The sequence below is a fragment of the Triplophysa rosa genome, linkage group LG19, assembly GCF_024868665.1.
Source record: "Triplophysa rosa linkage group LG19, Trosa_1v2, whole genome shotgun sequence".
In the NCBI taxonomy this organism is placed as follows: domain Eukaryota; kingdom Metazoa; phylum Chordata; class Actinopteri; order Cypriniformes; family Nemacheilidae; genus Triplophysa; species Triplophysa rosa.
In genome coordinates, this window is record NC_079908.1 from 11,947,395 (window position 1) to 12,392,995 (window position 445,601).

Genomic DNA, 445,601 nt, shown 5'->3' on the forward strand with positions numbered 1-445,601 from the left:
TAATGTGGAGAAATTGAAGATGTCATTTTGAATTAATTATGTGTATCAAACAGAAACAGAATGGCCTCTTTTGTATTTGTGTGCTTATTTACAGTGGTGTACTTTTATTTCTGATTCATTCGGTGAGCAGCTAATAACACTAGAAATGAGCTGCCATGCGTGTTTATTGCTAGCACAGAGCTCTGAACTACAGACAAAGAAGGCGACGTTGACTATCATGATGTCCCTAAGGGTGCACGTTGCTCCTGAATTCATAATTAAAAGTTCGGATTTGCATTTTGCTAGTAATAAAATGTTTAAAACAGGATTCAGTTAATAGTTCGGTTAATTTCCGTCACAAGCGGTGCCCTTCAAATCAATTCTGTCTGTCCTGTGCTACGCTACCGAGACCGAGCAGCGCTGCTACAGTAATAATGGATTCAATTCACGTTAAGGAACAAATTGTAAGGAAACAACAGCATATACACATCTTTTACAAAATGGAAGCGTTGTATCAAATTAGTACACATTTCTTTGTTATGAAAGAACAAATGATGACAGAATTTTTATTTATGGGTGAACTATCACTTTAAATGCAATCTAAATACAATGCTGCTTATTAAAACACCTGTTGCTGTCCTGTCAGTTGTATTCATTTGAGAAGATTATGATGGTGATTGTGTTATCATTGTATGTAAATAACTCTTTTATAAAAAAGCTCTTTGCTGCCTGCTTCATCACAGATGACAGGCCCAAAGCAAACAGCTGAGGTTGTCCATCAGTTCCACATAGATGGAACAATTCCTCATTCCTATACCACGTCACATAATGTGGAGAAATTGAAGATGTCATTTTGAATTAATTATGTGTATCAAACAGAAACAGAATGGCCTCTTTTGTATTTGTGTGCTTATTTACAGTGGTGTACTTTTATTTCTGATTCATTCGGTGAGCAGCTAATAACACTAGAAATGAGCTGCCATGCGTGTTTATTGCTAGCACAGAGCTCTGAACTACAGACAAAGAAGGCGACGTTGACTATCATGATGTCCCTAAGGGTGCACGTTGCTCCTGAATTCATAATTAAAAGTTCGGATTTGCATTTTGCTAGTAATAAAATGTTTAAAACAGGATTCAGTTAATAGTTCGGTTAATTTCCGTCACAAGCGGTGCCCTTCAAATCAATTCTGTCTGTCCTGTGCTACGCTACCGAGACCGAGCAGCGCTGCTACAGTAATAATGGATTCAATTCACGTTAAGGAACAAATTGTAAGGAAACAACAGCATATACACATCTTTTACAAAATGGAAGCGTTGTATCAAATTAGTACACATTTCTTTGTTATGAAAGAATAAATAAACAAACTGCATCTTTAATTACACAGACCAGGAAAATGTGTTTTGTCCGTTGCAATGAACATTTGCAGCAAACCATCAAGATCAAAAGTAATCAGGCATGTTTAGTTAATAAAATAAATAAATAAACTAAAAACAAAATGCTGTTTTTCTTTCTCTACTTAAGACCCACTGAATCTGCAGCTGATGTAATTTCCTCTGAAACAGGAAATTATTGATTATTGATTGGCTCCTGCCCTTTAAAATAGCCAATAGAGAAGACGGACACTATAATTGTAAAAAAAGAGCTTTTGATTGGTCCAAAAATGTCAAGGAGCTGAAGTGCAGAATGATGTCAGAAAATAACGTGATTTTATAGATATGGATAGTTCACCCATAAATGAAAATGTTCTCATCATTTACTCACCCTCTTGTCATTTCAACCAAACAACAGCGGTACCCATTGACTTCTACTGTATGGACACGAAACCAAATCAAGACATTTGTTTTATTTGTGTTGAAATAAGAGTGATCGTCTGACTTTACTTGTGGTAGTTAGTCTTAACCGATAATGATTAATACTTTCTGTTTCTTTAATACATTCTACTCTCAGACCGAGCATCTTCTCATCACAGCGTTTCAAATGAGCTCATGATAAATGTGAAATTAATGTACAGGTGTGATCGATCACCTGTCTGAGAATTCTGGGTAGGCCTATTTCCTCCCAGTCAACACTAAAACATATGAGGCCCACGTCATTGTATAATATCCACTCTAAAAGGGATCTATCCATACTGTCAGTTGTGCACTTGCTCACAGCAGGAGTAGCAGACTCAAATCTGAGGGAATTCGGCTGCGGGCGAGATAACCTTGTTAATGAATAAGCGAAGCCTTTATGGAAGACATTAAGAAGCGACAGAACAGGATTCGGAGATGCTTTCAAGTATGAATGCGGTTTGCATATTGTTTGTAAATGCTAAGTGGATAAAAGCTGTGCTGTTTGCTGATCAAGGAAACCGAGTTAGGAGTAAAGCTTCACATTCAAGGCAATGCATGTTGAACGATTCGTCCGTAATTGAAGGGAGCGCTACGCTGAGCTTGTGAATACTGGATACAGTGTAAACACAGTTAAAACAGTTACACGCTGAGCATGATGGCTCGACTGATACGGTCGCTTATTGGAGGTCCTCTTTTAAGGCAAGGCCATCTTGTAAAATGTCATGGTATTTATCAGTGTAACTAAATATCATCTAGAGCTCCTTTGACTGACTCCGTGACCTATGCATGCTGGTGATTTTCCGATAATTGTTGTTTTTTATAGGGCTGAAGGACGTCCCTTATGGATCCAACACTAAATATGTTCATGAACCAAATGCCACGTTTTGTACATTCTCATTCACCTGACAAAATGTACGCGAATACGTCTCGAAAAAAACATTTACTGTAATTGCAGTAAAATGGACAGGATGTGTCCTCGCTTTCAAACGGTTACCCAGAATTGCACCATGTCTGTTCTCTAGTTTTGTCTGCTGCCTCACATTTACTATGATGGACACAATGAAATGTGGTGATGAGAATAATGATCACGTCTGTTTCAAACCCTCCTCTCACTCCAGCACAAGATAGAATCTGCTTCAGAATACAAAGGATTTGTTTTGTATCTTTATAGAAGCCTGGGGTTAGTGACATATATACAATAGGAGTGACACCGTAAAGCTCAATTGTGCAATCTTACACATTCAATGTGGAAATTACTGTCAGACAGTCCAGAAAGATGCCAGGATTGCGCCGCATGATGCAAAATGAGAAAGAACGGTGCAAGGAATGGAACGGCTTCCAATGATCAGCCATGATAAACAACACCTGCTAAAGTTATTGTTGTGTTATACGCTTCTTTAGGATTATGATAGAAATATATGTTAATGCTGAGTACGTTATTTAAAAATGTATTAGATTAGATTAACTTTATTGTCCATTCTTTTTGTCACAGAGTGTAAAATTGTCTTTGACACTGGTGGCATGGTTCAATACATTTACATAAACATTACACATATCAACTCCCCAATTCCGCAAACACAATCAATAAAATCACAAAAAATAGATAAATAAAAAGGAAAAAAAAATCTTAAAAAGTCATTCGATTTAAAAAGATTACTTTCATTGGGACAAATTATTTTTTGTATACATTTCTTCTGGCCAAAGGGACTTTAAGTCTGCGCCCAGAAGGAAGCATTTCGAAGTTAGAATGAAGTGGATGAGTATGATCTTTAAAAATTGCAATTGAAGTTTTTTCCATAAAACAGTAAAATAGACACTGAATTGACTGTTGCTTATGTCCCGTTATCTTATTTGCTTGGTTTATAATTCGTGATACTTTGTTTTTCTGTTTGACTGTTAGATTACCATACCATGAGACAATATTATATGTAAGGATACTTTCAATCAAGGATCTGTATACCATAGTCAGGGTGCGTGTACTGATTTTAAAACTCCTCAGTTTGCTAAGAACACCAAGGCGTTGTCTTGCCTTCTTATGAATGGACTCTACGTTTGCTTCAAAGTTAAGCTTGTCATCAATAATTGTGCCTAAGTATTTATAATTGGACACCCGTTCTACAATTTTTCCTTTTATGTCAACTGGTTCGAATACAGGTCCTGTACACAATGTTCTTGTTTGGCTGCTTAAGCATAGTTCTTTTGTCTTTCCTATATTAAGATGTAAAAAACTGCTATCAAACCAACGTATAATACCATCGATGTAGTTAAAATATGAAGAACAATTCCTTTCTTCCTGATAGGAGACCATTGCCATATCATCAGCATACTTTATGAGAGAGAGGTTGTTATCACCTTGCAATTCATTAATATACACAGAGAACAGCATTGGAGACAGTACGCACCCCTGCGGTACTCCAGAGTTTAAGATCGAACAATTTGACCTCACACTATCAATGTGGACATGCTGAGGTCGATCTTTTAAAAATTCTTTGATCCATAAAATCAACCAATCACTAACTTCCAAATCATGTAAGCGGAGTCAAAGAAGATTGTGTTGAACCGTATTAAAGGCAGATGAGAAATCCATGAATAATATTCTGGCATATGTATTTGGTTTATCCAGATGACGTTGGACCTTATTCAAGAGGGTAAGTGAGGCATCCACGGTGCTCCGATAGGGCCGATAGGCAAACTGCAGGGGGTCGATTGAATTCTCAACTTGTGAGGACAGTTCCTTGCATAATATTCTTTCCATACATTTGCTAAGAACTGATGTGAGCGCAATTGGGCGAAAGTCATTTAACGATATATTTAACGGTATAAAACATTCTGAAAATTTGCATGCATGCACCCCTCCAAAAAATAGTATTTTACGTTGACAGAGTTAGCATGACATGTTTTTTGATAATTAGCAAAATTATCATTTTTTGATAATTTTGCTACATTAAAGTAGCAGTTCACCCAAAAATGAAAAATCTGTCTTCATTTAGTCACCCTCAAGTTGTTGAACACAGAGATATTTGGAAGAGTGCTTGTAACCAAACAGTTCTTGGACTCCATTGACTACCATAGTAGGAAAAATTGCTTTATACATTTATTTGTTCTATTGAACTCAAAAGTAGATATTTTAAGGAATGGAGGAATGCCAACAGTTCTAGGGTACTATTGACTTGTCAGTTTTCCTATATGGTGGTCAACGGTGGCCAGGAACTGTTTGGTTACAAGCATTCTTCTAAATATCTTCCTCTGTGTTCATCAGAACAAATACAAATTTGGAACAGCTTGAGGGTGAGTAAATGATGACAGAATATTTATTTTTGGGTGAACTGTTCCTTTAAGTCTCTATTCTGCCTGAAAGCATCAGTATAACTATAATCAAGCCCTTTCTCAACCAGCATCCCTCCACCAGTCATTTTTTCTTAAACGAGCCTTCACAGGCTTTTCAGAGACTGACAGATTTCCAAATGAGGGTTTGGTTTGGAAGCTGAATAAACGAACAGATGAGAAGGTTGACTTTGACTTGGCAAACCATCCGTCGCTCGGGGGGCAGAAATCAGAGATTGTTGGACTTGTTTCTTCAGATGTCTCATTGCATCCCTCACTGTCTGGCTTCTTCAGCAGTCACGCTTGTTGCTGTTATTTGCTCTTTTATACCCACTACATCTTTCTTACTCCATGTTGTTTGTACACACATTACACCAACATGTAGTTCTTCCGGCCATGAGTGTTAACACTTCGCAGAGGTTTCAGAAACAGCATTTCAACACTGTATGTGCGTCCAGAAACTTTTGTTAAAGACCATTTAATCAGCGATTACATTTATAGCAGTCTGAAGAAGGTAACCTGGAGGAAATAGCATAGAAAAAATGTGACGGAAAGACATATTCCTATTCATATTTATCTCCTCATTTATGTTGCTCCCATTTGCTGGCGCTAAAGTGGGGAATTTGTGTCTCTATTGAGTCATCAGCGTGTCTTGAGATCTGGCATGTAAATGGAGTTTTGTCAGCCAAGAACAGAAGGTGGTCAATCACTGCCTACTTTAACCCCAGACACTTAAATAGCGGCCCTATCATACGCTTCCTCAATCCATATTTAATGTAAGTGAGGACATGAAGAATTCCAATTTCCTGCTCTCTTTAGGAAGTCATCTCCCTCCAATGAATAAATATCTGAAATTACAGACATTTCTGCGTCTCTCTGCGCTATAATGTTCTGTGAAATGATGGCTTTCGGTATTCAATCTGTCACTTGATTGCTGTCCTTTTTGTTACTGTGGATGGGCTTATAATCACCGCGTACACATATTACAGTGAATGACATATTTTTCGCCACTGTTTTAAGTAGAAACGTTCACTGGCACGTGAAGTGCTTTTCACAGATTTACGTATTCACGTATCGCTTGTTTGTCAAATCTTGTTTGTCAACGTCGGCTTGACAGCCGAGAAATAGGAGAAGCATGAAGAAATGCCTGCGCACATTGTATCGCATACAGAGCTACAAGAAAAGGGGAAAGAAAGGAAAAAATGAGAAGGCAGCGAGACATAAAGTCTGGCAGATCTCATGCCACCAAGTGACTGGATAGAAATGGGGCTTTGTTATTACAAGTACACACTTCAGTAAAACTGGGAGCTTGTCAGAGCAATGCACTGCTGAGGAGAGAGAGTCAAGCAAGGCCCTGTGTTTTTCTGAATTTCTTGCTGAGACACTGTTCACTTCTCATTAAAATGCACCTTCTCTTTCGTTCTGTGTGTGTGTCCTGTCCATGGTGTATCAAACGGATTCTTTAGTGTTTCGGTGCCACTGTTACAAAATCAGAAAAGAGTGACGTAGAAGTCCTACCATGACTGCAAGCTCAAGGCTGAATAAAGGACATGCAATAATCAGGGCGACCAGAGTCCCTCGTTCAAGCAATGAGAAAGTCAGACATGTCTTGCAACCTAATCCATACAAATACAGTGGGGTTCAGATTGAAATCCACATTAAATGTCCGGGAGATCTCATTTGAATCTAAATCTAGTTTAATCAGAAATCTGTCAATCAAAAGGTTTTTAAACATTTTTTGTACAAAAGGTTTCTGCAGTTTGGTTGCTAGAATCAACAAATGCAAATTTGTGACTTTCTTTCAGGTTTCCTTGCTTCCAATAAGTCACACAAAATGCTCTTTGGAACATTCACAGATCACGCAGTAGATATTTTCATTGAAAATGATATGCAAATAGGACAATTTGTAATGAAAATATAAAAAATAGATCCATTTTGACTAGTGATCTCTGATTTTCTTCCCATGTACAGTACAGTAGAGTACAGCAGAGCAAGTCTTAGACATAGTAGTATTTTCACCCCCCAAAAACGTTTTAAGCCATGCAGTTTAAAGGTCCAGTGTGTACTTTTTTGGAGGATACTGACAGAAATACAGTATAATACAGAATAAATAACTGTGTGTTCAGAGGTGTATAAAGACCTTACATAATAAACTGTTATGTTTTTATTATGTTTTTATTTATTATCAGAATGAGCTATTTCTATCTACATGCACCGCGGGTCCCCTTACATGGAATTCGCCATGTTGTTTCTACAGTAGCACTAAACGGACAAACTGCTCTACAGAAAGAGTTCCGTAAATACGTTATCTCCTTTGGCAAAGAAGCGAAAACGTAACGACATCTTAGTCCTGTGACAGCCACCATAGTGCTACAAAAGGGAGGGGGGAGCCGTTGGTTGCAATTCGCAACCTCACCGCTAGATGCGGCTAAAAATGATTAAAAAAAATTATATCTTGAAATAATGTCATGAATCTTATCTTATTCAAAATCTTAAAATTGTATGTCAACTATACATTACCTAAATCAAATCAATATGTGTGTCCATGTTTTGCTTTTAAGACTTGCACATAATTTGTCAGGTAGCTTTGCAGGTAAGTGTATCCAGTCATCTTGGAGACATTGCCACAGTTCTTCTGGATTTAGTTTGACTCCGTTTTATCTTTTTCTTTATGTAATAGATGGACCCAAAGATGGTGAGACCAGATCTCCGCATTGAGACTTCCTGTGCTTTCGAAAATCTCACTGGATTCTTACAATTAATGGCAAAAGAAATTTTTGGAAATGTAAACTGATATTACTAGTATTATTTTCCAACGTACCACAGACTAGAGCAAACAATATAAATACCTGGTTTAAAAACATTTTTTGGGATGAAATTACTAATATGCCTAATACTTTTGCACAGTAGGCCTACTGTATGTAACCTTTCCTCAGGTGTGGCTCATTAGCATGGCCCTGCTGGTTGATACCACAACTACACCATCTTGACTCCAAAAACATCTTTCTCCATTGATGTCTGTAGTAGAGCTGAAGATCTTGCCCGGTCGGGTTCGGGCTTAATTTCTATCATTTTACACGGGCTCGGGCCGGGCTTGCGTGGTAAATGAGCGGTCATGTGATGCGTTCCGATTAGCATGAGAAAGATGCGAAAATGGATGCTGAGGAGGTGAAACGGAGGCTTGCCTCTGGCGATTACGTTTTGGTTGCACCAGCAACTAAAGCAAAATCTGAGGTGAGGAAAAGTTTTGACCATGTGCATAATGAGAATAATGAGCCAGTGGGATATGTGAGATGTTACGATGTTACAGAGGACTTATTTTATTTCTTTGTTCCAACTTCCAAGTGGCTTATAGCCTACGTTAGTCATTAATAAATTATGTTAAAACATGTATAAATGACTCATTCTTGACAAAAGCTGTGTGCGTGCGCACATTTGAATAGCCTAATGTCGGGCTGTAAACGGGTTCGGGCTTTTAAAAAGCTGTCAATCAAAATGTACTTTTCGGGCTCGGGCCGAATTCTGTCGGGCTCGGGCACTGTCGGGCCTAACTTTTAAGGCCCGATTACAGCTCTAGTCTGTAGTGTATTGTTATGCACAGTTATAACATGCATTATGGTAGCTTGTAAAATCCCCATATGTGACGCACTGAGCATGTGTGGAAGAGATGTTCTCAAACAGTAAGCTTCAGTAAATAGACTCCACAGAAACTGTTGTCCGTGTCGTTTCTTCGCATCCAAAACATAACAGTTGCGACGAGGTGGTTTTTGAATCCCCAGCACACTAGACCAGCAATAGAAAACTTGATGAAATCGGCGGCATTCAGAAAAGAGAACTGTTTGCGAGTCCAACAGCAGTGCAGACGGTCAGATGCTTAACTCAAGGGAGCACAGGGACATCTAGTGGACGGACTGGAAATTACTGGAAAAAGGTAACAGTCTATGTACACTCACTGCAGAAAGGGAAATATCGAAAAATAAAGAAGGACGACAAAACGGACTGTAAAATAATGGAAACGAAAGAAAACGAATAGGGAAATAGGAAGAGAAAATGGCTACAATTGGACGGGTGCCAGAGTTTGACAACACTAAAGAGGATTTTGACACATATATGGAAAGATTTGAGCGATGGGTTGCTGCGAATGAAATTGATAGTGGGAAAAAAGCTGATGTGTTCCTGAGTGTTTTGGGACCAACAGAATATGGCCTCTTGAAAAGTCTTGTTCAGCCAGCGAAAGTGATTGATGTAACATACTCACAAATTACTCAGACCCTTTCTGATCATTTCAAGCCCAAGCCCATTCTGATAGCAGAGCGTTTCAGATTCTATCAACGCAACCAAAGTCATGATGAAACGATATCTGATTATATCTTGGCACTGAAACGTCTAGCAAGTTCATGTGAGTTTGGGACATTTCTCGATGATGCTCTCCGGGACAAATTAGTTTGTGGTCTTACAGGAGAAGTTTACCACAGGAGGTTACTGTCAGAAAAGTACCTCACCTTCAAAAAGGCCTGTGATATTATCGCCCTTGCATTAGAACTAGCACAGAAGGATACCAAGCAGCTGAGCGCTCAAGCAGCCATAAAAGACTCTAATGTGCATAAGGTGCAACATACTGGAGGGCGCAGAGACAAATACAGAGGATCGGGCAGCTCTCACCACAGTGCTAAAAAAGGTGTTCAGCGACAGCCATTTTCCAAGCATAAAAGCGACTGCTACCGTTGTGGGGGAGCAAATCATCATCCCTCAGAATGTCGATACCGTAATGAGAAATGCCACAACTGCGGAAAAATTGGACACCTGCAGATAGCGTGTAAAAGCCACAAAGCCCAGCGTTCTGAAAAAGCGCAATACGTGTCAGCGGACGTTTCAGAGCCTCTGTGTTCAGAAGTTAACAAACTTTTTGACTTATTTACGGTCTACACAGCACAAGATGGAGTAGATGGCATTTATATTGATCTTCAACTAAATGGCCAAACGGTTAATATGCAACTTGACACAGGAGCCTCACTGTCTGTAATTTCAGAGCACATCTACAGAGATGAATTGTATTATTCTGTGTTGCGCCCAACGTCTATTCATATGACCTCTTACACAGGGCACAACATCCCGGTGTTGGGTGAGATCCAAGTTGCAGTGACATACGAAGATCAACAGTGTTCACTTCCTTTGGTCGTGGTTAAAGGAAACAAACCACCACTAATGGGTCGTAACTTGCTCCAGGAAATATCCTTCAATTGGAAAGAGATCTTCAGATTGAGCCATGCAGTGGCTATTAATGCCTCTACCATCTCTGATGTACTGAAAAAGCATATACAACTTTTTGGAGAGGGGTACGGCAGAATCACAAACTTCACGGCAAAAGTGAGAGTGCAAGAAGGATCGAAACCCATCTTTCACAAACCAAGACCCGTTCTGTATGCTCTTAAAGAAGCAGTAGAGGAAGAATTGGCTCGCTTGGAGAGGAATGGAATTATCTCGCAAGTTGGAAGGAGCGACTGGGCAGCACCCATTATGGTTGGGTAACAGTGCGCCTATGTGGCGATTATAAGGTCACTGTAAACAAATGCATTCTTCCAGAAGAATACCCATTACCAAATGTGGAGGATCTTTTTGCCAAATTGGCAGGAGGGAAAGTCTTCAGCAAAATTGACCTGTCCTTCGCATATCAACAGTTGGAGTTGGACGAGACATTCCAGCAGTACCTTACCATAAACACACACAAGGGCCTTTTTAAATATCATCGTCTGGCTTCTGGAATTTCTACAGCACCTGCGAACAGTGGACGATCACTTGATGGTACTGGACAAAGTGCTGTCACGACTTCAACAGTATGGAGTAAGAGTGAAGAAAGCAAAATGTGAATTTCTCTGTAGCTCAGTGGAATACTTGGGATTCAAAATTGACGAAAAAGGGGTTCATCCAATGGAAAGTAAAGTTGATGCAATTGTAAAAGCCCCTGCACCAGAAAATGTCACAGAGCTACGCTCTTTTCTGGGACTTTTGAACTACTATGGAAAGTGCATACCACATCTTTCAACGCTGTTACACCCTCTTCACAGATTATTGCAAGCAAATGAAAAATTACAGTGGTCAGCTCATTGTGACCAAGCCTTCAATGCCTGTAAGCAGCGTCTAATGCAAAGTAAGTGGTTAGCGCACTACGATCCCAAAAAGCCACTAAGACTTGCCTGTGACGCTTCACCCTATGGCATTGGCGCAGTTATCTCGCATGTGTTACCCTCAGGAGAGGAATACCCCATTGCATTTGCGTCGAGAACGTTGTCTGCGAGTGAGAAAAACTATGCGCAGATTGAGAAAGATGCCCTGAGCATAGTCTTCGGAGTGATAAAGTTTCACAAGTATTTGTATGGCCGGAAGTTCCATCTGCTGACTGATCACAAGTCCCTTTTAGCTATCCTTGGTCCAAAATCTGCCATTCCTACACTGGCCGCTCTTCGTATGCAACGGTGGGCTTTAACCTTATTAGCCTATGACTATGACATTGAGTACAGAAGATCTCCTGATCATGCCAATGAATGAAATGCTGGCCAGAGGATATCTATGGTGGCCAGGTCTCGAAAAAGACATCCAGGACTTTGTGTGTAAATGTGTTTTATGTGAAGTAAAGCGAAAACAACCACCCTGTGCGCCTCTTCACCCATGGTCGTGGACCACCACACCTTGGGAACGTATTCACATTGATTACGCCGAAATTGATAAGCAACATTTCTTAGTGATTGTTGATGTGCATTTGAAATGGGTCGAAATCTTCCCCACTCAACTGACCAATGCTGAAAAGACAATAAACATCCTACGTCATCTCTGGGCTGCCTATGGACTTCCGAAAGAGCTGGTATCGGATAACGGTCCACCATTTACCTCCAGGGAGTTTGAGGATTTCCTGAGAAATAATGGGGTACGCCACATTCTGTCACCTCCATATCACCCTGCTACAAACGGACAAGCCGAGCGGGTGGTTCAAACATTCAAGAAAACATGGGCTGCGTGGGCAGGCAGTATCACCCCAATTACGCCTGGCCCGTTTCCTGCTAACTTATCGAAACACCCCTCACACAGTAACAGAACGAATGCCTGCTGAACTGTTCCTGAAAAGACAGCCTCTTACCCGTCTCTCACTACTAAAGCCTGATACCTCTGCTGTTGTTCTCAAACATCAAGTGCAACAAAAGAAGGCTCATGACACACCATTCAGGAAACTCAGATCTTTCGAAATTGGACAGAAGGTCCTGGTGCGCAGCAAAAGGCATCCACATCGTGTTTGGTTCCTAGGTGTAATTCTGTTCAAGCACGGACCTCTCACATACCAAGTGGAAGTCGGAGATCAAAGTGTGAAAGTGCATGTGGATCATCTGCCGTCATCTAATGCACAGGATGAAACAGATTTCATGGGCAGTACAAAGGTCGACGATTTCGTTCCTGATGGTGGTAATGAGGCTCATGTAAATACTCCTCAACCACACAGCCCAATAGAAACAAGGACAGTTCCTGGTCCTGAAAGAAGGTATCCACTGCGGTTGAGAAAATAACCTAACAGATTAGATCTCTAATTGTGGACTGATTAAGGTTACTTAATACAAATGTTATAATCTTAGATCTTCAAAAGTTTGTTATGTGAAAATTGTTATGAGTCAAAAATCTACGGGGGAGATAATGTAGTGTACTGGTCATGCACAGCTATAACATGCATTATGGTAGCTTGTAAAATCACCGTATGTGACTCACTGAGCATGTGCGGAAGCGATGTTCTCAAACAGTAAGCTTCAGTAAATAAACTCCACAGAAACGGTTATCCGTGTCCGTGTCGCCCTGTAATTCTGACTAAACAATTTAACTAAAACAATCTGATTAGCCTTGTCATGACATCACATGTGATTATTATATGGTGATTGTTTTAAACCAAACGGAAACACTTTGAATATACGTGTATGTAATCCACCATCTCCTGAACCGAGGCCTTCCCAGACCATAAAAAAAACTCTTTTGAACAGGCAAACACAAACCAGACCTGACAAGGTAAAGGAGGTGATTCTTATTAGACCCTGCACATCTGAAAGCTCACATGCCTGCATGAAGAACCATTCAGTTTCCCTGTGGATTCAAATCTTGCTTTAGGACATACACTTGCCTTGAATTCTATGCCAGTGCCAAGACTTTTATTTCACGAAATACAAAGGATGAAGAGCGCAGCACAGAGAAGATGCAGCACAACTAATAATTTCAGAAGTTTGAGTGCATTGGTGCTTTTATTTTGGTTCTCAGTCAAAAAACAACTCAACAAAACATTGCTACTTCTCATGAACTTTCTTAAAAGGTTGAGCGTGCCAGAATGGCTTTATGTGGGAGTGATATTTCATTCTGACAGGGAACAAGTCAAATCTGAAGTGACTCAAATATCCTCCCATCGAAGTTTGAAGGGAATGAAGTGCCCTACCAATTGAGGATTGTTAATACCATGAAACTCATTGACGTAGACATCTCTAATCAAAGCATGACAAAGGCCATAAACCTTTACAGAAATTTAATTCCTGTAATTTTCATCTTTCGGTTCAGAAGCATGTTATGGAATGAGATCTTACATTTAATGTGTATTTTATCTATTCGTCACTTGAAAAACACTCAGTGGCACCAATCACAGATAAAAGTCTTTCAAATGGAAATTTTCGAGATATTTTTGGAGTGACGCAACGGAGGAGAAATACATACCCTGTTATTATTTTTATGACTTCACATGGTACCATTCATGATGAGATTAAGCGCAACAAAAAGTAGAAAGCAAGCATGTTCATTAACCAAAAATAGTCAAGTTTCTGTCATATCATATATCCCAGATTCCTCTTTTATAGACGGATGAACACATACTGTCCTCTGTAAATCATTAGTAGTCGGAGTGTTGCACTGAATAAGCTTTGCCAGTGCAGACAGTCAGAGAAGCGCGAGAAGCTCTGAATGCATGCTGGAGCTGAGCTAAGCTCAAGAGCTGTCATTCATATATCTCAAGGATTGCATCCTGGCCACTCTACAGATTACTAAACATGAAATATCTGCTTTTGGGGGTCATCAGATTAGACTGGCATGCACACTGGAGATTATGGAGGGTGGCAAGGAAATGGTTTCTTTCACACTGACAATTAAATTAAGTGATATGTTTGGGTTTCTCTTTAACAGCTGCAGGTGCTGAAGTTTGATAATATTTCTCAATGGACTACATTTTGGTTATCGAAACTGATTTTTGGTGATTTGAAATGCTGGCAGTGAAAATACAATACCTAAATGGACATGCTGAGTAGACCTACAAATTCTCAAAATACCTTCAATTTTATGGAATGTGTGAAGAGTAAAATCATACTAACTGGTAGGTCATATACTATACATCCAGGTATAAGCAAGTGTATAAATTTAATCTAAAAGCAGTTTAAAATAGGTTATAAACAATGTAGCTATGTTTTTATTGCTTAAATCAAGACACGTTTACTTGAGAAACAATGACATGAAGTCTTAGTTTTAGTCTTGTTTTCGGAGAAATCAAACTAAATTGAGGTTAATGCTTTAATGCTTACAAAGGACAAAATTGTTGCCAATGTAATTTTTATGTATTTTTCCTGATTAAAGGATAAATATCACAAACTTATATTTTGAGTACCCTAAGACAGAAACAAAATCCTTTCCTGTCCTTGCATTTCAACATCCTGTGGGTGTGATTGACTCAATTCAATTTCCAGCTCATGACATGAGAGGGAGACAACTTGATTTGGAACTTTGCTGAATCCTGGTATGTTATACAGTTTACTCTTTAATAGTTTTTTTTTTGTGTAACCTCTGTCAAAGTTCATGTGGAAGAGTTGAGATAGAATCTATTGACAGAAAATTCAGGTTTTGTGACATGAATGTTTGAAATAACTGAGAAGTGCAGCCTGTATTATCAGGGAACCATATTTTGTCTTCTGCTTTGTCCTTTTAAGAAAATCCTTATAACTTGCAACTGACTTATGGGAAATATAGCATTTAGCATGAAGCTCCTGGTTGTGTAAGTTTATGAAAGTGAAGGATACAACTGAAGAGATAAAAATACCTCTAGAAACAAACACTAATGAAGATAATAAGATGCAAACATACCAGCTGCCTTTCAAATAATTTAGGGTTTTTCTCTCACTAGTCGTGTCTCTCGCTAGCTTACATAAAAAACAACAGCAGACTACTTTGTCTTGCTAGGGCCTAATTCTATAGCTAGCACTTTATCCTAAATACACACAATTATATATTCACACTTTTTTTATATAATTTGACAAGACTAATTGGATAAGACGCAAATATTTAGTGTGTGGGTTTTATTTTATATTCTCTTTGTTTTCTTCACACATTACACATTTGATTGTGATGGAAATTATGCCTTTTTCACAAGTCTTAATTTGAGCAAGCATTTTTAAAATATTTTTTATTTGAACAATTTAATTACCAGTGATTGGTATGATTGTTTCATGCTTAATTTATATTATACCATAGTGTATTTGAATGATCGATTCTGATTGGCTGGATGGTGTGCATTAAAACCGTTTAGGTCCACAGGTAGGTCCAGTCGGTATGATCAACGTTTGAAATTAACTGACGAAAATAACTGTCATATTCACCTGTCCGATCAAAAATTACACTGTAAGGGGCCATTCACATTTCATGTCTTTTGCGTGCGCATATTTGTTATTTTAAATGTAGACGTGTGACAAGCACGCTCTAATAGGGAGCGACGCGGCAGCGATGCGCATGCGGTGCGACTCTCCCGTTTTTCTAGGCGCGTCGGCGCCGCATCGACATGAAAATATTTCAACTTTTCAGAATGCCGCACACACATCGCAGGTCATATGACAAGAACCAACCAACCAATATAGACAGGCTACGTGAAGATGGAGACACAGATAATCCATATTTACTTTGTCTCAACGGCTAGCGTGGCCCATGGTTGCTTAGCAACGACAGATGCCAGGAGAGCTCAAACTCCTCGGCACTTTGGAAAAAAGGAGAATGTTTTCCGTGCGGTTTTAGTCGCGAAATGTGAATCGCCCCTAAACATCAATAACAGTTTTAACTTGGCAAATGACCATGGTGTAAACAGGATAATCCACGGTTAGCCTTGCATTAAAGGATTTTAATGCACTTTGCGTCGGGTGGTTCTTGGCCTCCACATCAAGGATTTTAATGCATGGCGAGCCGTAAAAGTTCAAATATGTTTCTTTTAATAAAAACTCCTAGAACATGAAAGCGGCCGTAGTTTGCGTAGTGTGTGGAAAGTCCAGACTCCCATCACTTTCTCTCACCTCAGTCTGCTGACAGACTGCAAACACCAGATATATCCTGGTGATATCCAAGCACCTGCTGTCATTATTTGAAATCAAGCATGACCAGATGCAGTAATGACAGAATTCAATCATCCATACGTCTGCCTCTCCTTCAGCTGACATTAAACCAGCGGTCTCTCTCTCTCTTTCTTCTGCCTCGGTGTTAACTCACATCTTTATTGCGCTTTCTTTTCACACGTCGTTATGCGCAATCACAGAGAGCAAGCGCGTCGCCGTTTATTTTCTCGTGAAAACGTGCCTGTCACACACAGCACAAAAGCCTGTTTTGATATTTGTTCGTCTTGTCAAGTGGATCAGATCAGTTTCTCAAACAGCTGTGACAAAACACCCTCTTGTCTGAGATGTTTAGTCAGGCAAGTACTGTAATTCTCACTAAACTGATAGAAAATGGGAGCCATAAATGCGCAATTGTTTTTTGAACCTTGCCAAAACAAGGAAATACACCTTGATCTTCTTCAAAGTTGTCAGTTTGGAATTACTTTGTTCCCAAAATCCCTATATTTCCCCAATTACATTGTCATTCCGACTGCCTGTCTGCACAGGAGCAACAAGCTGTGCTGAATATTAATATAGTGAAAATAACAGGTAGACTCCTGCTTTATGTCAGAACGGCATACTCCTGCAGTTTGGTGAAGACGGAGCGCGTGTTCGCGCATTCATTTAACAACCAAACAAGCCATTAGGGTTAAATTTGGCCAGCGCTAACCGCCTCAAACCGAAATCTAAAGGTAGTGGGGTAAGATGAACCATTTTTTGCTTACGTGGTCCTCAAGATGAAAGAAAATGAGGCATAAGTGCAATTAATCTAATTTCAGGATGTTTCATATCAATCTAAATTATAAGAGCACATCTATGACATATGTTTGCCCCAAGATAGGGGTAAGTTGATCCGAGTCAGGGGGTAAGTTGAACCATATGGATATACACTGAGCATGCAACTGAATTTGAATAAAGACAATGTTTTTAAAGATTTACCGTCTAAAAAAGTAATTCAATCATTATTTTCCCTTACAAATACTAATAGTTATTTGTTTTAAGCTAACTTAAACAAAAAATAACTAAATAAACTTTAAACTAATATCTTTCGGTTTGCATTTCTGAAATAGCTTGTCTTGTGAAACATCAAAGTTGTAACTCACTATGTCTGTTTTTGTAGATTCTTAGCATTATACATTAGTGACTTAAAGGGGTCATATGGAACGAATACGTGTTTTTCTGACCGCCCAAATGAATACGCAAGTAAGTTGGGTGTACCTGTAAGTACAATTGCGTTGGAACCTGATGTTCCAAATATGGTAAGAAGCGGTACATTTCAGTCACACGCTTGCCGTATTAGACCAATCACTACGCACTGGTTAACTGGCCAATCATAGCACACCTCGCTTTTCAGAGCGATGAGCTTTGTAAAAAATCTGCGCGTCTCAGAGAGGCGGGGCACAGAGGAGATACAAACATGCACGGTATGTGGAAAATACAGCGCTTTTGAACCTTAAATGGTGTATACACATTGCATTACATCTAGAACAAACAATAATATTCGTTTTAGCCGTGTCATATGACCCCTTTTAAGTTTTATTGAAATTATGCAGGTTTAAAAATGAGCAATTGAAGTTAACTTAAGTTAACTCGACACTGGCTCATTTTAACCCACAGCATTTGGCTCACTTTGCCCCATAGCTGCCACTTTGGAAAAAACTAGTTAGATTACAAATTCAGGCTACTATTTAGCCAAATTATTTGCATGGTTTTATATGTTGGTAAATCACCAACATGCATCATAAATATTTTTAGACCTGGAAACATTTGCTTTGATGTACCAGCCATTACAGTTGATATGCAAAAAATTTACTTTGACAAGCCAAAAACAGCTTTTAAAGTCAATGCACATTCTGGCAGAAATAACAGGTGATTCCAAAATGTGTGGTCAAATGACAACAAAAGTGCTCAGTCGCTGAGATACAGTGGGTGGCTCAACTTTTACCCACTGGCTCATCTTACCCCACTCTCCCCTATGGAGTCTTTCGTCGACTAAAAGTGTGGGCACTTTAAAAGCAAATCTTTGTATTTTGTTCACGTTTCCCGTGGAGCTTTTATACGAATGATTAAATGCAAACAAATAAACACAAACTGGACTGTTCGCTTCAGCGTTTCATGCCAGAGGGATACGGGTTTGTGAGGGGACTTGGCGTTCTGTTGTGATCCGATCTCTTCTCTTTCCCGAGCCAGCCCGGTTGTATACTATCAGGGCTAGCCACAGAAATATTACACACAATAGGGGCTCTACTGAATCCTGCACTAACTGAGTTTCCAGATTTGTTAGCTCAACAAATATGGGCAATGAAGCTTTCTCGAGGCACACGACTCTTCAGCTCCTGCCAACGGCCAGATAATAAGACGGGCATACTTTTCCAGCAGACACTTATGTCAATATTTCTCTTTGCACAGAGCAGACAGCTGGTTGCTATTAGAGATATGCTGGTGGGTGAGTGTGTTTGGCTCCAGCGGTGACACATGACCGGTCAGTCATGACACACTGGCAGGTGGAGGGACTCCACTTCATCAATCCATTTTCAACAGAGAAATGGATTAAAAAGACCATCCTTAGGGCCAAGCGCTGCCTTTATGAGTGATCTTTAATGTAATCTGTGTTGAAATGGGACATTCTTTTATATTTTGAGAGCTATAGACAGTCATTTTAGAGTTACCTGTACTCTTATATTTCATGAATTGGAAAATTAAATTTAAATGGATTGTTGACCCAAAATACAAAATTCTGTCATCATTTATTCACCCCAATTTCATTCAAAACCTGTATATGACTTTCTTCATTCTCCAGTCTCTATTTGAAGAGTTTATTTGCAAAACAGATAACTCTTTTTTTTTTTTAATTCTCAATAACCATAATAATGATAAGTAATATCAATCAAGCTTCAGTTTGACACAATAAAAACAAAAATGATTTTTAGAGTGATCTGCTTTTGCAAATGAACTCTCTGTGGTTTTGTTCATACAATGGCAATCAATATGGCCCAGTGTTGTTTGGTTATCAACATTCTCCAAAATATCTTCTCTTTTTCTGCAGTCATACAGGTTCAAGTTAGGTTATGCAGAAAGTCGCTGTTTGTGTTTGCCTGAAAGAAAATCATAGTAGTTTGGAAAAACATGAGGTTGTGTAAATGATGAGCACACTGTTCCTTTAACTGGACTGCAGCGATTGCATTTGTGAAGTAATAAGAGGGTGATAAATGGGAATGTGGTAGATGAGAGGGAAGGTGTTAAGGGAAGTGGGAAAACATTTACTCTAGTGACAATGCTAAAATTACATAAATTACAGTTTCTTAAACAGAAACTGTCGGGTAACAAATCCCTTCTTAATAAAAGAGATGGTTTTATAACTAATTCTTCAATGACGAGGATTAAGGGTTTATGTAGTGAAATAATACAAAAGTCAAGGTTCCTTTTGCTTCTTATTTCTTATTTGGTAATGCCTTTCAGAGACCCAATTTTCACTTGGTATTAACATCCGTTTCAGGCAATCACAAGTGGGCAGTACTAAATATAGATGTTAATAGGCTCCAAAATGTTTAGTGATCGGATCATTCAATCCACATTTGGACACAGTCAAATATATAAGTGTTGTATGAAATATTTTGTTCTGGTGACAACACCTACTCACCTGTCAATCATCCACTGCGGTAACAAAGCAAAAATTTGCTGCACTTTTAAAGAAAAAGCGGATAAATAGAAGATACTGATACACACATTTTTGTACACACGCACGCACGCACGCACACACACACACGCACGCACACACACGCACGCACGCACGCACGCACGCACACACGCACGCACGCACGCACACACGCACACACACACACACGCACACACACGCACACACGCACACACACACACACACGCACACTTTTCAACCACCCATACAGTACAGGTAATATGGTATATATGGTAAATTCCTTCATATTAATATTAGTAAAATAATATGCCCTATTTTTTAGAGTCAGAAAATCATGATTTTGAGAGACATATGTATATACAGGCACAATATTTTTTGTCTGATGTGTCACATGTGAAGCATATACTGTATAACAATTCGAAATAACTATGAATTTTGCCTAAATAAATGTTGTTTGTGTTTGGATGTAAACTGAGCTGAAATCATTTTATGCTTTTTTGACTTTTAGCTAAATGCAATAATAAATTATTGTACTGAGTAACACAGGAAAGAAATCAGAGGCTCTTCCCCCCAAATCCCATCACAAGCAGTCTGAGGAAAAGTATCTAAATGGCATGTTACTAGGCATTTGCGATGTGATCACGGACAAGAGAGTGCCGGACAGTTTCAAAGCATATAGGCCTAATTTTCTTCCCAGTCTATTTGACATGTTTCCTTGACAACAGAATACACTGAGATCGCACGCCGTTCAACTTCTGCAGTTATTACACACCATTGCTTTCATCTGATGGATTCCTAATGTTTTAATTTATGTCTATTTAATTAATCATGTCACTTTTAATAACCAGCTCTATTAATTTAACAAGGGAGAATGCTGCATGTTTATTGCCAGTGAAGGTGGTAGAACGCCTCTATGGCAACCACATGGTTCCACAAACACTCATTTGACTGGAGCTCTATTAATGCACAGCTTATTAAATGAATGTGGATGTTTGCTATCACGTCTGCTCACTAAGGCAAACAGAATTGAAAAATGCTGCCAATCCATACAGAGGCCCTAGAAACACTTTTTTGGACACTTGAGTCACACTGCATAATGTAATATTTTCATAGAAAAAATGTATTACTTTTATTATAAATATGCATTTTGAGCTAAGCATCCAAATCATTGCCAAATGCTGTCATGTTTTTACATAAGGAAAAACCGTACTCATTTAAGTGTCCAAATACACTGTATGTATGCTGTATTTGGTTTGCAGGTCTAACCTAAAAGATATTTTTGATTCAGTAGGATATGAATGTGAGAGGCAAACTCGACAAATCAGAAAACAAATAACAGCCCTGTTGATAATGGCAATGCCAGTGAAGGATTTGTGCGCCGTCCACTCTGAAGGGCCCGTTTCATATGCATGCTCGCCAACAAGACTTCAGCACCTAGACTACAATATCTACATTTTCAGCAGAGACTTCAAACCTCTCGCTTTGAATTACCTAGTAACAGGAGGGAGTTTAAGGATCCTTAAAGTAATGATCCCGGCATCTTGGGGAGTTCAAAGTAAATTGGCAAGGGTTATAAAGCACACCGTCTCTTGATTCGCACTGATCAAAATAGAGAAATCAGCCAACTATGTTAAATAGAATTTTCATCACTGCTCAACCAGTGCCACAAATAGGTTATCTTGGATAATTACTGTGAGGCTTCATTACCTTCTTATCAAATTAGATTTCTTTTTCTCTTCAAGCTAGATTTGAGGCTGATTACGAATTTCACCATAAGCCCCTAAAAAAATCACTAAAATGGAAAGCGGTTTTGTGGCGGAGTGGATATTACCTTCATTTCTTCCCGCTATTTGGCTTCAACTTTGCATGAGGCTCGGGCCTACTCAAGATGAAGAACACAAAGCCGAAACAATCCTCAGCTTACAGTGAGGCGGCCTTGTTTCCCCCCAATTTCACAAAATTTCCATAACCACATAAGGCTGTTTTTCCTTGCTCCGCGAAGCGAAGTGCATCCAATATTGTTGAATTTTAACACGCCGTGGCTTGATTCAAAATGCATCAGTGTTTTTCATTGGTTCCCCACCGTGCGTTCATGCAATCATGTTTCGAAGATGCCAATTTTCACTGTTCTGTACACCTCAACTGTGATAGAGTTTGCTGTTCCATATCATATTTAGTTGAGATAACTTTTTTATGTGGTTGTCTTGGTGACAGCACGTTACGGCTTTAAATTATCAGTAGCTGGCCCTGGTTGGCTGGTGACTCGCATTGATTCAAGGTTGGACTGACAGGCATGTCACACATGAAGCCACTAAGGGCTTCTCAGGTCCAGTGCAGCAGGGCTGGATGATGAAACAAGAGGTAAGACGCTCGGAGACGGAAATGGCCTGAACCCGCACTGCATCATGTCATCTCCTCTGTGAGATAGTCACAATTTAGTAACCCCGGAACATGGAAAGCGTTATTCCAATTATACCGTGCGGGTCGGAGAGACACACGCTTCTTATTTAATTAAATCCAAGGAGTGATAAACACTTCACTGGCAGCCACTTGCTTAAGCTTCGGCTGCTAATACTCACTGTGGCATAGTGAGTTTAATCTCTACATACCCTAGATGCTCAGTCAATGAAGATTTACTACTACAACAGAAAAGACCTTTGCTGTTAGATTCTTATCTCCAACTTTTTGTTATGCCTGAGCTAATTGTCTTTTATCATATCGCCCTGGTGTGTACAATTTGTGGCGCTTATGATTTTAGATTTTCCTGCAGTGTGACAGGCATAAAGTTGCAATGACTCACAGAGTCTCAACTAGTTTCTATGAATACATTGGTATTCAAGCCTTTAATTTTATTAGTCAAATTATATCTTACATGATCTGGTTTGAGTCCACACTTATATACACAAACTCACATTTTAGCTTACAAATATACTTTTAAACAACGGGTCATGCTAATGTTCGGGTCATTTTCGGTGTGTTGAATTCAAGGTATTAATACAAGCTTAGAAAGTGCTGAAAACAGACACTTACTGTGTAAAATGTTTCACTCACTATTCTTGTAAGAGTAACACCGTGGTGTCACGGTGTGGGGAAAAAACCAGGTAGGAAGAGCAGATCCAATTCCAGTCAAAAATTAAATTAATTATTTAATTTTAAAAATTAAACAAAGTACCAAAACAACATAAGAACAGGGTAACAAGAAACCAGCACCACTGAAACCATGAAACACCAACATAAAAGGTACAACAACAGACAAAGGACAACTGAAACACTGGGGTTTAAATATACAATACAGAACTAATGAGGGATCTAATAAGACACATCTGGGAAACCAATCTAGGGGATCCAGTAAACAAAAGAACTACAAAGGACTACAATATGGGACAGGAAATAACAAAAGTTCCCAAACCACAGAGAAACACATTCCCTGCATTCCAATCAGCATACTATCCGTCCTTATTGTATTAGAAAGTAGAATGAGTGTGTCCCAAATTGTAGTATGTTGAAAATAGTATTCCAAAGATTCTAGGTCTAATACTTCTGGTTGAAATTCGAAGTGCAGAATGAAGCACACTCTTAATGGCTGATATAACCCACAACTCACCGCGAGTAGGCGGAGTTTAGTGATGCTTCACTGCATTCATAAATGATATAACTGACGCATCACTAAATTAACAAATGTAAGTATACAGTAAACATAACATACAAAATAATGAATGAATAAATACCTTAATGGAAACAAGAGCTGTATTTTGATGTGAGTGACTGGAGGGACGCTGCGTCCGAAAACGCATACTCTGACAGTACGTACTGAATTTGAATAAGTACCTAACTTACCTATCGGCCGTTAAAACAGGACGTTATATAGTATGAGTGGGAGTAGTGTGACTACATTTCGCGTCCGCCATGTTTTATGGTCATGTGACCCATATGCTCTTTGACCTATGATGTATTAACAACAACCTATACGTGAGCGTTGATAAAAACATAATTTAGGCACGAGAAATTAATTTGTTTGCACTTACATTAAAAACGGACGTCCGCCTTAAAGTTTTCCACTATATTTATTTGTTTTACTTTTGAAATTTGACCGTTGCTCAGCTCCCGTGGCATCATGGGATCGAGAAGTGTCCATCCGATTCACACTCACGAATCTCGGCGCAAGTAATAATAGTCCATATTTCTCGCCTACTGTTCTTTTTTTGCATTCTAAGGTTTCGGACATACTATTTTTGACGCATACTCATTTTCGCCTACTATATAGTATGGAAGTAGGCGATTTCGGACGCAGCGACAGACGGGGATCATGACACATTTCTATAAGTTATGCGACTGAAATCCAATTTTTGCTTCTCACGATAAGTCATCCATAGAACCATGACCTGTAATGATATAAGGTGGATATAAGGATACAGCAGTTTAAGATACAGCAACACAGGGTAAGTAAGAGATTTTAAAATACATTTTGTTAAAAATACAAGTAACTGTCTGTTTAATATTCGCTCAGTTTAAGGTTAGACTTTATTATACTTTATATAACCACATACTGTAAGTGTTGGGGAACATATTTTATTTATTTAGATTTATTTATTTATTTTTGATTAACCCTGAGGCTTACACATAAAACAATTCATATAATTCATAATAATAACAAATAATTATTGTTTTATTAATGCTAGATATTCTTAAAGTTTTAGTTCAAGTCGAATCATCATTTACTCACACTCATGTCATTTCAAACCTGTATGACTTTCTTTCTGTCACAGAACACAAAAGATATTTTGAAGAATGTTGTACACTGGCACCCATTCACTTGTCCATATAGAAGTGTATGGGTTCTGGCGCTGTTCGGTTACCAACTTTCTTCAAAATATCTTCTTTTGTGTTCTGCAGAAGAAAGAAAGTCATGCAGCTTTGAAATGACAAGAGGGTGAGTAAATGATGACAGAATGTTAATTTTTGGGTGAACTAAATGTAGTAATGTTGTACCTATACGGACCCTCTGATGTAATATAGACCCTTTCATTAAATGTATTTTTTTCACATTGCCTCAGAAATCTCAGCAGCTGCAGGCACACAACCTGCAACACAATATGCATGCAGCAAGTGTTTTGATAATTAGCCGCTAAGCTAAATAGTACATGCAGGAATATTAAACATAATTGGACCACAGTCAGCGCGATCACTGCCAATTAAAATTAATACAGCCTGTTTAAAGTGTTTTGTTTAACTTTGCAAATATAAAATGTCATATTTGTCTCACTTAATGTCAGTTCCAACTTTTAGCAAGCGATCGCCCGCAAAGAAGCACACTGTTTCTTCACCATATAAAAAAGAACCAACTTAATTGGCTTTAAAAACTCCCACTGCTTTTGATGGAGGAGTTTGTGAACTGAAATCTTCAGGGATTTGCTGCTGTGTCACATCTGAGCACAAATGCACACATCACAATGTCATGATGCTGGGCAGCGGCTCGTGGGCCAAGGTGGCTGGAAATGTGGATACAGACCTTCCTTCTGCTCTTTAAAGCGCCCTCGGATAGACAGATATCAATGGACAACACAGCTGTGGCGTAACAGTTGTTGAGTGCGATTTTTTCTAGCTTTACTGGCACATACAGTCTACACTTCCATGGTGAACAGCCCATCAAACAAAAAGCTTTGACCCAAAAATGAGAAGCCCAAAGCATCCTGACCTTGTGTCGAACTGCCCCATCAGAGGGAAAGCCCTCTGTTCACCCGCCTCATCATCGCCATACTGTCAGCCTTATTTGCAGGGGAAACTAAACAATCAGCGCTTTTATAATGTCTCAATCTAGGGATTAAACTTTGGCCTATAGAGGAGATGCACTCTATTTGTGTACCTCTGTCAAAGAGGCTGTATGATGCTGTGTCCATTTGGCTGAGAAACTGGGAGATTGAAGTCATTGTGTGGGCTAAATACTGGCCCCATGTAGACACAGCGCAATTACTCCCCACTCCACTCACTGTTCTATCTGTTCCCTCATACATCAAAGCAATAACTTCTTCAAAAGGCTAGCCTAGGCAAAGCTCTCTGCAGGACTGCATTATGGATTAGCTTTGGGAGGGTCTGTCAAGACGTATTATGAAGGAGAATTAATAAGGAAGAAATACTTTGCCTAGCACAAGCAACCCTTGCACTGTTCTGCCCTTAAATAAACATCACCTCTCTCTCCATTGAAAACATTTCAGGGCTCTGATTTTACATTGAGTCACAAGAGAAACCAGCATTCCATGTCCTGACTGCTAAATGTTATCATGGCCCACATCTCCCTTTTGTATCTCTATTAGATGTTTTATGGATTTATATACAAGAGAATATGGATAGTTGCCAGGTATTTTTCTCAGGGAAAGTTTATTTTTCACAATTCTGCACAGGTCACATACCTTAAGGAACCCTACATACCTTACAAAAATAAGTATACAAGTATACTTCAAGTTTTATTAAGTATACTTATCAGGTATATTTTTAAGTGTTCTTTATGTAGGGAGTATACAAAAATCAATGTACTAGCAGCATATATGTAACTGTACTATTTCAATCCTAGTTAGGCCTAAATTTGCCCAGTTTTTTAATATAAGCATACTTTTAAGTATACTTTAAGTGTAAGAGCAGTAAACTTTAAATACACAACTAGTTTACAACTACGTTTTTCATTGATACTGCAAGTATACTACAAGTAAACTATACTGAGAGTTTACTAGTTCAATACATGAACAATACATTTTTAGCTTATACAAGTACACTTTAAAGTATGCTCTCAGTAAATTCATAGTTAAAGTGCTGAAAAAATTATTTAATACACTACTCAATCAAAAGAGCACAATCCAAGTATACTTAGAAAACGTAGTACATGTTTTTATTTTTGGTTTAAAAGAAGTATACTAATAGCAAACTTGAATAAACTTCTTTTATGTAAGGGAAGCTATTTAACATATTTAACACGTATCAAAGTACTAGCAGTATACTTCGTTAATACTGTTTCAATACTCCTTAGGTTAAATTTGCCCATTTTTTATTTTAGATTAGCATACTTTTTTCATTTGTACTGCAAGTATACTACAAGTTAACTTATACTGTATATACACTTATAGTTTACTATACTTGCTGCACATTGTAATATGCTACTCAATCAAGAGTATACACAATCCAAGTATACTTAGAAGGGAAGCTATTTAACATATTCACTGTTATTTGTAAAAAAAGAAAAGGTTAATTTAGTTCTTTAAACAGATTATTACATGGCTTTAGTTAAATTTGAACATAAAACAATTCTGAAGCACAAAACTATTAATTAAAAAGACTTAAGATAATGTAACACAAACAACTACCCTCATACACAGTCCATATCCTGGATATCTTGTTTTCCTATAGCTTCTACAAAATTATGATATTGGAATTGCAGTTTAATTTCCCCAAAGATCGTAATTGAAGAGGGTTTGAACTCAGTATTTAAAGTCAGCATACAATTATTTACTGTATGTGATTGAACTTTTGACTCAACGCCTTACAGTTACTGAGATTTAGCCTGTGTGACAACTAGCCCCGGTCTTCACTATACAGCTTGATATGTGTATCATGAGTGTATCCTATTTAAAGAATCACAATGAATCACACCTTCGAAAGATTTTTCTTTAATGTTTGCATTTGAATGTTCTCATATCACAAAATGAACTGGACTAACATTAATTCATATCAAGGACATATATTGGATCATAAAATTGGAATTGGAGACTAAAAGGCTCTTCACACAGAGAGAGAGAGAGAGAGAGAGAGAGAGCTAGTATTCTCAGAGGAAGATTACAAATTACCACGGCCGCCTTCCTGTCCTTTTCCCAGCTGAGGTCCAGTGACTGTCTGGCTGACCCGCACGTCTGGAGGACCTTGCTGTTTGTGGTGATTGGTGACGCGGTACTGACAGCTCCCCATTTTGTCAAAGTGCTCCTGTCACAGCCTCTGTTAATGCCTGGTAAAAATAATTCCCCTTGTGCCACTTCTGAAGGTTTCCAATAAATACAGGTTTTTTGCTGCATGCAATTGCTCTCCGCTCCCTGGCCATTCGAAGGGGAAAGGGGTTTGTTGGGAAGCAATGACACATAAATAGTAGTTTGTGAATGCTGGCATTTAAAGTGGAAAATGGAGCACAGATAGTGACAAAGCTTATCTGTGGGTGGTAGAGGCAGGGCCATTAAATACTTAGATAAAGTAACCTTGTGAAAAGAGTGAGTCACCACATTGACCGATACTTAATCTAAAAAATGCACGTTTTTCTGCATGCATGCATGTTATATAGAAAATCCTCCACCAACCCCATAGAATTATGAAGACACCCCACGTACACACAATTGATGTTGTCCCTCATATGGCATATGATACCCAGGTTACTTAAACAGGTGGAATTGGGGTAATTCTTTACTATTATTGATTTTTTACTGTCGCACAAGCTTGACTAATGAAGGCAATTAAGAAACCTATTTTCTTGATGATACAGACATTAAGGGTACCAGTGGGAAGTGGTTTCAACAACAGATGCTTTTAAAGCATCTCTCTCTCTCTCTCTCTCTCTCTCTCTCTCTATCTCTCTCTCAGTATCTACCTCCCTGGCTAGCAGGCCTGTGGCTCTATCACTTGTCATGGCTTTAATCTGACAAGGTCTTGGACCAAACCTTTGAGAAGCTTCAATTGAAGAAAACACAACAATAAGCTTCCCGCCTCCTGCAAAAAGTTAATTTTTGGATTCTTTCCCAGAAAACTGTCATCTCTCACTAGACGGTTTTACAAAATGGGTCTTCTAATTAGCCTAACTATTTCAAGAGTGAATCTCTCTTGTAGTTTATTAAAACATCCCCTGCTTGGTCATTTCAAAGCATTAAATACACTGGAAAGCAAGTAAATGTTATTACCCACGCTTTCAAAGCCTGGGGATCCCAGGAGCTCTGTTTAATTATCAATACTCACATCTTTTGACCACACTGGAGAAAAACTACTTCAAATTACACTTGCATTATTTTCAGCTTTTACATTTTATTTTTTATATTCAGAAATCGTTGTTCTTGTTATAATAATGAATGTTAGGTGTATTGTGTTTGCAGCGCAGAAGACACTCTATTGAATAATTGAAACACTGGAGGTTCACATGCCATTTTCTGACCCACTTTGAAGTTTATTACTTTACATGATAAGTAAGTTTGTTATTTTATATCCATACTTGTTCAAGATTCCACCTATTGTCTGGATGATTGTAATGGTATCTACAGTATGAAATCAAAGGTTTTAGTTACATAAGTGATTGCAAAATAACAATGCAACCTTTAGCTGCATAAATACAAGCAATTCTGAAAACATAACCAGAGACAACGCTACACTGTCTATTCAACACTGTAACACAAAAACATTCTATGTCCCCGACCAATGTGAATAACTGATCTGGGACACTTTTGAACAAATTAAATGAGTTGGACAACTAAAGGCACATCTTGCCTTTACTAAATGTTTATAAATAGACTAAAGCAGTATAGATTGCTCATTTAAGTGCCCGGACCATCAGAAAGCTCTGCATCAGGTCTACACCACTTGTGAATGCCAATGTCAATACTTAGTTTAAAGAGTTGAATGGTAAAACCTTAAAGCATTGCCATGATGAAACAGCATACAGTGTATCTGTGATGGCACATTCCCATCCTACAGGTGGACATGAAGGGCAAGTGGATCATAAAGTTTGGAGTTAAGTGGGTCAATTCGATATAAGCAGTGGAAGTTATTGTCAAAACAAAGGAGTGCACAAATAACCCATGCAAGTCATTTGAAATGCAAAAGATGCAGAGAATTTGAGAGAAGTCGGAACCTGGATGGGATTCAACACTTCCGCTTTTTCATCCTGGTGCCAGCCACTTAACCAGATGTCCTACAACATGCCGCCTTTTGCCTGATGCCTTTGTGAAGCTTGCCAACGGCTGCTGGAATAATTGAAAAATAGCTCATCTCGCTTAGTGGGGACGGTCTGGTCCCCTGTGACCATGAAAACAGTACCAAAGCCAGAGGAACCAGGGTGATGGATGAGGTGATGAGGTCATACGGAGAACCCACAACTCTCTCAGGAGACCAAAAAATAGCGCTTGGAGCCTCTTTTACCTTTGAACCCTGTACCTTTCCGGTTTCCAGACTAGATCAGTGAAAGGTCAAAAACAGGCTTGTAAATCCCATCATCCTCTTGTGCTTCATGAGAAGGGATGGACAGGGACATAAGCATCATACTCAATAAAGTAATCACAAATACCAGATGTTAATTGCACCACTGTCTGTTTGTAGGTTTTAACGGCTTTAAAGAGAGCGAGCTAAATTGGGATGGATGGATCATGCCCTTCTTTATCTCTAGCACTATTTTTCTTAGTCCAGTGTTGTTGTGCTGGGGATTTCGCTCGACATTAATCAAAGCACAAAAAGAACGTCAGCAGCCTCATGTGGGCAGAAAGCAAAACAGAGAGGCCAGTCAACTCAGATTAATTTAATTCCCAAGCACATGGTTAATTGTAAGAGCTATTCATTTATGTTGGTCTAGTCTATATCGGGCCGACTGTCAATAGATCTTTAGACTGTAGACGGTTTCAAAGCAACAACATAAACAAACGTTACTGCGCATACGCGTGTTTGTAGACTGCCCTTAACTTCCGGTAAACATTCTACAAATAATAGAGTGCCAGTAGACTACAGTATTTCTGATAACAAGCAAAAGAAACCTAGAAGAACCGTTACTTGTTACCGTTACTATTTTGAATATTTGGCGCTTTTCCACTGTATAGTACTGCACGGTACGGCGTGGTACAGATCACTTTTGGGGGGTTTTCCACTGGGTACAGTACCTAGTACCTGATACTTTTTTTCATACCACCTCGATTGACGTTCCAAGCGTACTGTACCGATATCAAAATGTGACGTGTTTACACACAGATCACTGATTGGGCAGAGAGAATCATTACCAGCGTCATTTGATTTGCAACACATGAATACGCATTTTAATATGTAATATTGACATTTCGTTATATGCTTCGTGACAGTGATTTAGAGATTGAGACTCTTAACGCAATGCTAAATGCTACATTAGCCTACCATTGTGCGCCGTCGAGCAAACCAAAGGATCGTTGTCTGCTCTTTGCTCTAAGATTTCCTAAACTATTTATATTTTATATATACTGGTATTTTAGCAGTATTTTGTTTTGCTGCCATCCGCCATCGATATGGTTAGAGAGTCGGACTCGTGACCAGAAGGTTGCCGGTTCGGTACCCAGGGCCGGCGGGTAACGACTGAGGTGCTTGAGCAAGGCACCTTACCCCTACTTGCTCCCCGGGAGCTGCAGTGATAGCTGCCCACTGCTGCGGGTGTACGTGTGTTCACCACTTGCTGTGCGTGTGCTCACTACTTTCTGGATGGGTTAAATGCAGAGGTCACATTTCGGGTATGGGTCACCATATCTGACTAATAGGTCACTTTCACCTTTCACAATGATGCTACGGCAGTAGAGGCGGTGCAACTAGGACGATAAGTTTATAATCCACACCCACTTTGAAGTGGTACTAAACTGCTGTGGAAAAGCAAACTGAGTCGAAGTGAAGTGAGCAGTACCGAGAATTGTGCACGTGGAGTAATAACTAGAGATGGCCCTATATATCGGCCGTCCATAATCAGTATCGGTTGATAAAACCAGTTTTTCACAATATCGTCCGAAAGTTTAAAAACAGCCGATGATCTGGGCCGATATATCCTGTCAATCAAAAGAGGATGGGAAAATGCAATGAATTTGTGCTCTGTAGAAAATGTTAAGAAACATCACCAGTTAGATGTTCAATATTAATAGTAGTTATATGAATTATTCAGAAAGTTAAGAAATATTAATTTAATCTTCAGAATCGGTCTCCGTTGTAGCAGAAATCACTCCGAATAATCAGCTATTGTATCTGTGGAGAAATTCAGCATTGTTGCATCTCTAGAAATAACTGCATATTTGTGGTAATTGAACCATCATACATCAGAAAACTAATGAGCCAAACTTTGCCTTGCTTGAATTATGGTGTAAATAAACAAATATTAACCTAACCATAGGCTATAGTTCCACATCTAATCAAGTTACAGTAATGCGTAAAGCAATTCTGTACTTTAAAAAACAAAAATGCAACATCATGCAATGCCATGTCTGGTCCACTTTTCACTAAAATGAATGCTCTTTCATCTTGGGATCAAAGCCAGGTGTTGTGTCTTTTGAAGTTTGAAGAGAGAGACAGAAAGAGAGGGAGAGAGACAGAAAAAAGATGCTTAAAGAAATGAACTTTTCATAATTTACTTATCTCTGCAACCTCCCCCAACACTAAATAGCCTTTCGTACACAAAACCTATTCCACACTTTGAAAACTCATGCTTTGAATGTTGACGAGACATTTTCTGTACTTCGGTTTGTTCAAAGATGGTGTAGATATTAAGGCGTGTGTAATTCAACTACTGCAGACATGTTGGCAGATACTGTGTTGAAAATGTGTTTGTATTCAAGGCATCCACTAGGAGCTGCTCCAACGCTTGTGTGAATTCAGTTTCTGTAATGCACGACCCACATAAGAGAGAAGAGGAAGATGCGCTGAATGACAAGCAAGCCCTGAAATACATCTACTGTTAGTAAATGATTGAGTCAGTCCTGGAGTGATTAGAAAACAGCGGAACTGTAACTGGTTTTACATACTGTTCCTTGTACAGATCTCCTCACGGTAGATTGTTTCATTGCTTTTTATGCTTTGCCACACAATGATGACAATAAAGGTGATATTAGAGCTATACAAATGTAAATGCCATCTATTTAATCAAAACATTACCAGGACATGAATGTACATGAATGTTTACATTATCAAGCTGTTCATAGTGTTGTGAAGGTCACTGTAATATATCTTATAACGGGTAAATTCTTTATTATGTAATATATGATAACTCCAAAATCATGGTTTTTATTATGTTATTATGCAAATTAACACTTCATATATTTTGTCATTATGGTTTTATTCTTAAAGGTGCCGTAAACACATACACACACACACATTTAAAAATTTTGTCTGAATAAGTGGAGCATGTGCAGTCTAAATGGACACAATGTTTCCATTTCAGTGCAGCAAGTGCAGCATCACCCACTACCTTCCACAATGAGCCCATCTCTCATAGCAGCATACTGCATCTGCATAAGGTCAGGCTGTGCTCAGCATTCTCCTGATACTTCATAGACGTCTGCTGTTAGACCACGGGGTGTGCGGCAAGATACTCTGCTTTGTGAGGCACACAGATAAGTTTCAGCCGGTGGCACGCGTGCATTTCCCCCCGCCTCCTCATTCCTGCATTATAGCTCATTACCTTTATCAGGCCTCTGAGTGCTCAGAAAAATACTTCTCTCAGCTCCTGTGGGTAAGCAGCAGAGGATTCAGGGCTGTATTAACGGCCTGGGTAGCTAATTCCTCTGACGTTCCTCTAGGTCTGCGCCGGGAAGATTGAGAGATGTCGATTTGCCAGCCTGATTAGATAAGAAGAGCAGGTGGGTGACGGCGGGATGATTCAGCAGGGTTGACCTTTGATGCGCTTTGACTTCAGAGGTAACGGAGGCCATTGTTGGGGTTTAAAAGTAGTAACAATATCTAATTGACAATATTTTCAATATATTTCAAAAGATTTAAACAACCTCATTGTAGTTCGCCGAGCTACAAATAGGTGGTCCATGAATTTAGGATAATGTGGTTTACACTGTCATTCATGTGGTTTATGGAGTTTATGGAAAAATTTCAACCAAAGGCATCAAAATGCTGCAATTTTTGTAATTATGTTTTAGAAAAGGACATAATGTCTTGCTGTGGGGAAAAGAGTGTATCTTGGACACAATGAAATGGTAACATGGGGCATTTGAAATGGAGTTTGTAATATCTAAAACAGACCATTCCCGAAGGGAATAAAGGGAAGTTCTAAATAATTAAAACAAACCATTTTAAACAGGTGAAACGAAAATACCAATAATTCAATAAAAAGATAAGTTAGAATATTGCTTTGTTTTTTCTTCACCACAAAGCATTGCAAATGGTAAAACGGGGATTAGTAAATTCAATTTAAAATGAACTAACTCAGTAACTTGGAAAATATGCCAAATATTTGAAGCCTGTCTATTGTAAGTTTGTTTTGAAGTGTATTTTCCATTAATATGCCCATATCATATACCAAAACAGTAAACGAATATGCAAATAAACTAAAAAACATTCATGTTTCACTCTATTAAGCAGAAAATGGTTTTAACCGAAAAGGGGACTGATATATTGCTCATAACGGAAGAATGAACATAAGCACATAAAAACACAAGATAGTATTTAACATGCGTGCATTGTACTTTTTATTTGAATTTAGACACATTTTTGACATTGTGGTAAGATGCTTGTGTTGGAAAATGTGAAGTGAAATATAGTGAAACACATGGAGTCAATAACTGCTCACAGGCACAAACTCTTCACTCTAGAATAATTGGGAAAGTTGTGTCTCCATGGAGAACAAATCAAATGGGTTTTCAAATTAAAACTATTCCTGAAATACATTCAGTGACTAAAGATCACTCTAGAGATAACGACGTGAAAAAAGGAAGCATAATTTGATGCTGAAAATACGATTCCTGGTGTTATTTGTCATAACATGACTTGACCACGGCGAGTTGTAACTGCTGTGAAGAAAAGCAATTAAAGATGTGAACGTGTGCGTGCGCATTTTAAACCCAGGTGGATTTTCTTCCAAACCTTAAGTCACTTAAATTAAAGTAGATTTTCTGACAAAACATAATGGGAAAAATGCAACGGAGCCTCGGAGATAGAACACTAACAGTATCGCGACAGAGAGCAGGAGTCAATTTGCATTCAAACTCAGTTAAACCGGAGAGATTAATGCTCCACCACCAGGTGAACAGATTAATTGATTCCCTACCACTTCCATTCCCACAAACCTTTTCACTGGGTGACATTTATACAAACAACAAAATACAAAAATGTTGTTGCAAGAACATGAGTGCAATCTGACCTTATAAAACCCTGTGAGAAAAAGAAGGAAAAAACCCAGCGGTTGCTCTGAAAGTGATGTGTGCTCAGGGTTGACAGAGGGGCATCTGCTATTACACGCTATAATTACAAAGATCTCAATGCTCCAATGAGGAGCTCTGCAAATGGACTGTGTGTGTGTATTTGTGTGTGTTTATGGGAGAAGAAACACCCCTGAGACTGCAAATGCTCCATTGCCGACACTCTGCCAATTATGAGCTCTCAAGGCTAAGGTCTGCTCTCAATGGCTAGTCATATGCAGTTATTTCTGCCAGTTACCGGCGTGAAAAGAATCAACAGCATCATCACACTGTGTAATACTAACAAATAAAAAGACAACGGTATTTACTCATACCGCGTCACTTAATAAAAAGCTGTATAACAAGGCAAGGGCATATTTTTTGAGAACACCTCGACAAGTAATCAATTTTGCGCGAGTCAACTCATTTCGGTCCAGCTCAATTTGAGTACTTATAAAAGATCCAGCCGATAGCGTCCGTCCGTCCCCTCGGTATTGAACGCCGATTTCAATCACTACTGAGGTGCTGTAGTAAAATCTCCCAATAATACTGCTCTATTGAAACTGGCAGGGTAAACAAACATTCAGCGCATGCTGTATTATTTGCAAGCTTATCAGTGACTAAAAGCTATATTTCTCCAAAATGTGGAGGTGGATGAACATAAATCCTTGTTAGGTGGCTGCATCAGAGGTACATTTCTCAAATTTTCACACTTTCACACACTGAACCAGTGGCATTTTGAATATTAATATGACATTTTCTCCCGGTAGACGGTTTCATCTTAACAACATAAACAAACGTTACTACGAATGCACACTTTTGTGACCCCACCTTAACTTCCGGTACACATTCATAAACAATAGAGTGCCTGTAGATTATTTCTGATAACAATCAAAAGAAACCGAGAAGAACCGTTACGTGGCTAAACTTGTCTGTCTCCAATATTTTGAATGTACACTCCGATACCAAGCTCAACCGCTAGATGTCAATCTACCATACGGTTTGTTTAAATGCGACCAAATTACAGGACCCATTCAACAAATTGTTTATTTAAAATGACCATACAACAAAATTCAACAAATCATTTATTTAATAAAATTATTATACAGTAAAATAATAATACAAATTAATATGAGCATAAATTACTCTACACAGTTTCTGCCAATCTTATATTGGCGGGTTCGCTCGTCGGTTGGCGCGTGCGCGGGCTCTTTCTTTCGTCTTGCCGTGCTTTTCCGGGAGAATTGCCCAATAAAAGGAATAGACTTTTAAAAAAAACTTTCCGAAAAAAGTTGGAGTGCTGGGCGAGTGTATCAAGCACAGAAATACTACGTTATACGTCCAACTCGTTTTTTAACAAGTTGACTATGTTAAGGATGAGAAGTCAGCACGTTCAACAGTGTAAAGAAGTCAGAATGCATGACATAGCATGTTACCTCCACTTTAAAAATTGAGGTGATCCCGCCTTTGCCACTATTTGCCCCGAAACTCTGGAATAGCCTCCCATTGCATGTTAAAACTGCACCATCTATCTCCATTTTTAAAACCAGACTCAAAACACACTTATTTTCTCATGCTTTTAATGTTCCTTAATGGATTATTCTTATCTTATTTTTGTTGATGTTGCTGAATATACTGGTATAATCTTGCTTTAGTCATTTTATATGCTTGGCACTTTGGTCCGCCTCGGTGGTTTTTAAACATGCTATATAAATAAACATTGATTGATTGATTAAATTAAATATAAATAGTTATAGTATATTACACTAACCAAACACAGGAAGTTAACTGGGGGTCAGGTGCGCGCGCGTCCGATGAAACGGTCTATAGGTTAAAATGCAACCTCTTTGAGAACATTCTACCTTGGTTTCTGCTATTGCAAAGTCTGTAATGATCGTCTTTTGCTGGGTTAATGAAAAAATGAATATTCAGTATCATAACAACTGTCTTCAGGGAATGCAAGTAATGCCAAAGTTATTAGAAAGTTCTTGAATCTGGATTGCCTGTGTCAAGTGCGAGAGATTGATGGAGGACACCTACCTGCACTTGAAAAAATGACACAGCAAATGCAAACATGGCACTTGATCATATTTCATCTCGGTTTGAAGAGCAGTGAATGGTAAATACACTTGCTGCTCTATTGCTTTAGGTGCGCTATAGGTGTGTATTATATAACAAACAACGTTTCCTTCATTAAAGTCTCATTACCACCCCCTCTCGCGTAGGCTTTAAGAAAATAGTTTGGAAAAACTGCGATTTACAACCGGCAGTTAGAGCACAACACACAACTTCTAACAAGAATATGAGGTTTGTTTCGCAGATCCGACATCATTAATTGCGTCGCCTGGATCTGTTATGAAGCCATAGAAAATAACTCTCCAGACCCCCCCGAGAGGCTGTCGCCATGGCAGAACTCTCTGCATCCCAGTAACAAGAGATGAGAAGCAAGCCAGCCAAAGAGACTTCAAAGACATAAAGAAGGTTCACAGTGACTTACATGCTGTTAGCAGCCCTTATTACTCATTGTGACACAGAACTAGGGAGATGTTTCAGGTGCCACCAGCTGGGATTTGTTTGTCTTTTATTTAAAATAAATAATGGATCCTGTAAACCTTAATAGTTCACACAACTCTGGGTTGTGCTTTGATAACAGTGTGCAGTTTCTTGATTTTATCAGCGATTCAATAAAAATACAATTTAATAATCAAACGGAGGAACAAACTAAATATGCAACATTTAAAGGGGTCATATGTCACGAATACGTCTTTTTCTATGTCTTTGGTGTGTTATAAGTTGCCCATGCATGTATTAGACACGTAAAATTGCACAAATTAAAGTGTCGGAACTGCCTGAAACGCCTCGTGTAACCACACCCCCACAAATCTACGTCAGTTCGTGGTATGATTTGACTAAGACCGCCCAAATGTATACGCAAGTAAGTTGGTGTACCTGTCAGTACAATTGCTTTGGAACCTGGGCCCAGTTGCATAAACTTAGCCGCTGCGTCTTAACTACTAGTCTCACTGACTAGCAATTTGTTAGGGCTAATCATTCTTTTCATATTTCAATTAGCCCAATCTACCTTTTTATATAACTGATTTAAAGAAGTTATGACCAGTCTTGAAGAAAAAAATAGGTGACTAACTTCTAAGACTAGCCTAAGCAGTTTATGCAACCGTATAATGTTGTTGTATGTTTAGTAGCTTTATTTGTTTATATAATTGTTTTAGTGCCTCAACATAAATTATTTTATTGCTGAGGCAACAATTTTAATTTACGTTTAGTTATTTCATATTTAGGACGATATTTGATTTCAATGAACAGAAACATTTTAAGTTTTAGTTTTGTTGTAAACTATAATAACATTTGTTAGTATGGCCCAAAAACATTAGTTGACACCTCAGTCACACTTGGAAATCTGACACTGCATTAGATAAAAAATATGGAAAAATAACACTAGATTTTCTGAGCCATTTATCAAATGACTTTGTCTCAAGGTGACAGACAAAAAATGTTACTATTGGTATTACTGTTGAACAATACATCTATTACAATACAATTTGAAGAATTGTAATGAAATGTACACATGTTTTTTATATATTCACACAATAGTTAGATATGTAGAAACACAATTACAGTTGGATTGTGTGGGAGATTTAAAAACACTGTGATTAATCTCTGATTATCTGATATCCAGATGATGTCAGAATACAAAGACATAATTCTGTCCAACCTAGTCTCATCTGTACAGAGATGAAAGCCAATATTGGCTTTTCAATAGATTATTCCTCAATCTCTTTCCTTGTAAATCTCCGGCAATTTCAGGAATCAGTTGTCGTCTCACCTGTCGACCCAGACTGCAATGCTATTAAGACACGCTATTGTTGCTGTGAATGATTTTCTCTTTTCAAACTACCCTCAATGGATCCATTTGGAGTCTGTAAAGGTTAGCTCTCCCTCCTTGTGAAATTACAACAGAACTCATGTGTTCTGTAGTTACATATTTGATTTGAAAGCTACAGCAGAGGGCAAGACTTTATAATGGATAACTACTAATGTTTTGGTCTGTTCAATACATAAAGCTAAAAGATAGCGTGCAGTCATATGCATTCAATGTGGCGAGGTCATGTAAGTGAAAGTGAACTATTAGCAGTGTTGGGTGTAACTAATTAGTTACTGTAATTTAATTACTTTTCCCTTGAAAAGGTAAAGTAAGGGATTACTCTCATTTTTTCTGTAATTTAATTACAGTTACTTTTGATGTAATTAAACTAAATACTTTGTGTAATATATGTGTGTGTAATAGTGTAATTGACATCAAAATTCAGAGTCTAACTTTAAAATGAATGCTTTAATGTATAATTCTCACATTTGTAATACTTTGGTCAGTTAATAATACTACTTTATGTAGTTTAATATTATTTATTTGAATGAATTAAAAGAGCCGTTTCATGTCTATCCTTGAATCACTTAACTAATCAAGGTTGATATAGGATATAGAAAGTAATTAGTAATAAGTAACTAAATACTTTTTGGAGAGAGTAATTTGTACAGTAATCTAATTACACTATTGAATATGTAATTAGTAACTAGTAACTCGTTACTTTTTCAGAGTAACTTACCCAACACTGCCTATTAGTCAGATATGGTGACCCATACCCGAAATGTGACCTCTGCATTTAACCCATCCAGAGAGAGTAGTGAGCACACGCACAGCAAGTGGTGAACACACGTACACCCGGAGCAGTGGGCAGCTATCACTGCAGCTCCCAAGGTCACCTCAGTCGTTACCCGCCGGCCCTGAGAATCGAACCGGCAACCTTCTGGTCACGAGTCCGACTCTCTAACTATTAGGCCACGAAAAATTTCTGTCATCATTTACTCACCGTCGAGTTGTTCCAAATCTGTATAAATGTATTTGTTCTGATGAACACAGAGAAAGATATTTGGAAGAATGCTTGTAACCAATCAGTTCTTGGCCACCATTGACTACCATAGTATGAAAAATGACAATGGTAGTCAAAAGTGCCCCAGAACTGTTTGCTTTCCTACATTCTTCAAAATACCTTCTTTTGTGTTCATCAGAACAAAGAAATGTATACAGATTTGGAAGAACTCTAGGGAGAGTAAATGAAGACAGAATGTTCATTTTTGGGTGAACTGTCCTTTAAAGTACATTTTTTGAGTGAATTATTCTTTACAACTGCTCATAACTCGTATCGGTTCAAGAAAACAAAGTATTCAAATGTGACTTTTATTCCAGATAGTAATACTTTACATGCTCTGGTATAATCTAGAAGCACCACAGGACATGATGTTATCCTGTCACAGCCTTGAGCTGAGAAACAGTCTTTTTTCCTACATCTCTTTGTCTCTCTGGAATGGAGATGATTCCATGTGACATCTGTGGCTGTACCTTGAGATCCATCCTATCTGAGCAGAGGGTGACTTTGAGGTTTGGCTGTGTGACAACACTGGTGCTGAGCTCCTGCTCGGGCCATCAAAACCAGGCATCATATAGAGGGAGGAGGAAAAAAGCAACAACTCAAGGTCAGCATCTGTAGCGTCTGATATTGCAACTGGCCGGCAAGGTCAGGTACAGGCTTGAGGAAGAAGTGTGCTATACCTTTGAGAGATGTTCTTTCTGTAGGTTGCCTCGGTCAAAGTTCAGCAGAATAAAAGCACTGTGTAGAAGTGTGACAGTGCTGCAGAATGTCCAGGATAATGAGGACAGGGCACACGTGAGCCTTGAATGGATTTTCTGAATAAAATTAAACTTGAAATCTTATGGAAATTGAGTGACTGTGATGAAGATGATCCTTTCTGGGGTGTCTTAATTATTACTGAGGAAGAAGGGGTCTGAATTCAAGACACTTTGTTGAACACATGTGGAAATGTCAAAAGAAATGCATGTGATTGTGGGATAATATGAAAGTCTTTTGTGCATTTATTATGAATGGGGCAATATTTTCATGGGCCTATAGAACATCCAAGGACATTGAAATCAGCTATATTTGTTAAAGAAAGGGAACATGTACAAGATAAAAGGATATGTGATGTAATACTGTCTTGGAAGGTTTGTGAAAAATCTATATAGAAGTTGATGAAGCTCAAATATTAATGACATTGTCTTCTTGTAAGATAAATGCACCTCATTTTCTTGATGAGATTCAGTCAGTTTGAATATAGATTCAGCTTCATGTGTGGTGTGGATCACTGATGATCTTTTCAGTCATGCATCTAGGAGTTCGGATTTAATTTGTTAAAGGGGTAATTCACCCAAAAATGGTTATTTACACAGGATCTTGTCATTTCAAACCTGTGTAACTTTCTTTCTTCAACAAAACGCAAGTGAAGATATTTTGAAGAATGCTGGTAACAGAAAAGCGTTTGGTCCCCATTGACTTGCATTGGCTTTTTGTCCATACAATAGAAGTCAATGGGGACCAACGGTTTTTGGTTGCCGACGTTCATCAAAATATCTTCTTTTGCGTTCTGCAGAAGAAAGGAAGTCACACAGGTTTAAAATGACAGTAAATGACGATTTTATTTTTTGGTCACATTTACAGGAAATAAAACCACCAAAACCAACAATTACTTTGAACATTAATATCTTTTCTTTTTTATTAAGACAAGAACTCTCCATTTTTTGTAAAAATGTCTAATATGAACAAATACAAAATGTGTATGGGAATGTGGATATCATTTTTTCTTCATTAATACACAGTAACATTGCCCAAGTACAGCAGAAAGACAAAAAAATACTCAACCTAAAAACATTGATGATAAAACGTCCCAAACTTTCAAGAATCCAAACTTATCCAGACCGAGAAACATGTCGACTTGATAACTGTGTATACCTCTTTGTGTTCTCTCCATGTGAAGGTCTATAAAGGTAATACTCATAGTGTGTACACGGCGTACATGTTGTACAGTGCATCAAATAAACAAAACGTACATAAAACGCACTTCAAATGCAAAATTCAGTGTTTTAAGATTCAATTTGATTTGTTTTTTCACATGCTTAAATGGGGGCCGTTACTTCGCATTCTACCTGAGATACAAGAATGCCAATATATGAACCTGAGACAGGGCTTAACCCAAACTGTCCAGTTCAAATGTAAGACATGAAATTAAATTACATTACTAACACTGTTGCATCAAACAAGGGGCAATAAAACAAGCAAACAAACAAAAACAACAGAATGAAAAAATGACACAACTTAAATTGAACCCAATTCACAATTCATCAAAAACAAGCAGTTATATTTAGGATACTTTCAATTCAGCCTTTTATCACCTTTCTGTACAAGAGACAGACAACGAAATAGATGCTTTAAAATCACTAGCATGTGTTCCCATCAATTTTCTTCAACGTCATCCTCAAAAGGCTATCCGAGTGGTTACGGTTCAAAACCACAATCACATTTAGAAACAGGTCTAACATAACAAGTTTAACAAAATGTACATCGGCCCAGTCTAAATACCACAAATTAGTATACTGATGTCATGTCTCTCACATACGCAAAAGAGAAGAAGGGAAATCTGAAATCCTGTTCAGAAGCTGCCAGACCAAAGCTAAATGATGCTCACTAGTTAAGCACAAGCCACACGACTGTATATCTCAACAGCAACGGTAACCATCAAGCCGCAAGACGTTCCCTTTGATTTGTATTCTACGGAGTAAAAGAAACGCGTTTCCTATGGTTAATGCAGGTACTCTAAACGTCTCGGTAGATGTTCTTCTTTTAAATAAAAAAGCAAACAAGAGTGTGTTTTCCCCCTTCAACCTCGTACTGTAGCTCTATTTACACTGAGTTTGATTTCAGCAGGGTCTAAACTATGGCATCTAAATTCACTTACACCACAGAGAGAGTCATGAGCAAATGAACCGAAATACTGTTTAGACATCTTAGCCACCTTATGTAATGGATGCAGTTCCTGGTCTACGTTTGTCGCTAGTTTTTACTGAAATGTCTAATGTGTTCACGAGAGTGAAGGAAGCATGAGTGTTGGAGGACGTGTCAGATTTTTTGGTTAGCATCATGTGTAAATGACTAAATGTAGGGGAAATCCACATATGCAGCTAAGTACATTGTAGACAAATTTCCTAAAATATTTGGAATGTTATTAAAAGCTTTTTCTATTTATTGGTAATAGAAGAGTGTACAGCGACACCCTGTTCACTAAACTCGTTTCGACCCCTCAAAACCGTAACAAGCAGGAATCCGGTGGAGAAACGGCAATTACAAACAATAAAACACACATTGTTTACACATCATGTTGAAATGATTTCGGCGTGGCGGTGTGGTTGTATTTCGCACCGTAGGGTCTGAGACATCTGGGCAGTTTCTAGTCAAATATCACTAGGATAAGCTAGCTGCAATGGCCACCATTTCCTCAGAAATATGGGCGATCGTATACCATTACACACTTGTTAGCCTGCTCAACATCAATGTCACATCCCCACTGACTTGCCTGCAATGAACATACACGTGTGTTGATGTTTTTTGGCTGTTAAAATGCATTTTAAGGTAGTAAAGTTTTTATAATCAAATCGCTCCCAAACTATCTCTCGGATAATCTACAAACATGATGGTGGTGGTTCTCTCTCCCGCTCTTGACATTGAAAACAGCTCACTATATTAGGTAGTCGTATAGATGTGTGCTAAAGGGTCACCTTCACCAGCCCGGCATAAAATAAAACAAACGCACAAAGCTAAGCTAACAAACGTAAGCGAGAGCGTTTAGACCTTTTCTCGGCGACTCTTTTGTCATTTGCGAAAACATTTCTGGATGAAAATGCCAAGGAAACCTAAGACATCATTATATGGAAACAATAAATATCTGCGAGAGCTGTATCTATCTGAGCGGAACGGGACGATAAACCTCCATATGCGCAGCATGGCATGTCGACAGAATCATTTGTCTGCACCTATGCTCATTCTGAACGCCGGCGATGCTTCAAATGTACTGGCACATATTATTTCAAAAGAAAAACAAATCAAGTAAACGGTAATGCAGCAATGCAGACTCTACATTTCAGAATGAAAACAGGCGCAGTGATGAATTCTTCACTGGTCTCATCAAAAGTTGCCGAACGGGAAGGAAACTTATGTTTTGAACTTGAGTGCTTATGGTGCTAAAGGCATCAGATGATGTGTGTTCTGGACCTGGTTTAAGAAAATCAAAACACTGATGTGAATATAGTGCAGAGGATAGATGATATGACATTCTGAGTGAGAGAGAAGAGTCCACAGTGCATGGGGGAATGTATCGAGGTGATGCGTGCGTGTGTGTGTGTGTGTGTGTGTGTGCAACCCTCATGTACCTTCAGCACGTTGATAATAGAAATGATGGTACGTGTGTGTTTGGGAAGGAGGGACTTGGGAGTGCAACATGATAAATGGCATTTAAAGCATGACTCAGAAAAGAAATTCAGAACAAGGCACAGAAGTTTTCTGCAAAATGGTCGAAAAATGAACAAAAGTACCAGCAGTTGGGGAGGTGCTGTGTGGTGATGCTTTCTACACTCTTTATCTGGCAACGTCTGGTAACCCCAACCCACCCGCGACCCAGACCGCCCTTGACCTCTGTTACACAAATACCTACATCTTCTCAGCTGCCCGGGTAGCATTCTCCATCATTCAATCCCCAGGAAAAGATCAAAACCAAGAAATAAAAACACTTCTTCATTGCGATCCCTCATGCCCCGCCCTCCCTCCCGCCCACCAAACAAAGAAAAATTTCATAACGACGGAGGCCTCTGGATTCAGATGTAGTACTCTTTTTTCTCGTCCGAGTTGTTGTGACCCCCTTCGGCGTTGATGATGGCCGTGTCGGCATCCGCCGCGTCGTCCGCCCCCTTGGCTTCGTGCGTAAAGTAGGTGCCTGTGTGGGTTTCAGAGAGAAGCTTATTGATAAAAGCAATATCTCCATCACCTCAGGGTGTCTGATTGATGCAATTGCTGGGTTTAAAAAGAGATTAAATATCATTGAGCGATTTCTTTCATTTAGAATGAGGGTCGATTTTAGGGACTCTAAAGCGAAATGGCCGTGAGTAAAGTTTTCGCTATACTGTCTTTTTATGAGTAAACACAACATGTTATATGCCCCACAAAAACACTGCACGATGGAACACGAGCACAAATAAAGCCTGGCTATTCGTTAAAACAAACAAGAATGAGCATGACATTCTCAAAAGTTTAAACCTGTTATTTATTCTCTATTAATTCAGACCATTTCCATAAAATCCTCTCCAGATTTGAGGAGGCTTCGGATTGGGTTTCACTTTGCGCTTCAGAATTAACCTTGGAAAGTGTTACAAGGTGGTGGGAATAAGCGATCCACTTCAAACTTCATTTCCGAGCGGGATTATTCCCATCCTCTCAGTCTGCGGCGTGATAATGAAGGCAGTAGCCCTGATGAAAAGCAGAGATGCTGCGCCCACTTTATATTACAGAACACAACAGTGCGCTGCACTCAGAGGGATAGCCGTCTTAATGTGGTCATAGCCACGGGCCAATTCAAAACACCCACTGAGCTTCAACGCTAGACCACTGCTCTCCAATGACTTCTGCGCCTATCTACAATCTTAGCCAAAATAATTAGAAAGTCTATTGACCTTGGGATGTGCCAAACCTGAATGAAGAAAATAAGTCGGGACTGAATTACTACCTTTGTGTCTTGCGAAATATCGGCCCAAAACGATGAGGAGACACAACATGGCGAAGACCACGACGGCCACCACCCCTCCGATAACCGCGTGGTCCACGGATCTCTGTGCTTCTGCTCCTGCTCGCGAGTCTGAAAGAGAAAGCCCAAACATGTGTTACTTTCAACAGATCCAGCAAAGTGAAATACAAAGACAAATACTTTCTGAATTTACTATGTGTTTAGTTAAAACGATCGTTTTTGTTTCATTCTGTGAACTACTAACAATATTTCTCAGAAATTCCAAATAAAAGTATTGTTTCTATTTGCATTGATTTGCAGAAAATGAACACTGGAGAAACAGGTCAAAATAACAGAAAAGATGCTCTATATTTTTCAGACCTCAAATACTGCAAAGAAAACAAGTTCACATCCACTTTTAAGCAATGTAACTGTACATGTTTTTAGGAAAAGTTCAAAAATATTTCTTATACGATAACCTTGATTTTTAATCAGTTTTCATGTTTTGTCATGCTGTCAGTCTTTCACATTGCTGTTGGATGACTTTATGTCACTCCTGAGGTTTGATTTTGTTGAAAGTCAACAGACACTGGACTGGAATGACCACAACACACATAGAAATGCTGATTAAATAAAAATGTGGAATGGTCTCTTATATATCCACATATATCTATATATATACTGTATATCCACATAGAAATCTTTTTTTTTTTTTTACTAAAAAAGTATAATTAGAATACTTAATAATGTGCAATATAACAAGAAATTTGCCGCTGGTCATATTTTAAAATGCATTTTACTTTTTAAACATATAATCAGGTGTGCGGAAATTTATGAATAGCAATTATAAATAAGACTTCTAGAAAATCCCATCAAAATACATACGTAATACATGAGGACATTACTTGGTTAACAATATTTTGATTAGTTATGATAAATAAATACTAGAAATATTAATACAAGGACTTGAAACAACAAAAACAAATGTGGTGTAATTCATGTCAGGAGAAAGAACAGATCAGTTCTGCAAAGTGACAACATTGTGTAAATTTGCTCTTGAAGGTAAAACGACAAATAAAACATAAATAGTACATTGTGCATTCAAATAATGTTTCAATGGCTTGTATGTAGTTTGTACTATAAATGTTTTTGTAATGTGTGTGCAACAGGAGAAGAATCATTGAAATGCAGCTCTCCTGAATAAGACTCCAAACCACAGACATGCAACAACTGCTGCAAACAGAAAACCCCACAAACACTGAAAATGGTTAAACATTTACGAGTGTGACAGCGGCATTCTGGAGAGATGCCGTTTGTTGTGTAGATTCTTCTGTCAGCTGCCATCTTGACTGTAACTCAGCAGATCTGGCAGAAACCGTGAGCTGTCTACAGCGCTGAAGAAATACACTTTACCCTCAAGACTAAAAGTGTGAATCACAAGCAATTTTTAACAAAGATTTATTCCATTTCAGCCGGAGAACAAGGCAGACCTCCGAGGCTGCCCGGCGTAATGATATGTGAAGTTTATTGATCAAGTGTAGGGATCCATGTCAACCCAAAGTTAATGCTGGTTTGTGGACTCGATTGGTTCTTCACAGCGCAGAGGAGGAGCAGAATCTTTCGTCGATATCTCCCACTTGGCTCGGAAATGAAAGAGTTTGAGGAGAAAATAGATGGGAGACATCGCTCTCCCATAAAGATCTTTATTTCACAGAGGCTGATAATTTTACAACCCACAATTTTCTGTGCCTATAAAAAGCTGGAGACCAATCTGAACCCTCTGCCACGTCTCAGAGTCTGTGTACCGTTCTATCAGCCCGTGGGCTCATCCCCACTCCAAACATCTCACTTGATAAAAAGGGCAATGAGAAAGAAGAGCCGCCGACAGGAAGGATGTCTCGACTAAGCAATCCGACGCTTGGTAATCCAGTCACGAGGAGTTGATCAGCCTTCCCTGTTTACCCACGGCAATCTCCTGCTCTCATCTGTGGCCTGAGCCCGGGAGCCGAGGGGATTTCCTGGGGGAGTTCAAAAAACAAAACCGGCAGGCCACAACTTATTAGAGGATAACGAAAAGCGAGAAAGCACAGAGCGGTGTGCTTGTACAACATCCCACCCAATCTCACCTCATAAACAAGTCCTGTGTGAGATGGGCCGAGGGTGGGATGTAGGAATGACGCGGCGACTGCCGAACCCGACAAAACATGGCTTGATAAACCTAAAGGCTATTCTGACTCCAGATTTTCCTTTTTTTCAGAGGGGAGGCAGATTCAATTAAAGTCAGAGGGAATCTGCTTGACACCTAATTCACGCTTGTCAAATAGAAGCGAGGGAGGTGAGGACGTGGTTTAACACACATTCCTATTAAGATGTTAATGTGCGCCCGCCGTCCAACGGGGATAAACCGACTGCAGGAATGCCAAAGACCTCATCGCCTTTTAAACCTCTTTCTCGATTCGCTTTATTCCCAGATACTGTCCGCTGGCTGAGCTGAAATGGGCTTGTTGTCTTGCTCGGGTCGTTCTCTCCCTCAATGGATTTTATAGGAATTAACATAACTTAACAAATGGAGTGAAGACAGGTATGGGACTGCCTGTTCCCATCCAGCTTAAAGTGACTTTAATGTCCTCTCCCTCTCCATTCCACCCTCCGCCGAGTTTTTCCTCACAGTCTGAAGATAAATGAAGGGCTGCGAGGAGCTCAAGCACACCGATGAGAAAGAAGATTGCCATCTCGTCGTTTCTGGAGACGTGCCGGCGCGCGGTGCCACTCTTAACACTATGACTGAACCATAATTCAATAAACGTCCACTGTGAACCAACAGTTTGGGTAATGTGTAATTTGAGGAGCAGATGGTTTAGAAATGAGTAATTCTCAAGCAAGCACCTCTAATCTCACCAGTCATTTTGCCTCTGGAATATTTAGTCATTCCAAGAAATTGCCATCTTAATGAAACCTCCCAAATTCGCTCTCATCTCAATTTGACTCGAGTTATATAATTACAAGTACTTCCTGGTGCTTATGGAAGAATCATTACCATAAACAGTATTCCTGTTTAACGTTCATGACTGCAAAATAAGGGACTGGAATACCCAATTACCCAGTTGGATAAGTGAGCGTGAGCGAGCGAGATGGGGAATGCTGATGAACTTGACGAACGGGAAACTAGACGGAGAGAGTATACGAGCGAGGGCCGAGCGCCATCGGGCACTGATAAAAGCCGCCTTTGATCTGATCCAAATGAACCGAGGCTGAGCTGAGGTCAGTTTTCGCCATCGTCTTTCCGCATGGGTACTTGTGGGAAGCTGATCCAAGGTCAACGTAAAGGATTACTTCAATCTGGAGCGTGCCATTGCAACACATTGCACCTCCAGCTACTACAATGAATCTCTGGTGCGATCTGACACTCATCCAGTTTCTGAAATATCTCTCCTGTGGTGAAGAAGGATTGCTGTGAGCTCTCAGGGTTCACACCTCAGGCTGCTGGGGCTGGTGTTGAGTAATATGAGACGAGAGAGGAAGAGAGAAGAAAGGTTCTTCAGTCTCTAGACGATGCACTAAACATAGGTTTTGCCCAAAATGGGGCATGTGGATGAAGTGGACACTTTCAAGTACAGTAAGAAGACACGATGAAAGGTCTTATCAGCTTTAGTGTTCCACTGAATAGCTCCTCCAGCATATAGAAACCTGAATATTCGCCCACTTTGTAACACACAGACCATTACATAACTATATTAGAGTGCTCTATATATATCTTATCTATCACCTCAACCTCTTTGGTTCCAAGATCACGGTTCAATCTACAATACTGCAATTTTATTGTAGAATTGCTTCAGCTGTGCAAGGCATTGGGTGGGAAACAAATAAAAAGCATACTGATGTAACAGACCGACTAACATGCTTCACTCACTGCTCAACTTCATTTCGCACAACCCCAAAGCAAAGCCCAAACCCAAAGCTGACATTTAATTCTGCTGTTCAAAGTCTAAATGAAGACAAAATGTGGAGGAAAGAGAAAGAGAGCAAACAGAGCTCTGCATGATGCCAGGACCTTGAGTTATGAGCGAAATACCACAGCAAAAGCAATCTGGTGTGCAGGAGGAGAGGACACGTCTCAGAGGGGTTCAGGTGAGGACTCCACGGGCCAAACTGGCGCAACACATCACATCCTGGAGAAATCATGCTTACTGGTTTGAAGAAAACTCTCAAGGAGGGACATTCTCAAATTCTCAGTTAAAACAATGGCGACAAGTCTGTGACCACAAGGACACAAGACACACAGTCTCTGTAGGCACAGATACTGTACGGGCGGTTATTGATTTCACTCTTTTTGTCTCTATCAGTGTTGACATTTCAGAGAGCGGATGACGTTTTAAAGAATGACCTCAAATGAGCTCGCTTTGTGTCTTCGTGCTATCGTTCTAGTATCTCTTTCTCTTCAAAGCGGTACAGGAGCATCTTTTGAGAACAGATGGGAACAACAGCGGTCATTGACAAGAATAGATAGCCGAGCAGGGGTTCGATATTGTTGACCGTGACAAAGCGTTAGAAGCCTACAGCTAATATTCAGAATGTTCAAAGGAAGTCAACAAACATGGCATTCGTGTTCATTCAGAGGCGTTTTGTTGAGGTGGGAACACTGGTGGCCTTGGTTCACATAGCGCCATTGGCAAGATAAAAAGTACATTTAAAAAAGTATATATGAAATATACACCATTTGTTTTGTAGTTATACAAATTTTCAAGGGACATGAGACTGAGGAGGATTTTTTTTGTTTAAAAATGATCTGCAAAATGAATGCCATCGGACTGACCAAATGGAGACATCAAGAGTGCCTGAGTACTTCCAAAACCATTAACTATCGAATATTATATATATACATGTATATTTGAAAATGTCTATAACGTAAGGGGCTCTGGTGTGAGTGTTGTAGGTTTACACCTCGCTGTTCTAAGCCCAGGTGTGAGAAAGAGATATGATGGTGTTTTCTTCGTGAGTTGAGCCGGTGGCTACACTTGATCTTGCACTTATAGTCAATTACCTCACTTCCTCAGGAAAAAGCCTCTGTTGTTTTATCGCCCTAGACTCAGGCGGTCATTGCCTGCTTCTAATAACTTTCTTAAAAGAAGCCCGAGCAGCAACAGATACTGTGCTCCAGCAGTGATTTAAAACCAACTTTACTTTGTCGTTGTTCATATCATTATTTTCATTAATTAATGAAATCTGTTAATAATGTATTTAAAAATAATCTATTTAATAATCAAGTAGACTATTCATATCCGTTGACAGCAAGGTACGGACAAAAAAATGAATCCAAGTTTGTTTTATAATGAAGAATTGTTAGAAAGACCTGTGATTTTCATAGTTAATATCACATGATTAGGCTGTAATTATACAGCTCCACACGGAGCCATTTCACAGATGCAGTTACAGGTATAAGGCGCGCTTTCATTCTCTCTCTACAGCTATCATACTGAATTATCCAACACAGAACCCAGCAAATGAATCACCAGTGATATTCAAATAACAAGTTTCATAACCAAACCTTTGGAACAAGAGACATGCAACTTATTTATGACAGGCTGATTTACGGTGTATGCCAAAAATGGCATAAATAGGCATTTTTTCATTATATTTTCTGCACAGTGTCATTTTTTGTTTGGAATATAGTTTGATTAAAGTTTGGAGGATGTATTGACAGAAATGCAATATAATATACATAACTGTCTTCAGAGGTGTATAAAGACCTTATATAATGAAGCGTTATGTTTTTATTACCTTTGAATGAGCTGTTTCTGTCTACATACACCGTGGGTCCCATTACCCGGAATTCCCCATGTTGTTTCTACAGTAGCCCTAAACGGACAAACAGCTCTACAGAGAGCGTTTTGTAAATACGTTATCTTTTTCGGCAAAGAACTGAAAACGCAATGACATTGGTCCTGTGTCAGCCACTGTAGTGCTTCGAAAGAGAGGGGTGGAGTGAGCCGTTGGTTGCAGTTCAAAACCTCACCACTAGATGCCGCTAAAGTTCATAAACAGGACCTTTAAATAACACATGCAACACAGCTTCAATTACGTAAAATACAGTACATATGTATATTTTATTTAATATACATTATTAATATTTTCACTGAGAAAACTTTGAAAACTTTATCAAAGAATTTGATATTTTATGAAAAATTATTTTTGCTGTTTGGTGCATCACTAGCAGCTGGTACAGTATACCACATGACCTGTGTCCATAAAAAAGGCTAATTGTTTCTCTGTATGTCGTCCTTCATGTTTTAATAAAGCTTAATAAAGCCCTCAAATTGTGAAATCTCATTAAATTCACACAGCGCTTACTCGCTCACCAAACTTCCACATCAAATGTCTCCTTTGGGGAAAACATGAGAACCGAGGCAGCGTTCAATAAGCTTCCAATCAGCTATGATGTACTGACAGACAAAAACTACACACCCCAAATCTCACCTCAAATCAGACTCGTCAAGTTTTATAAAACGCTTTCTCTGAATCATGCTTATCTGTTTCGACTTTAAAAAGGAAGTCTGTGGCAATTTTCTTAATTCTCTTCCCTCCCGATGCCATTTTCATGATGGATGGAAATGCTCCCTCTGAGACAATGCTGCACTTCACGGGATTTTACCTTTACTTTCAAATATTGCTATTAGGATAAGTGATAGGGAAAGTAAAAGGCGTGCTGTACAGAATGGCGGGTTTCAAAGCAGGTTGTTGACGGACTTCTTAAGACCGCTTGCGTTAATGTGTTTTCTCTCTGTCATGACAATGAGATCTTTGAAAAAACGGCAGGGTCACCGTGTCCGCGGGCAAACAGAAACCATCGCGCCGACTCGAGCTCAATCGATTTGACAAGGAGGAAAAGTCGACCCTCTGGGCTACCGAAGTGTCTCATTTCAAAGGATGTGTTGATTTCAAAGACAGCAGATCTTCTAATTAGATCCTCTAATCTTGTAATTAAGCAAAAGTGATTGCCATGGTGGAAGTGTGAAGCAGGAATGAAATGACTGCTATTGGGTCTATGGTCGGATAGATCACAGATGTGTTATTATAAACCTCGCCTACATTTACCTGTTCCCGCTGCAGTCTATGCTGTCGTTGAAATGTAATTAAAAATCTCATTGACCCCCCGGTGTAGCCGTCACCTCTATTTGAGGCTGTATAATGTAGGCTATAATGTTCAATTTTGCTATAGCCACTTAGAGATGATACGTATGCAGTGGTTCTGCTCTGCAAAATTGGATTTGAATGCATTTTACCTAGAGTCAATATTTCAGAAAATAGGGAGCTATTGTGTACTTTAGGGCCACCGGTATATATAAGAGGAGGCTTTTTATTAAATATCTATTTGCCGAGCGTAAATGTCCACGGAGGGCAAAGTCCATTGGACCCATGGCAGCTGTATTTGAATAAAAAATACTTCCCGTGAGAGCCCAAGCGATATGGAATTGTCGTAAACAAAATGAAGCCGAAGTCAGGAACAGAAAGATTTAATCTCTCTATGGTAACCTTTTTGTTTCCTGCTGCATCGCCTGTGTGGTGCAGTTTGAGATAAAGGGTGTCTCGGGTTCCCTCAGACAAATCATTATGATTAGCGATTACACTCATGCGTGGCCTATTGAAGACGCCAAACACCGGTTATATTCAATTCAATTTCCACTCAATTTCCTCTGCTAAAATCTCCAGGGCCGTTCTGAAAGGTTTCCACTTAAACATATTAACAAATCTAATTATTCCAAAACGAAGTTTATGATGACAACGGAGGATTGACAAGTGAGACAAAAGCGCTTGGTAAAGCGTGCCGCTTGCAAGGTCACGGGTTCAATGTGCTGTTAGTCACTTCTACGAAATGCATACTCTATATCCCATAATTCAACTTTAGTCCTGCTCACAGAGGAGAAACTTGGCAAGCATTAACGTCCAGGCTGAACTTTCTTATTTCTGCTATCTGTTTATCGTTGCTTTTACTGCGGCCACTGTCTTCTGTCAGTACCGGCCTCCAGCTCCGTCACTGCTGACACACGTGGCAGCCTCCACAGATTTATAGGTAGTGGTACAGTACACAGGGGCGGACAGAACTGGGCCGGGGGGAGTGTTTGGAGGCAGGACAGAAAATAAGGGCAACCTTTACAAGCTGCTTAGATTCCATGGATTTTTAGCTTGACAGGTGCGCCCGAGGCTTGGACCATGTAGAAACCGAAGCGGCCATTGAGATATGCTTGTTAATTTGCGAGCGTTGATGCTTTTGAGTACACACAATCAGGCCATGGTTGTGGCTTCGCTTCTCCTCGTCCGCCCTTCAAACATCAATAAATCCTCGGGCTGCTTTTGTGGACTAAACGCGCATTCACAACAATCCAGCATTATGCAAATCTGGAAACAACACATTGGACGCGGGGGACTCGCGTCGTTCCATTCTGTGAGTAGCAGGGGAAGTGAAGTTTGTCAGAGCTAATCCAGGATAAGATGTCCCTTCCAGGGAACCGTACAAAGCCAGGGGTGAGATGGGTGTATTCCTCGGATGCAGCTTTCCTCATTTCCCTCGAGTTTAGGGATCAGTGTTAATTCTTCCCCTCGGTCGCCAGGAAATCAACGGAGCTAGACAACATCCGATCACTTTGGGTGCTGCCACAAATTTTGCTCAACACGCCGAGGTCATCCATAGAGCAGAGATCTGCCTTCCGTTTTCTCAGAGCCACCGAGTAAATAGCTTTGAATTCTACAATGATCCTTGTGACAGGAGGTGGAAGGAGATTAATAAAATGTCATAAGATATCTCGTAAGGGGACATATCTAGCAGAGCTTCAGATGATTTTCTGTTGCTTTGAGGACTAACAGAATGATGCTGTATCTCCGACGCAGCAGGTAAGCTACTTCCTGGTAGTGTAAATGAAAACCTTTGCCTGGCTGACTGGAGGAACCCTGCACAGGTCTCCATCTAATACAGTTCTCACATGAAAAGGAAGTCTACTCTTAGCTTCAGTGCACGGGCTGGAGAGAGAAAAGTTTTCTTGCTCTCAGCGTGAGCTTTCTGGCCAGCTATAGTTAGAGAGACAGCAGGGAGGAGATTATAGATGTTCAAACATTTATTTTTTCTTCAGCCAGCTGGTCTATGAACACTAATGTTTCATGTGAGACTTAATTGATGCTCAAGGACACTTAATTTCTGGATCAAAGAGGCAGGATGGGCCACAGAGTTTCACTTAACAACAGTGCAAAAGCACCTTTTAGGCAAACCCGGTATAAAGTAAACTCTTGGAAGGGAATATGGAAGATATAGACATGTGAAAATGAGCAAAGCTGATAGAGCTGTGGTTGAGCGGTTGTAAGATGCCACTTTTGCTGGTGATGCAAAGCTTCTTCCTGCTGTAAACAAAAACACCTTAAACTAGGCTAAGCTGTTGTTTTGCTGGTCTCTCAGATTGACCAAATTGTCTTTGAAGGCTCTGGGTTCACAACATTCAAAAACATTTTTACGGAATTATACAGTAAATGATGAAAAAAAAACGATTTTAATTCCTCCAACTTTTAAAAAAGTATGTAAAAGTACTTTTTTAAAAGTTTTATTTATTTTCTTTGTTTATAATATTTATTTAATTTCACTGTATTTACATTTTTTTAGTAAGAAAGTTAAGACAAGCCTCACTTTTGAGTCCCTAATGGCCACACAACATTTCATGTCAATAAAGTTACACATCCCAAACTCTTTACATTAAAAAAAGATTGTAATGCTTGATATACTCAAAAAATGCTGGGTAATTTGGGTCAAAAAGGGACAAACCCATCTGAAAATACGCCGCTTTTTATTTATTTATTAAGTATTACACTTGTTATTAGAAAAGGCAACCTCATGAGTAGAATGCAATCAAGAAAATGTCAAAGCATGACATTTTATATTAAACATATAAACGTTATTTTATATCAAAAAGATCATCTTAAAGTATTTAAATAATTTTTATTTTTCAAAAATTATATAGATGGTTTCATCGGTCGCACGCCCTTGGCCTGAAGTAAACTTATGGTCTGTGTTGGTTCTAATTTATTTTATATTTAATTTATATTCATATTAATTTATATTCACATTCTATTGTATATTAATTGTATTTCATTTCAAAAAGATAATCAGAAAAGTATTTGAAAACAAAATAATTTTTCACAAATTATATACAGTAGATGTTTCATTGGACACATGAGCTGGCCCGAAGTTAACATATGATCTGTGTTTGGCTATAATATAACAATTTATTTTATATTTAATTAATATTCACATATATTCATATTTTATTGTATATTTATTGTATTAAATGAAACGAAATACTATACTCAACAGTTATTGATTCTTTGTGGAGGTCTATCGGAAGTTAAGTTTGGGCCACATAACATTTTGTTGTTGCCACTGAAATCGTCCATGAGCGTTTTTTCACCATTGGTCCGAATCATTCTCGTTGCTTAATCGTTCCACTCCATGCCGATCCATGCCAGCCGGTACGTAAATGGTGTCATTTTCCACCGCAGGGCTGATAATGGAAATCTTTAGAATGTAAACACAAACGCGTCACGTGATGCCTGGGTAACGCAAGACTGAGCTATAACGTCTCTGCACGCATTCTATTAGCACGATTCAGTTAGACAATCGTGCCGAAAATTCAGAGCCGAGAACAGTTTGTAATCGTGCCATGTCAAACCAGGCTCACGTGGAAACTTAACTGTAACCGTTTCAGACTGTGCTTGGAACCGTTCGGCACGATTGTGGAAAAGCACTCTATATTATTCTATTTAAAGAGTTTCATGAATCCAGCATCAGTTAAACAATCTTCCCCAAGTTGGGAGACCAGTTAAACCAGCCAGCACCTACATACATAAAACTGGTCTAAATGTGATTTTTCAGCAACGCTCCCTATCATTTCATTTCTCTCTCTCTGTCGCCATCAATAAAGTGTTTAAAAAGGCCAAAAACATAAAGCTGATTCAAAATAAGAAGTGTTTGTTTTTTCAGAAGAAATGTGCTTTACAATCTGACTGAAGCATTGAAACCATCTACTTGGGACTCGAGCTGATTCAGACCCTTCGTCACGTACCGCCCGGCCCCTGCGAGCTGTCCCTCTACATCCTCTACATCCAATGACTTACCAGTCATTGGAGGATAATTCTGAGCGGAGAAAGGTGTGCGCTTGTCATCGCAACGCTCCGCTACTGTTAATGCTGCATTACTCTCAGACTAATTACTGCAGCATATGCGCGTTACCTGCGAGGCCCCCGCAGGCAGTCCTGAAGGCACCTCCTAGCCCTTCCTCAGCCATTCACATGCCAGCACCGCTCCAAACCCGCTCATCAGAAACACTACACACCACAGCAAAGCGACAGCATAGATCACTCGCTCAAACCCAGGAACCATGGCTGTGAGAGGAAAGATATGAGAGAAAAGAGAGTAAAGGCAGACTTGGAGACCCTTGAAGCAGCAGAAGAACTTGTTCCCGTTGATTGATGAAAGCCTTGGCCGTGGTGGCATCCAAATGTGACAATTCGGGGACATTAAAGGCGCCAAGTCTTCTGCTTCACCTGCCGCAGACCAGCTGGGAACAAAGTGGTCATTATCCCACTGTATTCTGCGATGGCGCTCCCTGTGGTTCAGAATCTGCTCAATTATCTTTTCCTCCCGGGCTAAGGCTGACAGGCGTGTTGGCAGGTGTGTCCTTTCCATCCTGTTCACCTCTTCTATTGGAGGATTAGCAAGCGAGGGGGGCCTCGACTGATGCTGCGCCTCCAGAGCTGTTCCGGACATACCCTTTCTCGCCCGCTGGACAGGAGAGGGAGACCGAGCAAGAAGACCCTTCCTCAGGTGACCACAACATATAACAAGTAACCATCGGTCAGCTAAAAAAAAGTGTTACCAACGAGTATAATCTATCACTCTGAATGGCTCAGACTGAAACATTTTGTTGTCTCAAACAATTAAATAAAATAAAACTTACACAGACATGGGATATCGTCGACATTGAAAGGAATATCACAAACAAGTGTACCATAGCTTTAAAAGGATAGATAACCATAAGACAAAAAACAACCTCTTGTTATTTCAAGCCTGTATGACTTACTTTCTTCTGCAGAACACAAAATAATTTATTTTGAACAATGTTGGTAACCGGACAACAGTTGGAACCCATTGATTTTGGGTTCATACACTGCAAGTCAATAGGTACAATACAAGTCAACTGAAGTTGTTCAGTTACCAACAGTTTTCAAAATATCTTCTTTTTCTTTGTGCATAAGAAAGTCATACAAGTTTAAAACGACAATAGGATGAGCAAATGTTTTTATAAATATTTATATAAATAAATAAACATTTTTATTTTTAGGTGAACTGTCCCTTTAAATATCATCACATCTGCAATGCTTTGGATGTAGATGAAGACAAATTTGTGACCCTGCCCCAAATCTAATGATGATTTCAGGAGCATCAAAATAGTGTGTTTATCGCTGTTAATGAGGGACTATATGATGGATTGCGAGATTTATAAAACTAAAATACATTTTAAATACTAAAATTATTGATTTTACAAAAGCTTTATTAAAATGTTTCTAAACATTGATTTCAGTCTTTGACATTGTCTTACTCAGTCACTATTTAAGATACCAAGGTTATATTTTCACTAAGAGAAGAAAAGAGTAAATGATCAAATAAAAAATGACTTCAGCTGTGTTTTTGCAGGGTCACATTTACTCACAGCTGTGCGATTGCGAGTGTGATATTTTTATACAACATTAATATTGCGCCAGTTACATCTTAAACGCAATACATCCAGTTTTCTTTGCTCTGCCAAACAAATAAAGGAAGCTAATGAAGAAACAAGTGACACCGGAATGCTGTGCAGTATGATACTAACAGTAAAACCTTTCAGCGCTCCTGGAACGCCGCTTGTCCAATCAAATTACAGAACCACAATTGTTGCACCAAGACAGGAGAAATACTTGCCAAGACAAATCAGTAGATCCATGAGGACACACTCTCATTAAACATGTACATCCTCTCAGATTCAGCCCGCTTCCTTTCTTATGCATGAAGGGAATTTAGATCAGAGTTTGAAAACAAGACGTTAAGTAACACAGGCTTTATCATGCCACAACGGGCGAGAGAATCGTCATGGCGACTGCTTTGAGAGGATGAGGGAGAGGCAGTTAACATGGGCTCTTTCAGCATATAAAACAGCCTCACATCAGAGGTGGCTAAGTTCATGTCAAACAGGGGCTTAGATTTACCGGTGAGGGAGCGGGCGGGAGATATGCTTAAATAAGCCCTTGCTTAATTTTGGCACCGTGTGTGACACACGCAGATTTTGATTCATTCTTCTCTAAAGCCTGCTATTTATTTTAGCGGCTTTGTTTCACAAAAGACACTCTCTTTAGCATTCATAGGACAAAAATGTCGATTGAATTCATCTGTTGCTATTATGAAAATTGTGACGGGGTGTGGCCAATACATCGGAAAAATGAAAGCCATTATTACATCCCTTACGCAAGGACTCGCCGCTGTATGAAAAAAGAGCACTAAGTCACAAGTTCTGAAAAGTTTCACTTTTATAATTGCAGCAAACGGTCTTCCAAACCGGTCGGCCAAAGTGGAGTGATTTCCTATTTGTCGCAATCCGCTGCAGACAAAGGAGTTATTTTACACCTGGTTTCTTACGGCTGTTTGCTGCATTGTTACTTAAAACGCATCATCAAAAGACGGCACCATCATGTTTACCGAGCCCAGCCTTAAACATGTTGAGCGGCGCGACGCTGAACAAAGGATGATGAAATGACAAAAAGAAGTGGAGTGTGCTCAATCATCCTCTTTGGAAATGAACAGGAATAAAGAGTACGCCTGGATGAAGCGATACGAAGAGGCTGCTGAATGGCTTCTCGCCGTCGGAATCCGCTACAGATCGCAGAGGGAAGAAAAACAAGATCTCCATATAATGCTAGGAAAACAGTGACATGACAACAATAAATCAGCTGGAGAAAAGGCAGGCAGTACGGTTCATATGGGTCAGGTGAAGAAAGATGTGATTAATACGGGAGGGGGCGCGGGTGTGTGATGATACAGTAAGAGTTTGACAGGGTTGCTGAAATACTGATAAGGATTTGATCTATCTGACCCGGTGAAGCATGTTTCTTCTAGTCTGCAGTGTAATTCATATTCAGCCACAGCTCACGGCATGTCTTGTTCAGGACAACATGAAATGGAGTTGGGATTGCATTTCATGTTTATAATGCGACATATTTTAGAGTGAAATAGAGTATTTACATAGGAAATAATGTAGGACTTTTTGTTTTGAACGGATGGTGAAAAAGTATGGAAAAATACCAAATGTTCTGATTGCAGGAATCCAATAAATTTCAAATCTCTTATTATATGAAAACAAATATGAACATGTTTTAACAGTGATCAATTTTGGGATATTAACTAGTGAAGGGCTTGGGACTGTGTGGGTGTCGTCATCAGCCAAACGCCATGCACTCCTATATGGCTCTAGGGTGACCAGTCATGTGAAACAAAAAAAAACTCCTGATCGGAGTGTCCCTGAAAAAAGATGTCTGGCATGCCCGACTAGCTAGTCAGCAAAGTAACAGCCATTTAATAAAAAATCATATTAATTAAATAAAAACGGAAACCAAAAGTGCTTCTGGACCAGTGTTCTATAGATGCCTTTACTGTTAGTAAACATTGTGACACGTTTTTGTGGGCGGAGCTTAGCTGGAGGCAGAAAGATCCCCCTGACCGCATTGCTAATGCTAGGTAGCACATTTTGTTTGCTTGCTTTTTGACAATGACTAGAAAAACTCTGATTAAGTTTTAACATGTAAGATCACTCACTGTCTATGACCGCGATTGTTTTTGAAAAAGTTAACTTTAACGCCATGAACCTGTGAAAATAATGAAACAATGAAATAACATTGTTCCCCAGTTTCTGATTTGGTCACACGTAAGATATTTTTGGACACATACCCAAATCATAATCCACACCAACAAAAGAAGACAGTATCTTTTTAATCTTAAATGTTATGAAGTGAAACGCGAGCTTTTTTGATGATCGTTTCTGTTCAGTCCGCTCATTTTATTGTGTTTAACTACAGCTGTCGTCCGTGTTTTTGTTTGGCAGTGGCAGCAGGTATGTGTTCAAATATCAAATTGGAGACTGTATTCTGTCGATTGTGGCACTAAACAACACAACAAGATACATTGCCCTTCCAAAAAAAGTCACACAATAATATTTTAGCTTTGATTACGGCAAGCAATTGCTGTGGCATCGTTTCGATAAGCTTCTGCATGTCCAGAATGTCCATTTTTTCCTGTCCAGAGTTGCATTAATTTTTTCGCCAAGATCTTGTACTGATGATGGGAGAGTCGGACCGCTGCGCAAAGTCTTCTCCAGCACATCCCAAAGATTCTCAATGGGGTTAAGGTGTGGACTCTGTGGTGGCCAATCCATGTGTGAAAACGATGTCTCATGCTCCCTGAACCACTCTTTCACAATTTGAGCCCGATGAATCCTGGCATTGTCATCTTGGAATATGCCCGCGCCATCAGGGAAGAAAAAACTCATTAATGGAATAACTTGGTCATTCAGTATATTCAGGTAGTCAGCTGACCTCATTCTTTGGGCACATAACGTTGCTAAACCTAGACCTCCAATCCAATGGGAGGCTCTTACCTGTTTGCTTGGTTAAATCCAGGCGGTGACTATTTTTGGACGGGCAGTGGATTTTAAACTCCTTATGTAGCCGAATCTGTGCTGGTTTGTATTGTCCGCCTGCAGTTTTTTTGCCTCCAGATAATGCCGTGATGTAAGCGTGACGTCGGCCGTAAAAGGGTCTATAGACAGTTTCATCGGATGGTTGTGCCTTGCCCGAAGTTAACTTCCGGTCTGTGTTTGTTGATCAGTCCGGCGAGTGGCTAGTAATATAACTATTTATATTTACTTTTAATTTTAATTTATATTAATGTATACTTTTATTTTACTGTCTAATAATTTTATTAAATACACGATTTGTTGAATTTTATTGTATACTAATTTTATTAAATATTTGTTAAATGGGACGGGTAAGTTTGTCGCATTTAAGTTTAGCCAAGTAACGGTTCTTCTACTGGTGACCCAAAATAATACTTATACAAATACAATTAATAATACTTTTAACTTGCTAGCTAATGTAATTTACTTCTTATTGTTTTGCTTGTTATCCAAAATAATCTACAGTGACTATTTTTTGTGGATGTGTACCGGAAGTTAAGTGTGGGCCACAATAGCGCACGTTCACAGTAACGGTTGTTTATGTTGTTGCTTTGAAATTGTCTATAACTATAGTAATAGCTTTGGCCATATCAAAAGAAAAGAAAATTTGTTTAATGCATGGCAAAAAATATCTTGAACATGATTTTTTGCTTTAGAATAATGTGCACTGATAAAGTGAGCTCAATAAGACCAGATATATATACTGTATATATTTACAACAGTATGTACTGTATTTACAAAGCAGACAGTCAAATCAACCACCACCAACCTTTTAAAACAAAAGTACTGTTATTCAAAGAGACAAAAAAAGCAAACATCAAGAGAGGGAAAGGAACGTATCAACAATACACAAATGAGGCAAATGTTTTGTGTGGTGATGTTCTCGCTTTCTGTTCTAGAGAAATATCTTGCACACTACGTGAGCCTCCTACCTCAACCTCTGCTGAAAAACCCCACTTATTGCTTGAACAGCTTGTTGCTAGGATACACCAGAGAGGGTAAAAAACTGTTATCAGAGAGCAGAGAAATCTTCTGAACAGTGAGAGCAGCACACCCAAGAAAATAAGATGGTAAACAGATGTGCATTAGCTACAAAAGTGAGCCGCATAAAACACACAAGCTGTGTGATGCAAACAGGTGATTCTTGTGAGGAGTAACACATGCTTTTCACCAGACCGTGAACTCCTTTATGAACCAGACAACTTCATTTTCAATGCAGCGTTGCTTAATTCCCTTTTTTGGAGACACTGAATGTTTTATGGCGTGTTGGATATCTACATCAGTGCTCTTTTGAGCACAAATAAGCGTCTTAACATTTCTACAAACACGTGTCTGCAACAGGTCAGGACATCAATTCCACAGTCGGATTAAAGAATAAAGCAGAATGCTTGACATTTTACAAACAAAGAATTTTCTATGGAGCGATTTTAGTCTCATTAATTATTCACACATAAAACACAATGTAAACTTGCGTTGCCAGTTTCACATGCATAAAACCTAATTCACGTGCACAAATTATATATATACACATTCACAAAAAACAATTCACGTGCGTAAAATAAAATTATATTCTCATAAAATATGTTTCACAAACGCTTAATACAATTCACAGATGTGAATCTAACTATATTGGCAACACAAGTCAAACTGTGCAAAAGGTGCGCAGAGCCGTTTTCCTTGAGTCCTGTACTCTCCGCGTTTATGATTGGTTGAAGGTTGTAAGGTTGAATCTGATTGGCTAAAGAGTACGACAACCCACGTGGGAGGGGTTGCGCTGCCAGGAGAGTCTCAAAAAACACACACACACATCCAAGGCGATTCACACGTGAGTGACGATTTGCACATTCACATAACACGATAAACGTGTACATTTTAAACTTTCGAAATATTTGCGCACAGTCGTATGTTTGCGAAACGTACTTTATGAGAAAATAGTTTTGTTTTACGCACGTGAATTGCTTTTTGTAAATGTATATTTATACTTTGTGCACGTAAATTAGGTTTTATTCATGTGAAACTGTTTACGCATGTGTGTATCTTGTTTTACGCGTGAATAATTAATGAGACTAAAATCGCTCCATAATTTTCTGACCATTTTGATAATGAGCACGGGCAGCATTGCGATGAATACCCCGTTTCATCTTATTGAAAAAAATGCACTGAGCATGCAAAAAAGCTCAATGTCATCCCCAGACAACATAAAGGCAGCACTACCTTTAAAACCTATTTGTTCCCAAGATAACAAACCCTGGCCTCACCTTGTGTTCTTTTAGCATGACCAAAACCTTTTGTAGGACCTGAAATATCCTCGGCTTACACTGATTCTCTGTTATACATCATTGCCAAGCTGATAGAACTGTACAAGGTTAACACTGGCCGCGTGACATGGTATTTAGAAATGCAGTGAACTGTACAAAAGCTCAATTATAGCTCGACTACACAGTCAAGCCTGACCACGTTCTATAGTCAAAGAAATTATGCACATGGAGACGACATCTTTCTAACCTTTCGATGTTCTACAACTTGCTTTAACCTTTCTAATGTGTAAAGTTGGGGATATGAGTAAACAAATGGCCAAGCGTAAGCTCAACAGAGGCAATGACAAAAAGTGTCTATTTTGCAATATACCACTGCAAATTAAAACATTAGAAAATAGGCAAAGGATCTGCCACTGCCGAGTGAAAGCGGAGATAAAAGGCCTAATGAAATGTAAAAGCGTTTTTGTAGCAGTATATTATAAAACACAATAAAGCCTGTGAGCTATGCAAATGGTCACCGTCCTGTGTTTGTGCGCAGCGCTGCCATGCCGTGGTGGGGTACAATGCCATCTGTGTCATGCAGAGAACGAGGTCTCCATTCATTTCTCAGAAATCAAAAACAGCCATTTGGACGTCATTTAAATTCATGAAAAATGATTGCCGGGAGGATTACCAGAGTCTGTCGGGACCTATGTGAGGGCTGAAGGGGTCACAAATGCCAACAAGGACCTGAAAAGGGTTCATGCGGGATGGACGAATGGATATGTGGCATGGCCTGGAATTATGGGATGGACGCTCTGATTAAAACTCCCAAAGGAGCGTTCTGGCAAACACGTTGGGTGACTGATGCCGGATAAAGGGTATGTGACATACGGACGGATGAACAGCATAGACAGAAAATCCGCGCTAGGTTCATTCTCCAGTCCCGTGCATGTCTGCGGCATTACGTGCTGTACTGTATTCAGCTGGCATGCAAAGAATGCCATGCTGTGCTGGCAGAAGAAGGAGGGAGAGGTACCAACCGTGAGCTGCTGCTTCGGTGCTGGGCGCAGCGTCTGACACACGAGGAGAGGAGGTGCGGTGGAGGAGGGAGGAGGAAGGGAACAGGAGGAACAGCATGCATAAAGAAGAGAAATGGGGGAAAAAACAAATGGAACTGATAAGCAAGCATTTACAGACAATTGCAACAAATATGAGCAACACTTTGAAACAAGCTCACAGAACGACAGCGGCACATAAGTGGACAGAACCAAATGCACTGCACATTACAACAAACAACTTCGCCAAGTACAGCTAAGACACAGTGACATTGTTTACTTTCGAAATGGAGTATTCATATACTGTAGTTCCACTCGAAGGTGCGCTTGGATCTTCCTTATCTTGCTGGTTTTGGACTTTATACTGACACTTATCAGCATGGATGCATTAAAGTTTAACAGCTGCCGATTCACATTGTTACCGTTTGCTTAGCTTTCATTTTGGGTTCATTTTCTTCAGTCCCTGTTTGTTTTTCCATCTCGTACACATACATATATAGAAGTAATCTATATGACTTGAGCCATGTATTCCAACTCTATTGAAGCAATATGATCACTTTGTATAATAAACAATTGTACATTTAAAGGGACAGTTCGCCCCAAAACATTTTATCATCATTTATTTACCCTCATCTTGTTTAAAACCTGTATGACTGACTAACAAAAGAAGATATTTGGAGAAATGTCTATGTGGTTTTGTGTCTATACAACGAAAGTCAACGAGGCCAATATTATTTGGTTAATGAAAATGCCTTCTTTTGTGTTCCACAGAAGAAAGTCATACAAGTTTGTTTGGAACTTTGGAATGACATGAGGGGGAGTAAATGATGACAGGATTTTCATTTTTGGGTGAACTATCACTCCACAAGTCTCACACTATCCCATTATTAACTCACAACAATAACACCAAACCTCATTGGTTCTTGCATGTCTCATGAACGAACATCATGGACAACATCATTTGATAGTTTTGAGACTAATGACTAGAATACACTACAAGACTTTCAAAATCTGAAGAGATTTTTAAAAACTAGGTATCATACACTTGCCGACTTTGGAAACGGTTAAGGCTAAAATACACTACACAACTGGTATCATACACTAGCAGAGTTTCCGAACACAACAAACACGCGCCTCGTTGAAAGGAGACGCATGATCAACGAAACAAACATGGATGTGCAGAAGATAGGTGCAGTAGTTATTGTAGCCTCGTAATTTACATTTACGTTACAAGGTTTTTGTTTTCCGTTGCTTTTTTGGTCAAATCTGACAACACGCGCAAGTAACCACTCGCAAGTAACCGCTCGCATCCTGTGATTCCTCACACCGCACATACAGAGTGACGTCTCTGATGCCTGTTTAAAACACGCCGTATATGTGTTGTAAAATTGGCCCAAAACATCAAACATGTTTTGATATCCTCCGACTGGAGTCTGCAGATAAAAAAAATCGACAACTACACGACTTTCTGAGAAAAAAGTCTGCACCGACTGACGACTAACCCAGACTGGAAATCTGGGCAAAAATCTGCATAAAAGTCGGGTGATTTGATTTCACAATGCATAATACAAAGTGATTTTTAACAGCATAGAAACATACCACTCATGTCATATGGACAGCTTACGCTACCATTAGGAAGCAAAATGTTCACGTTTTGGGTGAACTATTCAGGTAAACCAAATGTATGTGATGTGTGCCGCTCTGAAAACTGAGATCATTTTCGAAAGGTGCAAACAATAACTGCTGTACCCCAAATCAATATAGCCGAACCACAGGACTCTCACTAAATAATAACAGCATAAAATAACCTTTTCAAAAGCTCGCTTTTCTCACAAAACCCAATGCACAGTTAAAATTCAAATCATAGAGACTGACTTATGCTCTATTTAGCATTATATATGACATATAAATATGACACATGAATAGCAATTTAACGGCTTTGCAGCTATCACACGTAATTCATCATTAAATTGTACCGGAAGGCCACAGACTTTTTGCAATGTTGATAGCTCAGCGTAAAGCTGCATTACCGCTGGAGGTAATTCCTCTGATATGACAGAGGAGTCGAGTCTGTCTTCCGGCTTTGAGATGATGAAATACCGCCTGAAATATGGAAGCAAATGCATAACATAAGGATTGTGTGCCCTTATCCCGGTGCATTACCTTAGGGCAGAGAGCACTTCAAACACACGGGAGAACCCGTGACGCTGAGGTGCTCGTTACGGAGAGAAACATTAGAGATGTCAATCACAGGAAGGGCAACACAAACTCTGCTTGGTGTTTTTGGGCTCGATTAGATAGGATCTAGTCCTAATCCACTCGTTGGCTTTGATGATTCAGGCTCACCTAAGTATTCCTCGATATTTATCAGAGATTGATGAAAGAAGCGCTGCAGATGGCGCTGAGAATACCAAGCGCAAGCAAAGGTAGATGAGGAAGAAGTGATGGTTAGATTCGAAGATGGAGATGCAAAGCAAAAAGTGGTGTTTCACAGACAGATGCATTAAAGCAGCGTGTCACTAAACTGAGAAACTAAGAAAATAATTATGTCATGTAAATTTGTCCAAATTATTTGTAGTTTTGTTACAAATTCTATGTGTGATGGGCTCTTAGTCATTCTATTCTTAAAGGGATAGTTCACCCAAAAATTAAAATTCTGTCATCATTTACTCACCCTCTTGTCATTTCAAACCTGTATGACGTTCTTTCTTCAGCCGAACACAAAAGAAGATATTTTAAAGAATGTTGGTAACCGAACAATGGTGCTACCCATACCTTCTATTGTACGGACACAAAACCAATGCAAGTCAATGTCGTTGTTTGGCTACCAAAATTCGTTAAAATATCTTCTTTTGTGTTCTGCAGAAGAAAGAAAGTCATACAGGTTTAAAATGCCAAAACACAAAATTAATTTTCATCTTTGGTTGAACTATCCCATTAAGGGAAAGAACGCAGTGTCCCTGTTATCAGGCCTTTACGTAAGCAACCTTCAGCTGGTCAGAAAAGCAGCATCAACATAATTCTATGTGTTAGATCATTCTTTAAGTCTTAAAATAAAAAGCACCCCTTCATTAAAGCTGTCCATCGTGCACAAAAGCGCAGCAAGTCCTTTAACAAAATAACTGAAGAAACCTCTCAGCATACCGCTGACGTTAGCTCCTAAAACAGAAAACATTACACAGCACTTACTGTTGCACAGCAAGCCATTGCATAAGTCTCGAACTGCTGTGCCGATGGGTGGAGAAGCTAGAAAGCGAACCATTATCAAACATGAACTGTCAAGCCCCTCTGAATGTGGGCACGGAATACTCGAGGCGAGCACTTCGAGGACCGAGTCCCGAGATGATGCATGTGCCGCCGAATAAAATACAATCAAAATGAGCAATAATATCTGCAGGTTATTATCTGACATTACGAGGGAAGTGGAGGGTTTCCATCACTTTCAGCATGCTGCGTATCCCATCAGGCAGATGGTTTTGAGCATGCTCTCGCAGAGACGCAAGGAGAAAACGTCTTGGTTATTTACTGCCATACAAGGACGGGGAAAAAATGGCAGATCTGTTCCAAAATGGGCTTTACAATCTTCAACCTGTCCTCTAACTCTCAATCATCGGAGGGGCCTGCTAAGCCCATTACTGGTTCAGACAGATGCCCGTCAATAAGTCTGCTGATGAGCAATAGCCTTTTCCCCGCGTGCACGGCCTTTTGTCTCATCGTGGGTCACCTGAGGCTCTGTCCTTGCTTACATCAGCAGCTGATATCAGCAGAGATGACAATGGGCACACAGCTTCGTGGCTAATTGCGACAGCTTTGTGTGGCACAGGAGATGACAGTGGAACACGCGCGTGCCCAGGGGAAGGGCACGACTGCTGAATCTCTCTTCATTGAAAATGTGGGGAAAAATATACTGTGATACATTTATTGGCTGAAAGCATAATTAAAGTTGTTTATGTATGCTCCAATGTGGCATATCAGGGCGGAGCGAAGTCTTGAAGCATTTTTCTGAAAGTATTAAAGTGATAGTTCACCCCAAAATGAAAATTCTGTAATCATTAACTCACCCTCATGTCATTTCACACCTGTATGGTTTTTGTTCTTCTGCAGAACACAAAGAAGATATTTTGAAGAATGTTAGTAACAGAAAACCGTTGGTCCCCATTGACTTGCATTGGTTTTGTGTCCATTAGGGATGTAACGGTTCACATTACTCACGGTTCGGTCTGTGTCACGGTTTTAGGGTCACGGTTTCGGTTCGGTTCGATTTGTGCTATGTTCAGGGAAAAGGGACTACTGACAAATAAACATAAGAACAAATAATCAAGCTACAAGTAACAGCACCAATAAAACAACAGAGCAAAGCAGAAAATGAAATAAGATACTGTATACTACCTTAAGGTAGACATGGATTAAAGTAATCAAATAAAACATAACATTGCATATGTACAAATTAAATAAAGATGAATCATAATTGAAGTTACAGAAGCTATTTAGTCACAAGCAGTGAGTGATTTCCTTGACTTTTAACAGACAGCAGGAATATGCTGCTGTCGCTTTAAGAGGAATGAAACCGATCCAGTACACTGATACTGTACACATGCGTTGTTTTTCATCCGTTCACTTAAGACATAATCTATTATGTTTGTTAAGATACTTGACAAGAGGGGCATGTTGACCTACTTCGTGTGTGAATTTGTCCGTTTAAGCGCTTCAAAGACAACTCAATATTTGCGCCATGTCTGAGATTTTCCTTATGCGCGCTTCGGATCTTCTCACAGCGCGCAAGCGAGTTTTCTTGTGTATCGTCTTGCACTTAAATGTTTAAATTGACAAGGCTTGAATGAGTGTAGTTTAAATAGCAACATGTGCTGTTCAGGTCTCGGGTGATGACAGCATAAATGACTGATCATATTACAGCATACGTCAATCCTATTGAAATTTGTCTACGTTATTTGATTTGTTGTAGGTATTAAATGTGTATCCATCGACAAACATACATTAGCTGAACTTTGTCAGTCTGTTTTATGCATTATAATTTCTAACGAACCATATTATAAATGCGTCGTCAGATTTAAGATGAGCCGCGGTCATCTTAAAAAGCGCGTTGGACCGTGTGCCGAACCGTTGGTGGAGAACCGTGCGGTTCAATTATTTACCGAGAACCGTTACACTCCTAGTGTCCATACAATAGAAGTGAACATTCCAACATTCCAGCTTACCAACATTCTTTAAAATGTCTTCTTTTTAGTTTTGCTGAAGAAAGTAAATCATACAGGTTTAAAATGACAAGAGGGTGAATAAATGATGACATCATTTTCATTTCGGGGTGAACTATCCCTTTAAACTAATACAGCCAACGTACTGTGGCTTTGCCAAGTACATAATGCATTTCAGTAACAAATCTATTCTATAATAAACAACGACAGCACTCAATGGCCTAATGCACTTCTTGGTCTTGGTAATCTGGTTACGTCCTAAGTGAATGTACAAATGTGGGACAAAAATCAGATTTGTTTAAAATATAGGATTGTACGCATTAAGCCTTGTACTGTAAATGAAGCCTAATGCAGCCATCTCTTAATTTATTTCTTAATTGACTTTCTTTAACAGTTAGTAGGCTCCCATAAACTAAATCCCACATATTCGTATTCAAATATATTTCATTGGCAATTGCCATCCAGTGACTCCTTTCCTGCTTTGTCAGCGCAATGAATGGCGTATGAGGCTTACGTTATATCCCATTAAGCAGAATGGAAAATAACTTCACAGTGTTCTGCTGATAATCTTCAGCTAACTATATTCCACGTCTGTTTAAATATGATTGACCGCCACTTGTCTGAGACAATAATGAGCTGATGCATAAAGTTTATGTTTTTAATAAGTGTGTATTTATGTATATATTTGTCTGTATAGCTCAGGCTTGGCTTTGCCTTTCCATCTCCAGTTCGCCATCATGGAATGTAATCATGGCTCCCATAACAATATACCTCCACATAAAAAAGACTTATTGGGAGCATTTCAGTGTTTGCATGATGCTAAGTGCAATAAATTCTAGGAGATGGTCTCCCTGGGTTGTGTATCAAAGCACTGCAGTCGTTGTTTTCCCTGTGGTAATGCAATTGACCTTTAGTGAATTAGCCTTTTCTCTGCCAGCGAGCCATCTCTCTTTGTCTGCGTTGTATTCTGCGGCGGGAATCAGACAGGAGAGAAATGGACTTCTATCTTACGCTCAAGTGCTTTTGCTGGGCAATTCATTTGTTCAATTCTAAAATCAGTTTACCAGATGGTGTTTATGCAATTTAAGCCCTGACAAAAGCACTTTTCCCGCTATGTTTTTTTTTGTTACTTGCTAAAATGAATTGGATGCCGACTTCATTTATGGTCTTTCATCAATTACAAAAAGTGGCAGAGAAAATCTTGTTCACCGGCGCTATATTAGCAAAGCCAAGCATGTCATTATGAAATATTTGCTCTGTGTGAGGTAAACATTGTAGTGTCCAGTTATCTACAATAATGCATTTACTTCTTAGTTGTATATGCAAGAAGACACAGTCACTTTATAATAAAGTGGTCAAATTACGAATGCTATTCTGTCGCTGTTTAAATGTCGGGCTCCGTCTTCTTCTGCAAGAATAGCATTTCATGATTATCCTTAAAAAATATTTGGATAAATATTTGTTTCATAGAGAGAAATTGGTGTGACAGTCAAAGGTAAAGCAAGTTACCAAATAACATTTTCACATTTATATGAAACTTTTGTCACTGGTTCGTTTTTCTGCTCTACCTCAAACAGAAATGGAGGAACAGAGAGCTGTGAATGGGAAACTCTGCATCCGTTTATCCATTCATACGGAGCTCTCCACCACACTCCTGAATTACACATTTTGGGCAGTAATAATAATAAACAATAAATATGGGGCAGACCACAAAGCAAACACAATGGCTTGGGGAAAATGGGGACGTCTGATGACTAAACAACCCTAAGTCACTCTTTCTTTTAGTTGTAGACATTTATACATACAGTGGACAGAGAATGAAAGAGAGATTGAGCAAATGTTTGAAAGGAAACATGAGAAAGGGAAAACAAGACAGAGAGAGATTGAGGACAGCCTGTGTTGCCTGAGAGAGAGAGAGAGAGAGAGGAAGGAAGAAACGGCTCATCTTTGATCAAATTTGCAAAAGCTCAGTGGGTAAAAAAGCTCTCAGAAATATCGATAAACATCCATTTCTGAGCTGTGTTTAGTGGAGAAAAAAGGTAATACAAATAGATATTAATGACATCTGTCCCCATTGCGTACGGTGGCAAGCAAGGCCCTCCATTTAGCCATTTATTTTTCAGTGTAAATGGCAATTTAGTCATCTCTAAATGTCACCTCCTGAAGCTGTGGAGCACTTTAGCCTTGCGTTAGGGCTTTAATAGATTTTTTAAAAGTGCAGTATAGCCCATTCCATTTCTCTTATAGCCAGTTTATCAAAAATGTATTAAATTTCTAAGTGGCCTCCACCTCTGTGGACTGATAAATTCATGTGGTGTTCCTGAACCATACACATCCACCCAAAGGATAAATGAAATCAACAGGAGGAGGGGGCTGCTCAGGAGCCATTTTTTCTATTGAAGTACATGGCAATAATAGGAAGCGCTTCAAGGGAAAAGTAACAAAAGTGCGCACGGCTATTGGTTTATTTGGCCTGGGACAGCAAAAAAAAACAAGGCTTTGCGAGGGCAATGGGTAACAGCACAATATGACAGTAATTAAATAATATTTTCCTATCATGGCCATTTATCCACAGCAATGCCTGTGAGTTGGACCTCTGGAGGATTTTAATGTGTGCAGCAGGCAGCTATGTTAACCGGATTCATTCACCTCGCTAATGAAGAAAGAGGGTGTGTCTCATTAGTATGCGTCATCAGTTCTTTCATTAAACTCAATCATGCCGCCTAATCACGGTCGATTCATTTTTCAGCCCTTTCTCAAATCATCTGCGCCAGTCAGTCCAAGATTGTGATTGCCCGTGCAACGGCGAGCCCGCTTCGTGAGTACACAACAAAACGCAGGGCGGCATCTCCACCAATCTGAGCTGTTCTCACTGTAATATAAAGTATTGCCTTGAGGAAGGAGAAAAACAGAGAGAAAACGATCCAAATCGGTTGCTTCAATATCACAATCATTACAGGCAGCAAATTACATCAGGGTCTCTTTTAGAGATTGAAACCAGCAGCAACATTGATTTAGCTTTCCATCATCTGGGGCCGTATTAGCTTTTGTGTGTTTTTTAGGGTGAATGGAGTGGATTAGAGTAGCTAATGAGCTTGCTGTGGTCAGTATCGCAGGGGCATTCGTATCGTTCGGCAACAGAGCTCACCATGCCATGAGAATTTACTCAATTATAAAATAAGCAGGGGCTCAAATTACCCCGGCACATGAATAAAATAATGCTAAAGTTAAATTGCAACAACTGCAATGTGACAATATGCCAACCTTTTTAACCTTGCTTTATGTTACATCCCAAAATACATGACTATTTAAGAAGGATGTGCTTATTTAAAGAGAAACTAAATTTAATACTTATTAAGACCTTTTTTAAGACTCTTTTCATTTAAGACCTCATCGCCACTTATTGGCGACACTTTAACTTACATTTACTATAGTGATTGTAAGACAGCACAACAGTCTTAGTTTGTGATAACTCCTTATTAATGCTACATAATTCAGAAGGGTGGGAATGAAGTGACTAACCCAATGATTAAGTGACTAACCCAATGCAAGGTTTATTAGAAAGAGAAACTAGCTTTGTGGCTAGCACTTAGCATGTGGGACCGGACAGTGTTGATCCCCATAGAGGCTACGCTAATCGTCTTCCGATACACAGAACAGTAGGTCTCACGGTTATTCCCAGAGATGGCCTTCAGCCATGGTTCCAACTCCTTATCCTCCAACCATTTGCACGAAAACTTGCATTTCCCCATTAGTCAACGTTGTTGTTTAACAACCGGGTGTAAATGGACCTCCCATTATTCGCCTATGCAATGATTAAATACAGGCAAACTTTAGCATATCTCTTTGGACAAATATGAAAAGATGATACACAATACCTTGGAAAATGGCATTTAAGACTTTTTGACACTTTTTAAGAGCCTTAATTTTCTCTAAATTGGTTTATCAACTTTTAATACTATTTAAGACCCCGCGGACACTCTGAAGTACATATTGGCTTTACAAGTCAATTTGAACTTATATTTTATGTTATATAAACTCAATTTCATATTAATACAAGTAAGTTGAAAAGCTTGTAAGTGTAAAAAAGCTGAAATTACTTGTAAAACCAAGTTGATTATACTTAAAAATTGAAGGCAGCAAAGATTATTTTACAGTAACACAACAGTTCTTGTCCTCTATTTGGATTGGACAATCAACATTCTCAACAGTGTGTTCTTTGGCAACGTGCAAAACTGTATTGTATTATGTATATACAAACAGGCAACTTATTACAAAAAAGTTATTTGATATTAAAGGCGGGGTTGGTATTTTTTCAAAAACGCTTTAGAAAACTGAGTCGGGCCGAGTACCAAAACAAACTTGTAGCCATTAAGCAGTAAGGGGTGTGCTCATGTTGACGGAGGGAAGAGAACAATTGGGCATTAGAAAGACTGTAGAAAGAGCGATGTCTTATTTATTACATTACAGTCAGGCAGGCGCTAGGACCCACATTACTATTATAAAAGACTTTCCAGCGGAGACGCGTTAGGACCTGCGGTATGGAGACGTTTTGTAGTCGATTTCAAATAACAACAACACTTTTCAGAAATCGATTACCCTGCCTTTAACTTCTTAACAAAAACTAATATCAGTTGTTGAGCAATTATGTAAACAAATCATGCTGCATCCTAATTCGCATACTATCCATCCTAAATGGGATTCGAAATATAATCAGTACGTCCCAAATCATAGTATGCTGAGATGAGTACCCGGATGGTCTACTGTTACTGATGAAAATTCGAAATCCAGATTCGTGGTCACTCAAACGGCTGATATTGCCCAAAACTCAACGCGAGTAGGCAGAGTTTAGTAAAGTAACATGTCATTGTATGTTTAAAACAAAGATGGTGATACGGAGACAAGAGTTATGAATTGTACCGTATAACAGCATATCACACTCCCAACTGTGCTGTTGTACTGAATATACAGTAAGCACAACTGTGATCCGGTTGTAGCATAGAATCAGTGCTACAAGAGCTCTCATGATGTTGCTTAATTGGATCGAGATTAAATTACAGCATCTAAATAACATTGACAAATGAAGGGCACGGGCAGCTTTGTTGAGATAATTGATATAATGATACAAACAAACACATTTTTGCATTATACCTGTGTAGTCGCATGTTTTCGGCTCTGTCGCAAATGACAAACAAACGCGAGCGAGCTTGATCTCAGTTCCACTTGGCTACAAAGACTCGGTCGTCATTGTCAACCCACAGGAAACATAAAGGGGGCTCTGTAATCCCTGCACCAGACAGGCTTGGATACAGCTCCAGATCCTGATAAGATTACACCACTAAAGGAGAGAACAACCGCGGTAAAATTTGAGAGAATTGTGAAGGGAGCCAGTTCTGACATGTGGCACTGTGAGCCCAGGCCTGGCCCGCTCTCACATGGGACACGGTCCTCTCATAATCAGTGAGAGAATCTTATCAGGCTTGGCTGGCTGCTGGCGGCCTCTATCCGTCTCTCACACACACACACGCGCGCACACACACGCACGCACACGCATACACACACACGCACACACACACACGTGGGCTGGGCAGGTGGATGGAGGTCATACCATACCTTGTATGATGTCTGGAGGGGAGGTTGTGGCAGAGATGGTGGTGGTGGTGGTGGTGGTTGTGGGTTTAAGGGTTGTGGTAAGGGCATCTAGATGAAAAAACACAACACAAAAAAACATGACATACGGGAAAATCAGGAGAAAACGAAACCAAACGTGATCAAATCAACAATAATGAGCGACAGATTCGCGTGTGCAGTGTGTGTGTGTGTGTGTGTGCCTTTATTCCACAGATGGTAAACTAGTCCCTTAACAGTAGGTAAATTATCAAGCAAATACTATTAAATGAAATATGGCTCTCTCGTGAGGTCATAACACAAGTTAATTGTGGGTGTAGTACTGTCATAACATATTCCTCCGTGTGCCAAGTGTAAACATTTACCGCTAATTTTGTGTATCTGTGTTTGGAAAATAGAATAAAATATCATTTAACAACAATAAAAAGGAACAGAACGTAAAAATGAGATCAGGACATGAGGGAATGGTTAGAAATGGTAATACACAAAATGAAGATGAAAAATGAATGGATCGTAACAAGGAAGATTCCAGGGTTAGTTGTTACATGGGGAACAGGATGATATCTCCAGTTATACATGATTGTTTTATCTAGTGGTTTTGTACATGCAAACACCAAAACAGCCTTAAATTTGTGACACCATGCCCCAAGATGGGGGTGTTTCGAAGTTGTATTAAAGTGATGAAAATTGTGTCATCATTTACTCACCCTCTTGTACTGTAATTTCAAACTTGTATGAGTTTCTTTCCTCTGCAGAAAACAAAAAAAGAAGATATTTTGAAGAACCGAACAACGGCGTTACCCATTCGCTTCTATTGTATGGACACAAAACCAATGCAAGTCAATGGGTGTCGCTGTTGTTTGGTTATCAACATTCTTCAAAATATCTTCTTTTGTGTTGTGGAGAAGCAAGAAAGTCATACAGGTTGGAAATGACAAGAGGTTTGGTAAATGACACGATTTAAACTTTTGAGTGAACTATCCCTTTAAAAATATACACTGAAACAAAAAGTGTGAAAACTAGCCCCAGTCTCTTTTCCTTTATATCCATGCCAACAAATGACCATACCAATCACACACTTTCATTCTCCAATTTTCTGTTTTTTTCTTGCATTGTCACACCTCATTAGCTACGTTCTCTCCATACTATCTACTAACATTGTTTCTGATTTTGCAGTGTGGAATATTAGACACACTGTTAACAGCCAGCAGATACAGAGCTAGCGGTGACAGGCTTAGCGTGTTTGATGTTGGCGAGTTAACCCAGCGTGAGCGTTAGCCAGTCCGGCGCTCGGGGTGATCAGGATTTTGCACAGAAAGACAAACAAGCAAACATTAATGAAATGAGTAGAATGGAGAGGGAGGGTGCACGGGGGACAGCGATGTTTCTCGCTGAGATAACAGGCGTGAAAAGTGACGTGGCCCGCGCCACTGTTTGCCCGGCGCGTCCAGACAGATACCACTGTGTTAACATCTGTGGTGGGGGAAATTGGCCGGCTTTCTCTCGTTCTCGCTTTGTTGTCTGCGCTCCATCAAAAGAGCTCGGTGGGAGCCCAAAAACACTTCCACTCTCTAATGATAAACATCCAGCGGAATAAAGCACAGAGAGAAAGAACTGCCTCCATCTCCTCTGCTGATTCACTGGGATCACTCAGAAAATGGCAGCTTTGTATTGCATGTCACACCACACACTGACACTATAACACACTATGACACTTTCCTGTTGAACTACGTACCTGATCACTCGCTGCTGTGAAATAGTGACTACAGAACAAACAACGTATGATGATCTTATGTGCAGATGTATTCCTCCCACAAAAGGTCAATTTGGGCAACTGTTACACACTGAATTTCTATCGCCTTAGAAATTATGTTGTGATTGCATCACTGAAGCAGAAATGAGAAGTCAACAAAAAATGATTTTATTATATTTTGAAAATTATATTTTGAAAGTGAAGTATTTTTCTTCTATTGTCCAAGGTTTTAATATCTTTGAACTTTAATATTTTATCCCTTGGTTATTGATAAATATTGAACATAAATGTTAATGGTTACATTGCCGCTGTTTTTCTCACAGATGTGAAGTTGAAAACAATTCTAACATTAATTATGAAAAACATTTACTGAAGTGAATAGTGTCATATGATCACATTGAACAATAAAAAACATGACCTATTCTGAATTAATGAATTTCTTCCAAATCAATCAAATGAACAAATTTCTTTGCGCGAATCTTTTGAACTAGAAACGACAGATCCTACATACTGTACATACTTAGGACATTTATTTTTATTAGGACTGTCAAGCGATTAGTCGACATTAAAATCCAGAATAAAAGTTTGTGTTTACATATACTGTATGTCTGTGTTTATATTTTTGTATTTATAAACGCATACGCATGCATATATTTAAGAAAAATATAAAATATAAAAATGAATAAACATTTATATATAATTTCAATTGTTGGTAAATATAAATAAATAGATCTAAATATTTCCTAAATATCTATACATTTATGTGTATGTTTTTGTGGTTATAAAGACAAAATTAATATGCTCAGTGCACAGACATATATTATGTAAATACAAACTTTTATCCTGGATGCGATTAATCGCTTGACAGCCCTAACCTTTATTTACACTATAGTATAGAGTACAATACAATAAAAAACAATATCACACTTTATTATAGCTGTATATGAGCATCCAGTAATTACCTGCCTCATACTTTATATTTGCATAATGAACTCGTACTTTTGTAATATTGCTTTAGTCAAAACCTGTTTATTCATTTCAAATATTTATAACACAGGTCCCACTTAAACACTTAAGCAGCTAAAAATTTGTACCATATGAAAATGAAAAAAATCATAATTTGCTTGTAATGATTGTAACATTTAATAAATTATATAAAAGATCTACAGCAGTTTTCTCATATTATGATACATAACTGCATATATTTATAATACCAACATTTAATATTTTAAAGGAGTAGTTCACTCCAAAATGCGGCCCCATTCACTTTCCATAGTAACTTTAATTCCTACTATGGAAAGTCAATGGGGGGACATTTTGAAGTAAACTTCTCCTTTAAAATATTAAATGTTGTTTCTACCTTTACAGGATGTACGTTTACAAGATGTAAGATGTGAGTGCATCTTACATCTGTAAGTCGCTTTGGATAAAAGCGTCTGCCAAGTGAATAAATGTAAGTATACAATAATATAACCACAAACACCACTAAATAAACTTTTGATCCTGTTTTAAAACGAATGAAACCGCACTACACATTTTTAAACTTCAAAACCCCTTAAATTCTCTCATAAGAAATAATGAAATATATTACTACTTTCACACAAGCCATGTTTAAGCGACAGGAGAAGATATGTGACTGCTTTACTGCGTTTTCTGACGGAAAAGGTACTTCCAGAGATTTGTATGTTTGGCATGTCAATAAAATACCTCAATGGATCACAAGATGTCAGAGGTAAGTTGTTACCTGTCTAAAACTACAGTGATTCACGAGGCAATCGGCTAGGTAAAAATCCCTCGTCATCTTCCAAAAGTGCACAGCCATGTTGATTTCTCTTGCCAGAGATCAAGTGTCTGTATTCTCATCCCACAGAATGAACCTGCTGGCTTGTGAGGATTATAAAAGCGGCATTTAAGCACAATCATGTGTGAGATACTTACAGTATCCGCCTGAATGTAACCAAGTTAAAATGTCAGAATATCATGATACGCCTGGCCTCCTTAATATCTCACGGCCTAAGCGCCTTTTTCCGCAGAAAAGGAAACAGCTGACCACGAAACTCCGCGAGCAGTCAAGCATAGCAAATACAGGGAGCTATAGAGCTCGCTTTACAAGCAGCAGCGGTGCATTTGATCAATATCCACTATAGACTACATTTGCATTAAATAATGTGTGCTGAACCCTTAGAGCTCAATGCCGTATGAAGCGGCAGATACATTAATGTTTTAATAAAGTAAGGTAAGAGAAAACGATCACCATTTAACATGCGTTGGGTTCCGCTCCGTTGCGGTGCATCTAAGCAGAGGGCCACCTTTATTGGCTCCGCTCTGTTATGATCTGTGAATGCACAGCAGATGTTCGAGATCACCAGTGTCAATAGCTCATTAAGAACTTGGCAGGCTGAACTCATCTATAGCTCGCCGCCGTTTTCCAAACAGGCTGTTTTTAGTTCGCATTTCGGGGGATTTTGCATTGGGGCGTAAAGCGGTTGTTCGGTGCATCGGAGCTTATAGACTTTCGCAGCGCGTACCTGCCATGTCATCTCAGCGTGTGTTTATCAAAGCACATTATGAATCATGGCAACGAGCTGGGGCGTGTATGTGTGCACCAGCCTCATTAAACCCCGGCCACCGCAAAACACTGCCGCTTACGCCAATTCCCAAGACACACAATGACTGTTTTACCATCTCCCTGTCTCTCTCTCACCGAGTCACTTGTTAAATGGTGCATCTCCCATATGAATTCAGACCTACACCTGAGTGTATCCAAAGACTTGAGGATTTATGGAAGGAGAGCGAGGTACATAAATGGAGGCACGGAGGGGCATTAGAAGAGCGAGGTACATGTGAGGAGCCGAGCAGATGAGTACTTTAATTGCTACGGTTTTTCCTGGCATGTGCTGGGATTCATAACAGATACCAGTAATTCAGGAACACTGAGTGAAAAAACACACATGAGAGAAAGTGTGTTTAGCAATAGAGGCTCAGGGCTGTTGATTCACCCATCAGCAACCTTCTGTTCTCATCCAGCTTTGCATGTTTGTTCAAGTAGATGTTTGCTTGCAGTAGCAAAACTAGAAAGAGCAGAGGGAGCTTAACCCAATTATAGCTAAGGGTGCGTACGCTACTGCGGACCTTTAAGACACTGCGAAACCCTCTTTGGCCCAAGGTACATTAGTATAAACACACATCCCGAGAACTAACCTGGGAAAATAACCTGTTGGGATCAGTGTGCTTTCCAAAGCAGAAAAACATGTGCATATGCACATTGACTTTGTGTGTTTTAAAGGTCCAATGTGTATTTTTTTGGAGGATCTATTGACAGAAATGCAATATAATATACATGTGTTCAGAGGTGTATAAAGACCTTACACAATGAAGCGTTGTGTTTTTATTACCTTAGAATGAGCTATTTCTATCTACATACACCGCGGGTCCCCTTGCATGGAATTCGTCATGTTGTTTCTACAGTAGCCCTAAACGGACAAACTGTTCTACAGAGCTCGTTTCGTACATACGTTATCTCCTTCGGCAAAGAAGCAAAAACAAGACGACATCTTAGTTCTGTGAAAGTCACCGTAGTGCTTCGAAAGGTAAGGGGGAGTGAGCCGTTAGTTGCAATTCGCAACCTCACCACTAGATGCCACTAAATCTCATACACTGGACCCTTTAAGAAGTGAAAGAGCACTTTTGCTTTGCTTTAATGTTTATTGAATCAGCATGCATCTCTAGATTCCTCCTTTATTTAGAATCAATGGGTGAGAGGAGTGAGGGGAATCGAGTAAAATAACAAGTACACACAAATCTAACATTGGCAGCAGGGTCACAATGATGGACTCCAGTAAAGGGCTAATAAAATGAGTTCGTTTGGCCCTTGTTAGTGATTCTGGCAGTCGGGATGAAAGGGGTGTGGATGTAAGAGACTTCTCTGCCTTTGAGACATGGAAAGCACGTAAAGAGCATCCATCTAACCTGCTAGCTAAACCATGTTACAAAAGACGACTAAACATAACGATTATTCTAGGACAATTGAGGGTATAATAATGCCTTTCATCTACTGGGTGAATTGTAGTCATATAACCACATTTGGGTAGTTGACAAATCAATTATAAATGTGTCCTATGGTGTGACAGCAAAAATGTAATTTGTAAACAAACTGTTAATAGCATATTACTTTATATTATTAGTATTTATATTTATAATATAAACAGCATAAGACAGCTTCATCTTCATTGTTTTTTCTACATTTTTGTCACACCATAGGACACATGTACGGTTCAATGATAAATTCAACTTGCTATTATACTAAACCTGACAGAAAGTGAATCAACTGAATCTGGCTTTTTTAGTTCCTACAGATGAATTTTGCATTGTCATGAAAAATCATTACTTACAACCACAACAAACTCTTGTAAAATGTAGTAGGCTATAATAAATGCGAAATGGCTTAAATAAAGCCTGCACATGATTTGCAACGCATTCTTTTGTCTTCAGACATCCACTGGGAAGGTTTTACACTGCCTCTCTTCACTCTAATATGGCACATTTGCATGTCTGAATTTACAACTGAATGAATTCCTGAACGGCAGGTTTGAACGGCCGCGTCTGACAGCAGCCAAATTTATCAGAGAAATTTGACTTTTAAATGTTTGTGTCACCGACCCGAAGAGTGGCAAAGGAAACATTGATGGTGCAAATTGAAAGAAAGTGAGCAAGGTGTTTAGAATACAGGGAGACTGTGGTGAGAGAGGTGATTTACTGCTCCATTATTACAACACAGAGACAGAAATGGAGGCGCCGTTGCAACGCTGCACATCTTGTTTTTTCTTTCTCTCTACATATGTTGAGATCGCTGGACTGAGGCTGGATCTTCCCGAGTTACATGCACTGCTAGAATGACTGCTGTTCTTCCAGCTGTTCCTCCTCACCACACCTCTTCTGTTACACATGTTGTTGGATATAAGGGACAATTAGTCGACTCAGACACTCTGAGGCTTGTCAGAAAATAAGGCTGTTTATCAGTCACTCTGCAATTTGCGGTCTGCAAGCTGGGTTGAAACTACAACGGTTGGGAATTCAGGTTTAGACGAAAATAAATAACTGTTCATGCTTGTCACACACAGGGGATTTCCTCAGAGACTTCGAAGCCCTAAGTTCTACTATAAACTGAAGTCAACTCTCTACATGTGTACTTTCACTACAAGTGAACAAGTTTTTCAGGGTTTTTACAGTTTTTAGCCAATAAATTGTCTTGACCTTTCCCTGATCCATCCAGACATGCCATTACAAGATAAGGTTGTTTCAATTAATTCTTCAAATTCAGACAGATTGCTTAAAAATCAGACCAACCTTCTCACAAATCTTCTATCCTATCCCGATAAATCCTTACATTTAACAAAAGAAACATTTCCAGCCAACATATCTGCCACTTATTAAAGGTCTAGTGTATAAAAATGAAGCAGCATCTAGTGGTGAGGTTGCGAATTGCAACCAACGGCTCACTCCACGCCCACCTTTTGAAGCACTATGGGGGCTCTCACAGGGATAAGATGCCATCACGTTTTCACTTCTTTGCCGAAGAAGATAACTTATTTACGCGCTCTGTAGAGAAGTTTGTCTTTTTAGGGTTACTGTAGAAACAACATGTAGTAAAAGTAAATGCCCACTGCTATGATTGGATAGCAGTTTGTGTAGTAAACTTAGTTGGAGCCTTCTGTGAATTTGGTTAGACACGTAACGTTAGGTTACACATTATCAGGACATATCAAGCGATCTCTAACAAAGCAATAGTGATGCATAGTACAAATATGTTTTACTCACATAAGATTGCTGCGCCATTCCTGTCGGATCCAATATTGACTGCACAGCACTGCTTTTTAATTTTAGTCTTTCCACAAATCCAGCGCCTTGTTCACAAAGGAATCCATGGTGAAATGACGCGAACAAATGCTCAATGTTTCACCCACCTGAGCAGGAACGTACTTAAAAATAAACTTCAACCACGCATAGCTAATATCAGAATCCGAAGGAAGTGACTGTGTTCTTCCACAACCAGGCGCTGCACAATGTTGCATGTTTGTTGCTTGGTCGCTCTGAATAAAAATAACAGTGAAAGAAGTCCTCACTTTTGCACATATGACACGGGGCTAGCCGCCCTGGAGAGCCCTTTGCTAAAGTGACAGGGTTGCCAGATCTTCACAGAAAAAAGAGGCATTTAAATACAAGACAAAAACAAACCTTAAAATGCAAATTGTTTATATATTTTGTAAGACCAAAAATTCTTAAAATCTGCAACAGACCATTTATTAAGACCTAATTGCCGAGGCTTTTTGATCTAAGACCAAACGACAAGCATAAAAGTGCTTATTAATAACAAACATGGCAACACAGCAAAAGAGCGCTGTGTGATGGAGCCTTCCGAACATAAACACAACACAGCGCATATCAGCAGTTTAGTTTAAACTGACGGACAAAACGAATCTTTGGCCGAAAAATATGTCGCTATGGTTACCAGTTTGTCGATCATCACAAATGCGGGAGTGTGTACTATGTGTGGCTAAAGTCATTCGCGAACCAGTGGGCGGGGCTAGAGAAGTAGTCGTTGATATTTTTCTGTGGAGGCGGTGTTCAACCTATAGATGGGTGCATTCCAGGACCTGCCGTTAGCTGAGCCTCAATAACAGTTGTTATTTCAGTAACAAGGGCGTTTTCAGTTCTGACACTTCGCTTGAATACGATTCCCTCTTAAACAACAAAATCTTGGGTTAAAATTGTGGTTTTAATTCATGGCTCCTTTAAAAAATACATGCCTTGAACAATTTTATTAACACCCATGACATTTCCAAGCCCGGAAAACACAACCGTATAATTCCCTTAAGTTTCCATGACCGTGGGATCTGTGATATTTGCTCCACCAAGTGAACAAAATCATGAGATGTTTGTTTTGGGTTCAGTATGGTGCACAAAGCACAGTTAAAGGAAGTGTATTGCCGTGATCGATTTCTGCAGAGCGGCCGTGAGATACCAGAGGAAAGCCCTCTAAACATGGAGGAATTGTTACGGAGAGGAAACGAGAGCGAGGTTGACAGGCAGAGGAGGAGCGCGCAATATTAAAGGCCAGGGCTGTGAAGGCAAAGGTAGTCTTTATTAGGTTAGAGGCGCTCTGTAAACTTGTTACCGGCCGGTGTGTTAGATCTCATTCCCCCGCAGGGGCATGCTGGGATGGGGCCCTGGAAAAGTGTCTCAGGGAATGTATTTTTTCCCCATAACCAGTTTAGTGCCAGCCTCCCTCCAAGTGTTCTCCATCACTTAGCTTCACAACAGTTGGGGAACAAACGCATTAGAGAAAAATTGCCTCTGCAGTACATCTGTTCTGGCTGTCTGTCGAGAGGCCACGAAGCTCTCCTACCAAAAATCAAGGATTTCAAAATGTGGTTCCCCATTCATAAGCGCTCTTCTTACATTTTAAATGCAACTACCTGAAAAGAAAACAACCTGTAGCTTTGAAATGAAGAGACTAAAGCGTTTATCTAATGCGCTGTGGCAGAAACTGCACAGTTAAGTCAGGTCACATCTCGCACACATCATTTGCTCTGAACTGAAAACGACCCATACTCACGCTCCACACTTTTTATTTCCGTGAAACAAACTGTCAAAGATATGCAACAATAATGCACTGTCATGTCCAGACAGTAAATATATACGGCACCTTTCAGTGTAAATAAAACCTGTTCCACTATGCCGTCTTACACTTCAAAGGTGCCCTGCTATTGCACTGTGCATTGACATTAGAACGGTTGGAAAGCTGTTGATGTGTGTCGGCAAGATGCCACATTCCCTTCTGGAGGAATCGCATCTACATCGGAGAAAATATTTTTATATAGGAGCACTCAAAAGTGTTTACTATCTCAACAACCCTTACAGTAGCTGCGTTTACATGGACACATCGGATTGAATTTAATCAGATTGTGCAATCTGAATGTAGTGTTTACATGAACGGTAAATTAAGTGATCTGATTGATGTGCGTGTTTACATGACAAGCTTCAAATCCGATATAATCTGCTGACATGCGCACACTGCACAAGTGTTCACCTAAACACCCACTAAAACAGTGTATTAAAGCACACGTTGTGTATATTTTATTTTACAAACGGCACAAAAAAAATGTACAGTTTATAAAGGCAGAGTAATATCTCGTGCCAATGAAGAATGAGCACATCCGATGCGGTTTTACCATGGTAAAACCATGACAAAACTACCAAGACCCACCAGAGCGTCTGCAGGCAAACAATAATTAAATAAATGTTTAGCAACAGCTAATACCCAACTTTAGAAGTGATAATATGCGGACTCATATATCAGCATTAACGGTAAACAGAGACAGGCGCGGTGGATGCGGGTATCATTATAATATTCACAAAACGGCTACTCGAACAATGTTGTAAGCACAGATGTGTTTATTTCATGTCACAGACACCAGCATAATATTGTACAATTCAGAAAGGCAAAATAATGTCTACATATCAATGAAGCAATGTCGTTACAGCGACTTAACATGGTAAAAACAGTTAATCCTTCCAATGTAAGTAAACGATAAATAAAATCAATGTTCGGTACTGATGACATTTTATAATTAGATATTTTAGCCTACAGTATGTTTGTACATCTGCAAATGTATCGTGTTTTAAAAAGGAACAGAGAAATTGTGGTTAAAAACTCACTCCAGGGAAACAGTAAGACATTTTAAATGCATAGAAACATTAATATGTTCATTTAGAGATGACAAGCATATGGATATTTGTACCGCTTTGTCAGATTTATGGTTTTTGGTTTCTTTAGCAACAGCTGCTCCGTTCCGTGCATCATGCCTTTACGTCTGTACGAGCCAGCGTCGTCTTTGCACATGTGCACAACTTCCTACTTCGGTTTTTAATCTGATCAAGTGTTTACATGTCCTATCAAGCGGATTACAAACGGCATAAACCACCCCTTACAATCCGACTGAAATTTCAATCGGTTTGGGCATTTTTAATCTGATTGACGTGTTTATATGGAGCGTTTTCATTCGGATTGGACTTTTAATCGGATTACATTGGTCCATGTAAACGCAGCTAGTGTTTGCATAAGGCCATGCATGAATGGCTTCACAATTACCCTTCCAATATGCCATGTATTACAGTACACATGAAAACGTGTCCTTACAACAACAGCTTGCTAAACAGTCATTTTGCAGTTGCTTTAACATCTCTTTAAAGCACGTGTATTTAATTGAACAGTGGCTCGACGGAATGTCTAATACATGGAGTATCTGAGGATTGCTGGCACGCTGACACTACGGGTCCCGGCGAATGTGTCAAGGCCGCCGTGTTTGTAATACACAGATGTCGTCTCATTAATTTGGGGGAGAATAATTATAAGACTATAGAGCACCCAGATGTCACTGGTGCTTGTTTTTCTGGGCGTGTGCACGCACGTGTTGAATACATCTTAGCGTTAAGATAACACATCAATGTGTATATAAGTGTCTGCAGTCGGTGATGCGACGGCCCGCAGTCGCATCTCTGCATTAGCAATTCTAATGTCACACAAGATATGTGGCTGAACTACTGTAGATATTAAAAGCAGCATCAAACATGAAAACCATCAAACATGCTGATAGAGTCTGTTATATTCAGCGCTGTTTTTAATAGGGGAGGGATTTGGGCTCTCAGAGCGCCATACGTGGCTGTGTCACTCTCTCTTCTATTCTGTTGGTTCAACTGTCATGAAATTCTCGTGGAATGACTGCCAAGCCGCTCATGGGAGAAACGTGTGAAAAGCCTGTCGCAATTACTGGCGCATTTGCACTTCGTGCTGGGGCAAGTTTTTGGAACACACACCGTAGGGGCGAAGCCAAGTTTCTGTGGCGACCCACCGGCAACACGCAATGTTAAAGAGATCTGGGCGATGGGATCCCACACGCACGAACAAAAAGTTTGGCTTCCTCGAAGCGAATTTGCTGTGACAATTCGATCGAATGTACTCAGGGTGAATCTGAATTAGAAAAGTAAACAATACGACGCTGGCGGTCTCTTGTAAGTTCGCCTTCCTTGCAAACCGCTCTATCTGTTCGCTTCTAGATCCTCATTACGGCACAAATCTTTTTTTAAATAGCCCTGGGCCCATCGTTACGCTGTGAAAATGGAGGACAGCAATTTCACCACAGGCTTAGCGCAGCAAACGATATCAGAAGTGAATTCCAGGAGGAAAATGGTCAGATTAGAACGTGTCCTGAAGGAAAGGAAATGCCATTGAGATCAATGTTATTGACCCGTGACTCAGATGGAGCGGTGGAGTGGGTGAAAGAGGAAAAGAGCGAAACGAAGCACGTCGAACTTACCATACACATAAAGGATGTAGTCATCATACGATTCGCCCACCGAGTTGGAGGCCACACATCGGTAAGTGCCGTTGTACGACTTGTTCAAGTTCTCGATGAAGAGATCTGGGCCCGTGATAACGGCATGAGAGGGCACGTCGTCATCCACCTTCACCCAATTCACCTGTTGAGGCCTAAATTGAGAGAAAGAATAGATAGAGCTGTAGTGTTGTGTAGACTGTTTATTGCTCATTGCAACAACCTGGAAACTTGTAAACATGACTTAAAGGGACAATTCATCTAAAAATGAATGTTGTCATCATTTATTGATCGTCATGTCAACATAAAAAGATATTTTGCATACAATGGAAGTCAATGGGGTCCAATGTTGTTTGGTTATCAACTATCAAAAACTATCAACTTTTGTGTTCTGCAGAAGAAAAAAGTCATACAGGTTTGGAATTACATGACTTTTCATTTTTGGGCAAACTAACCCTTTAAAAAGCCAAATAGCTCTGATTACCAGAAAAGGCCGGCCAATCATTTTGTGTGTAATATGTCATCACGTTCAATATGTGCTATCCGAAACTAATAATAGTTTTGGCTCTACACTCTGAAATAAATATTGGTGATGGTCAGCAACGCTGATCATAAGATGTGACCAAGCCTGTGACAACGGCAATCCACATAAATTTTGGCAAAACAAAGAAAGGCTGTGATTTCCTCTTGTCTGCCTCAATTAACTGCCACAGCAAGCTATCTCCTTTTGTCCTCTAAACACCTGAGCCAGACACACAACAGCCAATTCTACTCTCACAGTGATGAGCGGAATGAGCTAAACCCACTGTGGAAAAATAAAAGCGGCCCTAAACTCTCACAAGTTTCAATGGCACTGCTGCAGTGTTGTTATTTCCCATGAGCTTCTCGGAAGGTTTTCCCTTGTTGTTGTTGTTTTTTTTGTGTCGGTGTTTAAACGCATTACCAACCATTGAAGAGGAAAGAGAGAGGAAAAAATACAAAAAACAAAACCCTCACACTTTTAAAACAAAGGATCGGTTTGAGCTCAATTGCAGTTGATCCTCGGCATCTGAGGGCGGCAAAACAACATTTGATGGAGAGCGGCGTGTGAATTGCATATAAAGGGAAATCTGAAACAGTCTGAAACTGAGGTTAAATATACACGCAATGCATAAAGATTGATAAAGAAAAGGCGAGATGACCTAGAAAAGGGGAAAACACACAGTGGAGGGGCTGCAGAGAACCTGGGGTGAGATAAAGAATACAAATGGGATGGCGAGCCAAGCCCTGTACCGCCTGACAGTAATGACTGCAGCCCCTCTCCAAGCTCTAATGAAAATGACTTCCAATTTTCTGCTCACTGTATTGATTGTATTTTCATCTTTATTAAATGAATTCGGGCGGCGCCTCGGCTCCCTGCAGCATTTTAGTCAGAGGATGTTACGAGGGTTGTTGAATGTAAAAAAAACATCCGAACGGCTTTTATTGCGTTTGCACATATTGGCCTAAAGCTGATAACTCACCTTATGTTCATGTGAAGCGGCCCCTAAAGTATTTGGACATTTCAGTCACACTTAAAAATGTATGAATTTCAGTGCATCAACAAAAAGAAAGCATGTGGCATCTGCAAATAGAGGATGCTAGACCCCTTCACTCAGAACTAACTTCTGAGCCAATTTGCAATTACTTTTTAACCAACTGTTGATTGTTGAAGTCACTTCCCCTCAAGTTCAGACAGGTGTTCAAGCAGATGGAGTTCAGCACATTAATTATGGAAATGTTCTCACAACCACAGTCTAAATACTTTTTGTCTAAACTTAGACGCTGTATAACTTTGTTTTTAGTCTGACTTGATTTTGGCATGCATACATCTCTTCAGTATGCATGCACATGCACTGCTTGTCTTTGAGTGAAAGCTCCTGAAGGCCTTATTGCAGCATACTTACTGCAATAAGTGTGTTTTTTACTACACTCCATGATGAAAAATAACAGGTGCAACCTGCTTCGGGTCTTATGATCCAAATACATTTTTGAAGAGTTTGGTTCCAAAATGAGATAACTCAGTTTTTAATTTTTTTCAAAAAACATGTTTTTATTATGTTATCATGTTTCTATTGTGTTTTATTGTGTAGTTAGTTATTTTTTGAGTTATTATGGCTTACATCAAAACAAACCAACTGCAGTTTGATTTAATTGGAATGTACAATAAAAGAATGTGATTTTTGAAAAAAATTAAAAACTGACTCATCTCATTTTGGAACCAAACTCTTTCATTTATAGTGCTGGAAAATAAAGCCATCACACAAATAAACCATTTCTTGAGAAAAGGGAGAAAGAACAAAATTTGATTGTTGATTCTGGTATGTTTTACACTCTTTTTATGCATTTTAATCTTCATCTTAAGAAGCGATGTGTTTGTTTTCGGTGTCACAACCATGTCAGCTCATGAATTATATACGTATAAAAGGTTTGAGATTTTTAGTTAAAACGTGTCAAAACAGTTTACATTTCGTTTAATACATGTATTACAATAATACAGTATACAAAACTTATTAAATGCAAATATGGTATTTGAAAAAAACATATACAAATAAAAAACAAAATATTACAAAGAAATAAGTAAATGCATGTATGCAAATATTTTCTCCAATGTTTTGAGACTTGGAATAAGTATATAGGAGTAAACATAAATACAATAAATGTAATAAAAAATAAATAAGTTGTTTTACAGCCTGTTGTCCCAGTATTCAAGAATAATCAAGAATTAGATTTTTTTATGGTCATCATTGTGTTTTGAGTACCTGACCCAAACACATCTGGATCTAAACCAACCCCTGAAACATCACCAAAACATGAGCAGAGATGGAAAATCTTACTCTGGTTTGCCTTTAATCTGACACGTGAGTTCCAGGTTCTCGCCCTCCCTGGTGAGACCCACCGGAAACTCCACCACAATCTTCACCTCGGGTTTATCTGTGGAGGAGAAAGGAAAAAACATGAGTGCCTCGTGCCTCCGGGCGGCATGAAACTTTAAACAGCCTTGGCTTTGTTCAACGCTTATTGGATTGTTCTCAGATGTTTGATTCTTCTCTTCGGTATTACAATTGTTTGACACCGAATGTGTGCATGCATTTTGTATTAACCTTTGGAGTCATTTAAACATAATCAATACACACTGACGTTTGCCATGTATACAGTCAGAAGAGTCACAATAATAGTCGCCATCAAAAATGTCCATATTCTTGAGCTCTCGGCGTTGACCTTTCTGCTCCGTAAGTACTGCCCTTTGCCATATCTATTAAAGCGACCGGCCGCTCAATGGCTCTATTCTCCCGTGACCGGCGGCAGGTAGCCTGCTGGCTTTTTGCACCTTGCGTCAGCCTTGCCTCTCAGCCCTAGCTGCTACATTCAGCACGAAATGTGCACTTCTCCTTGGCAAGGCTCAGTTCTTTTCCAATTCAGCTGGGATTAGACTTCCTGCTGTGTCTGTACAGTGCGGCAGGAGGGGTGACATTCAAACTGACGTTGGGACACATAACTAATGCTCCCTCACACATAAAATAGCCAGGGCTGTGTCTTGACAACACTGGCGTCACGGGTAGGATCTGATATAGACGTGTGTGCAAGGTGGTCACTCGCTCTCCATTTCCGTAAACTTCTTATATAACGGTATTACTCGGGACTAATAGGATTTTTCAGTCTGCCTGCTGGTCTAATGACATGATGAAACCTAATGGCAAACAGCTTATGTAAGAAAATCATAGAGACATTTACGGCTCTTGGCATTTAATAGACTAGACAAGGCTGCCGTGTTGTTTCTTTGTTGTGTCTAATATTAGGCAAATACTAATTAGCTTCCTGTTTGCCAGGTATTGGGTCTAGATATGAGGGGACATGGCATGCAAGAACAGGAAACGGCAATCTCAGTGTAATACTAAGTGCTAATGAAAGCTGAGAGAGAGAGAGCATCAAAAAAACTGAATGCATTACTAGCCTTTCATTAGGCATAAAAGGATCCGAGGAACAACAGCGAGGTGTGCCGGAGAAATAAATAAATAAAACAGATAAACAACCGACACCTACCACCTTTTTCTTTAAAGGTGAAGCGTGTAATTTCAGTGCCACAGGAGCAGAAACAGAACTGCAAACATCGGCTCAATCAATGGCTATCCAATAGAAGATGATTGGGAAGCCTATTCAATTCCATTTAGTGATGGTAGCGGAGCAGAAATTATACGACTTTAACATTTCCCAATTTTATACCAGGCCAAGATGTGCTGGCCAACTCCACCACGGTTATGTAAGTGAGCTCCACACGATATGCTTGTTCTAAGGTTCCTGCTGTTTCCTTGGAGGTATTCATCCTCTGAAACTGACAGGTTGTAATGGCTGAGCCATGCCTTCCCAAATCCATGCTCTGTTCCAGCCCTGGCTGGCATCCAGCCCTCCAGCTTCTCAAAGGAACCCAAATCTAATATTCTCCCAGTAATAGAGTATGAGATGGCGTTCCACAGATGCCTTTGAAAAAGGGCCATGTATGCTTTCCATGGAGAAAAGAGTCGCTCCCTACTGAAACTTTAATGACATAAATGTAATATTTTGGCATGAGGTGTGGGTTTAATATGCAGATTTATAAAAGTGGGTTTGTAAGGTAAACAGTCATTAGTATGCGTTGTAAGTGAGGGTAAGAAGTAGACCTTGTGTTGTAGCGAGGTCACGCATAAGGGCCAAGGAATTACAGCAAATCCACCCGGAGAGATGTCGAGCGCTCCGACGGACTCAGAGGTCGAAAGATTACTCTGCCGAAACCACGTCAAAGTCGCCCACAATAACCCCCAGATTCCACTCTTTCAATTATATCGGCTCTTACCGCACTTTGAATAAACTGGATGGAGAGTACACGGTGACTTGACTTTGACCCACAGATTTCACACTTTCCTAAAGTGCAAGAGGAGAAACGCTTCAATGTCCTGACAGGATTTATCACATTATTTCAGGGCTGACGTTTCAACCGGGTTCTTAGCAATCGCTAAATTTGTTGAGTGCTTCGCCAACTTGACGCTTTCCCGGTTGACCTCTTCTATCAACAAAAAGTGATCTGCCGGCCTTCCATCTATCCAAATTACACCCTGTCAGGGTTAACATTTCTCTGCTTGTGATGGACAGCCCAGACTGAAGTGAAAGAGCGGCCCGCTCAGAAGTTCTGTAAGAAGAATATCCACCTGTTTGTCTCAGCTCTATGGAGACTCCTTCCATTTCTCCCCTTGTCATCTTCAAACTCTCGGCATGAAAGGCTCTGACTGAAAGTTTCTTGCTTTGAAGCTTCCCCCGCATTAGTTCCTTTCCAAAGCTTTCTCTCCTGGGCTCACACACACTAAATCTACGGGAAGCAGAGCCACTAGCCTTTGCTTTCTATCTTGCTGGAGTTTCGCTGTGCCAGGCAGAAAGGTCACTCTAATTCTAATAACACAATTATTGACATGAGATTCTGTCGTCATCGGCTACAAGTGGCCTCACCAAATGTTTAATTTCCCTGAGCTGATGAACTGCACATCAGGGGGTGGGGGCTGCCAGGCAGCAAAGTGAAACTGTTTGCATGCCACAGTCATCAATATTTCTGGCTTATTTAATATCCACACCAATGTTTTTCTATTTTCTATTGTGAAAATGAACTCCATTAAAGCCGCCTTCGCTCAATGATTTTTGCCATTGATTGTTTTGCTAGTTTCAGCAGAACAATTTGAAAGAAGAGTGAGCCAGACAATGACTCGTGTACCAGCTCTCCCCAGAGCATGACAAAGGCCACACGTGAGCATGAAAGCCAGTTAAATAGCATAGACGAAACGGTGTCGTGTTTTTCTGTGGTAGGTCAAGCAACAGAGACCAAAATATAAAGCAATTTTATAGATGCGTTGTCTTTGGCGGAAAGTGTTATTGTCATTAATGAAATCCAAAAATAAAAATAAATGATAAAACGTTTATTAATGAAAATAAATCAAATTAACACAAATATTTATTAAAAAAATAATTAACACCTATGCAACCGCCAACATTAATCTTGAAAATGCTAAATAAATAAAAAGCGAATAAAACTTTTTGAAATACAAGAGACATTTTTATGATATTGGCTAATGCACTGACCTTGGCATTCATAAATTATACAACTAAGTTACAACTAAACACTAAAAAAATAAATCAACTAATGCCATTAAGTAAAAATAAAACTAAAGGAAAAAACAAGAAATAACAATACAACCAGCCTGATCTCATGTGAATTTTTTAAATATTTTACGAGGTGACTAATTCATATCAATTCATATGATGCGAATCGTACAAAAACGTACGATTATTCGAAAAGTGCCATACCATCTCATGGCACCCAACGTCACTGGCGCAAAAGCAAATCAAACTAAAACAGTTGAATGAGATCGTATGAATTGATATGAATTAGCCACCCCGTCAAGTAGTTACGAATTCCCGCGACATTGTGTAGGTACAACCTATACTGTAATGCTCTTGATGGACAATGGTAGATTATCTCTTTCTTGGAATTATCTGAAAGATCTGTAATAAATACACCCCAAAAAAGAAACTAACCCTAGACCCTTTTGAAAATCAAATCTATATCTGTATCTGAAGACGACACTGCCCAAGGCTGTGCTCCAATCAGAGCCACAATCACTGGGCAGCGTGTCATGGCTGAATTACCGAAGCGCAAAAACATGCTTAATCTTTCATCACAGACCAAGTGACACAGCTGAGAGAATGTCTGCTCTCACAGGCGAAGGAAAAGCCTGACTGATTCCTAACACAAAGACAAAAGATAAAACCTTAATTCTATCAAAGCTATCCCTGACCTCCAACTTTTGGGGCAGAGATGGAATCCAGCAGAACGTGTCTACAATATTACCTCAGTTAAACTCATTTGAATTTTTCACTCTTTGAAACACTGCCCACCTTTTCTCTTCACACAAGATCTCAGATTACTCACATAGTACTTCCAAGTACTTCTGTGCCTGGAAGTCCTTGACCGCTGGATGGTCCACAATGCAAACCACAGGAACTCCATCATCTTCTCTTGCGACAGTTAACTTTAGCCAGCTAGTCACAGTGTACATCCGGTCATACGTGACCTCCACTTTAGACCTCCCTGTGAAAGAAAAAAATAAAACATGGAATTCAAATTCAATGGCTTTCATTTTCACGGGCATGTCCTTGGCCATTTAAAAAAAATTGCAAGATGGAGGCCACAGCATACTTTACATCCTTTCAGTTGTACAAAAAAATACATCCCCTTTCACATATGCGGTTCAGTAGCTGACTGTTACTTAACAATGACAAGCGTACAATAAACGGCCTCCCGCAGAAGCACCTGATATGTACAGTAACCACACAGAAGGAGCCATGCGGCTGAAACAGCCCCGTCCTGTCAGGGCTTGTTATGCAGCTGTCACTCACAGGCAACTGTGTGGGCTGTGATGCCGTGTTTGTGCTTTATGAAGTGAGATATAATAGCTGTAGTGGACGCTTCTGACCCACAGCCCTCCTTCAACAGCATCAAGTGGGCATGAAGAACACAAAAGACTCAGAGTCATTGTGTGGCTCCAGACAATAGCCTCGCAGCACCGCACAGACCTCCATCACTCAATTACTGCTCTGGCCTTGCAGAGAGACACAGGAGTGGGTGGAAAGAGAAAGGGATGAGGAAAGAAGGGGGCCACAATGTCGTGTTTGTGTTTTCCTAAAGAAGAAAAAATCCACTTCACCATAAAAAATAAATGACTGAAAAAGTTTGAGAGACAAAAAAAAAGAATGTGACTTTGATGGAGGGTACAAAACGTACAGTCTACAGTGCGGTTGTGTCATGTGACATAGGACATTTGAAATGTCCGATTTTTTGTTCCACTGAAGCACAAAATATGCTTTTAGGAACATTTTAAAGTTAAAAGTAAGGTGGGGTTAAAATATGCTAAAATTAAATAATAATAAATAACAATATTTTATTGTTCAGTATTATTATTGTTATTAACAGAAAAGGACAAATAAAAGCTTTTTTATCTTATCAATGATCCAAAATGCTAATTTCCCAGCAAATGACAAAAAGGTCCAGAGACATATCTGGACTACTCTATTATTTCCCAAACTCCATATTTCTGACAATTCCTCATCTTGTGCATTCAGACTTCCAGCATTCCACATTATCAGAAAAGAATGGATATTCAGACAATCATATCTTGAAAAAGAAGACGCAGAGCTCATTGAGAGCCCAGAACCACCTCTATATTCTGTGACAATGCCACAGTCACTGCTGATAAAGAGATAATCACAGGTCAATCACTGTCATTCAGACATTTCTTCATTTCAATAACATCTCTCTTTTTGAAATGCAAAGAAGCTCTGATTAGTCCCGATCTGCGGCGATACAGCGGCTGAATATCAAAAGAGACCCCGTCCCGATTGAAATCACAGTTTCTTCACTTTTTTGCTCCTGCTCCCTTCTCTTTGCACAATTTAATACCTTCCGAAGGAAAGTCCGTTTTTTCAAAGAGGGCATCCTGGAGATCGGGGGTCAATTAGTATTTAGCAAACTTGCCTAAAGCCATTAAAAATTCAGAATCAAACTATTGTATTTTTGCCGGTCTAATTGAAAAGAGCTTATATTTTTAATGAGCAGGCCGGTTTCGTTTGACAGGAGGAAATTAACCACTCATTGTTTTTGATGTTTAATCAACTGGTCTTACGAGACAGGTGTGCGTCATCAATGAAGCAGGATATAAAACAGAAGTACTACAGTACGGAGATAAGAGCCAGACGATTGCATGTGTGTGCGTGTGTGTGAGGCAAAATGAGGCACTACATGGTGGGGGCGGTTGAGTTTACATTCCAGGGCTGTATGGGTGTAACCTTTAAATGATATTTAAAAAAGCCTGATTATCCTAGAGGTAATTAGGCTGAATGATGAGGACATTTAATTAAAAATAAATCCGAAAAGGCGCAAGGGCCAAAAGCAATTTCCAGCCAGTGAGTGCCAGCGCTACAGCGCTCGTGTCAGGAGAGGGGCCCTCTTTTCAGCTCCTCACTTTTTTCAACCCTTCGACCGTTCCGCTATAGCAGAATATTCATGTCCTTCTGTCTGTCTCACTGAGGCGAACTCGTTCATCTTTAACATCGCATTTGTCTAACTGTCCAATAATATATTGATGTTACATAAAACAAAACACCCACAGACAAATGAACTGCTGTTGTTTAATGGCTGCCGAACATACGCAATGGGGTGAAAAACTCACCGCTGACTGATCTGACCACTAATTACCAAATGAAAATGTCAGTTCCATTTAACTGTCTGATTGTGGGTAGATGTTATTAGGGCAGCTTATCCTGTAATTTGCACATAATACAGAAATTGCTTGTGTCTAGACAGCTGTAGCTTTGAATACGACCTTCAGAAAATATAGTATCAGAAGTAAAATCATACACAGACAATAACAGTCAACAGACTGGACATACTTGACTGAATTTATGTTTCTTATGTCTTAAAAAATGCAGAGCTGTAATTAAGGCAAAAGGTAAACGTGTGATAGATTTTTTTGTTCTGTAGTTTCTTGACTTGTTTGTTCTTTCGGCACCTACATAATTAAGAGTTTGTGCAAATTCATCTTTGATGACCTTTTAATGACTTATCGCTATTATTATTAATAATAACAATAATAACATTGATAACAATAATAATAATAATAATGGTAACATTATTGTTAAATAATATATTTTGTATTTTTATAAAATGTCAAGAATGAGAAAATGTGTCCAAACATTGACTGTTACTGTTATAATGTTAATAATAAAAAATAATATAAACAATAATAATAAATAATTAAAAAAACACAAATATACAGTATATAATTAAATTAATTTAAAAAAATATTTCCTAATATTTGAAAGTATAAATAATCGGATTAATGCAATAATGTGTTGCTGCCATCAAAAGTCTTAAGAAAGTTTTACCAATAAAAACATCCAGGGAATAAACATCAAGAAAACAAACCAAACAAACAAGGGGTTTTTGTATGTACGCAATGTTTGTGGCTTGACCCACCCGGCAGCTCTTTGTCTCCCTTCATCCATCTGATGGTGGCGGCGGGTTTGCTGCCTATGGAGGTGCAGGTGATCTCTGTCTCGTTTCCTTCACTGACGATGTCCTCGCGGGACTCTATGATTGGGTTTCCTGGTGGGACTGAGAGAGAACAGACAGATTTTACAGGGCGGTCTGTAAATCAAGCACCACTAAAGCTTGATGGTGGAGTCACATTCAGCCGTACCACACTGACAACAAATAGACGGTAACACAACATCAATATAGCTGGCATAGTGGCGGTACTCGGTCAGGTTCAGTTGCAAAAAGCCACAGCGAAAGGTCTGGCTATGCAAGACTATACACTGTAATTATACTCTGATTAGAGAAGCATGAGTACAATAACACCACTTTTAAGTGGAAAACTACACATTGTGACACAGAAGGATAAATGCATACTATAATATTATCGTGCCTCCATAACAATTAGCGAGTCCTTCAATGTCACTAGCATCACCACACAGAAATGTCAAAAGAGATGTAACCTGTCTACCATTGTTTGGACAATCAGACAGTCCTGTCCCCAACTTACAGTACATGATTCAGGACTGTACGTTCACTTTTTATTGCACATAGCACTGGTGCTACAGAGGTTTAAAATTTTGTAGCACAGGCCAAACAGTTGTAGCACAAGTATAAAACGTCTGATATCATCTTTGAAAAAAAGGGGCAGTTTATCACACAAATAGGCAGATAACTGACAAATGACATTAATGTTACATACAGATGGATAAATTGGGCCATGTAATTTTTAGCTTACATAAATTAGTTTTCATTTCAGTTGTACAGCTGTACTGTACAAAACTAATATATTTGTCCACATAAAAATGCTGTAGTATACAATACTATAGTATTTATTATAGTAAACTGCAGTTTAAGTCCTAGATACTATAGTATTTTTGAATCTTATTATAGTATACTACAGTTTTACAACAGTTTATCAATTTACTACAATTATCTAGCAAATATAGTATACTACAGATTTTTTTCATCTGAGTGTTCAGGTTAACGGGACTTTTATTTTGACGGGTCGTCGCGAGGACGTTTGTGGTTTCAGTGTGGTTGACTGTAGCTTTACTCAAACTGTGAAATGCTTGTGAAATAAACTCTTAGAGAAACTCTGGAGATGAAGTTCATGTGTTCATTTCCTTATACAGTGAGACACTCATTCACACACGAAGAACAGCAGATGACACATGTAAACAGCAGGATTCCCCGCATCTACAGTATAGTTTTACAGATTTAATGCAGCCAGAAAACAAGTTTCACTCGCAAAATAGAAAACATATACGTCGCACTGTACAGCCCTGTGATTGGATAAGCCAATATTGTCATGTTGAGGTGGTCAGGGTTGATGTTTTGAGCGCCACAGAGTGGAATACTGGAGAAAGCATTAAAACAGAATGGGTATCATTGTGAACGCTGACTGCACTGTGCGGTTTGTGTACCCTTTTGTATACTTTTGATGAAGAATAACTATAAAGCTAGCCAAAAAATACTGCTCATTTAACCGGTTTATGAGGTAACAGGCTGGCGTGACAAAATTTCCCATCATTCTCTGTGGCAGAATGAGCATGATAAAATACATTAAGCATTAATTACACAGCTAATGCATCGTTGGCTCCTCATTGTATTGTACTAGCTCTTAAAAAAGCTTCCTGTTTGTGTGGGGTAGTAAAAACAGAAATATGAAATGGGCTGACATGGTCCATTTCATTTATATAAAATGTCCATTTTAAACTCATCGGTATTTTTTTACGTGCAAGTGGAAACGTCCCACGAGGATCAAAAGAAACACAAGTGAGAGAATCATCGGTTCACAATAAAGCCAACACCACATGAATCTTCACAGACTTTTTTTAGGAATCAAAAAATAAACACAGAATATATCTTCCTTCGAACGCTACAACACTTCAAAATGGCACTCAACGTTGTACCAATGCAAGCATGATTCTTACTACACTATCCCATCTACTGTCCAGGAGGCTTGCGACATCGAAAGCATTTACCTGAATAGGTCGCAAACCTCTAGGAATCTGGCAGATATGTCATGCGGTTTTTGGACAATGTAATACAACAGTAAAGGTAAAAGACAAATTTCTTGTTCTCCCCGAGCAGCAGGGTTCTATTCAAGCATTCTGCTTTAGCTCGGGCGTCTGAAGCTGTGGAGCTGACGCCCAGCCACTCAAAGGCATTCAGCAAACTCTCCATCAACCAGCTCCCTCCCGCATGAAACTCTGCTCTCAAAACCGAATAATCACTTTTAAGTGCTGGTGATTTCGGTGTTATGTGAAGACGCGGAACACGGAAAAACATGTATACACACTCGCACACGCACAAACAATAATTCAGCTGAATGGCTCCGCCATGCTACGCAGAAGTCCTCACAGAAAGTAGCAGGTGAAGTGTTTGTTGAGTTTTTAGAGGGCTTTCAGCAGCCCCTACAAACATCAGTGTGTGCGCACCTTATGGGACACACACACGCTCCATTCTGAAATATGAATGACTCCACGCTCAAAATCTGGCTTGGCTATGTCTCAAACCTTCTGTTAGGTGAAGATGAATGGCTACATCTTGATTCAACACTGCTGTAGAATCTCATAAAAGCTGCTCCACTCAGGTGATTGATCATAAAGGGATTTCTCAAGAAACAAAGAAGCCCTGTGTGTGTGCGTGTGTTTGCTTGTGCACCTTATGGGACATTTGTCGGTCAAAGAAAGAGGTCTGGGTTTGTGTAATCTCCTGCAGCTCACGGGTGTCTACCACGTGTGGTTTGTACATGTGTGTGTTTGTGTGTGGTTGTTTCTTACTTAGCACAGTGATGTCGGCGTAGGCCTCCTGTGGGGGGTCCGTATACAGCTGGCACACGTATCTTCCCTCATCTGACAGGGACACGTTGGACAGCGCCACACGCAGCTCGTTCTCTGAAAAGTTGACCAGTTGGAATCGAGCATCCTTCAGAGCTGCAAAGTGAACAGAGAGAAAGAGCAGACGATACATATTGCGAAGCTGTGGTTTATTACAAACAGCATTAGAAACATGCAAGAGAGAATTAGCTGGATTTATTTCCATCTGAAGGGTGGATTGTGTTTGCACTGAGGCAAGTAAAGGAGCCATATGCTGCTTTGAAGAAACTGCTTATAAGCGGCACCAGGGGAGCGTAGGAAACGTTTAGACTGTATTTTCAGATAAGTTGAAAGGTGCTCCTTGAGAATAATTGAATTGATTTAGATTGCTGCGCACTTTGAAACGCGGACGACTATTTCTGGCATCGTCTGACCCGAGCGTGGTATCACTGGGGTTTGAAACAGGGATACTAGTCTTGGGACCTGGTGCGTTAAACCTGAGTGATACCTAAAGCGCTATCTTTTCATCTTAATAACTACGAGCGTGTATGAGGGGTTTGCTTTTTAGTTTTTAGCCCTGAAAGCAAACTTCCTCAAAACACACTTCTAATAAGTTTAATTTATGCATTTTGATGCTTTATTGTAAGAATCACTAGTGAACCATGACCATCATGTCCACCATTGATTTGGTTTGATAAAAACAGTAGAAATAAATGAAATAAAATGACCGATTTCATCACCAAGGCTAATTCCATACATAGCATTTTACGTATCCTATTTCATGCATGTACACAGACAATTTAACATGTTTATACTATGGCAAACGTTTACAAAAATACTGCTTAGCTGGAAATCACCCACATTTCAGTTTTCATTTCAAGCATGACACTTTGTTTTACGCTACAAAAAACCTGTATTGATGTCAAAACTGAAGCTGAAAGACAGTCGATATTAGTATTACAATATCAAAAAGTTAGTTATGTGGAGAAAAATATTATTATAAATACAATTTAATGAATACAATAACGTAAATAATTTCTTTAATTGAATTCGTTTTTCTGATAGATTGTCAATTTAAAAGGACAAATCGGGGGTCTGAAGTCAATGAATAAAATAGACAAGACATCTGCAGAGTAACGAGAACTAATCTGAATTTCTTATTGAACTACTGTAAATTTGCAGTCTATTAGTTCTGTTAGAAAGCAATCCCTGTGACATTCAAGAAACAGCCATGTGTGCTTGAATCAAATCTTTCTCAAAATGAAAGACAGATCTGAAAGTCTTGCTCCAGCGCAACAGCGAGAACCACATGCCGATCCTAAATTCTGTCTGGAGACAGGTTCTCTCTCCTAATTACGTGGAGGAATGGAATCCTTCGGCCTAGAATAATGAGAGAAGTCCATTACGGCTTGCTCAGTCGGTGTGGGAAGCTGAGAGAGGAAAGGGAATGGTGCCGAGGGAGAGAGATGGCGAAATAGAGATGAAAGGCTACCGGCACCCCGCCACTCCCATCCGCCCTCCACTCCCGGATAAATTCCAGCCCGATCGACAGAGCATTTATGACACAGAGAGCACTCGCACACGTGTTTGTTCTCGCCCGCCACGGCCGAGTTCAAAGGAGCGCCGAAAAAAAGTGAATAAATAAAGAAATAAATAAAAGGGAAAATAAATAAAGAAATAATCGTGCATCATTAGAGATTTTTGAGCCGATGGGATCATGAAAGCGGCCTCTGAAGGCGCGGGTTGTTGATTGTTCTTGGTTCCAGCTGGTTAGCCATGCTCTTTAGCTTTTATTCAAAAAGAGAAAGATAAAGAAGGGCTGGGTGAGGAGGGGGCGGCATGGTGGAGAAAAAAGGGTGAAAAATATTGGTCTACGAGATCTGCGGTTTTTCTCGGCGCATTGCAAACGGAAAAAGATCTTCACCGTTCTTTATCGCTAACAGTCTTCTTAAGCAACCATTTCACCCTCGCGAGCTTCACGCCCATACGTGCCATCCGCAGCACGGGAGACGTGAAGATCCCTCCTTCTGTACACGTCTCAGTCCATTTCTCACACACGTCGCCGAGACGGCGCAGGAAGACCCTGCTGCCAAGGCAACGCATTTCTCACCCTTGATCATGATGTCAAGGTGCCGTACGCAGAGAACGAAAATACAAATAAATAAAATATCACGCACATGTTGCCTTCACATCTATATTCGGCGTGCGTGCGTGAGAGTTTATTCAGGTAATGTCAGAGCTTGTGTGTAATAAAGCCACAAGCTACTGAAGGAACATTGAAGTAAAGAAAGACTTTGCTTTTTTTGCCCTCCCTCCCGAATCCGTTGTGGTGGTCTTTGTTTTGAAACGCCAAGCCGTGCGTCTTTCATGTAGCCGGTGCGTAATGTGCGACTAATTAGAGCGGCCAGCTTGAAAGTCTGGATGTCAGGAGGAGGGCAGGCAGAAGCTAATGATTTAATTCAATTTATTGATTGGGGAAATGTGAGGATTAAAATAAAGTGATAAGGAGCAGGGAGCCAAGCGGGTTTATAATCTATTGTGACTGTGCGTCAGGTGGAGAGACAGCAATAATTATAGCATTATGAAAACATGAATAAGTGTTGTGTCAGCTCTAATGGGGAAAAGAGAGGGCAGGAAACTCGCGAGGCCAGCGCGGGAGATAAGAACGGCTTTGGTGCTAAAGAATATAGGAGTGTGCAAAAATGATGCATTTTAAAACTGACTAGTCAACTCAATGGTCTTCTTTAAGTTCTGTTTAATTAGGCTGGACCTGGGTTCACCATTTATTTATTTATTTTTGCTGGCTGTACATGTTTATACAGATGGTTAAGCAGCGTTGAAATATAAGAGGTCCTGGCAATTATGGTATTAAAGATACACTCATCTTATGATTTAATACAATATATAGAGTCCGTTAATTAAAAAGATGATTGTAGATTTTTTTATGTTATCATGTTTTTATTGTGTTAGTTAGCTGTATTTTTTGAGTTATTATGGCTTAAATCAACACAAACCAACTGCAGCTTGATTGATATTAATTGGAATGCACAATAAAAAAAAACATGATTTTTGAAAAAGAGTTTTGGAACCAAACTCTTTGATACACTCAGCTTTCAATTCAATAAAATACACAACACTGGGTTTTACGATATTCTGAACAAAATAAAAAAATGAAATGGAAGTTCAAATATCCACTGTCAGCAAAAATGATCAAAAAATGTACTCGGGCTGTCACTGGGGTAGTACCCTTTTAAAAAAGTACATCTTTGCAGGTGTGTACTCAAATGTACATTATTTGTATTTTAAAGGGTGCCACCATTTTTGACCATTTTCTGATAGTGTATTTCTTTACAAAACATTGAGAATTTTCAAAAACTTTTTTGTTGTACACATACTTGTTATAAAATCAACAACATTCAAGGTTTAATTAAACCTTTATGTATGTCAAGTAATAAAAACTGAAGCAGTCTGTCACAAAAAAAAACTGAATTTTAATGAAAAATTAAGAAAGGCACCAAGAAAACTAAACCTAAAGCAATAAAGCACAAAAACAAAACATTAAAACATGCATTTCGACACAGGTCACAGGTTTGCAGCTCAATCAATAGGTTTCGACATCATAAGACACAAATAAAATAAATAAGAGATGCGGCGATATATTGGCCAATAATAGGTATTGAGCGATAACGGCAATTTTTCACACTATCGGCAATCGACAGATAGTTTACAAACAGCCGATGATCAGGGCCGAAAGTTCCTGTCAATCAAAAGAGGACAGGAAAATGCAATGAATTTGTGCTCTGTATATAGAAAACGAAGCATCACTGATTTAATGTTTAATATTAATAGTCATTATGTGAATGAATAACATTCAGAAATGTTAATTTAATCCTCAGAATCTGTATCAGGCAGATATCACTCTGAATAATCGGCTATCGGTGAAGAAATTTAGTATTGGTGCATCTTTAAAATAAATGAGCATAGCTCTGCAATACATTTAGTGGTTTTTAGTATCACAATATGTATGAAAAGCCGGTTGTGAATAACCTGCACTTTTAATTCGTCCACAACCAGAAATGTGTACTAACAAAGTAAATAGGGTCAATTTCGATTCCCCATAAACTTTAAATGAGAAAAGTGTGAAATTGCATAAACAGACAGTTGCCCTCAGGACATCTAGTTATGCTTTACATAATTTACTTGTACTTTTTTCCCTCTTTTTTCTGAAACACAGATCAACAAAATCATGCCATCCTGATGAAGAACAAAAAGAAGCACTTTGTGACAACACTCAAACAGCACGTCTGACTGTGTACGTGCCCTTTGTTGCAGCCGTGGTATTTTCGGACACAGTGCCGGACACGGTGACAGCAAGAGTCTGCGGTGCCGCGGGAGGTTGTCCCACCCCCGTGAGGGGGACTGTTTCTGTCGGCCAGCTACATCCAGCGCGCTGTGGGTGTAGTGGAGAAAGAAGCTCAGCGTGATTTCTGGTGCCTTCAGAGGGCACGCTGCCCAGTAAATCAGCCTCCCTGCCTGACAAAACCTTTTAAAGCTTATCGCCCTAAAAAAGCATGCACAAATGCTTTAGCACCATGTTTTTTTTCTTTCATTTACTGGGGATTTTACAAGGCTTTAACCTGTATTATGTTCTCACAGTCCATTCGGGGAAAGGACGACTGGGATGTGTAAAGAACAGAACAGGTGTATATGCAATGGACCACATAGTGTATACTTTAAAAGAATCTGAAAGACTCAATAAGTAGGGAAGGAAAATATTAGATGAAGCAAGGACATATTGAGTACCAGAGAGAGGACAAGGTTTGTGTCCTGTAACTTGCATCCAGCAAATACGTTTTCCAGTGTTTAACACATCCTAATTTCCTGCTGCCTAACTAGTACAATCGCTCTTCTGTGACACTACTGCGACATTTTCATGTAGAGGTCATAGGTCAAAGAGACACATAACGTTTAAGGTGAGCAGTGCTGTGAAGATCTAATATGACTCATGCACTAGCTTTGCTACTACATGAATTAAATAAATAAATACATAAATAAATGTTGCTTTCTCCTCACACTAGGTGGGGGGTATATGAGGTGTGTAAAGAGGAGGAGGTGCTTTAGAAACTCCACAGCGGTTAGTGTCTCCTGCTGTACTAGCGCTGAAGACTGCCAAAGATTCTCACAGTTTGCTTTTCCCCCACATATTTCCTTCACCTTCTGAGAAGCCAAGAGTTTAGAAGAGCTTTTACCTCCCGACTTCACTGCCAGCTTAATTCTAAATTCTAAAGTGTCAAGTCCTTTTTTGAGGCATGTGGTTATAAAAAACAGCGTAGAACGCACAGGGTGCCTTAAAATGGCAATGTCACTGAATGAGAAAGAAATACAGGAATTATTTGGAGGGCCCGACATTACTACAGATTGTCTGACACGAGAGAATTGAGTAATGTTATCACTTGTTTAAATTTATAAAACGGTCAGTTCTGGTCCTTGAGTCACGTTCTAAGCCGTTAAAAAATACCCGATTTGTAACTGCTGACCGCATTACATAGCCTAAGAATCACCGCTGTTGTTGCGTCTGTGTTACTTGGCCTTGCTACGCATATGGAGTAACCGTCTTATAAAAGCAACAAGCTGCTTCGAGTCATGCCTAATAACGCCCTTAAATGCGCTGTAGCCCACTGCTTCTTGGGGCTTATTGCTTTATTATGGGTAGAATGAAATGCCCAGTCTCTCGCAGTGTAACGTGTTATATCTAAATACATTCTAAACTGATTTAATAATATGTTTTTACATTAAAAAAATACTTGTAAAATTCTCATTTACATCTAAAAATCTAATCATTAATTTATGAACATATAAAACAACATGAAATAAAAACGACCAACCCTTTAACAGCATCTGCACTTGATTAATGTTCATTTTAACATAATAATAAATTGTTATTTTATTGTTATATTAATATTATGTTCAGATGTATAAATAGTTATTATTAATGAACACTTATGAAAAATAAATAATATTATTTTATTTATAAATAAAACCTTAACCCAGATCAATACACTGTTAAAATGTTCATTATTAGTTCATGAGTCACTGAATAGACCAAACATGTCATTCCAAAACATGGCTTTAGAAATCAATATATTTTTGTTTTATGTCATTGAACAAGCCTATCACTGAATTATCACAGCAATCCACAGAAAGTCTGTTTTTAGGCTGAACACAAACTTTCTGCGTGACCGGCCCTTTAATGCGATTTTTTTTGCCTCAACAGATATTAAATTGACAACCCTAGAAAAAGAAACCCAGTACATTCCTTTATAATCCATGCTGCTCAGGGATCCTTCAAAACCAAAAACAAATGACACCACAAACAAGACAGCAAAAATTTAGAGAGACGAAAGCTCCCAGAAAAGTCCCTTTGTGTATGAATGGCTGATAGCCACCTTGATTATCCGTGCTCGCTTCTCCTCTTTTCTCTCGCTCCTGCTCGTACTTTCTCATTTCCTTTCCCTTGCTCTTGTGTTCCTCTTCCGAATCTCATTTGAATTGTTTTCCCAGGTTTAATCCAAGAGGCTCCGGGACACATGCTGCCACTTCTAAATGGCAGCAATCAATTTTGATTACCGGCCACGGTTACTTTGAGAAGAGCCCATCAAAGTTTTATTAAGAAGACGGGCGATAATTACGGCCTTGCATGGCCCGAAAAACCTGGAGTCTGGGCCTTGCTAATGATTGGAAGCAGAGAGATAAAATGACGGTTCAGAAGACCTTAATCCAACCTCTGAGAGTGCCAGGCACACAATCACTTTAACCATCACTTGATGAGGAAAGTCCCTCAGGCGACTGATGGCTCTCCTGCTCTCTCTCCTTGACTGCAACAGTCTTTAACCAGAGTGCAGTTTATAGGGAAGGAGATGAAAATGACTTGGTCTGGCACCTCGCTGAGGCTTATCATTATTTCAGAGAAAAGTGTTGAAATAAAAAGGACAGACCTTTCCGGGGACCGTTCGCAGAGAGCGCCTCAACATCCGCTCAACATCCGCCATGTGACGGATTGAATTCGGAATGACCTCGAGCGCACTTCGAGGAACTATTTAAAAATGCTTCCTTTAAAAAAGAAAACACCATCATCAAAGAGTGTTTTTTTTTTTTTTTTAATACGACATGGGACCGAGGCCACAATATTTCAGATGAAACCCTCTGCTATAATTACACAGTGCAGCTGTGGAAATATCAGAGCGTTCTTGGGAACGACGGATCACACGAGAGCGAGGCAAATCGCTGAAAAAAGCATGGCCTCAATAGTCAGCTGGGTCTCTCTATCTGTTGCCCTCAAAAGCGCAATGGATTACTCTGCTGCATTAACACTTCCTATCTTCCATGGAAGCTATCTGGGGACAGACGTGATGTTACGTGTGTGTACAGTGTATGTGTGGGTGGGTGTGTGAACTCACGTCTGACGTCCTTGAAGTAGATGGTCTGTCTGTTGGGGTTGAGGAGCTGGATGACGGAGTCGTCGTTGTTTTTGACTCGACAGCTGATGATGGCTGTCTCTCCCTCCACCACCGACACGTTGTCCGCTACGAGGTTCTGGCTTTGTACTGTGGACAAAGAAAGAGAGAAAAAGAGAGAGAGGACAGTGGTGAGGCAAAAGTGTCTAGTGATAGGAAGATACTTGACGTTTTGACACAACCTCATGGAATTCAGGTCTGTCTGTCTGTCTGTTTCTTTCTTTCTTTTCTTGTTTTCTGTCTGTCTGTCTTTCTTTCCATTCCTCTTTCTTTCTTTCTTTCTTTCTTTCTTTCTTTCTTTCTTTCTTTCTTTCTTTCTTTCTTTCTTTCTTTCTTTCTTTCTTTCCATTCTTCTTTCTCTCTTTCCAGTCTTCTTTCCTTCCTTTCCTTCCATTCTTTTTTCTCTCTTTCCAGTCTTCTTTCTTTCCTTCCATTCTTCTTTCTTTCTTTTTTCCTTCCATTCTTCTTTCTCTGTTTCCATTCTTCTTTCTTTCTTTCTTTCTTTCTTCCAGTCTTCTTTCTTTCTTTTATCCTTCCTTCCTTCCGTCCGCCTGCCCGCCCTTCCATCCTGTCTTTCTTTCTTTTTTTCCTTCCATTCTTCTTTTTGTCTTTCCAGTCTTCTTTCCTTCCATTCTTCTTTCTTTTTCTCTTTCTTTTTTCTTTCCAGTCTTCTTTCTTTCTTTCCGTCCATCCGTCCGCCCTTCCTTCCTTCCTACCTTTCTTTCTTTCGCTTCCTTCCTTTCTTTCCATTCTTCTTTCTTTCTTTCTTTCTTTCTTTCTTTCTTTCTTTCTTTCTTTCTTTCTTTCTTTTTTCCTTCCATTCTTCTTTCTTTCAATTCCTCTTTCTTTCTCACTTTCCAGTCTTCTTTCTTTCTTTCTTTCCATTCTTTTTTTTTCTTTCTTTCTCTCTTTATTTCTTTCCAGTCTTCTTTCTTTCTTTCCATTCTTTTTTTTTCTTTCTTTCTCTCTTTATTTCTTTCCAGTCTTCTTTCTTTCCGTCCATTCTTCTTTCTTTCTTTTCATACTTCTTTCATTCTTTTTTCTTTCTTTCTTTCTATTCTTCTTTCTTTCCATTATTATTTTTTCTTTCTTTCAGTCCATCCATCCATCTCTCAATCAATCGATCTATAGTGTATTTCTAACCATTAGATCATTTTGCAAAAGCTAAACATTGGTCCAGAAGAACACTTTTTTTAACTTCACACATATAATTGATCCTTTAGACATAGATCGATATATGATATGATAGATCTTTCTGTCAGCATCGGTAATTGAAAACCCCATATTGTTGGTCAAATAGTACTGGTTACAATAACCAAAATGACAAAGTCAGACTGGAAGAAATGGTACCACTGTCCATTTCCGTAATGCCGAGATGTTCCCTGCATCGGCTAAACCCACAATCTCACACTTACATGAGTGCACAATGAAGAGCAGGTGGCAAAACACAGCTAGAGTGGGTGTGAATATCCAGCAGTGTGTGAAAGTGTTTTTTCCCTCTCTTTCCTGCATAGTGTGTGCTTGAGATTGCCTGTTTTCATGTTACACATGCTCGGTCCAAATCCCCTCTCTGAATCATATCACCATGTGATAAAAGCCGCCATAGCCTGGGAAATGGAAGCTGCAGACCTTGACTGCTTGACCTGAAGCGAAAATGTCTTCTGCAAAATTTGTGTTTTTGTGCGAGCCACAGGCCCGCTACACTATAAATGAAAACAGACCATTAAGAACCAGCTAATTCAGTTTTTCCACCAGGATAAAAATGAAAATAAAGCGCCCACGGCCGCTAGGAAAGCATGAATGGGCCATGTCTGTAGGTAAATAAATATATAAATGCGAAATGTGACGTGACTTTAATGCGCTTCCGAAAGCTTATTTGCATGCCTCAGTTGTCAGGCACCTCTTAACAGCCCTGTCACTTAAAGCAAAAGGGAAGAAAGAAATCAGATTGCGCGATGGCGACAGATAAGGGGAGACAGTTTAACAAAACTGAATTCAATCAGCCTGCCAGTAGCACAAAGTCAAAAAACAGCGAAACAAATGAACCTTGTGAGAGTGTGACTTTCTTAAGACTCGTCACATGGGATGAGGTGTGGATTGAGAGGACTGGATTGGAAATGCAAATAGAAAGCCTGTTTATCTAGGAGATGGGGTTATGGATGAAGGTTAAGCGTGTGGCGTGCGACAGTGGTTGTCACGGAGACCGTGTTAAATGCTGGCCACACTGTGATGGTTGAGCTGGTGGGTGGTAATCATGCTAAGTGACATCAGAAGATGCATCGAAGTGTAAACACACACATACACAGCAGCCATGTTTGGCAAGCTAATGCGCAAATGCATGACACCTACTGCATGTCAAATCTAAGAAACGTGACTAATGACTGAGGAAAGGAAAACCATATCGCAACAGTATGTGTTTGAGTCACGCTTGTTTTTATCAACTTGATAACCCCAGATTCATCAAAACAACAAGTGCAACGTAAACCGTCACTGCGTTTTTTAACAAGCCATCACTCACCCTCATTTTAAAAACCCCACAACTCTAGTCCTGGCTGAGCACTAACATATTTTTAAACCAAATGTTTTTCAAACGGTCATTAAAATGAAGACACATGATAGCAAAACGTACATGTAATTAGGCAGTTGTGTTTGTTTTTAACAGCTTTGGGGTGATGAGCCGGGCGCAGTTGTGTCATGTGGGAGGCAAGGGCTAATTCTAATCACCAGAAGACCTCTCGAGAAATTGCTCATATCTTTATTACTTCCAGAAAGTTCTGTGAAATCTTTGGCAACAAATCACGCTGAGATATTATTTAACTATTTGTGCTCTAAATTCTGAAGAACAGATGTTTACACACATCAGCATCAGGTAAACACGGGTCATAAAAAATACTGAAGGAACAAACATGAACCACCAGGGTACGCCAGTGAGTCAAACTCAATAAGGAAACTAAGTAAACGTGTTAATAACATTCTGGCATGCTCTCTGGTTCTCTCACGTGTTTGTGTGTGTAACAGTGCACACAATACCTTTGCAGACTAAACTTCAGTAGCTGATGCCAAAACATGCAACATTTAATGATTTGCTATACCAATTTTGATACAACAGCTTGATATTGATGCTTAACAAAATAGATTAAACTGTATTTGAGAATTAAGTCAACAAAGCTTCAGTTTCGTTAAGTAATTTTTCAGAAAAAATATAGAATTTGCATGTTTTGACAAACTTATGAATTGTTTACATTGACTTGAGACAGATCATGGGGTAGTTGACAAATAAACCCGTATGTGTCCAATGGTGTTACAGCAAACATGTACAAAAAAACTAACAATGAAGATAAATATATTTTATGCTATTTTATATGATACATATAAATAATATATTATAAACAGTTTGTTTTCAACATTTGTCACACCATAGTAAACATGTCAACTACCCACATACTGTTAGAGACCCAATTATGTCGGCAGCACTAAAGTTATATATAAACTATATTTTTATTTTATTTGCAGTAATTTTGATATTCTCTATACACGGGAGTTTGGAAAACCTCGGCAAACAGAAAATGACATCATACGTTCTTGATCTCGGGTAACTGGTATGAAAAATTGCCCCAGACATATTAAACGTTAAGCAAACATTGTGCACGGATCATATCGTATTAATAGAGGGATTTAACTTGTTTAGACTCTAAATTATTATTGATTATTGGAGCAGCCTGGTTTAATTAAGATAATTGTTTGTGTCACCGGAGGTGGAACAACTAAACTGATGATGAATTTCTATTTAAATGAAGCTTTCATTACCTCTAATGCTCAGGATACAGACAGTCAGAATAGGCCCCCTGCAAAAATTAGCTTTCCGTGCATGCATCGACAACAAACAAGGCATTGCAGAAATGGCAAAGAAATTTGTGTGCTGTGCATTTGCATAACTTGTTCAAACAGATCTGTGACATTATCTCTGTATTTAATTACAGACATTCAAAATAAGTAGCACAGAACATTGATCATTTTGGTCTAGATTAAAGCTGTCAGAGGACGATACTCTGCTCTCAGTGAGGCAGACAAGCCATTTATATTACTACAGCCCCAGCACCATCCCAGTGGCCCTCATACATCAAATGAGAGGAACACCCAGTGAGCATGTGTGTGTGAGAGAGACACACACAGAACGGGCTAATGCAGGAGTACACTGCCGTGCTGTAAAGGTCAAAGCACTCCACTGTCCGCCTCAATAGCTCATCCTGCCTGCCGCACGTTTTAAAGCAGCATGTGCGAGAAGCACGGCTTTGAATTAGATCTGAATGCAGGTGATGGTAAAAGAGTGAGATCTGGTCTACCTGTGAGCTGAAATCAGTGAGCGGGATACGATACGCATCACTATTCCAAACTGTAAAGGTCACAGCTTCTGCTCGAATATTACAGCGTAATGGCGGAGATCTCTGCGGCTATTGTACCCGGTTGTTCGGGGGGGTGTTGAACTTTCCGAGCAGGTTTTTCCTTTTTGGGAACTTCCTTTTGAATGATCACCGAAAGGAAGAAAAATCCCGAAGGATGTCTCTTTAATATCTTTAATAGTTCTTTCTCATAGACAGCAACGAGTCTGGATGGAGATAAAATGGAGAAGTGTGTCGTTTCCTTTGTTACCATTGTCATCGTTTAATTTTATCATTTGGACATTATATATCATTACTGTTCATTATATAATATAATATACATATTGTTATATGGAATGGCTTAAATATTGTAAACAAAAAAAATCACCATTTGTGCTCCACAGAACAAAGTCATGTGGTTTTGGAACGGCACTGTGGTTAGTAAATGATTTTTGGATGAACTATTCCTGTATGCACGCTGGTGTTTTAATGACTTATGGTGAGCTCAGAACTTGCATAAATGTCATTGTGTCCTTCCATCTGCTCCTAACACATGCCAACGTGACTTCTCCAACCAAGTCACCCTTGTAAAAAGAGCCGATTTTTGCATTGCTGGTTAGCAGTACGTTGTTTTGGATGGTTGTCCCCATCAAGAGATCCATTATCAACAAGACTACATTGGACAACCATAGGAACCATGTTTGTCAGCAATATCAGCTCAATTTAGCGGAAGAACATCGTCTACGCTACACTGTCTTTTTAGCAGAGACTCTACAATAAAATGGACATTCCTACACAAAACATTTGAATATTCCCATAATACATAATATAATATAAAAATATTGAACTTATATAAGTTTAGATTTTTAATGCAATAAGTGCACAATTAAAAAAAATTATTAATATGGTCTGATCAACCCTGCATTATGTACACAGGAAAAGTTATTATGAAATAGTCCACATGTTTCTTAATTTATTTCTGTAATTAAAATAAACATTTTTAAGAGAGCACTATTTTAATTGGTAATTATTTTATAGCCCCTTAATGAAGTCATCCTTCAGATCCTTCAGAAAGTGACACGTTGACAGTGATGCTCTGTCATGATGATTGATTTGTTAAAAAGATGGTTAAAGAAAACTTTTCGGATGACACCAACATGTTAACTGTCAGTCTCCACTAAGCAAATGTTAACTTTAGTTCCTTATTTAAATGTTTTTAAGTTTCAGCCTGTTAGACATCTTGTTTAAACAATTTCAAGAAACGTCTGAAGTAATAAACAGTTTGATTTAATTATTTAATCCAGAATACTTTACTTATAGGATAATTGTGTTTAACCAAATTTAAAAATATAAAGTTAAAAAGCTGCACAACAGCAATGACCCACATGCAGAGTTCAATTCAATGTCAAGCCAAATGAAACATGGATGAATTTACCAAATCTTCTTAAGAGAACACATCAAGCTGAACTGGAATGAACTAAGCTTTTAAGAGTCTGCTTTTTGTGCTGAATTCGTTCACTTGGCTTACTTTTACATTTATGCACGTTTCACACAAAACAACTTCAAAGTATACAGTTCATAAGTATCTGTGCTTCCTGGGAATCAAACCCATGACCTTGGCACTGCTAACGCCAAGCAACTGAGCTACAGAAGCAATTTAATTATGGAACTTTAATACGATATCCGAAACAACATTATGAATAATTTATATTTATTAAATTCATATTCCCAGGGTACTTGCAAACTAGCTAAAGACTGTTAAAAGTGCCTTCACGGATATTAATAATGATTATTACATTGAAAAACAAGCATCTATTTTTAAAGCAATGTAGTGGTGATACTAACAGGCTAAAGAGCAGGAAGAATGCATTTAATGCAAATATTATAATGTAAGCTTTCAATGCTGGACCCCTGAGGGTCTGCCAGCTTTTGTTGTGCTTAATTAATAACAATAGTGGCTTGTTTTACATGCAGGCTATGAAACAGCATCCAAACTGGAGCGAGTATCCTTAAAGGCCAAAGACCCCTCAGACACAAAGACCCTCTCTGCCCACCCTCCACAGACTTATAAAGGAGTTGCATACTTCGTTACGCAAATGCGTGGTTAAGTAAATTGTGGTGATACTAGCGCTAATGAAGGGTAAAATGCTGGTTGGATGCAAGCAGCAGTGGAATGTGGCGTGTGGGAAGGGATGGATGGCAGCCTGGTGATTAATGCGTCAGAGAACCGACGGGGGCCGGGCGCAGCACCAGAGGCCTTGCCACCTTTGCTCGCTCATTTGGAAATCTCTCTCAGCAGAGGAAGAGAGGAAAAGGACTTCTGCCTCTGTGACCGAGTCTCTACTGCAATGGATAAACAAAGGGAACCAGACAAACAAAAGGCCAGAGACAAAGAAAGAGAGAAGATGAAAAGAGAAATGAATATGGAAGAAAAGCAGGTGGCACTTTCAATGATACAAGGTTAGAAAACAGGGCCTGGAAATGTGATTATTTTTCAGTTTTTAAAAAACAGACCTCAGGAGGTCTAACTAAATATTATATTACTTGTTTTATGTTCTATTATTTAACCCTTGTATCGTGTTCATGTTTTTGTTACTCAGCCAGTGTTCGTACGTCTAGTGGACTCATTGTTCAGTTTTTAAATGAACATGGCCATAAAATCAATTAAAAAACACTTTACAGATGTTTACTTGAACCCTATAAGGAAATGTACATCCATTAAATCAAATGTGCTACTAGTTTGGGGTAAAAAAATAAACATGTTTATTTTAATTAAACAGAAATGTCTAAAGTTGAAAAAAATCTATATAAATAAATAATCAATAAACAATTAATAGCTGCTTTTTTGTGTAAACTGATAATGCAATGTGAACATTGCAGTAAACATTGAAAATACATCCCACAGACATAGAGTTATTATATTACATTATATTATTATTAATTAACAAATAATTATATATTATTCATGTATCAACATACAATTCTTTTTTTATGAATATATTATATATTACTATATTATATATTTCAGTAACCCTATCAAATTGTGTGTCTTAATGTATAAATACAAATTAAACTTTTATTTTAACGGTAACACTTCAGTATAGGGGGCAATTCTCACTATTAACTAGTCAACACTATTAGCATGCCTGTTATTGGCATATTGGCTGTTTATTAGTACTCATAAAGCACATATTCTGCACGACCATACTCTACATCCTTAATCCTACCCAATACCTTAACCTAACAACTACCTTACTAACTATTAATAACCAACAAATTAAGAGTTTATTGGGGAAAAGTCTTAGTTAATGGTTTGTTAATAGCGGGAATTGCCCCCTATTCTGAAGTGTGACCTTTTAAATTTTTGAAAATTGAATGAAATTATATATATATATATGACAATATGAAATGTATGATTTTTATTAGATTTGATTTGTATCATTTTAATTGTTGGATATAAACAACAAGGTCTAAGTGAATATGCGACAGGTAAAAATGTCTATTTTTAGAAGATTTTTAGGAGATTTAGAAATTTTATGTGGTTAAAATTAGCTACTTCCCATGCAAAGTTAAGTTTATGTTAAATAATAATACTAATATTATTAATAACCACATGAATTGTCATGTCTAATGCTTTAGAGCCATAGGACCCTTATTAAAATCCAATCTGGGGAAAGTGCCAGGTTAGAGAAATGCTAGAGAGAAAAGTAGAGAGAGACCTGCTCTGCCCTCTCTTTCTCCACCCCTCTCCTCTTCCTTTCCAGCATTCCTCTTCACAGCATGACGGTGCACTGTGAGGACCTCCAGCACCTGTCCCTCACACTGGAATCAGTGAGCTGTGCAGGAGTCACACAGCCTCCATCTAAACACCAGATCCTCGAGCTGAGACCGCGCGGGTAGTCCAGTGTGTATTTTGCATTGTCTCCAAGCTCGCGTCCTGATCTCGGAAACGTCTGTGCACACAAGGATAAGAATCCCCATGCAGGCGGCTGGAGATTAACTACCCTCAGCCTCTCACATCTTCCTCTATCGATCGGCACAGATTAAAAAGCAAAAAAAACCTCACACGCGTTGACTAAGATGACATCAGACGCAAAGAGGCAGAACACAGAGTCCTTGTGGCAGAGGCATGTCCTTGAGGTCAGGGGGAGCAGAACAGAGGCGGTACAGAGACAGCCTCTCACAGAAAGACACAAAACTGAGACAGGGAGAGAGATGAAGGGGGTTGAAAGGGATAGTTTAACCAAAAATGAAAATGTTGTCATTACTGACTCCTCAATGATATTATTATCCCTACCCTCCTTCAAAACATGTACAAGTTCCATCTATGAAACAAAAGTTTGCATTTTTGAAAGAATATCTCTATGTCACCGTTTATTCACCGTCATGTCATTCAAAACCTGTATATGACTCTTTCTTCTGCAAAACAGAAGAGAGAATATTTAGAGAAATGTCTCAGTGGTTTTGTGTCCATACAGCGGACGTCGATTGGGGCCAATGTTGTTTGTTCACCAACGTTCTCAAAATAGCTTCTTTTGTGTTCTGCAGAAGAAAGGAAGTCATACACGTTTGGAATGACATGACTGAGCACATGATGAAAGAATTTTCCTTTTTGGGTGAACTATCCCTTTAAATACTCAAATATAGTGCCAGTGATCATTTTATTGACTGTTCCACAGAATAACAAACATCATCATGTTTTACCAGTGTGATACGAGGGTGGGAAAATAATGACAGAATTTTCACTTTTGAGTTATGTATCCCTCTAAGAGGTGTGCTATCCTTCATCAGCAAACATTAAATAAATGTGTCTTTGCACATGTATCAGCTACTTTCTAACTCCCAGATCTATCAAAGCCAAAACACTGTTTGTCACAGTGGGGAGGAGAGGAGAAGGCAGAGAAATCCTGGATGCATTGTGGGCATGTTCTTTCACTGTTGCCCTGCGCTAATGTGTTTAGCTAGCACAGTTCTTCTGGATCATATTACTGTAATTTCACAGGAGCCAACTAACACAATAATAGCATCGCCATCAGCACGCTCCTCTATTCAGCATTAATGGTGAGTGTATGTCTTTGGCAAGAGAGTGTTCTGTTTACAAGCAGAGTTGGAGGAGAAAGAGGGCGAGTGAGAGAGAGCGAGAGAGAAAAATGCGGCATAAACCAAGCAGAAGGCCATGAAGGACTAGGGTCCTTAACAAGGACTGGGATTCATCCAGTACCCCTTGGGAGCGTCTTCTTTATAGCTCACTTCTAATTTATACCCTTACAAATAACTTGGCTGCGATTAATAACTGAGTCGCAAGGCAAAAAAATGCACAGCCTCTGCCAAGCTCGGAGCATTTGCGTGCGTGAGAATTTCTCTTGCGCCTCAGCATGTTTGGGCTGATAGACTGTGAAGAGAAAAGCATTCATCGTCGAGGGCTGCTGGAGTGCGGGTTAAAGTCGCTGGCCGCAATGCAGTCTGTCTGAATCATCGCCCCCTTCAGGTGCAGCCCAGGGCGGGTGTCTAGTTTTCTGTTCTAATGTGGGCTGACACTCAAAAAGAAGCATTCCTTCCCTTTTTGCTGATGAGGAAACATTAGAAAGTGGTTGATTTGGTAGGCAATTATATAGGCTTATGCGTCTGAATCTTTTGTTTTTTTGGCATTAGATTAGGAAAGCACTTATACAGAAAGTTTTGCTGATGTAATAATTGGTTGTTATGGTCGATATAAACAATATAGTCAGGTCAAGTTTATTTATATAGTGCCTTTTACAATGTTGCATTTGCATATTGAATAAAAGCATCTTTACATGAATAAGAAAATGAGTGTAAAGAGTACTGACAGAGAGGACCATCCTAATAAATGCAATGTTAATGGAATTTGCAGAAGTTAATCTACTATTAAATATCAGAAGTCTCCCAGTGAGCAAGCCAACACGACAATGGTGGCATGGAACCAAAACTCCAACGATGAATAAATGGAGAAAAAAACTCGGGAGAACCAAGTCTCAGGCAGTTCTCCTCTGACACATTACAGCTGCAGGCAGTGACTTTTGTGTAATAGTTACTAAGTAAATGTTTATGATTAACATGGAGTAAATAAGTAGATTTTTATGATTAACAGGGAGAGCTTATTAGTAGTGATTTATTGAATCTACAATTGTTTAAAACTGTTTATGTATGATTTTGTTGAGCCTCATTTTGTGACTGATATCAGACAACACAGGAATGTTTAGACAATATACCTATAACGTCACTATAAAATTACACGGAAGCATGAAATCGGGCATAATGGGTCACACTTCATAGGGGGTGATTCTCGCTATTAACAAACCATTAACTATGACTTTTTCCTCAAATTCTTACTTTGTTGCTTATTAATAGTTAGTAAGGTAGTTGTTAGGTTAAGGTATTGGGTAGGATTAAGGATGTAGAGTATGGTCATGCAGAATATGTGGTTTATGAGTACTAATAAACAGCCAATATGCCAATAATATGCATGCTAATAACAACTAGTAAATAGTGAGAATTACCCCCTATACTGATGCGTTACAGCATAATGTATAGCTGTAAAGATTACGATTTATACTGAAACGGAGCATAAAAATGCTATTTGAATCTAAAAAACTGAAAATTGCTATAAGCATCATTCAGTCTATGATACCATTACTAATAAAAAGTAAAACTATTGGCTGATGGTGTTAATACTGATATATCACGAATACCTACTCCAGAGACAACTAAACTAACTGCTTGTGAACATGAGCAGAAAGCACAGCAAGAACTCATCACTTGAACAACACTTGAATAAATTCAGATCCCTTACATCAGGCATCATATCAATTTCATACCTCCTTCAATATAGAAAATGCAAATCTGCCAAGTCATCAAAAATATATATTTCAGCCAGGCTTCAATGCATGGAATAGGCTTCACAACCATGATACCTCTGTATCACTTAGCACAAATAGCGCTTTTATTCGGCTACCTCTCTGATCTGAACACACCACAAGCAATATCATTTCTTGAGGACAAAAAATAAATAAAAAAGCATTCTGTTATCTCAAACCCACGCTCGTCTTTGATGAGCCCTGCCAACGAAATGGCGAAAAAAGAAAATGAGGAAGACCACACGGGCGCTGATAAGACATTGATAGAATGGCAAGTTTGACTGCGGTTTACCAAATGACTTATTTTACCGCCCTCCTTCCAAATACATTCCCCACATTTGAAAGAGGAAATGATTGCCTATCAGGAGTAAATGTTCTCGGTGTAAAATGGAGAAATTCGACTGGATGACACATCAGACAGAATGAGGCAGAATTTCTGTCTTGAAAGTGGAGAAACGGACGATGTTAGGAGAGAGAGGAAAGATGGAGTGCCAGAGAGCACCTGTACCGGTAGAGGTTAAAAAAGAAGAAAAGAGAAAAAGCTAGATTTTTGGTTATGACCAACATTTCCAGCTGTAAAGGATGAGGGTTTTTTTGTGGGGATGGGGAACCCACACACACAAAACAAAAAGGTAACATTACCTGCAAACTGAGCAGCTCCTGTGAGAAAGAGGGAAAGAAAGAGAGAACAATTAGGAAAAAGCCATTCACAAGCAGAACATCCCCACAGCGACATGCAGCCGGAGGAGAGTCGAGAGACACTTTAAAACTCATCAATAATCAACAAAAGGTCATTTTCAACCTATAAAAATGACCATTTAAACCCTGATAATGATATTTTCACAACAAAAATCACAACATTTTTAGTTTAACATTTTGGGGAAAACAATGAAATAGTCAACATTTCTGAGCAAGACTGTGAGAAGATAAAACATACTATGGCATAGTGCCCCCTTTTACTTTCATTTCTCAAAATTTCTTTGTGGTGCAACAGGTTTTGAACAACATGAGGGTGAAAAAAAAACAATGAGAGATTTTTTTATTTTGGGGTGAACTAACCCTTAACGTAACAATGTAAATGAAACAAACAATTTTTCTTTTTTAAACGCTTTTGGTTGCACACTGATAGCAGAATCTGACGGAATAATCATTTCACACTGTATCTTCAGCAACCATTAAAACAGCGAGTACCTCATGAATATAACAATAACAAACAATAGAGAGAGAGAGAACTCACGTCAGCCTTATGTCAGGTCCCCAGCGAAACATTATCTTAACTCATTCAGTGCTTTCTCTAACTGTGGCACACTGTGAAACTACATTAATTACAGCATGTCAATAGCATCTGGTTTTAAGCTCATCTACAGTATCTGTGGCTTAGACCTCAAATCAGAGGTTTAGCTAATGCACTCTGTCTCTGGTACACGCAGAACAGTTTGAAAAAGCACTTAGAGACGACGTGACTACGAAAGTGCGCAATGACTCAGAGTCTGATTAGTAAAACAATTTTCTTATTAGCATTTTCACAGAATTTTCATCTTAGCTAATGTGCTAATTAGCATTCCTCTTCTGGGACTCCACGCGAAGGCATTGAAAACAGATATTTGTGCTCTGCCTTGGGCATTCGTTTGTCAATTGAATTTAAACAGTATTAGAAAAGGGACGAAGACGTTCTCTTAAACGCATGGATTCGCTTCAGAAGACCTTCGTTAAGACCACAGAGCCGTGTCGAGGAGTTGTTTGCTTGATGGATGCACTTTTTGGAGCTTCAAAAAGTCGTCGCCCATTCACTCCCATTCTACCGCTTGGAAGTAAAATGATACGTGGTATTATAACTTCGACTTTAATCGACATAATTATTCTTCAAGAAGAAAGTCATATTCAGTCAGGATGCCTTGTGGGTGAGTAAAACATGGGGACATTTTTTTTCTTGCCCAATTCACAGGAATGGTTTTTAATAGTTTTAGTAAACTATAATAATCTTGTCCCAACCAAAAAATATGGCTACCAAATGCAATTGCAGGACAAATAAATATTACGGACTAGAATTATTAACTAGAATTAACATAAAAACTAAAAATATAAAAAGATTCCAATTAAGTATTAATAAAACTACAACAAAAACAAAACTATGATGTTTTGAATAGCAATCGTTTTATTATAGTTTTAAATAATAACCTTGTCCTCAACCAGAAAAATAGCTTCAGAAAGCATGGCTACCAGAATCAAAGCAGCACAAATAAGCAAAAACTAGTCTGGTCTAAGCCGCAGGTGTTTTCGGCGGGGTAGATCTGTAATACACGGGTTGGTGGATACTGTGTGCCGTGAGAGGCTGCAGAGCCTGCTTTTGGATTCATGGCATGCAGTTTGGGTGCAGTCAGTAACTGGTTGATAGCCACAGGGGATCAGGGGCCACCCCTGAACTCAGACCCCTGGAACACAGGGTGCACAGATAGGACTATCCATGTTAAGTAAATGTCAGCCTTCAGAGTATCTCCGCGCTGGCTCTAAGCTTCGCTAGGCCCCTGACCAGAGAGCTAAGGGACCGCCCAGTTCGTGTCACACTCTACCTCCCTCTCCTCAGGTGAGGTTAAAATCCCTGACCAGCGGAATGCATTAAACATGAGTTATCCCACTTGAGAGACGCTACCTACTCCAAAATGATAGGGACATTAACTTGGGGTCAGTATGCATGAGCTGCATTAATGAACCCTTGTGTCTCTATACATGCACACCAACCTGAGAGCACTTCATAGAGTCAAAAGCCTTAAAGTGAGGCACGCTACAAAAACACCAGAATTGATGGCAGGGCATTTACAGGTTGCGAGAGAGAGATTAATACAGACATCTCTTGACCACACAGGATAATAAGATGCGTCATGCCTATTCAAACGTGTTTTTCCAAACTTGAGAATGCTAGAATGCTAAATGAAAACTGAACCACTAGACAAACACATTCAACTCAAATGAAGAACTACTGTTACTTACTTAATCCTTTTTCCATTTTGCTCATGCGTCGGTGCGATACATCACACAAATCCTAATTACAATTCAAGGCCAGTCGGTGAATATGAAACCTTACATAAACGTACCCTGCAGCCCACTTCTTCCAGCCACAAGAGACTCGCTTAGTACGAGCTGTGAGGATTTTTGGACATGATTACCAGAACGTATCTGCGATCTTCCACTGAGATCAGGGCCAAAGAGTAGCCTCAGTCCACTTCACACCAAACAGACGGCCTTCACATGTCTCCCACGCAAAGGAAGCTCCAGAGATGCAATCCTCTCCCACACCTTTCGCACAGGTTTCTCACAGCGTGATTGGTCTCATCAAAGACTAACTTCACACAGACAGACTTTTGACCTGCGGCATACATTCTAGTCCTCATTGCAGCTAATTCTGGTCAAACGCTGAACACTTAGACAGGAAAAGCAACCAATCAAAATTTGTATTTTTTATTCATTACATTTATGCATTTGGCAGATTCTTTAAAGTAATTCACAGTGACACATTGTATCAATATGTGTGTGAATTGAAGCCATGACATACCAACTGAGCAACAGGAACCAAATATTATGTTTACATAAAATAACGTGCTAAAGAGTTTTAAAGGTGCTGTGTGTAATTTTTTGGAGGATCTATTGACAGAAATGCGATATTATATACATAACTATGTGTTCAGAGGTGTACAAAAACCTTACATAATGAAGCGTTATGTTTTTATTACCCTAGAAAGAGCTATTTCTATCTACATACACCGCGGGTCCCCTTGAATGGAATTCACCATGTTGTTTCCACAGTAGCTCTAAATGGAAAAACTGCTCTACAAGGGCGTGTTTTGTAAATAAATTATCAATTTCTGCAAACAAGCGAAAACATGACAACATCTTTGTCCTGTGTCAGCCACCGTAGTGCTTCGAAAGAAGGGGTGGAGTGAGCCATTGGTTGGAATTCAAAACCTCACCGCTAGATGCCGCTAAATATCATCCACTGGACCTTTATTGCAGTGCTACTAAAGAAAACTATGTGCCCTTACTTATTGCAGTTGGGTATTGATGACTGGTGATTTCAAACAGGGTTTGGCATTTTCCTTCATATTACGAAGTAACTGTGTCATTCTCGTCAGAGACTCATCAAAACCTAAAAATCCGCTCCCTATGTGGTATTAAATGAAACACAAGCAAAATGACCAGTAATCTTTAAATATGAAAATAAGAGTGAGTTCTCCCATCTAAAAATGACACCGGATAAAAAGCTGTAGGGCTCACGTGGCTTCAAAGTCAGTGACAAAGTGGCAGTGTGTTTCTGAGGATCAAGTCTTTGTCCTATCAGGCTTTGATAGGCTGCTTTAGTCAGAGAGGATTGAAGCGTGTGTGTACCTGAGCCATAATAGGGAGGGATTTATTGTCTGTCTGCCGGGCTGTGATTAGACACCACTGCTGCCACTCCGATAAGCCTGCTGATGGGAATAGACACTCCAGTGTCCTAAAACCACCTTGGTGGAGCCAGAGAGGGAGGTCACATCTGGCGCTTTACACCACCCGCCTCTGACTTTGAAGTGACTTTTGAGGCTTTCTTAAACTTGGGAGACGCATCTTATTCAGTGAGCGTGTCTCATTAAGCAAAAGGAAGTAAAGCAGAGGTATTTTAGGATTCAAGATATAGCACGGTTTCTTTTTCAGTTTGGGGAATCTAGCATTGCCGTGTAACATTCCGTAGAAGATTTATGAGAAGATTCAATGCGAGGCAGCCGGCGATGTGTGCCAGCTAACCTGTCATGAAATATTTGGCATTTTCAGAAATTTTGTAAAGACTACCCAGCTGGAATAAAACTGCATGCAAATGAATTTGAATTCTCGTCTGGGTTGTCCTATACTGGTTTGGTGCTAATGGTTTTAAAATCCAGCTTAAATTTATATGCATAAATGAGCGTATCTGATTTCTAGGCATTGAGGACATTGAAGATAGACATACTGCAGTACTGCAGCTGTTGAGCGTGACCTGCTGAGCCTTCGCGTAATTAAAAGGTTAGAAGAGCACGGTCGTATTTTCATCTCAAAGGGGATTTGATGGAAAGGGCAGGGTTGTGTGGCCTAGCACGGCCCAGACAACACACAGATTGACCTTCACATCCATGGCTTTCTGAACCGCATGCCAAAGAGTTTTGTCGAACATCTCTGTGTCACACACCACGATTGTGATCCTATCATTCTACGACAGAAAAAAATCCTCTCCACAATCTAAATCTGATTAGAAATTCTTGAAAAGAGATGACATTTACATTCGTCACACTTTTGCCAAAGCCTGCACTGAAGGAAATCCAAAAGAATAGGACTGAACAGAAGGACAATGATAAGACCCGAATACCAAAACCGTTAGATGTTCAAAGAGAATCTGATTGTTACAGTCGGTCGGTGAAAATAGCTCCAGACGAAACCCATCAGGTGTTCGGGTACACGAGAGAGCGATAGAGGGAACTGATACTGCGAAGGGACAGTGGAGGTGGTCACAGATGAGACCTGGAGAACAGGAGAGGAATTCTGCCATTAATTTTGAATGAGACACACAGATCTGGAGTAATTGCTGTCTGATACCTCACCCAGTAGGTCTTCAGTCTCAGGGCACATCTCTGTGGGATCACCTGAGGTAAAGTGACCCCTCATAACTTCGAAGTCACTCCACTAGAAAAGATGATTTTACACATGATTGCCTATAATGCTGTGCTACGCTCCTAATTACCGTGTTTACATTGTACAACGGTCACAATCTCATTATCCGTATACTGTTGTGACACATTTGAAAGAAAACATGCAGGGAAATATTGTATCGACAGTACTGTTTACAAGTGTGGGTTCACTTCAGTGTAGGGTTGCACAGTGTACCGGTGCTACCACAATGCTAAAGCATCAAAATACTGCAGAAACCGATAATGATAATGATTCAGTGAGTCATTCATCAAGACACTTGCTTCGTTCTTGAATAAATCAGCCATTTTGAATGAAACAGTCAAATGATTCACTGACTCAGTAAAAAGATTTAGTTAAAGTAGGCCTAACATTTCCCCCTTATAAACATTACACATGGAATTTGACGCGCATTTGATTTAATTCCCACGTGAAAAATGTTCTTGTGTACTTTAGTATTTACTACAGTAAACTTAACTAAAATACCTAGAGACTAGTGTTTTTGAGTCTTACCATAGTAAATATTAAAGTATACTACAGTATTTGGTACAATTACTATATTTACCACAATTATTTCATATACACTACATTCAGATGTGTTTCAAAAGCATTTGAGGGTAAGACCTCAAGAAGCTGGTTGATAAAATGCCAAGAGTACATTTTTATTCTAAGCAAATGGTGGCTACACTGAAGATAATAAAATATGGCGTTTTTATTTTAAAGGTCCAGTGTATGAAATTTAGCAGCATCTAGCGGTGAGGATGTGAATTGCAACCAACGGCTCACTCCACTCCTCCCTTTCGAAGCACTACGGTGGCTCTCACAGCACTAAGATGTCGTCACGTTTTCGCTTCTTTGCCAAAGGAGATAAAGTATTTAATGTGCTCTGTAGAGCAGTTTGTCCGTTTAGGGCTACTGTAGAAACAACATGGGGAATTCCATGTAAGGGGACCCGTGGTGTATGTAGATAGAAGTAGCTCATCCTAAGGTAATACAAACATAACACTTCATTATGTAAGGTCTTCATACACCTCTGAACACATAGTTATGAATCTTATATTGCGTTTCTGTCAATAGATCCTCCCAAAAATTACACACAGCACCTTTTTCAAATTCTTTCCAGTCACAACATCATTCCTATAGTTACATTGGTGTTACTGTATAGTTTTGATGAGTTTACTATTATTCTAAAACATGGAAAATGAGTAAGTGTAAGTGTCCCAAAACCTTTCAGTACATACATTGAATAGACTCTTCCATAAGCAATTAGGTAATAAAAACGGATCAAAAGCAGTGTGCACCGTTTTTGCAAGCTGAATGATAAAGCACTTATTTTACATCTGTGTCCTTCAGCCAAAACAAAAGCTAAGAAATATACTACTGTATAAAGTACCATTCAATCCAAAGTCAGTTTTGCAGTCTGAAGATCCAGCAGAGGTTATAGAAAGCCCACATTCATCTAAATTTACTGTAACTAAAATATCTTTGGCTATTAGTAGTGAAAGGAAAGGTCAGCATTCAGAAAAGAGGAAGTTACAATCACAACAAATACTAAACGAATAGCAAGCATTTTAACATTTTGCATCACAAAAACAGACAAGGTTCGAGGTCCTTAGGTCTCTGTAGCTAGAATTTTATGCTGGAAATAAACATTTATCCAGCTGTGGAAAAAATTAAGAGACAATTTCCAAATCAGTTTTTCTGATTTCAAAATGTAATATTTATAGGTTTGTGTTTACGTAAAATTATAATTTTTGTTTCATTCTGTGAACTACTAACAATATTTCTCCCACATTTTTAATAAAAAAAACTATTCTACAGCATTTATTTGCAGAAAATTAAAACTGGAGAAACTGGAGAAAAGATGCTCTGTATTTTTTTCAGACCTCAAATACTGCCGAGAAAACAAGTTCATATTCCCTTTTAAGCAATACAACAGTAATATTTGTACATGTTTTTAGAAAAAGTACAAAAAAATGTGATAACCTTGCTTTTTATCACGGTTTGATTTTGTTGAAATGCAACAAACACTGGAATGGCCACAATACATCTAGAAATGTTGAATAAATAAAAATTAGGAATGGTCTCTTCATTTTCTCTGCATGTATAAAAAATGCTGACCTTCGGATCCACAAGAAAATGAAGTACAGATAGGAAAAAAAACTACACAATCATATAGCCAAGCAAAACAAATCTGACATATGTTTAATTGACAACTCTTCATATTTTTTGGGGTCACAATCATCACCAAAAAAAATCACTGACCCGGGTACAAGACTACTATGGGTCCCTCTCCACACCGAGGGCTAATGAGTCATCACAAGCAACCCAAACAACATTCCTGGCGGCCCAAAATGACGCTGAAAAACTAGAAAGCAAGCGACCAACAAAATGTCCTGTCATGGCTAGACAGCATATGTGGTGTGTTACCATTCGTAGATCAACAGATTAGCTATGTTTGTAAAAGTGAGCAGGAATGGCCGGTTTAGAGATTAACTTGGTTAAAAATTCTCACGGTACTCCAAGGATGAAATGACTACGCATGGTGGCCGAGAGACTACATGCCCAATTCAGCCTTGTCTTTTCGTCTCCATCACTCCGTGTTTGCCTTTGTTGGGTTCCCTCTATCTCAGGTCAAGCTTTTTACTTAATTAAATCACCCTAGCCCTCATATCAGATATTCTTTAACAGAATACTAAAACATATCCGTTCCCTAATGCCATTACAGAGAGCGAAGGGCAGGCAGATGCTTTAATCCCCTGGATCAGCCTACACAAACGCGAGATAGGCTGCCAGTCTGCCATTAGGCACATATTTGCTCCTGGACTGGGAACACCAACCTGCAGCTTGAATTCTGCACCGCTAACAGATGTGACAAGCCCTCCCTGGGACGTTCAACAGACGAAAAACTGTTTTTTTCTGTAGTTGCAGAGGAATGACTGATGTTTTGACACGGCACAGTGGTGCCTCATTTACTGGGAACATTTGTACTGTACTTCCTAGTTCCTAAATGACTGCAGCCGAAATGAAGACGTCAGTGTAAACGATGATACGCATTAAAAAGGGTCTTCATGTGCCGAAACTTTCACAAAAATATCAATTTTATTTAACGTGGAGAAAAGTGAAAAAGGGAAAAGGTTCTGAAAAGCGGCTACAAATAGACCACACGTTTGAACAAAATATAACCAACAGAACATGTATAACAGAATTAAAATGTTAAACAAATATCTTTAAGATTTAATTACATAAAGTCACGGAAAAAATAAGAGACCGTTTCAAAATCAGTTTTACTAATCACTATTTATAGGTATGTGTGTAGGTAAAATGACAATTTTTGTTTCATTCTGTGAACTACTAACAATATTTCTTCCAAAATTTAAATAAATATTTTGTTTCTATTTGCATTTATTTGCAAAAAATGAAAACAGGTCAAAATAACAGAAAAGATGCTCTGTATTTTTTCAGACCTCAAATACCGCAAAGAAATCAAGTTTATTAATATTCACTTTTAAGCAATACAACAGTAATATTTGCACATGTATTTAGGAAATGTTCACAAATTAGTTTTTATGTGATAACCTCAATTTTTATCACAGTTTTCATGTGTCTTGTCATGCTGTCAGACTTTCACGTTGCTGTTGGACGACTTTGTCACCAGTGAGGTTTGATTTTGTTGAAATTCAACAGAAACTGGACTGGAATGGCCACAATACATCGAAATGCTGATTAAATGAAAATTTGGACTGGTCTCTAAATTTTCTCTGCGGCTGTATGTAAGATGAAAAAAAATTATACAACTGAAACCAGACATGCTTAAGGACCAGTGTTTACATCTTGCGAAGTGGTTGAGTGTGGTTTTGTTGTTTCATAGAAAACAATGCAGTTTACACAATCCAGCAGAAACCGCCTACATTAAAGAAATAGTTTCCCCAAAAGAGTGTTGGAACAATGAGCGCATATGTACAGTAAGCACTGACTTTTGTGTGAACTATTCCTTTAAGCAGCATACAGTTTCTGCATTGTCTTTATGAATTGAAGATCAAATACGCTCCTCTAAGCCACGCCGCACATTGATGTCTTACTCTTCTTTGGCATTTTCTGTATGTGATGCAACAATGACGGAACACACTGACAAAATACCTTTAACCAGGTGTGGTAGGGAAGATAAAAGCATGAGTAGGTGCTCTGGGTTTGACAGCACTAGGTGGATGCCACTCCCAGGGTCTATTTGTGCGGTCAGGTGCTTGACTACACAGAGAACCCTACCGAGCCCCGGGCCCATTATTTTGCTCCCGACAACCCTGACATAATCCCCTCATTTGCGAGGTCATCGAGAATCATTATACAGTAGGGTTCCGTTCATCTGACATAAATACATGACCCCAGGGAACCGCCCGACTTCACTCTCTGCCCTTTATTCTCTGTGTCTCTCGTCCACACTCACTGCCTCTCTCACCCTCTTACTTTCCCAGTTTTTACATGAGTCCAGGAAAGCGTGTAATTAAATCTGTAGAGAATGCATGGGCGAGAACAAGTGATGCAGTCAGGCAGAATATGTGCATTCCTGTATAGTGGGATAAACAGAGGCATGATAAAAGACCAAAAGTAAGTTTGCACAGTATCTGACAGCAAAAGAGACATGCTCGCAGCTCCGGAGCGGTTTTCCCACCGTGCCCGTCAAAGGCCAGGTAACCACATTTTCCGCTGCGAAGGGTGTTTTTACACATTCTCTTATCGCAAACCCTCTCATAATCCTGCAATTATTATATAGAAAATCATAGCATCGCAAAAGTAAAACCATACAATACAATACAGTTTTAACTTATTTTTTAGACAATATGCGCTAGGGAGAAGAAATAAGCCCTATGAACACAGGAGACGAAGTGACTTGCTTCGCTGGTTTGTAAACAATGCAAGTATATTTTCACTGGTTTAATTGAAAGACAAAAGTGGCTCAGTAGAGAGAGTTGCGATCCGTTTTATCCCTGGAGTGGATGCTGCAGATGGGACATCAGTCTGCTATGCCACAACAATCGCCTGAGGTTCCCGCTGCTGCCGTATCACTTATATAAATACAGTACAACAGTGCCGAGCTCTGCAGGGTGCACGCATGGACTACCAGAGAACAGAGCTGCACCAGAGGCTGTAACTGCATTGTTATGGAGTCCCATAAATACTTAATAACAATGCAAGCTATTTCCATAAAAGTGGAAAATGCTTTGAAGAGAGATGTGCTCCACCCTCAGGCGCTACCCTGCATCAATGATGATTCATCTGTGTAAAGCTGTAAAGTTCAAGGAAACGTTGTTATGATATCACAGTACCTAAAGAAAATGCTTCTAAGGGAAAGTTATATTGCTCTTTTATAGCTTAAGAGACTTAAAGGTCCAGTGTATGAAATTTAGCGGCATCTAGCAGGTTGCGAATTGCAACCAACAACTCACTCCACCCTTCCCTTTGGAAGCAATATGGTGGCTGACACAGAACTAAGATGTCGTCACGTTTTTGTGGAGTTTTTACAAAACAACATGCCGAATTCCATGTAAGGGGACCCGCGGTGTATGTAGATAGAAATAGCTCAAGCTAAAAGTTTGCAATTAAAGCTTGGGACACAGTTGCGATGTCTTGAGACACAAGCAAGATTTCTAGGGTATATACTTCGGCAAAAGTCTCCATTAGCTCTCTGTTTAAGCTCATTGCTATCTTGTGTTCAATAGATCTAATTTGTGATTTCCTTTCCTGTGGTTTCCCTCCACGTTGATATCTGTGGCAAACTGACAAAGCTGTCGTGTCTTCTGAACACACTCCAGAAGCTTTTCTCATGCATCAGTTACATTTCTATTCCCAAAATCGACTGAGGGTATGATACGAAATTCTCTCCAAGGCTTTGAGCTGTTTTTGTGTTGTTTTTCCAGAGGTTCGGGCAGAAGGGAGCGAAAGAGAGAGTGAGCATGTTGGCTGGAAACGGGGCAGCTGCTCCTACAGGAGTCGTCATTCATCATCCCCCTCAAATGATCTTCATCTCCTTCTGGTGCTCTCAACCCTAAAACACATTTACCTAGAAGGATTTCTGCAAGCTCATTCCCTGCGCGTGCGCCCGTGTGCATGTCGCAGGTGTGGAAAACCAACACGTGTGCAGTTGCGTGGCCCCAGCTTTCTGCACCACACAGCGAACACTGATATGGTATCCCTGTCCAGTGCATTTAAAGCGAACGTCCGAGACGAGGGAAAATTAATTGTCAGCTGTTGTTTTAAACCGCCCCAAGTTTTCAATTAATCTACTGACATTTAGCTACAAAAGAACTGATTAAGGAGAAAAGGTTACATTCGAACGGGAGCTTTCCGATGGAATCAAGCGCCCGCCACGTGATGCCCGGCAAGCTCCATTATTTAGATGGAAATGTGTCTTTGAATAAAGAACAAATGCATCGCTCTTGAGACTCAACCAGTCATGTGAACAAATAGTCCCTCTGCCGTGCATCGCATCATTCTAAGCAGAGGGCTGATTGTGCATGCTCGCCGTTCCATCTGAAGTGCTGCTTCATTGCCATTATACAGATAGGATTTTTCAAGAATATTTACTCCCAGCCTCACGGTAGCTTCTGAATTTTGAACTCTTCAGAACGCCTGCTTCAATGCCAAGGCAACAAGCTTAAAGAGCGTGTTGGATGTAAGGAAGACATAAATCTTGCAGAAAAAGGATTGCATTCGTTTATCCGTGGATGCACTTCTAATTATAGATGTATTTGTACCGTGTTTTTCCAGTCTTGTGTGTATGGGTAGAACAAATTTGTTTTGTTTTGCATGACTGGCATTATTGCTGGTGCAATGGCACAACAAAACCTCCCTATTTAGCTTATGTTAAATAGTAAACAGCAAATTGCTGGCAGACATGAGTGTTGATGGGTTGCATTGCCATTTAAAGCATTGTTAAGAGCTGACGATTTGCACACATGCCTCAGCAGACCAATATTGCACATCTATGTTGTCAAAGGCAATAACGTAGGCAGTGGTCTGTTACCTATTTTGGGTGACATAAGGTTTATATTTACAAAAAATGTCACAGACCAGTGCAACTCCATTCAGGCGTCGTCCAAGAGACAAAACCGGCATACACAGCTGTCACTAATCAATGGTGTCCGTACAGACATGACTGTGTGCACCTGCCATATTGGCACATTATGCTACCCCATAATTCAATTTGCCGCTCTATCCCATTTCCATGGGCTGTCATATTTACATCGGGAAAATGGTTCCATTGTAAAAATACACACTAGGCCTGAGTGGAGAAATGCCACTTCAAATAATGCTGGGTTATTTTCAACCCAGCGTTGGGTCAAAAAGGGATGGACCCAGCTGTTGAGCCTAATTAACCCAGAAAATGTTTATATATTTCACCCAACAATGGGTTAAAACAACCCAGCATAGGTTAAATTACAGCCCAACGGATTGGGTTCGTCCAAAGACTTTGAGCTACAGTATTCTGAATTTTACAATTTAGCTCTCTACTCCGTCAACAGTTTGTATCAATTTTTATTTCTCCTAGGGAATTTATGAAAAACATCCAAGACAAACTTGAGACAAATTGAAACACGGGGCATGTTGTGAGGAATTGAACAATGCTTGGAGAAATAAGAAAGGGAATAACATGCTCAGAGATATCTCAATCAGAAAGAGACCCGGTATCATTTGGAATTGGCTTATGGGGAAAGTCGATAGCAAACAAACAGCTTTTGCAGTTAAAGCGTAACTTACAAAAGGCATTAAGATTAGAGTGGGTGATAAAAACGGAGAGATTCAGACTTCCTTTTGTCTTGGGATTGTTACTAAAGAGAGTGCCAACACAGTTAAAGGCAGGATTTTCAAACACTGTGCCGCAAGCCGTATGGATTTTTTCCCAGCGTTCCCAGAGCCTGCGTGGAGTTTGGGGCGGGCTTGGCAGGTTGGAAGCGTAAACGCTAAGTGACTGATAAGGTGTCAGCGTTTGACAATGCTGTAGGTTGCTTACATATCCCACGTCTGAAGTGTCATTCGACTTTATTTCCACTCTCGCACTCCATCTCTCCGCTTCCCGTCTCAATGCAGAATGAGAGGGTGAAAAACGGCTTCATCTGCCTCTTCCCACAAATAAGTGTGGTGACCTGAGATCATCTTTTCTAATGTAATCTCCTTTCATCTGGAGCTGACACACACACGGCATACTGCGGGCCATTTGTCCTAAAAGGTCACGGTAGTGTGAATAACATTGATTTCTTTAAAAGTCCCACTTATAGAATACGCAAGAACCTGCAAATGGAGCAACATGGCTGCAACGGAGCATAAAGAAGTTTTGGTAATAAACATTCTAAGAGATTTCTTTCTTTCTGTCTCCTTCCTTCTCTTTTGGTCTCCATCCACTTCCTCTCACCTGCATCCACCCCCCTCCACTGCACCTGGGCTCCTCGGAAACACAGTCCAGGGATTGCATCCCAGGGTGGTAACATCCATCAACCCTGACACCAATCATCGGAAACCCCCACAAAATGCTTCCTCCAATTTGTTTGCCATTTCAATGTGTTTCAGCGAAGCTTCCATCACAGCTGTCACAACCACCTGCTACCTATTCCACAGAGCATGGCAGAAAAACGGGAGGGAGAGTTTAAATTCAGACCAGAATTTCTAATCGCCAACTATTATTTTTACCCACTGAAAGGCGTTCTGTACGAACACTCCTTCTTGGATGTCTCAGCTGTCGACGGCGGCTGCGGGCGAAATCAGACAGTCCAGTTAATGTTTAAATAAACCTTATGGGGTGGTTTCTCGGACAGGGATTCGATTAAGCCAGGACTAGGTCTTAGTTCATTTAGGACAAGAAGTTTTCCAAACTTGCCTTACAAAAAAACCATTGCTTATGTGCATTAGTGTTGTCAAAGTATCGATACTGAAAAATCTGAAACGGTTCCAATACGCATGTCCCAAGTATCGATACCAGCTGCGCGTTCCCGCTCACTCTCTTTTTTCAGACAGTGAGTTGACACACACTGCACGTGAACGCTGTGTCAACAGAGCTCCGCCTCCTCTCACAGACTTGACTCGTTTGAGGCAGTTAAAAAGTGTTAATGTTAGAAAAGACGGCCAGTGCAGAGTCTCAGTAACACATCTGGCGCTTGGTGAACGCTCGTTTACGCTTCCCATGTTTACCATCGCGCTCTATTTATGTGCGCTCATCAATAAATTCATCCACTCGTTTCATTCGCCCTGGTTATATGTTGTTTATATTTTTACAGAGTCTCCGCAACAGTTCTCATGTTTAATGCACGCGTTTCTGTCTTTATGTGCGCTCATCAATGATTTCATCCACTCGTCTCGTTCGCTCTGGTTAAGTTGATGTTTGAAATGATGCTGGTGCGGGTAAAGTCTCCGCAACAGTTCTCGCGTGTGATACACGTTTGCACTTCCGTGTTTACCATAGCGCTCTATGTGTGTGCGCTGTTCAATGATTTCATCCACTCGTCTCATTTGCTCTGTTTAAACGTTGTTAATGTTAGAAAGATGTTCAGTGCGGAGTCTCTGCAACAGTTCATGCGTTTAAAGTTTGCGTTTCTGTCTATATGTGCGCTGATCAATGATTAAATGTGAATAAAAGCCAAATTAAAAAATTTTAATCATATAAATGTAGGCTATTAACTAACATTAACGAACAAAGAATGAGCAATACATTTGTTCAAGTTTTTTTTAATCTCTTTTAAATGTTAGTTAAAAAATTCAACTATTTATGTAAGCTCTGGTCCATTAATACTGACAAATACAACTTTGATTTTAAATAATAAATGTATTAGTAAAATGAACATCAGATTAACAATTAATAAATAATGTAAAAATATACCTCATTGTCTAATCTTGTTCAATTTAACTTTAAATAAAATGTAAAAAAATTAGGGCCTTATTGTTATGGAAGTTTTTTCCCCGTGGTATCGAAAATGGTATCGAATATTGATATTTATTTAGGTATTGTATCGAAGTTAGAAATTCCAGTATCGTGACAACACTAATATGCATTTTACCATTTGACATTTTAAGTCAAAACAATGGTACGGATGTGTTTTAGGACAGTCCGTGAATGCTGTTTTCAGTTTAGACAGCTTTAATATTTATTTTAGTCCAGGACTAGTCATAAGCCCTGTACAGGTAACCACACCTATGGGTTGTAATTATGTTGAGTTTAACATTGTCTTGTTTTATAAGTATCTTATATGGATATTGGCGTATGAAATTACTCCTTGTAGAATTGTTTGCTAATTTATTTGATTCTCAAGTTTAAAAAGAATATACAAATTGACTGCAAATACCATAACCAAGGCAACATCTTACTTAAGATTACCAGTGACGCTCATTAGAGAACTTACATATCAGTCACAGAAAGCTTAAAGGATGAGGATCTGTACTGGTTTTGGCCAGTCATAATGAAAAAAAAGTGTACGCATAGGAATATATTCATTCACTTGGAAGATGAATTTATTCTCTATGTTCCGAGTCCAAAAAACAGCCCCAGTTGTATTTTAAGGAATGCATCAGTCCTCCACAATCAACTTCGAACCTGCGTTCAGGTCTGTCTTCAATCTAGTATGAACCATCCACACGACACAATCAATTCCTGATGGATTAAAATCAAGTCCCTTCCAATCAAGTCCAAATATTCTAAGCAATTGGACTTATGATTTTCACCTGGCAGATGATAAAAAGGTTAAAAATCCCACAGAATTGCATTAAAGGAGTCACCGGCCATACCTAGAAACTACAGTAGAAAATCACACCGACTTAAAAGTGGGCTCTTTTGAACTGCCATCATGGTGGGAAGTTTTGCATGGGTCTATAAGTGCTAGTTTCACTCAGAAATACGTTATATTTACAGAAGTGAAATGGGTTGCGAATGTTTTTCACATTGACTTATAACATGTACATCCTCCCTAACTATAAAAATGTATTCACATCTATTGGAAATTACATTTCTGCTGTTAGCTCCGTATAAAAGGTTCAAATACGTATACTGATTTGTCATCACGGCATAAAGATGATCAAAGCTAGGCTGCTTTAAAACGAATCTGTTCTTTGGAGAAACTCAATGTACTGTCATCAATAACAAGCAGAGGACTGGACAATTTAGAAGGAAATGCACGAATCACTATTCTTAGCAAGCAAAGCACTGATTTCCAAAGAAACCACACAGTTTCACATTAGCAGTGCTGTACCCCCCAGTGTCCATATTCATCAGAAATGATTGCTTGTGTAAGGTTTAGCCGGCCTCACACACACACACACACACACACACACACTACATACACACACACACACACACACACACACAACACACACACACACACACACACCCACACCGCACACGCACCGCACCACACGCACACAACCCAACACACACACACACACACACGTATTCTGAGCTCAGAGCACCAGAGATGGGGCAGGTTGATGCAATCTACCCCATTCTCCTCTTATTCGAAGGATCTTTGCTCTGCGAGTGTGTGTATTCCAGCAAAGCAGTGGGAATCTGACAGTGGTCTGACATTGCAGTGGTCTTCTGCTAGCAACAGCCCCACCCCTCCCACCCCCGCCTCCCTCAACCTCCATCGCATGCCTGTCCTTGAGACCCAAACAAAACATGCAGTGCTGAATTTGAGTCAATCACACGTCAATACGTGCTCGGCCCTTGACAAGACATGACACCACATGCTAATGGCTTCCAACCTGAGACTCTGACAGTGGCTCTCGCTCCCGCAGGCCCGCGGAACCTCATTTCAATGACAAGCATCCAGCAAACAGTAAGCCAAACACAGACATCAGACATCCAACCTCGTGGCTTTGGAGAAAGATCGATCAGGCTCTACCTGGCGAGTCCCTGAACTTTAACTTTTGACTTTCCACCCCATTATCCTGCAGAACTCCGTTCAGGGTAACAGTAAAGAAACGGTCCATTCAGCAAGAGTCTGATGGCTTCGCATTAGACATCATCAATACGACACGAATGGATAAGTCTCAAGGTTGATAATTGCAAACTGAGAGCGCTTGTAATTAATATCCCCTTACGTTTAGTGTACTTAGATGAGGAATCTTTGATTGATAAGAGAGTGAAATGTACTGTGAAAACAATGTAAGTTTCACAACCAAACGTCTATTGAAAGAGTGAAAAATGACAAATTCTTAACCTTCTGATACAGAATATAAATCAATGTTATACATGTTTACACATTATTACTAACTTGCACTGGATGAGGTAATAAGGAGAAAGCTGGAGAGATACTGTTATACACTGGAAAATCTACCAACAAAATGTGAAAAAATCTGACAAACGTTGCACTATTCCCGACTGTGTGGGATGGCAGCTGCTTTGCGTATCTTTCCAAAGCATCCCAGCGTTACGAAAGAGTGGCTGAATTTTATTTTTAACAAGGTCCCGATTACGTCATTATGACTTGGCATGGATTGTTACTTCACCTGTCACAATGTAAAGCAGCCTTTGGAGAGAGGCATAAAGTAATGGATTTTTTTGAAAGATGGGGCAGTGAAAAACTATAACAATATTTCTCCCAAATTTTAAATAAAGTATTTTTGCCCGGTTTCACAGACACGGCTTAGTTTACACAACCTTAGTTGAATTAAGATATTTATATCACTTTAAAAAATACATAAATACAAAAAAATAAAGAATACATTACTGGTGTGCATCTTGAGACAAAAAAAAGATGTCTTTCACTGATAAATTAAGTTATATTCTGTTAAGACAGGTCAAACATTCATTTTAGTCTGGGACTAGCTTTAAGCTTTGTCTGTGAAACCGGGCCATTGTGTATATTTGCATGTATTTGCAAAAATGAAAAATGTCAGTCTTTCACATTGCTGTTGAATGACTTTATGTCACTCCTGCGGTTTGATTTTGTTAAAATTCAACAGACACTGGGCTGGAATGGCCACAATACATCTAGAAATACTGCTTAAATGAAAATTTGGAATGGTCTTTACATTTTTTCCAAGGCTGTATACACATATACACATATACACACACACACACACACACAAAATCTAGTATATAATTTGAGATCTTTAAAAATGAGTTCAAATCAATTAACAGGATTTAAATAATTTGAACTTTTGTCAAGACAAAGCCCACATGCATTTAAGCAGCCTAAAAAAAATCCCTGCAAACTTTGTTGACAGCGTAAAACTGCAAACATTTATCGGGTTCAAGTCCAAATCCTGCGTGTACGCTGGTGCGGAGCCCCTTAACGCATGACACAGTTAGTAAATAGACTTACAGTGTTCCTTTCGACATTAAAATAAAAGAGCATGCTTGTGGGAAGAAAAAGACATGCTTGTTCTACAAAGCAAAGCCACGGTGGGTTTATGTAATTGGGTTATTAGTGTTTAAATGGCTACTGAGGGCCTACAGCCCCAATCAAACAGGTCCCCTGGTGGAAAAAAAGGAAGATTTTGCACCCCAATGGTGGGTTCCTCACAAAAAATGTATTAATCAGAGTTTAAACCCAGCGAACGGCCTGCCAGAGTCGGATTTGCAGCTGTATGGGCATGAGAAAGCAGAATTAGAGCACTTCAAAATATGACGGGGATGTCTGTGTGTCTGCCATAGCTAGATCCAGTTCCAGCCTGGCTAATCCTTAATTTACTTAGCATGGCAAACCGGCATCTTTGTGCTTGCCAAATTTTTTTAGGCAGGGAAGAAATTATGCAAAATTCAAATTACATTGGCTGATTGGATGCAACATTACTGTGATTCGCCTGTTACCAGAAGACAACAGGTCTGGTTCATCTCTGTGAAAAACAACTAATCGATCTTCTAAATTGCGTATTATGAAAAACCAAACAAAAGAGCAAATGAATGAAAAACATCCAGCGAGTCTCTTGCATGTTCAGACAGAAAGATCAATTGTCTGCGAGTTATGCAAGAGAGGATGCGGTTATACAGCATCGCTGTTATCCATCAGAAAGATGGTATTGTCACAGTATTTAGAGAGAGAGCAAAAGAGAGAGAAACTTCTACATGGGTGACATGATAATGATTTGACAGCCTGGTCTGGATGAAATCTGCATTTGTGCTGTCAAATTCATCCAGCACCCTTCCCCCAATCCCCCATCCCCCCCCATTGTCGTCGTTTTTCTCATCTGCAGTGGAGCACAGATCACAGACGGGTCTCTCTTCTTCCTGATCTGAGCCCAGTGCTGGATTATTAGATTTTACATTATTGTACAAGACACACTGTGCAAAGGAAAGGAAAATAATGAAACTTCATTTATAAGGCCCCCTCTTTTCTGTTCAGCCTTGTATTCATAAGGGAAGCAAGACTGCCCCTCTCATCTTTAAAAGTTTCGGTCGCATGCTACTTTGAAGACAAACGCAAAGGATGCTGAAATATCATCAAACCGAGGGGAAATGAAACTCTCTGCGGTACTGATAATAAACAGTATTATGGATGCAGGAGCTTGGCTTTACAAGTTGGTTAGATAATATGAAGGGTCTCTGTATCTGGGACTGGAACCTGCAGTTCAAACGGTGGAGCATAGTGCAAGAAACACCATTGTTAAGATTTTTAAAGAATTGACATGTGATCAACTGTGCACTTTGAATGCATTTTAAAGGGACAGTTCACCCAAAAATCTTTATTTACTCACCCTCAAGTAGTTTAAAATCTGTATAAATGTCTTCGTTCTGATGAACACAGAGAAAGATATTTGGAGGAATGCCTGTATCCAAACAGTTCTTTGACTACTATAGTAGGGAAAATTACTTTATACATTTCTGCTCTGTTGAACACAAATGAAGATATTTTGAAGAATGTAGGAAAGCTAAAATTTCTGGTCATTTTTTCTACTATGGTGGTCAATGGTGGCCAAGAACTGTTTGGTTACAAGCATTCTTCCAAATATCTTTCTCTATCTTTCTCAACTTGAGGGTGAGTAAATGATGACAGAATTTAAATTTTTGGGTGAACTGCCCCTTTAAGTTGTATTAGATAAAACTGCTTGCCAAATGCATATATGTAACAATAAATGTTACAGCACAATAACAATAGTTATTTCTTTTTTATTCCAACTGCCCTCTTTGACCGGCCACAATATACACATTACTGCATGATCACGTAATTCCTGATCAATACAAACATTGATTTGTCAGAGCTTTGGCGTGTCAAAAAAAAAAAAAACCAGCGAAAGGGAAAAATGCTGACGAATAAAAGGTCATGTGCAGAAATGGGGTATGACTGAAAATCAATGACCAATACCGATGCGGGAATTGTGTGTCGATCAACCATGCAAACAAACAATAGAGAATGTCTTGCAGGCATTATAAAATGATCGAATGTGAAACTTCATAGACAAAAACTCTGAACGTTATCACGAAAATTGCAAATACAACCACAAAAACTATACAACCACTGAAATCTTTAAAACACAGCTGGAATAGTGCTGATATCAGAGATACCCAACATCTTAACTAAGCAAACTCTGAAAGAAAGACTAATTAGAGATGGATTAGTCAGATCTAGCATACAGACTAAAAGCTCTATTGAATATTTCCCTCCAGCGACTTGCGGAAGGGATCGGGTGGGGGAGTGTAAAGCCAGACAGAATAGCCCACATGGTACACGGCTGTCTCCCACGCTGCTGATCGCACTACACATGTTACAAGCCATCGCAGACATCCATCAGCCATTGATTTTGCTTTTTTCTTGTCAAAGCTAATCTTTCCACCGCTGTTCAGGCTCAATTAGATTAAAAACAGCAACGGGTCTCATCAAAACATGCATCCCGCTAGTTATGCCGCTTGCTCGGGTAAATAAATGCAATTGATGAGAGCGAGTTATATGAAATGGAGCAGGAAGCGCAAGGTCATATCCAAGGAGAGGTCTATAAATATACAGCAGCCGTCCCTTCAATGTATCTAAGAGCTAATATCAATCAAAGATGCTTGCTTAGAATTCATTACCACAGCTGACTGTCACGCTTATTATTTGTCATCGTACAGGTATATAAATGAGATTAATTAGATTATTATATGGGACATAATTAAGAAACAGATCTTAAGAAACAAGCTTTGAAACTGCAACACATACATTTTTTTGGTTAAAAATGAACAATAATAAAGTAAGATAGTACAAAAAATAGCATGGAAGCCCGATCACAACAGTAAGTTCATAATAATGATTTGTCAGTTGAGCATCATTTGACATCACCCACATAAAGAAGAGTGTGTAAAGTAACCTGCAATTAAGGTTATTATAGTTTACTAAAACTAAAAATACTATACCATATTTGTTAATTGAAATCAAATAAAATATCAGCCTATAAATGTTTTTTGAAAAACTATGAATGTATGAAAAACGTACTTAAAATGTATAAAAAAGGTATTAAAAACTAGCAATTTTTTTTACAAAAAACTAACGAAAAACTAAAATTAGAAATGTTGCCTCAAGAATGAACTGAAAGAAGTTTAAGTTGATGCACTAAAATTAACTGAAAATAAATAAATACTATTTAACTTATAAACAACATAAAAAACAAACAATTAAATAATAAAATGACAAAAGCACAAAATAAAATGCCAGAAATTAAACTAAAATTAACAGTATTTTAAATATTAAAATAAAAGCTAATACAATATTAATCAAACTAAAAACTCATTTGGGGAAAAGTTAGCTTTTGCTTCTAAATAAACGACCACCTCATTCTGATAAGCCAAACCGTGCCACTGCTTAGCTTTAAGCATCCATTTTGCACGCCACAGTCAAGTTAAACATCACTGTTACATTCTCTGTTCACTGTTAAGTGCTTTAGCTATTGTAAACCAAATGAAATTCATGCTTGGGTTTCAGATAGAAGGGCTTTTAAATGAAAGCTTGCGACAGAGGCGACAGCCAGTTGAGTTTTCACAGTAATCTACATCTTTCCCTGAGGACAGGTGGAATTAACGCCGGCCAGATGGCAGTTCCTGTAAGGTCACAGCGTTTGCTAGGAAATTCATATTTCTCGTTGTGTCATTAGGCAGCTACTTGGTACCGTGTTGCATAATAGGCAACACATGTAGGAGCCGACTAAGCACAACCAACCGAACCCAAAAAATCACGCAGATGGAGTATATATCAATGAGTCGGCGGCAAACTGGAAGAGCGCTGCACTTCAAGATCACCGGCAGCTTACGAGGGATCAGAAGCTTAACATACTAACTTCACCAGTGGGTTGAAGGAAACAGGAGTGCTAAGTTGGCTCGGGGCGATGCGAGCGCGTGTGAGGTTGCATATATGGGTGAAGTGCTTCCTGATGGTCGAGCTCCAAGTATATCTGCAGCCTCAGCCAAAGCATGAGCCTACAGATGCCTCTCTCTCCATGGGACATGCAAGGCAGCTGTCCTGGAGCCCTAAAGCGCCCTCGGCTTCTGTCGCGAAAGTGCGGCCGAGCCCGCGTTGGCGTCTGTCCTTCTGCATTTATAAGTGCATTTGCTTCACGACGACACGCTCGGCCATCAATCCGCCGGCTCATGAAGAATGACGTTCCCCACTCTGCAGAGTTGCCTCCTAAGGACAACAATCCCATCATAAATCAGCTAAAGTGGTATGTATTTCAGAGTGCAGGCACTGGCGCTATAATAGACCTGACTGCTAAATAGAGCTCCAATTTGATTAAGGTTTAGAGGAGGGGCCCGAATCAATACTCTTGTGTTATGCACCCAGAGACTCTGCTTTCGTGCACTGCATTAGGGGCCTATACCTCCTGCCTCTTTCTCTCCGAGCCGTTAAATCTCGCCAGAGACAATTAATACACGAGCAGTGAGCAAGGCATCCATTATTTGTGCAGCGCGCTACACACAAACCGAGCAGGGAAGAAGACAGAGACTGCATTACCAAACAAATGTGAGGCGGTAACTCCTGAGAAAAATGTAAACAGAATGTCAGTGGTGGATTCGCTTCTCTTTAGCTCTAGCGGATCGATGCGCAGGCTCCGCATCGAAAAGCAGAAGTGGTGATGCTAAAATGCTTCTCCGCTGAAGTCAATCGGCTCGATGAGTCAATAGAGGCCGGCGCAACCTGCCCTGCCCTCGTAAGTGTCATCCGGGCATGACACTACCTTAAACGGCACGTATTATGTTTGGATTCAATGCCTCCCTCTTGACATAGATGAAACGAGAAAGCCAAAGTGGGAGAGAGCTTATCGGCGTTTATGTATTCGCATTAGACGGAGGTAAAGATCTATTAACAGGCTATATTCACTGATGGCTGTATTTACAGCACCTCTGCAAACAAAACAATGCACTCGTGAATTCATTTATTCGGGGCAGCCGATTCATTTCTTTTTAAAGTTGCGCGTGCACACATACAGTACCCCTTGGTGTAAAGCAGAGTATATTTCTAACAGAAAGCAAAATGAATATTTGATTTTGGCACGGCACCATTTCAGTTTCAGGGCTAATTAATTATTTGTGTATGCTTTGCAGAGACAGGCATAGCTGTGCTTTGATAGTGTTGATAAATTGCAGAAAAGTGTGTTTTTAAAGGGGCAAAAGACATTTTGATCAATCATCTAGGGCTTTAATGCAAGAGACTGGTTCCCAGCTTTTATTTGGCAGCCTCGGCTCGCAGATTTACAGAGGAGAAGAGCAGCCAAAGCAAACGACAGAGCAGCTGTGTTCATGTGACCAGGGACATTTTGGCTGTGTCTGCTTGACTACAAAGGTTGGTTCGGCTTTCTAATGTCCAGGAAAAAAGATAACACGGTGTGGTCCGCTTAATGGATTTGTTTGCTAGTCCAAATCGGCACATTCAAGTTTGCCTGTTCTGTGGTGTGTCTACCGTTCAAGACACCACTGAAATGATGACTACTGAATGTTTCTCATGTGTCCATTATGAAAAGTAATTTAAACAAATGAAAAAGCATGAGAAGCAACTGGAAACAACATCACAAATGAGTTAAAGGGATAGTTCATCCAAAAACGAAAACTCTGTCATCATCATTTACACATTCTCTTGTCATTTAAAACCTGTATGACTTTCTTTCTTTTGCAGAACGCAAGAATGAAGAATGTTGGTAACCGAACAGTGGTACCCATTCACTTCTATTGTATGGACACAAAACCATTGCAAGGCAATGTGTACCACCGTTGTTCAGTTACCAACATTCTTCAAAATATCTTGTTTTGTGTTCTCCAGAAGAAAGAAAGCCATACAGGTTTGAAATGACCAGAGGGCGATCTTTTTTTTTTTTTCATTTTTGGGTGAACTATCCCTTTAAATCACAAAGATGCAAATGTAATGACTAGGTGGTGATCAATCTGTGTATCACACACACACACACACACACACAAACACACACACACACAGCGACATACCAAGTGTTTAGCACTGTAATATACAACAACCAATAAATTTGACCTTAACATCCATAATGAACAACGAGTGCTAACAAATCACACACCACATTTTCAGCATTACAAGAGCTAGTCCAAGACACACAGTCCAGCTCTTTTGCTTCCAGCCTGCCTATGGTATTTAAATACAATTCTTATCACACAAAACCAAGCCTCCGGCCCATTCAGAGGATATGTGGAGCAAGGTGAGCGCTGTGCACGGACCGCTGTAATGAATAGCTGTTGCTCGAGCCGTTATAATAGATGACAGTCAGCAGGGGTTGGTCTGAATGGCTTGTGCTACTGTAAATGTTGTCACGGCCAGAAGGAAGAGTCCACCCATGATAATGACACTGCTGTGGTGCTGCTTTCAGACTGATGCTTCCCCTCAGAGTGCATCGGGGTGTCAACGCATCGCCGCATAAAGAACGGTCAAATCACTTCTATCAGCTCAGGCGATCTGCCCTGAGCCCTGGTCAGTGTCTCAAACTGGAGGTCACATACTACTAGGGAGCCATTAGTGAGGAGGGTAATTTGATTCCGAGGACTGATACCATATTAAATACTTTGGAAATACTGCTTAGGTTGAAGAAAATCCTGCTTACATGGACAACAAATAGGTACTTGTTGTAATGAATGCCTGAGCATGGGACTTTCCGCTTGATGACAGAAGTAAATTACACTCACATACTACAGGAGCTGAGATAGCTGGTCTGACATCTAGGACCCAGGGGAAAACTGATGGCGAGGCTTGGTAATTATACTTATTTGATGCCACATCATAGCGTATACAGTATATTCAATAGCCACCTTATGTGCTGGATGCTGTAATGTATATCACATTAACTGTGCATCTCGGTCAACTTTCTTTTGTTTTAAGTGATTATTCGCCCCCCAAAAAATGAAATTTCTGTAATTATTTACTCACTGCAGAACACAAAAGAAGATATTTTGAAGAATGCTGGTAACCAAAAACCGCTGGTACCCATTGACTTCCATTGTATGGACACAAAACTAATGGCAAGTTAATGGGTAGCGCTATGGTTCGGTTTTCAACATTCTTCAAAATATCTTCTTTTGTGTTTTGTAGAAGAAAGAATAAATAAATAATAAACTATATTCATTTAAACAGAACTGAATTGAATTTGAACATTTACCTGTCTAGGTGGATGCACCTTCCCACAGTGAATTCTGGCTTTCAATTTGACATTTATGCATTTGGCAGACACTTTTATCCAAAGCGACTTACATTGCATTATACTATACATTTGTTTCTACGTATGTGCAATCCCCTGGGACCGAACCCATGACCTTGGTGTTGCTAGCGCCATGCTCTTACCACTGAGCTACAGGAAAGCTTTCAATGCTGTTTTAAAAACAATATATTTATTTAGCTATACATTATAAAATTGCTTGATTTGACTTGAGGCCCCTTCTATAGACCCCTAACTATATTACATTTCAATCAACTGTAAAGTTCCGTCACCGTATCGGAAGGCCCGCCTCTCCACTCATTCGATTGGACAATGGAAAAAAGTACACATGACGTCAAGCGCTTTTCTGCTCAGAGTTGAGTTTTTTTCAACTTCGGGGGCTCAAAACGCTCCGCCTAAAACGCGATGCGCTGCAGGCGGCAGAAACGCCCGGCGCGCATAAGCAGCGCGCAAAACGCTCCCTGCCAACTGAAAACAATTCAAAAGAGGTGCGTCTCACCGCAAAAGACGCGTTCTGTCTTATCAGACCCTAAGCGCACATACTGAAAATGACATTGCATTCAATCAAATGTTTGTCTGCTTCATTAAAAGAATCAGCTAAGTTGTTTTTGCATCAGAAATTCACATAATATAATACTGCTTTTCTCTATAGGCTCAGGTATGGTACATCCAAACTCTGGCTTACATCTTTACATATTCAAGAATCCCCGCAGCTAAGCACTACGTTACGGCTCTGACGAACCTATGCATTTTGATTAGCATCATCTGTCTATAAATTAAGCATAGTAGGCTAATCGTCTCTCAATACGCTCTTTTCCATTGTTGATTTATGATGACCCATACACCAATACAGTGAGAATGACTAATGATGTTCTGTGGAGGCATCTTTTGTTTCTTCAACCTCATTTTTCTTCTCGTTACATCACTGAACCTCTCTCTCCGTACGCCAAAAAGGTTTCTCATACGGCCGCTCTCTCCCGCACATTATCTTCTGAGGCTCGTTCTCATCGTCCCTTATGTAAAGAGCGCTGGCTCTAAGCCTGCGGATAGTCTCCACCAGACACTAAATTTGGTAGATTCACTGCTCTTTTAAGTAAATGCCACTGAAATCTGCCACGGCGTATCGTCCACTCTGCAGATATGACAACACCTTTTATACTGAGCACACACTAGCCCATTTCACCTATTCAATGCGTTCAACTCCCAAAGTGCTTACTTAACATTTGTGTCAGTGGGTTCTATGGTAATGGGCGCGCACCCATTGATTATCTGCCATTTTCTCAGTGTGGCGAGCTGGGCCTGTGGCTTGGTGTGCTATATGCAGCGGGACTGCCCACTGACATGCCACCGCACATATAATTAAGCATCTCTGGGGCTTTTTATTATACAATTTGATTTATTTACTCGTTTTTGATCTTTGAGAGTCTGCAAAAATACAATAGGTGGTTTTCTTAGTGAATATGTGAGGTATGTAACTTGAAGGGCAACCATTCTGACAAACGGCATAATGTCAGCATATAGCAATGGCAAACATGCACGAAGCTTGTTAGACATCACATTGCTTATATCTTACAAACCACTATCTTATACATTAGATACTTTCATATCGTTCGTCCTCTTCGGTTACAAAAAAAGAAGACCTCCATGTCTTGTATTCGCTTAAAGGGATAGTTCACCCCATAATGAAAATCTTTCATCATTTATTCATCCTCATGTCATTCCAAACCTGTATTACTTTCTTCTGAGTAGGGATGTAACGATTCACCGTGAGCCGGTTGAAAATCGATTCGTGGATATGCTGATATTTCTTTAAAAAGTAAAAGTTAGGAAAAGCACAGATAAAGTCTTAGTTTGTTTATATTAAAGAGACTTTTGTATTATTCATTTTTTATTTGGTTTTGATGTTGTTTTATAACCGTAATTTAGTTTTGTTGTTTGACATAAAATATATATTTATTTTACAAAGAACTGTGCAGCATTAGAGAAATAATAAAAGGGAAGTTGTTCATATGAAATTGTGAAAACTCATTCTGTAAAAAAAATTGTGATTAAATCGCATCGTGAGATCAAAATCGTGAATCGCATCGCACCGTGAGCTGAGGGAATCATTACATCCCTACTTCTGAGTAATACAAAAGACGATCATCTGAAGAACAACTAAAAACACTGGCTCCCGCATTGACTTCCATTGTATAGGCACAAAACCACTACGGACATTTCTAAAAAATATCTTACGTTGTGTTCCGCAGAAAAAAAGAGTCATATACAAAATTTGAACAAGATGAAGTTGAATAAATGAGAACAAAATGTGTATTTTTGGATGAACTATCCCTTTAACTGCGTTAACTACTAAAACCAGAACGATTTCCTAGGTCAAGCACCATATGCTAAGATGGTCTGTGAAATTAGTTGGTTTTGTTGTTTGGTATTTGGCAATATGTGTGTGTACATATAATGCATATTTATTTCTAAATACATTTATATTTCGTCGCTGTCCTTCTAAACCTCATGTCGAATTTCACAGTTTTTCAGGATATTGAAAAAACACTTTACTTTTTAAATGATTAAACCCCATCAACACGAAACAATCTAAAGAAGTAAATTCCTTCTGGTTTAAGTGTTTTTTTCATAAGAGCTTATGATATGTTCTTGCGTTAGGCAGCAACGTCTTGAAGGTCTCCATGCCTAATTGGGCGATGTCTGCAGAGGAGCTGCCCTCATTCCACAACCTCCTAAACGCCCTCCAACCTCGTTCTGACAAGCCTTCACAAATAAAGGGAGTGCACACATGAAGGCCAGAGAAACACAGGCAGACAAGAACAGCAGCTTAACCCCTGAACCAACAACATCCATCAGCTGGAGAAATCACCAGTGCTTCTGCGCTCTCATCTCAAACAAAAGGTAAGATCCCACACTCAGACAGGTGTGACTGAGAAGATGGCTTCCTGGAGGATCGGCGTCAGCCGACAACCTTTAAATGTCATTCCAGATGGAGATTCTGATACGTAGCGTGAGGACGGAGAGATGTTTTTCAGAGTGTTTTGAGGTGGACTGTATTATGCATTGACATTGATCCATTCTGCAACAACAACAAGCAACTCAAACATGTTGACATTCATCCGACGTTAGAAAAATAACAAACTAGAGAGAGCAAAAACATCTTGCGCAATTCACCTCGTGGTGTTGCGCGAATTTAATTAGAGTCCATATTTTCTGTGAAAAAGAAATGCGTTCGAGAATTATTTATCTTGTGTGCGTTCGAGCTGGAGAACTATAAATAAGACACAACTCGAGATAAGTGGTTCCACGCCACGTAACGCTCGACACAAATTCCTTGAAAAATCCACCGCTACCTTTACTCGATCCTACCACGTATTTCATTCTGTCATCAACAATTGTGAAATTAATATGACGAGCAAACACGGGAGCTGCATGCAGAGGCTTTTGGTTTCCAGAGCTGAGTGCGGCTGTCAAGGGCAATCTAACAGAAAATACGGTTGTGTGCTAGAGAGAATAGTTCTCACTTCAGAAGAGTTACATATACACATTTACAACTTGTGGAACAGAAAAAAAATGTATTTTATTTTTCTTCAGCATCTCCTCTTCCTAACCTCTGACCATCTCTCATTTTCTACCCATCTCATGCGCTCTAAATAATAAAAGACCAAACTCCCAATCTTTATCCATATTAATAAACCGTAGACTTATATTTGGGGTACGTCTGAATGCAAATTTTGCCTTAAAGGAATTCCCAGCAGCCGAGAGATTTCGTCCACGGACGTTATTAAGAACAAACGTTGTTCTGGACAAACCCCGCAGCACTCGAAAGTGAGCTAATCTTTCCATTGCTTCTAATTTCTCTGAGATAGTCAGATAGCAAAGCAAACAGCAGAGATGTGCAGATCATGAATATTTCATTGTGCGCCACAGCTACGTTTTTAGACACTTTTCAGAAACCAGAACAACAAACAGAAGCAGCTTTGGAGTGTACTGTCAGGAATGTCTTGATAGACACTTTCTTTGCCTGATATTAACATGACTGTTGGCATACTTGCGCAAGTACTTTTTGTTAGAAGACGAAATATAAATTCCTGCCTAGATGCAGTTGTAACATCTAAATAGAGATCATACAGAAGTGAGGCTGTTTCCCATGTTGTTGCATTCTTTATTAGCTCAAATTTACAAAGCTGTGAAGGTGGCAAGTTTTAAAGAACAAGCCCTTAAATTGAACTTCAAGTCTTTTACTGCTGCCGGCTCTACACTGGGACTTCAACAAGGTGAAAAAATTTCACATTAGGGCTGTTTGATATACAAAATTGTGTTATGTCAGGAACACCTTCTAGCATGAGGTTTCTTCAACTAAAGACTAGTATTGAAAAGTCCAACAAAAGATCTCCTCACTCTGTATGTGCCAACCCCAGAGGCCAGATTTTCACAAGACGTCTCATGCATTTCAAATGTGACATACTACTCAAAAATAATTATCATGTGATGGCAGGGATCATGCAGTTATAGCTCTCTGGCGCATGTTAGTATGACAATCTTTTTCCCTAATGCATTGCAAATCCACAGCTGAATTAGACATGCCTGCATAAGCTATACACCAAGCAGGCCTTCATAAAGACAAAATCACATTGATTCTAGCATTCAAGGTTGGGAAATAACAAAGGGCTGATGTCATTTGCAATGCCTGACCGTGCCCGTGCGAGCATGTTTAAATCAAGCCTTGTGGGTTTCGCCGCGTTACCCATACAGCATTAGCAAATGCGGCGCATACATCTCTCCTCCAGTCCGCAATGCCGCAGAGATCCCCGCTGACCTGAACTCTGCTCTCCCAGAAATATTTGATTAAGTCAGAAATTTATAGCACGCTGTCCTACGCCAGTTAAATGCATCCCCAGAGTTGCTTTTTTCATTTTCAAGAACCATGCCCTCATATTAGCCCACTTCGTTAATACAAAGGAGGAGAGCGTAGCGCTAGCCAGTTCATCTCCGCTGCCAGCGCGGCTAAATGGCTTTCATCCCAGCTATAGATCACACCCGCACACGTTTAGCCAGAGGAGAGGGGTTGTCAAGCGTGACGGTTTATTTTATAAAGCCCTATGGATCACGCTACGCAACATGTGTGGGTGTGTGTGACCAAACTTCTACAAAGAAGCTCATGGGAGGGATCAGGGTGCTGGGTGGCCTCCAACGTATCAAAGGCCTGGCAAGTCTCTGGCGCTCCAGCTTTCGTCCAGCAAGATAAGAGGACCACTTCATAATTCAAACGTGCAGATGGTGGGCTTGCAACATCTCTGCTTGATCGATGTGTCTCTGTGTCGTGATGGTCCGGATGGTGGGGTTGGCCAGAGCCAGAGGATGGGTTAAGGGGTGGGAAGAGATGGAAACCTGGCCAGGCTCTGATTCCACAATGGGCAGAGCACACAAAGCGAGGAAGGAATAACTCATTATGGTGAGCATGTCGATCCAGCGGGCTTCTCTTTATCAGAGACTGGTAGCGGTTGTGTTGATGTTGATGAGCGTGCGTGTGGGTTTGAATGAAGAACAAAAACCTTCTCATTAACGTGAGGCCGACGGAAAACTACAGGGAGTGTGGCTGCCGCACATACGGGTGATCAGACAGGTTTGAAATTGGGGCTGTGCAGACGATGGCCTGCTTCTGATCTCGGCCCACACTATCAGCCAATTAAAAAAGGAGGTGACAGGTAGACAGAGGCGCATCTTGGGCGGGTAGGACACCAAACACAAGAAGCCGCTGGGCTTTGATCAAGCTCTTCTGTGGCCGTCTTTGGCTCTCCAGGGACCCGGCCATTACCTCCACTTATGGGTGCAACTCTTGACAGGTAGGAGAGCGGAGCTTCAGTTTTTCTCTCTGCTCCACACATGATCTGAACCCAATTATCAAAGAAAGAGATGAAGTCACCATGAACAGTTTTAACCAAACAAGGCTAGCTAGATAAAACATCGTACAAGAGGCTGTTTGGAGCAAGGTGTCTCTATGAGTTCATTTCCAAGACTGAATGACAAATCTCATATATAACAGTAACCTTTACAATAAGGTTCCATTTTATAACTACATTGGTTAACAATGTAGTTAAACAAACTTTAACAAACATACTGTTACAGCATTTAATCTTACATTAGTAAAACCAAAAGTTGTTTCTGTTAACACTATATAATGCACAAATTAATTGCCATCAACTAACACTGTGTTTACATTAAAGGGATGTTTCACCCGAAAAACAAAATATTCTGTCATGATTTATTCACCCTCATGCCATTTAAATCATCATATCAGTCTTTCTTAAGTGGAACACAAAAGAAGATCTTTCGAGGAAAATCTTTGTGGGTTTGTGTCTATACAATGGAATTCAATGGGATCCCATGTTTGGATACCAACATTCTTCAAAATATCTTCTTCTCTGCAGAAGAAAGTAATACAGGTTTGGAATCACACAAGCATAAATGATTAAAGAATTTAAATTTTGGGGTAAACCATCCCTTAAACAAAGATTACTAAATGCTCTAAAAATATTGAACTATATTAGCTCATATCAAAGATTACTAAATGCATTAACCAACATTAAAAAGGAGACCTTAACGTAAAGTGCTACCGAAATGATAACAATAGGAATTCCAGTATATGCCTGCACACTGTATATTTTTAACTGCTTTAAAGAACAATGCTAGTAGAAAAGCAAACGGAAATGTGCCTGCGTAAAAGCAATTAAAACCAAACATTCTCTCCTCGAGTCTCGTGGTGTTAAATAAGGACTCTACACTGTCTGTTCCAGCCTGAAAAAATGCCTGGTAAAATAACACATATTTGTCATCTCTTAAGAGCTGGCTATTGTTGGGTAATTGGCTAAGCTAGCATTACCCATCCTCATGCTGTAATTAGTAACGGGCTGATGCACAACCAAGATATTCCTCCTCATAAAATGTCTTCGATTTTCTCCATGTCCCTTTCACTGGGCAGCCAGAGTCAACGGCAAGTATGCCATACTGATATTTTCACCTGAAAAGAATAAGAAAAAATCCAGACTTCTCTCAGCATGGCAAGTCCTGATTGACAAACCAACACCTTTGTTTGTGCAGAAGGGCATAGGGGGAATATGACCTCCCCTGCGTGGGCTGTTACAATGACCGCTTCAGTCAGCCAACAGTAACCGTGATTAGCTTGAGAGTGGGCACGCCAATCAAATGGGAGGAGGGCTGATCTCAATCAAAAATGACGCAGGGGCCACTTAAATGTGTACCTGCCCACCTCAAAACATTTGCTCTCCATCTGCACTGCGCAGTCATGCCCACTTACGTTCCAAAACCATTAGTGTGCTTCCTTGATTACGCCTGATTATTTTATACACATAATTGAGCCCTTCGCAGACTTACAGGAAAAAGACAGGGTTGAGATTCTGAAAATAACGTTAGCGTGTGAAAGAATACGGATGGATGTGGCAGGCGAGATCAAATTAAAATCATACACTTGCTATTGCTATCATTTATTAAAAAATAGACCCCCTCCTTCCTCCCCCCGCATGGCTGTCCCTCTGCAGTGGGAATGAGGTTGAAAGCAGTAATCAGATGAGAGGCAGAGGACTCATTTGCCAGCCTGAAGCGGTGGACTGCTAATGACAGTGCTAGCCAACAGGGGTAAGCTGGATAGAGCAGGCTATCACTTAAAAAAAAAAATCCCATCTGCATGCACGCAGCAATTACCAGCCCTGTGGGGTGCGATCCAAAAAAATAGGCAATGGTCTGGGTGGCGGTGCCCGTTCTGCTTCCTGGAGTGAAAGAGGGCCTCATCTGTATTGCTGTCTGGTCCGAGACGTGGATCTGGGAATTGAACAATACCCTTTAGGTAAATTGGAGCTTTCGGTCCAGTTCGCAACCCAAACCTTTGTCCAAGCCAACCAGGTGAAGCACATGGCCGGGATGTTGATTAACTATCTAGCTTTGGTGAGTTGAGGCTCACAGGGGACTTTAACATCCAACTGAAAAGATGTCAACATTAAAGAAGCTAAATGGCTATCTTGGACACACCAACCTAGAACAGGCTGCTGTCACCTGCTGGAAGGTCTTTAATATTCCTCAGAGTCAGTGGGGATGAGGGTGGTCATGGCTGCCTGGGCAGGGGTGGCAGACGGCGGCCGGAGCTGAAGGCAGGTCCCCCTAGGCTCACCTCACACAGCTGAATCACCGGTTAGACAGAGCGTGTAGCCGGCAGAGCCCAGGGGAGAACGAGGAGAAGGACATCAAGTGCGAGTCAGAGAAAAGAAGAGTGGGCATTACCTGTTGAATATGCAAGAAACAGCGGGCCCCCGTAGTCTCTCTTCTCCAGGGGCCAGCGAGCCGATGTGGGTCACATCAAGTAGGTGCCATTGAGTGTACTGAAGCGTGCGTGCATGCGTGTCTACGGACGTGTGTGAAGGAGCTTGGACAGTCCTTCCCTCCTGCTTCCTGGGGTTTGGTGGGCAAGAACTTACTTCTGAAGATGTCATGTTAGCCACAGCCCACCAGGCAAGGCTGTTAGGAAGTCGGTGTGTGCATCCCACGATGACCTACAGAACCTCGGATGTGTTTGGCTAACGACGGACCTCGCGAGACAGCTAAAACGACAAACAGATTTCTCATCTAGACCAAAGCGAGACAAACTGAGGTAGAGTCCAGGATGTACATACGATCAATACCGCGTGATCCGATGCAATGAGGTTGACAGTGTTTTTGTCCTGATTAAACGCCACAGCGTACATTTAATCTCTTCTGAAATGGTCTCTCATCTTTCATTTCTGCTAGCGCGGCAGGGGTGTGTGCACGTGTGTCAAGGATATTTAGTGCGAGCCTGTGTGTGTGCGCATTTATATGTATGTTTATAGAGGCGTAAAGCGAGTGGGTCCCTTTCCGTTTTCCCCGATGCTAAATTAAGTATGACAGATACAAAAGACTAATCACCTCCACAGCTTTAGCCCTGGTCTCATCTCCCTACTGGCTTATGACCCAAGGAGTTGCTATGGCAACAAACAAAGTCTCATTTATCTAGTCACATTTGCATTATTTTTCATGGTGAAGAAAATACCCGGAGCTTTCTCTGCTGCAAGTTTTGTCCGGGAAGCGTGCAACGTGCTTAGTTGTGGCGTGTAAATAGATGCTTGTGTTACGTTTTAGTAGTGAAAGCGAAGTGCAGGATATCCTGCAACCTCTGCAAGAATTATTAATGGCAGAATGCTATACGTGGCAAAACCGAGTAGTCAACAGATGCAATGAAATCTGTTCTTGTGTATACAATACTGCAGTTATTATTATATTTGTAAAACCTAATGCTAGCTTAAATCAGACCGAGCGACACATGAAGCTGGTGGGATTGCTGTAAACATGCTCGGTTCAGGCGTGCTATGCGAATGGCCCTTGCAGGGAACACGCTGATGGATCAGTGTGTGGGTGCCTCATGTACACCTCCAAAACGCTGCCATAAATCACAGCCCCACAGCCCGCAACGCACCCTGGCCCTGACAGCGGAGGATGGATGAAATCAAACAGCCACCGTGTATTAATACCCCTCCGTGTCCTGTGCACGCGACAGGTAATTGCGGCGCAATGAATGCAAATACAAACGACATAATGACTCCCGCCCAGCCAAGCAGCACTTATGAGAAGCACCGCACAGACATATTATCAATATTCATTTGTGAAAATAATCTGGGGAAGACAGCCCGCCTCGCTGAAAAATACCGATGCACGGTGCACCCTGCTTACTACAGGCCTGTGGCAGAATCTTAATATCAAAATGTTTCCTCTCTCCCATTCGATCCGCTCGCTGGGGGTTGGATTGTTTAAAAAGTACAATGCAAGCTCCTTTTGTACCACGAGCGAACCGCCGGCAATCATTTTTAAAACAACAGAAAGAAACAGAAAGACTCCCTAGCATCAGAGGAGCTGGTGACGGGGATCAATGTGCCATTATCTCAGGCTGTCAATATTCCAACAGGGGACATTCAAATTCCTTTCCTTTGGCTTTCTAAGACACATGGTATGCATTTTCGCTCAGGCAGCTGCTGACAGGCCTCAGTTAATCCATTTCACTTCCCTGCCCTCAGTTTTTCCCTGACTCAAAGGCCAATCATAACTCTTCCCTGTTCGATACAAATGTGCGGCATTAAATGCTCTGCTTTGTCAAGATGATTCCTGGCTTGAGAAAAGATTAAAGCTGTAAATATCAAAATTCTACTTTTTCTGCTATATTGGTGTGATCCGTGTGTCTAAAATATCGATTTTGTATAGAAGTACTCTGGAAATGGTTAATGCACGCCGCTCGGGAAGAGTAAAATTACAACGGACATCCACACAAACAGTTTAGCCCGCTGGCTATAAATTTAGTGGATGCGGTGTGGCTGAATAGAAAAACAATAAAATGATATGAAAACAAAAATAATCATCAAACTTATGCACACAAAATTAAATGGTAGGTTAAAGAGTGAAAAAAGTGAAAGTCCTAGGGCGATATTCTACTGCGCTAAACTAAGTTCAGCTGTAGCGATTATGGGTTTATTCAATTAAAATGAAAACTAAATCAAAAACATATCTGTTTGAAATGCACCTTCAGATAATAGGGTATAAAGCTAATGGACATAGACTTAGTTTACCCAAAAATGAAAATTCTGTCATCATTTTCTCACCCTCTTGTCATTTCAAACCTGTATGACTTTATTTCTTCTGTAGAACACAAAAAAAATGTTGTTAACCGAACAACGGTGGTACCGTGATTTGGTTACCATCACTGTTCAAAATATCTTCTTTTGTGTTCTGCGGAAGAAAGTCATGCAGGTTTGAAATGACAAGAGGGTGAGTAAATGGTGACAGGATTTTCATTTTTGACTAAACTATCACTTTAAGGTCACTACAAAACTTTAATGTCACGAGGGTCTGATTGGAAGACTTTTCAGCCCTAAATCACCAATAGAGGGTATGCATTGACACAGAGCCGATTCTTCCTATACAGGCAAACTACGCAAGTTGCGTAGGGCCCCTGCACCACCAGGGGGCCTCCTTGAGTACCGAATCTAAAACACTATAATGTAAACAAGATGCAGATTCAACTTTCTGCCTTCGGAGTGTTCCGTTACAAACTTTACAGGAATCATTTGGAAATTTCCTTTTTAATACTTAATTTATTTAATTACTGTGACATAGGCTACTCGGACATCATGCTGTGCGCGCAGGTGATGACATGCACATAATGTGACAATGTGTCATATGGCTTCAAAACGAAGCTATCCGTATGTAGCTGAAAAAACGGCAACAACGTGAAGCAAAAGAACAAGAACGATAAGGCATGTGTTTTTGTACTATTTTAAGTCTTATTTAGTTTTGTCAACATATGCAAGTACATATTTACAAAACAGTTGGTTTGACTGTGGACGTTCGATAGTCGTGAATTTAGGGACCGTCTCCAAAGTTACATACACATTAATATTCTAACTTCAATAGCATTACAGGTAATAACAAAACCAGCTGTACAATGTTCATGTGAGTCTCAGCTATAATGCACACCACTGTATTTCGTTTGCCCATGATAATATGTAATTTTTGTGTCATCACATTTAGAGAATAATTGATATGTTTTGTTTTCGAATGCTTAGCTTTCTTGAGTAAACTATATTTAACATGTTTTATTTTTGTTAATCACTCATTTGATTAGTAAAAAGCTAGATGGTTCCAGAGCCATGTGTTACTTTAGGTAAAGGATTATTTACATGTGAATCAAAATGTGATTTTAATTTATACTTAATTGTTCTTAATGTCATTTTAAGGTTGTTTGTTTTTCAGTTTTAAGTTTTCAGTTTGTTTTTTGTTTAAGTGTGTTTATTGATTTATCATTTTATATCATATAGTTTACAGTTATGCTCATCTAATTTGAACTATTACGACAAGCGCCCCTCACAAAGGTTTGCATAGGGCCCCCAGACGTCTAGGATCGACACTGCATTGACATCACTTTCCCATGTGAACACGCCGGGACACGTTTCCTTGAGTGGTAAAATACGCAGCAAAATGGCTGCTTTCAATCAGAGAAACAAAGAAACGGGACTAAAACACACAATTATTTGCTGAAATAAAAGCAGTTGGACTCGACGGTGATCCTTACGACTTACAAAGGAACCAGGTGTCCTTGGACACTGATATGTTGCACGGAATTGCGTTTCCTGATATTGTAAGCAGCCATTTTGCTGAGTGTTTTGCCACTCAAGCGAGCGTGTTTTGGCGTGTTCAAGTGGGAAAGTGATGTCACGTGCATACCCTCTATACGATCACTGCACACACTTTAACCCAGTAAAGCACAGCTGTTGACTTCAAGACTGTTCTTTTATCGGTTTCGTTTTCTGTCAATTGGCGCCGGATAATTGTAGCTACTTAGCACCTTTCAGTTGTGCATCTGAGTATTCTGTCAGTAAACACAGTTCCATGTTGAATTCCTAATGCTCCTCACAAAGGGCCTGCGCTGATAGTGAGAGGCACCTGCGAGAAAGAAAAGGAGCGAAACGAGCGAGAAATCTCGTTTTGTAATCCATCAGCGAGCTGCAAGAAAAAACAGTTCACGCTATGCCTCTGAGGACGAAACACGAGACAAAGAATTCTCTCGAGGAATCTGGCGGGTTCAAAACCACACTGCCATTGAAAATATTGACTTGACGAGCTTTGATGGATTTCAAATTCTAATTTGCGGGTGAAAGGGTTTTTACACTTGATTGGCTGAACAATTTTTCCTAAAGCTCTGAACGCTTTGTTAAGAGTCGAAGGCTGAATGCACCGGAACCACCAGGATCTACATACATAAAACACAGCAAACTAACTACATTTCCATATTAACAGTGACTGTTGGCTAATGACCTTGATCGTGTTGAAAGTCTATGTGGATAACTAATCTGTATTAAAGAAATGAATCACGTTTAGTTTCTCCTGTTCATGTCCAACTACAGCAGCCCTCAGGATTACTGTGATATGCTTCACATGTGGTGACACTTGTGATATGTGCTGACAAAAAAGCAATACATTATTCAGAACTATTGGGTCATTTCAGCCCGCACGTCCTGAATCCCAATCAAATCCAATTATAATCGCAAATTCAAACTCTGTAGCCATAATAAGATATGAGGCGAGATGCCTATATGGGTTAATGCTGTGTGCTGTGTGACTTTAGGGTCAAAGTAATATAATAACCAGTTTCCTCTCATTAATTAGCAAAGTGCAGCGATGTTAAGCCCAATGGGGTGTACTGCTCACCCAAAACCAGGGGAAATATTACACAGGCATCATGTCCTTTGGCATTTAAAAGCATATTCAGCAGTTTTTTATGTGAAACTCTAAACTAAAAACGATAGAAAAATGATGCAGTGTTTAAAGGTTGGAGTCGCTCTTGCGAGCATGAAATTATACCCTCCTGATGCAGGTTTATTCATGACCCTTTCTAAAACTACCTTTACATCCCAATGACTACTGGAGAGATAGTACTGTTGTTTTCCCTACACATGAGCTACATTGTTGTGATATTAGCATTTCAATACAGAGAAGAATAAAAATGTAAATGAGTGTGTGTAATGCCAACAAAAATTCCAAGAAATGCCAGGTTCGAGTCCCAGGGAACGCTATTTAATGAGCTCAAAGACTGCTGAGATAACAGCGTCTGCAACGTGAATAAAGGTAAACTAGTATAATATACCTTAGAGATGCACCGATACTAAATTTCTCCACCGATACCGATATTGATTGACAGGAAATATCGGCCCTCACTTCAGATCGCCAGTGACTGTGTCACTGTGTGTCGTTAGAAGGCGTTCCTAGCTTTGGTTGCTCTAGTAACATTTATAAACAAACCCTGCAGTAACTCAACCTTGTCGCATCGCTAGACAGGCCCACTTTCTGTCGCCAATGGTCACTGTCGCTCGTGCCGCCGGAAGCCACCAGCTCTTCATTGAAATGAATGGAATCATGTCGCTTTGTCGCTGGTGGTCTGAATGGGGCGTAAGGGTACAAATTCTGATATTGTTTGTTTTCAAACTGGCTTTACTTTTCAGCATTTCAACATTTTAAGCTTTGACCAGTGGTGAGTTGCTGTAAAAACATTATAATTTGAACTCATCAAAAATTAACTTAAATAACTTATAAGTCATGTAAAAACAAAACTGAGTTAAAATAACTTGTTAGGCCAATTGGAGTGCATACGTAAGGTATATTCCAAGGCTAGCCGTGCATTAAAATCCTTTGTGGAGGCCAAGAACCACCTGACCCGAAGTGCATTATCCCGCTTATACCATGGTCATTTGCTGCTATTGATGTTTACAGTGTAATTTTTGATCAGACAGGTGAAAATGAAAGTTATTTTCGTCAGTTAATTTCAAACATTGATCAAACTGACTGGAACTACCTGTGCATTAAACGTTTTTAATGCACACCTTCCAGCAAATCAGAATCAAGTATTCAAACAGACCATGGTATAAAAAAAACTAAGGCAGCAAAAAAAAACTACAGTGCATGGTACAGTATATAAACTACAAAACGTAACAAATGTCTATTCCCTGACTATTAATTTTGTCTAGTCCCGCATCCCACCCAGTTTTGTAACCTATTCATGGAAAATGGCCAAATAGAGAACAGTGTAGCATAGAGGTTAAAGACCTGGGTTAGTGACTAAAAGGTTCATTATAGTGCTCATGAGCACTTAACCTCAGGTTACTCCAGAGGGATTTATCCAGTAATATGTCGCATTGAAAAAAGCATTTTCTAAATGTCTACTTTTGCTTCTTATGTATGGCGCTGTGACCCAGCCACACATTTTTCAGTAATTCTACAGGGCTATAGGAAAAAAGCCAAGTTTAGATCTACAGCACAGGCTGAAGGCTAAAGAAGTGCTTCCACACCCACTCAGAGACTCCAGCTTTCCAGGCCCCATTGGTGAAGAACAATTAATACATAGCAATATCTGTCGTGACACATCCTGTCTGTGTATGGGAAAAACAATGACAAAACGCATGACCTTTGGATTAAAACTTAAATCTGAAGTGCCCGTATGACTCAGGATGAGTGCGGACCGGAGTACGTCTGAATTCATCACTGTCGGCATCGGGAGGCTGGCAGCCAACTGCACCTCTGAGTTAAAAACAATCCAGTGAAGCCAGTGAGGTCAGGGGCGATCCATAAATTATCCCCGAGACAAAGACTCTGCCACTGTGCATTATTTAAAGAAAAGATCAATACACTTTTACGAGTCAAACTCCACAGCCTATTCTTCTTGCTTATCAGCAAACTTCTAAACAGGCACTTTTACATGGTTCAATTATTCAAATCGGCCTTGAAATTGCTGGCTTCGTAAACATACAGGGGTCTTCAGATTTATTCTGCTACATCAACCCCCAAAGAGGCAATTTTTTTTCCTAAATGGCTATTAAAATTTCATGTTAAAGGTCATTAGTGTTTAAAATTTACTTAGTCATAGTAATTGATCATTCATCAAGATCAATTGAATTAAACTTTAATTCTTTAATTATCAAATGGTGTCCTGGCAGAGGACAGTCAGATACAAGAATATACGGGATCTAATCTGATCAAATTAAGTCATCTTTGACCGCTCTGGTCACACTTAACAAACAAGGGCCAGCTTTACGTGATAAACATCAGTGCATGGAAAGGCAGACCTTATTGATTTTTACAGAATAGTTTACTCAAAAATGAAGATTCTGTCAATATTCACTCATGCTCTTCTAAATCTGAATACTTTTCCCATTTTTCCTATGGAGCACAAAGCATTTAACATTCTATAATGAACGCAGCTGATCCCATTTTGTGCTGTACTCTAAGTCAAATAAAAAATGACACCTGTCACGCAAGGTGGATGTCAGTAGCTTCATCACTGGAGTTGCATCTTTTTACCTTAGAACAGAGTTCCTATAGTTTTGTTCTGATATGTTTTGTTTTCATGTAAATTTTGTTTTTTGCTTTTGTTACTTTTTCAAACTTTTTTATGTAGGTTTAATTCATTTTTTTAGTTTAAGTGCCTTAAAGGGATAGTTCACCCAAAACCGAAAATTCTGTCATCGTTCACCATTGACTACCATATCAGAAAAAAATGCTTTATACATTTCTTTGTTCAGTTGAACACAAAAAAAGTGTCAATAGTGCCCCAGAAACGTTTGGTTACAAACATTTTTCCAAATATCTTTCTTTGTGTTTAGCAGAACTAAAAAAAAAATGCACAGATCTGGAACAACTTGAGGGTAAGTGAATGATGACAGAATTTTCATTGGTGGGTGAACGGTCCCTTTAAGTGCCTTCAAATGTTGCCCCAGCAATAAACTAAAATAAGTTTAAGTTTTGAATAATGTTAAGGCATATAATTTATTTGATTACAATTAAAATACTTTAATAGCTTTAGTTTTAGTAAACTATAATAACCTTGCTTAAGAAAATAAAAACAATTTTGAGTAAGATGTGGTCTATGTCATTGTATAAAAAGAATCGTATGTTCAACATTGAACTTTTCCTTTATCCACAAGAAATTCCCTGACAATCATTTAAAAAAACCCAAATCACTTTTAAGCAAAGAAGTGTCACACCCCAATTCAACTTCGCAAAGGTGCCCAGAAGAAAAGCACTGATCCTTCGGCTCCGCTTTAAATGTTGATCAAAACCGATCCGAATCTAGTAAGGCTTAAGAGTTAAGCCGCGAGCATGAAGAAGACTTCAATCTACGGCTCTCTGCGGGGAGTGACACATGCAGACCTCTCTGATACCCTTCCTTGCCAAACAGCGATGGCTGCGAGGAATTCCACTATTGCTCGGGGAGAATTAATCAGGCATCATTTTCATTCACCACAGGGCCCTCAATGATCTCCGACTGCAGATGACAGCACGTCTGCCTCATAATCAACTCCTTAATCCACTGAGAACTTCAGTTCCCACAAGTCCTCGCGAGAGATCCCGAAATCTTTGCGCCGAGACGAGAACAGAGACGCCGCGTCCTGACGCCATTTAAAAAGATAAAAGAACTTTTTACCTGGCCTTTTATCTGTGCTATCTGACCTTTAGCTAGTGAGAGGGATGGCTGCCATTATAAGCTCTTTTTTCCCTAAATGATCTTTGCTGTAGGCCACGCAGACCTTTAGCAACCTTCAGTGTTCAAAGGACAGAATCCCCATTAGCTGCCTAGTATCTCACTCTGTAGCAGACAAATCCTGAGAGGAAGCTGACAAACAGCAAAACGATGAGATCAAAGCATGGGACGGGTCTACTAAACACCCAAATATCCCTAATGAAGCCAGTCAATCCTTTCACTTTTCATCTTCTTCATTTTTAAGTTGTTCTTCTTCTCTGACATGTGAGGTACCACTCATTCAGTCAATATCCTATCTGACAAGATCCTCAACCAGGACTACCACCCGCTTATGTTTCCCTCACAGAACTAAACAAAATTACACATTTTAGGCCTGCCAACAAGTTCAGCAGTCCCAACACACTATTCATTTAAAAAGCTTTTTCTAAATGACTAAATGTCATTTAATTTTGGACACATTTTTATGTATAAGAAAAAATATGTATAGCGGTCATGAAAAACAAATATTTAAAAAATATACAAAAAGAGAGTGAGAGCAGCAGCTGCAAAAAATGAAATAATAATAATAATAAGCAATTAAGCAAAACACTTAATATAAGATATTGTTAAGTCTTGCTTTCAGGAAATAGAAACATTAAAATAAAGTTTGTTTAAGTGCAAAACAAGAAAATGTCTGCAAGTGGGGTATGAAAAATAAATGTGAATGAAGTTGACTAAATTCAGAATAAAAGTTTGTGTTTACATAATATATGTATGTGTACTGTGCATACTAATTTTGTATTTATAAAAACATACACAGATGCATATATTTAAGAAAAATATAAAATATCAAAATGAATACACAATTATATATCATTTTAAATGATTGGTAAATAAACAAATCCATGTAAATATGACCTAAATATGTACGTGTATAAAGACAAAATTAATATGCACAGTACACAGACATATATTATGTTAACACAAACTTTTATTCTGGATGTGATTAATCATGATTGATCGTTTGACAGCCCAAGTGTTAAGCCATTTATTTTTTATTTTTCACAAAACAAAATTAAAAATATTTTTTTGCAGTGCACTTTTAAGCTGCGTTCTGTTTGAAACCAAAGATTACTTTACAGACTAATATCTTGGGTTGAAGTCCATTGACGTCAAAATGATGCAAAATCATACTCAAAAGCATAAATAATAAATCATTATCATAATCTTTCCATTAGGAATTGGGTTAAGGTAATGAAACTTTTAAAATTTTACAGTGCTCTAAAAGGCTTAAGATGTCTGTCTAAAGATGATTAAAGCCAAACGTACAGAAAGAAAAATCAAGGTAATCTAGTCAGCCTCACAACAAACCAGCCTGTTGTTGGGCTACGAGCTGATGATCGTGACCCATCCCCACATTACACCCATATTTCACACGCACACACTCTCTGCCCGCTTCACACACGCTGAACCTTACGGCCGGGCACTGAAGCAGAGCATGGACAGAGCACTAGAAGTAATTAGTGATCTTGATAATGGGCTGAGGCCAAGAAAGGTTGCGGCTGATCTGGCCTAATTGCTCAGATCCATGCCAGCCGTGGGTAGGACACAGTGCCGGATAATAGCCCTGGCATGACGAGCCTCTCTTAGCACAAAGCCTTTCGTTTCACAGAATAACCGTTTTCATCTGTGCCTCTGGGGAAGAATGGAATACAAAACAAGTAAGCAAAAAAAAGTCCATAGGAGCCCTGCAACTCAAATGTGATGAGAATCATTAGGTATTCAGCATCTAGGCGTGAGGGACAAAATCTGCCTGACATTTCATAAGGCACCTTTGCTGAAACACACCCAAACGCAATAAAACAGAGAAGTGTCTAAATTTGGTTTAAGCCAACAGAGCTTTTGATCTTGAAAAGAATGATATAGGTGAAGACGTGGAATTACTTGTGAAAAGGTCACTGATTTACTGACAGAAAGCTCGGTGTGACTCGAAATTTAAGATTTGTTTCATTCGAAACTAAAAGTGCTTGTTGAGCCTCGGAGTGTGTGTCACAGAGCGACACCTCCCCTGTTCCTTTAGTCGGCTCCCTGTAGCCAATGAACATGGAGCTATGGAAGCCCTCACGGGTCCAGAAGGGGAAAGGGGAGGGAATCGTGAACCGCCTGACCCATGCATCAAATCTGAAAGCATGTGTCGCAGCTAACAGGCTAGGACGGCAAACTGCCATGCCCTGCCATTCCAGAGGGACACCATGCGGCTAACAAAGATGCAGGCCTTCCACACCCCGGACCAGGATGTGCCAACCCTTCATCCACCTAATTCGGCACTCCAATGACCTTCACCATACCCAGTAACCTTTTTTTATTTTTCACACCACATTCCTATGATAATAATAATAATTAGACCATTTTGGAAGACACAAACAACATAGGTCCAGAAGCACTTCCTGTTTAGTTTTTTTTAACATTACACAAACGTAAGAAGAATATACAACCAACAGAACATTTGGAACTGCTTCTAAATGTTAAACAAACATCTTTAAAACTTACATTTAAACATTTAGCAGATGCTTTTATCCAAAGCGACTTACATTGCATTATACTATACATTTGTTTCGGAGTATGTGCAATCCCTGGGATCCAACCCATGAACTTGGCATTGCTAACGCCGTACTCTAACCACTGAGCCACAGGAAAGCTAATTATATATTTGATATGAAATAATTACAATAAAGTGAAACAGGAAGTGCTTTTATACCAGTGTTGCATACATCTTGCAAACCAGCCTATACATATTTTTCCTTTTATTGTCTGCATACTGTTCAAAGTGCAAAGAATGTTGACACCACAATTAACCCTCCAAAATTCACCCTTTGCCATCAATTCATCTACTCTGGTTTGCATCACACCTGACTTTAGAGTCCAAAACAGACATGGCATCTCATGATCGGGATGGCCAGCGCTGATCCCAGGGCAGGAAGTACAACATCCAAAATGTCAAGGAGAGACTTACCTAGAGGCAAAGAAAGAAAAAAGCAATTAATGCACAAATCCACAACATTTCAACCACATTTTGTGCAGGAAACGAGCATGAGAAAACGTGAGACTAATATGTCCTCTTTTCTGACCTCGACACTCAGTCATTTCTCCCAATGTCCCCAAACTCAGATTAACCCCGCGCACCGCTAACAATCTGACTGCGAGGCACAATTAACGGAGAACTTCTGAACCGCGTGCAAATATTGCAACGAGACGCCGAACGCTTTATTTCCCGCATAACATTAAGGCCCTGACTGATTAATAATTTATCGTAAAAATGCATCTTGAAATTAAAGCCCTTTTTCCGAGCGGCGGCAGGCAGAGAGGTTGTTTTGAAGGATGGAGAAGCTGTGTTGGTACTTAATAACCCTGACACATAGGGATTGCAATTAAGGGTTCACATTATAATCTGCAATCTTGTTTTATTAGGTGGATGTGATGGTAATAACTAGCGTTTCGCATAGATAAATCCAGCAGCGGTTAACCCCATGACTGTCCACCAGGATGCACGCTGCTGATAAGAAGCTGAAGACGTGCGAAAGAAGAAACTCCTTTTATATCAAGGTAGCAATCATGGCTGTTCATCAAAAACATAAAAAAGCATGCAGCACCTTACATCAATGTCAGCGCGCGAGTTTTCATAAGGGCTTCATGCATAATGCCTCACATGAAAACTGCACTTGCCGACACGGATGAGACCTCAAAGAGCAGAGAAAAGTAAAACGGGAAAAAGAGTGGGAACTTTGCAAAAGTCTGCAGGGGAAAAGCCATTTAAGGCACCGCAGCAGGATGCGTTGGCTGATGAGCCCACAGACTCGACTGAAGCCGCTCGCTCTTTCTGTCTCACAAACACACAGAGACAAAAAACACAGAAGTGTTGTGTGATTTCTGCTTCTTGTTTTTATGAAGTGCTCTTTGAGTGACACTGCTGCCTTTTTTTTTAAGTCGCGCACAATAATTCTGACATCTAGGTTTCAGACGGAGAGAACGTTCGAGCCCAAGACGTGTAACATGTCTGAAATAGCAAGCGGGAGGCGCTCGGTGAGTGACAGCTAAATGTTTTGAAGGGAGAAGCTAACAATGATATGTGATGTTTCATGTAATGAAGACGTTGATTCACTTTGGCATAGAGCAATTACAGGAATCGTAGCATTCCGTACACCGGAAAACACAGTGGATGGGGAATACATATTACAAATTCAATCCGTATGAATGAATGTGCTTCAAGGCCTCAAATTTGGACTTTGTACAGTGAATCGGACACTTCACATCTGTGCTTATTTACGTATACTGTATGCATGAGCATTTATTTAAAGTGAATTCAAGCTATTTTTGTAATCGGTTTCCTAGGACTTGAACCCTTGACCTCTGCGCCTAGCATCATGTTCTGCCAGTTGAGCTACCTGTTGCCCACAGCTCAGTTATGGTGTGACAGAAAAGCATTTTTTGGAACTTTTCCTCAATACAAGTTCAAATATTACTGTTGTATTGCTTAAAAGTGAATATGAACTTCACTTTTAAGCAATGAGGTCTAAAAAAATACATTTACATTTACGCATTTTGCAGACGCTTTTACCCAAAGCGACTTACATAGCATTGTACTATACATTTGTTTCTGACTATGTGCAATCCCTGGGATCGAACCCATGACCTTGGCCAGCTGACCCACAGGAAAATACACAATATACACAGAGCATCTTTTCTGTTATTTTGACCTGTTTTCATATTCTGCAAATAAATGCAAATAGAAACAACATTTTTATTTAAATCTAAACACATCGCTATAAATAGTAAAATTCAGAAAAACTGAAATCTTTTGAAATGGTCTCTTATTTTTTTCTGCAGCTGTATATATTGTGTGTGTGTTTCACAGAGGAAAAATAAAGAAATATGCAGGTTATAAAGAACATGAGAGTGAATAAAAGATAACAAAATCCCACAATCTTACACAAGACGTATGTTAACTGTTGAAAAAAGTAGTGCAATGCTTTTTAAACAAATACATTATTCAAAAACCTACTGCAGTTAAGTACCTAAATATTTGCATGATTATGTCTCATGGTTATCTCTTGAATTTGTTCTAGATCCTTAGATAAGATATGACATGTCAGTGCCTCAGAAGTCTGTCTGAAAGCCATTTCCTCACATGGAACCTTCACATGCAAAATGCTACCTCTTATGTCACTGGCTAGCTGACTGACCGGCAAGACTGTTGCCTTAGGATTCAGACACGAGCCTTTATGGGTAAAACTTTTTTAATGAGGAAAACATTACAGAGAGCACCTTAAAGTCAGCCTGAGTTCGTTTCGCTATGACTGCAATCGAACAGACCGAAAAATACAGTGAGAGAGGAAGAGAAGAAAGAAAGACAGAGATTGGGAAAGGTTTGGAAGCACAGACAGCCCGTGACAGAAAAAAACACTCTGGTGAACAACACCTACTGCTGACAGCTTATTTGTGACTTGATGTGTTCACTGGCTGAAAACTCTTCTGTTGAGTCGATAGAGCTGGGAATTACTCTCTTTTGGCAAACAACACCTTACACTATGGAAGACGGCCGTGAGAGCGGCACACTACCTGAACGCTCAGACTGCGTATCAGTCAAGGGAACAAAGATGGTGTAAACATGCAGTACATAGCAGAAAGTATGCTTTCAAATCAATGGGACCTTAATATCACAGATACCAAATCTTAAAGAGATAGTTCACCTAAAAATCATTTACTCACCCTCTTGTCATTTCAAACCTGTAGGATTTTCATTCTTCCGCAGAACACAAAAGATTATATTTTCAAGAATTTTGGTAACCAAAAGGCGGTGGTACCCTTTCACTTCTATTGTTTAGACACAAAACCAATGCAAGTCAATGGGTACCACCGTTTTTGGTTATAGACATTCTTCAAAATATCTTCTTTTGTGTTCTGCAGAAGAAAGAAATTGTTTCATTTACATGAAAGTCCTAGAGTTAGTATACATAGTTAGTCATTTAAACTCTTAAACATTAAGTTCATACTTTTAAAAGGGAATAGTAGTCTCCCCTGGAAAGCGCACTTAGCATGCAGTGTGCAAACTGAACCAGCCGTCTCCTATCAAATAGAGCCAATAATTAGCACGCAATCATTAGTGGACGTGGAATCGTCTCTAACTAATACTCATCAACCTCCGAGCTCCGCTCCGTGAATTCATATCCCTTTAAAAGTTACAAATTGAACGTGTAATAGATTCCCACTGATATGGGCATATTGGAATGGTGCATATTAATGATAACATTAACCAGCCACCATCACACTACATTAAAATATTAATGAGCTGTCCCAATGAGAAAATTAAAATATTTAATGTGTTGGTTGGATATTCTTCCACAGAGCTCTTGTTTTCCGTTATGGTCCCAAAAGGGAAAGAAGGGATATTTTTACTCAGGAGTTTATGTAGATCTCTCTGCATTCTGTGTGAGAAATTCTGATGTCTTTTTCTGTGTTAGTTCAGTTAAACTTGCATTCCTGCACGCACGCACACATATTCTTTCACCATTCGGGCTGGAGCAAGCATTCATGGCAGGAGAACAGCTCAGGCAAATGAGTCTTTTGAGGGCCGAATCAAAGCGGAGTGACATCTGGAGTGGCCTACATTTCAGTGCGGCTAATAGTAAGAAGAGTCACTTGACTTTGCATATTATCAATTATAAAATGCCTCTTAAAGTAACAAAGAGCAGGTTGTTACAGAATTCAAATGATAATTTTCAGATGAAGAATTTTGGGTCATTTTCTAATTTTAGTTAATCTCGGTTAACTATTTGCAACCAAAGATGATTTCTACCAACGTCAAAAAAACGTATACAGTTATTCAGTCATTTATTTCTTGCTCGCCGGTGACTGGGTTGTACACCCTTACAGCATCCTGCACAATGAGCCAAGCATAGAGGAAGAAGTCAACAAGAACAGCAAGTTAAAATAATCACCTGCTTAGTATTCAGCATCTCTAACCTTCATACTAAACCGCACACTTCACAGCCAAGGCGAATTCAAACCCAGTACGATCGGCCTATGTGAACCACAGTGATGCACTACAATATAAGTAGATCTAAATTTTGGATGGCATTCCAAGGTCCCCTCAGGCAGGATCCCTTCATGCTGTAATGTTTGGCTTTGTTGGTATTAACTCATTAGCATCAAAGACTTGGGGCCGAATACACTGGCTGGTACCACATGAGTTCGGGAGTCTCTTGGCATCTGTAGTCAAGGTTTCAGCAAGGCCAAGCAACAGCGGTGGCAAAAGCCCTGATATGATAGGACAAGGCCAAAAACATCAGTCGTCCTGCTCTTTCCAGCTTCCATGTTATAGACGGTTTCAAAGGAACAACATAAACAAACGTTACTGCGCATGCAGGCTTTTGTGGCCCACACTTAACTTCCGGTACACATCCGCAAAGATTAGAGTCCCTTTAGATTATTTCTAATAACAAGCAAAAGACATGACAAGTAAATTACATTAGCTAGCAAGTTAAAAGTATGTCTAGCCAGTATTATTTTGGATTACCAGTAGAAGAAATGCTACTTAAACGCAAAAGTTACACAACCGGTTCAAACTGAGTAAATGAATAAAGAGCAAACTGAATAAAAAGCAAAGATGTCAACTTTCCAAAGCTGGACATCACCTTTGGCCACTACTTTACTGTATATGACTGTCTTCAATGAACATCTCAGATGCAATTAAAGGGGTCATATGGCGTGAACACGTGTTTTTATGTGTCTTTGGTGTGTTATAAGTTGCCCATGCATGTATTAGACACGTAAAATTGCAAAAATTAAATTGTGGGAACAAAAGATGCATTCTATCTGAAAGCGAATGCTCACTCAGACCTGCCTGAAACACCTCGTGTAACCACACCCCCACAAATCTACGTCAGTTCGTGGTATGAGTTGACTAAGACTGCCCAAATGTATACGCAAGTAAGGTGGTGTACCTGTCAGTACAATTGCTTTGGAACCTGATGTTCTAAATATGGTAAGAGGCGTTACATTTACGTCACACGCTTGCTGTATTCGACCAATCACTACGCACTGGCCAATCATAGCACGCCTCACTTTTCAGAGTGATGAGCTTTGTTAAAAATCTGCACTTTTCAGACAGGCGGGGCAAAGAGGCGATACAAACATGCGGGGTATGTGGGAAATACAGCGTTTTTAACCTTAAATAGTATACAGTATACACATTGCATTACATCTAAAACAAACAATAATATTCGTTTTAGCCGTGTCATATCAACCCTTTAAAAACATCACAAGTAAAATGACAAAATGCATAACAAACTTAATTTAAAAAACCTCTAAATTGTCATTTACAACATTCACCCTCTTGCCGGCAGAAAGGCAGGCTGCATGGTGCTGATTAGCGGTGATGCAGGTCCTGCGCTCTCCAAGTTCACACAGCCCTTTCTAGTCTTCTTTCAGCCTTAAAATCCCTCCATCTCCCGTGTCAGATCCCCAACCTCCTGACCTCTCCCACATCTGCAAGGTCCCGTCCAAATTCACCCGTCACTCACATCTCCTCTCTGACATCTCCCGGCCAATGGCAGCTCGGCTAAGATTGACGGAGACAGCCACAACTCACCGGGCTGGAGACTTATCACCAGCATGCAGCTTGTAGAGACTGGGAGAGCCGGCGCTGCCAGTTTCACATCACAGCCAGCATGCTTGCCCATTTTTCCACTGCTTTCAACAACTACAACATTTGTCAGTAACCGCTGAAAGAGGCAGTTAACCGGCTAGGTATTTCTCAGGAGAGCTTCTCGCCGAGTATTTACACATACCGGCAGATGATCTTTTATCCCTGCTCAATGCTTTCAATCACGGTATGAAATTGAATTACACATTCAATGGAATACGTCGTGGTTGCATAACAATTTCGCTGAACTTTTTAAGTGTTGGAGAGACGGCGTGTGAAGGCGGAACTTTCATAAGACGCGGCAAATCACAGGGCAGGATGCCGAGCCGAGCTTGTTCTGACAGTCAATTAACTTCAACGGAGACAAGAGATAAAGCAAAGGGTGCGAAAAACCTGACAAATTTCTTGTTTTATAATGCTGCTGTCTTGAAAGTGACTGGTCGTGATATTCAGAACCTCGTGGCGGGTGGTTAATCCTCAGGGTGAATGCGATCGGGCTGTAATTGCAAACCCCTGACTGGTGTGCCAATTCTGTGCCTTTCAACCCTGATGACAAACTCACCCTTTCACTGCATTAACAACACCATTTTGCTTAACGACACATGCGCCGTCCTGAAGCGTGGTGAGATCCTGGCCTATCTGCTCATCATTTTAAAGCCAGCAGAGACAAAAGAACACAGGTGTGTGTAAACACAGTTAAAATAAGGCCGCAGCAGTGTTGACAAACATCTGTAGACCGGGATGCACGAAGCAGGAAATGTCCCTCTGCAGAATTTACGATCGATCCTGCTTGATTTCCCTGCGAGTCAAACAACACCAGTCAATTGCCCTGCCAGTGGACTTCACGTGATTCTGCAATTGCCAGGGGTCCGGTGAAACAATATTAGGGATGCACCGATATGTAAATTTTGGCTAATATTTTTAAAATATTTACTGAAAATATAGTGTACACAACAACAAAAATAAAGTATAATAATAATAAATATACTCATAATATATATATATAAATAATAACTCTTGTTGTTATTGTTATTAATAGCAATTATGGTGTTCATAATAGTTAAAATAATTATTAATAATAGTGAATAATAATAATAATAATACAAATGTTTTATTATTATATTGTTATTATTATTTATTAATTATTATTATTATTATAACTATTATAGACACCATTGTTGCTGTTAATAACAATAACAACATCTTGTTGTGTTTGTTGTATTAATAAAAATAAAGGTGTATGTACATAAACTGAAAGAGGAACAGTGGCGCTCCCTCAAATTTACTATAAAGCTTAAGAAACTAGACATTCAAAATAACACGGCAACAATAATCATTAAATCTTCACAATACTAATACATATAAGCACATGTAAGATTAATAACCTAACCACTAGCATGGGCAGTAGCTACAGTGATGCTCCCCTTATCAAGCACCACTAATAATTTAAACATCAATACTTCAGGCCTCAGTGTATTCATTCAATATGGTAACACTGGAGTATAGCAACACCACTGTTTCGATTTCTTCCATCCACCTGCATTTCCCAATGCCAACATAGCCTCAGGATTTACATACCCACATCCACCTGTTCCACAGATATTGATCAGCTCTTCCGAATGTTCTGTTAAAGCTAACAACCTCCAGAAGGATGATGTACTGTATGTTGACGCCTGCTTCTCCATTCACACATTGGAGCAGTGTTGGGTAAGTTACTCTGAAAGAGTAATTCATTTCTAGTTACTAATTACATATTCAATAGTGTAATTAGATTACTGTACAAATGACTCTCTCCACAAAGAATTTAATTACTTATTACTAAGTACTTTCTACATCTTATACCAACCTTGATTAGTTAAGTGATTCAAGGATAGACAAGAAACGGCTTTTAATTTATTCAAATAAATAATATAAAACTACATAAAGTACTCTTATTATCTGACTTAAGTATTACAAATGTGAGAAAGATACATTAATGCATGCATTTTAAAGTTAGACTTTGAATTTTTATGTCAATTCCACTATTTATATACACTTCAATTAAATCTGAAGTAACTAATTAAATTACAGAAAAAATAAGAGTAATCCCTTACTTTACTTTTTTTAAGGGAAAAGTAATTAAATTACAGTAACTAATTACTTAGTAACTAGTTACACCCAACACTGCATTTAAGTACAGCTTCTCTCTCTGAAATAAAACAGCTAAATGCGTAAGGCCTTCTTCAGCCTGCTACAAAACAGAAAAAACATCATTTACCAATTCATTCCTATCCTCCTCTTTATATTACCGTATACAGAGCTTAAAAAAAGCAACAGATTCAACGGCTTACCACCATAATGAAAAGCACTTCTGTAGAGATGTGCGAAAGCGTAAAGCCTACAGTACAGTTTTATGACTGCGCCATTATGTATTATCTCACTTAAACCCAAATACAGATCTATATCTGCTTAATTACCTCACGAGTGAATTGAAGCAAAGCCAGAAATGATTTTTCGCCCCTCCCTCCAAAAGCCGAATGAGATTGAAGCGCTTCTGAAAGCAACAGTCTATTTTAAAACACGTCAGGATAAGAAATTTAAGGACCATTTTACTGACAGTATCTCCACTGCTGGAGGCGCTTCCTTGTCACAGATGGCAGACAAAGGTGAAGTGTTTAAAGTGGGATTAGACTGCTCCTTTACATGTATTGTGTTGTTTGAAGCCCGTGTGAGTGGACTGCTGTTCTGGAAAACCACTAGGACTTTTGTTTTCGGCCCTTTTGAGAACCCTGCAGAGCCGGATGTAGGAGCAGTCAGACGTTTTGACTTAAAAAAGAAAAAAGCAAGCAAAGCCCAAAAACTCTAGAAACAGGAAACATTTTCATGTTACTTGACCATATAAAATAAATGACTTCCACCCGTCATCAAAGCTGAGGGTAGAATTTAAAAGTTCTGTAAGAAAATGAAAGTGTGTTTTTCTTATACTTTCTTTTTTTTCTAATTCAAAATTACCTATTTCCCATTTTAAACCGTTTTAACCACTTCTTGATGTCTGTGATCTGTCAGATCACATGACAGAACCTTGTGACACATACAGCACTAACCTCCCTTGATACAACTCTACTAAAAGGGAAAAATAGCTTTCATCTCAAAATTCACAGAAGCCCGTGGACTACATGCTGCAGAACATTAAGGAGATATCACATCTTAAAAATAAGAGATGAATGGTGTTTGCCAGAAGGTAGTACTGCAAGCTTTAATAATGTTCGGGTCTTTCATTGTGTTTTGATCCTATACATACACAGAAAAACAGAACAGAAAAAAACTGAAACAGAAAAAAACTTCCCGGACATCCATTGTTAGACATACAGATGATCCCTCCCAGAATTCAGGCCATGGGATGAGCCATTGTTAAAGGAACAGTTTACTTTGTTCTTTGTTCTAATTACTTTGTTCTAATGAATAAAGAGAAAGATATTTGAACGAATCAGGGCTCGACATAAAGGACTGCCTGATGGCCCGGGGCCAGCATGGGAGATCCTGTCACTTGCCCGATCGGGCCAGTGCTAAATCGTCATGGAAATTTATCATTTGTACGTTTTTAAGACTTGCCTATTTAAATATTCCCAAGAAGATGCAAAAGAGGACTGGATTCGCGCAGCCGGAATGCCGCATCAGACAACGCGCAAAATACTGAATTGAGTTCTCTTTCACGTCTTCTTACTCTTAATCAGACATATCGACACAAAATTATGCCAAAATGCCAATATTACCAAGTATACTTGTAAAAAGTAATCAATTATGTCTAACGGGAACAAAACGCATGTGGAAACAAAACACGTGTGTACATTATATTAGATCCGTGCTTCTCTTAAAGGGGCAGCAGCATAATAAACATCTCAGTTTTGTTCATCAAACAACAAAGAACAAATACAAAAAACACTCACTGCTCTTCACTGATTAAATTATAACTTTAGTAAGGTTAAATCAATATTATATTTAATACAGTGAAGACTATAAAGTATTTACATTATTTAATTTCTGTACCTGATAAATACTATTACTAGACAGTGCTCTAGACTAACACTTGAGAGAGGTGGCACTGGTGCTACCAAGTTATTCAGTTGGTGGCACCAGCCCTTAATTTGATAGCACCGTGTCATGGGGGTGAGATAAGGGGGAAAAAAATCACTAAAACTTCATTAAAATGTATTTAATACATTAATAAATCAATTAGAAATTAATACAAATCATTGTTTATGATTGTAATATTTTTATTGTATATGTAAACTCTCTTTCAATCCTTTACCATATTTAAAGCACATCTTTCTTAAAGCTACTTTCTTCCTTTATTTGTTGTGACCAACTCTTATAAGAGAACACAATTCCTTTAATGTCAGTGAGTGTTTTTGGGCCCGTCAGTTGTTGTTTGATGAACATTATAAACAGAGATCTTTATTATGCTGCTGCCCCTTTAAGAGCTCGCGCAATATACTGGAACACACATGTTTTGTTTCCCAACTGTTTGGTCACGAAACTGAATACCTTTACAGGGTTTCTTGTAATATGGGAATTTTGACGTTATTTTGTGTTTATACGTGTATGTCCGTTTCAGAGTAAGAAGGCGTGAAAGAGAACTCCGTTAAGTACTTTGTGCTCTGACTCTCTGGGCGCGCGCATATCTCAAACAACCCGCGAGACCTGAAGGCTTTTAGTGATTATTCTTCATGACAGCTGCATTGATACACGTTTGGCTTCTATCAATAGCGACTTACAAATAAATAGTATTTAGCGTGATGTATAACGTTTTGTATGCTTTGCAGTATTTATAGAGAGCTTTATACAATAGTTTAGTGCATAAATTTTAAACAGATGTTTCCTGCATTAGCTTCACATGCATACAACACACCGCAACACATTTCGTTATCTTTGCTGTTTTGTACCTTAGCTGGGGAAATTCTTGTATTCTGCATATTTATTTCAGTTGCAAGATTAAGCGCTTCACTCGTCTGCTCTTTCGGTCCTTCGCCTCTTACCTGTGAATTACGTAGTGATGTTACGTTCGTGAACGAATCGTTCTTTTTGAACGAATCTTTCAAGTGAACGAATCGTTCTCGTTCACGAAATGCAATGACTCATATTTCTCGTTCACTGAAATCTCTCCCTCGAGCATAGAGCGTCTTGGCTTAAAAGAGTGTCTAAAGCACGAGCCAATGGCGTTCGAGTGTGAGCTTTGACAGATCATGGTGGCAAAGAACTGTTTGGTTACAAGGAGGACTCGATCTACGAATGGATTACAGAACTTTTTTTGGCATGTTAAGCAAGGGCAATATTTTAACATGAAAAAATATTTTTTTTCCCAGTCCCAGTGAAATTAAAATTAACAATACCTATTTTTTCATGAAATATTGCAGTGTAAATAGTTTATCAATGTGGGTCATTCTCTTTTTAAAATGTGTGTGCCCTCATAATCTTCAGTTAAAATCTGAAAATGCACTTCCGTCCTGTAGTGACTATCCATCTTAAAGTCCCCGTGAACAAGAAGTTGCGATCGTTGTTACTTCCATATTTTGACGCGTTTCCGAGTGAAATGGAATTTTGAATGAGAAAAATAGTGGCTGTGGATTTTGTCTTTCTCTCCGATTTGATTGGATGTATAAAAACAGCCGTTGCATTTTGAAATGGAACTGGGAGCAGACTGACAGTTGAAGGGGAGGAGTTAACGGATGCTCCGCCCGAGCCATCTAACACACGTCATTTAAGATGGATATTCATTATAGGAAGGAAGTGCATTTTCAGATTTTAACTGAAGATTATGAGGGCACATGAATTTAAAAAAGAGAATGACTCACATTGATAAACTATTCACAATAAACGCTGCAATATGTCATGAAAAAATAGCCATTGTAATTTTTTATTTCACTGGGACTTTAAATGACTGATGTTAGATGGCTTGGGCGGAGCATCCGTTAACTCCTGCCAGTTCCATTTCAAAATGCAACGGCTGTTTTTATACATCCAATCAAATTGCAGAGAAAGACGAAACTGTTTTTCTCATTTCACTCAAAGTAAAAACGATCGCAACTTCCGGTTCACAGGGACAAATCTTTTTCTTTTATGGCGTTTACTTTTTAAATAATTGTAGAAAAAGAGAAACGCAGTAAAACAAACATGATACATATACTGTATATATATAAATAATACTAGCCAGATGCAAACCTGCCTTTCCTGCGTGAGCACCAAGGTTTACTGTGTTGAGAACATACTGTGTAAGCTAACCACTAGGTCACGGCTCCAACAGGTTCTTAAGATATAATTTGTTCTTATTGTTCCTTTTTTCTTATGATGTGGTAAAATGATGTGGTGCAGGTGTAGAAGATATTCTAACCCAAAATGACTTTTAAATCACCTTTTACACAGGAGACAGATACAGAGCGCCTGAAAACAGCGGCATTGACCACCATTAGAGGCAGAAACATCAAACGAGATGTCACGCACAAAGAAAGCGACTTCATGAAATCACAATAAAGAATTGTTTCTGCTCTTCAAGACTCGACTGCGAGCGTTTGCATTTATTGTGTATTGGCTAAACAAAACAACAGTGCCCATATTTGTGAAGCGATTAGCATTGACAAGGTCTCAGCTCCAGATTTAAAATCTGACAACAAAATGGGAAATAAATAAAAGTCGCTGCTGTTTGTTTTCCGAATATCCCACAGTAGTACACATGGGTGAATAATAAAGCAAACACACAGCGCTACTACCGCCATCTATTTTAGCGTCACTTAGAGGCTGATTTCGCCACAGTTTTATTATGTGCCGTGTTCACAACACCAGAGTAGAGCAAAACAAACATTCATTTTCCTTAAAACATGCAGAAGAGATGAAAAATCTGTGTACTTATATTAAATGGAATTACATTACTCGGCGTATGTACACAAGAAAGTTTTCCTTCAAACATTTGCTTGATACACCTCCATTTGAGGACAGAAAATCCTTTACCGCAAATTCATTTACCTCAAAACACAAGCTACTTGTCTAATGAAATCTAGAGGGATTAGAAGACTGCCAACGCAGCCCACATCCTTCACCTATTTCAGGAATATCTTCAGGGCGTGAACCTTTCATTCTCATATCTCCCCTGCACTTGACCTTACGGGGATTAGACGGCAAGTGTGCGCGCAACACGTACGTAAACAAACAAACCCACCTCCATCTTCACCAGAATATATTTAATGACATCAAAAGCCTTGTTAATTATCACCACTGACAAGTTTCTAATAGCTTTCCATCAGAAATTGATTTGATGAATGAAAACACCATATTGCACATGTATACCTTGATATAAAAAGTTATATGAGTGTCCTAATAGTGTATTCTTCCTTAAGCGTCATTCGCATTTATATAAGACTGACTCCTGGGAGCAATTACATTTGGTAAGTAACACGTGGGCGTAAAGACTACAGTTGAAACCGAGCTGTTCTCGGTTTGACCAATGCATTTAGCTCTTTCAGGGGTTGTTACATCGCTTGCTTTGTGCCTGTGATAATAGGCGAGGATTCATTTTTCATGCCGTGGTACACAGAGCTTTTGTACAGCAAGCCATTATTAAACAACCCGAGGACAAGCCAACTCTCCAGAATGCTGTCAATAGATCTAATTTTGGATCACTAACTCAGGCAAACGAGAAAAAATGGAAGCTTCAATGTGCTCGTTTCAACAAGAACTTGTAAGAGCCTTTGGACATCTAGAGAAACGAACATATGGTCGCCTGTTCCCTGTTCCCAGCTTGACTAAGAAATTCTCGGTATTCTTAGAAACTGGGATATGGCACGTTTTGTCATTTATGCTCGATAATGCTTTCCGCTGATTTGCCTGAGATAATTAACAATCCTAAACGCACCTTTAGGCAGGAAAAGATCAGAAAGTGAGTAAAAGTGTGACGGGGTTGAGGAAATAAAATGCATGGGTAGGAAAGTGAAGATGAAGTAAAGGGAGGCAGCTTTGAAACGGCATGCATCACAAGCTGCTATTCTCAGACTGCGCCAAACACAACAATATGCAGCGTGTCAGGGCAGCGCAACACAGAGGACTACTACAGCTGCCTGTGCTGCAGTGTACTATACAAGGTGCTTTATCTTTGTACCATGAGAAAAAAAGAACAGTCACAAAACTAAAAAAAACTTTTCTATTTCACAGAAGGGGCTGCCAGAAAACCAGAACAGCAGCAGCTGTTTCCCCGCATGCTGCTGCGGATGAAGCCCAGTGGGATTTATCTCAGATAAGACACAGTATTGTGGGGGGATTTTGTATTTATTGTCTATTGTTCTGACCGGTCCTTCTTTCCCTACACACTCTAAAAACCGCAGTGGCAGCGCTGCTTGGACACCATTTTGCGGGCAAAAGTATACGGCTAGTCAACGAAGACTCAAGCTTTAGCGTTTTGCCATTCTAAACTAAAACAAGATCATTTTGACCGTTGCAGTGATACTTTTAAACCATGTCCCTGATGCAGATTCAATGAGAAAGGTCATATTGGCATTGTGGTACATTCTGAGAGACATCCAGATGTGAGCTGATAAGGAGCCGGAGACGGGTGGATACGCCGTGCCCGTCGGATTCTGGATTCTTGTCTACAGCGGGGAAGCCGTGTGGGACAGGATGTCTTGGACAGGTATGGAGTGGAAGTGCAGCGTGAGCAGCGGGGATTTGGGAGAGGCAGGGCCAGAGCCGCAGCCTGTCAGAGGCTTTAATGCACTTGACTACACTTAACAGAGGCAGCCAGCCGTGGAGAGATGCACATGGGGAAAATGGATGACTGGATGGGCTCTGAGCACACGGGCAGCCCTCGCGTTGAGTGTACACACACAAACACAACGCCACAAACTGAACAAAAGAAACAATGGGTCTCATTGACACGATAATTATGTACAAGTGGTGTTACTTAGTGCTTAGAAATGGTTCTCATGCAAATTTTCAATTGGATTCACAATAGGTGTGTTTACACATAACTCTGCTCTTACCTGCATTATATTGTTGATTAAGGTGGATTATTATAAACAACACTACTTTTTCATTTAACTGCTATATTGGAATAACTAAGCAAACTATTTTTTAGTAAACTAAAAGCAGTGTAAACCTTAAAAAACAACAACAAAAGGCCAGGTGTTTTGAAGTGTTTATGAAGTTTATAAATACTACACTCTTTTACCATGTACTCAAGTGTATCTAATAAAGCAAGTATGCTACAAAAAAGTACAAAAACAGTTCAGACTGGGGTGTCACAATATATCAGTATTGACAATAACCATGATATTAAAAACCATGGTTATTGTGATATTGTGTTAATATTACACATATGATAATATTGTAAATAGGGGTGTAACAATACATTGATATGGATCGATTCAATTTCTAACGATACGATGCATCAATGCCACATGTAAAATATCGATATGAGGTACCTTTATTTTGACATTCTCCACGTCCTCATTCCTCTCATAACGTCCATCTAAGTGTATTGTTTAGTTAGTTTGTTGTTGTAAATGTCCCATATGGGACAGAGAGTGTGCCATTTTCAGAGTTTAAATAAACATTCATTTTGTATATTTTGGTTGCATTTGTGAGTTATTAAAAATGTATCCGCTTGTGTAAACTAGGCAAGTAATATCAAAATGGCGATAAATTAATCAAATTGTATCTCAGAAATTTCCGAGGCATCGGCAAATATCGTATTACTGGCAGAGAAAATGTGTATTATATCGTGATGAACTGTCCGATTTGCACCCCTAATTGTAAACACTGTAATTCCGCACCAAAAAACACACTCTGTCTCCCTCAACTCATATTCTGAGTGTGATTAATTGGAAAAAAAGACAAAAGAAACTAAATTAAAGTTGAATTTGACTGAAAAATTCCATAAACAGCGATGTAATATCGTTACCACGATTGGGGGGGGCACAACAACCAAGTAGTTAAAAATCAATATTGTGACAGCCCTATTCCAGATCTTGGCTAAAATAATCTATAAAACAAAATTTGATTACATTATGTTTAATTTTAGGGCTGAACTAATAAAATAATTAAAATACTTGTGTTAAGATAAATTAATTGCTGCCTTAAAAGTACGTGAACAACCCAGAAACTCAACTGAATAGATGATAGTGTGACGTTGTGTATTTCACTCGGGCAAAGCTGCAGTCAACCCTTCCTGTCTCGGCTCTGACAGTGAGCTGCGAGAAACGTTCAAAAGTGAATTAATAGCACAAACTGATGCCATAAATCCTGCCATTGCCTCACAAAAAATTCATTCGAATTTCGTGAAGATAGCAGCAAACCCCCACACATCAAACTCCACCATATAATCCCCAGACACAGGGGAAAAGGGTGCTGAAAGGATATATGATTACTGTAATTTATAACTTGGGGCTTTTCAGGAAGATGTCTGATAATTAATGTCTTGGTTGTGTTATCTCTCATTTGTTTTAAATAGGTAAAGGTGACTCTTTCGGACTAGAGGAGGGGACAATCCCTATTTGTGAGGGGACATATAGAGGGTGAGGGGGCCAGCTCCAGATCTAACATCATTCATCACCTTACACGCACACACACACACACGCACACACACATTTGTTTTATTTAATCCAGGCCATGGTGGACCTCAAAGGGGGCAGGAAGCAGCCCGGCAGGCATTGGTGTGCTTATTCCCTCTTTTGTAACAATATATGACCTCTATCGTACGTAGGAGCCTTCTAAATCCATAAATCTCTCCATATTCAGACTGCCTGACATGGAACAAGAAGCAATTAACAAACGCATTCACTTCTGAACGCTGTTATTAACATTTTCAACTGGAGGCCCAGCACCAGGGAAAGAAAACTCATTAGGGTTATCGAACAAGCACGCAGGTAAGCTGTAAATGAGCCTTCAATTACAAATGGTGCCTTTAATTAACATCGCTTTGTACATTTTTCCTTTTATTATTATGATAAAAATACAACATTCAAAATAATAAAAAAACACACATTCATTAAAAACAACAGCAGAATATGATTAAGCAATAATAATAATAATAACTTATTAATATTATTACAATATTTGTTGTATTACAAAATAACAACAAATACATTAAACAACAACAAAATATGGCGATTCATATTAGCATGATTCATATTAGGCTTAGAATTACTTTCTGGAGCTCATCAAACTGATGGCATTTGAATAAAAAAAGCAAAGTCTCAATTTCAATAAAAAATAGCAATACCAAATAACAGAATATTCAATAACAAAATAGTCTTGACAGCATCGCACATACCACCGTATTGAACTATTAAATATTTATAAATACTGTATAAGAATCCACAACAGGGTGTCAACCTTCGCATCGACTTTGGATTCAAGAACAGCATCTTGTACACAGATAGAGACATAATACTTTGTATTATCCAGCGGTGTCTGGAGTATCTTTACAAGCTTGAGTGACGTGCAAAACATTGCCCGTCAGTATCACAACAGTGTCCAAAGAGAAGGAATCATTCCAACCCCTTGAGCTACCGGTCTTGTTTTGATAGCTGGAAGTAAAATGTCAGGCACAACATGAGTTTAGTTTTGTGTTCTTTCAGTGGCAAAAATCAATCCATATGCTGCTAAGGTACAAAAACACAAAATGCCCTATGAAGAGACCCTGCAGTTCACCCACGGGCCCATGTACCACCCAAGTGTCTTGGTGCCACTCCAGCCGGGCAGAGAAGAATCCACAACATAAATGGGTGCTGGGAAATGATACTTGGCATCTGGGGATGCTTTACAATGTTATGTAGGTGTGTTACGGTTTTAAATAATTGTCAATGATTGGCCTTCTAGCATTGATTGTCACCATTGACAACTTGAGCACAAAGAGACACCATGTAGCTTCCATTGAATGCCTGTTTCTTTGAAACATTTCTAGAGGCAAAATCGTCAGACATTTCTGGACAAAGACTAAAACATTAAATCTTTGCAACTGGGTTTCAAACCGGCCATAATCAACAAACTCCCTAAAGTAAAGCTTTGTATTTTTTCCAGACCTCAAATACCCCAAAGAAAACAAGTTCACATTCACTTTCTTTCACATTGCTTTTGAATGACTTCACTCGTGAGGTTTGATTTTGTTGAAATTCAACAGACACTGGTCTGGAAATGGCCACAATACATCTAGAAATAACGATTTGAAATGAAAAGTCGGAGGGTCTCTCAGTTTTTTCCGTGGCTGTAAATAGATTTAGAACAATACTGTTTTTCTATTCATGGAGTTTGTTTATATACCTTTATATACCTTTAATATAACTATAACTTATGAAAGCTCAAATATTATTATTCATATAAATAAGGTTTATCCCAAGAGTATATTGTTTGTATTCCTTTAAACACAATATACAGTATACATATTGTCGCTGTCCTTCCTAAAACCTCGGATATTCAAATTCAATGTTTTTCAGAAATCACTGTTTTTTTATAATTAAATACTGTTAACTAAGTTGACAATCACTTTTTGACATGTTTTATTGGTTAGATGTTTGCATAACCCAGTGACAAACATAAATGATGACTAATAATAATGATTTATGGCAAAAAATAAAAATCATGAAATATAGAGTTATGAGGTTTCAGAAGGACAGCAGCAATATACGATATACATTATATATACGAAAAGTTCAGATGCAAAAGCCTCTAAGAGCCAGCGATTTCACTTTAATGCCAATGAATACGTCTTATTTGCCATTAAAGCGATATAACTTTTAATATAAACATCAAAGCCTGATAAAAATTATAATTTTAAAGGGGTCATATGACACGGCTAAAACGAATATTATTGTTTGTTTTAGATGTAATGCAATGTGTATATACCATTTAAGGTTCAAAAACGCTGTATTTTCCACATACCGTGCATGTTTGTATCTCCTTTGTGCCCTGCCTCTCATCGCTCTGAAAAGCTAGGTGTAGGGCTGAAACGATTCCTCGAGTTACTAGAGTTATTCGAATACAAAAAATCATCGAGGCAATTTTTGTTGCCTCGAAGCTTTGTTTAATCTATTTAACTACAGTACACACAGACCACTGCGTTTCCCCATGGACCGTTATTACTGACTCACAGCCCTCTAAACTCTGTTCATGTTACAGGGCTCTCAAGTCTCACGCATTCACCGTGAGACACATGCACTTTAGTCTGTTCACACGCTCACACGTATTTCTCATGCTAATAAATAAGTGATAGCTTATTGAAATGGTGAACTGCAATTTTACTGTTTTCCGGCTGCATTGAGTCCATAAAACTAGATGCGGACTAGTGGATGCCAAATCATGTTATTTACACGTCATCTGTCTGTTCTGCGTGTCTGAGTGAATGAACTGCACAGTTTAACATGCTACACGTTTGTCTACGTCTGCGCATTATGAGGACATGAACTTCATCTCCAGAGTTACTCTGAGAGTTTATTTCACTAACATTTTATTGTTTGAGTGAAGAAACAGACACACTAAAAAATAAGCGTCTTCTGACAACCTGTCAAAATAAACGTACAGTTAACTCAGTATTTTATGTGGACAAATATATTACTATTTAGTAAAAAAAAGAAACTAAAACTAATTTAGATAAACTAAATGCATCATGCATAAGCTGAAGTTAGTTGTTTACCTTTGAAATTATTCTTTCAATTTTTATTAATGTTTCTTATTTATACATTTGTATTATATTGCATTTTGAATGTCATATGGCAATGTAATGTATTAAATGGGTTAACTTTTCACAGATATAAATGTATGCAATTTCAGCAGTAAAAAAAATATTTTTTCTAGAAAGGAAACAAATTAGTTGTTCATTTTAAGAGACCTGTCTTATTTTCTCTTGTATATTTAGTATTGCTCTTTAATAAAGAAAAAGTATTTATTATCCGAATACCCGATTAATCGATGGAAAATCAGTAGAATACTCGATTACTAAAATAATCAATAGCTGCAGCCCTAGCGAGGTGTGCTATGATTGGCCAGTTAACCAGTGCGTAGTGATTGGTCGAATACTGCAAGTGTGTGACGGAAATGTAACGCCTCTTACCATATTTAGAACATCAGGTTCCTATGCAATTGTACTGACAGGTACTCCCATCTTACTTGTGTATACATTTGGGCGGTTTTAGTCAACTCATACCACGAACTGATGTAGATTTGTGGGGGTGTGGTTACACGAGGCGTTTAAGGCAGGTCTGGGTGAGCATTTGCTTTTAGAAATAATGCATCTTTTGTTCCAATACTTTAATTTTTGTAATTTTACATGTCTAATACATGCATGGGCAACTTATAACACACCAAAGACACATAAAAACACGTTTTCTCGCCATATGACCCCTTTAAAAGTAAAACGTCATGGCGATTCTACTACAATGGCCAATTTTAGCAATTCGAATTAAACTTGAGATCCCATTTGATGCTAGAAGTTCTTGAACCACCTCCAAAAAGTAGTAATCCACAATTGTAACTCCTCACTTAAGGTTAAAAAATGCATATTTGAAGAGTTTGGTTCCAAAATGAGAAAATTTAGTTTAAAAATAATATCTAAAATCAAGTTTTTTTTATTGTCCATTCTAATTAATATCAATCAAACGGCAGTTGGTTTGTTTTGATTTAAGCCATAATAACTCTCATAATAACAGCTAACTAACACAATAAAAACATGATAACATAATAAAAAACATTATTTTTGAAAACTTTTATTTACTTTTATAAACTCTTCATTTATTTACGATACTTGAAGAAGGTCAAATTAAAATATTGTGAAATAATATTATACTAAAATGACAGGGAGGGATTACATTTCTCCGGGGACCCCTTATGTAGCCGAAAAACAGCCAGTAATTTGCACAGTAATTCTAGTTGTACGAGAACAACGTAGACGTGTTCGATCCTAACCCGATTAAACTCACAAATTATGTCTGTGAAACGCGAATTTACCTGGCCTCCTCGGGGGAAAACCAGTCCCATCCGAACGAGGCTAATGTGCAGAATGACTTCAGAGAGAACAAAAACAAAGCCAGCTCTATCTCGAGCGATCCAAACATCTGCTGAGAGCAGAGCAACAAGAAATTTGCTTTCTTTCTAGTACCAGCACTGGGTGTACTACTCAGAGGGGAACGAGCTGGCGCGCCGCATTGAGATCTTCATCTGCTCGGAGATCTTTGATGTTGGCCTTCCTCTGCTCCCGTTCCCTCCCCCTATCATTCTCTTCTGTTTATTTAACCTTTACGGAGTCCTCATTAGCCGGCTCACCCGCGAGACTGCGCTGGATTGTCAGTAGAAGGCTAAATTAACAGTTGGAGCATTGATGTGACTAATGCCTTGAGCCTGTATCATGTTGGTCAGTATGCTCTGTGTAATTACTTCATCACCATGAAGCAGTTTTCCTAAGTGATTAATCGCATATAGTTTTTTGCCCCTTTCCCCCCTTGCCCCAGTGTCGAAGTGTGTCGAAGTATGTCGAAAGTTTGTTATCTGGCTGTTAAGCAGCATCCACCGGGGCGGCCTGAGACAGGGTTGCTCACTTTCCGAGCTCGAAGCCACTGACATGTGTCGCATTAATGGATTCCGAGTCCTCAAGGCGTCTCGCTCGGCGTAGTGGAGCAGAAAAGAAAACGAAAAATATCAGAGTCACCAACGCTCTAATAGCGCTGTGGACATGGTTAGAAAACGCATGTGTGTAATTTGCCAAGTAATTAATTAGGCATGACAAAACATAGACAAGCCGCCGCATCCGTAATCGGCAAGCACCTCCGCCGGTGGGCAGAGTCCGGCGCTTTAGAGAACAAAAAGATTTTTTCTTCTTTCCAGAAACATAATTATCGGCAGGCAAGGTGGCACATGGAGGAGCGGTCCAGGGCCTTGTAGAGTAAACAGAGCCGGAGAGAGAGGAGCAAATAAGGCAGAAAGCCAGTCAAAAGAGCAAGAGAGGGTGGACCCCGCAGAGGTCTCTTGCCCCAGGCTGCTGGTCGCACACACTACGGAGACAGACAGAAGCACACGCTGACATCACTGTAGCATGCAGATAACATAAAGTGAACGACAGAGAGAGATGGAGAAGAAACCGGGGGTGAGAGAGAGAGATGGAAGCAAAGAGAGGCCTACAGGTACTGTGCTTGTGATCTTTCAGCTTTGGCTGTGCTGAAACCTCATTATCAGACATACAGACACGAGGGTCGGGGTAATGAATCCCAGCGCTTTGTGTGTGTGTCTGTGGCGGTACGCGGGAAGGCTCTGTGTTTGGAGTGAGCCCAGCAAGAGAGAGCTGCATGCTGGGCTGAGCGGACTCCTGAAGATAATTGACAGTTTGCTTCAACAGGTTGCAGCTTTTCTCTAATGCGCTCTCCTGCAGCATTTGATAATTGGGTGGCAGTGGTGGGTGAGTCGTCCCCTGACCGAGGGCCTTCTCCACCGCTGGCCCCTCGCTCGGACCTGTTTGACAGCTGCCGCTGAGATACGGGGCACCGGCTGTCCCTGTGGGACACAGTCATCAGTCAACAATGCTAAAAATAACCTGTGGAGACTACGGCATCACATGGTCGACCATTTTTTTGGTACAATGAAATGGTGGGGGAATCATTTTGTGGGCAAGATGGTAAATTGCTAGAATACACAAATAATGAACGCTAATTAGAGGCTTTTTGTGAACGTGTCAGAAGCATTTCGAGGTCTAAATGGAGTCTGCATACGTGCACAGATGAGCTGTTACATGTATACTAGGGCTGCACGATTAATCGTGATTAACACTAAATATAGCGTAAATCGAGCTGTCCAGAGTGATTATGATGCAAAGTCTGCAATTATGTTTCAAGCAAAGTTTGTCCAAAAGCATGGCTCGGTGATTGGTAGGAAATGCTGCTTGATATGCAGGGTTTTTCCTGGCTCAAAATGAGGCGGAGGTGGTGCCACACACACACACGTAGGCCTATCATACCTTTAAGTGGCTTAACCAAAGTGACTTTGACATATTAAAAGTTCTAATAAAATGAGATGAAAATGACAATTATTAAGTTATATAAAACATTACTTTTATTCAACCAAACAGAAATGTTTTATTTAATCAAATAAAGCTTTTTATCATTTTCAACTAACTTTTCAGCCCACTATAGCCAACTGAATTCTTCTAAGTCTTACTAAATGACTAAAATGAGCAAAGCTCATTCACATCTTGCATTCTCTGTGGTTCACTTTAAATGATTCAATGATCTCTTATATTCGCTAGTGATTGAAAAGTTCAATAGTTTAAATGAATCGGTTCAAATGAGTCATTCGTGTGCGAGTCGTTCTGAACGCAATGTGTGTTCATACTGGCGAACTCGCTGTGTACAGTATACGCTGATTCAACGATCCATCTGCACAGCTAAAGACATTACAGTGATGTACGTCATGTTAATTTAAGAAATGTCAAGAGATTAAAGGTTCTTGTTCTGCAACTCTTTTTAGCACCTCAGTGTGCTGATAACGAAACAGCGCCTCTATTGTGGCGTAATGCTGCAACTGCAGTTACAAATGACAGTTTGTTAAATGCACGCAGCATTTCTTCTGAAGACACCCGACATAGTTTTGGCATTTGACGGACATTTGATGGAGGCGGCTGCCTCCAATTTCTCTATGCAGGAAAAACCCCGATATGATAGCATTGCAAGTTTGAGTCACTTATAACGTGCTTTTGAGAAAGCAACACCCGTCAAACATCATCATTATAAATATAGTTTATTGTCATGAAAACACCTGAGGCTTGTATAACAGCTTTTTCTCCAGTGTATATTTGGAATTTCAGCTTTCAGATGAAGCAGCATTTAACCGTACTTCACTGACAAAAGCAAAAAACGAATCGCAGGCAACCGCCAAATTCTGTGCGGTTTATTTTTGATTTATCATGCCCTAGTGCTGACCAACTTTATGGAGATGCAGATTTCATTTTCCAACAGGACTTGGCACCTGCACACAGTGCCAAAGCTACCAGTACCTGGTTTAAGGACCATGGTATCCCTGTTCTTAATTGGCCAGCAAACTCGCCTGACCTTAACCCCATAGAAAATCTATGGGGTATTGTGAAGAGGAAGATGCGATATGCCAGACCCAACAATGCAGAAGAGCTGAAGGCCACTATCAGAGCAACCTGGCCTCTCATAACACCTGAGCAGTGCCACAGACTGATCGACTCCATGCCACGCCGCATTGCTGCAGTAATTCAGGCAAAAGGAGCCCCAACTAAGTATTGAGTGCTGTACATGCTCATACTTTTCATGTTCATACTTTTCAGTTGGCCAAGATTTCTAAAAATCCTTTCTTTGTATTGGTCTTAAGTAATATTCTAATTTTCTGAGATACTGAATTTGGGATTTTCATTAGTTGTCAGTTATAATCATCAAATTAAAAGAAATAAACATTTGAAATATATCAGTCTGTGTGTAATGAATGAATATAATATACAAGTTTCACTTTTTGAATGGAATTAGTGAAATAAATCAACTTTTTGATGATATTCTAATTATATGACCAGCACCTGTACTATACACATGAAACGTGCAAGAAATAAGAGTCATAAATATTACAGTGATACAACAAAGGTCCCACAAACGAAACCTACACAACTGGCCTACCCATAAAAAATCATTTCAAAGAGTAAAGCTAGAAACAAAGTGAGCAAAACTCAAGAGATAAAAATCTGACAGCAGGCTGAAAAACCCGGTCTAATCTGCAAACTGTCACAAACAAAGCTGTTTTTGTACCGCTGCCAGATTTATCTTTTCAATCTCTTCAATTATTATGAATAATTCCATCTTTAAGTTTGCTTTATCAAGTTCCAAACAAAAAAAGTATTAATCAAAAGTAATGAAGCATCTTTCATTTCTTTTCATTGCACTACAACACCAAATCATATGCATAACCGCATCATTAAATAAACAAAACACTTTCGGCTTGAATTTCCAGAAAAAATAACTTTATTTATACGGGTACCATAATAAAAGATTCGCTCATACCGCCCACCCTAGGCGACACATGTGGAATATTGTGGCTGCTGTGAATTTCGCTCTAAATGCGGTCTAAATCAGGAGGGAGAGCTGTAATATTTCCCCCACTAATTTTCAAGTGTCCTCCCACACTCTAAACTAACACGCTCTTTACTCAGAACAGACAGCGGCATAAACAGCCTCCCAGTACACATTAGCCAAGCAGCTAAACCCCCCTGAGTGATTCTGCATTTCGCTAGCCCTTCGTAATAACCCTCTGCTTATTCCAGCTCAGGCCTGGAGCTAATGGATTCAGGAGTTTTTCCTCCCTCTTTTTTTTTTATTCGATGGCTGTCAGCCAATTGGCAGTAAGACACTCTGCTTAGGGTTTAGCTTTCTAACTTCTAAAGTCTCTCCCTCGTTTAATGTGTGTGGAGAAAACAATTTCCTGATTGTCCTCTACATCCGTAATGAAACATTCAAGCCCTCCGCTGAGGCACGATTATGAGAAGCCAAGAGGCCGGCAGTAGTGTGTCCGCACACTTATACTGATGATAAATATCACTACAGCTGGCCTCCCTGCTACACATTAGCAAAACTAGCGGTTTACACACCGCTGGTAGAGCTGCGCAGTGGAGTGTCATCGTCGGAATGTCAACGACATGAACAGGATGCGGGTACAGAACTCGCGGGGAAAATTCGAGCTACTCAACAACCTGTACCTGTAACCACTTTTCCAAATGCATTTCACGACAATTCTAATACTTTCAAAAAATGCACTTTTTATACACAGAATTACGAAATATTGAAAAGGTGCATATCAGCATATTTTACGTTATGCTTAAGTTTGATGTCACGCACCCCTGCTTCCAGGTCCGAACGCTCTGTCAGATGCCAAAGTCAAACAATAAACAATGCTAATTTACACTCACGGCGTGCTGTGAAACTACCGAAAAAGCACGCTCCTAACCTGCATCTCCATAACAAAATCCCAGATGGCCAGACTCGGTTCATTTTTTATGAATTATTAAAATATTACTGTCAGAGATTCTGCACACCTGAAGACTGAAGTGTACATACTGTATAAAAGTTTAGCTTAAACGAGTGACAGAAAGAAGTAATGCTCATTAACGACTGGATTTTCCTTAGGTCACAATTTAACAAACACATGAATAATTTAATCGGTAAACAAGTATAGTCAAAGTTTTGGTTGGTGCAAACAGCAGAGACTGGAGAGTGTGAAAGATAGTGTCTTTGTAGGCATAAGTGCACATTATTACTATTAAATAAACATACATTGTTATTATTAAATATATTTTACATTGATTTACATCATATTCTGTAATTTAATATTGCATAATGAATTATTTAGCAAGTTACCACTTATCTTATAACAAGTTAAATATCTGCATTCTCTGTATTCATGATGTAATACGCTGTACTACCCTGGTGACCTAGTGCATATACTAGAATTCTAAAATGCGCTACCAGTGGACACTTTGCTTTCTTATAAGGCCTCGAGAAGCCACCATATTGAAAAAAATAAACACTGAAAAAAATAAAAAAATAAAATTGTTCCCTGTAGTTAAAATTTACTTGCTTAACGCCAAATAATTTTCTTCTGTTGTTAGTATGTCACAAGTATTCAAATGTAAAAGGAAAACACCAACATACTGTGGCAAATGCAGCGTGACCTATTCATACTACACATCAGCATACATACCACACCAACATCCTAGAAATAAGCTATTGATTGAATTCCTCATATACTCTAAAAGTACGCATTTGGAAGATGCCTGATGCACGTGCTCTGATGCGATTATTAAGACCGAGCGCGCATCAGCTGCTGTTTTCTCACATGATGAGTACATTTCCATCCAATAACTTATTCAAATGATTCATGAAGACACCATGTCTCTAAAATGAACCACTTTGGGGGGTGAAATGAAGCGGCTCTGCATCTTTTAAATGAACCGCCTTGGGGATGATTTTACCTTTCTGTATCTCAGCACATCCGACGCAGGAAACTTCGACATTTAACAAGAAACAAATCCACTGCGGCATGTTGGTGCGCTGGGTGCCCGTCTGTGAAGGGCAAGTAAAAAATGGACGTCACCATTCATCACAGTCTGCTGAATGTACTAAATCTTTTTATCCTTGGACGTTCAATCAATGTTTCCGTGGGTTACTCCGATGGAAAGATAGGCCGACACATCTTACAGAATTGCTCCTTTTCACACCCCTCAGTGTCTGCTCCAATGAAGCCAGATTAATCTATTTGCATGCACTGATATGAAATCTGTTCCTGAGATTCCATTGAGTAGCAATGAAGGGAGAAATAGACGGATCTTTTTAAGATCTTTTTGCCTTCATATTAATCATTCCGAGCGGGCTTCTTTGCCCATTATAAGTGCTCCCTTCAAATAATTAAGCAGGGGCATAATTTCCTTTTTTAAGCTCTTACTGAACACTGATTGTTTTTGTCTATGCATAAATTGGAAAACAGCTCTGCGAGGATTGGATTTTATATTCCACATTTATATAATAATCATCTTTTAAAAGGGCAAAACAACAGGGCACTAGAGAATTTGCGTTCATACACAACATTCCGTTGCCAACATTTACAAATGCAGAAATAATACTGAAATTTATGATCCAAAACTCAAATGATCATTAGCTTAACTACCACAACAGTGAATTATATCTCACAGAGAAGTTCCACATGATCTGCAAAATATCGCTGGATATAAAGAGTTTGCAAGTACACTGTCAGTAAAAATGGTCAAATAATGTACTCAAGCTTACACTGGGATGGTACCCGTTTAAAATCCTACCATCTAGGTACAGATATGTATACATTTGGTACAAATATGTACCTCTAAAGGTACCAATATGCACACTTTATGTACAAAGTAGAGCTGTCAAACGATTAATCGCGATTAATCGCATCCAGAACAAAAGTTTGTGTTTACATAATATTTATCTATGTACTGTGCATAATAATTTTGTATTTATAAATACAAACACATACACATGAATACATATTTAGGAAATATTTAAATATATTTATTTATATTTACCAATAATTTAAATTATAAATAAATGTTTCTACATTTTTTTATTTTTCTTAAATATATGCATGCATGTGTATGCTTTAATAAACACAAAATTATTATGCACAGTACACAGATATATATTATGTAAACACAAACTTTTATTCTGGATGCGATTAATTGCGATTAATCGTTTGACAGCCCTAGTACAAAGATGTACTTTTTGAAAGGGTACCTCCTGAGCTTGGTTACATTTTTTGACCATTTTGTCTGACAATGTAAAAGCGCTGGCTTAGTGCAACCAGTGTGGTGTTTAAGATTACATCATAAAGTTATAATCTTTATTTGATCCCTCCATTTAGAACTTTGAATTACAGCCAAACACTGTAATGACTTAAATACTTGCCATAATCGGTGGGGTTATAAATCGCAGCTGGTTTCATCAAAATACTGTATAGTGAAGCCATGAGAAAAAGAACCAGAACCGATATGTGTGATGGTAAAATTCCTTCCTATTCCTATGCTGATGTTATTTGAAATTTGGTCAAGAAAGTTGACACAAAATAATCCAGCGATAACAGTCAGAAAAGAATGGGTCATATTTTGTGCAGAGGTTTGTTCTTCAAGAATAAAAGCTGTCAAGGCAGATGTCCTTTTGCTGTATCTAATCCCCTGATTTGATTAGACTTAAAATGTGGTTTTAAAACCCACTCCATCTGCAATACAATTAGGTTTGTAATGGTGAATTGGTGGAGCACTACATGCGCTGATCTCCATAGGCTTATCTTCTTCTGTGTTGCTTTTTAATGGTAAAATGTTACTGCAATTATACGGTAAATTGAAACTATAATTGGAAACGAGCGCTTCATTGGAGGGATCTAAATCAATCTCGGCTGTGCCATGAACTCCTAAAAAAGGTGAAGTTATCCACTGTAGAACAAGTGACAGCACATGGGACAGGATCAGATAGCTGATAACTGAACACATGCATGAAACAAAACAGGATGCATATAAACCAATGCCCAGAGCTGTATGTTAACTTTTTTTGCACATAGCACCGGTGCTTCAGAGTTTGAAAGTTTTGTAGTGCAGGCCAAACAGTTGAAGCACAAGTATACGTCTGTTATCATCTTTAAAAAAACACCATAAATGAAGTGCAGGCCATCACATAAATAGACAGGTAACTGAAAAAGGACATTAACGTTATACAAATGGATTAATTACGGCCATTTAATTTTTAGTTTTTACCAAATTCATTTTTTACTTTTTTATTTCTATAAGTTTCGTTTTTTTAATGCTTTAGTATACAGTAGTAAAAAACATTTGTCCATAAAAATACTGTATACTATAGTATTTACTGCAGTAAAATTCTGTTCTATATTATATTTTAACCTTACTATAGTAAATATTAATTAAAGTATACTTTAGTGTTTACTACAGTTTATAAATTCACTTCAAGTTAATTATTTTATCATCTGGCTCAAATTAACCGGACCTTTATTTTGGTGGGTCGTCGCGAAGATGCTTGAGCTTCAGTGTGTTTGACAGTAGCTTCACTCAAACAGTAAAATGCATGTAAAATATGCCGCAGAACAAGCAGAGGACATATTTAAATAGTAGAATTCCGCTTTCGTGATTCCTTCCATGTTTTCCCACATCGCGCAGATCATAGGGCTCTAGATCAATGAACTCTATGCAGCCGGAAAACAAGTTTTAATTGCAAAAACGAAATACTAAAAACTACAATAAATAGTGGTGCGCCATTAGTTAACCTCACACGCGAACAAGCACAATGACAAACGCACTACACTCAAACAAGCGGCTCAGTCTAATGCACCTGCCAAACTGTATAGCACGCGTGCTTCACTATTAAATTTATTCGTAGCACAGACCGATTTGTACCTGTTGTACCTGTAACATGTTGTACCTCATGACAATCTGTCACCAACATCCAAAAGTTTGATATAGGTAAAAAGGGTGTTTGCAGTAAGGAGTTACTGTAGATGTTTCACTAGTAGCATTTGGTTCGGCCCCAGGTAGCATTACCAATGCATTCTGACAAAACATATTTATAGCAGGCTATAGATTTTTCAGGCCTAAATTTGAGTAAATCACAGCTCAGCATAGTCAACAGCCAGTCAGCATTGTCATCACATCATTTTTCTACATTTCCAACTTCCCTGACTGCCAATAATCTGTTCTTGTTAATTACAATCAAAGCCTATAACAGTCATCTTAAAGGCATAGTTCACCCAAAAAATGAACATTTTTGCATTATGCTCATATCATTACAAACCTGCATTACTTTCTTCTGCAGAACACAAAAGAAGATCTTTTCTAAGAATGTTGGTAATCAAACATCATTGGCCCCTTTGACATATACTGTATGGACACAAAACCAGAGACATTTCTCAAAATATCTTCTTTTGTGTTCCACATGAGAAAGTCATACAGGATATGATTGACACGATGAGGGTGAACAAAAAATGATAGACTATTTATTTTTCATGAACTATTTCTTTAAGTAATTTAAGCATTACATTTTTGGAACCATGTACTGAGGCCAAAGCAACTGACAATGTTAAAAATAGGAATGCAAACAGATAGATAACACCTCCATTGTGTCTACATATGTACATGGAAATGTCTGTCTTTCTTTCCCGAGAAGAGAAGGTGTACATATTCTCTTATATCAATACAACAGCAAAGTATACAAAAAGGGCAGAAAGATGAAACACTGGCTTAGATAAAAATAAAATAATCACAGGTACTGACACTCTGAATAACTAGAAAACTAAAAACGAAGAAATATTCACAACTCTCTCAAAATACCAACAGAGAACATTAACTTCAATTCAACACAAGCCCTGTGACACTCCACATCTCAAGATAGTATAAAGGCAGACAGACTTTGTGTGATTGAAACAATATGCAGTGAAACAGGTCCCTGCAATGCAGAACAACTCCAGCTATTTATTTCTCTTCCATTCCCCTGCGTCAACACAGGTGGACAATATTTGTCCTAAAACCGCATGCTTACCGAAACCATGCGAACACAGGCAGTTTTTCAGCACTGTTTACTAAGAGGGCCTGTTTCTTCTCATTTTCATACAAACCCTTCCTGGTAGAAGCTCTTTTGTTTAATTTCCAAACAAAGCCTAGCTAGAAGACTTTTTTTCCTTTTCATTTCTTTTACAAAGCCCTGTTCCCCGCTCACACAAGGCTATACCGTTTTATACATGCACGCTGGATCGACCGTTTACATTAGGGCTTTGAACGAATACAAATCAGCGTTGTGTGATTCGCACTTTCCACCTAACAAAGAAGGTAATTGTTATGAATAAAAGACGAGGTCTGTGATTTCTGCGAGAGCTCGCAATCTATATATAGAGAGACAAGTGAATTAAATTAAACTGCTGTTCCTTAACAATGTTATTTAAATTACATTAGGCTTTACAAAATCTAATCAATAGTTTTTAGCTCATTTAACCAATTCTCCATGACAAATAGTTGGCCCTCCGTTGCAAAACAAGCACAAAATGTCACATCAAAGGGGCAGTGTCCTCACACGGTATGGGGGAAAGCAGCACTTATAAATATTTGTGTCCACAGCACTCAGTAGTTAAACACGTCAAATTGCGTCCAAAAAAACAACGAGCCCATACACGCACAAAGCGGAAAAATCTACTTTAGTCAAATCGGGAGCTGGATATATTTCAGCAATTTGCATTAAACCAATGGCATTGCACCATGATAATTGAATTACAATCTAGATATGACCAAAACCCAGAGAGGCTTGAATCAGCATTTTCAGATGTGCTGTAGATTTCGGTATCATCATTCCATTAAAGAAACAGTTCACCTAAAAATAAAAATCATTTACTCACCGTTGAGTGGTTCCAAATATGTATAAATCTGTTCTGATGAACACAGAGAAAGATATTTAGAAGAATGCTTGTAACCAAACAGTTATTGGCCACCATTGACTATCATAGTGGGAAAAATGGCTTTATAAATGTTCTGTTAAACACAAAAGAAGATATTTTGAAAAATGTGGGAACGCAAACAGTTCTGGGGCACTTTTGACTACCATTGTCATTTTTACTACTATGGGAGTCAATGGTGGCCAAGAACAGTTTGGTTGCAAGCATTCTTCCAAGTATCTTTCTGTGTTCATCAAAACAAAGAAATTTATACAGATTTATAGACAACTCAAGGGTGAGTAAATGATGACAATTTAAATTTTTAGTGAACCTCTTAAAAGCTCAGAGATGAACTAAGATACTGCACAACTAGAGTGATGCAAATGCAGTTGTGTGGCTGCAGTACCAGAGTAATCGAAATAATCAAATGAATAATGACTATAAAATAAACATATACTATTAATAGACCAACTATTCCACAAGACAAATCAATTCTCCCCACATTTTCAGGCCGGTGTGGCTGTGGCATAGTACCCAAAGCTCATGACGGGCAACCAGAAAGCTGCTGGTTCAAGTCACTGCACCTCTAAAGGCTCATTTCCCTCACACCTGTCATTGGTCAGCACACAGATAAACCCGCCCCCAAATTCAGGGTATTGGTTAAGTCAATCTCGCTTTGTTGCCATCACAATGCTTGTTGTGCTTGTGACACAGAGCCAATATTGACACTTTTGGGGGGGGAATCAACCCACAACTTACTTATAGTTGTCTCTGCGCATTAATCTGGGAAAAGAAAAAGTTAAAATAACACACTTTCACAATGAGAAAGGGTTTCATTTCCAAGGAATTTGTCTCGTTGACAGAAGCTTCCAGTAAAAATAATAAACACATTAGGGTTGCTTCAGGGGGACTTTCCCTCTGATGAGTACACTTTAAACGACTTTGGATAAAACTGTCGACTAAATGAATGCTTAAACAAATATTATTGTAACCATGTAACAAGCATTGTGTGCCTAAACCACAACTTCATTCAAAGAACTTCATTGTATCTCTTCATAGCATCACCTCTGGGTTCAAAGCTAGGAACTGCAATCTTCAGAGCATGTCTTAATCTCAGCTTTCTGTACTGTTAGCTCTTGCTCCACGGATCGCCGACCTCTTGTTTGCATAGCGTGCACGTGAAGGGATTGCTGAGGCAAGTGAGAACTGGCCATTAGTGTGTCGTTGAGTGATTTGTTTGCGTCGACTTGAATGTTATTGTCCGGCGCAAGTCGTTCATTAAATCCCGTGGCAGTTAAGACCACCTTAATCCGGCCCCAGCTCTCGGGAATTCAAATGACTCGGTTACACAAAAGCGTACGTCTGGCTCCATCGCAGCTGCCCACAAATGCGGTCTTTACACAGGAGAGCGCTGCACCAGGCAGGCAGGACAGAGGTGAGGGCATCTTTAATGAGTGGAGGAGACACTACAAACAAAATCCTTACATTTTAGGTCAGCATCACTTCTGGCTTTTTTATTCAAGCGACGAGCTCAAGTGAAGTCTGAGAGGAAAAAATGAGCTGCTCATTCGGACACGGCTGTAAATGCTAAATGCGTATTCAATGTATCTTTGTGAAACAAGACCCAGTCATACTGAGTTTGCAATCGTATTCTTTTCGCACTGGAATTTAAACTTGTGGGGCTAATCGCCACCTTTTAGAGCAGCATAAAATCTGGTTGCTATGATCAAAAAGACTTGTGAATGTGTATAAAACATTTTAAAATGAAAAAAAAAGCTGAAGATGTAATGATCTTTTGTTTACATGTGGGTAATACAAATTATACTATATATGATAATGGTAACCATTTACAATAAGGTTGTATTTGTTATTTAATTTTGACATTTTATTTTTTAATTTAATTTGAATTTATTTTCTTTCTGTTTAGACATTCTTTTTGAAACAGCCTAACTGTTCTGTTTAGTGTCCAGTGTGCATTTGTCTGCAAGAGAGCCTTTGATCTCAAGGGTCGACTTGTCCGGTAGAAATGAGTCTAACTGTCACCCGGAGAGTCCAGCGCAGGGCTGTGCTCCCCTTCGGCTACAGCAGGACAGCCCATCACAGACAGGCGAAATGTCAAGGTCTGTCACGCGAGGATAAAATGTCAAAGGGCCACCAAGCAATTCATTCATCAAAAGTAGATGAACTACCTCTCTGTACTCGTGGACAGCTATTGATGATGTGTGTTGGGAGAAACCAGTCTCTGTGCACAGAACATCCATTTACCCTCATATGTAATTAAAAATAAATATCCTGGTCAATAAATTTGGCGGAAACCTTCTGTGTTTGTTGTAGTTTACTCACGAGTGGGTTTTATAGAGTCGGATAATGGGCTCCTCTTGTAATCAAGTTTCAGAGGCTTGTTGGGAGTTTGAACGTCAGATCTTTCGTTCTTTGTGTGGTAATGAGCTTCTGAGCTGGTACAGTCCCGTTTGCACTCGACTTGGTGGAGGTGTGGATTTAGTTCGACAGGAGGATCCACTGGAGGTTTTTCTGTACGAAGCGAGCCTGATAGATTGGCCGAAAGCTAGTTGAATAAAGGTCTCATAGGCGTGCAGTGCCAATGTTCACCACATCAGAAAAACATAGACTTTAGCAGGAGGAAAAGGAGCTGTGTATAATACATGGCAAACTACATCTTTTCATGTCTAGCATTTCAAATCATAATGCTGCAAATTCACATTTTTAATCGTCGGTCTATGTACACTGGAAATGTAATGCCTGATATGCCGTCGCAACTGATGACAAATTTAAAAATGAAAAGTTTTTTTAAGTTGAAAAAGTTATCACACCAATGATCATGTTTTTAGGACTGCCGAGTACACGAGTAGCCCATAAATACAGAAGATGTACGAATTGTGCAATCATATGAAAGAACCACGTTGCCACATGCTATCTGATGTAATCTGCCTGTCATTTTAATTGGATCTCGGGGCAACACCTGATAGTGTCAAACTGATATCACGAGAACCATAGTCAAAGGATTTCAGCAAGAGAAAACATGTTGAAGGTGAAATTTCTTCACACATCAAAGAAAGTTGTGAAGTCAAGAGGTTTGGAACAGCCTAATCTCATAGGAAATTGTAACTATTTTACGAGGTGGTTAATTCGTCTCAATTCGTCCGATGTGAATCATACAAAAACGTATGATTATTAGAAAAGAGGCATACTGAAGCCCCTCCCATAACCCTAACTTACATCACTGACGCAAAAGTAAATCGTACTAAAATGAACTAATGAGATCATACAAATTTATAAGATTAGACGCCTTTTAAAATAGTTACGAACTGCTGTGACATTGTGTTGGTTTGGAACGTAAGAACACATTTTGCCCACACACTGCCCACTCCTACCTGCCAACATCTATTCTTCACAATCATTTATATTAAATCAAAAAATGAGCACAGAAAACACACAAAAAGCAGCAGCCATCATCCTTTATCTCTTTCATTTCCTGTGTCTCTCATGCCACGCTTCCTTTTGTTCTTTGACCCGGCGGCCATGATAAGTGGCATGTGTGTCCGTTTCGCTTCCTCCCACATGCCAATGGGCATCCATTAGCATAGATCTGCCTCGCTCCCTGACCTAACCTCTGGACATCCTCCTTCTGACGCCGCCAAACCTTACTCGCTACAAAGGCTCCATGGCAACACCACTTCAAAAAGCTCCAACGTGGCTGGGCAGATGCTACAGAAACAGATAAGCATGCGCCAGGATAATAACGTGTGTGTGTGTGTGTCTGCTCACCTCTAACGGAGGAACATATCTCAGGCAAAATGGATATTGGCTTGCTAAATAATAATTTGACTTATGAGATAGAGGAAATTACAAAACATAATCCAATGCCTCTGTTCCAAATCCAAGTACGCAGCCTACGGAGGCATACAGTATTAGGAGCGCTCTCGACACGAAAGGATGCTCCACAAGCTAGGCACCTTAATCATTTAGCTAAAAACTAAGATCCCAGAATCCTTAGCGAAAAAATTAGGTGAAAAAATGAATCCAAGATGGTACATGCGAGTTGAAATTATTAAACATTTCATTCAATACTAAAAAGTTCCTATGAAAATAATGAAATAAACAAGTCAATAGTCATCCTTGCAGAATCTCTGCCTATTAAATTGTTTCAAATTGGTCACTTATGAGGTTTCACTGGCGGTTAAGATGCCACATTAAGCTATATTATTTGTAAAGAACTGATGTGTCTCAGGACAGTAATAAAATAGCAAACAGTAGCGAACAGGAAGTGTAAACAGCCATTTTAGATAGTGGATCTGGGTGCAATTAGTTGCTATACTTCAGGCATGGCACCCATGCCTCTGTTAACCTTTTGCATTTATAAATAATGTACGATAGCAGAGAGTACAATCCATCACCTGAACAGCACGCACCATAAGCTTAGTACAAACAAACACAAGTACTCAAAGAGACTCTTTTAAGCTCTGAAGAATGTAAGACTTGCTGCAGTCCACTCATAATACAACTGACATCTTAATTCTTTCATCTAGATTCAGCCATTGTGGACTAAAACATGTCATGACAACGTGATTTATCTGATAACCACCCTCTAATAATTCATGTCTATGTTTTAAAAATGTTACTTTAACTAAGCACAGAATGCTGCTTGATAAATGTAACATTTTCGCACACCGGCAAACCTTAAATTGACTTTTGTCTTAATTTCACCAAAACATACTGTAAGCAACATTCGCACTCTTATATTTATATTTCTTCTATATACTTGCTTTAGCGCTGTTCTCTGACACCTTTTTCCATGTTTCACTATTAAAACAAATATCCCATCTTTGAAAGCATATGACTGCATTTGACTGTGCACACCAATCACAGTCGAGTCTGTTGTTACGAGCTGTGTGGGTGTATGTTGGTGCAAATATGCGAAGCAGGTCAAGGCAGCAAGACGTGTCCTATGCCTGAACTAAACTCGCTCGTAAGTTGATTGTTAAATGTAGTTTGGAGGCAATTGTGTAACATTAATAATACCACCCACCCACCTACAGCCATGACGTATCACAATCCATTCTTGGCAGGCACGCATTTTTAGATCCATATTATCAAACAGCATACAAAGCAACAATATCAGCACAATAAGCCCATTTAGACAGTTGTCTAATTTTAGAATTAGTGATAATAACAAATGCTAAAAATTATGAAGTGTTTAATCTGTAGGCATTCAAGAAAAACTTTGTCAAAAAATTTTGTCAAATCATGTTCACCTTTCCACCCATTCCTGTCAAGAATTCATTACGATTATAGTTAAGAGGCAGATGGCATTTCCCATTAAAAATACCCCAACTGAATTGACTGAATTTAAGTAGCTCAATGTTTTTCAAAACCTACAGCCTTTAAGGTTTCAAGTAGGTCCTCCTGTTTTCCATGTTTTCCCCCAGTGCTCAGCCATTTATAGAATGTGTCGAGTCCCAGGGAGGTTAATTATGTAGGGCGTGATCTGTTTACTTATTTAAACCGCCTGCGAGAAGCCTCAGCATGGCTAGCTGGAGAGATGGTTGGAATCGAAGATACACGTTTACAAGTTTAATTTTTTTCACCCCTTGAAACTGTATTGCTTTTCCGACCTACCTAAACATTCACAACATTGGAATAATATTTTTTTGTGAATCTGTTAAGACAGTGGTTCTCAAACTGGGGGCCGTGGCCCCTTGCGGGGCCCCAAGATGGATCCAGGGGGGCCACAGATTTTGTGGCATTTTATGAAATATAGAAATTTATCATAGATTTTATGCAATCAAACATCAGAAACATGACACCACCAACCAAACGAATTGAGGTTCCAGCATTGTATAACTGAATGTTTTTGGTTTAATTAAAATTCTAAGTTTAAGATTATACGTCTTTGTATGGGGGGCCACAAAGCGATGCACTTAACACAAAGGGGGCCTCACAACGAAAAAGTTTGAGAACCACTGTGTTAACAGCATGAAAGAATCTCTGGGATGTCAGAGATGTAAACTAATAAGTTAACGTGCGATCACGATGAGCTGTGGCGCTCATGTGGGAAGTGTGAGTTTGAATCTGTCTTCATCAATTGTTGATCCCATTCTTCTACAATATAATGCACTAGAACTTTTAGCATCTCCAAATAATATGGGCTCCTCGCTTCAATATTACACTCAGCCCCCTGACTCAGATGTGTGTTAAGTTTATGCTCCCAGCATCAGAAGGAAAACAGGACATTCCTGTAACATTGTGAGTTGGCATCTAGGCCAGAAGACCCACCCCGTCTCGCACTCTCAGAAGTGGTGGGACTGACTATCTGAGGTGTGCGGAGGGTGTGCGGGGGGGTCATTCATTACCCAGTGTATCCCCCAGCAGTGAGTACGGTTGTAAAGAGCCGATCCAACCCCCGTGCCATCCATTCCCATAAACCCCCTGACCTCCCGCACACTTGGATCAGTCGCTCGTTGGAAAGTGCTTTCAACCGACCCGGCTAATGTATTATAAATCAATTATCTTCTACTATGGGTTGAGCTCTCTAATCTTTTTCTGACATCCAATTAAACAATATTAGAGCAATACAGATGGGAGCCCACCCAGCCTATTCACTGGGATGCTAACATGTTTCAGAAACTATTTAAAGAAGATCTATGCATACAGTGATTGATTTTCATTCATTAAATCATCTTAAGTCACGCTGTAGGCCTCTGGAGCGGCTTATGGTGCAAATCTTGGTGGGCTGTTGCCACCTGAGGTCTAAGGTCCAAAATTATGGTCTGAATGGAAAATCTTAAGTAAAAATGGGTGAAGTTTTAGGATTTTGAAAAAAAAACATAAGAAAGTAAAATGATGAATATGTTTTATCAATATTATACTGTATATATATATCTGCGGCTGTATATGTACTGATAAACACAAAATAAAACATTTCAAGTTAAAACTCTCTTTTTGGCTATTTATCACTTATTTATAGGCTAAAATTATATAAAAATGATGATAAAAAGAAGAAACAAGCCAGATCCAAACTTCCATTACCACACTAACCAACTGGCCATGGCTCAGACCAAATACGGTTACTTTCGTGTCAAATATACATGCCATAAAATCTCTTCACACAACAAAGCACGACAGAACCTGTGAAGAACCGAGTGCACATAAAGGGAAACATATTCCTTTTAGACCGCAACTCGCTAACTGTTCTGGGTTTTGTTCTTAACACAATAATTTACGCCAGGAGCCACTAGAGATCTGTTAATGATGCTTCAGGTTTGACTTTTCTTCGCAACAGACCTTGCGCGGGGTTCTGTGGGACAGAAGCGGAGCCCCTGAGCACTTCTCCATTTATCTCTCAATTGCTCTCATGACGATACCTTTCTCCTTCACAGGCACATACGGAAACTATATCACACATGCCCCCTCTCTTTCTGAGGCTTTTTATTAACAAGACAAACGTGCTTCTCTAAATTTTATTTGAAATCTTTCACATGTGCTTTGAAACAGGTCACATTCACCTGAAGTCAAGAAAAACAACAACTGGTGCTCGCTTGACATCTTGATTTCTTGAGTATGCCAGGCCGACAATGACAATGAATAAATTCCTGAACAAACTGACGGTTCTTTCAATGAATCAACCGAATCGGTTACTGAATTTAATTCACTTTATTAATTATATCGGTTCTGTTAAAATCTGAGATGATCTGAACAAACTGTATTTCTAATGTTTCTCAAAACAACCAAATGAATCATAAATAGAATTGCTAAGGAATCAAAATGCCTTACCAAACGCTTACGTACATCTTTTTTTCAATTTGTGCGTAGAATTCCTGATTTCTATTACAGAACAAGAAAGCCAGAAGCATCATTTTTGAATCTGAGCTGCGTAGGCAAGCGGGCGATGTAGTCAAACAACAAACAGTGCTAGACCAAGAAGAGGTCGGTCAGACGGTGATGGGGGTCTGCGATTGAAACGGGTGATGGTGGCCGAGAGCTCGGCGCCGGTTGCGCTGAAGAGGCGAAGCCGGCGGCTGAGCTTTTTTAATGCGGTATTGATGAGTGAGGTCGCTGGCAATGATTAAACTGGCAGTCGATCATCAGCGTGTAGCAGGAGCTCTGCGTACTGTTTGCACGGTGATGAGATGAAAAAACTGGGTGGTGGAATAGAGTGCTGCGCCACACCTTAAGCCTTGATTTAGTGACTTCACGGGGATTGATTGAAAAGAGCAGTGCGTCTCTGCTAATCTGCGGGACGGAGGGACTCTGGAGACCCCGGTCGCCGCCGCACATACAGACGAGGGCTGGAACCAACCAGTCAGTGAGCCGGAGCGTATGTTATTAACGGAGGCTACGATCAGATCGATTGAGATGTGCATGCTTACACCTTAAAGCGTGCATTCACTAACAAACATGCGGACACTTCACGCAACAGCACAGAGCGCAAACATACCAACTCAATGACGCACAACTCATATCAGTTGTCATATGCATAAAACTTTCAAATTTGCTTTTGGAGTTAAACACACATACAGTTGCAATGAAAAGTATGTGAACATTTGGAATGACCATGGGTAGGAACACAAACACTGTTTTCTTTTCCTTTGTTCCTTTCCTTTAGTGAACACGCATTGAATACGCAATGTAAACATCCACAGTCAGGTTGTGTGTAAAAATACGCAAACATCCACCGAGAGTTTACATTAATTTTGGATCAAATAAAATATAAATGCATAAAATCACAGCTCCACGCTGCCTAAAAATATCCATGTTGCCCACACGCAGGTGTCCAACGCACCACATCGACAAGCAAAGATTTCCACAACATAATTTGCAGTGCAAACAAAGGCTCCCTCCAGAAAAATAATAGCGAGCATCCTGCAGCGACCCTGTGTGTGTCAAGTACTGAGGAAAGGCCCGAGGCTGTCGGATTGGATTGGAATGAAGATGCTAATTGTCTAAATGAGGAGAGGTCCTGTGTCATCGCCATCAACTCTCTCTCACTTCCTACTCAAAAAGTGCCGATTGTTTTAACTCTCTAATTAGCTTGGAGGCAACACCCTCAATGACTTCCAGATTAAAGCCAAAGTGACACTTCGCTTCTATGGCAACTTGTATTACCCTGTCAATCATGGCTTAACCGAAGCATATAATTTGCTAGGAGAAAGCGTTAAAGAAACAAGCCATAAATATGCGTGGATAACTCGATTTTGACAGGAGTGTAAAAATCTGTGACGAGGTTTACTGCTTACTTTTCTCAAACATCTGAAAAATAAGACCACCAAGCAAAATAATTGATGTTCCAGCATGGTATAACTGAATATAGTTTTGGTTTAATTAAAATGTTAAGTTTATGATTATAAGTCTTTTTTTGGGGGGGGGGCAAAGCAATGCACTCTACACAAAGGGGGACTTACAACGAAAATGTTTGAGAACCACTGATCTAAGGGATAGATTTTTGGGGAAATAGAAGTCAATGGAGGCCAGTCTTTGGTTACCAAGGTGAACTATCCCTTAAGGCCTCCCATTTCTCAGACTTTGGATAAACAGACTACACAATTACCTCACGTCGTCTCGCCTCAAACATTTCTCATAAAGTACTTCAAATAGCATATCTTTCAAAGGGGTATTTCACCGAAAAATAATTTACTCAACCTCGTCATTTGAAACCTGTACGACTTTCTTCTGCAGAAAACAAAAGAAGATATTTTGAAGAATATTGGTAAGTGTCCAAACAATAGAAGTGAAAGGGTACCGCCGTTGTTCGGTTACCAACATTCTTCAAAATAACTTCTATTGTATCAGGATTCAAAAACAAAAAGGGTGAGTAAATGAACTAACATTTTTGGGTGAACTATCCCTTTAAGCTATGGTGTCCACGTTTTCCATTTTTTCCACTTCCACGTTGTTCCATTTTATCACCCACAAGAAATATTTAAGACAAAGTTGTTTCTCAAAAGATACACAACCAATCACTCTCCTCCAAACATTTGTGTAGAGTTCCTTGACAAAATATCTGTGGTCCGCATGCATTTTTCTAATCCCAAATATGCTGATGGGCTCTTTTTGCACCTCAAACACGTATCTGGCAAAGAGCTCTGCATATGGTTTGTACATAACTGGCTGAGTAAACAAAGAATATTATGGCATTTATCTGATATTTTGCAAAGAAACTGGAGAAAACTGTAATAACAGATGGAAAATTACAGAGTAGACAACAACTCCCGTCCAGACACTATCCAAACAGCACTATCCTCTCAGGTTAATAAGCAGTGCCGCTTCAAACACGGTCCATGCTAAACAGCTCCAAACCTATTAATTCCCCTCACAATCATCTCTGCAAATCTTTATACCAACCAAAGACACACAATTCACTCAAAAAGAGCCATTTCAAAGCCAGACACACTTTTGTGTGTGTCTGTGTGTGTCTTGTGTCAACATTCATTTTTAGCTGTGCTTCTTCACTTTAAACCAATAAATTCAAACAAACCTTAGAGGGAGAAGGTCACATTTTTTCATTCTCCGGCCTCCCAGCAGGCAACAGAAAAATAATCCCTCATAGCCCTTTAGCCCAGAACTACAGCTACAACACAGGAGGAACCGGTGAAGCCCCAGGCAGGGATAGATCAGGGACCACTGTGGCTCTGAGCCATACCAAACCATGTACTGACAAACTGAATTAGGGGATAAGTAGACAGCTCAGGCTAGGCTCTGCTTTTGGATTCCTCTTCCTTCAAGAAGATGAAAGAGAAGCCACCTCGAGCAAGCGACCGCATGTGGACTGAACCTGCATCTTACCTCTGGACTGTAAAAGGTTGACTGTTTGACGGCTTGTAGTGTATTTCGAGCACGAGCCTTATTGATTGGAAGACTGGGGCTGGGTAGCGGCGTTGATTTTCGATTCTGATTCACTCTTTCTTTGTATATTTTTGTAGAGTTAGTTTCTGTAGTGCGCTGGTTTAGCAGAAACTCGGAACAACTTTTCAGGGCACGAACTCTACAAAGATATCTATAAACTTTCAATAAAAATACGGATTCGTTTCAACTCATGATTTGGTAAAAAAAAATGGACAATCCTAACTGCTGGGTTTACTTTAAAAGGGGCTGGGTTGTTCCATTTCAAAATGGAACTCATGGTAAAATAAAATATGGACATTTTCTAGGTATTAAAACCTATTAAAGCTGGGGTTGTCCATATTTTTATCCAACCATGGGTTGAAACAACCCAACATTTTCTCTTTTAAAAAATACAAGAGAATAAGTAAATAACAAAATGTTCATTTTGGGGTGAACTATTTTTGTAAAAAAAAGACAAGTAAATAAATAAATGCATCATATAATAATAACAACAACAACAAAAATAATAAGGGGAAATTGTTAATAATAATAAAAATAAACAACAATGATCAATTAAAATAATAATATTATTATTAGCCCAATGATAAATTAAAATAATATTATTGTCAATATTATTATTATTAATAATAGGCTTAAATGAGAATAAGATGACTTAATTTGACATCTTTGTCACATTAAACTCTTCCTGAAACCAGACACATTTACTAAATCAAATCTATACACATCACGTTTCATCAAAACCGTAAAGCGTAACTATGACCTACATCCTGAGAGCTGGTGATTGCTTTGAGACGTCACCGTATTGAGTTAATGGAGTTCGGTTTGGCTGAACTGCTCTCTCTGCCAAAATCCTTCCATTAAAGCACAGGAAGTGGGCAGAGATGGGCTCATTTAAATGATGGTAGAAGCAATCACTCGCCTCCCGCATCCACAATTAGCACCATCTGGTTCAGGGGCCTCCAACTCTTTAATGAGCTTCCATTTATCAATTTGGGAGTGGTGGACCCAGACTTTTCCTGGTTCAGGTAGCAAAATGTCAATTACGACGGGATAGTATGGGAATGAAGCATGTCCGTGTGAAAGGTTTTGCCTGGGTGTGGTGAGTATGTGGAGTGGTGCAACAGCTACTTTTCTATAACCACCTTGCCCCAACTTCCACCCATTTTGAAGAATAATTTTGTATTTTTGATAATCATACATAGATTATACAGTACAGTATAGGCTAATAGTATACTTTATGTAGCTCAACTGATAGAACATAGCACTAGCAACACAAAAGTTGGGGGTTCAAACTCACAGAGAACACACATACAGATGTGATTCACGTGACTGAAAAACGCATGGCTTGAATGCACTTTACGTTAAGTCTCTTCTCATAAGAGCAACTGCCAAATGCATAAAAGTAAATGCATCAACAATGTGTTAAACGTGTGGTCAATTCTTGTTGACATGCAAAAGCATTATGGGTCAAAATGTGAATCAGAGATTTTTGAATGTGGAAAAAAACGTAAGCAAAATCACACAAGCATCGCCCGCTTCAATCCACACCATTCACACACTTTTCAAATGAGAGATAATGTTCTATATGCAAGTATAGGAGATCGTTTCTCTTTTGTCTTAGTCAAACTCCCGTATTCGGTACGAAAACTCACTGTATATGTGAAAGCATTAAATGTGTGTGGCGTGACTCTGTGTGTGTGTCTGCACATAAAGGCCTCTCTCTGTAGCCCATGGCAAGGCATAGCCTCTTCTAATGGCCATTGAACAGTGGATATCTAGCTAGGGGATATAATAAGAGTGTGCCGAGACCGCACGTACTGTATCGCTCGCTTTGGGTGTCTAAGAAGCAAAGTATTGGTCTTTCTGGGCTGTCAGTTTGGGTGATGTGTATCAGGACACATATTGCAGAGTCAGCAGGGCTCGGGGGTTCTGGCTCCTCTCTGCAATGCATTAAATGCTCAGTGGTGTGTTACATCACCTTCATCGGTCTCCCACACTTCATATAGAAAACAGTGGCGACAAGAGGCGCCCCTTATTCAACCGCCAACACAGCGCAGGGGAGCAAAGTGCTTACCTATGGGGAAAAAGAAAAGATTTAAGCGCCAGCTGCATTGTGGTACTGTCAGCAGTACATTTTACAGTACACCATTCATTAGCCTGAATACCAAGATAATCTTATCACTGCATTAATGGAAAAACACATGTGATGGTGTTTTATATGCGTGTATGAATATTAGAGATACAGAAAAAGCAATAGAAAACGGGAGTTTCGTCCTATTTTTGTATGTTCTTTATCACTTTGTTATTGTATAGCACAAATGGGCTTTAAAGTCAGTTTGAGATTTAAAGATCATTATGAGTATTCTGTGTTCTGCACATCATCATAAATACTATGCGTCAGGGAAGCAACATCTGTTTGGAAAACAATTGGGAAACAATTTGTCAATATACAACAGATGCATCATTGTAAATGCAGTTTTAACCCTTTCATGCATGGATTTGTGACAACCTGAATCAGGATTGCGTTTTTATTGCTCTTAGGAAATGTAATTCAAGTTTTTAACTATTTTACACAATTTCAAAAGGAATTTTCAAATGTCCACTTGAGTGGACACAGTATGGGTTTTGTTTTTGTTTTAAGAGCTATCATAGCTGTCCAATTTCTGTCATACCAAATGACAATATTTGTAATAGACAATATCTGCCATATTGTGTTTTTTAAATATTACTCAACAGTCTGAAAGTTGTTGGCTATAGCCTGGTATTGTAGAAATCTCAAATGAAATTTGTTTTTGACTTTTCAAATATTGGCTAATTTAAATAAACAGTTTTCAGTTTCAAAGAATTTTAAGCTCTTGACTAAAGAAAGACTAAATAAAAAATATTAAAGAGAGAACAATGTAGACGAGAGAGCGCGAGAGCGAGAGAGAGAGAGAGAGAGAGAGAGAGAGAGAGAGAGAGAGCGCGAGAGAGCGAGAGCGAGAGAGAGAGAGAGAGAGAGAGAGAATCCAATGAGCAGCAGCGTTGATAAATAAACTCGAAACTGCCAGTGGCCTTTCAACCCATCCGCTGGTGCCCGTACGACGCCTCCAGGCAAACATTTGAACCAACTCGTCTGATTTCTGGCCTCAGCACAATCAGTGCACGAGAAAACGTCCACCATCAAACAAGCACACAGTGTCATCACACCAAACCACCGGATCTACACAATCAACGTCTACATCAGATATCTGCATCTAAACTGACTAGATTCCAACAAGCCCTACAGGTTAAGCTTTCACCGGTCAAAGCTTTTATGTGGGAAAATTAAAAAGGAAATGAGCAGCAATTCCAAAATAATGCAACGATCTTAAATCGCAAAAACATCGTCCGCAGGCCATGGCAGAAATTCACGCAATGAAGCGATATAAATATGTGAGGTTTCCATCAGCTGCCGCAATCAAGGCAGACATCTGAAATTGGCTGTGAGGAGCAGGTACTAATGTTCAAACCGGGGGGAGGAAGTGCACAACAGGAGCTGGAGGGATTGAATTATCAGGGTTCATTTATTCCTCTGACTCCAGCCAGTGCCGGAATCAAGACTGATCGAGCTTTCATTTATCCCACACCCAAAGAGCAGTGCAGCTCGGGAACTATTTCTCAACGAATAAGAAAAATCCCACTGGCTGAGTAAAAAGAGCAGCGGTAGCAATCTCTTGCTATGACCTCGTTTGTCAAGAAATAAAAGCCGCTCTCTTGTAGTACACAATCCCTCTCTCGGTCCGAGGAACAATCGGGAGATATGTATTGTATCCGAAAGCTCTTAATGTTAAGACGTGTCGGTCAGAGTGCTTGCCCCCGTGAAGCGTGTCTGGCAAATATGAGATGCGTTCCTAGCTGTGCGGATGAAAGAGCGCTCCAGCTTTAGAAAACAGTGCAACGAAAACATCATTTGACAAAACATCATCTGTTATGAGAAGACAACATCTGGCACACTTCATCTTATATCATGGAATAGTTAAAGGAATAGTTCACCCAAAAATGAAGCTTCTGTCATTATTTGCTTACCCTTAAGGGTGTTCCACGATGCCATCTTCCCGTGAAAAAAAGTAGATATTTTTGACAAATCTTCGCAAAGCACCTTACCATGACTGTTTTTATGTATTTTGATTTAAATCAGGTCTGAAACTTAAAAAATTGCATTGTTCTACGGAAAAAAAATATACTGTATATATAGAGCGACAAATAAAATATTTTGAAGAATGTTCATTCTTCAAAATATCTCCTTTTGTGTTCTGTGGAAGAAAGAAAGTCACACAGGTTTGAAATGACAAGAGGGTGAATAAAAGATGACAGAATTGACATTTTTGGGTGAACTATCCCTTTAAACTTCTTGAGACCCAATCCCAGCAGGCCGTACTGTCCCCTTAGTGAACTCATGGTAGAAAACAAAGTGCATGATGCCGTTGCACAGGTCAGCTTTATGTTTCAGCATTGTTATTGGCTAATCCGTAAAGAGCCTTGAATGCAGTCAATCAGACAACAGCTGGCCTCAGGGGATCTCGGCCAATCAATGGCCACGATGCAACCGACTCGCTTGCCCTCTTTACCACCCAGATCGAGCAGACTAATAAATGAGATCTCATGCACTCAATGATAAAACAATTCCTTACAAAGGACTCTAAAGGGTTTTCTAAATGTTCACAAAACAGAGCAGAAATCCCTGACGAAAGCAGACAGTACTCCAAATGCTAATTTGCAGAGAACAGGTTGGAGATGATGCAGAACAAGCCTTTCACCTACTCCTGCCATAAATTATTCATACTATTGACTCGTGAAGCAATGCCACTTTCATGCACCGGGCAAGCACGGGGTGCCACTTTGACACGCGGGGACGATCCTCTGAATCCTGACCAACCGTGTAGCTCCGCCAGGCTAACGGCACACACAATGAAGCACTAAAAAAACACAAACCCATTAAAGCAGAAGGCTTTAATACAACTTTGTAATTTTTTATTATATACATGTATATTATGCAGAAAGCACACAAACTGTATGTACATCGGAGGCAGGGTACAATGCAGCCATTGTGTACACAGTCAAGAATTATTAATGGATCATCGCACCGCTCCCAACGGCTACATGAAAAATAAATTAATGTGTGCTACTTCATGTGACCCACTTTGGAATATCCCTCCACAGATAACAAAGAGCGATTCTTCCTTTGGTATTTGATGAACAGAGTAAGATAAAAGAGCATTTCAAAGCCATTTATTTCTGATGTAAGAATGAAGGTACAGGCTTGAGGAAATGATTCGTATGTGGGCTGTGCATATGGCAAAGTAAAGGCATGTTCACACTCAGCTGACAAATTTTAAAAAAGCTCTTTCGGACTCAGATCTACTGCACAGATGGTACCCGACACTGGACCAACTCAGCTAAATCTGATAGTTGGAGACTATTCCGAGCGCATATGCAACAGAACACCACAGCGGAAAAGACGAAGTCTCGCCTACCAATTCTTTCCAGTGAGTTTTTTTTCCATTATCGTGAGAGCTGAGCTGTTCAATAAAAATTAGGAATCATCACTTTACGCTGTAGTTCTTTCGAAATGTGCTAAAACTTTAAAAGCACTGAAACCCACCAGCGCTTTGTTAACTGGATATCTGGAGTGGCTGATTAGCACTGGCCTGGAATGCTCACACGCTAATGGCACAAAGAATGCAAGTTGCTCAAAGTAAAATCCTTTGTCTTTATTGAAGTCATCCGAGGCACATACAGGTTGTTAGTTTGATAAATCGCCCAATTAATAAAGTGTCTTCTAAAAGGACCCCTGCAAGCACTGGAGGACCCAGCGCAACACCACCAGTTGCTATGCTAATTAAAATCATCCTTGTTTTTTGTGATACTTCAAAGTGCCGTTCACCTAAAAATGAAAACAGTGTCATATCACTCATATGACTGACACTATTCTCTAAATGACAACAGGACATGCTAGGAAAAAAGTTCAGTCTCATTCACGAAACAAAACCAAAGTCAATTGGTACCGCAGTTGTTCGGTTACCAACATTCTTAAAAATATATTTTTCCGCTGGAAAGTGCCGTTATTAATTGATGGGTACAGAACATGAGAATGGTTTTAAAAACAGATGGTGCTGTGTCATAAAGGAGTCTGAGAGGGCTCTACAAACATCTCTGTAATGATGGAGATGCTAATCAAGGAGTGAAAACATCTCTTCCTCAATCATGGGGGTCTAAGGACAATGGAATATCATTGACTTGGGTTTGCACGCTCTTTTCGCAGCATCTGGAGAAGGTGCTGACTAGATGGTACTGCTGCCGGGTGTCCCCGCTGGGTGCCGGGAAGGTCGGGATTTTGTTCAATTTGCATGTGGCAGCTGCATACTTCCGTCCTGCTCTTACTCACTGCACCCTAAAATGTGAGATACTCTAATGCATGCCGAAAACAATCAAGACATTGAGGAGGAGGGGAAATCTCAGTCTTGCAAAGGGAACAACAAATTCCTTAAAATATCATCCGACTCATCATAACGCTAACTTCCTCTCTTCTACGAAAACAAACTGTTCTTTTGTGTTCTGCAGAAGAAAGTTAGTTAATACCAGTATATTGTGACACAGCTACTTCCAATGTATGGAGAAAAAACATGCAGTCAAAGTAAATGGTGACCGAAGATTTCATTCCACCTAAAATCTACATTCGTGCCCTACAGAAGACAACCAAACAGCTTTAGCTTAACATAAGAGTGATTTTAGGGTGAACCGCTCCTTTAAGACGCAACAGTAATGGCTACGATCCCAAACCGTCCTATCAATTTGACTTAAGCTGTAAACAAACAGACAAGACGACAGCACGCAATTACAAACACACAAAGACACCCCTGCAAGCCATGACACATGCCAATAACAGGAGGGGAGCTTTTGTCTACAATCGTTGTGATTACTTCATCAAACGTGGGTTTTTACAAGCTGAACGAGTCAGACATTCATATGTGAGCTTTGATGAAAATGACTGGCATCTCTCAAGAGCTCGCGCGTGGAGCTGCGCTACAGCATGAGGTCTTTGAATAAACATCTGCAGGAAAATGTCTCTGTCAAAACAAGCCCTTGTAAAGAGGTGCTTTGTACGACTTCTATTTCGCACTGAATGCTGTAATTGATAGACCGGTAATGGCATTTCATTGGCTGGATCTGCATAGCACTTAAAAAGGTCACCGCTCCTCTTATCTTTGTGACGTGCATTAAGAATGACAATGGCCTATCATAGTCAATTTCAAGAGATAATCCCAGTTTTTGATACAGCGCCTTTCCAGGTGCCACCGCATTTACACGCAGTCATTTCGTATTATCGTCTCCCTTTGATTTGTGGCTTTAAAGTCTTACGTCAAAGGGGGTGAATGATTTATGGTATGTTTTTACGTATGGAAGAACAGGGGTGTTGCCAGCATTCTGTCATTGGATGAACGTGGGGACGAGTTTTTCTAGATTTCTTTTGGATGTCTATCCCCCAAAGAGGGAGATTTGCACATCACTAGTCAACCTGACTTTTGTTAGGTGACCGTTAGTCTCAGCCTCAGATGTCATGCCCACGATCCGTTGGCTGAACGTCTGATACATTTGGCACACTTTTTTGGAAACACTTCAACGAGTTCGAAGTCGTTGTCTGATTGGTTAAATTCCACAGGATTTCCAGGAGACGTGTGTGTCGCGTTCTTTAACGGTCCGCCGGGAAACAAAACAAAGCGGTCCGATCGAATTAGAAAGCTTCCGTGTTACATCAGTGACAATGAGCGTTCATCAAGACCGACTAAACGCTGCTTTTTTAAAAGTATGCAAGGTTCATAGTATAGATTCTTTAAAAGACGACCAAGAGTATTGTTTGAGGTACTTAGTGGAGTCTAAAAGAGATGTTTTAACGTGTTTGCCGACTGGATATGGCAAAAGTCTTATCTTTCAAGCCTGGCCGACCGTCTCCCAGAATTTGGAGAGGTACCATAGAGATACAGTTTTGCTTGTTGTTTGCCCTCTCACATCTCTTATGGAAGATCAAGTAAAATACCTCACAACGAGAAGGGGATATCCGCCGCATATGCGGGCCAAGATGAAAGAACAGACGCTGACATAGCAGTTGGACGGTTTAGTCTTGTGTTTGGTTCTGTTGGAGTTAAAAAGTGGAGAGATATGCTCCAAACTAATGTTTACCGGGAACGTCTTATTGGCATGGCTGTCGACAAAGTGCACACCGTTGTACAATGGTAAGTAATGCTATTGTTCTCTGCCAAGTAGGTTTCGTGTATTTTCTGTTTTAATGCATAAAACTTACTAAACAGCTGTTTTATGCTTACATTAGTTTGCTTTAGTTACGTGTATTTACATGTGTGTTTAAGCCGGTGCTCTAGGAGACTGAAGCGCCATTGTAAAAGTAAATTTGGAGACGATCGTGAATGAATGATTTACTAGTTGCACATTGGTCTGTAATTGTGGGGACATTTCCACGCCACTAAACATGACGCAGCACAAAACTATACTGGATTGGTAGCTTCACCTGTCAATCATATTGTCTTTTGGGCGGCCTTGACCAATAAAAGCGGCCAAAGTTACCAGACCTTCAGCATGAAGGTCTGGCTATGCGAGACTAGGTGACCGTAGTGATCCATCTCTAGTGGGGATGAGATTAATCAAAATTTCAACACCTTGTTTGCAATGTCGCTTATGCGAACAATGATGAAGCCCATCGTGGAAAGAGCATAACCAGAAGCTAATGCCATAAACCTTCCTCTCAAGGGACGGCATGGTAATTAAACTGATCATTAAAGCAAAAACTCCTTCAATTATTAATTGGCAATGTCAGAGTTGTCCTTTACAAGTCAAATTTAATTTCCTCTCGGAACAGCCATGGCATTTTAAGATTGGCCTTATCAGTCAAACGATTTCACCTCAGGTGAAGCGAAAGATCACGTGTTCCTGATACGGCCACGGCCGGCTGTTCCGCACCTTCATCTTCCAGCGCATGCGACAGACCTACAGAAATAAGGCTTGACATCGGGGCGTCGAGGTCGGGGCAAGCTGTGACATATCAAGCAATTTGCTTCAAAACAAATTCACATCGACTGTATATAAAAAGAGAGACCGAGTCCCAGAAGATAAATAATCCACCCAATAAATAAAGTTTTCATTTAGCTCTGGTGTAGCGTTTTTCAAATGTGATTTACAACCTCTGTTTATAAAAATTAATCTGCGCTTTGACTCAGGAGAGGGAATGAATAATTACGCATGCATTATTTAATTTTGTTATTCAAATTTCGACTTATCAACCTTGTGTCAAAAATGAATAATTCCGCCCCGACAGTATCCATTTTAGACGATCGTAAACAGACCGCTGGAAAGTGCCGTTATTAATTGATGGGTACAGAACATGAGAATGGTTTTAAAAACAGATGGTGCTGTGTCATAAAGGAGTCTGAGAGGGCTCTACAAACATCTCTGTAATGATGGAGATGCTAATCAAGGAGTGAAAACATCTCTTCCTCAATCATGGGGGTCTAAGGACAATGGAATATCATTGACTTGGGTTTGCACGCTCTTTTCGCAGCATCTGGAGAAGGTGCTGACTAGATGGTACTGCTGCCGGGTGTCCCCGCTGGGTGCCGGGAAGGTCGGGATTTTGTTCAATTTGCATGTGGCAGCTGCATACTTCCGTCCTGCTCTTACTCACTGCACCCTAAAATGTGAGATACTCTAATGCATGCCGAAAACAATCAAGACATTGAGGAGGAGGGGAAATCTCAGTCTTGCAAAGGGAACAACAAATTCCTTAAAATATCATCTGACTCATCATAACCCTAACTTCCTCTCTTCTACGAAAACAAATCATGAAAACTGTGTGATGCTTCTGCTGACAATATAAACATAAGGCAACACTGATGGTTTGAAATGGCATTGGCTATTCTAAATCATAAAGTATATGTGTCATTAGATTTGTTTTTAAATTACATTCCTTCTTTATTTTGTAACTCTTATGATTCATTTCTGGGAATCGCTTAAAGGAACAGTTCAGCCAAAACTAGAAATTCTGCCATCATTTACTCACTCTCGAGTCTGTATCAATTTCTTTGTTCTGATGAACGCAGAGAAAGATATTTGGAAGAATGCTTGTTTCCAAACAGTTCTTGGACCCCATTGACTACCATAGTAGGAGAAATTCCAATGGTAGTCAAAAGTGCTACATCCTTCAAAATATCTTCTTTTGTGTTCAACAGGACAAAGAAATTTAAAAAGCAAATGTTCCTACTATGGTGGTCAATGGTGGCCAAGAACTGTTTGGTTACAAGCATTCTTCCAAATATCTTTCGCGCTCTCAATTAAAGTAAAAGTCTAATGGAAAGTGAAGAGAGACAGTCTCTCTGATAACCACCATCAGTCAGTCAGTTAGTAAAGACATGAACATTCATTTAGTCAAAAATGTGAAAAAAGATTTGCTCTATTGAACGTCCTGCATTAAACATTTAGAATCTATATCTATGGTTTCTCTGATTGAAAAACAAAAATCCCTTTTAAGTCATTTCAGAGCAAACACAGAAATATTGAGATGTTCTTCTAAAGTGTGCACTGGTTCATCTGAGGCAGGGTGAGATGGTCATAAAGAGAATTCTCAAATGCGTTTGGCTCTTGCGCCTCAGATGCAACGTCCCTTGGGAAGGATAAAAAAGACTCTTTTTGAACTTTTATTTGGGTATTATAATATACCCTTTCAGTCATTTTCTGAATGCAGCCGCACATAAACAAGGAGGCGGCATGCCCTTCAGACTTTATCATTTGAGTGCAATTTCTGCACCGAACAATGACATTAGGAAGAACCCTGATGGTTGGAAAGTCGCCCAAGGGAGGCCAACTCCATGGGTGAAATTCATCTGTAAATACTTGAGCATTCATACGCTGTCGGACATCAGAGGCTGGCTGGCATCCATTTGACTGACATTTACATTAGAATTAGCTTCATGGTGCCAGGGAGAATATCAACGACAAAAAACCCTTGCGTTTCACCTCTTTGAATCAATCCCAGCGTGCATAGCTGTGTCAGTCATCCTCGCGCCAGGATCCGAGACAGTTACTGGACAGCGTTTCTTTACATACTGCATCATTTCAATAGTGCTTGTGGCATTTGCACTTTGCATAGCAGACAATGCAAACATGGCCAGAGCTTCAATGTTACTCATAATGTCTTAAAGCGCTGTATCCGCTATATCCGAGTTTGCTCAATGTTGTTATATCAGGGCGCTCAAACAAACATGTTGGTAGTGCCGCAGTGTTAACACTCTTACACCAAAACCAAACACACACAGCAGCTGTTATTGCATGAATTTGTGTGACACGGGCACTGAAAAACAAGACATATCCCATCAGCTTTATCAAGATCTCTCTTCATCCCCCCTCCTTGTTGTCATTATTATCTGCCCCCTAAAAGCTTTGAAAGCGACGAGCCGGAAGCGTCCCCAAGCACAACATGTTTGTTGGCCCCCAGACGCTCTACCCTGCCATCTTCCAGGAAGCGCTAAATTCGGTGAGCCGGGTGAGAATTGCCCTAAGAGCTCTTCAGTCCAGCAGGAGCAGGCTGACTGCAGGAGGTCATCACGGGAGAGGAAGCGTGTGTGGGACGGGAGGGGGGCTCGAGGACCGTAATCTCTCCCTCCTCAGTGATGGGGGCACATTAGTTCATTTCTGCACAGGCTTGACGAGGGAGGGAAAAAAAGCAGAGAAAGGACAAAAAAAATTCAGGCACTGACAGGCGCTGAAACATTTTCTCTGGTGACGTGCTCACGGCGGCGGTGAAGGGAGGCCTGATAACGTCGGCTAATCCACATGACAGATTCCTGCTGAGGTGAATATGCATTTTTTCACTTAAACGGGAGTCTAAATTGGTTGTTTCGACGCCGGAACGATCCTCAAAGGCTGGCGCGGAAAATTGCGGAGGAAGGTCAAGGAGAGGCAAGGGCTCTGGGCCCTAATCTACATTTAACGTGGATTTGGGTGTGTCGTAGACCCTTCATTTACATTTCTTATTGCACGACAGATCTGCTACATTTATTTAAAATCATCCAGGCTGTGACATCCTGACCAGCTGTAGTAAAGACTTGCTCTGGGCTGTGTAAAAGCGGTCAGACGATCTCAGCTGGACGATCTGACCTGAAAATTAATAAGCGCCTGGCGGAATCTATACTCTCTTTCATGTCAGTATTAAGGCTGCGCTTGACATTAGCGTGCGATTTTATCTCCAAGTCACTTTAGTCTGTTTTTCTAGTCAATTTCTGAAATGAAAGACACTCTACGTCTAATAAGCGTAATGTTAAAGGAGGTACATAGAATGTTTTGGGACAATGAAACTACACTAAAAGGTTTTCAAAGGCATTTGATGTTACAAGGCTCATTAAAGAGCAGTTGCGTTAAGTGAATGCATAATCTTTATTTTTATATAAACCTCATTAATTGTGAACATCATTTCTTATCCCTATTTCTGAAAAAAAAAATGGAATGAAGCAGAAATACAAACAACTAAGGCTAACAAAAACATCTATCTCACATTACAACCCATATTGTAATTTTAGAACTATTAAAGCTGCCATAACACACGCAGTTTCTTCCAATCTCATATTAATCTTGAGTACCTAAGTAGTAGTATTGCATACTTCGTATCTTTGAAGAGTATTTAGTTTCATCAAATAGTTTTTTTTTTGGCATTGTGACATTGTTTTTGTCAGAATTAATTATCCCAAATTATCATCATCCAGATGTTTTACTTTCAAGTTGTGTTGTAATTTTAATTTTTCTCAGTAGTGAATCTCATTTAATCTCATAACTACTTCTGTAGTACGGTAAAAAATGAATTAAATAATGTAATACATGAACTACAAAGATTTATTTATACATACACACTTTTTTCACATTATGGTATGTGGGGTTGCAGTCTGAACATCACAATACATAAAATCCTAACTGTCCAATCTGATCTCACAGGATTTCGTAAATATTTTACGAAGTGGCTAATTTGTATGAATTTGTACATTGTGAAACGCACAAAAAAATATGATTATTAGAAAAAAGCACTGGTTAGCACTGCTGCCTCACAGCAAGAAGGTCCCCCGGCTGGGGTGGGATTACTCCGGGTACTCCGTTTTCCTCCCACAGCTCAAAAACATGCAGGGTAGCTTGATTGAGGATTCCAAATTGTCCCTTCCTCAACTTGTGTATGGATCGACTTGTGTATAGATCGCACAAATTCATTTGTATTAACCACCTCATAGGAATTCCCATGAGATTGTGTTGAATTTCCTTCTTGAAGGTAAATATAGTTATATATTTTGGGGTAAAATATAACAATTTTGAAAGGTTTTTATGAGATTCACCTAATCAATACAAAAAATAGATATATTACCACAGTAAAAAAAACCTAGCTCACTCCAAAATAATATTCTGGGAACTTTCTCTGCTCTCTGAATCATTCCTGTTTCAGAAATGATCACCATCTAGCTTCCAGGGCCTCTCCTAATAAAGCCGAACAATAAAAGCCCTTCATTACAATCAAACTTAATCAAACTGCTCTTAAACACTCCATACCTCCATAGGCATGCAGGCATGTGAAATCAAAACAGAAAAACGCTTTAATCAAGACTTATTCTAGGCAGGAAATTAAATAAGCAGACAAAGAAACTGCGACCCCTTCCACCCTAGAATATTGAAAGACTGCGCACTTGGCCACAGCTTCTCATCTATTTATCATTGACATAAAGGTAATAGAGCTTCACAGTGCCGCTAACTATCAACGACAGCCTCCCTCCAAAATAGATGAAAGCTTGCGAGCAACGAGAGGGGCTTATAAAACGAAAGACATTGCTGCTAATGAGTAATTAGGCCGTTGTGTAAGGGGTGCGGGCCTGGGGCTTAAAGGCCACCAGTAATTTGAGGAACTCGACACGGAGATGACACTAATTGTGTCCGTCAGAATGGCATTGATTCTCATTTGAAATAAAACTGGCCCGAGTGCCTTTTTGATGTGCTTTGCTGACAGCTACTGTCTGCCACTGAGCTGGCTACCCACAAGCGCCGGTTTCCAAATTGGCTCGGCTCTCGTGACAGGAGCTGGGGTTTTTACTGGACCAGGGGATGTTAGTCCAACGCGTGAACTTTCTCATTTGGCCTATACCATAAAATCGGTCCTCGGCTCTTAATGGACTCAGGGATTCATTGAGAGAAGCATTAAACGAGATTCTTTAATGCACTTAAACACAGAAGGTTTAACCAATAAGCTATTTTTCATTAACTGTCGTGAAAAGGTCCATACGAACAGAATGCAAAGATCATCAATGGAGATGTAAGCAAGACTAAGATTTTATTACGCCAAATTGGAATAGAAGAACTGCAAAAACTTTGCATATTTAATGGGAGTAATAATTAAATAATAATTAAAGGGCAAAGGTCAAGAATTACGGTCACTATGGTAACCCCACTGGCCAAAAGCACCGAAAACTGTCAGGGAGATGGAGATGAAAGCTTAGTGACAAATAGGAGCCAAATAGGAATGCCATTTGAAAGGTTAAGAAAGTTTTTTACATTTCGAAGAAACATCATACACGGACAATGATTTTTCTTGCACCACTGAAATACATGCACTGAGAAAGCAAACAATTTGGCTTTTCTCTTGACTCTCAAGGAAAGAAATTCACAGCATCCATAGATAAAAATGACCACTCGCTTGAAGAACTCCAAACAGACATACTTAAACAGAGGCTCTCGCTTTATTCTGCAATTCAGCGTAACCACAGCTGCAAAGTAGTTTCAAACACAGCATGCTTGACGCAAACACTCAACCAGTCCCAGCATGCCGCGGTGCAAAAATAAGTTTTGCTGGAGAAACGAATTGCCAGCAAACATAATGACAACAAGCATTCCATCTAAGGTCAACCTCTCCAAGTCAAATACAGCAGCTTTGTTTTCTTTCCCTTTTTTCCCATGCCGAGCAAACAGCTACGCATGAGAACAGGCAATACCGCAAACTGTCTTTCAGTGGTCTGGGAGGGAGGAGGGAAGCATAACCCATACTAGAAAACTCCAAATAAGATCAAACCACAATTCCCAAATCTGTTTGCTCAAACATTGCAGCTTTGATAGTGAATTTTCATTTAAACATCCTTGAACTGAATAGTCATCCATCTAGCTCTTATCAACATGACGCTGTTTGAGAAACGTTAAAAAAAGTGTCTTATGAGAGTTCTCCGACCAGCCGAATAACAAATAAACGTTTTTGAAGCACTGAAGCGTGACACCTCAGAGATCTTGTACTCTTAAGTGCGTCACATCTATGCGCTAGAATACGTAGGCTAATTCTTGAGGCTCCTGAGGTTTCACGTGTGAATCGCTGCCCGATGGAAGTCATTCTGGTGCCGCGGCTTCTTTGTGGCCCAGTGAATTAAAAGCAGATGAAAAGAGTGAAAGCTTTCATTACTCCCTGATGAAAGCATCAACACCAGTGAAAAGCAGCACCTTTTACAGGCACACTCAGCAATGCATCTGCTCACCGAGATCTTCACATCAACATGTGACTTCTCTTGCTTTTCTTTTAAAAACATGAACAAGTTCTTTGCCTGCCCTCAGAATGTTTTGGGGTCAGTAAAGGAGATTCCCACTGAAACACAAAAAAGTATGTTTCTTCATTTCTAAGAGATCAGGGATGTGTGCAGTTTACAAGTGAATCAGGAATGCCTGTTGAATTTCAATGCATGATTCTAGAAATTAAACTGAGGTAGCAAATAGGACGCAGAATTGTAAATTAAATTTGAGATTAGAAGAGTGCAATTAAGATTTCATTTCTGAAAGTTTATCAAATGACTCAAATGTTATTATACACATGTTGGATACGTCCAGATACATTAAGAATGTAATAAAACATATTTAGTATAATACACTGTATATTAAATATAATAAATATAAAATTAAAAAATATAATATATAATAAATATCAATTAATAAATATTTAAAAAGACATGCAGAAACCTAATTGGTATTAACAATATAATATATTTAATTGCATACAGTATATACAGCCACAGAAAAAATTAAAAGACCCTTTAAAATACCTTTTTTTCTTAATTTACTATTTATAGGTTTGTGTTTTGGTAAAATGATTATTTTCGTTTTATTTGGTGAACTACTAACAACATTTCTCACAAATAAAAATTAAAATATGGTTTCTATTTGCCTTTATTTGCAGAAAATGAAAACTGGAGAAACGGGTCAAAATAATAATTTCATTGCTCTGTATTTTTCAGACCTCAAATACGGCAAAGAAAACAAGTTCATATCACTTTTAAGCAATGCGACAGTAATATTTGTACATGTATTTAGGAAAAGTTTGAAAATTATTTTATTGTGATAACCTTGTTTTCATGTATCTTGTCATGCTGTCGTTCTTTTTCACATTGCTGTTGGATGACTTCTACAGAGGATGTGGATGTGCACCTTCTACAGAGGCACCATCAAGAGCCTTCTGACTGGCTGCATCACTGTGTGGTATGGCGCCTGCAACGCGACCTGCCGCAAGAGTAGCTGAGATGATCATTGGTGTCTCTCTCCCCCTCCAGGACATTTATGGAACCCGTCTCACCCGCAAAGCCCTCTGCATTGCAGGTGATCCCACCCACCCGACACACAGCTTCTTCAGGCTGCTGCCATCAGGGAGGAGACTACGGAGTCTCCAGGCCAGGACCAGCACACTAAAGGAGAGCTTCATCCACCAGGCAGTCAGGAAGCTAAACTCCCTCCTGACCCTGCCCCCCCTCCCCCCTCTCTTGCCCCATGCACCACTGAACTCTGACCTCACCCGAAGGTCCTTCCACTCCACACCCCCCCAACATACACTGACCCGCACTAGTCACTATATGGCGCAGCATTGGACTGCTCACTACCTCATTCACCATCGGTCTGCCCCTCTTCAACTACCTCTTATGACAGGTTAAACAAAGCTTGCTCACTTTAAAGGGACTAATAAGCTCATTGCACTACCTTACATCTGCACTGTTGCATATTTCACTGGTTTGCACTCTATCTGCCATTACCTATCTTCTTTTTCTTTTTATTTAAATATCCCTGCTTGTAATAGTTTTTAACATATATATAACAATCTGTATTCATCTGTATTTTTAATACGTATATTTTTATTCTGTGTAGTGTTATTTGTATGCACCATGGGTCTGAGAGTAATGCAATTTCAATCCTCTATATGTATGTACTGTTGTACATTGTACAGAATTGACAATAAAGCAGACTTTGACTCCTGAGGTTTGATTTTGTTGAAATTCAACAGACACTGGACTGGAATGAACACAATACATCTAGAAATGTGGAAAAAAAATTTTTTTTGAAATGGTCTCTCAATTTTTTCCGCGGCTGTAAGTATATATTGAAGGTGGTACTTGTGTTTCTGTGTGGGGGTCAGAAAACTCTTGGATTTTATCAAAAATATGTGTTCTGAAGATTAATGAAGGTCTCTACTGTGAACTATCCCTTCAACTTACATTTTCCCAGAAAACATTTATTTTACTCCAAACCCTTCAGAATTAGGCCAAATAACACGAAACAACTTTACAAAATCCAAAAAGCCTCAGACAGAAGTTCTGCTTATGTCTGTAGAGTATGTGTCTAAGGCGGAAGTGTTAACTTCTAGGTCTCGGCTCTCAAACGCTTTACGTTAAAAAAGTACAACAAAGACAATTCTCCAAACCTATTTGAATCTCTAAAATGTAAATCTGCAACCTCTGCCTTAAACTTTCTTACAGTCAGCAGTCTCTCACACTTCCTCTTGGAAAAAGAATGAAATAATGCAGCACTGGCATTGTTTTACATTATGCATGCTTCAGACGCCTCCATCAGATCCACCAAGATCAGTTTCATAGATTTAAACACTGATCCCACCACACCAAACACACACACACATACACACACATACAGGAGCTGAGAGGTTAGGGCAGGATAACATTTGCAATCCGTAATAATAACATAGGGAAGCTGCCACTTTAATCACCCTTGAACTCAGCTTAGCCCGGCCTTATTGCAGTTATTACAGAGGTAATTCCAGCCACCGCTGAGAATCCTTAGATTTCATTTAAGACTTTTGGGATGATGCTGAGCGGTGACAATGGCTATCCATCTTTCTAAACACTTCTAATCTTAACGGAGGATCCCAGGCTCCGATTGTGCTGTTGATGGATAGCTCTCTCTTTTTCCACCTCTCTTTCCATCCGCTCTGAGGAGCTTCTGCTATCGCAGCGAGCGAGCCGTGCAGCCAAACCCAGTTAAGACCCGAGTAACTTTGGGTTTTAGTGGGTGGATCTGTAATGTCTTATAGAAGCTTATTTCTAATTTTTAATGGAGTAGCAGTCATTTCCAACTTTTGGAAAATGTCTCGTTTTTTGGGGGGGGAAATCATTAGTCCTACTTAGAGAGTAATGCCTTAAAGGGACAGTTCACCTAAAAATTAAAATTTTGTCATCTTCTCTACGTCATGTCATTCCAACCCAGTTGAATACTTTCTTCCATGGAAAACAAAGAAATAAATTGGGGAGAATGTTGAGAATGTTTTTTTTTTCCTGTAAAACCAAAAAGTAAATGCTGCCAATCACTGATATTTTGCCTAACATCATAATTTGTGTTTCACAAAAGAAAGTCTTAATTTGGGGTATTAATGTAGCAAACACGTTGGCATCAATATTTTGGTTTACATTCCTGAGACACCAAATGGTTGCTACGGCAATCAATACTCAATCAACCAATGGGACAGTAACAGAAGTGACTTCTTTATACACCCACAAAACAAAACACTACCATCCACCCACTTCAAATTATTTCCACACCACAGTTCTGATCTTTTCAGAAAGCGTCAGTTTCCGACTTATTTTTGCACAAGGCTACAAATTTTCCCTGCCTGTAAATTTAGCAATTTGTCAAAATACAGCACAGTCTGTGATTTCCCTCTGGAAAAAAATTCCCTCTGGAAAAAACCTCACTGTAACTACATCTGAAACACCAGTAATAAAGAATTTTAAAACGTCAAATAACGGCTTTTTTCCCTTCATCTTTCTTTCTTCAGTCCAATGCGGGAGGCTTTTAGTCACGCCCCACAGAACAGATTTGATTGGAGAAGTTTGCTGTCCTCAGTTATTCGCTGGCTTCCTCAAGGGTCTTATGTGGATTTTAGAGGTAACACGGTCATGAATAGCAGTCACAAGATCTACGGTTTAGTCACGCAGACGGTGAAACACGACTCGCTTATCCCAAGGGTCCACCATAAGGCTGCCTTTGAAAGAGAGATGCTGAGCTCTGTTCTACGCTGCTTGAGAAATATAAGAAAAGCCATCATTACCCCAATGGAGACATGATATATGTAAAAAAAAACACGCAATTCACACTATTGTATGTTCTTTTGTGCAGAGAAACAACAGACAAACTACCCTTTTGAGAGTTTAAAGAGTCTAAAGAAGAGATGGTAAGAATATTCCTGCCCCACAGAGTGTTGTGAGCCCGTCATCTAACCTAAACCCTCAGTCAGATTAGAAGCGAACTCTCCCCACCCTTCTAGGCAGGACCTTATTCACACAGGAAGACCAAAACAAACAAGAGTAAACAAGCTTAACCGCTCAGGATTCAAGGTAAACCCACATCCCCACAGGATTTAAGGTAAAGCCGACAGTTTTTGTTTCGATGTGTCCTTGCAAACGGTGCGAGATCAACAAATGTAGCTGGTTAATGAAGGGACGCTCTATTCACTCCTCCTAGTGTGGGATTTTTAGCGTTGAGCGGATGTGACAGTGATCAAAGGGTTTGGCTGGGTTCCGATATGAGAATCATGACTTTGAACTCGAGTTATTAAGATGCTGTCTGCAGGTCAAATACTACACCTGACAAGCTTGAGATAAGTAACTTGCATACATCCAAGAAGGATGTAGAACGCACATTTAGAACGCAGAGCCGTCTTGATCATGTTCTTTTATTAGTTACATGTGAATTATTAATGGGTTACTTAAGCTGACCCTTTTGTTAAGAGTGACTTACACTGCACTTATAGTGCATTTATTTAAAAAAATACGATGCCATGTTTGGCTTAATGGATCTATAAAGAACCTTTAACATCTGAAGTACCTTTCTGTTTACAAAAGGTTCTTTGTAGTGGATCAAAGTTCTTTAGATTTTAAAAGAAAGAAATGTTTCTTATAGACCACTTCGAAAGATGTAAGCACTTGTCCTGGTTTCAATATTTAAAATGCATCATTATTTTTTTAATCTTACATATATAGTTAAATCTTAAAAATAGTTGTTTAACATTTTGATTTGGGTATAAATGTTCGGTTGTATTTTGTTCAAATGTTTGTGTGGTTTTTTCAGTACCAGTGTTGAACCAGCTTTGTTTACGTCCTACAAAGTTGCCTTTAAAAACCTTCGAGTGAATGGTTCTTCTATGGCATTGCTGCATACCCACCTCCATTCCCAGATGCATATTACTGATTTAGGATAAACCAGATTTTTTTTAAACATCTGTCATGTTATATACATAATAGTCCCAAAGTCCTAAAACATAAAGCCGCAGAAAGCACATACATCCATCATAAAAGAACAAGAACAAAAGCAACAAGCATGTTGGGACCTATATTTACTTAAAATGACATTAAATGTTTAAAATGACTAAAAAGTTTGCATTCAACTGAGGAAAAGCCATCATACAACTGAGATGGTGGTGAGTAAATAATGAGAGTGTTTACATTCTTGGGTGAACTATTCCTTTAACCATCCTCACTTTATATGTTCCAAAACAAAAATAAAGAAACAAATTTCCATCCATTTAAAACTGGCAACAGATCTTGAATGTTTTTATGAAATTTATAAGCAGTCACACTGAAAGTGAAATCATCAATTTTACATCAAGGCCATGTGTGCGCAACATATTTCACATTTTCACAAAAGCCAAAAAATGTTCAAGGTCCAAAATGGTTTGATTTGTCCACCTCTTCTTTGGTTTGAAAGGCCTTTAAAGCATCAGGAAAATGTCCAAAGTGCATTCTAATATTCCAATTATCCACCTTTTCCCCACAAACATGAGAAACGCCACAAGTGAAGCATGATGGTTGATTTTCTATGAGTAATGGCCTCCCAGAAGCTCCTTTTGAAAGCACATCACTGCGGCTCAGGTGGCGCATTGTTTATCCGCATTGAGAGCAACTTTGAAAGGCTGTTTACTGCCAGTGTGGGGTACAGCACAGTCATTAAAGAATTAAAGCAAGCTTCAATGCCTAAGGAATTAATAGATAAACGCTTCCACGACTAAATAAACAGACACACGAATCCATCAACCATCAGAGACCTCCTGTCATCTTAAACTCTACGCCAAACATCCCGTCTGTAATTAACTAATTTTGGGCCAACATGGCAAGGGAAAAACACTCGGATATTACACAAACTAAAACAACCCGAGTAGATAAAACTCCCACAAAAAGGTTAGGCATGCCTAAACAAAAGCTAAAACAAAAGCTACATAACATCGGTTCACAAGACGAAAGATGTCATTCCCAAACTTCATCTAAGATGTGAAGCACAGCATAAATATTAGTAAATGAGGGAAAATTTGACAGGAACGCTTGCTCTCTCTCTCTCTCTCATCTAAATGGTAAAAGTAGTCAAAATGCATTACAATCAGTTTCTTGTTGACGCACCTGCAGAGGTGCAATTTAACCAGGAGGCCTCGGCTCTGCAGGAAGGCTGAGGAGGTGTGGGGGGGTAATGAGCTCGGTGCAATTCTCTCATTATCACCGTGTCTGTTCTCTCCTCTCCATCCTCGCATGCTAAACTGTCTCACCCATCAATCATCTTTATGGTCTATGGGGGGATTCATTAGGCACGTTATACTTGCAGATGGAGTCAAAGATGAGATCCCCCACATTCGCATTAAGTTTTGGGAGGGCAGAGGGGAAGAACGGAAAAACAACAGGATATTTTGACGCGGGCAACATACGCCCAAACATCCGACGATTTATCTGGCATGGCTATTGGAGAGAATGCTGCCTTCAGGTGGGGTCGGAAATACTGTAACTATGAATTACGTAAATTTACGACAGAGCTTATAGTCATTTAATGTAAAGCTAATGACTCATCCTTTGTGAATTACTTCATGCAAATTGTGTTAGATCAAATGAATAAATCATATAGGTTATGTAAAAGTCATACGAATGTGTTTTCACACAAATGTAAATCATATAGGTTGTGTAAGTCACACAAATGTAAAATTGTACTTTGTCATGTTGTTTTCGACTTTAATACGTCTTTAAACTCATACAAATGTGCTTCCCAAGTGCACAATAAAAAACATGCTACGAATATAGTCTACCAATTACCAATGTACATTCACATAAACAAACATTGAAAGTCTTTCTGGCTGAGAGAAAAAAACACATAAGCTCTAGCATCCCCAGCAGAGTGAACACGTGCACTTGCATTTCATATCTTTCCAAGGCCAGTTCACATACAGTATGAGCAATAGCAGGGCTTGACATTAAGCACTGTCATGTGGTTGTCTTTCGGACAAGTAAATTTGTCATTCACTTGTCCGAGAACAAAAATCACATGTCCAAAGATAAAAAATTTTTATTTAATTTGAATTATAATATAATATAATTGTTTCGAATTTAGATTGGTCAAGTTTGCTTTAAGCATTTTAACTAGTGTCCGCTTTGGCAGCCTGAATTTGGTTATAGGCCTACTCTCCGTGACGGCTATAAACCAAAGGCAAGCAGTAATTGTTAACTTTTTTTGCACATAGCACTGGTGCCAGAGAGGTTTAAAGTTTAGTAGCAAAGGCCAAACAGTAGTAGCACAAGTATAAATCGTCTGTTGTCATCATTAAATAAAAATATGCAAGTGCAGTTCATTATGAATAGGCAGATAACTGACAAAAGACATTCATGTTACATACAGATGGATAAATTAGGGCCATATCATTTTTAGATTACCTAAATTTGTTTTAATATTTCTATGTTCTGTGTTTTTCCTTTTTTACTATACAATAGTGGTATATTTGTCCACATAAATGACTGTAGTATACTATCGTATAGTAAACTGCAGTAAAATTCTTAGATACTATAGTGTTTTTTTAACTGTACAAAGGCGCTACAATTTTCAATAGCAAATACTATAGTACACTACAGTATTTTTTGTCTGAGTGTTCAATTTAACGGGACTTTTATTTTGACGGGTCTTCGGGAAGACGCTCGAGTTGTTGTGTTTGCCGATAGCTTCACTCAAACAGTAAAGCGCCCGTAAAATAAACTCTCAGAGCAACTGTGGAGATGAAGTCCACGTGTTCATATCCTCATACAGTGCAGACGCAGATAAATCCTCGACCATCACTCGTGTTGTATGTTAAACTGTGCAAATAATTCACTCAGAGACACAGAACAGCCAGATGACATTTACATAACAGGATTCTAACAGTCCGCATCTAGTTACATGACTCAGTGCGGGGCGCCATTGATTATTGTCACACAAACAACCACGACAAACGCACTTCACACAAACACGCAGCTGTCTAATGCACATATTCTTATTATTCAACATATATGTCTCACTGCTGTTGTTGTTGTTTTTTTAAGTTACTTGTCCGGTCGGGCAAGTAAAATTCTCTCTCACTTACTCTTACAAAACATTCACTTGTCCCGGACAAGCGTTATTGTCGAGCCCTGTATAGACGTAGGTGTAGAAAGGAGCTTGAGAATAGATGGATAAAATAAAAATAAGCTTGTATTTAACATACATTTGAGAGGCAGAAACTTCGCAAGGTTGCATATCAAGATCAGGAGAAAGAACCCCACTGGTCTGAAACAGAGAAAATCTAAATCTCACCCTCACAATGCTACAGTTTTATTGGTGTTGCTAAAGGTGTTCTAAGTCAATTCTAGTGCGCTAGGTAGTGTAATTGTTTACTGAGTTTAGGGGATGTGTACTACATTGCTCATTTGAAAGTCATAAATATGACAGACTAGAAAAGCATAGGCACATTTCTCCTCAGTAGGCCCAACAATTTAAGGTATAGTTTATGTTAACAGCACAAATAATGCAATACAAGTTTTAAACCTAAATATGTGCATCTATCCCAAGTTAACTTTTGTATACACAATGCACAATATCATCACGGTGAATGTAGTTTTTCTGGTAATATATTTAACACTATTACTATATTACACTAAATACCTACAGAATGTTTTCCATCAAAGGCAGAGTTCTTTATTAAATTCAAAGCATGCTACACAAGTACAAGAATGCACACACAGCCAAAACCAGAGTCATGATCTAATGATATACAGTAACAAGGCCTCAGCAACGCTTTGGCTGGCATCTCAAAAAGCATTATGCAACACCATAAGTGCACAGAAGCAGCCCCTCCCTCCCCATCTGAATCTCCTCCAGGTCCTAAAAATAAACTCATTTCATAAATATATAAATAAATCCCACGGAATAAAATTTGCAGGTGCATAGGTGAAACAGAAGGGCCGAGAGGCTGGTCCACTTCCAAACCCAATCACGCAGTCGTGCTCATTTCCTCAGATTTATTTCAATGGTGGAAATGAGCATGTGCTTGTTGGACACAAAAGGCGTTACAGTAGGTGGTGGTGATCTTGCCAGCTTTCTTCACGGACTCTTATACAAGGCTAAATGTGTTAACAGAAAGTGGGGCGTATCCTCCAGGGAGCCAGTAAAGGCGGGGCCTTCTCAGAAATATTTTTTTAAATAAAAAAAGTAAACAAATATTTAAACCAAATAGTATATGATCTACATTTTTTAGTCAGCGATCAGCCGCGGCTAAAGACTAGATACAGCAGATAAAGGTTCAGGGGTCGACAGCATCTGTTTTGTGACTGAAGTACATTTTCAGATGTCGTAAAGCATGCAGTGAATGCGAGGGAGTGAAAAAAAACAGGTAATAAGTCATCATGCGAGAGGAGGCAAGGCCGTCTTACAGTGGTACTGTGATGGGTTGACTAGGAGGATCTGATAAATAATGCTGAAAAAACAGTTTGTAATAATAATAATAAAAATAATATTCAGATACTGGCTAACAGGAACAGATAAAGATACACAAAAAATCCTGGTATTAAATTAAAGCAATGTGAAAATGAATAACACTTGAGCTTAGACTTTATTATGACTTCTTTTTAATAAATACTACGGCACAAACATACAAGAATATTGCTATTGGTTGGCTGTTGATGCTGTAAAGTAAATGCAGGGACATTTTCTCCTCCACAGGCAGCTGAAACAGTACCATCTGGCTGACTCGAACTGAAAAATCGGGCCAAAACACAGAACGAAAAAACAAAAACTTGAAGAACACCACACGAATTCTTCATTTCCCTCTAGCTCCGAATTATTAAAGGAAGAAAAAAAATAAACACATTGTTTTCACAGTGATGTAAGCTGTTAAATGCTGTTATCTCTCAAAATGACTGATGTCACACAAGATACCAAAGCTTTCTGTTCATCCCCAACCCGTGACGACTCGGATGACGGAACTGTGCTACCTTTGTTTCGACTCGGCCTACCTTCACAGAGTATCCCTGTTACAAACCGAACATGCGATCATTAGCCAAAAGTCAAAAGCGGCAAAGTTCACGGCTGATTGACCCTTTTAGCCGACGTAATTAATAATGACATTGGGTCTGGCATCTGGACCCTAGAGTCGATTGTGTTTCGGAGTCAATCACTCAGGGCCTTTCAATCGGCAGCTTGGCTGGCATCTCCTGGGCTTACTGCCTGCACTAATGGGCCTACCCTGTAGTCACCAAGTCATAATCCTTTCAATAATACAACAGGAGGTGCATCTGTGAAATCACATCTCTCTCCGTCGCCACTTTCCATTTTCTGAAATAAGCTGCTCCGAATCGCCCATCCACCTTGAGCATCTCTGCCTCTCTTTTCTCTCACTCCATCTCACACCCTACTCAGCCAAAAGAGCTCTCTAATTGTGTGTGAAGGAGTTTGTTGCCAGCTTTGGTTTTATGTGGCACCACTTGAGACATTTTCTGCATGAGGTATCAAAGGAACGGCAGATAAAACTCCCTGCACTCCAAAATTCATCCATTTTAACAGCCAAAACAAAGACGTTTTAATGTTAATGCAAAAAAACGGCCATAAACCATCCCAGGGGTTCCTCAGATCATTTTACACCTACGTCTCTCCAAATTGCATGGCGTAAACGTTAAAGATCTCGTTAATGTTACACACATCCCTGATCAAGCACCGTCGCAAGACTTTGTGATGGCAAGCGACAGTGTTCCCGGCAGAAAGCACGCCCCTGAAAGACATCCCTCAAACCTTTTTGAGATTCTAGCAGGCTGTCCCAACATGGCTAATATCTCCCTCTATCTATCCTCACAAAAGGAGAGCAATCTCGCTCCGCAAGGAATAAACATCCCAATCTGTCTTTGTTGCCACAGTTTAGACAGAAAGAGCCCAAGACGAGCACAATGTGAGTCAAATGTCTTTTGTGCCTGCTGAAACGAAGTGCTGTTCCTATCAGCCCTGCCATCACCATTCCTGCATCTGCGAACACTGGGAGTCATTACAGAACCAAGGCAAGCCTAATAGACTGACTGACAGATATGAACTTTCAAAGACCTAAGGGGCGAGGGGGAATCAAAAGAACAGCAGAACAATGCCGTTCGCCTGCACCGATGTTCAACGAGTGCAATCGGATGGCGAGCCGCAACGCACACTGTGGAAAAAGTCTTAACTGTTTGCCACGCAATGCGGCACGGGTGATTGGTTGTGTTAAGAGTTTGAGAAAGCCAATGACACTTGTCTCAAGAAGGGAAATGCATGGTCAGTAGTGCATGGAAACCCCAAAAAACAGGCATAGTTAAAGGTGGGGTGTCCGATTTCTCTTAGCCGTTGTTGATGTTCAAATCACCAAAACAAACACATCCCTAACCCCATCTTTCGCTTTCGTCAGCGCTCTGCTCGGCTAATGTCCGTCCTTTGCATTGTGCACCTTACTGCTGAATGGCTACAAGGTTGTTTTGGTACTCGGCCCGACTCAGTTGTCTGAAGCGTAATTCGGAAATCGGTTAACCCGGCTTTAATATGATTCGCTTAATAGGACTAGGTGTTATAATCCCACTATCTATTATATTTAGGTTGGATATATATAGGCAAGCCAAATATAGGTATAATGGTTAAGTATAACGTATAAGTAATGTTTATTTTAAATGATGGTCAATTAATAAAAGAAGTAGTAAATAAAATAAATAAATAAATACATTATAATAAAATTAAATCAATTATAAATAAAAATAATAAATAAATAAGTAAAATGAAAAACAAAAATAAATAAATAAATAAAACGAATATTATAAATAGTCAATTTGCAAAAACTCAAAAAACATGTTTTTGTAATCATGTTTTATTGGTTATTTTATTATCATTTTATTACTTAATCAAAACAACCCAAACGTAGTTTGATTGATATTAATTGAATAATCAAGACAACCCAACTGCAGTTTGAGCGATATTAATTGAAAAATAAACACAATAAAAAAACATCTCTAAATGTTATTTGTTTTTGCAAATGAACTCTTTAAATAAATACATATTTTTTTATTAAAAACAAGAATAAATGAATATTGAATTATATATTTGATTAGATTTACATTATTATATATTTAAAATATTAAACTGTACTTATCATGCACACAATGATGCTACATCAGTGTTTGATCCTCGTCACAGCTATGACTGGTAAGAGAGCTGGGATAAAACATGACACTAGCATTCTGGCTTTGATTTCGGCTCCAGCAGGTTACCATGCATGCCGTTCAATTAGCTGGAGAACACGCACTCTTCCGGGCCCAAATGAAAGCAGACTGTGGTGCATTAGGGGCACTTGCTCTCCATCTGTGAGACATAACAGAGATGCATACGCAGTGATGAGGAAAGGCTCCGGTGGCCGAGCGGGTCCTCTGGTGCCCAGCTTTTACGCTCAGCTGTTTCCCTGCTAATTGCCCAACAAACAGAAGGGCCCGAGCCTCACCCTCACACGCGCCGGTGCCCGGAGTGAGGCGGGGATTTATGGTGCCTGTCTCGCTGATGGCACCACTGTTTGACAGCAGTCCATTAACCACTGCAGAAAGGTCCAAATCCGCTACCACTACTGTTCTCCATTCCCACCGGGGCTTCGCTGAGACGTGGAACGCTGTAAATACTACCGACACATGCTAATGAGAGGCACTAAAGTTTAAACAGCTAATGTCAGCTTTTCCTCACATTTACATCCTGCATAAAAGTTGAGGGGCATGAGCTAGCACTAAAAATCTATGAGAACTAGATGATAGTTTATAATCCCGTGTGTATTGTATGTCCAGGAAAGCAAATTGGATTTTGAGAAGGGAGTTTTGCTAACGTGACATGTCAATATGACTGCGGTGCAACAAAAACACATACGAGCGAAAGCAATTAGGGCGACCTGACATTTATTCTTGGCTTCTTTTATCATTTTCATATAACAGCGGTACTTTTAATTGAACGTAACAGCATATTGTTTTGCTGTTACCTTTCAGAGGTATCCGTATAACCGTGTTCACTAAAATCAGCCTCATTGACACACACTAATAGAAAATGACGGATTCTTCTGTACCTTTGATAAGCGACATCACAAACATCTCCACAACATGCGTTCAGAGATCCCTAGAGTTTAATGGAGACCGATGCTATTATGAGGGGATAATAAACATTAGCACAAGACCTGTGGTTAGTCCCTCAGGGTATGAGCTTAAATCAAGAACATCAATGTTTAGCAAGAGAGACTGAATTTATAGGTCATCATTATAACAGCCAATAGCAAACGCTAGCGACTACTCCCAAGTTTGTCCAAAAGCCTCATATTGCTCTTCCAGTTTATATGTTGTGTGGAATCCAGGGCCACGTGATACTCTCTAATGTCTCTTACAACCTCATGACTGACAAGAATTTACTTGTGAAAATCTTATGAAAAGACTTATGTTGCTAAGAAAAACTGATAACATATGGGACTGACCATATGTGCTTAATTTTACTGATTCATTTCGTGATGTTGACAAACACACACAGACTTGTTGATCATCTATTTTTTGCCAAGCAGAAGAAAAGGCCATGGATCTGCGAATCCAAGAGTAAGTGATATATTTTTTTCTCTATCGAACAGTATTTAAAAGAATAGTTGGTAACCGAACCTTCAGCAGTACCCATTCTATTCTATAGACACAAAACCAATTCCAAGTCAATGGGTACCGCTGTTGTTCGGTTACCAACATTCTTCAAAATATCTTCTTTTGTGTTCTGTAGAAGTCATACAGGTTTGACATGACATTAAATGATGACAGAATTTTCAATTATGAGTGAACTATGTCTTTAATTCATTCGCGCATTATGGTGATGTGACTGTGTTTAGTGTACCACCATTTTAAGGCTCCAGGTCAACCCAAATCCATAAGTCGCTTTTGTCCGAGCATCCCATGTGTTTTCTACACTGCTTTCCTCAAATCATTCTTGAAGCTGTGGACAGAACAAGGTCCATTTTATCAGAGCAAACAAACGGCGGTCTGAGAGGGAACAGAGCAGCTGTTTAGACCAGGGCAATAACCACACAGCACCGTCCGCATGGTTGTTCTCCTCCGTCTGCTATAATCGCAAGACTCTTAACAGACCTTCAAGTGCTGTTTTGACTGACAATGTCCTGATTAAAAAAAGCTTGCACATGTTGAGACAACTCCCCAAACCAATTACAAATGACCAGCTTATTATTTTAGGACCCCTACTTTTTCCGCCAACTTCATCTTCTCAAACAAATTTGGGCCGTATGCCCCCGAGACATCTGCATGTACGCCGGTTGCTTGGCTCTCTTTTGAAAACTGCCTTTGAATCCGTATTCCCAAAACATTCATTTGCGTCAGCGTGTGTTTTTGTTATCCGCCGCGTTCTAAATGATTCTCTGCGTTTGATCCCCGTGTCCTAATAAAAGTGGATGCTGCCAGACAAATGCTCCTTCAGGGTACTATAAACTGTGAAGTCGATACATCAGGGAAGGTTAAAATTTGCACAGGAAGACAGAGATGAAGGAAGGCTTGAGGGAAATAAATGAAGACAGGAGAAACCAGGTCAGACCTGACCGGTCAGAAATAGCCACCGTCCCTCCAACCCCACCCACCCGAAGCTCCCAGCGTTTATCACAGAATACTGGTCAACGCAGATCAGCCCGAGTAAATCACTTCAGGATATTCATTCCAACGTCTGAGCTAGAATGTACATTTGTAAGAAGGACATGGAGAGGTGCAGTCCAGGACATTTGGATGAAGATAGACGTAAAGAGGCGTCTGGTGATTCTTCCGCTGAAACGTGTCATGTCGGCTTCGACAGAGACATGAAGACGAGAGCACGAGCTGTCTGGAGCTCCACTGCTCTGCTCAGGCTGCCAATAAGGCTGTCACGATTCTGACATTTTGGAGATTAACAATTTAATTGCCTGTTTGCTTGTTGTGTTTACACTTACAGTGTAAGCTGTATACGCATGCAGTCATTTATTCATTTATTCACAGTCATTATGTAATCGTACGTTATGAACAGTGTATTTAAAGGGATACTCCACCAAAAATGAAAATTCTGTCATCATTTACTCACCCTCAAGTTGTTTCAAATCTGTATAAATTGATTTGTTCTGATGAACACAGAGAAAGATATTTGTAAGAATGCTTGTACCCAAACAGTTCTTGGCCACCATTGACTACCATAGTAGGAAAAATTTCAAAAGTGGCCAAGAACTGATTGCTTTCCTAAATCTTTCAAAATATCTCATTTTGTGTTCAACAATAATTTTTCCAACTATGGTAGTCCATGATGCCCCAGAAATGTCAGTTGCTTACATTTTTTTGGGTTGAGTATTCCTTTAAATTTTTCTAAGATTATTATTCATGCCTTACTATTTAGACTAAATCATTTTTTAAATTGATAGGAACATTAATAATCTACGTCTCTTCTAAATGACTCACTTTCACCCATTAAAAATATGTTCCATTACGTGGGTTCCCTGTCCCTGGAGTGCTCAAAGTGCCCTACTGTACCAGAATGAGACACATTCACTGACATTTACGCAACTAAAATCTGAAGTGCACAATTTTTGTATATACGAACTCAGCACTATAAGATCAAATGACTGTGAATATGTTTAATGACTCTTCCTTGGATACGGTGCTTCTTTGACATCAATAAATTTTTAACACAACTCATCTTAGACGTGGATCTGCTGTGTCCAGTTCAGTACCGTGCTCATTCCATGCTCTTTTAAAGAGCACCTCATTCTGGGAAAATCCCAAATTGATAATGACTTAACATTTTACAGCCATTTAATATAGAGGAGAGCCATTCATTCTTCCTGTTAAATCAGTAGCCTCGCTTCCGTAACGTATTACCCTTCTGAAAGTTTAAAGCCTGCCTGGGTAATAAAGAATCCACTTGCACATGTTAGGACGTCTGTTCCAGCGGCACTAAAGCCATTCAGTGGAGTCGACCGCAGCGAGAAAAAGCACTTTCCAATGGCAAGGATGTGATGCTGATTTCGAAATGGCATTTAAGCCCCTCTGAAAGACAAAACTTGAAGGCAACCTTTGTGTTGAATCTTTCATATCATCAGAGCCGAGCGCGCCCTAAAAGCGATGTTATTTTAGGCATGTTATTCTGGGTAATGCTATATATTTAATCGAGTTGGCCAGGTTTGTGCTTATATAACTGCCACTGCATGCTGTTTATGACTCAGAGACAGAGGAATGCCACGGACACCGTGACGGACGAGACATGGCAGAATATCACAGGTGGCTGAAACGGCGGGTGCTGCCCAAATCTCCATTACTGACCCCGCAGCGCAAGGCAGCAGAAGGAAGAAGCACAATATGGCTGCTTTATTTTCACCTGGCCACACAGTTTGACCCCTGCCAATGTGTCAGCCTTTAGCAAAAGCTTAAAAATAATTAAGAAGCTTATAAGAGAGTCCGACGACGTCCCAGAGTCTGGCTCGGGGGGGTGTGGCCTTCCCTTGTTTTGTATTTGAACAATATCATTAAGACTGAAAATGGTTTATAAATAAGCAAAAGCTTACAGATTAGTTCCAGTCTTTGTGTTGCCAGGCGACATGCAACATATGTGGGTGATGTAGATCGAGTAATAGCTCCAGCTCCGTTCCGTGTTTTCTATTTCCCAGTCCCTGCTCGCTCCATGCTCAGTGATGAGTAAAAAATATATTTATATGCATAAAAAACACAGCATATGCTGCACGTTCTGCTTTCATATACAGAGATGAACAGAACATGAAACATCCCACTGTCCTTATAATAAAAATTTTAGCTCTCTTGGCCAATCATATTAGAGAACCAGAACTAACTGTTGTATAATATAACATAAGGGACACTTCTTGATTTATTCACACCGAATATTCTACCTTTCTCTTTCCATGAGGATGGTTTTTACTGGTCCTGATCTTCAAGGATGTTAGGCCTGCTGCTGCAAGACTTTGCAAGCACTGATGGTCACGTTCGTACACAACCGAAGCGCATGAGGTTTTTCTCAGATGTTCACCTTACTGATCTATGGTTAATGCAGCTGCCAGGAGCACAGCTCTTGACTGGCAACCTCCACTCAGCACTCAGAGAGGAGAGGGGTGAGGAACCAGGTCTCTATCACTTCTGAAGCTGACCTGCATCTTCCATATCCATATACACGCACAGACACACTTCCCCCAGTGTGTGCAGCTGGCCGATTTAGTTTATACCTTATATCTACAAGCTGGGTTCAAACCATGAAAAGCTTATATATAGTCCACAAACAAAAATGATACACAAAACATTAGTATACACAAAGGTGTGATACATAAAGATGTGTAATAAATATTATGTGTGTGTGTGGGGGAAGGGTAAACCCTACGGTATGGGGACAGAATGTCCCCACAAAGATGGCAATATCCAAAATCCTTGTCCTTGTGTAGACATTTTTTGGACCCCATGAGGAAACAAGCTTATAAATCATATACAGAATGAACTTTTTTGAAAATCTACGAGAGCAGACAGTTTTGTGTGATTGTTAGGTTTAGGGGTAGGGTTAGGGAATATGATATACAGTTTGTACAGTATAAAAGCCTATGGAATGTCCCCATAAAACATGGAAACCCAAGGTGTGTGCGTGTGCGTTATTAATGTAAATAACAAAAAACTTATTTATTTACATATACAATAATCCAACTTTTGTGTATCCAAATGTTTTTGTAAAACATAAAACAAGAATTAAAGTTTTATGGAAAAATGATTCTATAATTTAAAAAAATGTTTCATCAATCATTCAATTAAAGGGATACTTCATCCAAAAATGAAAATTCTGTCATCATTTCCTCACCTTCGAGTTGTTCCAAATCTGTATATATTTCTTTGTTCTGATGAACACAGAGAAAGATATTTGGAAGAATGGACAGATTTTGCCCCCCATTGACTCCCATGGTAGGAAACATGACAACGGTAGTCAAAAGTGCCCCAGAACGGTTTGCTGTCCTACATTCTTCAAAATATCTTCTTTTGTGTTCAACAGAACAAAAAAAAATTATTAAGTCATTTTTCCTACTATGGGAGTCAATGGGGGGCAAGATCTGTTCGGTTATAAGCATTCTTCCAAATATCTTATATTATTGAATGCTTATTTAATAACTAAATCGGAACAGCCCAGAACCCATTTCAGTGTCACAACCCACCGCTGTGAGTAATTGTCAAAAGTCTGTTCCATCATGCCTTAATACACCTAACAAGCCATTATATCACTTGTATAATGACCACAAAGAATTCCCTTTGAGTCTATCGACACTGTTTTCATTAGCGCTCAGCAAGAGTGCATTATATTTTCTTTACAAAATGCACATAATGCCCCATTGAGATACTGTTCAATGGTCTTTAAGAGCCAAGGGTTGTATGGAAAGCCCACACAAAAGCACATTCACCAGCCCTCCCCACGTCTCTCAGCAACCCATATTCAGAATACCAACAACAATTCAATAACATGTACAGCATGTCGCAAATGACCACGTAAGTGACATCATGCCGACATCTCATAAAGAGCCTCCGCGTGGTCGATACGCACTGCGGCCAGGAGATTAGCACCCTAACAAACTTCACTGTCACGCTCTCCAGGCTAATTCGTCCAAACTTGCTTGATGGCAACAGTTAATCCCTTTATTTTCACCTGGACGGGGAAGAAAAGCTGACAACAGATGCCCAAAGTCTAGCGCTCAGGCATGTCGCTGATATTGGAAACAAAAGTTTAAAAGAAAACAATTGGGTTACATCCTGTTGCATCAGATGGCAGCGAGGCAGGGTCGGAGTTGCTTTAGAATTCATCATCCCTAAACTACCACCACTTCAAACATCAGAAAAAACAATGTTCCTGTGTGATTGATCTTTCTGGCATACACATTCCCGCTCTTTGAAAATGTAACCGTGGCAGGCATGGAAAAACGGGTGTGGGTGGGTGGCACAAAGTCTAAGCCGCACTTCTCTGCTGGATTGAACTGCGTTGTGAAGACACATCACAGAAGTTCTACGCAACAGCATGTGAAACCAGGTCAAACGGGGGACTTGTGGAAGATGGCGATGCTTTGTGTGCGAACATGAACCGAGCCCTTTCACCCCGAATGATGATTAATGATTTCACGCTTCGAAAAAGACAGTGAAAAGTCAATATCTGTGTTAAATATAAATTGATTTTTCGCTGGGACTATTTGACCATAATTTAACATTGTCTATGAGAATGATCAGTGGTTTGCACATTTTCAGGTCAGAGGTCAGAATTTGATCTCCCCCTCTAATAAAGACTTTTCCCTGACAATGCACACACAAATATCGCAGCCTATATAAATTATTATAATCCAAAAAAAAACATAACCAGGGATAGTTCAGTGGAAAAACAAAAATACCACATGTTTTACTCACCCTCAAGGCATCCTAGGTGTGTATGACCTTCATCTTTCAGAAGAATACAGTCAGAGTCAAAAAACTGCATGCACGGTCAACGTATAACGGAAGTTAGACATTACGGTTTATAAATTGTAAATATGGATATTTCTCGCAAACGCATCAATTCACTTCAGAAGGCCTTTATTAGCCCCATGGAGCCATGGGGAGCAGGTTTTTGATCGATGGATGCACTTTTTGGCGCTTCAAAATCTCATTCCCTATTCACTCCCATTCTAAAGCTGGGAAGAGCCAGGATAAATGGTATTATAACACCAACTGTATTCATCTCAAAGAAAAAGGTCATATACACCTAGAATGCCTTGAGGGTGAGTAAAACATGGGGTCATTTGTTTTTTTGGCTAAACTATCCCTTTAACAATACTGTAGTAGCCTACTGCAAAAACTCTCTTTATACTGTATATCTCTAGATCTACACATCTATATATTATTTAAATATGCTAAATCACTGTTGTATATTTCGATCTGAACTTAAGTGAAAGTGACACAGCTAATGCTGACTTGAGATATGCTTGATGGTTTCACAGAAATGAAATATAAATGGCTTTCTACTTGACTGAAAATGAAATATTGCTGAATCTTCTGATGCATAAATTACGAGATCACAAAGAGAATGTTTCTACTGTTACTTATAGAATAATATAATTTGTATTAATCATTTGTATTCCAAGATGATGTATTTTGAGAAAATTACACATCCATTTGCAATGGAAGATGCACTGTACACAGTTCTTCACCACTTTCGTCATCCATGATTATTTATGATGTCATGAATAAACACAGTGATCAGTCATACAGAATTATGAGCAGGGTCAAAGATATTCACCCTGGTGGTTTGTATGGAACATCAAACCCTTAATGATTGATAATAGCTTACAATGTTCAGTCCACTCTAGTGGACACCATGCATCAGACTATTAATGCCTCTCCTCCATGCAGTCAAGTAAAGTGATGAATTTCAAGTCAAAAGGGCAAAAAGTAGTTCCCATACGGCTTTGAAATGAAAATTTACAAAAACTGCTCTGACCTAGATCGGTAGCAACAAAAAAATAATGCTTCGAATCGACTAAAGAATTATCCTATTAGTGATTTTTCTCATCCGCTCCTCCGCAATCTCAAAATGCACCCAGTTCAATTCCTCCTTTAGCCTTTCAATAAATTGACCATTCAAATGATCCATAAGAGCTCAAAGTCTCTTGGTTCCCATTTGGATAGAAGACAGAGAGAGAGAGAGAGAGAGAGAGACAGGGAGAGAGAGCGAGAGAGAGAGAGATGGACTGTGCTGTGGCACAAATACTGTTTCCTGTCATGTGGCGATGGCTCAGGATATTTTTAAACCCCTCCTGCCAATGAATCACCTCAGTGGGCATTTCTCAGGGGCATACACAGGGTCTGCCAGAACGAGGTACAGAGCCAAACATCTCCATCACTTACCTATAGACAGAGACAGAGAGAGAAAAAGAGGGGGGAAAGAGAGACAGGTATACGTCAGCTTGCTTTTACATCAATGACATTTTGCATGTACATCAAGAGCTACTGGATTAATTTAAATAGAAAACAATACTCAGTAGACCGCTATATATGGCTCCCATATGCTTCCAAGTATATCGAGACAGCTTGAGACACTTTGGTCATACATTTCAGGTAATTCACACATTTTGAAGAAAATAAAACACATTTTGAAAGCGCGTGTTAAAATAAAGCTCATTCTCCTGCCAAGGTGCTTAGGGCAGTTAGCAACCTGCGGTAACATCTGGAGTTCTCTGTGGTAAATGGCCAGATTGCATCTGCCTGTGTCTCTTAAAGAGCAAGGCTTTGTTAGCGCTGTCATTACCTGAGCTAACAAACTACACGAATGGGAGGCCATGTTTGTTGAGAGCGTGTTTATTGTCAGCATTATGGTGCTCGTGGAGAGACTGCATTTCCAGCAAGGCTTTCTTGAGCGAGTCTGTCAGAAAGCGCTCAAAACGCGAGAAGAGGTTCAATGTAACCTGTATGAATCTTAAAGGGACAGTTCCCCCAAAATAAAGTCTACAGTCATCATTTCATCAAGTCATCATGTCATCCAAACCTATATATGGTTCTTGTTCGGAACAGAAAAGATGTTGTTTTGAGAAATATCTCAGTGGTTTGTGTTCATACAATGGTAGTCAATGGGGGCCAATGTTGCTTGCTTACCAACGTTAACAGATTTGGAATCCAGAGTTGCTCTGAGAGTTTATTTTAGGATCGTTTTGCTGTTTGAGTGAAGCTATGTGCAAACACACAAAAACTCAAGCGTCTTCCCGAAGACCCGTCAAAATAAAAGACCCGTTAAATTGAACACTCAGACAAAAAATACTGTAGTGTACTATAGTATTTGTTATTGAAAATTGAAGTGCCCTTGTAGTAAATTAATAAACACTGTATACTATAGTAAAGTTCAAAACCAATATAGTAAGAATTTTTACTGCAGTTTACTATAGTAAATACGATAGTATACTACAGTAATTTATGTGGACAAATATACCACTATTGTATAGTAAAAAAGGAAAAACTTAGAAATATTAAAACAAATTTAGGTAATCTAAAAATGATATGGCCCTAATTTATCCATCTGTATGTAACATGAATGTCTTTTATCAGTCTTTTATCTGCCTATTCATGATGAACTACACTTGCACACTTCTGCCTGTGCTACCAAACCTTAAACCTCTCTAGCACCAGTGCTATGTGCATAAAAAGTTAACTTACAGCCTTAACACTAATAATAATTACTGCTTGCCTTTGGTTTATAGCAGTCACGGAGAGTAGGCCTATAACCAAATTCAGGCGGCCAAAGCGGACACTAGTTAAAATGCTTAGAAGCAAACTTGACCAATCTAAATCCGAAACGATTATATTATATTATAATTCAAATGAAATATCATTTTTGTACTCGGACAAGTGAATGACAAATTTACTTGTCCGAAGGACAACCGCATGACAATGCTTAATGTCAAGCCTTGCATCTGCTCTAACCAAAGCAGATCTGGTATTCACAATATATGTGTGTTCAATGAATGAAAACAGCCACGAATTCTCAAGGGTCTATCATTTTCTTTCTGTTCTTCCAAATTTAAAACAATGCTGTGAAATGATAAATGTCAGGCTCGACTTTAAGCAGATGAACTTCAATATTTTCCACCACGAGCCATTCACGGCCCATAAAAAAGGACATTCTTTAAAGTTTCATTATAATCAAAAGGTCAATGAAACTGGAGGGCTCCAAAAGCCAACATGAAATTTATGCTTAAAAAAAAGTTAAATTAACAGATACGCGCCAGACGCTTTCGTAAGTTTGATCAAATGAATATGCCCATTTATTTTTCACTTCCTCTCTGCTTGCTTACAGCAACATGGAATTAACTGCTGAATGAGTCTTAAGAATGATAATGACTCAATTATACGACGTGGCGCTTGGCCAAACGCAAGAAAAAGAAGGTACACTGACTGTATACAGAGCTGCTTATCGTCACCTTGCCAAGATCCGGAAAACAATGACATATACCAACAGCTGCGGTTCACAATGAGATAAAACAAACAAATATACAAAAACGAGGAAGCAAAAATAAACAAAGACATATTGTTTAGCTTTATATTCCTACTGCTCGCTTCTTCGAAATGAAGATTCATTAGTTCGTTTACTCGCGCGACAGACATCTTTAATAATTTGGAGAGTAAACATTTTCTTTGACTACAGGCAGATTCAAGCCTGCAGCCAGACAACAAAGCTCCTTTTTTAAAGCCGTTTCAATGACTTTCACCTCCGTTGACCCGCGCTGAGTAATGAGTTGGGCTGAACATTCCCTGAAACGTGCTGATGTCATCGTAGCCTTCAAGTCAGCGCAAGTCAAAAAATGCAAAACATCAAAATGACCACATTGTTTAAAGCACCTATGTTGGCTGTAGGGTCCAAGTGTGTAAAGGTAAGAAAACTGGGCGTACTCCCAAACATCCAATTTGTGGCCCCCGTGTGGAATAAAACAAGGAGAAAAAACAACAACAGACGGGGGATCCATAAGAACATGGTCTCCATTTAATTTGCTGGCTAATGTTTCTCTCATCTTCCCAGCTGCACAGAGCTGGTGTGATATTCGAGTCCCACACAATCTGTGAGCCTCGCCTGCCATTACACCGAGAAGTGTTTCATTTTGAGCCCATGTGACATCTCCCACTTATTGCGTTCAATCTGTACACATTAGACTATACGAAGAGAGCTGCTTGAGGACCTGTCACTGCGCTGTCTAGCATATGCAAATACTCCATACATAAATAATAGCGGATAGGACAGAGCATCAATAATCCAGCACTTCGGGCAGAATCGGAGAACAGCTGTCCTATAGGAGTGGCAGACACTTTAGGCAGGCTCTTCCGCCCACATCCCCTCCCTCGTGCCAAAAAAATAAATAAATAACGTAATAAAAAAGACGCTTGCTTCCTCCCTCACTCAGCAGAGCGTTTATGAACAGATGGAGCATGGCTTTTTTCAGGTTTCTAACTCACCCCCTCAGCCCCCCCGGGGTTCCCCAAGATACCAGCCGCCTGGTGAGCGCCCGTCCTATCGTCCGAAGGGGCAGGGAGGTGAATTGGTAACGGACGTGTACAAATCACCGCATCATATACGAGAACTGCTGACGGACGGTTGCGGTGTCTTTTTAGTGGCTGCTTGCCGAGGTAATTAGGGTTATAGGAAAGAAACCTCTGGGCCTCTGCGCTTTCATTTTAATTCCCTTAAGTTGCTGCAGTCACGGGCCATCCGGAACTGTGGTGACACGAAGCACGGGCTCAGCTGGAACATTACAAAAAGAGGAAAATGCCAATATTGCACTTGTCAACCTGTACATGCATTCTGCCAACAATGATGAGCGGGCATGTATGTTCCAGGGTGCATATATCACATTTATGACAAATGTCTATGGAGGGCGAAGTAAAAAAAATGTCAAGGCTTTTGGAGGAAAAGAACAGGGTGGGGGTGGAGCACTATTCCGTCTCGATTCCCAAATCTCATTGAATAAAGGTTATTCCTCATAAAATTTAAAAAAAGTGCTGATTGATTATAGAAGGACATTAAATGAGAGCAGACTGACCTGCAGCAGCCATTCATCCTGAGCTCTAAGACCATCGAAACGAAAAGAATGAATGGACTAGGAAAGTCGAAAGTCAATGCTACCATACAAAAGATATCAGTCTTTCTACGGCATCGAGTGCAGACTGACTGACAAGCAGTTTGAAACAAAACAGTAGCCAGGTTTCCATACCCCTGGTTTTATGCGCATTTTGAAGTTTCGCATCAGAAACAAGTGATGGAAACGCTAAATTATTTTTTCCAAAAAACAGTTCATGCGAATAATGGGAGATGGAAACGCATTTGGCAAATAAATTCTGACGTAGCGAACATTAAAGCCACGAAACGAATCGGCTGTTACCGTTGATTGTGTCTTTCTGGTTTCCAAATCTTTATTATTTACTGTTGGTTACTAGGTTACCAATACCACCGTGATCCGCTCGATGAACAACTTGATGGAAACGCACCAATTTCGCATTAGTCTTTCCTCCTGTTTTTGCGAACTTTGAAAAGATTTGCATCACGTTTGGCTAGTGAAATGTTTGTGCTGGCCATAGTGCTTGCCTTAAGGTCTTTTATATTAAAGTAAACACAGTCGGTTGCCAAAAAAGTGTAAACGAGCAAAAAGTCTGATATAAGTCAAGCACCTGAGATCTGTGCATTAGACCTTGCTTTCTTATTCAGAACACTGAATACTTTAATTCATGTACTTGATAACCCTTGATATTACATTTAGATAGAAAAATAAGCATTGTTTATTTAAGCATTGTTTTATTTCTTTACATTTTTGTTCTTTATTAGACTGTTTATATTATTAAATTATACACAAATACTTCTGCAATGCTTAATTAATTGAAAAACACTACATTTCATTACATTCATTTGTTAGTTTTTATATTAAGTCAAGAAGTGTGTTCAATAGCTGTTTGCTTGCTGTGCGTTAAAATTGCTAAAGAGAAATCTGGACTGGTATTGGAATCCAAACCCACTGATAAAAAAATAAACGAGGCTATATGGATTGTTTCTTTGAAAAACATAAACGTGGCTAGATATACAAAAGATTCATTATACTGCAACCTGTTGAGCAAAGATGTTCAGTAAAGTCATCATACCCTAATAGATATGGTACATCAGGATTACAATCAGTATTTGTGATGCACAAGGGGTGCGTAACGGATGAGTTCCCAAAATACTAACCCATACTAAACCCCCTAAGAGAGGCGTCAATCTTCCATCTCATAATAAAAGAGGAAATGTAATAAATTCCATGTTATGACTTTCCATTTTTTCTCTGAACTCAAAACATCCTTTCTTAATCATTCCTGATTATAACAGTCTGCCTGCTGGGCACCCTGATGCCATCTGAAGGACTGAATGAATTAAATAACAATTTGGGAAAATGTATCCGAGCAGAGTCTATGAGGAGAGTGAGTCCTCTTCTTGCCAATTTTCTTTCAGATAAATCACAGCAGAAATTTTTCTGGTGACGTATCGCAGCGTTAGAGGTTTAACTGACGTGCCCTGAAGCAGAACGTGCACGTTCCTGCTGCTTATTCCAAAACCACAACATCATGGAGTTTGGAGAGAAATACAAAAAGTGGCAGCACTATTTAAAAAGAGGGAAAAACTTCCAGCGACAGTACCTACTACGGTGTCTACGGGACGTAAATGAAAACAAGGTTAATGTATTCAGTCCTCATTATCCCTACTGGAAGAAGCCACACATCGAGTAAAGAGCAGGAAATCAAAACAGTGTGAGGTGCAGGCAACGCGCCAACTGCTCCGCAGACAAGACACTGTTCCTGAGCGCATGGAGAAAACCAGAGAAGGAGAGAGAGCCATCCGGCACGCTCCTAAGTCCCACTCAATGTCACGCCCTCGGAACCAGCTCCCGGGCGGCGGAAAAAGCATTTCAGGTGAATTATGACATGGTGATGGTGTGGTAAACTGGTGAGCTGCAAAATGACTATCCAAAGCTTTGGGGAAACGCCGTGAGCTCTGTGAATATGACAGCAGGAGGAATAAATGCTGTCTTGTTATATAACAATATCAAAGCCATATCATTTTGTTGATATGACAAATGCAATATCAGTTGTATTATTAAAAAAATTGAAGGCTTAAAAAGGTGAAATGCCGAAGCTTTGAGCTCTGCGCATAAAACAGAATAAATGTTTTGTTATTTAGCTTTCAAATCCAGACAGTTTTGATCATGTCATTGTGGTAAATGCAATATAACCCCACATTCTGGTTATATAAAGAAATCTGACTGCTTACAAGGTGACATGCATCATTTCTTTGCCTCCAGAGATGAAACAAAATTGCAAATGTTCAGACAGGATTCTTAAACACCACGCATTGTGGGTAGCCCCGCCCCAATCTTACATCACTGGCTCAGCCAACACTCCAGCTGGGCTGTAAGCGGGACTATTGATGGCTCAACACCGTTTACACCTTTCAGTCTAAAATACACATGGCACCTTAAAGCCAGTTGCACTCTCATTCAGATCAAGGGACGCCCGTACAACTCGACGCCAGGCTGACCCTCCCACTCTGTGGATTACAGTAAGAGGCAGAGACAGGCATTAAATCTGCTTGGGCCGCATCCCCGCCGCCCGCCTCCGCTGCGGCATGACACCTAATCACCGAACAAGGACTGTCTGCCGTCCGACGCTGGCCATCAATCTTTCTAATGTAGCCAAGCAACTTCCACCCGTAGCTGAACTTCGGCAAACACAATACGGGCCAGCCTGCATTACGAATCGCACGAGGACTTCACGCAGAGGGGGATGTACTTCTATGTATAAACGGAAGAAAACAAAAAAAGAAAAGGTAGCGAGGGGGTGATGTATTTACTTTTCCAGGGAATTGCCACAGGTCCATTTAACACAATGTGGCAATCAGCTAAAGTGCAGCTTTACCCCCATGCAGCTCCATCTCTCTGCTCTGAAATAATGCCTATTATTGTGTTCCGGCTAAAGAACGCTCTTGACAGGTAAATGTGTCTCCAAAGAAATGTTCCATGATAAAAACAGTCAGGCCCGGATGCACATTATTCCTCAGTCATCATTCTTACAAGTTACGGTAGGCCTTTCATTTCTCCCCTTGGTTTATCGGCAGCCTCGCTACATACAGCCATTGCTCAGCAAATCTGCACCGTAGCATGCTAATGGAAAACGGTCTAATAGAAGCGATTTGACTGGAGATTAATAGGCCAACGCAAGCAAAAGCCAGCTTGTTTATTCAACAACAAGAACCATCTACAAACAATCTGCAATAGAGCACCAATGCTAATGCTATACTTGCTAGGCTATCGCACAATTCATGAAATAGATGTAAAATCACACACGTGGACCTCATGATACCATGTTTCAGAAATAGCAAAACTGTTTTTTGATCACACATACGAAACGATCAAACGAGTTTGGTTTAAAGACACATGAAAACATAACATTAAATAACTATGGTCAACAAAAGAAACTTAAAGTCCCCATGAAAATGAATTCAAGTTTTTTTGTTAGCCTTAAGGATATCTATAAACCAGTGTGCTCTAAAACACTCAATACGTTGCATCCTAACTTCCTGTTTCAGTAAAAATAACATCACATTTTTTAACCTCATTACATTAAATGTTAAACCAAAAGCTTATCAATACATCAAAGATCAAACAACAAATCTCACTCCTTCAAAATAAATCAGCCCTAGCCTATCATACGCAACTTTGGTGTCTTTGAACAGTATATGTCATGCGCCACGCGGCATGCTATCACGGTCAGACGAGAGGAGTCATGCTGCGGTTGATGGACGTAAAGATACACGGCAGATGCACTCCGGCTAAGCGGCTAGTTTAGGTCAGAGCTGCTAATCCATACCGCAGCAGAGCGCCAGCTTTCATCTAGCTCCATCACAGCCTTCGCTGCTATACAAACAAACACCTCCATATGCTTCCCCACGAAGCTTAACCTGTTACTCCTCTCTTCTTGTATAAATATTGCATTCTGGTTCTTTTCAGATCCAGGACAGTGCAGTCGAGAGGACGCTCTATAAATACAGTCTAACAGGCTACATGCTTTCCGTGCTCTCTGTGTGTCTTCTCCTTGGCCTCTTGAGGTGGTGATGCCTGCTGTGCTTCTTCTGATCTCCTCACATATGTTTAACTATTTTAATGAGAGCTGTGAATTAAGGCTGTACGGGGTCCCTAACACTTAGACCGATGAATTTCAGACTTTCAGTTGCTTTTCTAGTAGTTAGTGATTACTCGATAAGGTTTTTTTTCTTGCAAATCATTTTCCAGAGATTGCACTTGAAAAAAGCCATTTCTAGACAGGTTAGATGGATTTGAGATAGGCATATGCCAAAGAATGACAACGATTACTGAAATTTCAAATGACTTCATATGATCTCGAGGACTGAACTTAATAGTCTACGTAATAACAGCAATTTATACAGGACGTATGTTATTTTGGAAACAGCTGGACAGAAGGCACAGTTATAGGCACACTAGGGCCCGTACACCAGCCCCGGACTTCCCGGTGGCCTGTCAACTGATTTGGCCTGCTGCCAGCCAGCTATGGCATTTTTTACAGACAAATGTGGAGAGCACGTTATTGTAACGCAAAAGTAAGTCAATATTGATGTCCGAGAGCAAACCTCTCCGATCTCACGTGGATTTCTTTTGCTCTTGCTCTAAACTGGACGGCAATTTTGTGCAAGAGCAAAAGAAATCCATGTACGAGGAAAGCATCTTCCGCATGCGAGTGGAGAGCATCTAAGGGCGCGTCCAGTTTTGTGCGTGAGCAAAAGAATTCACACATCAATATTGACGCAATTTCGCGCTACAATATCGCACTCTTGACACTTGTCAGTCAAAGCACACCATAAAAGACTGACATAAAATTGGCTTGAAGTTGGACATTCGATATTTGTGAATTTAGGGACTGTCAACAAAGTGACGTTCACGTTTCTAACGTCAATAACATTTAAAAGAAAAACAGTCATAAAGCAGTGCAGGAGAGATTATTGACAGCACGATGCAATTGTTTCTCTTCACACATACAATTTAAGCACATAATGTGTATTTGTTGTTTTATTATAAAACCTAAGGATAGAATGAATCTGCAGTTTAAGATAGACTTGTAGTATAAATCATTTAAATGTGCTTTTGTGGTTTGGCCACATGATCAATTTTAATATCTGTTTTCTTGAAACTTTCTCAAGCCAAACTGTATTTATTTACATGTGTTTACTGCATTTATATAAACACACTGTCAGTCTAATTAATTGATTGCATATTGTATGATGATTACAAAGCAATCTACATTTAATAAAATAGGTTCATGGTTTCTAGTAGAGGTGCACCGATTGACCGGCAAGAGATCGGAATCGGCCGGTTTTTCGTATGATCGGCCCGACCGGTGACCGGCCGGTCAGTCTCACGTCTCGCCGATTCCAATTCGATCTTTTGTTTCCCGTTATGCGGGCAAGAACGTCATAGCCGTCAGTACACTTAAAGCCGCAAGTAAACATGTAAACGTGCGCGCGCACAGCCTGTCTTTCACGGCTCGTTTATACTCGCATGTGGGTCCACCGGTCCAGCGAGTCTCTGCTGACTGACGCGCATCTCTCATATCCGCTGACTGCACGCGCGTGCACACGCATCATGTACTGTACAGACAAAAAGGTGCACTGTAGTTCATCTCTTGCTACTCCGTCTACATGGGGTATGTATGCCAACAGTGATGCTATTAGCACCATGCTAACCTCTGACACATGCTAAACTCATGTTGAAGTCGTTCACTCTGTGTAAAACAAACGTAAATTCCATTCAACCTGATTCCTTGTCTTACGTTAAAACTGTGTTCAGTTCACCTAGGTAAAATGACATTCAACACGACTTTTTAAAAAAATCCAAAATATAAAAAAATGAATAAATCAACCAATATATGTGATATATATCTGACTGAGTTCTTTACTAACACAAGAAACTGCAAATACATATACTGTACATCTTTAGAGTAGAATTCACTCATAAGATTTTTAACTTTTTTATTGAAGTTGCAGTAAAAATCAACCCACTTCTTTTAATCCTACAGACACAAGATAAAGACAATTTATTTTACATTTCAGAAAAAATGAAATAAAGCAATGTTAGTTTCATAAAAGGAAACAGACGAGAATAAAGTTGAAGTATTTTATTGTTATCTTAGACTTTTGTGAGATAAGTACAAAAATTAAAAAAGTAAATTAAGTGACATGTTTAGTTATATTTTATTATTTGTACTTCTTTTCAGTCACAGAGTTATTCAATTTAAGAGTTGTTTGGGAAAGAGAAGATTCTGTAATTTAATGCAGCTTGGAGAACTGCATTTAGGGAAATTGTAATGTTCAATTATTTATTCAATGAAAATAAAAAAATGTGTATTGAAGAAAAGTTAATATGGTTTTATATACAGTATACTGTCAATTATAGTTTGTGGATAGAAAATCGGAATCGGCAGGTTTCACTTGTAATAAAATCGGAAATCGGAATCGGCAAAGAAAACTGCAATCGGTGCATCTCTAGTTTCTAGTTGTGGTTTGTGGCCTGGATGAGCGTGGGATTTCCCGGCCTGAATTTGTGTCCCAGTCCGGCCCTGCCGTACACCGTTGCTACATTAATGTAAACAATAAACATCAGACATGCTTCTCTGTATGCAGGGATTTTCCTGCATAGAGAAATGGCGGCGGACGCCTCAGTCAAATGTCGTGCCGTCTCAGACTTTCGCCAAAACTATGTCGGGTGTCTTCACAAGAAATGCTGCGTGCATTTAACAGACAGTCATTTGTAACTGCAGTTGCAGCATTACGCCACAATAGAGGCGCTGTTTCGTTATCAGCACACTGAGGCGCTAAAAAGAGTTGCAGAACAAGAATGTTTAATCTCTTGAAATTTCTTAAATTAACATGACGTACATCACTGTAATGTCTTTAGCTGTGCAGATGGATCGTTGAATCAGCGTATACTGTACACAGCGAGTTCGCCAGTATGAACTCACATTGCGTTCAGAACGACTCGCACACGAATGACTCATTTGAACCGATTCATTTAAACTATTGAACTTTTCAATCACTAGCGAATATAAGAGATCATTGAATCATTTAAAGTGAACCACAGAGAATGCAAGATGTGAATGAGCTTTGCTCATTTTAGTCATTTAGTAAGACTTAGGTTAATTCAGTTGGCTATAGTGGGCTGAAAAGTTAGTTGAAAATGATAAATAGCTTTATTTTTTTATTTAAAAAATCTTTCTGTTTGGTTGAATAAAAGTAATGTTTTATATAACTTAATAATTGTCATTTTCATCTAATTTTATTAGAACTTTTAATGTCAAAGTCACTTTGGTTAATCCACTTACAGTTACGGTAGGCCTATGTGTGTGTGTGTACAAGATCAGGATGGCACCACCTCCGCCTCATTTTGAGCCAGGAAAAACCCTGTGTATGTAAATACAAATATCACACCACCAGACTAATTTTGTTGTTTTAAATTAACATTGACCCACTGCAATGCCTGTTGGAAGTTTAACTATTTTTAACATAACACACCTTTTAAAAATGCATCTCTCAAGGCATGAAAAAACTCATATGTGCTGTGAAAGCTAAGACATCTGATGCATGTTTACATACAGGTATAGGGCATGAATCAAAGAAACAACACCAGCAAGACAACAGAAACAAGCCCTCTGTTACCAGTGTCAATCAAACAAGTGAGACAAAAATGTAACTAACAAACTAAATTAAGTTTAATCTAACCTCAGAATCTTAAATAAAAATACAAAAAAGTGATTCAATGCATTCGCACTGAATTCCACACTGAAGTCCACCCCTGTGCTACTGGAAAGAGCGAAAATTTCAGCATTTGTTGTGCGCCCAATATTAGCATCATCTGAAAGAAAACAGCATCTGGCGCAGCATCACAGCTCACTGCTCACCCTCTCAAATGATTTAATTACAAGCCTGCAGTTGAGTATGTATTTTAAGCCGTCATTATCTACAGGAGAACACGTGGTTGGAGAATTGTAAATGTGACAGGTTTATACCACATAAAAAGCTTAATGACGCCATGCGGCAGACCATTGCGAGCCAGCCAGAGGGCATTTATCAACTTTCCGGATTCGGCAGGAAGATGTATTAAAGAATCAGGTATTCCCACTTTCTTATCTGACTGCGCCGTCAGTTTACATGTTTTATTCAGGTCTGGATATAGCTAAAAATCTAACAAGAATCCTCAGAGGATCGAATTAGGCCAGTTCTTGTAGTTGTGCACTGCCTCTTTAAAGTCCTTTCAACCTTCAACAAAAATGAAACTTTCACTCCCAAATTTTTTTTTACATATAGAAGGGACTTTATTAAGGTAATTCGGACGGGGCAGATTCATTAAAGAAGAAACCCGTCAATACATGCTTTCATGTACAGACAGGAAATCTATGGGTAAACACAAGGTGCTTTAACTGTACCCCGAATCATTGCCAATCACTCCATATCTACAAAACCTCGGTGGATGAAATGATCACAGCGAGGCAGCGTGTAAATTTGACAGCTAAAAAATCCTAACAATCCAATTTTGCAAAGTTGCTTTCCGTATACTACAACTTTTATGACTTTCACATAATCCAACTTGTCAGGTAGCCTACATTTCTTCTGTATATTGTGCAAGGACATGCCAATCAATTGTAACTTGCTCCTGGCGTCCCCCATTGCATTCTCAACATATTCCTTGTGAAATAAAGCAAAACAGTAGCTGCTGATCAGGTGGTGGCATTTCATAATTAAAAATCACTGCAGTGATTCTCTTTAGAGAACCCCCGAGGCTTACTGGATTATTTACTCTGCAATGACAAAATGCATGATGGTAACTTCCTACGAACAATGTACCACGTCTGGCCTGGAGACAGCGGTAAAGGTGAACAGTCAAACTCAATTTCTTATACATGAAAGCATGAGAGCAGGTAGGCATGAGAGCATAGCATCCGTGAGATGAGCCACTGGACAAAGTGCATGAGAAAACAGAGGCTATGGGATAAACAAAGCCAAAACTAGATTCAATCACAAATTATCTGTTTCTTTTAAAGAGCATCTTGGGTACTATAAACGAAATTTGCGGTCATTACATACAGAGAAACACGTTTCTAAATGCTACGAATACACCAAATAACTATTTAACGCCCGTCCCGGTACTCTTAAATAAGCAACCAAAGCTTTTTAATTAAAGCTTTTGGTTTTTAGCAAAACTTTCCATGGCACGATAATGCTAGCAAGCCGAGTCATTTATTTCCAATGTGCCTTGGGACCCAATTAGAAAATAATATTAATAATCCACATTCCACTTGCGCTCTTTGCTTTGCTAAAAAAATGATATGCTTTTCATCGCTGTGCACATAACCTTCTCATGGGCCGTCAACTTTTATGGATTAATCCAAGAATGCGGAAAATAAAACTGTCATAATCAGCTTTTCTAATTCCTACATGAATGTTCTCGGTGGCAACCCATGAACCAGTCCGTGGGGATTCTATGGACTATTGAGCGTGTTAATATAAAACAGGATTTAAACGCTTACGCCTGGCTGTTTTTGGGTGAGGATCACAGATTAAAGGCAAAAATCCTGATGTCTTTTCGGAAGACACGTTTAATATGAAGGCTGACAATAGTATTTGCTCTGATGGAGAAATAAGAGCCCTAAATAAGATTTCTTTCCTGAAAAACCCTGCATCTAATCTATTAGCACTTGCAATTCAATTTCAAAATCGAACAAATGGGATAAATCAAAGGGAATGTCTTACGGCTGCAAGGGTTATGCAGTCAAAATGATGGATTGGGGTCTCATTATTCAAGATTTGTTATTCAATAAATCATTGATGTGTTCTATGAATAACCGGACTGATGGCCCACGAGTGAGAGACGGCTCAGCCGGGATGCTGACACAGCACATTGGACCGTACTTGTGCGCACATATACATACACATTCGCGCACAGCCAGACCCCATAGCCGTGATTTATTGCCACACGCTGGCTTGTAGTAATACAGTGCATAACCTTCACGACTGTCTAAATAAGAGATGCCTCTCGATCTATATCCTACAGACAGTGTACGCAATGACCATCCACTGTGGTTTCTATAAGACAAAAGGATCCACCTGTCATAATTAAAGGAACAGTTCACCCAAAAATGAAAATTCTGTCTTCATTCACTCACCCTCAAGTTCTTCCAAATCTGTACAAATTTCTTTGTTCTGATAAACACAGAGAAAGTGATTTGGAAGAATGCTTGTAACCAAACAGTTCTGGGGAACTTTTGACTACCATTGTCATTTTTTTCTACTATGGTAGTCAATGGTGGCCAAGAACCGTCAAAATGGCAAAACAAAAATCAAAATGGCAGCAGCCTTTAAATTAAAGGCAGTTTGGTCTCTCAACAAACATTTATGCAATTTCATCTCCGTTGATGTTACCAGGTGCACTTTCTTCGCTCAAAAACATTAAGAGCATATAAAGGTGAATTAATGTCATCGCAAATTTTTCTGTCATCAACAACAAAGCCGCATGTGGATCCATTTAGTATTATGAGCATTGCCTTAGAAACGCATTATTTCTGAGTCAGGGGACGTGTGGAGCTCGGCGCAGAATCTCTGAGCTGTCATCTCATAATTACGGTAATTCCGACACGACGTGAGCGTGGTATCCGACTGTCCGAAATATGCGCTTGCAAGACTAGTCTATAATCTACAACTACATCCATCGCATATTTATTTATTGAATATATTATAATTTGAAAACACCTTCAGCAACCAATAAAAATTGAATAGTCGCATCTCTACTTAACATATAACTTCCATAGAATTCCACAAAATGTGATAAAAGTGAAAGGGGACTCAAGTTAGAACTACTTTTACATGCTCCACATTATAACGTCCAAATATTCAGTAAGTATTCAAGTTAAGCAAAGGTAAGGCTACCATTTAAGGTTACTGTTTAAATCTCTACTCGAATGTAACATTATAAATGCATGAAAATCTCCGTACTGAAGCTCAAGGTTTGAGATGTAATATGTAAGTCAGATGGGTCAGCATCAGTCGGGTCATTAAAGTGAGTCGGTGTACTGCTGCAGAGACATGCCAGTGTTGACTAGCATTTGACTGAGACATCTCTCATTCCACTCTCAATTGTTCTGCCTTCAGGCTGACTGATGCTTCACCGTGAAAGTCGGGGCGTCTCCCTAGCAACGGAGAAGTTACAACAGCTCTTGTCAGGAAGTATTTCGATCACTTCTGGCTCCCCAGTGAGGGCTGATGTTGCCTCAGCCTCACCTAGTATGAGGCCCCAGACAGGCCCCCTGCACAAGGGCTAAACCTGGGCACAGAGACACACAGTCTTCAGAGATTTACACCACCCCCGCATCACCCTGGAGCATCATACACTGTCTGAGAGAGACTGATAGATTGCAAAGTGAGAAGAAAAGAGAGAGAGAGACACACAGAAAGAGATTGAAAAAGAGAAGCAAGAGCACAGAAACAAGTCATCTCAATCTGCTCACTAGTTTTAAAACTGGCCAGCATCAGTCTAAGATTGTCTCGAAAAGCAGGAAATGAGCGCATATTTATAATAAAAGTTTCCTTTAACAGCTATAATAAAAGACAATGACAACTGATAACACAAAATACACAAACGATATTATATAATCCCTCATGATGTGTAATACACAATGTTGCTAAAACACACAAAAAACTATTTTTTTAAAGCAAAACTTCGTCATCACTCATAGTTTCCCAATATTCAGCAAACTGGGATGCTTTGCTACAGTCTTAATTCATGTTGACGATCTACTGACTCCCGTCAAAGGCAACCAGGGTGTGGAATGACACGCAGCCAGAGAAACAGTGAGTTGAATGAACATGGCTGATTACCTGAGAAAGCAATCCGTCACGATGGACTGGAGAGTAGATCACTCAATCTGCTCTGTGAGAGCTCAACGGGGGATCAAGAACCAGCCCCGCAGTGCTGAACTGCCCATCTCTCCCCCATCAATCAACCCAACTCCACTAGGAGTAACAACCAGCCAACAAAACCAGCCCCGGCGACACACAGAGCAATTACAGTTTACACAGTGACACGGTGCTGGGGCCCATATGAAACTCACCAACAGTGATGGGCCATCAGCAACTGGGTATTGGAACGATTTGGAGCGATTTGGAGTATGTATTTGCCATCATTACGTTGGTATTATATCGGCCATCAGCTACCCTGCTCTAGACTTCAATATTAGACAAAAACACATAGCACTCACTATTTAATAGGCCTGGCACTATATATTGTGCAATTCTTATGCTCAGTTTCCCAATGAATTACTGTTAAATGCCGCCACATCCGAAAGACAGAGGGCGCTCTCGCGCAGAAACTCCAAATATGGGCTACAGAAGAAGTATCATTTACACACGTAGTTCCAGGAAATGCAAATGGACATATTCTATCGCTGTTCTTCAAACCTTTTCAGGTATTTTCATGATAATGAATTATATTTATAATGATGATGTTTGATGAGCGTTGCTTTTTCAAATGCACTTTATAAACGACTCAATTTCGTAGTGATTTTCGATCGAACAACACTTTCTACTGATCAAAGAGCCGTAGTTCACTGAAGAGCTGTGCATAAAACACAGAATCGAAGTCTTTGCGATTTTAGAATCGCCCCAGACATGTTTAATTAGTGTGAATCGTGATATATCGCCCCAGCCGCCCCAAAATTTTATATTTCTGTTTACATAATTTAAGGTCAAACACAATGGCAGTAAATGAGTAATAGAACAAATCCAATAGTTCAGAATATTCAAAAGCTGGTCTCTGTATGGAGCATAAATGCAGGGTCGCAATAAAACCAAGTCGTCAAATGTTATAGGTGTTGGGTAAAAATACTGCAGAGTATTGCAGAAATTCTCATGATGACCTGTACGGATGCCAAAACCGATGGCTTATAACATGCTGCTACTTGCTTGGTATTAAATCAACAGGTTCAAGTTCTTTTAATGCTAAAAACCATTAGACGAACACACATTTATTTACTCTTCTCTCTGCTAAAGAAATGATGAATTAATGCCATCACTCAATGTGTAAGGCTGAATTCAATGGCTATGAACTTAACACACAGCTGAATAAGTTGTGAATTGCACAGGTCAATGCTGAGTTAATTCAGAAAAGACATTTTGCATGATAGAAAATGCTAAAAGTGTGTTGGATATTGCACCACTCATTTTTATAATGCTAGGTGCTTAGATGTCTGTCACTAGCTTTATCTTTACGGTTGTAATTCTTTAAAGGGAAATGAGTAATTTGGGTGAGAGAAATAAGGACAGTTTAAAAAGGTTTTCAGGGCTGTACGTTAACTTTTTTTGCACATAGCACCGTTCCTACAGAAGTTTAAAGTTTTGTAGCACAGGACAAATAGTGTGGTTCATCACACAAATAGGCAGGTAACTGACAAAGGACATTAATGTTACATACAGATGGATCAATTAGGGCCAAATAATTTTTGGTTTTTCCCAAATTAGTTTTTTCCTTTTTAATTGTTCAGAGTTCTGTATTTTCAATGTTTTGCTATACAATAGTAAATACATCCGTCCATAAAAAACTGTAGTATACTATAATTATTGGGTACTATAGTATTTAGTATTTTTTAACCTTACTATAGTAAATATTAAAGTATACTATAGTGTTTATTACAGTTTATAAATTTACTACAATTAAATGATATTTTTAATCTGATTCAAATTAAGCAGATTTTTATTCTGGCATGTCGTCGCAAAGACGCTTCAGTGTGTGTTTGAGGCAGCTTCACTCAAACAGTCGTTGCGGTCCAAATGGGATATATCGCTCTCCGAGGGGTTCTTCTGCAAGGGGACACCACACAAAACATCGATCCAAATAAAGAGAAAATGACGTTTTTATTTCTCGTTTTTCCAAGTGAATATTAGGTTTTTCCCTCTAGTTTACACATTAAGAGCTTTACTCTTCGAAGGGAGTAGGGCATAGGGACGATCGCTTTACTCTTCAAAGGGAGTAGGGCATAGGGATGATCACTTCTGAATGGAACGCAGGGTTTGAAACGTGCGTAAAATAAAGTTAGAACAACTCTGTGGATGAAGTTCATGTGTTCATGTCCTCGTATAGTAAGATACAGACAAATCTACTAGTGTCACGCCTGTAACATGTTAAACTCATTCACTCAAAGACATGCAGATCAAGCAGGGGACATATTTAAATAGTAGAACTCTGCTTACGTGATTCCTTCCATGTTTTCCCACATCGCGCAGATCATAGAGCTCTAGATAAATGGACTATATTGCAGCCGGGAAAACAAGTTTTAATCGCAAAAACTAAATATAAACGAAAATAAATAGTGGTGCGCCATTAGTTTACCTCACACACGAACAAGCACAATGACAAACGCACTTCACACAAACAGCGGCTTCATCTAATGCTCGTTCAAATCTTTATCGCACGCGTGCAACACTATTAAATTTATTCTTAGCGCGGACCGATTTTTTCGTAGCACTTGCGACATATAAGTCGCATTGTACAGCCCTGCCCATAGGCCAAGTTGAGAGACAGAATATTAACACAGAAAAAAATGACGCACTTCACCTTTAAGGAATCATACAGAAGTCAATGGCTTTGGGCCATACATGTATAGGTTTGATTATGTGGTTATTTCACTGCACCTGCGTAATTGCGAACATTTTAGCCTGTGGTAATGATGCTAAATATTAAATGAGGATCTGGGTTGTATTTTTTCCAGACCTACTTCACTAGTCCAACTTAATCCATCTCGTAATGCACGGGGGAAATTTTCGAGTAATATGCTGTAAATATGTATAAGAGCATTACGGGAGCCCATGTTCCCTATGAGCTGGGTCCGAGCGGTGGCAGGAAGAGTCGCTAACCATTTCCTGCTCTCATTAATACAAACTGAAAATGAAAAATTCCTCTGAGTGCTAACCCTCCTCTCCGGCTCCATTTGGAGAGCGGCGGGGTCACTTTACAGGAGAGATAGCTTTGGGAAAAGATGCTCAGGGGTTAAAATGGAAACCCATTCGCTATAATGTTACGGATCCTTCATTTCGACGCTATCTGATGGAGGCCTCCGACTCGCTCGCCTTCCTCCTCAGCCGCTCTATGGAAACACGCCGCTGCTTCTGCCCACATCCCCTTGCGTCCTCGACAGATAAATGCAGGGGAGAGAGACTCAATGAGCCTCTCGAAATTATCCTTCATCCACGCCAGCAAACCAATTACCATGACTACGATAACCCCGTTCTCCAAGAGGGGAGTCTAGCGGGGCGGACGCTGGGCCTTTAAGAGGACGAAACAAACCAATTAAAAGTCAGTCATAGTTACTTTTTCCACCTCCATGCCATCTACACCCCCCGCCACTACCCTCAATGCACTTCCATAGCCCCCCCAGACTCTTACTTCGCCTACCTTTCCACCCCCATAAAAAGGCATTAGCAGCAGTCACACGCGCTGCGCCTGGTGTGAAAGTGACATTTTTCTAACTGCACTTCATTTACATTTTCCTACAGTATCTTTAACTGATAAATGTCATTTCACTTCCTCCTGGCTATAACTCACGCTGTTCGCCGATGAGCAGCTCTTGTTGTGGTGCCAAACTTCTGCTGTAAGCTTGCAGCTTTGATTTATTCCTCCTGCCTTGCTCTGACAAACTTCCTGATTTATGCTTTGTTTGGGAAGCGTTTCGATTTCTACCAGCGTAGCGAAGTGAGCCCGTGCTGCATAAAGGTAAGGATTCACGCTAAGGTGGGAACGTAGTAAATTGGAATCTCGCCGTTAGTCTTTGAGAATGCACGGTTAAAGAAATGTATTTGATTAAATTATGATTTTGGAACAGGGCAAATGGAGCCATTCAATAAACCGTGCCGTAAAAGATGTCCTCCATGGCGGACGTGTCATCCCGGAGCAGGAACCAAACAAATAGGTACATGCAGTAAATCTTGTTCCTGGTTTGCTTTAGCTTCCAGATTTTATATCAAGAACTGAACAACACAGTACCCAAATTGTGCGTGACAAGAATGAAATGAAAATTCTGTCATCATTTAATCACCCTCTTGTCATTTCAAACCTGTATGACTTTCTTTTTCCTGCAGAACTCAAAAGAAGATCATTTGAAGAACGTTAGTAACCAAACAGTGTCGGTACCCATTTGCTTCTATTGTACGATCTCAAAACCAATGCAAGTGAATGGGTACCGCCGTTGTTCGGTCACTAACATTCTTCAAAATATCTTCTTTTGTGTTCTGCAGAACAAAGAAAGCCAGTAGGGAAATTATTAATTTTTGGGTGAACTATTAATTTATTATTATTATTATTACCACAAACTACACAAAGACAGAAATATACAAAATGACTAACATGATATAGGCTGAATTCTGTAAATACATAAACAACAGCATAAGTGTGATTTACCAGCCTAACATAAACAAACACCAGGCCAAATATTATATGAGGCTGATGATGTGCGAAATACCAGATGTTGGCATCTCTTATATTGTGGATGAATTTACATCATCAACAACACAAACATATTGGAAACATTTATCCTCTTTTTAAATGCTGATAATCAATTTTGTTTAAAATATCCAATCACCTGATTTTCTATACCATACTTCATATTTTGCATTTAGCATTGTTGTTCCCTGTTGTCCACCCACTCAGAACCAGCATGCAACCCATTTAAATGGTCAGTTTGTACCCACTGCCCTCTACCTCTTTACAGTCATTTCTTTAACAACACATTTCACAAAACCAATAGAAGCTTGAGTGTAAAAAAAAATCACCAGTACATTATCATATATTTATGCTTTGCGTCATTTTATCATGTGATAAAAATGCCTTCAGCTATTTACACAAAGCATCTGAGTGCAGTCTCTCAGAGACTATTCCATCCATTTCTCTAACTGCGGCACTTTCTCAAGGTTAAACGGGCCTAAGACTAACAGAAGGCTATGGGACCTTTGCCAGCGCTGGAGATAAATAACTCCAGTAGATATGTAACTCATTCATCTTGACCGCGTTTCACCGTAGTCTGTTTGTGTAGCTCTGTTGTGCTGATCTGCTTTGACTGGCAGGCCTCCAAACTTCCCAGGTTAAAGGAATCAGTGCCGAGCAATGAAAAAAGCCTGCTGCTGTTTCTACCCCCGTCTCTATAAACAGTTACGGCACTTGGCTCATCATTCCAGTTCTTTGTTTGCCTGAAGTGTATGACGCTTCACTCAGATATAACATAGACCTTGCAGGAGATTCCATAGGTTTCCAAACAGGGGGATGTGTACAAACATTTGGTATTAATAAACCTAAAAGCAGATATTAATTTAATGTTTGTGACAGCTCCAAAAAGGATTTAATGTAAAGCAAAATGACTAATGCTGTGAAAGCCATTAAAGGTCCAATGTGTTTTTTTTGAGGATCTATTGACAGAAATGCAATATAATATACATAACTATGTCTTCAGAAGACCATACATTAGGAAGCTTTTATGTTTTTTTACCTTAGAATGAGCTATTTCTATCTACATACACCCCGGGTCCCCTTACATGGAATTCACCATGTTGTTTCTATAGTAGCCCTAAACGAACAAACTGCTCTACAGAGCACGTTTCGTAAATACGTTATCTCCTTCAGCAAAGAAGCGAAAACATGACAACAACTTAAATTTCATACAATGGATCTTTAAAAAAAATATTTAAAATATTAAGAATTTCAAGCATCATAAACCCAGGAAAGAGACTAAAATATATAAAAAACTAAAAATAAATGGCATTAAGTTACTTTTAATAGAACAGAAACTAAATAATCTGTATATTTTGTGTAGAGTATTTATAATAATGATGAAAATAAGCTAAGAGGAAGACTGGTTTGGTGTTAATGAAGGGGTTCTTCAGCCTTACTAATAGTGCTGTGGGTGCAAAGGTCTGGGAAACACTGTCCAAGCACACAGCTCAACCCACCCCATGACAAATGAAGATATGAACCCAAGGTCACAGAGAAAGGTTGCAAGTGTGCAGTTTTCCCATGAAGTTCCTTTAAAGCTTTTCTGCCATCTTTTTTTGATGGTGGTGTTAGAATGTGCAAAATCCAGGTGCTGTGACCAACCATCCCTTAAAAACACAATACAAACTCCTGCTGCTGACATAAGGTTTAGCTGTGTATGTATAGCAGTTTTTAGACAAGAACGTGTCCTTGTGTTGTCCTCTGATGCTAACAAAATCAAAGGGCAAAAAGCCCAGAATATTAGAAAATAGAAAGCAAATCTTTTTCATTCAGCATGGGTAAGCAGGCCTTGTTATAACCAAGATCTTTATACAGGGCTGTACGTTAATTTTCTTTCATGTAGCACTGGTGCTACAGAGGTTTAAAGTGAAGTGAAAGTGACCTATTAGTCAGATATGGTGACCCATACCCGAAATGTGACTTCTGCATTTAACCCATCCAGAGAGAGTAGTGAACACACGCACAGCAAGTGGTGAACACACGTACACCCGGAGCAGTGGTTATAAAAGGTTATAAAACAAGTATAAAACATCTGTTATATTAGAAAAAATATACACACAAAAAATATTTATGTGTAGTTTATCACATAAATAGGCAGGCAACAGACGAAGGACACTAATGTTACAGTTGGGTATAGTTCTCAGTTCTGCGTTTTCCATTCTTTTACTATACAATAATTATATATTTGTCCACATACTGTAGTATACTATTATATTATTTACAATGGTAAACTGCAATAAAATTCCTCCTTTTGCAGAAACAATGGTGTTTTTGTTTTTAAGGTTTTTAACACAAATTAAGGTAGTTTTGGAATCTTTCTGACTCCTCCTCAGATTGCAAAGCTACCAATCTTCAAAGCACTGATAGTGCCTGAAGACATTGTAAAATTGTCCACACAACTCCGGTGGTTCAGTATAAATTAATATAATGTGACGAGGATACTGTTTGTGCGCAAACAAACAAAACTAACGACTATATTCAAAAACTTCCTGATTTGAGTGTTCGTTTCCAGCGCGCGTTCCCGAGAGCCACACGGCAGTGCATCCGGTGTCAACATCGCTCGACGCATGCGTGTTCTGATGTAGAGACTGTGTGGTCAGAACGGGCATGCGTCGAACGATGCATTAATAACAGTGCACCATTGATTTACATCACACAAACAAGCACCGCGGCAAACACACCTCACACAAACAAGCGGCTCTGTCTAAAACATGTGCAAAACTGTATCACACGCGTGCTACACTGGTAAATTTATTCTTAGCACAGACAGATTTTTTCGTAGCATACAGCCCTGTAAGATGAGCTTTACTTCACAATAACATAAGAGAGAAATAATAAAAGCACCTAAGCAAGATCACCATGCCTTCCATTTGCTCCATTTTTATCTAAATGTCCTCTGTGGAATGCAAGAACAACCTCCAGGAGTACAAAAAAACTGACGCCCGCAAGATACAACGTGAGGTGACAGCGCAGGACACACGGAGAGGCAGCGTGTTAAGAGTCTGAACGCATTTGGTGACTGATGTGCTACGCTTTAATTGAGAGTGCTGCATTCACATAATGGCTGGAATAATACCAAGTATTGTCATGTGGAGACACTAAGAATATGACAATAGCAAAACAAGATATGAATTCAGACATCAGCAGAAGCAAACAAAAGGCTGTTGAGAAACAGTAAAGGAACCAAGCAAATTACATCAATACAGGAGATAAGTGGAAAAGCGGTTAAAATGCTAAAAGACCGCAGCTTAGAGAGGAGAAAACACAATCGATTTGTCATGGTTTTAACACGGAGGGAATAAGAAAAGAAGTCGTAATATAACTCCTGAAAAGAATGGCAAATGAAATAGTGTTTTTCGCAATCTCAGAAAACAAAAAATAAAAACCTCATCTGTTCGCATGCATAGAAGGTGGTTTATGATAAATTAGACTTTCTTTACCGCTGAATGTTTCATGTTACACCAAAACAAAAATCCATATCAATAGGAGAAATTCCTTTGTGTGGGGCCACAAAGGAAAAGGCACAATCCATGCAGCGCTTCTGCTACAAAAACAGCCGACAAGAAAAAATGGAAACTCCTTGCCGTGCTTCTGCTGCGGTGACATTCACAGGCACTACGTGTGAAAGACGAGCTCTACAAATCTGTTAGAAGCTTTTGTTACACAAGCCATGCTGCCCCTTCAACCGTTTCTTTTGATTGCAGTCTTGAAAAAAAATAACAAACAGCTTCATATAAACTGTTGAACAGGCACTTAAAAATGATAAACAGATCTGCTTTGTTTCATAAACATTTGACAACCGTCATTAATGTTTCATGAGAATAACCTTCAGGAAACCGAGGACCAGATGTTATCGCTCTGCAGAATTTCACATCTTTATAAATTTTTCAACACGAGGTAGAAAATCATGGGATCTTTTTATAGAATTAAGAGATATGTGAGGCTCCGGGCACACGACGTCAAAATGAAGACAGAGGTTCAAATTAAACGAGGCTCTCGTGAACGTGATTCTCCCCTCCACAAATTCGCACATCAAAACAAAGACGGATCGCTTTTCGACGGCGCTGTCGAATACTCCCAGGCCCGCACTGACACTTCCTGCGAGTTTTTGTGAAACGCGCCCGCTAACGGCATCAACTGCGAATCCTTCCCTGACAATTAAGTGATTTACACATCTCAGGTTACTCTGGTTACAGACGGTTTAAAACCTTAAAGTCAGACAGATGATCAAAATAAGCGCAGCTGCTCTTTTCCTCCCCGGTGGACTTGTGGCGGTGCGATCTTTAGCTATTGCGCTGACACAACGAGACAAGGTTTCTCCTTGATCATCGGTCGGAGAGTTAACACAACCTCTTCTTTAGGAGGATGTCATTTGTATTCGCCGCAACTCGACAACATCAATTACGTTCTCCAATGCTGCAGTGTAGGTTTACCAGGAGCTTTTACGCTCGCAACTTAACTCATTATGGCTGTCAAATGTGGGAGAAGCTTATTAAATTAACAAGCCTTTCCACCCAGCAAAGTGATTTAGCTTGATTTACAGTTTGTCAGTGTTGTAAACAAAAACACAAGCTAGATGGGAGTCAAAGTTTTGCATCGCCTTGAAAATAAGTGATGGAGATTTGTTTAGCCGCACACGTGTATGCTAACTTATCATACCTTAAGAGTCTTTACTAAAAAAAATGGGCTACTGCGATTTCTTCACCGCTGCATAAATTCTTCCGCCCACTACAGAAACAGCCGCCGTAGACAGGATGGACAGGGGCATGCTGGCTCATACGAGACCGAGGCAAGGGCAGAATGGACACCCACAATGTTGTCAGAAGGGTTGCTGATGCCATCTTTCAAAACCGGTCAGCAGCTTCGGCTCTGAACAGAGGTGTTCGGGGAGAGGAACAGAAAGATGACCTCCCACATGATCAATTAGCCCATCTTTTCAGTATCTTCCTGTCTCCCATGACCTTCCTCATCTCTCCGAACCGACTTGTCATATTTAGTCCATTATCGGGTGTGTGCTCTCCGAGTTTAGGCCAGGCTCAGTCTCGCGGCAGGAGAGAAGGCTTGCTGTAAAGTGCTCCGACACACGTAGACAAATTTACAGCTGTGACGCTACGGTTTCTATTAGAGAAGTGAGGTGTCAGATGGTAAAGATATAGCTTCGCAAGCGTTAAGAGGCAGGCAATGATTTTTTATCTTTGGTTGTATTTGTATGCGAGGCTGTTGTGCCAGCAGAAATGCAAAATGACTCCGGCACATTTGATTTACAAATAAATATAAATAATGTCATTTCAAAACGCTTCATCTAATGCACTATGGAAATAAGTGATGAATACTGTATAAAACTGCTGAGGTCAATTTTTAATGGTGCTTGAGGTAAGGCTTTATCTCGATAAAGACTAATGTAGAGACTTTATGACCTCAAGAAGGTTATCGTGTTTACAGAAGTTATATCAACAAGTCCCTTCAAATTAGACTTCTGTGCTAAACAAATTGTGACAAATAGTAATACACTTCACTATTTAGATATGTTCTCTACATTGTTTTTAAGTTACCAAATGAAACCAAGAAATAAGTTTTATATTGTTATAGCAACATATTCATTTAGCAATAAATAGGTGCATGAAAATGATTTAACTCCTTTCTTATGAAACTAACTGTAAGTCTAAATCTGAAATGGCATAAAAAATGAAGTCTCAATGTCTTTACTCAAGTCATGACAGATCCAATAACACATTCTCTTTGAAACTTAATATAGGCAAAAAAAAAAAACATCTAAAAAGAAATAGTACTTATCATGTACTTGTATCCTGTGAGGGCCACACATTTGTCACAGCTGTCACAACAGTAGTTCATCTTTTTTTCTTTTTCTTTTTTTAAGAATAATGTGATGCATCTACCCCCCCCAAAAAAGTGAATTTCTAAAGAAAATGATTGCATTAAGCACACCTAACCACTGAAATGCATCTTATAGACCCATAAAACTTCAATTACAGCAGCAAACACTGGCTTGAAACCTGCAGAAGCCTTATGTAGCTGTAAGGACTGCCATGGTGATTCTGAGAGACAGATTTTCCAATTGTATGTTGGGGGAATAAGAGGTGTTACACTTTGGGATGTACATCACTGTCTTTGAGAATGTGACCCACAACAAAATTGCTATTGATCTGGTGCAGCAATCATGTTAACAAGAGAACAGTCCTAGAAGAGCTATATGAAAGCAATCCATGTGCGTGTAGCGTCCCAGTTTGCGTGCGTCCACAGGCTATCAGTCAGCGTGTATTCACTTACCATTAATGTCAAAACAACTGACTGCATTCTATCGAAAAATAATGGCCAGATTATCAAAAGGGAAGTTTCAAATGTGGACTTTCCTCCACTTTGGCTACAATCACTGTGCATTAGCTTGTCAAGAAACGCAGAGTTTTGTACCATCTAAATAGTAATTTTTCGCTCGCTCCCATCAACGCGCCCATTCTGCTGCACTTTGTGGAAATAATAATCGAGACCTGTTTTCAGAAATCTGCCCGCCAAATATGACATGCTAAGCAGGTGGGTCTCAGCTGCTCGCCATTCCTTGACCGTTTTTTTTCCATGTGGCCATTTGTTCAATAAATTGCTGCTTCAAGCCATTTACGTGCTAACAGTAGGGCAATTAGACATGTGTGTGCGAAAGCTTCCAGTCTCATTAACATTAGCTGAGAACTGTAAAATGGAAGCTAATGGGAGCAGAATGAGCTGCTTTCTTCATGATACAGCTTTGCCGTTTGAAGACTTTACAGGTTCAGAGCTAGCCGTAGCATCCGTGGCGATCAATACTCTATTTGAGCTGAAGTGACGGTATTGCTTAGTTTGCACGTCTCTGGACTAGACGAAAGATGATACATTCAGAGGCCTATTTGGCAGGGTAATTAAAACGCTGAGAGTAAACTAAGCTGCTGTTTCTCCTGGTAGCTGTTCGAGACAAACTACCTCAGGTAACCTTTGTTTTAAACACTTGCTTGATGGTTTGCTTGCAGTAAAACAAATGTGTTCTAAGAATGTCTGTCATCAATATAAACTGAGTGCCAAGTTTGTCCACCTGTTTGTAATGACCCCAAGAGCACCAATCTACCAAAATGGGGATTAACTGAAATCTCAAAAACTTTACATTAAGATCAATTTAAATAACATATTTCTTAGCATGAATAAAGTCAACAATGGTTTCATACTTTGTGCTTATAACCACATTATGCATATCACACAACGTAATTTTCAGGTTGGTCCAATGAGAAGTGCATGCAGTAGTGGCGAAAAGTGATGTCTGAGGATATACAGTATTTGTACAATATTTGTTTTTCATGCTCCTTCAAGTTTGATTTAACCATAAAAATATGAGGTGTATGGTAAAAAATGAACAGCACTAAACGTAACTCATTTATTCAACTAAAGTACCTGGCAAAAAAAGCAAACTACAACATATTAGGGAATATGTGTTTTGCAAAAATGCAAAGGAAAACAAAAAGCTTTCAGGAAATAATGCAAACAATGACTGCAATTTTATTTGTGTTTTGTAGCTATTCTCCGGGGGTTCCTGTTTGACTTTATAAACTAAAAATGTATAAAGTTTATAAACTAAAATTTTTCATCATTTACTCACCCCCATGTTGTTCCAAACCTGTATAAATTTCTTTGTTCAGTTTAACCCAAAATAAGCTATTTTTATGATTTTTTTCATACTACGGATGTCAATAGTGCCCCAGAACAGTTTGGTTACAACCATTCTTCCAAATAAATCTAGAAAAGTTTGGTGAGAAAGTAACACTATCCCTTAAATTCATCTCAAAGCTGAGCTCAGTTTATACCCCAGATACAACATGCAAGTGCACCCTGAATACAACATTAGTAAAACATCCTTAAATATACATTCGAATAAAAAGTCAAGGATATTTTCTAATAAAATGTCAATAAATTGTCAATTGACCAAAATTGGACATCACTTTTGACCAGGACAAACCATTTTCAACTATCATTTATTGTTATGATTTCTTCTATGCAAAAATATGATTAATCGCTTCATTTTTCAGGTCGGTCTGGATAAAAGCATCTGCTAAATGCTTGAATGTAAATATAAATAAGTGATCCATCTGTCCATGTCTCTAGTGACACACTCCTATGGGTCTGATGATCAGTGTTTCGCTATTAACTGCATTCTTCCATGCCATAAACATTGCTTTCACATGGATTTTCTTTTCCATCTGAACATTAGCCACTTATAAAATAAAGTCTAAGCAGAAACCTGATTAAAAGTCAGGTCTCCACTAATTTACGGCATAATTACACCATTACCAAGGTAAGTTAATTACTCTCCAATCAACCATGAATGACACAATGCAACATTATATTAACAAACCCATGTACATTCATAAACAAGTGCTATTCTACCTGGATTTGCTCTCTACTTTAATTACAGCTCTGTGAGCGAGGTCACGTCGTTGTGGTGCCAGTACATAAAAGGCTCAGGGGTTAAATAAACAACAAGCCAGACTAAATGAAAACTCCTCTGGACCACAAGTCTCGTTTCAGCCAGTAAGTTTGACAGGGGTCAGATTAACCAAGCTTTAAATACCATCATCAGGCCTCTGGAGAGCCCTTTCCCATTGCATTTATTTCAGGGCTACAGCATTCCCCGAGCACACAGAGATGGATGCACATGAAATATTAATGGAGTGATGTAAGAATGCAAAGTGCATTGTCCTGAGATTTTAATTTTACATATCCTTACAGGGCAGTTGCTTCCTGCTGTGCTTGTTAAATGAAAGAATTATGAAGTCCAGACTGGTACGCAGAGTTTCGGCGGGGGAATTAGCGGTCTGTCGTCACGTGACACATAAAAGCGGCCGAGAGCGGGGTATCATCCTGAAGAGACATATGGCAAAATGAGAGGCTTACGATGTAATCAAACACAACAATGAATCTTAAGTGCTGGTGGAGGATTTTCTTTATTCTAGCCATAAAACTTTCCAGCATTCGGAAAAGGAAAAAAAAATCAGCCTGGAGGTGAACTAAATGCTTTTTTAAATGGATAGTCGAAAATGCGCTTAAAAGTTAAGAACGCCAAGGCAACCATCCAGACATACGAATTTCGATTTATCACTCTCTGCGAGTTTCTATTATATCATTAGTTTTGAATCAGGAGATTTTCTGCATGAATACAGACATGGGCCATAAACAAATTTGGCGGCTGACAAGTTTCCGGGAAAACTCTGTTGTTATTGACCTCCACGCATACAGTGGGCAGTGCCTGTTTTGGCAGAACATAATAATTGTTTCTCCTCTAGAAAAGATCGAAACTTAAATATATCACTGTGAAGCGAAACTGTGCCAAAATGGCTGCAGTTCACAGTGGCTCGCATAGGGAGGTGACCTCCAAGGGCAGAAGAGTTTAATTTACCCACTCTACCTTTCCAATTTGCCCTTTGCCCCAAGTATGAATGTCTTCGTGACAGCGACTAGCCGTACTGCGGCGTGGGAGCTCCAGAAATGAAATCTGCATCCGTTTCCATCCCATACAGAGGCTGTCGGAGCACCAATGATTTAACTCCATTCTGTCCGGGAGGGATGGGAGGAAAGCCAGTGATGGATGGGTAAAAATAATATAAGTGATGAAACGTGCAATCACAAACACTCTACATTAGAAGGACATACAGATGGCGGCTCAAAGGGGGATGTCTTGCATCATGGAAAGCTGAACGCTGCACATCTGTCAGTCTACACCGGTCACAGTGGGACCCGCATTACCACATCTCATCTATTAGCCTTCCGAGCTAAAAAGGACCGGGCCTGGTCTGCAGAATTGAGATCAGGCCCACTGGGTGAGTGCTGGAGATGATCCATCAAGTCCTGCCTCATATAGAGGGATTCAATCAAGGGACAAGCAAGGGTACAGTGCACGCTTGGCCTTTTAAACGTAACGAATATTTCAGAATGCTCCTGCGCAGCACAATACAAATGAAAGAAGCAGGCAGAGCAATTGGCAGCCATTTCTCAAAGCCTGAGATCGCCGTGCCAAGTAGACTTATCACAGCTCAAGCAGACCGAAACAAACAGAAAATTGCAAGGGATCGTTTTTTGCACACTCGTTGCTAAAAATATCTCGGTGGAATTAGCCCTCTGCTCAAGCCCTTATGGTATTTAAAAATGATCTAGCTGGTAAAGTTTCTAAGCTTTTATAAAATGAATAGTCAAACCCAGTTTTAAGCCTTTAAATAGACAAACGCGTACGTGGCGTGAACACACATTGCATGTGAACCAGGGCTCTAGACTGCGACCAAATGGTTGCATTTTGCGACAATTTTAACTGCCAGTGTGTATGATAAATTTAAAACGCAGAAAGGTTATATTGCGCAAGCGGCACATTCATTAATTTTCGTCTCCCAACCATTCACTTACCTATCAGTGCCCTCACCCCCAAAGACGTAGCCTAATGCGCGGGTGTAAGAAGCGTATGCTATAGCTGCGTCTCTTTCGTAAGGCTGCGTCCTTGTGTCCTCCAGAGGTATCATCCTCTAAAGGATGCGGTATACGTAGGATTCTCAACTTGGGGCGTTTTCACACCTGTGTATCGATTGCTTTGTTCCGAAACCGGGAGTTAAATCACTGCAATATTGAAATTTATTTTAGTTCGGTTCGCATTCACAAGGCAATACTTCCAAACGGACCTAACTTTGTTAATAAAAGTCACGTGCGAGTAAACTCTCCTTCGATTGGTCAGAGTGCATCTGTTTATTTTCCGGCCGGTAACGCGAGTGATAATGAGCGTCAGCTGCGCGTTGTCTCGCGTATCTCACGCCGCAGCTCGGGAAGCATAAAAGGAGGAGAAGGACGAGAGAGAACCAGGCCTGGATTTTATGTTATGTTTTATTGTGTTTGTGTGGCTGGCAGTCGACTGTGAGGGAGCTGTCAGCACTTTACTTTCGTTTTGTTGTTTGTTTATTTGATTAAAAGTTTGGTTTAACGTTCGTCGGTTCCCGCCTCCTTCCTTCCTTACTTTGAACATTGTTACAGGGAGCCATTAGCAAAACAATCTCTTTTGCGTCACGCAACTTTACATAATTACCCATCATACATTGTGATACAGTCTGGTTCATTGGTCCATTGGGTCGGATGGCTTTCACACGTCTACCGAACCGCTCCAGAGTTCGATTGCAATCGGGCCGAGACCACCTTGTTCAGGCGGTCTCGGAGCGATTGTTTTGGGACGGATCCTAGCGCGATTGCAGTGTTCACATATGCCTAAACGAATCGAACCAAGAGAGAAAACGCACCAGGTTCCGATACAAACCCTTATGTGTGAAAACGCCCTTAGAATTAAACGAGACGTCCTTAGTAGGACATACTGGCAGAAAAGGAAACAGGAAGTACCACGTTGCTATGACAACACGTTGCACTCGCACACCTGTCAAATTAATTAAAATGATTTCTACATGATTTAAAGTCATGATTTAAAGTAGGTTACTTTCTACCCTAAACAATGCCTAAAGAGTTAAACAAATATACAAGTTTTGCCTTACTGTTTCAAAACGTTTAAAAATCACTAAACACTTGTAAACCTATTTACTGCCTGCTAAGATTAAAAAACGTGACACAAACTGTAAACTGTTAACATTTAAACACCACATATTTGATTGAATGCGCGGCTGTTGCAGTTTATTCAAATAACAGACGTTGGCCGACGCAAAGATTTTTGGGTTATCTCTAGCAACAAAGGATACAGCTCATGTATCCTCCGAATTCCTGTCTAAGGTCGCATTTGAAGGGTGCCTCCAGAGAGTCCTACCTGATTTTAAGAAATGAGACTGCCTCGATGACGTAGCAGCCTTCGAATGAGACCTCTGGAGGACGCAGCCTATGATGAAGCGGAAGGACCGACAGAACAAACGAGGGAAGTGCTTAATCTTGCAACTGAAATAAATATGTTTTGCCGCCTGCAGAATACAAGAATTTCCCCGGCTAAGGTACAAAACAGCAAAGATAACGAAATGTGTTGCGTGTATATGTATGTGAAGCTAATGCAGGAAACATGTTTAAACTTTAAGCACTATACTATTGTATAAAGCTCTCTAACAATACTGCAAACAAAGCATACAAATGTTAAAGTTATACATCACGTTAAATCCTATTTATTTGTGAGTCGCTATTGATAAAAGCCAAAGTGTGTCAATGCAGCTTTCATGAAGAATAATCAGTAAAAGCCTTCAGGTCTCGTGGGTTATTTGAGATATGCTCGCACCCAGGGAGTCAAAGCACAAAATACTAAACTGAGTTCTCTTTCAAGCCTTCTTACTCTGAAACGGACATATAGACACGTAAATGTTCCCATATTAACAAGAATCTTTGTTAAGGTAGTTTGTTTCGTGAACAAACAGTTGGGAAACAAAACATGTGTGTTCCAGTATATTGCGCGAGCTCTTAAAGGGGCTGCAGCATAATAAAGATCTCTGTTTATAATGTTCATCAAACAACAACTGACGGGCCCAAAAACACTCACTGATATTAAAGGAATTGTGTTCTCTTATAAGAGTTGTTCACAACAAATAATGGAAGAAAGTAGCTTTAAGGAACGTGCTTTTAATTAGGGCTGCACGATATTGAGAAAATATGTAATATGCGATTTTGTTGTAGAATATTGCGATAGTGATATTTCTTGCGATATAACATTTCCTAGAGAAATGCAATTTTTATTAGCTATTTTTTTATTATTTTTATATGTAATTATCATACTGAAATAAACAGGTAATAAATATTCTTCTGATGTAATTAAATCTAATTCAGGCTAAAAAAAAACTGTCGAGGAAGAGGCAAACATTTAGACTTAACACTACAGTGTGTGTTCAATTCAACAGGACTTTTATTTTGACGAGTTTTCTGGGAAGGCTCAAGTTTTTGTGTGTTTGCCAATACGCCCTTTTCACAATGACGTCACTTAACTTCCGCCTTTTTTCAAAGCAGTGTATCATAACATCCGTCTTGCAACAAACAAGAAGAAGAAGAAGAAGAAGAACTTCCGTTTTGCCTTCGCGCTGGAATTTAACAATAGTGAAAAAAAACTGACAGAACACGTATTCAAGTACTTATCCTAGCACCTTCTCTAACACAAAAAGAAAACAAAACACTTACCTTCATAATCAAACAGGTACTGTTCAACGAAGAATTTGTATCCTTTCTCTAGCTTTGATCTTGTCGTTAGCGAAAATTTTTCTGCAAGACGTTGTACATCATCTAGACGTATTTGTGGCAGATGTGCAAGCCACTTGGTAAACTATTCTGAGGCGCTAGCGGAAGTAACTTCTTCTTCTTCTTGAGTTTTACTGGCGGTTGGCAAACCAGCTTATAGGTGCATTACTGCCACCTTATGAACTGGAGTGCTAGCGGAAGTAATGATACACTGCTTCGCGGCAGAACGGACGATGCGTGACGTCATGTGAAAAGGGCGTATACCTTCACTCAAACAAATAAATAAAAATAAAATAAAATGATCGTAAAATAAACTCTCAGAGCAACTCTGGAGATGAAGTTCATGTGTTCATATCCTCATACAGTGCAGACGCCGATAAATCCTCGACCATCACCCGTGTTGTATGTTAAACTGTGCACATAATTCACTCAGACAAGCAGAACAGCCAGATGACATTGAAATAACAGGATTCCGCGTTCGTAGTTAACGTACGTTACATGGACTATTGTTACACACAAACAAGCACAACCACGACAAACGCACTTCACACATACACGCAGCTCTGTCTAATGCACATATTCATATTATTCTACTGTACATATATGTCGCACTGTTGTTATTCTTTTTTTTTTTCAAGGTACTTGTCCGGTCGGGTAAGTAAAATTCTATCTCACTTGCCAATACAAAACATTCACTTCTCCCGGACAAGCGTTAATGTCGAGCCCTGCAAAATATTGCCATATTTCAGACGTAGCGTACCTTTCTTTTTAGGCACAAGTTCGTCAATGTCATTTTCCTCGCTCATCTCTATTCCTGCCATATTTATTTTCCGCTCTCTGCTTTGAGCCGCTAGGTTCACCTTTGGGCCCGCAATCTAGCCAATAGTATAATAGCACCTACTTGGCAGGTATAAAGATAGTAATGCCCCTTCTGATTGGTCCAATTTGGACAATCTAAGCATGCAACACACAAATGATTGACATATGAAACAAATTTAATTTATCGCAACTCTCTGCGATATGGATATCGCATATACTATTATCGAGATAATGATAAGTTTTCGATATATCGTGCAGCCCTACTTTAAATATGGTAAAGTGTTGAAAGAGAGTTTACATATACAATAAAATAATTAAATCATAAACAATTATTTGTATTAATTTATAATTGACTTATTAATGTATTAAGTTTTAGTGATTCCTTTTTCTTACCTCACCCCATGATATGGCTGGTGCCACCAACTGAATAACTTTGTAGCACCAGTGCCACCTCTCTCAAATGTTAGTCTAGAGCCCTGTGAACACTCATCCTTTTCCTTTGATTAAATCACAATCACTTGTGTCTTAATGAACTAATATATAGTGCCCTACAACATTCTCCCAACACATCTTTAGTACATAATTATTAGCTAAATGGGATAAGTCAACCATACAGTGACCCAGAACAATCACAGCATGAACAATTCAGACAACAAATACCTTAACTGCTACTGTATGGAAAATAAGGGGTAATGACTATAGTTTACCCTCTCTAAAAAGAAAAAATATTTTATCAAGCATCCCTATTATGCGTGAAAAAGCAGAATCTCTGTTTGCAAATTGCAGTAAAGGTTAATATTGTAATACGTTTATAATATTTTATCATACTACTCTGTACTCAGATGCTATTCATGTAAACTGATAAAGAACATTAGACTTTAATTTTATTTAACCAAAGAATCAGTTTCCGTTTCAGTCTACCTTTTTTTTCATTTCATAAGTATGTATTTTCATTAATAATTGTCTTGAACTATGCATACAGAGGGGAATTGGAAGTATTCCAGAGAGCATTTTGGGTACATATATGTAGAGTTTGGTTCCAAAATTAGATAACTCTGTTATCCGTTATCATGTTTTTTTATTATGTTATCGTGTTTTTATTTTGTTAGTTAGCTGTATTTTTTAGTTATTATGGCTTAAATCAAAACAAACCAACTGCAGTTTGATTGATATTAATTGGAATGCACAATAAAAAAACATGATTTTTGAGAACCAAACATTTTGGAACCAAACTCTTCATATGTATACTTCCTAAAACTAATAATAATAATATTAAGCATAAAGTGGGTCAGAGCTTGCAGATAAGTAAAACAATGCCAACATTTCCCATGCCAAAGAACATTAAAGTAGGCCAATCTTGTAGCAAAAATATCATAGATAACATTTTTGTCTAGGTGGATTTTAACACCCCACCTGACTTCAGGCGATAGTACAGTACACACTCAACTCAAGGCCACTGCAGCTTTTAAAACAAGTTCTCAAATCATCAGCTTCTTTGCAATCCACTTCTAAGCCCTCTTAACAAGTTCATTCATAATGTCTAAATGTGAACATAAAAACGGAAGGCCAAAATGAGCAACATCACATGACATCTGAGATTCTTTGTGACAACAACAATTCAGGTTACAGATATGCGAAAGTCTGCATCAAACAGTATGTTTCCGCTCAAAAAAACACTTTTGCAACCATTTGTTTGTATTTCCCGATTTGTTTGAAATGCCACAAACGCATCTATGACTCTAATAAGGCTTTTGGAAAGCTGACTGTGCAGGACGTTCGTTGCCTCAGGCCCTGGCATTGGTGAATTTTTAATAAAATTCCAGACCCCTTCGACAAGAAGCAAAAATTGAACCTACTGTCAATCACAGCCTCTGTCAGGTTGGCAAAGAACAACTGGCTGATGGCTTATATGATTTATTTTAGAAGTTATGTATATATATTTATATATTTTTAAAGAAACCCTACCATTTCTAATCACTTATTGACATAAGGGCTGAACGATTTTGAAAAATAATCTAATTACGTTTTTTTTACTAATATTGTAATTGCGATTTAATATGCGATAATTTTTTAAGCACCTTATCTTTTGCATTATTTAATAAAGAAAATCAATCAATCATGGTAACAAACACAATATTAGACAGATTAACCATAAACTATAGGCCAGGCTTAAAATGAAATTAGTTGATGCATGAATTGATTGACATATTGTTAACTTACTAGACAATCTTTAAATAAATAAGTAAAAATATAAACTATTAATATAAATAAGTAAAAATATAAACTATTAATATTATGTATTATCTTATACATTGTGTAAGTGCTGCATTACGTCCCGAGCATTTTTGGAGAAAGCTGCGTGCCGCGCATTTTACATGCATTTTTTAATGCTTTTGAGATGGTACTGGTCCGCTCCAAGCAGGGTCAATTCAAACTGTACATCCCCATAATTAATCGCAGTCTTTGTGGTTAGAAAATCACGTTTCGTCACATCGCAATTTAACCGCAAATGCATTTAATCGTTCAGCCCTAATTGACATACTACATACCAAACTTTTGTCTGTTTTTTCTGTGCATCACATTATTATAGGTCATGGTTTTGCTATACAGATAACAGCCATACTGCAAGTTGCTTTGGTTAAAAGCATCCAAATGCATCAATATACTGCATGTATAACCATGATTTGTTTTTAAAGTGCCACGCCCAAGGCACGCATGATGTCATCCCTCGAGTCTCTTTTAATGTGGGCCACAAAAAAAGACAATGTCATATTCATGGCCTCCCTTCCTCGCCAGACCCCAATACTCATTAGCACGGACCTGCCATGAATGGTGCATTATCTGGCGGTTGGCGAGAGAGACCGTCCCTCCGGCCACATCGTAATTAATTCACCATTCTACAGTATATCCACATTCTGTGGCATCTTCCCCACATGGCTTGCTCACACATTGTCCGTCGGGCACAGTGACGCAGCTCACACCCCTCTCTGCTCTCAAAGGAGCAGGGTCACTGAAGCAGGTAGTGTTGCCATGGATACAGCTTTCTAGTTTATTTCAAGCATCCAGGTGAAGTTGTAACCTTGACCTGTGTTATTATCGATGAGCATTATTGTAAACTGTCACGCTCTTAAATCGTGCGGCCGCGGTTCAGTTCCAGAGAATGAAGATGGTGAGAGAGACGCTAGGAGAACAGTAGGCCTTTCATTAAATAGTGAATGAGTCAGGGCTCCTCTGACGGAGCTGTGGGGGTCTGCGAATGGCAAAGCCAAAGCGCTGCCTTCACCCTGTTTGCTTTGCAAGGCCAGTCACTGCGGTGAAACTCTGCCTTTTTCACTGACCCTATGTGCTGCATTGTCACAGCCCAAACCCTGGATCTTAATTGACGTGGGCAAACAAAGATCTGTAATACTGTAGGACGCTCAAGGCTTACAACGTAGATTCTGCCATGAGCTACAAGCAAACATTCATGCAGAATAGTAATAGGGGAGGGTTGTTTTAATTCATCTTAACATTGGAAAGTTAGAGGGTCTTCTAAAGGACAACACTTTATGGATTCCTCATTTAAGGGTTAGAGAAGTCCTTTTTTAAGAATCACTGTCAATTTCAAAGAGCCATTTTATATTCATTCTCTATGTCAGTATCACGCTAACTCAACACTGCTATAATGTAAGGTGCCCTTGTAATGATTCACATAAACCGACCTCTGCAGTCTTTGTTCTATAGTAAAAAGGGAAGGAAAACGTTTCGACGGATGTAAGGTGTCTCTTCGAGCATCTGATCGTTAACACAAAGCCGACCAGACAGTTGACACTGAAGCCTACATTCCAAATCCTTTGCACGGCTCTTGTAGGCACCTCGATCTTTCATTGTGTCAAAACCATGCCAGAGCCAAACCCTTCAGCTGTCTAAGGGCCTGCTGTACCTCAGTCTGGAAGCAAACCAAGAAAATCCATCACCTCGGACCAAATACATTCTCCTCCACCAGCGGTGCTCTGTTTTTCAAGCCTGACCATGGTAGGCTGTCAGTGGCATCAATACTCAAAGAGACTAGGGAGGAGGAGAGGCGGCTTCTGCTTGAATTAGCGCTACTCCACACTCGCCCCGGAGAGCTCTGAAGTCACGGATGTGCAGAGATAGGATTACCGCCAGAGATATTCCAGCCAGCCCTCCAACACCCACAACCACGGGCCGTACACAAACACCTCCCTGTACACGCACAACGGCGGCACTTCATTTACTTTCTTGTGAGCTTATACTGAACGCAAATCAACACCGTTACGCAACACCAGCTGTTGCCATCCTTCGGTAACTGCTGCGTCAGAAGGAGACTGCCACATCGCTCTTAAAGGGAGCCGCTATTCTATGTCCTATTTTAAACCACTACTGCCTGTCTGTCCACATTTATCAACAATGCGTTTAGCTCATGTGCAAAAGACCCCTTGAGACTCGTTTTATAATTCTCAAATGAACAGTGTTACGGAGACAATGAGGTCTCACAAACCGCCTTTGTCTAATGCAGAGGATCTTCAGAATGAGGAGAGTCATTCAGTCAATATTAGAAAACAAAGAGTTGCATTGAACTCATTGAAAAGAAAAATCTTGAATGAGATCTCAAACAATTGAACTGTATCTTTTAGACTGCAGGGGAAAAAAGTCTTGTGCATCTCAGACATTTCTCCTTAACCCTTGAGCATCAAATTAAAAAACTCACACTTGGGTTCAAAATGGATAAAAATGCCCATGGACAAAAAAGGTCATGAAAATAATATATACATCCATATTTTTCCCACTTTATATTACAATTTTTTCTTATCATAACGAAACATTCATTAATTTTTGGATTGAACTTGGACCCTTTGAGTACTAGAATAATTCTAATTATTTTCTATATACTATATGTAAAGCAGATTTTTTTTGTTTTATTATTACAGTCATTTCAACATTCATTTTAATGCATTGTTACTTTTTGAGCAGTGTCAGATAAAAAAAAACTCTTGGGTTCAAAATGGACAAAAAAGTCCATGTCCAAAGACGCTCATAAAAATGTATGCTGTTTGCATGAACAAAATCGAAATGAACAAAAATGTCCAAGCAAGCCTATTTCAGTTACATCAAATTTCAAACTTGCCAAGTCACAGAAGTCTGTATTCAAATATCAGAGATTTCAATCTAAACACAAATAGTTTGCATCAAATAATTTAAATATAATTTTAATAATTTTCCCATCCATTTTTATTTCTCTTAAAGGGATAATTACCCCTAAAATAAAAATTCCTTCATTTATTCAGCCCCATGTCATTCCAAACCTGTATCCTGTAACCAGACTTTTTTTCTTGAGCAGAACACGGAACATAATTTATAAAACCTTGGTAACCAAATAAAATTGATCACCGTTGACTTATACTGGGCGCAAAACCACTGAGACATCAAAATATATTTATTTGTGGACCACAGAAGAAAGTTAGATTCTGAACGACATGAGAGTGAATAAATGACAGAATTCATATTTTGGTTGAACTACCCCCCTTTAAGTTGTAGTAGAAACATTAGAGATGGCACCGAAACGTACATTAAACTGGTACCTCCGTTGGATCTCATGGCTATCACAGAACAACCTCTGAGCTGTAATGTTTAGCTCTGGGCACTCACAGTAGCCCACTTATATAAGGTGGCATTTTCGATGCTGCCATTTTTCTGCAAGGCAAAAAAAAAGAGAGTGTTGCACCGGAGGGAGGCTAATTCTGCCTTGTTAATGCTCCCCTTCATCGTCCGAGCATGGCCTTTTTTGTGTAAGCAATACATGCCTGAATTATAGATTTCTTGCGAATTAAAACTGCGGGTGGATTGTGCTCTCGAGTCCATTGACAAAACCGAAACCCTGGAAGCTGATGCTTGGTACTTTGCAGATTTGAAGATCAGTCATTCTATTGTGCCTCCACACAAGCACAGAGGACGCGCATAGGATTTTTAGATTTTGAAGCAATTTCAGTCCAGTTTTCCATCCCAAAGCGGCAGATTTCTGCACTCCTAAGAAACTGCTTCCAAAAAAGGCTGAGCTGCCGTAGCACAGACTGAAGCTCTAATTACATTTTTGGGTTTGCCCAGCAGTAGTCATAATTATACTACCTTTATGATGTAAATTAATAGGCTGATTTCAAAGAATTAATTTCCCTAGTCTAAAGTTTGATTAGTAAATGGGCATTTTCTGGTTCCAACATTTTGGTTGCTCAGTTCTGTACGGTTGGGAATTGCACATCTCAGCCTGAAGATTCAGAGTGCAGCCCCCTGTAACAACAACTCCGAAACAGATGTGATTGCTTTCATTTTAAAAATCAATACAATGCACTTCTTAAGTGCCACAAAATGGTGAGATCATTTGTACAGCTCCATACGTGTGAGGCTGAGAATGAATAAATAAACAAAATGAAATTAAAAACCACAACCCTTTTCTTAGCACATGAGTGCCTTTAATTGGAGCCGTTTGCATCATTCATCTGATAGGAGTAACTTCATTTGAAAGTCTGTTGCTTTGTACCTCAATAAAATTGAAGCAAGTCAGTGGAGTGAAGTGACGCAGGTTTAAGACAAAGACTAAACTCAATGCTTCCTTCTTATTCAGGGTGAGCGCAGACAAAGGCCTGGCAAATGAAATGCAAGAGCAGAACAGGCCACAATGGGCCATCTGAATGGACTAAAATGAGTTAGCCGAACATAAAGAAGAGGATGAAAAGGGACGGCCCGCAGGACCCGGTGGATTAGCGGTCGATGGCGGTGCAGTCCGATTCTGAAACCTGAATGAGAACTCTCAGGCCAATCAAACTCAATCAAAGCAAACTCTTAACCTCTGCTGGCGGACGACCTCAAATGTTGAGATGCCACTTCTCCTTGTGCTCATAATCACGACATAAGGACTCGAGAGATAATCATCTGAGGCTTCTTTTTCATACTAACATATCCAGGCTGAGAATGGGCCACATCATCATAAAAAAGCTCCACCAACCTAAATAGCACACATACAAATAATACAAAATCACAACGAACAGACATCCAACCACCATGTAATCAGTTAGTAAAGTCAATATATACTGAACGTTCACACAACCACCCATCTAGTTTTATAAAGAAATGCATTACAAACCCTCATGCAAACAAGCCACAATACATTGCAATCATTTTACCCACTTTTTTTCCCCAACATGGTGTCATGTAGTCATGTACTGCCTTGTATTTATAGTCGTTTCTTGGCAGATATTTTCAGAACCCTGACATTGGAAAAACCCCTGCAGTGACCAGTTTAAAGTTGTGAAAATACAATGAAGACTTTTGTTTTTAAAAACACTTCTTTCTAATACAGCGGATACTTATATCCAAAGTCACTTAAAAGGCATTTAAAGGGATAGCTCACCCAAAAATAAAAATTCTGTCATCACTTACTCACCCTCTTGTCATTTCAAACAAACAGCAGCAGTACCCATTGACTTATATTATATGGACACAAAACCAATGCAAGTCAATAGGTATTGCCGTTGTTCAGATACCAACATTCATCAAAATATCTTCCTTTGTGTTTTGCAGAAGAAAGAAAGCCACACAGGTTTGAAATGGCAAGAGGCTGGGTAAATGATGACAGAATTCATCCCATAACATTTGTGCTGCTGAAGCAATGCTCAATCAAAAGAGTTATAGAAAATAAAACTGTATAAAGAAAGTTAAAACTGTAAACAGAAGAAAATATATATATGAAAACGTGTAAAAATTATATTGAAGAGATGTATAAATACATTAACCAAACCTACACTCTAAAAAAAGGCTGGGTTAAAACAACCCAATTTGGGTTATTTTGGTAACCCAACGCTGGGTCAAATATGGACAAACCCGGCGTTGGGTTATTTTAACCCAGCCGGTTGGGTTAAATCTTTGACCCAACATGCTGGGTTGTTTTATTTAACTCAACTATTGCTTAAAAATTACATTGTTGGTTTAAAACAAACCCGAAATATTTGAAAATAATAATAATAAAATCACAGAGAATTACTAGAAGCAACAGTAAGAATCAAAAGTTGAAGTTTTATTAAGGATCGAAATGCAAGACAAAAGGAATTCATAAAAAGCATGCAATATTTTAATGCTCAATGAACAATAAAACCGAATAACATCAAAAAAATAAACAACGTCAATAAATAAATTACATAAGTTTAGATTTTAACATAAACATTTTTATTTATACATTGCGTTATGGATGTGACATAAAAACACTCAGAGAATGTATTTGTTACCAATATACTGAACCATTTGTTTATATTTTACTTAACCCTTGTTGGTAGAACTGCACTTATACAGTATGATAAAATATCAGTCTACGCACAAGTTTTCTATTTAAAAAATGGGAAATAAACACGCGTTAGGATGTGAAAAAAGGACACCGTTTTTGGGAGGTGACAAACTTTGTAGGATTTCTGTGAATTAAAATGTACAAACAATACCTTAACTTGAAGAGAGACCTCACATGGGTATTTGAACCACCAAAATGTTGATATCGGTGCAGCTATTACAGTAAAAACCTTTGGTAAAAACGTTATTTTCTCATGGTATTTGTTGACATTTGCAAGGAATGTCCGAGAATTTTCCTCTTCATATGAACTCACAAAACAGTTTAAAGAGCGTTAGTTGTTTTGGTTCCAGTACTGCTTGACCTGACATATCCACGGAGCAGTCTTACTGAAGAGGATCCATCTTTTCCTGGGAGTTAGTAGACAACAGTGTGGTGTGCACTTCGGGAAGTGGATGTCCAGCAGTGGGGTTTCTTTATCAATTTGTTCATCTATAAAGAGAAAAAGAGAGAAGAAATGAGACAAGAAGAGAAGAATGTAAGAAAACTGGCTATACCCAGAGCACAATGGGTTATAATGAACATATAAAGAAACTCATTTGCATTTTACCAAAATAAAGTTTACCTTTAAGCTTGGTATCAGGACATCGAAGTTCCATTCCTCTTTCTCCTGAACAGAATTATCCATTATTATTAGCTGTTATTCTGCACCCTGTCAGTGGGGAAAAAAGAAAAGTGCCAGAGGCTGTGAGCTCTAGGTCTCTAGTAACGTTACAGAAAGTTAAATATAGACTTAAAAAATATAATATTATAAATGTTAACACAACACTTAAACTCATTCGACTTTACCCAAAATTAATTCTATCGCACGGTTAACCACTATACGAGGCATGGCATATTCCCGAAGCACTGGCCGAGATAAAGCTGCTCTCAGCGGAGCCATGAGTGCTGAACGACCGCTGACAGCCTGAAGCTCACATCTCCGACAGCGTCTTAACTAATTCTCAAAAAGGCGCTATGTTTATATATAAATCGCATATTTAAGGTCTAAACAACTACATTCTCGTCTAAATGACTGTTAAAACTATGTTCCGTGACCGAAAACTAGTAGTATTTATTAAAAAAATATGATTAACTGGATGTTTGCTTTTTGATACGACATTCGCCTGTTGACCTAATATAGATGCACTTACCGAACTAAATGACTCACACAAGTCACAAATTTCAGAGGAAATGTAGACCATAAAGGACGTTTTAATTATTCAAAAGCTGTAAGTTACAACAACGTGGGCATTCAGACTAACGTTAACTAACCAAAGCTAACTAAGCTAAATGGTACTTTTCAAACCTAATGTGAACCGCCGAATTTTGCATACTTATGCATTTTCTGATGTGCAGTGATAGTTTTATAGATTAAAAACTCTCAAACATACCTTTTTTCTCTGAATAACAGCTGTCTTCGCTTGTTCCTGAGGTGATTCAAAATGCCCGCGAAGGTAGAATTTGTCTGAGGCGTCGAGGAGGGGGAGGGGTTTACTCTCTGAACTGTCACTCAATTGGACCCAACCGGTAACCCAACGATTGGAAAATAACACTCAGAAAATAACCCAACAAAATGACCCAACAGGCTCAACCCAGCATTTTTTAGAGTGTACAGACAAATAAAATGACTGTACCCAATTTTAAGTAAGCAAAACTAGTAAGTAAATTAACAAACAGCCTTCACAGAGAGTGATGCAACACACACGACTGCTATTGCACCTCCCACAACCTAAGCATAAGCACCACTCTTCTGAACGATGGTAACCCCAAAAGTCAAAAATACAACAAACTCTTCTAAATATCCAAGATAAATGAACATTCATCATTAACAAGGCTTTTTCCTTTCTAAAAACTCATAAAATAACATTTCATTTCAAAATTTACTTTCCTAATGCAGTCTCACTCAAAGCATGCTGGGAACTGAATTTCATTCTCAACAAATCGTCTTGAATTAACTTGTTGAAATTAAGTTAAACTAACTCAAAAGTAAGAATTAGTTACAGGAACTCAAAACATTTAAGTTAGGAATTTTTTTATATAAAATTAAGTTTACACTACTTAAACGGTTTAATTTCTTTGAACATTCGGGTTTACAAATGTAGTCTGATGATGGGAAAGGCTTCTATTTCACCTGTAGACAATGTAGATATAAATTACTGATCCTTTTTGCGGCGTAAAATGTAAATGTTTTTATACAGTTTTCTTCATTTAGGTGAAGAAAAAAATGGTCTGTGGCGGAGGAGACAGATGCATGTTTCTAAGCAGGATAAAGGTTTAAAATCTGATGCTGCTAATCTTGCATTTCAGGCTGCTTAAATCAAGCACACACAGTTTTATGTAGTGTTGTCAAAAGTACCGGTACTTCGGGTCCAAGTCGGTACCTAAAAATAAAAAAGTTGTCGGTACCTATTTTCATAAGACCCGGTACCACCGACGTACCAGGTCAACCGGGTACTGATGCTTTGTCTGACAGGTTGTCAGTCGGAAACTTTTTATAGACGCAATAAGACGTGATGAGCGGATAAGCGCGGCTCCGATCCACAAGAGACACGCACAGAAATACTTCAGATTAAAGTCATATCACGAAGAAAACGAACAGAGTTTTGTGGTGAAACAAGGAAGCATCCGGATTTAAGTTTACAAGTTCAAGCAAGTTTCAAATTCTGTTCGCGTTTGCATTATGAATGTTGTATCATATGTTAAATTTAAAGGTTACGTTAAAATAAACGTCCCTGTTTGCGTGTTAATTTGTTAGCGCCAATGCTAATCCAGTCAAGTGTCCTTATTAACCATTTAATGCTTTTATAACTGTAATGGGGTAAAATAAATGGGAGGACAGGGTGGGTTTTACAGTACCTATTTTATATAGGCCTATCTGAAATCTATGTGCTAGAAAACTATCATACTAACTGTATGACTAGCAAATGTGTATGTCTTGGATAGATAACTTTATTAGGTTTAAAAAGCCACATTTAAACTAAAGAAAAATATATCTGTTGCATTTATTATTTTAATATACAGTTACCTTAATGTAAGTAATCTTGTGTAAATGCAGTATAAAAACTGAGGTTTGTTTTAATATTGCATATGCATGTTTGTTCAGTCAGTTGACTTATTGAAGTTTATTCTATTCGTCTTATACAGCAGCAGACTGAGGAGGATGTTCATCAGCATCAGCAGAGCACACACAACAGTTTCAGCAACAATTAACTTATACTACATGTATACAAAATGGCATTGCTTTCTATACATTTATATTAACAATGAGCTTTATTAATAAAATTGTTTCAATTAGCATGTACTGGTGTTTTGGTTTGGTACCGAAATTGGTACCGAGAACCGTGGAATTTTACTGGTATTGGTACCGACTACTGAAATTTTGGTACCGTGACAACACTAGTTTTATGTTTGCTTCATATATCTTTTCTCCTTCAGATCTGTCAGAGGCAGGACCAGCGGTCTTCAGCCCCCACAAACCGGCCTGGAGCCTGCCACACAAAGCCAGGCAACCTCGAGCTGTGACCCAGTGCACGTCTTCCACCCCATCGAATAAGAAAAACATTAAAGGGGGGATGCAACGGTGTGTCATGCAATCTGACTTCTTTACAATGTTAAACGTGCTGTCTTCTCATGCTTAACATGGTCAACTTGTCAAAAAACGAGTTGGGCATATTACGTAGTATTCCTGTGCTCGATACACTCCCCCAACGATCGTACAGTTTTCGGAAATTTTTTTTCGAACATATAAAACTGTTTCGTAACAATTTTTCTTAGTCCCTTGACTCCCTTATTGGGCAATTCTCCTGGAAAAGCACGCGGCAGCAAGTAGAGCAGGAGAAGGAGCATGCGCAGACGTCACTTTCACTTGTGTGCAGGAGAGAGAGAAAGAGAAAGAGAAAGAGAAAGAGAAAGAGAATAGCTTGTTGGCATTGTTTAGATATCAAATGAATGAACTTCCAGTTTTCTGACTTCCAGTTTTCTGAGATTCAACTGATCCCCAAGAACTATATGTGCTTTAAAACCAAGTCTATAATTATCTACATCAACAATGTTGCCGTGCTTACTAAAATGCAAAACATGCGTGTAGTTAAAGTGATGTAACTGCAGAACATGACCTACAGCGATAGCTGATGTATAGCTGCACCATCTGTTGATCACCGGTATGTAGTTTTCGGTGGACCAATTCATCTTCAGGGCTAAAGAAAATATTTATCTAAACATATGGTAACAAAGGTTTATTAACAAGTATGTTATAAATGTTTTGTTAATTATAATGCAGTAGAAGTGAGACATGCAATGGGCAACAGACAGTGTACATTCTTTATAAAGTTTCTCAGAGAGAGAGAGAGAGAGAGAGAGAGAGAGAGAGAGAGAGAGAGAGAGAGAGAATAGCTAGAGATCGTTTGAAACTGATATATGAAGCCGTTCCAGCGCTAAAAGATGCCGGACATGAACCGCATGCAGTGACTGAAACTGATGTCTGTGTTTTGTTGGCAATGGGTGCACACGTGCTTTAGTTCAGCCTAACCCTTCCCCCCGCACGCGCCGTATGCTTTCGGAAAAAATCGTACAGCTGTATCTATCTTTTATAAATGTGATCAAACTAAATACTCTTCGAAGATACGAAGTATGCAATACTTGTCTATAGGTACTCAAGATTAATGTGAGATTGGCAGAAACCGCGTGTGTTAGGGCCGATTTAAAGCATGCGTGTTTTCGGTTTTCATTAAAATGCATATTTTTCGAACAAAGATACTTGCAAATAGGTAAACTTACCCATTGCTTGTAATTATATTGATTATTGTAGATTTTTAAAGTCACCATGAAACGGAAGTTGCTATTGACTTCTTTTCCGTATCGTGACGTGTATCCGAGTGAAATGGCTTCTGAAATTAGAAAAAATGTAGGGCGGGGCTTTATTTTGCCCTTGCCTTTTTGATTGGTTTGTTGTAAGTTGGGCCTAGAGGGGAGGGCTAAAAATGCCTGGCCATTGGACAGTCAGTATAGTCCTACCTCTTTTTAGTTGGTGACGTCATGTGGTGAAGAGTTGTTGTTGAGAGGGGGAGAGGAGCTTAACGTTTTGATTAAAGATTACAAGTGCAGATGATTTTTTTTTAAATAATGGTGTGCACGGATAAATCATTAATAATAATCACTGCAACACTGTAAAACACTTTGCACCATCTGGGGTTTTCTGTAAGGATAAGTGTAAAAACATCCCTTACCTCTGCAGAGTGGCCATGATGTGCGATGCACGAACCTTCAGATCAGAGGTTTGGGTTCTCAAACTGTGGATTGCGCCCCTCAAGTGGGTAGCACAGGGGAATAAGGTGGCTCACGCAAGTCACTTGGCTGTTGTGGTGCATTATAGTTAAAACAATGAACATGGGCAGTATAAAACCTCTGGTTCATCCGTGCTGTAAATGCGCTGCTGTCACATCCGTGAAAGCACAATAAATGTCATTGTTACTTTTCTTAATAAACTTTTTGTCTAATGCACTGCAGTAGCCAAGTGACTTGTGTAATGACTTGCGAAGCCTACAAACAGCATTATTTTATATAACTCACAACTCCATTACTTATTTTGAAAACCAAAGCACACCCACACATCAGCTCTGAGAGCTCGAAACGTTCTTATATTTTTTGCCATGCTCGCTTCCACTTACTTTTGGCCGTATGTATATGACATGATTTTAAAATATATATATCAATAGTAGAGGTATCACTATCGAAAAAAAAAATATTGCTATAGTTACATGTAACGATATTTTTGCACAGCCCTTCAACTGATGCGAGATCACTGAAGCAGCTCGAGCTAGAAAATGCTTTCAGTGCGAGAGTGCAATCCTTTCAGTGTCTTCAGCCTTCCGCGTTAATTTGCCGGACTCGTGACTTTCAGCAAATCAGATGGGCGGTGGGCGGGCATTGTTCTAGGCAAGAGAGTGGCGTGTTACAAAAGAGGAGGCGTTTCACAAATAAATAAATTTATCTGCAAATCGGCTTTGAAAATGACCGATGTCGATAATCATAAAAATGCTTAATATAGACGTCGATAATCGACCAGGGTGAAAATCGGTTGTCCCCTAAATTTTTCTATTTGTCATTATTCCTTTTCAGTTATCAAAAGGGTAAAGCCTACACAGACCATCACCCTCAAAACTTGCGTACACGAACTGAGACCAGTCGTGAGATTTGATCATAGCAACCGCTCACGTCCATATTGATAAATGGCAAGTTTTGCGTGGAAACGACCGTACGCTTGTTTCATAAATGAGGCTGTATGTGTCAACTGCAACCTGTTGCTCCATATCTTTGTAAATGGCTTGCTTACGTAATGTCTGCTATACATCTACCATCTTAAGACGACATTATGAGGCTTTGCCAAACACTTAAGCACATGATAAGCACATTAAGGATGACATTCTGAAGATGTGACAAACACTTAGGGAAATGTCAAGCGCTTGGATCAAATCAAACAGAACAGAGCAACATTCCTCTGACCACGCCGGGAGCCAGCTTTAAAAAATCTATCATCCTCTCACACATTCAAATTCAATAGTTAGGTGCATGAGATGACAGATTGCACATTTCACGCTTTCTCAGACCCATCAAATCAGACGCAGTCTAAAAAAACATTACCAGAAAAAAGCAAGCAAATTACCGTCAGGCTTATAGCTTCACTAAGCTCATTTTCCACTGAAACGGCCTTCCAATATCACAGATAAGGCTAGGACAACATTCCAAGCCTGACATCTTGTTCTCCAACAGGGTGGATCAGAGTAGAGCTCCCTGTGTGCAGATAGGAGGGGGTTAAAACAGAAATAAAGCCCACGCCAATCCCTCAGACTCCCAGCGCGGATGCTGGGTGCGCCAGTCGAGAGAGACAGGCCCCCAGAAGGTTTCCTTGGCAGTGTTTAGCCACAGAATCTCTGTAAGTGCCTTGTTAAATGCTGGAAGCTGGAAAACAATCACGGTAATGACTGCGAATGCCAAACGGCACGATTAGACAGAACCGATGCACTCGATCCAGTATGTCTCCGGCCCCTAGCCCCCGGCTCCTCGGCCACAATGCCTGGCTTTCATTTGCACACGTCGGACAACAACACAATATTACAATTAGCATGCTGATTAGCACCTGCCCGGACTCACTGGGAACGACAGGGTGGTCACGACAAAACGGGGCAGCCTTGCATGTCATGTTCATTGGTAAATATCAACCACTTGGTATTCAGCGTGCCCGCATATGTGGCCTCTTCAGCAAAAAAAAGAATTGTTTAGTTGAAAGCGAGACGGAGGGAGACAGTGGTCACCGGTGTCGTGTGTCTCATTATTTCTTTCCATGTCTGAAAATCAGAGCTGCAAACAACCGAGTATCAAAGCCTTTAATTGTCCACAACCTTTATTTAATGAGCCGCTTTCCAGGACAAAATGGCCTGTCTGTAATGTTTTATCATTGATGATGCAGTTTGCTTTTCATGCAGGTCGAAATGAGACCAGTGATAAGCAATGAAGCTATCCTGGTGAGGTAAAACACAGACTACAAGAAATGGGAGAGGTGATGAAGTATTGCTTTGTATTCCGTAAAAAGGGGATTCCAACCTCGTGAGGTTAGTTCATTTCCCATGTTGAGTCTATTTTTTTATCAGAGCATTGTTTTCATCATCTCACTTCCTGTTTGCGGCCAATCAATACGCAGTCAATCTCTAGGCAAGGAGAACGCATCGATTTGGTTCTTAAGGCTGTACAACCTTTAATCTCCTGAAACGTTGCTGAGCTCCCTAATGCTTTGAGGGCACTTTGTGCTGGACTGTGCGAAAGCTAAACTGGGCAGGAAATCTATTCACAATCAACAATCCGGCATTTTACGGCAAACCTAAGGGCTAAAAGGGGGAGCGTGTTTTGGCTCCGATGAGGCACCCTTATAAGCTGAGTTTTAACGCGTTATTGATCCCTGGCAGGAAATTCAGGTAATTTTCCAGAATTTCTGTGTGAATTTAACTGTTTATCTCACAATGCAAATAAGGTTGCCGAACATGTGTCGGGTAATCTTGTTGCGATTGTCGGTGTCTATCGGTGGCGGTGATGCACGTTGTCCACCCGCCTACAGATTACATCACTTGTCCACCACGGCACCGACCCCCACCGTCATTTTTAATTTTTATATTAATAAATCACTTAGTTTAGTAAAAGACCAGATGGCACATCTGAACGTGGCTGCTGCATTCACCGTAAGCGGAACAAGATAGATTTTATTCACCATCTGAGGAGAGGGAAGTGCTGACTGACAAGACGATGGCAGAGGCTTTTCTGGCAAAGAACATAATAGAATATGTAAGCACTGTCATCAAGAGCCGGTTAAGTTTTAATTTTCTTTTTGTTCTAATTTTCAAAAGCCTGTGCTTTGCCATTTATTTAGCATAAACGTTTGCGTTTCGAATTCCTTTCTTATTTATTCATTTAATATAAACGTTTTTCGTTTCATATTCCTTTCTTATTAGTTTCATATTGATTGATTTATTTGTTGCACAATGTGTGCCGTGATTACACATTTTGTTGTATAGGCAACTTATCTAACTTAAATGTTTTTTATTTTCCTTTCTTATTTTTTTTTGCTTTATGTGTGCTGTGATTATTCGTTTTGTAAGGTCTGTGATTAATATAAGCAAATGTCATTGTACTTTTTTTAGTTTTGTGTGTTTTTATTAAGAAAGATATTGAACCCACCATTAATTCAAGCAATTGCCATTCCCGAATTGCCGCCATTTTAAAACTGAAAGTAAATTGCGTCATGGGCACAGCCGCATCTTCGACCACCCCACAGCAAACCCCCAGTGTCACCGGTACAACCGGTGTTTTTACACGTTGATTAAAATTTAATCACCGCAACATCCCTAGCGTCAGGGTTACTGACTTGTATATATAAACTATATCTAATAGGGGTGTGGACAAGACACTTATCCCACGAGACGAGACAACACAGAAAACTTGTATTTTATGAAGCAAATTAAACTTCTATTTAATAAATTATATTATGCAGTAATAAACAATATGTAAATACTGCCAAATGTTTTGTCACAAACTCAACTGACAGGCAGTAATTGTAAAAACAATTTTACAGGCGCAGCTTTTAGTAAAGAACTGTGATCGTTTCGTTTTCTCTATATGCTTTTGCATAGTGCTCTTGTTAGCACAGGTGGGGACCATATCACACTGTCAATCCTCCTTCCACCACTGACTGAACTCACAGCCTTCAGAGAAACAGTTAAAACTACATAAACATATCATGTTTTATGCTAACATTGCACATATGTAAGAGACAGATTATCCATTTTTGAAGAGGTTTGTCTGTGAATGTATTTAAAATAATAATGTGAACTTGCAATTGCTATACTCTACTTGTGGTACAGTTCGCTGCTGTTTAGCAGCACGCTCCCAAAGCGCTGCTGGCAGCGCGAACCGCCGTGCTTAATGTGCGAGGCGCTGCAGACGCAATTTCGAACATCTTCAATGTACAGTATGGGGGGGGGGCGCCAGTTCTTTAAATGGGTTACAGGGGGCGCAACCATGAAAAGGTTGAGAACCACTGTACTAAGATAACTGTGTGTTTAAAACTGCATGTGCGAGTGGAATAGTATGAATGGAGGCATCACTCGAAAATTTCGAAAACTCTTGATTTGCCGTGAATTCTGAATGTATTACACTTCTGATTGCGAGGAGGAAGGTCATTATTTCTGTGAAAGGACTGCATGGAGATGTTTGTTAATAGCATGGTTTTGTAGCGGGCTTTGCAAGAGGCCAAGGCCATGATAAAGAATACACATGCTGCCCCCTATTTGATAAAGCTTTAAATTAATTAGCAGCTGCTAAACAACTCATTCGACTCCTATTTATGCCCCCTAAGACCATTCTCTTACTGTACAATCCCCCCTCTTAACAGGGAGGGCACAGTGCTTAGATAATAATCCAAAGGTCTATTAAATATTGATGATACAAGCCCAAGTTAGTTTCCATGTTCTATTTATACAAGTGAATTATTTTGAGTAAAAAATCCTTATTAGGATCATGAGAGTGTAACTAAAACAACTCTGCATTTAAAATGAATGACTAGTGTACATTGCAAATCGCAACAGTTTTGCGGCATAAGCCTTAGGCATGAGTAAATAGGCTACAAGGGGATTTTAAATGTGTTCATTAGACAGACGCGTCTGTTTTTTTAGCAATCTACATGATTTAGATCATCTTCAGATTTCTTTAAAAGGCCTCAGTAATCAGGAATGATCAGACTTCAGATTACTTTGTCTGAGAAGTTGAAAGAATGAATTACAAGGACTAAGGCGGTCCCACATGCTAAGTAGACCCATATAATCTAAGCGTACCCTCTTTGCGGTAGTAGTTCAGTAGAGATGCAACTACATGATTTTACTGCTAACGTAACAAAAGTGCAGAAATCACTCCCAGTATTTAAAAAATGGAAGAGCTAGCTCTCAATTCCCCACCTTTCATACTGTATAATTAACTGTATAATTTCCCCAGAAACTCAAATCTATCAAACGTTCATGTATGTACAGCAGTTCATTTTAAACTTTCAAGACACTCGCTCTTCCCTAGTGCCATCTGCTGAGAGCACGTGAATAAGTGGGTGCATTATTTAGCAATTAGCCAAGAGTACACTAAGTGGATGATTTTAATGATGTATAAAGTAATTTTTTGTTGAAAATGATATTATTGCGGTGATGATATACTGGACCTAAATAGGTACTCCATGAGGGTTTATTGTTTGGCAGACGACTACAGCACATTCATTTGGACGGCTGAAAGTTAGCAGTGACGCGGCCCATAAATTAAACGGCGTAAAGAAACGTGCATGCGTGACAAAACGCAACAAAACAGAAGTCAAGATAAAGTATCCACCTACACGACATCCAGTACACTATCACTTCCCATTAGCGACTACAAGATGCCCGGCGCTAGCACTCTATCATGGTTTTAAATAGGGCTGTGGAATTATAAAGGAAGTCATTAGATTTAATTAGACCAATTAGATCCAAATTGGAACAGAATGATGCGGGTGCATGCCACCAAACAACATAGCACAGATACGGTCAATCCTAATTGAAGCCCAGACTAGGCAGTTCATGGGAATAACAGAAAGGGCACATTTTAAAATTACACACATTTAGCTTGAAAATTGAAATACCCTCTTTTAACTCAACACTCCCAACACACATACAGTTCATGCATGCATCGAGCTTACAGAAAACCGAGACCGCACGGCACTTTTTGTGATTGGCAGTGTTTAGAAGAAAATTACCGGCCTCCCTCCCCACAGGTTCAGCTGATTATTCTCACAAGACAAGCCGAGCTGCACCATAATCTCCGTGTTTCCATGGGGTCCTGATTGTAGCACAGCCCTGGAAGTTTGATAGAGCAAACTTCAAAGGAATGAGCGAGGTTAGGTGCCTGCTCTCCCGGGATTGCGGTTGTGCAGGCGAGGGTATCGAAGCATGAATTATCTATTAGTGTGACTGATATTACAGCAGGGGCCCTATTTTGAGACTGAAAATAGACATATATATCATGAACTTGTGTCTGCGTGGCATTTTTCATGCTGCCGATAAAGCTCCTCAATATTCTAACGACGTCATTTCGCCGCCGTTATTAGACCAGATTCAATGAGTCCTGAACACAAATGGTACCCATGTCAAAAATCCAGCGAAATTGAAAATTAGATTCACGTTTGTAAAATACGAGGCTGTTCTCTGTGAAAAAGTACTTTAGAACTGCTACTGGAATGGAATCCCTTAGATAATAAAATTTTTACATCTTAACAGCATATCAGTCTTTACCCCTCAGCACACAGACAAAACTGCCAATTGAACAAGCTTTTTTAAGCAAATTCTAACCAAATGTGGGAGGAGGAATCTCAAGGATCTGCAATAATATTCTGTGTGTGCACATGCTCGGCATTTGGTACACATTCGCGGTTAAAGATAAGGTACAGTATGATCCAAGAAAAACACTGTTGTGAAAAAAGGGTTGGGGACGCGGCAATATACTCAAGGCCAAGCACTCTCACCATCTCCTAACAGCCTCACTTTGCCAAACACCATAATGAGCACATCACGTCACTTCTGCGCTGTAATTTTCAAGCTGTGAGCCCACTGGGAATTAAAGTATGGTGTGTTTATGAAGATCATATTTTTGTTATCATTCACTGTTTGCTTTCTGGACAACAATCCTGCCTCTGCAGAATACCACTGGGAAATAAAGCCACACGGTCACCATGTCTCTTCAAACTTCCATTTCATCTTTTCCCCTCTACCTCTGTCTGTTTATTTTCACCAGACCTGAATTTCACATGCTTGCCCTGATCCATAATCCTGCAATGCTATAACAATTTCCTCTTTTCTCGACCTAGAAAGGGTAGGCATCCTATCTCCACCGTACGTCTTGTTACTGTGCTGGGGTAACTGTCTGACCTGAAAAAAGCATATCCAGATGGCTTCTTTAACCCAGCTCATGTCTGGGGCCCAAATAAGTCTTTCGTCAGCACAGTAGGGGAACAAAGGAAGAACCCCTCAAATAATAGGATTAACAAATCCAGATTGCAAAGATTTTGTCTACACGGCATAAACACACAAAGAATAGCTTGCTGAGGGTTGCTAGTCCGTTTCATGAGCCTTTAAGACTCTGAGGCAAGCTAATATCATTTATTTCATCACACTTACCTCTAAATCGCATTGAGCATTAAGACATTAGTGAACATGTTATTTTCTTTAGCATTTAAGGCTAAAGATTACACATATCAATTTAGGCTACTATCTTTACTCACAATACAATACTGTGTCACATAAAATGTGGTCTTAGGGGGCATAAATAGGGGCCGAATAAGCAGACCCACTTTACTGATGTATTCTGATCGAAACTACTGTACAACCAATCCTAAACTGCAGATAAACACAACTGGTCTTGACAAAGTGCAAAATGTTCAAGCACGTTCTGCAAAACATCTTTACGTTCCAATTTGCAGGTTGTCTAGTTCACCGTTTCAGTGCTCGAGCATCAGTGTGAAATGAAGAGGGGCATTTGGGATAACTACCTTCATAATAACTGCAGCATACAAACAAACAGAGCTGTAGCCAGCAAACACTGGCGCAGTAAATGTGACACTTCATTCTAAAGCTGGGAAACGGCCACAGAACGAAAAAAAAAGAAAATTCAGAAGGAGAAGCTCAGCAATACTAGCATTGAACGGCCCCCTCCTGCACTGAAGGACACTCTGTAAATGTTATGCTGCAATAAACATTCTAGCTAGACCTTGATTCTCTTCTTCATATGTAAAGAGCACAATCACATGTCTTTGCTGACAGACAAATCCGACAGACACATCAGCGGTTGACAAAAATGACTGAAAGCAGCTTATTCCCTAATGCTACTGCGAGTCCATCAGTGTGCTCTGAGTGACCAGATTACTGGCTATCTGTTCAGGGAGTGCATAAAAACACACGATTACAAGCTCAGCGTATTAAGGACAAGCAGATATTTTGTGAAGGCAAAAGACAACCTTAAAGAGTAATGCTGTACAACACAACAATCTCTCTTGCTAGCTAGCTTTCTGTTTTTGTGAAGTGGCATATTTATTGACTGCGTTGCCTATTGATCAAGTGTGATAAGCATTGGCCTTGTAAAGATCAGTTATTATGTTAAACGTTTCTATGCTATGGCTCAGCAAACACTGTATACAGTTTCTTCCCTGCCAAGCAGATCAGAACTGACCAATTAACCGAAAATATACATCACGTGATTTATGCCCAACTTGTGAGTGAAGTACGGTAAAATGCTGCTCCATCCGAAAGCCAGAGGGCACTCTCGTGCAGAAACTCCAAATATGCACTGCAGAAGAAGACCATAACACACATAGTTCTAGGAAATGCCTAAGGACATGTTTTTATCACTGATCCTCAAGCCGCCTCAGGTATTCTCATGATAATAAAGTATATTTATAATGATCATGTTTGACGGGTGTTGCTTTTTTAAATGCACATTATAATCGAGCAGCAATTCCTACTGATCCCAGAGCCATCAATAAAATAATCGATACCTTGCATTATCGCAGCCAGCTCGGTTTCAGCAGGATTTAGTGGTAACCGCGATTAACCGTGCACGACCTGACTTGACTTGACTTAAAGGAACGGTTCACCCAAAAATTTAAGTTCTGTCTTCTCTTCATTTACTCACCCTCAAGTTGTTCCAAATCTGTATACATTTCTTTGTTCTGATGAACACAAAGAAAGATATTTGGAAGAATGCTTGTAACCAAACAGTTCTTGGCCACCATTGACTATCATAGTAGGAAAAAAATCTTTGTACATCTCTTTGATCTGCTGAACACAAAGGAAGATATTTTGAAGAATGTAGGAAAGCAAACAGTTCTGGGGCACTTTTGACTACCCGGTGTTTCCCATTCATTAATTAGGCTATGGCGGCCCGCCATAGTTTCAAAATGAACCAAAACAATGTTTTACTTCTCATAACAACATATCATTGTCTTGTCTGTTTCCTATATTGATTTATTTGTCACGGCCCGCCACACTGTCAACACTGGCCACTATAATTAGATTGTTCACAATTCCCATTTACATGTTTATTTTACTATTTAAAACAGCTTGATTCATTGTAGAGTTGCAAACACTCAGCGCTAGGGGTGTGACGAGACAAGACGAGACACGATACTGAGTTCACGAGAACCAGACAAGATTTTTAGACTTTTTTAAAGAAATCCTCAATGATGAAATATATAGGGAAAAATAGTCTCTTATTCTCCTTAAAAACACTAAATTAAAAAAATGTAGGCATTATAAAATCAACTTGTATTTTATGAAACAAATTAAAAACTTATAATTTAATGAATTATATTATGCAGTAATAATATGTAAACACTGCAAACTGTTTTGTCACAAACTCAACTGACAGCCAGTAATTGCACAAAAATTGTGCTTTGTTTTCTTAACAGGTGCAGCTTTTATTAAAGAGCTGTGGTTGTTTTCTCTATATGCATTTTGTATAGTGCTCGTGTTAGCAGAGGTGGCGATCATATCACATAGTCAATCCTCCTTCGACCACTGACTAAACCCTCATAGCCTTCAGAGAAACAGTTAAGACCACATAAACATTTCAGTAATGAAAACAGGTCGCACCACAACAAAATGTGCACTCACACAAATGCTCCCAAATACAGTATATTTTGAGGTAGCACAGGTTAAATGTAGGGAGCATATGCGACTAAAATGGTCGCAATTTCGAACCCAGCACTCCATCATGCCAATTGCGTGAGGAGATTGTGTCACGAGATCTCTTCACACCCCTACTCAGCACCTCTCTCTCTCTCTCTCTCTCGTTGCATGCAGCACCTCTACAGCGCTTCTCTCACATGACACTGAACGAATTAAAAGGTGGCGGTGTTTTCAATATACATAAACGCCAACAGTCACAGATGTTATTGACAGAGAAGACGGCTGATCGAGTTTATCATGACTTAACAAAAGGTTAGCCAAGTTTCCCATACACCCTTTCTCTATGCGAGTCTGTGTGCAAGCTCTCGCCCTCCCTATAGTGCAGTGTGCGCAAACGCGTGTGTATTCTGTAGCAGAGGTTGCATGCGCTATACTTTTTCATTGGCTCGTAAAAAATCCATCATAATCTATTTTTACCCGTCACTATGGTGCAAGGTGATATTACGTGCCAATTAGCATGTTTGTGACATCATCGCGACGTACATGCGTTCTTTGAACTTACTGTATTTTAATACCCAATAAAGCCGAAATCGTTTACATGTTTAATGTTTCTGTTGTCAGACATAAAATACTAATTACAGACAAATGTTCATGTCCAGTCAGTAACAATGACAGGTCCTTGTACACGCTGTTTTGTAATAATTCATTTATTCACTTACACTTTAAGCTGCTTTTAGGTCATGACAGGAGAAGACGCAGGGAGACTCTTTTTCCACTCACTTAAAGTTAAGGTTTATCCAAAATGACGCTAGTCCTATCACTTTCAGAAGGAAAAAAATCTGTTAACACCGCACCACTGGTTTTTTCGCGCCTGTGTGTGTATGAGAGCACGCGACGAGAGGGTCTTATTGAATGACAGATGCACGCTTTGCAGAATCAGATCCAGAAACAACGCCACAAACAACGTTAGAGATCGCTGTGTTATTATATAAAGTGCAAAAAGTTTTTCAGTTCGTTTTGAAACTATGGCGAAACTAATTAGACGGTGATGGGCTGTCATAGTCTTGTTTATACACGCCCCTGGTTCCACACCGCAAGTCTCAGCTGATCCTGCGTGGGTTTTCCTGAATGGACGAGGCGTTTGAGTAATGAATGGGAAACGTACGCGTCCCTACGATCACGTTCTGATGAAAGGAAATTATTGGATACTCCCAACTCGACAAAAAGGGGAGTTACAAACTGCCCTCATTGTAATCCGTCAAAATGACAGACGGCCTTCAGATTTTTCTGTCACTGGTATTAAAAATCCGTCAATGACAGAGAATTTTCGGTTAACGCGACCTCTGTTCTGTAGTTGTAGTAGCAGTATTCTGTGTAACAGCAATAGTGTATTCTGTCATATTTCTGAATTTGCGCAGAATTGTCTGCGCTATACGCGATCTACAATAAAACGATCTCTTGCATTTAAAATAAAAAAGGGCTCATAACACAACAACACATTGATGAGAAGAGCAATGGCAGTAAAGGTTGTGCGCATGAGACAAACAAATAGGTTAATATAGCCAAAATGTATGGTGATTTTGTCAGACGATGTCATGTTTATAAATTAGGATTTTAGCAGCAGTAAAAGTAACACCTGGATTAAACGAAGTATTATTGGGTCGTGTTCAGTCACTACTTTATACTCGTTTTTATGTCTGACAACAGAACAGATAATATGTGAAAATAGCATTCATTTGTGTTAAAATACAATATTATGTGATCAGAGAATAGAAGCGAAACATATTTCATGTGCCAAAACTAGACCAAACGCAAACACGACGTGAAGACGTCACAAATAGGGATGCAACGATTATAGATTTTGTTGGTACGATTATAGTCTGAGGAATAATCACGGTTGCACGATTATGACGATTATTATGCCTACATTAATTTCTAATTTTTTACTGGCCCTGACAAAAAAAATTTACTTGCCCACAACAAAAAGTAATAAATAAATAATAATGTCTAGTTATTAGTTAGTTTTTTTACCTATGCAATCTTAATAAATAAGCTCATAATACCAATAAACTATTAGCCCAACTCTAATAATAATAGTCAATTAGTTCGTAATAAAATTAGAACAAATGATCAAATTATGAGCAATATCACAAATAAATGTAATAAAGCAAACACACATATAAAATGAAAATGTTTCAGGTTTGTCTAACTGTGGTTATTAGGTACAGAAACTGAATAAAGGAGTCAAATGTAAAATAACACTTCATAGTCTTCACAGTATACTGAAATATAGATCAGTCAGGAGCAGTGAGTGTGTTTTGTCTTTGTTTTTTGTTGTTTGATGAGCATTAAAACAGATATATGTATTATGCTGCTGTCCCTTTAAGAGCTAGCGCGCACGGATCACATGCTTTTTTCCCCCCACTGTTTTCGTTTACAACAAACTGTAATGGATTTATCAACGTGATATAGAGCCCATTCGCTAAATAATAACATCAAATAAGTTGAATTGGTTCAACTTGCGTCAGGAGTAGACTTTGAATTTGAGCTTGCTCATACAGAATGTACTCATCCTGTGAGCTGTCCTCGACACGACACTTCTCGTCCGGTGTGCGACTCCGTTAACTTACATGGCGCATGGTTTGTTTACGTTGCACTGAAAGCCCAACTGTCACCGCTACAGCCTTGATTGTGAATGTACATAAGATTGGCTGTTTGATCTCTCTGCCATAGTTAATCTTGTGTGTGTCGTGGCCTCCGTGTCTCTGATAAGCACGGCTCTTTAAGATGGTGCACCTCTGGTGTAATTTTGTTTTCAGTTTGTACAAGTTGCAACAGTTCCGTTCCGTGCAACAGAAACATACGGTGTAACGGAGCCTTTACGATTAATTAACCGTGACGTTTTTAAGCGCGGTAATCGCTGCATCCCTAGTCACAAATATGCTAATTAGCGTGTGACGTCATCAGTACTACAGTCTCTCAAAATCCTGCAGTAAACACTGCTACCATTGTAATTTTTCCTACGAGGGTGGTCAATGGTTGCCAAGAACTGTTTGGCTATAAGCTTTCTTTCAAATATATTTCTCTGTGTTCATCAGAACAAAGAAATTTAGACAGATTTGGAACAACTTGACGGCAAGTAAATGACAGAATTTTTATTTTTGGGTGAACTGTCCCTTTAAGATCTACATTACCACTTGCCAAGTGGAGAAAACCACTGCATAACAAAAATCTATTCTTACCCAAAGAGACCTGACTTTAGTTTTGCATGTTTCTTAGTAAAGACATCAAAATCTATACCAACAATTAATTCTAATATTGTATGTCTTTGGTGATGACAACCTGTGGTGGTTATAGAAATGCTAATCTGATGTTGACCTAAGCCATGACACTTTGAGCACTAAGAAATTCCTGCAGTGTTGTTAGATGAACACTAAAGATCCTCCAGCAGGTCCACCCTAATGCATTCTACCAGACACTGAGAGATTACAGGCTGACCTATTTCGTTTTATAAGGAAAACCGAATCTCTTTGACATAGTAGGTCAGAGGAGCCAGTACAAATTGCTACATCTTTTCATTGTAAAACAAACACCGCCCGTGCACAGCGTCTTTCACATCTGCCCTTTAAGTGTGATCCAATGAAATAATTTTAATAAACACTAAGGAATTGAGAAGCGGATGGAAAGATGGGTGTCACTCACGTGCCTTGCTGATATAATGCCCAGGCAATCTTGAATGACGAGTTAAAACAGGAGGAGTGAAATACAAATGGTAATGTACCCAATGGCTGAACATCAGAATACAATAAAATGACAAACGCAAAAAATAGGCTCACCGAGCACTTGTGAATTGGCTGTAATGAATGGACTGAAACTCCAAAAGATTGCGTGCACATTTATCTTTTTTGTCTGCATGCTGAGGCTCTACGCCACAAAAAGCTCTGAACAATACAAGCTGTGAACAAAGAGAACGATCAAAGAACGAATTGTTATCCAAAAAAAGAGCCAACAACTTCCAAGTCATTTAACATCTTCAATGGCTCCAACAAGTTCAATTCGTGCTGGATGGACCAGATACAGTATTGTAATCCAGCATCTTGGGATTTCCAATTTATGAACTGAAAAAGCTCTAAACATTTGACTTTCCAGTGATTTCTGAGCCAAAGAGTTATCTTCTTTTATCTGCCAGTGTACTGCACAGAAAAACCTTGGTGTTTATCAGAGAACACTGAATCTTCATTTGTACAGACATAAGATAAATGGTTATGCCTCCCATGGGACCTTGCTTTATTATGATAACATACAAAGCCTTCCTCTCTAGATGGGGAGTAGATATGTTTTGAGAAAAGAGGACCGATTAACCTTATACATTAGACTTCTGAGTGGGTGAGTTTTTCTTAAAGGTAACGCTAATGGCTGCTTGTAATCTCTGTTTAATGAGAACTCGCTCAACGTGAGCTGCACTATGATGTACGGTAAACTGCTCCATCATCAGCTCCTCTCCATACTGGGATGGAAGTGGGAGGTTGTGATGGTGCACGATCCATTTCTTCTGCAAAACAGGTTCTCACACACTAAACTTCAAACAAAAAACCTCAGGTCTCAATTTCTACCAAATTCAAGGTGCACCCACATAATGACTGATTGTATTGGGCTATAAATTATGTTTACTGTAACAGCTCACTGAACCTGACTTTATGATTGCTTTATCCTAAAAATTAAGAGAGAACTACATAATGCACTTCAGTTTGGGTCTAGCTTTTTTTTAAAGCACATTTTGTTTAAAAAAATCTCTCTTGGGTGATCTGTGATGCTGTGAATGCATGGCAATAACTCTTGAAGATTCAGCAAACAGGCATCCCATTTTGGCTCCTATAGAATACAGTGTCCTTGTTGGCCTTTTTATTCCCCAAACAGAGAGCAATTTACAAGAAATTAGGATCAAACAACTCATATGCTGGTCAGCATGTACTTTGCCATCGGGGCCTCCATTGTGTTCAAACAAGAGAATGTCATTACAGAATTTTAATCAAGACACACAACTGCCTTTATTTGTGGAAATAAATAAATCCTTTAATCCATGGGCCATGTTCACAGCGAGTATGAAAATGAGCTATTGTTTTTGTCAAAGAGTCAATTTATCATCTAGCCGCCAAAACTTGTATTGACTCATCAATCATTGTCCTTGTGTCCAAGTCATAAAGTGTCATTAAAAGAGAGTTCACATGAACTGACCTTTGCTAAATGACCACAAACTGAAGAAATTCTCTAATCTCAAACATCCCACTACCAAACTCATTGTCAATAGATTGCTTTCCTGTTTTTCTAATGAATTCCCGCCTTGCATTCTGCATGCATTTAACAAATGAGAGAGCACTGCCATAAAAGAAATTGAGGCAAATGGTGTCTAATAGAAACTCAATGATTAGAATGTCTGTCATTCACACTGACAAACATAAATCATTTATATCAATGTATATATACATAATGCGTGTGCATATGTGTACGTGTATAAACAAACATTAGCGATAATGTCATTAATCTGTCGAGCAACAGCCTGAACTGACAGAATTAAGAGAGCTCTTGTCTTTCCTCATGCTGTCATTTTTACAGAGGAAAGCAACCAATCAATAGCAAGGCGGGTATGGAAGACTCCAGCCGTAATCCTCAAAATATTCTTATGTGGATTAGCTTCTCCCCCAGCCATTTTCATTTTCACTCTGTAAGGTATTAGTCTGACAGCCAAGTGGAGCAAAACAAATAATACACACTTCAAAGGGGAAGAAATGTCTAATAACAGCAACCTGGTTAAGCTAGTGCTTTTCCTTTTTTCCATTTCCATATAAACTTATTTGCTGCAGGGCCTACACAAATTATTTGTTCTCCTATATGCTGTATAGTGTATACTAAATGTTTATCTGATTTGAAAGCATTCTCTCCGGCTAATGGAAACTGAGGGATTCCCTGAAATATGAAACTGTAGCCAAAGTGGGGCTATTAGCCATAATTCACTTTCCTCCACAATCAAAGAAATTGTGAGCAAGCGCCAGAGAACAATTAAACGATGCTTAAAGCCTCAACACAATGGGCACAACAGAGACCAAGCACTGAAAGAGCCAGAGGGGGTAGTAAAGGCAAATGCATAGAGATTTAACCACAAGCTTGGAAGATTTTTGGCTACCTTATGTTAAAATATTATTTAAAGACAACACTTTTCTTATTTAATGACTGACTAATATTTGCAGCATATCCTGTATTACACATCATGTGTATACAGTGTGGCCCACTAGACAAGGACATTAAAAAAAGATATGTATGTGAACATTTTTACATTCTGACGATAACAACATTACTATAAAGGTTTACTGCCAAAAAACAAATCAAACTTAGCTGTCTAATTTTTTCACGGTGTACGAATGTCTGCACACTGAGAACATGCATCGCACTTTCAAGGATATTGCCTCGTTTTGTCTTGACATGTTTCCAATCACCACGTATCCTTTTACAAGTGAAAGACTCGTGTTTGTAGATGCTTTAGTCTTAACGCCTTAAAATTTCCCTAAAGTGTCGTTGCGCGAACGAGCAAAAGAAACAGGATGCTCCCGTTGCAATCGACGCAACGCGACAAAACTACAGAGCTCCTGATATAAACAAGGAGCGGATGCCCTGCACTGTATACGGGCTGTAAATATAACAGCGCTTCCGAGCATCTCTGAAGAAAAGACGCGCATTTCCATATGTCTTCCACAGGCAAACACAATGCGCTTCAAGCCCCACCACACAGTGCTAAATATACGACTGCTGAATAAATAAACATCACTTATTTCAGCAAGTGGAAAAAAACTCATGCACTTGTTGACTCGGTTACACGCGAGTGCTTCGGGTAGGAAGGAAAATATTATGATAACACAATGAAAGAGGAGATAAATATAATGGTAAATAAACTAGAATTATTTTTGCATAGTCACTCGATTTCCTCTCAGCCACAAGCAACAATATTCCCTAACGTTATAATCACAACTGCGATGCCTTAGTGAATTAGGTGAACATTTAAAAAAGTAATGGATTTATGTTAAGCCATGACCGAAACAGTCGCTTTCCCGGTTCCTTAGTTTAGTCCTGAAATAGGAATTGAACAGAAGAGTGCGCGGATACCGCCAAATACAGTTTCACAGCGACTGGTCACACAAATGCGCTACATTACTCTGACTTAAAGCGAAACCAAAACGCGACCCAAACCCATAATATCAAATAAATCAGCGTTAGACACTATTACAAAACTTTCTTTTGTATATTTATTCAAAGGCGCAATGAATGAAGCCCGAGTCTACAGATGCTCTCCCTCCGTGCTATTGTAACTGCTGTTTTACAGACCATTTAAAATGACTTGCAAACTCATCGCGAATGCAATGGCTTACAAAAGACTACATTTTATTAACAGTTAAATACCTTTGGCCACACACATTAGAAGAAACAACATTTTAATTCAATCCATAACAACAACCCATCGGAGACCGTATTTCAGAAGCACAGTGCTGGGTTAAATACAAAGGTTTGCCGTGCTCTTTTCCCCAGAAGGCTGCTAATATCGTCATGAGAGCCATACATTGTATTTTTGTTACATATTTTGTGCAATCTAGTTTCTGTAGGATGAGGATTACGTTAGCGGGTGACAGGGGAAGTAACAGTCCACTCTACTGCGTGACTCCTGCCTCACTTCTCCCGCATGCACGCGCAGCGAGAGCCGCAGCCAAAATAACAACTGACAAACATCTGCAGAGTTTGTCGCGTCAAAGTTAACGGAGAAGCGATGAGATGAAAATCCGCATACAGCTCGAATGCGACCACGCGTTACGTTATCTAACTTTGTAACCCATTGGTACTTTCAACTATCACTTTCAATCCAAACGCCACACTGAGGAAAAATCTCCGCTCGCAGGGAACGTCCGTCGCGCTGGCTCAGTCGTCTGTTCCCTTAACGGACAAAGGGCTTACTTAATCCAAAAGCATCATTCCTACCTGTATGGATAGCTGCTGAAATGGTGAATAAAAGGAGGAGAGTAGCGAGAGATCCGTTGCTCGTGTTCGCCATGTTGGACACCTGCTTCGTTCTGAAGCTCGTGAGTGAGTTGAGCTTCACCTACTAGAGAGACGGGGGAGTGAGTTTAATGATATGCGGGGAAAGGGCGGGAACAAACACTCATTCAAAAACATTTCAACATCCCAATCATTTACCGCAAGTCTTAACGTAGTTGAGTGGTGTCTTTTTGGTGTGTTTACGTAGGAGTAGCGATGGCTGTGATTTGCTCTCTGGATAACACCCTGTTGATCATAAACAGACCATACACAAACCAACGTATGGTCGTCATAGTAAAATGCTATGCTGCAGTCTATTCTTATAACAATTATTATGAACATAAAATAATAGATGAATTTTAATGTATATTGAACATGTATTAGTTAGCTATAGTTACTTATTTGTTTGTTATAAGGAAGTGGTGGCTAATACGAAGTCACCACAAACGTCATTGCAATAAAAACAACTGTATAAATTGTCATTTTGTCAGAAACTATGATTATCATCGGTAAAAATGGTTCCCCCTTAACACAATAAGATATTTAGAGAAAAGAGTGCCCCTAGTGGCGTCTCTCTCTCTCTCTCTCTCTCTCTCTCTCTCTCTCTCTCTCTCTCTCTCTCTCTCTCATACACACACACACACACACACACACACGCACGCACACACTCTCATGACGTTTGAAAGTTGTATAGCCAGTTGTATTTTATGTTATTGTGAGCCTTTTGGGGGAGAGAGCAAAATCTCTAACCTGATAAAAGAACTGCCATATGTAGGCTTATTCCTAAAAGCGTTAACCATTTTTACAAAGTTAATTTGAAAGGGATATATAACTCTGAACTTTTGGAATCACACGGGAATGAAACCAAAATAGGAATAAGGGATATTAAATTTACACTCTGTAATGACTGAAATAATACCATTTGAACCTCCGGAATTAGATTTGTTTGACAATGGAAATAAAGAGGTAATAAAGTGAAAGAAGTGGATTCGTGACAAAATGAGATAAGGAAATACTGCTGGGTAAAGATTTGTCTTAATATTACTGACTATCAGAAGTACATGCTATTGCCAGGTGTAATCAGTTCATATTCTAGTAAAAAGTTCCTGTGGTTTAGATATCTCCTCCCTCAAAATGAAAGGGACTTCTCATCAACATAATTATGTTGACTTTTTAATATAAGTTAATTGGGTGCTTTCTCAAATTGACTCACAGTTGAAGCCAGGGTTGCAAATTGATAAGGTAATCCAGGTAGCTCTACCCTTGGTGGCTCATTATGCTAATTTACTTGGAAGGCACAGGGCAAGTGCTTTGATTTTCGGGAGATGAACAGGAATTAAAGAAATGTTTATACAAGCTTTAGATTTTGATGATACACCCTAATACAGCTGAAGTGTCTTTTATGCTCCTTTTCTGGACAAGTTTTGTGTTTTTTGAGGAATAGTTCTTATTAAGGGGTGTAGCTGAGGGGTCCTGAAAAAAGTGACACTCACGGACAGTGGTTCTACATGTTTGAAACAAGTATTGTTAGCATACAGTTAACCTGTTCAAATACTTCATGTAGAGGACATAAATGAACTGAGTAAATGTAGCTAAATTAAAACATGTCAAACAAATGACTTGTGGTTAACTAGTCTAACAGTGGTACAGATTACAAACTAACAATACCATACTAGTCGGTGGTCCAGTGGACTGTGCGCCGTCGTGTTGCGTAAAAAGTTAACCAAAAAGTTACAGAATGCAGTTTTCAGAAAATTTTAAAAAGAGCAATTATAATCTAGATTCATATCATTTTTTTTACTTTGTTGTCAGTGATGTAAAATACATTTTAGGGTGCACCTTTCCTTTAAAGGATATCAAAGCTTAGATCAGATGAAAGAAATGCCCCACAGCAGGCATCAGACAGCAAAATGTTACGTCAGAGCCAAACAGTCGCGTTGGACCTCATGCTGATAGCAAACTGATGGTGTCGTAAAGCTTCGTATATCTTTATTTTCCAGACAAGTCACTATGAGAGCTCTTTAGTTAATGAAATTCTCCTGCTATTTATTGATTTTCCTCAAGGGTTTTGTTCTTGCAGACAAATAAGTGATATTTCATTTTTATCAACACAAGAGTGCACATTTTGTCCCAGGATACTAACTCAGCAGGGCTTTGCTATAATTATTCATTTAATGACTTAATGTTAAGAACATGATTTCTACAGACAAAAAACGACCTAATTTTAAGAATGTATGATCAAGCCGTATCTTTACAAAGACACCAAAATCATGTAGGAAAGTCTGCATAACAAGAAAATGCAAGAAAGACAAGAAAATATCACAACTAGTTGTTTGTTCAAACCTGGAGCTGAGGAAGTTAAAATGGAAACCAGTTTAACTTTTACCTCTTGACTTTGTGCTTATAGAATGTATCTTTTATTGATTGTTAACCATCGTTGTGTTTAAGAATATGAATATTTTAATTATTCCTAATAGTATAAATGTTTATTTTAAGATCTCACTTAAAGTGATACTTCACCCAAAAATTTAAATTCTGTCGTCATTTGCTCACCCTCATGTCATTTCATACCTGTATAAATTGCTTTGTTCTGATGAACACAGAGAAAGATTTTTGGAAGAATGTTAGAAATTTTCAGTTCTGTGACATCACTGACTGCCATAGTAGGAAAACTTAAATGGTAGTCAAAGGTGCCCCAGAACTTTTTGTGTTCCTAAATTCTTCCAAATGTCTCACTTCGTGTTAAACAGAACAACAACAACAAAATTCCTACTATGGTAGTGGATGATGTCACAGATCTGAAAATTGCTAACATTCTTACAAATATCTTTCTTTGTGTTTAACATAACAAATACATACTGTATATATAGGTTTGAAACAACCTGAGGGTGAGTAAATGATGACAGAGTTTTCATTTTTAACTTTTACTTGCATTACAGTAAGTAATGTAATGTATTCAATTGAATTCAATCTAAATAGATTACACAAGTCTAAATGAAATGCAGTCTGAGGTGGAGACAAGCATATGTCAAATTTTATCCAAGCATGTCAACCCTTTTAAACCTTGTTGTGACTTAAAGCTTACCTGGATTGTAATACACAAGAACGTATTTTAATGCTAGATGACTCTAATGGAGGTTTCCTCTCCAGCCTTTGCTCTCAAAGTGCTCGGAACAGCAGATATCGTTTAACGCTGACAGAAATGGGTTGGTTTCAAAAAGCTTTCCTGTTCACCAAAATATCTAAAGGGAAAGTCCAAAGTAATTGAGGTGAGATTGGCAAAAAGAAGGGGATCATATAAAGAGCGGGTGCCAGTTTTCTCCTGACGTGTGCTGTCACTAATGTAAGGACATGATTTAGGGAAGCGTTGCGTCATTCATCGATTTCTGCTCCAGTCAAAGTGTGCGACAAGAAGAACTTATTACCAAGGTGTAGCAAAGACTGTCTGGACCCCAACACACGCCACAACATTCATCACTGTCAGAAAGGACCAGTTGATACGAAATGCAGAAATCATTAATCTGTGGTGGACACAAAGGTTTTCTGTACTGCAAGATAATAAGGATGACAGTCCCTGTCATTGCGGTGTGTTTTAAGGAAATCACAGTGGCCTGCTGTTTGTTCATTGCAGTTCCTGGAGATGGCACATCAGCGTGGATCATTTTGTCACGTGCGCTGGTTGGAGGTGCTCGTAGTTCACCTAGTATTCTTTCCCTGAGAAGTCTGACCAGTTTCATTAGTGTTATTTCTTTTCACATTTTCTCTTCTCTGACTTAATTTCTTTGTCTCTGAGGGTATTTACCATGTGTCAAAGTATGTGAAGGTGTGTCTTCGTGGACCTTGTTAGGTTGCTATTTGTCTTACCTGTATGGTACACAGGCGACCTCTCTTAGGCATATAGTCTGTTGTTGCCTGTGTAACTAGGCTGAGGGCTTATAGGTTCCCAGTGGCATATTCACAGTGTGTCTGGAGGCTAGTTATCTAGGCTGCTTGTGGCTTTCTTATGATTGGCCCTGATAAGCCTGACACTACTGTAATTTCACATTCTTAGCCCTATTAGTGGATGCAGAAGTTTTCTAGTTAGCTTGTTTTTGTCGTTAATGAACTTAATTCACTTGTGTTTGTGTGTGGGATTTGTCACTGTTTGGGTTTGTGAAGAGCTAGGTCTCATTAAATCAGCTGGTGGTTGGTTCATGTTTCATTTCTTTTTAAAAGCTTAAGATCATTCTTGTTATCCTTCTGTAAATAAGTTTGTCCAAACTTCTGCTACAATGGAAAACTTTCTCAAGGTTGCCTCTTATAGGGATAGTTCACCCAAAATGAAAATTATTGTATAACCGTCGGTTGTTCGTTTACCTACATTCTTCAAAATATCTTCTTTTGTGTTCTGCAGCAGAAAGTCATACAGGTTTGAAATGACCCTTTCCGAAAGTGCACGAAAGTGTATTGCCCAATATTTTATTTTATCAAATATTTTATGGCACAGAAAAAATGTAGGAAAACAAACGAACAATCTAAAATGGACGTCAAAAATATTTTTGTGTTCCTTTGGCAGAATGCACTGTCCTTGGACCGTATGAGAAATTATTTATAGCATTGATTCTTGAGGAGCACTGCTGAAATTACAACTAGGCAGCACGAATTCAACGAATTCAACAATCGTTTGAGTTTACAGCACCTGAATTCTCAGAGCTTTGTAAACTCAGATTCAATGCAGTTTGTTTGGTCCTTGAGTCATATTCTAGCAGCATTGTGCCAGCAGAGCAAAAGCACAGAATAATATTTAATAACAATAAAAAATAATAAGGAAAAGTATGTAAAATGTTCCAATCATCTTACTTATTTTATGTAAGTGTTGCAAAATGTCAAGTTGTCAAACCTACCTCTTCTATTAAAACACAACAACAATTACAACATAAAACAAACATAACCTTACAATGCATACAGTAATATTTTGAACAAAATAGCTGCAAGAACATTCCAGGCTTCCAGATTCCACTAATGCACCTGTTTTATTGACAGAGGAATGCAGTCATGTACGTTGACCCACAGTCTCCAGAGAGGAGTAGTTCACTGTGTCCCCTTGTACTGGCATTGTGAGGTCAACCAAAGAGCAGCCCACCGTCACGCTGACGGGAGGTCAAAGCACACACATAACCACCCCTAGAGAATATGTGCTTTATGGTCAAGTGTGTTGCACATTATAAACTGTGGATATGGAATAGAAAGCTACGCTAAGTGGAGGTCTGGACTTTGGTGGCCTCATCCTTAGAGTAGTGTGGACCAAATCTGCTAAAAGCAATAACATGTCCTTACCCATCTGCCAATCAATGCCACTTTCCCATGTAAAAGTACTTGCACCAAAATATGGACGTTTTTAAATAAATACATGTCTCTATACAGAGAGCTCAAAAGAACACAATTTGAAATCGCAGACATTTCTGTACAGTACTTCTCACTTTTTGACCTGGTATTTTAAATCAAGTGACTCGGTTCATCTCCCACTTATCTATGTGTGTCAGTGTGAGAAGAGGTTTCTCTTTAATAGAGGGTCTACATAAGAGACAGTTCACGACCCCTATCTGCTTTGAAAGCCCATCGGACACTCCTTTAAATCAGAGGAGGTGCTGACCTCTATATGTCTTGACCTAAAGAATCATCTTCGCTGCTTATGCACCTTCTCCAGGGATGTTTTCTAATGTTTATCATTGAATCTTCAAAATGAAGTCATATGTTTCCATTTTTATGCAGGGAATAGTAAATGAGGATGCAGGGGGGAACTTTGGACACAAAAACAGAATATATATTTTTGCATAACTGTACCTTTAAAGTTCAAGTGAATGAAATTTAGCGGCATCTAGTGGTGAGGTTGTGAATTGCAACCAACGGCTCACTACACCCCTCTCCCCTCCCTTCCAAAGCACTACGGTGGGTGACACAGGACTAAGATGTCATCACGTTTTCGCTTCTTTGCCGAAATAGAGATAACGTATTTACAAAAGGCACTCTAGTTTGTCCGTTTAGGGCTACTGTAGAAACAACATGGCCAATTCCATGTAAGGGGACCTGGGAGTAGATAGAAATAGCTCATTCTAAGGTAATAAAAACATAACGCTTTATTATGCAAAGTCTTTATACACCTCTGAAGAGATAGTTATTTATATTATATTGCATTTCTCAGTGTTGAAGTCTCGAGACTCGGACTCGGTCTTGAACTCGGTCTCGAGACCCTATTTTAATGGTCTTGGTCTTGTCATGGACTTGTGTGCATTTTGACTCGGTCTCGACTCGTACTCGAACATGTTCGGAATTGGACTTATGCCCGAGTCCACTCGAGTCCCAGCAAAAATATTAAACACATGGAAAAGACATCCCTTTATGGGCCAAAAGTGAAAGTTGTTTCTATAGCTTTTCATGGCATCTCCTGATTGTCTAATATTGATGTCCAAAATTTTGAGTTTACACATGGAAATAAATTAAGTGAGACTGTTTTAAATAAACTGAGCTGAATGATTTGAGTGCAGTAAAATAGCAACCATTGAATCAAGGTTAAAAATGGATGATTTGTCAATGTTCATTGCATTGACTCAGTATCACTTTTGTACCTGCAAAAATCACCATTATTGTGATCTTTTTTAGCTTTAGTTGAGCTCTTGGCTCTTCTATTTTAATGTTAAATTAGGTTTCCTTCAGCCATAACTGTGTGTTAAAATAAATTAGTTCTAGCAAAGAGATGATTACTTCTGAATGGTAATGCATATTGACAAAATGTTAAATCACTTTAACATACAACGACATCAAGAATCTGCATATGAAACTCAACAATGGTGACAATCAACAAAGAAAGCTTCATGCTGCAATGCATGCTGGGTGATCTGTTTATCTGAATTATTTTGACGATTGTCATCATTGTTGAGGGTTGTATGATGAGGGTTGATGTCAGTGAAATATGTTTGTTTATTTTCTCTCAATACTTGTGCATTGACTAGCCAGAGCACTCAGACCAGTCATCAATTGATCAATAATGTTTAAAATTAATACATTTTATTACAGCATGATTATTTCCATGAGAACAACCCTAACTTTTGTAAAAGCATGTCTGTCTTTCACAGTGCACAAGTGTTTTTGTAACACTACTACATGACCTGAACGAATTAATTTAACAAAAGTCAAGGATCAAGAGCCCAACTAAAGCAAACACTGATCACAATAATGGTTATTATTGTGGGTACAAAACTCATTTCACAGAGTCTCATTTCATTTATTTCCATGTGAAAACTGAAAGTAGTCTGATAAACTCCAGATTTGAACCAGTTTTTACACTGTACCAAGGTCCCCTGTACGTCAATATCAGACGTTCAGAAAACGTAATAATGGGCCAATAAAGGAACATCTTTTCAACATCGAAAGATGCAGAAAAGACGTCTTTTTGACATATCTTTGGTCGGGGGAAGTCATAATTGTAATAAAATTACCTTTACAACACTTACTATGTGGCCTTTTTTACCCTCAGCTAATAATATTTTTAAACTAATATCAGTCTAAGTAAATAAAACACAGTGTACATGCCATGGTATATTTAATGCACTGAGCACTCTATGAGCTCGGTGCCAGTTTTATTGTTTCCATCAAACATTTAACATATTCTTGAAGATTTCTATAGGTCTCGTCTCAGATCTCTTGTCCTAGGACTCGGACTTGACTCGGACTCGACCCTCTTTGGACTCGGTCTTGACTCGAACTCAACCTACTCTGGACTCGGTCTTGACTCGAACTCAACCTACTCTGGACTCGGTCTTGACTCGAACTCGACCTACTCTGGACTCGGTCTTGACTCGAACTCGACCTACTCTGGACTCGGACTTGACTCGGACTCGATAGAGCTGGTCTCGACTACAACACTGGCATTTCTATCAATAGATCCTCCAAAAATTGCACACAGCACCTTTAAATATCCACTATAATATTGAAAATAAATCACAAAGGTTTTGTGGCAATGACTCAAAAAATAAAGTCAACAGCCATTTGAACTTTTTTGTAGGTGTTTTACCTCAATAAGTTTTTTTGTTTTGTTTAATACTGTAATATAAATCTACAGAGACTTCAGCTGAGAATTCGCTGCAGCAATAATGTCCCTTCTATCCCTAATGTGTAATCATAAGCTCATTGAAAGATGCAGTTACTTGAAAATCTTAGTTTTATCGTTTGCTTCTATCCAGCAGCATACTTCAGAGACAGAGCTGATGGACACGTGGAGAGATGAAGAAACATTTTGTTCCTGACACAGACTGCATTGAGTGGCAAGCTGCTCCTCACAGCCTTCCGGTGGTAACAGCAAGATCCGTCAAGCCAGGCTGATTGCCACGCTGGAAAAGAATGGCACTGTAATTCCCAACAGGAGAACACAAAGCAGGGGGCAATGACTTCAAGCTTCAGGAGAACTTAATACTGTAAAGATGCATAACGGAAGGTCTTGCATCACTAATGTGGTCAAAGTAGATTAGAGGGTTAGTTGATCACAATTGTAATCATCACTTTTAGACGGACTTTTTCAAACTTGTTTATCTCACAAGATAAAAGGAACTTTATGATATGACCCCTTGAATAAACAATTCCTGAGACTAGAATTCTTTTGTTTTTTGCTGCATTGCACAAAAAAGTTAACTGAAGCAGAGAAAAAAAGACAAATTTAGACATTTAAACATTAACATTCTGTTTTTATCATCCTTTTGCTAAGTTAAGCAAGATTGAATGAATCACTACTTAATTTCAAAATGTTTCTATAATACATTTTTAACACTATTGAATGTACAATCTATTTTTGAATATTATGCATGAGTCACGCGTTTTAGATGAAAATAACATTGACATTCATATTGTGTTTCACAAATGTGTTTCACATTAGTTTTTAAATAAAAACTTTAACATTCACTTTTAGAGGTTTTAAAAAGAGTCAGGCTATATGGTTCCAGAACCTTTAACATCAACAAAGCCTTTCTATGCAAAGGTTCTACGTATTATAAAATGGTAAGAAAGAAGTGGTTCTGAAAACCTTTAACTGAAATGCTCTTTGGTGAACCAAAAATGGTTTTCCATATGTGGCATCATTGCAAAGATTTTAGCCCCTTTAATTTTAAAGGGATAGTTCAAATTCTGTCATCATTAACTCACCGTCAAGTTGTTCCAAAATAAATGTCTTTGTTCTGCTAAACACAAAGAACGATATTTGGAAGAATGTCAGTAACCAAACAAATCTCATTCCCCATTGACTCCTATTGTATTTATAACTCTACTATGGCAGTAAATGGGGAATGAGATCTGTTTGGTTACTGACATTCTTCCAAATATCTTTCTGTTCTGTGTTTAGCAGAACAAAGACATGTATAGAGGTTTGGAACAACTTTAGGGTGAGTAAATTATGACATAATTTTCATTTTTGAACTAAGAATGTAGCTTCACTGCTAATATTGTTGTCACAATAACTTAAAATTTCAAATGTAAACTTTTTATCTTCTTAACTGTTTGTAATTCAACGCCAACATCAGACTGTGACCAGAAAAAAAACACTTGGTCTACTCCCAATACTTGATTATATAAGTTTGTCATAACTAAGCAAACCTTAAATCTCGTTAAGCTTTGTTATTCTACTTAAAATTCTAAACTGATGTGAGGTGACGTGTGGGACCGCGAATGGATGTGTTATTATCTCCACCATCATAATCATGGTTTCTTTGGGACTGTCATTCACAGGGATGATTTGACAACACAGTAAACATAGACAAGAAAACAAAAGATGTGCATCAGGAGACCGTTTCCTTTGAATGTGCGAAAGGAGATTGAATAAGCAATTCTTGAATTTACAGAATTAATACATCTGTGAGGTAATGAATCTCATTCTGTAGGTTAACTACACTCTTAAAAATAAAGGTGCTTAAAAGGTTCTTCACAGCGATGGCATAGAAGAACCATTTTTTGGTTCCACAAAGAACCATCTCTTTCTTACTTTATTATAAAGAACCTTTTTTCTTTCGTGAAACAGAAAAGTTCTTCAGGTGTTAAAGGTTCTTTATTGAACCAAAAAGTTCTTCTATTGCATCTAAGAACCTTTTGAAGCATCTTTTTTTAAGAGTGTACAGTCAGCATGTCTGAATTAAAGAAGGTATTTAGATGCTGGAAATATCAATAGAAATAAAACAAAATTGTAAAAATAATTAGATAATCAAAATCTTCATAAAAAGTAATTATGTATTAACACACAGAACATTAAACTCTAGCACAACATTTCATGCAAAGGAACATTATGCCGCCACAGACATAATTACAGTAGTCACATAAAGCAGCAGACATGCAGTCATAATGTTGGACTAATTGATCTATTCATTTATTCTCCTCAGAAGGTATCAGTGAAGCATCGATATCAATGGACAGAGCTGGTTTTCACATCTACACATTATCTAGTTAAAGGCCGGCATTGATTTTTTTGTACTTTAAACAGTGAAGCACTTGTGAGTTTCTAAATATAAAGTAAAATGCAGAGCCTTTATAAATGAACGGTGCTGTAATCTCTTTGCCGGCTGGGGCTTTGCTTTCTTATGCTTGAAATACTGCTCAGTAATCAGCAAATACTGTGGAAAAACATGTTTAGTTAATGATTTCTTTGTATCTTGAGTATCCCGACTCTAATACAAATTATAATCCTTGCATAAAATGAATTTCTACTGTATAATTGTGACTTCATTATGAAAGCAGACTTACATTATTGATGCTGTTACAATTTTAATGATTAACGATTCTAATGATTGTTTTGTCAGAATTATTGACAGATTTAAACTCAGAATGTGACTGAATTATTCAGATGTGGAGCAAAAATAATTTAAACCCCAATTTGCTGAAAATATGTTTGCCAATGGAAAAAAAGTAACAAATAATTAAATTTCACGTATTATTTTTCCTTGCGCGTACTTTAAAGGCTCTCTGCATTTTCTGTTCATTATCCACATTGCCCGGAGAAAGAAAGTGTTTTGAACAGTGGTTTGTAGAATTTTGATGGCGCCATGTGGAAAAGTGAATTTAAAACAGAGCACTATTCATTTCCAACAGGACAGAATGTAAAAATGAATAGGGTTTGAGAGCAAGATAAGTCTTTCATTGTCAGAGCAGATCTATCTAAATTAAATCAGTGTATTCATTGGAAAATTCTTGTTGAAATGTGGAATGTGACATTTTCCTCTTTATAATAGCATGCTTCGAAGTTGGTGAGAACTGATCATGAATACAAAGTAGAGAGACATGGAAATGAAACAGTCCCCCATGTCCAAGCTAAATGACTCCTCTTGTGTCATGGGACACTTGAAGTTCGAGAGATTTTGCTGTTAGTCCAAAGACTTAGTCCTGTGGCGCAATGTTACATTTATTTTACTATAAATTTACATTTACATTTATTCATTTGGCAGACGCTTTTATCCAAAGCGACTTACAAGTAGGAGAGCATATAAACATTTTGTCAACACTCTAAACACCGTTAGTTTACAAGGCCATGCTACTAGGAGGATTAAAGCTGGAGTAAGCAAAGAAGAGAATGAACAACCACAATTTTTTTTAGTCAGACAGTTTTTGGTTAGTCAAATAAATGCGGAACAGGTATGTTTTGAGCTGTTTTTTGAAAGTTGTGAAGGATTCTGCAGTTCGGGTGGAGGCTGGCAGTTCATTCCACCACAGGGGAACCGAATGTGTAAAGGTTTTTGCAAAAGATTCGGTGCCTCGCTGTGATGGAACAATCAGGCATCGCTCATTTTCAGACCAAAGATGACGGGAGGGGATGTAGACCTGGAGCAGTGAGTTAAGGTAAATGGGCGAATTTGCCGTTATCGTTCTGACGGCCAGTGTCAATTTATAAGTTATTTCTCCTAAAACAAGCATCGTTAAATGAAACAAGACTAGCTCTGGGGATAATTCAGTTACAAAAGTGTGTTAATACAGAAGAAGTTTAACAGCTCTGACACATTGTCTCCAACTCACCTCCCACTGGTATTCACCTGTACAGTTGGGGGCTGATGGGTAAACGTAGCATGACTGCATCACTACCATCTGCCCTCCATAGTTAAATTAGAGCATCGGGCTTCTCTGTATTTAAGCCAATGCTGACTGTTAAATACTTTGTATTATTCTTTTTCTATTGATAGTGGCTAATACCGCTGGTCAATTCTTCAATGTATTTTAGATACGCAATGGTCCACAATTGTCACCCTTTGCATTTGAACCCTCAAACATTGATATGTCGGAGACACTATGCTCTACTTTAATGTCTAAGAACAAAGAAGTTTCTACATTGTTATTCAGGTCATAATTTGGTAGTGCTCTTTGATGGTAGAATTATCAAAGGTCGCGATCCCTTTGAAAGAAGGGTCCCTTTTAACCATTCTCTCTTCAGAATAGACACATGATAAAAGAATCCAGACGGAAAATATTAAAAACGTTTTTCCGCACAGTGGCTGTTGGTGTCATTCAAGCCCTGCCTGAATGGCTAATATCAAAGAAAAGATGAAGAAAGTGAAATGTAATAATGCTTTCTATAACAAACTTTTATAACAAAAGGTTCTGATTGCTAAAGGTACCTTATCGTTTGTCACTATATGTTCTGTGACATAGTTTTTATCCGTCCCCAAATTAAAGAGGACTTTTGCATCCTGCAAAAAAAAGTAACCAAATAGAAAATACTGGAAAGCTCACAAACGGCTTGGTAAAGATATAAATCAATATCTGCCATACTTTTTATTATCTTTCACTGCAAGCAAAAGTCATATCAAAACAGCTGCCCATCACAGGTGTTCACTAGAGCTGGTTGTCACAGCCACGGGGAGGACAGAGAACCCAGACGCAGACAGCAGGTAAAGGGTTAACAGAGGCTTTATTTAAACAAACAAAAACCCATGATGGGGAAATGCAATTAACAAAACAGAACTCAAACTAAACGTACCACAAAGGGGCAAAAACAAACAAGGTCCAAAAATGATAAATAATAAGTCCAAGACACAATTGGGCACAGACAACAGGAACAAGGTAATCCAAAAACATTGAGGAGGGAACCACAGGTTAAGACAAGGTACGACAATGAACCGCCAAGGGACAATGAGAACTGGGGCTATAAATAGGGAACACTAACGAGGGAAGTTAACAAGGGGCAGATGAGGAGAATCAACACTAACGGGAAGATTGCATGGGGCAGGTGAGGGGAATGAAACACTAACGGGAAGAATACACAGGGCAGGTGAGGGGAATGAAACACTAATGGGACAATGACGGGGAAACAAGGGGGCGGGGCCAAAGCACGAGACAAGAAGACACGTGGTGCAATGTCATAACAAACAGCCACATGTCTCTACACAAGACATAACACACACACAAGACATGGTACTGTCATGACCCTGTCCACAAAACTAGGAAACTCTGGACAAGAGGGACAGGATCATGACACTGGTATTCCAGACCCTTTGCATAATTAACCTAACTGATGTTGTTTTCCACATGGACTGTCACCACGATCCATTTCTGTCTTTACTGGTTTAGTGTAATACTGTACAACTGGGTATATGTATATAAAGGCTACTGAAGAAAGAAAGAAAGAAAGACAGAAAGAAAGAGAGGAAAAAAGAAAGAAAGAAAGAAAGAAAGAAAGAAAGAAAGAAAGAAAGAAAGAAAGAAAGAAAGAAAGAAAGAAAGAAAGAAATAGTCGAATACTGCAAGCGTGTGACGGAAATGTAACGCCTCTTACCATATTTGGAGCATCAGGTTCCAAAGCAATTGTACTGACAGGTACACCACCTTACTTGCGTATACATTTGGGCAGTATTAATCAAATCATACCGCGAACTGACGTAGATTTGTGGGGGTGTGGTTACACGAGGCGTTTCAGGCAGGCCTGGGTGAGCATTCGCTTTTAGAAATAATGCATCTTTTGTTCCGACACTTTAATTTTTGCAATTTTACATGTCTAATACATGAATGGGCAACTTATAACACACCAAAGACAAAGAAAAACACTTATTCGCGCCATATGACTCCTTTAAGCGATATTTTATTTTAAAGCTAGGGACCCGTGCAAAAGCCTGTGCTTGAAATTTATTTTCATTATATCATTTGTGAACCTGTGTTGAGAAAATTTTAGACATGAGCCTTTAGGCTTTATTAAAAATGATTACAAAAATAAGTGCATGTAAAAAAGAATCATAACATTGGCAAGTACTATATGAGCTTCCAAGCTTTTTATTTTAATTGTTGTCAAGGTTGTGGTTTAAGGCATAATCAGCTGCAAGGTTCAAATTTACAGCGGATCGCTTTGAATAACTGCTGGAATGAAAGTGTTGTGTAAATAAATAACTGTAATATATAAAATAAATAAACAATATAAAATAAGCAGTGTGTTTAAAAGTTTATATAAAACACAGAGCAGCACAGAAGAGCAGAATGGAGATAATTGGAAGGTAAGTTACTGAACATGTCAGCAATCTAGTTACTGAACGTGTCTGCACCCACATCCACCTTATTAAAAGTTTAGTGTCTTTAAACACTTATTAATGAACTGCTGAATTCTGCCCACATACTGTTTACATTCATTATCATTCCCTGTTGACATCTGTGTGAATCCTTTAGCATCACCCCAAGCAATGAAAACAGCTTGGTGACTTTGCAGGCAGGACATATGAAACATTTATCTCTTTAGTCCAATCAGTTGGGAGAACAGACAGCGTCAAGGTTTATTCTAAACATAGGAAAAGACTAAACTAGTACATTGATTATTAGCATTTCAGTAAAACTTCACAAGGTTCTATTCTACGCTGGCCATTTTTCCCAGACACGTCCTGAAGCATTTCCTGAACAACGACATAACTCGCTGGTTAACCACCATAGTACGATGCTTCATTGGGGAAATTAATGATGCAGTTATGACTTTTTCCCGAAACCGTAGTAACTCTGTCGGATATCAATCGTTTGAATGTTGAAAGTTGGTTCAGCAATCTAGTTGATGATGCCATGCAGGTGGTGGAGTTATGACGTCTACTAATAAATACGTTCAGATGTAATTAATGTCAAATTCTTGCTGTAAATAACATACATTGCATTTAACTGCGACTTTTGTCATCCTATTTTTGTTATCTGTTGTTTTATTTCACAATATTTCATACATTCAAAAGTTTCCTCCTATGTCACACCTCCAGGGATTCCCCAGGGTCCTAGAGCATGTAGCCATCATTCGCGCATTTCCAACCACGCAACTTTGCGTTGCTGCTTGCGATTGATCGTTTGAACGATTGTTTCGAGAAACACTTGAATCGTTGAACTATGCTGGAACAACGAAACTTGCGACCATAGTTGCCTATTGGCAAGCTCACACTACGTGACTTTTGTCTGGATTTTCTTGTCGCGTACAGATTTCCAAGGTCTGCGACAAAACCTCCGGATCGCGACCAAATCGGTGCTCGTTTCGGTCGCTGAAGCTTGTTAAGTATAAGCAGGTGTGCAACGTTATCTGGACCTGTCTCGAACTATCCCAGACGCTACGACATTTTCAAACCTGTTTGATATTATCGCCTAGTGATCTCGTTGTGTGCGCGATTGAACGACCACGTGGAACTAATCCAGCCAATCACAGCGCAGATGATATAAATGGAGGAAAGGACATGAAATTAAACATATTTTCGCTGATGGTCAGGACTGCCTCTTTACTGAATGTTTTGTGGTGTGTGTGCACCTCGTCAGCGGTGTGTTGTGTAGTATGCGTGCAGCTTTGACAAGACGACGACAGATGAGAAGGAACTTTGTTGTGTAGTGTAAGCGCCATAGCAATTCAAGTTGTCTCACAGTCCCGTAGTGTCAGCTCGGCTTAAGGTTAATGGCAAGCTCACAATACGTGATTTCTTTGGCTGGATTTTGCTTTCGCGGACAGATTTCTAAGGTCTGTGACAAAACCTCCGGTTCGCGACCAAATCGGTGCTTGGTTCGGTCGCCGAATCTTGTAAAGTATAAGCAGGTGTGCAACGTGATCTGGACCTGTCTTGAGCTATCCCAGACTCTACGATATTTTCAAACCTAGATAAATGTAAGCTAGATAATACATAGGCCCTAATAAAAACTTAACTTGAAATTGCCACCTCCACACCACACAAAAGTGTAATAAAATGTGGTTCAACAAACACATAGACAGAATTTTTTTACCTTTTCAATTTTAACTTTTTAAACTTTTTTCTATTTCCCCTAGAACGTGCTAAATACATTGCACAATTACTGTAGATAAGTCCTCTCTACACATAGATAAAGTATTACTGTACACGTTACACAAAAAACATGTTTACAACATTAAACAATATTCACCTACCACATGCACATCGGGTGAAAATATTTAGCCTAAACGTTTCAAAAACAAGCTCTTGCTACAAAAACGAGCCATTGTATAAGGTGACATTTAAGCACAAACTGATGCGACTCATAAGTAGCACTTAAAGCACTGCTACGTGCAGTCATGTTAAGTGCATTTTTGGGAAACGCACGTGAAACGATGACGAACGTTTGCAAAGTGGCTCAAAGAAAATGCTTTTAAGTGCTAAGATCCATCGTTATCGAGAAATGCAGCCCAGGGCCGGGTTTCCCGATAACGATGGATCGGTGAGCTTGAACGTGCCCCTGGTCATGTGCTGGTTTAAGCTGGTCCTTAGTTGGTCATGTGCTGGTCCATAGCTGGTTTAAGCAGCATAAAAAAATACCTAACCCAGCATTTTCAACAGGGTTGGCAGACGCTTTAATCCAAAGTGATAACTGGGATCGAACCCATGATCTTGGCATTGCTAGCACCATGTTCTAACCACTACAGGAAAGCTTGATTTAGTAACATGAACTAACATTATTACGTTTTTGAACTGTATATGCCACAGTGTGCGAGTTTCACTCATTTTTATTTGCTTCTTCAGGTGGACTAGTGAACTAATGTATAGGCAATAGTGAATGAGTGTATATTTCAGACACAGCGCATAATTTCAGATCAAGAACCATGACACTGTTTTCAGATTATAGGACTCTTATCACAGGGTGAGCACCCCACTGGCCTTCTCCAAACAGAACTGAGGTCTCCCATCCAGGTACCAAACAAGCTCAAGCCTGCTTAGCTTCAGAGCATAACCAGCACAGGGTTTCAGGGAAAAGTATCTCTCCCATACTCACTGGCATTCTGAAGTGCTTTATACTTCAACACTGCATACCTCTTTTGCTAATTTTCACGTCAGCTGTCCCTGCGGTGTAATTTGTTCCGCATTTTGCCGCCACACGACCCCTTCCAGGACAGGTATAGATGCAAGCTGGATGTAGATCCCTTCTGTGTTTAAGTATCATTATGCATCCTTTTGTAAACGAGCTAGTAAGTCAGGAAACATTTAGAGTTGACAGAATTCCCCTGTCAGTCATCTGCAGTTTTTCACTACACTAAAGACCCAGAGTCCATTTTCCATCTGCCTCAGAGTCCTCACACTGAACAATGAGTCCCAGGGTGGCCCCGCTGACTATGTTATCAAAAGCATACAGTATGCGAATGTAAATTCACAGTTCACCGCTGTTATGACAAAGCATGGAGCGAATTGTAAACAAATAAACCAAGCGCATATGGGTGTCTTGGGAACATCTTCATGCAGATACTCGTGAAGTGAGAGGGTGTATCAGAATTTGGAGTTTGTCTAATGTTTTCTCTTGGGGGTTTTATGGTACTTGGACATCAGATTCAAAAATATGTGGCTATTGTTGACAAGCTTTTGTTTGAAACCATTGTTTATCTTATCCTCGCTGTTTTCTCTTTATTATTTTGTAGTTTCTCATGGGTTTAAGTCTCTGGCTCCCACTGTCTGTTTCTTTTTATCTTCTTAAATCCCTCGCCAGTGTTGAGGACTTTGGAAGTCTTGCTTCAGATAGGCCATTTAATTAAAATCATAATTAAAGATGATCTAATCAAGAGAACGCACCTGCCACACTTCAGAAACAGTGAGCGGTGGATGTATTACAGTTGCTGGTGTGAAGTGGTACCTTGTTTTCGATTGTTTTTTATGGCATATGCTCGAGAGGATCTAGATAATATGGACTGGCTGATATTTAAGATCGATCAAAACACTTGAGAACAAAATTTAAATCTTTTATTTTTCGTATTTCGTTTTGTATTGTAAGACAAAATGCAAAAGCAGTGAAATGCTTTATCTGCACAACTCGGATGAGAAAGTAATGCAAATTAGCATATTTATTCAAACAAAGGTAGACATCAGTAAAAACATTAAATCAATTTAATGTGTAATGAAATACATAGTTCCAGCATCTCTTCAATGGCCTCTGAATGCTTTGCACTTCCCATACATAAAGTCACATTCCTGTGGATTATAACTATGTCCCCAGCCAGGTGTGTGTCTGTGTTTGTGTACATTTATGTATGCATTTACTTATATGAAAACACGATCACAAACAAGATCTTTAATCTTTCCATATTGCTGTACAGTATACTACTATTACTTTATATATACACATAATACACTGCCATGTTTTATTCTTTATCTATTTGATTTCACAAAAGTATAAAAGTCATCATAAAGTCCCCGTGAACCGGAAGTTGCGATCATTTTTACTTTCGTATTCTGACACATTTTGGAGTGAAAAGGAGAAAATGAGTGGCGTTTTTCACTGCGAATTGATTGTGATTGAGTTTCAGCTATTATGGATGTTTAGGAAACCATCACAGGCTGATGAAAGTCTGCATTGACCCTATAGCAAGCACGGTCAGTGAAATGTAAGGCCGAGTTAGTTTTGCAGATTTGTTAACAATGTTTCATTGAATTCAAAGATGTAGAGGTTTAATCATGTTAATATCAAGAGCACTTAGCTTTGACCTTGAGATTTCAATAGAGGCTTCTTACAAACCCTCACATTCAGCATTACGTTTCTCAGTCAGCGTGCTTGTAATTGAATGGCCTCCCATTTTTGTCAGAGCAACCTCTAAAAAACATACTCTCAGCGTTAAAACAGTCCCCTGAAAGTAAACTGGAAGGTTAAATGGTTCGTACACTTATCAGTGCAGTTAGGATTTCAATCCTTGTTCCAAACCTGTATAAATTTTGTACTGATAAACACAAAGGAAGACATTTGGAAGAATGCCAGTAACCAAACATATATTGTCAGGGTTTGGCAGAAGAACCCAAGCGCAGGCAGGCAGTGAAGGGGTTAACAGATTTATTTTAAACAAAACAAAACGGAACAAAAACACCCACAATGGGGGAAAACTGGAAAATAACAAAACAGACTTCCGACACAACGTCACAAAACAAGGCACAGAACAGGAACCAAGGGGCACAGAACAGGAACCAAGGTGCACAGAACAGGAACCAAGGTGCACAGAACAGGAACCAAGGTGCACAGAACAGGAACCAAGGTGCACAGAACAGGAACCAAGGTGCACAGAACAGGAACCAAGGTGCACAGAACAGGAACCAAGGTGCACAGAACCATGAGCACAAACACAATGCATACACAACATAGTACACGCAATACAAGAGCACAGGACAACGAAACAAGAGGGTATATATAGGGAAGACAAACGAGGGATAACGACATGGGGCAGGTGTGGGACATTAAACACTCAGGGAAAGATAACGAGGAAACGAGAGGAATGGGGCCAATGACAAGACACTGGAGAGAACGTATATTATTGTCAAAAGAACAATAATATGTTTCTCTCCACACATAACCAAAAGCTTTGCCATGGCTCTGCTACAGGACCAAGAAAAACATGACTAAGGAAGCAGAGCCATGACATATATCAAGCCCCGTTGACTCCCATAGTTTTTATTTCCCCTACATATGGCAGTAAATGGGGGATGAGATCTGTTTGATAACTGAAATTCTTTCAAATATTTTTGTGTTCATCAGAACAAAAACATTTACACAGGTTTGGAACAACCTGGGGGTAAATAAATGATGACAGAATTTAAGGGTGAACTATCCCTTTAAGCTTTGTTCTCAAAATTCATTACATCAAATGCAAAATGATAAAAAGCTGTACATATTGTTGATTCCAACACTGGTTTATACAGAGATTTTTTAAAAGAGCTCTTTGTTCACAGCTGCAACACAATTACACATCAAAAAAATAACACAGCAATTACAGATGTACCCAGTTAAATCAGATACTGAATCTAATTTTCTTTTTGCAGAATTCTTTGTATGTTTGGTTAAAGAACAACAAAAGACAGTTAAGAAGCTTCTAACAATAGACAACAGACCATGGGCTTACTAATGATGTTAAATTAACGGGAATATCTTTATACTTTTCTTGTCAGTATTCACCTTAATGATGTCACACGATTAAACAAAAATGATTACATTTATTTATCCCTGTTTTATTAACTTTGAATTTAAGCCCCTCAGCTGTGCTCCACTCATTTTAATGATCACCTCCAGCAATTATCTAAAAACTTGTGCCATCTCTACTAGTCAATTAGGCTACGGCTACAAAAACATCCCTGCGCTTGCCTGAACTCAAATTATAAGTGGATATTTGTTATAGTCTTGGAGCAATGTATGTTCAGTACAATTTCCTCCGTGTTCACACTCTTAAAAATACATAATTGGCCCAGTGCGGCAGCTGGTGAAACCTTATTGGGTCTCACAGCGGTGACTTCATATGAATTTCCTTCTGTGGTATAGCTGGTATGATGTATTTAGAAAGTTGATCACCATCATTATTCAAAATGATTAACTCATAATAACATTTTTCCTAGAAATCACCACGCAGTTTATCAAGTGCATTTAAGAAAAGATAGCATTTCATCATTAAATCTGTGTTAATATTCGATTATGGTAAAAATTGTGTTTGACAGTGGACTGCACATGTTAATCTTTCACATACTGTATATTAGAAATAAAAAACATATCTCAGCAAACAGTACCATACACACAGGCAAATTCCAATACACAGTAACGCTTGCAACCTTCACACCTGCAAGCTTCACACTATTGAGTGGAAATTATATTCAGCTTTAAAACGTCTAAAAGCCCATACTTAATATGTATCTTAACCTACAGGTGCTGTTCATATAATTAGAATATCATCAAAAAGTTGATTTATTTCATTAATTCCATTCAAAAAGTGAAACTTGTATATTATATTCATTCATTACACACAGACTGATATATTTCAAATGTTTATTTCTTTTAATTTGATGATTATAACTGACAGCTAATGAAAATCCCAAATTCAGTATCTCAGAAAATTAGAATATTACTTAAGACCAATGCAAAGAAAGGATTTTTAGAAATCTTGGCCAACTGAAAAGTATGAACATGAAAAGTATGAGCATGTACAGCACTCAATACTTAGTTGGGGCTCCTTTTGCCTGAATTACTGCAGCAATGCGGCGTGGCATGGAGTCGATCAGTCTGTGGCACTGCTCAGGTGTTATGAGAGGCCAGGTTGCTCTGATAGTGGCCTTCAGCTCTTCTGCATTGTTGGGTCTGGCATATCGCATCTTCCTCTTCACAATACCCCATAGATTTTCTATGGGGTTAAGGTCAGGCGAGTTTGCTGGCCAATTAAGAACAGGGATACCATGGTCCTTAAACCAGGTACTGGTAGCTTTGGCACTGTGTGCAGGTGCCAAGTCCTGTTGGAAAATGAAATCTGCATCTCCATAAAGTTGGTCAGCAGCAGGAAGCATCAGAAGCGTCTCGCCTGGGCTAAAGACAAAAAGGACTGGACTGCTGCTGAGTGGTCCAAAGTTATGTTCTCTGATGAAAGTAAATTTTGCATTTCCTTTGGAAATCAGGGTCCCAGAGTCTGGAGGAAGAGAGGAGAGGCACAGAATCCACGTTGCTTGAGGTCCAGTGTAAAGTTTCCACAGTCAGTGATGGTTTGGGGTGCCATGTCATCTGCTGGTGTTGGTCCACTGTGTTTTCTGAGGTCCAAGGTCAACGCAGCCGTATACCAGGAAGTTTTAGAGCACTTCATGCTTCCTGCTGCTGACCAACTTTATGGAGATGCAGATTTCATTTTCCAACAGGACTTGGCACCTGCACACAGTGCCAAAGCTACCAGTACCTGGTTTAAGGACCATGGTATCCCTGTTCTTAATTGGCCAGCAAACTCGCCTGACCTTAACCCCATAGAAAATCTATGGGGTATTGTGAAGAGGAAGATGCGATATGCCAGACCCAACAATGCAGAAGAGCTGAAGGCCACTATCAGAGCAACCTGGCCTCTCATAACACCTGAGCAGTGCCACAGACTGATCGACTCCATGCCACGCCGCATTGCTGCAGTAATTCAGGCAAAAGGAGCCCCAACTAAGTATTGAGTGCTGTACATGCTCATACTTTTCATGTTCATACTTTTCAGTTGGCCAAGATTTCTAAAAATCCTTTCTTTGTATTGGTCTTAAGTAATATTCTAATTTTCTGAGATACTGAATTTGGGATTTTCATTAGTTGTCAGTTATAATCATCAAATTAAAAGAAATAAACATTTGAAATATATCAGTCTGTGTGTAATGAATGAATATAATATACAAGTTTCACTTTTTGAATGGAATTAGTGAAATTGTCACGGACTGGTGTGAAAGAAGAACCCAATTGCAGGCAGCAGTGAAGGGGTTAACAAAAACAAGACTTTATTACATAAAACACAAAACAAAACCCACGATGGGGGAAAACTGATAACAGGAAAACAGGACGGGAAAAAAACGGGACGAAGACTAACTTGCACTAAACTGAACTAAAACACTTACTAAGACTTGAAACAGCACGACAGGAACAGGCAATACTGGAACACACTGGACGAGCAACAAGACGCACTGAATACAATGACCGAGCAACAAGACAATTTAACATGAGGGCATTATAAAGGGAAGACAAACGAAGGATAACGAGCTAGGGCAGGTGTGAAACATAAGACACGGCAGGGAGACAATACAGGAAACGAGAGGGGCGGGGCCAATGACGAGACACGAGAAAACACATGAGAAGTAAAAACAAACAACTCATGGTTTTCTCACATAAAACCTAAGGGCTCTGCCCCGATCCCGCCACACGACTAGAATTTCATAAACAAGACAGTGGGACCGTGACAGAAATAAATCAACTTTTTGATGATATTCTAATTATATGACCAGCACCTGTATATTATGTTTATTTAGTTAATAAAATGTGATCAATAGGAAGAGTAATGAATAAGCCACGTTGCCTTTTGAATCAAAGAGACAAGTTTAGAGTAAAATGAAGGAAAATGATGGCAGAGGGGGATAGATAGAGCTTTTGTTATAGAAGCCTTGGCATTATCATTCGAAGGCAATATTTTGTCTTCAGGATTTATTGAAAAGGCAGCCTCTCATCCCCACGTAGAGAGCATACATCCACAAACTCTGATGTGGTATGAAATAATCATCGCCAAATCAGAGAGTGGGACTGGAGAAAATGAATTTTCTTTTACAATAAAAGAGAATTTGAAGAGCCACACTCGAGTGAGGCATTTTAATACAGTATGGCTCATTAAACTCTGCTGACTTGGCCTGGGTGGCAGATGAACATTAGCTTCACAGCTCATAATGTGGAACTACAGTCTTGAGGCAATTTGGGTGCTCCGCAGACCCCATGAAGCTCTGAAAGTACTTTTTATTCTTAGCAGGACTGTCAATCATAATGCGAACTGAAAAGCGAGAATCTTCAGACTGTAATATATGTTGATCAATGAATAGAACGGTAAAGATGACCATCAATCTCATATCGGTCATATTCATTTAGATGAGAATGGAGTGGGTGAGGGTTTGGGAAAAAAGTTGAATGATTTTGATTCTGCTTTTTTATTACAAAACATGCAACAGGTTTGTGTGCTTGAACAGTTCCAGTTATAGATTATTGTTTTAAACGCTTTTAAAATGTAAATTCAAATTAACCTCGAGCTCATATTTCTGGTTTTGATAATCAAAACTATTTAGAGGTGGTGAATGCATGCATTTCAGAGATAAAATAAAACCTGCTCTTACTCAATTAGCACAAGCTTATTAACAAACTCCTATTCTGAATCCAGCAGGAGCGGCTATTTTCAGATGGGTTCAGAATAGTAAACAAAAACACAGATTCTTTAATTATGTGAATAATTATCTGTGTTTTACTTTGCATGCTGTTCATCTAAAAATTTATCTGACGGCAAACAGCTGAACTTCACTTTTACTTACAGGTCCTGGTGTTGCAAAACCTTATCTCAAGTTAACATTTTATTATTGCGCAGATAATTGATGAATACAGACAGGTCTAATTGGTTCCACCGGAGCCAAATTTCTGTTCACATTAATGTCATTCTGTGTTTGTGTGAAAGGTTTTTCAAAGTGGTCTAAGGCTTTTTAAATGGTCTGATATTTCAATGAAAAACCTGTGGCCTGGTAAATGAAGATTCTTATTTGCCCCATCCTGTTAGCTAACACTAGGGATTTAATTAAACCTGGAAAGGAAAAATAATAGTTTTAATATAATTAATGATCAAAAGCATAATTTAATTATTAAAACTGAAATGCATTTATTATGGCGCAGGAGCAATATGATCTTTTTTTGACACAGGGTTTTATTGGAGAGAGCTGTTTTCTGAATCCAAAGAATATAACAAGCGTCCTTGACAATTTCTCATGCAGTTTGGCAATGGCAATTTTTTGTATTCTAACAGAAAACCAAGGAAACACAAACCAAAAACAAATCTACAAAGCCCTATTTTAACCTTAAATTAACCTTAAAACTTTCACTGATGAATTGCTTTCGTGTTTTCAGTAGGAATGGATGCAGTCCAAGGACAAACACTGAAGATATTCATTCATGCTTTTCATAAAAAGCCTTCATTGTGTTGCATAGAAACTTGGCTCTGTTGAAACTGTGTGTGAAAAACCTCTCAATGTCTAGTATCATCATGTTCTTTAATATCGTATTAAAAATTAATAGCCAATATGTAAGTCATAATGCCACTTATGTCATGTTTAGTTGATGCTTTAGTTGAACAGCTTGTGCCATGACTGTGCATTAGAAAATGGAAATGTTCTTATAACCAAACACATCTTTCCCCCCATTGACTCCCATAGTAGGAAAAATTACTTTATCTTTTTTTTGTTTGTTCTGTTGAGCACAAAAGAAGACATTTTGAAGAATGTAGGACAGCAAACCGTTCTGGGGCACTTTTGACTACCATTGTATTTTTTCCTACTAGGGGAGTCAATGGTGAGCAAAATCTGTCTGGTTACAAGCATTCTTCCAAACATCTTTCTCTGTGTTCATCAGAACAAAGAAATGTATACAGATTTGGAACAACTGGTGAGGGTGAGGAAATGATGACAGAATTAACATTTTTGGGTGAAGTATCCCTTTAAGGGAATTCTGATGATAATCGCAATTCAATTCATTCTATTCATTTTTATAACAAAAAATTAATAGGCTTTTATGTTACGGAAAACAAACAGTAAGCCTGTTTAAATCACGGGAAGTAACATGTGATCTAATCAGAGTTTTGAAGGAATGTTGAATGAATGACGCGTTTGGCCAGATGGAAAATTACAGGTACCGAGCAAGCACTATAGACTTTCAATCAGGCCAGGCTCCACAGGGGTGGGGGGGTTTGGGGTTTGCGGTCAGGGTGGCCATTGAGAGGATCCATGAACCGCCGTTGCTGTGAAAAAGCTGTTCCATCGCAGTGAACGGAGTTGGCGCGACTCTCTCTCTCTCAGCGACTCTGCGTCCACCCTGCCCCCACACCACAGAACAGCCAATCACAAAATTAATGCGATATTCAAGTCAGCTCCAGATTCTTTTCTGTTTTCCCTTTTTTTGGCGAGACAGTCTTAGCTCATTCACTTCGCTACCGTTGAGGTTAACGGACGTGCTAAATTACGAAACAATATAACGGCAGTTAAAACAAATTAACTAGAACTAGTATTTGTGAACTTTATTACAATAATTTACATGTCTGAACGAACTCCAGAATGAAATTCTTGTTGCCAGGCCAATGTTGTCTAAAAAGCTTCCAACTGATGCTGATGCTATACGAATGTAAAAATAAAAATGTTTAATACTAGACGTAAGAATAATTCAAAAAGCTAAATAGTTATTTCGTAAATAGTTAGTTTATAGTAAATAGTTTGAGGCAATATACAGTATACAGTATATATATATTGTATATAGTTACCGCCCCTCCACCAACCTGGAAAATCACTTGGCCCACCTTTCATCTCATATCTGGAGGCGGGCCTGCTTGGAATGGAAGCTCCTGAACTTACAGTATTTATTTTGTGCAACTGCTCAAACGTTTTGACTCATGTGATAAGACACCAACATGAACAGTTTACTGCGTGTTTTGATCACATTGCCTGTTACAAGCTGTTCTGTGGAGCACCTGTTTTCAGCTGTGCATTTTGACGTTTCGCAGTGATGGAAGCGCCAAATTTCGAAATAAAATACTTCATTTGCAAAAAAGTTTTTAAAAATTGAAATTGGTGGGTTTAATGTTCGCTACATCTGAATTTATTTGGCAAGTGCGTTTCCATCTCAGGCGATCTTAGTGATACGCAGAGTCTGTGTTTTTTGCACTTTCATCTGACAATAAATGAGGTACACCCAGTTTTTCTGATGCACACCCAGAGTCTCTTTTCTGGCTAACGTTACGCTCTATCTGGCTTCAACAAAAATAAATAATCACAAAGTAAAAATTGATAAACCATCTGGCTCCGCCCACAAGGAAACGTATTGAATCGTTCCACATATTCAACAGCAAACATGACAAGGACAGCCTGAACGTAAGTTTACATGATGACACATTTCTCAAATTACACCAAGCAAAGCATTTCATGGAAACAATCTGAGGAAAACTCACGAAAGTGAACGAAATAGGTCTGTCGTCATGTTTTACATATCTCAGCTGTGTAGTGCGTTGAGCCAGCTCGAGCTGGTGTAACTGGCTGTGATTTGTTGCGTCGCTCAACTTTTACGCTTTAAGTGCAGACAGGAAAAATTGCTTGTCGGTGGAAAATTGTTCTGCCGTGGTTGGTTAGAACAAGTTTCACAGAATCAGTCATCCAACATCATCAAAACTTTAGGCAGATTGTCTTTTGAAAGAATGAGTGAAGCTTCCTGTCAACGGATCTCATCAGATAAATGAAATACTGCAGCAGTGGACACAACCCCATTAACTGTTTACTGAGCAGCACAAGAGTATTCAGCCTCTATAGTTTCTATGTAACCGTACCTTGCTTTATTAAATTAAATCAATGCCATGCATTACTTTGATCAAATAAAGTCCTGTCCAGTCTTTTATCACACAGACAGAAGAGCAGAGAAATCCACTCTAGCTTCACTTATAGCCTCTGTGGGGCCCAGGAGGGACATAATGATGTTGTAGATACTTTTGGCTTGTTTATAAATCAAGCAAAGTATTTGCCACGTGAGCGGAAAACCAACCATGTTAAGATGAACAATGTCCTTGCTGTGTGTCCCAAACAGCATAATGAAATACAGCATTGGCTCTTTGTCTTCTTCATAGACTCCTGTAACGTCCTCCATCCGCACCGTGTCACTCTCAGAGAGTTCTAATGCACCGCTGCAGAAACACACAAACACAGAATGAAAACAAACCGTTGAACTCCACCCATCATCGTTTATCAGGAGATGCATTAGTCCGACACACGTTTTGAGACCAAACATAATTACATCATTCATTTTGACTAATTATGTCTATTTATCCTTGATATGTAGAATACATTCTTCTCTGATTAGATGAATTTCTCCAAACTAGGTTCAGTATTGTCAAAACAATTAGCAACCAAAACAGATTTTGGTTTTGAAATTAAGCACAACAAAATGTTCACAGATTGTTTTAGAAAAAAATGGGATATAAAAGTTTGGGGTAATTAAGAGCATTCTGGGAGGTGAAGTGTTTTCCACCACACCTGATAAAATGTATTTGTTTTGTAAAATGATTTGTATAAATTAAACAATTTCTGTTTTTCAAACATTGCTTTTTTTGTATTGATCTCATATCATCTAATGCAGTTATTCTCAATTTCAGTCCCGCGTATCAGATGATCTCATATCAGCAAATTACTTTTGTTACTATAAGACATTATGCCAAAAACTAATAAAAGATTCATTTTGCCTGTGGTGTTTTTAAAAAAAAATGCATTGATTAAAAGGCCCCATTGGGTTTTGAATATTGATTCAAAAGTAGTGATGCAAGAGTAAATTAAAAGCCAAACACACCTTTTCTATCCACTGCCTATCATTACAGTAATAGATTAAAAAATGATGTGACCTTGAAACAACATTGTTAATAATAAAAATGTCTTTGTTTGGATTGTTCTCTATAGGCAGAATAAAGTGTGAGGCAGGCAGACCGCTCCTCCCTTCACCTGAAGTGATTCTGTGCTGTTAGATAGCTGCTGCTGCTGTCAAGTCAGCTACATGGGTTGCACGTAGTCGCTCATTTTAATCAACAGAGGAGGATGTGATGTGTCATCTATGAACACAGTTGGGAAACTGCATTTGTTAGCTCTGTGTGCTAGAGGTTTGGTCGTACCAGCTTTGTGTGGTTAAAGAAAGAAAATTAAGCCCAGGAGAGAAAAGGGACTTGAATTGTGTGTGTGTGTGTGTGTGTGTGTGTGCGTGCGTGCGTGCGTGCGTGCGTGCGTGCGTGCGTGCGTGCGTGCGTGTGTGTGTGTGTGTGTGTGTGTGTGTGCGTGTGTGTGTATGTGTGCGTGTACTCTCTGTTCTCAGATCAGTCAGTCCAGTGGCAGTCTCTGGTTCTTTAATAGTACCGTAAGAGTTGTTAGAGATGTAGGACTGAGGTCAGGACTGTTTGAGGACACATTGCATCAAATTTGGATGGCATGTGTTCATTGAATTAATATGATTAAATGGATCCTTGATGCTGATTGGTCATTTTTTATGTAGTTGTTATAATGCACAGTCTTCCCTGAGCTTGTGTCACTGTGCATCTCATAATAGCTTCTCATTTATGGCATAAAAACAATATGCTACTGTTTACATGTTGGGTTATGTACTATAGACGAAGCATGTCATTACAAGTCAACTCTTGACAATTGACCATTTCTATTTTTATCGAGTATTGCAGTGTTTATTAAAAATGATATATCCACGTGTACTAAATACTCTGGTGTAGGGCTGTTCCATGATTAATCGCATCCAGAATAAAAGTACACACACATACATGGGTCAAAGACGTTAAGATGTCCCCATCAAAAGAAGTGATTTTATATCCATAGAAAGCACATTAAATGTAAGTAAAATGTCTACTTTATTGTTTCTACTAAGTTTTTGGAGAATAAAATGTCAAAATTTGTTTGAAATCATGTTACAATGTCATTTAGTGTAACACAATATTTATTTACAAATTCAAATAACATGCTTATTCTGACTTGTACATGTTAAAATATATAAAAGAGTAAGGGAGCGTATTACATTTTATTGTGCTTTAAATGAGTAGAAAATGCGTATTGACAAATGGGCAAATCTAGGATAGTGTCAGATTTTTATAAAATGTAAAATGACACTTAATTTGCATTTGGGGTGAAAGTAATTAGTCTTTTAATATGTCATAAATGTATTTTTGTTGTTGTAATACTGTTCAAAGTAAGGAAGGAAGGAGGCGGGAACCGGCGAACAATAACCAACTTTTAATAATAAAATAAACAAACAACAAAACGAAAGTAAAGGGCCGACAGCTACCTCACGGTCAACTGCCGGCCACACAAACATAAATAAAACTTAACACAATGTCCAGGCCTGGTTCTCTCTTGTCGTACACTCCTGTCGCTCGTCCTTTTATGCTTCCGTAGCTCCTCCGTGACCCAGCAAACATGCCCATGCGGGGCCACTGTGGGTTTACTGTGGGACAGTGTGGGCAGGGCAAACCCACACCAAATCCCATGGTTTTGCCCGTGTGGGCCCCAATGGGGGTTTTCTGTGGAATGTATTTTCCAGTAAATCTTCACTGTTCACAGGATTGTGAATTTAACAATTATTACCGTTAATGTAACATTAGTATCTGTGGTACTTTGTATGTTTGCGCTAATGGACGGAACCAAATCCCCGGGGGCACCATACCGTACACGCAACACTCCGTTCCGCCCACCTCATGTTTGTAACGTGACTGGTTGTACCTGGATCACATCACAGGTGTTTTTGACGTTATGCGTGCCGCACTGACCGATCGGCGTATGACGTAACAGTACCGAGAGCATGCAGAGCAGGCCGCTTTGTCGCGGTACCGTGAATTCATCCGCTGATCAGTCTGTGCAGCACCGCGTGTAGCCGAACAGATCCACCTCACACAACAGCAGCTATGCCTAGGAAGAGAAAGCAGTCTGGTGCTGGAAAACGAAAATGGGAAAATCCAATGACAAATCTCCCGCATCACTTCAGGTAGGTCCACAAGCCTGTCAAACCACCAACTCATCTGCCTAATGTCATTAAACTATTTTCAATCCAATGTCTCATATAATTTCAGGTATTTTAATGATATTGTGTGTTTTGAACCATGGTAAAGATATCTGTGGTAAAGAGGTGTATGTTAATAGTAGGACTTGTGCATATAGGGTTTTCTCCTTTCTAAATTATTATTTGAAGTAACAAAATCTGCCTTATTGTATAAAACCAACCAAGCAACTGTATTAATAACGTAATAGAACATAAAAAACAACGATTGTTTAATTAAACACAGACTGCTTTAATTCATTTACTGTAAGTATTTGTAATAAGTTTAAGGTGCATTAAGTTCTTAGAAAAAATGCTTGGATTTATACTACATGTAATACAAAACATTATCCTATTCCTAAAAGTAACATTTTTACATTATATCTTACAAATATTTTCTGCATTGTTAATTTATTACAGAGTCAGTTCTGAAATGTGTTACAAAAGATGCCGTGGCAATGTCCAGCACTTCTCTGGAAACCCCCAGAGGCTACACAACAACTGACACACGACTGAAGCAAGACCAGCTTAACAGGTACAGATGCTGCATCATTTCTAATTGTTGTTTGTACTCTGTAGATATACAGTTATAAATCGTCACAATGCATTTTTTATATTTCAGTAAAGTTCTATTCTGACACCCAATGTAGTTGTGTGTTTTTGTATTGTTTTATCTTTAATGGGGGAACCACAAAACAACTTTGCTTAGGGCTTCCATTTGGTCAGCAGCAGCTCAGCATATCTCTCACATACACTGAAAGAGCGAGTGGGAGACAAAAAAAAGACTCACGAAAACAACTTTTTGGGTCTTTTTTGTGTTAATTGACATCTGACTGTTGTAAAGTCAATCTAATAATCTTCCTGCATCTCTGATTTGCCATGCTCATAACTGGTCTAATCAATTTGTACAGCAATGTCTGACCACTGTTTTTCTTTTTTGCTTTTGTTATTCTGTCAGCAGCAGCAGCAGCTATAAATTCATCCCAACGGTTTTTTTCAGAGCTATAAATAATAAAACAATAAGGTAATTTACTCATTTACTGTGTACTGTTAATGCTGATCCATTAATCTCATTTTAACTCAACCAACCGCAGCTCTCTCATTTTCTCATTCAGTTAAACTCTCAGTTCAGCAGCTCCTGGTGCAGTCCTTAAACTCAGTTTCCCCCTTCAAAATGCTGCTTTAGTTCAAGAGTGCCTTAAAGGGATAGTTCACCCAAAAAATGAACATTCTGTCATCATTTACTCACCCTCTTGTCTTTCAAACCTGTATGACTTCTTTCTTCTGCAGAGCACAGAAGAAGATTTTTTGAAGAATGCTGGCACCCATTGACTTGCATTGGTTTTGTGTCCATACAATGGAAGTCAATAGGTGCCGCCGCTGTTCGGTTAGCAACATTCTTCAAAATATCTTCTTTTCTGTTCTGCAAAAGTAAAAAAGTCATACAGATTTGAAATGACAAGAGGGTGAGTAAATGATAACACAATCTTTATTTTTGGGTGAACCCAAAACTTTCTTACCTTAAAATGTTATAGTGCATTGGGAAACTTTTTGAGGTCAATGTGAACAATTATTGAACAATCCTTGTTTTGTTTTTAGCATGTTATTCAATGTTATTTCTTTCCCACTTAGACGATGTGACCAAATGCATCCAGCCCACAGAATGTTAAGCGGACATTGTAATGCAAGCGATAGAGATGGGGTACGGCAGGTAAGAGTCAGAACTGTAACAAGAGACAAACTTACTGGTGCCACTCATAGTATTGATCTTTCCTTTTTACAATTCTTTTAAATGTTCTGTGGTTGTATTTTTGTGTTTACTGCTGTTTTAAATAGCTGTTAAGTGCTGTTTTCCTGCTGTAATAAAACAAATCTCGATATATTTTGTTATTATTAATAATGTAATTATAATTTTTTGGGCTGCAATAAATTATTTTAAAATCATCACCCTCGGTTTATTACTGTTACTTTTTACAAGTACAGTTGTTCGGCATATGCATCAATAGTAATATTGTGGTGTTCTGCAGGTATTAAGGCGAACCACTTTCCCCACTCTTTGTCAGTGTGCCGACAGTAAGCCCACACTTTGCCCAGTGTGCCCAGAGTATGTCTACACTTCGCCCATTGTACCCACAGTAAGCCCACACTTCCCCCAGTGTACCCTCACCCGGCCCACACTTCCCCCAGTGTACCCACACCCAGCCCACACTTCCCCCAGTGTGCCCACACCCAGCCCACACTTCCCCCAGTGTGCCCACACCCAGCCCACACTTCCCCCAGTGTGCCCACACCAAGCCCACACTTCCCCCAGTGTGCCCACACCAAGCCCACACTTCCCCCAGTGTTCCCACACTTTCCCCACACTTTGGGCTGTCCCATTAGGACCCCACCTGGGCTCTATAGTGTGGGGCCCACACGTGCCCCACCTTTCACGCCAGTAGCAGGGTCCNAAATCCCATGGTTTTGCCCGTGTGGGCCCCAATGGGGGTTTTCTGTGGAATGTATTTTCCAGTAAATCTTCACTGTTCACAGGATTGTGAATTTAACAATTATTACCGTTAATGTAACATTAGTATCTGTGGAACTTTGTATGTTTGCGCTAATGGACGGAACCAAATCCCCGGGGGCACCATACCGTACACGCAACACTCCGTTCCGCCCACCTCATGTTTGTAACGTGACGGGTTGTACCTGGATCACATCACAGGTGTTTTTGACGTTATGCAGAGCAGGCCGCTTTGTCGCGGTACCGTGAATTCATCCGCTGATCAGTCTGTGCAGCACCGCGTGTAGCCGAACAGATCCACCTCACACAACAGCAGCTATGCCAAGGAAGAGAAAGCAGTCTGGTGCTGGAAAACGAAAATGGGAAAATCCAAAGACGTCTCTGCCGCATCACTTCAGGTAGGTCCACAAGCCTGTCAAACCACCAACTCATCTGCCTAATGTCATTAAACTATTTTCAATCCAATGTCTCATATAATTTCAGGTATTTTAATGATATTGTGTGTTTTGAACCATGGTAAAGATATCTGTGGTAAAGAGGTGTATGTTAATAGTAGGACTTGTGCATATAGGGTTTTCTCCTTTCTAAATTATTATTTGAAGTAACAAAATCTGCCTTATTGTATAAAACCAACCAAGCAACTGTATTAATAACGTAATAGAACATAAAAAACAACGATTGTTTAATTAAACACAGACTGCTTTAATTCATTTACTGTAAGTATTTGTAATAAGTTTAAGGTGCATTAAGTTCTTAGAAAAAATGCTTGGATTTATACTACATGTAATACAAAACATTATCCTATTCCTAAAAGTAACATTTTTACATTATATCTTACAAATATTTTCTGCATTGTTAATTTATTACAGAGTCAGTTCTGAAATGTGTTACAAAAGATGCCGTGGCAATGTCCAGCACTTCTCTGGAAACCCCCAGAGGCTACACAACAACTGACACACGACTGAAGCAAGACCAGCTTAACAGGTACAGATGCTGCATCATTTCTAATTGTTGTTTGTACTCTGTAGATATACAGTTATAAATCGTCACAATGCATTTTTTATATTTCAGTAAAGTTCTATTCTGACACCCAATGTAGTTGTGTGTTTTTGTATTGTTTTATCTTTAATGGGGGAACCACAAAACAACTTTGCTTAGGGCTTCCATTTGGTCAGCAGCAGCTCAGCATATCTCTCACATACACTGAAAGAGCGAGTGGGAGACAAAAAAAAGACTCACGAAAACAACTTTTTGGGTCTTTTTTGTGTTAATTGACATCTGACTGTTGTAAAGTCAATCTAATAATCTTCCTGCATCTCTGATTTGCCATGCTCATAACTGGTCTAATCAATTTGTACAGCAATGTCTGACCACTGTTTTTCTTTTTTGCTTTTGTTATTCTGTCAGCAGCAGCAGCAGCTATAAATTCAACCCAACGGTTTTTTTCAGAGCTATAAATAATAAAACAATAAGGTAATTTACTCATTTACTGTGTACTGTTAATGCTGATCCATTAATCTCATTTTAACTCAACCAACCGCAGCTCTCTCATTTTCTCATTCAGTTAAACTCTCAGTTCAGCAGCTCCTGGTGCAGTCCTTAAACTCAGTTTCCCCCTTCAAAATGCTGCTTTAGTTCAAGAGTGCCTTAAAGGGATAGTTCACCCAAAAAATGAACATTCTGTCATCATTTACTCACCCTCTTGTCTTTCAAACCTGTATGACTTCTTTCTTCTGCAGAGCACAGAAGAAGATTTTTTGAAGAATGCTGGCACCCATTGACTTGCATTGGTTTTGTGTCCATACAATGGAAGTCAATAGGTGCCGCCGCTGTTCGGTTAGCAACATTCTTCAAAATATCTTCTTTTCTGTTCTGCAAAAGTAAAAAAGTCATACAGATTTGAAATGACAAGAGGGTGAGTAAATGATAACACAATCTTTATTTTTGGGTGAACCCAAAACTTTCTTACCTTAAAATGTTATAGTGCATTGGGAAACTTTTTGAGGTCAATGTGAACAATTATTGAACAATCCTTGTTTTGTTTTTAGCATGTTATTCAATGTTATTTCTTTCCCACTTAGACGATGTGACCAAATGCATCCAGCCCACAGAATGTTAAGCGGACATAGTAATGCAAGCGATAGAGATGGGGTACGGCAGGTAAGAGTCAGAACTGTAACAAGAGACAAACTTACTGGTGCCACTCATAGTATTGATCTTTCCTTTTTACAATTCTTTTAAATGTTCTGTGGTTGTATTTTTGTGTTTACTGCTGTTTTAAATAGCTGTTAAGTGCTGTTTTCCTGCTGTAATAAAACAAATCTCGATAAATTTTGTTATTATTAATAATGTAATTATAATTTTTTGGGCTGTAAATAAATTATTTTAAAATCATCACCCTCGGTTTATTACTGTTACTTTTTACAAGTACAGTTGTTCGGCATATGCATCAATAGTAATATTGTGGTGTTCTGCAGGTATTAAGGCGAACCACTTTCCCCACTCTTTGTCAGTGTGCCGACAGTAAGCCCACACTTTGCCCAGTGTGCCCAGAGTATGTCTACACTTCGCCCATTGTACCCACAGTAAGCCCACACTTCCCCCAGTGTACCCACACCCGGCCCACACTTCCCCCAGTGTACCCACACCCAGCCCACACTTCCCCCAGTGTGCCCACACCCAGCCCACACTTCCCCCAGTGTGCCCACACCCAGCCCACACTTCCCCCAGTGTGCCCACACCAAGCCCACACTTCCCCCAGTGTGCCCACACCAAGCCCACACTTCCCCCAGTGTGCCCACACCCAGCCCACACTTCACCCAGTGTGCCCACACCCAGCCCACACTTCCCCCAGTGTGCCCACACCAAGCCCACACTTCCCCCAGTGTTCCCACACTTTCCCCACACTTTGGGCTGTCCCATTAGGACCCCACCTGGGCTCTATAGTGTGGGGCCCACACGTGCCCCACATTTCACGCCAGTAGCAGGGTCCGCAGTGGGCTGCCCGCTTTGGGCCCACATTTTCTGCCCACAGTGGCCCCACACGGGGCCCAAAGGGGCATGTTTGCTGGGGAGAGATGCACCGTTCCCTCACGGCTCTCGTCCCGCCTTCCTCGTTACATATCCCCATCGCCCCTCACAGGCCGGGGGGTACCCACGAGACTGTGCCCTACTCCCCCCCGGGGGCCAGTCTCGGCGGCCGCAGCACCTGGGGCTGGGGGTATGGACAGACGAGACGAGAGAAAAGGAGATGGAAGCACAAGGAGTGACAGGGACGAGAGAGGGGAGAGAGGAAAAAGAAAAAAAAATCTGGTCCGGTTCCCTGACACATTGTCGCTCGGTCCTCAGCCAGCCGAGACGCGCAGTCTCGTGGGTTACAGTAAAACACGACTTGGTGGCGCTCAAGCACAAAACGGTCTTGCCGAGCACACATTGACGAAGAGGAAGCAAGATGAATTCTTCTTCTGTATGACGAGCGAGTGTCAGAAGCATAAGCCGTTTCTCAATACCAAGTTCGCAGAGTCCGGACTTGCATCCTTCCAAGATCGGACTTGGCAAGTTCGACTCAGAAGAATGAACTCCCGAAGACGCAAGGAGGCAAGTCCAGTTATTTTACAAATGGAACAGCAGCGTACTTGATAGCGCAGCTCAGCACCTCATGCTTCAATCAGCGTCATTGTATATCTTTTCGTTTTTTATTTTGAATGTACATATTAAATGTAATTAGCAAAACGTGTGTAATACGATATTATACAGCTGCCTCTTTTGTATTTTAAAACTATTAAACATTAATATGTGGTTCAGGCAATATTTGCCTACTCTGATTATATCAATTTCGTTTGAAATAAAATTGAATATCAAACAACGGACTCTTCTCGCTTTCAATTCAAATAAAAAAAGCGGGAAAAACGGTGGTGGGAAAGTGTTGGACGTTACGAGGAAAAATTAGACACAGAAAAAAAGTAAAGTGAAATAAGTAAAAGAATCAATTAATCAAAATGGAACCACTACAGCAACGCTATTGGCAGCAGTATATTTCAGTAGCACTTGCCAAGGTAGGGCTGGCCTCGGCAGGTACATAAGCGCTGACTACCCGGGATCTCCCACCTCCGAAATCGTCTGAATAAATTTTCAAATAGTGGCTAACCTTATAATTCAACGCCAGATCTGAAGTCTAAACAACTATATTCTCGCCTCAAAAACTACATTTCGTGACATAATAACAATAGTATTTCCAAATGTATTATTTACAGCGAACTGAATTCTGGGTTATGGCCCGTATCAAGTCCGCACAAGTCACCTCCCTATGCAACCTCGATAAAAGGGGCAGAGCAAGAACACATCCGGGGATTTGAACTGTACTTGGCTAGATGTGAACTTTGATTTGGAACAGTACTTGAGCTGCTTCTGATGACTTTTCACAAGGACACAAGTACAGACAAGGACGCATATTGAGAAACGGCCATAAAGTTACGCAGCGCCACCTTGTGTACCGGGGTGTTCTGTTTTTCATTAAGCGCCCATCTATGTCAGGGAGTGAATTTGCACGTTCACTCGGCTCATCGCCAGTGAAAATCGCTTGGGTATGAACGCTGAAAAACGTCTCCAAAAATGCTGGCGATAAGCACGTGCAATTATCGTCCCGGTCTGTACGTACCTTTACACTTATTGTTTTTATGCTTAAACCCTTTTTCGTCTTTGACCCAGATGTACATATTTAAGAAAAACAGAAAAATTAATTAATGTTTATATGTAATTTAAATTATATAAAACTATTAATAAATACTTGCAGATTTTTCTTAAATTATTAAAGTTTTATACTGCAATTAATTATGGAACAGCCCTACTGTGGTGGTGGTTATATGTTTTGTACACACTTTGTTTGTACTTAACTTGTCCTTAGCAGTTCAATAGTACGTAAGTGTGTCCCTACATATTATCCAAAGGTATTTGCTATTATGTTTTATAACAAAACTCTGTTCTGCTATTCATGCAGTAAAATTTGAAGGCCATTGCACAAAAAAATGGAAAAAATAGACTGTTTGCAGTGTCTAAAATGACTGGCGCTTGTGCAGTATGTTCGGTTCAAGTCCATTTTTGAAACGTATTCCCATTTCTCAAGCAAATTGAAAGCTCAAAAACATTTGAAAAGGATTTATAATTCTTGTAGATAATTTTTTTTATCCACAAAACCATTTCAGCAAAAATTGCAAAAATATCTGAATAATTTGTTATTGTCAGAAGCAACAAAAGCATCCTGACAGAAGAAAGAACTTTCTCCTGTTAAGCTACAGCGTAAAATCATTTTAAACATAAAACTTTTTCGGCCGCAGTAAAGATGAGACTCAATTGGTTTCCAAGCCCATCTGGACAGGTTGCTATCAAGGAGGCATAGGACAACAAAGCCGTGCTGGTAAAATCCAAGAAAAAGATGACGAAATCGAGTGAAATTCCATTTTGATTGAAATGTAATGCAGCATGTATTCCAGAAATGGAGGCTGGAGCCTTTTTCAGCTCAATGTGGTGCCCATACGGCCCGAAGGCATCTGTCACTAAGCCATTAAAGTCCGTTGACAATTGTGGGTGTATAGCCTGCAAATCACTGACATTACTACTCGCACAATACTCTCTCATTTATTTACAATAACAAGAGTCAATAATGGCGCTGTGTTCATTTGTTTAGGCATCATTGTCAGGCACAGAACATTAGGGTTACAACCATAAGTTTAAAAAGCTAGAATATTTTAATAACTCCAATTTTTTATGTTATTATGTATAAAGTGCTATTTAACCAGATTAAATACATAATGGTAAAACAATTTTGTTACTTTTTTGATAAAAAGTTAGGCTTCAGAAGCAGATTTGTGGATTTGACAGCATAGCAGAAATTTTTTTCTTGTGGCATTTGCTTTGTATGACTCATACTGTATGACAGTAGAAAATAGTTCTGATTTCTTGACTCATTTGGAAAATCACAGACTATCTATGTGAACTCTAAAGATCCACATCATTAGCATGATCTGTTTAAACCCCAATTAATAAACCAGGAAGCAATTCGTTTTTTAAAATGACAGAATGAAGCATACCACTGTTAAATACAGTCCAAAAAATCTATGTTACTTTCATACCTAGATGTTTAAAGTTACTTAATGTCACATATTTGAGCATTTAAGTGGAGCAGACTGAATGACACCACGCTTCTAAATTTTAGATACTTTCAGAAGGGGAAACACAGACATGGTTTCATCCGTGTCAAACTGACAAATCATCCCAGGGGTCTCCTGAGAACGCTCAAAATAGACCTTCAGAACGTTTGCTGTCAAATCTACATAATACACATATTGCTATACCATTTAGAAACAAACAACCCAGAACTTTTATTTAGACAGCTGTCTTTTATTTATTTGAACTTAAAGTAAGGATTATGTGTTTATGCAGTAAGATCTGTTTGTTTCTGTTTTGCTCAATCCCTGTCAACACTGTGCTCTTTCGTCCGTCTAAAGCACTTATGCCAACACCACTGGTCAAATACGATTGAGCTCCGCTGTAGACACATCTCTGGATTGTGTTGCATCACATTGACTTGCTGTCTGCTTCATTGCTTAATTGCTATCGTAATTGACACTAAAAGTAAAAAGAGATAACCTACTTTTCTTACGTTTAAATTAGAATTGGTGACAATGAACGCATTTTTTTATATTATTTGCATGTGGGGCTTATAGATAAAACAAAGTAAACACATGCATTACATAGTTTGTCACATGACGGTGCTCAAGGAAGTTTGTAAGAGCAGCTTGCTGGTTAAAGCTACAATATGTAACATTTTTGCAGTAAAATATCACTAGGCCAATGTTATATATTTCGTTCAGTTGAGTACTTACAATATCCCAAATGTTTCCAACTATTTGTAAATCGTGAGAAAATCGGCATTTTAACCAATGACACAGACCATGTCTGGCAGTTGCCTGTCAATGGCGTCATATCCGCGTTACCAAAGACACTAGATGGAAAGCCTTCAGTGAAAAGCAGGAAAGGAGACTGGAGTCTGTTATATGATTGGCTGAGGTGCCTCACGGGATCCATGAAAGCCATTACGCTTTCACCGTTTGTAAGTATTACAGAGTCCTGTAATAACACAGTCTCAAATGGACAAATCGTGGACAAATGTGAAAGTATTAGTTTGTAGCGTCTATCAAGCAACCATCTCATTTTACGCAGTCGTTATGGAATACAATTATACTTTACCGTTTGCAGCTGGCTCTGTCGGCAAAGACAACTCCTGTAAACGTACGAGAACACCAAATGACCCAAGAAGAGTTTGGGACAAGAAGATATAAAAGAGAGAGATAAAACTAGAATCAATATCGGTTTGGCATTTCCTAAATGGAGAGAGCTGCGCGACATATTTTAACTAGACAGAGACACCGATCTTGCATGTGTTTTATTAGACTGGTGAGCAACTGTTTAGATTCCTTTACTGACAGAAAACGTATGATTATTACATAGATCAACAAGGTTAGTCTTATTGTTTCAATGTCTTGTTCTTAATTTAGAACGAGTGCCATGTATATATTTATTAAACAAGTAGTAATCGTTTTTAGATCATCTTACTAAATAGTAATAAATTAACTTGACGAATTACGTCTAATGCATCTAATTCACTATAATGAAACAAAATCATGTCATCAAATGCAACATTTACATTTACATTACATGTATTCGTTTGGCAGACGCTTTTATCGAAAGTGACTTACAAGTAGGAGACATATTTATATAATGTTATTACTTTATCATCCATAAACATGATTCCTCACCTACGTCTGATTGATTACCATTAGCGGTGGAGTTGAAGACGACAGTTCCCATCATTCAACGCTCCTTCACAGCGTCATCGAGCTACGCTGTTGTTGTTGTTTTGAACGTATCTGTTTTGAATGCGGCTGAATTTACATACTGCGCCTTTAAAATGGTAATATGATAGAGTTGGCATGTTCACAATTGTTTTTCTAACCCATGTTCAATAAATTGTATAGGTTGCTAATGAATGCTTCTCCCAAAGAGTATTGACTGTATCTGTGTATGTAATGCCTTATGCATATGCAAGCAGTACACTTATTCTCTGACTCGGTACTGAATAGGATCAATACTTTTTTACATGTATTTTCATCTTCCTCCTATTTTCTCTTTTCTTCTGAATAGAGACGATTGAATACCTCACCAGTCATAATATAAAGCTCATGTAATGAATCTTGACATGTGAACAATGCTGTGTATTTGGCTCAGAGAAATGAACAGAAACATTAGGATTTAGCTGTTGTGGGTTATTGTGTTGTCAGTTAGCTCTCTGAAGATTTATTTTATTATAAGCTTTAACCAATACAGCAGTTTATGCTGAAATAGAGAAGCAATTAGCGGTTTCCATGTTTAATTCAAATGTCAGGAATCTTTACTGTATGTATAGGATGGTGTTTTTATAAAATAACTGGTTATGACCCTATATTTTCTATACTTCAAATTATTGAAATGATCTTCTACTGACTGGATCAAAAGTCTGTACTATTTTTTGTGCAGAGCCCATGAGCTTAAGATAGTGTCCCCTTTTTAAGATGTTAAGTACAGACAGTTCACTTCAAAGCTGCAGTCTGTAACTTTTGCTTTTTTATTTTCATCTTTTTTGAACTACGGAACATAACTCTCTTTGAAGAACACGAAGCCGCCTGATTGAAGAAGTAAGCTGTCGTGTTTACATCGAGGGCAAAAAGAATGTATCACAATCGACTAAACGCTAAATTTTTACAAGTATGCAAGGTTCATGGCATGAACACATAAACGTTGTTGCTGTTAACTTTTGACACTAACGTAAATGTACACAGGTCTGTTACTGTGGGGACATTTCCACCCCCCTCTAAACATGACATGGCACAAAATTAAACGTGGTTGGTTGCTATACCTGTCAGTCATATGGCCTCTTGGGCAGGCCTTGGCCAATGAAAGCGCCCAAAGTTCCCAGACCCTCAGTATGAAGGTCTGGGAACGCGAGACTAGTTGACCTATTACATCAAACTGACATTTTTCTCTAAATAATAATCAACAGCTCAAAATATACATCATTGTTTACCATTGCCCATTAGAGTAAGGTAAAAATACATTTTCTTACACTTATTTGACTTCTTTTTGTATTTGCTTAATCACTGATTTTTGTTTATTTTTAACCAAATAAGATGACACATTGCAGTTTTAAAGTATGTGGGATTTTATTTGAATGCCAATAAATTGCAACTTACTGTTAAAGAGCTTCTCAGTTGAGTCGATTTTGTTTAGGGATTTTTCACCTGTCAAAATGTTACTTTGCTTCTGACACCCTTTCACCCTGTTTTACCTTTCAGAAGCAATACATCAGAAACAGTTTCAAAAGAATATGATGCCTATAACCAGAGACTTAACATCGGTTGAGATAACCCACAAAAAATGGATTGCCAGAGACGCTCTACTCTTGTACAATTTTTTTGTTGTGGCCCGTTTATCAAAAACAGATCCAAAACAATCCCATCCAATTTAGTCATGAAGATCAAGTTTCAGGGCCTGCGGAAAACACAGACCTGAATTTTAACCTTCAGTGACACAAGGAGCAGCAAAAGGAAATCAGTAATATCTTTGAGGCATAGTTCACAGTCGCTGGAGATGGATTTTCCTAGAGTATGTGATACATGCCTCACAACCGAGGGGTTTAACAAATATTACAGCCATTGTGCTTTGAGAAAAACTCAACCTCTCCATTTACAAACACTCTCTCATTTGTCACTGTCAGATTCAGCCAGATATTTATTTAACACCCAATTTCATTTCAATTTAACTAATCTCAGCATGGTGCATCAAACAGAGTAAGTAAGACATCAATCTACTTTGTGTTCTCAGCCAAGCCTGTTAATTTAAAGTCTCACCTAAGCGCTAGCGTGATATTCTTCCTGTTGGGAATTCATCAGGTGTCCGTTCTTGCGCTCGCATGCTCGTCCTCCCAAGGACCTTGTGGAAAATCAAACATTTCATAAACTGTTAAGGCTGTTTTGAATAAACGTCAACCGTCACTCACTACATTGTGAAATATGAATAAGCTAAATTGCAATATCTGATGATAGTCCATTTCATCGTTCTATTAGCATTTTTGCATTTTGTGTTTCAGTCCAAAATCATTTTTGCTGATCTTAGTCATGTGGACATGAAATAAGAGTCTGTGATATTTTATGGCAGCATTGCTATTCTTCGTATTTAATACGCAAATATGTTTATGCACCTTCATAACATAATCCTTTGAATCACTAAAACGTTTGTTTCTATTGTCTTTCTTCCACTATGTCCAAAAATAAAACCGTCTTCAAAAATGAAAAACAATCTTTACCACTTGAATCTTTCCATGTTTTATATAAATGAAAAAAACGAATGTAAAATCCCCTTGTATATAGCAGATATAAATAAATGTAAGCTATTTGTCTTTCATGTATATTGAAATGAAAATCAAACTGACAAAAATGGCTGTTTATATTGTTTTAAAGTATAACCTATTCAACATTTGGCATTGCTAGAAACACCTGTTCATGATGAAATTTACCTTGAATTCTTAAACTCAACAACATATGGGGAGATAATCCATGGTTTACCGAGAACTAATCATACAGGTGCATAAATAGTACCGGAAACAAATGAAGCCCATCTGCAGAGGACGACCTATCACGATACATCCACACAAAACGGCGCTTGTATTTGTTCCTCCATAATAGATTGCAATTGCAGTTGAAAAGCATGGAATTTTGTGCAGATGGAGAGAAAACAAACAATTATGAATGGCTGTTAAGTGTCCAACGACTCCAACCATGTCATTGCATCGGAGACAGAAAGACAGCTTTCCCTCCACTTGACTGCTCATATAAATGTTTACGGTCCTTCCCACTGACCCTTTAAAAAGTTTATCACGGTTAATTTACTCTGTGATTATCAAATTCTTCTTGTTTTCCCCAGGCACAGGATGCAATTACTTGCCTTAATGGCAATTTGGATGGTGACCTTTGGTGCGCACGGAAAAGAGATGCACAAATGGCTTTACGGCTTCTTTTGGATAGACGGCTGGTGAGATGGCTTTACTGCAGGTCTTTACTCTGCCCCGCTTGGTCACACCCCTTTTCATTACAGCTGTCAAATGATACATTTATAGATTGAAAAGCATTTAGCGTATATCAAATGCTGCATGGCTTAATTTGACCATATTCACTCTCATACGTTCATATCTTGTGATACACGCTTATACACTTAATTCCACAGACTTGCAATTCAAAGACGCATTCTGTATTAAAAGATAAATGCTTTAATCCTTTACTCACTGCTCACCTTCATAGTCAAGCCACTGAGCCAGAGGAGGATTAACCATATGGGCAATTGGGCGAGTGCCCAGGGGCACCAAATAAACCCGCAATACAAAATATATATTTTTATAAATTTACGTAAGCACTTGTTTTTTAAGACTTAAGTCACGCATCTGCGCTAAATAGGTGTGGCACCATATGCGGGAATACCCCCACTTTCAGATAAAAATGGTTCTGTCCTCCGCACTTTTTCGACACACCTCCGCCAACATTCCCGCCCATGTTATCTGGTTAGTTACATAGATTTGAGTGAATTAACATTCAGCCAATCACAAGTGAGTGTTATGAGGCGAGTCGTCTTTCGTGTGCACTTTAATCTTCAAACAGTTGGAAGCGGGAACGATGCAGAGCGCATTGTTGTAGCGGCGACTAAAAATGCGGGGATTAGCACTGATTAATAAATGTATATATACATGTCATTCGTCAGAAATAAGATTATATAGTGCCGATAATGTATGCTAATAGTACGTGGAGGTAAGGCCACTATTTAAGGTCCAAACCTGGGTTTTAAAGTGAAAGTGAAGAACGTTGTCATCACTATAGCAATCAATTCATATGTGTCCTTTTTAGTGGAGTACACTTTTATCTTAGTACTTATGTGATCGTTTAGTAAGAAGAATATACACATACTGTGCTTAAATAGAGCGTTTGAATAGCTGTATAGCAGTTTAAATAGTAACAATAACGTTTCATGTTATTTGAATAACCTTGCTATACATTGTAATCTGGTGAATGCCACTTTGGTGAATTAAAGTCCCAATGTCCTGAACATCTGTACATTGTTCCATTGTCCCCCTAATGTGAATACATACATGCAAACTATATGTGTGTGTGTGTCCCTGTACCCCCCACGTTGTGGCACGCACAACATTTACACCTGTTAAAAAAATGTTAGTGATTTTTTTCACTACATCAAAACCTGAAATGTAACGTTACAACAGAAAGCAGGTGCCCCTTAACTACAGTAGGCCTAATTGTTAAATATGCTTGATGAAAAGAGTTGTTTTTTGTGTTCTATTCTACAAAAGTGTCATGTTAATGTGTAATTCTTGTAAAATAGTATATTGTGAATTGCTGAGTTTCATTCTTATAAAATCTTTTAATATATAAATCTTTTAATGAGTGGATTCATGCGTGTGGGTAGGTGGGTTGATGGGGGGCACCTCTGGGGCTGTTGCCCAGGGGCACCATGAGGTCTTAATACGCCTCTGCACTGAGCAGCCACTTTTTTCACATACTAGAAATCAGAGAAAGGTTTGTGAGCATTGTTGTGTTTTAGCACCTGTGGAGTAACTCTTCAAGCTAAGTGTCATGCTCTAGGGCACAATGACCATGGGCAAAGGAGCAGCGTGGAAATAAATACTAACAGCCCTTGAAGGAAATGTCCCCCGTGCCCCACCACCTGCTACCGTAGCTCTCAGAATGCCAGTGTGAAAACTTTCCCCAACGCACCATTGCTTTATACTAAACCTACGGATAACACCATAGGTCCACTTTAATCACTCAGATGGGTCCCACCAAGAACGATCACAAACCTGCCCAATGCTTTATCACAAGCAATGTTCAGGCATGCAGCTGTAGCCACCATTCGTAACATGAGCGCTAGCCTGAGAAACATGGACAATACTTAAGAATCGTGGAATGTCGGCTGTTTATAACTAGTGATGTTTAATTTTCATGTACGAACCACTCTTTTGAGATGTATGAGGTTGTTTTTAGTGAATTGTACAAGTAGGTTGGAAAAGTGGTCTGAATGAATTGGTTCACTGTTCACTTTAAATCATTTAAAGATCAATGATGCTTTGAATCATTTGAATCTGATTCTCATTTTGCAAAGCAGTATTAGAGACACAAAACACACAAAGCGTGCTGGATAAAATGAAAACAATACCTTCAATCAATTGAAAATAATTCAGGTAATGAATTTATTTGCCAGTGAAGAGGAAGGATCAAGTTCAACACCTCCGGTTGTTGTTTTTGAATGACACAGTACTGCAAGTAATGACATTTCACTACACTCTCAAAAAGGATGCGTTATTATTTAACACATTTGTTGTGTTATGGAATTACACGTAATGTGTAATTTGAACACATTATGAGTCCTTTTGTGTTGGTTTTGTGTTAAATAAATATAAGGGACAACACAAGGATGAGTTAAAAGTAACATAGAATGTGCTGTCTTTAACTAGACACTGATATGTGTTCAGTTATGTGCAGACTGTGTTTTTTTAAACGACACCTTTTTTTTATCACTTTTGTGAAAAGTTTCATTAAATGCTTTATAGCGCATAGTTGCATTAACGTTACATAAAAATGGTTTTGCACAGATTTGATGTCATTGCACAATGTAAGACTTGTGCAGCAGTTCTGATAAAAGTCTAGGAAAGACTTCTGATTCTTGTTGTTATTGATATCCTGATTCCCCAGAGAAATCTTTTATTGCTCAGAGGTTTCATTTCATAGTTCAGGAGATTTGATGGACTTTGCAGTTGTTTCATTTAAGGATCAACATCGTTTCAGATGTTTTTCCTAAAATTGCTTAGGAGAAATAAAATACAAACAAAATCAATTTTTAAAATACAGTACACGAGTATGGTATAAAATGAATGTAGATTGTAGAGGTGAAATAATCTGGATTTGGATACATGTTATGAGAAATGAGCTAAAGGAGCAGTTCACCCAAAAATAAAGATTCTGTCATTATTTACTCTTTTGAGTAAATTTGAGTTGGGGTCCAAGAACTGTTTAGTTACAGGCATTCTTTCAAAAATCTTTCTCTGTGTTCATCAGAACAAAGACATTTATACAGTTTTAGAACAACTAGAGTGAGTAATTCATGACAGAATTTTCATTTTTGGGTGAACTATCCCTTTAAACAAGTTTCTTTGTGTTCTCCATTTAATCCCGCTGATGTCCAGCAGAAATAACTGAGATGTTCCAGAGATGTAATCTGTGATTTATCTTTCTTATGTGTCTGTGTGCGCCACAAATGAAATGATAGAGAGGTATGCGTATTTACACTGGACATGTGTAGTCCCGTGACAAACACTTTACAACTTCCATAATAACGAATGGAGATATGTGGTCAAGAATTATGAGTCCCCCTGATGCCAGTTATATAAAGTTTTTAGAGCAAGCATTTTACAAATGATTCTGCATGTTTATACTATATACACAAGCATTAAATGTGTGTCTGATAGGAAATGATAGTATCCTGGTACACATTAGAGGTGTTTTGACTGGCACTGCTTCTTAGGTGCCAATGTTCTGCTTTGACCACTCTAATGTCAATGCTAATGTATGGATCATTTCTTATTAAGGCCTGTTTATCTATAAAAGCTCAGCCTGTTCATTATAATCTAACATTAATTCCTGACCTTTAATGGGTCTCCTCTGTCACCGAAATACGGGTCAATATTAATATCCACATATTGTAAGGATGATCAGGTTCCATTATTTAGATCTCCCTTATTAGGAAACCTTTCCCTCCCTGGTTTATTGCCTCATAAACTTATAATTTCCACATTTATCATGCTCCAATGATTTCCACTCCTCTAATTCCCAGAAAGATCAGAGGGCAAAGACAGAAAACGGTTTCAGGCTCGAGCGAGCCAACGAATGAGCGGGAACCGTCTAGCGCACTGAGCCTGGCATGTGTCATGAGTGGATTCTGCTTTCAACTCGGTTACACTCACACAGGTGCTTCACGTTTTGGTAGTAGGACACGTTTTAACTGTGCTGTCCCATTTTGTTTCTCCACATTTCAATTTCAGGAAGAAAGGATAAGATGATGGACAGAGAGTCGGACGGGTTGACGGTGCGGATGCAGAACGGTGTCATCGGGCACTCGCCCTGTGCATTCAGAAGGTTATCTGACACTGTTCAGACAAGTTGTACGGTGCTTATGGCCGAAGTCTGGTCTGGCTGTCTGTGCCTGTCTCAGAGAAAGCATTTTCAAGATTTGTACTCGTGCATAAAATCTATTAAAATGGAAAGACCTATTACGACCTGCTGTCGCAGTCAGTGGATATTGTGTTAACCTCAGATGTATTGCTGGCTCTCCATCTCAAAGCATTCATGCTGCATTAAACTTGGGAGCTTGCTAAACTTACAGTTGTGGAGTTGCTATAATAGAACACGACTAGATAGGTACATTTTCTGAAGGAAATGTCAGTGGTGCTTGCCGGTACAAAACTTGCCACCACAGTGTTGAAAGTTGCAGTGTGTGGTGACATGAGCGAAAAAAGCCCACCCCCATATCTCTGTGATATTCTGATCCAGAGATATGATGCTTTTCAGTGTAAGTCTATGAGTAGACGTTATTATAGTGCCGTTCAAACGCATTATACAACAGTTTTTTTACAATGCATTGACTCTTTTGAAAACTATTACACCAAATTGCGCATAAATCACTGACTTCAAAGGGATTGTTTACACCAAATTGAAAATTCTGTCATCATTTACCCTCTTGTCATTTTAAACCTTTTATGACTTTCTTTCTTCTGCAAAACACAAAAGAAACCAATAAAGTACCACTGGTCCCTATTGACTTCTATTGTATGGACACACATCCAATGCAAGTCAATGGGGACCAACAGTTTTCTTTTACCAACATTTTTTTCTTTTGTGTTCTGCAGAAGAACGTAAGTCATACAGGTTTGAAAAGTCAAGAGGGTGAGTAAATTATGAAAGAATTTTCATTTTGGGGTGAACTATCCCTTTTAAAATGTCATTCATAAAAATGAATGTATGTCAGCGTTAACAGAAAGCGTTGTTCTTACCACCGCTTTGCTCTTTCGCACACATCCACAGAGAGAGAGAGTGAGCAGAGAGGCATACATGTCGTGTAAATATAATTCAAATGAGAATTAACACCCTTGGTGTAAATGGTTGTCGTACGTCTTTATCTCTCCAAATGACAGACATCATCTATGTCAACGATAGATTTTTAGTTTTCTTCAGAAGGCGATCAGTTAAAATGGATTCTTAAAGCTCTGGTAAATAGCATGGAAATTGTGTTTTAGTGTTATTGCACGGAGGAAACTCCTGTGTACTTGTCCCGTTGCTTTAAAGGGATGGTACCTATTCACTTCTATTGTTCAGACACAAAACCAAAGTCAATGGGTACCACTGTTGTTTGTTTACCAACATTCTTCAAAACATCTTTTGTGTTCTGCAGAAGAAAGAAAGTCATACAGGTCTACAATAACAAGAGGGTGAGTAAATGATTTTTCATTTTTGGACTAACTATCACTTTAATATACAGAGACAAAATGCTAAAATGCTCTTATCTTTAGATAAAATGCTAAAGAAATAACACTAATGAAGCTCTTGAAATTCATGGGTTGTAAATCAGTCATTATTTTGATAAATTTGCCCTTTGACTGGAGGTATTGAGATGTGAATTTACAGCTGCTGGGCGGAGAGTTGATGCTGCTGTTTTTGCAGTTTAATGAACTCCGCAAGCAGTCACAGCAAGGTCATCAACGTACCATAGAGAATAAAGTGAAAAACTTGGCACTCCTGTCCTCATTCATTGCAAGGGTAAAAACATCCATAATTTGTCCGTCTTTGCTGTAAGTTTGGTATATAAGCTCTCGGGGGTCCGAGGGACCACCTGTCCCTCCTTAAAGCATATGATGCTGACTGGCAATCTTACATGTGAAAGTCATACAGTTAAATCCACGAGGACCTCACAGGGCATTGATGTCCATAATTAAAATTCATGAATCTTATTATTTTGATCACATGCAGTAAGCTCTTTTAATATAACACTTTGAATTTGAAATTTTTGAAGGTGAAGTGTGTTATTCTGTCAACGTTATAATAGTTTCTCCGATCTCAGCTTAAAGTGATAGTTCACCCAAAAATGAAAATTCTGTAATTTTCTTCTTGTCATTTCAAATGACTTTGTTTCTTCTGCAGAACATAAAAGAAGATATTTTGAAGAATGTTGGTAACCGAAAAACAGCGGTACCTATTGACTTCTATTGTACAGACACAAAACCAATGCAAGTCAATGGGTACCGCTGTTGTTTGATTACCAACATTCTTCAAAATATCTTCTTTTATTTTTTGCAGAAGAAAGTAAGTCATACAGGTTTGATATGACAAGAGGGCGAGTAAATGATGACAGAATTTTTTTATAAACTCTCTTTAATATATAGAGACAAAGATGTTTTTTTAGTAAATTTACAGTAGCACTAGCTCAACCAATATCTTGAGACCAATCTGTTTGCCTAACCAATGGCAGATGCATTCAGGAAAAATGTTTAAAACAGTCTGCAGTTTTATTTGATAATGCAAATGTTGCGAATATTACACACTTTAAGTTTCAATAAAATTGTCTTAAAATGAATTACAAGCAAATTATTTTTCAAACGTCGCCTGAAATACTAAATACTAAACAAGCTGCCATGTATCGTTTCTAAACAATACAACATTTTTACCAAACTTGCACAAAAAAAAAACATCTTGGGGTTTATTCAGACATTCATCATCCGGAGAGAAGTTGTCAGGGCTTCTATTGGAACTAGCACTGTGAACTAGGCCTTCGTATGAATTATGATAGGCTGAAAGTCCATATTAAGATAAATTGGAATAATAGCATGCCAAACATTCATTTGATATATTTCATCTCCACAGAAAAAGACTGCGCAGAATGATCAATCACAGCAAGCCGTAAGAGATTACTCTTACCTAGAAATGAGGAAGTGTTGCGGGAGTTCTTAAATATACTTATTTCACGCTGAATGTCATGTGTTAAGGGAAAGATTGAGGAAAAGTGCAGTACATTGTAACAAGTCATTCATTGTTAGTATTCTTGTACAGCACATTATAAGGGCTTATGAGAGGGACATGCAAACCATTGTCCAAATTATCCTGTAATGCTCTAAAAAGAGCTCAAATAAAGTATAAAGGCAGGCTCTCGTTTCCCAAAGGTTAAAAATGAACTTTGTGTTATATATTCAGATCTGATATTCAATCTGTTGTTTTGTAATAGAGAGCTGCAAAATCTTAAAATATCAAAATAAATGTTGTATATAATACAAAGAATGCATCAGTCTCTATGAACTCCTAAATGCTGCTTTATAGATGTAACATAAAATCTGTTTATATTAGAACTAAACAAATGAGACCGCTTTAAAGATACTCATTATGTTTGCACACACTCAAACGGCTGTTTGACAAAAATAATGAGATGATTAAGAATTAAAAAGTAACAGTGTTGTCTAAGAGATTTCACAAAAGGTTAAAAGTGCAGTGAAGTTATTTTCAGTACCACTGACAAATATGTATTAGTGATTTTTTTTCTGATGTGAGAATTTCAGCTCCTGCGACAGCTGTTTTGTGAAGTTCAACTCTCATATTTTGGCAAGGTGAATCTTGTCACTCAAACTGTGGGGATGAAGCATGTGAGGAGGAGGAGCGGGGGTTTCGTGAGCTCAGATGCCACTCAATACTAAACCTTTAGAGCATGTTCACTAAATTCTGCATTTTATAGACGGTTGTTTGTAACTCTGCGCTCAACATTCTTACTCTGAATTGTGTTTCAATTCTTAGGCAAACTTAAGGCAAATTTAAACATTATGTAAATATTCAAGATTCAAGATACGGATGCTGTTTTGTGTTTTCACATTTTGTTGGACTAAGACAACAGTAATATTAACTAAAATCATATCAGTCTAAGTCTTGTAAAGCCTGAACTAATGCAAGTCTACAGTACTTGGGCTTTGCCCAACTTGAATACCCAAACTGTCTGATCACAGTCAGTCTTGGACGACTGGAGACACACAAAAGTGTATTTAATACCAACTGTCATTCTATCAAATGTTGATTTTTGCGTTATGTCATGCACTTCAAACTGATGAATTAAAACCATGCATGCAGTCAACATTTGGCAATAGATTTTGATTCTCTGCATTCCTCCCCTCTCATCTCAACTTTAGCTGTGACCCATGCGGAACCGTCCTCGCTGTCAAGCTGACTGTCCTCTTGCTTTCACCCTTTAATCTCTGCTCCAGGTCTCTGTGCCAAATTGGATTCCACCTACGCAGACCCACCACCTGTTCTGCCCAGCCATGATGTTGTCCTCCAACACCTGCTGACCCCTCCAAGCACTCAGGTCTGTCTTCGGATTCATTTCCACCCCATTACTGAACTGAAACCGTGGCGCATTTCCACCCCTGCGGTGTCAGTAATAACTCGAGAGAACTTCCTCCAGGTATCTCAACTTAACGGTATCCTTGATTGTGAAAATGTATGGCAGGAATACATATTTATCCCATTGTTACATAGTCATCATAATGCTCGCTGGTGGAGAGTTTGTGTGTTTTGTTGGTTTGTGATTGAAATGCAGATACGTGGGCGATGGGGGAGGATTTGGCAACAGAATGAGATACAAAAAACACATTTACAGGTTTAGCTTATGTTGCATGTAGGTTTTTAAAATACACAAACGTGTTGCTTCGTACGTTTCACCTGAGAACATGCGAATTCTGTTCACGCAAGTCGAGATTGCTTTGTACAGCCTACCTTTATTAGATCCGTGTCCCAGTATCACTTGTGCATCATTACATCTCAATTGAAGGATAGGACACGTAACATCCACAATAGCCCTGAAATGTCAGCTTCCCCGCATGTTAAAACTGGCCATGCAGCTAATCATATGTATGCTTCAAGATTCAAGCGCACATTTTCCGCATCTCAAATCTGTTAATTTGTCAATGTTGAACAGCACTGTTAAGAGGGATGTTGATCAGCTGAGGGGTTTATATCATGCAGGTAATGAAGCATGCAGTGTGCTCATCAAACACGTACTGGCGCCTGGCATTTTTCAAGTCAGTCTCGATGTGTTTTCTGTGTCTTGAATACTAGTCGAGGCCGGGATCATGCTCTGAATATACCAGGATATATTCATTTTATTCCGGTCACTGATATTGCAGTGGTTATCCGTCATTGTTGCATTAGAACATTCAGAATGCTTCTGCCATTTGATGCAATAACTGTAGCAATGGACCTTAGGCGAGCGCTGTCTGGCCATTGGAAGCTCACATTATCAGCAGAAGAGTTATCTACCATGATTTTCCATCTACTCAGTGTGCTGTGACAGTTTTTGGATGAGACTTTGAAGCTGTGCTGATGAGACTCTCAAGAAGTGTGCCAAAGACAGCCTAAACATTTATACACACGTTTATAGTCACCATGTACTGTGTACTCTATACACTTACTTTACCTCTTTTAAGTGTTTTTTCCCTGAAAAACTGCTTTGAAATGATACAACATTGTAAAATGCACTATTTACTGTAAATAAGCGTGTTTAATTAAACTTTCCATGGTAATAATAAACGTATAGCAACCGCAACGTAAATGTTGTCTTTATTTAAGCAATCTAGTAACATTTCTTAAAATCTTAATACAAATATTTCGGTTTCCACTGGGTGTGTGAAAATGGTTTTTAAATGTCTTATTTTAGCAATGATTTAATGATTTTTAAATATATCATAAATTACTTCATTTAAATCGTTGTTTTCTTTTTTACTGACAAAACGTTTTGATGTATTTTATTTGTACATTTGAATGCCTGAAAGGCAGGAAAGAATACATGAAAATAACTGAAACCATGACTATATTGGTTTCATATATTTATGTTACTGTCGCATTTTCTTGATGACTATTTTCATGATTTATATTTTTACTTTTCAGAAGATGTCAAATTTGCTTTGGGGTCAAACCCCAAACATAATAGGAGGATTAAATGCCAGTTGTGCTCCAGGGTGTGAACTACCAGGAGTTCATTGACATTTGTTTTATGTTCATAATTCCAAATATGCAAATGTGAACATGAAGTGAAGTCAAACTTAGATATGAATGTGAAATGAACTCAAACTCAAATGTGAACGAGAAGTGAACTCAAACTCAAATGTGAAAGTAGCAGTTAGCAGCCTGTTATGTATAAATGAGTCCCGTTGATATTATAACTAAAGAATTCCCAAATGAATGGATATAGAATCAAAACCAAATCAAATATAGAGTTTATGATTTAAAATTGAATCTACCAGCATTGGTATACTTGTGGTGTTTGACTAGCTGTTGCATTGCGTTCTGTCCAGCATACTTACTGTAAAGAATTAAAAAGTTGCTGCATCACAAATATTTTGGGTTATTAGTTTATGTTTTGAAGAACATGGCTAGGGAAAGTCCATCGACTTTGAACGTCTGAGTTGTTTCACAGTTCCTGCTGATGTTTTGATGATGCTCATGGAGTTTTGACCCAGCTTGTGCTGAGTGGACAACATGTAAAGTTATTTAGTCATCATCACAGACATACTCACGGATTCTCTATGATTCTCTGCATCCTCACTCGACCGGTTTGATTTGAGGTCTGAAACTGCCCATGCAGTTTTTATTTTCACGATCAAATCTTTGATTCTCAATGTTATTTTTAAAATATAGCCTAGAGCTAGCAGATATTTTGAATTGGACATATGGTTATGAAAGAAATGCATTAGGCCTCTTTTAATTGATTTCAATTTCTGCATGAGCGGATTCTAAAATGTGAACTGTCTATCATTTCATACCTGAATTTTCCCTCGGGGATTAATAAATGTGCCTGTCTTTCTGTCTGTCAGTCCATCTAAGCAGTTGTTCGTCAAAAACAGACATTTTGCTACATTCTTACTGACAAAGAAAACAAGGTCATTGATGTTAAAGGGTGAAGAATAATTTAGCCTATGTAGTCTAATAGTTTTGCCTATGTTCAAATGTCAGTGGTTCCCAACCAAGAGTACATGTTTTAAAAGTCTGCTGAATCAGACACATGTGATTGAACTCACTGATTCATTACTACAGTACCAAGACCCGAAATGTGTATCAGTCGGTTGGAGTAGCGTTGTTAATGTCTCTCAAAGTGATCTTTAGAAGTGGTATTATGCTTTTCCAAAAGCCTTTGATCAAGGATTGCTTGTTATGTTCTACACATCATAGAAGGATGCCAGTCTCCAAAAACCTTTCACTACTAAACCTTTTTCTACTCCTAAGAACTTCATCAAGCACCATGAGGTCCAGGATGAAAAAAAACAAATTGTTCTGATATTGTACTTAATTACCTTTGATTTCTGTGCTAATCAAACAGCATTTCAAAATTGTAATGTTTATTTCAAGGGAGGTAAGATTTTACAATAGGGTTTAAATTGCAATAAGGTTTATTTACTTGAACATCTTAAGTAACATGAAATAACAAATGAACAATATTTTTTGCTGCATTTATTAATTTAGGTTAATGTTATCCTAATCTATGAATAATAAATGTTAATTTACAATCTAATGCATTATGTTGCACGTAAGGTATGTAAATGATAATACCTCTTATGAGCTTCTGTATGATAACACAGGATCTGTCTGGACATCTTTTTTTAGAGCAGCTCTTGCCTGGAATATTTTTCTTTTTCTACTTGTGTAATGCTTCCATCTGCTGGTTAAGAAATGTGTTACATGTCCAATAGATCGTTTACCATGCATATGCATACTGTGTGTGCGCAGACCTCGGAGGTCTGTAACACGGTTATTAAATATAACATGTACTTGGCAGGCAGCGCATGATAAAAAATATATCATGGCTACTTTGAAATTGCCGTCAGTGAAGAAACCGGAATGAATGAAGTTTTGACATCAGTTAACTGCATGCTTAGTCACACTTCGACCCCATGAAGTCAGATTTATTGATATTTTTTTTAACTGTAAAATACAGTTACAAACGCCCAATGTTAACTATAAAGAGGTATTGATATTAATATAAATATATTGGTGTGCCCCCTTTTAAAATATAGGCTAACTATACAGTATATGCTGTGTGAAATGTATTAGTATTATCCATATCTCTTTATATGTATGAACAACTGTAAAATATTTTATTTCTTATATAAAAAAAATATATATATATTTTATGCAATATAGAATGTTTTTACACCAGTGGCACTGCACGCCATTCTCCTGTTGTTTGTAAAAGCACAGCCTGCATCAGAGCTGCTCTGTGAAGCCTATCAAGTGTTCATTGGATGTGTGGGTGTGTCCTGTCAGTCACAGCACAAGCTCAGACATATGGCAGCATGGAGGCGGTACTGACTGAGAACGGTCTTTGCCAGCTTCTCTTTTTAGCTAATAAGCATGTGAATGCACTGGATCCAACAGCCTGTACAATAACTACAATATGTAGCTCAAATGAGCCTCATTCCTGTTATGCATCTTAAGTACATTTTACCAACATGCTTAATTTTTTTAATTGTTTTAGAGGTACTGTGAAATGGAATTTGGTCATGGCATTTTCATAACATTCAACCCTAGGGTGACCATACGTGCCATTTTCCCCAGAAATGGCCTGGTCAAGATTTCGGGTGCGTCATACGGAGGTCGCATTTGTCCACCGCATACGTCATCGAGGTTTATTACAGGTTTTATTTCAGAAAAGCAACCGTTATATTTCAAGGTAAGAATGAAACTACAATTATTATACGTCTTAAGAGAAATAAATGTTACATTTATAATGTTTTTTAAAGGACTCATCCTATGAGCACTTTCAACAAGTTGGTATGATTTATTAGGGTCTTCGTGAAATGTCTGGAACATATTTTGCTTAAAAACACTCAATGGCTTTGTAAACAAAAACCTTTTGCCTCGTCAAAAACAGCTATGCTCACAGCAACCCGTTTTGGTGCATGTCTCTTTAAATGATAATGACAGCGCACCCCACCCCACTTCCGTCCGGCGTGTCAACACAACACACGTGCAGTACTGCCATGGCAATGGTTTAGCTAAATTATGTTTCCTGAACTCCTCTGCAGCTAGTTTCGTCCCAAATCAAATCATTCGTCTGGAGACTAAAAAATGCGTCACAGCAAACAGCACACTAAAATCCACGGAATGCGCACCTGCAGATCTCAGTGGAATTACGTGGATTTTAGCGCTTGTCGTTGACAAGTTATAACGTTACACACAACGTCTGTAACTTAATCTAAATACTTTGGAATACTGATAAGGTACGTAACACAAAGCGATCACCAAACAGAGTTTTTCCTCTGCATTTTATTTTAAACAACATTATTTTTCCACAATATATCTCAAAGCAAAAAAGCACACAATCTTAGAAAAAAGAAAAGGAAAAATGCTGATGCTCAAAAAGGCAGCACAATGCATTAAGAGCTGGGGTGTGTCAACGTTTTTGAATTGGAGGCAAAATGTACTTATTTTGTCCTCTGGGAAACATGTGGTTATACATGCTTAATGTGAAGGGCAGAACTAAATGAAAAAAATATTATCGGTAAAAAAAATAAAAAATCTTTACACATCATCCTGTTTAAACATTTTCACCCCCTTCTCTGAATGCATTGTGTTTCATGGAAACTTGTTTCCATCACTAAATAAAAGAATAAAATTTCGTTTTTTCAGAATTGTGAGATTTAAACTTGCAGTTGCAAGTTATGAAATCAGAATTGCATGAAAAACTCACAATTGTGAGATCTCGCAATTTTGACATTTGTATAGTAAGTTTATTTCATGCAATTCTGATTTTATAACTTTTTTATAACAGAGTTTTTTTTCTCAAGCTCGCAATTCTGAGAAAAAAGTCAGTGTTTTTTCTCTCATTGGACTGACAGATGCAATTGTGAGTGTATATCTCTCACAATTCTAAGAAAATAATTTAGATTTGTGAGTTATAAACTCGCAATTGTGAGAAAAAGTCCAAATTGTGAGATAAAAGAACTCTGAGATAAAAAGTCGCAATTACCTAAACAAATTATTTAAACAAGGGACTAGCAAAACATGAAAACAGTCGTTCATCATTCAGGTAACCACAGACATTAAAGATTCAAGGGTATGTCATTTTTGTTATGTGGCAATTTGTATAAATTGGCTCAAATTGTCTAACGGAGTATATGAAGAACAGTACTAAATAAAATTTATATGCAATTTGTATGAACCCAGATCCCTCTTATTTTGTTAAAATTATTCAAATTTTGCATATTCTGGTAGTTTGTCCATTTACGGCTACTGTAGAAACAACATGTTGAATTCCTTGTGAGAGGGGGACCCTATGTAGATAGAAATATTTCATTCTAAGGTAATAAATGCGTTATGTCCTTGGGCGAAGAAGTGAAAATGTGACAACATCTTAGTCATGTGTGTACCACCATAGTGCTTCGACTAATAATATAATAAGTACAGTACCAAGGACAAACAGTCATAATAATAGCATGTGACAACTGATGAAACTGTGCTGATCCAGTCAGATTTTCTTAGTAAGTCACTTTCACTAAGAGCTAATTGTTCTTCTGTGGATTTTCAGTACAACAACAGTAAGTGTAAAGAGATTCAGCCCAGAGCTCCTGGCAACAAATATGTCCCTCTGTATATGATCCCCACACACACATTTGTTGAGCTCTGTTGAAAACATGAAATATGAAAAGAAATGACAAAGCAATCCCCTAGATATTGTTCTGTACGTGCTGCAGTGCCAGAAAAGGTTTAGAAGATGCTTTTCATTTCGATACAGCCGTTAGATTATTCTTGTAAGTACAGTCTCATGATTCCACTGGGTATTGCTGTTTTTTAAAACATTTACTTTGAAAAGAGAAATGAACTTTCAAAAACCCCAAACACTGCTCAGAAAAGTATCGCTAAAGTGATGCATGTTGTGCTCTCTGAAAGTATGGACACAAGCTTTGTTTGAGACCGTTGTTATTATATTCACCTGCATTTCTGCACAAAACTGTCATAAAATGTGATTTGATTTAGGTAAACACAATCTACACACTGATCCAACATTACAAGCTCTTGGTGGAGGTTATTGCTTTTGAAGAAGGGTCAGCCGATTATTTCATCTTTTGGGTTTTTGTATACTTTTTACATGTTGCATGGCATGTTAAATAAAAACTAACAAAAGCATGATTGTTTGTGTGTTTGTTTAGTCTGCAAAACAACTTATGTTGTATCCCCAAGAAAATATGCTCTGAAATGAACATTTGGAATGGTCTTTTAATTTTTGTTATTAAAGACATATTTGTTTTTCATTTTTGTGTAATATTAAACGGTGCCTGTCAAAATGAATTGCAGCTTCCGACTTACCATGTGTTATTAGTTTTAAGCGGTTGTTATCTGGGACTGGGGATATCAGAATCAAGTATTCCAGAGCGCTGTGTAATAAAACTTTATAGTACACTATATGTTCAAGTATTTCAAGTTCAGTGTGCTTTTTGCGTACTAGTATTTTTAATCCTACCACACCTGCAATAAGATGATCAAGGTAGACCCAGCTATAGGATATCATAAAATAGTAGAAAACATTATTGCCATAATAATTTATAAATGAATTACTAGTCTGTACTAGAAGCTTCCAACACCAAAGAAAATTCCTTGTGTGTGCAAGCACACTTGGCAATAAAGCTCTTCTGATTCTGAAATAATTACATTTGAGATAAAACAACATGCCACTATTTTCCTTTATCCTGGCTTAAAATTGTAGACATTACAACTAAATGGAAGGAAGCCATTCATTCTGTACTGTACTGTGCTTCTGTGGCTCTGTCAGAACACTGCTCTGTATGTTTGAGAATGAGCAGTCGGACATAGCAACACTGGATCAACCAATAGCATGAGTCTGGGGTGGGACTACTATCGGTTTCATCAACCAATGGAAGACAAGAAGCATCTTTAAGATGTATAAGTCTGAAAAACGCTTTTCTGTCTGAAAATAGGCATTATTTTGGCAACACTGTTTAATGTCGTCCTGCAAAAATTACATAGTTCACCTGTAAATGGGTCATATTATAAAAAACTATTTTTCTTTGAGTAGAGAATCGTGTAAATACTCATTTACCAGTCCAAAAAACACAGTTTGAGATCACTAAAAACAGCTAGTTCCTAAGTCTGGACAGAGAGGATTTACATGTAGAGCTTAAATGTACTGTTTTTAAAAACACACATTAACCATATTTAAATCACTCAACAAATTTCTGAGGAAACGTGTGCAGCGTGTGCTTGTTGAGGGAACTGATGACTTTGAAATGGTAATGTTTATCAACAGAGTAATACAAAACAGTCAAGCTTCCAGTGCTCTTCTGGTATTTTATGACGGGAGTTTTCAAATTGTGGGTCAAACAGTGCTTTACGGTGGGTCACAAAGTCACCTGGCTTTTATGTTAAATGACGCAACAAAATAATTCAGATGTAACAATGATTTTTAAGATCTTACCAAAAGGCATTTTAGTATTGCAGTGAAACTTATTTCATTTATAATATGACAAGGACAATAGAAACTCTGCTTTAATAATAAGTGAAATGCGTAATTCAGTTTGATATTTCATTTAAAAATATTATGTTGGGTCTTGTGATATATAGGCCTACCTGGCTGGGTGGATCCTGAATGTTAAGGTTTGGAAACCGTACTTTATCATGTCTTGTTGAATTTCACTCATCTAATAAGATTCAAAAGCCTGCAACTATGTGTTATTTAAAAAGACGACCCTTATAAATCTGCACTCTTCAACCCTTACAACAATTTCATCGGACACACGCGTCTGGACCGAAGTTAACTTCTGGTCTGTGTTAGGATATAGCCATTTATTTTATATTGAATTAATATCAATATTAATTCATATGAACATTTTATTGTATACAATTGTAATACATTAAAACTACTCAACAGTTATTGATTCTTTGCGGAGGTCTTCCGTAAATTGAGTTTGCTTCGTAGCAATGTAAATTGTAAAAAGCGCTATATAAATAAAGTTGACTTGACTTGACACATTCAGAGGAATGACAAACATCTAACAGACTGCAGCTGAGCCATGTTTTACTGATAACAGATGCAATCAAACCCAGAGGTGTAAAGAGTACCTGAAAACCATACTTAAGTAAAAGTACAGATACCTTGCTGCGAAAATAACTCCATTACAAGTTACAAGTCACCAATTCCAAAACGACTTGAGTAAAAGTCTTTGAGTATCTGATTTTAACAGTACTTGAGTATTTTACTCATACTGAATGTAAGCACTAGTCCTCAACACTTAAGAGACATGTCAGTGAAAAACAAGAAACAGTTGATTCGCATTTATTTTCTTAAATCATAATAACACTGAACACCTCAAAATTGCAACAAATCATGGTCGACACCGTAACCTACGTCTATTACAAACACCCAAGTCTCATTTAAGCTCAAGTGCTTATAAGTAAACCAAAATCCTTCAAAAAGGTCTCTTCAATATAACGGATTAATAAATAATGTTAAGTAAAATTAAAAAGTCAAAGCCTTTTTGCACTGGACATTCTGGTTTTGGCCTCATTGCCAGCTGCAGTCATGTCCTCATTTTACATATAAACCGCCAGCGATTGACAACTACCTGATACTGCACTCGTATTCACATAAAGAAGCCATGTTGACCAGTTTTAGTAAATTAGGGCAAAATCCACAAGATTATAGTATCTTCAATGCCCTGTAAATGGCAATATTAATTTTTCTGTAGCAAAAATAAACTGCTGCAAAAAAAGATGTGTAATTGCATTAGTCATTACAAATGTAGGGGAGTAAAGAGTACATATACTTGTTCAAAAATGTAGTCAAGTAGAGAGTAAAAGTTGCTAATATCTTTAATACTCAGTACAACTACAAAGTAGCCAAAAAGATACTTAAGTACAGTAACTAATTACATTTACTCCAATACTTTACACCACTGATCAAACCATATGGCTTCAGTATCAGGGCAGAATCCTTCAACAGCTTCTTGATGTTCTGACAGTGTTTACTTGCATGTCAAACATTTGCAATGAAATATTGCAGCAGCTCTCTGCAGACAAATACAGTAACAGATTTGCTGAACTGATTTTACATTACAGAATACAATCTGCACATCCGCTTGCTTAAACAGGTCATTAAATAATGTAGATGGCATTTAAAATTCACAAAGATCCATCTTTTAGTACTAGACTATGTACCTATTTCAGTTATTTTCATTTTTTAAATGTGAAATCATATTGATATAACTGTATTTGGACACTAGATGGCAGCACGAATCCAGCATAGAGTCAAACGCTGTTCAGAAACGCTTTTCTATCTGAAAGAACAGCTGTGTTGCTGTGTGTTGTGTCATAATTAGTAGGGTGTGATGTTAGTTGACAGATTTCTTACACTTTATCTAAAGAGCCACTTTATGTACATGGTTGAAGTGAATAACATTCTGTAAAAAGTGCAAATGATTGGAAACTGTGCCGCGTCAGATTGACTCATGAAAAACAGATTGTAATATGAAATATTTATTTGGTTTATAGTGTATCCACAAGCGAATGCATTAAGAAAATAAAGGCTAAGAGTGCAGCTGGGAACGGATACTTTATACCTCAACCACTCAACACACAGTCTCTTTGATTCTACTACTTTATCTATATCACTGCTGCACTGGAGACTTTCAAAACAAACTCCTCATTAATATTCTTGTTTGGAAAGGATAACAACTTTGTAAATAAATCTTGCTTAAAGAAATGAGGTCGTAAATAAATCCTCTTAGATGTACTGTGGCTGTGGTTGCCTGTAGAAATTCACTGTAAGAAATATTTCAGATCCTGTTAAACATTTGACACTTTTTTGTGCCGCTAACACAATGCTCTATCATCTGAGCTACAGTACTGGGACGACTAATATGGCAACAACATTTTAGGTTTATTATTATGGTATTTCTATTCGGATAGATGTCAATTGTGCAGCATATAACCATATTCAATAAATTCATTTAACTTAAACTTCTAGTACAATCTTCTAGTTTCACTGTTTACCTTTAGTTTATTTACAATGGGTTTACTATTAATGATTGAGTCTCTTCAGCACAGTGATGTTTGTGACCCTTCATTTGAACACCCAGCTAAATGTATTTTTTATTTACCGTTTTCTACATAAAATCATACTGCGTAATGTAAAGAACATTCTGTGAAACATAACCTTGATATCTTTAATATTGACTGGATGAGGCCATTTCAAAGATTATAAACACACAGCATCAATAAAATCATTCATTTCAGTATTATAAATAATAACTTGAATACTGTACCTCATGTCATATAATTACGGCAGTAAACACACATTACCTATTTTGTCATTTTATGGCCATTAGTAGTACTTTGATGCTTCTCATAATTTGGTGACTTCAGCCACGATTTCACAGACAGGGTCACATATTTACAATGTAAATAGTAAAAAAGTAATGCAAACCTAAAAAATAGTCTAAGAAAAGAAAGTGCAACATGTCTTGTTTATGGAACTGGTTGAGTGTCACGTCCTGCCCAGGGTTATAACACAGCACAATCTATGAAAAGCTAAAGAGTGAATCTGATCTCCGGGGGCATGTACCTCACAGACCTAATTATCTCCACCTTCCTGTCTCGCTGTCCCTCTGTGGCAGATGAGCTCACAGCAGCTGCACTCCACATCAAACTCAGGGAAGGACAAAAGAGACAATTGAGATGAGATGGCCTTTTTACTTGCATTTTCTTTTGAGTGTTATCTTGATGTTTTACTTTCATTTACTGTAACTGCTTCTGTTTTTATTTAACAAATTGTAAAAAAGTGTATTTTTCTCATGCATAAAAGAGTTCATCCAATAGGAAATCTGTTCAACATACAGTAGAATTAGAATTATTTTGCTATAGAGGATAACACAAAATAGACAGCCAGAAAATATGTTTTCCTTGTCTGTAATTCTGTTACTATTTGCATATATATAGAAAACCATTCAAGCGCAGATAAAAAAATTGCACACAACATTCAAACAACGTTTTAAGTTAGTATTGCATGCATTTCATTTCTTTACTGTTGGAAACGCATCAGTGTTTCATTGTGTTATACAGAAATACAGTATTGGAAAATATTACACATAATTCTGTCTGCGCACTGTACATCCTTTGAGCAATAATTGCTTTACTAATTACAGTAACATCTTGTAAAACCGACTCTAGAAACTGAATCTGAATTAGATTTATACAGCAGTTAGTTCCGCTCCTCTAATCTGATTGGACAAGAGGCGTTCCAGGAGTTCTGATAATGAGCATTACACAGGGACACGTGTATCACTGTTTGTGGCATGTCTAGAATATGTTAGCATTATGGTAACATACTGTTTGTTGTGGGATAGCAGGTTTACAGTAGCCTGTTTGGGAAATGGAAATTGCTGTCTCTCCACTCAGTTAACATAGTCACTCCAGTCCATGTGTTGGCTTCTTCTGTAAAGTATTTTGTTGGAGGAAGTAAAATATACAAACTAACTGGTTGTATTAAAGTTATGTTGGTCACAAGTTACTGATATTAAAGGTCCAGTGTGTAATTTTCTTGGAGGATCTAGTGACAGAAATGCAATATAATATACATGTCTATGTCTTCAGAGGTGTATAAAGACCTTACACAACGAAGCGTTATGTTTTTATTATCTTAGAATGAGCTATTTCTTTCTACATACACCTTTGGTCCCCTTTCATGGAATTCGTCATGTTGTTTCTACAGTAGCCCTAAACGGACAAACTGCTACAGAGCGCATTTCTTAAATTATTATCTCCTTCGGCAAAGAAGCAAAAACGCGACAACATCTTTGTTCTGTGAGAGCCGTTGTAGTGCTTCTAAAGGGAGAGGTGGAGTGAGCCATTGGTTACAATTTGCAACCTCACCACTAGATGTCGCTAAAATCTTAAAATGCTTGTCTATACAACTATTATAGAAAAGTGATATTACAAGAAATCGCGTGTTTGTACTAAAGATCAGTATGATTCTGTTTATCTTTGGCCAAATTCCACTCATTCTGATATTCATTAAAACAGCACTCCATTTCAGCCCAAACCTAACAATGAGTTTTCATAATAAGTTTTTGTCCTCTGCAATTTAAAAACTATACCTGCGACTCATTAGCAAACAGATTTCCATAAAGATTAGACCATCAGATGTTAAATTATGCACTCAAATATCAGTTCACCCCAGCCCTCATTTGACCTGAGTCTCATGGTATATTGTTCCCTCATAAAACGTGTCCAGCTCTGAATTATATGTGGAAAATGTCATTCTTCACAGTAAAGATTCATCACAACAGCTGAATCTAACCAGTAACACGTGTATTATGATATCTACCTACATACACATCTGAAAAAGGGTTGATGCAGTGAAGTTCAATGCGAAAAATTGTATTTTTAAGGTGCACACTGGTGCCGAGATCAATAAAAGATAGAGATGCATGAAAAATGACTTCATAACCGCCTTTGACACATTCAGTATTGATGATATGTCATGTTCTCTTAGCTCAAAGAGTGGTACATAGGACAAACAGCATTTTTCTTTTGCAATTAAATATTTGTGACTTATTCTTAACCCTTATGTTATGTTTGGGGTCAAACTGAATCTTCTGATTGTCTGAATCTTCTCTTCTAGTCTTCTAGAAGAATTTGAAGCATCTATGTGAGAATAAACAACTTCTGCAGGAATTCAATTCCTAAAATTCAACAATCAAATGTTCAAATCAAATATATACAAATCAGAAAGTTATGTTTTGTCCTAATATTTTATTTAACACATTTAAAGTGTGAGTCGAAAAGCAAATAACAATTTTAAATTATCATTCATTTTTTTATTAATTTTTTAAACAAATAAGTAATTGTATCATTTTTGTATCCTAAAACAGTTGTGGTGTCGATATAACCCTACGCATTAAATCATTACTAAAATCTGCCCCTAACAGGAGGGTTAAAAACTTTGTTACCTAAAACACCCATGAGCTTCTAATGCTGTAAAGGTTGTCACCAAATAAATTACCCATCAGCCTTCGTGCATCACTTCTATAGCCTTTGTCACAACAAATCATACTCAACAATCCTAAACACCTTTTAACTTCAATGTGTTGCAGAATGTCACCATTTTATTTGGTGTTACATATACGTAGATGAATAGCTGGATTCCTGAACAGGATTCTGTATACCACAGTGTGTTTTCCAAAACAAGCCACTATAGTCAAAGATCCGTTCCGTATAGTTTATGTCAGACAACTAAATGAGCAGGATTCCAATTACAGCAAAGACTTAAAAATGTATCTCATTAATTTCTCATTAAAATTCACTAAGGTGTACTTGTTATAGGATGTTGTTAGCCAAAGGCCTCTTGCCACTAATTATACAATGGCACTATAACAAAAAGTATATTTATGGAGTCCATTTCTTTCCATTTTCAAGATCCATTTCTTATAAGGAGATGCACGTTCCGTGCACTTACCCCTAAGAACTAGAAAATATGATACATTTGTTTACTTCATGCACATATAAAATCAACAATATATTAGATAATGTCAAAAATTTAGTCGGGTATCAGAATACGAATTCGTGTTCTCATGCATGTGTGCACGTTTGCAAACACATTCATTCAAGTTTCAGTCTGTTCAGTGTGTGTGTGCGTGCGTGCGCGTGTGTTTGTTGAACAGGTGCTGTCATTACCACGTCTGTCCTCAAACATCACAACAGTGCACTCTCTTCTCCAAATGCGGCAGGTGCTTTTCACAGGTCATCCAGAAAGGTCCCGCAGCCTAGTGGTAAACATGAGCAGAATCCAAATGCATGTGGCCACTCGAAGCAGTCCACTTTAAACGTGCATTTATGTCCAAGTAGCATTTTCTCTGATGTAGAGCCACCTGTGATGGGTTGTAAAAATAGTTGAGTATGTAAAAGTCAACAGTAGAAAACAAACAGTATTACAGTTCGGCGTGGGTAATGGCTCATTTTCACCCAAGTACTGATGCTGTAAGCTTCTTAACACTGGTGTCACTCATGCATGAAGAGATGTTTGCTTTGCACACATGCAGACTGGAACGATGGCGTCTTATTAGCACTTTAGTAACATTTTTCTCGAAAAACGAGGGTGTATGTCACGATATACGTCACGTGTTTATTCTGCATAATGTTTGATGATAAAAACTGCACAATGCTCCACTGGCTTGTATTATCATCCTCTGATGTCAGTTTCCAATTTGAGGAAGCTGTTGTCGGTGCGTATCACCAGACCAAATATCAAAACCGGAGATTAAAACCTATTTATTAGTTTTGATGTTTTTGTAGCAGCTGGTGTGTAAAAATATTATATTAAAAAAACCTGCAGGAAATCAGATCTATTAGAATTCACAGTATGATATTACTGAATGTTATTGATCGGTGCAGCCAATAAAAATGAATAGCTCAGGAAACAGTAATGCATTTTCTATGGTCAGGTGAGAGCTTTTTCCAAACGAAATAAAAGCAAATTAGAAGTTTCTTCAAGCATCAGCACTCTATACAGTTGGTTGCGAATGTGAATTGTGCTAATGTTATTGTGGTAGAAATTATTGACTGACCTTGGAAACAATCAATGAACTCTGATGATAACAATGAAGGAAAGTTCAATAATGACCTACCGACTCAAAAAGAGGATGCTAAACAATCTGGATGTGCAGTTAAGAAAAAGGGCAAAGAGGGCGTCATTGAATAACTCTGTTTGAGTTGAATACCGGCCTACTTCAGTTAACTTCATGAAATGGTTCTTATCTGTCAGTGTAATGTGATAGACTTATTTTGGTGCTGTGATAAATTACATCATTGTAATATCCTTGGTTAAACCAGTTATTTTGACCAAGCAAATATGATTTCTTCAGTAAATTAATGTACAATATTGAAACAGATGTCATCTTTGTACTGGCTACTAAATTACTCTTTTTAAAGGGACAGTTCACCCAAAAATGAAAAATTCTCTCATCATTTACTCGCCCTCTTGTCATTTCAAATCTGCATGACTTTCTTCTGCAGAACACAAAAGAAGACATTTTAAAGAATGTTGGTAACCGAACAACATTGGCCCCCATTCACTTCTTTTGTATGGACACAAAACCAATGCAAGTCAATGGGGACCAATGGTTTTCGGTTACCAACATTCTTCAATCTATCTTCTTTTGTGTTCTGCAGAAGAAAGAACATCATACAGATTTGAAATGTCAAGAGGGCGAGTAAATGATGACAGAATTTTCCATTTTTGGCTGAACTGTCCCTTTAAGAATACATTGACATTTATGTTAAAGCATATAATCAAATACATTCATGTTATTTCTCATTTGTCCTCCCTGGTAAGTTAAATTATTTGCACACAATAATGATATGCTTTTTAATATTTAGGGCTAATTTGGAAGTTTTTTAATTCAAGATTAATTTGAGCAGATGGGAGGGAATATAGTGGGAGTCTAACATCTAATATAGAGTCATGGGTCTTATTCCCTTGACATTCAATGTAAAATGCACAATATCATGTCCAGTCTACACATTGGACAGTGAAGGGGCAAATCAGTGCAAAAAATCTGATCCGTATAAAAAACTAACATCTGGAAAGAGAGAAATGTACAGTATGGTATTGGGTTCCCATATTATAACATACAATTATATGAGTATTATTTTCCTTTATGGATTTTAGAGCAATGTGATTCATGTGAGATCGTTTTCACCAGCAAGAGGAATAAATAAATGTCAATCAATTTCAACTAACATCTTCTGTAGCTTTTTAGTTCATTTTTCTCTTTTGCTGTGTTAAAACTAGGACTTTTCTAACTGTCCCAGAGATGGTCTGAACTCACTCAAGTGTAAACTAACACAGGTAGGATTTCAGAATTGACTGGGAGAAATGCTCTGTTCAGAGCTGACAGGAAGAGGAAAGGGCTCTTAAATTACAAGTGTTTGCATGGAGAGTCAGTGGAGTGCATGATGCCGCACTATACTGGGATATTCAACTGATGTCGTGAATTTAGTGTGATATGCTTATGGTTTGGAACTTGTTCAAGTGTGATGTATAAATGCTCTTTATTAACGGTGTCTTAGTGAACCTTTTCCCAAAGTTTATTGGAAACCCAGTTGCACTTACAGCCTGCTCAGCACTGAGGTTAACTTCTGGTTCAGATATGAGGATGATGATGAATATACCAAAACATGGACACCAGCAGTCTTGTGTGCTAAAAAGAATAGCAATGACTGGTTTTTTAAGTGTTTTTGGAGTTACAAACGATTTACTGAATTAACCCCAAACTTAAGGCATTTCCAAAATAATCTTTGCTCTGAAAGAATCTTTGCTCATCTAAAATGGGGAGCCAGCTTTGTTATATTTGAAGAATATTATCACTCTTTTATCCATTAGATTTATTCCTGACAATATAATTTAATATAGTTACAGAACTATATTAAACAGATACAGAACTATACAGAGACCATTCCAAATGTTCATTTAAGCAGCATTTCTAGATGTATTGTGGCCATTCCAGTCCAGTGACTGTTGAATTTCAACAAAATCAAACCTCTGGTGACAAAGTCGTCCATTTTCTGCAAAAAAATTACAAATAAAAACAATTTTATTCATAATTTGGGAGAAATATTGTTAGTAGTTCACAGAATAAAATGATCATTTTAACTAAACACATACATATAAATAGTACATTTAAAAATCTGTCTCTTGGTTTTTTCCATGACTGTAAATATTATTATATTTCATATGATCTCCCGTCATTGGTTAGATCTACTCTCTAACACAAAGAGACTGTAAATAAGCAAACGTTTCATTATGTCTCTGTCCTCATATACGGCACTCCTGACTATGTCTGTCAGAGACTGTGATGCTTAATGAGACCCGCAACTATGATTGTTACTATGGACATGAAGGATGCATTCTAACATCTCTCTAGAAAGGCACAAAGATGAGAGTGGGTGAAAGTCTATGAAATGTTGATCAAGACTCAGAGTAGCCCTCCAGCACTGGAGGAATGAAAATAAGCAAACTTTTTTACTTTGAACCAAGTGTCTCTTGAGTAATGTCTCAGTTTTATTTGAAACAAATGTAAGAAGGATTAGGCTGGGTTCAGGGCACTTCCACAGTCACCACTATATACAAATATCCCAGAAATTCACACATAACATTAATGCAACGTTTGAACGCTGTTGGCTATTAAATGGCAATAATAAAGTCAATTTCAGATCGAGTTCTTTTTACATTAGAGCTAAAGAGAGAAAATAAATATAGTAGGGTCAGGTGACCTCAAAAAAGACATATGTAACCTTTCACTATATTTATGGGTTTCTATGACTCATTTATGAGTCATCAAGGTGACCTTTTTGAGTCTTTGATCAATTGCTTGGCATTATTTTCTTGGAAAGCCACATTTATGTACACTATAATTATTTCATGTGCTTACAGTCTCTTAAAAAAGACACTTGACTTTGTAACAGTTTGGCTATGTAAGAAGAGCACACGACGAAGGAGAATAATCCGAGAAAGAGTTTCCACAGAGAATCAACAAACCAAAAACACCCAAAGGATAGCAGGAACTGAGGAACACACAGGGCTTAAAAAACGTAACCAACATTGAATCAGGTGTGGTGCAACAAACGAGGCAGGAGAGCAGAACACAGAAAACTAAACCAAAACAGAGCATAAGCGTGACAGACTTGACTTGATTTTTTAACAGAACCAATACACACAAAATAAATATCAAGACATTAATATCTCCAAGTAAGCTTTTAATAGGAAGAATTCTTTTTATGACATGAATTTGATGAAATATTTGTAGAAGTATCTTTGATTGTTAATGTTTTACTGGAAATCTTATTTGGGTCTCATAAAAATAATTTTGTATAAAAATGTTTGCCCAAAAAATGCATACCATACACTGTGTTTTTCTCATACTTGCAACAAAATCTCAAATGAGACTGCTTTTTCTTCCTGTTGCATAATGTATGATATTTTTAATTCACTTTAGGGCACTTGATAAAATTGACCACATTTTCGGTTAAAATCCACTGTGCTCTTCTACTGGAATCTCTCACAACTCGACTATAACTATTGTTTTTATGACTTCTGATTAAGATTTATGGGAGCATTGAAGGGAGACAAGCCAATGCTGAATTGAAACCAAGGTCAAGCCTTCTCAATCAAGTCTCAGATGAGAGATCTGTTTGCCCACAGCTCCTGTTCTTTCAATGCACTCAATGTTTTCTGATCACTTATACAACGGAATATTCTGTTTCCCATTGAGAAGTGTTTTCATTATCCCCATACATTATCTGGTTCTGTGTATTAAATGTTATCTTTTTTCTTGAAGTAAAAACCCTTTGGAAAGATGTTTGTTATAATTCAGAGCTCATAGATGTTCCGTTCAGGAATGATCTATTCACATGACCTCTTGCAGATGGTTTATCAGGGTGCGCTGGGAGCAAATCCAGTGTCTTTAAATGCAGGAATGGGTGGACGGCGACCACAATAAATAAACAGAGACATGGTTTCAGACATTTATCTTGCTATGTTAGGTTTCATTTCCTAAACTTCTACAAGAAATATTCTACAGTGTCTTTGTCAGAAATGAACATGAACTTCAGGTAATCTTATTTTGGCTCTCAAGATTTCCGTCCAGTGTTTGCTTTTGTGAGGTGAGATTACCGAGTGTACCAATTCCTTGAAATGCAAACCCAGTTAAACTTTGTATTTCAAAGATGTGAAGGAAGGATATCTTGTGGATCTGTGCTTCATATTCTGTTTCTAGTTACTGAGGAATAATATTTGTCTCTGTATCCACTAAACTGGCTCAAACCAAATGAATTGTTTTACATGCATGAACTTGTAGAGCATTTAGTATGTCCTATGCTGATGTCATAACAAAGTTTGCATATTTATAGTTTGTATAAATATCATTGTGATAACAAATGAACTTGAAATGTAAACATGCTTTTATTTGTTAGTAAAATTTGTTAGCTTTCCTCATGTTCCAAACCTCGATGACCTTTTTATTTCATACACCAAATGAGATGTTTAGGAAAATATTTGTGACTGACAACCTCAGTCACCATTCACATCCATTGTACAGAAAAAGAGAGAGCGTCAATGTAAAAACAAACTCTTCTGGTGCTCCACAGAAAAGAACACATTCAGAGGTTTGGAACAAGAGTGAATAAACGATGACAGCATTTTGGGGTGCACTATCCCTTTAAATTCTCATTTTATGCATTCTTTATCCAGGAATTCTCACTATGTTCTTGCATGCTCTCCTCATTTCTATGACCATAAAATACAGTTTGAATTCTCCGGTGGTCTTAAGACTAATAGCATTGAGCTTGATCTCAGCCTAAAGGAGTCGAGCTTGAGCGTCATCAAAAACACATAACTCACTAGATGACAGCAATTGCCCTTCCGTGACCTTTGCCAACATTGATTCCTCCGTATAGGCTAGCCTAACTTTCTTGGACAGGTTTTTATCGCTCTGGCTTTAAGGTATGCGCTATATCTCACTTCTCTCCCACAAGCTGATCAATACAGAGATATATTTTTTGCTTCAGGGAGGAAAAGGCCTTGTGGGCACAAAGAATATCTTAAGAAAAGTACCATTTGAACAAGAGCAATGCGCAGTTGCAGTTGCTCTAATTGTCTAACTTCAATATTTGTGTTTAAACAGCGGAGCTTAACACATCTACTGGCAAATAAACAATGAACTCACTTCCTTAGAGTGAGTGGCACAGCATCAATAAACCTATATAGATATAATTCATAGATGCAGAAAGAAACTCAATAGTTTTGTTGTTGTTGTAACAATGTAACATAAACATGTCCCTGTGTTCCAAGCTATTATCTTTTGGTGAATTAACTTCTTTATAATAAATGTTAATCATTTTTTTATTATGTCTGTCAACAGTCCATGACTTTAATTTTGGCCTTGTGTCCCAGAACTGTAATTGCTTTTGTTAACTAATGATTTGTTATTGCTCGCTTTGATTGACGTTCTGACATTTCCTCTATTAAAAATCACTCAGAACTCACATAACTCACAGAAGAGGGACTGTGTGGTGGTGTTGAGGAGGCTTGAATATAATTCAAAGATCTGGACAGCTATCAAATATTTGAGGTTTGAAAGACAGAGATAACCCAGTTTCTACTACATAGAATGAGTGTGTTCTACTTGTTTTGTCCAAATTCTAGGGCAATGTTGCATGTGTTCTTTGGAGACGAGACAAGTTTAGTGAAAAAATATTTGATGCTGAACAAATTAGGAAAGTAGTGAACTGTTTACTTATATTTAACTCTTTATAGGAGCAATGTGGAGATTTTAGCGGGATCTAGTGCTGAGGTTGCGAATTGCAACCAACAGCTCACTGCACCCCACGTCTCTGACTGACACAGGACTAAAATGTGGTCATGTTTTCGCTTCTTTGTCGAAGGAGATAACATATTTGTGAAATAGTTCAATTGAAATCAAGATAACAATAACATAACATAATTAGCGCATTTTGTAACTTGTTTCTTGTCTCATGTAAAGTGAGAGACAGGTGTCATGCCCTATCTATAGATTACAAATAAGTCTTAAACATACTGAGTGCTGGCATTTTACAATAATATTAAAGAACGTTAAAGAATCCTGCTAATATGTAATAATGTAAAAAGTTGATTTGGAGGTACAATTGGTATGCTCCATACATACCAGCTATGTTTTGAAATCGTTTATTAGAAAAACCATCAGTAAAGGTCATTTATAATTGGATGAACTGCCACTAGAGACAATTAAATATATTGTCATGTTTGTCATGTTAAGCTAATTAAGTGGAACTAATGGCAAATCTTCACATGTTGCCTCTCATTAGCAAATGCCGCACTAATCATTTATTCCCATTCAGAATTATTCCCATTCATAAATGCTTGAGTGGATTGGCTGTGTTTAAAGCCATCAGCCGTTTATTTTTTTTTTTGAAGAATTTTTAATTCCACAGGAACCTTTTAGAGGAGCTCGACAGAAGTGCTTGTCAGACCACAAGAATGAGAAGATCGCGGCGACGTCCATGTAAGGTAAGCAAGACTGCAACTGTTTAAAATGAAGATGCTTCACAATATACTGCAGAATTCCATCTAAACAACTTGCACCAAGCAACTATGAGCAATAGGACTGATCTGACAAATTGTGAAAAACATAGTTTCCTTCCTTAAAACATTTTAATACAAATTAAAGTGATAGCTCACCCCCAAAAAATGAAAATTCTGTCTTACCCTCTTGTCATTTCAAACCTTTATGACTTTCTTTCTTCTGCAGAAGATATTTCGAAGAATCTTGGTGAAATGGTGACACGATTGAATTTTCTATTCAGTAAATCTGTCTGAATCCTGAATTTATGCAAGTTTTATATTAAATTAAATTTGTTTATTTGTCACATACACACTTATAGACAATTTCACCAAATGTAAACATTGGTTCAGAAGCACCTCTTGTTTTCAGTTATTTATTTATTATTACTTTTAATTACATATAGGCTATAATTATATGTTAAAGATATTTGTTTAACATTTTAAATCGGTTATAAATATTCTGTTGGTTGTATTTGTTTAAATGTTTGTGCGATGTTAAATGACTGAAACGGGAGGTTAGAGAGGATGGTATTATGATACAAAATAACAATTATAATAAAATATGTCCAATGATATATAATTTAATAACAATTAAAATAACAATACGAGTCAAAATACGATTTGGAATCAAAATAAATTATACTGTATATGTATAAAACGTATACATATAATATATCATAATAATATGCCGGATATACATATTATATATCGACGGTTTCAGCGGCAACAACATAAACAAACATTATGTGGCCCGAACTTAATTTCCGGTAGACCGCTGCAAAGAACAAATAACTGTTCAGTAGTTTTTTAATGAATGTAATTAATTAATAAACAAAACACGTTATTGTGAATTAATATTAATAGAAATGAAATACAAAATTAATCATTATGTTATAACCAAACACAGACCGGAAGTTAACTTCGGGCCATCGTGTGCATCCGACGTCTACAATATATAGAATTTATAGCTACAATTTGGGGTCTGGCTTTCATTCCATGTCTATTAATTACCATTTGGATGTAAATGTACATCTCCTAATTTAAATTATATTTAATGATAATCAAATTGTTAGTTAATATCAACTAAAATCCTCAATGAAGCAACCTGATTATTTTCTAAAAATTGAATCATAACGTGTAGCAGAAACAATGCCATGTGTGTTACGGTTTACACGTTACTCATACGTGCCGTTTGTCACAGGCTGTTACTATTCTGATGTTTCTGCTCAACCTTGGATTGACAGAGTGCCTGTCGGTGTCTGCCTGAGCACTAATCAAACATCCAGCTCCATCATTATAATTCACAGCTTCTTCCATATCTCAATACCACACTGTCACCGCCTTCCCTTCCTACCCCTAAACTGCGTCTGTGCCCTGAGGAAAAGGAGATATCAGTAGCTCGCCTCTATAATGTTCTCATAGTCTGCTGTCACACGCGCACACGCACGCAACCTTGTTCATCACCCTCCTCCGCACTCGGAGAGATGCTTGTTTACTGCCAGTTGCCAACTTGACGCCGAAAGAGTCTGTTGGGACTTTGCTGTAAATATGGTGACAGGCAGGAAACAGCCCACTGGTTCCCACTGTGTGTTCCCCAGGAGCGGTTGTGCAGAAGAGGGGTAAGAGGTTGCAGTGGGCGGGCGTGGACAGAAAACAAAGTGAAATCTATCTCAAACTGATGCAATTCTGTAGAGAGTTTATGCAGTCTCTTATTGGATACATTGCAGAATTTGTTTTAGTTATGATGGTTGATGCATAATTGTATTGCACATACTTTAGTTTAGGAAAATTGTAAGAATTTGAAATGCCTATTATTACTGTATTTGCCTCCACTGTATAAACTAGTCACAAATCCTGGTGTATAAGCCCAGAGCATCAGAGTTCCCTGAACGGCCTGGGGCGTTGCGCCACCACCCCTGTATCCATACAATACAATGAGATATGCGTAATACACTCACGCAAACTCTGTATCTGCCTTAAAAAGTGCTTGTTATTCACGTCTAATTTTGCCTATAGGGCACAATGTGAGTCTGGATCGCTACCGCTCAAGGCTGTAGCATTGTAGCGTATGGTAATGTTGGTAATGTATGTGTAGAGATGGAATACAATTTACAGTTTGTGTGGCTGGGCAGACACAGGTAAAAGAAAAAATAAACAAATGTGAGATGTTTGTGAGATATGCAGTGTGCCTATGACAATATTTCACTGACACGGAACGAGTCAGCAGGAAGTATTAATGGAATTCTCAATGTAGAATTGTCAGTATAGGAAATAAGAGAAAGACAAACAACTCTCTGGCTGGAGGGAAAGGTTTGGTTTACACTTTTATCTTATAGTATTTCAGTAGACGTTGCTTATGTTTGACTGTATTCTTGATATAAACAGGAAATCTTTCCGTGCATTTTTGGTTTTGGCTCTGTTTAGTCAGCACCTGCTGGTGGATAGTAACAGTAGTCATTTTCAAACATCATTTTCCAAAAATAAACTTTCTTTGACGGCAATGATATCCACTGTATGCACGCAACATTGAGTATATTTCAATATAGTAGACGTTTTCCCAGTGCAACTGTTGTTATGGAGGGCTCAGGTGGGTCCGATATTGTATCATCAATTCTATAAATGGTGGAACATTGTATTGTATTGTATTTATGTTACGTAAAAGAACAGAAGGTGTGAATTCGTCTTCCCAAAACCCACCCCCTACCCCCTGTGAAAATCATACGAATAATATTCAATTTCGTATTTCAAGATAAGATAGAACAATTGTCATCATTTGTAATAGTTAATAATTGTGGTTCTCATGCATAGTTTTCTACAGGCATAGAACTCCTTGCTTTTCACCCGTGTTCACTCGTCACAACAATGTTGATTCATGATTTTCCTTTAAAAATATTTGGCAAGAATATTATGCCTTTTCTATGGCTCTTATTTGTGACCCTGGATCACAAAACCAGACAATTGTTTTGAAAAGCTTTTATATTAGCTTTCCATTGATGCATGGTTTGTAAGGATAGGTCAATATTTGGCTGAGATACAACTATTTAAACCTCGGAAATCTGAGGGTGCATAAAAATCCAAATATTGAGAAAACCGCCTTTAAAGTTGTTAATCAGAGGCGCTGTAGCAGGCCGTTTCTAAAAAAGAAACAGGTTTGTTTTAACACTCTCTTTTGGCTTACCGTTGTAATGACGCTGTGGAGAGCAGATGAACCTGAAAGCGGAAATTCGAAGCTTTACAGTTTGTAGGCGTGTTTCCCGCCATTTTTGTACACGATTTTGCTGCATCATCTCACAAAAATAAAGTTTTTATATATTTACGGTATAAATATCTTAACGGAACATGACCTTTACTTAATATCCTAATGATTTTTGGCATAAAAGAAAAAATTATAATTTTGACCCATACAATGTATTGTTGGCTATTGCTACAAATATACCTGTGCAACTTATGACTGGTTTTGTGGTCCAGGGTCACATTTATTTAATAGAAAATTTTCATTAATGTCTTAATCATTCAATAACCTTGAGATACGAAACATGCAGCTGTAACTTTTCATTAACATTTAATTAATGTACTAATCTTGTTTGTTAGCTTATTTACAGTTTCATACTTTTGTGTCACTAATAAAAAACGATGTAATTTTACAGCTCATACCAGAAAGAGTTGATGAAATTCCAACATTATCTTGTGAAATATCTAACATGTAATATTTACTCAAATAAATACTGGTTCTTGGTTAAACCTAAATGTTTAAATGTAATTACAAATTCACAAGTGAAATGAAATATGTCTGTACGTGATAAATAATCAAGGTGATTCGATTAGCATTTTATCATGGGAGTTTATGAAAGCACATTTTCAGTTTTCTTCTTCAATGCAGCAGCTTGTGTTTAACTGGCTGTTGGCGGTCAGCATTGCTCATTATGTCCATGTAAGCAATAACAGTAATGGATTGGTAAAAACAAACAATTGGCTCGAGCGAAATTTATGTTGGCAGCGAATATTGCATTAAATCTGCAACTGCATCATGCCAGACGCTGAAAGAAGAAGGCGTGCTGAATTTGTTCAATTTCAATTTAAACCATCAAATGTCATCAGTTTTAGGAAATAACTTCCCGACTGCAGTCTAGTTTTGGCTATTTACACAAAACAACCATCTGCAGAGGGAAAGTTTATAAGGATCGGTGGACTAAGACAGAAATCTCCATCTTATGCGCTCACATATCAGATATGAATTCTGTTAATTGAGCAAGATTAAGACTAAGATGTTTATAGCCTGATGCCTTAGGCCTGACCGGGGAATGTTTGCCTCTGCTTTACTTTAATGCATCATCCCATGAGAGTTCCTGAGATTCATCGCTCAACAGGAGTACCACAAACTGGGCTCGGTCCATGGAAATTGTGGCTTTGCGCAATCTAAACACGGCACTCCATCTTCTGCGGGCTGCATCGGGTTTTGAAGTCATTGTAGCAAACAAGGTATTTACATAAATTGTTTCAAATTATGGGCAATTTACCTGCCACCAAGTTTCGCCTGTAAATTTCTCTGACTCTGCCTAGACTAAAACCAGATTACAGTTTATTAAACACCCTGACCCAGTCAGTAAAGAAATAAAAGCGCTGCAGTTTTTAATTAAGTCCGTGGTTAAAAGTTTAACCCCTACAATAAAACACTGCCTTTTTTTAACATGGCAAAAATTCTTGCTTCCTCATGCTCATAAATTTAAAGGTCATTTCCTTGAATTGACCCACGCCTCCAGAGTTTGCCAGCTTTTGTTAATACCAGAAATATTTCCTGTGGTGCATAATAGAAGTTAGACAGCCGGCCGCATCTTTGCTGAATCGCAACAATTCGCTCTTCTTTACACAGCATGTAACTTGAACAATGAATCCTCTTTTGTATTACTTTCATCGTGATGGTTTAACCCACTCACAGAATTGCATCAGATATCCTGGGCAGATAAAATGGCTCATTAATCAAGCAATATAAAAAAGATACAACACATGAGACCACTGAGGCCATGCAAACTACGCCTATTGCTATCCAGCTGATTTCTCATTATAGAAACTCTCATAGTGTTATTGCAACCTGTTATTAGGTTTCAATGGGTTTTTACTCTAACCTCACAATGAAAGAAAATGGGAAAAACTTTGTGTTCTGATGAAACAGAAGACTTATGTGATCTGTAAGAGTTTCTTAAAGAAACGGTACACCCAGAAATGAAAATTTTGGTACCATTCGCTCCCTCTTGCTCTTTTGTGGACCAAAAACGAGAAGTCTACAATAGAAAGAAATACACAAATAAAAAGGATTACATCGTACACTATGAGATTTCGTCATTTCAACAGTAGCTCAGACTCAAATTGCAAAGTGTATTCTCATAAATATTGAGCAGAGTTATTTGCACTTTGTTCAAAAGCAAAGATCAGGAACATTCTGCAAAGTCACATTCATCTACACATGTTTAAAGGCACCATTCACCCAAAAACTCTGTCTTCATTTACTTCTTCGCCCTCAAGTTGTTCAAAATCTGTATTCATTTCTTTGTTCTGAACACAGAGAAAAATATTTTCTACTATGGTAGTTATGGCCAAAAACTGTTTACGAGCATTCTTCCAAATATCTTTCTCTGTGTCCATCAGAACAAAGTAATTTGGAACAACTTGAGGGTGAATAAATGATGACAGAATTTTTATTTTTGGGTGAACTGTCCCTTTTAGCTGGGTTGAAAATTTTTAAACATGTCTTTGCAGAAATCCTTTGTTTTACTAATTTAAGAAGAGGATGATGATCAGTAAGTAATCCGTACAGTCATTTTTTCCTGTATCCACATCACTGCTCTGCTCTGTACTTCTAGGCTATGGAAGGATTCCCTGGTGTGCATAGATGTGCATCACGTTGGGGATGAGATTACACTCAATTCTGATGAACGGGCCTGTGGGGACCTGCAACTTGAGACATCTGGCGGTGGGGGTGGGGTGGTCGTGTGGAGTGGGCCCCCTGTGAGGGGCCCCTGACAGCTCACTGACAAGTAACAGCTGCCGGGAAAACCTCCCAGCGATTCACGCTACTGTTCTGTATGTCTGCCGCCCTGTTATTTCTTCAACATCAATGCAAGTCTTTCTCAAAAGCTCTGGAATCATAACGCTGACAAGAAGCGAACGGAACAGTCTCAAGCTACAGAAAGACATTGTTTATTACTGTAACACTGCATTCATTAATGACACGCGGGTCACAAACACCCATAGCCTGTTTAATTATTCAATATTTTTTGAATATATATGGCTTCTGTGGCTGAGGATAAAGATGAATTTATGGTTCAGTCAATGAAATGTAAAAAAAGGCCCAGATGTATTAAAGCGATATTTCAGGCAAAATTCCAAATTTCCCCATGTTTTACTCACCCTCAAGGCATCCAAAACGAATATGATTTTCTTCTGGAAAAACAATGCAGTCGTTGTTATAATCAGAAGTATCATTTTACTTCCAAGCGGTAGAATGGGAGTGGATGGTAGCTGACTTTTTGAAGATCCAAAAAGTACATCCATCCATCAAAGAACGGCTCGACACAGCTCTGTGGTCTTAACAATGGTCTTCTTATGCGAATCGATGCGTTTGTTTAAGAGAAATATCCATATTGACAGCGCTATTAACATTAATGTCTAGCTTCCGTTATCCCTCGGGCTGCGCGTGCACTGATGCGCTCAGTCTTTTGTGTTACCCAGGCAGCGCGTGACGCGTTTTACATTCTAAAACTTTCCGTTATCAGCCTTGCGGTGGAAAATGAAACCATTTACGTACCGGCTGGTATGGATCGGAAATGAGTGGAACGATTAAGCAACGAGAACGATTGGAAAAGTGCTCAAAACCGAGAAGAACCGTTACTTGGCTAAACTTGTCTCTACAATATTTTGAATTTAAACTGTGATACCAAGCTCAACCGCTATGTACAGGACCCATTCAACAAATTGTTTATTTAATAAAATGAACATACAACAAAATTCAACAAATCATTTAATTATTTAATACAATTATTATACTTTAAAATTATAATAGAAATTAATATCAACATAAGTTAAATTAAATATAGTTATATTATTAGACACTAGCCAAAACTGGAAGTAAACTGGGGGTAAGGCGTCCGATGAAACGGTCTATAAAAGCATGAATCATTTCGTATGGGATTATATGTAAAAGAGGTAGAAACATGCTTTTAATATTTATATTTTATAATAATTTCATACAAAGTGCTCTGGAGTGGAATACTTGATTCTGTTAAGACCATCCACTTAGGGGAGGTAACAACCGGTTGCCTGTACATCATCCCTTGCATAAATAAAAAATATTTGTAATTATACTTCATTCCACTCATTTGTAATATTTATATTTTAATAATAGCTATTTTTCGCTGTAATGTTGCCAAGTGACTTTGTGCGACCCACAGTTTGAAAACCCCTGATGTAACGTTAATGTCTTATTGCGTTCAAGGCATTGCCGGTTGCATAAACATAAACACTATCTCAAGACTTTGTCTAATATCTAGTCTGACTAGCTAAAGTCAGCAAGAAAGACTGTTGCATATAATAAGCCGATGTTTGTCTTTAGTAAAGACAGTCTAATTCGCATGGCTTTCTGGGAAAAGTCAGTCACTTACTTCATTAAAACACTTGAACGACTTCGACAAAATGACCGACGAAGTTTTCTTATGCTGAAAACATTTGTATTTCAGAGGAATACAATGCAACAAAATCTATTTTAATTAACAAATTTAGCGATTTAAGTTCAAATAGTAAAAAAACATAACGCTTGGGCAACGATTACGTGGAAGGTCTGTCTCATACAGAATGTGATATTTGTCTATAAGTATGTGTGCATGTATGCAAGTGTGTGATTAGATGTGTCGGTTTTGCTCTCTTGATATTCGTAGGTTTAACCGACTCACTTTATGACAAAAATGTGTTAATTTCACTTCTTGACATTAATAATGCTGTTCTTTTTTTAAAGATGATGGTTCGGATAATACCCAAGTGGCACATGTGGGAAGCGGCTCAGACACTGAGACACAGAAAGACTGCAAGCAAGATAACCATGAACGATATACTTATAAAGTATAACGAAAAACAGTATAAAGTGTTAACACTGGAAGAAGCAAAAGTACAATTAGAAATTGAAAAACTAGAATTGGAAAAAACCAAGAAACTTGAACTTGACCATGAACTGTAGATCTCATTGACCATTGTCTACGAAGCTGAATCTACTTGTTATGTGCAGTAGTTAAATAAAAGCAATGTTTACATACAGGATCTTTACTTGGATCTAAATGTTCAAAGTGTGTTTTAGTAAAGCCTAAAGTTAGTTTAAAAATATTGCATTTCACTAGTTTTTGCTGATCTACTGCATCACATCTTTGTAAAAAAAAATGGTTTAATAAATACATTACAATATGTGTGAGGTACGTTTCAAGATATTCATTCTTTCATTTTTTTCAGTCAAATTGAAAAAATGTTCTCTATAATCATTTGTCGAATATGAAGCCCAGATCCATCTTCATCTCCTGCCTGAGGGATTTCCAGAGCTGGGTCCTCAAGTATTAGGTCACCCTCCATGTCTGGGAGTGCAACATCTTTATTAAAAGGAAAGTTATCTATTACTTTTAGAATTTAACAAAATTATTAACACTAAGATCTATTAAAAATGGGAAATAGGTATGTAGGACTTTAAATTACAGTTTAAATTGTAATTATCACCTTGCCATGTTGTGCAAAACAATGCATGTTGCAGACCCTTTCTGGTTTCATCCTGAGCTCTCCGTGTAGACAATGGAATCTTCTTTTCACAATTTCAAAACACCTTTCGATTACATTTCTTGTTTTGGCATGAGATGTGTTGTACAGAGTTTGGGCCACGCTGGTTGGATTCAAAAAGGGTGTAAGAAGCCAGGGTTTTAGTGGATAACCCGAGTCACCCAAAAGCACACCCTGCAATTCTCCTCTCTCAAATGCATCATGAATTTGTGAATTCACCAAAATACTTGAGATCCTGGCCAGCGTGCAACACAGTTGTGCACTCTTAGTTTTGCATCACAAATTGCCTGCACATTAATACTGTGGTAGCCTTTCCTGTTATCATACAACAGCTCATGTGTTGAAGGTGCTTGAATACTAATGTGTGTTTCATCAATGGCTCCTACTATGTTTGGAAATCCAGCAATGTTGAAAAAATCCACCTTCACTTTATTCAAGGTAGAGACATCGGTTGGATAGAGAGGATCGAAGTCTCTCTGACAGCGCACCAGAAACTCGATGAATAATTCTTGATGCTGTGGACTTGTGTACCCCAATTAAGTCTGAAGCTGCATTTACAAAACAGCCTGTTGCATAGAAGCGTAGTGCTAGACATACTTGTAGCAGTGGAGGGATGCTAACATTCCTTGAAGTTTCAGGCCTTAAATGATCCTCTAAATCAGTTGCTAATTCTTGTATTGCATGTCTTGGAAATCTTATTTTCTCCAGCAATTCCTTTTCATTAAGTTTTTCCGGAGGGTTTAATCGGTCTTTAAAATCTCTTTCTCTTCGTAATGCCCATTCATAAAACAAAATATTAAAATTAGCCATTACAAAATGCACCCTAGTCAGTTTAGAGCTGTTGATGTTTGTTAGTTTCCTTGGCAACAAAGCTAATAACAAAAAGTTAGCCATGGGGCATCAGTCTTATTTTTTTGTCTTAAATTAGACCCATCTAAGATTTTATGCAACTGACTTCAAAGTAAACACTTGTCTTAGCCTTGTCGGAATACTCTAAAACAGTTTTGAGCAACCGGCCCCTGATCTTGTGACTGATATGATTATGACGCAATAACAGCGCGAGTTCTGTGTGACTGCTTATAAGGCGCTGCATCACCTTAGTCGGCGTGGGTTTGTTTTAGGCGAGTGCTGCGTGTTTTGAGCTTGCGAGAGATCAAAACTTTTCGAGTGCTTTTGCTTTCTAGTGTGATTCTTGGCGTGTTTTTGCTGGTTTGCTGTTTTTGCGTGAAAGAAGTGAGACCGAAGAGTGGCCTAAAGGTCACTTTATTCGTTGACTCCACCTGATCGCGAGACATCACCGAGATCAAAACATCGCAACAGATCACGTTCATCGACTTGGTTGGATTCAGACCTTATATCACAATGAGATTACCTGTTGATTTCATCCGCGAATGTCATCCTAAAATGTCATGGGCTAACTTCGCTTGGGACCTTGAGGATGTGGAGGATGAACCGGATATAACTTTACCATCATGGGGTAAAACGAAGGCCAATGATCCGGTGCCATCAGCCCCAGTTCAGAAGACAGTTAAGAGACTTAAGAATGGTGAGTTATATATTTATTACCTATATTTTATTTTTGACCAACGCTATCAATGCTCTTTAATTTGTGACCCTGTCTGTGAAAAGCCAGTTAAAGTAATGAAGTAACGATAGTTATTAACTGTTTGCTACATGAAGTCGATCTGTTTACATTTTGATATCTTTAATATTGACTGAGGAAGGCAATGTCATTGAAGTCAATGTTTAGGAAACCAACTTTATTTATTTATGTTTAAAATAATGAAACGAAACGTCAGTAAATTCATTAATTTCACTAATCGAAATCTATTGTAGTCTCTCGTTTACACACGTGAACTATTTTCGTCATTTTTATGGCTAATATTACAATAACATTGATATTCTAGCCTGGATTTCACAGATAGTATGGTTTTTGTGTCACTTTCTATGGGGAAAAAATCTGCAAGGCTAAATAATCTTAATTTCACACTTGCCATATGAAATACAAAAATAGTCTGATTGTAAGTGGTATGTCTGACCCATCTATCCATTCCTGTTTTGTTATTGTTTTAATCAAATAAGCAGACAAAATGCTTTATTTTGAAGGTATTCTCTATACTGTATATATTAAAAAATATATATATAGAGAGAGATTAAAATCATTAATCTCAATGGAATAAAATGTAGTAATGTTTGCATAAATCTACATAAAAGCATATAGTATTATTTATTGTCATTGACGTGCTCTTATTTGTCTCAACAGTTTCGTCACACAAGGAGTTCAGTCAGAAGAGCTTCTCAGATGTGTGGCAGACTCCAGAAACTTCTCCATTTTAGTGAGTCGAGCAATTCTCTTGATTTATACACAGCTTCAATGTCTGTAGAAACAGTCACTTAAAATGTCTGTCATCATTCTACCATAAGCTCTTCTGCAACGTCCGGACCGAGCCCACAAGACCAGATGCTGGAGTTTCCGAGTTTAGACGTGTACAGAAAGTCATCTCCTGTAGTGTCTGAACCGCAGATAAAGAAAAGGAAGAACAAAATTCTTAAGTTATAACATTTGTTTTTATAGACTTATCAATCATTGGACGAACAGTTGTGTCATTTATCTACTCTGATTTGTTCTCAACAGCTTTTGCACAAAAGCAGGAGCTGGTTGAACAGGAGGCGTCTATAGACCCCCCTGTCACAGCGGACCCCGCACCTTCATCTCAGTGAGTTGTGAAAATTCTCTTGATTGATACAGCAGTCTTAAATGCTTGAATGTCTGTAAAAACACTACTTAAAAATACTTGGATTTCTATTGTAAATTTAGGGGTCCACAAAATGGGAACATGGACATGACTAAAGATCCGGCTTCAGCTGACGTGTCCAGTTCAGCGAATAAGAATCGCAAGGGCAGGAATAAAATGTGTAAGTTATTATATTCTTTTCCAGTCGGCCCAACACTATCAGTGATCTTTGTTTTGTTGTTATGAAAACTCTAGTTTTTGATATCAGTCATTGGATGAACAGGTGTATCATTTACCTGCTCTGATTTGTTCTCAACAGGTTTTCCACAGAAGGAGACAAGGAGCACAAATCTGTGCATGCTGGAGAAGGGACAGCATCTCTCCACCAAGCCTCGTGTCCCACGTCAACCAGCTCCTGTACCTGAGTGAGTTTAACAAATTCTGTCAATGTAGAAGTGCTTGAATGTTTACACAAATGGTACTTACGGTATTCATCTTTGTATTTTTAGACGTCAAGGTCCTGCCACAAGACCCTCTGGAATGAATAGAGGGAATCTATGGAGCAGACCGAGGAACACTCCTGAAAAGAGTACAGTTTCAAAGCCTTTTATTTTTCAATACTGCTTTGAAAACCCTCATTTTGGATGAACAGGTGTGTCATTATTCTACTCTGATTGGTTCTCAACAGGTTTTGCACGAAACCAGGAGATGGGTGGACAAAAAATATCCATCAAGCCCCGTGTGACTCCGACACAAGCTCCTGTACCTGAGTGAGTTGACAATTCTGTCAGTTTATAAGTGCTCGAATATTTGTAGAAGTGGTACTTACAGTGCTTTTCTTTGTATTTTTAGACATCAAGCTCCGGCCACAAGCTCCTCCACAGTGAATGGAGTGAACCCTCAAGACAGGCCAAAGAACACTCCTGCAGAGAGTAAAGCATCAATTCTCTTTATTTTACGAAACTGTTTTGAAAACCCTAATTCTGGATAAACAGGTGTGTCATTGACCTGCTCTTATTTGCTCTCAACAGCTTCATCACACAAGGAAGAGTTCACCCAGAAGACCGTCACAAATGTGTGGCAGACTCCAGCACCTTCTTCATCTGAGTGAGTCGAGCAATTCTCTTGATTTATACACAGCTTGAATGTCTGTAGAAACAGTAACTTAAAATATCTATCATCATTCTACCATAAGGTCCTCCGCACAAGATGAGATGATGCTGGAGTTTCCCAGCTTAGACGTGTACAGGATGTCTTCTCCTGTAGCGTCTGAACCAAAGAAGACAGGTGTCTGTAAGTTATTACATTCTTTTCCAACTCTATCAATGCTCTTTTATTTTTCCAAACTCTTGAGAATCTCTGAAATTTAGAATGTTTTATATACAAAATTGTATATACACATTTTTTTTTATAGATTTGTCAATCATTGGTTGAACAGTTTTGTGTAATGTATCTACACATTTGTTCTCAACAGCTTTTGCAGAACAACAGGAGCTGGTTGTACAGGAGGCGTCTATAGAGACCCCTGTCCCAGCGGACCCTGCACCTCCATCTGAGTGAGTTGTGAAAATGCTCTTGATTTATACAGCAGTCTAAGTGCTTGAATGTTTGTGAAAACAACACTTAAAATACTTGGATTTTTAGGGAACCTACAATTAAGGATCCACAAAATGTGGAAAACAATATGGACAAGCCTGAGGATCCTGATGTGTCCAGTACATCTCCTGCAGTGTCTAAGAGGAAGAAGAAGAGTCGGAGAGCGAGGGATGCAATTTGTAAGTTATATTGTTTTCCAATCTGCCCAACACTATCAGTGCTCTTCATTTTTCAAAACTGCTTTAAAATGCCTAAATTTGGATGAACATGTATATCCCTCTTCTGATTTGCTCTAAACAGATTTATTACTGGATCAGAAGATGAGGACCGAGCTGGAGTCTGACTCCAACATTGAAAACACGTGCATGTTGGAGGACAGACAGCAGCTTCCCCCCGAGCCACCGGTCACACCTACACCAGATCCTGAACCTGAGTGAGTTAAACAAATTCTGTCAAGTTATTAGTGTTCGAATTTTTGCAGAATTGGTATTTACAGTATTCTTTCTTGTATGTTTAGACATTCTGCTTCAGACGTCTCAATTACATCTCCTGGAGCGTCTGATGGAAAGACGAAAAAGAAAAAAAGAGTCTGTAAGTAATTACATTCCAACACTGTCAATGCTCTTTAATTTTTCAGAACTGTTTCTCAGTGTGTTTGTGAAATTTAGAACTAATGTTAGACAGTTTTTATAGATTTATCAGTTATTGGATGAACAGTTGTGCCATTTATCTACTCTGAATTGTTCTCAACAGCTTTTGCAGAAAATGTGGAGCTGATTGAACAGGAGGCCTCTGTGGAGCCCCCTGTCCCAGCGGACCCCACACCTCAATCTGAGTGAGTTGTGAAAATTCTCTTGATTTATACAGCAATCTGTAAGTGCTTGAATGTTTGTGAAAACACTACTCAAAATATTTTGATTTTTAGGGAACCAACAATTAAGGACCCACAGAATGTGGAAAACAACATGGACAACCCTGAGGATCCTGATGTGTCCACTACACCTCCTGTAGTGTCTAAGAAGAAGAAGAAGAAGAGTCGGAGAGGGAGGAATAAATTTTGTAAGTTATTATATTATTTTCCAATCTGCCCAACACTATCAGTGCTCTTCATTTTTCAAAACTGCATTAAAATGCCTAATTTTGGACGAACATTTGTATCCCTCTTCTGATTTGCTCTAAACAGGTTCACCAGAGGAGCAGGAGATGAGGACCGAGCTGGAGTCTGACTCCAACATTGAAAACATGTGCATGTTGGAGGACAGACAGCAGCTTCCCCCCGAGCCACCGGTCACACCGACACCAGATCCTGAACCTGAGTGAGTTAAACAAATTCTGTCAATTTATAAGTGTTCGAATGTTCGCAGAAATTGTACTTACTGTACTTGTATTTTTTTTACATCATAGTCCTGCCACAAGCAAAGTGCTAGAGGATCCTGCTTCAGATCCTCCTGCAACGTCTGAGGAAAATAAAAATAAAAAGAAGAACAGAATCCGTAAGTTATTACATTATTTTCCAACACTTTCAATGCTCTTTTATTTTTCAGAACTCTTTTGAGAATCTTACTTCTGGTAGCATTTTTCTCAGTGTGTTTGTGAACATTCAAACAAATGTTAGACAGTTTTTATAGATCTATCAATCATTGGATGAACAGTTGTGTCATTTATCTACTGGGATTTGTTCTCAACAGCTCTTGCACTAAAGCAGATGTTGGGTGGACAGGAGGCGTCTATAGATCTCCCTGTAACAGTGGACCCAGCACCTCCATCTGAGTGAGTTGTGAATATTCTCTTGATTTATACAGCAGTCTATAAGTGCTTGAATGTTTGTGAAAACACCACTTAAAAATACTTGGATTTTTAGGGAACCTAAAATTGAGGATCCTCAAAAGAAGCCTGAGGATCCTGCTTCAGCCGACGGGTCCAGTACACCTCCTGGAGCGTCTGTGAGCTCAAAGAAGAAGAGTCGGAGGGGGAGGAATAAAACTCGTAAGTTTTATATTCTTTTCCAATCTGCCCAACACTGTCAGTGCTCTTTTATTTTGTTGTTATGAAAACTCTAGTTTTTGATATCAGTCATTGGATGAACAGGTGAATCATTTACCTGCTCTGATTTGATCTCAACAGGTTTTCCACAGATGCAGGAGATCAGCAGCACACTGGAGACTGACTCCAGTAATAAAGATCAGTGTATGCTGCTGGACCTGTCCGAAGAACCCGGGGTCACACCAACACCAGCTCCTGTACCTGAGTGAGTTAAAATAATTCTGTCAATTTATAAATACTCCTGTGTTTGCATAAATGGTACTTACAGTACTTTTCCTTGTATCTTTAGACATCAAGCTCCGGCCACAAGCTCCTCCACAATGAATGTTGTGAGCCCACGAGATGGACCGATAAACACTCCTGCAGAGAGTACAGGATCTGTTTTGATGAGGAGCTATGAATGCAGTGTTGAAGATCTCTGCAGGATGATGGATGAAGTGCATCTCTCCAGTGAGCCTTGGGTCACACCAACACCAGCTCCTGTACCTCAGTAAGTCTCAATTTATAAGTGCTTAAATGTTTGCAGGAACAGTACTTACGTATTTTTCTTGTATTTTTAGGTGTCATCGTTTGGTGTCTAGCTCCTCAAAGCCTCTTCTCCAGCCGGCCACATTTGTCTTTATATCACCACCTGCATTCGGTAAGTTGTTATTGTTAAATCTGACCTACAGTTTCAATGCTCCTTTTTTTTAAAACTGTTTTGAAAATCCTAATGTTTGATATCAGTCATTGGATGAACAGGAGTGTCATTTATCTACTCTGGTTTGTTCTCAACAGCTTCTCCAGAGAAGAAGAAGAAGAAGAGGAGGTCTCTAAAGCCTGAATACTCCTACATTAAAGATCTCTGCAGGAAGCTGAAGCGACTGCACCTGTCCAGAAAATACCGTGAGAAGCCGAAACCAGCTCATGTACCTCAGTGAGTTAAAAAATTCTCTCAATTTATAAATGCTTGAATGTTTGTAGAAACAGTACTGAAAGTGATTTTTCTTGTATTTTTAGGAATGATTTGGTCTCAAGCTCCTCTGAAATGAATGGAGTGAGCCCACTAAACAAGCCGAAACCTGTTCTTCAGCCAGCCACATTTGTTTTTAAACGACGACCTGAATTTGGTAAGTTATTTTTTTTTTTTCTGACAGTTTTAACTCTCTCAAAACTGTTTTGAAAATCCAAATGTTTTATATCAGTCATTGGATGAACAGGCGTGTCATTTAACTACTCTGATTTGTTTTCTACAGGTTTTGCACAGATGGAGGTGATGAGGAGCTCTTCAAAGACTGACTCCAGTGTTGAAGAGCTCTGCAGGTTGCTGGATGGACTGCACTTGTCCTGAGAACCGCGGGTCACACTGACACCAGCTCCTGTACCTGCGTGAGTCTCAAAAAGTTCTTGAATATTTGTAGAAATGGTACTTGCAGTATATTTCCTCCTGTTTGTTATTAATGTACTTAATCTTTATTTGTTTATTTTTGCAGCTAAAGAGCAGGGACCCACCAGAAATTCAGCCAATAAGTCAAATGACTGAAATTAGAAGCAGCAAAAAAAAGAAAAGAAAAAGTACCAGTTTGTACAATTACCAATAAGTAAATAATCAATGAAATGTTATCGAAAATCTGAACCTGCTTCTGAAATCAGTCATTGTATCACATTTAGTATTTTATAAACAGTGAATAGTGCACACAGTGTACTTCATAGGGCATAGGGAACGATTCAGTTATGTAGGAGATCAAACCATCCAGTCAACATAACTTATAGTAAAAAACTGAAGAATCCTAACAAATCAATAAACCCCGAGAAGCAGTGGGTTACAGTGCATTTTATAACAGCTGAGGGTCGTTTTTAGGCATGACATGAAGCCGAGTGCCTAAAACTCCCTATTAACTGTTATAAAGTGCACTGTAACTAGGGCTGAGCGATTAATCGAAATCGAATCGTTGCGATTTGCTAATGCGAATGTGAAAAAAAAAAGAAACGCGTCTGTTCCAAGCCCGCTTTGAGTGGCATTCTTGCTAACCAACTGAGTGAGCGCACCTCCATTATGCCCAATCAGCACTGCCCTTGACAACTGCGTAAACGGCAATCATAAAAAAAACAGAAATCGGGAGAAAGTGTGGGATTAACTTAAGTGCACAGCAACTGGATATTTACAACAGGAAGGTGTTTATCCATCTCAGTGTGTACGTCGACTCTTGAGCAAAGACAAACAGCAAATTCTGAGAGAAATGAGAGGTACAGAAATGATTTAAACCACGTTGTGACGAGGGAGGCGGGGCGAGAGCCGTGGGAGATTGGAAGCATAAAAGGACGAGCGACAGGAGTGTACGACGAGAGAGGACTGGGCCCGGACATGTTAAGTTTTATTGAATTGTATTACACAAGTATTGAACGGGAAACAGGGAACGGAAAACTCACTGCCGGCTACCCTCAGCCAGAGAAGCCATCGCCAACCGCCAGGAGGCGGAGGAGGATCGGACCATCCACCGAACATCCAGCACCACCGCATAGCACCGCGAGGAAGAGCCTCTCGGCTAGCTGAGGACCGAGCGACATTGTGTCGGGGAACCGGACCAATTTTTTTTCCTCTCTCCCCTCTCTCGTCCCTGTCGCTCCTGGTTCTTCCGTCTCTGTTGTGTCGTCTTGTCGGTGCATACCCCCAGGGGCCGCGGACGCTGAGACTGGCTCCCCGGGGGGTGGGGTGGGGAAGTAAGCACGAGTAAGAGTCTCCGTGGTACCCCCCCGGCCTGTGAGGGGCGATGGCGGTATGTGACGAGGGAGGCGGGGCGAGAGCCGTAGGCGAACGACAAGGGGGCTGGTGACGCGAGTGATAATGAGTGTCAGCTGCGCGTTACACCGGTCCCGCATCTCTCACGGAGGAAATCGGAAGCATAAAATTACAAGCGACAGGAGTGAACGATGAGAGAGGACCGGGCCCGGACATGTTAAGTTTTATTGAATTGTTTTACACACGTATTGAACTGTGAATGTTGTATCGAACCGTTCAGTATCATATCGAGGATTGAGAACTTCCTAGTAGTTTCCACCGAACTGAACAGAAAAATAGTATCCATTAAAAGAATGACTGAATCTTAGTGCAGCTTTTTCCATTATAGATCATGTCGTTTCAATGAATAGACTTCAGAACTATGTTGTCATTAGTAAACTAACTGCCTACACATGTTTTTGCAGCATTAGTCGGCCTGAGCTGAAGCAAACATTTGTCATATAACATAACATAACATAACACGTCAGCGGCCTGTAAGCTAATAAGTTTGTCTTGTGTTCTTGTCTCAGCCTCGGGACATCTGGGTGCGACAGAACCAGCTCCGGTTTGACTGAATGCTCAGTCTCGGGATGATCACAGCTGATGTCTGCATCAACCAGAAGGTAATGAGAGTCTGCAATGATGGGTTAGGTTAGGGTTAGGTTTATTTGTGTCCACAAAATACCAGAAACTCAAAAAGCAAATCAAGAATAAAACACAGCCAAATAAAAAAAAACACAAAAGAGGAAAAACCAAGAACCAGGCAAAACCAGGGGGGTATTCCAGAAAGCTGGTTATGTGACATACCAGGGTTAAGTTTAAGGGTAGGTTAGCTGATAACCTCAACTTTCGGTTCCAAAAACAGAGGTAACTTTCAGGGTATGTATGTAACCATAGCAACTTACTCTCTGAAGATTATTATGTTCCAGGGTTGGTTCATTTCAAGGAAATGTCACTAAGCTTTAGGGGTTGTCCGTACATGTGTGCCCTTTTGATGAGCGTCAAGTGGGCGTGGAAGCACAGATTACGTATAATATATTATAATTTTACAGCAATATTACAATTGCATTTTCAACCTCACCTATTGCATTTTTTCAGCATTCACAACTAATTTATTATTAACTTTATTATTTAAAATCAAATGAAATTAAAAATGAAATAATCTTTAAATAAAATAATGTAAGTTGCTATTGTTAAACTTTATGTATTATATTGAATACGGTATATACTTTGAATTAGGTTTATTAAAACATCTCCAAATGCCACTGGATGTATGTGCACACTTTACAATTTTTTTTTAAAGTATTTTAACTGCAGAACAATTTATTGAGCAATTGCATATCATTACTCTTGTTCACTTATTAGGCAATATTTGATGCATTGGGTCAAGTACAGTTGTTGCCTAATGGTTACAGAGCCAGACTTAAAACTCTAAGGTTGCAAGTTCGATTCCCAGGCTGGCAGGTTTCCAAGGCTTTGTTAGGTGACCCCCAATGGGATCACCTATGGCATACTGTTCGCATATTTAAATTCTTATTATAACTAATTTCATTTACATAAAAGAACACAGACTTGAGTTTTTTTCATACTGACTGTATTCCTTAAAAATGTCTTTCTGATCCTCAGCCTCCTCTTACAGTTTAGTATTGAAAGGCCTTTCTCCAAATTACAATTAGCCTTTCAGGATAGGCCCTTTCCACCTCCAGCCATAGCCTTTTAGCTAACAAAGTCAAACCGAAAAATAAAAATGGATATATTTGAAATACATTCATTTAAAAGGGATATATTACATGACATATTGGACGTGTAACTGTTTCATTCTCTACCTCTGTCACAGCAGACCTTCGTCCTCTAATGCAAATGAATTCTCGTGGTTGGCGTGTACTGAAGTGTAAACAAGATCATTTTTAATTATATGACTTTATATAAATTATGACAACTTTAGCAGTTTCTACAAATAAAAGATTCTCCATTAATATGACTTCATCTGCAACTGTTCAAAATAAAGCTTATACATAGCAAAGTCAGTTTTCACAGAACCAAATAAAAGTAGTTTTTTAAGGAACAAAATAGAGGTTCAATATACAGCCTAAATACATGAATAATACACTGGTAGAAAACCATACACATGCTAAAATAACGTCTACAAACATATCAACAAATCTAACAGAGATAGCCATGATAAATATATATTTAAAATATCTTGGTATACAGTATCCCTTTAAATTGATAACAAAATGCCCTATTTCATAGATAACAAAATTTCTCTTTTCCAACATATTGTATATTTCTCATTGTGTTGTAGGCTGGTGTAGTTATGAGTTTTCCTTTAATTATTGCAGTGACCTGTAGCCACTAAATCCGCTTCCACTGTCTAACAAGTGAGTGTTGTTGAATGTGTAGTTCAGTAGTCACTTTTAATTGGTAAAAGTAAAAACTCCAAATAACTCCAAAACACTTTTAAAGCTCCATTGACTACCATAGTAGGAAAAATTGCTTTATAAATTTCCACTTTGGACTACCATTGTAATTCTTTCTACTATAGTCAATGGTGGCCAATAACTGTTTGGTTACAAAATATCTTTTCTTCCAAATATCTTTCTCTGTGTTCATCAGATCAAAAAATTGATACAGATTTGGAACAACTTGAGGGTGAGCAAATGATGACAGAATTTTTATTTTTGGGTGAACTATCCCTTTAAAAACTTCAAACAGCAGCGATTATGTAAGACGTATTCTATAAAATGTTTATGTTATGACAGTTCAGCTTTTTGTAAGTAGAAATGTTCAAATGTAGAATTCAATCAAAGTTTTGATATATATTGACAATATTTCTTTTTGTTTTAATGAAAAAATGCCATTTGAAAAGTATAAGATCTGCTTGAAAATCATTTTTAAAGGGCAACAATTAAAATCTAATAAAAACACTGCTTCTAAGCATAAAGGGATGCTATACGTCATTGAGACATAGTATTAATGGTTGAATTCACATCCAGTTTCAGATATATTCTGGTAATATATTTTCCACAGATGAAGGCCGAACTCCTATCTGTCAGATGTCTCAAACTTTAATTTCCTGCTTAGGGAGCAATGCACTAGAGACTGGACTGAAGCAGCCACCTAAAGGTAATTTATAGATTATGTAAAACATCCACTCATATCTTCTCTTTAAATTCATTTCAGTTTCTGATTTATTCATCTCAGGCCCACGGAACACTGTTGAATGTGCTGTGGCTCTCGTCCCCCTCCATCAATCTCCTGAGAAAGGCCATTCATCACCGTACATAATTTGATCTTTATTTCCACAATAAAACCAGCATCTGTTCAACTTACAGAGAAGAGTCTTTTTGAGGCAAAAAGTATATTTTCGCTTCAACATGAACAGCTGAAAATCACTCTATTTCTACTTAACGTATCGTTTAAAGCAATCATAAACCAGCAAGATATTTTCCCGTGTGAGTTCTTCATAGTCGAAGAAATCTGCTACTGTGCTTCGACAGATCCTAAAGACCCCCATTTCCTCACCGAGACAGGGCCGCTTTCATCAGCGATTGGCAATTTAATAAGCATTCTATTCATATTATTTCAGTTAGCTTAACATGAGGCACGCTCGCTCTGTAGCCTTTTGTTGGACCCAACGGATGTCCAGAGCTTTGTAGCGAGCCTAAACAGAGCGAACTGGTGTATTATCCCCCAAAGCCGAATGCAGTTCACTACACTTAAGTGGAAAATTTCAATGCTCACCAGTCATTCAACACACAACACATTCATAATGACATACCAAAGTGACAAATGACACGAACCTTAAATAGAGGGAGAATTCTCAGCTGGGCATGCTGGGATAGTGAACATTAGTGACAGAGAGGAATCGATGAGTGTGGACTGTAGCCTGGGAATGCAGTCAGATGGTTCTGATTTCACAGCCCAATGAACAGGTTCCCAACAAACACACAAAAAGTCTGTGCGAGCAGGCCGAGAGAAACTGCTGTCCTCCCATAATTCATTCTAATTACCAGCCTGTCAGAGATGGTTACTTATCAGTACAGTGAAAGCTTATTATTGCTTTTCTCTTTTTTCCCACTGGCGTGCTGATAGTCTGTGGAACATTTCTTGAAGTTTAGAACCCTCGCTGGCTAACACCCTCTGCTGATTTCCGTGTGACAGGTAATTAGTATATAAAGCGTGGGGTTGGGGAGTGGGCTGGATTTTTCGTTTTAAATGGTTGTTAATTGGGAAAATTGCCATTGGTCGATTTGATAGCTGATTAACAGGCTCCTGGTCTAATAGAACATTTAGCAAAGAGCTACTGAGTCACTGCAAGTTGGGCCAATATAAGCTGCATTGTGTTTTTTCTTGCTATATTCCGCGAGTAAAATAACCCCTAAATATTATCATTAAAGGGACAGATAACACAAATTCTGTAATGATTTCTAAACCAGAATGACTTTCTTATGTGGAAAACAAATAGGAATCCTGTATCTATAGCAGAATGTCTGCTTATTTCCACAAAATTGAATATAATCATCATATTAACAACTAAAATTACTGATATTGTGTTAATACTACACATATGATAGTATAAAGAATTTGCCGCCAATAACACACCGACATACACTGTAAAATAAGGGTAATAAAGGAAACATGTAATTTTCTGCTACATTATTTGTTAATTTTACGTAAATTCCATTAACGATAAAACAACAACATAATGCATTGCAAAATTTAACATAGAGGTAAAACAGCTGTAAAAAAAATATATATAGATAATTAATTCATGTTAATGCAGTATATTGTGCCCTATTTTTTTACATTTTGCTTTAAGAACCAATGTTTAAAGTCACTTTCTCTGCATCCCTAAACTCATATTTTTTGCATAATTCAGAGAAACACAAAGTAAACAATATAAACAAAGTAAAAGATGAAAAGATTTGACTGATAGCATTTTTTTTTTCAAAATTTCATATCGTTGAAAATATTGTTTTTGTGAATTCTTTCGGCCACAGGAATCCACCACCTTTTATTTTATAAGGTTCTATCTGCATTTGGAGCAGAGATATTGCTTCAAAGTTTTTGCATTTGGCTTTGCAGATAGAAAAAAGTCCCAAAATGTACACAATATAAAGGACAAAAACATCACATTATGTAAACAAGTTTTCACAAAACAATAATATGTGAAAACGTTTTGACAATGTCAGATAGAACATTATAATTCCAAGGTGACGAATCATGTAGTTAAAATCTGACATTGTGACAATTTCCATATTGTAAAAAAATAGATACAAACCTGGGACAACTGTGTTTACCATTCAATAATTTAAAATCTTTTTGTATACAGTTTGATCTAAACTGAAGAGCCTTTTCTTACGAAGGCCATTACTTCACCTCAGATAATTGTAAATAATCCATAAAACCACTGAACTAGACGAAAAAATAAAACTGAGTTTCCGAGTCCCATTTAGCACACCTGAGGCATTTCAACATTAAGCATTTACAATCATATAGAGACTCAGAGCTCCTGTCACAATGGTTTAGCGCATTATTACATGCGTAATTTTGCAGTTCAGAGTAAAAAGACGAAGGTGAATATAATGCTTTACCCCCATCTGCTCAACAGCTTGATAACATCTAACCACAACTTCTTTACTGTATCTATAATTTGAGGTGTACATATGTTTTCAAAGGCTTTAAAGGGGTCATATGACACTGCTAAAACAAATATTATCGATTGTTTTAGATGTAATGCAATGTGTATACGATTTAAGGTTCAAAAATGCTGTATTTTTCACATACCGTTCATGTTTGTATCTCTTCTTTGCCCCTACTCAAAGCTCTTTCAAAGCTCATCGCTCTGAAAACCGAGGTGTGCTATGATTGGCCAGTTAACCAGTGCGTAGTGATTGGTCGAATATGGCAAGTGTATGACTGAAATGTAACGCTTCTTACCATATTCGGAACATCATGTTCCCAAGTAATTATACTGACAGGTAATAAAATGTCATTCGAGCCCGAATCTGATCCGGAAAATGAAGATGATCAAGCCAATACATCAACTTTGCCAGCACGACTTGAGCAAGATGTAAAGGATTGGTAAGGTTTTTTTTTTAAAAGTATGTTAAATAGTTAAAAACTATAGCTAACTGTTATACCTTTTATATATGATGTTATAAAGATTTGCCGTTAGTGATCCTCTCCTTCTGTGCTGTGAAGGCCATCTCACAGTCATCGGTCCAAGGAATCGGGTTCTTTACTGCTTTGAACAGGAGGTTTGTCAAGGGCGCTGCGATGGAGGCAAAGTTTGGTACGAACCTCCGGTACCAACCCACCAGTCCCAAGAATGATCTCACCTCCTTCTTGGTCTTTGGCTGTGGGCTCCTTCGGATTGCCTCCACCTTGTCGATCTGTGGCCTTAACTGTCCATTGCCCAGATGATACCCCAGATAGTTGGTTTCTTGCCGTGCCCACTCGCATTTGGAAACGTTGAGCGTTAATCCTGCCCTGTCTATCCTCTTTAAGATCTCTTGCAGGTGTTGTAGATGCTCTGGCCATGAGTTGCTGTGTATCACCACGTCATCCAGGTAAGCCGCAGTCTTCAAGTCTTTACAGCCTTGGAGGACTCGGTCCACCAGCCTCTGAAAAGTGGCTGGTGCTCCATGAAGACCAATCGGAAGGACGGTGAATTGGTACAGCCCTACTGGTGTTCGGAATGCTGTGTACAATCTGGACTCAGGGTTGAGGGGTACCTGCCAGTATCCCTTACTCAGGTCTAGCGTGGTGATATATTTGGCTCTCTCAATCTTCTCCAGTAGATCATCTATCCTTGGCATCGGATACACATCAAACTTTGACTGGGCATTGAGCTTGCTGAAGTCAATGCAGACACGTAGGGATCCGTCTTTCTTGGGGACGATCACCATCGGACTGCTCCATTCGCTGGTCGAAGGTTCGATCACTCCCAGCTCCTTCATAACTTTGATTTCCTCCTTCAAGCTCAGTCCGTCCAGGCCTCTGACAGAACAGAGTAGGAAGCTGATTCAAGAGGTGCTGCAGCCCTTCCCTCTTGGGGTCCTCTAGGTGTTTTAGGTTCACCAAAGACGGCTGCCTCTTCACATCCTCTGAATCCTCTTCTTCTTCCACCTTCCTCACCAGCAATGATGTCTCTGGTCCCTTACCGAGCGGCTCCTTCCATTCCTTTAGCAAGTTCACATGGTAGGTCTGCCTGGTCTTGCCCTTGTCCGGATGATGGACTTCATAAGTCACTGGTCCCATCTTGCGAACCACAGTATAAGGTCCTTGCCACTTAGTTAAAAGCTTGTGTGTTGATGTTGGTAAGAGTAGTAACACTTTCTGCCCAGGCTGGAACTATCGTAGCCTGGTGTGTTGGTCTTACCACCTTTTCTGTGCCTGTTGCCTTTCCATCAGGTTCTCGGTACCGCTCCAGCCGATCTCTCATCTCCAGTACGTACTGTACTATCCCCTTCTCCTTCTTCACTTCATGTTTCTCCCAGCTTTCCTTTAACAGGTCCAAGGGTCCTTGTACCTGCCATCCATACAGGAGTTCAAAAGGTGAGAAGCCTGTCGATGCTTGAGGTACCTCTCTATAGGCGAACAGCACAAACGGCAGCCACTTGTCCCAGTCTTTTCCCGTGTCTGCCATGAACTTCCGCAGCATGTTCTTCAGTGTTTGATTGAACCTCTCCACCAGTCCATCTGTCTGTGGATGATATGGAGTTGTCCGTACCGCTTTGATGCCCAGTTGCATGTTCAGCTGTCCCATCAGCCTTGACGTGAAGTTCGTTCCCTGGTCCGTCAGGATCTCCCCAGGTATGCCGACTCGAGAGAAGAGGTGGATCAGTGCTTGGATGATCTTGGGTGTTGTAATGGACCGAAGTGGTATTGCCTCAGGATACCTTCTGGCATAGTCGCTGATCACCAGGATGAAGCGATGTCCCGCACTACTTTTCTCCAGTGGTCAGACAATATCCATAGCGATCTGCCTAAAAGGGGTTGAGATCACAGGGGAGAGGTTGTAGGGGAGCTCTACCCCGCTGGGACACAGCACTCGTCTTTTGGCATATGGCACATGTGTTAGTGGGTTTTAACATCTGTGTATAGTGTGGGCCAGTACAACCTTGAACTAATGTGTGCATATGTTTTCTGCTGACCCAAGTGGCCAGCCCATGGAATAGTGTGTGCAAGGTGCAAGACAAGAGGACGACAACATAAGGGTACAACTAAACGTGTCACATCATTGCTTTGCATATACAACACATCATTCAACATTACACATTGTTCAGTGCCCAGCTTTGTCAGGTTTTCACATTTAGCTTTACTAATCAGGGATCTTAAAGTTTCGTCTTCCCTTTGTAATTGGGCTATGTTCCCTGGGACCTTGCAGCCATTCACTTCCAATCCCTCCACAGAGGTTCAGAGGCTGGGGTACCCAGGTACTTCTCTAGCCGTTGTTGTCTACGTGGTTTCCTAGGGCTTTTGGTCCCGCCCTGCAGCAGACTATCGCATAAGTCTGGCAATGTCTGCAGACCTGCCCTGGCTTGAGCCCTGGTAAATGCAGGACATGACACATCGACATTGGTATGCCTGACAGTACATTGAGAATCCCGACTGGCGGGTTGCAAAAGTTCATATAATATAGGAAAATCTCTTCCTAGAATCATGTCTGCTGGTAAATTGTCCACTATGGCAACATTTAACAAATACATTTGTTCTGCTACCTCCACCATCACTTCAGCTCGGGGATACCTCTTTACATCCCCACGCACACACTGTACAGAGGTAGTGTTCACACAGTTCACATTATTTACCCAGCATGATTTCATCATTGACAGAGAACTGCCAGTGAATAACCATGCCCTCAGAGCATGTCCATTCACAGTCACCTCATATGTGTTGACCCCTTCCCCCACAGAGTCAAAATCACAGCCCTCTCTGGGCACATAACAAAACCCAGTGAGCTTCGCTTTGCGAACCGGACACACAAACTGCTTTGTGTCCTGGCTGCTGGCAGTAAAAGCAAAGCCAATCCTTGGGTGTTGACCTAGGACTGGGTACATTGTCAGACCGTTCAACTCGCCCTTTGTCAATCCCAGAGTTATGGGAAACACCACGTACAGTACCTTTGTGTGGTTGAGTACGGAGATTTCCATGATGTACATTCAGGTACTGCTGTGCCAACCTCGCTGCAGCTAGTCCTGACGTCAGCTCATGCTCTCTTACCCAGGTGCGTGCGTCATAGGGTATCACCCGAAGAAATTGTTCTAGGACGATGGTCTCACCAATCTCCTCTTTAGAACGTTCCTCCGGTCATACCTATCGCTTGTAGAGATTCGTCAGCCGATGATAAGTCTCAGTTGGTAATTCCCCTGCTGGAACGGTCGACACCCTGAAGCGCTGCCGATAGGTTTCTGGAGATATGTTGAATTTCTCCAACAGTGCTGCCTTCAGGTGCACGTGGCTCTCTTCCTGCTGTTCATCCATCGCCAGATACGCCTCCAGTGCTTGCCGGCTTAACAATGGCACCAAACGATAGCTCCATTCCTCCTCCGGCCACTTACAGGTCTTTGCCAGACGCTCGAACCGCCAAAGATAGTTCTCGATATCCTCCCCTTGTTGGAAACTCGGCAACTTCGGACCAGCCCACTGCATTGGCTCTTTCGCTGGTGTGACACTTGGGGAGTCCATGATGGAGGTTGGTCTGTGTCTTGTGGATACCCTTGGTACTGGTGTCAGTAGCCCCATGCGTATGCTGCCCCCATCAGGCGAGGTCTCACCAGGACGAGTCGACTGCAAGATGGTCTCTCGAAGCCCTCGGAGCTCCAGCATATACCGCTCCTCTCTCTGTCGACGCATCAGGGAGATCATTCCCTCACCAATTTGCTTGTCAGGCTTGGACGATGGATTCGACTTGTGTGAGACTCCTACGGTTTCCTCCTCACCCTCCAAAGTCTCCCCCGAATTCCAGGCCTCCTCTTCACCTGACGCTGCCTTCATTTGGGATCGTAAACCCATCCGGTGTTTCCGACCTTTCGGCACTGTTTTGCGAGTTGCCATCCCACCGCTGCCACCAAATGTGATGAAAATGAGCCTACCAGCTTGTCTTCGGGAGGAATTAAGGGTCCAATATGGATGAAAAAAATGATGGCACACTCGCAGAAGCACTCCTGTGCAAGGTGGTATTTATTTACAGTGCCAAAAAGTAATCAACAATGAAGGTATATATGTACAATGTCCCAGTAACCAATAAAATCAAAGTATCAAATGAAATCATTAAAGGAAAAGAAAATCAGAGTAGTAGAAAAATAATCTTTCACCGATAACGTACCAAACAAACAACTGTATTCTCAGGTTTTTAGATTGCGTGAAGCACCACGGTAGCACTCTTGCATCGACTTGGTGAACAAGCCCTGATTAGGAGTTTCGCCTGGGCTTATTAAGGCCAAACCCCGCCCCTTTTTTGGGCCCTACCATTACACAGGTAAGTATACATTTCTGTCACATTTTGACACCACTCATGTCTACAGGTAAGTAACATGTCACTCTTAACATACATTTAACACATAAACACATAACACATAAACTTCATATAAAAATATAAAACAAACACCCAAACACTTAACACAATGAATATACAATGGTATCGCCCACCCGGAAGTGCCATCATAAGCGCTACCGCCGGTTCGTTCGGGTCGGCCGATAACGTTTCCTACCGTAATACCATTGGTTCACCGGATTTAACAAAACATGTAACAAACAAAGACAAAGTGCAAGGTATGTATGAAAATGTACGGGAACAGTTATGGAATGGGAAAGTGGAGAGATGGGAGAATATGTCCATGTGCTATCGGTGTTGCGTGTGCACCCACTCCTCCGACAGCTTTAATCGGTGAAAAGGAGGGAAGCGGAGAATGAATGAGGTATGTAAGTGCGTGTAAGTGTATGTATGTGTGTTCGTGCTGCTTCCCCAGCGGTGGTAGATAACCTGAGTTTCTCACAGTGATCAATCAGTGTTACGCCATGTCTCGTCGTGACTCAACAAAGACAATAAACCCCATTATAAACACAACATTTGTTGCCTCTAGTTGGAACATAATTACTGATTATTAGGACTTATGTTGTCGTTTTTCACATTGCGCGCGTGTCTGCATTTGCAGATCACAAACACAACAAACTCAACTCGCGTTAGTCCGTAACAAAGTCTTTTACAATGAAAATATACTTACAGGCTGCGAATCTGAAGCGCCAGACTGTCCTTGTGAGGTTGTCATGGTTGGAATTGACCCACTTTTTAACAAAAACTTTCGTGCACAGCCGGCCTTGATCTCTCCCAGGTTCATGAAGCAATCATCTGTGAAATGCGCTGCACACATTGAATATTCGGATTGTACTGTTCTGGAACAGTATTGTAAATAAAATGTAACCATTTATTTTTAGTTGTCTCATTTTTTGGAAGGGCAAACAAAGAGGCTTTCTTTTCACAACGAAACACACAGCGTCTCCACGACATGGCTGTGGCGGCGACGATACAATGAGATTTACAGGTACACCCACCTTACTTGCGTATACATTTGGGCGGTCTTAGTCAAGTCATACCACGAAATGACGTGGATTTGTGGGGGTGTGGTTACATGAGGTGTTTCAGGCAGGTCTGGGTGAGCATTCGCTTTTAGATAGAATGCATCTTTTGTTCCCACACTTTAATTTGTGCAATTTTACGTGTCTAATACATGCACGGGCAAATTATAACACACCAAAGACACAGAAAAACACGTATTCGTGCCATATGATTCCTTTAAAATCATTTACCAGTAACATTCTATACAGCAATGATCACAAGGATTTTTATATTGTTTGAATATCACTGAAAATATTTTTCGTCCATGAACATTGGAACATTTGGTGAAACAGAATATAAAGCTGAACATTGATTTGATTGTACTCAAGACTATTCAGCTGGTGGAACCATTGCACTTAAGTCTCAAGCTGGATTGAGTTACAGGGCCTTGTTATCTCTGAGACCAGTAGAGACTGAGAGAAACAAAAGATGGCCCATCATTCATTACCAGCCCCACAGCGGCTCTCTACTACTGGCTCTGATTCTGTGAAACCTCCCTGCAGCCTGTGCCTTCAAACACCATGCGCCTTGTTTATTGAGAGACGGACAAGTTTGAAACAACAAACAGAAGGGAACAAATAGGATCTAGAATGTAAAGATGAATGTCTGTGCTGCACTGTGTTACAGCACTAAATACATGAGCCGATGACTTTATGGAAGGGGGTTCAAGGAAGTGCACCTGCTAGTCATCACTGCTCAATATTAGGGAACGTTGGGGAGTCTAACATTAGTGATACAATTAAATGCTGTAAAATGTTACTCATTGCTTAGCATCATTGTCTATCTTTAGAGTAAGTATTACTGTAGGTGTAAAAATAGTGTACAGTTCATTTGTTTTCTCTTCTACTAATGAGATTGTCCTTGTTTGTAAAAGTAAATATTGTTGTCGGTTATTTCAGTGGAAATAAAGTAATAAAATGCACAACCTTGAGAATAAGACAAAGTAAAATAGTATTTATCTACAATTCAACACATTGAAAATTATTTCCAACGGTTTGTGCATTTGTTTTGTAATCTATCCATGTGGCCCCTTAGATTTAAGTGGATTTTAAATGCAAAAATATACCTGTTATTTTATTTTTAAATTAAATTTAGGTGCTCTTACGCTACATTTAAGCTTCACCACTAGATAACACATCTTACACATTAATGTAGAAGTAGTGTTAAAGTTTTTCTTCGGTTTATGTCTTACCTTACCTAGGTATACAGATATACAGGTACCAAGTGACTTCTACTGTTTCTCCTGAAAAAAAAACAAATAATTTGCTATTTATGCATATGGATGAGCTTTATATTATACTAAACACACAGTGTTTAATACAGTGTTTTTTGCCCTTCATAAACATTAAGTTACCATTCACCAACTTTTCCACAGAAGACCTATGGAGCCCAGCTGCAGTCTTGAAACAGCTGATCATGTCTGCATTTCCTTCTTTTATCCAGCGTTGAGAAGGGCAATTTAACACTCTATCCTTAAAAGTCTCATATTGCATCTGTGGATTGACCATAGCAATGCGTGTGAAACATTTGCAATGCTATCACCTCGCTGGGTAGAATTCTGATTGAAAACGGAGATGGAGGAGCCCTCTTCATTCTAACCTTTGACAGTTCATGGAATGCAGTTTCACACTCAGCTACAAATTACTGAGATACGTCTGATGCAATGCTCTCCTCATGCGACTCCTGTCTTGTCTGTAGGGAATTATTGTTATTGACCTTTTCACGGAAGAAAACCAGGACATAGATATTGGCCAACCACAAACCATCTATTTTGCCTTTCACCTTTATCACCAAAAAGGAAATTTGAGATGCTGTTGAATCTGTTGTTCAAAAAATGCTGGGCGTACAGTAAAATAAGGACAAAACCTAAAATGCTGTTTTGTTTTATTGAACCCAAATTATGGGTTAGTTTAAATGAGTAGTTCACTATAAAAATGTACATTTCATGATAATTCACTCACCCACATGTCATAAAAGCTGTCTTTTATTTGTTTCTTCTGTCGAAAACAAATTGAGGATTTTTAATGAAAGCTTCAGGGTTCTTACTTCTTATCCATATAATGCACTTCAACGGGGTGCTGTGGGTTAAGGTCCAAATTTCAGTTTCATCGCAGCTTCAAAAGGCTCTACACTACTACTACTACTACTACTACATTTGATTTATAGGCGCCTTACTGACACTCAAGGACACCGTACAGGAACAATCAATAATAACAATCATCGTTAAGAACAGTTAATACAGGCTACAATAGATATAAAATCACAGAAAAGCCTGCCAAAAAAAATATGTTTTAAGACGAGATTTAAAAACACAAAGACTTTTGCTACTCTTAACTTCCTGCGGTAACGAGTTCCAGAGGTGAGGAGCTGCATAACTAAAAACTCGAGAACCCATGGTAGTACGAGTTCGAGGAAGAACAAGGTTAAGTGCAGAGGATGATCTGAGAGTGCGAGTTGGAGTGTAGTTGTTTAGGAGTTCTGCTCGATACGGAGGAGCCAAGTTGTTTAATGCTTTATAGACAAGAAGTAGGATTTTGAAATTAATTTGATGTTTAACCGGAAGCCAATGCAGATGTTGTATTGAGGGAGTAAATGCTCAGTTATAGGGGTCCGACAGATGATTCGTGCGGCAGAGTTCTAAACCAACTGTAATTTGTGGAGGAGCTTTGACGGCAGACCGTACAGGAGAGTTACAGTAGTCGATACTCGAAGTGACTAATGCATGAACCAATGTCGCTGTACTCTCTGCTGTAAGATCCAGGCGAATGCGATTTACTGTATATTTCATAGGTGGAAGTATGCAGAGCGAACTATATTTATGTGTGGTTCAAATGATCAAAGATGACACCTAGGGTCACGACACCAGCCGATGAATAAGGGTGTTGTCTAGCGAAACGATTAGTCATTTTCCAAGAAATCGGAAAAATTATATACTTTTTAAATATAAATATGTGCCTCCATGACGTAAAGTCCATGACTTTACGTACCACACAATCACGTTGGAAATGTCTCGCATGACGTAAGCGGAAGTTCCGACCCAGTGTTTACGAGTGTGCAGAAAGAAGACCATTCAAAAGTTCTTGGATGTTGAATGACACGTTATATGTCTTTGTGCAAGACTATTGTTTAAAATGGTCAGTTCGTGTGCATATCAGGGATGTTAAAATCTTTTGAAATCTACTTCACGTGTAACCTTTCCAATGTGATTGCGTAATACGGAAGTGCATTATATGGATAAGAACCCTGGAAACCTTTCCTCAAAAGACTCAATTTGTTTTCGACTGAAGAAGTTCCTAAGAAGTCATTTAGAGATTTTTCATTGACTGTATGTAAAGACATTTTCTGTTCCTTACTCTTAAGTTAGTCAAGTTATCACGCGATTTCACGTTCAGTTGTATCACTTCTGTTGGAAATGAAAGAGTTTGTTTCCTCTCGAACCACAGTTGTATAAAAGACAGAATTTGCATGTAAGGCTATACTTTATGGGCCTCTGGAGCCTAAGACCCTGTTTCTAATGCCTGATTTAATTTATTACCTTCTCTCACAAGTTTCACGCAATTTTTATCTTGATTAAAGTCATTCAGAGCTGCTATGCTCTATAAATGAGTTTATTCAGCAACAAACACAGATTTTAATTATTACAGACTCTCTTCTATTCTGCAGACAACCCATAAAAAACTACAGTACAAGAACTGGAGGATTTGTTGACATTTTGCTCTGAGATGCACTCTGTCCAGATGTTTTCAGTATAGTAAATATTTAATCTCTAAATATTTCATACAGTTGTGGTCCTAAAGAGACACAATAATATGAAATTCAGTAATTTAGTAAACCTTTTCTGAAAACTCACCAAAAGAGTTTAAAGGGGTCATATGACACAGCTAAAACGAATATTATGGTTTGTTTTAGATGTAATGCAATGTGTATACACGATTTAAGGTTAAAAAACGCTGTATTTTCCACATACTGTGCATGTTTGTATCTCCTCTTTGCCCCGCCTCTCTGAAACGCGCTGATTTTTAACAAAGCTCATCGCCCTGAAAAGCGAGGTGTGCTATGATTGGCCAGTTCACCAGTGCGTAGTGATTGGTCGAATACTGCAAGCATGTGGCGGAAATGTAACGCTTCTTACCATATTTGAAACATCAGGTTCCAAAGCAATTTTACTGACAGGTGTATACATTTGGGCGGTCTTAGTCAAATCATACCACGAACTGACGTAGATTTGTGGGGGTGTGGTTACACGAGGCGTTTCAGGCAGGTCTGGTTGAGCATTCGCTTTCAGATAGAATGCATCTTTTGTTCCGACACTTTAATTTTTGCAATTTTACGTTTCTAATACATGCATGGGCAACTTATAACACACCAAAGACACAGAAAAACATGTGTTTGCGCCATATGATACCTTTAATGTAAAAGTTTACGCTTACGTTTAAAACCAGAATACACTTTAGCTACATCTGACTCAGAAGCCTGGAGGGACCAACTTTCAATTTTCAAACCTTATGGCTAAAACAGTCAGGGGTTTAGTTTAGCGTAATAGTTTAGCTGTTCACTTCCAGATGTAACATTTCATCATATTAAAGTATATAATATTTAAATATGAAAGGGTATAGCTTTAAATGCAAGGTCTGGACTAAGCCCTTATTATTCACTGAACCTGGTTTTGAAAAAAGTTTTTGTAAGAAGTGATTGCAATAATACTCACCCTCCAAATGTCAATTGGTAATTAAATAATTAAATAAAGCCTACTGTTGGATGTGCTTTCTATTCTCAAAACAATTCACACAATTTTGTGTAACATGGTCAATTTAAACGAATAAATTATTTTGGTCATTTGTTTTCTTTAAATTAAACTGATTAAATGGAAGAATCTCTTATTAAAAGTTACAAATGAATACAGTGGCTTTTACCGGAGTGCTCGAGGGGACTCCCATGGAGCTTTAACCAACCATAGAGCATATTTTGTTAATACCCTCAATTCTAATTCCTATTTGAATGTATTATTTAATTTTCATAAAACCTGCGTAAATAAAACCAGCAATTTTAGATAATAAAAGTAGTATTTCATTATTTACGTAGTGTACGCTTTTAATCCGACTAGTTCAAGTGTGCAGGAACGCGAGTGTATGACGTCACGCAAACATGTCGGCAATTGTGGAGAGGTACATATCTGATCAAACAAACAAATGTTTACTAAATCGTTCGAACCGTCTAGCGAATCAATTACTGGGTTGTGTTTACGTTTCGATAATACTGTTAAAAATGTTAATTTATAAGGCTGACGAAACTTACATATATAATATTTATAGACAATATATCCACAATAGTGCTTGATGCAATAAATTGTATTTGTTTACATATGTAACCTACTGCTCATTCTTTGGAGTTGCATTGTGTTTGATGTATCTTTGCAGATGGTTAACACAATACAGTAATTTTAGGCTAAGGGATTAAAATAGTGCTGTCAGTTGAACGTTTGTGGATCTGAGTCTAGAGACTAGAGGAAACAAAACCAGCCGTGCCAGTAATTGTGAGTTTGAGAAGTCCTAATCTGAGTCATTTTAGTAGTCCAGGACGGGATTTTCCGAGCGCACCACCTGCTGTTTCTCATTTGCAGCAGCAGCACCACCACCACCACCTCATTTAGAAAAGTGTGCGCACTAGTTTATGCTCGTGCATCCAGAGCCCCCTCGAGTGAGACGTGAATACATTTGCACCGGCGGATTAATTCGTGTTGTGAGTGCTGCGGCCCTTGTCACTCTTTCGCTGTGCTGCTCAGAGCGCATTCTCTGTCTGCGGCTAAGGACCAATTCATGCTGATATCACAGCAACCTGAAAATAGGGACAAAGCGACGTAGTTATTTAGATATTAACTGAACTCTTCTGCCAAAAACTCTCTGATCTATTCTACACGGAGCATACCTTTAGAAGATGCTTCAAATAAGGGATCTCATTTGGACATTGCTTTTCTGTGGTTATGCAGGTAAGATGTAAATGCTTCGTTATTTGTTTTATAAATGAAGACGTAGTTCTGTTAGTTGTGAGGTGTTGTAATGTTTCCTTCTCGCATCCCTGTTTTCCCCGTTGTCCTGGTGCCTTGCATCCACGGCACGGGAGACAGGAGCAGTTAAGGGACATAAAGATGAGGATGTGAGCGATGAATATTGTGATACACCACGTTGATATAGTCAGCGAGACTAGTCTTGTTTAGTAGTCTGTATTTGCATCGCGTATACGTTAAATAAACCGAACTGTGTGATTGTGATCCCAGCCAAACTGGCACAAATGTTTTGTTCTCAAACTGGCGCCCGGTTAAAATCTCATTTCGCTGGGGAATTATGTTTAACCTCACGTCTCAGTGTAATGTTTTTCTTACGTTTAGTGTTGCTCAATAAAATTTAGGCACATTCAAACCTATTTGCAATTACACCAGCGAAATCGTGTTGTTCGTATGGTTGTAACTGTTATGGACATTATTGCATGCGCATTCGCTCCTTGGAGATTTGTCTTGGGAGAAAACAACCATCTGGTGCGTTGTGTAAACATATCACCATCTAAGCCGCCACAATAAGCCGGCGAAGTTTATTTTTCTATTTTTTTAGCCCTCTGTTGGTTTAATCGTATAGTGGATAGTAGAGCGGTGGTGCTGAAACGCAGGTCGCGGTGACTGAGCACTCGCGTGTTGAGCGGCTGGGGAACATCTCTGCATTATCCTGCAATGAGTTTATTGCTGTGCCTTTGAAGACTAAAGTTAAACTTCTAATGCATTTATGAATGAATGTCCCGTCTTCTTATGAGCACTGAACTGAATTTGAACCTGGAAAGCTATTTAAAAGTTGAATGTATGAGTTTAGCGATCGGTCTGCGAGTGTTTAGGATAATAATGTTTCATTGCTTTATTCGAGCGCGTGGACGATCATTTCCAGCCAATCAGAGGCGGAGACTTGGGCGGGAATTAATAGGGAGGCTCAGAGATGACGGCTGCGTCCGAAATTGCCTACTTCCAGTGCCGATCCTAGACGTCTGGGGGCCCTATGCAAACCTTTGTTAGGGGCCCTTGTCATAATAGTTAAAATTAGATGAGCATAACTGTAAACTATAAGATATAAAATGATAAATCAATTAACACACTTAAACAAATTAAAACTGAAAGACAGAAAACCTTACACTGACAGTAAGAACAATTAAGTTAATTAAAATCACATTTTGATTCACATGTAAATATTCCTTTACCTAAAGTAACACATGGCTCTGGAACCATCTAGCTTTTTACTAATCAAATGAGTGATTAACAAAAATAAAACATGATAAATATAGTTTACTCAAGAAAGCTAAGCATTCGAAAACAAAACATATCAATTATTCTCTAAATGTGATGACACAAAAATGACATATTATCATGGGCAAACGAAATACAGTGGTGTGCATTATAGCTGAGACTCACTTGAACATTGTACAGCTGGTTTTGTGACTAAGTCATTACCTGTAATGCTATTGAAGTTAGAATATTAATGTGTATGTAACTTTGGAGACGGTCCCTAATTTCTTGACTTTCGAACGTCCAGTCGAACCAACTGTTTTGTAAATATGTACTTGCGTAAGTTGACAAAACTAAATAAGACTTAAAATAGTACAAAAACACATGCCTTCTAGTTCTTGTTCTTTTGCTTCACGTTGTTGCCGTTTTTTCCCCGCTACATACGGATAGCTTCGTTTTGAAGCCATATGTAAGACGCATCATCACATTATGTGCATGTCATCACCTGCGCGCACAGCATAATGTCTGAGTAGCCTATGTCACAGTAATTAAATAAATTAAGTATTAAAAAGGAAATTTCCAAATGATTCCTGTAAAGTTTGTAACGGAACACTCCGAAGGCAGAAAGTTGAATTCAATTCAATTCAATTTTATTTATATAGCGCTTTTCACAATGTGCATTGTTCCAAAGCAGCTTTACAGGAGCAAATAAGAAAAACACAGAAAGGTAAAACACAGCACAGTGCATGGTGTTTATAGACCAAGCAAGATCATTATAATAAATAATATCTAATAAATAAATGAATAAATAAATAAATGCAGTCTCCCGGTGAGCAAGCCAACACTGCACTGCTGTGGCGAGGAACACAAACTCCAATGATGAATAATGGAGAAAAAAAACCCTCGGGAGAAACCAGGCTCAGCCGGGAGGGCCAGATCTCCTCTGACGTGTCATAGCTGCACTCAGTGAACCCGACCAAAGCCACCGAGCAAACGTCCACGAAGAACAGGGAGAGCCCACGAGCCACGACACAGGAAGCCCCATTCGCCGAAACCGTGCAGGTCCAACCCGGTCCCATTCCGCGATCAACAACAGACAACAGAGGAACAACCAGGGAAAAATAGTAATGGCATAATTAACTTTATTCCTCTGTTGTCCGACATCGACCACAAAACAAGACCAACCAGACCAGACCCACACAGTCCCAACAAATGAAACGCCCCGAACCACAACCAACAAGCCCCCCCACTCCCTACAAACACCCACCCAGCAACCTCCAATCAAAGTCACTGAGTGCAGCTATAACTTCAAACTGCTGTCATGTGATGTAAGTTTAGCATTAAATACCAAGTATTGTAAATTTAGCATTAATGTGACAAGTAGTCCTTCTTTGCTCTCGGTTGGGGATGGAATTGTCTGAGCTGGGCCGGTCAGATGGTCGCCTTTTTCTTGGGTGGTGATGGAATTGTCTTGGATGGAGCTGGGATGGTCAGTCAGTCCGCAGGCTCTCGCAGGAGGATGGCACGGGATTTTCCGATGTAGCTGGCGTAATCTCTAGTTGGGGATGGGCATATGACGTTCATCTGGGTCTGGCGGAATCTCTCCCTACCTCGGGATGGGCATCCCGAGGCGAGGGCAGAAAGAGAATAATTAGCATAGCTGCTGTTCATTAGCTATGTGTTAAGTGAATGCTTGGCTGAAAAGATGTGTCTTTAATCTAGATTTAAATTGGGAGAGTGTGTCTGACCCTCGAATAGTATCGGGGAGGCTATTCCAGAGTTTAGGTGCTACGTATGAGAAAGCTCTACCCCCTTTGGTGGATTTAGTTATTCTAGGTGTTATCAAAAGTCTGGAGTTTTGAGATCTTAGAGATCAAAACTACGTTTTGTTTACATTATAGTGTTTTGGATTCGGTACTCAAGGAGGCCCCCTGGTGGTGCAGGGGCCCTACGCAACGTGCGTAGTTTGCCTTTAGGAAGAATTGGCTCTGCCTACTTCCATACTATATAGTAGGCGAAAATGAGTATGAGTCATGAATAGTATGTCCGAAACCTCAGTATGCAAAGAACAGTAGGCGAGAAATACCTGGTTGGCCTACTACTTCTGTCGAGATTCGTGAGTGTGGATCGGATGGACACTTATCTATCCCATGATGCCACGGGGGCTGAGCAACAGTCAAATTTCAAAAGTAAATCAAATAAATATTGTGGAAAACATCAAGGCGGACTTCCGTTTCTAATGTAAGTGCCAATAAATGAATTTCTCGTGACTAAATCATGCTTTTATCAACGCTCACGTGTAGGATGTTGTTAATACGTCATAGGTCAAAGAGCATACGGGTCACATGACCATAAAACATGGCTGATGAAGTATGTCCAAAATATATTCATATAGGGCTGCAACTAACGATTAATTTGATAATGAAAAGATATTATTTTTTCGATTAATCGATGAATCGGATAAAAAGTCTAATTAGATCTTTTGCTTATAACTATATCAGAAATGGAAAAAGTATACACAACTGAACTCATTAACCTTCTCCCAAAATGTTGTGGATGACTCCCTAATAAACACACCAAGGCTGATGAGTTGATTCAGGTGTGTCATATTAGAAGCAGCTGACAATAGTCTCTCCCAAATGTGGGAGGGAGGGGACAGTTGGCCAAGGAAATCATTATTTTTTTGTGGCATGAAAAGTGAGATATTTGTCATTCAAATGTAGTGAAACATTAAAAAGTAGGCCTACTTAGAAAAAAACATACTTAAGTATAGTACAGATACTCAAAAAATGTACTTAAGTGCAGTACAAATAAATGTACTTCGTTACTTCCCACCTCTGAACCAAATAAACCCCCAAATCAGAGTTTTTAGCCACAAATTGGGTTTTACTAATATAATCTTTAAACATTGTCATTTAAAAGACCTCTCCCCTTTAAATTTTAAAACTGCGCGGCTTGAAGAGCTGCATGCCAAACATGTCTGACTTAAAAACTGTGCAACTTGTACCACATGGAGAGACAAGTTCGACTTTAAAAATGCGCACCTTGCGCTGCATGGAGAGACACGTTTGACTTTAAAACTGCGCAACTTGTGCCTCACGGAGAGACGCATGCACTGAGAGACACATCTGACTTAAAAACAGCGCAGCTCGGGCTGCACGGAGAGACACGTCTGACTTTAAAACTGCAATCCTCATGCTGCACGGAGACACGTCTAAAATTGTAATTTTAAAAGGGAAGAAGACGCTTTTGATTTATAACTGCGCAGCTCGCAAGTGACGTCACAGACCAACTAATCGATAATGAAATTCGTTGACAACTATTTTCATTATGGATTATTATCGATTTTATCGACTAGTTGTTGCAGCCCTATATTCATACTACTCCCACTCATACTATATATATATATTCTCTCAATTAGTGATGTTTCGTTCGTGAACGAATCGTTCATTTTGAACGAATCTTTTAAGTGAACGAATCGTTCTCGTTCACGAAATGCAATGACTCATATTTCTCGTTCACTGAAATCTCTCCCTCGAGCACAGAGCTTCTTGGCTTAAAAGAGTGTCTAAAGCACGAGCCAATGGCGTTCGAGAGTGAGCTTTGACAAAGCATATGATTGGTTGAATGTACTGAACGAATACGCCCTTCACTGAACGAGCCTGTGTTTGAGTCTGAACGAGACCCGCTGATTCTCGTTCATGATCGAAATGAACGCTCAGTCATCTCGTTCGTAAGTGAACGAAAGGACCCGCTGATTCTCGTTCGTGAACGAAATGAACGAATTGAACGAGAGTGTACAGTACACTGTAGGTCGGTCATTTAGCATGTGAGTCTCATTCAGCAATCAGCAGAAAGCGGATGCAAAGCGCAGTTACAGGTAGGCTACTTTGCACGCTTGTTTATTTAAAATACATAAACTTTACGTTTAACATAATCCCAGATTTATGAATGTGTAAATGACCAAACAATTAACTTTTTAATTATGCAGAAAAACCTTGTGCGTTGGTCATCTGAACCACTTATTTAGACTTATTTTATTTATTTAATGAGTAGATCAGAGACACATTTTAATAAAGCCTGTAATCAGTTTATACGTACGTTGAGATAACACAACTCTTTTTCGCCACCTGCTGGCGTATTATAGAAATGGTCACTGAACGAATCAGTGAACGAATCATTTTGGTGAACGAACTGAAAAAGAACGAATCACTCAAATGAATCATAATTCCCATCACTACTCTCAATGAATCATGGGTGTGACACTTCTCCAGAGAAGAAATTCATCTGCTCGTGCGTGAGGTTAAAGCGCACGAGCAGACCATCTACAGGACAAGCCGGATTTTTTTATCTTTATGCACACAATAATAATCTTTTACATTGTAGTCCATTTATTTTTAAATGCATTTAAATGCAGCATCCCTCTGTATGTAATAAGCAGAATGTATAAGCGCTGTGCACCCGCCTAGAACACACCTCTTTTATAGACCAGCACAAATGTGCACCATGGGCGCAAATGCATTTGCTATTTAAACAACGAGATTCAGGATGGGAAAATGAGAACTGCGTCGGGCTGAAACTAGCAAAAACACTTGCACCGCACCTTGCGCCGCATAACGCCGAGTGTATGATAGGGCCCTATGGCTGTGTCCGAAAAAGTTTTTAGTGGTGTCCGAATTCATAGTGGACAATGGACATTATTGACTGCACTCATTCAATCACATGATGCATCATAATAACGAGTGTACAACCGATGTACACTCACGGCTAGCTGCTAGCTATCTTTTGTGATGCTCGCGGTGAATGAATTCCCGCGTCTCGGCAGAAGATGGTGCCCGCAGCATTTTCAGTGTTTGAATTTACTCACTCGTTTTCACCCGCTCCTTAAAGTGGACTATATTAGTGATCTAATGTAGGGAATAGTGAATGAGGGTATGGTGGACGATTTTGAACACAGCCTATTGGTTTTTTCAATGGGCCCGAAATAAGTTCAGTAAACAAAACCTCTAAATATTTTCACGTTTTATTCTATGATATAAAACATACAAATTATAACCCGCTTGTGATTTTTAAAGCCTTATTGTGTCTTAAAAACTGTGGTTGCTAACAAGTTGATAAAGTGACTACTTCCTTTGGCGGGGACGTTAGACGTCGTCGCGCATATAAAGCTCACAAATAATGCAACATGGGCACAAATCTCTTAAAACGTAGATGCGGATTCATTCACAGAGTAATTACTTACCAGGGAACACATTTTTTATAAAGTTTGAAAGAGTTGTCGGAGGCTTGGTGGTGGTGACGTTGATATCGAGCGAGTCCAGTCTGTTTATAGCATCGTGTTAGCTTTTTACTTCTGCTGTATTTCATCTTTAAAAGTAACAAATGTGGTGTTTATTTGTAAAGATTATCTTGATAGACAAAACGTGTAAACATCATAAACCTTTGTTAATCACAGAGTTTATTTTTTGCTATCTTCCAAAAGTCTATGCGAAAAATGCATAGGCTTCCGGTCAAGAGAACCAGCGCGGCGCTTACTTCCGGATTAGCCTACAAAAATACGTCATCTTTGAGGTACTGGATTATATTCCTTCAAATCTCCTCCCTCATATACTTTTGTCTCATTAACGCACATGTTTTCCAGTTTAAGTCAGTTTTTTAATGATGTATTACGTTTATGATTTTATTCATTGTTGACATTCAGTTTATTGTTATATACAGTTACAATGTTTAGCGCAGCTGGGGGTTTAAATAATTTGTTGTTGAGGTGTAACGGTAAGAAACACCTGCATCTGTCATTCTCTCTCTCTCTCTCTCTCTCTCTCTCTCTCTCTCTCTCTCTCTCTCTCTCTCTCTGACACACACACACTGTCTATCTCACCCTCTCTGCTCTTCCCTCCACTCTTTGTTTCTGTCTCACTGTTATTCTTGTAGTTTAGAGGTTCATGCTGTTGTATCATGTTGACATGTCATGTATGTTGACATGCAGCTGTCCCACACATCACATTAACTGGATTTATTCAGGCTGCGTTGAACGTAGAAGGGTGTCTTTAAAGTCACCCTCTGAAGAACTATAAAGAGAAATAATAGAACTTCTGTGGGTTTTAAATATTGTACGTCTCCCTGACCTCAATGAGGCGGGTAAAGTATAAGATTAATTAACTGTTGAAGGAAAATAAATAGACTATTACAGGATGGTGAACATCTGGAACCTTCCTTCTGTGGCAAGTTCAAAGCTGCTACAAAAATACTGCGAGAGAGTAAAATTGCTGCTGTCTGTACTTTGGGCCAAGTTACAGTTAAGCCAAGTGTTGTTATATTAGTTCAGATTATGTGTGTTATTTATATTTTGCGTATCGAGCGTTTGAAGCTTTATTCTCAAATCTGAATTTAACATTTATGAAAGGTCTCAGTATTTCAAGTAAAGTCAATTTTTTTTACAAGGATAATTTCCTCAGATGAGCCACAATTAAATCAACTGATTTCAGCTCAAGGACATGTCTTCTGTACGGATATAAATTAATGACAGACTCTCCACCATCTTCTCAAGAGAATTTATTATGCCTTATAAGAATGAATTCTTGTTAAAAGATATTTTATCCCTGTTGGTAATGGGTCCACATCTAAACCTCTCTCATCTCTGTGAAGAAATACAGATTCCTTCTGTTACTGCATTGACCTTATAGAATAACTTTTATAATAGTATTGCTTTACTAAGCCTGGGGCCAAAGAAAATAACAGCATCTGATCAGAGCTGAAAGGAATCTGGTAGAAAGATTTGCCCCCATGCTGTAAGATTTTTAGACTTTTTTTCAAATAAAAAGCCATTTTAATGCTTTCATGCTGTACTCCTCACGCCGTGACTCTCGGCTTGTAAAAATGTAATAATTTGATTCGTGCGAACCGACTGAAATCCAATCGGCCCAAGCGTTCTCCAGTTGTTTTTCCATGTGGTGTTTGATAAGGATGGGCTGTCTATGCATATTAATCACTCTGTGAAAGAGGGCTCAGACTGATTTGCATTGTGTAAGCTTCGAAGGCGTCCTGTTGAGTGTTGGAGGGAAAAAAAGAATAAGGAGGGAAATAGGGTTGGTTTTGTCATGCTGAAAAGCCACCCCCCCGACCCCTGCAGCCCATCTCTGAAAGGATTTCTCCTAATTCAAGCAGAAGGGCCTCCTGAAGTCGGCAGCTTCGTAAAGTGTAAACATTGATGTTTTACACCCTCCACGTTTAAAGCAGAAACACAACTTTGCTTTTCCGGGAGGTGAAGTGTATCATTTTTGTGCCACTGGCAGCACCAGATTTTCCAGTTCTGTCTGCTGTTGTTCAGACAAACAGGTACAAAACTTACGGCTTTGTTGATTTTTTTTCGTTTTTCAAACGAACAGATTGTAATTCTGCTTGATGCTGTTAGTAGCGCAATGAATGCATGCTTCACCCTTAGGGTGCTGCTTATATGTCCCCTAATCCCACTGTATGACTCATCTGTTGATGTAATTTGTAACAGTGACATCATCCAACAGTTTGATAGCATAGCCTACAGTGCTTGAATGTACCACTGTACGTCTTTTTCAGCCTTGCAAAATTCAATTATTAATATAAAACATGAAATTCACTGAACCTCAGATATGTCCTTTCTTGCAGTACATGTGCTTGTGTGATCTTAACAAAAATTCTGATAATGCAGTCCTCAGGCAGTCAAGATTAAACTTTATTACCCCATTTCAAAGAATTCAGAGTAGATTTCCGCTTAAAACCACCAAAACAAAGTCTCCACATACTCTGAGTTCCTCACTACACCATGTTCAAACAGTAGCAATCCGAGGCCGTTTTACAAGGTTACAGTTTTCCTCCGCCGGCAGCCAGCAGAATAATTACATGACTGTTTTCACAGCTTCATCCATTCAAATTCTTCAAAATCAAAGTCAGTGATTTTAGCAATGTCACAATAAACTGAGGGAGACGTGTTATGCTAATTTCATCATGCCAAATGAATGCAAAAAGCCCACCTTTAAAAGACAATTTGGGACGGCAACCCATTTTACGGCATGACAGCAACTCAAAACGTTGCCTGATTGTGGCATAATAGCATATGTATTACTTTACGTTAACTTCCTCTCTTTCTAGAAATGCTGTCATGTGCTATCTGCAAACAGTGCTTGTGTAATGGTGTTGACAAACAAACACGCTACCGGCTCATATTATGCTGCAAAGCATGTGTGAGCACAGTACAGATCAGCGGCTCACTGAAAAAAATTGATTCCGGTCCTTGACATTAAATTACATTTTACTGGCTTAACTTAATGGCAATTAGTACGTGAGGTCACTTTCCTTTCCTCGACAGCGTAGAGAAGAAGAGACTTGCTTGTCTAGACAGCTGATTTTCTGGTTTTTGTTTGAATGATAAAACACTTTATAAGACATTCGGTTCTATATTGCACCGTTTAACACCAGTAGGAAATAAGTTGCCTGTGAGTTAATATTTTGCCCCAAAAGAATATTCTGGAAGCCTTGCCAGCACTGGCCTAAATTTAAAGAATAATAACCCAAGAGAAGACAAAAGGTTGGGGGCCACAAACTACTCAAGAAAATACAAAGTGTGCTGCTTTAAGTTAGTTGCATTGCTTGAAGTACAAACAAAGCAATGCAATATGAATATTTTAACACACTTTGGTCTTAATTTCCGTTTGAAATCTATAAATATAATGTAGTATAGTATGTACGGGTTCACTTGTATGTCTCCTTCTGTTTATCAAATGTGATTTAACCACAGGCCCTGATGTAATCTGTTCAGAGGAACCTGATCCTAATTTAAGCAGCCAAGATTTAACAACCCTGAGGCATATGTTTCACCATCATTCAGTGCAAAAACGTAAAGCGTGGATTATTGAAATCTCTCATTACTGACCGACATTTGCGTTATTTAAACTAGGCGCGTCTGCATCTTGCCCCTCATAAGCAGGGAGATAATGAGCAAAAATGATAGTGAAACTGCTGAGTCCACATGGGGAAGGGAAAAGTCTTGTCTCTCGGGCATGCAACAAAGGACAATATCTCCAGGACAAACAGTTACTGCCAAGCATCTTTTGAATCGTGGTCAGTTCATTGGCAAGCGTGATCCTTTGCGTTGCTGCCTATGTAGGCATGCCAGTTTTCTTAAGGAGGACAAGGCAGTGCCCTCTCAGCTCTGTTTAAAATCTGAACACTTCAATTTAATAGGCTCACTCAATACGCTATTAATTTAGTTTATTAATTTAATTAATTTGGTAGAATAATCATTTCTCAATTCTCAGGTTTTAAATACAGAACATGACCTCCACTTTTGATTTGCTGCATGCTTATCTTAGAAAGGGTCTCAGAGCTTAGTTTGTTGTGTACTGTAATTTATTTCCCCCACCCGTTTTCCAGCAAAAAGCCTTGTGGTTGTTGACATAATCAATTGTTCCCAAAGTAGGCAATCCAGTTGAATATGGAGAGTCTGATGTTGCCTCTCTGATTGCCTCCTTACCTTTGATTGCTTTTTCTGTGCTTTCGTCGTTTTTGCCATCCATCTTTTCTTTCACCTGAGTCACGACCAAACCAAAACGTTGGGGAAACTTTGAAAAGTATTATAGAGAATCGCAGGGATGATGTATTTTTGTATGCAAAACTCAGAAGCGAGTTAGCATTTTAGCACTTCCGGTTCCAGTGGTGTAGTCTGTTTATAGGTTCATATTACGGTAGCTTTTCATTTCTGGTGATTGTATTTAAACTTCAAAAATAATAAATGTTGTGTTCATTTGTAAAGATTATCTTGATTCCCTAAACGTGATAGTAACATAAACCTTTGTTAATCACAGAGCTTTTATTTGCGATCTTGGGAATCAAGTCTATGGGAAAAAGGCATAGGCTTTTGGTCGAGGGAACCAGTGAGGTGCTAGCTTTCGAGTTGGGCTCTAAAAATATGTCATCCCTACGGCACTCTATTATGCTACTGACAAAAAACTGTTTTGTTAAGTGTGTAGGGTTACAACTTTTACCTCTCCAATACAGTAAAATACTGTACATATGCTTAAATATAAGAAAAAGAAGCAAGCCCACTCCAACAACGGTTGCTGTTTTAAAATGTTTAAAATATATTTATTTCCCAGAAAAGACCAAGGTGATGGTCTTGATGCATCTGCCTGCCGTTCATAACATTCAGCCTATTACTCTTGGCCTTGGGCTAAAAACACCCAAGCAGAGTGTTTTATTCATGCGTCCCTTTCGGTGTCTTCTTGTTTTGATGGGATGCAGAACCGTGGTCTGCTGGGAGACGAGATCCTTTAAAAGTCTTTCTTTTCCAGGTGGTTTAGATGTTTAAGTGATACAAAACAAAAATACTATTCGCTTTCTTTCATTCAGCAGGACCACAATGCTTTGGTCGGCAAAGGTTAGGGATTTAGATTGTCTCTCAACATGTTTTTCTCACTCTTCTTGATCACAGGGGTATGAAATTACTTTCGCTGGGTATGGCAATATTGCTGTGGATTATGTATTTCGAAAAAATGTTTTCATAAGCAGGGCCTTTATTCACGCACATATCCTGTGAGTTACGGGAGCTGAAGGGGCATCTGTGAGATCACCGGCACTAAGCTCTGGGTCTGAACATCTGTTTGGGTTTTAAGAACAAAGGAGAAGCCAGAGATAACTGATAAACATTCGTAGCTTGGGTAGAAGTTCGAACTCACTGAGAAGTCGATGTTTCAATCTTTTTAAAGGTTTTTTAGGTTTTTCTTTGGTACTTTAAAGCTGCAGTCCAGAAGTTTTTTGGGTTATAAATAGACACAAATCAGTTGTTGAGGAATAACATACCCTGATTTACAATGGTAAACTGTATATAAAAATGATTTATAATGACATTCGAAATGTCCAGTTGACTTCAACACATATGATGTTATGTTATATGTAATACAGAGATGGTGATAAAGACGTAAAAGTTACAGACTACACCTTTAAAAAGAAAAACATTTTTAAAAATTTAGAGTGTTATTGTACTAAATCAAATAATTGATTTTTTTTACAGCAAATGGGTAGTCTGGCATCAGTACTAGAGTTTTTGGAAATCACAGCAATGTTCAGTTATGAAAAACAATGATGATTCAAATTCAGTTTCTAATATTTACAAACATATCAAAAAGGGACCAGTGAGTTTTGTTTTGTTTTGTTTGATTTGTTGCAGCATCATTTTAGTATTTTTTTTCTAGCCAAATAATCAGACAACAGTTTGTCCTCCTCAGTCCACCCCAACCCCTCCTATTCCAATGAGGACTTTGATTTATCTGTCAGATACCTCAGCAGACAAACCAATCCACATCATTTCCTCAAACCATTTTTTACTTTTAAAATCAAATTCTCCTAGTTATCCTTCTCTTTCACGTTTCAGCCTTTCAAATGTCAGGTGTCAGTAGGTCTCCGGCTCTTACTTTAAGGCTAAAACTGATATTTGAGAAACATATCTCTTTATAAAATAGATATTTGAAATGTTTTCCTTCCACATGAAGACAAGCCCTATCTTAGACAGTGCACAGAAATCAGTTGCTTCTATTGTGTCTTTTTTCTTTACTTAGTCCAGGTGGGAAAATCTATGAAGATTGAAAAGCGTTTAGTGCAACATCAATGACTGCAGCAGATTGCTTTAAAGGCTGGAGATGGTGATTGTTGATCTTTATGGCTTGGAGGGCTCCTCATTTGTTTGTCTGTCTCTGGCTAGGACAGATGGTTTGGAGTGGGTGAAATGCAGGTTGTGTCGATGGTGTAGGAACTGTTCGTTTGGTGTCGTTTGCTTTCTGTGCAGCATGCTGGTGAGAGGAAAACGACTTTAATTTTAACCTTCCTGAGTTGTATAAACAAGGCCTTCACTCAGATGCATAGACTAAAATGTAACCCATTCAAATATGTGAGCTTGTCTTTAACCCTGGTACTCCAGCATTCACAGAATTTCAAAGAAAGAGTTCAGTCAAAAATGAAATTCTGTCATTATTTTCTCACCCTTTGTTGTTCCAAATCCATTCGCAGTTTTTAATGACGTTTTCTGAAGAAGTGTGAAACATCTCTTTCCCTAAGAGCACACTCTTTAAAAAATGCTGTGTTTCAACCCAGCATTGGGATTTAAGTTTGCGTTTGGAGGCTGGATTCCAGGATGCTGGGTTGTTTTAACACATTATTGAGTCAAATATAAACGTTTTCTGGTTTCATTTAACCAAACGATCGGGTTTGTCTCTTTTTGACCCAATGCTGGGTTGAAAATAACTCAGCATTTTTTAGAGTTTTGTATATGTGACTCATACAATATGTTCTAGGGCTTCTAAAGCCCTGGCATGACTTTGATTTAAAGAAAAATCCCATTGCGCTTGCCCTCATTTGAAATATGTGGGTTGGATGTCATTATTTCTCATGTGAATTAAATTGTTTATTGTTGCTGTTAAACCTGATGCAAAACATCTAATAAACCACATTTGATTTGAGAGCATCTCTATAGAAGAAAAGAGGATTTTTTCAGTGAAAACTAATTCAGTGATTTAAAGATTCAGTGTTCCTGGTGTATATGTTCAAAATTTCATTATAGATAAATAATTAAAAAGGAATGTTCATTGTGGGGTGAACTATTACTGTGATGGCTCCAATTTTCTCTTCTACTGTTTAAATTGCGTTACCTCTTGTAATTAGATTTGGGAATATTTGTCTCTTTCTAAATAAAGGATCGTGTAACCTTTAAAATGTCAATGATATGACATAGTCTTACCAAAGCTCACTTCGGTGTCTTAGAAATGCAACAGCTGTGTTGCCCCAGCAGTAAAACTTTCAAAATGATTTGCTTTGAGCCGACTCTATTCCCCACCTCCAGGCTGTGTGTAACCTTCATTAATCATTCGATCAGATCTGCAGGTTCTAACCAGAATCATCCGCAAACAACATCAAGCTGTGGCATCCCTGAGCAGTGAGCAAACGTTTCTGGAAGATCTTCTGCCGAGTCGATCAAACCAGCCTCGGTGCGGCCGGCTTCCCATGGGCTGGCAATTTGAAGGCCTCTCATTAGAAGAGCTGCTCCTATTGTTTGTGGATCCTAATGAGCATCACAGCAGGCAGCCAACGAAACAAAGAGGAGAGGCTTGGAAACACAGAGCTCGCAGTCAGAATAGAACATGTCTGGTTTTCCAGAGGGCGGAGTGCAGAGCTTCGTCTTTTGTATAAATAAAGCTCATCGCGGTTCTCCAGATCTCTCCCTCTCATTACTGTTATTGGGAGAGACAGTCTCTGGACAGTATTGTGGCCAAGATGTGGAAAAACGTTAATTAGTTTCCTTCCCAACAATCTTGTGCACCTCTGGGATGTCCGACTTGAAAACTGTGTCTGATGTAGACAAATACAGTCGCAATTTTTGCAGTAATGAGTTTTAAACCCAATAAACAAGCACATGAGGAATCTGGATCTGAAATAAATGTTTAATATCTTTGCATTTCTCTAGAGACAGATTTCGGGAGTCGGTAAGACGTTATGGGGACAAGCAAAGATGGATTAAATGAGACGGAATGCCAAGCATTTGGAGAATTGACTTCCTGCCACTGACAATAGAGCTTTTTGTTGAATTTTGTTAGTGCAAATTAATTCGGGTCGAATAAAACACTGACCCGGGCACTCATGCATGGTATGCCACTGATTGATGCTACCAAATATACTGCTGCCTCTAAGGAAACGATTGAGATCGCAAGAATTGGAGAGTAGATGAAACATGAATATTCTTAATATTCTTGGTCATTTTGCTGGTGATATCAAATGAAGTAACATTAGGAATATGATGATGGTAATGTGCTTTTTATTTGGTCATTAAGGTTCCTTAAGAGCGTGTCATTGGACTTGTCTTGTAATAGCTCCGTGTGTAGCGAACTGTGAGTATGAGATGCTTAAAGGGATAGTTCACCCAAAAATAAAAATTCTGTCATCATTTACTCACCCTCGAGTTGTTACAAATCTCTATACATTGATTTGTTCCGATGTACAAAGAGAAAGATTTTTGAAAGAATGCTTGTAACCAAACAGCTCTTGGCCACCATTGACCACCATATTGGAAAAGTGACAATGGTAGTCAAAAGTGCCCCAGAACTGTTTGCTTTTTCGACAGTCTTCAAAATATCTTGTTTTGTGTTCAACAGTACAAAGACATTTATAAAGACATTTTCCTACTATGGTAGTCAGTGGTGGCCAGGAACTGTTTGGTTGCAAGCATTCTTCCAAATATCTTTCAGAACAAAGACATTTATACAGATTTGGAATAACTCGAGGGAGAGTAAATGATGACAGAATTAAAATGTTTGGGTGAACCGTTCCTTTAAGACAGATGTTTTAAAAGTCTGAGTTAAACTTTAGTGGCCAAAATGAAATTAAAGTTGGTCAGTTTGATTCATTACCGTGAATTAGTTCAGAGTTTCCATTTCAATAAATCAATTTGAAATTATTATATTTTATATATCACTCAACTTTTTTTAATTAGGATAAAATATTCCTAGAATTATATATTCCTAATACCTCAGAATTATATATTCTGAGGCTACTACCTGAAATGTGTTATTATATATAGTGAAGTAAATATTAAGATACAGATACTGAATATTGTCAAACGGCTCAAACATTGAATTTTCTGCCGCCATCATTAGGCCCATTAGAGAGCCTGTTCTGCTATTAGGTTGCAGTATCATTCCTGATAAGATCATTATTTCTCTATTATTCATGACAGCATTTCATCTATAAGACCTCTGTGGAGCCAAATTAAGTTTAGCGACTGACGAAGTTGTCGATTTGGTTGTCTGGTGGGAATGCATCTGGGAAATCCGTCTTGTGTGCGGAAAACATGACCTCATGGGCAAAACCACCCGTCTGCTTCGAGATTGAGACAGTGTCTGCATAGGTATTAAGTTTCTGGGCAACGGAATGACAGCTGTGCATTTCTTTGTAATAGAGGGCATGCGGATAAAAGGCAAGTGTGCAAGGGCGAGAGAGGTCTCGGATATATTTGCAGCTGTGTTTGAATAGTCACATTACTGCTTCATCACTGCGAGGATTTCACAAAGATGAAAAAAGATTAAGGAATAGTTAACCTATATATATATATAATATGTCATTTTCTCCTTTATTTAGTCGCCTTTATATGGTATCAAATCTGTTAAACTGTTATTTTTTCTGACCATAGAAAACAGTTGATATATGCACTGTATAATGACTATGTCTGTAAACCTTCTACATATGGTGGTGCGTGACATCAGGCATAAGAAGTGGATTATGTTTTTTTTCTAAAAAAACAAATGTGTTGCTTTTTGTCAATAAAAGATAGGAGTCTGTTATTAGAGCAGTCCAGCTAATGGATTTGGAGAGGGCTGGACTGCAGAGCGTACAGGGCTCTCACCACAAATAACCTCATTAATCGTTGACCTCCATTTGCTTTTATACAGGAGTTGGCAGGAGGTTTTAAAGCTTTTTTTAGGAGCGTCCACAGCTGTTTTTTATTCAACTGTGCCATTAGGCGTATTTGTGTTCCTGGTTTCTTACCAGTATGAAGCGATGCTCATAATCTGTTTGCTACTGTAGTCACATCATCGGAGTGTTATGCGTGTGTTTGTGTGGATGTGTGTGGGAGTGTGGATATTGATGTGTAGGTGTGACTCGGGTAACTATAGTAACCATGTAGGCATTCTTGCTTCACTGAAGTCAAGCAGAGGATGCTGTTGTACGGCACACCTTTGTGTTTGTAAAATGACTTGAAACCGCATTTACTAACATAATTATTTATGTAATATAGAAATTGGTGCAAAGGAATATCTGCTCGGCTTTTCTAGATCGATGTACTCCATGCAACCTCTAAAAACATGAATTGTGTTTAGTGGCAAAGGACGCAGCTGTTAGACACTCATCACGGTCAAGCGGAAATAAAAGCAAATCAATACTTTTCTCTTTAAATCCCTGGTGCTCCGGAGATGCAATGTAGGCTATAGATAAAATTTGATTGGAGAATTCAGCTCTTTAAAACATAACGCAACCAATCTTACTAACATGCATCACATCTTGATGAAAAAACATTGCACATCATGACACAGTGTTGTAGCAGGCCACAAAACAAACTGCGTTATGAAAGATAAGCATTTGAAATACATTCTCCAGGGACCGGGTGGTTGGCGCCAACAGCCCTACACGAAGGTACTTCTCTGCCAGTGGCTGGAGAGGACTCGCAGATCTATGTGTGGATGAATAAGGAATCGTTTTTTTCAGACTGGCGACTTTGGGATGCTGTACAGACACAGAGCCCTGCTGGGGTTGGGTGTGGCTTCCACTGAGATTTGGTAGAGGAAGGAACAGCTGTGTGGTTAGAATAGAGGCAGGTGAGAGTGTGGCATATGGCCTGGCGCCAGACTAGCGGGTGCCTCCCTCGTAAGATTTGCATCAACTGCTCCATAGGGAGCTCCAGTATGGTAGTGTCACCTGCAACACTTTATTTGTTTGGTGCCATTTGATATAATGAGACGAGCAAAACGGGAGGACATGCACACAAAACATTGGATTTTGACACTGTAATAATAATGCATTATCTTGTAGACTGTAGATTTTCATGCGCTTACCTTTTACTCTTTAGAAAACACAAAATATCTTTTATTAACTCTAAAATATACCACATTACGGATGTTAAATGCATTAGAAATGCAAATCTATCTTGTCTTTGACTTTGAATGAGATTTCATCAATCTTAAAATTGAACAAATTCAGTGTGGTTGTTGTTTGTATCAGAATAAAAGTCCCCTACCAAATCCAAGATGTCTGGCTATTGGGAGCACCTGGGGAAAGTGACAAAGCCCAACGGCGGCACAGAGACTGCTTGGCGCGGGCTGCACATTCTAAGTGTGCATGGAGTTGTCTCATAGGGACGGAACCCTCTCTGGGGCATTGCTCTGTGGGTTTGTTTGCCATGGCTTCTCACGCTACCTGTTATTAGAAGATAAAATCAGCCCTCAGACTTTGAGCACGGGCTTTATCTCCTTCTCTGATGTCCACTTTACTGTTGCAGCCTTTTCACATTCTCTACTAAGAGTCTTAGAGGAACAAAACAACAGAACTGAGGGAGAAAGCAAGAAAGAGAAACATATTGAGTGATACAGTCAAGGTAATATTGAATCAGGGCTCGGGGTGGTTCCACAGCAAAATACAGTATTGGCTTTGGTACGACTGCAGCCTCTGGTATCTCCTGAGGCAAGAAAACAACAGATTCCACACGACTGATGAAATGAAAGGGGTCATATGGCGCGAACACGTGTTTTTCTGTGTCTTGGGTGTGTTATTAGTTGCCCATGCTTGTATTAGACACGTAAAATTGCAAAAATGTAAGTGTCGGAACAAAAGATGCATTCTATCTGAAAGCGAATTCTCACCCAGACCTGCCTGAAACGCCTCGTGTAACCACACCCTCACAAATCTACGTCAGTTCGTGGTATGAGTTGACTAAGACCGCCCAAATGTATACGCAAGTAAGGTGGTGTACCTGTCAGTACAATTGCTTTGGAACCTGATGTTCTAAATATGGTAAGAAGCGTTACATTTCCGTCACACGCTTGCAGTTTTGCCCAATCACTACGCACTGGTTAACTGGCCAATCGTAGCACACCTCGCTTTTCAGAGCGATGAGATTTGTAAAAAATCTGCACGTTTCAGAGAGGCGGGGCAAAGAAGAGATACCAACATACACGGTATGTGGAAAATACAGCGTTTTTGAACCTTAAATCGTGTATACACATTGCATTACATCTAAAACAAACCATAATATTCGTTTTAGCCGTGTCATATGACCCCTTTAAACTAGGGCGGTCAGTAGATTATGTAATTAATTGTAGATGTAAGGTCGAAATGTTGTCTGATGAATGTGTCTCTTGTTTTTTGCGAAAATACAAATTGTTCAAACATTTACAGTAATACAACTCATGTCAATACGATTACATGCCACGTCACACTACCTGAACTGTAGACATGTACTGAAAATTGTGAAATGATGATACCATCAGCAATTTTGGTAGTTGTAAGAACATCATCAGCTCTTTTTTTTTTTTTTTTACAGAAAATCCTCTTTTTGGGCCAGGACACAAAATGCAAAACTGTATATATTTTTTTATTTACCGTTCGATTGAACTTGTGCACAGTAATAAACTGGAGATTTTACGATAAGCAATGTTTATAAACAAAACAACACACATTTCTATTATCAGTCATCGTATCCATCATCATTCTGAATAAAAAAATAATATATCTGTTCTTGACATCTGCTGTATTTGACAATAAAACTTAGGCCCGGTTTTACAGACAAGGCTTAAGGCTAGTCCCAGACTAAAATCAATGTGTGACCTGTCTTAACTGAATATAACTTGCCCAGAAATGTCATAAAATATATCTGTGGCATTGCTTTGTTTCGAGATGCACACCAGTAATGTTTTCTTCTAAGGCATTTTTATAAAAGCGACATAAATATCTAAATTCAACTAAGACATAGTCCTGGCTTAAACTAAGCTGTGTCTGTGAAACCGGGCCTTAAAGAGAGAGTGTCATTTCACTCAAAAGAAGATATTTTGAAGAATGTTGGTGACCGAACAATGGCGGTACCCATTTACTTGCATTGGTTGTGTACAATAGAAGTGAATGGGTACCGCCTTTGTTCGGTTACCAACATTCTTCAAAATATCTTATTTTGTGTTCTGCAGTAAGAAAGTCGTATAGGTTTGAAATGACATGAGGGTGAGTAAAGTATGACATCATTTTCATTATTGGATGAACTATCCCTTTAAAAGACAGATGAATGAAAAATAAAATGATTGTCAAGTGGTTCATCCACACACTTTCAATGCAACCTCTCTCTGGACTAATCCATTTTTCTAGCTAAATCGTTTTTTTTTACCCATTTTGTTTTCTGAACAGATCTGGCTGATCTGTTTGTACCAGTAAATCTGAACATCTGCTGATTTAAATCACAAGGTGCAAACAAAGGGTGATATGTATCGGGTGTGGCTGTCTTCTCTATCTTTCCTTCCCCCTTTTCTCATCTTGTCATCTTTCCCAGGAGGGCCATGCTGCATCAGGTTATGTCCCAGCTTCTCGCTCCTTTCCTAAAATAGCGGAAAAGAAAATGTGTCAAGGTTAGAGTGAAACCGCTTACCACCCCACAAGATTAGCAAGCGTGACTCTACTCCACTTTTAGACGATGTGATGAAGCATTCGCAGCAGAAACAGAGCGGCGAAATTAAACGCTAGAGCTCCAGATGAGATTTAACCTCATTACGGTGAAATTGGAAAACGAAACGTCAGAGTCATCAGCACTTATTCTGGCTCATTGTAAATCAGGATAACCAAAGTTAGTTTGAGTTAGTCCATATCATAACTACATTAATCTGATGACAGATGTTTTCTCCATTGATGGCTATAAATAAATCGGATTGCTTTCTTCAGGTATTATAAACCTCATTGTGTATTACACATATTAATCTCACAAACAAACAGTAGGGGCAAATGCCACCTCACATATGAGAGTTCTGTGTTGTCGATATGAACAAACCGTGTTTGGATCAAGGTGTGTTGAAAATGGAGTCCACACGCGTGTGATGGTGTTTCTCGCGTGGTCCTCGCAAATTCCTGCCACTATTGCTTTCGTTATGGAACCCAAGCCGAGGGAGCAGAAAGTAACTAGCTGTTTTCGCTTTAGCTTTCGCTACTTTTTAAGCCCTAGGATGCTTTGTTTTTGAGAGGTGACATTTGTCCGTTGAAAAAAACTATACAAAGCAACTTGTGAAGTTTGATTTCCCCATAGTACTCTCTTCTCTATCTCACCCCATCTCCTATTCTTTTGTTCACGGCCCTTATCTCGCTGGTGTTTGTGTTAGTCTCTGACTGGAAATGGCAGCCAGTTGGTTCTTTGAAGTCACGCCGGGTTTGCCAGATGATGGTCTTGAATTAGTCTCTGTTTAGCCTCCGTTCAAAGGAGCATGGCTGTTTAACTTTTAACTCTTGGAGAGCAGAAATAATCCAGAACATTATTTATTTATTCTGTGAATAGGATAAAACACAGAGAGAGTTTACCATGTACAAACAGACTGTGTGCATCGCCATAGAGGCTTACAGTAATGGTTTTCTTCTCCTAAATGTAGTTAAGTGCAGATCTCTTTTTTGTGGGACTACTAATTCCAAGTCTGTGTTTTGTGCATCTATATCAAAGAACGTTCCTAAAGGGATAGCGCACCCAAAAATGTTCTCATGTCATTCTGAACCGAAAAGTTTTCTTTTTCTGTAGAAGTAAAGAGAAATTTAAAGAAATTGGAAGCTGCTTTTTTTCCATACAATGAAAGCGATTGGGGGTCTTAGTCATTTCAATTCTTCCTAGAATCTCAATTTGCATTACACTGAGGAAACTTTCAGGTTTTAATCTCTATTAGAGTGAGCAGGTGATGACAGAATTTTTATTTTTGGGTGAACTATCCCTTTAGCCCCATTCCTGTTGTTTAAATTCTACAGTGCCAAACAAACACGCACGCAGGCCTGCCATGCGCACAAACCACTGTTGCAGTGACTTCTTTCATCAGGTTAAGCGTGTAGATAAACCATATAGTTTTTATGACTAGAAAAATGTTGCAGGTGTCCTGAAATTTCATCCTACCCGTCAGATTATCCTACCAGGCATGCGCACATCAATGTTACGTCATTTTTTGCGCTATAAAATCATTCTACCTGTTTATTTTATACTGCTACGGGAATATGATTCGTTGTTAAATCATTCTACATATTATTTAATACCTATAGTACAATTGGATTGGTTGTTGCGCTGTAAATTAATCCTACATGTTTCTTTTATGCTGGTAGGATAAGATGACAGGTTATTTATGCTGTAAATTTATTTTATGTGTTTATTTTAAGATAGTAGGACTATCTGACAGGGTATTTTGCATGGTGAAATCATCCTACCTGTTTATTTTCTCGATGTGGTTTAGATTATATTAAGTTTTGCCCTGCGGTAGGAAAACCTTACAGGGTAGGACAATTCGAACAACGGTACAGCCCCACGAGCGTGAGGTTTTGCTTTGCCGACGCAGCTCGTCTTTCTCTTGGTCTGTCTGTGCAGCGACCGGCAGAAAACAGCAGCACATTCAACTGACCGAACAAAACAGCGTTTCCAAAATTCTGTCACTGTTACTGACTGCCTGGGCATATGAACATTAACGTTCACGCTAAAGCCTACATCGCATGATAATGTTATAACGCATATTTTCCATTATTATCAATTATCGTCTGGTATCTGTCTGTTGTAATCGACATCCTGATATTTGCGAGACATCGGCGATATACGATAACATCGTCACATCGCCCAGCCCTACTTTGCAGTAGTACAACACACTGTGTTTTCCTCTTTGAATTTATACAGCTTTTAATTTTCATTATCCTTACCCTAATAAAGCACTGTTATTGACTTCAAAGAGGTCGTATATTTTACGCCGCTTGACTTGATGCCATCTCCATGCAGATTACTTTCCCGAGGTGTGAATTTAGTTGCCTGGTCAGACTTACTCACCCGGTTGAATGGGTTTGCATATTTGTAGAGGCTTGTGCAAGCAGAGTCCATATTCCAAAGGCGTCACTTGGCGACGTTATTTTAGCGAGGTTGTATGAGTCGAGTGAGAGTAACATGAGAGGAAAGTGGCAGTTGGTGGTCTGTGGTGTGGAACTCATCGTGGGCAGGTGTTTATGGTCTTTGTGATTGTACAGTATATGGGGGGAGACTGTGCTCACACAGTTACGATTGAGGGGATTAAGTTGCGTTTTGGAATGCTCTGAAGACTCTGAAGGTTTATTTTTGCAGCACGTTTGGATAGCTAACTTAATCTCGTTGTCTTGATTTCTGTTACTCGTTTTTGCACGTTTGATTTTTTCCCATGGCAGAGGAATTAGTCGGAGTTAAATAAAGGGATAAGTTACCCCAAAATTAAAAATCTGTCATCATTTTCTCACCCTCTTGGCATTTCAAACTTGTACGACTTTCTTTCTTCTGCAGAACACAGAAGAATATATTTTGAAGAATGTTGGTAACTGAATAACGGCGGTATCCATTGACTTGCATTGGTTTTGTGTCCATACAATAGAAGTGAATGGGTACCGCTGTTGTTTGGTTGCCAATATACTTTTAAATATCTTCTCTTGTGTTCTGCAGAAAAAAGTCAGATTTGAAATGACAAAAGGGTAAGGGTATGTTCCTTTTTGGGTGAACTATCTCTTTAAGCATGTATACTTTTCTTTATGCATATGGTCCACACGCACACACACACCAAAACCAGAGGTGGAAAGAGTACTGGAAATTTGTACTTAAGTACAAGTACTGTTACATTGCTGAAATTGTACTCAATTACAAGTAAAAGTACTGGTGTTAAAAAAGTAATTGAGTAAAAGTAAAAATTACTCTTCTCAAAAACTACTTGATTACTTTTTAGTCGGGGTTATTTAATGAATTAAGAATAATTATTAATAATCAAATTTGGAGATTTATATAGAAAATAGCTACTTATAACAAAACACATCTTTACCTTACTGATAAAGCATATAACTGGATACAACTCAGACAAAATAACCATTCATTGTGTTGTTCTGTCTGCCTGTCTGTCTATTATGAGCTCAGTTTTCCAGGTAAAACCATTTATGCACATCCAAAACTGTTCAATCATGTGTACTAGGTCCCACAATGCAGAAATTAATACATAAGAGCCCCAAATACTGCATGCAAAAAATGCTAAACATTTGTAACTAGAGATGCACCGATTGCAATTTTCTTTGCCGATTCCGATTTTCGATTTTATTACAAGTGAAACCTGCCGATTTGGATTTTTGCCGATTCGGATTTTCTATCCACTAACTATAATTGACAGTATACTGTATATAAAACCATATTAACTTTTCTTCAATACACATTTTTTTATTTTCATTGAATAAATGATTGAACATTACAATTTCCCCAAATTTCCCTAAATGCAGTTCTCCAAGCTGCATTAAATTACAGAATCTTCTCTTTCCCAAACAACTCTTAAATTGAATAACTCTGTGACTGAAAAGAAGTACAAATAATAAAATATAACTAAACATGTCACTTAATTTACCTTTTTCATTTTTGTACTCATCT

At 39.0% G+C, this 445,601-nt stretch overlaps 3 protein-coding genes and 2 long non-coding RNA genes across 21 annotated transcripts in view; 3 read left to right on the top strand and 2 right to left on the bottom strand.

Annotated features, from left to right (window-relative positions):
- Positions 1-41,924: 41,924 nt before the first annotated feature.
- Positions 41,925-311,275, bottom strand: cadm1a (cell adhesion molecule 1a). Of its 6 annotated transcripts, none has more exons than XM_057359680.1 (12): positions 311,144-311,268; positions 120,446-120,463; positions 108,493-108,639; positions 101,000-101,152; positions 98,154-98,291; positions 95,052-95,210; positions 90,937-91,033; positions 88,064-88,236; positions 75,920-76,006; positions 65,079-65,111; positions 46,008-46,136; positions 41,925-45,221 (listed from the first exon to the last, which is right to left on the bottom strand). In XM_057359680.1, exons 1-12 carry the CDS (start codon positions 311,214-311,216, stop codon positions 45,103-45,105), a joined length of 1,326 nt encoding a protein of 441 aa, XP_057215663.1. In that variant the 5' UTR covers positions 311,217-311,268; the 3' UTR covers positions 41,925-45,102. The 6 variants fall into 6 exon arrangements, with proteins under 6 accessions (XP_057215663.1, XP_057215666.1, XP_057215664.1 ...); XM_057359683.1 differs by lacking the exon at positions 311,144-311,268 and adding an exon at positions 166,094-166,168; XM_057359681.1 differs by lacking the exon at positions 120,446-120,463 and having other exon boundaries at positions 311,144-311,275.
- On the top strand, positions 264,549-319,727 carry LOC130569804 (uncharacterized). 2 transcript variants are annotated; one of them, XR_008964899.1, is made up of 4 exons: positions 264,549-264,721; positions 264,831-264,917; positions 291,327-291,471; positions 319,423-319,727. It is a non-coding gene; the product is annotated as an uncharacterized LOC130569804 (long non-coding RNA). The 2 variants fall into 2 exon arrangements; XR_008964898.1 differs by lacking the exon at positions 319,423-319,727 and having other exon boundaries at positions 291,327-291,744.
- LOC130569803 (uncharacterized) lies at positions 287,622-291,331 on the bottom strand. The gene is made up of 3 exons (XR_008964897.1): positions 289,283-291,331; positions 288,475-288,561; positions 287,622-288,341 (listed from the first exon to the last, which is right to left on the bottom strand). It is a non-coding gene; the product is annotated as an uncharacterized LOC130569803 (long non-coding RNA).
- An 81,113-nt stretch (positions 319,728-400,840) lies between the features above and the next one.
- Positions 400,841-402,095, top strand: LOC130570623 (uncharacterized). Its single transcript, XM_057360987.1, has 6 exons — positions 400,841-400,970; positions 401,055-401,255; positions 401,326-401,405; positions 401,543-401,681; positions 401,765-401,874; positions 402,001-402,095. Exons 1-6 carry the CDS (start codon positions 400,858-400,860, stop codon positions 402,093-402,095), a joined length of 738 nt encoding a protein of 245 aa, XP_057216970.1. The 5' UTR covers positions 400,841-400,857.
- An 18,754-nt stretch (positions 402,096-420,849) lies between these two features.
- Positions 420,850-445,601, top strand: part of ncam1a (neural cell adhesion molecule 1a) — a 208,237-nt gene continuing 183,485 nt past the window's right edge. For 2 of the 11 annotated variants that reach the window (XM_057359865.1, XM_057359864.1), the window contains exon 1: positions 420,852-421,135. In XM_057359865.1, the coding sequence (XP_057215848.1) occupies positions 421,084-421,135 (52 nt within the window). In that variant the 5' untranslated portion in view covers positions 420,852-421,083. Of the gene's footprint in view, positions 421,136-445,601 lie in introns of all 11 variants that reach the window. The other 9 variants (XM_057359868.1, XM_057359867.1, XM_057359874.1 and 6 more) reach the window with 7 other exon arrangements.

What these genes read in the sequence shown, in the direction of transcription:
- LOC130570623 (XM_057360987.1), top strand. Translation starts at nt 400,858, where the DNA reads ATGCAGGAGATCAGCAGCACACTGGAGACTGACTCCAGTAATAAAGAT. An exon ending in TATATCACCACCTGCATTCG is followed by an intron (nt 401,406 to 401,542) that starts GTAAGTTGTTAT and finishes TGTTCTCAACAG; the next exon opens with CTTCTCCAGAGAAGAAGAAG. An exon ending in TAAACGACGACCTGAATTTG is followed by an intron (nt 401,875 to 402,000) that starts GTAAGTTATTTT and finishes TGTTTTCTACAG; the next exon opens with GTTTTGCACAGATGGAGGTG.
- cadm1a (XM_057359680.1), bottom strand. Translation starts at nt 311,216, where the DNA reads ATGGCGAACACGAGCAACGGATCTCTCGCTACTCTCCTCCTTTTATTC. An exon ending in CTACTTCAAGGACGTCAGAC is followed by an intron (nt 101,153 to 108,492) that starts GTGAGTTCACAC and finishes TTCACTTTGCAG; the next exon opens with CTCTGAAGGATGCTCGATTC. An exon ending in CGCCGACATCACTGTGCTAA is followed by an intron (nt 98,292 to 100,999) that starts GTAAGAAACAAC and finishes GTTCTCTCTCAG; the next exon opens with TCCCACCAGGAAACCCAATC.